The 495234-nt window shown below is 49.3% G+C and overlaps 33 protein-coding genes and 1 pseudogene across 76 annotated transcripts; 19 read left to right on the top strand and 15 right to left on the bottom strand.

Moving 5' to 3' along the window:
* Positions 1–9966: 9966 nt before the first annotated feature.
* Positions 9967–20001, bottom strand: IFFO1 (intermediate filament family orphan 1; the record flags this gene model as incomplete). 5 transcript variants are annotated; one of them, XM_083881929.1, is made up of 9 exons in its annotated part: positions 9967–10645; positions 11253–11383; positions 11575–11670; positions 12359–12479; positions 12957–13141; positions 14052–14192; positions 14430–14525; positions 14610–14670; positions 19322–20001. In XM_083881929.1, the coding sequence occupies 9 exons, from the start codon at positions 19999–20001 to the stop codon at positions 10543–10545; spliced, it is 1614 nt and encodes a 537-aa protein (XP_083738055.1). In that variant the 3' UTR covers positions 9967–10542. The 5 variants fall into 5 exon arrangements, with proteins under 5 accessions (XP_083738055.1, XP_083738056.1, XP_083738057.1 ...); XM_083881930.1 differs by having other exon boundaries at positions 11575–11667; XM_083881931.1 differs by having other exon boundaries at positions 11575–11667; positions 12371–12479.
* Positions 20002–26576: 6575 nt separating this feature from the next.
* NOP2 (NOP2 nucleolar protein) lies at positions 26577–32734 on the bottom strand (the record flags this gene model as incomplete). Its single annotated transcript, XM_083855580.1, has 16 exons — positions 26577–27224; positions 27333–27463; positions 27561–27658; positions 27745–27867; positions 28140–28229; positions 28468–28607; positions 28784–28924; positions 29017–29104; positions 29184–29273; positions 29376–29575; positions 30363–30541; positions 30663–30706; positions 30996–31264; positions 32346–32434; positions 32507–32552; positions 32629–32734. 16 exons carry the CDS (start codon positions 32732–32734, stop codon positions 26767–26769), a joined length of 2292 nt encoding a protein of 763 aa, XP_083711706.1. The 3' UTR covers positions 26577–26766.
* A 587-nt stretch (positions 32735–33321) lies between these two features.
* Positions 33322–54182, bottom strand: CHD4 (chromodomain helicase DNA binding protein 4). 6 transcript variants are annotated; one of them, XM_083854369.1, is made up of 40 exons: positions 54093–54182; positions 53084–53245; positions 51000–51127; positions 50634–50825; positions 50152–50270; positions 49490–49731; positions 49276–49403; positions 49036–49171; positions 48420–48601; positions 48058–48297; positions 47126–47329; positions 46832–47037; positions 46470–46601; positions 46070–46166; positions 45499–45690; positions 45210–45410; positions 44098–44235; positions 42042–42163; positions 41757–41930; positions 41304–41445; positions 40738–40869; positions 40508–40625; positions 40165–40289; positions 39636–39873; positions 39291–39463; positions 38946–39126; positions 38759–38869; positions 38507–38595; positions 38288–38421; positions 37666–37810; positions 37323–37488; positions 36849–36958; positions 36485–36620; positions 36259–36336; positions 36009–36146; positions 35806–35914; positions 35355–35487; positions 34281–34476; positions 33988–34179; positions 33322–33888 (listed from the first exon to the last, which is right to left on the bottom strand). In XM_083854369.1, exons 2-40 carry the CDS (start codon positions 53178–53180, stop codon positions 33827–33829), a joined length of 5838 nt encoding a protein of 1945 aa, XP_083710495.1. In that variant the 5' UTR covers positions 53181–53245; positions 54093–54182; the 3' UTR covers positions 33322–33826. The 6 variants fall into 6 exon arrangements, with proteins under 6 accessions (XP_083710495.1, XP_083710494.1, XP_083710496.1 ...); XM_083854368.1 differs by having other exon boundaries at positions 33322–33907; positions 34004–34179; XM_083854370.1 differs by having other exon boundaries at positions 33322–33907; positions 34004–34179; positions 38507–38592.
* Positions 54183–74817: 20635 nt separating this feature from the next.
* LPAR5 (lysophosphatidic acid receptor 5) lies at positions 74818–83636 on the bottom strand. Its single transcript, XM_083882518.1, has 3 exons — positions 83581–83636; positions 82799–83029; positions 74818–76695 (listed from the first exon to the last, which is right to left on the bottom strand). Exon 3 carries the CDS (start codon positions 76394–76396, stop codon positions 75260–75262), a length of 1137 nt encoding a protein of 378 aa, XP_083738644.1. The 5' UTR covers positions 76397–76695; positions 82799–83029; positions 83581–83636; the 3' UTR covers positions 74818–75259.
* Positions 83637–85757: 2121 nt separating this feature from the next.
* On the top strand, positions 85758–89265 carry LOC310906204 (protein Wnt-4-like; annotated as a pseudogene). Its single transcript has 6 exons — positions 85758–85822; positions 86147–86370; positions 86867–86996; positions 87153–87295; positions 87950–88718; positions 89262–89265. The product of its transcript is annotated as a protein Wnt-4-like (transcript).
* Positions 89266–90369: 1104 nt separating this feature from the next.
* Positions 90370–101539, bottom strand: ACRBP (acrosin binding protein; the record flags this gene model as incomplete). The annotated part of the gene is made up of 9 exons (XM_083855264.1): positions 90370–90495; positions 90949–91035; positions 91111–91278; positions 91379–91573; positions 91739–91871; positions 97486–97588; positions 97697–97893; positions 100366–100633; positions 101494–101539. 9 exons carry the CDS (start codon positions 101537–101539, stop codon positions 90370–90372), a joined length of 1323 nt encoding a protein of 440 aa, XP_083711390.1.
* A 7313-nt stretch (positions 101540–108852) lies between these two features.
* On the bottom strand, positions 108853–123129 carry ING4 (inhibitor of growth family member 4). 4 transcript variants are annotated; one of them, XR_014589321.1, is made up of 10 exons: positions 123064–123129; positions 111971–112042; positions 111610–111776; positions 111288–111402; positions 110859–110967; positions 110401–110548; positions 109951–110012; positions 109559–109733; positions 109401–109465; positions 108853–109252 (listed from the first exon to the last, which is right to left on the bottom strand). XR_014589321.1 is itself a non-coding variant. In XM_083854935.1 (8 exons), the coding sequence occupies exons 1-8, from the start codon at positions 123098–123100 to the stop codon at positions 109694–109696; spliced, it is 750 nt and encodes a 249-aa protein (XP_083711061.1). In that variant the 5' UTR covers positions 123101–123126; the 3' UTR covers positions 108853–109693. The 4 variants fall into 4 exon arrangements, 1 of the variants encoding a protein (XP_083711061.1); XR_014589319.1 differs by having other exon boundaries at positions 109401–109733; XR_014589320.1 differs by having other exon boundaries at positions 108853–109465.
* A 6109-nt stretch (positions 123130–129238) lies between these two features.
* ZNF384 (zinc finger protein 384) lies at positions 129239–153197 on the bottom strand. Of its 11 annotated transcripts, none has more exons than XM_083885075.1 (11): positions 153175–153197; positions 152537–152585; positions 151446–151635; positions 148719–148785; positions 148333–148573; positions 147659–147992; positions 135408–135632; positions 134588–134770; positions 133729–133807; positions 132754–132912; positions 129239–132641 (listed from the first exon to the last, which is right to left on the bottom strand). In XM_083885075.1, exons 3-11 carry the CDS (start codon positions 151496–151498, stop codon positions 132366–132368), a joined length of 1617 nt encoding a protein of 538 aa, XP_083741201.1. In that variant the 5' UTR covers positions 151499–151635; positions 152537–152585; positions 153175–153197; the 3' UTR covers positions 129239–132365. The 11 variants fall into 11 exon arrangements, with proteins under 11 accessions (XP_083741201.1, XP_083741200.1, XP_083741204.1 ...); XM_083885074.1 differs by lacking the exon at positions 153175–153197 and adding an exon at positions 152959–152993; XM_083885078.1 differs by lacking the exon at positions 153175–153197 and adding an exon at positions 152909–152950 and having other exon boundaries at positions 148719–148789.
* A 4619-nt stretch (positions 153198–157816) lies between these two features.
* Positions 157817–398902, bottom strand: PHB2 (prohibitin 2). Its single transcript, XM_083885083.1, has 9 exons — positions 398748–398902; positions 398582–398666; positions 398432–398511; positions 397841–398025; positions 395592–395721; positions 395015–395118; positions 394517–394594; positions 393865–393966; positions 157817–157826 (listed from the first exon to the last, which is right to left on the bottom strand). The coding sequence occupies exons 1-8, from the start codon at positions 398872–398874 to the stop codon at positions 393886–393888; spliced, it is 870 nt and encodes a 289-aa protein (XP_083741209.1). The 5' UTR covers positions 398875–398902; the 3' UTR covers positions 157817–157826; positions 393865–393885.
* Positions 175044–184036, bottom strand: PIANP (PILR alpha associated neural protein). 3 transcript variants are annotated; one of them, XM_083855493.1, is made up of 6 exons: positions 183898–184036; positions 177470–177566; positions 176756–177354; positions 176523–176604; positions 176076–176303; positions 175044–175926 (listed from the first exon to the last, which is right to left on the bottom strand). In XM_083855493.1, the coding sequence occupies exons 3-6, from the start codon at positions 177351–177353 to the stop codon at positions 175905–175907; spliced, it is 930 nt and encodes a 309-aa protein (XP_083711619.1). In that variant the 5' UTR covers position 177354; positions 177470–177566; positions 183898–184036; the 3' UTR covers positions 175044–175904. The 3 variants fall into 3 exon arrangements, with proteins under 3 accessions (XP_083711619.1, XP_083711618.1, XP_083711620.1); XM_083855492.1 differs by having other exon boundaries at positions 176756–177357; positions 177498–177566; XM_083855494.1 differs by lacking the exon at positions 183898–184036 and having other exon boundaries at positions 176756–177357; positions 177470–177486.
* Positions 192259–195346, top strand: COPS7A (COP9 signalosome subunit 7A). The gene is made up of 8 exons (XM_083885299.1): positions 192259–192463; positions 192543–192618; positions 193145–193233; positions 193308–193510; positions 193985–194090; positions 194444–194595; positions 194742–194807; positions 194949–195346. Exons 1-7 carry the CDS (start codon positions 192302–192304, stop codon positions 194779–194781), a joined length of 828 nt encoding a protein of 275 aa, XP_083741425.1. The 5' UTR covers positions 192259–192301; the 3' UTR covers positions 194782–194807; positions 194949–195346.
* Positions 205860–212540, bottom strand: MLF2 (myeloid leukemia factor 2). Its single transcript, XM_083885300.1, has 9 exons — positions 212493–212540; positions 212239–212312; positions 210321–210447; positions 209826–209861; positions 208342–208395; positions 207814–207939; positions 207318–207477; positions 206988–207228; positions 205860–206448 (listed from the first exon to the last, which is right to left on the bottom strand). Exons 2-8 carry the CDS (start codon positions 212286–212288, stop codon positions 207050–207052), a joined length of 732 nt encoding a protein of 243 aa, XP_083741426.1. The 5' UTR covers positions 212289–212312; positions 212493–212540; the 3' UTR covers positions 205860–206448; positions 206988–207049.
* Positions 219790–222586, top strand: PTMS (parathymosin). The gene is made up of 5 exons (XM_083884671.1): positions 219790–220008; positions 220777–220848; positions 221497–221578; positions 221728–221792; positions 222412–222586. The coding sequence occupies exons 1-5, from the start codon at positions 219961–219963 to the stop codon at positions 222460–222462; spliced, it is 318 nt and encodes a 105-aa protein (XP_083740797.1). The 5' UTR covers positions 219790–219960; the 3' UTR covers positions 222463–222586.
* LAG3 (lymphocyte activating 3) lies at positions 222649–250544 on the top strand. 8 transcript variants are annotated; one of them, XM_083884669.1, is made up of 13 exons: positions 222649–223736; positions 224950–225177; positions 227566–227621; positions 228179–228302; positions 237342–237655; positions 238050–238163; positions 238394–238565; positions 238760–238986; positions 239246–239503; positions 239676–239969; positions 240289–240579; positions 240853–240968; positions 250444–250544. In XM_083884669.1, the coding sequence occupies exons 6-13, from the start codon at positions 238109–238111 to the stop codon at positions 250510–250512; spliced, it is 1482 nt and encodes a 493-aa protein (XP_083740795.1). In that variant the 5' UTR covers positions 222649–223736; positions 224950–225177; positions 227566–227621; positions 228179–228302; positions 237342–237655; positions 238050–238108; the 3' UTR covers positions 250513–250544. The 8 variants fall into 8 exon arrangements, with proteins under 8 accessions (XP_083740795.1, XP_083740791.1, XP_083740794.1 ...); XM_083884665.1 differs by lacking the exon at positions 250444–250544 and adding an exon at positions 243486–244085 and having other exon boundaries at positions 228179–228253; XM_083884668.1 differs by lacking the exon at positions 250444–250544 and adding an exon at positions 243486–244085 and having other exon boundaries at positions 238055–238163.
* CD4 (CD4 molecule) lies at positions 252543–264773 on the top strand. Its single transcript, XM_083855543.1, has 10 exons — positions 252543–252839; positions 258610–258739; positions 260515–260688; positions 260774–260917; positions 261163–261435; positions 261874–262236; positions 262357–262599; positions 262690–262808; positions 263037–263104; positions 264305–264773. Exons 2-10 carry the CDS (start codon positions 258679–258681, stop codon positions 264318–264320), a joined length of 1461 nt encoding a protein of 486 aa, XP_083711669.1. The 5' UTR covers positions 252543–252839; positions 258610–258678; the 3' UTR covers positions 264321–264773.
* GPR162 (G protein-coupled receptor 162) lies at positions 272185–278328 on the top strand. Its single transcript, XM_083855181.1, has 5 exons — positions 272185–272225; positions 273833–275609; positions 276387–276576; positions 277136–277287; positions 277449–278328. The coding sequence occupies exons 2-5, from the start codon at positions 274770–274772 to the stop codon at positions 277980–277982; spliced, it is 1716 nt and encodes a 571-aa protein (XP_083711307.1). The 5' UTR covers positions 272185–272225; positions 273833–274769; the 3' UTR covers positions 277983–278328.
* Positions 279377–290387, top strand: P3H3 (prolyl 3-hydroxylase 3; the record flags this gene model as incomplete). Its single annotated transcript, XM_083854989.1, has 15 exons — positions 279377–279787; positions 280368–280520; positions 281207–281393; positions 281521–281652; positions 282459–282592; positions 282869–282958; positions 283281–283333; positions 283507–283565; positions 284711–284835; positions 284963–285058; positions 286034–286184; positions 286352–286469; positions 288833–288908; positions 289328–289468; positions 289710–290387. The coding sequence occupies 15 exons, from the start codon at positions 279377–279379 to the stop codon at positions 289920–289922; spliced, it is 2139 nt and encodes a 712-aa protein (XP_083711115.1). The 3' UTR covers positions 289923–290387.
* Positions 296818–301635, top strand: GNB3 (G protein subunit beta 3; the record flags this gene model as incomplete). Its single annotated transcript, XM_083882058.1, has 9 exons — positions 296818–296874; positions 297426–297464; positions 297614–297720; positions 297833–297896; positions 298011–298173; positions 298281–298347; positions 299250–299451; positions 300534–300750; positions 301529–301635. 9 exons carry the CDS (start codon positions 296818–296820, stop codon positions 301633–301635), a joined length of 1023 nt encoding a protein of 340 aa, XP_083738184.1.
* On the bottom strand, positions 303188–305541 carry CDCA3 (cell division cycle associated 3; the record flags this gene model as incomplete). Its single annotated transcript, XM_083882554.1, has 5 exons — positions 303188–303533; positions 303932–304053; positions 304956–305147; positions 305225–305354; positions 305428–305541. 5 exons carry the CDS (start codon positions 305539–305541, stop codon positions 303399–303401), a joined length of 693 nt encoding a protein of 230 aa, XP_083738680.1. The 3' UTR covers positions 303188–303398.
* Positions 305940–320742, top strand: USP5 (ubiquitin specific peptidase 5). Of its 3 annotated transcripts, none has more exons than XM_083855145.1 (20): positions 305940–306071; positions 307514–307639; positions 307904–307970; positions 310773–310906; positions 311207–311352; positions 311641–311825; positions 312393–312487; positions 312985–313178; positions 313331–313402; positions 314632–314713; positions 314931–315056; positions 315493–315646; positions 316032–316206; positions 317500–317588; positions 317788–317910; positions 318520–318663; positions 318811–318956; positions 319041–319194; positions 319845–319929; positions 320123–320742. In XM_083855145.1, the coding sequence occupies exons 1-20, from the start codon at positions 305964–305966 to the stop codon at positions 320214–320216; spliced, it is 2499 nt and encodes an 832-aa protein (XP_083711271.1). In that variant the 5' UTR covers positions 305940–305963; the 3' UTR covers positions 320217–320742. The 3 variants fall into 3 exon arrangements, with proteins under 3 accessions (XP_083711271.1, XP_083711270.1, XP_083711272.1); XM_083855144.1 differs by having other exon boundaries at positions 317788–317979; XM_083855146.1 differs by lacking the exon at positions 305940–306071 and adding an exon at positions 306859–307006 and having other exon boundaries at positions 317788–317979.
* TPI1 (triosephosphate isomerase 1) lies at positions 320882–323620 on the top strand. The gene is made up of 7 exons (XM_083885084.1): positions 320882–321057; positions 321764–321887; positions 321964–322048; positions 322175–322307; positions 322418–322503; positions 322697–322784; positions 323053–323620. Exons 1-7 carry the CDS (start codon positions 320946–320948, stop codon positions 323169–323171), a joined length of 747 nt encoding a protein of 248 aa, XP_083741210.1. The 5' UTR covers positions 320882–320945; the 3' UTR covers positions 323172–323620.
* On the top strand, positions 326998–332913 carry LRRC23 (leucine rich repeat containing 23). Its single transcript, XM_083855520.1, has 7 exons — positions 326998–327139; positions 327217–327329; positions 328148–328401; positions 328492–328622; positions 331327–331463; positions 332055–332277; positions 332562–332913. The coding sequence occupies exons 1-7, from the start codon at positions 327044–327046 to the stop codon at positions 332604–332606; spliced, it is 999 nt and encodes a 332-aa protein (XP_083711646.1). The 5' UTR covers positions 326998–327043; the 3' UTR covers positions 332607–332913.
* ENO2 (enolase 2) lies at positions 333062–341885 on the top strand. 2 transcript variants are annotated; one of them, XM_083855482.1, is made up of 12 exons: positions 333062–333259; positions 336077–336168; positions 337065–337160; positions 337447–337505; positions 338423–338492; positions 338656–338789; positions 339495–339717; positions 340168–340365; positions 340494–340695; positions 340905–341013; positions 341151–341209; positions 341546–341885. In XM_083855482.1, exons 2-12 carry the CDS (start codon positions 336084–336086, stop codon positions 341613–341615), a joined length of 1305 nt encoding a protein of 434 aa, XP_083711608.1. In that variant the 5' UTR covers positions 333062–333259; positions 336077–336083; the 3' UTR covers positions 341616–341885. The 2 variants fall into 2 exon arrangements, with proteins under 2 accessions (XP_083711608.1, XP_083711609.1); XM_083855483.1 differs by lacking the exon at positions 337447–337505.
* ATN1 (atrophin 1) lies at positions 348848–372144 on the top strand. Of its 2 annotated transcripts, none has more exons than XM_083885067.1 (10): positions 348848–348943; positions 364468–364655; positions 364835–364972; positions 365348–365461; positions 366561–368587; positions 368800–369022; positions 369131–369848; positions 371049–371192; positions 371455–371635; positions 371999–372144. In XM_083885067.1, the coding sequence occupies exons 2-10, from the start codon at positions 364578–364580 to the stop codon at positions 372030–372032; spliced, it is 3657 nt and encodes a 1218-aa protein (XP_083741193.1). In that variant the 5' UTR covers positions 348848–348943; positions 364468–364577; the 3' UTR covers positions 372033–372144. The 2 variants fall into 2 exon arrangements, with proteins under 2 accessions (XP_083741193.1, XP_083741192.1); XM_083885066.1 differs by having other exon boundaries at positions 364468–364664.
* LOC310924043 (protein C10) lies at positions 373380–374543 on the top strand. Of its 2 annotated transcripts, none has more exons than XM_083885087.1 (3): positions 373380–373610; positions 373989–374165; positions 374238–374543. In XM_083885087.1, the coding sequence occupies exons 2-3, from the start codon at positions 374042–374044 to the stop codon at positions 374384–374386; spliced, it is 273 nt and encodes a 90-aa protein (XP_083741213.1). In that variant the 5' UTR covers positions 373380–373610; positions 373989–374041; the 3' UTR covers positions 374387–374543. The 2 variants fall into 2 exon arrangements, with proteins under 2 accessions (XP_083741213.1, XP_083741212.1); XM_083885086.1 differs by lacking the exon at positions 373380–373610 and adding an exon at positions 373644–373893.
* PTPN6 (protein tyrosine phosphatase non-receptor type 6) lies at positions 375416–389268 on the top strand. 3 transcript variants are annotated; one of them, XM_083885069.1, is made up of 16 exons: positions 375416–375549; positions 375728–375826; positions 380832–380954; positions 381263–381457; positions 383519–383738; positions 384485–384601; positions 384769–384885; positions 385279–385375; positions 385766–385845; positions 385937–386086; positions 386194–386325; positions 386607–386761; positions 387042–387109; positions 387474–387625; positions 388331–388428; positions 388536–389268. In XM_083885069.1, the coding sequence occupies exons 2-16, from the start codon at positions 375813–375815 to the stop codon at positions 388642–388644; spliced, it is 1827 nt and encodes a 608-aa protein (XP_083741195.1). In that variant the 5' UTR covers positions 375416–375549; positions 375728–375812; the 3' UTR covers positions 388645–389268. The 3 variants fall into 3 exon arrangements, with proteins under 3 accessions (XP_083741195.1, XP_083741194.1, XP_083741196.1); XM_083885068.1 differs by having other exon boundaries at positions 375725–375826; XM_083885070.1 differs by lacking the exons at positions 375416–375549; positions 375728–375826 and adding an exon at positions 380026–380560.
* A 229-nt stretch (positions 398903–399131) lies between the features above and the next one.
* EMG1 (EMG1 N1-specific pseudouridine methyltransferase) lies at positions 399132–403253 on the top strand (the record flags this gene model as incomplete). Its single annotated transcript, XM_083885085.1, has 6 exons — positions 399132–399278; positions 399364–399465; positions 399784–399925; positions 400274–400332; positions 401927–402076; positions 402833–403253. The coding sequence occupies 6 exons, from the start codon at positions 399132–399134 to the stop codon at positions 402944–402946; spliced, it is 714 nt and encodes a 237-aa protein (XP_083741211.1). The 3' UTR covers positions 402947–403253.
* Positions 403254–403382: 129 nt separating this feature from the next.
* LPCAT3 (lysophosphatidylcholine acyltransferase 3) lies at positions 403383–417507 on the bottom strand. Its single transcript, XM_083885082.1, has 13 exons — positions 417395–417507; positions 409033–409140; positions 408816–408922; positions 408568–408661; positions 408447–408484; positions 407212–407390; positions 406698–406806; positions 405955–406041; positions 405506–405672; positions 404764–404911; positions 404074–404232; positions 403843–403969; positions 403383–403726 (listed from the first exon to the last, which is right to left on the bottom strand). Exons 1-12 carry the CDS (start codon positions 417489–417491, stop codon positions 403853–403855), a joined length of 1410 nt encoding a protein of 469 aa, XP_083741208.1. The 5' UTR covers positions 417492–417507; the 3' UTR covers positions 403383–403726; positions 403843–403852.
* A 6601-nt stretch (positions 417508–424108) lies between these two features.
* Positions 424109–432594, top strand: C1S (complement C1s). The gene is made up of 12 exons (XM_083855168.1): positions 424109–424312; positions 424757–424821; positions 425222–425426; positions 426505–426682; positions 426943–427068; positions 427711–427910; positions 428134–428287; positions 428516–428631; positions 428861–428939; positions 429194–429331; positions 429801–429875; positions 431345–432594. Exons 2-12 carry the CDS (start codon positions 424817–424819, stop codon positions 432136–432138), a joined length of 2070 nt encoding a protein of 689 aa, XP_083711294.1. The 5' UTR covers positions 424109–424312; positions 424757–424816; the 3' UTR covers positions 432139–432594.
* A 1326-nt stretch (positions 432595–433920) lies between these two features.
* C1R (complement C1r) lies at positions 433921–441486 on the bottom strand. Its single transcript, XM_083854953.1, has 11 exons — positions 441156–441486; positions 440226–440460; positions 439808–440000; positions 439481–439624; positions 439133–439329; positions 438521–438668; positions 438320–438441; positions 437657–437735; positions 437123–437263; positions 435420–435494; positions 433921–435194 (listed from the first exon to the last, which is right to left on the bottom strand). Coding segments are annotated over exons 1-11 (2139 nt in total). The 5' UTR covers positions 441158–441486; the 3' UTR covers positions 433921–434391.
* A 4399-nt stretch (positions 441487–445885) lies between these two features.
* Positions 445886–447587, bottom strand: RBP5 (retinol binding protein 5). Its single transcript, XM_083855764.1, has 4 exons — positions 447414–447587; positions 446989–447167; positions 446415–446516; positions 445886–446034 (listed from the first exon to the last, which is right to left on the bottom strand). The coding sequence occupies exons 1-4, from the start codon at positions 447484–447486 to the stop codon at positions 445981–445983; spliced, it is 408 nt and encodes a 135-aa protein (XP_083711890.1). The 5' UTR covers positions 447487–447587; the 3' UTR covers positions 445886–445980.
* Positions 447588–448694: 1107 nt separating this feature from the next.
* On the top strand, positions 448695–464072 carry CLSTN3 (calsyntenin 3; the record flags this gene model as incomplete). The annotated part of the gene is made up of 18 exons (XM_083854790.1): positions 448695–448779; positions 451455–451577; positions 452776–452971; positions 453450–453658; positions 453954–454103; positions 454754–454939; positions 455560–455820; positions 456094–456206; positions 456286–456448; positions 457504–457560; positions 458340–458497; positions 458680–458828; positions 459299–459525; positions 460609–460779; positions 461371–461516; positions 461640–461775; positions 463150–463367; positions 463452–464072. The coding sequence occupies 18 exons, from the start codon at positions 448695–448697 to the stop codon at positions 463620–463622; spliced, it is 2919 nt and encodes a 972-aa protein (XP_083710916.1). The 3' UTR covers positions 463623–464072.
* Positions 464073–464201: 129 nt separating this feature from the next.
* On the bottom strand, positions 464202–472300 carry LOC310905926 (solute carrier family 25 member 33-like). 2 transcript variants are annotated; one of them, XM_083854791.1, is made up of 7 exons: positions 472222–472300; positions 467917–468093; positions 467304–467381; positions 466894–466994; positions 466243–466309; positions 465768–466045; positions 464202–465666 (listed from the first exon to the last, which is right to left on the bottom strand). In XM_083854791.1, exons 1-7 carry the CDS (start codon positions 472260–472262, stop codon positions 465467–465469), a joined length of 942 nt encoding a protein of 313 aa, XP_083710917.1. In that variant the 5' UTR covers positions 472263–472300; the 3' UTR covers positions 464202–465466. The 2 variants fall into 2 exon arrangements, with proteins under 2 accessions (XP_083710917.1, XP_083710918.1); XM_083854792.1 differs by lacking the exon at positions 467917–468093 and having other exon boundaries at positions 472222–472278.
* A 4881-nt stretch (positions 472301–477181) lies between these two features.
* On the top strand, positions 477182–488005 carry PEX5 (peroxisomal biogenesis factor 5). 4 transcript variants are annotated; one of them, XM_083854298.1, is made up of 15 exons: positions 477185–477407; positions 477831–477866; positions 478060–478192; positions 478847–478981; positions 480025–480130; positions 481316–481406; positions 481773–481889; positions 482255–482347; positions 482524–482643; positions 483185–483328; positions 485395–485465; positions 485644–485859; positions 485999–486164; positions 486361–486518; positions 486886–488005. In XM_083854298.1, exons 1-15 carry the CDS (start codon positions 477258–477260, stop codon positions 487085–487087), a joined length of 1938 nt encoding a protein of 645 aa, XP_083710424.1. In that variant the 5' UTR covers positions 477185–477257; the 3' UTR covers positions 487088–488005. The 4 variants fall into 4 exon arrangements, with proteins under 4 accessions (XP_083710427.1, XP_083710425.1, XP_083710424.1 ...); XM_083854299.1 differs by lacking the exon at positions 482255–482347 and having other exon boundaries at positions 477183–477407; XM_083854300.1 differs by lacking the exon at positions 481773–481889.
* Positions 488006–495234: the final 7229 nt, after the last annotated feature.

Raw genomic sequence — 495234 nt, 5'->3', positions numbered from 1 at the left:
ACTGCCCTGGAGGGCTTGGTTTCCTCTCTCTAATATAACCTTCCTAAAATGCACAGCTCTTCCAAATCCTTATGTTGCATCCAGACACTGTGCCTGCAGATGGCACCACAGCAAGGTCCCTCTGGACAGATGGAAAAACTAGCTCAGTGGCCAGCCTGTCTGAGAATTGCAACCCTGACCTAGAAAATCCCCATGTAAATTTTTTTTTTTCATCAGTTTGCAAAATTGACACATATGACTCTGGATGGCATTGAGATAAAGATAGGAGATCTGCTGTGGCAGCTGCTTCTGTCTCTGGAGAGTTTTCCCCCAGGTAGGGGAGCTCTAGGTTTGCTCTGACAGCGTTTGTAAGGAAAGCAGATGGAAATGCTTGGTCAGGAAAGGCAGGTGCTCAGGCAGACATAAAGAAGCTCTCATTCAGCAAGGGAGTGAAAAGCAATTGTGCCACTTTGCTGGGACAAACCAACTCAAAGAGCAGCTGTCACAAGCCAGAATCCATCCTGGTTTGTGAGCACCTTGCAAGGGGAAGGTACAGAAAGACACTGATGCTGGCTAAAGGGTTGACTCTGCCTTCCTTGGCTGGCCAGGCACCAGGGCTCACTGCGCAGAGTTGTGGTAGGAAAGGGATGCACCTGGGAAAGCTCTCTGGCTAATCTAAGAGACAGCTTCTCTAATGGGCAGCCAACCATTTCTAGAGGTGGTAAGCTCTATGTTTTATTCCCCTTTTTTTAAGCTAAGGGTAATTAGCAGTGGTGTTACAGAAAAATTTCGTTTTATGGTAACTTTGAACGTTTAGAGAAATTATTTTATACTCGTTGGCATTTGCACAGACTACTACACATGCATTGCTTCCCCAAGAAAGGTCCTCAGACCACCTTCATGTTGAGATGTCAGCATGAAACTTCAGCATCATTAATGATGATGCCATGTAGTGAAAATCAGCTTGGGCAGATGTGGAAAATAATTAAGTTCGCTTGAAAAATCACTCCAAAACAAAATGATGACTATGTAAGCACAGTGAAATAAGGTCTTGGACATTTTAAAAAAAGTAAATCAGTCTTTGAGCAAAGCAATTGGCAAGACCAGGGCAAGGAAGAAGAGCTATAGGTCTCTGAAAGACTTAGGACACAGTTACAAAAGACAAACATCTTAAACGATAATGTTTCAACCTCCTTCATAAATGATGCCATTTTCAAAATGCAGGTTCATGACTTAGGGTATGCAAATACCCCTGGAGGCTCCAGCAGTACTCACATTTCATGAAAACCAAGCTGCCTACCTTTGGGCAATCACAGTGTGCACATGCTGCAAAAACAAGTAATTTGTTACTTACTCTTCTGAGCTGAATGTAATCTCTTACTCTGGGACAGCTGACTTACCTCCATATATTACCTTACTACAGCAGTATCATCTTCTTGAGGGAGTTAATTAAGTGTTCCCTAGAAGGAACAGTAGTGCTGGGTTATACTTCGCAGCATAAGATTTGAAAAGACAGCTGTCAAAAAGCAGAAGCTGTAGTCAAATGAAAATAAAAGAAACTCATAAATACTAGTAAATGAAACTTAGTAACATAAAGAAAAAAAAAAGATTCAGTGACAAATACAAAAGGAAGGCTGAAAACCTCTTTCAAATGCATCCTGGAGATAAGAAAGGTGTGGGAGTGATTAGGGAAGCTTAAGTCCATGAATGAAAAGTAAAGTTGATGTTTTGCCTCAGAGGAGCTTTGGGATGTTGCCAGACAGGAGATTTTCCTCGGCAGCAATGCGATGAAGCCACCACTGAAAACTGAAGAAATCAGGACTTAGAACACCTCTGTGGCATGAAGGGCAGCAAACCACTCAGGTGGTCTCCAGCATGAAATGGAGGAACGGGTAAACTGTGCTGCAAGTAATTCACCACTCACCTCAACCCACCCCGTGATAAAAAGCAATGAAATTTAGGAAAAAACAGGCTGGCAAAACCTTTCAAAGAACTCCCTGAGGACAGGGAAGACCACCCTCTCCAGGCTGAAAACTTGTGGCAAGGCTGGTGGCAACTGAGAGATGTGAGTGGCCAGCATCTGAGGCCATCTGCCCCACCAGTCAACACCTTCAGAACAATTTGGAGCACGGCGTGCCAAGGTGTGTTGATTACAGGAAATGACCTAAAACATTCAGCCCTGAATGAAGCTGTGGAAAGGTGCAGAAGGATCTTGTGACTGAGTGACTGGGTTATTAAAATGCTGGATGAAATTCAAGGTTGCTAAGCGAGAAATACTACGTGGGGTGGGGAATACAGCTCTGATATTGGAGGCCTCAAAGCTCTCTTTTGACATTGCCCAAACCTCCAACAAACAAGTGAGCAACTTCTGATGACCTTGGTTTGAGTCCTGTGACAAAAAGAAAAAAAAAAAAAAAGTGATTTGTATTCTCTGCAATCTCCAGTTTTTTAGTTGCCAAGTTTAGCTGCTGGACACCAAGTACCAAATCTCACATGCCCTTCAGCTTCCCCATCTCCTCAGAATCCTAGTATTCCTATTATACTGACTAAACTGCCATCTAGAACAATATCATGGAGTCATTTAAGTCATTTTAGGCACTGTGCAAAAATGCTCGCTTGTCTTCCTTTTTAGGAGCAAAGTAACCAAACTTTTCACTTTCAAAATATTTTTTCCCAGCTTGGAATCATGATTACAAGTCTCTGGTCTATCTATTCCAATTTCTGATGCAAAGCAAGACAAAGGACACCAATGTCGCATGTGGATAAAAGATGTTTAAAGACATCTTCAGTGTCTGGCTGAGAACTTGCACAGGATTGCAAGCTCCCTAGGTCTTTCCAACCATTCTGTTCTCCCAGGCAAGGTCGGTCACTGTTTCTTGCTCTTGAATGTATCTGTGCATGGCTACATATGTATGGCAACAGAACCTCTCTTTTGACCCTATTCAGAAATATTCTGTAATGCCTCTTGGCACTTTTGACTGAGATATTTAGCCATTTTGAGAGTCTGTATCATTTCTACGTATCAAAAATGGTATCAGTTTTGTCTGTCAATTCCTTGTCCTTCTATAAATATTACTTAAACTGCAGATTTTTTTTTTTTTCCATTCCTGCATGATTTCTCTCCTCCTCCCCCCTCCACTGGTTTCTCATTGGCTTTTGTCCATGCCCTGTCAGACTATAAGCACTGATGTCATTTGCTTGCCCATCCACCCAGGCTTTTCTTTAAATGTCTTCCCTGATGCTTTTAAAAACTGACCTCAGCAAACCACGGATTTCAGCAGCCAGTGCTTTTCTCTCAGCATGGAGGTTACTGTGCTTTGCAAAACACCGTTTGCAGGAAGGCAGCGACCGCACTGTGCTTTGCTTTCAGCATTGCTCATTCCAACTCCCCAGGAAGCCTCAGGCTTTGTGTGGGGGCTTGTTCATCCCAACAGCACCCCATGCACCCCACACATTCATGTGCTCCAGGTGCTGCCTGGAACTGCAACAGTGCTCAGCTGGAAATCCTGTTAAGGATCCTCCTTACTGCTAACTGCCTGGAAAATGCTTCATCATTCCCTTCTGATCACATTCTGCATTTTCCACATATAGGACAGACTTGTCTGGTAAGTACTTCTCTTTTTTTGCCTTGTTTTTATTATTTTCCCAATTTCAGCTAATAAAAAGAAAATATTACTCTTAGGATTGATTTTTCTTTAAATATACCTAGAACAGTATGTTAGTTACTCGGGCATTCAAGTATTGTTTTCTCTGAGGTGATATGAACAGCTGAAGACCTTTTTTCATTCAGCTGAATTATTCTGTTGTCCCTCTATTCCTTTTCTCCTAACCACAGTCGCTGTAGTTGTTAGAAGGATTATTTTTGTTATGGTATGTCAAGCTTTATTATTATTTGTTAGTTATTCTTATTTTTAAGTACTTTTGTCACGTGGCCACTTACTCAAGGAAGTCCACTCACTGAAAGTTATCTTATGTTACTAAATCACAGCTTTTTGAAAAACTGGAAAAACGCTGCTCTTTCCATGATCTGCAAGTTCACTTATTTCACTCTAAGGAAAAGCTACAGAACACCACACAGTTCTCAGCTGTGACATTTTGTCCTGGCTGATGTCTCAATTTGTTTCTCGGCTGATCCCTTCTCCTTAGGCAACCATCAATCCTAACCCAATCTTCATCTGTCTTAAGGACATCTAAAATCATTGCCTTACTTGGGCATGCCATCACTTGTAAATTGATGAGAAATTCCCCCTGGGACAGCATATTCTTTGGTATCCAAGCCAAGGTCTCCCACTGACAACACAATTCTCCTTGTCAAGCAAAGCAGGGAGGTACTCACAGAATAAATCAATGTTTTTTTGGGGTGGGATTCAGGAGTATATAAAAGACCCTTCAATGCCTTGATGAAACCATGTCAGAGCATGTTTGGCTATCAGCTCTAGAGTGAATATGACTTTTAACATAGCTTGTAAACCAAATTCACAATAGCTCTTGGCTATTTGCTTATCCAACAGGTTAGACTGAGCTAGCAGTTCTACCATATGGCTGTGACCCTTAAAAATATCAGGTAACTACATTTCTTCCTACCCTGATGATTTCTATTTCCTCTTGCACTTTGCCCAGATGCAGTCTGCCCTTGAAGCTGAAAATGCTGCCTTTTCCCATCTGTTGTGACATTTGTCCATCTTGAACATGATGGCTTTACCATCACTCCTGGCATTAATCACCATGTGAGGCGGCTTGCCAGATGTTTTCAGGAGCCTGTCCATGTATCATCCAGGTACATTTCCAATGAGACAGCACTCCACCGTGTTCTGCATTAATTCTGACCTCTCCTCTTGAAAGGAGGTTTCTTCCTACCTTCAAGTAGGTCTTCTTGACCTACTTGATCATCACATGTGAGTTCTGGGACACCCTGTGTCGCAAGTACCTGAGACACAAACACTATAACTGTACAAAGAGTATGGCCAAAGGTAAAAAGGCTTACGAAAGTCAAGCTCCCAGCTCAAACTGAGAAACGCACACAACTTTTTATGCAGCTTTGTCCTTTCCTAACTCTTGTCTAAGAAACATAATAAATAAAACAGACTAGCAGGAATCCAAAGATGTTCTAGTGAAGGTTGACAGCATTTAGGTCTATCTAAGGAATCCTGATATGGGAAAGCTAACTCACACAACCACAGGCCACGTGGGATGAGTGACAAAGTGCCTCCAGCAGAGGGGTGCTGGGTGGAAAATACAGGACCTTGACTGACTGGACAGACAAGTCGGACTCTTTCACTAATATGATCTAAAAGAGATGGGATCCAGGAATGAGTGAAGGGAGGGTGCAGGTTCACTTAACACAAGGAAGAAGATGTGGGCTACTTAGTGGTTAGGTTTTCTGAACCCTCTGAAGCAAGTAAGCACCATCCCACTCTCATGTGGTCAGGTGCAAGGAAAGTGATGATCTCCACCCTCTCTGTGGGAATATCTGCTAGTATTCATTAAGAAATTCAGTGGGCCTGGTCAGAATTCCAGAATGGGTAAGGTTGGAAGAGACTACCAGTAGAGTAATCTGGTCTCAACTCTTCTCCTCAAGCAGGGTCATCCCAGAGCACACGGCACAGGATTGCCTCCGGATGGTTCTGGAATATCGGCAGTGAGGGAGACTCCACAACCTCTCTGGGCAATCTGCTCCAGTGCTTAGATGCCTGCACAGTATAGAAGTTCTTCCTTTGTTCAGGTGGAACTTCCTGCGTTCCAGTTTCTGTCCGTTGTCTCATGTCTCCTTGGCACCACCAAGAAGAGGAGCCTGGCTTCTTCCTCTGACACCCAGCCTGCAGATACTTATAGACATCAATGTCTCCTCTCAGACATCTTTTCTCAAGGCTGAACAGGCCCAGCTCCCTCAGCCTTTCCTCATGAGGCACTTCATCACCTAATGATCTTCATTCTCCTTTGCTAGACCTTCTCCAGGAGCTCCATGTCTCTCTTGTACTGAAGAGCCCAGAATAGGACAGATGTGCACTCCAGATGTGCCTCACCAGGGCTGAGTGGAGCCTCGCCTCCCTCATCCTGCTGGCAATACTTTTCTTAATTTAGCACCCCAAGATACCCCTGGCCTTCTTGGCCACCAGGACACACTGCTGCTCCATGGGGGCTGCTTGTCCACAGGGACCCTCATGCCCTTCTCTGAAGAGCTGCTTCCCAGCAGGTCAGCCCCCAGCCTGTGCTGGTACATGGGGTTATTTCTCCACAGGGGTAGAACCCTGCATTTGCCTTTGCTGAATTTCAAATGTTCCTCTCTGCCCATCTCTCCAACCTGTCCCTCTGAAGGGCTGCACAGCCCTCTGAAGTATTGGCCACTCCTCTCGGCTTGGCATCATCAACAAACTTGATAAGGAAGCATCTACCCTTCATCAAAGTCATTGATGAGTAAGGTAAAAAAGGATGGGCCTGGTACTGAACCTTGTGGGGACACCACGAGTGACAGGCCTCCACCTAGACCCTGTGCCACTAACTACGACCCTCTGAGATCTACTGTTCAGCCAGTTCTCAATCCACCCCACTGCCCACTCATCCAGTCCACACTTCCTAAGTTTGTCTATGAGGATCTTGTGAGAGACAGTACTGAAAGCCCTGCTGAAGTCAAGGTAGACAATAAACACTACTCGGCCCTCATCCATCGAGGTAGTTGTCTTGTGGTAGAAGGCAATCATGTTGCTCAAGCATAATTTGCCTTTAGTGAATTCAAGCTGATTCTCCTGCTCACTTTCTTGTATTCCACATGCTTAGAGATAACCTCTGAAATGAGGTGCTTCATCACCTTGTTAGGATTGAGGTGAGGCTGACTGATTTCCTGGGTCATCCCTCTTGCCCTCCTTCAAGAGTGAGGTGACATTTGCTTTCTTCCAGGCCTCAGGCCCCTCTCCTTGGCCAGACTGAATTCCAGATGGACCTTACTCTTGACAAAATCCCTGTATTTTTTTCCAAGTAGCCTGGATTCTACCTCTTGTGTATCTCCCACTTGTGTTTGACAGCTCCTTGTTGATCCACGGAGTTCTCCTGCCCCCTTCGCTTGATTTCTTACTCATGGGGATGCACTATTCTTGAGCCTGGAGGAAGTGGTGCTTGAATACTGACCAGCTCTCTTGGAATCCTCTTGCCTGCAGGGCCTGTTCCCACGAGATTCTTCCAAGGAGGTTCCTGAAGAGGCTAAAGTTAGCTCAAAGCCACATTGAAGACAGGGTGAGAGCTCACCTTTCAGATGAATTCTAGGGATCATCTGAGAAGGGGTAGAAGAGGTGACTGCATGCCACAGGATCAGAAATGCATTAAGTGGGGAGCCAGGACTCACTTCTGGAGCATGCCTGGCACTGCCTGCTGAAGTTCTTTGCCAGGAGGCTGATGTCAGCATGGGGAGCATGGAGTGCAGGAGCCACAGCAGAGACCTGTGTGTCTCACCCCAGCTCAAAGGCTGATCATGTCCCTTAGTGCCTCATGGAGCCCCTCATGCTCTCAAGTGGGTCTGTCCCAACCCAGGGACAGCTCTTGCCTCAAGGGAGGGATAAGGCAGAGCAATCACCAGCACTGCTCCAGACCGCCCAAGTCTCTGCCTATGTGGACTTCTGAGGGGTAAGAAGCTGATGAACTTGTCTGCCTAAATATTCAATGGGAAGACCTTATTACCAGTCCAGCAGTCTTATTGCAGCCACAGTCCTGAGCTGAATGCTGACAGAGGACTTCCCAGATGCATCCTGCCATGGAATGCCATTCAGTCTGTGCCTGGACTGTTTCTGGGCATTAAACATTCACATTAATGCACCAGCACTGAGACAGACAGGACCTGATATTGCTTCCTGAGCAAGCACTGCCAAGAGGTGTCCTGGAAAAGAAGTGACATTAGGGACTCAAGAAGCAACACAGCATTGAGTAGTTCCTAGACATCACAGCTCCTAGCAGGGAGCATGGCGGAGAAAAGCAGGCTCGATACTCCCCAAAGAATGAAAAGGAGCCCACAGAGAAGAACTCAACAGATAAGAAGGACCACATCACATTTCAGCATCAAAGATGTGGGGTCACCACTGCTGGACGGGTGGGTGGCCCAGCTAACACCAGAGGGCTTGGGCTGTGTTTCCCACACTGAGAAATTGCTGAGGCAAAGGATCCATGTCGCATATCTTGCCAGAGAGATCTTGGAGCCTGTCAGACTGGTGGGGGAACAGAGCCTCTTGCTGGTGATATAATTCACCAGGGAACAGCATCTTGCACACGTGGGTGTCAGAGATTTCGGTTTCACTGCAAATGGAGTCCTGGCAGGCAGTGTGGGACCGGGGTCACTACGTGTCCTGGGACACGGGTGTCCAGCAGCACCTGCTGCTCCTCTGGGCAATGACTGCTCGAGGCAGAGACGTCAGTCCTTCTGTGCTTCATGCCTGAAATCTCTCAGGGTATGTACTCTGCAGTCTCGTGGTTCCTTAAGCAGTACCAAGGCAAAGGTATGCACATCCTGGATTACACACGGGAAGCCAGAAGTTGTCAGCCATTCACAGATCTCTCCAAAGAGAAAAGAGCTGAAAACACTGCGAAGACGCCTACAGGAAAGGCGATTTGCATGAAACTGAAGAGCCTCCAGGCAGGATAGGAAGTGATCCCTGATCTACTCTGTATGAGGCATGTCACTTGAAAGTAGAAATAGTAAAATATTTCTTCTGGCTTTAGCTCTTTTAGGCAGAAAAATAAACAGGGAAGAGGGAAAGAAATGGAAACAGTTGAACAAGGTGGCATGGAGGTGAGGGCCATGGCAGGCACTGAGGCACACACCTCCCATCTACCTGCACACCCACAGACAGCCAAGGCTTCTGCTCCTTCCCAGCACCCTGCTGCTCCAGTGAAACACTTTCCCAGTTTCCTGCAAGAAGACAGCAGTCAGGAGTCCCAGCCCAGCCACAGCAGACCACAGGCTGAGGAACCATTCCCCAGCAGCAGCAGTGCTCCACCTGCACCCTGATTTCCTGTTTCCTGCTCAATTCTTCTGCCATTGCAGGGACTCGCCTCCCTGCCGGCTCTCAGCAGGCAGCTCAACTGCCGAAATGCCAACACAAGCCTTAACACATCATGCAGGCACGGGCAGAGCACCTCACCCTGCCCAAACACGGACACTGTGCTGGGGTGCATGGATGCCACAGCGCTCCCAGCTCAAGCATCCAGCAGCATCACCACCCAGGCCACGTCTACAGAGAGAAACTCTTGCATCTCTCAGCCCCTATTTTGTTTTCCATACCTAATCTCAGTGGTGATCCAAAAACTCTACTGCCATGCAGTTTTTCTTCCCTTCAGTATCTTTAGTGGGATGCATTTTTTCTCCAGAGGTTCACCTGCCTTGGCTGTGCAGGCTGTGTCCAATTCTCAGTGATCACAGTGCCTCTCAGGAGGCTGCTCACTCCCTCCTGCCACCCTGCCAGGCCCCAGCCTCCCATCACCACCACCGGGAGCAGGTGCTGCAGCCAGCCAAGAAAATGCTACAAGAGATGGGGGGATAGGGGATCCCCCACTCTGGTTACACTGAGGTGGGATATGGGACTGAGGGCAGGCAGGAAGGTGTTCTGGGATGCCCTGGTGTGGCAGAGGAGGCCAGGAAACAGGAAGATGAAGAGTCACAACTCAGGATCAGTTTCCTCTTCAATCCCTGAGCCTCTGCATTGATGATGCTCCAGGTTAAAAACAAGGCAGCCCATACAGCACCAGTGCCTGTTGAGGGCCAGTAGCTCTCAAAACAGGGATCTCACCACTGTCCCATCTGCCAGGCCCACCTGGCACGCCCCAGGGATAGGACTGTCCCGTGGGGAGACCCATTGATGTGGGCTTGGGGTCTGACGGACGGCAGCCCCGCCCCAAGCCCCGCATCACCCGCGGCAGCACAGGGAGAGCCCACACCCAGCGGAGCTGTAGAAAAGGAAATTGTCCCATTTAATGACCTCGCCCCCGTAACACAGACGTGAGCGCGTCGCCGACGGGCGGCAAAGCAAAGTGCACAGTGAGCGGGACTCAGCCCCCGCCCGGAGAAGGCGCGGCGGGGCTCGGGGTGCCCGGCCAGCAGCAAGGACAGGGAGAGCCCCGGGCTCGGTCCAGTTGGCACCAGTGTCAGGTCCAGTTTGCAGGGAGGTACGGCTCTCGTTCGGCTCCGTGCAGCGCAGGGAGGACGGGGGTAGGTCAAGTGTACCAGGACGGAGGCCAGAGGAGGTGGGTCTGGGGGCGCCTGGGAACGCGTCCTGCAGAACGCCACCATGGCAGGTTTGAAGCCTCCCTGCCTGAACCACGTGTTAACCAAAGCAGGGAAAAGGGAATAGAGAAGGGGCTGAAGGCAGAGCAGCCTGGGCAAGGGCCCTTAGGTCTATCTAGCTATTCCCATTTGCAAGGTATCCGGTGAGGGGGTGTGTGGGATCTGCCAAGCACCCCAAAATGGGAGTGAGCCTGGGTGACAGACGTTTACCAGCAGTTCCACGTCCCTGACAGTCTCTCCCAGGTGTGACTCAGGCAACCCCGTGCCAGGAAGGGGGTCCGAGGGAGTTGGGCCTCCCCTCATTATCTGATGGAAGCATCGCTGGGGGGATCACGGTCAGATTCCTCACTCTCCTCGGTTGGGGCTGACTCGCTGTTGGAGTTTGGGGTGAAGGCAGGAGACTTTCTGCAGAAAAGAGTAAAGGGCAGCAGTCATAGCATTGCCCAGGGAGAGGGAAAGGACACAGTTTGGTGTGGGAAGGAGTCACCAGAGCAAGAAGGAGAGAAGCTGAAGTGCCTCTTTTGGACATGTGTGGGTCGGCAGGAATCCCTGGGTGCTGGGAGGGTGTTCCAGAGGACATAACCAAGACCATGAAGCAGAGCTGGGGGAGATGCTAAAAGGGCCTGCCCAGAGCAGGACCTTGACAAGGTATGTAAGACTAGGAGTCTGTGAAAGTCCACCACAGGGGTCCCCAGCCTGGAGCCACCCTGGCTCCACAGGCCTTTGGGGACTTACACGATGTCCCTGCACAGTGGCAGCTCCTCTCTCCATCAGGGGAGGTCTGGCTTCATGTGTCAAAAGTGACTCCTGTGTGTCTCCTACCTTCTGCAGAAGTGGCACCATGACCTGTGTGGAGGCCAGCCAGGAGTCCAACAGCCTCTGGGAACTGCCCTCTCCCCATGCCACATGAGGACAGGGCAAGGAGTACTACCCAGCCCTTCAGCTCCCTCTCGCCACCACCCTGGCTTCAGGCCCAGAGCACAGGTGTCCTAGCTCTCCTGCTGAAGCTCACCTGTCCCCAGACTGGGTGATGAGCCGCCGGCAGGTCTCCATCTGCACATCCAAGCCTCGCTTCATGCTGCACATTTCCATGTACTCGTGCAGGTGCCGGTTCATGTCGTTTTTGGCTGTGGCCAGTTCCAGCTGCTCAAGGGAAACAGTGCAGAGATGATCCCAGGGCATGTGGTGCAGGGCACTGGGCATGGCCAGACTAAGGGCTGTGACCCATGTTACCAGTGACCTGCTCCAGCATTGTCTCCCTTCCCCCCCAGGGACCCACTCCCTCATTTCACACCCTTCTGTGCCATGCCCTCCCCATTTCCTCCTTCTCCCACCTCTATTTGGTCGATGGTTTCCTGGTACTCCTTCTCACGGCTCTTGAACAGCGACTCTGTGTCCTTGATCACCTTCTCCAGGCTGTCATCCTGCTGCTGAGGAGAGCAGACAGCAGGTTTAAAGGCAGGCAAGCGTCCAACATGAGGAACCAAAGGCAAGAGAGAGACAAATCAGAGAAAGAACTGGCAGCACTGGGAAAAGAGGAAGAAATATATACAGTGTAGTACAAATAAGATAGGAGTCAGTCCTGCCAACATGGACTTGAGAGACTCAGGACTTGCCACATTGGGCAGTGACCACATCAACCCGAACAAGCCCAGCACTGCACTGAAGATTTGAAGAGCACAGACCATTCCTGAGCATGACACATCCCCAGGGGACTGCCAAGGGCCAAAAATTTGGGATGACAAGGGCTTTGGCCAGACACCAAGGCCTCTGTTTGGGCAGTTTTGCTGCACACTGGGTAGGTGGGCTGGTGAACATGAGCAAGGATCACCAGAGATCAGTCCAGCCAGAGAAGTCTTCTCTTCTGGCTGTGGCTCTCCCTATGTGTGTGCACCGCGCCCTCAGCACACTCCTCCAGCTACAAGTCCCTGTCTCTAAAAAGGAGACCTCAACAAGGATGCTGTAATGTATTCATGCAGAAAAGGCAGGAAAGCATCAGTACAGGCCTGTAAAGGGAAAGGGGCTGAAATCTGGCCTTTGAGAGAGCATCTTCCCAAGCTCAGGCAGGATCAAATGTCCCAACCCAAGGAGACCTCAGGGCCCTGACACCACCGTTACCTCCCCCTGCACCTCTGCGGCTGCAATGGCGTATCCGGAGAAGTCCTCCCAGAGGAGCAGCGTTTCTTCTGTCTCCTCCCACGTGAGGCTGTCACAGTCATCCTCAAAGTCATATTCTCTCCTGGGCACAAGGGAACAGCACGTCAGCACCCAGCAGGAGAGCCACAGCAGGCAGTGGGCTGTGTCAGTGCCAAAGCCTTGCACCCGCTCACGGGCAGGGCTGCAGCTCTTGGGGGTCTGGCCAGGGCGAATTCAGGTGTGCTCAAACCCAACAGCTGATGGGGAAGGGGCTGGCTTTATGGCCAGGAGCCCCAGCAAATTCAGGCACAGATTCCCAAAAGGTGGGAAGAGGGGCAAGAGGAGAGGAGCTGTACCAGCACCCACTCTCAGCATAGGTGAGCTCAGGTCTCCCAGGGGTCAGTCCCACTGTGCCACAGAGCGAATTAACATTCTCCACAGCAGCATCTCTCATTTTCCCCTCTCCTGAGAAGGAAAGCCACAGACCACCCTTGCCCTCCCCATCCCGGGACCAGCAGGGAGCCTGGTGCTGGAGCCTGGCTGGACACTGTGGGCAGAGGTGCGCAGCAGCCGCACTCACAGCTGGTTCAGCATCCTCTGCATTTCCTCATTGATACTCATGGCCGTGGTCTCATCCTCCTCCTCCTCGTCAGGCTTCCGGGAGGCATCGCTCTCTGACAGCGAGGTGTCCTCGTCGCTGACCTGCTTGCGCTCCCGCTTCCGCCCCACCGAGGCTGGGACCTTAACGGGAGACAAGTGCAGAGACTACAGAAACGAGGCCGGGTCCGAGGTCAGAAGCAGGTAGTTGGGAGGAGATGGAGGAGAAAGGAATGGTGGAGGGACAGAAAGGAAGGGAAAGAGAGAAAGACAGAAAGAAAGGAAGGAAGAAAAGAGAAAGAGAGAGAGAGAGAGAGATGGGCTCATTATGATCAGGTTAAAGATGGGTGCAATGGATAAAACATGGTTTTAGCATTTTCTAAAATTAAAACTAAGCAACTAAAGATGGAATCTATGAATCTGATGAGAAAAAACAATGTGGTTTTACTGCAGAAAAACTCAAATCACCCACCACCCCAGTCCAGAGACAGGGAAACACAGTGACAGAAACAGGAAAAAAGAGACAGTCTGAAAAACGTGAAATATGTCAATATTTAGAGTCCAACCTTTTTAAAAGAAAGTTTAAAATTTGTAAAATTTCTCAACTGAATGGAACTAACCAGTTGCTTCTGTAGGGACAAAGAGCGAGACAAGAATGCAGCAACATCCAGAAAGAGAAAAGAGACAGAGACAGAGAAGAGAGACAGAGAGAAGATGACGGAGAGGGGAAGGGAAAGGAGAGAGATGGAGTTAGAGACAGACACTCGAGCAACTTGTCTCCCTCCTGCAGCTGTTCCCCTAGCACTGTGGGGTCCCCAGGCCCAACACAACAGGTCAGCAAGAGGTTGAGGGGACTCTCGATGTCCAAAGCAACATCTGGAGCTTTCCACCTCCACTCTGTGCCCTTTTGCCTGGTCGTCCCGAGAGAGACAGAAAGCAAGGGACCGCAAGGAGCAAGGGCAAGGGTGACCAAGTGTCTCCCCTAGCAGGGGGCTGGTGTTGTCTCCTCTATTTCCTTTGAGATCTCTCCTCCCCAGAGCTGGTGGCTGAGTCTGGAGCAGCAGTGGGTGCTTCTCACCTGAAACATCTTGATCATGTCCTCGCAGTTCCGCTGCTGTGCCACGTCACACAGCTTGGCAGTGATGTCGATGCGACGGCAGATGTCCATGTCCACCTTCATGGCCTTCTCCTGGATCTTGGTGTCCAGCTCCGTGATGTTCTGAACCCACGGCACCACAGAAGGGGACAAAGGAGGAATGTTAGTTAAGACAGATGGCAATCAGTGCCCTCACTTTCCCCCTCATGCAGGGCTGCTCCCACATTCCTGCTTTGCTCACTGCACCCCAGACCAACCCTGCCAGGGCTGAATGGGCCCTGCCAAGGAACTGCTTTTCTACACAGCCACACCACTTGGGTAGGACACTGCTGTGGGACTGGAGAGGGATTAGGGACTCACATTGCTCATCAGTCCCTTGAAGACAACAAGCTCTGCCTTGAGCTGCTCCACCTTCATGGCCAGCTCCTCTTGGCAAGCTTCAGCCTCCTGGGCTTCCTGTGCCAGGGAGAGAGAGATGTGCAAATCAGCACCACTGTGGGCCAGCTGGGGTGCAGGGGAAGGGGGAACAGCAATGCTCACCTCCTGCAGCTCAGCCACCCGGTCCTGAAGCTGGACACGCACAGTGTACTCCTCTTCCCATCTAGGGAGACAAACGCTGGTCAGATCCCATCGGCTTGCCTCGCTGGCTGCCAAAGGGAGAGGACGGAGCGGCAGCTGCTCACCCCAAAGCCATCCGAGAGGGGGGGATGACAGCACCAGGGTGGGAAGGAGAACGTGCCCAGGAATGCATGGCCTCTTGTTTTCAGGCAATGGCAGCTGCCAAGCCCATCGGCCCCCCTGGCCACAAATCCTGCCCCACCACGGCTGATCGCCCTGCCATGGGGGGAGCTGGGGACACCAACGCCAGGCTCTGCACGGCAGCTGGGGCTGCACACCCTGCCACACTGGGGCTGGCCCGTCACAGCCCACAGCCTCTCCATCTGCCTCTGAGCCCCACAGCCCTGGGCACAGCAGCTCCAACACTCAACAACAGGTTTGCATATGTATTGCAGAGTTGCCGCCATCTGCATCACTTTTGTGACCACATTTGTGTGTCTGCAGTACTGCAGTTCAGACTGTCCAGAAGCACAAACTCTGATCTTGACACCAAACCACCTCACAGTGTGAGTCACCACGATGTGCATGAAGGGCTGCTCTTCTGCCTGTCCCAATGCAAAGAGCTGCCCTGTGCCAGGCCATGCTGCCTGGGCAGGGGCACAAGACTCCTTGGCTCTACTGCATAACAGGTCAGATTAAAGAATGCTGTTTCACCCCACAGGGAAGCTGGATGGATTGTGCCACTTTATGCCGGGCTGTCCAGTGGGTATTGGGCTCTACAGCTTTGCAAAAAGCGGAGCTGCAAGGCTCCCAGCCTTGCAGTGCAAAGACACATCCCCTAGCAATTATTATATTATATTTCACTGCAATGAGATCAACCTCTTGGGTCACGCTGCAGTGCTGGCCCAGCCCACGGTCTGTTGGGAGGCCATCAAGCTGTACTGCTCTTGGCTAAATGATGATCCCATAGAGCAGGGGGGTTGGCATGTGCTGCGGTGCGGCGTGGGGCAGGGCTGCTGCATTCTTAACCAGCTCCTGCTCTTCTGGGAGAGACAGACTTTTGCAAGAAAGCGAGATTGCTGTGGGATAGCAACCAGAGCTGGGCCCTTCCTGGTGCTGAGGTCTGGTTTCTATTTAATGCCTGCAAGCACCAACACAGACACTGAGACTCTGCACAAGGATGTGAAAAATCTCTCCTCTCACTTACCCACACCAAGTTTGAACAATAAATCCTAAGGTCTAGGAAGCCAGAAAGCATATGAAAAGCCCTCACATTTGTTATCCCAGGACAATCTGATGACATGGGAGAGCCCTGGCTTGTGAATTTCTAAGCTCTTAAAGCTAGCAACACTGCTCCTTACTCAAACGAGGATATAAAAGCGTGCACTCCTTGTGTTGGTGTTGGATCCATACCACAGCTCCAGAAGGGGAATCAAAGAGTGTTCCCATCCCTTTGGAGAAAGAGAGATGAAGGGAAAAGAAAGGAGAAAGTTAAAAGGTAGAATTGCCCTTATATGGGAACTGCTCAAACAAAGCCTCCCTCCCCAGGGACAAAAACGCCTTCCACCATAAGAAAAAAATTCAGCATCTTTCTCGGTGTGGCACTGCCTCTTTTTTGGTCCCCGCCTCCCTCTGGGTCTCTATATATCCCAGACTCACTGGGGACATAAACCATAGCTGCAAATCCTGGTAAGAGTTCATTTCACACCGACGCTATGGCAGACGAGTGCAGGTTACACGCACACTGGCTGAAAAGGCAGGAGAAAACAGCAGAGAAAACACTCCACTGGGGACAAACCCATGCACCCATCCATTGCAAACCTCTCTCCTGCTCCTCTTCTGCCTGGCTCCTTCTCCCCTGGTCCTTCCTGCAATGCACCACTCCTAATAATAACCTGCCTGCAGCACTGCGCCCGCAGCCCCGCACAGCCGCCAGCCGCTGCCAGCTGGAAGCAAGGCTGCCCCACACAACCCCACGGCCACCAGCACACACCAAGGGGAGAGGGGAGGCCCTTCCTGCACTGTTGCGAAGCAACAACCTGCCCAAAGGAAGACAGGAAGGGCAGGAGGGTCCCAGCTGCAGACAGACTTGACCAGGTCATTGCCAGCTACAGGACAGCTCTCCCAAAGCCAGGGACAAGAAAAGATGCAGTGCTGTCCCTGCCAAACATATCCCTTCAATGAGTTCACTTAGAGAAATCAAGAATTCTCTCATCTTTAAAAATCTTGCTCACTGTAACAGGCACTAGGGTGCTTTATCTCATCCTGCAGGGTCAGTGCACACTGGGGGCTTTGAGCTGCTCAGGGCCTGAAGCTCCATTTATCTATCCCCTCTTGCCACATCTGAACTATGCTTGAGCTCACCTTAATGGGGATGGCCCTGCAGCCTGGCACAGCTCCTCACCAATTACAACAACAAAAGACCTTCTTGAAGCGTTTTAATAAACAAAGGGGCTTGTAAGAATGATGGAGAGACTTTGTACCAGACTTTTTGCCTGCAGTGACAAGAAGTGAAGGTTTTAAACTGAAAGAAGGTAGGTTTAGACTGGATATAAGGAACAATTTTTATGATGGTGTTGAGACACTGGAGCAGGTTGTCCAGAGAAGCTGTGGATGGCCTATATCACTGCAAATGTTCAAGGTCAGCACTTTGAGCAACATGATCTAGTGAAACCTCACAGCGGTGAGACTGGACTAGGTAACCCCTAAAGGTCTTCTCCAACCCAAACCATTCTGTGACCCTAACACACTCACTCCACACCTCCAGCGTGTCCTTGCAACATCCAAGATAAGAACTACTTGTGAATACAGGTAGTAGGTGTAGCAGACAGCACAAACCCAGATCCCCAGCACTTAGCAGATCTGTATGATATTCACAGGCACCCTTTTCCCCCATCCAGGCCACCAAATTTCAGTCTGCTCCTCCCAAATGCAGCTCCTGTGAACCTTTCTCCTGCTGCTGCAACTCATCTCATCCCTCCCTACAGCCCCCACAGCCCTCCTGGATCCCTGATTTGAATTTCAGGCCCTGTGTATCCAGAGAGAAGCTCCTGCTGCACTGCTCCAAGTGCTGTGGGGCGTATGGCAACAACGCTGTCCTGAAAAAAGCACAAGCTCCAGCACCCGAGCCACGGGTAAGAGAACTGGGAAGTCCTGTGCTAATATGGCCTCTTCCATCTGTCTCCAGGCAGGTGGCAAAGGCATGACACCAGCTGCACTGTTCCCATGGCAGATCACAGCCCACCATGGTAGGGAACTCTCAGCTCCCAAGGGATGTTGGTGTCAGCCCCCAGCATGGAGAAGGGTGTGGAAATGGGATCCTTCTGTCCCATTCCCCTGTTTGGGACCTGGCTGTACCCGTCACAAAGTTCCCAGTGATGGATAGGGTCTGGGGGTGGGGTCTGCTTTCCCCCAGCTCCTGGTAACACACTCCAAAAATAGATCCCACCAATAATATTGGCTGATAGCAGCTTGTGGTGCCCCCCCATCCCAGCCTCAGCAGTCCCCCTGTCACCCCCTCTGCAGCGTTCCCTGAAGCTCACTTCCCAGAGCAGGACAACCCTGAAAAGCTCTCCATTCTCCCAAAGTTTCAGCAGCACCAACAAACCCAGCTTGGTCCTCTCTGGCTGACCCACTTTGAGGCTTGAGCTTTTCTGGCCAAAAAACTGGCTTCAGCTTCCCACTCTCTGATCCGAAAATCCTTCTCTGGAGAAGGAGCCTGACCTCCGGCTTAATTAATAAAAGGCCTTAGGTACATGCAGCAGTTGGTGGGCAAGAAGAGATGCCAACTCAGGCCTTGCTCAGTGCCTTTGGAGCATCTGACAGGCAAGTTTGCTCAGCCTAAGCCTTATAAAGCCAAAAGCACAAGGTGTCATCTTGGACTCAGCCTTGATCCTGGCTCTGGAGCCCGTGGCTGTGCAGAACCGGTCAGTGGCACAGCTCCCGAGGGGAGTGGGGTGTGGAATCACAAACTTTCTAACTGCTTCTGAAGCATCATAACGTGACTCCTGGAAAAACCCCAGACTAGTGGCTGGGCTGGTGTCAGTCGCCAGTGGCCCGGCCTGATCTCATCCTACGTGAGGATCCGGGAAACCGGCCTGACACAAAAGCACGGCAAAGAAGAACGGGCCAAGAGATCAGCTTTGCATTCTGCTTCACCCTTCTCCAAGGCAGGTGCCAAGCCACAGCTATTTTGGGCAGGAGAGGAAAGCCCCCGAGGAGTGCGGGGCGTCCTGTCTCTGCTGTGGGGGCAGCTGGAGAGCTCTGGAGAGGGAAAGGGCCCGGGAGAGGCGGCCACCCTGCTGAGGGGCTCCTCGACACCTCCTGACACATCCAGAGCTCTTCCCAGCAGCCTTCTCCAAACCAACCCCGCTCCCTGCTGCGTGTCCGCCTTCCTCACCTGCTGCTCCTCTTCCCTGAGCATTTCCACATCCCCTCGGCTTTAAAACACAGCTCCTGGAGCCACTCCTGGAGTTATTCCTTCCCTGCCTGGAAAAGCACGTCTAGTCCCTGCTGCCAGGTCGGTAAGATGGAAAAAGGCTCAACAAACATCCCGAGAGGACTCACACACCAAGCGGCAGGGCAGGAGGAGACCCATGCACCAACAAATGCTTTCAGGGATACACATTTCCCCTCATGCTGCCTGCAGAGAAGTCTGGCCGGGACCGTGGCCTTCCCTCCTCGCCCCCTCTCACCTGCGCTTGTACTCGTCGCGCTCCCTCTTCACCTTGGCCAGCACGTTGTAGAGGGCGCGGATCTCGGGGGTGATGGTGTCGATCTGCACGCCCACGCCGTCGGGGTGCACCCAGGAGACGCCCGGGCCCTGCACCAGGGTGGTCTCGGGCCCCGGGCCCAGCCGCCGCGCTTGCGAGAAGGACCAGATGGTGCCGGGCATGAAGCGGGAGCCGGCCGAGAAGGGGGAAGGCTGCCCGGGAGCCCCGGGGCGGGAGCCGGGGGAGCCCAGCGCCCGGGCGGAGCCCAGCGCCAGCCCCGGGCCCAGCCCCAGCCCCAGGGTGCGGATGGGCCCCACCAGGCCGGTCTGCACCGCCTGGTCCCGGCGCGGGGGCCCGCGGCCGCGGCCCGCCGCCCCCTCCTCCAGCGCCTGCTGCAGCTGCTTCTCCAGCTGCCGGTTCCGCCGCTCCAGCTCGTGCACCTTGGCCAGGAAGCAGCGGAAGCGCAGGTTGAGGGTCTTGAGGACGCTGATGTTGGAGCCCAGGTCGTTGCGGAGGGCCATGGCGGCGGGCGGCGCGGGGAAGGGCCCGGCGGGCGGCTCCCCGGCCAGCGGCTCGGCGGCGGGCGGCGGCAGCTCGGGGCCCGCCAGCCCCTGCTGCTCCTGCGGCAGGAGGAAGAGGTTGGGGCCGAAGAGCGGGTTCATGGCGGCGGCGGGACGGGGGATGCGCTCGGCCGGCCCCGGGCGGGGGCGCGGCTTCCGCTGCGGCGGGGATGCGGCGGCGGGGCCTGAACAGCCCCCGCTCCCCCCGCCGGGCCCGGGCGGAGCGAGCAGAGCAGGGGACGCGGCAGAACCTCCCTTTGCCCCGCCGGCCCCGGCTCTCCCCCGGCCCGAGGGTTTCGGGGCGCCCCGGGGCGAAGGGAGGTCCGGCAGCGCTCCCCGAGGGCAGTCCCTGCCCGGCACCGCCGGCTGCAGCCCCGCCTGGTGCCCATGTCTGTAACTGGCTCAGCCGCATCGCAGCGTGCCTCGCCTCCTTTTTAATATTTTATTCCTTTTTTTTGCATTGAATTCAGTGCTTTCCCAGAGCTGCCCCCCTTAGAGAGGGCATTACTTTGCACCCCAAACTGTGTCATTACCCTCTGTCGAGCCCCCGGGGCAGCCCTGCCCTCGCCGTGCCCTCCCACGGGCAGCTGCCGCCGGACAATGGGGAACAGGGGAGGCTGTGTGGGGGCAGCCTCTCGGATATCGTGCTTGGCTTGCAGCTGGCTAAATCCTTCCTTGTTCACAAAGCAGCTCCGGCTCTCGTTTCGTGTCCCTTATTTTCGCCTACTTCTTTAGGACGTTCCCTCTTCCCCCTGACCCCGACCCCAGGTGAATTTTGCCAAAGCACTGGTGTTGCCCCCACCCCATTTGCCGGTGGGAGGAGACTGCACAAATCGATCGCTACATAAATATTTTATGGATGTGGACACCTGTGTTCCTTTGCTCTCCGTGTGCTCCTGGCCCCTTCCCCCAGCACTTCCACTGAGGAGCTGAGCCGAGTGTGGCACTTGTGCAAAGCAGCGTCTTCTGATGCCTCAGCCGAGCCATGTGGGTTTGAATACAAAGGGATGTCCAGCACCACACTACACAGAGCTGGGCATGCTCCAGTGGGGCACTGTGCTACAGCCCTTCCCGTGGGACCAAAGGTATGGCTCAATCCATGGTGCCAGGAACTTCCTGGCTGCACTGAGGATGGCCAGCTTTGTGAGTCTTGACTGGGAGTCTGCCTGTTGCATGTTCCCTGCTGCTTCTCTCCCAGGGCTACAGGTCTCCTCCATCTCTCCATTACTCTTCTGCCATCCTGGCCTGGGATGCAGGCCAAATCAAATTTGTTCCCCTCTCGTGCCTTGCTGTGTCCAGCATATCCTGTGGCCTGCCTATTTCTCCTGTCCTGCCCACAGCTCAAGGCTCCCCACAGCAGCCCCCAGCTGCATTTATAATACTTCCTCTCCCACCAGTAACCATCTGCATCCTCTCTGGCACACCCATGACCACTGGAACTCAACTGGATTTCAGTCCTTCCAAGATGGGCTTAGGTTGGGAAAGAAGTGAGCTTTTCTCTTCCGTCACCTCCTTTTTAACGCTTTTCCTTTTGTCAAGCAGATGTTCCTTTGCTCTGCCTCTGACCAGAGAGGCTGAAAAGTGGCAAGCAGTACTTTTATCCAAGGAGAGGAGGGCAGGAAGGCTTTCCTTATGGACAGGCAGCAGAGATCCCTCATCATCCAAAAACCAGCAGCTGGTAGGGAGCAATGTGCCTGGCAGCAATGCTACCAAATAAACAGCCAGGGAAGAGAGAAGGACAGATGGACAAGAAGGATATCCTGGTCACAAAGCTTGTTTTGAAGCAGCAGTGACAGCTCCAGCTCGGAAACCTCCCAGCATGTGACTTTTAGCCACTGCTGACTCCCTCCTTCCTGCTGCCCCGTCCTGTCACCCGCCCCCCACGCTGCCACAGCCTGCCTGCGTGCCTGGCAGCCCGTGCTTTCTGCCAGCATCCTCCCCCTCACATGCTCCTGTTTTTACCCCTCCACACCCTTGCACCTGGGCGAGCAGGGTCAGACAGGGTCTGCTGCTGTGTGCAGCCAGCAAGGAGCACAGGCAAGAGCAGCACCACAAACTGTGCAGCAAGTGCTTTCCCGAGTTCTGCTTGGGCTGCTCCTGTCAGGCTGGGGGAACCCAGCAAGTGGAGCTGATTAATGGAATGCCAGTGGAGGAAGGCATTGCCATCCATCAGGAAAAGCTTTTTTTACCAGGAGGCCAGCACAGCACTGGAGCAGGTGGTGAAATCTCCGACCATGGTGGTTCTTGTGCAAATCCAGTGTTGTGACCTGGTGCCAGGATAGCCCTGCTTATGGCAGGAACTGGGCTACAGACCTCCAGCACCTCTTCCCACCAAAACTCCTGCTGTCTCCTGGACAGGAGGCAGTGTGGAGCCTCCCTTTTTTTCTAACTTCCCTTGCTTAGGATACTTGCTGGAGTACAGGATTCTTACTGATGCAGAAGACTGCTGGGGCAAAGGGTCAACCTATTCTAGTTACTCCTGCAGAAGCCCAGAAACTAGAGACCATCCTGCTACCCAGGGGACCACAGCACTCCTCTGGGCTTAAACCTCACTGCAGCACAACTCCTTCTCCTTATCTTCTCCTCTTGGTTCACCTGGCACTTCTCCAGACCTCCTGACTGCTCCTGCTCCCAGTTTATCCAGCTCAGGGTCAGCAGTGGCACTGCTGGCCTGCAGCTGCTGACATGCAGAGCTGCTCATTACAGCTCTTAAAATCATACCTGTAGTCAATGTGAAAAGAGACTTATTCACAAACATGGTGGCATTTATCTTACTTCCACAGATTTTAAGGCCAAGAAAGAAGCACTGCATTTTCTGACCCTGTGAAAAACAGTGCAAATTCCTGTAGCTGAAGTAGGTTCCCTAGCTGGTAACTCCCTATTAAAATCACTTGTCTGCTTTGCATTTGCCCAGCTGTGACACTCATTACCAGGCTGAGATGCTGCTCCTCTCCCAGATCTCAGAAGCTCTTGTTAGCTAACACATCCTCCTTGCAAAGGCACTTCATAGGTGAAACCTGTCCAAATGGGTTCCACAGCTTTCACAGAGGCTCTTTTTGTAAGGCATAGGTCTCCTTGGTGTGTCTGTACCCCATCTTCCCTGCTCCCTTTTCTCTCCGAGTTCCTCAGTGGTACCTTCTCCCTTGCACAATACTGCTGAAATATTTCTGTGTAAACTCTCCAAGTCTTCCAACTTCCAAGATCCTTCACTAAAACTGACCCATAAAATTGCTTCTACCCACAACCAGAGGGAGGTGTTGCAATGTACACACAACTTTTGGGCCTAGGAAAGTCATTGGCCCATCAGCTGCCTGGATTTGGGTGCAAATGTGATGAAATTGGTGCAGAGGAGCAGCTGCCACCAATGGCTGGGTGATCACTACACTTAACAACACACAGAAATGTTCCCATCTAACAGCAAAGGAGGGAATGGATTTTCTTCTAAAAATACACAAACAGCAGTCCAGGAGGGAGTTTTGGAGCCAGGTCTTCATGAGAAAGCAGTTCTAGGCAGTACTAGAGCCTGGGACCCAACTGACCTTACCCTCTCAGCTGTTCCTGACTGACTCCACTGGGCAGGTGGGACTTGCAGACATTCTCCTCAGGAGCTCTCCACATCCTCCCTGGCAGGGATGGACAGCCTGGGGGAACGAGTCCCACTGATGGGACTGTGGCCATTTGTGGTCTCAGCCCCTACAAAAGTGTCCGTATCTCTGGGTGTTAAGTGCAATGTAGTGTGTGCACAAAGATCCAAATTTCATACCCAAGTCCCTGAAGTGTGCAGTGCAGGATTTCAGCCCCTTCCTCAGGATACAGCCAGACATGAGACAATGCAGCCAGAGGCCCAGAACAGACATTACAGCACATGACATCACCGGAGTCAGTGACTGACCCCCGTCACTGCTGGAGTCTCTTCTCTTTCCATTACACACACTCTTGTCCCCAGAAGTCTGCATTTCCCTTCCTGCACCACCCCAAGGGTGCAGCAGTGCAGGGCCTGCCTCTCCCTCCCGGCGTGCAGAGGGGAGCTGGCAGCTCTCTGCAGCCTGCAAGGCAGGAGCTGCCAGCTGGCTTGTCTTCATTGTGCCCTGATAAGGCTTCTCCAACAGACTCCCAGTTTGGGGAGAAGGACTGCACACAGCACAGCAGAACAGATATCACGACTTCTCTCAACAAGCTTTTAATCTGTGACAGCATTTTTACCCCTCAGATCTGCTTTCAATCCTTGCTCTGCTTCAGTTCTTGCTTTGCTCTGTCTCAGCTCTCACAAGCCACGTTATCAGCAGCTTTCAGATATTAAAACACATTAAAGGAAGGTACTGAAAGATGATCCAGCAGTCACATTTTCCAGAAATCTCAGCTTGCAGGTAACAAAAGATTCCCAGAGTAAGAAAGCAGCTGCAGGCACAAGCCTAATGTGACCACAGCCTTGTACCAGAATGCAGAGGAAACCACCAAGCTTTGTCCTCAGAGGCTGCATCCCCAGTACTGCCTCTGAAGCTCGATGGTGGCATTTCAATGTCTCACTCAACCTTCTCTCTCTGAGCAACAATGGCTGAAATCAAGAGCAGGAGATCAAACCACCAGAGAGATGAAAATTTCTCCCATCTCTTCCCAGCTATAATAAAAATTTTGCAGGCATGCCAAGTGATTGGAACAATGCTCGACAAGACGGAAGTTTTATTGACACAGTTAAAGCAGCATTTCTGCATTTCATAAAGCATAGTCCTGCATTTCAGGGCTGAAATTCCATCATAATTTGGACATTGCTGGAAACCAGACAGTTACCTTGGGATCCCAACCAGGAAAAGTCTATCCTTGCTGCTGGGGTTATCAGGATAAACTGGTTCTCAAGCTGAGGCTGCACACTCCTGTGGTTACCTCAGTGGGCAGCAGCAACAACACGGGACAGATCAGCATCCCTCCTGAAAGGACAGGCCCAGGGCTTAAAGAGGCTCTTGCTTCTTCTCTCACAAAAACTTAGGATGTATTTGTCCTCTCAGAACATTTCCCAGTTTTAGTCTTTATGCAGAGGGGAGGGGGTACTAGAAATGCAGTATTGAAGCAGTAATTCCTTCCCTTGGGTGCTATTGCACCCAGCATTTATTTAATTATTCTGAAAGACACCAAAAATCTTCCCTTGGGTCCTCTATATCCAACAATCCATACCTCATCACACAAGCCCAAAGCAACACAGTTGCATTCAGAGGCTCCTCCCTGACCTATTTCACTGAGGAAGCATGGAAAAAAAGTTGATTTTCAACTATGAAGATACTTGTTTAATATCTATTCAACACAAAAATGATAAAGTCAGCCCCACCTGCCCTTCTCCACTCAAAACAGTTATAGTAAATAAACCACACAGATAGATAAGCCCTAAAAAGCAGAAGATAACAAGGTCTGTAACAAAGACCAGGACTCCTGAGACACTGAGAGACCTAACCATTACAGGAACCACTCAAGTGTAACCCTAAAGAGCTCCAGCCAGAAACTTCACAACTGATAAAAAAGCAGCATTATCATGGGCTTTGTGGGAAAGAGCAGATCTGTGATGGGATGTTTGCGGGTAGCTGCAGGACCGTGTAAATTTATCATGCAATGTTTCAAGATTATGGGAGCAAAACTTACTATGAGATGTTGAGGGGAAGGATAGAAGGAAGCGAAAGGGAGGCATCAAGCTAAATCAGGGAGAACTGAGCATGGGAAATGGAGAGAGGAATAAATAGGAGCCAGTCACATGGAGCCTGGCTGCTGGTCAGTGTGCCTGTGTGGCTGAGCCCTGCTCCCAATTACCACCATCTGTCCTGGCCTTGCATTAAGCTAATCCCAGCCGTTTTCCCTGCACACACACACACACTGCTGGTCCCTTAGCTAACTGCAAGCTGGGCTAGCCTGCAAGCAGGGAAGGTCTGAGAGCCAGGCAGCAGAGCAGATAGACCACAAGCCTGAGGACCAGCTGCCAGGGACCCACCAAAGTGTGGGTAGACAATCCACCAGCATAGTCCAGCTTTGATGGGCCAGGGAGCAAGAACAGGATTAAGCCTTTTTCATTGCTCTTGGTTTTTAAGTGCTGTTCTGTGTTTCCCCAGGCACCCATCACAGCAGGTTCCCTCAGTTTCTGCTGATCACTCTGTGCCTGGTGGCATTGATAGTGAGTGGGAAAGCTGCAGCCTCACATGTAGCAGACCAGGACATTTAAATAGAAACAGCCCAGACCACTGCTTGCTATGTCTTAAGGAGAAGCAGCTGCATCTGGGTGAACATGAAGGCAAAAAGAACTTCACTGTACAGCTCCACAATCCAAAAGCAATCCCTGCTCAAGTATGGGAGTATAAGAACTGAAAGACTGCTGGAGACCAGAAAAATGGTGAAATGGGGACAGTCACAAGAGTGAACTAAGTGACAACAGGGAACTAGGGAACCACTGGGCTAGAGCCTTGCCCAGAACAAAGCACTCAGCTGACAGCTCCACACAATACAGCCTTCATGCAGGCAGTAAGGATTTGAGCTCCCACTGCTTCTTCACAAACATTCCCGTTGTAGGGAATAAGGACAGACACCAGAAATGCCAGAGCATCAGCTGGGAGTAAGAGGAGTTTCTGCTGCAAAGAAATAAGGGGACACAGCAGAATTCTGCATTTCGTGTTCCAAGCAAAAAGAACAAGACTTGAGCAAGAGTATAAAACTTTTAATGGGTCAGTGCATCAATCCTTGATGCAAAGGGAAAGAGCCAAGGGGGCTATCATTGTCCCAGGTGCTCAGAGCTGCAGAGATGATCTGCACAGAGCAGCAAGGTGGGGTACACACAGAGCTGCAGCAGCCTTTGCTCTCTAAGGAAGGGACCAACACATGGAAAAGCAGTTCCTCTCATTGTCCATTTGCTTTCACTCTATGCTTCTTCTTCTTGGTAGAGACTTTAGGCCGCATCATTCTGGGAAAAGGCCGGACAGCCTTTATGGGTCTCCTCTGTGCTTGCAACGAATGTTTCTTCTTCAGAGCAGGTTGGGGCAGCTTCTGCTCTTCTTCAGCTTTTGATTCCTCACACAAATGTTTCTTCTTCAGAGCAGGTTGGGGCAGCTTCTGCTCTTCTTCAGCTTTTGATTCCTCACACAAATGTTTCTTCTTCAGAGCAGGTTGGGGCAGCTTCTGCTCCTCTTCAGCTTTTGATCCCTCACACGAACGTTTCTTTTTCAGAGTAGGTTGGGGCAGCTTCCGCTCTTCTTCAGCTTTTGATCCCTCACGTTTCTTCTTTTTTGGTGGAGGCCCCGAGATGACGGTATTCGGGACAGCAGGTGGAGCTGCCGCTTCCACAGCAGGCCCTTCATCTGAAAGGAGAGAAGGGCACTGTGAGAAGAACCCGTGTGGCTCCTGCAGGGGAGGCAGCCTGCGAGGGCAGGCCCAGACAGCTCAGTCGAGCTCCAGCACTGTGTTACCTTTCCGTGCCTGCGGGATGGCGTTGGAGAACTTCTTGAACTTGGCGATGAAGAACCCATCCATGTTGTGCGTGTGGGGGTAGAAACGCCGTGTAGACTTGAGGGACGGGTGGAAGCGACGGTCCTTGAACCTGGAGGAGGAAGTGGGGTGAGGAGTGATAGAACACCTCTGCTCAAACCTGGCCCCCAAGGAGCAGTCATATGTGCAGCTTGAGACCTGACACACACCTGGTGAAGCCTTCCTTGCCAAAGTCCAGGCCTGTGGGCACCAAACGGACATTGCGTTTCTTCAGGGCATAATCCACAACCCACTCGTTCTCCTCCACCTGCCAGAGGCCAAGCATCAGAATCCAAAACTCACCATCTCCTGAGGAGGAGGTGACCACAGCAGATCATGGTAGAAGACACTTACCATGATGGAGCAAGTGCAGTAGACGATGTAGCCCCCTGTCTCTGAGGCAGCGTTGACTGAATCTATGGCACTAAGAATCAGCTCCTTCTGCAGGTGGGCACAACGCAGGATATCCATCTCATCCTGAGAGAGAAACAAAGGTTAGGATGCCACAGGCACAGGGAAGCACCCCAGGCCTCTGGTGTGGATGAGAGAATGACAGGAGAGCAAAGCATATATAGTATACAAGAGTCTGGAGTCTTCTACAGAAGACTCAAAAAACTAGCCCTGGTACAACATACCAGGAAGGAAAGGAAAGATAAGAAAGGAAAAATGTACTGTAGGTATCTCTCAAGAACAAAGCTGCCCCAAAGGCCTTTCTCTCATGACTCATACCTGAGTCTGCACTCACCCACCTTGTTGGTTTTGACAGCAGGATCCTTGGAAATGACGCCTGTTCCGCTACAAGGAGCATCAAGCAAGACACGGTCGAATCCTCCAAGAACCTACACAGATGTAGATTTGGAATTACGCTCACAGGTTGGGACTCAAAAAAAGGCCAAGACAAGAAGACTGGGAAGGCAGGAAACACTACTTCTCCCTCCTTCCTGCCCCTGTATCAAATAACAAACACACTCCTCAGCAGCTCTGCTCTTCCTCCTGTGACAGGTGACTTTGGAGAGCACCACTTCACTAAAGGGACAGCACAGCAGCTCTGGGTAAGCACTGTGAACAGGAACATACCTTGGGGAACTGGCGTCCATCGCAGTTACTCACGACAGCATTGGTGACTCCCAGCCGGTGCAAATTCCCGACCACGCTACGCAGCCGCTCGGCACTGCTGTCATTGGCCAGGATCATCCCTGTGTTCTTCATAAGCTGAGCTGCCAGAGGGCAAAACACACCAGCAAGGGGCTGAAAAATTCTCATGCCTTTGTCTCTAGTGACAGCCATCCCCTCCTTTCCTCAAGTTCAGTCCCCCTCTATTCCCCCTTTCTGTGGAGACCTGTGGAAACTCCTCACTTGACAGAGCATCCCTCCCAAGGCTCCAGGGTGGTACCTATGTAGCTGGTCTTGCCTCCTGGGGCACAGCACATATCCAGGATGCGTTCATTCTCCTGGGGAGCCAGCGCCATCACAGGGAGAAGACTGGAGGCTCCTTGCAGCATGTAGTGTCCAGCCAGATACTCTGGGGTGGCACCTGGGCAGGGAAGGCAGAACAGAAGATGACATATGCAAGAAAGGGAAGCAGGAGTGGGTGAGCTCAGCCCTGCACAGTAAAGGTGATCTCACCGATGGGCACAGTGGAGTCATAAATAACAAGTCCTGTCTTCGACCACTTCCCCAAGGGGTCAAGATTCACACCACGGTTGATTAGAGCCTGCAAGGCAAGGAGAAGACACTGAGACACTGCTCCCTGGGACAGGCAGCTCAAGACACAGCCACCGGCTCCTGCTCACCTGTGCCAGGTCCCGCCGCCGTGTCTTCAGCGTGTTGGTGCGAATAGTGACAGGGCGGGGAACCTCGTTAGCCTCCAGGAAGTTTACCAGCTGGATGGAAAAAGGGACAGAGAACAGAAACAAAAATTAATTCTCAGGGAGGCAGCCAAACTCCCATGAGGCAGCACAGCTATGGGCAGGGCAGGATCCCACCTCAGGGAGCGGGAAGATGTCCATGAGCTTAGTGAGCAGGAAGTCGCTGTAGGAGTAGTAGGCGGCCATGTCCCGGCGCAGCACGGCCAGGTATTCCTGCCGGGAGCGCCCCTCCTCCCGCTTCACCCCAAAGTCCTGCAGCACCTCCATGTTGCCCTGGATGCGCTGGTGAATGACCTGCAGGTCAGGAGGCTCAGCAGGTGGGAACACCGTCAAGGAATCACCAACAGCCAAGGAATCCACACAGGGGCTCTTTACAAACACAGTCAGCCATGCCGGACTCGCGCGCCACAACAGCGCCTGTGCCACAAAGGCTCTGCCGGAATACTGCTCCCATCAGAGCTCAGCAGAGGCAGGATTCAAGGGATGAAACTGGACAAAAAACTTCACCAGGCAGAACTAGAGGGTGTTTAAAAGCATTACTCTAGATAAACAGAGAAAAATAGACAAAAAACACCCCCTAAACCCAACAAAAGAAGTGTTTTAATACTGAAAGCATCACCTATGGCAGGAAAGAGACTAGAAGTTCCCCAAGGGTAACCAAGGGGTACAGAGGAGTACCTTCTTACAGAGTAAGAAGGGAGGCAGGAAATTAAAATCACCAAACTCCAGTAGCACTTTGGATGCTAGAATTGCTGTCATCAGAAACTCTGGGAATGGGTCGCACAAACACCCACCAGAAAAATCAGGGTAGAGAGGAACAAACCACATAATAAGACATCCATATGTATTTAGGACTAAAAAGGAAATTAGGGCAGGTTCCAAGCCCCATACAAGGCGTCACAGATTTCCTAACTGTGCTATACAGAAGCACAGCATTATACAGTATCTATTAGGACACTCAGCTAAAAATACCTTGTCATGCACAGACACTTTTGCTAAGCAATATGCATGATAAAGTCCAAGTGAAGCTCTTTGGTTGCAATCCAGGCCCCGTGCTGCATCATGCAGCACATGGCTTATGGATGTCACAGATAAAAAGGATATCCTCCTTCTCAATCTCTTCACTAGTTGGCAGTTTAAATTTTTCATCTATATCCAGGTTGAGCTGCAGATCTGGGCCCTCTTCTTCCTTCTGTCCCATTTTCTGCTTGCTTGCCTCCTCTGCTTCCTCTTCCTCCTCCTCCTCATCTTCCTCTTCGCTGTCATCTTCACTGAGGCCTTCCCTAAGGACAAAGAACAGCATCACACAGACCTTTCTCAACTACCAATTCTTAGAGGTCAGGAAAGGCAGAAGAATAACAACAGAGGCTCCTCACCTATCCAGGAGAGGCTCTACACACTCACCTGTCAGGCTTCTGCTTCAGGGCAGCTTTTTCAATAGGCAGCAGCTAAATAGAAACAAAAGATTAATCAAAAATCATCCACAGTCTCCCCTTATTTCTCACCATCTGTGAAATTTACTTGCTCTGTTTAAAAGGGACAACAAACAAAAGCACCGAATGTTACGCTGGAATCAGCTGCTAAACTTGAAATCATTCTTGTAAAGGAAAGAAAGGGAAAGTTCTCCACCACCTCACCATCTGCCACTAAATACATCCTTCCTCCCCAAGCCCGAGGGGTCCTTTCAGCCAACACCACCAAGTATTTCTTGTTTAATTAAGGGCAGGAAGTTCCTACCTCTTCTTCCTCTGACGATGCAGCACCATAATCATCCACCATCTCCTCCTCGCTGCTTCCATCCTCGTCCTCCTCCATCTCCCAGCTGCCCTCTTCCACCTCACCATCACTGGATAATTCCACATGGTTTCCTTTAGGTTGGGTTTTCTTGGCTTTGGCTGGAGCCAGCCACTTGGAATTGTCATCACTGAAGCCAGACTTGCCACGGGCAGTTTGTCCTGCTGCCTTTACAGCACGTTTCTCCTTCTGTGGAGACAGCTGCTCTTCAACTAGAGGCAGAAGAAGTGGTTAAAAGTTAGGCATTATTTCCAAAATCAGCTGCTCTGCTTTTTCAGCTGTTACACAAAAATGCCTTAGTTTGATCCTGAGCTGCCTGTCCAGAGGGAGGGATTGCTTGCCTCTCTACACTTCATAAAGTACTGGGCATATTTGTCACCTCTCCCCCAGTGAACCTTTCAGGAGAGCTAACTAGAATTACCAAATTAAAACACTGCCACAACATTCTTATGGTATTTGCTCTGACAAATTACAGTACCCTCTGTCCCAAATCTTTGCCTACCCTTCCTTCTTTCTATTCCAAGAGTTTCCTGGGCCACACAAGATGTAACACAAAGATTTAAAAGCCTCAGCTATAAATGCAGCCTGCAACAACCTTACTGTGAATGGAGAACAGGTAAAAAATGGATTTAACGTATAGAAGAGAGACCTTTGAATAGTTCTTCAGACAACACTGCCTCCCGGCATAGCAGCCACCAGAAATCAGATAGAATTCATTATTATCTACTAGAGAGAACCCAAAGGAGGGCCAAGATGATGAAGGGTCTGGAGGGGAAGCCTTGTAAGGAGCTGCTGAGGTCACTTGGTCTGCTGAGCCTGGAGAAGCAGACACTGAGGGGAGAGCTCACTGCAGTCTGCAATTTCCTCAGGAGGGGAAGAAGAGGAGCAGGCACTGATCTCTTCTCTGTGGTGACCAGTGACAGGATAAGGCAATCAAAGCTGTGTCTGGGGAGGTGTAAGTTGGGTATCAGAAAAAGATTCTTCACCCAGAGGGTGGCTGGGCACTGGAACAAGTTCCCAAGGAAGCGATCACAGCACCAAGTCCGTCTGAGTTCAACAAGTCTTTGGACAACGCCTTCAGGAATATGGAGTGACCCTTGGGGAGATCCTGTGCAGGGCCAGGAGCTGGACTCAATACCCTTGTGGACTCCTTCCAGCTCAGGATACTCTAGGATTCTGTGATTTAAAATCAAACTCCACAGGTCCCTTGCCTTGAAAACGACGCCAGAGAAGGAGGGCGGCGGCAGCAGGACGGGCCCGTAGCCCGGTCCGGACCCGCTCTCCCTCACTCACCTGTGGGCTCCGGCTCTCCTCCTCCTCCTCCTCCGAGCGGCCTCTTCCCCGCCGGGCCGCCGCCCGCTCCCAGCCGTCTCTTCGCAGCCCTGCATGGACGGGAGGCGGCGATCAGCCCCGGCCCGGCCCGCAGACCCCGGCCCGCCGCACCGCCCCCTCACCTCTTCCTGCCGTGGCTGGAGAGCTTCTTCCTGCCGGTCTCCGGCTCTGCGGGAAGACACGCGGCGGTCAGCGGGCCGCGGGCGCCGCGGGGCGGGCGCGGGCCGGCGCAGGCCGCACTTACCTGGCGGCAGGAAGCGGGCGAGCTCCACCTCGGCCCCGCGCTGCTTGCGGGCCTTGCGCCCGGGGCCGCGCTTCTCCTTCCTGGTGGGGTCGAGCTTGCGCCCCATGGCCGCGCCGGGGACCCCCACACGTGCCGCGCTCGCCGCGCCCCGCGCACGCGCCCGCCGAGGGACCGCCCCCCCAGCCGCCCATTGGCCGCCGCCGCCGACCGTGATCGCCGATTGGCCGTTCCCGCAACGTCAGCGGCGCGGGTCGCCCGCCCCCGGGACGCGTGGGGCGGGAATCCTGCCCGGGCACTCACAGCGGGGCCCGCAGCCGCGGCGGGGGCTGAGCGGAACAAGGCAGGCAGCACAGAAAGGCAGGGGACAGAGTCAAGCGGAAAAGGAGTTACAGAAGGAGTTACAGAAGGAGTTAACAGTCTCCGGCCTGTTAAGGTGGAAACGAAGACGTTTAAAGATCACCTAGCCCAACACCTACGCCCCGGGTAGGGACACCATTCCTGAGACCAGGTTCCCCAAGGCCTTAACCAATCTGGCCTAAACACTACCAGAACTGGGACGTCTACTACTCTTCTCAGAGGTGTAGTATACCCCAAAAGCTGCTCTAATACAGCAGAAAGACATGACTACCTCTTCTTTCAATGTTGAGACCACATACTTACCCCAGTACACTCACGATAATAGAGACAACAAAATAAAATACAAGGAAACTTTATTTTTCAGTTTTATCAACGTTTTGCTCTGTTTTTTGTTGGTTTTTCATTGTTGTTTTCTTTTGTCTTCAAGCTGCTTATTAGTTGACAAGTCCGGTCAGTTTTTGTATTAAAAAGGATTTTGATGGAGGTAGCTTTGTCTCTGTCCTGGCTTTTGCTTGGTCTTGCCTGCGCACTTGTCTCAGTAAACAAACTCAAAATAAAATTAAGAACGAAAACTGGAATTCCAGGCGGAGGCAACGAGCAATGCAGCCAGGTTCTCCATGTAACAGACATGGCGCTGGGGCCTCCAGTCACTATATACAGAGTCCATCATACATCCATCCCCCTGTCTCCTAAACACACTCCTTGCTCCAACGGGCTGGCTGCAGAGGAAGGAGTTTCTTCTCCTTCCAGAGACCTGAGCAGCAGCTTCCATGGAGGGAAACAGCACCCAGTCAGGAATGTCAGGCAGAGGGGTAGAGTGTGAAGGGGTGGGCTAGGGGGGTCACTTCAGCTTGGCTGAAAGGTCAACAGCACTGGGCCAGGAACTCACTGCTGCTGGGCGACCTGTAGGGCGAGAGAGAACCTGAGACTCACGGGCTGGTCACCAAAGCCCAGCGTGGCCCACGGAGGCCCCGTCCCTCCCCCCAGAGCTCCCTTACTGACCGGAGAGGGTACGTACTTGTTGGGGAGGGGGCGGCGGCGGGGGCTCACTGCTGCGGTTGGCCAGGCGGCTGAGGATGTTGCGCTCCGACATCTGGAGGCGCACTGCCACGGGTGGGATGCGGGCAATCGTGGCCGGCAGACGAGTCACATCTGCCTTCATGTCACTCAAAAGCTCCTCCAGCTGCTTCAGAACTACGAGAGAAAGGGACATCTGTTCGGACGGGGAAGGGACACCCCAGAGGGGACAGCACTGCTAAACACCTACCCCACCCTTGTTTAACACACCGCATTACCTTTGTGCAGCACAGCATTGGCTGGTTTGTTCCCAGCCATTGACTCCTTGGATAGGTGCTGGTGGCTCTCAGCCAGGCATTCCACCTCTGCAAAACGTGTGTTCAGCGCCATGGATGGGTGAGATGGGTCTTCGGACATGTTCAGATAAGCAGCTCGCCGCAACTGTTCCTCAATTACCAGCGCTTGCTCCAGGAGCTGCAAGGTGGGGCAGGAATGAGTCTTTCAGCAGCTGCCTGAGAAGAGCCTTCTTTGTACCCCCACTCTCCCCCAATCCAATTCCCCACCATCTCATAAGGTGAGATTATGCCACTGAATCTCCTTCCACCAGCTGGTTTTACTGAGTAGCCCCAAACAGTAAGGGCTTCACAAAGCAATCAGATACGCAAGAAAACCAGGGTACGTTTGGTTTAATAGACTACTACAACTCCACTAGTGTTTTCATTCCTCCTCTGATTCTTTTTACACATTCTTTATGAGGCAAATGGGATGGAGATTACTCTTTGAACCCAAGGGAAAGGTATTCTGTCCCATTTATAGAAATAATCTAAAATCTTGTAAGCATTTGGAGAAATCAACTGGAATCAAGTCAGTGCAGAACTCATCATTCAGTCTATAGTCAACATTTTGCCCCAAGACTGAGACCTATATGGCTTTTACTTATCTTAAATCACTCCCACAACTAAGTTACGTTCACTCCTAAAGAGGATGAAGTAGAGACTGAAGGCAGCCCTTTCAGCAACCCAGAGTTGTGTTCAGGCATGTGCAGTGGGTTGTAGCAGACTGAGCAGAAGCTGTGGCCAAAACAGCCACTTGAACCTTAAGCCTCTTGCTTACCAGTTGTTCTATAAACACTTGATAGAGAGCACTGAACCAAGCTCCCCAGTATCGTTTCCAGAAAAAAGGGAGCTCCCATCATGGAGCAACTGCATGATCCTGAGATATATTGCTTTTTTTTATTACCCACAGAACAAAAGGCACTGCATAAATATTTTACTTTCTTGGTGGAAACTCAGAACTGCAAGAACTTGTTCTTAGAGATCCAGGCAGTCATCACACTGAAGAGAAATCCTTACCTTAAATCTCCTTGCCAAGAACTTATTCTTTATTTCCAGGAAGTTACCCCTGTTCATCTCACCCTTGAAGGGTTCATTGAGGATGGCGTAACGTGGATCATTCTGAATATCCTGCCAACGGGCATAGCCATGACTGAGATGGGATGAGCTCAGGCAAACAAAGGCAGTGAAAACAAAGGAATACACAGCCCAGGCAGTACTGTTCTCCATAGGGAGTGGGGAAAGGGGGTACAGAGAGGGGACGAAGAGGAGCCAAGGAAAAGGAATGAGATCTATGACCTGCTAAGTCTTAACTATGCTGCAGGAAGCTCCCCCTCCCACCATCACTTTTACTCCTACGAAGATAAAGCACCCTCTCACTTAACCCACTCCAGTCAGATCCAGAACGGTCACTTTCACCGTGACAAGTTATGTACAAGGTGGGAAAATGTGTCTGTCATGGAAAGGATACTTGATAATTCCAGCTAGGAGCCAGTAGTCATGACGCCGATGCCAGATCTCATAGGTCTTCTTGGTGACAGTTGCAGCCCGCTCTTCATTCTGCCAGAGGGAGTGTAGTTCTGGAAAGGCAAGAGACACCAGAACAGTTGGAAGTTATTTCACATACATAAACAGGAGCTTATAAACATGTTCAAGCAGATAAAGATCTCATACCAGTGAAACCACCATCTGCTATGTTGAACATGAAGCGCTGCTTTACTGCCTTCTTGTGCCTTTCATCTACTGACTCCTTCAGCATCTCTCCATTCTGCAGCATCACCACATCTCTCTTATCATCGTCCTTTTTCTCATCTGTACACACAGGAAATTTTTACAACAAAAATGGCAGATATCACAACAAGTTGGACCCACAAGGAATCCTTGCAGAAGGGTTAAGGAGGAAAAGGGAGTCATCATGCCTCACCTTTCTCATCCAGAGTGATTATAGGAGGGTCAGAGGGATTTTCAGTAGCTGCTCTGTCTTCCACTTTCTCCACATCAGCTACAGGAAAGATGGGGAACATGAGATGCACAGGAACACATCAAGTCCACAGTTTTGTTTTTCAACCAGTGAAACCCAGTACTATTCTGTAACCTCTCACTGATTTTCTACATTCAAGCCTATTTCTTTAGGACAAAGTGCTTTGTACCTTTGCTTTCTACTTCCATTGGTTCATCTGATCTTTCCTTCACTTCTGTTTCCTCTACTTTTTTTTCATCCGCTTCTGTAGAGTTCACTGGGGATTTTGCTTCCTGGGGTGGTGTCTCCACAGGCTGAGCACACTGCTGAGGACAGCAACCAGTCAGACACAAAGTATAGCAGTGCATAACAGAACACAATCACAGCCACTTGAAAAGCAAAGACACACAAAACTGTGAGGCCAATTCTGAGGACCAGAGAGTCATCTTTAAATATCGCTCTGAAAACTCATGTCTGCCTCAGCTGAAATAAAGAGGGGGCAGAAGTTGAGAAATTCTAAAGAGAAATTACAAAGCAAAAAAGCCCAAACTCACCTCCATAGGGGCCTCTGTTTCAGTAGCAGAGGCACTGAGCTCCTTCTCTGGTTCAGCTGGTTCTCCTTGCTCCTTAGCACTAGCTCCTTCTTCTACTTTTACTCCGTCTTCTGTGTATTCCCCACGCCAGAGCAGCACAGCAGACAAAAGAGAAGCAAATCAGTCAGGCCTTGCCTGCTACAAAGCCCTTTTTTCTGGTGCTCCCAGAGATCAGGCCCATCCAAATGGAACTAACATGACCCCTCCCCTTTTCCTGCCCACTACAAATGCTGGGCTTCTCACTTTTGTCAGCGCATCCCAGGAAAGCCAGTGTCCTCTCTTGCCTTTAAGGGCGTGCACATGTCTTTGGCAGCCCTCCTAACATGAGAGTAAGCTGATCTGCGTCCACCCCCAGACCCCACCACCACAGTTCTGGTGAGGGGAACAGCCAGGGTAAGGTGAGGACGCAGGGTTGAACAAGAGGGGAGCCCTCACCAGGTGGAGGAACAGGGGCAGGTGTATTCGGCTGCGTATCCCCTGGGGTCGAAGGAGTTGGAGTTTTGGGAGAGGGTGAGCTGGGCTGTGAAAGTTTCTTGTTCTCCTCTATCTCTGCCAGTTCTGGCATACTCCAGCGGCCATTCACATGCTCAAATTCCTGCACCTGCACAAGAAGGAGGGAAAGATGCATCACTGGAGGAGTCATACAAAGCTCATCCTTAGAGGCAGACCACTGAGCACAAAATGAAAGTGGGTGTGAAAGGAGGGGTAACTAACTCAAGACCCCAGTGACTACAGTTGTATGGCCAGCAAAGGCCACACTGCTCTGCTGGGCACCCACCTTTTTGCGTATAAGTGACATGACCCCAATGCGAGTAAGGACGTGCTGCCGAGAAAGGCCTTCCCGCGGGACCCCATCTGCAAAGGTCTCTGCACCATCAGCTCCAGGTTCACATAAATGGCGCATGAACAGCGAGACATAGGCCCTGCAGCCATCGAGAGACAGGCAATTAGTCCACAAATTGCATTATCTGGAGACATACACTGTCAGACCCCTCCCAGCACATAAGGGAAATTACCCTGAGACTCTTAACCCACAGTAACAAGTTCTGGGGCTCCAGGCCCCTTTGAGGGAGAATTTCCTAACAAAATCACTACATACATAGAGAACACACAGCTAACTCAAGTCTTGAGCCAGAAACAATCACAAACCCAAGAAAGACGCTGGGAGTGTATTCATTACATGCTTGTAGAGTCCTGCTACTCCTATAAAAGCATTCACTTTTGGTGACTGAAGAGTCAGGTCCAAGAGTTAACAACAATCCCAGCTTATACTTCACTTTCCCACAAAGAGTCAACCAATACATTAACGAAAAGCAGTCTCCAAGAAAAAGCCCAATTCTCATTCTTCTCCAAAAGGACTAGTTGCTGTCAGTCTTCTATTCCTGCTAATGCAGACTCACTTGAACTCCTTCTCTGACTTGCCACGGAGGTCCCGAACAAGCCACTGAGTGGTGAAGGCATCCTGAGGCGGCATTCCATAGCGCATGATGGCGTTGAGGAAGGCCTTCCGCTGGCGAGCGTTGAAACCCAACACCTAGAATGAAGGAGCAGACAGACAGATATGGCAAGAGGAATACAGGAGCAGCTGGGATGCAAATGTCTTCTCTGGTACAACTTACCTCGATGTTCCCCCCGACACGAGCCAGTAAGGGAGGCAGAGGCTTATCCTTATCATTTCTCAGGCCCTTGCGGCTAGGCCGACGAGCTGCTGGAGAGAGAAATGCAGCTAAGTAAAGAGACAATGCACAGCATACTGTTGTGTGAATGCTGCTCCAGCAGGAGAGCACCACAACGTATAAATCACCCAAATCAAGTCCCAACTGTTTCTACACTCAAAGCAACCCAGGAACTCTGGCTCCAGTATAACTTACCTTCAGACCTCTCATCAAAGTCCTCGTCTCCTTCTTCAGAAGCAACTGAATAGTCTGACTGATTATCTGACTGGTCATCCTGCCAGTCTGAAAGAAAAACAGCACGTGAGCCTGAGACGCTACTCCGTTACTTCCCAGCAACACATACTTACACCCTTTTTTCCCTCAGGGTCCTGTGGATTTGTACCTCTATCCTCCTGTGAGCCATCGTTGTAGTTAACTTGCTTGCGAATACGTTTGCCCTTGCCCAGGTTCCTGGCCAGATCCTCCTGTTGTTGCTCATAATGGTGACGGAGAAGTTTCTCCCAGTAATCAGGATCCACTGATTCTTCCTGCTTAATAATTTCCCGTTCAACCTCCTCTTCCTCCTGCCAGAGAGGTAACAAATTTAGGGCCCTGTGCTCCAGGTCCCAGCCTGTCACAGCAGATATATTCCTGCCTGCTTGGCTTTAAGAACTTCACAGCTCAATTAACTTAATTGATCCTTCATCACTAAGGAGAACATATTAGCTGACATCCACCTCATACTCACCCCCATCTCCTCCTCACGAACTACATACTGGGCCACCTTGAAGGAGCTGAGATATTCATTCATGCCCTGAAGTTCTGTGTCTTCTGTTTCATCCTGGTTCCGATCCAGCAGACGCTCAATTGCTTTGTCATCATAGTGGATGACACTACTGTCCTCACCTTCTTTGTTATCCCCTGAAAGAAGAGTACAGGCAGCGTTGCTGTATGGATATCAATGGACTACAAAAGGGACTGCCACCCTAGACCTTCCTTGTAGAGCTATAATCAGCACTGTGTCTACAGTCTCCCACTAAATAAGGAGACAGGTGTCCTCCCCCCTGCTTCAGTTCTACTCCCAGGCACTTACCCCCCTCAGTAGCCTCATCCTTGAAGAGCTCTTCAGTGCCAAATTTGAGAATGTCATCAAGTTCCTGCTTGGACATGGAGCCTGTCTTGGAGCCCAACCCTGGTCTCACTACCAGATGAGTTAGCATCATCTTCTTCTTGGCCACCTGAGTGATACGCTCCTCCACGGAGGCCCTTGTCACAAAGCGGTATATCATCACTTTCTTGTTCTGCCCAATTCTGTGTGCACGGCTGAAGGCCTAGAAAAGAGATGTGCTCAGAACAATCTAGAGCTACACAAGCAGTGATCTGATATACCCCACCTACCTCCACAAGCTTCCCACTTGCCTTCACATCAGCTCTTAGCATTAGTGAAGACTGTGCCCTAGAAGATCCCTCCACTATTTCACTTCCCATCTCTACCCATCCTCACTGCTCTAATTTTGTGTATTTCTAGAGGGGAAGCTTCACACTCTTTCACTCTTTTTGATAATTTAATTTCTTCTTTTCCTCAGGATTACTCCATAGTGAGTGATCTCATTCAGACTCACCTGGATATCATTGTGGGGGTTCCAGTCTGAATCGTAGATAATCACAGTATCTGCTGTGGCCAAGTTAATACCAAGACCCCCAGCTCGAGTTGAAAGCAGAAAGCAGAACTGCTGAGCTCCAGGAGCTTAGATTAAAAAAAAAAAAGAGAACAAAAGTAATCAAGGGAGTGCACAGTACTCAAAGAAGGATTTGTAACTGACCCACATCACCTGACAGGGAATTGCTACTAATTTAAGATTCCAGGAAAGCAATAGAAGACTTAGGGCACAACAATCCCATGATGAGCATTAAGCACATACAAGGCAAGCTTTCATTGTACAGAAAAAGCAGGAGACTCTATACCATTGAAGCGATCAATAGCCTCCTGACGCATGTTCCCTGTGATTCCTCCATCAATACGCTCATATTTGTACCCTTCATGTTCCAAGAAATCTTCTAGAAGGTCCAACATTTTAGTCATCTGCACATCAGAAAAACACCACCACAGAAGAATGAGGGACAAGTGGATACCAGATCAAGAGACTTCTTTCTCAGAAAAAGTATTCCAGGCCTGAAGGTTTTTCTCCATATACCTGAGAGAATATGAGCACTCTGTGACCTCCCTCCTTCAGGTTCTTTAACATCTTCTGGAGCAGCAACAGCTTTCCAGAGGCTCGAATGAGTGCACTACCATCATACATGCCATTTGGCATTTTTGGAGCTTCCTAAAAAGAAAAAGAGAAAGAGGGAATAAGAGGCAAGGGACAAAAATAGCTTGAAGGGATGTAAATTGGTCTTAGTCCCCAGCTGATGCTGACTCACACCTGGTCACTTAGCTTGGCACAACCACTGGGGTATAGCACTGGCTGTATGAAACACTTGTGCCTGTTCTATTGCAATTTGATTCCTACATACCCTCCTCTTTTCTTACTTAGTCCCTACTCTTACAGTCTTCACCACCTGATATGAGCCAAAAGACAGCTCTGACCTGTCATATAAATGTGCTGGAAAAGAAAGGCCTTCCAGACAGAATGAAAAAAAAACACAGAAGCAAAAAGAAAGAAATGGGAACCCCTCCATGTCTCACCTAGGGAGCTAACTGGCTTCCTGATAAAAGCCAGCAGGAATCTGCCTATACAGAATAAGTGACTGAACATACCATAGCAGCCACAGGAAAGAGGTAGGGGTGGTTACAGCACTTCTTCAGGTCCATAACAACATTGAGCAATGAGACTTGGTTACCACCACCCCGTGCATTCAGTGCCTCAAAGTTCCTTGTCAAAATGTATTTATAGTATTTCCTGAAAACAAAAAAGAAAATAAAACAACTCAGACAGTTGTCATGAGAATGATTAATCTACTCTTCTCTTGCTAAACTCTGCACAGCTTCTGGCTTTACCTGCCAGCTACCTAGGCTCTGCCAGGGGCACTCACTACCTATTTACCCCTTACACCAGAGCACAGGATTAGTCCTTCCTCTGCTCTAGTGGCAGCCCACTGTGCAGAAATCCCTGTGGAGTAAGGATAAGGCTGTTGCAGCACCCTCTTTAAAACTGCAGAGCAGAGAAACAGCAGCTCAACAGCAGGCGCTCTTCTTCAACCCCACACTCACTTCTGCATGGGACTCAGCTCCACTCTGACAATGAGCTCAGTCTTAGATGGCATGTTCTTGAAAACATCAGCCTTGAGACGCCTCAGCATATGTGGGCCCAGCATGTCGTGCAGCTTCTTGATCTGATCTTCCTTGGCAATATCCGCAAACTCTTCTAGGAAGCCCTCCAAGTTACTGCAGGGAAACAGACACTCAGCAAACGGCACAAAGGGAAAAGAGCAAAAGAGCAAGTGAGGGGAAAGGAATGACAAGACAGGCAAGGCTGACTTGTACTGCAAGACATACTGGAATCTCTCGGGTGTCAGGAAGTTCAGCAGGTGGAAGAGTTCCTCCAGGTTGTTCTGCAGGGGAGTTCCTGTAAGCAGCAGCTTGTGCTGGAGGGAGTAACCATTCAGCACACGGAAGAACTGGAAAAGAGAGAGCGGGGAAAAAAGTGGGAAAACAAACCAAAACACACACACAAATATATCAAAAGCTTATTAAGTCATCGGCTTACAAAAAAAATTCTAGAAAGAAAGTTGACACCAATCTAGGGTTCAATTTAGATCACATCAGCTGTTTGGACAAGAGTTCCAAGTAGTTCACATTCCAGTCAAGGTTACTAGACTGATCTTATTTGGATCATTGTTCTGCATAGCTAAACCATGACTGCAGCAAATCCTCTGAGCCATCAGGTGCTAGCAGGTTTCCTTTGCTCTTAACATGTTACAATCTCTTTCAGACCACAAACCATTTCTAGACTGCTGTACTATGTATTCTTTTTTGCTAAATTAGTGTTCCACATTCCTACAACTACTCTGCCTTGAGAATTCTAGAAATAACGAAGTCACTCTTCCTATTCATATCACTCCTGGCAGTGTTCCAGAGCTCTGAACAAGCAGAGGAGAAAAAGAGCTAAGGGTTTGCCAATGTGTCTTAAAGGTAATTTGCACTGGTTTTCACAACAATGAAGTAATTCCAGACAGATGTAGTGAGCAGTTCAAGTACTGCACTGAAAAGCACAAGTGTACCATGTTCACCTGGACAAACTGACAGTAAAGCAGTAATTTATTTATGAGCTTGGCCATTTCTTTGCTTATCTTACACTTAGCATGATACAAGGTCAAACTTAATGAAAGCAGCTGTACTAGATGGCAAACAAAAACCAAATCACTTGTTTTGGTTACTGCACCAGAAGAGTACTTCGAGTGGCCTCCACAGGGATTTATCTATGTAGTTATAGTTAAAAATATTCTTATTTTGGAATCAAATGTGGAAGTTACTAATTATATCCACAAAACTTCAGGAGATAACCCAAATTTGTCAAGAAGCATCTGACCTATCTATCTTGCAGCCAAACACCTATAAGTTGTTCTTACAGGACAGGAAACTGCTGTAGAAAAAGATTTAATGGTTCTGCATAGTGTAACCCTGAGCCTTTACATCCTTTTTCAATTAATGAGTATTATTAGTAAGCATTCATTCCTGCTTCCAATGGTTTCAATGCTAAGCATAGAACGGCATCCAGTCTTAGTGCCTACAACAAAGTAAGATTTAGAAACTGAACTGCAAGCACAGCTGTGATGTCTCAGGAAGATGCCTCATGCCAAGATCCAAAACACTAAAGCCATCTGAACAAAACAAACAAAAAGAAATCAAGAAGCAATTTTGTCTTATGGTCTCCAAGAACCTCTAAAACCAGCTTTCCAATAATAATTGGTTTTGGCATACTGAGCACTAGAATCCAGCTGAAGACAGACAAATAGACACCAGAATTAAGGCAAAAGGCCTAGGGAGGGGTTGGATTAAGAAAGTACAGTCAAAGTCTACTCAATTCAAACAAGCTTAGTTAAGGTGCAGCCTCATACTAAAGCAGTTCTATGGCTTTCAGCACCTACCCAGGCATTTCTGAACACCTCTGCCCACCTTCCATTTCTCTAACACCTAATTAGTTCTGCTACAAAGCCAGATGAATGCAGAGAGCAAGCCTACTCTGGAAGCAGGGTAATTCTGCTCATAGAACATGTTTTATGCTCAGCATGGTAAACCTTTTCAGAACAGAGGTGGTGCAGGAATGTGATCTGTTTTCAGAGAAGTCATTTTGTATTTGAGAGCAACAACCACATCCAGGTTTTTCTGGTTTTCAGTCTACACCAACTGCCCATTCATGTGGAAAGAAAGCTATTTTAACCAGTGATCTGTATAAGTAAACTTGTTGCCAATGATGATTGATCTCCAAATGCAGGCTGTTGATTTTTCTTTTTAATAACACATCGAATTTACTACTGAACAAATGACTAAGAGCTGTCTCTCTCCCCTGCAACATATGCCATGCCCATGAACCACCTCTGCTTCTCTGTACCTTAGACTGATTGTTCTTCAGCCTGTGAGCTTCATCCACAATGAGACAGGCCCAGTCAATAGAGCCTAGTATGGCCATATCAATGGTGATCAATTCATAGGAGGTGAGAAGCACATGGAACTTGACAGCAGCCTCTTTCTGCAAAGGGAAAGGATGAACATGTAATGGCATAGAAGATACAGTGCTCCTCCACCGAGCTGTCCTGATGAGCTCTGGTCAACAGCACATCAAAAACTTCCACACCCCCAGTTTCCTAACACAAGTTTCAAAATGCTGCCCAAACCATTTTAGCCTTTTAAGTCTCTATTGCTCTCAACACATGTAAAATCCCTCAACCCCCTCAAGTACCTGTCTGAGGTACTGTCCTGTCTGTACCATCTACTTTTGGACAGATGCCAAACATTCTAACAGAGATGTTTAACAAGTAAGTAGTGAGTAGAAGCATGTTAAGAGAATTGAGATTTGGATAAGAGTGGCTCATCAGAAAGCTAAGACTTCAAAAGAAACAGTTTACCGTGGAATTTCAAATTACGATTAGTACTTAAGGCTGTTCCATTTCAAAAGAAAGGAAATGAGTCTATCTGCCTCTGCCACTGAAAATGCTTTAGCTTCCATCTTGGTTTTACTAGGAAGACTTCAGTTCTACAAAAAGTAGCCACTTAGGTCAGGTTCTTCCTTCCTGTCTGGGCACAAAATGCAATTTCTCATATGTCTGGGTATGGCGTGTCAGCCAATTCGTCAGGATGAAAAAGTTAATACTTTTTTTGTATATTTCTTTTCCACACAGTAGCAATTCTGGTATCAACTTACATCTATAGAAAAGATGCGCAACTTCACAGATTAAGTAGGGAAGACAGAGAGACTTGCCTAGGGCTAGTATTACCTTAGTCAACTATCTTTCTCCAGTACAGAATCAGTTCAGACTAGCAGGAGTGTTTAAACAGCCTACAGCAGGAGTCTAAACGTCCACTTGTCATCAATTTGCAGTTATTTCCCCTTGGAAACTACAAGCATAATCATTTCCCAGGGACAGCAGAGTGTCTGAATCTCAGCTGCTGAAGGTCAGTGGAGTGCATCTCAATTCAGGCTTGTGTTACAGCAAAGTTCTGTACCTTCATTCTGGATGCTTTTTTGCCTCCACGTATGGCATTATCCTCAAAAGTGAACTCATTCTCACGGATGATGGCACGGCTGTCTTTGTCCCCCACGTAGGTCACCACATACATATCTGGGGCCCACATCTCAAATTCTCGTTCCCAGTTGATGATTGTGGACAGTGGTGCACTCACCAAGAAGGGACCCTTTGAGTGGCCCTACAAATAAGAATCAGTAAGAGCATTAGATGACTGCAATCACTAACACAGGCAGAATCTCCCTGGGCAGTGACCTCCTAGTTCTCACCTCTTTGTATAAGGAATACAGGAACACTGCTGTCTGCACAGTTTTTCCCAGACCCATTTCATCAGCCAAGATTGTATCTGTGCCCTGGGCCCATGAGAAGCGCAGCCAATTCAGCCCTTCCAGTTGGTAGGGATGCAAGGTCCCCCCTGTTACATCGAGGTACTCTGGTTGCCGGTCATATTTCACTGTTGGCTATAGTGGAAAGAAGGAAGAGTTGGAATCCTTTTATTCATTTAGATAACTAACAAGAGTCCTTTCTTAGCCATCATTGTATTTGCTAGTACAGATGAGACTTCACAGATGACAACCAGACTAGCACCAAATCCAAATGGCCAAAGGCATCCAACAAGAAGCCTTTTTTTTTGGTAAAACCCTTCCACCAAGAGCTAGGGAGTCTGACCCAATGGACACAGTGGACCTTTGTCTGAAGACTCTCTAATACCATTTATTCTTTGAGCTACAAGGGAGCTCTACACCATATGCTGTTCACTGTCTGGTTTCCTATTTACCTGCAGACACTCCAAAATCAGCAGCTCTATCACATGACTCCAAAGAAAAAACAGTAACTTACATCTACTGTGGGAGTCTCAGGGGGTCTTTCCAGTTTCCGCATCTTCACTTTCTTTAACTTCTTACCAGGCCTGCCCTCTTCACCTCGCATCAGCTCCCTATACAGACACAGTCCCCAGTACATGTAAGTTTAATGGCTTTTTATTAACAAATTGAGAGAAACTATTGCAGAGAATAGGAGGGCAATCACCCAACTCAGACTCAAGAGAACAGGGCTAGAACATTCCTGAACCAGAAGAGAGGCACAAGGTCCCTGCCCAAAGGCATAAGGAGCCAGCAACAAGAAGACGCTTCTTGCCCATTGCCATCTATTAATCCAGCCAGTGCTAGAAGGCTAACACACTGCAGTACTTTCTCTTGAGTGAAGGGAAAGGAAAACAATCTCTAGATACTTCTCCTACCTGTGATTCCAGTAGGCTTGCTTGTAGACATCATAATCTTGAATATCCACATCTTCACTTTCCCAGGATGCCTGGTCATAGGGTAGGTCTCTCCATTTAATCAAATAGTGGACATTCCCCTTCTTATCCACACTGCAGAAGAAACCAGTAAGTCTCAAGAACAGTGATATGGCAGCATTCCCCCAATCCATTCAAATGGAAGGGACAGACTCAGCGAAGCAGCAGAAACAGAACAACAATGTATGTCATACCAACAAAGAACTCCCACTGTTCCTCCCAGTCATACTGCAGTTTAGCTCATCCCCTCTCTCTTAGCCTTGCTTAAGGTCTTTGTTGAAAATCCTCTTTGTTACATCCCCTACCTGTGATTAAGGATCCTGTGGATCATCATCCACTCTGGCTTGATCCCATATCGATAGAAACGCTCCTCCATCTCGGCGTATTTGGGGTCCTTGTTTTTCCTCTTTCGGCTTTTCTCTTCTTCCCCTCCAAAGTCTCCCGAGGGTGGCTCATCCATATCATTCTTGCGTTGGTAGTTACGGAACATGACCTGGCAGTGCAACTCCAGCTGCAGTGAGGACACAAGCAGTCAGTAGTTGTTTTAGCATCAACTGCCCCCCCCCCCCCTTATGCCATCGTTAGGTTCCTCCACTCACCTGCAACTCTGACACCCAGGAGCAGTGCCAGTAGGACATGCCCTGCCATTTGACAAAGAACTGCCTCTCAGGCCGGCCCTCCAGAGGCTTCGGGGGCGGAGCATTGGGGTCTGCATCAGGTGGACGTGGTGGTGCAGGGCCAACTGGAGGCTGACCCCACTTCCAGATCAAGATCTTCTGCACCTTTCCTTTCAAAGCTGGGCACTGGGAAGTTAAACAGAGCTTGATGCATCACAGTGTATGTACTCTAACATGAAAGCACTGAGGAGCAGAAACAGAGCCACTTTTATGGTTTCACTACACAGACAGAATTTGCTAGGCTTGACAAGCCCAGCAGACTGCCCAACTACAACTTCATTGAAAGTTTGTGCAAAAAATATTTTGCTGTAGAACTAAGGGCCCAACATAAGCAGCTTTTTTTTTCTTCATCACTTTTAAGTTTTTATCACCAAGTGAAAGCTATATGACCTATTTCAAGAACTTTCTGGAAAAGCATGGTATTTCTCCTAACCATCTACTAAGAAAGGTCTTAGCATCACAAAGCTTACAACAGTGCAAAACCAGTTTGTCTCAGCATCAGTTTAAATTACTTTAAGCACTGAATTTGCTTGCACTTGTTCTCCTGCTTCTACACACATGCAGGAGCTCAAAAAAGTGATCCCTGGCATGCTGGACCAAAAACTGCCCAACTAGCCTGCATGTGAACACACCTCATGAGACTCAAAGGCTGTAGCCTGGTTCTTCCCACTGTCAGGAGAAAGCAATCAAGGCACAATATCGCTACAAAAAGTCAGGCTTTTAAGCTTTATGACAAAAGTGTACCAGGACAGAGTCTTCAAAGGACCATCTATTACCACAGAAATATGATGATCCAAAGGGATTAAATCAATCACTCTTGTAGCAGTAGGAGAATGGGAGTAGCAGAAACTCACAGTGCAGCGAGGACACAGCCATTCTCCATTGGGAATCTCAGGCAGTGGGGGATTCAGACAGTGGATGTGATAAGATGATGGACAGGCATCACAGCACAGCAGCTCTCCTCCATCCTTGCAGACTCTACAGAACTCCATATGGTGGTCATCCTCTTCCTCAGCATCCCCCACTACATCCTCCAGGATTTCCTCACCTTCAGAGTTATCCTCCTTAGCCTCCCACTGAATGCCCTCTTTTTCCTATGGGAGAGGGAAATCAGAAAAACAAAGTAATTATTTCATTACCACAGAAATAGCCCCAGGTCACTTGACATCCCCCTCATACATGATCTCTTGCACCATTTGAGGAATCCAATACTCACACAGTGTGGGCAGCTCCATTTGCCCTCTGGAGCTTTCTCCATATCTGGGTCCAGGCAAACCATGTGGTAGGCACGAGGGCAGGTATCACACAGTATGATTTCTCCTCCCTGCTGGCACACCTCACAGTAGTCCTGGTGATCAGTCTCATAGCCATCCACAGCCACTGTGGAGTCCTCCTCACCTGCAGAGGATGATGAGGAGTTACTGTAGGACACGCCACAGGTATAGGTTTCCTATAGCCAGGGAGGGTATTCTCCCAACAGCCTACACAGCCATCTAGAGATCCAGACTACAAAACTCTTATTCTATGTAAGGAAAAAGGCTGAGAAGGAAGACCTGGAAACAGGGGCAAAAGTCCCTTAGTGCCACCTTCCACCCATGAAATAAAAGATACAGTTAAGGCCTGGAAAACTCAGCACTGCATCTGTTTCCCTAACAAAGAACTCCTGAAAGAACTTCTGAAAACTTTCTTATTCAAAACAATAGCAGGTTCTTCGTCCACGATCAATTCTCCCTCAAGTATGCTGTTAAACATCAAAACTCCACACAGACAAGCCTCTAATCTTTCTACACACTTAACCATGCTTATTTCCATCTGTTGGCAAGTATCTATACCTTTCTTTTTCTTCTTCCCAGCCTTGAGTTTTTTGCGACTGCGGCTACTACGGCTTGTAGATCCATCTGAAACAGAGTAGCTGTTGATGCTGGCATCATCAAAGTCTGACTCCACATCCAGATCATCATCTTCACTCTGGGGTAGGAAAGAGAAAAGCTTCATTACTCAGACACACACCCCAGCATCACTATCACATCATGACCTCCTCCTCACAAGGTCAAGAAAGGAGCATCACTTACTGATGATCTTTTACGCTTGGAACCAAATCCTCCCAGTTTGATTTTCAGTGGTGCCACCTTCTTTGTTTTAGGTTTCTTGATATCAGGAATACGAGGACTGGCCTTCGGCTTCCGCCGGGCATTGGGTCCTAGGAATACAGGAGGCAGAGTCAGAGGGGCTATTGCTTTGACACCACCCACATTCTATCCTCCTGCCAGACTCTCCATAGCTCACCTTTGCCCTCCTTTGTCTTGGCTTTCCTGAGTGGCACATCCACGGGAGGCTGTGGCAGGACAGCATCCACATTTGTCACCATACTCTCAACTACTGCAACAGCTGCAGCTGCAGCAGCTGCCACAGATGCACCTGAACTTCCTTTGAAGGGGTTGTTTGTGCTAAACTCCCTCCACTTGGCTCCCAGTACCATCATCATCTTCGACACTGCTATTTTAGGATTCTTGGCTGCGATAAGTGGCCTGTGTACAGTTAAGGAAGGAAAGGTTACTGAACCACCCTGAAATCTAGATTATTCCTCCCCACTGCCACCCCCATCAACACCTTTATCTCAGACTACATTCCTTTCTAATCTCTGATCTCAACAGCCAGTGATTCTCCCTACTCTCATCCTTCACTCTATGTGAAAGATGAAAACGTTCAGGGGCTTTGAAAAAAGAAATGGAATTTAGCATAGTAGGGAAGAAAGGGGACTGGGAGAACCTGCATCATCTCGATTACTGAAAACAAAAAAGCTAGGGATCAATTATTTTACTGTTGTTTCAGCTTGCACTCTAGGTACTATGCTAGCATGTACTGAGGTTCCAAAATCAAGCAATCTAGTTTTTGCCCCATGTCTTTTTTTCCTCCTGAGTCATTTAAAGTGTAGGCTTGTAGCTCACCTGACAAACTGGCTGAAAGCTTTGTAGTTGGTGAGTGTGCGGTAATCCTCCTCTGTGAAGATGTGATCAATATCCTCCATGCCCCAATCTTCCAGGAGCTGAGCAGATGACTTTGGCTCCTACGAAAAGAGAGTCAAAGCAACTCTGAGCAAAACTTCCACACATCTTTCACATTCCACAGATGACCCAGGGATTTTTTTTTTCCCCTGCATCTGCTTATCACTACCACAGGACACAGCCACAATAGCAGATCAGTGGAAACAGGAAAAGTGCTTGGATTCAATATAAGTTCCGTGTGTGCTTAAAGTAGTAGAGAGGGAAGAATGCAAGGTGGGGAAAAATGTCAAGTCAAGAGGATCTAGTGGAAGAAGAGACTACACAGTCCCAACTCCTTGTGCAATCACAAAGGGACAGCACAACGATCCCCCAAATCAGATACATGGAATTTGAAGCAAACAGTCAGCAGGGTAGCAGCTTGTTACCTTGGAGTCGTCATCTTCCTCCTCCTCTTCCTCCTCCTCCTTGCGCTTGGCTTTGTTTTTCTTTTCCTTCTTGGGTCCTAATTTCTTCTTTTTCTTCTTTCCAGGGGTATAATCACTGCCCTCACTGTCAGAGCGCAGAACCTCTTCTTCCTCCTCCACAAACTCATTCCCCTCACCAGAGCTGTCCCCTAGCTGGGGAGGGAGGGAGAGATCAGGCATAAGAAAATACCCTGGGATAAACATTAAACACTGCTCTCTCTCCAAGCTCTACAGGATTCATTCAAAAGATTGCTGCTATCAGCCAACAACAACAGTAAGCACCCTCACTCTATTTTAGAGTGTGACCTTAGGCATCCTTTTTCTTACCTCCTTCTTCTGACGCTTGCTGAGCTTGGGCACTTTGGGTTCTTTCAGTTTCTTGGGCTTCTTCTTCTTCTTGATTTTGGGAGTGTCAGCCTCTGACAGAAGCTCTTCTTCTGGCTCTTCTTCAGGTTCTGGATGTGAAGAGGTGACAAGTCTCATTTAACTCCCATCTGTGCACTACAATATAGCCCCTCTTCACAGAGATCAACTTGTCTGCTTCTTGCTACACACTTACCAACAGAGGTGGTTACAACTCTTACTGTCCATAACAGATACTCAAAGATTGTATCCTAAGGTACCATCTAACATGGGTTCTCCCCTCCCAACACCACCTATTTCTACAATCTTGCTTCTCCAAGCACAATTGCACGCAGAACTCAGGGAAAGAAATTTGCCATAACCCAACAAGAACAGCAAAGAGCATAAAACTGATGGCCACATCTAAAGGGCCAGTGAATGCATTTGAGAACCTGAGGATACTGTTGCAGTCCATGGATCTCCAGAAAAGAAACCATCTAGCCTCTTCAGCAGTACAGAACATCCTACAGCTGCATGCAAAATACAGGCCAGTAAGCCACTACTTTTCCTCCTCTATAGGGAAGTTGTTACTCAGCAACTCTATTCTGATCCAAATTAGAACCTTCCACCAGCCCCAGCACCCAGCAAGCTGACTGCCTGGCCAGAACACACGCCAGTTCCCCAGCACCAATGCACACTTCCATCTGTGTGCCATTCCCTGGCTGCCCTTGGCCCGAGGGGCAGGGACAGGCAGACAGTCCTTCCTTCTCTTTGTGGCAGGCTGCGGGAGCAGCGCGGCCACCCGCCCTCCCCTGCCGCCCCGCCCACTGCACACAGCCAGAGTCACTCCTTCTCCCTCCAAGGGAAAATGGCCTCCTGACCACCCGAGCTGGGCAGGATGGAGGAAGCCACAGGTCAGAGGAGGTACCGCAGCCGGGGTTGAAACAGCAGAGATAGAGGTCTCAGAACCTGGAGTCCTGTGCCTGGCCACTGCCATATTCCCAACCAATGGCTGTCTCTTTGCTCCCATGGTGCTGCAATGCCAGGTCCTTCAAGGATCATGCATCTTCTCCCCCAAGTTCTGATTTAGAGCCTTTAATGATCCACCCTTTCCAAGGTATCACCTAAACCTCTCCATTTTGCAGTGATTTTAGGCTTTTTTTCATAAAGATTTCTGTTATTGATGGTCCCATTCTGCCCAAGATCTCAGAGGCACCAGAAAGCTCCAGAGACAAGGTTTAAGAAAAAATGCCAAACAAACAAAAATCCAAAACTCCAAAACCCCACAACACCATCTTCTCTTCTCCAGTTACACTACTCTTATATGACACTACAACACTCCAGCAAGAGTTAGTAGGAAATCCCACACTTGTCCTACGATTGACTACATACATCACTCCTTTTTCACAAGGAAGTGAAGAATCCAGATGCATGTCCACAGAGCAGGTCATCGACAGCAGCAACAACAAAAAAAAGCAAACCTGAAGAATTCCCAGAGCTCTAACTCAAGCCTCATGCTGATGATGAGGATGCAAACACAAGGGAAAAAGCAAGATACAAGGACTAAAAAAAGGTAAAGGTGAGCCAGCAGCGCGGAGCAAGAACCACAAGAAACCTCAATAATTGGGTGTGGTGATGAAGGAAAGTGGGTCACGCAACAGCCCAGGGCAGTTTTCTCTGGACGTCAGCCGGTCTGAGTTCCCAGATGAAAGCAAGCCAAGCAACCTGCCCTCTCACACAGTACCCCCTCTTCCCCCTCCCCATTCATGAAAATTGAAACTCGCAAGCATTTCGGTACCCGCTCTGCCTCCATCCTCTACACCTCCTCCAAGCACAGGCCCTGACAACCTGCAATGGCTTGGAATGAAGTCAGCTCCACCTGACACAAAGCCGCAAGCCTCTCACTTTGAACTAACCCTGAAACACGGATATCAAGAACACATGCACGGTTTGCAGGAAAAAACAAACAAACAAAAAACGATCCCAAACACATCATGCATTTCACATATTCAGCTTGAGACCAACATTATCTCCACTCCACATACACGTGCCCTGCAGCCTCGGCATACCTGGATGCTGGGGGATAGCGTTGTTCAACAGGATCTCCATGTCATCATCATCACTGCCCCCTGAGCATGGTGATGGAGATCCAATGCCCGAAGCCATGTCCTCCACACTGGGGGAGGCCTGGGCTTACACAGGTTGTCGTCTTCTTGCCAGTCTGGCCAGCACTTCATTGAAAAGAAAAAGAGAAAGTTACAGCGAACCTGAACTCCGTTCTCCCAAGCAATAGTGCTACTAAGAGGATCTGTGAAAAAGCTTAGACAGCAACTTTACTGGCTTTGGAGCCCATGGATAATAGAAACACTGGCAGCAACTATCAGTTTAGAGTTGTGATAAAGTGGGCTTTAAAGACACAAGATATTAAACTGAGTCAGCAACTCATCTCTGGCGAGGAAGCCAAAACAGCTGTCCTAAAGGAAAACTCTCCCGTCCTCTGCAGTCGGGTGCCCTCGGTTATTTCTGCCTCGGGCAGAGAGAAGACAGCGGGGCAAGCAAGGCAGCCGGGCTTCCAAGGGAGCCCCGGGGCCAGCGGGGCGCCTGTCAGCGCGGTGCCCTGGCCAGCAGCCCCGACCCACCCCCGGGCTGGCACTGCAGCGCCGGCCCTGCCCCTGCCCGGCCGCCGGCCGCACACAAAAGGCCGGGCGGGCTCGGCAGCCCCGCTCCGCCGCCCCCGCCCGGCTCGGGGTGCGCGGCGCAGGGCGGGGGCGGGGGGCACCGTCTCCCGGGCGGGGGCGCGGGGCGGGGCCGGGGAAGTCCGGCGGGCGGGCGGGCGGCGAGGGGCCGCCGTTCCCCGGGGGCCGGCGCAGGCCCGGGCTGCGGGCACCGGCGAGGCGGTTGCGGGGGAGGAGGGGCCGAACTCGTCCTGCGGCCGCCCGGGCAGGGGGACGGCGCGTCCCCGGAGCAGCTGCGGCCGGGACCGACGGGGCGCCCGGCGCGGAGACGCGTCGGCTGGCCCGAACGCCCCAGGAGGCCGCGGATGGCCTCGCCCGCCCTCGTTCCCTCCCGGCTCCTCACCCGGCTCCGGACCCCGGCTCCTCTCTCGCCGCTACCGCCGCTGAAGGGAAAATGGCTCCGACCGCGGCACCGCCTCTTAAAGGGGAAAAAAACCCGGCTAGGCCCCGCCCTCTCCCGCCTACATCCCATAATATGCCCCGGGACCCCGGCAACAGGCCCCGCCCCCGTCTCCCCGGCAAACACACACCCCCTTCCCCCCCCCATCCGACATCCCATAATACTCACCCTCCCCTCAGAACTTCCCACTCACTGCCCGGCCCGGCATCCCATAATAATAACCTCCCCTCCCGCCGGTAACATCCCATAATACTGCCCCCCCCCTTCCCGCACCTTCACCCCGAGAAACATCCCATAATACTCCCCCACGCTCGCACCCCTTGGCTCCGGCATCCCATAATACTGACCCCCACCAAGAAACATCCCATAATACTGCCCCCAGCGCGGGACCCCGCGCGCCGGGGCAGAGCGCCCCCCTGCGCCTCCCGGGGCTGCCATCCCATAATAGTCCCCGCGGGAGGGGGGGGGGGGGGGGGAAGGCGCACTGTGAGGACCCCCCCCCCACCGAACATCCCATAATAGTCACACCCCGAGCGCGCACATCCCATAATAGTCACACCTCCCCCCCCCCCCCGCGCGCCCAGGCAGGCATCCCATAATAGTCGCCGGGAGCCACCGTCCAGCCCGGCATCCCATAATACTCGCGGCCGCCCGCCCCGCACCCGCACCCGCGGGGCTCCGCCGCCCCCACCCCCGCCCGCCCTGCCCCCGCTCCGGCCCGGGGCACGGGCCCGACCCCTGGCACCGCGCGGCCTGCGCGCACCTCCCGCCTTCCTGCGCGCTGGCACCGGCCCCGGGCACAGGCTCCGGGCACCGCCCTCCCACCGCCGACCGCCCCCGACCTCGAGGCTGAGCGCCCCGCTCTCCCTGCCCCGTCCTGCCGTGCCCCATCCCCGCCCGCGGGGCCCCAGGACCTCTCCGAGGCTCTCCGTGCCCGGCACGGTCACTGCCACCGCCAGCCTGTGTGCGGGGAGCCCGCGGGGACTTTGGTGCTTCCCCTGCACCTCGAGGCTGCCTGGCTGCTGGTACCTGGGGACATACCGACCCCAGGGATATGCGTTCTCCCGGGCAACTAGCGACAGGATGAGAGCATGTAGTCTCAAGTGGTGCAAGGAGAGGCTTAGGTTGGACATCAGGAGGAATGTCTTGGTGGAAAGGGTGATCAGGCATTGGAATGGACTGCCAGGGAAATGGTGGAGTCACCATCCCCGGAGTTGTTTAAGGAAAGGCTGGATGTGGCACTTAGTGCCATGGTCTAGTTGCTATGGTGGTGTTCGGTCAAAGGTTGGACTTAATGATCTCAGAGGTCTTTTCCAACTTAATTGGTCCTGTGATTCTGTGATACACAGCGTGTCCACATACTCCATTCCTCCCTGTCACCCAGCGCCCTGCTCCCTGCGGCAGCCTCCGCCAGGAAACTCATCACTGATTTACACTGACGGGAACGGTCCGTAGGTATAAGTATACTTCAATTATGCACATACAACTGTATCATTAATTTCCCATTAAACAAAATCACATCCCATAATGCCGCTTTATCCTCTGTTGAGCATTTTCATAACACTATTAATCTCAACAAAGAGGCGCAGTCCTGTCCGTCTCTCCCAGTGAACATGTGGATGTCAACAACTGCGCTCCTTGCCTCCACTGTCCCACGCCTGGCGGTGCGTGTGCACGTTTCATCCCACCACAGTGAAACACGCCACAACACAAGTGGAGGGTTGGCTGTTTACAGACTGCAACAAGTCGTTTACAGATCCTGTAACACAAGCCAGGCTTTGTCTGCTCAAGCTCACTGAAAATACGTCCATGCACACAGCAGGCGTGCAGGTGTTCCATAACTCCATCCCATCACCTTGGCCGCGTGCCGAAGTGGCTCCGGCTATTGGCAAGCCCTCCCTCACCTCTGCGTGCAGGCTCCGACCGCCTCCTTGCACCGGCAACTCTGCTGAGATACCACCAGGCTCCACCACCACATCCGTGTGCCCATCTCCACTGCATGCTCCCGCAGAGTTCCACAACACACAAAACACGGGAGCCACTCTGCAGCATGAGTTGTGCCTCCCGTGCCCTCATTCCCACCTTGACAGCAAAGACTAGACCAATACATCCCAACAGGCTTCATGTAATCCATGTTCCTGCACATATAAAAATCCCACCTACCTCTCCAGCCATCAGCATCATGCACCATGTACTGTCCCTGTACATACCTTTGCCCACATGACGATGATGCTCTCATTTATCTCAGCTCCACGGAGAAAAAGTGGTAGGAAAGAGTACACAACTCTTCCACAGATGCTATCCGTTGTCTGCATGGATCAAGCAGACCATCCAGTACTACAAAAACATGTCGTGGATGATACCACCACCAAACTCACATGGAGCTCTGCAGGACTTCTCATTCCCTCTTTTGTGTGCTGGCAGCCATAATCCCCTCTTACCAGGAGCCAGGCAGACAGTGACATGAAATTCCCAAGCTGAGCAGCCCAGCCCCAACCAGTGTCCACCAACTCCACATTTGCCTCTTTCCCCCAGTGGCTTGGCCACAAGGGGAGAGGTGTGATGCAGATGAAGATGAAGATCCTGCAAAGGGAGTTAGGTGCTGGGGCTCTCTCTGCGGGTGATTCCCAAAGCTCCTCCCAGCACAGTTATAGTCTGAAGAAGGCTTGTTTGCTACTGGTTAGGCAATGAGTACCCCAGTGCCTCTGATGCTTCCCAATGAGCCACTACCTCCCTGAAATCTTTCTCTGCATGACAAATGAACACATTTTTAATGAATGTGCCCAAGGTTCCCCACCTCAGCTCCAGCTCCTTTTTCTTTTTGTAACTTGAAGTTTCTTAGTCAGCAGAAATCTTAATTTTCCCTCAAAACAAAAGCTCCATATGGGATATATGTGATTATGATTAAGGTGTTTTTACTGTTTGTGAGGGCCAAGTAAATTAAATGGATTTAAAAAAAATAGATTTCTAAATATTTTCCTTTGATGAGGAAAGGATAGATTTCCATGAGATAGATTTCCATTTATTTGGCTGCTTTAAACTTGGAAGTTGGCGTACCTTACTGTGGTTCAATTACTTACCCAGTTTAATTGAATCTTTTGAGTTTATAGCACTTAGCTCGGAAACAATTACAGCAAGATCTGTGTAATACAATCTTCCCTACCTGTGCTGATGGGTGTCAACACCCTGAACAACCCCACAGCAAACTTCCCATGGGGGAAATGCCTGCAACATCTTGCTTGGGTGCTGCGCTCTTGTTGGGAAATCCAAACTGGCCAGAGGACCTTCTACACATCCTTGCCCAGCTCTGCTTCCAAGAACAACTGGGTGAAGTGGGCTCTGTACTCCCACCGCAACAAGCTGGGGTGACTTCTAAATAAATTTCTGTAGTTTTGTGCATGGTCTAAGTTAGTCAGGGCTTGGGAGAGTCCTGCCCCATCTTCCACCACCTCGTGGGCAGCTGTCCCTGTCCAGGCTTTTATCAGGCCCACAGCCCTTTCTCACTTTCACTTTTAATTTATGTTCACTTTTAAACATATTTTCCCAAGGTAACAAGAAGAACAAAGCTTTTGACATTGTTTCACCCTGGAACTCAGGGTTGTAGGGTGGAAACCTCTGTCCTGTATGTTTCAGTGCTGCCCAGTGTGGGAGGCAAGGGCGGGAGGAAGGAACTCCAGAGCATTTTGGGAAGAGGGGAGACTCTCCAGCCTAGCATGAACTGTTCATATGTGGGGCACAGATAACAGACAACAAGCTTGACATGCTGGTGCTGCGGACAATGTGATCTGAAAGATCGGTTTATGGTCTTTCAGGCTATTTTTTGTCAGCTCCTCTTGCGTTCCATAACAATACAAGAGGGGCTGATGGGTTTAGACGCTGGGCACTGCAATGCTGCCACTGTATTGCTTCATTTGTGTTCTGGGACACAGCTATACTTCCGTTCTCCTCATTTTTGCTGTTTCCCAGACTGAGGGTTGCTCCAGCCAGTCCGTAATATCTGTTCTGTCAGGTTACATACAACTGATAACTTGAAAAATATATTTCAGTAGCTGCATAAAACTGGCAGCCCCTGATGTACCCATGAATGTGATGCTGTTCTGCGAAGGCTGCAGCTCCATTTCACCTCTTCCCTTAACCTAGTTTTGACCATTTGTAACTAATGTGAATGGACTTACTCCTCATGTTTGCCACTCAGCAGCCCTGTAGGCTCTCCAGATCATACTGATGCTTGCTGTGACTGAACTAAGCTTTTACCATTTCTGCCAAGGAACCCTGAAGATCCTAGGATTTCTGAGAAGCCTTGCCCTTTTTTTCTTTGGTAAAGCAAAGAATTTTGCCCTAGATCATTTTTTGAGCAGAGAGGGGGTATCAAACTCTGAGGTAGGTAATTTTTACTTTGAAATGAGCAAGAAAATGGTTCAAACTTGCACACAATATCTGGTTATTGTCCCAGAGTCTGTGTCTCTTCAACACCCAAGTCCCCCTGCTCCCATTTTAAACTATCTTGTGAAAATCTTGTGTCCCCAGCACTAGCCAAAGTAACTGCTCTGAATTCTGCAAGTCTCCCCCAACATGACAAAGCTTCTCTGCTCCCAGCTTTCTACAAAGTCTCCATGGCAAGCTAAGGAAATCTAAACGACCAATTTTCATCGTTGTTTTCTTTATCATGCACCCCTTCTATTTTTTCTTTTTTTTCTTATTTAGTTCGAGTGGGGTTTTTTTCAAAGAAAAGCATGAGCTCATTTGTTTAGCCCAATGGAAGTACCTTTACTTTGATGTCAGACATGGCAGAAAATGGCACAGAAAAGTCTCCTTGTCTTATGGAGAAAAGACAAGAGCCCTTTCTGTCATGTCCAAGGAGCTGCTCCTGCAGCAAACAAATGCCACTGGAACAAGACGCAAATAGAGACTTGCACACAGAGGATTTTGGAGCGTACAACCAGAATAAGATCAAGAATCACTCAAGAGACCACGTGTGCTTCTTTTTTGAGAACATTCTCCTGTCAATGGAGGATCGAGTCTCTCTCTAACAGCCACCTAGGTGAGGGCTGCCCATATGCCAGCGTGACTCTGCATCTACTTCCCGTTAGGGGAAGAGCATTTCAGACTTCGCTCAGCACTCGTCATGAGCCTCGTCTCCTGTTTTGCCAGAAGGAGGGGGCAGGGAGAGAGAGCAGCGTGGCCGCGCAGCCGGAGCCGCACCGTGTCAGCCAGACGTGCACGGTGCAGAAGGCAGTGCTGCCGGCACAGAACCGAGGCGGGGGAGAGATAGAGAAGATTGGGGGTTGCTGAGCCCCCTGGAAATCAGAACGGCTGATCTCTATCTCTGTGCGCTTCGCTGGTTTGTTTGCTTTAAAGAACATCACATACTTGGTACTGACACCTATGGCTAAGGTTACTCGATATTTTCCATCACAAGTCTGTTTTCAGTTACTCAGAACTTTGCCAGACATCAGATAGTCAGATTCGAATTTTCCATGTTTATTTTCACTTTTTTTTTTTTTTTTTACTGAAGATGAAGGCACTTAGTAAGGCGTAAAAAACAAACGCTATTTTGCAATTATAAAAATTTGACTTTGACACCCGTCTTTTAACATAGAATAATGTATATAATGAATAACAAAAGCTGCAAGCAATACATAAAAGTTAAGAATGATTCTTAGTTACCGTTTTTAGGTTCCCATTCCCATAAAGTACCTTAGAAATGCCCTGATCCCTTCCCCTCTTATGAAACAAATAGTTGGATCCAGCCAGGGACGGAGACAGTGGTCTCAAAGGGGCTGCAACAACAACCCACTGGTTTGAGCTGCCTGTTCTGCAGTTCTGCCATACCTATTTTTACCTCCTGTATCAAAGCTGGTGCATGCTGGCAAAAATCACTAACACCGACACACATCTCTTGAGCGCATTTAGCAGAAATACTGAAAAAACAGGCTGGGACAGAACTCTCCTTCATCTCCTACCTCCAGCTGGATCTGGGAGAGGTGTTTCCAGCTCTGCACCCAGCAACAACTGTGCTCCAGGGAACAGTGCTAATGAGCCTGGAGGTTGCATTCCTCATTTGGCTGGGTGAGAACACCACTGCTGCTGAGCAGAGCTGATGGGCTCTGCCTGGCTGGAGAGGAGAGGCAAATCTTGATGGTGATATACCTACTAAGTCACCATGGGCTCCAAACCGGGCAGGGGGCTGCAGAGCTGCCACAGCCACACAGGGCTGGAGAAGGTTTTCTCTCATCTCAGGCAAGAGCCAGACCAGGTACTGTGGGGCTGTGCCCCTGGTGCAGAAAGCAGGGATCACATATCAGGCTCTGCTCTGGGATGGACCGTGCAAGGACGTGTCTTGCTTTGTGCCATCCTTGTGCACGTTCCTGGAACTTAGAAGTCAGAACTTTGTGACACTTGGACTTAGACGGCAAGTTTCTTCCTAAAAACGATACGCTTGGGACTAATGCACAGGTGAGATGCTGAGATGCTTCACAGCCCCAGTTCGAATGGCTGTGGGCTTGTTCCCTTCCTACACTGGGGTCAGAATTTGCTTGTGAGGGCAGGCGGGAGCCGGCAGCCTGGGCACGCTGGGGACCCGGCCGAGGGTTCCTGTGGAGCCCAGGTGCAGCTGGCAGCCCCCAGACCGCCCCGGGCTGTGTCCCGACCCGGCGCATCCCCACGTTCCCATCCTCCCGCCGCGCTGCCCCGGGGGGCGGCGGGCCCCGCTCGGCCCCACCCCGCATCCCATAATAGTTCACAAAGGCGACTCCATCCCATAATAGCCACCCACGGGAAACACACCATGGCAACCACCCCCCCACCCCACCCCCGCGCCATCCCATAATACCCTGCCGGCTTTATTGGCCCCGACTGAGGGGGGCAGGGGGGGCCGGGGCCGGACGGGGGCACCGCGAGGAGGTCCCGGCGGGCACCGCCAGGAAGCCTGGCTGGGGCTGCAGCCTCCCCCCGGCGTCCCGCAGCACCCCCTCCTCCTTCCTGCTGCATCCCATAATACTTCCCAGGGAGGCAGCCCCGCTCTAAGGTAGAGCCATCCCATAATAGTGGCCCGGTCACACCGCGCTGGGAATGGTGCCATCCCATAATACTCTCGCCCCACGCCGGCTGCGGCGGGCCCTGCCATCCCATAATAGCCGCCCGCTCCCCCCCGCCCCCCCTCCCCGCTCCTTATGGGGCATCCTCCTCATCCCATAATACTCCCCCCGGCGGCACGAGCGCCCGCCATCCCATAATACGCCCTGCCACCCACCTGCCCCCCTCCGGTCGCGGGAGGCCTCGCCATCCCATAATAGTCGCGGCTCGCCCTTCCCCCCCCCCCCCTCCCGCAGAAGGGCTCGCCATCCCATAATACCCGCCGCCCGCCATCCCATAAAGCCGCGGCTGAGGGCTGACCCCGCGGGCCGCGCTCGCCTGCCCCGCTCGGCTCCGTGCGGCCCCCCCGCACCCCTGCGCCTCCCCGCTCCCGTCTGCCCCGCCACCGCGCTGCTCTGCCTTGCCTTCACCCTCACCTGGCAGCCCAGCTGCCGCCGCCGCCCCGGCTGCAGCCTCGGCCACGCACCTTCCCAGCGCCTTGTCCCGGGTGCCCCCAGCCCGTGCTGGGCCCCTCGCTGTGGTGCCTTCCCCGCTCGGCCCTTCGTGTCCACCCCCAGCCCAGGCACCATGGAGTCAGCAGAAAAGCACAAAGCTGACCGAGTGCCGTCATGACACCCATGACACCGTGGGTGCGTGTCTGGTTCAGACGGAGCCCCTGCTGCCTGGGGCCGTGCTGGCGTGGCCTTTGTGACCACTGAGCCCTGACCTAGTTTGCCAGGTGCCGTGCTGCCGTTGGAAAGGCCTCCTGCTCCTTGCCTGCGGCCACTGTGTGCCACGTTGGGTTGGCTCGCTATCCACTCACATCCGCGTTATCACGTGTCTGCTATGGGAGATAACTCTACATCTTGCCATCCGCTCGTGTTGAGCATATATATTTTACTTCTGAAGGCAGTTTTTACCACTGTCTTTGGGTTTTGCTTTCAGCCCCATCCCTGCTTTTGTGCCCCACTGGATTTAGCGTTCGGGGCTGCAGGGAGCATTTCTGAGCTGCTCCGTTGTTTTCCTGGGTTCTTTCACTACCTGCTGTTACAAGTACAGCTCAGCACTTGCAACATGTACTTCTTGTTAAAGCCAGCCAATGTGTCCCTGATAGCTACCAGAAGAATAGGAAGTGTAAGCCCTAGAAGCTGAAATAATGACATGTAAAAGGCTGATACGCAGAAAAGAACCAAGAAGCTGTAATTCCCCATACTCTGAACGGAAGCTACAAAATTATAGACTTAGTGGATTAAAAGGTGGGCTGGGAAATAGTAATGCACAGTGACAAGAGAGAGGTGTTTCCTTGCTGAATGGCATGCGGTAAAGATGCCTGCATCCATTCAGTCAGATCCTGGCAGAACATTCAAAGGGATGAGGTTTTAGAGCAGCAGCAGCAAATTCGGATGCTGCTGCAAGGAAAGGTGACAACCATTCTCTTTACCCTGTGAAAAACCCACGGCTGCTGCTGCTTCTGGTGGGGAAGGCTCTCCATCGGGCCTCCCCGTGGCGAAAGCAGGGAAGGGGTCTGCCAGGAGCGTGCCCAGGGCTGCGTGCCCACCGGCAGCCCCAGCGGTGGCCACCGGCACCGGCAGCACTGGCGAGGTGTGGTCCCTTTGTCTGTTGGCTTTCCGGCAGCAAATGCAGGAGCCCCCTTTGCAAACTCTGTGTTTTACAGGGAGTCCCCCTGTGGCAGATCTGTTTTACAGGGAACGCGTCTGCAGGGTAGCATTAGGCAGTCGAGGACGGAGTCTGCAAATTGCTGCCCGTTTCATTCTGCCTGTCACACGTTTTGTTTGCAGATGATCCTCTGGCATCGGCGAGAAACAAGTGAGCAAGCACACGCAGCACTCCACTGTCGTGGAGAGGGAGCTCTGGACTCTGAGAATGGAAGCCCTGAGTCCTTTTGACAATTCTTCCCACTCGCTTTTTTAAGGTTTCTGTGCACTTGAGCATCTCCTAATTCAGCATCCAGTCTGCCTCCTTGGGAAGATGCCTGTCTTTTCCTCCTTTTATCTAGAGAGTAGCTGAAGGGCCGAGTGAGGTTGTGCCAGTTTGAGCTAACATAGAGCTCTAGTTTGCAGTGTATGGTCCATACCATACCATACCATACCATACCATACCATACCATACCATTTGCATGTGATGTGTTGAAAGCAACTTTATATCTGTTCAGTAAAACATCAAGAATGCCTAATGCAGAGGATGAACTTAAACTGCTCCAAGCCTGGGTTTAATTGAATAAATCTGTGGTTTGGGCACGCACTTGCTTAGTGGAAATCCCAGTTTGGGTGCTCCTGTCCCCTGGCTGTTCGCTATTGACCTCCTGCAGTAGATGTTGCTCCTGTCTTGGCTCTGGCAACTGAGCAGATGTGCCTGCTCCAGTGGGAAGTCCAGCTTTTCATGGCACAGCAGCTGCAGGAGGAGGGCTGAGCTAAGAGAGCTGTTCTGACTGCAGTGGCCATGTACGGACCCTGCCGGAGCATCCCACGTGTCAGGGCCTGCCTGCCCTGCCAGCAGCCATTTCCTCCTCTCCTCCTGTTCTCAGCCACCATGTCAGGTGCTGTACCGTGCAGCCTTTCTCGTCTTGCACCTCTCCCAGGCAGACTGGGTGAGTGCTGCAGCCGGGCTGCTGCCCCAGGGAGCAGAGCCGTATTTCTGCAGGAGTGAGAGTTGCCACCCAGTGTCTGTGAGCTGCAAGCAGGCACAGGAACGGCATTAGCGTCCCGGGCAGCGAGCCATGCCAGCCTGCAGGCTCTCAGTTTGATTGCACTCAGTGAACAGGTGCCTCATCCTTTAAGAATACACCAGATTTAATTATGCCGCTTCAAAATGTTCTGTCTTAGGTGAGGCTTTGAACGTGTCCACATTAGCCGTTTATGGAGGTGTGACAAGACTGTTTTTAAATGGATTGATTTACACTGGTGACATTGCTAACAGACCAACCAGGTTATGAAAAGCTCCAGCTTTTGAGTTTGACCTTCTCTCTTTCCACAGAAATATTGTAGGCTTTGTGTGTGGCTGTTTCCAGCTATCAGGCCTCATTTCCCCATCTGCCTCCCAATTCAGACAAAGCTTCTGAGAAGCCCTGATCTGTGGCAAAGCAAGTCCTGTATTCCTGCCTTATTCTGAAGCTGCTAGGGACAGCAATGTGATTGATCTCAGAGTGGCAAGTTCAAACTGCAGGTTTTTGCAAGAAGAAATTTACCAACAGAGATGGAATTAGACTGACTGGGCATTCCCACTGTAAACTATTCAGTTGCTTGTAATTTTTGTGATTGGAGCTGAAATTTTCCATTCTGGCTGTCTGCCTACATCTGATTTTTTTTATAATTTTTGTTTTCTTTTTAAATATGGCTTCAGCCTGTACATTAAATTTACTCAGGGAAAAAAAAAAAAAGGCAGAGCAAAACATTTTGGTTTTGAGTGTAAAGTGTGTGTTAAAAAGAACAGTCTTTTGCCCAACTGCTTTGGAGGAGGAAGCTGAAACCTATGAAGGAGAGCTGTCCTTGCGTCAGAGCTACACTACTCACTATCCGCATAAAAATCCATGCCAAATTTTGATAAATGATAAGCCTTTTTTAAAAAAATTACCCATTTCACACATGCTCTGTAGGGACATCTACAGAGATTTTCCCTGTGAGATTTTCTGAGATCTGCTGTCAACAGTGTCTCACAAAGGTGGGATAAGGTTGTGTGAAGTCACCAACCGCTGGTGACTGCTCTGGGCCAGGCAGGGGGAAGGAGGAGCAGCTGAGTGAAAGGAGAACAGCAAGTCCCTTGAGGAAGGGAAACATCGAGAATAGATGACGGCCAGGACTCTTATGATACTAAGTCTGTTGTGAGGATAAAGACAGGGAGTTACTGGAAAACAAAGGAAGTGGGAGAAAAGAACCTTGACTGGTTGAATAATTTGACTAGATGGAAAACCAGAGTACATGGGATTATAAAAAGCAAGAGTGATTGCTGTAGTGGAAGCAAGGCCTAGAGAGAAGCAAGACTATTTGAAAAAGCAAGCAGTTAATCTTGGGAGCTGTGTAGAGACCAGCAGTATTGGAACCAGTGAAACGAGGAGAAAAAGAGGAGCTAAAAGTGGTAGGAGGGGTGTAAGAGCACTGGATGTGGAGATAGGGAAGAACAAGCTGTGCTTGACTCACTAAGCAACCAAAGGGCAGGAAGAGCATTCAGATAACCGAGCAAGGAGACTTGAGGCAGGGGGGTGGGCAAGGAGCTGTCGAAGCAAGCACCAGTGTCCATCTTGTCCTAGGAGCACAAGCAAACCTTTAGGTTCCTGCATCTCATCATTGTTGAGTCATGATTCAGGAATCCTGGGGCTGGCAGCACTTCTATCCTGAAATGTTAAAGGAGAGAAAGAAAAAGAATAAAAAGTATGACAGAGGGGATTCTATAACAGTTTCTGAGCTGTCATTCTCCACATGAAAAAAACCCAAAAATCATTTTGTCCTAAGAAAGACCTGATTCCTTCACAGCTCATACATGACATCCTGAGACCATCTTAGGGGCAAAAGAGCATCCCTCCTGGTCCCCACCTCCTCATTTGCTCCCTTTCCAGACTCCTTGGTAATATCACAGAGACTAGACCAAATGAATGACGACTGTCTATTTTAAAGTCTGTGCCTAGCAAATCCTGTCGGTTTTTTTTTTTTTTTTTTTTTTGGGGGGGGGGGGGGGGCGGTGGATGGGTTGAGTAAGCAGACTTGATAGAAACCTCTTTATATAAAAAAGGGATAAGGTGCTCCCAACGTCTGTGCTCTACCTCCTCCTATTTCCTATGGGCTCTGCTCACTTCCATGTAAAGTTTCCATACCTGCCCTTTACACTTGCTGCTCAGGCTGCAGGGGGTTTCACCAGAGTTGCTGATGGGCAGGAGACAGGACGCCAGATCAGGATGTGGTCCATCCAAAATTTGTTGAAGGCCATGTGATTCTTCTCCTTTACCCATCTTTTTCAAAATCTGTGAAGCCACAGAGAGTGAAGTGGGACAGGCTGAGAGTGACTGAGTCCTATGAGGTGTGCCATTCCCAGACGTTTGTCTGTCTCTACAACACCACCTGGTATGTTTGCTGGCAGATGCAGTCACCTAGACTTGATGCAGGAACAAAAATGACATTAAGAAACTTCCCAGAGCAGCACATAGGGACAATGTCAGACGTTAAAGTTGGTCTTCAAGTCTTGTGTTACTGTATTTTTAAAAACAGTTGTTTAGTCAACAGCCAGATGTACTCCACCAGATACCCAAAACAAGGACATTGTACCTTACCAACAAAGTTTCCAGTTTACCCTGCCCTAGTTGCATGTGGAATCTTTCATTTTGTAATTTGACCCCTTTTATGGATGCTCAAGCTTTTTTCTTCCCCTTTCTCTGCCCCTCCTTCTCCCTGCCCCCCCCTCTCTCCCCCTGGAGAAGCTGTGGAAGCAACAAAATATAAGAAAGAGATGCTGACTTTCCTTGACCAGCTTTCTCTTCAAAATGATACCCTGGAAATAATTCCCTAATCTATCTGGGAAAAGAATTTGAGATGGATTTGATGCAGGCTTGGTGCAGGTCAAGGAATATCAACTGCAGTCAGGAGCTACCCAAGATCAGCAAGCTGTAAGCTCCAAATGGTTGCAGGTTCAGACACAGACAAGGCCCCATCAGCTTCCAAAAGCATCCCTCACTGTGGCATGAGTCCAAGGAGATGAGACAAAAGGCCATTCTGGACATTTTCCCTGGCATCCAAGCACAGAGCCTGTGCTATGAAGATCCTGTGTTCTTGGTAGGGTCGATGTGCTGATAATTTCTCAAAATACTCCTCTGGTAAAGAGCACGAATGTCTTATCCAATAGATCTCAGAGCCTTTCCTATTTCTTTCAGGCTTTGTTGCAGCCTGACTTCTCATAGGCAGCCTTGGCAATTTGAAATAGAAAGCAGGACAACTACCCTCTGCAGCACTCTGCTGCTTCCAGGAGCCTGGCATGGGGAAGAGACTATGAGATCCACACCCACCACACCTGCTCACCATGACAGGCAGGAAAAGCAGTACAAAGCTCAGACAGCTCAAAACATCAGCACTGAGGAGTTTATTTCTCAGGGTCACTAATGCCACCCCTGTGCTAAACACAAGCCAGTAGGAAGCACTTTTTTATTAAATTATTTTTTGTTTTCTTAAGTTGGTGAAGGCTACCCCCTATAGAGGGCTACGGAAATCAACCCAAGGACAGAAATAAAAGTGGTGAAAAAGGCAGACACAATCAGCTTCATCCCCTGTTTTGGTGTCCTTGGGAAACTGCTCTCCCAGCTGAATTGAATTTTTGCTGCAGAGTCCCTCAGGTTTTTGCAAGAGCAGTTTTTCTTAGTACTTTCAGATTGCATGTCCAGAAAATGGCATGAGAAAGGACAGCATGGAGGGAACAGAGAGCACAGGGTCAGGTTGGAAGAAAGTGAAACAGAGAATTGTATCTATGACAGGGCCCTCCAAAGCTTCAAAAATAGCTCAAGTGATGAGCCTGACCATTTCCCTTTGAAGCATTGATGTCACCCTGCCTGTGGCAATGATCCACTTACCAGACTGACGATATATCGCTACTGGCAGTTACTCTGAAACTAAAGTCAATAAATACCATTTCTAAATTAAGTAGCCAGAGAATTTTCCTATTGCTTCTCCTATATTTAATTCTTCCTTGTCCAGTAAGTCACAGTGTCTCACCCATTGCCATAGCTTTCCCTCACCATTAGAATGTACAAAGTGCAGAATGACAGAATGGCCTATGTCACTTTTTGTCTGTCTTACCCTTTTACTTTCTAAATTTCTCATTCACATTACCTCTGACTAGAGATGGCATTTTCCTCTTGATTACATCTGCGGGCTCTTTGACTAGGTAATAAACTTAATGTAACCAACCACTAGATCCACTGAAGTTTTTCTCTCACTATGTTTCTTCCTGAATAATTCCCCACATCACTTCCCTCCTCTGGAAGCAGGGCCTTTTGGAGCACCAAGTGTGCTCCTTGGTGGTTCAGGTTCCATTCTAGATGTGCAAATAAGGTGACCTGGTCAAGAAGACAACCTCTAGTTCCCAGGCCAACAACAAATGCCTTGCTACCCTTTGCAACCTGACCACAAGCTGGCTTGTGGCATCACAGGTCCTTTATGTATCTCTCACACATTCCCCAGTTGCAGGTCTCCCATAGCATGTGTGCCACCCCCTGGCTCCATATCCTGTGCACACAGTGATGCTTTCAGCAGCTGTACTGCAGGGACTGCTGTCCCTCAGCCATAGCAGCATGTTTCCCCAGCATTTCTCTCTCTCTCTCTTTTTTTTTTTTTTTTTTTTTTTTTTTTTAACCTCCCTGTCCCCTCTGAATAGGCTGCAACTGAGGACTTAAGCATGCTGAAATTATGCAAATCGTCCCACCGGGTTTTTTGTAATGCTAATTATATCAAATGCATGCTCATCAATGAGAATGTTTAATTCCCCTTGCTCATTATCTAGATGTCACACACTGATACAGCAGCATCTGAAAAAATTAATCTCCTCATAATACGGTGTTTGTGAACACCTTGTCACCACCTTTATGCCTCCTGCCTCTGCCCCAGGACCCCCAGGTGATACATATGCACCAAATTTCCCCCAAAACCACCAGTCCTTTGCTCCTTCCTATAGAGGAAGGAAGCCTTATCATGAGGCTTTGGTGTTTGATTCACAGAATTGCTTAGGTCTTGTATTTGTGACTTAAATCAACAGGAGTGACACGATGGATATGTGCTATACAGTACTCCAGAAAGTGGCATCCGAAGTAGTTCAGAACATACATCTTAGCTACTAAGTTTCCTGCCTATAAAATAGTAATAATACCTTATCAGTTAATGGGCCTCCTGAGAATGACGTTAATTCAAATTTATGAAGCCATTGGATGTGGGGAATGGTAAATACTACAGAAAAAACGGGAGAAGATCAGGAGCCCTCTTTGCAGAATGGAGTTCACATACGTGTAGTAGATAGTAGTAGATAGCTGACGGATTTGTATACAGCATAGAAAAAAAAAAAAAACACCAAAAAAAAGGAGGAAAAAAGTAAAATGCCACTTTTTTTTTTTTTTTTTTTTTTTTTTTTTTTTTTTTTTTCCTCTCTCTCTCTCTCTCTCTCTCTGTGACCGATGCTCTTCCTATATGCACAAAGAAGGGACTTGGAGGGGAAAACAATCTGTCGTTGCGTAACGAAGGACAGCCGTGGCACCTGTGCACGAGGGGAAAAGTAAGTCTGGCATTTCCCGACTCAAAGCGCAGGGCAGCGACACCTTCTGAGGGGATGCGCTTTCATTTATCGAAGTGTGTGAGTTCACTTTGCAGGTTCTGATCAGGTAAAACCCGCAGGAAGACCCTGACCCATGTGGCGGGCTAGATTACTTCCAGATGCTTTTGTCATCTTGTTCTTTACGCCTTACGGGGATGTTACTATCCTTAACAACAAAATTATTTTGTTTTCTCCCCTTGCTTCCAGCGAAGAAGCGCACACGCGCTTACTTCAGTTTTACAGCTTCTTGCCTTCATTAACTTTTTTTTTAATTTTTTTTATTTTTATTTTTTTTTCCCTTTACAAATTGCTTCTTTTCCAAAAGCTGAGAGGAGCTGCTTTTCCCCGGTGCAGAGGGGTCGGTCCAGGGGCGGCGGGATCCATCCTCATCCTCGGTGAGGCCCCAGGCGCCGCCGGGGGGCGCTGTTGGCCGCGGAGAGCGCTGTTGGGGCGGGCGGGGAGCGGGGCGGGAGCGGAGCCTCCTCCGGCCCACTCAGCACCGCCTCAGCACCGCCTCCCTTCGCCCTCCCCCCAGCCCCGCTACCTTTAATTTTTCCTTTTTTTTTTTTTTTTTTTTTTTTTTTTTTTTTTTTTTTTTTTTTTTTTTTTTTTTTACCTCTTTTATCATCACCTCGAGGGTGAAAAGTTTGATCCTCTCCCTCCACCCCTCGCCCTCCTCGGGAGAAAAGTTCTTCCTCGTTCCTTTGTATTTCAGGGGCTCGAGTGGAGTTGTTCCCCGTGCTTCAGGGGAGAGCTTATGCGGTGCAGGGAGGTTTTACAGCTACCGTGGAAACCTTGTCACTGCCTCTGTCTGAAACAGGTAAAAGCAGTGATAGCTATGCCTGACTTCAGTACATGTAGACTCCCAGATAACCTCAAACAAAATCACCAGCATAGCAGGTTCTTCAGTGATGTTACACTATTTCTTCTTATTTTGCTTGGGAGCCCTATCGCTATCTCGCTGCTCAAGATGCTGTGCAAACCAAACAAAACAATAAAAAAAACCCCGATCCATGCCCAAAGATGTCTCCGAGTGTAAGAGCAGAGACAATGAAAATGTGGGAAACAATAAGGAAACCCTGAGCCGGTTTTGGTCAGCAGGATGTACAGCAGCAGCAGCAGCAGAGCAGCGGCAGCCTGGCCTCTGCCGAGATGCTGTTAGCACTGCAGAATACACGAGTTTGCAAGAAAGGCTTCAAAAGCAACACACAAAATGTGAAGCTTTCGCTGCCCTCAGCCACAGGATCAAGGACTCTGCCGCTGAAAGGCAAGCAGGGTATGCAAAGTGTAATCCGAGCGAGAACAACTATGGGTGGGAAAGATAATGAAAAAATGCCTGGGATGACAGATCAGCATCTAAAACACAAGGTCAGGGAACCATACAATTATTTAGGTTGGAAGGACCTCTGGAGGACATCCGTTTCACCTCCTGGTGATAAGGGAGGGACGGGAAGGCAGGAGGTACCTCCTGAGCTCAAAGCAGACACAGCTGAAGTTGCTCAGGGCATTTGTAATGCAAAATACACGTTTTGTTGTAGGGATACATCCAGTGGTGGGAGGAACACAGCCAGTACGCAGTGGAAGGAATAACAACAGTAATAAAAGCAATCTGAAGATAAGGTCTGGCTTGTTCTGGGACTTCTGAAACATTTTTTCAAGCTGACTTACAGAACTCTATCAGAGGGTTTCTAAAAAGTAAAAAATGCATTTTAATATTAATAGTCATGATTAATAGGCATAACAATACTTTTATATATCATCCAAGTAGGGAACCATTTCCAGAAGCAATAGGACATATCCATTCTGGAAGTCAAAGGATTGAAATCCTGATGTATTTGTACACGTTTGCAGATACTATCTGATCCATACAGAATAAGTGTTCTGTGCACCTTTGCCATCTCTCTGACCTTTCACTTGTTTAGTCTTACTTGATGAGGAGACATTTGTTTAATGTTCACATCTGCAAATGACAGGAAATCAGGGAAGTAGTGAATTGCACCTTTTACCTCTGACATAATTAGCAAGAATACTAATTCAAGAATTATCACAGCAGGATGTAGAGGGTCACCTATAGAGGCTGAACAGACTTTGTTAAGTTTATATTCCCATTTAACTTTCCCTTAAATACCATTGCTTCATGTAGCTCCTGTTCTAAACACAAGCTTTCAAGTGGTTCTGTTTTGTGTTGTTGGACACCACCATATGCTAGAACTTTCAGATTGTTTGTCTGGCTTTTTTTATACCCCGATTAAAAAAAAAAAAAAGCCATAAAGCAAGATAAGGACAAATGACTCATTTCACTAAGAGACAGCACATACATGTGCTGTTCCTTATCACCATGTGATGGAATAAAAAACTCCTGAAGCTTATAAAGCAAAAATGCGGAAGCAGAAACTTAGTTAACACCAATTCTCTCTGTCAAACTTGAAAAATATCCCAAATCCCCTCTAGAATCCACAGCAATTACATTTGACTAGAATCCTCAAAAACAACATGAAACTTATGCAAGCTGAAAACACCCAAAGGACAAAACACAACAGCCCACAGTGGCCCCACCACTGTCTATATGTAACAATTAAGCAAAGCCTTCAGAAACCCGAAGTCAGGAACTTTTCTGCTGTGTGTAACATGACCAGCAGCCTTCTTTATTGTTAAACTGGTTGATAAGATTCATTAAGAGATCAGCTTTGCAATTACTTATAATTTAGTCAAAATATTTGAGCTAAAATTTCGTCTGCTGGAGGTGGAATATTTATGAAATGTTCCAGGTAAAAATAGTTCCACTATTTTCAGGAGTGAAGCTACAAGAAGAGATCATGTTTTCTGATGTGCTTTCTGAGAAGTTGTGTGTTGTGGAGGATACTGTAACTTCAGCAGAGGAGCAGCCTCTTCCGAAGGAGTGGCATCTGCCAGCTGACATTTCATTCATACTTGGCAAGCTTGCCAAGAGAAGGCAGAGCCAGGCTCTGCACTCAGCGGCCCTGAGAAAGCACAGCAGCCATGACTTGCAACAATCCTGGGGAGCATTAGGAAAAGCCCCTCCCCAGGGCACGTTTCAGCACTGGTGTGGGTACCTCAGGAAGCTGAAGAATCTCCATCCTTGGAGGTGCTCAGAAGACACCTGGACAAGGCTCTGAGAAACCTGAACTCCCTTGGGGTCCCAAGTACATCCACTCTGCTCCTGAGACTTTAGCTGTATGAGCTAGGGAGGCAGTGGAGCTGAGGGCAGCCTCTACCCTCTGATAACTTTGGGGAGAGTTCCCAGAAAGCTCTGCTGAAGCCTCAGCCAGAATTGACCCCCTACCCCAGGAGATGCTTTAGGCTGCTGCTCTTGCCCTTGGCTCCTATCTGAGGAGTCTGGCATGTGCCTGACCATGCAATCTGTGGATCTAGACCTGTGGATAGGCTTGACCCAAGATCTGCCTTGTCATGATGGATTTGTCAGGCAACCTTTGGACTGTGGCTCACCCTGATTCAAGCCTCCAGACCTGATCCTGATGCCTACTTGACTTCTTACTTTGACCCTGGACCTGCCTCATCACCACAAGCTTGTCTGATGATCTGGATTCTCAGCTGAAGCCAGCTATCTCCCTATACCTGCCTTTGTCCCTTTGCTCAGATATTTCCCTTGCTGGCTAAACCTCTACCTCTGCCTGCCTTGTTAAACACCTGGATCTCAGCTCATATTCCTTCAGGGAACTGCCAGCCCTCCCTGCCCCCAGAAACCTGCTGTGAGCAGGCAGTCTCAGTGGAGACTTCCAGAGCTCCCTTCCCACCCAAATCTTTCTGTGAACTTATAATACACTCTAGCCATGTTAAAAGGAAAAAAAAATAATTTCTCTGGGCAGGGAAGAAAACATAGCTGTGAAAGCATTGTGTTGATGCTTAGGTTCATGGTGCATTAGATTAGGGAAAGGAGAAAGGACCAGAGGGACAAGGAAGGGGGTCTAGGAAAGAGGAAGGTGGTGGAAGGTTTGAAAATGGACAGCAGCGCATCTGCTGTAATATCACTCCATTATCCCATAAATCCCAGGACAAAAGAGTAGCAGAAGAGATGCACACAGCTCTGTTTCCTCTCCAGCTGCACTATATCAAAAAGGATTCATGGCAGTCCCGAGTTTATAGAATAGAAATATCTACACCCCTACAAGCCCTCTTCCACCTCTCTCCCTGCATCTCTTGGGCACCATTAAATGTTCTTCATCTGCAAATGGATTTCAAGGCTGCTCTGCTGGTGATGCATGGGCTGAGCAAGGGGACAGAGCTGGCTCACCTGGAGTGTATGTCTCACAGGCAGGGTGTGACACAGGGATGTCTCTGTGGGGAGGCTCATCATCTTCTACAGGTCTTCTTGAAGACCTGCTTCTGCAGTCATCTTTCATAAAAGAGATTATAAAAGGGTCTTCAAGGGAGACTGGAAAAATGGATTTAAAACCTGGTACCTCCTAACACAAAACTGTGATGTATTACAGTACGTTTATTCCCACAGCAGTTGTGAGGTAGGAACTCGAAACCAGATTTATTGCTTATTGAGAAGTCTAAAAACTAAAAACCTTAGCACTTTGGACTGCATTTCTTTTCACTTTCCCTGACCTTTCCTTTAATATTAAAAAAAAAACCAAAACAAAACCACTATAATGGATCCACTCCAGAATGGCCCGAGACCTGCTGGAAGCCACAGAGAGGCTGTTTTGCAGTGCAATTGGAAAGGCAACCTTTGGCCATCAGCAGGAGTGAAAAACTGGGGCTTCTGGCACTGCCTGTGTACAGCTGGATCTCACTTCTGGGGAGATTTATAGGGCTTTCACATACAGTGCAGCCTGAAAAAGCATGTACAAACAGTGCAAGCAAATACATTTCACCCCAGCCTTGTTCTGTGACATCATTTCTTTTCAACAGTGAAAATCACTCAGACCTGAAATTAATCATCCTATATAGGGGCCAGCAACAAGAGAGTGCAAAGCACTAACATCAGCATGAGCTTCTGATATGATGACAATATTGGTATCATCTCTTTTTTGGGGGGCCATTGGGAATGTAGTTTTTAAAAGTATGCTAGTGTTTCCCAAGCCATTTCAGTTTAGGTAGATGTATATAGCCATTGTGCCACATATGTGTGTGTGTGTGTGTACAGCTGTACATTTGACATACCTCTTGAAGATTCTTTTGCTAAGGTCTGTGATTTTCTATACAATTAAGGACCTATTTTCTGCAAGATTACTGAAAACTCAGCTATTCTCCTTGACCTCAACGAAGCCTGCTAAATGCTTCAGTTCTTTGGAAAATTAAGATACTCATTTAGGTGTCCTGAGCTGGACATATGACTCAAATTGAAACATCTGGTCAAAGGCTTTCCTCAGCCACTGCTAATAAATTCCCTTTGTCAGCAGTGAGTACCATATCTGTGTTCTGACACTCTGCAGAACTGCCTCAGGCTACAGTGCAGCCAGGAGCTACTCAGAGAAGATGGACTTGCTATAAGAATTTGTGCTGGCTGGACCTAGACACACTAAGTTTGTTTGAAATCCTTGTTCCCCACTGTTTCCTGTACCAAAAGAGTCAGGTATGATCATGTCACGAAGGCACCTCTGTTTATTCAAAACAACCTTTCAGCCTTCAGCTTTGCATTATCAGTTCACCCACAGACAGTCTGCTGTGCTCCCTCAAACAGTTTGCTGTATCCCACAGGCTTGCTGTAGTTACTGCATGTGTGACTCTGCAGTGGTATGGCTTTCCCAGGCTCAGATCTCCGAGTCCTCGATAGGGCCATTCAGAAATACTGCAGTAGGAAGTGACGGAGATTCATTGGGACGGATAAAGTTGGCAGATGGGAACAGTTTTACTTTAGACACAACGTGGTCTCGGACTGACTTACTCTCCACGATCTGATGCTTAAGAGTTCCCATCTCCGAGTCCCAGGCTTGTCCTCGCCGCAATTTCTTGAAGGTGTTACGGAAACCCTCAGTGCTGAAGTAGTAGATCAAAGGATCCAGCGTGCAGTTCATGCTGGCCAACATCATTGTTATAATTAACACTTGGCGCACGGAGGCCTTGGTTGTTTCCTCAACCTTCATCACCCGGGCCTTTATCATCCCATAAATGGCCAGGGTGGTGTTGTAGGGCACAAAGCAGATGATGAAGATGACCAGATTGACCACGAGGAGACGGACAGTCTTCTGCTGTCGCAGGGTTTTCGTTTGGCTGGGCTGGCAGAGCTCCTGAAAGATCCGAATTGAGCAGTATGTCACACAGCTGAGAGGCAGGAGAAACCCCAAGATTTCACCCAGGATTACCAGGGGGAAGAGGTTGTTTTGCCACATGTTGTCGCTAAAGCTTTCAAAGCACAGATAAATGGTCTGGTTTTTCACTTTACAGTGGTTTTGCTTGTGAACTAGGACTGTGGGGATGGAGCCCAAGAAGATGACAACCCAGACGAGGAAGCAGAGGAGCTTGGCCACCTTGGGGCGCCGCAGATGCCGCCAGCGAAGTGGGTGAACAATGGCAACGTAGCGATCCAGGTTGATGCACATGAGGAAGAGGCAGCTACCGTACATGTTGATCTGGAAGACTGAGCCAGAGACCTGGCATAGGATGCTACCAAAGGGCCAGTGGTGGTTGGAATAGTAGTAGAGTCGCAGGGGCAGAGAAAGTGTGAAGCTGAGGTCGCTTATGGCTAGGTTCAACATGTAGATCATCACTACAGACTTGAGGCGCAGGTATCGGATGAATATCCACAGGGCTACCACATTGAGTATCAAACCTGTGATGAGTATCAGGGTGTAGCCAGGCATGAGGAAGTGGTGGTTGAAGGTGTAATCCTTGCATGTTTGAGATGTATTTGACGTATTGGACGTATTGGACGCTGACATGCCCAGCATGGATCAGGGGATGGTCTTGCTGAGATGGCTGAGCCTGTTGGTGGGCTAAGGAGGCACAAAGAAGAGCACTGAGGAAAGTTGTTCCCCTCTGAAAAGCCACGGGCAGGTCATTCCTGTCATCTGCAACTGGGAGGTAGGTGGGCAATATCTCTCTTGGCTGGCACTGCTTTGGATTGCTGGTCTGTGGTCATCTGGCAGGGATGGTAATGTGGAGTCTCTGCCTCTAGTTCAGCAATTCTTTCCAGTGGTTATGAGGTGATAAAGTGAAGGAGGATCATTGCCAGCTGTCAGTACAATTCCTGGTCAGAGTGGAAGACCAGAGTTTAAGTTAGAGGAGGAAATCTCTTGAAATGTTAAAATTCCACCATGGTGGCTTCTGCAGCAAGAACTCACAAAGAAAACAAAAGACGAGGGATAATGAACACTAGAAAAGTGAGTAATTACTCACTGGCAGAAGAAGACAGCACAGAGAAGGTGGTTGTTGTACAGAATCATTTATCACTCAGCCCCAGAAAATGCATTTTGCTTTGATCATTGCTGAGAGCACATAAATACAAGCAAGGGACACCACAAGCACACAGGGAAAGTAGTCAAAGCAGCTCCAGAGAAAGAGAAAGAAAAAGAAGAGAGCAGCATTTTGAAGGAAAAATGCTGACTGGAAGGAACTTAAAATAAAAACAGCATAGTACTGTTTGATATCAGAGAAAAAGGACTTTGTACATCCATTTCAGATAAAAAAAATTACAGTACAGTTAGACCTGACTCCACCCAAGCTCCCTTTCTTACGTAAAACAACACACACAAACCTCAGTTCCAGTTACTTCAAGTTCCTTATGTTTCTTACATTCACGCAGTTCCTTTGGTGTCCTTACTTGCATGGGACCAGTGGTGCTTATTTGGATTGTATGTCCTCATTCTGCTGCTGATAACACTCTAAAGCTTGAAGCAGCCCATGTCCCAGAAATGCAGAGCAGTGCAGCCATGGAGGGGAGCACAATAAAAAAAGGAAGTGCCATGGGATTCATGTGGACTTCATGACTTCAAAGCTGTGTGAGGCTGGCAACCACCCTAAGTACTAACTAGGAGGACTGTCCAAACACTGATCAGCTGGAATGAGCCCAGTGGAAGACCACCAAAATGGTCTGGGGGCTGGAGCACTTGGGCCATGAGGAGAAGCTGAGGGAACTGGTCTTGTTCAGCTGGACAAGAGAAGGCTCCAGGTGATATAACAGCAGCACTGGGATTTACATGGCAAGGTTTTGGTAGCTGGGAGGGCTATAGGTGTGGTTCTGTGAGAGTGTGGCAGAAATTTCCTGTGTGTCTGATACAGCCAAATCCAGGAGGGACCTGCCACTGGCCAAGGCTGAGCCCATCAGTGATGGTGGTACCACCTCTGGGATAATGAGAAGGAAAAAGTTACTGTGAGACAGCAATTGCAGGCAGAGAAGGGAAGTGAGAATATGTGATAGAAAAAGCCCTGCTGACACCAAGATCAGTGAAGAAGGAGGGAAATGAGGTGCTCCAGGCACTGGAGCAAAGATTTCCCTGCTGCCCCTGGAGAAGACCATGGTGAACCCATGTTGGAGCACTCTGTTCCTGAAGGACTGTGCCCTGTGGAAGGGACTCACACTGGAGCAGGCATTGGTGTGACACAGTTCCCCACAGTTGTTTGCAGGGGTCAAACAGGGACTCCCTCATAAGAGTCCATGTAGATTGTGATTTACTTCAAAAGCAAAGTAGAATTTTCTGTCTAGAGAATATCTTTACATGAGGTTGATATTACTCAGCAACTTGACACGCATGTCAAGCATGTCAGACCTTCTGGATGGCATTGGGTGGCAATGCACAGATCCAGAGAGAATCTGGTGCAGACAGAAGTGTGTGCTGACCTCATAGAGAGGAAGAGAATCATTCTGGTAACAAAATGTTAAACGATGGAAGTGGAAACCTAAGACAAGAGTGTAGACAGCTACCAACTTTCCCATCCTTTTGTGTTGTTGCACAGGTCCATCACCAAAACAGATTTCTTAGGGAGACTTCTACTGGTTTATCAAACTGTATCTGAGTGGATTCTACCCTTCCTGGTGGATGAATACTTTGCATGAAGTCTTGTGCAAATTTGGAGTATAAGATAAGCTGACAAGGCAAAAGTGCAAGAATGTTGTTGTTTTCAAATGTAATATTTCATGCTTCAAAAAATGTCAAGGAGAAGCATCACCAATGGTCAGAGGAGGTGATTGTCCTGCTCACTTTGCAGCGGTGCAGCCTCACCTTGAGTCCTGTGTGCAGTTTTGGGCAATATAAAGAAGATATTGAGCTATTAGAGAGTGTGAAAAGGAGGGCCATGAGGATGGTGAAGGACCATGAGGGGAAACTGTATGAGGAATGGTTGAGGTCACTTGGTCTGTTCAGCCTGGAGAAGAGGAGACTGAGGGGAAACCTCATTGGGGTCTACAACTTCCTTGAGAGGGGAAGAGGAGGGGCAGGCACTGATCTCTTCTCTGTGGTGATCCTGACAGGACCTGAGGGAATGGCCTGAAGCTGAGTCAGGGGAGGTTTAGGTTGGATATCAGGAAAAGGTTCTTCACCCAGAGGGTTGGTTACAGGGAACTATTTCTCCTTTAAGTAAAAACCAAGCTGTGTTAAACCATGACAGCACTGAAACAGGCTCCACAGGGCAGTGGTCACAGCACCAGCCTGACAGAATTCAAGAAGTGTTCGGACAATGCTCTCAGGCACAGGGTATGATTCTTAGGATGTCCTATGCAGGGCCAGGAGTTAGACTTGATGATCCTGATGGGTCCCTTCCAACTCAGTATATTCTGTGATTCTATAATTCTAGGAGAACATGTCATCTTTTGCTAGAGCCAAGACCCTGCAATGAATTTCAGACTGAACAGACTGGTCAGACCTTTATCTTGATGGAAACAAACTTATTAAGACTGTGACTTAGTGAGTGACCATGACCTGCTGTAACACATGTACTCAGACCAGGCAGATGTCAGGTTCAAAGTATTTATCTCTACAGACAGCATGTTTTTTCAAGCTTTCCAGAGGTATTCAATTAACAGATCTACAGAATATAATATGTAAGCACAGTCCATGCTGTGTCAGGCTTTCTACCACTAATATTCCATTTCAAATTGTGAATGGTGAAGGGATTATGTTAAGAACAGTACAATCATGTAGCGACATTGCCTCAGGTTGTCTTCCTGCTTCCAGCATAAATTGTAGCCCAGGAATTTCTTGAGTCACAGGTGACCTAGTTGTATTCAATAGTCCTCAGGGAACTTTTATTTCATTGGGGTTTTTTCAGTAGTTTTTAGAGTTCATGTAAAATTTACCATCTACATTTATCCAGTGCCAGGAGTGCCAAGGGGCTCCACAGCTTACTTGTGCCTCAGGTGAAGAATCACTTCCATATACCCATCCCTGATTCATCCTCTGCTAGATTCAATTCTTAGCTTTAGTCCTAGAACAGTAAAGGGCAGACACAGGGCAAAAAACATCCTATTCACCTTCATTTCATGGCTGATACATTTAATGGCTGATGATATTATAAACGTCTACCATATTCCACTCAGCAACTTTTTTTTCTTTTTTTTTTTTTTTTTTTTTTTTTTTTTTTTTTTTTTTTTTTTAAGCTTTAAAGTCCTTGTCTTTGTAGTTTTCCCTTGTAGAGAAGCTGTTATGTACTTTTGAACATCCTTGTTGCCCTTCTCAGCACCTTTCCACTTCTGCTAGAGCCTTTGTGAGCCCTGTGCTGGGGTGTTGGAAACACACAGTGCTGATGATGTGGATGCACTGAGCTATGTAGGTGTAGATCTCATTTGCAAGTGGTAATGGTCAGTTCAGTTTGCTTTTTCCCATCACTTCACTAGATAAAATTTCAGCTGTTAGTTTAAGTCCAATCAGACTTCTTTTAAGCTCTGCAGTTCTTCACAGCCAAACCTCATCTTTTTAAACTTGAATAATTTTATGTCTCAAACAGATTTGTTATTTTATTATTCATCCCTCATGAATAAATCAAACAGTCCAAGCCCCAGCACAGGTGTCTGACTTCTCCCCTGAGAAAAACAACCATCTACCTTCATTCTTTGTCCCTTCTTTTAGGCACTTTTTATCCAGGTAAGAACATTTTCTTTAAATTTTTTTAAGTGCCATTGGTGAGACTGGCTTTGAAAGCCTCCTGGAAATCCACGTGGGCCACTGTTCACATACTTATTGAGCCCTTTAAGGAAGAACTGTGGGAACAGCATCCCTTTATAAAAGCCATGATGACTTTTCTCCAGTAATTAAATGTGACTGCATGCCAATTGATTTTTTCCTTTATTATAGCTTCTACTAATTTGTTCAGCAAAACCATCAGGCTCCCTGGTCTGAAACCCCCCAAGAGCCTTTTCTGAAATTGAGTCTGCCTTTAAGAGCTGTTTTAAGCAAAGGTTTGTATAGCACAATTAGTCAGGTCTTCTACCCTTCAGTTATTTTCAGGCCTCTGGGGTAGGAGCCGTGTGGTTTTAGACACTGTTTAGTTCATCTTGCTGCTCCGTGGTTGATCCTACTACTGTTTTGACCAGAGACAGTAATTTTATGAACTTCCCATAAAGAGAGTTTCTGCTGTGGGAATTTCCCAGGCTTCCATGACATGAATACCAGTGAAAGAAACCTGTTCATTTTTTTTTGCCCACCATCATGTTTTCTTTCTTTTCTCAGTGGTCTTGCCTTACATACTTTAGCCTTTCAGCCTTTAAGACACTGAACAAACAGCACAGTTCTAACCTGGCAGCAAAGATCTGCACTGAGAGCAGAAAATAGACTGGGGTTTTTTGAGGGGATTTTTTTCGTGGGTAGATGGAAACACAGAAGAAAGAGTCTGCTATGGTGTTGGTATGAAGCTAAGCTGATAGTCTCAGACTTGCCATGACAGATACTGTGACCAAGACCTGAAATGAGATGTATGCAGACACAGCCATTGGAAAGATGAAGTTGTGGGTGCAGAGAGTTTCTCCAGTGAGCTTTGGAGGTCCTGCTTTGACTGTGCCTCTCTACAAAGGAAAGCTGTGGGTAGGTAAAGCAGGCTGGCAGCAGGGAGGCTGATTATCCTTGCTGGTTAATGTCTGAGAGTCAAAAGGCTTGTGGCTGCCTCTAAAAGAGCCCCAAGTATTCGTTGCTCTGCACAAAAGCTGCCAAGAGATCTCAAGCCACCAGTTGTGTCAGGAGGCAGTGGTACCACAGCTGAATAATCCCCCTCCTCACAACAAGATGCTCTCTTTAAATCTTGGAGAAACTTATTGTTTGTTAACTGACCTTATGTTTCCCAGGAGGTAGAGGAAGCATTTTTTTTCCTTCTTCAGTTTGAAACTCTGAATACCATAACTGCCAAGACTGTGACTTGCAAAATCCATGGGATTTTGACTTTTTTCTTTTGGGGAGTGAGGAGCCCTAAATGTACTTCCATACAGGGTGCAGAACAGGCAGGCATGCCCTGAGATGGTTTAGCATTCACTGAACTGTCTCCCAGTCTTGCTGCCTAGTCCTGGGAATCCTCTCTCTCCTGGCATTGTCTTACTACAAGTCACTGCCTCCAAGCACTACAAAAATGATGAAGAATCTGAGTATGAGGCTGAGAAATGAGGTGGAAAAAGAAAGCTGGAAAAATACTGATGAGCATGCTTCAGGGTCACCGTTTCTGTTTGTGGCTTGTCACTAAAAACATGGGGAGTTTTGGGGCTACTGTGAGAATGCAGAGAGCAAATGTGGCATTGGGGTGCAGAATTTAAAACACAAACTGCATGAGCTTGCTTACTTAATTTGAAACCAAAGAGGAAACAACAAAAATGTGTCAAACCTCAGAAAATGCTCCAGACTTTAGAAATCAGAGATATATTTTTTAAATGAATGTGGGTACTTTTTACATGCTGTTGGTGATATTCACTTTTCATCTTTTTTTCTACTTAAGAAATTAAATTCTTGTGATAATTAGAACCTTGAAGACATTCAAGACTTAGGATAGCTTGTTTTTAATGAGAGATACATGATATAAAAGCTGAGATCTCAGTATTTAACTCAAGAGGTTTGATCACACTGCTGTTGCCTCCTCCTTAGAGATGCTACCCCTCTTCAACTCCTGAGAGTCCCGTGGAAGAGGGCTCCCATGGTGGGCACTTGGCAAGTAAGCCCTCCAAGCTGCCTGTGCTTTTAGTATCACAGGATCCCAAAGAAAGCCTTTGAATAAATACAGGGATGTGCCTTGCCCCTCTAGCTCCACAGGGCAGCTGAAGAGGGGCAGATGTCCCCCAGTGCCCCGTGCCCAGGCCTGGCAGCATGTGCAGAGCAGCTCACGGGGAGTGGTGCCCAAGGTACCAGACCATCCTGCTCTCCAGATGTTCCCGTCTGCCTTACCTCACTGCTGGAGAAGAGCCAGGCGTGGATTCCAGCTCGCTGCTCTGTGATTGCTCCCACTGCAGAGGTCTCGATCCAGGCACCAAACCCGCAAAGCAGCTTGGATCAAAACAGAAACAGGCAGGCTCTTCATCCAAATCACAGTTGTCCCCTACCACACCACGGCCGATTCTACATCTGCCTGTAGTTTGACTCTTCTCCTTTCTCACTTCCTGATGCACTTCTGCCTGGCTAAATGCATGAACTTTGTTATCAAAAGCTGATAAGCTAAACCACATCCTACAACTGCAAATGCAATCATGAAAGAAGCAGTACCCAGGTGTCCTTGCAACTGAGGAGACCTGCCCTGGGTCATAGTGCCAAATACTTGCTTGTCTTGCTAACTCACCCGCCCCCAGGAATGACAGAGAGAAAATAAAACATCCTTCTCCTCAAAATACTGCTAAACAGGAGGTAGAAGTGAAATATGGGAAGTGAGAGCAAAGTTGATTTAATTGTTAGCCCTCACAAAGACCTGGAGTCCTGTCATTCCCATGGGCTAGGGGGCTTTGGGATTGAACTCCTGCCTGGGGGCCCAGCTGTGCACTGCTGGCATATGGCAGGGTCCCAAAAAGAACCAGGTTCTGAAGAGGTGTCATTGTCTGTGGCAAGCAAAGGCATGTTTGCCACGGACCTCTATCGTTCAAGGCTACAGGAGGCACAGTGCTATGAAAGTACAAGGGCTGATTTACCAGGACGTCTGTGACCTGGCACTGCCACGTGTAGCTGGGAAGGGAGCTGACCTTGTGCAGAGCCCATCTGGCACTTTGTTGCTCTGAGTCCTATTTCTGCTTTGCCAGTCTCAGCACACCTGGAAGAAGACACGAGTCATGGCCACGCTCCTAATCCCACTGTTGTCCTGCCCCAAGAACAGCTGCCCTGGGAAGTTGCTGTGGGCTCCCTTTCTCTGCAGCCCTTGCCTGCTGGTGTTTGATTTTCTCACTCCCTGCCTCCCTTGTTCTGCTGTTACTGACTCCTCATTCAGGGAATGACACACCAAGGGATATATGTTCCTGCTGCTCATAAATCCTTGTAGGGCACAATAGCATCCAAACCACTGGGCTCACCCGGCTTCTTTTCAGTGCCTCTCTTTTTTAGCCAGACCCCTTTTGTCACTTGCTAGTTGCTGGGATCTTTGTTCTCACAGCTTTTTTGTGTCTCTTCAGTTCCCGTCAAGGCGTTGCTACTGATAAAAGCTTGCAGATATGCCACGGGGGGTGTCCTTTGCCTAAGGAGTGTCTGACACATTCTGTGGGAACTTCCCCCTCCCCTGCAGCCCTCAGTCCTCACACACATGAGCACACATTTGGCTGAGCCCGGCAGTCCTGGACTTTCCATGTGAGAAGACAAGGACACAGTGGCGCCCAGCCCATCCCATGAGCCCCACAGCATCCTCACCCCGCCAAGTTCACTCACCTCCCCGGATCTCGGTGCATCAGCCCACGAACTCTGTGTCCCCTCACCCGGGTGGGCTCACACGTCTGCCCCTCGCTGCCTCTTGGAGGCTCAGCTCGTGGGGAAGAGCAGCTCAACCCCCGGCGTTTCCTCACCGCTGTCTGAGTGAGCAGCAGGTAAGACCAGATTACTGGGGTGTGTGTTGGAGGTTACACCCTGATGCTGCAGATCCCAACATGCCTGCCACCCCGGAGTGCTGGCTCCAGAAAGCAGGAGCAAGGACCCAAGAGGAGGAGGGATGCAGGGAGCTGGGAAGGCAAGGAGAGAGGTGAAATGCGCACTACAAGAGAGAGGCTGCTCAGCTCTGAAAGGATGACTGATAAACCACAGTGCTCTTCAGATCTCTGTGCAGCAAAATGTGGAACACCAGAGGAAAGGGGCAAATCCTTTTATGAAAGAAGCACAACAGGGCCATAACAGCTCTGCTTCACTTTCTGAATGATTCAGACAGGAAAAGCAGAACCTGTGGCTGCGGAGGAGTTTTACCTTCCAAGGTGGTGCGAAGAGCTGGCACTTCCCAGGCTGGGGAAATGGCAGTCTTTTGTCCCGGGACATTTCAGCTCCCTGGTCACACAGCCCACACTTTCCTGGGATCCCAAGGGCTCTTAGGAAAGGGTTATCCAGTGAGAAGAGGGGCAGCCACCCCATCATGCCTCCTAGGAGAAGGGCAAGGACTGATCTTGGGGAAGGACAGTCCATGGGGAAGAAAGTGAGGGAGATGAAGGGAGACCTCCCAGGGAAAGAGTTAAGAGAGCCAGGGAGCAGCTGGGCTGTGCCTGTTTGTTGTAGCTATGTGGGCTGCAGGGTAGAAAAGAAGAATCTCCAGCCTGGAGGAGGCAGATGAGGGAGTGTCTTCAAGAACAGTGGATGTGGGTGAGGGAGGCAGCAGGTCTTCCCCTCTCTGCTCCCATGAGCTGTCACTGCAGGGAAACTCTCTGTCTCTCTAGAGGGCTTGGTGACAAAGTGGTGATGAGCTGGTGGGTCTGCTTGGTGCTGCTGTGTTCTTTTGTGTGGAAGGTTCTGTCTGCTGCTGAGTGGGTCTTGGGCTGCTTCCTGCTGAAGGAGTGACTGGACTGTGGAGGAAGACAACCACATCATCTGCTGACAGGATGGCACAGGCCACAGCTGTGACACAGGTGCTGTCCCCATCCATGTGAGCTCCCTGTGACAGATGCCCACCCCAGACCCCCAGCTCAGAGCTCTCTCACCGTGCTGCCCAAGCTGTAGCACCGGTGTGGATGACCTTGCAGGGCCAACCCAGCAGGGTTCTGCAGGCTACAGGGTCTCTGATGCTGGCAGGCACACCTGGACAGACCACAGTCACTGCCCAGGGCTGGGGCTACCCCAGCTGGGCTGGAGCTGCTGTGAAAGCCACTGTTGGGCAGAGGCTGTGAGAAGCCACAGGAAGGGATTCAGGCAGCTGCTGTGCTGAGGTTGAAGGTGGTGAAGTTTTGCCACAGACAGGATGGAGCTGGTGTGGCTGTATGTGATGCTGATCCACATGCAGCACATCACTGCCATGACCTGGCTGTAAGTGTGCTTTGTGCTTGTATTGTCTGGGTTGGAATGCCACCTAGGGAGGTGCTGTCTCCAAAGAAAATAGGGTGAGAACACGGTGAAAGAAGGAATCTGGGCAACCAAAAAGCAGAAGGGGCATGTCTGGGAGCATGGAGGGAGAGGGATGGTAAGGCTGAAGAGGTGAGAACCAAGAATGTCCAATCCACATACAACAGGGGCCACAGCCCTTTCCCTGCCCCATTTCTGCTCTGAGATATGACTAGAGAGGGTTAGTCCTGCAGAGGTAAGGCCCTGGCTCTAGGCCATCTACAGCTGAACCTCTCCCCTGCCTTGCAGGTCTCTGGCCAAGCAGACAGTCCTGCAGGACCCCAAGGGCTGTGATGGCCTGGCGGGGCTGGTGGAGGAGCAGGTCCCCGTGTGCCGGGGCAGGTGGAAGCCATGGAGGAGGTGAAGCCAGGTGTGGAGCTTTCTGTCCTTGAATGCCAGCACCAGTATCACTTGCCTCTGGAACTGCTCCACCCTGCATGGGCTGCAGGTCTTTGGCAAGGCCACCATCCAAGGTCAGCGAGGGGGTGGTGGCACGGGCAGGCTTGGCGTGGTGTCCCTCCAGTATGTCCCCTAGACACATCAGCCTTTCCTGGGCCAACGTGCAAGGGTCGCACTGGACCCATTCCCAGAGTGGCCAGTGCCTTCTTCCACGTGCTGACATGTCTGTCAGCACAGAGCAAACTGAACCGAATGCCCTCACACATAGCAGCATTCTGGAGAAACTTCTTCCCATTTGGCCAGATTTGGCATTTTGGTCCCATTGGCTCACCCTGGGTACCAGCTCTGCAGACTGATAAATTTTCTCCTTAACCCTGCCACAGAGCCATGTCACTTACTGGCTCCCATCCTTGGGAGCAGCTGCACTGGGTGAACATCCTGACATATATTTCTCCCTAGCAGTCTCCATCTGAAGGCATCCTTCCTGCATGCAGTGACAATCTCTTTTCCCACACTGTGCCCTCTAAGTGCCTTTGCCCTCTGCAGACCGGTGCCCTTTCTTGCGGTCAGGCACACAGGAGTCTGCTTTCATCCACGCCATCTCGGCTGCCGGCATTGCTTTTGCAGTGACCCGTGCCTGCAGCTGTGGGGAGCTGCACAAGCGGCTGCGACCGCAAGATCCGAGGAGTCAGCCCTGAAGGTGAAGGGAGAAGCGGCTGGCAGGGAGCAAGTGGCACAGGGAAAGGTCCATGGGGGAGACAGACCAGAAAAGGAGACACTTTCATTCTCCACAGGTCTTTGGGATATCTTCTCAAGGCTTCTCTTTCCTTGTTTCAAGGCTGCTTTCCCTCTGCAGGTTTCCAGTGGTCAGGCTGCTCTAACAACCTGTCTTATGGGACTGCCTTCTCTCAGGCCTTTGTGGACAGCCCTGAGAAGAGCTGCGGTGCCTCCTCCAGCCGAGTGCTCATGAACCTGCACAACAATGAGGCGGGGAGGAAGGTAAGGGCAGGAACAAGGGCTGGGAGCAAGCCTGGCTGCAGGGGCTTCTCCCTGGCTCGGCAGAGCTCAGTCCAGCCCCCACACCCCAACAGGCACTCCAGGGCAGCCACCTACTCCCAGAGGAGTCTGCTTCCTTCTGCCTTTCCTAACCCAGCACTGTGCTGATTATCCTGAGCTGGCTCCTGCCTGTGTAGAGGAGGATCCAGCCTCCCCTATGCACTTCTGTGCAGTCTCCTTTGCCTCACAGACTCCACCTATGATTTAGGAAATTATTTACTCTGTTCTGCTCTGAAGGGCTTCCCTGCCTCCCAGCCCCTCTTCAATAAAGAAAGACATCCACAGGGGCTGCAGTCAGATCTAGTCCCTTGGAAATCCTTCACCTCTGGCCAGATGTGTTCCCCTCCCCACAGTCCTGCAGGTCAGAACAGTTCTGCATCCCTCTCTCTGCCTCAGGGATTTACCTTAGAGACCCAAACCATCATGTTTCCCACAGAGTGGATCTTCTGTTCATATTGGCCTGGCTTTACAAGACACTTTGTCTTCCCTTCCCCTGACCTCCAGCCCCATGGGCGGAGTGTTGGGGGAGCAGGAGCCTATGGGAGGTGTTGGGAAGGATGTCCCTGCTCAGGCTGGAAGCTGCCTCCTGCTCCGCAGGCCCTCCTGGCCCACATGAAGGTGGAGTGCAAGTGCCAGGGCGTGTGGGGCTCCTGCGAGGGGCTGCCCGCTGAGAGGTCATGCCTCCCTCCTGCCAGGTGTGCAGCGTCCTCAAGGAGAAGCTTGAGGGAGCGACGGAGGTTTACCTGGAGTGAGTTGGTTCCCGCAAGCTCCTGGTGCCCAAGAGCTCTCGTGTGGAGCCCTGCACGGCTCACGACCTGGTCTGCCTGCGGGCCAGCCCCGACTTCTGCGGCCGGGACCCTCGGCACGGCACCTCCGGCACCTCTGGGCACCGCTACAACCAGACACGGCTGGGCATGGACGGCTGCGAGCTGCCTATGGACTGCCCATGGACTGCCCATGGACTGCCCATGGATGGCTGCGAGCTGCCCATGGACTGCCCATGGACTGCCTATGGATGGCTGCAGACTGCCCATGGACGGCTGCAGGCTGCCCATGGACTGCCTATGGACTGCCCATGGATGGCTGCGGGCTGCCCATGGACTGCCCATGGACTGCCTATGGATGGCTGCAGACTGCCCATGGACGGCTGCAGGCTGCCCATGGACTGCCTATGGACTGCCCATGGATGGCTGCGGGCTGCCCATGGACTGCCCATGGACTGCCTATGGACTGCCCATGGATGGCTGCGAGCTACCCATGGACTGCCCATGGACGGCTGCGAGCTGCCCATGGACTGCCCATGGATGGCTGCGGGCTCTGTGCTGCGGCAGGGCTTCCACAGACCCGGGAGGAGCTGGTGCATCAGGTGCAGGCAGGGCCGGCCCCTGGTGGAGGTGCCACTGAGGGAGGGCACTGCAGAGCCGCAGGGCAGATGCCCAGGGGGCCATCAGCTCCTGTGCGCCCCCCTCGCTGCACCCCCCGCCAGCTGCGTGGGCTGTTGTGGTTTGAATTATTTTTCCGGATGGAGGGTTGGAGGACACAGGCCAGATAAACCACTAAACGAGAGAAAAAAACCCAGTCGCAGTGGAAAGCAAAGTGCACACAAAAGCTTCTTGCTCACATGCTGCGTTTGGGACCTGGAGAATCCCTGTCTTCGGTCCCTCCCCTGTCTCTGGACATGCAAGAAATGCCTTCCCCAGTGCTCAGCTGTTCCTTTGGCTGGAGAAATGTTTCCAAGAGGAGTTCCAGCAGCTGCCACAGTGAGGCTCCCCTCATTCAGTCTGACCTCAGTGCCAGGGAATGTTATGGAACAAATCCTAAGTGCAATCACACAGCACAACCAGGGAATCGGCCCTAGCCAGGATGGGCTCATAACAGGCAGGTTCTGCTTGACCACCCTGGTCTCCAGGTGACCTGCCCAGGGATGAGAGAAAGGCTGTACACGTTGTCTACCTGGACTTCAGTAAAGCCTTTGACACCAGTTCCTGCAGCATTCTCCTGGAGCAGCTGGCAGCCCATGGCCTGAACAGTGCCTTCTTTGCTGGGTTAAAATCCAGCTGCATGGCTGGGCCTGGAGGGTGGTGGTGGGTGGACTCACATCCACCTGGTCACCAGTGGGGTTCCCCAGGGCTCAGTACCGGGGCCAGCCCTGTTCAGGAACCTTATCAGTGGTCTGGATGAGGGGATTGAGGGCACCCTCAGTCAGGAGACAGCAAGCTGGGTGGGAGTGTTGGTCTGCTGGAGGGCAGGAAGGCTCTGCAGAGGGATCTGGACAGGCTGGATCCATGGGCTGAGGTCAGTTGTGTGAGGTTCAATAAGGCCAAGTGCCAGGTCCTGCTCTTCAGTCAGAACAACCCTGGGCAGCACCACAGGCTGGGAAGCTGCCCAGAGGAAAAGGACCTGGGGGTGCTGGTGACAGCAGCTGAACATGAGCCAGCTGTGCCCAGGTGGCCAAGAAGGCAAATGGCACCTGGCCTGTATCAGCAATAGTGTGGCCAGCAGGATCAGGGCAGGGATTGTCCCTCTGTACTCAGCACTGGTGAGGCCACACCTCGAGTGCTGTGTCCAGTCCTGGGCCTTCCACTGCAAGAAAGACGTTGAGGTGCTGGAGTATGTCCAGAGAAGAGCAACAAAGCCTGTGAAGAGTCTGGAGTGGCTAAAGGAGCTGAGGTTGTTTAGCCTGGAGAAAAGGAGGCTCAGGGCAGCCCTGATCAGTCTCTACAGCTCCCTGAAAGGAGGCTGCAGCCAGGAGGGAGTTGGTCTCTTCTGCGACAGGACAAGAGGAAATGGCTCTGAGCTCTGCCAGGGCAGGTTCATGTGGATATTAGGAAAAAAAAAACTCCACTGAACATGTGGTCAGACATTAGAACAGACTCCTCAGGGAAGTGGTGGAATCACCCACCACCTCTGGAAGTGTTCAAAAACCAAGTAGACATGGCAGTTTGTGATATGGTTTAGAGGGCATGGTGGTATTTGGTCGAAGACCTGGACTATCTTGAAGGTCTTTACAAACTTTATTAATTTTCTGATTGCTCCCTGGAGAGCCTGAAGAACTTCTCTTTCCACAGCCGCACCTCCTCATCTCCCTCCTTCGCACTCAGCACGCGGTAAGCCTTGTTACGCTTGCATTCCACACGAGTCACCTGCAAGGACAGCCTGGGCTTGTAAGAGTGCTACATCCTTCCCCAGGGAAAGAGACCTCCATGGTGGATGGCATATGGAGGCTGGGAATATGGGAGCACCAGGGGGAACAGGGGAGGACCAGCTGAACTGGCAGCTGAAGTGTGTGTTTGCTAGGATACAGCCCAGTCCTCTGTCCTGCTCTGGTGATTTGGGGTTTTGTTGCTCCCTAGGAAGCTCCCAGCAGATGGGGGAGATCCTGCCCTTCAGGGATATAGAGATATCACCCCTCACATCGTCTGTGCAAATCCCACCCACCAATGACACCCCGGTTGTGCTGGGGACACTATTTGTCCCCCCACCTCCCTCAAACACACCCAATTCTGTCTTCCTAGAAAGAAAAGCAGTGGGCCAGTGAGTCCAGCAGGGACTTGGGGCTGGTTGGCTGTGCAAAAGGCAGCATAGCTGCTTCTCACCATCTCGTTGTAGATGCTCTTCAGGAGGCACTGGTAGCTCTTGAACATGCAGTAGTTGGGATGCTGAACTCCACTCGAGTCACAGATCTGGTGACAAGGGAACGGAGGTCAGAGAAAGAAGAGGAGAAGGAGGGATGGGAACATCCACTGATGGTCACCCACCTTTCCCGAGCCATCCCCATCTTGGAAGGCGTCATAGTCTGTCTTCAGCCAGAAGGATACAGCAGGGTCCTTACAGCCATAGACGGCCATGCGGCTGCACCAGTACTCCAACCTCATCCCTCTCACAAAGTCGATGTCATAGTCCTCTGGGATCTCTGAGGACCTGGACTGCAAAGGATAAAGTGAACCATGCTTCTTCCTGCCCTTCCCCAGCTCCCAGTCCAAGCTCCTGCTGGGAGAGCAGCAGGACATACAGCCCACTCGGTACCTTGCCCTCTTCATCCTCGTGCTGGGCCGAGATCTGCGGGTTGATGTAGGTGGAGAAGTTGCTCGAGTCACAGTGAACACGGTTCAGGGTCTCGATGTTCTGGCACTGCTCCCTCTTCAGTGAGCAGAAGGCACAGTCAGGGCACAGGTCCGTGTGGTGCCGCCCAAAGTTGTCACACACCTGTGGTGGATCCAGCTGGGAGTCAGGGGGGAAAAGGAGACTGAGAACCTCCCAAAAGAGGAGGCTGAGGAGTTCCCACATTCCTGGTTTGGAGCCTGCCTCCCTGGTCACCCAGGTCAGCTTCCTTTAGGAGGTGGCCTGCACACAGTGGGGGCCAGAGGTGGACATTGGTGTCTTTACCGAGTCTCCAAACCCAAAGACTCTTCTTTCCATCTCCTTCCAGGCCATGGTGAGCATCGATGAGAGGCAATTTCCCTCCAGCACTGCATAGCACAGGACCAGCACCGCCTCATCATTCTGCAGGGCTAGAAGGCTGATGGAGAAAGAGAAGGAGGGAGTAATCTCATTCCTTGTCACAAACTGAGGAGGTGCAGCTTTAGTTAGAAACTGAAAACAACCCCAAAACAAAGCAAAAAAATCCCTTCCCAAAGAAACCTTGGACTCTTGGCTAAACTGCAGAGAGGAATGGGGCTCTCTGCAGGGTCTGTACATGCCTGTGTGACACAGAGGCTACAGGGGGGTTGCTGTGCATTTGGGGGCATGTGAGAGGGACTGGATGAGGAGCACAGCTTGAAGAGCTTTCCCAGGGCCCCTGCAGCAGCTGCTGCCTAATTTCATCCATCTGAATGCACAGTGAGGAGGTGTTTGTTAGATGTCTGCTGATGTTGAACGTTGGGCAGCCCCATTTGGGTCACATATTAAGCCTCCCCCCCAAGTATTTGACAGAAATAGGGAAAAACTCGTTGACCATGAATTAACTGTTCATCTAAACTGACATGGGTAGCTGAAAGTAGAAAATTTAAGGACAATGGGATCAGAGCAATGAGAATATTTTGCATCTCTTAGGAACAATGGAATTTGTAAACATGGTACAGAACTGCTAGCAGACAGGGATGGTTGGTTTCAATCATCATCAATGATGCAGAAGAGGTAAACATGCTCATTAGATATTTGTCTCTTGTATCTGGAAACAAAGCCAGTGATAAATAAACAAACCTTGATCTGATAGAGAGTAAAGAAGACCAGCAACTGCTTATGTTAAAATGCTCTTAAAATCCATGCATGGGGTAACATGTATGGACAAGCTTTCCTGAGAACAGCTGAAACTTCTTGGAGACCTTCAGATTAGCATTTAAGAAAAAAAATAAAGAAGAGGTGGAGAACCTGAAGGAAGGTCATGAAGATGAGATTTACTAAGGCATGGAAAACTTTCACTTAGAGGTAGAAGTTAAAAAAGCATCACTCAGCTGGGCAAAGACACCAGTGGGTACCCACTCAGTCACTCAGCCCTTTTTTACCAAGGAGGGCTTCAGCTGGAAAGGTCTCCTTGTCAGCAAGTGGAAGAGTAATGACTTTTGGTGACTGGAATTTGAGGCAAGGTCCATTCAAACCAGAAACAAACTGCATCTTCTTGACACCAAGGGTGTTGAGCATGGGGGCAGCTGATGGGTGCTCCCTCCACTGTTTGGAGACTTCAAAAAGATATCCCAAACTTCTGTTAGGAAAGGAGTCTGTGGCTCAACCACACAGCACTGTTGTTTTCTTCAGGGCTCACCAGACATGACTTCATGTCCTGTGCTGAGCAGGAAGGTCAGAGTGCAGGATCAGGGCAACATTTTAACATTCTTAGACCTGAATGTTAAAAGGGATGAGCCTCACAGAAAACTGAGATGTGTCACCAGCACGAGTTTACCAAGAAATTCTGCTGTGCTCTCTGCACATCCTTTTCCTCCTCTGTCTCTGCTCTCCATCTCTGCTGTGAGGTTTTCTCACAGTTGCAAATTTATGAGCTGATTTACCACCTCTGGGTGAGTATAACAGCACTGCTGCTGGTTCTTTCCACTCATTGACACGCTGCTGAGCTGTTTGTGGATGCACAGAAGTTTCACCATGCTTCAGGGAAAGGGATGGGTCTACCTAAAGCAACTTCCTAATGCAAATCCCTCCTTGGCTTAGTACCTCTGCATGTTATTGTCCTAACCACTGCACTGGAAAAGCTCAACAGCTACTGTGAGGCAAAGATCCTTAGGGAATGTGAACCCTCCCCCACCCCAGGATTAAGAAGAATCTGTGGGCTGAGATCAGTAATTGATCCAAGGCAAAAGAGAAAACTTCAAGTAACAGCTTATCATACTTCAGCATCTCAGGATGTGGAAGGACACACAGAGCCCGATTCAGTGGTATCTCTGAAGAGTGCTGGTGAGCAGCATCCACTTCTCCCTCCATGTAATGACAAGGATTTGGGCCATTAGCTTTCAGCTGCTGAACCTTCCTGATACTGGCTGGCTGAGGTGCATGAGCACCTGAGGCGAGCAGAAAAGAAGATAAGGAGCAAACAGCAGCTTTCCAGCACTTGGTAACTTCTGATTTAGGGGGGTTGCTGCCGGAAATGAAAACCAGTTATGAAAAAGCCACTCTTAACAGCTTCGGAAAGAGAAAAAAAGATCTTTTACTGCATGCTGGGGCTGGTTATGGGTGATGATAATTCAAAAAGAGTTTTTTTTCCTGGGGATGGTATTTTTAATGAAGGATCTGGCCTAAAAATGAAAGCCTCTGGGGCTGAAGTAGATAATCACCACAAGGACTGTTTGGAGGGGTAAAGCAGGAGGAGGAGGAGTCGTCACCAGGAGTGTATGTATCTCTCACTGCACATAAATATCTCAGGGGTGAGTGCCAAGGGGATGGTGCCAGACTCTTTTCAGTGGTGCCTGGCCACAGGATGAGGAGCAGCCATAAATCCAAACACAAAATGTTCCACCTCAACATCAGGCATAATTTCTTTACATTGAGGGTGGCAGAGCACTGGAATGGGCTGCCTGGAGAGGTCATTGAGTCTCCCTCTCAAGACAATCAAAACCCACCTGGACAGATTCCTGTGTCACCTGCTCTATGTGACCCTTCCTTGGCAGGGGATTGGACAACCCTAACAGTTCTGGGATTCTGAGGGGGCTCGGAGCAGCCTTGCTGGGGAAGCTGGGCTCACATGAACCACAGGTGAGCATCCACATGTGAATATCAACAGAATAACATCTGGATCCCAACAGAATAAGATCTGGATCCGGGACAACTGTGATGCTGAAAGAGGTGTAGGGGTTGTGGCTGACAAATGACACAAGAGTGGGAAGCTCTGGGAAAAAGGGCAAATGCAATTCTTTGTGCAAACAGAAAAAAAACTGGTAAGGAAGGCTGATGTCCTTCCATGTACCCAAATGCTGAATGCCATCACTGGGTGGTGCACACAGAGCTGGAACCTGGGAGTGTTTTAAAGGGGCACTGAAAGTTGTTGCAGAAAATGAGAATTGCACGGGCTTTATAAGGTAAGGGCTGCAGAGCTCTCTTTAGCTTATTGCAAGACTGAATCATGGTTTAGAGGTTAACTCTGAGGAGAAGAAATACTAGGAAATAAGGCAGAGAGCACAATAAGGACTAAAAATGGAAAATAGGTGCAATAATTGTCATTTCCCCCTCCCGCCCAATGATTCACCCTACCAGAAAGACCACAGAAAAGTACTGCAGATTCTTCTTGTATTACTACCCTTGCCCTATCTCCCTCTGAAGATCACAGCTGGTCTCATCAGGCACTATGAAAGCTGGAATAGCTTCCAGAGCAGCTGCCACAAGCCACAAGGGATGAATAAGAAGGATGGATGTCCTGCTGGACATAAGACCCTAGGGAAGACACGCAGCTCTGGGATCTGTGCCCATCACAGCCCTGCCCACCTTGCATTAAACCAGATGCTGAACGGCACCTGTGCACAACGACCAGTCCCACCCAGCGCTGCTCCTCTCGCTGGAATGGAAATGCCTCCAGGCATTTTGCCCCTTTTTTAGGTCATGCTTTGAAGTCCCTCTGAGAGGAGGAGGCGGGATGTGGCAAAGCCGACAGGCACGGTCTATCTCGCCTTTTTATCCTCAGCGGGCTTTGCTTTGCTTAGCATGATTGATGGGGCTCGGCTGCCAGTTACAGACACACAGTCAGCATTAGTGTCTTTGAGAAACTCTGCAGCAGAATAGCGAGTGTCATCTGCAATCACAGCAGCCCCCCAGTAATCCCAATAGAACTCAGTCACAGCAAGGCTCAGTTTCAGAGGCAAGGAGAACGAAATCCTCAATGAAACACCATTTTGCCTGAGAGCACATACACCAGGAAAACTTTTTCCAGCCTCCTACAATATTAGGAAGGAGGATGACATATGTTAGAGGCTTGCAAGAAGACAGTTATGGCTTTAACAACATGATGCAATTCATCTTTACATGCAGAAGTGGGATCTCTGGCTGCACTGTGGCAGTGGCAAGCAGCGTGTTCAAGAGAAACCACAGATGTGCAATCAGGCACAAAATCTGTGCACTTACAAGAACATCACTGGCCAGCAGGAGAGTGAAACCAAAATGACTTCTCCATGAAAACCACATATAGACACTTTTTTTTTTTTCTTCTCTTGGTAAGCAAAATATTTGCAGTCAAGACAAACAGTCCTTAGCCACAAGGTACTAAATGATCAAAAACTAAATTTGAGCAAAAGAATAATATTCTTTTGCAGGTCTTTTCTCTGTCACCACCACCACTGAGGACAGAGGCAAACAGATCCTGGCAGACCAGCTGAGAAATGCTCAATATGCTCCATAAGCTCCTAAAGCATCCGCAGGCCAGAGGAACTGAGGAGGGTGTGTGAAAGGGCTGCAGCAAGCTGGCCTGGTGCAGGGCTCTGTGCTGAACTGCCATGATGCTGCCTCCAAAACCAGAATGGGGAAGCAGAAACACCCTGGGAAGAGCTGTGCTCACATCCAGAGTGCAGAGAGGTGCATGTGCTCGAGGAGAAGTAGTGGCCCTGCACAGCTTTGTGCTCCCGGCTGTTTCCTAGCCCAGGGCTGCTGTTGCTCTCCTTGGTTAAGGACAGAGCACTCCTGGGACTGTTCCTCAGGTCAGGCTGCTTTAAGAAACATCTTCATCTTGCACACTGAGAGGCAAGGAGCACAGCCAAACACATCCCAAGGACCTGTGTTTGTAAGGACACTATTTCTGCACATCACCCCGACTCGTGGGACGTGTGTTTGGAGGAGGAGGAGTGCAGAGGTGATTGCATAGTGCAGATGGCCACAGTGTGAGGAAACACAGGCATGGGACAAAGCCCTGCCTGCAGCTCAGGCCCAGACTAAACTCACTTTGCTCACGATGCAAGTACAGTGCCATTTTCAGGCACTAACAGTGCTGGATCACTCTTTCCCTGCTCACCTTGTGCTGGAGCAAGGGGTGCCTGGGGGCTCCCCAGGTACACTCCTGCTCTGGATGGGACAGCTTGCTCCAGAACACTTGCTCACACTCACCACCTGCTCTGAGCAGGGATGTGGATGCCCTGGGCTGCTGTCCAGTGTGCACAGGGACAGCCCTGCACAAGTGGGTATGGTACCCAGAAAGAGCAGACTCCTCCTCACCTGCCTCGGGGGTGAGTTTCCTGCTCTGCTGGCTGTCCTGGGCCCAAACTGGTGAAGTTCAAAGAGGAGCCCTTGCTGTCCAAGGATGCATCCAAGGAGAGGGCCGAATGGATCAGATGCCAGATGCTTTTCCTCAGGCTTTGGTCCTCAGGGGATTCCACCCTGGCAGGTGAGGTGGCAGCCCAGAGAGCTGGTGGATGCGTAGTCTTGCCCTTCTGCGAGGGTGTGGACACTTTTGGCGTGGCTGTGGTGTGTCTTATCGGCCATGGACTCTGACCTAGCAGTGCATGAGAGAACTTGAGGAGGTTTTTCACATTGCCCTGCAGCAGGGCTTCAGCAGGTGACAGAAAAGCCTGCTTCTGAGTGGTGAGACACAGGGATGGAGTGGCCCAGGGTGGCTTTTGGAGGCCAGACAGAAAGCTGCAGGGGTGGAGAGCAGCTCCAGGAGGCCAGCAGGTGAACAGGGCACCCAGCACAGCTCAGTGCAGCCGTACCTTGTGCGATGGGGGAGCCTCCGCTCGCAGCTGAGGAGTTTGCGGTGCTGGGGGCCTCCACTGGGAAAGGGTTTGGTAGAGCCCAACTCAAACATGGCACTCGCTGCATGGAGGAGAGAGGGAGAAACACGACTCTCACTGTGTTATCTTCCCTTCCTCCTCACCCTTCCATTTCCCAGGAGATGCTCCCCCCACCCGACCCACATCCCACTCCTGACCTTGACGAAGAACTGCTGTTTGAGGCAGCGATACTGGGCAAACTGGCAGAAGGTCTGGAACTGCATCACCTCTGGAAATTCAGAGCAGACTGGCCCTAGAGATAGAGATGTGGGGTGGAGGCAGGCCTGAGTGCACCAAGAGATGGGGACCCTCTTGGGTGGCAGCTCATGGATGCAGGGAAAGTCCAAGCTGTGTGCCCCCAGGTGGAGATCACAGCCTTGGGCTGCTAGAGCTCCCGATTCCAGGCACCACATCCCTTTTCCCTCCAGCCCCCTGAGAGTTTCACTTCATCCTCCTGTCCTTTTCCACACAGTTACCTTCCCTATGAAAGAGACACAAACTTCCTGTTTCCAGGATCTGATGCTTCTGTTATTAGTCCTTGCTGGGTTTAAAAAAAAGAGAAAAAAGGCAAGTTGTGATGTAATAGATTAAAAAGATGACCAGACCAGGCCTGGGAGCACCAGAGAATCAGAGAATGGTTTGGTCCATTATAAGGGTCCTTATAGATCATCAAGTTCCAAGTCCCCTGCCATGGGCAGGTACTCCTTCCACTGGAACAGGCTGTTTAAAGACCCATCCAGCCTGATCTTGTTGGGTCAGGGATGGGGCTGCCACACTTTCTCCAGGCAGATGGCTCCAGAGGAGACAAATTCTTCAGGGCAATAATATTTGACATTGATTCCAGCCTTGTAGGGGATGGAGGAGGGTCCATAGGGCCAGGATGCTGCTGGCAAAGCCTGTGCCTGTACACACATACACTGCAATCCTGACCAGCACTGCCAACATGCTGACTCCAGAGCTGCAGCTCTTGCAGCAATTGCAGGAAAGCCAAGGATGTGCAGGAGAGCAGAAAACCCTGAAGAATTGGGTGATCTTGTGCTCCCTCTGCTCTGGGAGTGCATGGCCTGGCTGGCACAGCTAGCCTGTGAGAACAGGAGAAGTGCTGGCTGAGAGGGAGGGCATTAGAAGTGAAATTGCACTGCTCTCCTGATGTTGCTTATGCACCATCCTTTACCTTGTACTCACTTCTTGTGCTGAGCAAACAGCTGCACCATCAAAAGTACAATTTCAGATATCCACCAGGATGCCAGACCAGAAAAACACCCAGTTTGCAAGGAAAACTCCAGAACCTCACCCCATCTCTTCCTTAAAGCACAAGGTATTGTAGGGAGCACTCCAGATCCTCACAGTGTCCTTTGTTTAAAGCACAAGGTGACTGCCTTCCTCAGCACCACACCTGAATGGGCACAATTAATGGATATTATGGATGTAGACAGCACTGCCATAGGTCTCTGAGGACAGCAGAGGCTAAATGAGAGAGCACACACTCTGCCACATCTGTTCCACCTCTCACCCTGGCTGAAATGTGCCGAGATAGCCCCCAAACTGGAAAAAAAGTAACACAAAGGGAAATAAATTCTGCTGGATAGGTGTGTTAGGCTGAGGGATGAGAGAAAAGAAGGTAAAGAGGGCAATCTGCAGCACTGTCCCATCTGACATTTCCAGATGCTTCTGTTCTTGACAACTGAGCCTCTGAAGGCAGCAGCAGTGGGACTGTGGCTGGACACGACAAAGAGCAGTGCTGGGGAATTGGGCACCATGAGGAGAGAAACCAAGGACAGACCCTGGGTGCACAAAGCACCGTGGCATGGTGGATTGCAGGTGCCCAAAAGTGAGTGAGGAGCACAGGACCCATTCCTGGGTCTGGTGATGTGGGGTGGGACTCGTTCTCCCAACACAGCTGCAGAAACCAGCAAGAAATAGTTGCCCTCAAGCTGCAGTCCAAATAAGCACAGTTGGCTGATCATTCAGCTCATTGACGTTCATATCTAAATATAAAGACATATTTTTTTATGAGAAAATTGCTCCTATTTTTTTTCCTCTGAAGAAAAATACAACAGAAGTAGTCCCAAGTTTTTCAGCTGCACAGATATAATTATACCACTTAAATTCTCTGATGCAGGGGTGCAGGGAAAATATGACTGCAGAGATCTGAAGGGTGCTGTTGCTATGGTGCTTTCTGAACTGGGATGTTTCTTGGCTCCTGAAATGTTAAACACTTAAAAAGGCAGCTTATCATCTCAAGTTTTCTTAAAGACCTACGAGAGCCTATGAGCCAAGATTCTGCATTAACCCTCAGGTGAAGTTGGAAGGTGCTGGTAAGAGAGGAGGAGCCACACTGAGCTTGAGAAAACTGGCCAGTTTTTCCTTCTGCCACCCCACCAACAGAGATGTGGAGAAAGGAAGAGCCACTGAAGTGGTTGTGGCTTTCAGCCCCATGACCTGTAAAGGGAGGCTGGGACAGCTGTCCTTGCTCAGCTGGATAAAGAGGAGGAGTCACAGCAGCCCACAAGGGCTTGAAGGGAACCTACAAGAGGACAAACCCTTTTTGGTGGTGATACACAGCACATGGAGCAGGGGAAAAACCATGTGAATTCCTGCTTAGGAGGTTAGGGCTGGCCTTTGGGAAAAGGTGTTTTTTTTTTTTTTCTCCAGGAAAGGGGTGCAGCACCAAAAGGGATGCTCAGAGAGGCCACAAAAGCCAGTGTGCTCTAGTCCTGCCAGTGTCTGCTCCAAGCTGCTCTTTGGGCTACAGAGCCCAAACCAACCCATCCCATTCCCACAGTCTTGTGGCATTTTGGGGCAGAGAAACAGCCACACTGCTCCAGCTGGGTCTGCACGCTCCTCTGAGCCTGGGGGTGGGTGCTGCCCTTACCTTTGGGGATTTCTCCGTGGTTCTCGTCCTGGTCCAGGTGCAGGATGGTGGGGCTGAGGCAGCCGTAGGCCTGGCGCACCAGGCAGAACATGTTGGCCTGCCAGGCGGGGTGCAGCCTGGAGAAGAAGTGCTCGTACTCCCTGTCCGACAGCGGGCTGCCCGGGACGGGCGGCACTGGCGGGGACACAGCGGCCACGGGCAGTGCCAGCACACCTGCGGGACAGAGAGATGGGATGGGATGGGATGGGATGGGATGGGATGGGATGGGATGGCATAGCATGGCATGGCATGGCATGGCAGAGGATGGCATGGCATGGCATGGCATGGCATGAGATGGGCTGCCCGGGACAGCCACAGGCGGGGAAATGAAGGAGCAGCTGGCAGGTGGCTGCTCCTGTCTGCTGGCACAGAGCACAGTGCTGGGACAAGCACTGCAGATGCCGGCCTGAGGTGTCCCTCCATCACCCCTGCCTGCAGGATGCTTGGGGTAACCAGGGAAAAGGATTGGGGAGGGAAAGAATACAAAGCAGGAAAAAAACCAACCAAACAAAACCTTTAAAAGTCAAATTTTATTCTGAGTTTGGTTTGGATTGGGCGGAAGTATTTTGGTTTTGTTGTTTTCTTTCTATGTGTGTGTATGTTTTTTTTTGTGGGGGGAAGTTGAGTTTTTTTTTTGTTTGTTTGTTTTTTGTTTTTGTTTTTTTTTTTTTTTTTTTTTTTTGGGGGGGGCGGGGGGGGGGTAGAGAAGGTGTTGATGTGCTTTAAAAATTTTTCCCCTCAAAAGCCTCAGCCTCCAGAGGCACCCACAATGGTGGTGGCTCCCCTGCCCCATGCCATGGGCATATCCCTGTCCGGGGAGACATCCCTCCCTCTCCTCCCTCCCCTCTTTGCCTCCAGCTGGGCCCCCTGTCCTGCTGCCTCTGCACCACCCTTTGTCCCCACCCTGGGTGCCCTGCAGGAGCCTCCAGCTGCCCCAGGGCCAGCAGAGCTGACACGGACTCTGGGCAACTGGGGCGGCTTGTAAGAGACGGCGGCAGCAGGACAGGGCGAGCCCTGCAAGGACAGTCACTTACTCAGCAGCCAGAGGAGCCACGATGTGTCTGCCACCGGCTTCGGCATCCTGGAGCCGCTCGGTGGCCGGGTGGGTCCCTCGCACACCGATGCGGGAATTGGGAGCGCTCGGGTTCCGCCCTTGGCAACGGTGGAACCTTTCCCTGGGCACGGCAGAACCCGGCGGGGTCACGGTGGGGCCGGGAGGGGCAGCCCGAGGGGCCTCAGGCTGAGCTGAGGCTGAGGGCACCCCAAAAGTGGCACCTGTGGGGTGTCAAACCCCACATTGTCTCATGTGGGGGAAAGGAGGCGACATCTGTTCCATCTGCAGGGGGTTCAGAAGCACCCCATGCCCTGCCAGGAATGTCCCAGCACAGTTCCAGGATGTGGTGGGAGCGGGCTGGTCTCTCCAGGCAGACACAGCACTTTGTGAACTCCCGGGGAATCCAGGGAGCACCAGCGGCTCTTCCTCTGCTTCCAGCACGGGTGTCCTCAGCACCTCTCCCTGCACAGTAAAGCTTCCAGGAAAAGCCTTCCCAGGAAAAATCAGGAAGACTGCAGCTGGCATAAAGCCTTTAGGGACCACCAGAGCAGAAGTGGCCTGAGCCCTAAGGACTGACCCGAGGGAGACCCACAGCCATGGCCATTTCTTAGCACGGAGACACCTGAAATGCAGGTCGGGGACACGGAGACCCTGGGGCATCCCTGGATGGCACCTCCTGCTCCAGAGGGAAAGGTGCTTTGCTGTAAGATGTCTTGTTGGAAAGTGATGTTTCTGAGAAGCATGAAGCCTGAGCATTTAAAAACAGCATTGAATTTTGAATGTTTTTGCAGCTTTTTAGAAAAACAATGATCAGGAGAGGTTTTTTTTTTTTTTCCAGCTAGCTCTTGCTACTCATATTAAAACAGGCAGCACTGCTGGAGCTTGCATATTTTTGGCAGTTCTAGTCTTCTATTACTTAGCTTGAGACACATTGCTTATTAGTGGATTTTAGACAGTTGCAGGGCCTTCAGCTCCCTAGCTCTGTTAATCACCACCACTTCTCTGCAACAAAAGAGCCAAGGCTGAGCTCTGTCACCCTGATTGAGGATCTTCCCGGAGAAGTTCAGTGCTGACCTCACTGGCTGATGGCAGTGTGGGACTAAGGAAAGCACACTGATGTGGCATGTCACAGAATCAGAGAATCAGAGAATCAGAGAATGGTTTGGGTTGGAAGGGACCTTAAAGATCATCCAATTCCAACCCCCCTGCCACGGACAGGGACACCTTCTACTAGACCAGGTTACTCAGGGCTCCATCCAGCCTGGCCTTGCATGCTGCCAGGGGTGGAGCACCCACAACTGCTCTGGGCTGTGCCCCACAGTGTTACTGATATCTGGCAGGTGCTGGTTACTCTGCCTGTGTCCACATGTGCCAGCAAGAGATTTATGGCAAAGGAGGAATGCAAAAGAAGGGGGACCTGTCAGAGGAGTCCCCCTTGGCTGGTGCTCTGGTAGCAATGCCTGTGTGTGGGGAGCTACTGTTCATTTGGAAAGGTGGTTATGGAGGTGAGGATGTGTTGGCTACTCAGCACTTCTCGTGCCCTGTGGCACATCCTGGACTCGGTTCAGGTTGTCAGAATCCTTCAGAAAGCTCATAGTCCACAGGTGGACTTTACAGAAGCCAGTGAGTCTCTGGCATGTCCCCAGCAGGGTTGGGAGGCTGCAGGAGCAGGAAGGCACTGCTGTGCTGTTTGATGAGGTGTGTGCCAGCTGGCTGTGGGGCACCTGCATTTCAAGTCTCTGCAAAACAAAAGTCATCTCTGGGGGAGGGAAGGGGAGGGGAGGAACAGTGACTTGTACACGATGCATCAATGCTGCAGGCTGGGGGAAGTTCTACTCCCCACTGCTGCATCAAGCAATTATAGTTGTCAGCAATGCGGAGCACGGGGGTGATGTTAATTCCAGTGTTTTCTGATTTCTGAGGGTTCACTTGGCACCTTTAAGGCTGTACCCTTGATGATGCATTACAAGCGATGTAATTTTTGCAGTGAAGCAGATTTGCACCCTTGTTTTCAGGGCTGCCACAAAACAGAGTTCCCTGCAGCCAGTGTTCCTGTGCCAGCTGAGACCCGGCAGGCTGAGGGACACAGCTGTGACCCCCAGGCCTACAGAGTGCCTGAGCCAGCAGCAGGGAGGTGTAACAGAGGGACAAGAACTCACTGGAGTGATCTTTTCCATGTTGCTATCCAATTGCATGTCAACCCTGAGCTTTGTAAGAGCCTGTCTGGTTTGTGAGAGACCACCCTTCAGCAGATGAGCTCCTCTTCCTTCCTGTTGTCTCAAACACTTCAGCTATTTCTCAGAATTTTCCGTGCAGCATGTTCCACCACAGACAGCAGCAGCAGCAGCAGCAGCAATGACTGAAAACCTCTTGGAAACTCAAAGACTGTGTCTCACACACCATGTGTCAGCACAGTGAGTTAAACTGGGGGGTTTGAGGCAGGGAAAGGGTGTCTGGTCAGCTCAAAACCCCATAAAGATGGAAGCCACAAAAATTAGGTGTGAATTTCAGTGGCTTGCCATGCAGCAGCATCCCCAGAAAGCACATGTCTTAAATAATTTGAAATGTAAGCAGAGATGACAGAAAAGTGCTTCCAAACTCACCTGTGTGAGTGTTGCTAGAAATTAGACAGCAGGCTGCTTAGGGAGGAGGCCATGAGCAGTTCTGCTGGTGTAGGTGTTGGGGTGGTCTCAGGAAGGGCAGGGCCCCTGAGATTGATCAGGTTGTGCCTTCCTTACAGTGCCCCAAAGGAAGGTGTGATAGCTCCATGTAGTAAAACACACACCTAAAGGAGCGGGTGGAGAAGGACTGTTCACACAAGGAGTTGGACAGTCCAGAGGAGCCTCTCAGCAGAGGGGACAGCCTTGCCAAGAAACATCAGAGCCATCACACAGCAGACAAGCAAAGACTCCTTTCCAGAAGAGCACTAACTCTTCCAAACACTACTCCAAGATCCCAGTGCTGGACACCTTCACCCCGTGGGAAGAGCTGTAGGTACCAGCCCATGCAGAGCAGGGCACAGATGCCCATCTCCACAGACAAAAGCACCTGGGAGTGTTCTGATTCAAACCAAAATTCTCAGAATTGCTGACTTTATTCGCAGGTTAAATCATCTTCATTCTGCATTTTTACTTTATTTCAGTGGGTTTACTGTCAGTGGCCAAGAGTTATGCGGATATGCTGATAAATACAGACTTTACATTAAAATTGGCCCTCTTTTTAACCTGGTAGATATGTTAATCTATTCACATTTGTACAAGCACCGCACAGTTATAACGTGAATTAATTCAAATACTTAATTTACATTTTATTTTGTTGGGAAATTGTGAATGAAGCATTTTTTTACTTGACATTTAGAAAATGGAATATTTAATTGATTGCAAAAACAGCATTTAAAAATGGTTTCTTGAATTATTAATGCAAACTAAAATGGAGTGGATACATAAAAGCCTGCTTGAACAAACTGCTGTAGTCTTTTTAGGCAGGTTTGTTTCATGCAAGAACAACCTGACCCAACCACAATTTTTTCCCTAATGCAAGCAGGGGCTTGGACTACAAATCTCCAGAGAGGCTTCTGCCTGCCTCAATCTTTATGTGGTGAGTAAATGGGTTCTTCCAGTGACTGCATCGCTCAGGCTTTTGGAACGAGGAAATCTCAGGGTCTCACACTTCTTTTTCTTGCTTCTTGTCAATGTGTAAAAAATAATTCCTTTCCTACTCCCAGATGGGGTTTCAGTTTTGAATGAGTTGTTTCTTCAATGGCAGCAACCCAGCCCACTGAAATGAAATTGCACACCTGCAAAAACAGACCAAAGTGGACAGCTTGCTGAACATTTCTTTCACACCAAGATGTAGGAGCTTAGTGTTTGTCACAGCTTTGCCTGTCCTTAAGCCTTGGGCACAAATGTGCTTTTTTAAAACTAACACTCCTAGTTTCTTTTATGTATTCAGAAAAATAAACATAAATTAGCATAAATTAATCAAGATGTTGACTATTTTTATAAATGAAATTCATTTTATTGGATAAAAGCAGCTATATTTCTTCTGATAATGTAACTAATAGGAAGCAGAGTTGGAGAAACTTCCTTCAGTTGTCTTTGGAAAGAAAGGTAGGACATTTAATTTCCTTTTATTAGTCTTTAACTCTTTCAGTGCTGCAGTTCTTTCTTGCCTACTGCCAGATCTTTAGAGCAGATGTTGCCCCTCAGGCTTTCAATGTCTTCACACTGGCAGGGAGAAAGTAGAGCTGTTGATTATAAAAAGCAGAATAACTCAGAAATTTTCAAACCAGCCAGGAGAATATGGGCTTATGTTCAGTCTGTATGAGCAAGCTGTCTCTTGGGAATGTCTTCCACTGCCAGCTTGAGACCTCTGGACCGATTTGGGCAACATTTGAATCGAATATACATGACGGTGAGAGAGTGTCCACCACACATCTCTGAGTGGTGGTTTGGTAAGTAGTACCTTAAGAGTGCTTTAAGAAAGGTCGGGTGTTGCTGAGCTGTGGGGTGAGTTCATTCAAAGGCAGGAGAGGAAGGTGCTCCCACTGGTGGAAGGTGACAGTTGTGGCTGGGATGGTTTCCATGCACATCCTGGACATGGCAGAGCCTGAGGGATGGGAGCCTGGGGAGCACGGCTGCTCCTTGGAAAGGGGAATACTTTGCTGAACACCCTCGTCAGCACATTTGCCCAGCTACTCTCAGGAATGATGCCCACAGATGGGGCAATCAAACTGGGAAAGATAAATTGGTCCTTTGTGTGCATGACCAATTATTATTAATAAATGGGTTTAACAAGGCTGCAAAATTCTTCCCTCTTGTCACACTCTATGGCTCCAGCCTCCTGAAACTCAGACTTGACTTCACTCATCAACTAGGATATTTCCAATCACTCTAAAAGGGCAATTTCTCCAGCACCATTTTAGAAAGTGTTTATGTTGCACTGACAGCTGTTCCAGGAAATCTGCAAGCTAGCCAGTTCTGTAACAGAGTTCATGATTACTTTAACTGAGAATATCCCTGCTTTAAGCACTTCAATTCTAGGAGAAGTAAACTTCTCAGATCCCATTACCACTACAGTGACCCAGGTAACTATTAACAAGGATCTTAAAAAAAAAAAAATTAAGTAATTTTTGACAGCTTTTTTTGGCTACTTCCCATCAAACTGATTTTATTTTGTTGACCTGGATTTCTTGCTTGTTTGGGAGAGAAGAAATTTATTTCCCTGCTGTTCCAGTATTTCACATCTGGACTGTTGTGGCAGCCTTCTTGACATCATTAAGGACCAGGACAGAGCTGGCTCTTTTCCAGCCTTGTAGGTTTTCCCAAATCAGTCCAGAGTCTGACAGAGATCTACCCACAGATGCCTCCGGGTGGCTTTCACAGGACAACAAACACCATTTATTGAGGACTGATGATCAAAAAAGTCTTTGCCCCAAGAGGTGCCATTTAAAACCCTCTTTACTGTTTGCCTAGGAAGTACACCATCCCCATATGACACCAGCACCAACACAGAATAAATATTTACAGAACACTTCCCCTCCTCTCATTACAAACAATTCTGCTATCTGCAGTCAGTAATGGACAAGTGCCATGTTCAATTATATCAAAAACAAAAGGCATTCCAAAAAAAGCTGCTCATGTTTCCAGCCTTGTCACTTACAGGCTTTGTTCCCACTGGCTTCATTTTTGTACTTTGTATTTTCTAGCTTCTACTGGTTCTTTTCCTCCTCTGGAGATTAAATATTGCACAGCTATTGCCCTTATTCCCTCTCTTCCAAGGTTAGTTTTTAATGTGCTTTCATTTGCATTTATACTTGCAAGCCATTTTAAAATGCCAAGGTTTTATCCCAATTTTGGTCTAAATCATCTCATTGTGCAAGTGAGAGCATTCCTTCCGTGGCAGCAGAAGTCCCTGGAATGCTCCTTGCTGCTGGCTAGTGCTTCAAACACTTCTCTGGCCCACAGTTCCTAGAGAGCTTGCTGCTAATGCTGGCCATTAAATCCTGTGTCCTATCCATCAAAACCAAGCTGCTTGGAGCAGTTTGCATCCTTCATTACCCCTGCACTCTGCCCAAAGCCCATTTTCGAGTTCAGGCCACATCCACCATTCCTTCTGTCAGCTGAGCACCAGTTGATGTCTGAGTAACCCCCAGCTGAAGAGATCAGTTCTCCTGCCACAGCCTGTTCACCACTGGGTCATGGCAGAGTCTCTGTGTTACTAAAACCATACCAGAGACACAGCCAACACCTTCCAGAACTTGCTTTACCCCTGTCTAAGGAAGGAAGCCCCAGGAAGTGGTGTAATACAATCTGGGGATCAAGATTCAGACTGTGGCAGGAGTACCACAAACCATACAAGCCACAGCCTGGGCAAGAACTCATTCTTTTTTTTCTGTGCAGAATGAACAGAAAAACAGAATGAACATCCCTTCTCGAAGCAAAGCAAACTCTGAGTCAGTGCTAACTCACTTGAACGAAAACAACACCAGCCTTTGAGCTGATGGCTGCCAGGATCCCCATGCAATGACAAGGGGGAGTACCACTGATCTTAACCCACACTGTCCTCTGAAGCTGAGCAGAGCTTTGGCTTCATGACTAAAGGAGCAAAATCCTCCATGGATCCTCACATAAGTTCTCTGGGTGAGGAAAACATTCCATGTCTCAGGTGAAAGGCTTAAACCTTCCCAATGAGCAGAGCACAAGGAGGAAGGAGGCTTGGTTTGTCAGTCCCCAGGCTGTGCCAGTGGCATTGATAAAGAGGAGCTTCAGCACAGGCCATCTCCTCACAGTTATCTGCAGACACTGCAGACCTTCAGACTGCTCACCTTCAGGAATTGTTTTGGAGCCTGATGTTATGTTGGTAACAGCTTCTGACAACAAGGTGATTGTGACCTACTGGGAAGCAACTACCAGGGTGTCTGGAAAACCTATCCAGCTTCTTGGAGACATGTGGTTTGTCCTGAGGGCTTATTTTCTCAGCTGTGCTGCCCAACAGACAGTGAGGGTTGGCCTTTGCCACCTCCACTCCTCCTCATTTAAGAGAAGACAACTGATGAAGTAAATGATGAAACAACAACAGGAATAAATGTTGACCTTCTTGTGAGGGCGCGACTGCAGGGGCAGGTATTTTTCACAGCCACCAGAAAGCTCAGTAGCTTTCTGCAAGTACATTAAGTACATTTCCAAGCCTGCTTTATGCAGAATGTCACTTTTTAGTGACAGGATTGCTACATGAAAAAGCTGTACCACATTCACCATTTACAATAAAAGCAGAGCTAAGAGAGAAAGGAAAACCAGAGAGACCAATTGCTGCAGTTTATTTTGGAGGTGACATCGAGGCAAACAGAGTGTTTGTTTCAATGAATTTTATTTAATTCTGTATTATACAAGTGGGATCTGAATCCCCAAACTTCCCACCATCAACATAATGGAGAAGCACCACTACACAAGAGGAAGGCAGAATTTTGAAGCCGGAAGACAGACTGGACCAAGCCGTTTCTCCCCACGTGGTCAGAAATTCTTCCTCCTTCACACAGTGTGCTTCCCAGACCAGCAGGTTTACCCCAGCAATAAGAGAGACAAAGCTAGCTCTAAACACTCCCTCTGCCTCCTCCTCTCCCCAACAAAAGAGGCTGCTCAATGCCAGCAGTGGAATGGTTAAAGACAGGGAGCACATCAGGTTTTCAGTCTCTCAACCAGCCCACTAGATTAAGAAGTAGCTTGGTTACTCCCTCTCTCCTGAAAAAGATCCAGGAAAATGAATGACCTAAAATGCTGAAGACTTACCTCCTTTCCTTCCCCCATCCCATAGCCTTGTTCTCTAAGGAGAGAATAGGCAATGAACTCTGAGGAGGCTGAAGGAAAGCCAAGGAAAATCAGGGGCTACCTGAATCCCTGGGAATCTGGTGGCTACCCTGGTGCCCTCATTCATTCCCTTTGAGGTTCAGAGACCTGTTTGGAATAGTACACAGAGAGGGCCTCCCTTAAGGACTCAGAAGCAGCCAGGGATACAGAACACACAGGAACCACCGTGAGGGTACACACCATTCCAGGGATGGCCCAAACCACAAACAGGGCAAGACTTCCCTTCAGCCAAGGCCCCAAGGGCTGGGGGAACTGGGATGAGGCCCTGGCAGGGGGAAGAGAGCTCCTGCAGCAGTACTGAGGTCTCATGTGAATTTACTTCTTCTTCCTCTCCTGGGAACAGCGAGGGCAGAACCTGTTAGAAAGGGAAGTACAAAGCCAATATTTAGGGCATGACATAAGCCTCAAGTGCCTGGTCCCAAAAGACCTTTTCTAAGGTCCCTGACAAAGCCTTCATTCAAATTTTCCTTTTAATGATATCTTCTAAGTGTGCACATATAGTAGTTTTCCCCCTGCCACCTAGGACCTCCCCTTTCCAAAGGCCAATGGGCCCCCCAGGTTGCTTCACTCACCATTTTCCTCTTGGTTTTGTTGTCAGACCCACACAGGCAAAATGAAACCATTCAATGGAACACTGTTGGGATGAAGAGCAGCCAGTTAAAGAGCGGTTTCCTTTTGAAATTGCTGCTTTTGGGCTACCAGAGCTTCCCAGCATTTAATCACAAACTCCTGAATCCCTAGCAGTGATCAAGGATTGAATACTCATATCCAACCTACACACTGTTAGCAAGGAGAACTCCCCCTCTCCCTTGCTAAGTTTAGGGACAAGAAAACATTTTAAGGAAAACCCTGAAGAAAGAGGCACTTCAGAGGTCATTGTCAGCCACACCTCTGCCCTGAGGTAAGCCCTCTCCTTGTCACTGCTTGTTGTCTCAGGCCCCACCCAAGCAGGACAAGACTTTCCATGCAAGGCTCATCTCCACTCCATTCCTCCCCCACTTCCACCACATGCAGGCTCTTACATCTGGGTTGTCACAGCCAATCATCTCCCCATAGGAGACCTGGTGGCACAGGCAGTACGTGGGCTCATTGGGGTCCACGGGCATATCCAGTACATCCGAGGGGTGCACATTTCCAAAGGTGACTGAAGGCATCCCATACTCTGTGCTACTGCAGGACAGGAATAAAGTAAGTCAGCAAAGTAACTGGCTTTGAGTACCTTCATGTGTCCCAAGACAGTGCCCTTCTTTGCCAGAGACAGATACTTCTCTCATTTAAGTACATACACCCAAGGGGACCTGCTTTTCCCTTCAACCCACACTCCCCTGGAAGAATAAAAAAGTTTCCTTCCTCTTGCTTCCCAACAAGGGACAGAGGACACACAGTTCCAGTCTGGGGATCTCAGGGAAGCCTGGCTAGGCCTGCCTTGGTCTGATTTCTACTGCTGCTTCTCATTCCCTCAAGTCCCTTAAACACTTACGTGCGGACGAGCTTCAATTTCTTTTGGGCAGTTTTTGGTGCTTCCTCATCAGAGTTTTTCCCTTTAGAACGAGCACGGGCAGCTTTTTTCTCTTTCTGGGCTCGGCCCTCTGGTAAGAAGAGAAAAAAGTGTTGCATCTGTCACCCCACCAAAACAGACACCTGACAGTGACAACCTGTGCAGCACTAAATACACTCCTGCTTTGGAATGTATATTGACTTTGGGCCATGCACCCCATCTTAATTTATCTAGCGGCCTTGAATACACCTACACAAGAAGAGCCCAGGTCACCATCTTTTTACCTGTCCTTCAGACTCCAGCGCAACAGTCTTTGATCTGCACCACTCCAGTGCCTGCCTTCATCCCCACCACTTCCATAGTCACTTGGCTGCCTCCTGAATCAATCTGCAGCCCAGTGGGGGTACTCACTCTTCTTGCCCTTGCTGGAAGAACTGTCATAGTCACTCGACTCTATCTGCTTCTCCTTCAGGTCTGCTTCAAAGCGAGCGAGGTCTGTGTCCAGCCGCCGGATGTGCTTATCGACCTGCAAAGACAGCAGTGACCAGGGTCACCACAGGACAGAGGCCAGGAAGGCAAAGGGAGGACAAAGAGGGGACAAAGGGGCGGGGGGCTTGCACTAAAGAGCTGAGGAGCAGGAGTGGGCATGGCCTAAGATGAAAGATCAGGGCCTTCCAAGATGGGCTTTAGTTTGGGTGTTCGCATGATAAGCACGAGACACTTCCCTTCATACCATCTCGTAGGTCTGCATGGCCAGCTGGACCTTGTCATCCCCAAACTCCTTGCACTTCCCATACGCCTCCTGGATTTGCTTGAGAAGCCCCAGTTTCTCCTCTGAAGACAAGGTCCGTGCATTGCTGATATACTCCGTGGCCAACTTATCGATCTCTGACTTGAGGTCTGAAACAAGCGCACCATTAAATACACAAACCCCTCACTCACTGCAGTGCCCTCCATGAGGAGAGACTGAATGACTGGAGCAGCTCCAGGCCTTCTCCCCTGCCTGGAGATCCCCATGACAAAGGCAAAGCAAAGCAAAGCTGGTCAAGCTACCTACTCTTTGTCTTGGCAACAGAACCATCTCTAATCCTCACCTTCTGTCCTCTGATCCAGATCTCGCATGAGCTGGAAGTTTCTCTGTAATTCAAAGGGCAGGTTCTCAATACCTGCAGAGAAAGGAGAACACATGGAGAAATCAGATCCCTGTCCATGATGCCAAGGCAGGAACAAAGCTAACCACTAACAACACACACCCCCTCTGGTGCATATCAGCCTGCTGCCATTTGTTGCTGGCCTCAAAGGAGACAGACTATGAAAATGTGATATATTTAATGCAGAAGCACAGTTCTAGAGTACATATTAGTTAGCAGAAAACTGCTGCCATGCAGAAAGGTTCACACTAAGAAAGCAGAAACCCAAAATCTGTAATGAGTGTCAGTCATTATAATACATCCCCATCCAAAACTCCATTCAGTAGTGAAAAAACCAGCACAACAGCTGGTAAATAAAGCCATTTAGTTATTCCTACACAAGGATGTAAAAATTTAAAGTTGATCAAATGCTGATTCACTGACAAGTGAGTGTGTTTAATGCATTCATTTAACCTATAGGGGGGACACGAGACACTTTGGGCACAGCAAAGACCAAGTGTGAGATGGGATGTGGAACAGAGAGGAGTCTTAGTCCCGTGTGACTTGTAACTTGTTGTGCCTTCTGCACTGTCATCTCAGTGTGGTCTGTCCAACACCTGGAAGGATGCCACACATTGTGAATAATGAACGTTTGCAGGGCTCTGAATGAGCAATGTGAAGTTGATAGTCAATTAATTTTCAATGCACTATGCTACTCACCCCCCAGGCATCACCAGATGCTCAACTGGCAAAGCTGATAAAAACTATTCTCATTTTTCCATGCCTGTCTAATCAAAATGAGATCTAGTGTCACTGCATTAACCTGAAGTCTATGCTTGATTACTGTCACCTTTATAACTAATAAAAATCATAAATCTCTCTTGAAGGTTTAAAAAACACAGGTGTTGGGAAAAACTCTTGACAAACACAAGAGAAGCATGTCTCAGCTTCCTGAACTTGCTCTCCAGCTCGCAGGGAGTGCAGCTGAAGGTGTGTCTGGCCATCACCAAAGCTGTCCAACACATCAGTCCAGGCAGCAATCTCTTATTTTCACTGCCCATATTTCTACAGCAATGAATACTTTTCCACTTCCCTGAAGAGCAACCAGTTTGACAGGGAAGGTTCTGTATGCAAGAGGAAGGTTTTAACAACTTTTAACAAGTACTATGTAACAAGACCAGAAATTAATTCCTACAAGAGGTAAAACCAACTGTGGACCTTACTGAGCACAGAAGTTGTTCCTTTTACTTAAACTTTTGCCCAAGCAGCAGAATAGGAAGTTACACAGAGAATCCTTAGGAGCAATCAAGCTGCTGCTTCAACAGATTTCTGTTGCCATTTCTGATTTAGTTACCTGAGAAATGCTCAGATAATAGGTGTCCTTAAATACCCACAGCACATACACATCACCCCTCTGCATTCAAGGACAGTTAACAGTGCAAATTCAAATTCTGAAAAGTTACTGAGCGGCAAAATGAAATCTGTTGGCACATCCTGAGTTTGATACCTCCATGTTTGCTCAGCATGACAGGCTCCACACCAGGCTGAAGCAGCTGACTACTGGATTACATCCCTATGGTTGGAAAAAGCATCTTGGAACAAGACGGGGACACAATGCTGAGAATTATTATTGCTTAGAGAAGTAGCTTATGGCAGGGATGAAATCCAGCTTGGGAATCTAGAGACCATGCCTTTTTCCTTCCTGCAATCCCCAGCCTCATCAACTGTAAACCTTTCAATTTATGCAGCAAATGAAACATGGGTCATACTGCAGCACGCTGCTTTTCATTCCTCTCCAAAGCATCCGCTGCAGAAGACAAGACAGGTATCCTCTAGAGGAAAACAGAAGCTGTTCCTGCACTGCACACAATATGTCAAATTTATATTGAGTTTATTAATCCTGGAAGATCACAGCTTCTAAATGCTGGACTTTGTGGTTTTTAGAGAAGATTAATGTAATTTCTTTTTCTCTTCTGAAAGGGACAGATGGTAAAAGCACAAATTCCACCAGGTACTGTCAGCTTTCCCTCAGCAGGGCTAGAAAGCCTTAGATAGAGCAAGCACCTGAGCCAGCACAAAACCCAGCAGGATGCCACTCTGAGGGCAGAACAACCCCACACGAGGTTACGGTCACATTTCACAGCCGTGTTCCTGCACCAGGAGAAACTCAAGCAGGAGTTTGATTCTGCTACACAACCTGAAAGGAACGGTGCTCTAGTTTTTACAGCCATGCCTGCGAAAATCTGCCACCACCACTGATGCCAGCACATGCTCATGTCTGGACAACATCTGCCTGTCTTTCTTTTGCCTCTGCATGCCTGGCCTTGTCTGTTCCCTGTGCCCCCTACCCCTGAGAGCCCTTCTCTCCCCAGAGCCTGCTGCCCTCAGTGCCAGCCCCTCCTGCCTCCTTTCCTGCCTCCTTTCCTGCCTCCAGGTGTGCAGAGCCCTCACCCAGTCCTGTCACCCTCAGCACAGGCACCATGGGACCATTTAAGCACGTCTGAGCCACGATCTTCCAGAGGCTCATCAGCTGGGCAGGCTTCCACTGAGGCTGACGAGACAAACCCCTGTCAGCTGGATTGCTTCCCTGCTAAAACCAGCAAAATGATTTCCTAAAACCACAGCAAAATATTTCACTCTGAAAAATCTATTATTGGACAAATGTTCTGCCACTGCTTCGTCAATAAATGGAGAAAATGAAATGAGTGACAGTACAGTGGGTTTATAATCAGAACTGCTACAAAGATACTTTATCTGTTCAACTGAATGGGGAAGGAAGCTGAGCAGACCATTACAAATTATGATCCAGAGAGAGTCTGGCAATAACAAAAAGCATAACAAGATAAAGCTGCAGATAAGCAAGTTATAACTGAGCAACAAATTATTTGTACGGTACATAACTTAATCTAGCTGTGGGGATGTTTTTTACTATCTGCAGCTTAACTCCAAAGCTCTTGCATAGCCTTACACAGAAGTGGTTCTCTGCATCACAGAATTTATCACAGGTGCCAGAACACTTGCTGAAATTGCTTGACCTGTGCTGTGCTGGCTATCAGACATTATCACTCTCTTAAATCCCATTAAAAAAAAATAAAAATCTAGATTTGAGTTTCCATTTCCTCATTCCCACCACCACACTTTCCCTCACTCTTTCTAAAAATAGTCATGTTATTTCTGTAATTTCATTTCCTCCTGCTTTTCTCCTTTTTTCCCCTCTACAATTAATTTTGCTCTTTCATCTTAGTAAGATTCACCTAAAATTATCATGACTAAATACTATCTATCATAAAATACCCACGTGATTCTCAGATTATGAAACTGATAACTGTAAAGGAAAAACACCCTAGAGGCATCTTTGATCACTAGAGAAGAGTGATGATACGCGGCAACGGAGAGAAAAATAAGGAAAAGCAACTCTTTCCACACAAATGGCACAGCAGCAAGAGAGGAACAGGAGGATGGTGAAAATGTAGAGGGAAGGAAGTGCTAACAAGGCCAGCAGCTTGGCCCAAAGCATGGGCTGGCATTAATACAGCTGTGTCACAGCATCACAGCCTGGGCAAGCCTGGAAGGGACCACAGTGCGTCACCTGGTCCAATGTCTCTGCTCAAGCAGGGTCACCCCAGAGCTCGTGGCACAGGATTGCCTCCTGTTCTGGAGTATCTCCAGAGAGGGAGACACTACAACTTTAGTGGGAAATCTCTTCTAGTGCTTGGTTGCCCACACAGTGAAGGAGTTCTTCCCCATGTTCAGGTGGAACTCCCTGTGCAGCAGTTTCCTTGTTGCCTTGTGTCCCCAGTGCTTGGCACCACTGAGAAGAGCCTCCACACCCTCCCTGCAGATATCCACAGACATCTCTTCTTGAGGCTGAACAGGCCCAGCTCCCTCAGCCTCTCCTCATAGAAAGATGCTCCAGTCTCCAAATCATCCTCATTCCCCTCTGCTGGACACACTCCAGCAGCTCCATGTCTCTCTTTAATGAGGAACCCAGAACTGGACACTGCACTCCAGAAGTGCCTCACTGGGGCTGAGAAGACAGGCAGGATCCCTCCCTCGGCCTGCTGGCAATGCTTTTCCTAATGGACTCACTGCACAGATCCATACAGAAGCCTTGTGCAGCCTACTGATTCCTCTCATGGTATGATTATCCTGAAAATCACTGGTGTGGTGTTGCTCAGTGAATTTTTTTCACCCCTTCCTTTCCTTACCTTGTTTTCATTTCTGATCACAAGCTAAAGTCTCTCTACTTGCCTTTGTCTTTCCTCTCCTCAAATGTCAGCCCTTCACTAAGCCCATTCTTCTTTCTTTTATTCTTCTCTTTCCTTGTCATTTTTTCCCCTGTTCATTCTTCACAGGCATCCATAACCATGCTCTCTTCTCCCTTAAGGACTACGCACTCTCTCCAAAAGTCAGAATGCAACACCACTTATTTTCCTCTCCAATAATTATTTTATTTACTTCTTTTTAGAAACACACGTGGGGCGTCAGGTGCAGGCAACTGATATTTCAACTTCAGCTACTTAACTCAGATGTTAACTGTGACACACAACGCAGGGAGCAAGCCTACACAGCCTGAGAACTTTAATTGTGCTTCAATCCTCTGCAGCACGTCTGTGCTGTGCCAAACAATGGATTTGTGCTGCCCTGAGTCCTAAAAACAGATCAATAGCACCAAGCACCATCCAAACACACACTGCCTTTCCCAAGACATCTGTTCACCCACCATGTTTAGATGCAAGTTTAAATTTTATTAAAAAATGGGAAAATACATTTTGAAACATAACCACAGTTGCTTTATTGAACAGCTTAGATTTCGGCAAACGCTTTAGACTCCAAATTGCTGAAGGCAATTAAAAAAATTCCTGCTTGTGCCAGGGACTGCTGCAATGAGAGGGTAAGTTCTTTGCCCTCCAAGACTGCAAACTGGCTGGGATCTTGCTGGGGAAGCACTTCGGACTTTTCGGTACTCCACGATTCTCATAATTTTGTAGCACTTGAAGTCCACTGCAGGACAAGTGGCTCGCAGCAATCTTCAGGAGCTTCCCCGCTCCCTCAGCAGAGGGCAGGGTGTGACCCCTCCTTTCAGAGTGTATCTTCCTTTTAAACAAACTACTGCTTTTACTCTGTTCTGCATTCTCAACTAATCAATCACTTCCTGTGCAGTTTATTGAAAATGGTGCTTGAGCACAACTTAACCCTTTCCCTCTGTTCAGAGACAGCTCAGCCCTGCTGCAATAAAAACTCCTGCCCTGTACCATTACCCTCACAACACCTTGGTTAGGGATAACCCTGCCTACAGTTTTACAAGGAGGGTATGGCAGGTGCATGGCAGACTGATTTAGCCACAGCCATCCAGGAATTCTGTGGCCATATCACTTATCCCGAGGTTTTGGGTCAATGCACTGCACACCAGTCCTCCCAAGCACATCTCCTTCAGACATTGCCCAAAGAAATGGGCACCAGTCAGCAGTGACAGTCAACACCAGTGACAGTCAGCCATGGAAACTCAATCCTCCCCCAAAGTGTGGGCCCATGTCTCAGGAAGGGAGGGCTCTTCTTGTTGTCTTATTACAGTAGCTCAAAGCTACAGCATGCACAGCCAAGACAGAGGGCAGTGTTGTTAAGTCTCAGAAAAGGGATCTTTATTGTTAAAGATCAACCTTGATTTGAAAAGCTTGGAGGGCTTGGAAGACTGACACAACAAATGAGACTCGCAACACTCCTGGCATTTCCAGCCTGCTACAGACCTCCAAAGGCAGGGAAAACCACCAGAGATCACAGGGCTGTTTGCCAAAACAATGACATCAGATTTGCAGTTGGTAAGTGAAGAACTACAGAAAAACACAGCATGCTTTGCCATGTAAAGCCATCTTGTATCAGCTCCAAAAAAAATATCAGCCAACAACAAAATCAATTCTAAATGAATTGGTCATTAAATGTATCAGCTCAGTGTGGGCTGTGCCAGCAGCTTCCACACAGAAACAAATGATGCTTATGAATCACCAAATTCTCTCCCTTGCACGAAATATTTTGTAATTTTCCATAGATCATGTGGGTGCATCACAGGTGTAACTAATCCCAAGTCCCAGTAAGGTGAAAGGCATCTTTCACTACACTAAAACAGTGACAAGTAGAGAAATGATTTATTAAGAGACTCACATTTGTGAAGAATGATGTGAGAAACTGTAGGGGCAGGGAGAGGGGGTTTGGCTGCACTGGGGAGGAGATATGAGTAATGAAGGTAGGGAATGCAAGAGATAAAAGAGCTGCTGGGGAAACTGGAACACAGCCAGGTCTGGGAAGGGCTGTCATCAAGGGCTCACCTACAGCAATCTCCGACATCACACCCATGTCCTCTAAGAGCCTTAAGATAATGATACTGATCACAGCCTCATTTGATGAATCCATACAGAGGAAAAATCCAGGCAGATTCCAAAAGAAAGATCCCATTTTACTAGGTTAGCTAATCTTATCAAGGAACTAAAGGACATCCCCACGTCAGTTGCAGGAGAAAGAAGATGACTTCCATGAGAACATGTGCTGCTTTGCTTCTGCTGCTCTGTGCTTATGCTGGCTTAAGTTTTCTAGCAGTGACAAGCCCTGAGCTGGTGCAGCTCTCTGTGCCTACTGACAAATGCAAACAGAAGCAGCAAAGGAAACTCGATGCCTCCCTAACCAGTGTAAAAAGAGGAAAACCCCAAGGTAAATTACTACACAGTACCATGTTAACTTACAGCTGAGGTTTCCTCATCTAAGCCTGTTATCTCCATCACCCTCTGTGCTGGGGCAGGTATGTCCCAGTGCCTGCTCCTGGAACAGGTCCTGACTGGTGGCCTCCAAGGCAGCAGAATTAGTGTAACACAGCTGTCTGAGCAGCCCAGCCTGTGCCATCCCCCTGCCTCTCCAGCTCACCAAGGTTACCTGCTCCTCCTGCTCCTCCTGACTCTCCCACACGTTTAGGTCTAATGGAGATGAAATGCTGGCTTTAGGTCCTCAGGGAAGATGGAAGCAGTTCCTGTTGAGGGGAGGCACACGCCTTGGTATGTTGCCATAAAAGGTTATTCATGTGTTGTCACTGAGTACATGGACTTTATTCTGGCACCCATGAGGCGGGTGAACAGGGAAGCAGGGAGGGCAAAAAACACAGGTGGTGGCACAGCAGCTCCCTCTACTATAAACACAATCCCTACACTCATGGCACATTCACATATAAACAGAGACTTGATCTGGGACTGTTTTCTGAGTGTGTGTGCTTCAGTGATATCTTTCACAAAGGAGCTCTACAACCCTCTTGAAACTTCCAAACATGAAGGAAACTCAGCATCTCACCTTCTGGAAAACCTGTATTTATCACATTATCCCTTTCTGCCCCTCAGAGCCTCCCCAACTGTATTTCTAACCCTGTACAAGGGCCAACACTGAGCCAAGCACAGTAACTCCAGCTCAAGCAAGCACAAACTTCTTGTGAGTCTATGTGCACATTCCATCTTTTAATCACAACACACTCTTTTCTTCCTTCTTCTTCCTCTGCTCCTTTCTGTATCTCTAACTCCTTTGCAGTCATAGGACTTCCCTTACCAAAGCTGCACTGTGTTACTGCTTGAGGGAAAGAATTTTTTTATCTTGCTTTCTCCCCTCAAAACCAGCCATAAAATGGTTTAGAAACCAGAAGGAGGCCAATATATTTTAAGAGATGGAAATCTTTGCATGTTTAAATTCAGCCAGGAGAAAAACACTCAGGAAGAAAAGTGGAACAAGACACATTCCTCTTCCCCCATTCCCTGAATCTTCTGGCTCAGTAAGTAGGATGAAGGAATGAAGGTGATCAGAGTAGACAAGTTATAGAGTTTCTCTGCCAGGATGCTCAGCACAGAAGGAATGTGAGTGTTTTTCTGCTGCAAAAACATCTGCTAAGAGCACAACACATCTCAGACAGATCTGCTTTGTAATTAACAGCTTAAAGCCAAGGAAAGGGCAGGCCTAAGCCTAGGATTAAACCCAGTTTCAAATTACAGCAAGGACCTGAAAGCTGCTGAAATACCTGACCTAAGAAGCTTCTAGACACCTTTTACTAGAGGAACCCTTTTTAACCTGGCTACTACACAAGAAAAATCATGGAAAAGAACTTCAGATGTCTAAAGCAGAGGGCTCAAAATACATGAACTGAAGCAACTGGGGCTGTATGCCCAGCTTTCAGACTGCTCATGCATTTTAACATACAGTTTTAAATTACTTATTTACATGATGTTTCATACAAGGTGCTTCTCATCCCCAGTGACTGAGCACTGATTCAAAGTTTTATTTTATTCTGTTTGCTCAATACAGAGTCACATGCTCAGACCCAGAGCTCAATCTGAAAACTGACTTTGTAATCAGCTTTTCAAGGTGCTCACTGCTGTGACACTCCAGTGTTTTCACAGTGCTGCAGTGCAGTGGCCCATTTCCCTCACCACCAGGATGAAGGCCAAGAGATTTACTGAGGCCGAGAAGGGCAGCTAATTACAAACTCTCCTGTTGAAATGTGCAAAAATGCTTCATGGCAGGACTTTTCAGAATTATCTGCTCAGGGCAGGCTCCAGCTGCAGCTATGAGCATTTTGCACATCTGCTCCTCTGACTAAAAATTTCCACTCATAATCTGAGGGAAGCACAACCCAAGCAAGGAAAACCTGTATAAAGTGGGACTCATGACATAAATAAAAACATCAAACTCACTTTGTCAGTGATACTCAGTTGCTTCAAACAGGAGGCCACCTTTTTTCTTCCTACAATTTTCACTTTATTCCTCACACACCTTCCTTTATTCAAAGACAAAGAATAAAGGGGGTCCTACAAATATCTGCCCTTTCATCACACGTTACTCATTCATTCCCTGAGCAGATCCAGACAGGAAACCACATGAAAGAGAATCTCTGTGGGAGGAAAAGAGACATTGAATTGAAGACTGTGTTTATAAGAGCACTATACTACCAAAAGAATTCAGTTCCAAGACACAGATGCAAATTAAGAATTAGACACTTTTTATAAGAGATGACCAAAAGTTCTGGATTATTTATTTTTGTCAGATTTCAGGAAGCTTTAGGATATTAAGTGAACAACTTTAAAATGGAACTGAATGTTTTTAAAACACTGAAATAATGTGGGAAAAAAAGGGGGAGCAAGCAAGGAGGAAACTGAATGCTGTCAATGAGCATCAAGAAGAAAACTCATGTCTAAAATACTGTATGCATTTCCCAGGGTCTGGAGTTCAGGCAGGACATCAGGAGAGGAGAGCAGGCCCAGAGAAGAACAATATGGGTAATTAGAAATATCTGCTGTTACCTATCAGCAGCCTGAGTTACTGAAGACTGTGATGGGAGCTCTTTGACTCTCCAGTGCCAGAATTCCTATTTGCTTTCCTGAAAGAAATCTAGAACAAGCACAGCAGGTGCCTTATGATTAGCTAATAACAGCAAGTGATATTAGCAAGAATGACAAAGGCCTTAGAGATCTAAGAGTAAGCAAAAAAGTCTGAACCATCCCAGCAAAGAATGTTTTGTTCTTCCGAAAGTCTTTGTAACCAGGTACTTTTAAAGACTTTAAGGCTGTGCACATCACTTTCATTATTTTTTTAAGCAAGACACCTCAACAATAACAGTGACTCCACTGTATTAATATCCACCTTCAACAGGACAAGAATCTCTAATCCAGTCACAGGACCAAAACCCTCAGAGAGAAGAGTTTGGCATTTCCTCTGCTGCACCAGAGAGGAAGGGGAGTTCCCAGGCTGGCTGATTTTAATTGTCATGATATAACCCAGAGGTGTCTGACTTTGGCAGGAGCATTCTCCAGCCACCAACCCTCCCTCCTCTCCAGCTGGGTCCCTGCAGCACCTCTCCACACCCAGTGCTGCATCCTGCTCCTCCTTGCTTCCCCCTGCAGATCCCAGGCTTCTGCTCCTTCATCTTTACCAAAATACAGCTCTGCCCTCCCAGCAGGAAAACCCTGCATCCTCCCCATGCACTTACTCCTTGTCCATCTGCTTCTTTCCCCTCCCTCCCAGCCCTGGCGCTCCCAGCTGAGGTGCCTCAGTGACCTGCAGCCTTCAACAACCAGGTGAGAACTGCACAAGAACATAAATCTTTGCTCCTCTCCAACCTGCCTCCTCAGTCAACTCTTCTTCCTGGCTTTTGCATCCTCCTTCCTTCAGGCACTTAGATCCTCGCCTGTTCAACTGCAGCTTCTTTCCAGCTTTCACTGAATTTTATTAAAGTTCTTGAACACTCTTATAGACCTTATATTTCCTTTCCTAATGACAAAAGGAGTCCTGAAGACACAAGGAACAAGACTACCCAGCTCTGAACACACCACCCCATGAACATCCTCCCGTCTCTAGTGCCAACACCAGACCGGCGGGAAAACCTGAGAACAGCATTCCTCAAGGAACAGGTTATTCAATGGTAACCCATGAGCCCATTCATTGAGAAACAACTCCTCTGACAGATCCGCTCGGCTGCTTTAAGAACGCGTGGGTAAAATATGCACTGAAAGTCTCGTCCCCAAAGAGTTTGACGAAATTAAGCACCTTAAGGCAGGATGGTAAAATGGGAGGTACCGTAGGAAGGTACCAACTCCATGAGCATTCACAGAGCTCCTCTTCGGCCAGAAAAGCAGGGCTGCGTTAGTAAACTGACAGCGTAGGAAACTACCATAACCACCGCCCCACAGATCCGAAAGTTATCTCTGGCTCGATGTCTATCCCGGGAAACCACCGGCAGCCAAGCTCCCGCTCCCGAGAGGCGGCTGGAGCAGCGCCGGGCTCGTTTCCCGTGGGACAAACCAGCTGCGGGACCGCGGTGTCGGGGCTCCCGCAGCGGCCGCAGCCGAGCCTCGCCCCGCGGACGGGGCCGCTCCGCACGGCCCGGGGACCTGGCGCCCGCCGGCCGGGCCGGGCTGCGCCCGAGGGGCCGGGAGAGCCCGCAGGCACCGGGAGAGCCCGCAGCCGCCCTGCCCCTCGGCCCGCCCGTGCCCCGCGGGCCGGCCCAGCCGCGGCCTCTGCCCCGCCCCGGCGGCTCTTACTGTCCAGGTAGTGCTCCAGGTACATCCCGGCCGCCATCTTGGGCCCCGCACGGCGGCGCTTCCGGCGGGAACCGGAGGCGCGCCCCCCCCGGAAGCGGCGCTGCCCGGGCTGCGAAGCCGCTTCCGCCCGCCCGCCCCGGCACTTCCGCCCCGCGCCCGCCGCCATTTCGGGCTCTGCCCCGGGCCGTCCCCGCGCAGGGTAGAGGGTGACCGGGGAATCCTCCTACGGGAATGGCTGAGGGAGCCGGGCCTCCTCAGCCCGAGACGCTCAGAAGACTGAGAGGGGACCCTGTCCATAAGTGAAAGGAGAACGTGAGACCCCGCTCGGTGGTGCCCAGCACCAGGACAAGAGACAATGGATAGAAACTGCAGCACAATAAGTTCCACCTGAACGTGAGGAAGAACCTCCTCACTGTGCAGGTGACAGACTGCCCAGAGAGGCTGTGGAGTCTCCCTCACTGCCGATGCTCCAGAACCATGTGGAGCAATCCCGTGCCCTGTGCTCGGGGATGTTCCCGCTGGAGCAGGGAGGTGTGAGCACTGACCCACTGCGGCCCCTCCCAGCCTGGCCCATTCTGGGTGAAGAAGTGCTCTTGACATCCATGACCTTCCATTCGCCTCATAATCCACCAGTGCCGAGCAGCTCTGTCATAAACGGAGATGGATCATCTCTGCTGCAACAGGACTTGTGTAACTTAACACTCCTAACAGACTAACAAAGGGAGTTAAATGAAACAAGTGACCGTGCTCTCTTGTTCTTCATTATCCCAGAACCACTTTTGTGATGGTGCACCACGAGCCACTTGAAGGTTTAGAGCCCCTTGTGCTGCAGTGGAGGAGCCTTCCCCAGCCATCCTCTCCTACACGCACGGTGTGGTGGGGTGAGGGCACAAGTTATTATGGAGGAACTGAGACAAAATTATCTTACTTCTCTTGATCCTTAGGTTCCAATATATGCAGATTGTTTTCCAAGAGGTCAGAGTTCATGTAGCATCCTGTGCAGTTGAGGAGGCACTGGGTTTGTTAAATACTCAATTTCATCCACCTTTCTCCTGCCTACTCACCTACACCGTCCTGTTTTTTCCTGACAGTCTGTATAATGACAGCCATTGCTCAGGACTGAATGCTCCCACATTCTGGCCACAAGGAGAGTGATTAGATTTCTTTTTCTCTCTTTTCCTCCCAATGATCTTCCAAGGCACCGTGCCTTTATTTATATGGACACACTAGGATTAAGTCTTTGAGCAGCCTGTACTGCAAGACTGAGGAGCTGTTATATAAAGGAACTGCAGCTGCTTGAACTATGAACCATTTTGCTGTTAAACGACTTGGTTAATTCAGAGATCCTCTGTGTTCTGATGATGGAGTTTTCCATTCGTCTTCCTACAGTCATTTAAGTTATTTATGACATATTTTTAATTATTCAAAACACATTTCTTAGTCTTTTCAGTTCCCATGTGGAGCAGCTGGCTTCAGTTAGCTGAACATTATTGTTAAGCCTCTTTAAAGTACTTCAAAATTCTTGTATAAATTGCCTTACACTCTTAATTAAAGGGGGAGGATGTGGCTGTTACATTAAAAAAAAATCTGCTCCCTATACCATGTCACAGTCCTAAACCAGAATCACCCAAACAGATCCTGCTTGGGGCTACCAAGCTGAATGGAGGTGATGCTAAAAATTAGACATTCTTAGACATCACTAATTTGCTTAAGAGACCACCTGGAAACCCCATCTTATCCTCCCAGCCATGGCTAAGAAGATGTCAGAATTCTAGAACACTGAAATAGAGAAACAGTCTCCTTCTGGACTTCTTGCCACTGCAGATACAAATGACAGGGCAAAGAAGAGGCACTTGCCTAAAATCTAAATGGCAAATCTCAGTAAAGTGTACAAATGTGTCTCTAACTGCAGGAACTGCCGCTGTGAATTTGGAAAACAAAGGGGAGAGGCAGTTCTGTGTGCCTGTGTGGTCTCGCAGCAGCAGAAACTCTTACCATTCCAGCAAAAATTAGTTCCTGAGCTCTGAGTCTGAGAAAGCGGGTTATTTTTGCTTTCTTTACAAAGCCGAAGGGTTTGCATTGCTCAGGGCTCCAGAAGCATCCTCACCCACAGAGGAAGTGTCACCACGGTAGGTATTTGTCAAGAGGTGAAATATTTTTTAAACACTTGTGCACGTTGAAGTCCCGCACGGGCACAGGTGACTGTGCAGGAAGGGGCTTTCCCAGCTGAAAGGAGCTCCAGAGACCCAGGACCATTGATGTCTAACCCTTGCCCAGCCTCATAAGCTGATCTTTTGGCCAGTGCTGTAGTAATAAAGGCTGACACGCTACTCCTGCGGTGATCACACCCCTCACCCCAGCTGGCTGCTACAGCTCCATCCTGCAGGGTAATCACGTCGGTAGCTCCCGGTTTGACAGAGGACCTGCGGGATGGGCGGTGCTGCCCAGGCCTTGGCACCTCCCACAGGGAAGCTGCACGGCCTACGGAAGCACTCTGCAGGAGTGGTTCTCAACCTTTATTCATCTACAGATGCCCGTGTGTTTTCCCTTGGAAATGTAACCACCTGCATACCAAATTCAAGCCTCCAGATTTTAGTTACCTTATAGACTTCATAAATGTTTTCCAAGGACTGTGAGGTGAAGGCCAGTGCTTGAGGGGGATCCTCATGCAGAACCCAGAAGGACAGCTTTAACTTCAGATTCCTGTTCAGTTACCTTTTTGCTGTTGAGGTATGTTCAGCTCTTCTCACTCTAGAACATTCTCAGTTCAGAGGTGCCTGAACTTTCCTGTCTTCAGGAAAGGCGAGAGGTACCCACACTTGGCTCTCACAAATGGTAAATGATTGATCTGCAGCACTTGGCCCCAAGGGGGTTCATTAGCTTTACAAATGAAAGAGGATGCCAAAGGTCACAAATTACAGATGTGTCCATGTTTCAAAAACGTATCCTACTTCAGTAGCAAAACTAGGCGTAGACTCCAGTTCTTTGGTGTCAGGATTTCTTTTCTTGCAGTTTTTTTTTTTCCATTCATTACACAGACACTACATGAAATAGAAATGTTTGTTGGACCAAGTTACTACATCTCTCTAGTACTTTGGCGTTCTACTATACAGAAACAAGAAACCATGCACACAAATTTAATCTGTTGTACCTGAAAGGACGATTGAACAGGTACCTATCTTGTAGTTAAGGAAGTGTACAGAGCAATTTCATTCTATGTTCTGAAACTGCACTAGTAAACGTGGGCAGCTTTCAGGTACATTACCTGCAAAATATTAGAAGAAAATCCTAAACATGATATATATCCTTTAGTTGATATAAAGATGATAAAATAATCAATAAAAATATAGAAGACAGACAGAATCTCATAATTGTATTCTATATTAGGAAGAAAATTGGATGATGTAGACACATCTGTGAGGTAATGAAATTATTACCTATTGCCAATGAGATTTAGGAAGATGTTTAGTTTTACCCATTAAATAAAACATTATAGAAGTTGCATAGCTAGAAACTGACAATCAGTAATTTGAAAAGAATTATCTGGCAAGCAGATGGAAGCAACGGGCTTTCTTCTCCAAACAACTCTGAAGTTCTGAATGTGTTCCAGAAGACCAGCAAATACTTTCACTTAAAAAGTATTTGCAAAGCAAGAGGGCTCAACCAGGCTGCTGTAAGGCAGTTAACCTAACACTGATGTGGCAAAATCACAGTGGCATTGACAGGGGTTGCACTCAGCTAAGGAAAGAAGCATACTGCTGTCTGTTTTAATTCGAAGAAAAAGACCTAATTAAAGAACTGGATATCCTTGTATGGCAGTCTACGTTTGGTGGCTCAAGGTAGCCATCAAGGCCTAATGTGGAAAGACTTTAACTGAACACTACACAACTGGTCACTGAAAGGGAAAAAAAAGGCAACAGATGAGAACTACGTGATGGAGCCTTATTGTGAGACACCTAAACCAGCTCAATTTAATTCAGCTGTTTGGAAAGATGAATAAGGTGACTTGATCATGGTCTGTAATTCATTACACAAGAAGAAAGACTTCTTATAGCAGAAGACTTTAATGTACTCAACAAAGGCATAGCAAGACTCTATGGATTAAAAAAAAAAAGTAGCAATATAGAGTGGCAGTTTCAATGGCAGTGATAACTAACAAAAAAACTGTACTAAGGGACATGGTTGATTAACCATAAGGCTTTAAATTATAAAAGTCTTAAATCTTTCTTGAAGATTTAACTGAATTATAGACCAGCAATACTATCATTAGTCACGGCTGAGATTCTGTTACTGTTTGTGGGTGACTTTTCTAAATGATTTCCAGCCTACATGATGTTTCCTTTTAAAGCAATGATAATTTGTAAAATTCAACTAAGAACAGAAAATCAGCTTGGAAAAGGACAAGAAGAAAAAGTGCTATTGCCTTTCAGCAAAGATACAAGATGCAAACCAATACAGAACTCCAGAGTCATTGTCAAGTCTTCTTGGATACAAACATATAGAAAGAAATGGATTTGCAGTGCAATGAAAATTCAGGGTCAAAGAATCCAGGGAGCTGAAGAAGAAGGACCATGGGATCTTGTTAAGAGAGTATCCCACTCTTATAAGTGGGAGGTAAATAACTGAACCATTGTTGGCTTGACTGCACAAAGCTGCAGACTGCAGAACTTCAGGCTTTATTTAAAGAGGGAAAAATTTTGTACAAGTTGTTAGATTTTGTGTCTCACAGGTAGCTGCTGTACTTTTTAAACCATTTGGAGCACTCTGAATATGTTAAACAACCTTGGGAATCCAAAGAGGAAGACCTAATCCAAACTCAAGTAAGTGACAAAGATAATGAGAGTAAGGTATCTTCAATTATTTCCACATCAGCAACGGGACTGGGTAAACAGAGGAATTCTCACTGAGAAGAAAGAAAAAGAGGCCTGGAAAAAAGTGGCATTTCTGAAGCTCAATGGGAAAGTCCCTTTGTAAGAAATAATTAGTTTCTTCCCGGGCAACAGTAAAAGCTATAGGCTCAGCAGCAAACTGCACAAACATGAACAGTAAGTAACATGTTTGAAATGACTGGTAACAAGATTTCTACAACCTTAAATACATATGGATGCCCATGCTAGGTGGCAGATTCTGAGAAGGGAAAGGGTAGCAGACATCAGAAAACAACACCTCAAACCAGGGACCAGGAAAGGCAATTTAAAGCACCTTTAACATACAAAATGAAAAATCATTTGAATTAATTTTAACTTGTGAGCCATTCCCCAGGGAATTCAACCAGTCAGCAAAGCATTATTCTTTTAAAGCCTTCCCAGCTTAATTCAAGACATTGTACCCAAACCAAGTCATTTTTCAGACTTCAAGATGATGCATTCAAGATCAGCAAACAACTTGAGCAAAGCTGGAAGCTTTGTCCTGTCCATGTGGAACACAGACATGCAGAGGAGAGCCACTGTGCTGAGTCTGGTAACTTCCAAGGGAAGCAAAACTATAAACTGAGTTGTCCATGAGAAAAAAAGGAAAGAAGGCAGAGGAATATGATTTAAACTCTCCTGTAAGGAGAATCGTAACAGATGGAAAAGGTGAGGCTAGACAGCAACCAACATAAATTAGACACTATAAAAATAGAGAAGACGCTTTAAGAGAAGCTTTGTGACCTAGCAAAACTAGTGTAAAAGGAAAGGAGTATTTTGCTCTTTACTTCCTTTCAATCACAAAATAAACAGAGAAACCTTACTAATAGTACTGATTCATGTTAGATAAAAATGGTGAAAATGCTAGTGACACAAAACAGGAGAAATCAGTCAACAAATACTTCCAATTCCATCTAAAGAAAGGGACAGAATGTAGTAGTCATATGAAAGCAGCAACCTCTACCTAGTACCATAGTATCAAAGTAGGAGATGAGACAACACCTACTAGGGATGTGTATTTTGAAATCAGCAAAGAAACAGGAGTCCTGAAAGAGTTCAGTAACCAGCTCTCTAGCCCAGTGATTCTGATCTTAATTAAACTTGGGATATTAGAGAAATACCTTACAACACTCATGACAGAACTCCCAAAAGGCAAATGAAACGACTCAATGACAAAATTATGGAAAAATTGTAGAGATGAAGAATTAGTGAATGAAAAAATAAAACCTGTAACACTAAGGTTTTATGAAATACAGATTCGGTAGTAAAAAAAAAAAAAAAAAAAAAAAAAAAAAAAAAAAAAAGCCCAAACCCCAATTTCATTCTTAGATGATATCATTATACATTTGGTTTTACAAAGGGGACTGCATAGGTGCAACATACTTAAATTTTTATAAGGCATTGACCTAGCACCATAAGTCAGAAAGATAAACTGTACATAATCAAATACTAAGAGGATTAAGAAATGCCCAGCCTGCAAATCTCAAAAAGAAGCTAATGAGAAGTTGCACTCAATACTTTTCAAGTTAGCATAGGTCAGATGCAATATTGCATTTCAACCTGGATCTCAAAGTAAAAATAACAACTGATACAGTTTGCAGGTGACAGAACTATGAAAGCTGTGAGTAACCTGGTCCATCAGTCAGCCAGGTCCATTCACACAGGCTGGACTTGGTCACAGCCCCACATGAAGCATCCAGGAAACAAGAACCCAGAGCATGCCTGTAGAGAAGGGAAAACACTAACATGGAAAGCTGAGACTTTGGATGATCAGACTTTTCCAGACAAGCAGTCACTGTGAGCTCCTGTATAATGCTGTGAGAAGAGGGAAAACACAATCCCCTGCAGACTTAAGGCAAAGGGCCAGGGGGACCTCATCCATGGCACTGGGGCTTCAACACTCAATTCCAAAATGAGCGTGTTTATAAGATACTGAAAAATTTGACAAGATGTAGAAAGAAATGACAGGAATAATTCATGGGCTGGAAGAAATCCCTTGCAGTGGAAGATTTACAGAGTTCTATCTGTTTACCTTGTCAAAAAGCAGATTGAAAAGGGACATTAAAGCGTTTAAATACAAGTCTTGGGGGGAAAAGTCCCATTCAGGTTCTCTGAATCAGAGGGATGAATGTTTTCAGAACTAGTGACCAGAAGTCAAAGCAAGGAGAAATCTGGCTTAAATATTTAAACAGTGAAAACATGAAGCCCTTGCAGCAAGCTACCAATGGATTTTGTGTCCCAGTGCCTCAAAATCAAGCCAATGCACTTTGTCAACACAGTTCAAATACACATTAGTTCTTGGGGCTCAATACAGCCTAAACGGATAGAAATATCACCTGTGAAATGCAGGAGTCAAACCAGACAGCTCCTTCTAGCCTAACCTATGCACCTACCAAACACTCCACCTGTTTGCAGCCAACCCTGGTGACTCAACACAGAGAAAAATGTTTCTGCCAAGGCTGCCCAGGTGCAGAGCTCCTGGCTCTCTTTGTGCAAACCGCCAAGTGCCAAAGGCGGGCAGGGATGTGCCGCCCTGGCGCCTCGGCCCCTCGGGACTCAGGGCAGCCAGAGGCTCCTGCAGGGGTCGGGTGCAGGGGGAAGGAACACACATCACAGGGGCAGGGTGCTCGCAGCAGCACCTTCAAGGAGCCTTTTACACCAATTTATTTCTATACAGGGTGGTTAAAAAAAATAAAATAGAAGCCCCTATTGGTTGTTCATACAGAAGTCTGGGATTCTATAGGCTTTGGGTGGGTGACTGATTTTAAAACCCAACAACACATGCTTTTTCCCTTGCCTTCTCATTCTCTTCCAAGTCAGCCTCCATGATCCAAAGAAACTAACAAGTAACACACAAGACTAGCAGTCATGTGGACCAATTGAAAAAAAAAAAAAAAGAGGAAGGAGAATTGAAGACAAAGAGAAAGGGAAAAACAAACGAAGATTAAAAATAAAAATTCGTCAGGATAATGCGTTTTATAAACACAGAGATAGAAACAGTTACAGCAAGGACAGAGCGGGCCAGGGGTGGGGAATAGATATTTATATATATATATATATAAATTCAAGGGGCCTTCAGTTTATTCTTGTTGGCTCCCCCTTCTCATTAGATTGGTCTCTCTGTGGGGATCTTCATCCCCTTCTCTCCACTGTCCACCTTTTGGGGATTCTCTCCCATTACCAGGGTCCAGAAGAGGCCACCACTGCCATGTGAGTCCAGCCCGTCTTGGCAAGAGGGAGCCTGGGAGAGCACTCTGGCAGGAGATGAGCAGGAGAAGATAGCCTTTCCCTGCCTCCTGCCAGCTCCTTGAAAAGACTCTAGGTCTATTCCTCCTCCTCCTCCTCCTCCTCTTTCCCTTTGGGAAGCTGGGGGCAAGACAGGTATGTGAGTGTCAGAACTGCTGTCATTCTGCCTTTCAGGAAAGGAAGTAGAGAGAAGGGTGAAGATTATTTTGGCAGTCTCTTACCCTCCCTCCAGTTGCTTTTTGGTTTGTTGTTGATGCCTGCAGGCTTTTCTCAGGAGGTGGGGGGAAAAGCAGGAGGGAGAGGAGGAGGAGTACAAGCTGCTAGGATATCATCCACAACAGGCAGGAAGAGCAATGAGCAGGAACCCACATTCCTACGGGGCCATCGTGCTACTCAGACAGCTGGGAGAGAGAGAGGCAGCAGCCAGTTCAGACAGACTCCTCTCTATTGCTCTCCACCAGGGGGGGAGAAAGAACGCAATACTCCCCAGCCCTTAGGCAGTTTAGGCACCTGTCCATCCCAGAGAACATGCCTCACCTCTCCCCCCTCCACTGGTCTCACCTTCCACTGGGGAGAAGGTTTCTCCCATCCAGTCCTTGGGGCAGGACGAGCAACCCCTCCTCCCTTTCACAAGCAGGAGAGACAGGAATGGATATTTCTCTTAGACACTCAAGGCAATCCTCAAAGAACCCCATCCAGCTGTCAACCCTGCCACATTCTTCTGTGGCCTGCTAAAAACACATGTCCAAGCCCCTGTATATACAAGGGCCATCTCTCCATCCCATCCACCACGCATGTCTCAACACAACCCCGCTTCGTACACATCCTACAGTGAGAGAGAAGGCAGAACAGGGGCCTTTCTTTGGGTTTCAAAGGAGGGGCTCTTGCATGAGGAAGTGATCCCAGCACAGGAAAGGGGCTCTTGCACAAGGAAGCATCCTCCTACCAGGCAGGCTGTTGCACAGAAGGAGCACCCCCTTGAGACAGGCTGTTGTTCAAGGGGCTGCCATGAACAGGGTTAAACGGCCAGAAGAGGCTGTTGCAGGAGGAGAGGCCGGAAACTGTTGCACAAGGAGGGCCGCTGCACAAGCGGTGCCCCTGGCACAGGCTATGCACAAGAGGCATTCTGCTCCCTGGGCTGAGGTCTCTCTAGGAGCTGGAGAGGTGATCCACTTGGATGGCGCTGGTGCTGACAGTGAGGCAGATGTCCTTGTGATGCTCAGAAGTCTTGTAAGGAGTCAGGTCAAAGGAGCACTGGGGGGGAGGGTTGGGTTGGTTAGTGTCTCCAGAAGGGCCCCCTGCTGCCCCCCCGCCCTGCGGCTGGAAGTGCTGCTGCTGCTGCGAGGCCTGGGCTTGTGCCTGAACCACCTGCTGCTGTGGGTCAGGGATGTTGTGTTTCCGCATGTGCTTCATCAGGTACGTCTCCTGCAACGGGAAGAACCGGGTGAGAGGAGGGACTACAGGATCTGGATTTACAGGAGCTGCTCCCTGGGAAGTCTGACCATTCCTGCTACCCCCCAGGGCAGCAAACACTCACCGAGGTGTAGGCCCGGCTGCAGATGGAGCAGGTGTAGACCTTGGCGTGTTTCACCGTGTGCGTAGCCAGGTGTACCTCCAACGAGGCGGCATCTGTGTACGCACGGTGGCAGTTGTGGCACTTGAAAGGTTTGTCTTTGTTGTGCTGCCGTCTGTGGGACTGGGGGGCAGCAGGGAGGAAAGAGAAAGCAAGCATGAGGGAGGAAGCAAGTATCAGGAGATGGCTTTATCTCAAACACCCCCTTCCAGCCAGGCCCCAAGCTCCGCTGCTGAGGAAGGTACACCTGGCTCCAAGCACAGGGACAGAACTTCTTCCTTCAGCCCACCACACCTTCCCCACACACGCCCTTTCCTCTCATGCACACTAGGCATTTGAAGAGCAGAGACTCTTAATGCTCCAGAACCCCCATCTCAGTTTCTATGCAACTGTCAGTCTTTTCCTGGTCTCTCCTTTTCTGCCCCCCTATACATCTGCTCCCTGCATCTAATACCTTCAGGGCAGGATTTGCTTTAACTGCTTGCAGGTGTTTACAGCTCTTTGGCACACTCTACAGTCCCCCTCCTCCAGGGTACTGCAGCAGGACACATCACCTCTGGTTCCCTATATCCCTACCCTTTGCCCTCTGTTTCATTGTAAAACAAACAAAAAACCCAGCCAGATATCCAGACTTTACTGGGTGTAACATTTAGCAAAAGTCTTGCCCCAGCTAAATTAGAAAACTGCAAAACAGATGGGAGGAACTTCACTAAGGTCTCACAGCTTCAAGTCAAGTTAACAATTCTACAGAATGCAATTGTTTATGTGACTTCTTTGGGCCAGTAGTACCACAAGTCAGGAATCTCTTCCCTACCCAGGGCTTCAATAACTTTCTGTATTCTATTACTCTCCTCCCAGCTGCCCCACTTCTTCCACCTCCTCTGCCACAGGCACCCCTGCCAACCCCTGCTGGCGAGCAGGACACACCCAGTCCCTTACCTGCAAGTTGGAAAGCTGGGTGAAAGCCTTTTCACACCCAGGGTGAGCACATTTGTAGGGTCGGTCCCCGGTGTGGATACTGTTGAGGAGGAAGAGCACAAATGGGAGGCAGTGAGCAGGCAGATAGGGCAGACTGCCAGGGCCTGCTGCTGTGTGAAGGGGATGATGTTGCCTCCAGATGTTGTTCTAGCTAGACAAAGAGAGCTCTGCCCAGCTCTCATGTCCAGTTAGAAGCTGGAGAAGACAGGCAGTCAAGCAGATTTCAGAGTGACTAGGACTGAGGAGCAAGAGCTCATGGATACCTGGACAGCTCAGCACATGAGCCACCTAAAAATATATTGGGAAGGGGTCCAGAGGTCCAAGCTCAGGACTCCCAAATGACCAAGAGCAATCTGTTCTCTTGCTTCCACAGTACCAAGAAAACAGCTGTTCCCTCCATGACAGACACACCAACACTTTTCTTTTTAAGTAACAGGCTGAGTTTACCTACAGTGTTAATCTGTCCCTGTCCCCCTGCAATGCCAGGAGCAGCTTCCACACACTCAGTCCAACCCCCGTGGTGCCAGGCTGGGATCCCCTACAGCCAATGCCTCTCTCTCTATCGCTCTCTCTCTCTGTGCCGCCCGCGGTGCAAGACCAAGGATCCCCAGGGACAGCACGTGCCCACCTCAGCCCTGACGTGGTCAGTGTCTCCTGCGCAGCCTCCACTCCGTCCACTCAGGTGGGTCACCTCCTCCTGGGGGTGCAGCCGGCCGCATTCCCCGCCCGCCCCCCGCATGCTTGGCGCGCGTGCTCCAGAGGTGCATGCCGGCAGCGCGGGGGGACCAGGGCCAGGCCCCCAGCCTCCTCTGGCCCTTACCGTGTGTGCTGCTGCAGGTGGGAGAGCTGGCGGAAGGCCTTCTGGCAGTAGCGGCAGGTGTAGGGCTTGGCCCCCGAGTGGATGCGGAGGTGCTGGGCCAGGTAGGATGTGTTGGCGAAGCTCTTGGAGCAGTGAGGACACTTGTGCGGCTTGACAATCGCCGTGTGGAGCTTGGAGTGGATCCTGCCGAAGAGGAGGAGGAGCAGCAGCAGTTGGACATGACCGCCATCTGGCTAGTGCTGATGGAATGAGGGCACAAAGGGGGTGGGACAGCACCACGCTATCTGCTACACGAAGGAACTCCAAACACAGCATGAGCTCTCTTGGTCTCAAACTGTGCTCCCCTTGGATTCAAGAGACCATGGTCTGTCCGCACCGGGGGAGGATCCAGAGAGAGGAACTATAGAGCTTGGACTGAGGGGCATTGGCAGAGCTGTGTGTGGGAAGCCTATGGCTGGAATAGCAGGGGGGCTGCAAGCCTGGACTTGAGATGTTTGGCAGAACTACACTGGGGTGACAGGGAACAGTCTTCCTATACCCACTCTACTCTCACGCTGACACAACCAGCCCTGCCTCCTGTCAGAACGCGTCACTCCGCTGCCGACGCCTCTCCGGCGGAGCAGCGCCAACCTGAGCGCACCCAGCCCCTCACAGCCAGGGCCCAGCCTCACGTGTCCGGTACCGCTGACGTGTGCCAGACCTGAGCAGCCTGTGACAAGCAGCCAGGTCTCCCCAGGCAGTCGCCCACCGAGGTGCTCACAGCATGCTGGGATGACGGCAACATGCAGTGCGGAGGGCCTCGGCCTCCTCTGGCCCTTACCGTGTGTGCTGCTGCAGGTGGGAGAGCTGGCGGAAGGCCTTCTGGCAGTAGCTGCACGTGTAGGGCTTGGCCCCTGAGTGGATACGAATGTGCTGGGCCAGGTAGGAGCTGTTGGCGAAGCTCTTGGAGCAGTGAGGACACTTGTGTGGCTTTGTCTCCGTATGGGACTTGGAGTGGATCTGCATCTCCGACTTGGAGTAGAAGGTCAGCGAACACATCCGGCACCTGGGACCGGGGTGAGGGGAAGAGACAGTGTCACATGGGGGTAAGCCCCACTATGGATCAACTCTAACTGGATGGGATCTTCCACACTGAGTGAAGAAGGGGCGTTTTCCCACTAGGGGGTACTGGGGAGGTTTCACCTGGAGACACTGCTTGGCTGTGAGTGCTCCAGTCCCAGAGGGACAAATTTAAGCTGGGAATTGGTGTAAGAGACCAAACAAACAATACTTCAAAGCCAGATAAGTAAAGGTGCTGGAAGAAACCAACTGGCTTGTAAGAGAGACAGGGCAGCACTTTGGAAATTTTCCAACAGCAATCCTAAGGGGATAGGAATAATTCCCAGACAAAACCCCCACTTTGTTAATCTACGATTTATTTCAGTCAAAAAAACCTTGGAAAACCTGGAAATCCCTGGTTATAATTTGTATTAGAAGTTAATTCCATGCACGATGAAGTCTATGAGAGCAGTAATGGCCAAATCCACTTAACTCTGGTCCCATTTTTGGAGAAAACACTCAAATATTTAGGATACAAAATGCTGAGAATAACAGCAGTGCTGCTTTCCTAGTGGGTCTCACAAAGATACTCTGGATATCAAATGTGGTATTTCATTGGTCTCGTGGGCTTTCATCATTTCACTCTTACTGATGTGATGCAAAATGTTTTGTCTGGGCGTTTGGATCCATCTGTTCCCATAATGATCAGAAATGTATTTGTTAACACACAGACTCTGAACAAGAAGAAGCAGTTGGCATCCCTCTGCTACGGATGCTGCTGTTAAAAACTGTTCCTCCACCACGACACCAGGCTGTTAAGAGAAGCTCTCACTGTTTTACAATTCAAGATGGTAAAAGCTTTTGTGGTTGATAATTTGACAGAGAGACAGAAGCTGCATCTAAATTACTCATTTCTTCCCCACCCCCCCAAAGTGTGCCAAACAAGGGGCAGAGTTAAGGCTTATCTGAATTTAGATTTTTCATTTACATTAAAGACAAAATAGAATCTCCACATGTAACTTCCAGGGTTAATCTGAGAGAAGAAATGCCATCCAAGAGGAAGTCTGGTTAACACGAATTCAACTTTCAGAGTGGTTTTGCCTGGGAATTTCATTGAGTTTTATAGTGCTTACAAATCTGCTGAGCAACAAAAGTCTCTGCAGGTATTGAGCAACAAAAGCCACAGAGAGCTGATCCTGCTCTTCCCCATATCCATCTCCTCTCAGAAGGATATTCCATTACATCTACTGTTGTGACTCTGTTGGAGCCAGAAGCTTTATGACGTGTGCAGTCTGATTAGCGTATGTCATGTAAGCAGTGTTTATCCAGCACCTACCTTAACTTCCACAGGCCCTTCGGAGCCACAGCTTGATTCCAAGCCATTTAGCTGGAAGCCATGCCTCCCTAGCAAGCACTCCAACACACACCTGTCGTAACATTTCCCTCCTCTCCACTTTTGCTCTTTTACATTCATTATCATCTCTAACAGTTGCTCCCACGTGTCCTACCTTCATCCTTCTCTTAATCCATTTTAATTGCAAGCCCTAACAGAACATGCAAACTAAGTACATCCTTACATAAATCCCTCCTCACACACACACACACACACACATCCCCCCCAATCCCTTCTGGAATCAACAAACAGACGCAATTTGGCTGTTTATCCCTACATCTACTGAAGATATAAGGAGTAAAAAGGAACATCAGCATCATCTTTTTTTAAAAAGTAGCTCTTGGTTTATAAACCAAATTATCTCAAATCCCACAGTTTTTTCCAAACTTCCTGAAATGCTGGACTTGAATAGAGCACATGTATTTTGCAGCAATCAAGTAATACTTACAGAATGAGGACCGTGTATCCTTGAAAGCGCCAGCATTAGGAATAACTTTGAGGTGAACACTGAACTGAAAAATACCTTTGAGTTGCTATGTCCTGTTCCTGCTAATGCAAGCAATTACAGCATAATCCCATGCTTGACTTTTAGCAAGCTCCTTCTCAGCAGATGCTGACTTCCATTACTCTCAATTGAACCCCGTTCCAGAGCATTGGCCCTCTGATAAGGAACCATTCAATTGAGAACAAGCTCCCAGTGTGATGCTGTGCTAATACAGCTCACCAAAACAAAGGGGAATAGCAGGTATCCTTTTTGTTTACAGGAGGGGAGTAACTGTTCTTGCCAACAGCATGTCTAATTCTGAAGTCCATGTCCTCAGCAATTACTGAACAACTCACACAGGCTCAGCAAACTTAAAGAATGATGGCATGTGGAAAATTGGCTTTGCAGGAAAGATTCACTGACTCCAGTCAACATAGGTTTGGAGTAAAGCTTAAAAGATAACTTGGTCAATATCCAAATAAATCTACATAGAGAGAAAATTATCAATTACAAGGGGCTTATTTTATGAACAAGTAAGATATAATGAGGAACAACAACTGACACTAGAAGTGAAAAAAAGAGGAAACGGGCTTTTTCTAACCGTGGGAATAATGCATCTTTGGAACAAGGCTCAGAGGCTACAACACGGTCTCAACCACTTGGCCCCTACAGTCAGCAGGTACCTTTCTGAGAGAATCCAGGTACTTTTCTGAGAGAAATACTTCTTAGGGTTTTGCTCTAGTTTAAAGAGAATGGTGGGCACTAATCTCTTCTGTGCTGTACACACGACTCTATATTTTAAATAGTCTATTCTGTTCTGAAAAATTAATGAACTTTACCATGCCATCAAGTTTAAGTAGTCCCATGCATTAAATCTATAGAGCCATAAAGCCATCAACTTTATCTTCCATAATGTCTGTGCACCCTTTACTTATTTGCTTTGCCAAGTATCTGCCTTCAGGTCAGAAATTCTCTAAAATAAACTTTAATGGAGAGAAACAGACTGCATGTCCTTTTCTGTTTTCAAAATAAAATTATAAAGAAGTTGTTTCAAAACCTCACTGGCACTTGCATGACAATAATAAACCTGATTACTAGCAAAAATAGGCCTCAACAACAATAACAAAACCCCCCAAAACCCTAACCTACCCCAAAACCCCAAAATCAAACCAAAACCCTCAAAGGAACAAACCAATCAACCCCCGTTGTCTGAATTTAGCAGCTATAGACATTCTGATATTGTTTTCCAAACAACATTTCAAATGAAAATCTTGCAAGAACTCATTTTCTAATCATCTAATTAGCATCAACCCTGAGAGAGCAAGAATGTTATGCAGCATTAACAAATTCATGAGCCTTATGAGTTAAAAAAAGCCCTGGAATATAACAGAAAGCTGCATTTCAGAATTTTATATTGTGTGGTATCAGGCTTTTTCAAGGGAACAAATGATCCATTTAATTAAGGGCTTCGCATTCTGCCTCAGACAACATCAAATATTAAAGGGGAAGATGCAATCAGCCCTCTAGTGGGCAAATATGGATTCAAAAAAGTGTTAAATCTATATGGATAATGAGAATATCCCATCTGACACTAGCAGCGTTTCAGTATTCTACTTCAGTGAAATTATGGCTGGGGAGAGGAAAAATAAGGAGTGCTTCTTGCTAAGCATGAATGAAACACTATATGAAATAATTGATTTCTACCCCCCCTCTGTTTAATATCCATTTTTAATAGTCTCCCCACTGTGCTTCTAAACTACCCCTCCTTTGGCTGCATTCTTTCTGACAGCAAGAAACAGAAATGACTGCAGCATTCCCATTGATGGTGTGACACAAAATCCCCTGCAGCTGCTTGTTATGGCTCTGCAAATTCAGACAGCCTTGGAGAAAATATCCTTAATAACACAGAGGTTCATATCAACAGTTAAATTAGCACTCAGCCATATGCCAGAGATCAAAAGTAACCCCTTCCAATGTTTACAATGCTTGCTTTTTTATAGGAAATAAAGGCATCCAGAAAATGTTCATGTTAGACAGAGACACTCCCAAAAATCATGAAATGCCAGTAAAAGGTGGATGTACAATTCTAATTCTGCTCCCATATGAAAGTCATCACAATGAGTCATAAACAAAATTATGCTTATAGCAACTAGACTACAACTCTGTGGCACATTGTATTTTTTTTCCCCTTTTCACGGAATGTTCCGCCTCATTCATCAGATGCTGTTAGGAGATAAAATACCATCTGAAATACCAGCTCATAGTAAAATTTGCCTAACATGGATTAACAGCCTTTTACAATCAAGTGCTTAATTAATCAGTATCACAGTTGTGAAAACTATGTAAGGTTGTATATGGGTCTGAGAATTCAAATTCCTAGTATCTACTGAGTTACAAGTTAATTGAATCCTTGCTCCTTCTTTTAGGCTACACATACAAGTCAGACCATCAGTTAAAATAAAAATCGAAACAGGAAAGTCTGAAATTAGACTAGATGGTAAGAGCAAGTTTAGGCTGTCAGAGTCAGCAGTTCATTTAGCAGGGAAGGAAACGTCCTGCCTTTCCAATGCAGAGTTAATGAAGTAATAATTAATGCAGGCATAGCATAATAATGGATGCACGGTTCATGATAAATGCTAACTTGGCCCTCATATGCCCCCATTTCTTTTAAGCTGAAGTTAAACACTTTATTCTTAATATTTTGTAAGAGGCAGGGAAAGGAGACAAAACTAATATCCATGGTACACAGGTACACTTGGGCAACACCCAGCTAAAGCCAGCCAGTATGAAGATGCCAAATGAAGGCACAGGAATCGTACCTCTGCTTCCACACTGGCACACCCAGCATCAGCTCCTATCCCAAAGCCAACGCTGTGCTCCCACTGAACAGTTTACTCTGCTGGTGTGTGGAACAAATCTATCAGCTATGCTCAGAGATCCTGGTCAACTTCCACCGTCCTTCAGTCACCCGGTGGCTTGGCAAGGCTGCAGAAAAGCATGCCCTCATACTGGCAAGGCAGAGAGTAGTTTTAAATACTCTCATCATATGGCACTTCCCCAGTTCTCAGATTTGACGGCATTCCTGCATTTTGCCCATTTTTCCAAATTATCTTAAAAATATCTGACACAGAATTTTGTGGTATTTCAGCATATATCACAAGTTGCCTGTTTTCTTTTAATGACTCTATCATTTATGCTTTCAACAGCTGCACCTTAAACCTTTTCTGTCACAGTCTCACACTGGGAGCTTTCATGATGTCACTTAATTCCTAGAAGTCTTTTTCAGTCATTGCTTTCCAGGATACAGTTCCTCCATATTCCTTATCTTTAGATCAGAGACATTCAATAGTCCAATATTCAACAAGATACTTCTGTCTGATCATGTTTTCCATTGTGTCCAAACATCTGGACCTCAATCCCTGGCTGCTGGAGACATCATGCTGTCCCAAAAGGCTAAGTCTTACATGGGACTGTATTAAAATATATTTTGTCTGAACAATTAACAACCACATAAAGATCCCTTTTTTTTTTTTACAGCTATACACCAGCATTGCTTTTATCTTTAGGTTATCAGCCATGACTTTCTGTTGACCTCTAAATCATTGAACATCAGACCTAAGACACTGTCTGCCAATTTTTGAAATCAGCCACCATTAGCATAAAAGACCAACAAAACAATAAAACACAATAATGTGCTTCCTAGTATAGTGATAACATGCAAGAGCTAAAATTAAAATAATACAAAAGGCCCATTAGAAAGCACTAGGAAATTTGGAAAGACCAGGATTAAGGTCATCCATGTCACCATAATTTGGCTCAGCAATGCAGGTGTGTTCTGATACAGCTTTATTGGCTGTTTCCACAGAACTGCACTCTTATTTAAATGTTGCACAGACAGATATTTAAGGAAGCATTCAGAGTTTTTAATATCACTACTCTGGACACCCTTAAGCCTCACTGACCACATGCAATTCCAACCTCGTGAAGATGATCACTCCTCTCCTCCACAGAAATATCAGTGCTCCATAAGCACTCATCTATCCCCACAATGTCCCTGTTTTATTTTTTTTAAGGGAAGGCAATCACAGAAGACAGTAAAACACAGTAAGAGAAACATATCTACTAATTCCAAGTGGCCAAAATGGTATCTGACCCCTTTTTTCCTTTAAAGGAAAATTCCTATTATGTATGTCCATATCACTGCTCCTATAGATTTCTACGCTACTCCTATGAGATGCAACACTTCTGCAAAGCAAAACAGGGTCTGACCTGTAACAGACGAGTGTTCAATGATACTTGAGATTATGGTTTTGGGACCACCAAATGTTAATTATTTCAGGATAACCCTCTATGACCATTTGTAGCCTGAGACAAATGCAAATCCACCAAAGATTTGACCTAACTCATACTTGCACACACTTCAAGGCAAGATTATCTGTAGGGCTGTAGGATACCACAGCAATCTGTGGCAGAGGCAAGTGTAATCAACAGTTCCTCATACTAGCCAATGCCTTCCCAAGATCATCCTCCTCAATTCCACAATCCCATGTCAATGCATTTTATTTTCTTTTAACAGAACACTCCTTTTCGGTTGAGCAAAAATGCAGGACTCTGACAGGATATCATGCACCAACAACTAACCAAGGATGGTATCAAAGTGCATTGACTCAATAGGGCCAAATTAAGGTGTAATAAGATAAGAGGTGCAAAATACAGTTTTAAAGTTCCCTCTCTCCCAAGCTGAAACTGTGACTGTCCTCCTTATTCCCTTGCACACACTCATTCCATTGACAAGTAACATGCCAAAATTCTAACTTGTGACTGCAGAACTTTTCCTGTTAATTCCTTCTGTTAGGCACTATGAGGAACTGCCAAGGGAAAGCACGTAGGTAAGTGCACACACACACACAGTTACAGCATCTCAGCAGAAGGGAGAGAACTTACCATAACACAAGGTTTATCTCATTATAGCCTCAGGCATGTGGCCAGTCAAACTGTCATTTTCTAAGCTCCAAGAACTGCATTTATATACAAAGCAAGGATTATGTGTGCAGACTGCATGTATATATGTAAATGTGCATGTGCAACAGCCTTCCTTAGAGTTCTGAAATCATAAGCCAATTCCAACCAATCTGGAAAAGGGGTAAGGATCTTAATAGTCAATACAAGTCCCAAAAATATGCAGCTGAGGAAAGAAGAGAGACTCTCTTGGAGTCCTCTGCTGAGGGAAAGGCTAATAAGCTCACCCTTGATTAGACATCAGAGAATCCACACAGGAGAGAGCCGCTGGAAACCAGGCATCATTAGTTCCGCTGCTCACGGAACTACTTGTTAAAAAAAGCAAACAGAAATTCCAACGTGTGGCATCATACTGACACCCACGTTGGTCATCAGCAATCTTAAAATCCATTGCACAGACCTCTGCCACTGCAGCTAAGATGATAAATGACACCAACAATACTTTGTCACCTTTTTCTAGCCTAAGAAGGAGATGAGGTTCTTTGCCAGATGAGGTCACATTCTTATGCTGACATCAAAGACATGGTAAAATTTAGAAACACTGGGTTTAGTATTTCTAGGCTTTGGAGGGAATGTGGTCAAACTTTCTGCCTGACACTTCAGACGTAATTCCCCCTTTGCCCTTAGCCTTCTAACCCAGACCAACACCCTCTCCTGCACCAAGGCCCAGACTCAACCTCTTCACCCACAAGTCCCAGCCTCTTGATCCTCTATTGCAAGGGCTCTTCGCTATTTAGTTCCCCCAATTACCTAACACCTATCTCCTCTCCCTCACACTTCTCTTTGTCTGTCCACATCCCATACTCTTGTCCCTCTCTGTTCTGCCAGTTCTAGGTATCTCATTTTCCAGCACCTAGCAGGTCTGGTTCCTTCTTCCACCCCTCAGTCTTGGCTGTTTATAGCTTATTCCTGTGCTAGCTCTCCCATCTGTCCCTTGCAGAGAGGCTCCCCACCACATCCTCTGTCGCATTTCCTAGGCTCTTGTCTTTTCTCTCTTCCTTTCTATTCCCATCTCTACCAAGTTTCCAGATTTCCTCAACAAAAACAGCTCCAGTCCCTGCCCATTCTTCATTCTCATCTCTACCACGTTTGAACCAAGCAGTGTCTTCTCACGCCTTGCCTTTGTGCCCATCAGAGAGGGAGGTTACTGTCCACACTGGGCACTAAAGACTCCTTCTGATGCAGGAGAAGCAGCTGTGCCTGAAGGAAAAATATGTTTGGCCCTTCAGTACAACTCTAGAAGATGCTTAGAGCTGCAGAAAGAGTAGATATATAGTCCAGCCTCACACAGAAACTGAGAGAAGTTAGGCTGTATTTGCTGTATTTGTCTCCTCTGTGGAGATGGATAGTCTGCTGAGTGCCCGGAGTTCTGCAAGCCTCAAGAAACAGCAAAGATAATACAACCTTCACATATTTCAACCACCAAACTATAAATCATCTCAGGGCATAGTTAACAGAATTTTTCCAAGCCTAAAACTGGCCAAATTCAGTAATATTGTCACAGACATATGTGGCTCACAAAACCCATAGCCACCACATTACAAATTGATTCAAAACTATGGGAAGTTCACCGAACAGTAATGCTAAATCCAGTACAAGGAAGAAAAAAACAGGCTTAAAATAAGACATGTCTGAGAAGATGCCCACCTTCTGTATTCAAACCACTGGTTCTCCTTGTGTACATAATTTGCTCTCTAATGAGGGTCTCCATCCAGCTTCCTCACCTTCTACAGCTCACTTTACTATGGCTTCTGTACACTTTTGCATCTTGGACTCGTCTCATAAGTTTCCTATATACCTCAGCTGCTTATTGCCTCCCAACCTCCCTGCTGTTCCCCAGTGAAAGTAAGGAAAACTCGAAACCAGAAGTGGAGAAGACAGAGCTTGTTGATTACACTGTGACAGAGAGGCCCTTCTCAAGCTGACCTTTTTCTTGGTATCTGAGGCTCCAGAGCACAGCTTGCAAAACCATTCCAGACTATAAACTGGTATTCATCCTAGATTTTATTTAATAGCAGAGCCTTGCAATGCCTATACAGAGCTCTCTTCCTCTTACAAAGAAACTACTTAGAACTGTCAAGAGAAAGAGAATTGATGATCTGGCCCAGAGCAGCTGAACCACTTCATCAGTCTTGTCCACTGATCACATCACAGCACAGACTTCTAGAAGTGCACAGGTACAGGCACCACACCAGGACTGAAAAACAATCCCATTGTATCCAGGACTTGTTTGCTACCTTTCCTCAGCACCTTTGGGAAGAAGTCATGCTCTTCACAGTGCCAGCATCTTTCTAGAAAGACTTTTGAGGCTGATCTCATTTTCCAAAGAAAAAGTGAATTCTACAAAGATGTCAAGGAAGATGAACAAAGAGCTGATGGATGCAGACCAGACTGAAGTGACGTTATTCATGAAGGAAAATGCTTCACAGGACTGGGTTAGGTGCTGTCACCTGCAGGTGCAAGCATTCTTCCAGTAGCACAAGACAAAGCACTAAGGACTCTGCCAGACTCATCCTAAGGACAGACATTGAAGACCTTCAAGTATTGCCATCACTGGCAAAAGCCTCACACCTTTCCTTACAAAAGATCTCCTAGTCACAGAGATTCTTGCATCACTTTCACAGCAGCCTACTAATTCACTTCTAAAGAAGATACAGCAGTAAAACATTTACTGCCATTTGCTGGAGCAGGCACCTCTACGTTTATTAGAGAATGGGATGAGCTGCAGTATATGTATCAAGGTTTATGCTCCAACACCTTCCACATCTGCCTGGCTGTGCTGCTCATTCAAGGCCTTACTCTGTCTTTATCACCACACTAGGAGTCAGGAATTACAAATATCACCCACCTGCCCAGACACTGATGACAAGAGACCTCACAGAGGTCAAAAATAAAGCTTAAAAAAATAATTAAATTTGACAAAATAATCCGAGGCTTTAGGAATTGGATATTTAAAAAAACTAAAATCACACTGATCAATGTAGTACAACTCTTTCCAGGAATCTGAGTACATTATTTCCAGTGTCTCATCATGGGAATCAGTGAAATCATACAAACGTAGTCATATGAATGCCAAAACCAACTCCTCCTCCAGCCTGAGAAAAAAGCAGGAGTAGATGAACCTCACCCACAGTCTTAATTTAGCTAGCATATGTCTGCATTCTGTAGTGACGGGAACTACTGAAATCATCTTCTAGCATACAGAAGGATCCCAGTATTGCTCAAAGTTTTAACTTGTGAATCTATTCACATGCATATTATGATTTTACTGGGTTTCACAAAGGTTTTCTCTCCCATAACTCCAAGAGAAGATAGTGCTTTCCTTTATTTTTTCCAACAATCATTTTCAGTTCCTAATTTGCACAAGGAATGCATCGTTCAAAGAGCAGATCTCAAGGAGGGCAGAAGTGCTCCTTGGTGGTCTTCTATACATCTCAATTTAGCTCTCTCACACCTAAGCACTGCTCAGGGCAAGGCCTACTTGCAGTGGGGGCGGGTGGAAGAGGTACCACATTCATACTAAACATAAAGAAATCTTAAACATAAAGAATTACATGTTCCCACATATATACTCATCTGCTTTTTCCCTGCAAAGCCTTTTTCATGAGCTGTTACCCAGACTCTCTATGTCCATAAAGTTTCTGCTGAGTCACTCCACCTGGTCTTGGGCATTTTTTTTTTTTCAAACTTACAAGTAAACAAGGAGCTATAATTAAAGCCCTGGTTCAGCTTTAATTCTAGTGTTCACTGCCAATTGTGTCCCCTGTAAATACATATTTAACAACCTAATTAGCAACCCGGACTGTAAGCAGCTTGAGTAGTGTGGAACTGTGGCTATGGCCCAAAATAAATGGTGGGATTACAAATAGCAAGCTACCTAACACTCCCACCCTTCCTCACCATACGCTGATTATATTTTCAAAGTGAAGAACTGGGACATTGGCTAAGATAAAAAGGCTGATCCAAGCTCTAGTTTTGTACCCATTTAACTATGTTGATTTAAAAATGTAAACATTAAAAAAATGCTATAGTTAAAAGTGAAAAAACGCCTGAGGTGGGTGCACAGATTCTGTGCAGATGCCTTCATGTTCCTATGGCTTAATTCCAGAAAGATAACTAAATCTGTACGAAAACAAAGAGCATCTAGGATGATGAAAGGAAAACTGCTTGAGATGGGATCCTGGGCACGTTGTAGGAAAGTGAGAAGACCTAGGGACCATCTTCTATTTCTGTTTCATTTTGGCTACTACTTTGCCTCGTTTATCTCAATCATCTCTCAGAAATACCAATCACTGAATCACCCATAAGTGCTCCTGCTTCCCGCCCAAGAGACATTTACTCCCTACCACCTTCTGCTCTATCTGGTTCCCACCTTTTCTAAAACACCCACACTGCTTATCCTCTGGTTCAAGTATTACCTCCTACCTTATCTCTCCCCTCCCCATCACTCATAAACTCAAGCCACATCCCTCCAAGCTCAGAAACCCAACCTCAGGGCTCAGAACTCTCGTCTCTCTTACCTGACACACTTAGGGCTCAGAAACACCTTTATGTTTAATTCAGAAATACTTTTTTTCCCCCTTGTTTTCTTTGGAGTCCTGAGATAGAAGATCTCATGGGACAATACACACAGGAGCAGACACTATCACCACAGGTCGCTTCCTGCTCTGTGTGTCTCCAGTCTGTAGTCTTTACACTGGACAGACTGGAGTCCTAACTGAGGAGCACCCAGGTGTACCAGGGCTCTCAGCTACACCAGAAGTGCTCCAGCTGCACCAGCCAGCACTGCACTCTGCAGTACACCAGCCATACTACCTGGCTGTGACATCAAGGAGATAGTTTAGCCTCCATAACATCCTGGTCATTAACTAACCTAGTAATGTTAACAACTATATATTCAGGAAATCAAGACTGTCCACTAAAAGGAAATCCTTAGTTTTGGGTCAACCCATCAGCTTGTATATATATTCCTGACCAGAAAGAAAACTCAACTCTTTCTGCAGCTCAAAGATTCTCTACTCAGAGACTCTCTAGGTTCAAGGCAGAGATCTCTTATTCCCCGTGTAACCCTCTGAAGGGTTAAATACACCCCCATCCCCATGCAATGTTACAGTCAAGGTTCAACCCCACTCCCCACCTGTATGTCTTGCCATCCTTGTGCTGGTCCTCATCATCCTCGTTTGTCAGCACAAAGGGGTCACTCATCTCTGGCAGCCCTGACTCCTGCAATCGTTTCTTCTTCCGGCCCCGGGGTGGTTTGGGGGCAACTCCCCCAGCCCCGGCACCTTCAGTGAGGGTGGTTGTGAGGGTGGTTGTCCCTTTCTTGGACAGGTCTGGAACCACCTGCAGGGCTGCCTGGGAGCCAGGGGGGAGCGCAGAGACAATCATGGGAGCTGAGATGGGAAAGGTTTGGGCAGAGGCGGCTGTGGTCACCAGAGAACCTGACGGGGAAGTTATCACCAGACCAGGACCTGCAAACAAAGCAAGGTGGAGGAAGTCACTTATTACATCTCCAATTATGCCCAACTTCCTTATCCCACAGAAACACCTACTTTTGACTACAACACAAACAGAAGGGTAGCTTCCCCTCCCAAAGCATTCCCCATCTCCACTGCTGGAAGTCAAACTTCCACAAAGAGGATGGATGTATGGAGTGCCTAGAGACTCACAGTGAAACAACCACACCAAGGCAGTCCATGCCATCAGTAAGGCTAGGAATAATCTACAGGCCAACAAGGATTCTTCAGGACCTTGTGTTTGCTGACCCCAGCATCCCCTGTGCACGCTGCCAAAGCCTTTGGCGTGCCCTACCTGCTGTCATGAGCCCAGCAGACTGCACTGGTACCACGGTGATGTTCTGAGTCACAGGGGCTTGGCTGTGTGGTGTCAGCTGCTCTGGCTTGGTGTCCGAGTCCATGGCGATACCAGCGGGCAGGGCCACAGAGGTGGGGACCGTCAGCAAGGCGGGGTAGTGGGGGGGAGCCAGGCTGCAGCCCTTCTCTGTGGGCAGGAGCTGCTCCTTCATCTTGTTAATGAACATGGTGTTCTCAATCTGAACAGGGGGAAGGACAGGTTTTAGCAAACCCTGGCACAGCTTTGCCCAGCATTTGGCTGAGCAAAAAATGCACCAGAAACACTCACAGTGCATAAACTTCTAACAGGAAGCAAGACCAACATAACAGGTTGGTAGAGCTTACCTGTCCCGAGACGGTGGGCACTGCTGGCCAGAAGTACGGGGAGGAGTTGAAATGAGATTCTTCCATCCTAGCTGGGCACAGGGGGCAGGAAGAAGGGGAAGGGAAGAGGAATGGAGGATAAGGAAGACAGACAGACACACAAACACAAAAAACCCATTAAACCCAAAGAGACTCCAACATGGAACTGACTCAGTCTAATGCTGTGACAGTTCCTTAATCTTCCCTGTCTTTCTTGAGCAACTTGTTCCCCCTTCTGAGCTATCTGCTCAAATAAAAAATTATTTACAGGGGAAAAAGGTGCCTGTTATTCCCATGGGCTGGGGTCCATCTGAAATGCCCCTTGCCCAGTAGTCCTCCATGCAAAAAACAGGACTGACTAGAAACCCAAAACACATCCAAATTTTCCCAATTATCATCCACCCAGGTACATGGCATAAATGAAGTCTGTGCATCTGCAACCAGGCAAATACAGATGAAAACTGTTTTTCACCATCACAGACAGTCTGACCCCACAGGCAGTGACAATCTTGGACCTTGCCTGTCCCTCCACCCCAGCTCAACACTAAGAACCCAGATGCAGCAAAGGGACATTAGCATTATGTTGTTACACAGGAAGAAAGACAGGCAGAGAGAGGGAAACAGAGTTGCCCAAGATAACAGACAGCCACAGCAGACCAAGAAGTCAAACTCAGGGCTCCTAACTTCCTGCTGCCCACCCAAGCCCCACTCTTGAAAGAAACAGAGAAATATCATTAAATATTCCTGCTCTCCTCCAATGAGACTAAGCAGTAGGAAGATAACCTGATTCCCCTGCTCCTGAGATACCCTGTTTCCAAGCGAGATCATGTCATGGCTCTCCATTGCCCTTTTCCTTCCCATCTTTTGTACAAGATTCTGTAGGACTCTGTCTCCAGCCAAGTGCCCACTGCTCCATCTCAACTCTCCCTGCATTCAGATGACCAGTAAGAAACCAAGAGAGTCTCCTGAACACAGAGGTACGATCTCTTTGGGAACACCTGACTGAAGAAGCACTAATTCAATTTCTAATCCTTACATTCCTCTGTGTAACACCATTAGTGGACAGAGTTTGTTATACTTGCAAAAACGCTATTCAAAACCTAAAAAAAATTTAACAAAACAGTATTTTCTGAAGCAGAAGATACATCTATTCCTAAACAAATATGGCAAAAGTGGAGGTAAAACCCACGCTCAGAATACCTCTGGCAGAGAGCACAACCACTGTAGGATTTTCACGCAGCTACCTGCAAACTGTCCCACTCATATTTCTGTTATGGTCTGTCAGTGGTCTAATAATGGAACAATATTGTTTCTGAAGAGTCTGTCTCAATCATCAGGGGAGCTCAGAGGCATGCCCCCAGGAGCATAAAACACTCACATTACAGAAGTACTATCAGGACAGAATAAATACATGTGGAATTGCTGTGTTTGAGCCAAAATGCAAAGATAATTTTCCTCTATGTGGAAAAGCAGTATTTAAATGAACCAAATTACCCAATAATTTTGTTTTTATGAATTGCTCATGCAACAGCAAGGCCAAGTGTTCCTGCCTCACTCACTCACTGCAAATCAACCAATAGACACACTTAAGGATAAATTATTTACCTTACGTTGGTGGCATGCAGTCAGACTGCTCGCTGCCTGACTGAATTACTCTGGATTTACACTGCTGTGATTCAATCAGAGGCTGATGGGGAAAGACTCTTACCTTCCTTCCTCTGCTTTCTTTTCTCAGCCAAATTAATTATTAAGTACACTGCCCACAGCACAGCCCTACGCATGTAACACCTAATTACATGAGTTTTTTCTCCCACAGCATGGGCACACACGAGGAGATAACACATCCTCGGCAAGTGAGCACCACGTGAATCAAGAGGGGTACTTTGGAATTCCCAAGTTTGAAGTTTCTTGCTTAGGTTTGATTTTATTTGTAAAATAAATAAATTGCTATTAGTGCTATAATTATTGCTTATTTACTTAGCTTCCACATCAAAAGCACCAAAGTGAACCTGACTCTCCAAAAACAAAGTCTCATATAACAATCAGATGCATTTTCCAAAGACACTTTGTAGTTGTCCAAAACTCCCTTGGATGCAACTGCAAACTTCAGGAGTTAAATAGAAAGATGCCAATTTAAGGAAAAAAAAACTCACAACAGCTTTCTTATTTAAAAATTAATGAAAGGCAAGTTCATCTCCAGATTCCAAAACCCAGACTAGCAGAGGCCAGGGCACTCAGTGGCTGCTTGTCTCCATCTTGTCTTCCACCAGAACTTCTCAGAGAATCTAACTTTTGTTTGCTCAGTTTACAAAGTGTGCAAGTCAAATACAGCTCTTACTGATTCTTCAAAGGACAGCTACACTGATTTCATCAGCCTCCCTTAGAATCCACCTCCCCATCCAAAAATCTTCACGCTTGAGCATATGATGTATCAGGCCTCAAACTTTTGGCTTGAAAGGCTGAAGTGTGATGGAGTTATAAGAATGTGGAGGAAAAGGAGAAATGGTGTAAAAGTTGAAGCTTTCATGCAATTTCACTAGCAAGCCAGTCTTCCAAAGGCAGAAAAAACAAAGGTAAGATTCCTCCACCAACCTACTGTCCTCGTACCCAGAGCTGTCCCCCTCCCCTACCCCGTTTTTAGGCTAAAAGGGTATTTTGAAAACATGCACCCCTATTGGCAGCCCCCGCTCGGACGCTGCTCGCACTTACTTTACCAGAACTCTGCTCGTAACCCTTCCAATTGCTCTATAACTACCAGACATGGGCTGGAGCTTCAACCCTGTACCACAGCACGCTCCCACTGCAGGGCCTTCATCATCCCAGCTTCCACAAACAGGCCAGAGATGGGACCTTCTTCCTATTCACCAGTCTAGTATCAGACAGATGTCAACGTACCCTCCTGATATAAACCAAAAACACTTTCTATGTACAGGCCACAAATGTACATGCACCAAATAAACAACCAGAGCGAACCAGAGAACTCCCAAGGGACGAGGGATCTGGAGTTTAGATCTCACAGAGTACTTCACAGAATCACATACTTAACGTGCTGGATTTATACTTCTTGGCAGGTCATCACTTTAATCATAAACAGACCGATAAAAGCACGTGCAAGTACACGGTGAGGTAGAGGCTGTGTTTCTGGAAGGCACAATTAAGGTTGGATATGCAGGTATTTATTCAAAGGTTGACTTTTAACAAGGGTTTCTTTATTCTCCAGATGCCTGGCTTTTAGTTCCTATCCCGGCAGACAGTTTTCATCCACAAAAGGCCCTGAGTGTAATGCTCGGGAACAATTTAGACTGTTGTTTTATGTCTGCCCAAGATCTTTGTTCAATGACAAGGAGCTTTTAGGCTTAATTGCTGCAAAATACTAGGGATGCTGAAAGCCACACGGGCTGTTAGATCAAAAGCAAAAGTGCTTCCACGGAAATCATAAGCACCAGAAAGTTCAAACGCTGCTGCACCTTTAGAACAAGCGCATTTGAACACACATCGGGGAATATCCCAAATGTACGGGACAAAGCTCTGGATCCCAAACCCGCACACTAGAGACAGAACTTTGGTGCCGTTCCCCGACACTCGCGTAGCCTCCACCCCGACCGGGTGTCGGAACAGGTGCCTGGCAGAAGGCAAACCCCGCGCCTCAGCTCCTTCCAGGCGCTCAATCCCTTCTCCCGCACCCCGGAGCTCAAATGCCTTCGCGTCCCCAACTCCGGGACCCGCGGCCCATCCCATCCCCTCCCACCCCGGGGCAGGGGCGGGGGTCACTCACTCACGCAGCTCCGGGAGCTCCTTACCCCTCTCACTCTCCCTCCTCTTGCATTTCTCCTCCTTCCAGGGCCGGCTCTGCAAATAAACCGCCTGGGTTACGGGGGCCCCGCATGGCATCGGGCGGCGCTGCGCGGGGCCCGCGGCCCGGGGCACCCCGGCCATTCGCGGGGCGGGCGCTCCCCGCGGGGCCCGGACCCACCTCCCCCCGCGGCGGCCGAGGGCGGGGCTGGCCCGGAGCGCGGCTCCGCGGTGGTGGAGCCGCCGCCGCCGGGACAGACGGGCGGGCGGACGGACAGACAGACAGCCCGCCCTCCTCCATTTCCGCTTCCGGATCGCCCCGGCCCCGGAAGTCCCGCTGCCCGGCCCCCCGCCTGCGGTCCCGCTGCCCCGCACGTTACCGGGCTCCCCCCCAGCGACGGCCCCGGCCCGGCTCCGGCGGCCTCCTCACCGGAAAGACAGCGGGGAGGAGCTTCCGGGTCAGGGGGCGGGGCGCGCCTCGGCGCTTCCGGGTCGCCGAGAGGAGCGGAACGGCGTCATCAGCGGTTTCGCTGGAAAACGGGGCGGCGGAGCGGCGGCCCGGGGGAGGCTCCCCGGCACGGGGGCACCGGCGATGCGGCCGCGGCCGGAGGTCGGGGCGGGGGGTCGGGCTCGCGCGCGCGCTTACCGGAAGCGACGGAGGGCGCCGGCGCGCGGGGCGGCCCGGGCGGGCGGAAGGGCGGAAGTGGCTGTGGCGGGCGGGCGCGCGGCGTCCCCGAGCCCGGCCGGCTGGGCCGCTTCCGGCCTCGCGCCGTCACGTGACGCGGGCGGGGGGGGGCGGGCGCCCTCATGAATATTCATGACCCGTCGTGAATAGTAATGGTAACTCTCGGGCTGTGCGCGGGACGGGGCCGGCCCGGAGCAGTTTTCTCGAGCGCTGTGCCTGCCCAGCGCCTGGGACGGTCCCGGCCCGCCACGATCAGCCACAGGAGGTGTCCCAAAGTTTGGCCGCCAGCCCCTGGGACGGTCCCAGCCCGCGCTGGCTGGAGCCCTTCCCGGCACGCCGCTGGACGTGTCTGTCCTGCTAAGACGAGAGAAAGGACTTCCCGCCAGCTGGTTTTGTGCCAGAATGGGCAAACTGGACCACCTCATTCCCTGCCGGGGGCAGGAGGGCGAGGCCTGGCGGGGAGGGGAGCAGGGCAGCCCTGTCCCGGCGGCTCCGTGTGGCCTCACCCGAACACCGATTGTTTTGTGTTTGTAACCGCGCACAGCCTCACCCCAGAGCGGGCCGCAGCTCACCCTCGTTCTCAGTCACTGAGAACTCACTTTCACAGATCCAGCCCACCCGGGTTTGGTCTGGCAGTTTCCCTCCCAGGGGCTGGCGCTGCCGGGCCGCTCCTGCTCCTCCTGCGGGACACATCACCGCGGGCCCCGCCGCGGCCTGGGCCGGGCTGGCTGCTCACTCGGCCCCGCACCGAACTGCAGACACCCCACAAAATCACCCAGCCGCGCTGGCTGTGGCTGCTCTGCTCAGTCTCTCAGTCTTGGACACTTTAGGGTAAAGTAGGCTTCCTTCCGCTGCTGGCGGCAGGGTTAACCTTGGCGCTGGGCCCACTCCCAGGTCGGGTTAGGTGAGATTACCTTCCTCACCTCTGGTTGCGTTTGGCTGAGCTCTTTCAGTGCTCTGACTTGAGAGAAACCTCTTTTTTTTTTTTTTTTTTTTTTTTTTTTTTTTTTTTTTTTTTAAATTGTAGCGTGAGTTTTCTGCCAGCTTGGCATGCTGGAACAGCTCTTCCGAGCCAGCGTGAGTAAGAGGGTGGGACCGGGGAGAGCACAAGCACAGCAGCCGGCGGTTAGATTGGCTCGGGCCGCCGTGAAACCGCAGCATCCGGAGCAGTGGGCAGAGGGAAATCTCCCTGCGGCTCCAGCCACAGCTCCTGCCTGTGCCCAGAACGTGCCCGGGTACTGGTCCTCGCAGGCGGCACCAAACTTGCTCCTGGGAGGAGTCAGGATTAGATCTGAGTTCTTCAGCAGGAGTCACATGAAGGCAATTGTTGATTTATTTAAATAAAAGGAGTTGGCAGCCTAATCAGTTTGGAAATTAATTTCCTTGTTAATTTGGGGGTTTTGACTTGCTCATGAATATTCACAAATGCTCATCTTGTTGTGTTTTTTTTTTTTTTTCCCTCTATGTAATTTATTTTTATGATTGTCAGATCACCTCTGAAGGTGACATTTCTCTCCTCGTTCTGCAACGCAGCAAATGTATTCAGTCTTATGCCTTGGAAGAAGAACTCCAGCCTGGCACTGACATCTCTTTTACTTCTCTCTTCTTTGCCAGGGAATCCTTTATAGCCTCCTTCCTCCCTGCATGCTGCCTAGGAAGAAACAGGACTGAGTCTCCTCGAAGAGGGCTGGCCTGGACTTGATGACTGGGAGCGCTTGTCAGAATGCCCTATACCTGCAAGGGAAATTGTCACTCGAGGATTGGGACAAAGTGGTTAATTTTTCTTAGGGTGCCTGGAGTTTTCTGCTCCCTCTCCCAGCCCGCACTGCCGAGCACCCTTCAGCAGCACGTGAGGCAGCGTGACTAACATCTGCCACAGACACTTGATTTGTCTTATCTCCTTTCCTTCGGAGGAGGCAAAGTCAGAGAAACACGGGTGTGTGTGTCTCTGGAGAGTACAGCTGATCTCTTTACCTTCTTTCCCAGCTCTCTTGCCTCCCTTTACTTTATCCTGGCAGCCCTTGCTCCTTTCCACGCCAGGGAAGAACATCCTGGTTGCCACTGCGGGTTTCTCCCTGGTGAGACGTGCCCGTGTCCCACATGTGTGTGTGTTTAGGGCTTCTAGGATTTCATAACACTGACCAGCTGGGCTCAGCTAAGGAGTGTGGTGAATAAAAGCCTGTGTAAAACCAGTGGTTCTGGGGGCAGGAGGAGCAGTGTGGGGTGAAGAGGTGCCTGCCTTACGCTGTGCTCGTGCACAGAGACAGGCTTGGCTGAGAGCTGGCCCCACAGCAGCAAGTAACATGATGTGTGTAGTGGAGACCCCCAGGTCCAGCCCAGTCTCCAGATCAGCTAATTTCTTTAGAAAGGCCAGCTTTGATAGAGTCTCCATCTATCCAGCTTGCTTGGAGCTGTGTGAGGAGGGGTGGCCAGGCTGTACCAGCCATGGGGTTCACCCAGTGGCACCGCCAGCCCAGGCTGGGAGCTGGGGAGGGGGTGACAGAGAGGTTCACAACTCTGCAGCAAGGAAATATGCCAGCAGCAATGCAAAGTGACTGCAGGAGGTAATAGAGCCCTGGAGCAGGTGGTAGGTGGAGGTTAGTGGGGCCTCCCTCCTGGGAACAGAATCATGTGAATAACACAGCCAGATTCCCACCTCCTGCTGAGGGCACCAGCTCCTGACAAGCTCAGAAAAGAAAATGTGTGGAGAAAGCCAGCCGGTTACCACGACAGTTGCTCTCTCACAACCTTTGGAACAACTTCTGCTGTGCAGCTTCGGCCCAGGAGGGTGGCAAACACACACCTCCACGCTGGCTGCCTGATCCATCTCCCATCCTTGCTGCCTCCTCCACAATCACATCTGACTGTCACGTTCCCACCTCAGCACTTTCCTTCTTTATCTACTCTCCTGATTTCTCCATTTCTCTCTTTCTTCACCACCCCAACGCAAAGCACCCACCCCTGGCCCCTCAGTTATGATTACAGACCATCCTCCAATGGTGCCACTGGACTCTCTGTGCTTGAACATCTTTTGTTTGCAGTCTGTGTGTAAACTGCACTGCTCACAGTGGCTGTGCCAGTAATATAGGTGGTATTTTGTGTCATAGGATCCTGCTCGGCTGGCTTCTAGGGCTGATAAACCTGGCCTGACGTGTTCATTAAGCTGGCTCAAGTAGTACCTGAATTTGTTGAGGGTACTGACCAGTAGGCAGAGATGGACAGATAGACTTGGAAAGTGTGATGATGTAGTGACACACATTTTAAGGATGGCGGCTGTTCATTCTCACCCAAATTTTTTAGCTGCTTGTAGGACAATATTTGGTTTATCCTGCAGCTGGCATTTTAATCTTGAGAGTACATTTCTCAGCAAGGCGTGTTGTCCTCGCTCTTTTCAGGGAACTGACATCTCTTTGGCAATCGGCTGATTAAATCCCCTGGCAGCACACAGCAGAGAGCATTTCAGCACGTCATTCTTGGTCCGTTTTTTTGGTTGGTTGTTGTTTTTTTTTTTCCTGCTGTATGGAAATAGATTGAATTTTCCCCTGCCTGATAACTTTTCTGCTTAGTGTTGTTTAAGCTTTTAGAAATACACAGTAATGGAGAGTTATAGATGCGTGTTATCCTGCACATGCTTGGTTGCCTGAATCATTTCATTATAGTGGCATCTCTCTCTCTTAAGGGCAGGGAGCAGAAATCACACACCTGGGATACACTCTGGAATTTGAAGCATATGCAGCAACAATCCAATCCTTTTTCACTGAAAGAAGTAGGTTTCTCTGGGACTGGGCACTTGGAGGTGGGTCCCTGTTGGGCAGGAATGTAACAACCTGTGATTGGATCAGCCTTGGCTGCAGGCTGAGTTCATTTGGCCACTGTAGTGTAGTAAGGGCAGTTAGTTACTGAAACTTCTGGCCGATGTGCCATGAATACAAATCCCATCTTTTCGAAGGAGGAAAAGGTATCACTCACTGGATGTGTCAGGACAGCAAGAGTGGCTGAGGACCTTCAGCACAGGGCAAAAATCACAGTTACATCAGAAGGGTCTCTCTTGAGTGGGCACAGCCAAAGCACACCACACATGCACAAGCAAAGCCTGCTCCTGTAGGGTGATAAGCTCTCTGTGGCAATAACCCCTGTATTTTATTAGAACCCCACGAAAGTTATCAAGAAGTGTTTTAAACATGACTCAGCAGTGAGCCCTTCAAGCAGTGAAGGTTCCCTGTAGCCTAGGCTGCATTAGCAAAGGTGTAGTCAGCAGATCAAGGGAAATGATTATTCCCATCCACCTGAGCGGTGTGAGGCCCTACTGGAAGATTACACCCAGGACTGGCTCCTCAGTACAAGATGGATGTTGACAAACTGCAGCATGGCCAGCAAAAGGCCCCCACAGTGGAGAGCTGGAGCACACAGTGCACAAGGAGAAGGCTGGGGGAGCTGGTTTGTTAAACAGAGAAGACTGAGGGGGTGTCTAGTTGCTGTCGGCTCCTACCTAAAGGAAAGCTGTAGAGAAGAGGAGGCCAGACTCTGAGAAGGCAGCAAACAAGGGTCAGGAAACAAGGGACAAATGCTGAAACAAAGAGATTCTAAACATGTGTAAGAAAAAATTTCTTCCCCTTGAGAGCAGTTCAGTAGGGGAAGAGGTGCCTAAAAAGACTGGGATATCTCCATCCTCGGAGATGTTCAGAAGCTGTGTGAGCAGGGCCCTAAGAAAGCTGGTCTAGCTTTGGAGTTACCCTGCTGTAGGCAGGGAATTGGCCTAGAGACTTCTAGAAATCCCTTCCTACCTGACTTTTTGTGTGGGTGAGTGTTTTTGTGCTGCTGATCTGCCACGAGCCAATGTTCAGTGTCTTCACAACGCTGGGAGCCAGAAGGGCAGTATGCTTGTTCGGCCCCGTGGAAATGCATCTGTGCTGACAGCAGCATTAGCATCTGTAAAGCCTTTCTGCACGAATGTCTCTTCTCCAGCTGGCTCGCCACCCTCTGTAGCACAACTTGTCCCATTTTATACTACAGATGAATCTCCTAACAGCAAGATCTGGTTGGTTTGGGGGTGACTCCTTAAGCTGTGACGCCCGTGTTTTTCTGAACAGCAACAATCACTGAAATGTCACTTAAAACTATATTGCAGCATATAAGAGTTCCCTCCCTACACAAAACCTTCACCCCTTCAGAAGCAGAGAGACTTTAGTAACTCTTTTAAATTCTTGGTTTAGGTGTCTGCGTGTTTTTTTGCAGTCAGAGAATCTGTGATGAGTTTTAGGGGATCTCTGTTCCCTTTCAGAAGTTAAACAGTCACTTCTCAGCCCCTCTTTTTGAGAAACATGCCTCTGTGATAGCCTAAACTGTGGCTTTCAGCTCACCAGGAGAGCAGAGAGGTAAGTGCTTGCCTGATGCACTCCTCACACCCAGCTCCTTCAGTGCTCACCACAGGGCTGCTAAAACACCTCTGGGTCTTTACAGCTGCCACGTGTCATTTCTCAATAAGAAGGATAATGCTGGAAAAGGTGGGAGAAGAGGATAAAAGAAAGGGTGTAGAACAGTAAGTTGATGAATTAAGGCAAAAGCAAACATCGAGAAGCTCTGTAGAAGCAAGGCTGGAGCTCACCACCTTACCTTGATATTTGTGGGGTATTTTTTTCAAAGCTGTCTGAGGAAGCAGCGGTTTTGGGAGCAAAGATTTGCAGCATATCCATCAACTTCAGAGTAAGCATGTCAGGGCTGGGAAAAAGGAGCTATATTTCAGGAGGAGAGAAAACAAAGTACTCTGGGCAGCTGCAAACCCATTAGTCTAGTCTCAACAGAGTATAAGGTTAAGAACAAATTACAGAAGGAAAACAGAATTAAAGCTACAGCAGTAAGTGGAAAATGGAATCAAATACAAAATGGGTTTATCAACAAAAGCACTATGTGCCCTCAACTTGATCCTTTTCTTTACCTCTTTTCCCTTACCTGCGTGAAAAAAGAAATTGGTAAATCTAATCTAGCTGGATTTCAGTAGGGCACTTGATGCAGTAAGGGCTGGAAGGCAGCTAGATAAGCTGAAGTGAAAGGAATTAGTAGGAGAATTTTAGGTGGGTAAAATGCCGGGGAGAGGCAGATGATGTGTGGAGTCAAAAGGGAACTGCCACCATGGAGGAATGTCACTGGCCTTGGGAATAATTCTCCTTGCAGTAATGGCTCTAGCTCAGCAAAAAGCAGCATGAAAAGGAAGTTTGCTGATTAAATGCATTTAGGAGAATTACTCACAGTCTGAAGCAGAGAAGTGCGAGGTCCTTCTTCTTCACTCCTGCTAACAGGAATGTCTTTTACACACAGAGATTCACTGGCTAGAAATGACAGAAGAAGAGACAGATCTGGGTGCATTCATCATTCACGAGATGATTATGAAGCCCCGATGTGACGTGATCACAAAGACAACAGCCTTAAAGAGATCATTACGTTAATCTTATTTAGGATGCTACATACAATTTGTCACTCATATTCAGAAGTGGGCTCGGGGCTGGCAGCGGTGGGGGGGAGCTGGAATAACAGAGTCTGTCCCTGTGCCTACCCCTGCTCTCCATGTGAGCAGACATGGAGCCTTCCTCAGCTTAGCAAAAGGCTGGAATGGATGAACGTCTCTCTAAAAATCCATTTTAAACACAAGGATGTGCACAGCAAAATGAGCCATTACAGAAGGGAAGGAGCTCAGCCATGATTTAGTTGGGCAGCCCCTTTCTCATCTGAGTTTGGCTCTTTCTAAGGCTGCCCAGATTTACCTCTCCCTGCAATTTGCTGTGCTTCCTTGGCAGGCAGAGCAGGTTAGCACGACAAGCACAGCATTATAAGAAAAGATGTGCTGAACACAGGCCCACAAGCCCACCTTTTTTTTTTTTTTTCTGCTCCATCCCCCAAAGAGTTTTTCCTTCTAGGGTAAGAGATCAGTCCAAAATATTGTGCTGGTGACTTGTTGGTGTTTCTACCATACAATGCCTGCTCCCATAAGCTCTCTCAGACAGGAAGTTTAAAACCCAGCATCTCAGAAAAGGCTCGGTTCTCTGGAGAAATACACAAAAGCCAGTCTGAACTAAATGTGCCACATGCCTATGCAGCAGGACTCAAAGGGTTTCATTGTTCTGGTTTTCATTTTGGGGAAAGAGTGGTAGGTCTTGAACCTGGTCTACACCTGGATGGGATTAGTGGTGATCTAACACTTGACTGAGGGTGGGGGGATGCAGTAAGTACAGCTCGCTACAGCTTGCTTCTGACAATGATTTCTGAGGTTTATTTAATTTAATTGGGGGAAATGAAATTGGGACGAGGCCTCGGGCAATCATGTAATTCAGCCTCCTGACCCGACGACAAGATTAAGTAAGCACAACTCATTCCTGACAGATATTTGTTGAACCTGTTCTCAACAGCCTACAGTGACAAGGCTGCCTGGCCAATCTAGTCCAGCGTTTTATTGCTCAATAGTTAAAAAGCTTTTTCTACCACACAGCTCTCAGTGATGAAAATGAATCTACCGATTTCCACAGCCCCGTTGAAAAGTGCCTTTCCACCCTGACAGTGCAATCTCCCCACACCAGCTGTATATACTTTTTGGCAATTCTGTACATCTTTTGGCAATTCCAGCTGTGTTTTTTTTCCCACTGTTTGTGCCTTCCACTCTATCAAAAGCTTTGGAGTCAAGACGTATCACATCTACTGCACCCCCCCAGTCTGCTAGAGCAGTTACTCTGTCAGACAGCAAGGTTAGATGGGTTTAATGTGATCTTCCTGATGAATTGAAGTTGGAGGGTTTTTTCAGGTTTGAAGTGCACATTGGAGGGGAAGCTAATTCATACGTGCAGCTGCTGCCTGACGGGGATGAGAAAGAGGCTAAGGGAGAGGGGCTTGGGGCTGTGGGCAGCTGAAGGGGAAGGAGGCAAATCCAGCCAGGATAAAATGCAGTGCTGGACAAGTAGTCTGCTGTTTGGGTTCTAGGGATAACAGAGTCTGCCAGGCGCCCCATGGGTAAGCACCGCAAAGTGTGGAAGGACGGTCTGCTACAAGTGTTTTAACAGTGTGTAACATCAGAGATGCATCAAGTCTGTGCACCGTGAACCCCTCTGGAATTCATTATGGACTAGAACACGCTGAGAGGTTTTCAGAGTTAACAGGCTTGGGCTGCATCACTCTGGGTGGCTTTTCAGATTTCAGCAGCGCTTGCGCCTTTGTTGTGTCCCAGAGTTTTCACAGCATCTGGAGCAGATCCCTTTGGGCAAGGCTCCCAAGTTTCAGGTAAACATCACGTTCAGGGGAAGTACTTTTTTAGATGTGTTTACAACATCAGCAGGGAGAACTCACCAGCTGCCTTGCTTCCTCTCACTGTACTGCAGACAGCTTATCTCCCAGGGTTACTTCATCGTCCTCCTTGTGCTATAGTTCCCAAAGAGCTAAGCTCAGCAGCAGTAGTCTTAGCTAGTCACAGCACATCTTGCAAGCTTGCCACTGTTTCTCCCCCATATCACATACCTGGACACTCCTTTTTCCCCAGCAGGCAAGGCACATAGCCATATGGCAGGAGGGAACAGCTCCTGATGAGAAGCAGAGCAAGTTGCAGACAGTTCCCCTGTCCATCATGTCCTTTTCTCCAATACCAGCTTCATCCTTCCCTCATTCCAGCTCTTCCTGGGATGCAGAAGTCATCATGTCCTTATTAGAGGCTAAGCCTGCCATCTCCTGAAGCCATGACTGTATTTATGCCAGAGAACTCAGCCCTGGGACACAGGGCAGACTGGGGACCTGCAGCCACCTGTTCTGTCACACGGCTGCTGCAGTTTTAGCCCAATTCAGCTATTGCTGCCTGAGACGAAACCCAGGCATGGCTTGGGGTGGCAGTCACCAGAGACCATTCCCAGTAAGGCGTTTCACAGAATCATAGATTGGCTGAGGTTGGAAGGGAGCTCTGGAGGTTGTCTGGTCCAGCTTGCCCTTGCTGAGGAATCACCCAGAGGGCCTCTATCGACCAGGAGTCAATGCTGGGTACTGCCTCCTGCTAGACTTTGTACCACTGCTCACCACCTTCTGTGCCTGGCCATTCAGCCAGGTTTCAGCCACCTCACAGTTTGCCTGTTGAGCCCAGACATCAGCAACTTGTCTGAGAGGATTTTGTGGGAGACAGTGTCAAAGGCCCTATTCAAGGTGAGGCATTTTATCATAGAAGGTTATCAAGTTGGTCAAGCATGACTTCCCCTGAGTGAATCCATGCTGACTATTCCTGATGATTTTCTTGTCACCCATGTGCCTGAAAATGATTTCCAGGATTACCTGTTCTGTCATCTTCTCAGGGACCGAGGTGAAGCTGACTGACTCTGGATCCTCCTTCCTGCCCTTCTTGAAGACAGGAGAGGTGTTGCTTTCCCCAGGTCTTCAGGTACTTGTCCCAGGTGCCATGACCAATCAAGAGTTATCAAGAATGGCCTCACAATGACTTCTGCTGGCTCACTCAGCACTCGTGGGTGCATCCCATCAGGATTTGATGTATTTCTTCTGTTTCAGAGGCAAGCAGATCCAACTGCCTGTATCCATAAGCGCGTTCTGCCTGTTTGACAGAGCACTGTCCTTTTCTCATTTTGCACTCTCCATCCTTATGTTCTTCACACTCCACAGTGCTGTCTGCTTTCTGGGTAGTTTTCCACTATTCAAGATGAGTGCACAAGAGTTGCAAACTTGTTCCCTCTTACTAGACCCAAAAGCTCCTGGATTATTATCGATTCTCCACATGGAAGCTACTCTGAACAGAATTTTAGGGAATCCAGCTGTGGCCAGGTGTTATGCCTGCAGGAATGTGAGACCCAAGGGCACATGTTCCCTGCACAGCGCCTCATTGGAAGAAGCAAGTCCTTGGATCTGGGCAGGTGAGTCCAGAGACGCAGCAAGTAGTGTTCTGCAGGTTCAAGTGCTTCCTTCTCACTCAGCTGGATGAGCTCCTCCTCCCAGACAAGTTGGCATAATGATCTCCACATCCTCAGGGCAGTTCTCAGCCTCACCTAGATACTCAAGAGTTCCTAGAAAATCTTTTGCATCACTGCTGGGTCTCGTTTTAGCAAGGATGCTTGTGTTTTCCAGGAATTCCCTCAGCACCACGGTCACCTGGGGCTTCGTTTCCTCCAGCCTTGCAGGCAGAGTGAGCATCTGTCGCAGAAGCCTTGGCTCTGTCTGAAGAGCAGCTGCCACCTGAGAATTCACTCTTTGCTCATTCCCTGTCTCCTTTTTTCTGGAGTGGAGCCCTCCAGGCCTGCCATCTGACAGCCCTTTGCTTCCCCCAGATCAGCTCCCATCATCTGAACATCCTTGCTATGGCAAGTATGGCCAGCTGCCCTTTTGGGTCAGCAAGAGGGCAGGTACTGCATACACTACACATGCAAAAAACTACAGAAAGTAGAGAATAAATCTGAGAAATGCTACTTGCTCCCCCAAACCTTCAGGAGCCCAGCACAAAGCCTGGCTGGACAGAAGGATGCTGAGCAGCTTGTCGAGGTCAGAATTTGTGGCTTTCCTTCATATTGAACTTCCTGTAAGTCACTTTTTAGAAAACACATATGCAGCAGCAAACACTGTAAGAAAAATTGTTTTAAACATTAGCAGTTTCTAGAGCACTAATGTTTTAAATGCAGGGAGAAAGGTGAGCTGGAAATGGCAGCAGCACTTGTAACAGGCCTGTGGTGTACAAAGAGAGTCCCTGTGGCCATTCTTTGCTTCTGTGCTTGAAGCTTCTGCAATCACCATGTATTAAAATTTCCAAAATATTCAGCCCTGGCTCTTGTGCACTGTATATCTCTGTAGCTGTGCTGGCAATCCTAGTTTAAGTTCCCTTAATATGGAGCCTGGGATGGGGCTGAAGCTCGTGGCAGCCTCCTAGCGTCCTTCACCTTAGACACAGCAGCCGCTGTGGCAGAAACAGCGTGACTCTAACTGCACAAAAGGGCGAACAGCCTGATGCTGCCAAAAATCACAGGAGTCCTCCCCAGCTGTGGTTGTGCCAAACCTGCTGGGCTAGCTAAACTTGCTGCTGGAGATGGTTTTCCCCCACCTCAGAGACTCTGCAGTGCAGTGGGTCAGGACCTGCTCTCTCAGTGAGCACTGGTGTGCTCTTCCCAAAGCACTGATGCCCCCCGGCTGCATTTTTATGAGCTGACACTTGCCAGAGAGTTGTTGCCTCCGGTGTTGTTGCAGAGTGGAGTGCCTGGTGAAATCTTTACCCCAGGACGTCCTAATCACATGTAATCTCCTTCTGTCCTTGAAAGTGGTGCACTGAAAGGGCCTGGCTATCCCATGGGCAGAAACACTTTGCCTTTCATGTCAGAGCTGGCAGCCAGACCCCCCCTTGCCTGCCCCCAAGGGACTGGCTCTCCCTTCCTTGCTCAGCCCCTCCGGTCCCAGGTAACGCTCCCACTGATCACCACAGAACGCTTTATACTTGACGCAGTGAATGCAGACAGAGAGCTGACAGTCCCTCTGGCAGCTGCCAGCTCAGAAGGTGCACAAGTAAGGTTGCCTGGGCATGTACTTTAGCTCTAAATGCCCTGTTTTTCCACAAGTTTGCGTTTTGATGAACATAATGTTCTGGGAATGAATGAGCTATCACCAAGCAACATTAACTCTGTGTTAACAAAGGGTTTTGACATTGAATTCAAGCCTGAGGACAATGCTGGCACAAGAATGAGTTATCACAGGCTGGGCCATGGGTACACTGAGGATGGAAATTAGGAGCTTCCCACCTGCCAGTGCAAGGATCTGGAACAGCCTTTCAACAGCAGCAGTGAGGCCAGGAGACAACTTGTTGTGGGACTGGAAGTCTCTGAGCAAGAGGATGCAATGGAGCTGCCAGCCACAGGCCAGGAGGTCTCTGCCAGTCCTCTCTTCTTATGCAATTGCAGGACATTTTCATAACGACTTTGCCCTTAAAGCAGCTCAAACCAAGCTGGGTGCCTGGGGCTCGCCTGGAAGTGGGGCTGTATGGGGCTGTGGGGTGGTGTCCTGGGGATACTGCAGAGTGCTGTAGGGCTGTAATTACCCAGGGAGTGCAGGATGTGCATCCTCCTGCCTCCAGCATGCAGAGAGCTAAGCACGGAAATTGGAGGGGACAGTGTGTGACAGGCAGGCCCAAGACCAATTGCTTCAGGTGATGGCTGAGTGTCTTGCAGATCTAAAGGGATTTCTGATGAGCAGAAGAGGGCTCCTCCATGCTGTAGCCCAGGAGAGAGTGAGCTGGGCACTCAGGGGCTTTGAGGGCAGCTCCTCCACTGGCTTAGTGCCCAGCCAGGGTACTGGTTAGTGGCCAGGGTCCATCCATCACCCCCTTCCCAGAGTATGTAGTCAGTTGAATGAAACCACCTTGGCACAGGATGGCAAAAGGGGATGGGTGCCCAGGAGCATCTGTCAAGGGAGAAGATGACAGCAGCTCTCCTAGGGCAGCCGCAAGCTGGGTGCTACAGTGAACCAGCTGCACCTGCCTGGGAGCACTGCCTGCCTCACTCCTTTCTGCTGCCAGCCCTGGACACCAGCAGCCCTGGACACCAGCAGCCCTGGGATGTGGCCCACAGCTCCAGCCACCCCTGCCTCTCGGCACCCACCTGTGCTCAGCTGCCCAATGCAGAAATCCTGGCATGGAACACTTCACTGCCAGATTACAGTGGATTATAATGAGATGGGGATAAAGCAGGAGTTACAGCAAACGCAGTGGTTGACTGTCTCTTTTCTGTTCTTTAACAGATGATTAAGGCCTTGCCAGAGTGACGTCGACATCGTTCCTCAGCGATGAAGGTTAGGGGTTTCAAGCCTAGCTGCTGACTCATAACCAAGAAGAGGAGAAGAGGGAAAATTAGCATGAAGAACGTTGCTGAAATGGCTTGAATGTGTTCAGAGATTAGTGTAGACAATATATTGCTGCCTGTGTTATGGCTGGTGTGTTTAATAGATGTTTTTAATGGAATCTGATCTTTTTAAAAGCATGGAACACCTGTGTGTAGAACATTTTCCTTATATCTGCAGATCCACTGCCAGAAAGGGCAGACTGTTAACAAGCTTCTCCAGAAAGCATCTTTAATTCCTGACTTTGGAACACCAGTGCTTTCTTCTAAGCCTAGATGCCTTTGGATATCTTGGTGAGCTGTTGAACCACTGGATGGCATGTCCTTGTCCAGAGTCTAGCCTGGCTCTGCATGGATTAAAATTTGCTCCCCATGAGCATGTTCTCAGACCCTTCTGGGACATGAGGTTGGTGGTCCAGCTTCCCTATTAAACACTCAGTTTCTGGCTGCACTAACTGGCAAACTCAGGAGAGGCCTGGAACATGACCTTCATCTAAGCTGTGTCACCTCCAGTGCACGTTGCTTCTGGATCAAGGTTGAGGCAGGCGGGGGAGGCTCAGGCTGCTGCTCCTGAGATAACTGGAAAGAGCAGGGGAGCTGGGTGAGTGCTCAGTCTAAACAATGGCTTCAGAGTCAGGGCTGTGATCATACTCAAATTAATTTCAAATATGCACAGTAACACAAGAAGCAATTTGCATAAGACGTCACATGGAGTTGCATACAATTTCGCATATTTAAACAAAGTACAATAAAGCACAGCTCGGGCGGGTACGGGAAATCATCTGTGCAGTGAACCGTGCAGAGAAACGACGTACAATTATCACCAAAGAAGAAAACAAATGGCAGCAACCACCCAGGATGCAAAGTGAGCTCAGAAGTCGTGAAACACCAGCTTCTTCCTTCATCCTGATAGATGCTTGGAGTCAGGTTATCATGCCCTTCTTTTCCAGCAGGCCCTTCTGGTGCAGAGGATGGTGCTTGTTGTTTCATACCACTACTCACTCCGTCCTTCACATTTGCATCCTTGGCTTCAACTTTGCTAAGCACTTTTCTTCATGCATCATTCTTTCTGGGCTTCCCAGTGCATAGACTTCCAGGTCTGAGGGACTCCTCCCTCACCAGGGACTGCTCCAGTACCTGTTCCAGGTGGTACTGTCCTTTCCCTTTAGTAGTAAAGGCTAGAGGCCAGAAGACTGGCTCTGGGAGCACAGGGGCAGACTCTGACAGCCTCATTTTTGGGGGTCTCAGTGCTGTGTGTGTTCAGAGCATGATCCCTATGGCTCAGTTCTTGGTACCTCTGTAGGTCACATGGAGTGGACGCCATCTCAGCTTCTGGAAAATGATGGCTGGACAACTAACATAGATAAGGAAGGAAAAAAAGGGAACAACATCCCTTAAGTGGGAATGTATCATCCTTTGGAGCAAACATCCAAGGGCTGAGACCTTTAAACCTGCAAAAGGGACTTTCAGCCCCTGATCTACATTTTGTGACAGTCCTGCATCTCTCACACATGGGTTGGGTCAGCACTGCAGTAATGAGGGTGAGCTCTGAGGGCTGACCCATGAGCATGTTCTTTCCCTTCCCTCCCCAGGAGGCAGGCAGGGGAGGATTCAACTGCTGCTCCTGAAACAGCTGGAATGATGAGGAGAGCTGGGTAAATGTTCAGGCTAAACTGGGGCTTCATTTTGGCAGCACCCTGATCCTCGTGAGCTCCCAGAGCCCTGCTTCACCCTCCTTGTTTTCATTTACCCAGCAGTTTTAATGGCTCCTAGCTCTAAATTTCTATTCTGATCCCTGCCTTTGATCCTACTTCTCCTTCCAGCCCCATCATTTAATCCTAGCCAGAATTTCTGGTTCTGCCCACTCTCTCCTCACCCTGCCTTTTCCTGTCCTCTTTCATACTCCTGCTCCCTCATACCTCTCTTTAGGCCTTTGCTTGACAGCCTCAGCTCCTTATATTTTAGTTAGGCAGTTTGTTTCTCTCTGCAGGACTTCCTGAGTATCAACAAAGACCTGTCACCAAAACCCTGGAAGAGGTAGTGTTATGCTTAGTCACCCTTTTGTCCCAGCCCTCTTCTAACTTGCAGGTACAAGTGGAAAATCTGTCTCTTCCCCATATCCTGCACTCAGAATTACTGCACTGCCTATGGAGCTGCAAGTAAGCTGGCTAATGTGAGTAGATACTAGAAACCCACATTTATCCAGGACAGTAATTTTTAGTTTTCAGTTTTGTCGTGGAGGCCCTGATGCTTGGTATAAGAGAAATCTCATTATAAAGGAACCTCTTAGGGTTCCTGCTGTGTATCCAGCCAACGCAGGGTACACAGAGCGTCGGATCCCATTTGTGTGATGTTTGTGTGATTTGTGTAATGTCACATAAGAAAAGAATTGGCAAAGCAGAAAAATGCATGGGAGAGAAACCACTTCAGGCTTAGATAACTCATCTTAGTATTGCCAAATGTGTCTGAATCAACATAATAAGCCAGGCACAAGCCTCCACTGTAGGTGTATTTAACCACTGCATTCATGTTTTTGTTAATGAACTCATTCAGGCAAAACTGGGTCTCCTAACCTGGCTAGACTGACCCCCCTGATACTAGCAGAGGACACCTACCACTGACTGCCCCTTGGTTTGGGACAAGCTCAGAAAGCTTCTGCAGTCTGTGTCACTTTACCAAGGCTTAGAGAGTACCTGAGAGAATCACGATGCCTGTGATTCTGGTGCATCCTTTCATAGGCAAACTAACAAGGAAACCAACTGGCTTCCTAGCTGGGCCAGGCTGTAACTCAGATTTGACCAGTGCATGCTGTAGGCATCACACCATGTTCCTCTGATAGAAAACAAGTCACCCCAGGCTTGTTTGCTTGCTTGTTTGTTGAACCCTAGTGGTATGTCCAGCTGTCGACAAAGTCTGTGCTTCAAACTAGACTGGCTGCCCTAGAGCATCTGCTCTCCTGCCACTGGAGCGCTAACTAGGAGCCACTGAGAGGCAGGGCAGGGCCCTGGAGCAGAGACTGGCATTTGCATCCCTGCCAGATGCCTTGTGAGGATTGATCCAAGGCTGAAGATGGTTTTGCTTGTATTCTGGTCACTCTCAGAGAAAGCTGGGCTTTGGATCAATGTGGAATGCGTCACTGAATGGCCTATTATTCACTGAGTGCAATGTGCACTCGGAGACACAGCAGCCCTCAATAAAGATTCAATTCTGCCTCTAAGGATCAAAGAAGGAATGAACCAAGGGAACTACTCAACTCTTTTACATGATGCTGAAATGAGAGGTTGCTTGTTTCAGGGCGACTCTTTATGGCAGTTTCAAGTTGTGCATTTCTCCTAATTAAATGGCCATCCACACAACCAGGTCTCTTTAGTAGAGTGCAGAGCTACCTGTGATTGAAGGTCTCCATTCCCCCTGCACAAAGGCTCACACTTGAGTTAGCACAGTTTGTCCATGCTGCCATGCCCGCTCCACACCCTCCTCAAGGAGCACAGGGATGCCCACAGCTGCTCCACAGGTGTTTTCCCACCACTCCCCTCGTGCCCACAGTGTCAGGATGGCTCTCTCACAGGAAAGGAACACAAAGGAATGATATCCAGCAGCACAGGTCTGGGGAGGAGGGCAGAGCCAGAGCATGTGGAGTCCTAACTTTCAGCCACAACTCTGGAGAAGGTCCTTTAGCAGGGGAGGTAAGCAAGTGTTATTGGTTGCTGCCACATCCCTGCAATACAGACTCTTCCAGCTGACAGTTGCCTGATTTTTTTTCCCATAATGGGATAATTTATAGCAGGTTATAGAAGGCATTCAGCTGGAGGGAATCCCAGATTTTGGAGATGTTTTCAAAATGTTTTTCTGAACTACTCTCTTTCCCAGGAAATCACAGTGGTCAGCAACACCTCATGCTTGCTTTTTGCACACTCATTACGGTAATTTTTATGTGTCTTGAAGTCATTGTATAGGTCTTATATGTTCTTCTTTGATTTAAATGATTGCATTCAATCTTCTCATCTCTGCTGTCCTCATTCAGAATGCAACTCCCAGTGCTAGCTCTCTGCTGGAGAATTGGGTGTGGGGGAGATGCTAGGGAAGGAGGCAAGGCTGCAGACTGGAAAGGAATGGAGATGCTGGAAAAGGTGTTGGGGCTGGAACCAGACTGAAAGGGTGGGAACATGTTGTTCACATGTTATCCACATGGATAGGTGGGTAGAAGTGATGTAGTGGGGAGTGGTGATGGGAGGGGACCAGACCAGGGAGTCAGTGTTTCAGAAAGCCAGAAGAATAAGGGGCAGCTTGTGGAGCTTCTCCTGTCAGTCAGAGAGTGAGTCCTAGTGAAAAAGAGTATGTTTGGCTTTGTGCCTGCAGCCCCAAGCCTGTGCAGAGAGGGCATCAGAGGAAAAGCATCTGATGACAGAGAGAAGTCAGCAGGAAGGCTGAAGCTCTGGCGGGAAGCAGATGAGGTTTGTGCAAAACATCTCACTGCACCAATAAGTACATGAGTGCAATTTCAGCACAATGAGAACCCATCACCACTTTTGTCAAGTCTCTCTGGCTTGCCCAGCCCCAAAGCTGTTGAGGGGAGGATCTTCCACCTAAAACGACAGAGGTGAAAGTCTCTGCCCTCCCACACTCAGCACAGGAGCAGAAGAGGTGCTGCTCAGCCTCTTGTGTGTCTGTACCCCATGACAGCCACCACAGGAGTGTGTCTGCTCTCTCATGGGGCTGGAGCCACCACCAACCCACAGAGATCCTGTCCAGGGCACAGGGTACCATGTGAAGGGGCCTGGCCATGCAGCAGGAGGGGTCCTTCCAGTGGGCAGAAACCCCGGAGTCTGAGGTCAGGTCTGGTCTGTGAAGCCTGCTCCTTCCTCCAACAGTAAATCAGAGGATCAGGGACACCTCCAGTGCCCAAAGGACTCAGACAGGGCAGAGGGAGCAAGGCTGGGAACCATCCCCAGCAGTCTTCCAGCCATAGCCAGGGAGCAGCCCTTTGGAGTGGCCATCGAGCCCGGTGCGCCCTAAGCCCCGATTGCCGCCGGGCTGGCGAAGTGGAGGAGTTGCAGGAGACAAGGATGCTTAATTACAGAGCAGCCCTGGAAACCAGCAACAGCAGCAGCGCTGTGGCCAGGAGGGGAGGCAGCAGGGCTGTAAATAGAAATTGCGGAGGCAGCCGCGGGGAACAGAGTGAGGGAAGCTTCTGCGCCTGCTGCGCTGCATGTCCCTCCCTTCCCCATGGCTTCTGTCACCTCTCCCGGACACCCCGGCCCCCAGCGTGACAAGCAGCCCCGGGGCGTGCCTGGGAGACGGCAGCTCCAGGAGCAGGACAGCGGTTTTGGGTGGGGAAGTGGGTGAAGAAGGGCTCCTCCTCCACCAGGCGCCACCTCCCATGGAAATGCATAAAGGTGGTCAAAGGGCCCCTTTAGTCGGCAAAGAGACCAAGGCAAGATGGACATAGGGCCAAATTGCCCCCTCTACTCCCAGAAAGAGAATGTGGGATGCCAGTAGTCTGAGCCCCCATCCCGATGGGACCTGCCCAGGGTGCAATCCCTCTCATCCCACCCTGACTTTTCCAGTGTGGGACCTTCCACAGAAGCAAGAGGGCTGCTTTCAATATTTTGCAAAGTTTTATTTAAAAATGTTGAAACTAACATCCCACAAGAGTTGAGTATTTCACCACAAGGAGAAGAGAAATCCTACAAAAATATATATCACAGCGCACAAGGGCAGGGAAGGGGAAGAGCGAGACTGAGCAGAGGAGCAGGAGGGAGGCTGGAGGGGAGGATGGAAGCCGTGGCAGAACGAGACCAAGTGGCAAAGGGAGAACAAGAGAGGAGTAGGGAGAGCGAAACAATAGGAGGGGAGAGAGAACCAGGAGGGAGACCATGGTACAGGACAAGAGAGGGAAGAGGGAAAACAGTGGGAGAGGGAAGACAACAGGAAAAGAGGAGTAGAGAGCCAGCAGTTGGTGAAGGAAGGGGACCTCTCTCTATGGTCCTGCCAGGGTAGGGCCAGGACTACAGTGGGACATTAGCAGGGATGCAGCTGGGGCACTGGAGTTTGACTCAGGATTTTTGTGCTGCAGGTCTCAGCTCTAAGGCTGTGCCACAGATGTGGTTTGTCAGAGTGAAAAAACAAAACTGCAGGTTAATGCAGAACAGTCTCAAGGTGGTCCTGTTTGAGAACTTGCAGGGAATGAACAAACCACTCCTTTCCAAGTGTTTTTCTTCATTGGGAAGTGGAGTGGGAAATGAAGGGACCAGATTTGCAAGGGCACTTGGGTGCCATTGAGGAAGAGGTAGATACCCTCTCTGAATTTTGGGATACTTGGCTGGACGTGAGTCCCTGGAAACTGGACTGGAGGAGAGACGTGGAAGCACACACTGGAGCTCTGCTCCTTGCCTACCAGTTGCAACCAATCACATGGGAAAGCCCAAGCAGGATTTGGCCTTGTGGTCGTACCACTCTCTTGGGTAAAGAGAAGGAGACTCCAGTTCCTGCTTCAAAGCAGGAACTTCCCTCCCTTCCACTGTGCTCACAGAGAGACCACCCTTGTGTTCAAAAAGCCAGGGCTCTCCAGGAGCTCAGCAGTGACATAGTTGCTTCATCTCACTCGGCCCACCTGGATGTTCCCTTTTAATAGCATAGAAATGTTGGGCAGAATTAGCCTAAGATTACGAACACTTCCAGTTGGTTTCTCTGCATAGTTTTCTCTCTAATGGAAAGAAGAAAAAAAAATCTTTCCCCTCCATTCATCTAGAAGACAGGGAAACCTGATGGGCTGTGACTAAGAAGGTGCTGTCCTCTGCCCTGGCTTGGTATTCAGTGCTGTCAACGCATCCATGTGCACATCCTACAATATATTACCCTGGGCCAGGGTAGGGACCTCAGGCATGCTCTGGCTCCAGTCTGTGTAGGGGAAGATGGTTTATAAGGCTCCAGTCATGGAGAAAACAGATCCAGTGAGATTATTTATTGACTGGAAGAAGCTTGTGTGTCCACATGTGTTCTGAGTGTTTTGTTCCAGGGACAAAGCATAGCAGTGAATGTTTGGGCAGGACAATGAAGTTGTTTGTTTCCCTCTATCCAACCTGTTTTGTGTGAGAGATTGAATGACTATCATAAAAACGTATTTGGCTAGGAAAATTGTTCTTAGAAAAGATGTTCATTATACCCAAGCCTCTGTTGTTGTAAGGGTTTTCTCTACACAGCTTCACCAGCTTTCCCCTTACCACAGTATCTATGAAAGGTTTCACCCCCTGGAAATACTTTTACCAAAACCAGAAATCTAAAAAGGAGAGGAAAAAAACCCTAACCAAAATGTGTTTTGTTTTCAGAATTTACAAGTCTTCCCAGGAGAGTGCAGGGCTTCCCCACATCAGGTGTTGGAAAATGTTTTCACTATGCCTCCTGTGGTCCCCTGGCACTTTCTTACAGACCTTCTCTCCATGCAGCATGTGGAAAGAGAAAGTCCAAGGACAGCCCTTGAAGTGGAAGAGTCTAAACTCTGGCCTTGTTTCAACAAACGCTGTTGATCAAAGAACAATCTAATTAGTCTGGTCTGGAAGATTACTTCAACCAGTTCAAGGTATGGTAAATTGCCAGCAATCAGCAGTGCAGCCTCCTGCAGCTGTCCTTCCCTAGCAGGGGTGTGCCAGGGAGAGGGGGAACAGGGGCAGCAATGAATGGGGCAGTGAGCAGGAACTGCCACCTGGTCCTTCCCTGTCCATCTGCAGCTTAAACATCCACCAAAGCCTTGCATGGATCCTGAATAAGAACAGGCTCAGTAACAGATCGATCTATGGTAAAGCACTAATATCCCCTACTGTAAGCACAGACTCAACCTGTGCTTAGACTAGAGATCTCCAGAGTCCTTTTCCACCTACATCTTTCAGCCACTCTGTGCTTTTAATAAGCCAGTAATTTTATTTGACCTGTCATTTTCTCCAAATCTCTACTGTTTTTGGGAAGCTTATTGTAATTTACACTCTGATTTAAACGCCCTTCACAGTGATTCAGATGAGACCCGAGAACACCTAATGGTTCAGCTGGGTAAACGGGCAGAGCCAGGCCTCTTATAAAATTCCCTGTGCTTTGTCCTATAAAGAACAGGATTTTAATGCAGAGATAAAGGAGGAAAGGCTGCTTCCCTCTCTCCAAGATGACTTTTGTCAGAGACCTTGTATGGTGCATTAGGGCCTTCAAATTGCGGGTGATTTTCTGCTTCTGGCCACATCAGCCCAGCAGCTGAAGGTTTTTTTACACTGTAGGGGCAACGTTATCTAAATGTGCATCTTTTCATCTCAGTGATTGTCAGTGTGGGGTTTTAATTAATTTGAAGTTGTCCATTAAAGCTAAGAGGAACTATTATCATTAAGCTGAAATTTGCCATCTCCCATGTCCTCAAAGTGACACCCATGGGTCCTTGCCTAGGAAGAAGTAGAGATGCAGGGATCTTGCTCACACAAATAAGTAAGTGTGGCTGCCACAGACCCCACAGCCCCACAGACCTCCACAGCCTCGAAGGACATGTGCAGGCAACCAATTTGGACAGATGCCTGTGCCATTGCTTTCAGTTTCTGACCAGCTGGGGAACTGAATGAAGCTTCACCTGGGAGCCCAGTTACCCCTCTCTCATGCCCTTGGTGAGCACTGCCTTGTGGGCTTCCAGTCACCTTGCACTCCAGGAGAGACCTACCAGCAGTACATGGCAACCCTTCCAATGTTCCCAAGATCAACACTAAACTGCTCTTGGTCATCCCAGGTGCAGAGTCATGTCTGCTGCCTTGTTTCCAGTGCCAGGAGTATCTGAAAGCAAATCTCTTCCTGAGCCCAGCAAAATTCAAGTTCCTCATGCCCAGCAATGTCTGCATTCCATGCTTTAGCTGTGTACTGGACAATTGCTAAATAATATCGTGAGCAAAGGGCTTCACCTCGGATTTTCTGGAAAGCATCATCATAGACTGGTGTTATTCAGAAAAACCTTGCTGAAGGAGGCTGAAGGAGGCTGAAGGAGGCTGAAGGGGTGAAGGAGGCTTTCAACAGATCAAAACATTTGGAAAGCTAAAGGAATCTTTTCTGATTTTCACTGGCAAGAGAAGTAATATGGGGGTGGGAACTGAGGGGAAAAAACTGTGGAAGGAGAGAGGAAGTAAGATGCAAGCTGAAGAGAAAAAAACCCAAAGGAGTGTTAGGCAGAAAGAAACTGGAAAGATGTGAATATCTCCCATCCGGGGGAAGATAATGTTTCCTTCAAGGAAATGGGTTGTTGAGAGGGCCCAGGTGCTCTGTGAGCCTCTTCTGCCCAAGCTTCACCCACCCTTGGGACTCTCAGGAATAGACGAAGTTGCCACCATCTGAGTCACCTGGAGGGCAATCCTGCAGCCACTGAACTCCAGACGTTCACTGCAAAGCACACGACATGGGAAGGGACACACGGAGGGTGAGGGCCCACGGGGACAGGGGTACGCCTTTCTGCCTTGCCTACCCCCGGTGTCAGGCATGCACTGGTGAGAGAGTCATGGAGATCCAAGTGTGTCTGTGCACATATGCTAGAAGAGGGGCTGGGGAGGTCAAGATTTCACACCACCACCAGCTGTCTCCCCTCCCACCATTCCACTCTCTCCTCACCCTGTCCTGAGTGGGCAGGGCGGGTCCCCAACCTTCCCCCAGCAGGAGGCAAAGGAGGCCCAGCTCGTCCATTTGCCCAGGCACATCCCGGTGCGGTTAGTTAATAATGGTGGTGGTGGTGGGCCGTGGCACAAGGAGGTTGGTTTGTTCCTGGGCTGGCAGAGGCGGGGAGAGTCCGCGCTCGCCAGCCATGACAGGAGGGTGGGGGAGCCGGCTCAGCCTCTCCCGGGAGCTTCACAGGTTCACCAGTGGGATTCTGGGGGAAAAAAGGGAATTGGAAATTAATTAGCACTTACACTGCCCCAACCCTCCCTCCCAGTAGCCAATGTCACCTTTGCCCTGCCCCAGTGTGCCCTTCCCCTGTCCCCTGCCGGCCCGTCCTGCCCCAGCTCACTGGCTGCTCACCGGTTGAGCTGGAAGGCTGCATTCTTCCCATGGCCACCCAGCTTCTCCGCACCCTCCTGGCCTTGCCTGGACTGCTCCGCCTCAGGTGTGGGGGTCAGGGGGTCGCCATAGGGCCCCAGGATGCTGACAGTGGTGGGGGAGAGGTCTGTGAGGGGCTGCTGGCTCTCTTGCTGCCTCCCACTGCTCTGCTGCCCCGAGTGACGCCGGCGTTTCTGATTTCGGTCCCAGCTGTGGAGAGAGTAAGGCGTGAGGTAAAGAGCCAAGCCCCAGCCCTTGATGACAGAGAGATTTGTGGGATGGATCCTGCTACACTCAGCATTAGAGCCCAGCGTGGCTGAGTACCAAACCTTACAAGGGATTGCAGCACCAGATCTGCACCCCTGGGACAAATGTCCTCCTGTAGACACCAGCCCAGTGAGAGCCTCCATTGGCCCAAAGCCCACTCACCAGAACTTGAATATGATTCCAGTGGCAACCAGGACAATGATTATGGAGATGGTGATGGTGACGTACAGCTGGGGGTCCACACCTGTGAGACAGAGCAGTCGGGGTTGTGATGGCCACTCTCTCCAGTCCCCAGAGAGCAGCAGGGCAAGGGGAGGCTCCTGATGAGTTTTGCAGAAGGAGCTGCTCCTGCAGGGGACTGGGAGCGGGGCGGAAGAAGCAAAGGGCAGATTTACCTTCCCCCCGGGGCCCGAACAAGAAGGGCCGCAGGGTGGCCGGGGTCTCGCGCAGATTGAGCCCCGCGTTGTGCAGGAGCGAGTGGGAGTTGGGCTGCGCCGTCGCCATCCCGTGTGGTGAGACAAAGGTGTATCCCAGCGGTGGGAATCCCGGGTTGGCCGAGTTTGTGTCCCCTCCATCCTCATCCGACACCGTGGGGCCCCAGACGATGGCCCAGGGGTACTGGGAGGAGGGCATGCCATCCTCGAATCCAGAGGGGGTGGCGGGGCGGGCCCCCGCGGCCTGGCGCCTCAGCCGCACCACGTGCCGCAGCTCTGCCCCGCGCACGGCCAGGCCTCGCTGGTGCGGCAGGGCCGAGCGGGAACCCGAGCGGGAATCCGAGCGGGAATCCGAGCGAGAATCCCGCTCCGGCTGCGAGGTCCTTTCCCAGATGCAAATGGAGCGCGGGGCCGGGGGGCTCCGGCGGGTGCAGAGGGGCCGAGGGGCTGCTGGGCCCCGAGAGCGAAGTGACCATGTGCCAGGAGGAGGGATGGCCAAGACGACGAGGAGGAGATGCCACAGCTGCAGGGAGGGGATGCGGGAGAGGAGCGGAGGCATCCTGCTGTGGGATGGGGGGAAGAAGAAGAGAGCCTGATCTAAACGCTCCTCCTGTTGAAAGGCCAAGCAGCCGGGAGCGGCCCACCACCCACACTCCTGTTTTCTTCCCGCCTCACCTGCCAGTGTGGGAAGCTGTGAACCTACCAGGCACTGGGCTCCATCTCAGACGCAACAGTGTTTTTGCTCAGTCAGGATCTTGTCTCATCTTCTTCACTGAGGACCAAAAGGAAGGGGTGTCAGTGTCCCCTCACGCAGGGATATCGGCTCTCTCCTTGCAGGCACTGTGTGCCACCCCAGGTGAGCTCCCAGCCATGGCAGGCAGGATAAGGGGAGTCCATGCACCTTCTCCTGCTCCCATGCCCCCCATGCATGGAGGTGCATCATCTCCCCACACCGATGCCCAGTCCACCCCTAAACACATGCATTAGCATATGCTGACAAAAGCAAGGAGCGATCTCTGGAACACACGTGCCCAGGCACATGCGCAGCTTCCCCAGGGACTCTCCTGTCTGAGGGCCGAGAATGGGATACAGCATCTTTGTTTGCTTATCACTGGAACAAGTTGGAGTCTTAATTCCTGTGTTTATTTATAGTGTGGAGTGTGTAATCCATTTATTAAAAGAGAGCCTCTTCATTGTGTGCCAGAGCGAGGGAGCGAGAGGGGAAGCACGAGAGTGGTAAACCAAGACGACGGAGAAAGAGTGAATCAGCGAGAAAAAGTCCAGCCTCACTAAAGAATTTAAGAGAAAAAATATGCCTATCAAATATTTAGTATTTACTTTCCTCTTAGCTAACATGAAATTACCTTCCCACACTCTTTGTCTTAATGTCCTCTGCACTGTCCCATCCCTCCCTTTCTCCTCTATTCCTCCCTTTTCTCTCCCACCTCCCACGGCTGAGCGACAAAAGCACAGGGTGAGGTCAGGTCCTCTCGGCCGGATTTCTGCTCTAGACGCTCAGCATCCTCCGGCACCAGCCCGGTGGCAGCGCGGCTGCCCTTCATGCTGCCCGCCCCTTCCCTTGGCTGGGCACAGCGCCGTGCCGGCCCTTCCCCGGTGAGCTCTTGTGTGCCTGACCCCGGATCCTCCCCGCAACCGCACGCACACACAGGACCAAAAAAAAAAAAAAAAAATCATGCGAGATGTTCAACCTGCTCCTTCATCGTGAAGGGGAAAGCATGAATGCCGACAGCCCACGGTCATGCCCTCCTGTGGCAGCCGAGATGGAGAAACAGGGATGTTTGGCTGAGGGAGTCAATGCAGAAGCCAACCCTGCCCCTCCAGCCCTGAGCCAGCTGTGCTGCACCTCCTGGCTTCCAAGGGGTTGCTGCCATCTGCCCCTGCTCACCCCATGCTCTGAACAAAAACTGCAGCCCCTCCTGGGTGGGAGGCTTCCTATTCCTGAGGGAAGAGCCCAGGGCTTGCTGTAATGTACACCTGAGAAGAGGGGCCAGGAGGAAGGGCACCCTAGACTAAGTAGCTGTCTAGCTCCTGCTGCATTAACCGGGGATATTTTTAGTTTCCTTCTGTTAAATATTTAAACAAAGTTCACAGAAAAAAAAAAGAATTGTTGGCTAATGTGCCCTGCCCCTCCCTCCGGGGCAAGATCAGTCTCTGGAGGGATCCTGAGATGAAGATGAGGAGAAAAGAGCAGCTATTCTCAGCATTTCTTTGTTCTTTGCTCCTGAACCTCTCAGCCTTGGAGGGGACTCAGTATTAAAATGCAGCTCTGCAGAGAGGCAGCAGAATGGAGCAAGTTTCTTCTAAAGCCAGATACTGGCGAGATCTTGGCCATCTGGATTATGATCACGATGCCATGGAAGATCATGTCTGGCAACACAAATCCATGACAGAATTTATTCTGGACTTTGAAAGGGAGGGAATTCCAAGCATGGAGGACCTCCTTGTGTGAATCCCCAGGCTAGAGGGCACAGAAGTTGCAGGAGAGGTTTCAAGGTGGCTTAGAGTGCCTGGGGCCATGCCTGGAACTCAGTTCCCTGGGATGAAGAGCCTGCTCTGCTTGTGGCACGGCACTCTCAGTCACAGCTCAAGTCTTTGGGGGCTGGGGGTTGCTTTGCATTGGGAAGCAGGAGATGTGGGGCCGGACAGTGCCATCCCAGCAAGGGTGACCTTCTCCAGGTGCAGGTAGACCTCAGTGCCAGTCCCACAGGGAAGTGTGGTACACTAGTGGTGCACATATACCCTCTAGCACTCCTAGAGCAATGGCTCTACTCTCAGAAATGTGCCTGGGGGTAGGAATGCTGGGATCACTGCGCTCTCCTCGCTTGTTGGGAGGTCTCATAATGGGGACATCGCTGTTCTTCTAAGCTGAGATTGTGAACTCCAGCAATGACACCCCAGTCTATGGACTTCCAGGGTTGAAAATCTGGGAATAACAAACCCTACAGAGACAAATCCTGGATGGCTTTCATTCATAGTTGTCTAAATTCCAGCCCTATTGGAGCAGACAATGTATGGGATGAGCTGAGGAAGGGTAAGCCCCAGCACTGCCCACCTCATGTGCACATAATGCTGAGGAGGGGACAGCCCCTACAAGGGGGTGGCAAGCCTCGGACTGGAGACACTGCTGTGCATGGGTTCTGCTGCCTAGGGTGAAGAGCCGGTCATTCCCAATGCCCCCACCCCAAAGGTGGCTCCAGATGAGTGCAGGAATTATGCAAAGTTGGTTGGTCTCCATCAACACATTCTGGTTTGCTCAGGCCAAAGACTGAGAGTGTGTCCTGCACTGGCATGAGCAGGACTGATTGTGGAGGAGCTGGGAGCAGGACAGAGGTGTCTCCCGTGGCATGGAAGGTGTGGGAGCAAATGAAGGTTTCAGGTGAAAATGCCAGGCAGTGCAGGCTGGATTCCACCGTGCTTGGAGCGTTTATGTTTGAAATGGAGCACAGATGTCCCTGTGGATTATTGACTAAACAGGAGACAAAGCATGTCTGGGCACTCTGTGATCAGCCACCGGCAGCGGGATTGTATCCTGGGCACCAACCCTGATGTGTTGGAGGACAAGAGCAACACATGCCCTTCGTTCAGCTCGGGATGCAGCTTCCAGTGTAGATCCTGAATAAACTGATAGACCTTCAGAGCAGGGGAGGGGATGCCAATGGTCTTACTACCTGGGAGTATAAATCCCACCTTATATCATTCAAGAAGCCTTTGTGTGCCAGAGCAGAGAGACCATATTTCTGCACCAGTACCTCATGGCAAGGCTCTTGCTTTCATATGTGTTTCCCAGGTCTAATGGCAATAAAACTGGACAGGGTCACTCCCAGAGTCTGAACAAGAAACCTGTATCCTTTCACTCTAGGTACAGAGCCCTCATCTCAGTGTTCTGGTCCTGTGATGCACAGATGACAGAGTGTGAATGACAAAGCTATTTCCCCAGGGCACTTCATTGAGCTCGGTTTGTGACTCTTGGTGCTTGAAAGCAGCGAGTAAGAATTACACTGTTCTTTGCCACTGCATATGGACCCCACCATCACTCCAGACTGGGGCTAATATGTTAGGAGCTGCTCTCATGCATTTGCAGGATGGAAGCATGAATCCTGCTGCTGTTTCCCACATCCATCTGTGCTTCCTCCCTCTTTGTAAGTCTCCTGCAGCATGGACCCGCTGCTGCTGGGACATGAGAGAGCAGATCTCAGTAGCCATGCCCCAAAGCATACATAGCAGCTCACCAAGGGGCACTGGGAATTTACATCCTACCTAATGGCTAGGAGCAGAGCCTGCTGCACTCCTGCCCAGAGCAGGGAGCTCTGACTAAACCCTGAATGTGACACCCTGAGCTCTGGAGTTCAGATACTACTGTGCCCCTGGAAAGCCCTGGGATTTGCCTATGATAACCCCTTCTCTGTGTTCAGGATTCTTGTATACCTTAATGCCATAGATAAATCCTATCCAAATAAAAAAGGCATCACAGGAATAAAAGAACCAAGGTGCCAGCCGTGTGCTGTAGCTTCCTCGCATCAAGTGCAATCTGTAACCTTCTGTTACAAAATGCTGAAGTTTGACAAATTCAAATGAGGAACAATACTATTAATAAAGAGGGTCACACACCAGCACAATTCACCTAGGCAGGTGGTGTGTTCCCTACTGCCTGCAGGCTTTGCCTGGCTGTATTCCTAAAAGAGATGCTACAGTTCAATCAGAAGTTATGGGCTTGGCGCAGGAAATTAAACTGGTGAAATTCTCTGGCCTGTGCTCTGCTGTAGGTCAGTCTCGATGATCAAAATGGTCCCTCTGGCCTTAAAACCTGAGAATCTCACAGCTTTCTCAATGCCTAGCCGAGATCGGCTCTGACTGGAGAGCAGTTGGATGAAGCCAAGCGCACACAAGCCGTGTTAGTGAGGAGCGGGTAGAGGCTCCTTCCATCCGGGGATGGGAAAAGAGTTGCACCCGATTCTGTCTGGCTCAGCTGGCAGATGATGATCTATCTGTATTTTTGTAACATCTAGAGCTTGACTGCTGTGATACTGTGCCTCTAGGAATGAAGCTGTCTGCTCTCAGAGCGCTTCAGCTAGTTCAGAATGCAGCAGTCTGTTTGCTCGGCGACTCAAGCTGCCGGGAATGCATCACCGTGCCCCTCTGCACCCCACATCGCCTGGCCTTCGAGCACAGAGTCCGGTTCAAGGTCCCCAAACCAGCCTTCAAAGCCCAGCATGGGACAGGCCCCAGTGACCTAAGCAATCAATCACCTCTCCTTATGCAGCGATGACCTCACATGACGGATATATTCCACTGGAACAATGAAATTGCCAACCAGTTTGGGGAGAGGGGGGAGGGATGGAAGAAGGGTAAAGAGGCTCATGACCCTGAAAAATGGAACATTCACAAGAGCTGGGCCAAGATTATGAAACTTACTGCTGGCTGAAATAAAGCTCACCATTAGCAACCCCGCAGCACCGAGAGCTTCATGCAAATCCTTGCTTCACCCAGCTCCCCCACTGCAATGATTCCACTCAAAACAGTGATGAAAAAATCAAAACAAACCTGAGGAGGACCCGGCCCTCCTTACAGAGAAGGAATGCTAGGTTGGCTGTCATTTTTTAATCTCCTACCCAGCACTAAGGGCTATGGTGACAGCTACTGATACAAGACTGATTTGGGACCACAGAACCTAGAAGCTATCTCCAAGCACTGAGCAGAGAGAGTTCAGGCACTGGCAGTGAGACCCTCCCCACACTGCATGATGCTCTGGGCACACCACACTTGTATTTTTCTCAGTGGCCGTGAACACCCCGGAGTTCATGGTCCAAGAGGCAGAGATGCAGTCATTCCTGGTTTGGCAGCAGGAAGCAAGAGCCCCGGTGTTGGTGAAAAGGGGTTGTGTATATGCCCTGCTGTATTCGGCTGGGTGGGGACAGGGAAAGGGAGGAATCCCAGAGCAGATGACCCAGGGAGACAATTCTGCTGCACTCGGAGGAGTTTTGGCAGCTGGGACTGTGAATCTGAATGCTGGCACCCTGGGGCGGAGATTCCAAGCCCAGCCTGGGGAAGAGTTCCTGCTATGCATGGGGCTGGGGGCAGCACCTCCCAGAGCTGCCTGAATTTGGGGGCTGTCACTTGGAATGCAGGGGCTCACGTCAGGCTGCTCTGCCTGATGACTGAGGCTGAGAGGGCTGGGGGCAGCACCCAGGAGGATCCAGCAGGATCCCGGAGGGGCTGACACTGCTCGCCCTGAGTCAGTGCAGGTCCTGCAGCGTTCAGTGACTTGCCGATTGGAATTCCCGTGCCAGGATACCAGGGTGAGCACTTATGGGCTGGGTATGGCAACCCTGGGCTGGGTATGGCACCCTAGGCTGGGGCACAATGCAGGGCTGTGGAAGGGTGATGCTGCATTTGGACGTTTTCATAGCGAGGGAATGGGCGTGTGAAGCCCATCAATGGTCCTCTGAGCTTAAGTCTCCCTGCATTTGGGAACTGTGAGTGTGGCCCCATTCCAAGCAGCACTCTAGGATGCCGGTCCCCTGCCATCTAGTGCCTGCCTGCAATACATGTCATGAGTCTGACAATCTTCTGCCTCCCAGTTTCCTACTGTTCCCGGGCATCCAAGTGCTTCAAGTGCTGAGTCTCCACATCTGAATTTCTCTTTCTTGCATGGTGCACCCTTGGCCAGGCGGGAGGTGGGACTGACCCCTCTGTTTCCTTTCTCCAGCTGCGCCAATTTGGCTGAAGTCGCCTTGCTCAGCGCAGGCTCCAGCGCTCCAGCACAACAGGTCTGTGATGGAGCTCGGAGCTGGAGGGTAAGAGGCAGAGATCCCTCGGCTGTGCCCCCTCCCTCCCGGCCCCTCGGGCATCCCCTGCACCCCGACTAAAAGAGGAGGAAAAGGAAGGGGGAGGAAGGAGGCAGCCGGCTAGAAGGAGACAGAGCACCTAGATGGGGAAAGCGAAAAGAAAAAGGGGGAGAAAGGACACAGGGAAGGAGACAGGGAGAGATGACTTGGAGACGGGCATGCAGCCCCCCTCCCCCCCGTCCCTGCAGCCCCGTCCCCACTGTGTCCCCCAAGCCCGGGCCGAGAGGATGAACTTACCTTGCGGGGAGACGAGCGGGGCGCAGCCGGAGCGGCGGAGCGGAGGGCTGGGGGAGCACAGCTGCCGCTGCCCGTGCCTCTCATGGCCAGGACGAAGGAAGGAGAGGAGGAGGAGGAGGAGGAAGAGGAGGAGGAGGAAGGTTTGCTGAGGCTGAGCCTTGGCTGAGGGAGAGGGAGCGAGAGATGCCTTGAAATAAACAGCTGCCGAGGACTGGTCCAGCCCCTCTTTCTCTCTCTCTCCGTCTCTGTCTCTCTCGCTCGCTGCCTCCCGTTAACCCCATGGCTGCTGGCGCGGGCGCGCCCGGCCCCGTGGCCCCGCTGCAGCCCTCGGGGGGCGCCGGGCCGGGCCGGGGCAGGGCAGGGGCCGGGCGGGGGCAGCGCGTCCCCCCGGCGCGGATCCCCCTGCCCCGGCGGCGGGCGCCAAGGCTCCTCCCGCTGCCCGCCCGCCCCGCCGCGCTCCCGCAGCCCCGCGCCCGCCGGACCTGCCCCCGCCGCCTCCCGCCGCTGCCCGCTCGGCCCCGCTCCGCTCGGCTCCGCTCCGCTCCCCCGGCTCCCCGGTTATTTCGGGATCTTCGCAGGAAGCGATTAGGTTGCCATGGAGAGAGGTGTCTCCAAGGGACCCGTCGCTCCGGCTCGCTCCGGCGAACGCCACCCCCGGACCGGTCCGTCCTTGGGGGCGGAGGCCCCCCGGGATCCCCCTCCCCCGAGCCGCCCCCCGGGGCTCATCCCCGCCGCCCCTCGCCTTTCCGCCCGCAGAGTGCCCTCGGGGAGATGCCACCCCTCGCTCCCGCCCCGCATCCATCATCCATCACCCCGGGCTTCGGTCCCCGGGACCCCGCCGCACCGGGCGGGGGGCGGACGGGCGGCCCCGAGAGGCGCATCCCCGGCGGGGCTCGGGCAGAGCCCGTGGGACACACGGGTGAGGTAGGAGCGATGGGGAAGGGAGGGGAGGAAGGAGGGGGATCCGTCCAAGGTGTGTTTTACCCGTTGAGGGATCACCCAGGTCTTTTGAGCGCGTCCCCAAGCGCGTTTGTGCCAGGGATCGATGGGATGCGTCTGGAAATGGTAGGGATGTGACAGCAAAATTAAAGAAAGAAGCTGATGTGCCTTTGAGGGGCCGCGTGTTTCGCAGGGAACATCTCCCTCCACCATCGAGAACCAAACAGAAAGCATAGACCAAATCAGAAGGGAGCAGCTGAGCAACCAACGGGCGAGAGAAGAAAGTCAATGACAGAGAGACAGTTTCCACTCCAGGGCCTGAAATATGAGGAAGCAAGAAAGTAATTTCCTCAGATCCTCAAAAACAATCAAACTTTTCATCATAAAGCGATGAGGAAAGACTGTGACTGACCCTGGGAAAAAAAAAAAATACCGGAAAGAAAGAGTAGAGAGAGCACTGAGCTGCAAAGCAACCTGCCACTGCATCAGGGATGGATGCAGGTGACAAATGGACACACAGAAACGAGCCTGAGCACGGCAGGATGGCCAGAACAGGTCATGCCAACTTTGGACAGATATCTGAAGGGTCTGAGTCTGTTCTTCACCAGGCCTCCTGCAAGCTCCTGTGCTACTGAACCAGGCTGCTCCAAGCTTTCCCATGCCAAGATGTTTGAGTTCTGTGTGTGTATTTGTGAGCATGTTTAGGAGAGTCAACAGGTTTTTCATGTGTTTGGGAGTGATGTCGGTGTGTTTGGAGGATCAGCACGGGGATGGGGTTGTGTTAGGGTTTACTCTCACTGGGAGGTCATGGTGTGGGAGGAGGGCACTGCTCAGGATGTCACAGCCCAGGTGTGTGTGAGATGCTGCACCACCGTGTGTCACCAGGCCAAACCCCCGGCTTTTGTCCCTTTCATGTACACGGGACTTTATGTCAGAGATTATCCAGGCTCCTGTCACGCTCCAGCCTTCTCATCTCCAGCTCTCAGAGGACTTGTACAAATCATCTGTGCAAACCTTGCTCAGTGATCCCTCATGCTCTCATCCCAAGAAACCCCCTGTGCCGACATGGTGGAGCAGCACAAGTCAGCGCTCAGCTTGTCTCGCTCTCTGCTCTCCTTCTCCTGGTTTCTTACCTGGGAGTAGCAGAGGGTAGAAAGCTCTGGAAGGGGCTACATCAGGCACACAGGCTCTCTGTGACCTTTTCAAATCCTGACGAATGTGTTTAGTATAATTGGGAAGCACAAAACAGAGGAGAAATTTCAACCAGAGAAAGGTCAGCTAAAGGGTGAAAATCCAAATGACGCAAACACTGAAAATCCCCCTGAAGAGTAAGACTATAGAAGGCAGCAAATGGAGTCAGAAATATGAGAGAGGACAAGGAGCAGAATTTTGTAGGGGCCAAGGAAACCTTGGCAGATGTGCTGGGGGGAGTCAGGAAAGCCGTCAAGATGATGGGAACGGAGAGCTCAAGGGCTGATGTCACTTGTACCTCACTCTTACGTGATATAAATGGAATGGATCGTCTGGTTTCCTTTTCAAATGAAAGCTAATGTAAAATTACATGGAAATTTGAGGGGAGAGATGGAACCAGGTGTTACTGGCTGTTATTTCTGTCTGGCAGTGATCACATACAGATAATTTACACCCAGGAGTCCTGAGCCCAGGCAGGCCACTGCTGCTGGTTTTACTGTTGTTTCCTAAGGGAAGAGAGACCCATGTTGTTGCCTTGCTACCTGCAGAATCCTGTCTGTCTGTCTGTTAGTTGCCATGGATTTGACAAAATGACCAGATTCTAAAAAGTAAATAAGCTCCAACAAATTGTATGAAAACCAACAGCCTGACAGAAAAAAGAGATGCTTCCAATGCCTGTGCTAGAACAGAGCCTGTAGCCATGCTGCTGGGCAAAGCACCACAGGTGAGAGCAGTCCATTCAGCAGGCCAAAAGAATTAAGCAGAAAATGTCGGGAAATCTGTGTTATTTTAGAAACATAACAAAAAGCTATGAGCTATGTAATGTTAGAGAGTGGTGGGGGAGCCCTGTGATGTAGACTGTAGAAGAAATTGTCCCTCACAGATTTCTGGCAAGCTGTGGAAAGGGGGCCATCAAAAGTCCCCCCCCAGCTGAAGGTATGGTAGTGGAAAGTACAGAATATACAGGAAAAAAGTCCACAGAGAACCCAGTTTCCTCTGCCCTATTGCTCACCAAACAAGGGGTTAATAAGCTTTGGAATATCAGAGACATCCCAGAAGACTGGAAGAGAACTGTGCCCTGTGAATATTTGTAAAGAGCAAACAGAAGACCTGAAAAATTCTAGGCAAAGCAACAGAGCTGATATGAGATTCTCCAGTTAATGCCAATCAGCCTGGTTTGGAGGAAACTGATCTTGCTGCATAAACTTGTTTTGTTCTTGTCAGTCTTTGATGTGACTACAGGTTTGTTTGGGAAAGGTGATGGCTTAGATCTATCCAGGCTTCTGGAAGTGTTAATTTCCCAAAGCACGCTGATAAGAAAAAAAAGTGTTATGCAACATTAACAGAGCAGGAGGTTAAGTGAGCTGGTTAACTCCATTTAACGCCCTGTAAACACAAAGGAGGTCATCCCTGGAAGCCCACCATTGAGTGGCAGTGTTTCTTACGTGGATGCCCAGGAATGAGTCCCGGGTCAGGTATGACTCACCATTTTATTCAGTGCTTGGTGAGCAGATATAGTTCATTCTGACACCATTTACTGAGGGCACAAATATTGTTATAGTGTTAAAAATAATGAGGATAGGACCAAGACAGAGTGACCTGCCCCTTTCAATAAGGTGGTCATTCTCATAAAACTTCTTATAAGACTGTTGAGTGCAAATTGTACAGCCACAAACAGGAAAAAAAATGCTCCTGTCTGCAGGGAACAACTTCCAATCCCGAAAAGAAGTGCTCTGAAAGAGATGTGGGGATTGTAACAGGCAGAAAACTGAACATAGAATCAGTGGTCCAGGCTGCAGCAATGAATCTGAAGTGATCCCTATCTGTGTTAAGACAGAAGTAAGGATGGGAAGCGAGGAGACGATTAAACCTCTCTCTGTGTCTGACTAAGTCTCATGCTGGAAAACTGTACAGTGCTTTATGCTCCATATTTTAAAAATAACTTTGAATCAAAGGTGATCTGAAGGCTGGAGATCTCAGTAATTTAAAGAGGTCAACCTGTTTAATATATCAAAAAGCAGAACAAGACATGACTTGCTTGCAGTATCACTCCTTTCCTGGAGAAAAGTCTACCAAATATTCTGGCAGAGAATAACAAGAGCCAGTCACTGGAGAGTGATTAATCACAGAAACAAACTACCTAGTGAAGTGCAAGATCCTCTCTCTTCTGGAGTCTTTGAATCACAACCGGAGGCCTGTCTGGAAGACAGTTCCTGGTCTGCAAAATCCTGAGGGCTGTGAGGGCAGATCAGGAAGAATAATCACGCAGTTACCCTCAAGCAGCTGATACTGGGCTCACTTTAGGTGTAAACCCTGTGTGCATTAGGCCAGTACAAACTAAAGGGTTAAAAGCCTTCTGTATCATACTGGTATCCAAGAGAGTCGTGCCAGCCCCTTTTGTCCTTACAGTGTTTTTGTCTCAGTCTGTGTTACACACAGTTGTGAAAAATCGTCTCATGAGATGTGACTCTGCTATGTTTGGAGAAGGACTGGTGAAAAAAATATCTTCAGCGTTTTGACAAGTTATTTGGATTCTGTGGTGGTGAAGAAAGGAGCAACCTAGAATGAGCCCGTACAGCTTTAAAGTGGGACAGTGAGCACAGAGGAAAGAAAGTGGATCTATAGCACAAAGAGAATGGAGGTTTCTTTCTGTAAAGATCAGAGCGAGATCAGAAGAGAGGGATGATGCTAGGGGGTGGTTACAGCTAGGATCAGAAATCCCAAACATTCAGAAATAACAACACAGAACGTCTCCATGTCACAAGATTTATCTTAAAATTATGAAATGTTGTACAGACTTGCTTTCATCTGCACTCTTCGCCTCCTACTTTCGGCTCTTTTGGTTACATGAAAATCACATTTCACAGTTTCCCTGTGACCATAAAGATAGGTGTTTGCTTTGTGAGGAAAGCAAAAGCATGGAAGTTACTGACTCCAGGAGGCTGGAATTTAATTTCAACACCCAGCAGTCCATTCTAGGGATGAGGCCAAAGTTTTGTAAGTTGTGGGGATGTTACCCATAACTTTTGCACTTGAGGAGACAATGACCTTCTCATTTGGAAAACTCAGGATCTGAGCAATTCAAAGGACCTTCTGGTCTTTGCCCTTGATGCAGGATAAAGAAGGAGCAGACAAAAACATGGGGGCCCAGCACACAGGACATGGGAACTGGGGCCGAAGTGGAGAAGGAGACAGATAGAGCATCATGTATCTAGGATGCTCAGGCTGCCAGGCTTTATCTAACTAATAATGAAAGGCAGCAAGCGTGTCAGAGAGTGTGAGAGAAACAGATCGATAGAGAGATAAAACTGAGATGGAAGGAGCCGGCAAGGGGGTGGGGAAGAGAGTAATAAAACACTACAAATCAGCAGGGTTACGTTTGAACTTGATTTGAATGCACACTGCACTGGTGTAAGTGAAGACAGCAGGTGTGAGGCTTTGGTGAATCAGGCCTAAATACAGAAACACAGAGGAGATGGTGCCCTTGTTAATATCACCCTGTAACCTGCCTTCACAGCTCTCAGCCAGCCTTACCTGCCCTGCCTCTCCTTTCATCTGGATATATGGAGAAGCCCAAATATTGCTGGCTCTGAGAATACGGACTGAGAGACTTTCCTGCTTCCCCGGGTCATCATGATTTTCCTGAAGAAATACCTGTTGGGTAAAATGTGTCTTGGTCCCATTTTACCTGACTCGAGCGTAGGAAATGCTCCTTATTACTTTGTTCATTGAGGACACAGGGTAGCTTCCAACAATGCCCTGAGCCACTGGGTGTGAGGCACTTTCCTAGGAGAGCTCAGTGACTGTTCCCACACTCAGTTACCAATGGAAGATGATCACAGAAGTTACTTTGCTCACAGAAGTTTCTTTGCTCAGCTTCACATTTTTAAGGCAAAGGAGACATCTCAAAGCTAAGATCATCAGAGCACTTAAATGAAAATGTGCCCTACAAGAGCAGGACTGAGGGTTTGGGTGCCTTCCCCTTTCAGGGCACATGTTTGCTTCTCTGGCCCAGCACTCAGAGCTGTTTTGCTTCTTATGCCTGGAATTAGTTTTAAGTGATGTCCACCTATCTTCGTGGCACGATCATTAATGTTTGAAGTTCAGTTTGTCTCACTGACCATCACTGTCCACACTGTTCCCTCCTTCTGTCAGTAGCCTCAGTGAGGAGACCAAACATGAAAGGAGCCTTAGGGACTGAAAAGGATGACTCTGAGAAGGAGTAGTGACAATCCATACAGCTGTACAACTGAGCTTGGGAGACAACGATCCAACTCCCCAAGGCAGCCACGGGTTGTATTTTCTAGCTTTGAAATTGTGTTTGAAGCAGAATCGTACCCCAAAGGAGCCTTCTCCATGAGTCAGCCACAGCAGCTGTGTGACAAGAACTAGAGTCAAAGCAAGAGAAGAGAGTTGTTGATACTGGCAAGTAAAACCTTAACAAACGTAGACTTTACCCAGATGAAGATTTCAAGATGTTACACTTATTTCAAGATGCTATGCTTACAGAAGTCTGGCTAAGCACAAGCCAGCTGCCTTTAATATGTACTAAACTGATCCAGATGAAGACCAAATCTCTTGCTGACAATCACGTGCTGGAGTGCAAACTTGCCCTGATAGCTCTACCATTTCACCATGCTAAAACCACGTTACCTGCATAGACTGTATCGGGCTCCCATCAATTTGTTGCCTCTTTTTCTTTCATGGAAAATCATTGTGGATCTCTGAAGGAGCCAGCCATGAGGAAATTTGTGATGCACTGGAAATTCTTGGCCAAATAAGCTTAATATTGCTTATTGAAATGCACACTCACTGCACTCCTCCCAGTCCCCCTCACAACTCACCTCTGCCTACCATGTGATTTATACAAGATGAGAAGAGCTCTGAACGTTTGGAGTTTTTTTTCCCCCAAATGACCCCCACATTTTATTCTCTCTCACCTGGCACAGGGAACCGTGCCCTCAACAATGACCGCATTGCTGTAACTCATACACCCACCAAGAGATACTTAAGGTGCACTAAAAACATTTCTATCCTTGTGGAGCATTTAAACTATCTTTTTATGGCCATACCCTGCCTGCATCAGGGATGCATTTCTTGACAAGTGCGATGGTTAATGATTCAGCAGATAGTAAAGTCATTTTTTTGGTAAAAATTAATGCAGTAGAGGAGGGGAGGCATGCAGGGATTTAAGAAATGCACAGCTTAAATACATAAGTACGGTGCTTTGCAACATAAGATTCTTTACATTTACATATCCCCAAAACACTGCTCAAAATAGTGAGATCTTAATGGTGTGAAAGCAAAAAATGAGAGCGATGTGTGGGCACACACAAGGTATGCACCTCTTTTAATTCTGGCGTGGTGCTTATAGAATAGATCATTGAGATGTGAAAAACACCATGCTATGTAGTAGTGCATCTGCTTTCTCACCAGTTATTTCAGCATTAATCAGAGTCACAGAATGGTTTGGGTTGGAGGGGACCTTAAAAATCATCTTGTTCCACACCCCTGCTGGAGGCAGGGAGGTTTGCTATTAGACCACATTGCTCAGAGCTCCATCAATCCCGGCCTTGAACATTTCCAGGTGTATGGATGAAGAGCAGATACTCAGCAGACTGGCAAGACCCATAAATACCTGGATATTCATCTGGCATCGATTGCCTTGTGCAAAACACATCTCACTGTGGCCGAACAGCTTGGGGGGGAGTTTAACAGAGGATGGGCGATCAAAGATAAGAGCACAGTGAGCAGACGCTGCTGGTGAGCAGGGCGGGGCACAAAAAAGTGCAGGATGGAGTTGAGGGCCGGCTGGTGCCTGTGAGCAGCAGGGCAAGGCTGGGGACCAGCGGGTGGCCGCTCTCAGCCGGGCTGGCCCGGGGACGTGAACGCTGCCGCCGCAGGGTGACAAGGGCGGCCTGAGACGGCCTGGGATGGCCGGGGATGACCGGGGGTGGCCGGGGATGGCCGGGAATGCCCGGGGATGCGGCGGTTGGAAGGAACGGCCACAGGACGGACGAGGCGCCGCCGCGGCCGGTAGAGCTCAGCCCCGCCAGCGGGGGGCGCCCTGGCGGCGGGACTGCGCCGCCGCGCGGCGCCCGCTCTGGCCAATGGGGAAGCGGCGGGGGCGGGACGAGCCGCCGGCTCCGCCAATGGGCGGCGGGTGCGCGTCACACGCGGAAGCGGCCGCCGTGCGCCGGCGGTGTCGGGCGGGTGCGCGGGGCCGGGGCCGCGGGGGGCGAGCGAGCGCGGCCGGGCCGGGCCGGGCCCCGCCATGGCGGCCGAGGGGAAGGTGACGGGGCAGAGCCAGGAGCAGTTCCTGCTGCTGGCCAAGGCGGCCCGCGGCGCCGCGCTCGCCAGCCTGATCCACCAGGTGCTGGAGGCCCCGGGCATCTACGTGTTCGGGGAGCTGCTGGACATGCCCGCCGTCCGCGAGGTGAGACCCGCCCGGCCCCGCGGCCCTGCCCGGCCCTGCCCGCGGCCCGGCGGCGCCGCCTGACCCTGTGTCCCCGCAGCTGGCCGACAGCGAGTTCTCTCCCGTGTTCCGCCTCCTCACCATCTTCGCCTACGGCACCTACGCGGACTACCTGGGTGAGGCGGGGCGCGGGGCGGGGGTCCCGGGCCCCCCGGGCCGGTGTGGGGATCCCGCGGGGCGGGAAAGGCGTCCGAGAGGCGGGGGCAGAGCGCCTCCCTCCCCCGACACCCCCCGGGCAGGCAGGGCTGAGCCCCCGGGCCCACACACGCCTGGCTGTGCTCTGGGCCCCAGGCTGGCGGGGTACCTGGTTGTAATTGACTATTTGCCACCCGCCAAAGAGCATCCTGAAAAGACGTTTTTGAAGGGCTAGGGAAAAGACTTAGGTATCCATTGGGATGTGCAGACCTGCATAAATAACGCTTAGGACAGCCAGAAAGGCTGAGCTGAGGGTGGCGGGAAGAAAGGCTGCTCAGAAAAGGTCTTTTGAGCTGAGAATTGATGGGGATGGCTTGGCAAGACGAAGCACCTCTTGGGGGATTGGTGTGCAGACGTTTTAAGAGACGGGTGTGGTACAGATGCTTCTGTGCAGAGCTGGGAAATGAGGCATAAATTCTAATATCCCATTCTTTCCCCTGACAACAGCTGAAGCAGCAAACCTCCCTCCCTTGACAGAGGCCCAGAAGAACAAATTGAGGCACCTGTCAGTCGTCACTCTGGCTGCTAAGATCAAGGTAGTGGCCCTGTTTTTCCTGACTTCTCCTCCCGCTGGGATTACCTCGTGCTAGTTACCATCATGTTCCCACAGTGCATCCCCTACTCAGTGCTGTTGGAGCAGTTACAGCTGAAGAACGTGCGGCAGTTGGAGGACCTGGTGATTGAGGCTGTGTATGCAGATGTGCTGAGGGGGAGCTTGGATCAACGGAACCAGCGCCTGGAGGTGGATTACAGCATTGGGAGGGACATCCGGAGGGAGGAGCTTAGCACCATCACCCGCACATTGCAGGAGTGGTGAGGAGAAAGCCCCCAGTACTAACACCCAAAAAATGTTGCAGGAGTGGCTGGTGGCTTCCCTGGATCCTTTGTATGTCACTAAGGGTGGGTGGTGTTGGGAGGTGACCTACTTGATCCCCGTTCCCTTTCTCCAATGGAAAGTAATTTTCCAAAAATAATTTCCCAAATTCCCCAGTTTGTGTCTAGAGGGGTGATGGGGATGCAGCAGGCTTTGGACAGCACTGGCTGCTGGCAGGAGGCTTCCTGAGTGTTTATCTGTTGTCCTTAACCCAGCATGGCTTTGTTACCTGTCCCTCTCCCAGACAGTAACATAATTCCCTGTGTTACTACATTGGATTCCTGCCCCTGTATCTTCTCTGCCTGTCACCTCCCAGCGTTCTTGGCCTCCGGAGTTGAACTCTGCTGTCTTTCCTGTTTCTCTCTATGCTGTGCCAGTTCCCTGGCCTGTTGAGTTGTGGGTCTCCTCTGCAGGTGCCAGGGCTGCGAGGTTGTCCTGTCGGGCATCGAGGAGCAGGTCAGCCGCGCCAACCAGCACAAGGAGCAGCAGCTGGCCCTGAAGCAGCAGATCGAGAGCGAGGTCAGTGGGTGCAGTAGGGAGCAGCCACTGCCCCTTGCCTTAAAACAACTAGAACCAGTACCCTGTGGTTATTACAGTCTTTGCTGAAGTGAGGCATTGCCTTTTCCCTAGGCCAGACCCCCCAGGGAGTTGTGTCTGAAGAAGAGTCCTAAATCAGCTTAATACTCCTCTGCAGTGCAGGGGCCTGGACAGATGTTGGCTCTTTTGCTTGATGTGAGCTTGCAGCTCTTAGCTCGAGGGCTTCCTTTAGAAACAGATTTAAAAAAAACCCCAAAGGGAAAGTAAAAAAACCCATAGCCAGAAAACCCCCAGCTTTGGGAAGCCCATTAGTTTTTGCTTTGCTGCTATTGCAGGTGGCAAACCTGAAGAAGACAATTAAAGTGACAACAGCAGCCGCTGCAGCAGCCACATCCCAAGACCCAGAGCAGCACCTCACGGAGCTCAGAGAGCCAGCCCCTGGCACCAACCAGCGCCAGGCGAGCAAGAAAACCTCCAAAGCTAAAGGGTGAGCAGTGTGGGCAGACAGAGTGTGTGTATGTGTGGGAACATCAGTGCACTTTTCTCTGTGCACTTAGGAAGGAAGTGAGATGTGAGCCTGAGTGTCCTCTTTAAACTTTTATTTTTCTTTTTTCCCCCACCCTGTGTCCACAGGCTCCGGGGCAGCGCGAAGATTTGGTCTAAATCAAACTAGCTGGATCTCCCTTCACAACTGGGAGGGTGAGAGGAAGAGATTTGGGGGATGGAGGGGTAGCAGGGGTCCCAAGTGTGATGCTTCTAAGCTCTTCTCTGAGATACATCTTGCCAACTAACTCTCCTGCATGTTTGTTCTCTTTCCTTTCTTCTTTACCGACGTTTCAGGCAGCGTCTCCCTCCTTTTCATCACAGCATTTCACACTCTGAGCTTCAGGTTGTACGCGTTGCTCTTTCCCCAACTGCTCAAGCCCCCGTCGCCACGGCCACGTGTTTCTCTCTTTCTCTCTCCCTGTCTTTTGACAGGTCAATTTCAGGAGCCATAAAGGTGTGAGAGTCACCTTGGCACCCCCAGGGCATCACAGAAGCTTGGAAAGAGGGTGCTGGTGCTCAGCAGTCTTTTTGGCTCTATGAGACCCCTGGCATACTTTGCTCCAGGACACAGTCTTTGATTGTTTAATCTTTGTTTTGGTAGGTGGGAGGGTAGTTTTTGAAGGGATTCTTTTAGAAAATATAAAAATATATTATAAATATATATAAAACAATAAAAAATATAGATCTATGGACATATCTGTACAAACCTGTGCTCGTGTGGGTGGCATCTCTTTGCCTTGTATGCTGATTCTGGAGGTTCCAAAATAAGGTGTGATATTAAGAGCTTCTGTCCCATTTTGGGGTGGAAAAACCTCAAAATACTAGGTTCCTTTTTCAAAGGTAGTGCCACAGTATCTCTGTTGGATGAGAGTCCATACAACAGAAGTTAATCATAAATCTTACTTAAAGTGTTTCTTGTGTGGTTGATTTGCCTCTAGACCCTTCAAAAGGTGATTGTCAGGTAGTCTCAGAGGAAGGTGCAGAGACTGAGGAAAAAGTCCTTATTTGTGTTAATACTTTGTGTCCTGTGATCCTGGACAGAATGGAAAGTGATGTGGGGACTTGCCTGACAGGTGAAGGTAACAGGGTCAATGCCCACATGCATGAGTTCTCACAGGATAGATGCTGCACAAGCTGTTCTTGGGTGGTGATGGTGTCTGCTTGGGGAAAAAAAAACGCAAATCACTCAAAGTGACTCTTGTGAGATGCCCAGGAAAAAATTAACTCGGATTCTTCAAAGGATGCCTCCTCAAGGCTGGCTTGGAGCCGAGTCAGATGGATGTCAGTGTCACACTGCCTCTCCACGACATGTAGCTGATGTAAATGTAAATTGACACCATGACTCCCACCCCCGCTTGGTTCTGCGCCTTGTGCCAAGACTAAAATTTGATTCCCTCAACCTGTGTTTCTGTGTGTGAGCAAACCATGGAAAAAATAATCCAGTGAAGGAAAGCTGGGACCTTTGTCTCTGTGGGGTCTTGTTGGGTTCACTGGCTGGGGTGGGTTTTCTCCTGGGTCAGCTCCCTGTGCAGACAGGTGAGAGTTGGAGCCGAGTCAATGTAGGTGTGAGCGAGTCTTGTGAAGGGGGTGGGGAGGGGGGTGAGTCTGTGCCTCTTTCGGTGGTAACAAGGTGCCATCTCAGATCTCAAACCCCACAAAATGCAGGTTCAATGCCATATCACTGCTTTGCTATTTCCAGCCTGCTGTAATACAGCACTGACTGTCAGTGGGAAAGCCCTGACACCCGAAGCCATGAACTCCTAAAACTTTCAAGCAGCTTTGTTCTGTGTGTGGTCACAGGGCTGGCCATACCAGTTGGCTCTGCTGGGGACAGGAATATGCCAGCTGTCCCAGGGTGACAGCTCTCACTGGCTGGGGTCTCCCAAGAGCTCAGGCAGCCCCACACCTTCCTCCCTTCTGTTGCATGAGGCATCAAGCACCTTGGCTGCAGTTGCCTGGCACAGAAGTGCCAAGTTAGGAGAGTTTTGGTATGAAGTTGCCCAGATGGGAGACAGAAATCTGGCTGCTGGAGCACGTGATGGGGGGGATAGCTGGGCCAGGATTGTGTACACCCACCTAGAGAGACCTGACGGATTTGCAGCCAAAGGGAGCCTACCTGATGAATCCTGTTGCCCATAAGTTGTTGGGAGGGATTGTGACAAAGCTTCCAGTCTTTGGTTAAATTGCCTGAGCCTTCCTCCTTCTGTGTCACATCACCTTCATCTGTCTCTGTCAGGGAGGAGAGGCACTGCACTTGCTGTGCTCGTGATTGTCTGCAAGAAACAGTAACGTCCATGTGTATCAGATGCTCAGTTCCCTGGGAAGGGCTAGGCTGGGATTGAGGTGCCAACAGGGGAGGAGATACCTGTCAAGCACCTGTCAGACATCTGGCACCTCACACCCTTTGAAAGATTGGCTGCTTGCAAAGCCATTGGGGTGTGATGAGAAGGACTGAGGAGAATGGGCTTGGGATGGAGCTGAGCAGCCGGATAAATAAAGCACATGTCCTAACAGCCGCTGGCTGACACCCAGCGGGAGCTGGGCTGGAGCAGTGTCACCTCCAGGGAGAGCTGAAGTTACCAGTAACTGAGGGGGAGGATATTTGTGTCCCACAAGAACATGCTACTGCTTAGGAAGAGCAGCTGTAACAGCTCTTTGCCCCAAGTGTCTTAGCTCCTCTCTAGTCTGTTGGGCTTTTCTATCTAACCAAACTGTGGCTTACTAGACACAAAGGGTCTGTTAAATGCCCTGAATCCACAGTTTAAATCCCAGCTGCAGATCCCAAGAGTAGAGTTGGAAGCCAGCACTGAGAGTTCCAGGCTGGTTGTGTGTGACAGTGCTCGTGTGACACCCTGTGCAGCACAGACTGGGCAGAGCAGTGCCTGAGCTCCGTGCCATGCACTGCTGTCAGCCTTGGGAGCACAGAATCCCCCCCAGAGGTGCCAGCAGCCGGTGTGTGGACCACTGTGGGTCTGGGGGGGACTTGCCACTCCAGCCCCAGGCTGTGCTGAGGCTCCAGACTTGGATCCTCACAGGTCAGTCACAGCTGGCACAATTCCGGCGGTGTCCTTCTGCTGTTATTCTGTTATGTGACATCTGCCTCATCTCCATCTCCCTGGGTCAGCTCATCCCTCTGGGAGCAACATTTGCCAAGCACAGCCACAGATAGGCCTCGCTACCCCTTCCCATTTGCCTGCCTCTCAAGGCTGGCTGTGCTATGGATTTTAGGAGAGTTTGGGATTAAACAGAGCTCTGAAAGTCTTCCATTTTGTTTACTTTTCAAAGGGAGCACCTTTTAAGACCTCCATTAAGAAAAGGAAAGCTGGAGGTAGCACATAAAATTACTTCAGACCTTTGGTAGAACTGAAAAATAAATGAGAGGGTTGCAGTGCAGAATGAAAGTATTGCTGCAAATTGCCTTGCTGGATGGCAAACAGAGGGCAGGAGCATAGGTTTGCCTTTGCCCTTCACCTGAAAACCACACGTTTGTTTTTCACGGCTCACTTCAGTCGTGACTCTGAATTTCAGTTGGAGAAGATGTGAAGATTAATTAATTAGTTAACATTTATAAATCACTTTGAAGATGGCAAGAGTGAGGTAAGTAGTGAGCATTATTGTAAGTTTTCATTTTTAAATGTCTTCTTGTTTTAACCTATTTTTTTTCTGAAGAAAAGAGCGAGAGAACAGACTCTGAGTAGAGGAGAACAGAAATACCTAGACACATTAAGCCCTGCAAAGGAATCAGGTTTGGGGGCATAGAAGAGAGGGTATAGAGGAATGTCCATCCCAAAATGAGAAGCAGGAGATCTGCCATCTCCAGCACAGAAAGTTTAACAACTCTTGTGCAGTGATTCATTGCAACCCCTCTTTGGGTTTCTGCATGGGGCTTTCACAGGGGTTCAGAAAAGGATGGAGGTAGGAGAGGACCTCAACTGAACAACCACTGATGTCCAGCTTTTGCCAGCCGCCTCCAGCTGCCCCATGCCAAGAGGTAACCAGGGATTTGGGTTAATGATGGTAATTATTGCATTCTTGGGGCACAATTTCTTCTGGGGAGCTTGCTGCTCCCCTGCTTAAAGGTTGTGAAGGTGCTGGGCAGCCGCTGCCAGCAGCTTGGCCTCTGCCACAGTGCCTATCTATACTGGAGAGTGGGGAGAAGTGTCACAGTCGGGCAGACGCCCTACAGGACTTCTCCAAGGTTCTCCCCATCCTCCACTGCTCTGTGCCAAGGTACCACTGGAGTCAGAGATAGTCTTTGTGTGCTCAAAATGAGTCAGTATTTTATCTACTGGACTTGCTGAGGCTGCCCTTGTCTCTACCCTCCAAAGGAAACCTTTGGCAGGGTGGTTTGCTCCCTGATAAATGGATGGGCTGGTGTGTATCCAAGTGCTGTTACACATTACCAAGTCTCCTTTGTGCCAGTGATGCTGGCTGGGGGGCACACCTCTGGACAGCACGGTTTCCTCAGGCCTGCCTGGGGGGAGCAGGGAGGATGGCAGCCTTGCCCAGCAGCAGGACATGTGCCCACCACCTCCATCCTCCTGTGAGCTCTTGGTGCCAGCTGAGGAGTGGTGGCTGCAGAGGCCGTGGCGATGCCAGCCAGATTGCATCTGCTGGTCTGCAGGGTGATCATGTGTCTGTGTGGTCCCCCAGGGCTCTGTGCAGGGCTGCCTTGCCTCTGCTCCACCAGGGCAGTGGCTCTGTGCCCCTCTGGAGGCCCTTTGTGCCAGGTGGGTGCCCACAGTCTGGTCTGTTGGCAGAGCTGGCACAGATGATGTGTGTCCCCCTCTGCTGTCCGTGGGGCTGTACCTGTGCACAAAGACCCCCTGACAGCAGCCACTGAGGGCTGTGCCTGCTGCTTGCCACAGCTGGACCATCCTTCCTGGGATCAGGCCCTGGCTCTGCAGGATTCTGGTGCAGACCAAGGTAGAGTAGTCAAAAGAATCTCACAGTTCATGTCAGCTGCCTCAAATGCATCTCTCAGATCTCTGACATACTTCTTGTCTCCTTTGTATGCCCTGGAATAGCTGCTCACTTCTGTGACCCCTTTCCCTTTTTGCCATCCTCTCCATGGGAGTCTGTCTGTGTTCCCACATGCTGGGTTCTTCTTTCCTCATCCCGTTTCCTAGTACTAGTCACTGCTTAGCTGAAATACTCATATAAAAACCACCTGTTTTCTCCACTGGTTCCACAGGCACCCCATCTTTTGGGTGTTCTTCTCTCATCTTCTGCAGTTTTCCAAGACCATCTCTCTTGGTCCAGTATGGAACTAGGCTGGACTATTGTCTGCCTCCTCTGCTGGTGGCAGGCTCTTCCACTGCCAAGGGAAGGAGTTAATTTGCAAAAATTCTTTGTGCAGTGTGCAATTATATTCCTGTTGTGAGGTATTCAATAGGCAGCAAAATGTCAGCTGGATTTGAGAGCTGTGACCCCTTTACAGTAACAGGAATGTTCAGAATTCCTGTAGCACTTGTGCACATGTTAAAAACTACCCTGCACCCTCCAGTTTTAAGGACAAGTAAAGCCCCAGCCCCTTTCAGAGTGGGAGAAAATGTTTCTGGGGAGGCTTTGCCTGCATCTGCCTCTGAAGCATTTAGCACTGGTTTCAGAATGTGGGAAGATGGATGATCTCTTTGGTGAAAGCAAAAGCAAGGGGGTTCCTGGTGACCAAGTGTAATCTCTTATCACTATGGTCTCACAACCCATTGCAAAATCTTTTCAGGTGCCAATCCCAAACTGGTTAATTTACTGTCCCCACTAGTCCTCTTGGCAGGCTGCCCCAGAACCCACCTGCTGTAGTGGTTAAAGTTTTTTAATTTCCAGCTTAAATGAATTCCCAGCTAGTTTATATTCTCTTGTGCCTGTGCCAGCGTGGCTCTAGTTGAAGCTGTACTTCCTCCCTGGTGTTTATTTCCCTTGAGTACAGACTTCACTTTGCTTAACTAACCAAATCAGCCCCCTTGTGCACCGTGAGCTCTCCATACTCTCTCACTTGCTCTTCAAATAGAGTGCAAAAGTGCTCTCTTACCTGCACTTCAAATTAAGCTTTCTTGGCTAGAAATGCACACAGTTCTCTTCCACAGGTGAAGTCTGATCAGCATCTCTCACAGGCACAGTAGCACACACCTATAGCTACCAGAAATGCCTACTAGATTGCATTGTCTTCTCCTTTGGTAATCCAGAATATTTCTTCTTTTCTGATTGTTATAATCAAAGAAGCTCCAGTTTTTAGCTAAAGTCTTGACTTTGTGTCCTATGCTCCTTTTCCCTTTCATTTTGCGCTACAAATTTTAGTCCCTTTGCTGTTACTGACACCTTCAAGGCCACCTATGTCCTCCTGTGTCATACCCTCATCCAATTTGGCAATGTTGCTGGGTTTTATTTATTTACTCAAGCATTTATTCTTTTGCAATCTTTGTTCTCCTTTTCTGTCACTAGTAAGGGATGGAGATTGTGAGGCTAGTGTCTAATCTTCCAGCTTACCTCTGGACATTACATCACCAGCAGTTGGAGATAGGTAGTGTCTGTTCTATTCCTCTTCCTTTTATTACCTTCCCTCCCGCCCACGCTAAGTTTATATTAAGTGCCCTCAGGATTTAAAAAGCCATCCAGATGTGAGGAGATAGTGGAAGTAATAATAATCAAAGTGAAGTTTCCCTATGGGAACAGTTTTTGAAGTGTTGTCTTTAAAAAGGAAAATTCCCAGGAGGGAAAAAAAAATAAAATCCCAGTTACATTTAAGACAGGGCTGAAAAATAAAATCAAGTCCATTTTTTAGAGTGTTATGAAAAGCAAAAAAATATTGCAAATCAACCGATTTTAAGTTATACACTGGACTGAAGTCTATTTTAAATCCTTTTGTTCTCCAGCACTGGAGCCGGTGACTGTAAGATTTTACACTCTAGCCCCATGGCAGTGCCTGTTTGTTTCCCAAACAAAACGTTGTGCCCAAAGAGAGCTCTGTTTCCTGCAGCTCTTTGTGGTCCCACCTGCTTTGAAGCCCTTGTCAAGTCAAAAGGTCTTTTCCTGCCCTTCCCACCTTTCCCTTCAGTCTAGCCCTGTGCCAGTCTGTTTCCCTCTCCTACTCAGAGATTTTTGAAGCCCAAAGGGACTGGTATAATCACATTGCTTGGCTTCTCGAGTGGCCAAGAATTCCCTCACCCCATTCCTGTGCCCACTCCCCAATTTCTCTTTGGGACACCCCATGGGGTTTGGAGTGGGGAGAGCTGGGAAACGGAGGTGTGCTCTACTGCTCTCAGACAAGATCTGCGTTCATCCCCAGTTCCATCGTGAGGTCGCTGCAGGTTTTCTGCTGGGCTGAAGAGCCCTCTACTGTCAGAAGCCTCCTTCCCGTTTAGGTAACGCCAGCCTGTGCTCCAGTGAACTCAGACACAGGGGTCTTGAGTTCATGTTAACCTGTAGGGCTAGGCATTGTTTCCAGGCTTCGAGTCATCCTTGTTTTACCCTTCTTCAGTCTTCTTTGGTTTCCTTTTTAGTGTCCAATACCCAGATTTCCCACAACTGGTTCACTATTGACCAAAGGGATGGACTACCTCTCCTACAAAGAAAAGCTGAGAAAATTAAAGACAATTTGGGTTGTTCAGTCTGGAGAAGAGAAGGTTTTTGGGTGACCTAATTGCAGCCTTCCTGAAGGGACCCTACAAGAAAGATGGAGAAAGACTATTTACAAGAGTGTGTAGTGACAGGAAAAGGGGGATGGCCTCAAACTGAAAGAGAGCAGGTTTATCCTGGATATTAGGATGAAATACGAATGAAATTCTTTACTGTGATGATGGTGAGGCACTGGCACAGGTTGCCCAGTGCCCCATCCCTGGCAGTGTTCAAGGCCATGTTGGATGGAGCTCTGGGCCACCTGCTCTGTGGGAGGTGTCCTTGCTCATGGCAGGGGGGCTGGAACTGGATGGTCTTTAAGGTCCCCTGCAATCCAAACCATTCAGTGATTCTTTAAAGGGGAGAATTTTTACCTCTGCTCTTGGTGAACACAGGCTAATGCATCTCAGTGTAACCCATCTGCACAGAGGAAGAATTATGCAAGTACCGTTCATTTCCTTGGTTGTCTTCCAATCCCAATTCCTTTTGGAGTTCTCCATCTTGGAAGAGCACAGACTATGTTTATGTCCCTGGGTGAATGTCTTTCCTGCATTCAGTGCAGCCAAAAATACCTACTGTTTATAAATAAACACACCAATAGTTACTGACTGTTCAGTACAACTCATCTTTTTCCAACATTTATTACTTTCATTGTTCTTTGGATCCTCGGAAAGCTTCATCAGCACTGGTTTAATACCTTCTTTCAGATCATTAATCAAGTTACTAATGAGCATTAGTTTCAGAACAACATCCTACTGGAAATAATTTCATATTCTATGGTCTCTTTTCCCCCTCATTACTTGAAATCTATCAGTGAACTAAAATTTATAATATTGGCCCTTTTGTTGTTTTAATAATTACTAACTGACTTTACATCAGAGCATAGTCTTGTGTGGCCAGATAAAATGCCTCATGCTGTTGTAACCTCTAACTCTAGGTTGCTGTAGTGCCTTTGTTAACTCGACCCACAATTTAATCAGAAATTATCACAGTTGTTGGACAGGAAAGATTTCGAGAAGTGAGATCACATATTATAAACACTGGGACACAAATAGTTATTTTAAAATTTAATGCATTTTGCAACTCTTATCTTGATTCAATGTCAGTTTACCTAGTTTACAGGTGTGGATATCATCTAATTTTTTATTTATAAGTATTGGCACCAGGTTAACTTTCCCAGACTTCTTTCTCCTCAGTATTCTACAATTCCCCCAATATTTCCCCCATACTTCGAAAAGTACAGTGGAAGATGCACAGACCTTCAGGGCTACCCAAAAAAACATATAAGGACAAAGTTCCTACTAGCCCTAATGGGTTTTATTTTCATGATATATTTTCAATTATGAAAAACTGAATATATAACAAACAAAACCACCTAAGTTTCTGGTTTATTTGCATGTAGCTGGCGCATTCTCATCTGAGGTTATATTATCTATCTTCCTACTAGTGTTTCCAGCCTCTCTCCATCTCTCACCTCCCCTTCCCTCTGTCTCTTTAAAGAGTGTCAGGCCCCTCAGCTTCACTTCAGGTGCCCTACTTGCTCCTTAGGAAGATCCAGTAGTACCACTGAACTGCACTGATTTGGTGCTTCAATTCATCCAATTTGAAGGTGACAGCTATGGGAGAAGGTGCAAGAAGGGATTTTGTCTTCCTTGGATGGATAAGGATGATTTGGGACCATGCCCTGCCCATCTGAAATAAATACTGTTTGATTTTCATGTTGAGAACATCCAGCCTTCTCTTTCTCTGTCTTGCTGGCACAATTGTCAGAGACATTTCAGAAATGGAAGAGAATCATCCCAGCCTTTCCTGTGCCCTGATACAGGAGGTAGATTGCTTTTAAGGGGAAACCATTTCACTTGAAACTGTAACTAATAGGAAAAAATCAACCCGAGGTAGGTGTGTTCCCTTCTTCAGAAAAAACCCTTCTGCTTTCTGAAGTCAGAAGTTCAGGTACCATGTCAGCCTGGGACAAGCAAAGGGGTCACTCTCTCAATATACTTCCCCTACTTCCTGGTTTGGGATCTCTAAAACTCCCCCCTGGGCTCCTGTCTTAACACAGAGTTCTCCTCTCCCTGAACTCCTTTTCCATATTCCTAGACCACCAGTGCCTTGCTGCCCCTGGAGAAGGCTGAGACCTTGGGAATGACTGTACAGCAGTCAGCAAGGCTCAGGCAGCCAGGTAAATCACCCTCCCACTGCGGAGTGGAACAGCACGCAAGGGTCCTACCTAAATCTGTAAGCAGGACAGCACCCAACAGGGAGCAAAGGTGAATCCAGATAAAAGGATTTGAGATTAGATCAAGATTAGGAAATCCATGCCCAAAGAGGAATGGATCCTCACAATCAAAGGTCACTGTTAATCCCCACCACCACCATGGCCACTTTCCTGTTCTCCACCTCAGACATCACCTAAACCCTGGCCAGGACCTGGCAGCTGTCTACTGCCACCATCTCTGTGCTGTGAGCACTTTTCTGAGTTCTTCACTGGATCAAAACACCAGGTGCCACATCTTGCACTGGCTCAAGACTGCCAGAGATGAGGGCTGCTGTTCTTGTAGTCCCTTCTTTCACAGTCTGGCAACTACAAGATGATTTCCACAAAACCTCTCCCAAGCCCTGCTTTTTTCTGTGCAGCTCCTCCTTCAGCCTTGCTTTCTTTCAGGGCTTGCCACAACTATGACACCTCCAGAAAGTCACTCCACTGCCAGGGACAGCAGGCTGCTGTCTTTGAAGTCCTTTCCAAACCAAAGTATTCTATGACTCTTACTGGGGTTTGCCATGGGACGAAACAGCATAGGGGAAGTGGGGACAGAGCTTGCCATGAGCCACAGCTCTGTTCTGCACTTCCTTGAAGGGTGGAACACATGCAAACTCTGCCCTGAGCTTCCAGAGGGTGGATGCTGCATCCTTTTTTCAGGGCAGGACAGTCAGTCCCCAGCAAGGTGTGTCTCTGTGTTAGTGCCCACATTTACAACAGAGGGATACACCGCAAGATCCCAACACACCACTTCCAAGTGTAAGTCATGAATTGATTTCCTGCCTTCTGTTCCAAATAAAACTAATGAAAAGGTTTGTATAAGGGTGTGTGCCAGAGCATGAAACTGGCCAAAAACTCAGGAGATCTTCCCTGGTCCTATATTCCTAATGCCTCTCAATTTTCACCTTATACTGAAGAAGTTAAGAAAAGGTCATTCGTAGCATCAGCCACGGTTGCAGTGATATAATATGAAGATAATGGAAGTATTCCCTGTCTGTGCAGGAGCCCCAGAGGCCCTACTCAGGGCTGCACAGCTGACCAGGCAGCAAGAAAGACCAACCAATTTCCCTTGAGTGCACAGCAAAACTACAGCAATTAGAGGGCATTTTTTGCAAATGGTGAGTACTTGGGTCTTCTTTCACAATTTCCATGTTGAACATCATCTCACTCTGTGACTACATGGGAAGGCTATTAGGCTATTTTCTGTAAGAAAACAAAGCCTTAGAATTTAACACCAAGTTTCTCCTCAGCAATTTTCCAAGGATGTGAAAGTGGTCACTTGATTCCACAGCAGGCATGATCAGGTCAGCTGAAGGTAAAGACTGATCCACCAATTCTTTACAGTTTGTTTCTTTATTCAGTAAACATCTAGTTACAAGTTTCACAAATTAAAAAAGTGGGGGAGCTGATTGAAGAGGGGTCAGGGGGCCCACAGGCTGATCCAGCTTTTGTTCTGCTCCTCCCTTCTCCAATGGACACATCCTTCTGCTTCTCCACAGTTGCACCAAGGAGCAGCAGGGGAATCCAAGCCTCTGTCCCGGTGAGGGGACTGACAGGGGGTTCTAGCAGAATTCCCTCATATTCCTTTCACAGGGGACTAAACACGAACTTCAGAACCAGCCCAACCCAGCACAGAAAGAGTGGAAAGGATGGAAGAGGCAAGGTGGCAGCTCCTCATGCCCAGCACTACTGGCAGAAAGAACAGAGCCAAGGGACAGCAGAGAGGGTATGGGCAATTAATGTGTTCCTTGCACATCAGTGAGATTCCCCATGCCCCACTGCAGCACCCAAATAATGGGGTGAGAAAGAGCAATGCAGAAGATTAGTTGCTTTGTTTCAATTCTTAAGTGGGAGGGATGTTAATACTAAATTTGAGGGTCCAAGTGGTGCTTTGAAGGGGCTTCAGAGTTTCACTGTCTGTACCTGGGAGGAAAGGAAACAGAAGACATAAAAAGAGTAAGTGGTGCCTAGGAAGCAAAAGACAGATAAAGACATGTTTAAACCTGATGTCTAGACATCAAAAAAAAGGGGGAAATGTCCTCTTTCAAGCACTAGATCACATCCTAGTGAGCCCTATTCAAAGCACAGGAGAGCAGACACCAGCACTTACTTATATTTCAAACTGGATGGACAGCAAATGGTCTCTAAGTTCTATACAATGACAATATAAACACTCCACAGATTGCAATCCTACATCACGTCATACTATTTCAGCCATCAGTTCAAGCTGACACCACAAGCCTTTTGTTCATGACAGAGCTGACTTAAACAGCTTCCATCTTCCTGCTCAGCACAGCATCTTCTCAAAATTCACACCTTCCCCTGCTCTCTCAAAGTGGGGAAACACCTTTGCAACTGAAACTTCAAAATAACGTAAGATTAGCGCAAAGGAAAAAAAATAACCCTGTGTCCAAGAGGCAGCCATGCAGCGGAGGACAGGGAAGGAACCTGTTAAGACTTACAAGGGCGTGTAGGTAGATCTGGGGGTGGCCATGCTGCACCCCCCACAAGGTCTGCTCCGAGTTCACCAGTCGTACCGGCGGGACTGTCTGGAGGGAGAGTCCTCAGGGCCCTGGATGGCGAGACGAGTCCCTTCGGCCCGCCGGGCGCCGCCGCCTTCGTGACGCCGGTATTCCAGACCCCGCTGCGGCCGGAACCGCGACGTCTCCCGCCGCCACTCGTCGTCAAACGCGGCCGCGTCGCCTGCAGGGAGACAACCAGCCCGGGTGGGGAGGAGCAGGTGGGGAAGCGGCACCTGGCTTTGCTGGGAGGAGGACACGGGCACTACTCACTTTCATCCATGTTGATGTAGTCCTGCCTCTCCTCCTGGTCGCCCGTGCGATGGTTCCGGGACCGCTGCATGATGTGGGCCCTCTCCCTGATGTGGTGTCCGATCGACATCTGTTCCAAGCCGCTGTCCGAGTCCCTTACGGTTCGTCTTGTCTCACGGATCTGGGGGCAGATTCCCACGTGGGATCAACATTTTCATTCCTCCTCCCAGCCCCCTAAGGCACCCTGATTCCTGCCTCCAGTATTCCAGCCAATTTGCACCGCCACCATTCCCAGGATGTCAGACGCAGCGTTACAAAGAGGGAAGAATGGATTCCCCAGCGCCAGCACTTCCCATTTCCTCCCAGGGGCCCTTGGCACGGTTCAGTGAGTCACAAGAGCACAATGTGCTTCTCGAACTGCAGCTGACTGCAAAGCCAAAGTGCTGCGGGTGGCCACCCACAAAGCCACCAAACGACACCCACCCTGTCACAGCAAAGCCAGCAGCCTCCTCCTTACCCCGCCAGGTGCTGAACGCATCTCTGAGGTCTCCTGATAGACTTTGGGCCCATCACCCAGGTTGGAATAAGAGATGACGGTTGAGGAGGTAAATGTCTGGCAGTTAGCACCACTTGTCATATGCTCCTGCACGAAGGGATGGGGAATGGTGGAAAGGAGGGATGGGAGGGAAGAAGAGATGGCATTTAATTCTCTCTATACAATGAAGTAAGAAGTTACAATAGGAAGAATATAATCTCCATGGATCAATTTTTCTGGAGAATACATCTTCCTGTTAAATTAGTACTTATTTCTTGCTAAACAAGTCCACCCCCACGCTTCCTTCCTCACCCCTCTCCTCTGCCTGCACTCAGGAACAAGCTCTGTCACTGACTCCCAGCGATGAAACAAAGCTTACAGCCTCTGCCACCTCGGCAGGTGTGGCTCAGTCCATCCCAAGCAGCACAGTAAGATGAGAGGCATTAGAGGGATGGCAGAAGCACCCTCAGCACTCCCCTCAATACAGAATGGTTCATGGAGGGTTCTTACCATGTTTCCAATCATGTCGTTCATCATCCCAAACATATCTATAAAGCCACCTGCCTGATAAAAAGGAAAAGAGAACAGAGGAGTAGTCAGTCTGGGAAGAGACATGAGGAAAGAACAACAGACTATCTGCAAAAAACCTGCTGCCTAAAAAGAAAAACCTTGATTTTTTTTCACATTCTTTCAGTAGCACAGAAAAAAAAAAAAAACACCAGAATTTGGCGTTGCTCTTCTCTCCATTCTCTCAGGTTGCATTGCCCAATGTTCTGGTAAAGGTTGTTCTTTTAGTTTGCATCCAACTGCCGATGCACTGGAGTTTTTCAGCCTGAGGACTCAGCAAAATTAGGAGAAGAAATCTCAGCACATGTACTAACAGTGATCTTAAGAAAGTTTCCACTGATTGTTTTCTTTCTAGCCTAGCAACAAATCTGCTCATTTTCCCCTACAAACACCTGCCTTTTCCATCCTGTAAACCTGAATGCTGCAGTAACACCCTGGGCCAGCAGGTCTCACAGGTTAATTGTGCAATATGTAAACAAAATTACAATGTCAGTTCAAACTTGCTGATTTCCTTTTTTTTTTTGTTTCCTCGAGTAGCCTCTTGTTCTCGTTTCCAGCAGAGCAGTACTCACACACAATGCTATTATACTTTGAAGTCTATGTGTTTGTAGTCTTATTAATCCTCCTCTGAGCTACAAAAATTCTGGGACACTGAAGTCTCTTTCATTGAGGCAATTCTGCAGAGCAAGACAGCTAAAGTCGCTGGATCTGGAATAACCTATTTCCACTGTATTATTTTGGTGGAAGACGGAGATCAGCACGCTCCGAGTGTGGTGTTCTCACATACACACAGCCATTCTCATTCCAGCCCTGTTTACCTGAAGTATTCTGCTGGCTTCTCGAGCTGCCACTGCTGGCAAAGGAGGTGCAATAATCCCCTGTGCCTACTGATGGCCAAGTCCTTTCCTTGCAGCCTCACAGCTCCTCCATTACCTCCAGATCTGCAGCTTCTTTTCAGACATATGAGGTTATTAAGGGACTACCTGCTCTTCCCAGATATTAACTGTCCCAATTCCCATGAAATATTGTGCTATAACAGCTTTATGGCTTTTCTCTGGTCAAGGTGCAAATACAACTTCCCCATATATACAGAGACTCTGCTCAAAAACAGCTCACAGACAGGATTAAAACATTAGAGGGGAAACAAGGTAAAGGCCTGAAGTCATAAAGCAACTCAATGAGTGGTCCAAGAGAAACCAGATGCTTCCAGTTTCAGTTCAATACCCTCTTCCCTATTCCATTTACTATAAATCTAAAGCTCATCCTGGTCTCCTCAGACATTCCCATCCTCCCTACCTGGTAGGATAGCTGGTCATGCTCACAGATGGCTACATTTTAGCACTGGTTGCACACAGTGCTGATGAATCTCAGTATGGAGCCATTACTTGGAAAGCCTCTAATCTGACCCAGAAAAACAGAAAACTTACCATGCCAAGCATCCCAAAGGGTGAAACAGCTCCTGCCTGCCAGGAGAACAGAAAAACAGAACAGAGAATGACTTTGCAACAGCCAAACACTAGATCCTCATCAGAACACACTAATCCTTCACAGAAACAGAACTGGGAACACTCAGGCTCTATGAACAGATCAAGAAAGCATCCCATGGATTCCTGGAGGTTCAACCACATCACCCCTAACAAACCAGACATGAGGTGATGCTCCTACATTTCTCCCCATTATATGAATTCACAACACATGTCTATTCCTTTCCTCCCATCCAACCTAGAATGCAGTTGCATTCAACACGTTAATATAACAGAGGTGGGGTACAGAGAAGGACCAGAACACCACTGCCCAAGAGATTTATTCTGCACCCACCACCTGTGTGGAGGAGAGGGGAGTGCCCAACCCAGGGAAGGTGGGAGACAGAAGCTGACAGATCAGTTTGAGCCATTCCAGCCTGTGCTCAGCCCCCCTGTTACCTGCATCCTGCGGCCAGCCTGGCGAGCCCCGGGTGTGGAGCCATCCGTGATGCCGAGGAGCGGCCCGAACCCAAAACTCCCAGACAGCATCCGGTTCATGTGCTGCCGGTGGATGGCAAAGGGATCCCTTGGGGAGAGGTGGAGAGAACAACGCTGAGGACTAAGCCCCACATAACCCACTCCTCACAGCTCTGAGGTTTTCTTACACAGCTGTACATCCCTTCCCGAGCTGAAAATTCAGAATTCTGAGAAGTCTGTGTTGTCTATGGTGATTCCTGGGGCTGGAAGGGACCTCTGGATCCCATGATATTTCTTGTGATAGAAGGTTTCATACCATAGAAGCCCTCTCAGGTACTAATTTCTGTCTGCTCAGAAGGAGGTTGGTGTTCCGCTTCCAGTACTGCTCTGGAGCCAAGTATGGACAAGGCCACTCCATCCAGAACCTCACTGCTCCAACATCTTTTGTAGGGAAGTGCACAAAGACCTTCCTGGCTGCAAAGTGAGGGCTACATTTAATGGCACCAGGGAGTGGGAGATCCTACATATTGTCCTCTCACCCCTCCATGTACACAGACACAAACAGTGCAATGCAAGACTGGAACCTCCAGAATGGACTGCATGGCCTGACACCCCTCTGCCCCCCAGGACTTGAGACCACATACAGCTTTTCCAGATTTGAGGGAGAAAGGGAGCAGTAACTGGGATCTCTTAACTGGTTTTCTTTCCCTTCTTTTGCAGCCTCCACTTTGAGGCCTGCACGCATTCACACACGTTGGTGAAGCAAGAGGAGGAAAAGGAAGGTAAGGATCAGTCACAGAATACGGTGGCCACAATTAAACACTTCTGGGAAATACCATAGCTTTTTTCCTGCACACGCTTTAGTCTGCAATTATCCCTCTTGAGCTTTAATGACCTCTACAGCACAGACTCCAGAGATCACAGAAGTACCCACTACAAACCAATACTTTTCTGTCTCTACTGGAAATGCTTCCCATAATAAAAGCTAGACTCATACCTGCCACGTTAATGAGAACGCAGTGTCATTTGGTGACTAACTGGGACATCAAGGTCTCCTCTCCTGCTAATTTGCTCACTGATAAAATTCTTGCTTACTACTGATTTCATAAGCAAAAAAATGCACTATTCTTTGACCTGCATAAATTTCACCAAATTTCTAGTAGTGTCTCGTTTAACATAATCAAATTCTTCCCGTATTACAGTCTATTCCTTATCCACTTAGGCAAGGGCTGCCAACTTAGTGTCACTGCCAAAATTTATCAATAGCATCCGATTTCTGTACTGAGGACAGAAACAAAAACATTCAGTGAAAGGAATCCCAGGAAGAGTTCTCGGGACCTTTGTTAGATTTCAATACTCGCGTTTCAAGACTACCCGTTGTCTTCTCTTTACTTTGTTCTCACAACTTGTCAACTGCTTCAGCAGCCTCGTCCAGCTCCATTAACGACTTCCTGTGCAGCGCAGCAACAAACACTGGACAGAGCAGCAGATTTTATCTACCTCAACTGCAACCCTACTTTGCATAAGACCAAAAAAAAAAAAAAAAAAAAATCCTTGCGCAAAGAAAAAGATTAGTTCTTCCAGCCCTCTCTTCCTCTCAGAGAGGCTGCGATGCCTTTTGGCCTACTTTATTACGCTTTCCTCCAAGACCGCGCTCTAATATCGCAGAAAGGAGACTGATGCGATCCCTGTTATTGGCCGTGCAGCCCCTGCGGAGGATGTTTGTGTGTGTCCCCACACAGCCGCGCTGCAGCGGCGCTCGGGGCCCGCCCGGCCCCTGCCCCTGCCCGCCCGCCTGTGGGACGCGGGGGCAGCGGCGCCTCCCGGGCCGGGCCCTGCCGTGCCGCAGCCCCCCTCCCTCCTCCTGCCCTCGCCCCGCAGGGTGCCCGCCCCGACTCACATGGCGAACATGGGGTCCTCCGGCTCGCCATCCCTCATCAGCCGGAACATGCTGCCCTGGCTCGGGGGCGGCCTCTGCGGAGGGGAGAGGGCGGTGAGCGCAGCCGGGGCTGAGGGCGGGGAGGGAGGGGCGGAGCGGCGGAACCCGCCCCCCCGCCGGCCCGGACAGGTGATGGCAGCGCTCCCCCCGCCCCCGATCGCGGTCCCGGCCCGCCCGCCGCGGCCCTGCCCGGTCGTATCCCTGCCCGGCCGTGCCTGCCGGTGTCGGCGGTCCCGGTCCGGCGCAGCCCGAGCCCCCGGGCCGCTCACGCCTCCGCGCCCATCGCGCCCCGGGCCGCGCTGCCTCCGCCCCGCCCGCCCCGCGCATGCGCGCCCGCCCCGGGGGAGGGAGCGGGCCAGGCGGGGCTCGCGGTACAGCGCCCCCTGGCGGCCCCCGGGCGGCGCCCCCGGCCCGCTCCTCCCGCCGGGAATGGGAATGGGGAATGCGGTGGGAACAGAGGGACAGGGCGAGCCCCACCGCCCCGCACGGTTTCCTCACCACGGGCAGCGCGGAGACAGGCACTGACCCCTTCTCTCTGCGGACCACTGACAGGACCCGTGGGAATGGCATGAAACTGTGTCGGGAGAGGTCTAGGCTGGATATCAGGAATAGGTTTTTCACCCAGGGGGTAGCTGGGCACTGGGACAGGCTCCCCAGGAAAGCAGTCACAGCACCAAGCCTGACAGAGTTCAAGATGTGTTTGGACAACGCTCTCAGGCACAGGGTGTGACCCTTGGTCATGCTCCTGTGCAGGGCCAGGAGCTGGACTCGATGATCCTGATGGGTCCCTTCTAACTCAGAATATTCTGTGATTCTGTAGTAACCCCTGTGGCTCATGGCCAGTTGGCTCCTGGCCAGAGTCCACAGCGAAGCCTGGCCACTGCAGAAGCACCACTTATCCCAGGCTTCCTGCACGGCATGAGCATGTAGGAGGCACCTACAGAGCTGTCTGGCTGCCCTGAGCACATGGACAGCCTGCGCACGCAGTGCTCTGCTGGCAGAGGCAGGGAGGATAAGCCAGCTGTGGGTCATCACTGATCCTGGACAGCCACCAGCCATCACAGGGGAAGTGTAGGTACTTGTGTGCACCTACAGCTGTGGTGGGGAATCTCCAGAAAGCAGGGGGATGACGCCTCTGTCACCATCTCTGGGGAATGCTGGTTGCCTTCAGCTACCACCAGCTCCACTGGATTACAGGGAAGAGAGCAGACTGACTCATCCCAGCTCCAGCTCAGGGCACGCTTCCTCAGTGCTGCTTCTGTTGACTGTTGCATCCGGCCCACCATGTGCAGGAGCCAGACTGGACCTGTGCCAGAGGACTGGAAATAGCAGGTTGCAAGAAGTGGTTGAGAAATCGAGCTCCTGAGTTGTGGCAGGAGCCATGTCCTTGGATTTCGGAGCCTGACAGAGGAAAATGACCCAGTAGCATGCTTTACGTGTGGAATGCATGGAGGACTTGGCAATACTTCTTGTTACGGCAGGTCTCAAAAGTGCTTGGTATTGAGAAAGAAGACCTCTCACGGGAGGCCCGTGTCTGTGTGCATGCAGAAGGCTCTTCAGAAGTCCCTTCTGTACACAGTAATTGCATTCTGCAGAGGCTGAAACCAAAATGTCCACAATAGGGGAACTGTCGACAGCACAATGGTGCAGGATCATGAGGTGGACACAAGTCCTGTGGGCAGGGCACAGGCTAAGCAGGGCCAAACATCTCAGACGGAGGTTGTTCATAAGTGAGCTGCTCAAACAGCCTCCTGCCACCAGCTCAGAGCTCATATGTGAGTGCTGAAGCTCACACAAAGCCCTTGGTGCTGCCTCAGCCTCTCTGATGCTGCTTCTGCAAACCTGAATCATCCTTCAGAGACCTCCAGTCTGGAAAGCCTTTCCTGTCTGGTGTGTTTTCCTTTAGCTCTGAGGCTCTCTTGGTGTTTGATTGGAGTGTGGAATTGACCTCAGATGTCAGGATGCAAAGGGAGGTAAAGAGCTTCTAGGGCAGAAATGTAAACATTTCTTTGGGATTTTTCTTTTATTTTTTTTTTTCTTTTCTTTCTTCTTTTCCCCAGATCTGGGATGAAATAAATTGCTGTCCTTTTGATACCAGTGATCCTCCCACTCCTGCAATGTCCCAGAGATGGTAGGGCTCTCTCAGTTTTTCCAAACTATAAGTCAGGCACTGCTGCCTTCGAACACATAGGGGAAAGGAACAGAAGAGAGTCTGGAACAAACACTGCCTTGCAGATCCTTTTTCTGTCCCTAATGCTGCTCCTCTGCAAGCGCAAACCAAGGGCTGGGTTTGTGAGACTGGGGGCTGACACTGGGGCTCTCCCTGGGTATTTCTGCAGTCCTTGCACCTGATGGACACCTTACTAAAGGCTGCATTTCCAGGGCCATTGCCAGGTCAGCAAACCTTGAGGGAGCTTTGCTTGCAGAGAGTCATGTTGGAGACAAACGCTGCATGAAACCCTGGAAGGAGGAATTGGAACGGCAACCTTTTTTGAGGAATGTGGACGAGGCGGGCAGCTCTGAGGAATGCAGGATCTGCTGCTGCAGTATCCCTAGGAGGGGATTCTGCAGAGCACTCACCACGTTATGCCCGACAAGGGGATGGCCATTCCCTGGGTCGCAATAACGAGCGACGTGGGGCTGTGAATGAAAAGCAAGGCTCCCATATTGCTCCTCTCACACTCTCTATTCAGACCGCCTCTCTTTTCACCATGAATAATAATAATAAAAAAATTATGTCTCTCCATTTCCTTTTTTTTTTTTTTTTTTTTTTTTTTCCTTTGAGCTGCCCAGGTTGTGCTGGGGGGAAGGCAGGAAAGGAGGGAAGGGGAGGGAGAAGGCGCTCAGCAGGCAGCCCGGAGGAGGTGAGCGAGGGAGGGATGGAGAGCGATGGATGCTGCTGCTGCTGCCCGCGGCCCCCCCGGCATCTCCGGCATCCCCATGGCACGGCCGGCCCGGGGACAGCAAACTGAGCATCACCTGGGGAAGGCAAATAAAGGGCACGCTGAGAAACCCTGCCCTGGTACCTGCTCCCAGCATTCGGGCCAGGAAGGCAGAAACAGCTTCGTAACGCGCCCGAATGTTCCAGGGGCCCTGTGGACGCCTGGAAGACAAAGAAATCCTCGTTACCAGAAGTCAGAGCTGCCCACAGCCATTTCCTCATTGGTTGCCTTCATCTGTGCCTCTTACGTAATCCTCACCCAACAAGTAACTCTGACCTCAGATGAAGGGCACCCCGAGCGAAGGACAGCTCTGATTTGATCCTCAAGTGTGACAATTCATATTTGGGATGCTACAGCCAGCCTGTGGTGGCTGCAGCTTGCCTTGCGTGGCAGCGATTACTTTCAGAATATTGTGCTCGTGTTAAGAGCGTGTCTGTCACACTGTGAGTGAGAACCACGACCTCCATCTGTGCTACGTTAGCAAAGAGAGGCTCACAAAAAATCACGATTGAAAACATCCCTCCCCTTTCCAGTCTTCTGACAGGCTGTGTCACCCCTCGTCGTCGTTCCCTTCTACTCCCTCTTGCTTCCTTCTCCTTGTGTTACCTACCCTGCTTCCCAACCCTCCTGCAGGGCTCATTTAAATCTGCTGCCTCTCAGGAAGCCATTTCCCAATGCAAAGTTGGCCGGTGGTTGAATCCTTGGGTATTTCCTCTCAACTTCAGTATGCGGCATCGTGAAAGAAGAACAAAGCGGATTATCTGCCGGGATTGTTAATGGGCACAGAAGAGAAAGATGAACAGCGTGGGTTAAATATATAAATGCATTTAAACACGTTCCCTCTGCACATTGAGATTTTGCTAGTTTTGCTGTAAGTGAAAGGACAGATGTTCTCTGTTTCTGGATTTATGTAAATCTAAGAAAATTTAATGCAAATACACATCCTTCTGCTCTTTTGTTATTCAGCAAACAGTTTGGAAGAGGTTTGGAACCACTTAGGAGTTAGCTCAGTAAATATAATTCTTAAAATACCCAGTTATTGTGTTTTGCTTTTGCTCAGAAAATGGCTCATAGTTACTTAGTTCAGCCTTCAAAATAAACACAGAAGTCACCATCCCCTCTGCCCCCATCAGAACACAGTGACATGACTAGCAAGGTAATAGACCAAAATGCATAAATAATTGCTTCTAGGTGCATTCACCCCACATTTTCTGGGAGCAGAAAAATAGATACCACGCATGAAAGCCCAAACACATCTCAACCACGTGCTCACGTATGATGGCACACGCCTGCAAGCTCAATAGAAAAGTACCATACTTTCTACACTCACAAAAGAATGTAAGAGAGGGAAAATATCCTCTCTGTAGACAAACAAGCATGTACTGCACCTAAACACATGCACCACATAAACACCAAGCTCAAACAGGGTACGGCACCAAAATTGTGACACTGTATGGAGAAAATGACATTCCCATTGTTGTCTAGGCTGCAGGCAGACACGGACAGTGTCTGTTCCACACAATGATCTGTTATGTAACTTCTGCACCTCCCTAATTTTGTCTAAGGACATAAGTCCCCAAAAAGGATGGAATATATTCTGCTGAGTTGGCAAAGCAACTGCAGACAAAGACTACAGAACATACTGAGCAGGGACTGGCATCTGCAGAGCGCACAATGAGTGTACTTGCGTTTGCAACAAAGGGGAAAGCACAGATGGGAGAGAGGAGCAGAGAAAAGCTGCAGATCGATCTGGCAGGCGAAATGCAGAGTGGCACAGATTAGGTGGAGGAGCAGAAGTCACAGGGAAGAGCTAGGTGAGACAGTCAATGGATACCCTCAGGACTTGAGGGAAGCAGCTGCACACTAGAAGCCCAGGGCATCTCACCGAGAGGAGCCAAAGGGCAAGAAGAGTTGGAATGCAGAAACAGGCAGGTCACAAGGAAGGAAGAAGAGTTTCACATTGGATTTAAGGGGAAAAGCATAGTTGATACAATCATGCAGTGCAAAATGGGATGTGAAAAACACAGGAGGGGATGTGAGATGAATTTTGTATGCAAGATACAGGATGCCACAAAGAGAAGCCAGGGAGACGGCGATGGGAAGAGTGCTGCCCAGAACACAGGTAGGAGACAAATGCCAAGAAGCAGCAGATGAGGTAAAAATTGCAAAGAGGATGTGGTGGGGAGCTTGGAAAGGACAATGTGAGATTGCACACTGCAAGTGCTGGGGAGGAAAGGAGAGGTCACTGCTGCCATGCCAGTTTGTAGTGCTGACCAAACAGCTCCATCCCACAGGTTGGTGGAAACAAGCTCCCCTTGCACAAACAGGTGTTTGTCTATTTGTATCCAAGAGAGCGCAGTCTGTGTCAACACGGAGCTTTGGGCATGGGAACATCTCTGAACGTAATCCTTTGCTTTCTCCCCTCTAGGATGTTGTGTCAAGGCCTGTTTGTGCATTAATATGAAGATGTCTTTGCCAAGGGATATATGTCAATGTAATTTCGTGTTTTCAGTAGTTGAGTGTGTAAAGGAAAAGGATAAAATCCTGGATTGGTGAGAACAGCAGAGAAATGAGCCATGCACCGTCTGACAAGCAGAAGCAGAGAGGAATAACATCTGGCCACTCTATAGATTTTTTTTTTTTTTTTTGGGGGGGGCCTCATATTTTTAGGTATATATCTAGAAATTAAGATTTTCTTCTTGCAAAAGAGGAGGATGAAAGAGGGGTACTTGAACCAAACCAGACCTGGGATGCTGACAGCAGCTAGACCTGAGAAATTGGCCAGATGGGTTTTGTGAAACAGTAGGGGAAAAAAATTAGTGCATGCATTTTCATAATTTGGTTTATTTTGGTACTAGTCTAGATCTGTGTGTCTGAGTTACAGGACTGTTTTTTGGGGCAGGCACTCTGCACTGTGCGTAGCTGGGAAGAACGTTAATTAGTCAGATCATGAGAGAAGCAGCTGTAGCTGTGGAGGAGATAAGATGACAAGGTGGGGACCTTCTACCTCCCTGTCACACAGAGTATAATTTATCCAATTTCTTTCATACTTTCCTTCAGGAGGTATGTACTCAGTGCCCTCTGTTCCACGAATACCAATGGCTTTGGCTGTTAAATGCTCAAACTGAGACACATTCGATTAAACTCAAGAGCACCAGCTCTAAATCCTGACTTTGCACAGAGCGTGAGTTTGTATCTGAAGGACAAGAAGGGCTCATGCACCTCAACACATTTTTCAACCAGACGGATTAATAACCTTGCCTTGCACCTGTGAGAATGAATGAGTACACGTGTACATCCCCATGTGCTCATGTGCACGCTTAGTTCTGTATGTAGGTAGGCCTGCAAACCCGTGCAGATTTATTTTTTAATTTTGTATGAGCCTGTGACTAAGAGCGGGACAATACAAACCTTCTGGAAAAGGTGAAGGGAATTTAGTCATCCCAGTCTGCTCAAGCTGATAAACAACGGGCTGAAGCACAGCTAGGGGAACATCTGTTTCATTAGCAACAAATCCCTGCAGCTGCAAGCCGCCACCTGCGGTTCTGCAGGAAGGACCTTTGGCTAAAGGGAGGCTCGGAGTTGGGCGGTGATCCTTCCCAGCCCGGAGTGAGGCACGGCCGGCGTGTCTGCCAGAGCCCGCGTTCGAGGCGGGCGGGCTGCAGGGGTCAGTGTTGCACGCCGTGCTGCCCGGCCGGCGGCCCGGAGCGGGCGGTGGGTCCCGGGCGAGCAGGATCCGAGCCCAGCGGGATAATGCCCGCGCCCTCGCGCGCCTTCCCGCCGCCCCACGTGCCAGCGGCCCCTCTCGCCTCGCACTGCATCAACGGCCCCGCGCCCCCGCGCTGCTCGCCGCCAGCCAATGGGAGACCTGTTGCCAGGCAGAGAGCTCATTTGAATGGCCCAATCAGGCGCCCCAGCCCGAGCCCCTCCTTATATGGGGACCGGGAGATGAGCTCGCTAATCCGCCCCCCCGCCACCGCCGGCTGCCCCGCCCACTCCCTCCGCGAAGCACCGCCCACCCCCGCCTGAGGCCCCGCCCACTCCCTCAGCCGCGCGCAGAGCGCGGGAAAAGCGCCCAGCGCCGGGCGGGCGGGCAGACGGGGGGGGAAGGTGGGGAGGAGCCCCGCTGCCGGGAGCGCTTCCAGCGGGAGGAAGGGCGGGCAGCTGGAGTGGAAAATTCCAGGCAGGAGGCCGCGTGTCGCCAGCGCTGCCCTCCCACACGGCCCCGCAGCGCCGCTTCTCGCCTCCCCCGGATTCCTCCTGGAGAGAGCCAGCCAGCCTGTACGGGCGGCACCCCGGGCGTGCTGCGGGCAGAGAGCTCTGCTCCCCTCCCTGGACACTGCCCGCCGGAGCCGCAGCACCGCGGAGCGGGACTTTGGGCTGCCCTCGACGGGGCCGTGCGGCGCCTTTCGGGGACCCGCGGTGCGCCCCCGCTGCCGGGCTGAGCGCACATTGTTCTAGCGGCCCGTCCCTCTCTCCTCCCTCCTCCGCCTCCCGTCCCTCTCTCCTCCCTCCCCAGGTCCCTCCTTCCTCGTCACCGGCGCTGTATAAATCCCCTGCCCCAGCGGATCCCCCCGCCGCGGGAGACCCTGGTACTTTGGCCCCCGGGGCGGGATCCTGCCGCCGCCTGCGGACCGCCGGGACTTTGCGCTCCCGCCGCTGACCCCTCCTCGCCCTCTCCCTCCCTCCTTCCCTCGCACGGTTCCCACCAGCCTCTTCCCTTCGCAACCGGGGGGCCAGCATGTCGGAAAAACGCGTCGAGGAGGCACCGGCGGAGCTGAGCGCTAAGGTGAGACACCTCCCTCCCCGCCCGCTCCCCTCTTTCCCATCCTGGCAGCCGGCCGCGCTCCCGGCGGGAGGGGAGGGGAGGGAATGGGGGAAGCGGGCGGGGGGGGGGGGGGCGCTCCGTGAGGTGCCCTGGCGGCGGGGGGCGCGCGCGGCCCCTCGCGCGCCGCCCGGCCAATGGGGGGGCCCCGAGGGCCCTCGCGCCCCCCGCCCCGCCCCCGCCCCCCATTGGCCGGGCGGCGCGAGCGCGCGCTGGGCCCGGCTCCGCTCGGGGCCGGGGCGGGGGGGGCAGGAGGGAGGGAGGGAGTGAGGGGAGCCGTGTCACCGCCGAGCCGGAGCGAAGTTGTGTGGACACAAAGCGCGGGCCTCGCATGGCGGGGGAAGGAGGAGGAGGGAGGGGTGGAATGGAGAGAGAGAGAGAGAGAGGTCCGGAAACGCCTCGATCCTACGGACAAGCTTTCTTTTTTTTTTTTCCTTTTTTTTTTTTTCTCCTTTATTTATTTATTTTTTAAAATCAATCGTTAAAACTCTTCCCCGCCGCTTCTGGTTTCCACAGGCGTGTGCGGGCTAAAAGTAGCTGTGACGCGCGTTCGCCGCTGTTTTCCTTTGTCAGGCGGGCGGATTTAACGCCTAATATGTCTCCTCGCCCGCTATCCCGCCTCTCCTCCGAGCCGCCTTTGTTTAGGCATCCCCGGCTTTTATTGCCGCTGACCGCCGGAATGTTGTTGGTTTTTTTCCCCCCCTCTCCCCCCGCACCTAATTTCATATATAGGAAAGGAAAGAAAAGAAGGAAAAACTCGAGGAGAAGGCAGTCCACAAAGAAAAGAAGAAGGAGATAGTGGAGGTGAGGCCCTTCTCGGGGAGGTTTTGGTGCTCGCTGTGAAGGGAATATGGGGGATTGGGAAAGAGGGCAGGCCGAGGGAGCTCAGCATGGAGGTAAAGGGAGAGTGAGCTCTTGGATAATTGTAGAGAATGAGCCTTGAAGGGCTTAGTGTAGTCAGCACAGCCCATCAGGGAGAAAAAAGGTCAAAGACGGGGCTGGAGCAGGGAACAAGTGGGAGAATGTGTCACGGGAGACGTGGCCCTGTGCCCACTGAGGTGTCCTGAGGCACACAGGGAGCGTGTGCTGGAGAAGGTGGGGGGAGGAACAGTGAGGAAATGCACAGATTGATGAAGGTCGGGAGGGATCTGGAAGCAGATGTAGCATGAGCCTTGGCTAAGTCATTAGCCTGTAATCGCAGAGATGCTTTGGTTGTTGGGAGGGATGGCGGCAGCTCATCAGGATGTAGGCTCGTGGGAGACGAGGAGCTTCATGTTGTTGGGGATGGACTAGGAGTGCTCAGCAGGGGTGGTGGGAATAACTGTTGAAGTAACAGTGTACTCAATGCTCACCTGAAGTGGCTGAAGCCCTGGAAATGGTGCTTGTAGCAAAGAGCACGTGGAAATGCCATCCTGGCACCAGTTTCTGCTCTGACCAATTTGTTTCATTCAGGATGAGGAGAATGGAGCTGATGAGGATGATGAAGAGAATCCCGATGATGTGGATGAAGAAGAAGGTGGTGATGAGGATGAAGGTAGGGAAAATTGAAGGAATAGGAGGCTGCAGAGGAATAGAGGATTGTGGAGGGAAATTCCTTCTCTGAGCCCTCTTGACTGTGAGATTACATTCCCTTAAATGCTGCATCAGTTTAACCCCTGATTTTCCTTTCTTGCTTCTGCTTAGAAGCAGATGAGAATGGGCAAGAGCAGGATGGCCACGCAGAGAAACGATCTGCAGAGGAGGAGGAGGTGAGTAGTAGTGTGAGAATAAAGGTGGGGAGAAGGAATGAGGCTACTTGCTGTTTGTTGATCAAATCCATGTGGATGCTGCTGCTGAGAATCTCAAATTGGCCTCGGGTCTCATTGCTTCAGCAGCAGGTGGGTAAACAAATCTAATGTGGCAAGGGGATAGTAAATCACTGTATGCTCCTTGTAGGATTCAGGTCCTTCCACCAGCAGTCATGGTGCTGAGTAAGTAAGAGAGAGTTGAGGTGCTGGAGGTTGTGCTTGGTGATGACCTCTGAACTACCTCTGTCTTCTGGGCTTCAGGCCAGGAGATGGACCTGTAAGGGTGGGCCCAGGGGTCAGCCTGGAGTGGTGTGAGCCTCAGCTTTGTACACCTCCTGGAAGTAACAGCATGGGTGTGGTGTCCCTCTAAATGGAACTGTCCACATCTTAACCACGACCAATGCAACAGCTGTGTCAGCTCCAGGGTGCTTTAGAGGGGAGTGGCTTTAGGGTGGGCCTAACAGAGATTGCCATATGGAAGAAAGAGCAGCAGTTAAGAATTTAGTGGAGAAATTATATACCTTGGGATGGTGACTGTTTGATGGTAACTTCTCCTTTTTTCTCCCCATGGCTGATGCAGGATGAAGTGGATCCAAAGAGACAGAAGACAGAAAATGGCTCTTCAGCTTGAGTCCTCCCCTCCCATCTCCCCTGTTCCGTCCATCTCTCCTCCTCCATTCCAGCCTGTGCTTGCACTGCCCGTTAGCCTCTGGCTTCACACAATCTCAGATGAGGAAAGATTAGAAATGCTCTCAAACGGGGAAGACAGCAGTTCCCTTCTCACCCAAAGACCTAACCCGTCCATGACATTCCCCAGCTGAAATTGTCCTGGTCCCCTGCATCCCTTCACTGCACCCCACTTTCCAGTGCTCCTCTTCCCTCAAGAATCTCATGGTTTCCTGGGCGCACAACCTTGCCAGGCGCTTCACGTGGCAAAGCACCTCCCGTCCCCTTGTCACCTGCCCGCCTGTTTTTGTCACTGGTATGAGATTCTTGAGAGCTCCTGCTCCCCAGCCCTGCTGCCAGAGCTCCTCCCTGAGCCAGGAGGTGCGGGCACAGATCTCATGGTGCGTTCCCCAGTCCTAGGCCTCTTCCGCTTTCCCGCTGAACCCTGAGAGACAAAGAATATTACAAGCAAATAATGGTTCTATTAAGTGACACATGGAGACAAGATTTATTTTAAGCTTTTTTTTTTTTTTTTCAAAGTTTACATGACAGCAAGCTGGCCCTCGTGAATTTTTCGGAAGATAAGGGTTGCTTTTATATATGAATTTCATCTGAGCTGTGTATTTTTTTAATTTGGAGGCTTTTTTAAAACAAATCAACAGAGAAACAATTGGGGACCAAACTTTGATTTCCATTTTTTCCCTTAAGATTTTCTTGTGACCATTTTTTGTAAATTAAAGGCAATATAGCCACAGCGTTTTCTATGGCACAGACATCACGAGGATGATAGATATAAATATATATATTGTTTTCAACAAGCACTGTAAATAAAAGCGTTTAAAAATATTTCAAACCGCTGGCGTGGATGGCTGTGTCCTCACATCCTGCAGGGGTCGGTGGGAGGTGGCTTGCCCAGCAGTGGGCGGAGAGGGGAGCTGGAGGTTGATCAAAGGGCATGTTTTGGTTATTTAAGGGCCTCTTGGGGCAGCCTGGTTGGGTCCTGCTCCCTGTCACGCTGCAGCTACAGCCGGGGTATGGCACAAACACAGGGCGAAGCTTCAGGGCCGTCCTGCATCTCTTGAAACTGCTGTTTGGAAAGGGAAACTTGGAAGGGAAAGGGAAACCAAGCTGTGGCTGCAGCCCGCAGTTGCTGTCACCTCTCGCTGCCCCCTGCCCTGGCTGGCTTCGGGTGTGACTCACACGGCACCGGCCGCAGAGACCAGGGAGGGTTTTTAGGAGGTAAGAGCTTCAGTTCCTTTGCCCACCAGATGCCTTGGGGAGAGCTGTCAAGCGTTTGTCTTTTTATCTGTGCAGACCTTTAAAGCTGCTGTTCGCCTTTCTTCTTTTTAAACTGGTACTTTGGCAGTCGCACAGCGAGCCACCGGGAGCAGTAAATAACACCAACTTCTGTGAGCTCGTCGGCGGCTTTGTGCTGGTCCGGCTGCAGACACTGGCAGCGCTAACACTTCTTGTCTCCAGAGGGGCAAAGCATCCGCTGTCCTTTTCTCCCAGTGCCGGTGTCGGGCTGCAGGGCTGAGCACAGGGACAAAGCCAAGGATCACGCTCACTCCAGCGCCCATTCCTGGTGGAGCTGCCGGCAGCTGGAGGCGCAGCCAGCTTGGGCACCTTCCTCCCAGAGCCACGCTCCAAGAGCAGGTCGCTGCTGCCTGGGAGTGACTTGCAAACAGCCCTCCCCGCTCCCTCCTTGGGCTGCTCCAGCCTCTGCCTGCCTCGGAGCTGCGCTGTTGCAATTTGGTATTCCCAGCGTTGCTCCACTGAAAAAAAAAAAAAAAATACACATTCTAGTCTGTTCCAGATTTGGGCAAGTCCTCAGGACTTCCCCAAACTTCCTGCTCGGCAGCCAGCCTTTACTGCTCAGTGCTGAAGACAAATTATCAGCGGATGATAAAATCTCTGCACAGGCAGATTACAGTTTTCATACTTCCTCCCTACCACGGCTGCAGTGCCTGGCTAGGGGTAGTGAAGAATGTGCTTGCCAATGAGAGGCTGTGGAAGCATAATTCCATCTCTGCTTCCTATGTGGATGCAACACCAGCACCACTGGCTCTGTCCAGGCAATCATCCAGATTGAAATGGGGCAGCAGCTGATTGTTAGGCCAGCAGTAGCAATGTGAGCAGCCACCCTGCTTTTCCTCTGAGGGAAACACTGCAGGACAGAGGGAAGTGACAAAGGGCTGCCAGACAGCTTCTCCATGTCTCTATGGGCCCCTTGATTCCACAGTTTCTACTATTTCTTCCATCTTACTCGTTTTTATTGAACACCTTTGTCATTGTGGATAGTTAGAAGATACAGCTAGAGATACAGAAATAGAAAAATATCTGCTTTGGGGTTATTTTCATGTTGGTGACTTGCAGGGCACCATGCCTGACTTGAGATGAGTGCTACCGATAACACAATAAAAAAATCACACAGTTTCTTCCTTTCCTGTAGATCTGCAAAGATCCATGCTGAATCCAGTGGTATTTTGGCTGACAGAGTGAGTTCAGCAAGCAGTTGCACAGGTTTCCAGAAGAAGTTGAGAATGCAGAGCTTTGCCCTGCACTTCATCTCGAGCCTGCCTGTGTGCTTGGTTTGTGTCCGAGCCTGAAGGTTTATTCATCTTTCAGCCTAATTCTTCTTCCACAATGAGATCAGTCGTGTTGTGCTGGTGTCAGCAAGGTAAGAACAAAGGCTGTCTTCACCAGTGATTCCTCAGAAATGATGATACCTTTTCGCGGCCTTGTTCGCCTTTCCCGGCTCTGTGCTAATTCTCCGCTCATTTCATTTAATTCCTGTGACCATCTGTTAACCTCATCAGCTGGGGGCAGAACTCCCTCAGCTGTCCCTTCCTTGCTTCTGATTGAACCTGCTGCAAGCTTACAGAGGATCTGGTCCTGCCAGCCAAGCAGCGCCAGAGATTTCCTTCTTTCTTCTCCTCCTCCTCCAGGTCTGCTTGCTTGGAGGGAACTGTGGAGGTGTCGCAGTCGTGCTCTTGCAGGCTCTGCTAAACTTCCTTCTAGACTGAGATTTTCTGCTTCTGATGGCCATTTTGTCTGGTCTGGAAAAGCAAATGCTGACACCAGTGCAGAGAGCAGGCAGAGCCACCTATGGGGTCCTAGCTGGGTCCCTGTCCTAGCTTGGATGAGTTAGTGACCCTCACTCCTTGGCAGGGATCACTGGACAGATGGGACCTGGGCTCACCAGAGTGATGCTGAGAGATCAGGCAAACCTCCTGAAGGCTGTGGTTGTGAAAGGGCTGCCAAACCTCTGGGGACAGCTCTGGCTGCTGCAGGTGACCAACAACGCTGCCTCGTTGGGTGAATAAAACCAGATGATGCTTCTGGTTAAGCAGCCTGATGTAGCTCTGGAATCAGCCGAAGGGAGTTGGGCTAGGGATCTTGAGATGTCCCTTTCCACCTACCAATTTCTGCGATGTATGAAGAAATAGAGGCCTGCCATGGAAAATGTGAGCTGTCTGAAGATACTATGAAGTGCTGAGTCCAGAAATAAATGCTCTTTGTATTTTTTAGCTGTCACCTTCTCGTTTCCCCTTAGGCAAATTATCCCCTCTGTCCAGCTGCTGTCGTCTTTCACCCCATTTTTAACTCAGTGGATGATACAAGACTGGAATAATCAAAACCAACACATGGGCAGAGTCGTGAACCCTCCTTCAGACCTGGAAAGTGTGAACCCTCCAGCCACTGCTGGTCTGGGAGGAAAACCCTTCTTGCTTCAGCAATGGCCATAATCACCTTGTTGCAGTAGCTTAAAAAAAACAGTGAAGACCAATTATTTCTCCTCTCCCCCACTGCTCCCCCTGGGATCAGGGGCTTCTTTAGTCCCTCTGCTTAGGAGACACGTTGCTCTGCCACTTCCCATATGCCATATGGGAAACAGAAACAACTTGCCTTCCCAGATCCTTAAGAAGCCGGTGTACTTTTCCCTCCCACCTCTCTCCCTTATTTCAAACACGGAGTCAAAGACAGCCATGCTCATGGCTGCTCCAGTCTGTTTTCTCAGGGAAGGAGCCTGTGTTTATATGTGTGGGCTCAGGCTCAGGACATATTGCAGATGGACAGGATATCTCATCAATGGGTGAATTTGGGGTTTCTTTCTGTGGTGAGTTGACCCCAGCTGGACCCCAGAAGTCTACCAAAGCTGCTCTAATGCTCCCCTTCTCAACAGGATGGGGGGCAGAAAAATACAGTAAAGGCTCATGTCAAGAAAGGTTCATGGGTCAAGATAAGGACAGGGAGAGATCATTCACCAATTATTTCACAGGCAAAACAGACTTGACTTGGGAAAAATTTAATTTAATTTATTAATAATCAGCTCAGAACAAGACAATGAGATAATAAAACCAAATCTTAAAACACCTTCCTCTCATTCCTCCTTTCTTCCTGGGCTCAATTTCACTGCCAATTTTCTCTACCTCCTCCCCTACAGCACTGCAGGGATTTGCAGCCAGTTCATCATGAGTAGTTTCTCACAGAAACCACCCCTGGACCCCCTCCATGACTAAAACTTTGCCATGCAAACCCAGTACTCTTTCCTGGTGAGCTTTTATGGTTTTAGGAAAGCCTGGACAGTCCATGGGGTGAGGAGAGACCTAAAGCCTCTAAGAGTTCAAGGGTCTCAGCCACACATTAACATGGCTCATGGGCTCAGCGTGGTGCCACCAAGCACAGCTTTGCTCTTGTGGGAGACATTTCCTATTAGACACAGAAGAAGATGCTTTCCTGTCTCAGGCTGTTCAGGAAGCCTGAGTCCCAGCTCAGTATCTGTGCACAACATCAGTTCCTCAGCTGAGCCTCACAGAACTGGGATATCAGAGCAGACAAAGCTTCACCTTCTCAGGTGTCCCTGTGCAGGCAGGCTGTGGCAGGGGGCTCAGGACTGGCTGCATGTCACCCATGGAAGGGGGCAGAAGAGCACAGGACTCATGTGTGTGCTGTGGGTGACACCTGACTGATGCTGCTTGTCACCAGGGGGCTGTAGGAGCTGCACATTCTGTAGACCGCAAGTGTTTTTTGAAATGACATTTATTGTTCCCATTCTCTACCACAGATCTTAAACACTGCATCTCAAAATGTCCAGGTCAGCTTTTCTGCTGTCCTATCCAGGTACAAGATGCTTTATTCTCAGTTTAGCCCCTTAAATCATGCAGTGGTGTCATGTCAGCAGGGTGCTTGGCTCATGTCCTGCAATGAAGGATCTTGTCCCTAAGTCCAAAATGTTATCAGGGCTCCCTGCATCCAAGGTAGGAGATCCTGCACCCAGTAAAGGATGTAAGATGTGGCAAAAATAGCCAGTTTCCAGAGGCCTCTGATTACTTGTGTCTGCCAATACCTTGCTGGCAGCTCAGGCAGAGTCACGGCTTAGACTTTCCCTGGTCTTACAACAATTCATGCATCACTTTAGGATGCATTTATTAGGCTGCACAATTTGTAATGAAAACTGCCCCTTGCCTGAAGCAACCTTCTGCAGCTTTTCTGTTGCTGCATATCCAAATGACTTGACAAAAAGGTCTTTGCTGGACAGCACTTCCCAGCATGAGCCCAGCATGAGCTCAGGTAGGAGTGTCCATAAGCACACCAGAAATCCCACTGGGAAAGTTATAGCTGGTTGCTGTTTTCTTTTGGGAAGTTCCTTGGTACTGGCAATTTTTTTCCTGTGTCAGATCCAGTTTTGAAAAGACCTGAAGCTATCAAATATGGCTCCAACAAACCTCTTGAGTTTCCAGGACTGCAGCATGGTAAATATGGACCCAGATTTGAGCTGGGAATTTGATGTTTCTTCACAAGGTAAATTTCACAGAAGATTCAGTAGGGATGTTTGGAAAAGCCAGCCTTGTAATTCAAATGAGTCAGGAGGTTTTGCTCATAACTAAAGAAAATACAGACTGCTCCAGGGTCTGTGAATGCCTTTCCATAGCTGTGGAAATAAGCATTCTGGTATAGCATTGCTAATGGTGTGCCATGCTGACTCTAGTTTCTCCTCAGGAGAGGATCCTGTTCTGCCTCAGTTTCTCTATGCTTTAAAGGGCTTAAAATCAAATCCTGACTTCAGCTCAAATCTCCCATCTGTAGCAGGATCCCAATAGGTGCTCCCAGTATCCCCCAGGGCGGCTTTGCTTTTACTTCAAAGTGTGAAAAGCCTGCAGACGGGATTCCAGACTGCAGACAGAAAGGAGACAGGTGCCATGGAGTTGGGATGGAGTGGTGGCACCTGTGGTCTCCCAGGTGCTCTACAGCAGAACACCTTAGTGCTGTCCATTTTCTTATCACTGAGGACTCCGGGGTGACCTCCAGCAGGACCAAGTCCTTCTGCCTTAACTCGGGGCACAAAGGCTGAGCCCTGATCTCGTTTTCCAAGACCTCTGCTTGTGTGGAAAAAGAGCAGCACCCTGGAAGAACAGCCACCCATGCCTCAGACTGGTACCTCTCAGCGTGGAGGGTGCACCTTATGTTGCTTTTCCTGATCCTCTGGGACAGATTTCTCTCGGGGAGAGGCATGGCTGGGTTCTCTCCAAGCACCAAGCCCGATGTGTCCGGGAATACACGACTGGAAAATTGCCGGCGGACTTGGTCCCGGTGCCTCTGCACCCAAAATGCCAGGCACAGGGCACAGGGCACAGGGCTGTGAGCTGCCTCAGCCTGGAGCAACCAGGGGTGGCTCTGATCACACCAGTTCTGGAGAACTGAGGATTTCCTGTGTGGTCAGTCTCAGTCAGATCAGTCTTGGCTGTGTGTCCACAGGGTGATTGGAACACACACAGGTGTGAGCCTCTCTCTTCCAGGAGACATGGTCCTTTGCCTAGACAGTCCAAAGCAGATCCAAGGGACCTCCACTAGAAAGGCTCATATGGATTTTGGACCCTTTCCCAGCAGTGTTCCTTCCCTTATTGGATCCCTGGGTACAGCATTAGTGTTTTACTATCCCACTCTTAGAAAGTAGTGGCCTGTTTTCCTCACTGCAGCTTCAGTTCTGCATGTCAGTAATAGCATTTTAAAAGTTTTATGTCCCTTCCACCCTCAGCACAGTTTCTCATCCACTTCAGTCGTGCTCAGGCAGCTATCTGTAGGAACCTGCCATGGAAATAATTTTAGTTATTCCCTATTCTAGTTACACACCCACATTTTCTTGTCCTTCTCCTTTTTAACCAAACTTTTACATTGATCTGTCTTAGAACCCCATGAAGGACCATGTTATCAGAAACTGTGCTGGAGGCAGTGAATGTGTTGCCAGGGGCTGTCATTCCCTGTGGCATTGAGACAGGAAGGCAAGTTTGGAAGAGTGTCTCTTGGACCAGTTTCCTCATGAGAACAGCTGTAAGGTGGAATCCCACCCTCAAGAACCTGGGAAAGTTTCCAGATCATCTTCTGACCCTTGAATGGGTATGCCACTTCACTTTGAGAACTTCTGCTTTTTATATTGGCCCCAAGCATTTGTTTTTCACAGACCAGGAAATGCTGTTACTCTTGGTTTGATTTATTTTTTTTTCCCTTTTGAATAACTACTCTTGTGCCAGTATGACTGTAGCCTCCTTTTCCATTATTAAGGCTTCTGAACTTTATCTTGGCTCATGGCTGGACCATCTTTCCCTTATTTCCTCCTCTGCACAAGCTGATCTGGTTTTACAGTTCAGACAGGGGGCACACAGAGCCCTTGGGGTTACCAGTCCTCCAGAATGACTTTTATCTTGACTTAATAAGCAACACACAGAAGAAAATTATAGTAATTGAAAAAAAAAAAAAAATGAAAACATAGAAACCCCTGTATCTCCTTCAGGGCTGGAACAAATGAGCCCTCTGAGCACCTGTAGCTAGGGAAAAACCAGGCAGTCCCTGCCAAACTCAGGGGAAAGTCCCCACACCCACATGGCACTGCCACCTCCCTTCATTTGAGTCCAAGAGCATTTTCCTTCCTTTTCCCTGTGGCTTATCTGCCTCAGCTCGGCAGTCATCCTCATCCACTGTTTTCCTCCACTGGAGTTTTCTTGCAGAGCAAGACAAGCTGGCTTTTACTTCTGAGTCTTAAGAAGGGCACACACGAACTCTTAGGGAGGCCCTCCAGTCAGGGCTGTGAGTAAGGGAAAAGCCCGGAGAAATCTGAGTAGATACTGTTTTATTCTTATGATGGTGATTGTCTGGCTCAGTTTCCTTAATCCTGCAGACTCCCACATCCTAGGGCTGAGCAAGAAGATGCCATCAACCATTTTTCATGTTAACAGTCTGCAGGTGGTGAAGAGGCCACGACAAGAGTTCTTCCTGTGTCAATGTCTTTCTGTGAGAAACGTGCACCTCTTTTCCAGACTGATTTTGGGGGATAATTTTGAGCCTCTGGTCATCTCTGTGTTCCTCTGCTGGAGTGGAGAGTCTGCCTCTAGCTCACAACTTCTGCTCATGGGAAAAAAATACCAAAGATGGATTGTGCAAGAGTCAAGGACATCCTAGGCTGCCACTCATACCAGGTCAGCATATTTGAAAGCTTGAGAAGAAGTGATCCTCCACAAATAACCCAATCTGTATTTGAACTCATTTATACTCCTGGCCTCCACATCACCCTCTAACAAGAATTATACCATCTTTGTGACACATAAAATGAATTTCCTTTTGTTTGCAGTAAAGTTGCTGCCTGAGCTCACCACTGTTTTCTTCAGATTAGGTAGAAGAAATCAAACACCTCAAGTTCATTCATTTCAAAGCAAGATCCCCAGGCTCTCAACTGAGATTTTTTTTTTGTACCACTCTTCTAAATCCTTTTCCATTTTTCCACATCCTTTTTCGAAATATGGACACATTCCAGTAACTTGTGCTGTAAACAGAGGTAACACAATCTGTTCACTCTTTGAGATCCCATTTTATACAGCATGTTATCATCTATCTCCCTCCCTGGAGTCTTGTCTTCCCAGGATACTGTATTCTGTTCTGGAAGTGTGATCCACATACATTGCTCCTCAACACAGAACCTTATGTTTGAATTCTAAGTGTGACTTTACCAGGGGTCTTAGGAGGCGGTGGCTTCCCGTTAACCTTGCCAATTATATGCACCATGCCAGGAGAGACAGTCACACCTGCAGAGCTCTGAAGCCCTCCTAACCATGTTTTGGCAGTATAAGACATCCATGGGCACTTGGATGTTGAACAAATCCTGTGGCAGCCTAGCCCTGGAAGCTCACATAGTCTGAATTTCTAGGACGCTTTCATCTCATCAGCAAAGAGTCTGAAGTATTTACACAGGACACAAAAGCATTTGCTGCTTTATCTTCTACTCTCTCACATGCTGTGCAGCTAAAGAGAGTCCTTTGGTCTTTTGTGACTTTCAGAGGAGAACCTGGCAGAGAAACCTGTTACAGTGGAGAGAACACTGCTCAGCGTGTGCTCCTTCTGGAGAATGGGACCTGATGTCTGCAAACAGCAACTTCTTAGAACCAGGAAAAATTATAAATGACCAAAAATAATTTTAAAAAAAATCGAGCTTAAACCCATGTTTACTCCATTTCACCTCAATTGAACCCCACTGACCAGCTCCTGGCAGACCTTCCTAATATTTAGTTTGCTCTCCATTTTGGGAACTCACATCTCTCCCAGCCCTCATTGTGACACAGGAGACCTCACCCCTCCTTGGGAATTTTAAAGTCCATTTATAGTTCCAACTCCTTGGCCCCAGCCTCCTTTGAGGGTGAATAAGGGTCAGCCCTTTACACCAATAGAGCCTGTTCTGTGTGTTCCAGTCATGGTGAGAATGGGGGTAATCCAGAGCCAGCGAGGTCTCTTGGTCTCTTTGCAGTGCTAAAGGCAAGAGCACAGCAAACAGTGATTATCCACAATTGGAGGTGTTCAGGATTCACCTGGGCCAGGCCCTGAGCAACCCAGCCTGGTCTGAGAATCACCTTGCTGGGAGCAGAGGGGTGGAGTGGAGACCCGGAGGTGCCTTCCCACCTGAGTCTTCCTGTGATACTGTGATTTACAAACAAGTGGGTTTGTTTGGTTTTGTGGGGGCTTTTTCTTAGTGGGGCAGTAGAAGATGTCTCACAGAAGTATACAAGGTGCTACCTGCCATGAGGTGCCAAGTGGAGAGAAAATTGAGAAAACAGCTCAGCTGCCAGCACCCTCTGAATTGCAGTCTGGCACACAGCCCTGTTAACCCAGCACAGATGCAGAGTGTTGCAGAGAGGGGCAATCCCACCCTCCCTTTCATCTCTCCTGCTGCCTCTCTTTTGTCAACACTGATGAGCAGCAGAGAATTGATCCAGCTGAAAAGTGAACTATAAAGGAATAAATCCATTTTGATTTACAATGAGCCCATTCAGTTTAAAAATGCACCATCTCCTTCCCTAGCAATTTTCGTTCAGAGCAAAGTGGCTGAGGATCACCAAATCAGAGACTTTATTCTCTTCAGGACTATTCTGGAGCACTGCTGTGCTCTTCCTTGCTGTGCCATCACCCACAGCAACCTTCCCTGTGGCTGTACTCTTCTGCAAATGATTTCTCATTGTCTCACATGCTCCTTTAGTTCCCCTACACTTTTTCATATCTTGCTTTCCCACTAAGAAAGAAAAAACATATTCACTATTTACTAAGTGTTTGCCTGCAGCTTCCAGAGATCCAGTGCACCATGAGACACAGGCTCCTGTTCTCCTGCCATGATGCACCATGAAAACACAGCACATGGATCAGATCTACTTTTCACAGCTCCTGAGGAAATGTGCAACTAAGCCTAGAGCCAGACCCTTCTGTGCCCTGCAAAACAACAAAACAGCATCTGAGACATGACCAAGGTGCTTCTTCTGTGTTGGAAAGACCCGTGGTACTGCCCAGAGTAGGACACAGAAAGGATTTGAGCCCCAGGAGCAGAAGGCACAGCCTTTTTTGGTGTTTTTTCTCTGAGGAGATTCTATACTGTCAGTTAAGAGAAACAGCAGAAATGGGGCTATGAGCCTGAATTTTGTGGATCAATCTTTCTCTTTTGGCACCAGGAGAAATATTATTGTTCCCTCAGATCTGCTGCTGGGTCTTAAGACCAGCAGACACAATCCACATCTGTCCTGGAGGTCCCATAGGCCAAAAATTTCCAGGAAAAGGACTTGTACAGTCTCCCTGCAAAAATGTGAAGAGACTGAAACCCAAAGAAGCCACACCTAAGAAGGGGCTGTTTTGCAGTCTGTTGGGAGAATCTGGGTACTTGGGTTTCACTACATGTCCAGCATCAGCCTCACAGTTTGTCCTGACACCACTTTGCCACCACATGTTGAGCTCCTGGGTGCCTCTTTGCTCTTGAGAAAAGCCACTGCAGCCCTGGGATGTTTGGGAGGCTGTTGCATATTTTTCCATTGGATTAAAAGCATGAATGCTGCAATGAGAGATGAGTCAAAATGTAACCTAACCTGCTGCATGGATTTTTATTGTTAATCCACCTCACCCTCTATGTTGCAAAACACAGGGGCTGTGACATCATAGACATCACTTAACTAGATACTGGCCAAGGTACTGATAAGCCATCACCTTCTCCACAGGTAGTTTTGGATGACTGAAGGGGATCCTGCATCATCCCATCTTTCCTGCAGGAAGGATCTTTTGAAAGAGAATAGTTACACACTTCTCCACAGCGAATGCTGGCCAGATACAAGTTGCCAGCTGCCAAATATGTCCATGAATGCCACAGATTCTCTTCAGTAATTAAATCACCAGGGTTTTTTTAGCAGAAGTGCAGCCCACGGCTTCAGTCAGCACCCCCCAGTGCTGTTCCTGACTTTCTAATTCAGGTTTCTCTGGGATATTCAGCTGTCTGCTGAGGATTGTCATACAAAGGGTGCTCGCCTTTTAGCACTGTAGAAAGAGGCTGAAAATTTGTCCAAAAAACCCCATGAAGTTATGCATTCGTAAAGGAGTTCTTGTGGGATTCTGGGAAGCAGGCCATGGCTAGACTCTCTTCAGCACCATATCAGAGACCTGTGGTGACTCAGGCACTGCCCATCCAGCAAACCCTCTAAAAAGGGCCTTTTCAGAAAAGCCTTCCAGTCAGGCATCCAGTCACTCTTCCTACTCCAAGGACTTTTGCAGGGGCACATTTTGGTTTCACCCGGATCTGCTGAGTGATGTGGACTTTCTGCTTTCCAATCCTCTTCACCTCAGGTGAATGGGTCCTTCTGACATTGGTATATTCTGCCCCTAGGGGGATATTTTGCTGCTTCCAGGCATCATGGGGGGGGGGACAGAAAGAAGACTGGAGCACCCACTTCCTCCCCCAAAAAAGGAAGTTTGTACCCACTCTGAACTTAATTTCATACACAGAATGCATCTTGGGTTGGTGCCTTGGAAGAAACCACTCTGTGTGGATAGAGTGGCTTGCATCCCTCTCCCCCAGGGGTGCTATTTCGATGTGTTTCCCCACTGTGCACTTCACACAAAGCCTGCCAAGACGTGGGCAGTGCCTCCTTCTGCTTCAGTGTTCTGCTGCCTGACCCCGCTGCAGCAACGCCGTGTTGGCTTGGGAACCACTACATGTGTCCCCAGTGCCCAGAGAGGGGCAGCTCCACTCCTTCCCCTCTGCAGCTGACCTTAGGTCTCTTTTAGCTCCCTAAGCTTCCCAGTCAGTGCCAGAAGTTCTTGCAACTAATCCCAGTCTGATCCCTGGAAACCCTGCTGCCTGTTGAGTACCAACCTGCCCAGCAGCTCTTGCTCACACCACATCCCTGCCAGACTTTCCCTGCTGTTTCCCCAGGTGTGGCTGCTTTTTGTTTACAGTCCCTTGCCACGGAGTTATTAGTTATCTCTTATTAGTAAGTAACTTGTTTTTGGTCGCTGTGTTTGCTTTTGTGCTGGGCAAACAGCAATCAGGAGGTTTTTTACACGAAGTCCTTCTGTCGAGCACTCTATCTCAGGAACACCCAGAGCTACAAGCCACGGCGTGGTTTCTTAGATCAGCTATAGGCTGTAAATAAATTCTGGAGCACCTCAGAAAGTCAGCATAAAGCAGAAGATGGTGACCAGCTTCACACTTGATGCTGCAAGGACCAAAACATGGTATCACAGCAATCTGGAAACACAACAAAAAATTCCTTCAGCGACACTCAATCATACTGCAGAACCATGTTTTCTGTTCCAATTTTTCTTGGTAAGAGCAGTTTGCACCTGTAAGATATGCCAAGACAGAAAAAAAAAAAAAAAAAAAAAAAAAAAAAAAAAAAAAAAAAAAAAAAAAAAGTATTAAGGTTATTAAGGTTGTGCACAAGGTGTCTGCTGTGGCTGTGCCTGGAATCTGACTGAGGCTACTAATGCCTGACACAGACAAAGGAGCATTTAGTCAGCTGGGCTCCTGTCCCCCTGCCCCTGGGCACTCCCTGTGGAGCTCCCTGCCATTCCCCATGGCTCTGCCAGAGTCCCACATGTGCCTGCCAGCCTCTCCGCCCAGGGGACCCAGACAGGCGCTTCTGAGAAGGCGCTCCCGTGCTGATCTTTCTCCGGTCACTGTTATCTCTGCGCCGGGGTCCTGTTCTGGGAGATGACGAAAATGCCATTCGAGGGAGTCAGCATTTAAAGTGGGTCGTTAGAGAGAAACGTCACCGAGTCTTTGCTAAAGATAGCCTGGTGCTGAGTAAAACGGCGCCTCCAAAACCTTCATTTCACAACGTGCTCACTCAGCAGAATGAGCCCTCGGCCCTAAATGCTCCCCCAGTGCCAGGCAATGCCTGTCCATTTCCCAGGCTGCCCATCAGTCCCTCGGGAGCGCCCCTCGGGGAAGTGGCCGCAGGATGGAATCGCATCCTCTCCTTTGCTGGTCCCTGCAAGAGACAAGCCTTTCCCAGAGTACAGATCCCACTAAGGATGGTTTGGCGGGCAGGAGGGGTCAGTGCCAGGGTGCCAAGGCTATGAGTGCAGGGAGGGTTGAAATGAAGGGGGAGAGCAGCGAGCTCAGTGTGTCCCCCCAAAAAAAACAGGAGAAGGGGAGCAGAGGGTGCTGGACTGTGGAGCTGTACGTGTCTCCCCACCACAGTTCCAGCTCCCTCCTCTCTCTCTCTCGTCTTCACCCACACACTCACACCATTCTTGCACTGCTGATTCAAGGGAAAGAGAGGTTGATGTTTTCTGCTTGAACTGGTCACCACAAACTGCTTTTGTTGAACAGGAGGAAAAAAACACCTCCTGACAACTGTCACAAGTTCTCCCCCATCTTCACTTGTCTCGTCCTCTCTCATGCAACCCCCTGGGCTGTGTCACACAAGAGGGCATGAAGGGCCACTACAGAGCAGTCCCTCAGGGGTGTGGAGACACACAAGGTTGCACCTGTGCACCCATCCCACAACTCAGGAGGCTGAAGTGCCACGTGGGATGAAAGACCTGAACAGCTGTCCCTACAACAGAGGTCTGCACAGCACTGGCTCTCTTTTATCCTCCACCTTCAGCACACAGCTGGGGAGAACTAGAGAGCAAGCAAGAATTCCTTCTACAGTCAAGAAGCAGCCACTATGAGTCACCTCCCTTCCCTCAGCCTCAGAAAAAGCCCAAGCCCTTGGTGGGTGAGCCACTGAGGGGCTTGGGTGTCTGACACCCTGCATGAAGGGCTGATAAGTCCAAAAGAGTCAGAGCCAGTGGGTTGCTGGAAACTGTGAACCACAACAGTGGGGGTTCTCTGAGACAAAAAGGGGCCCCAGCATGAGGCACATGGATGGAAATGTATTACCCTGTGCAAAAAGGTCAGCAGCTGCATGGGGGCTAGGATGAGCCCCCTCAGCACATGAGCTCGAGTGGGTTTCCCCCAGAGCTGCTGGAGCAGGAAGGTTCCTTCCCCACTCCCCTCAGAGGCAACTTCTCTTTTCAGTGCTTATTTTTTCTCTCTAGGTACTCCCCTCTGTCTCCTTGGACCACCTCAGCTGTGTCCCACACTAGCCCTGGACTCTAGATTGATGAGTCACATGTGTCTTGGTTGGAGATTAGCATAGACTGTTTCCTCATGCTGCCTGTGAACTGACCAGTGAGAAAAAGCCAAGAAATCAGCACATTTGGAAGATTAAAGAAGGAAAAAAAAACCTCTGTCATAATAAGAAAAATAACAAAAGAAAGAACAGCAAAAAAAAAAAATACCAACATGTTCTCAAAAGCCCTGAAAGAATTAGAGAGAATCTGCAAGAGACGGGAAGATCAAACCAAAAAAGGTAAGAGATGAAAGAAAAACATGAAGGGTACTTGCTGGGAAGTGTCTTCTACACTTTTTCCACTGGCTATATAGAAGCGAAACTTGTAAGAAAAACAACAGCGACCCAAAGAATTTCCACTAAAAGATGCTTAGAGCAGTGTCTCTGGGCCCTCCCTCCTCTGCCCTCACGTGCCCCAGGCTCAGACTGGTTTCTTGGTCATGACGCATCTTCTTAGTGATAGGAGGAAATTCGCTGCCCACTTGCAATATAAAGGCATTTAGGGAAATGCTTTGATCGGAGACAGAGAGAGAGAGAGCATGGCAGCAAGCACATCCCACTGACCCCTCTGTGCTCACCCACCCACTCTAACAACCTTCTTTGCCCATGCCTCATTTTTGCTGATCTCTTCAAGCTTAGGACCTCGTTAAGCACAGACCTGAGTGAGAAGCAGCCTCTCTCCTGGATGCCACCATGAGACCAATGTCCCTGGTGCTGTTCCTCACCTTCACTCTGCTGCCTTTCACTGGTAAGAGGGGCTGAACATGTTGGGGAGGGCAGAGTAGCTCAGTAATCTGAGTCTGGGTGTTATTTGATCCCTGGAAAGCCTGGAAGGGAGAATTTCTGCCCTTCCAACTCCACAGAAGGTGGGCAGATATCACCTCCACAGAAGGTGGCCATATCTGTATTCTAACACACCCTAGCAAAGATGGATAATATGGAATCCCACTCTTAGCTCAACTCTCCATCTTGTTACAGCTGGCTACATCCTACCAGGATTATCGGAGGGGAGAAGCAGGGAGCAGAAAGTGTGGGTCAGAGAGGGGAGTTCAGCCGTGCTGCCCTGCCACTTGAGCCCCAGAAAGACGAGGGAGAGTTCAAAGCGTCTGCCTGACAAGATATCTGTGCTGTGGAGGCGGCATGGGGGAAGGTATGCCAAGGCCAACAGAGACACCAGCCCTTCTTGGGGAGTGGGGGGTTTGGAGGCCCTTTGAGCCCCTTTTCTCCTTCCTCATATTCCCTCCTGCCCCATATTCCCTCCTGCCCCATATTCCCTCCTTCCTGCCCCTTCCCTTGCTCTCATGTTTGCCTCTGGCATGAGCTGCTCACTTGTCCTGCTTCCAGTGTGCACCAGGAGCCACACGTGGTGCTGGAAGTTGGGTACTCGGGCCTCCAGAAGACAGCACTGCTCATGAAGCCCCGGGTGTCACTCCAGGACTCCACCTTGCGCAATGGCAACTTCTCCCTGCGGATCGCCCCGGTCCGGAGTGCGGACGTTGGGCTGTATGAGGCACAGGTGACATACAGGACAGAGGTCCACAGCTGCCACGTGGAGCTGGGGGTGATCACAGGTAGGAGAGGATGGAAAACCTGGAGAATGTTGATTTTAGGACTGGGGAGGTTGTAAAGGTGGGATAGGGTGGGGATGCTGTGTTTGGCAGGGCAGGTGAGAGTACAGGCAGCACCCTCTGGAAAGTGCAGTTTCTTGCTGTCCGCCCTCACCTCTGAAGGGAGAGCTGCCTGACGCCTGAAGTGCAGGCACAAAGGGCTGGTTTGGTAGCTCCCCTATGACCTTAGCTCATGCTGCAACCCCAAACCTTCTTTTTGCAGTAACCCTCAGCCCACCCAGTCCTGTGATAGGAAATGAGCTGCTCTTGATGAGCTGCAACTCCAGCCACCGGGCCAGCCTTATGGAGACATGCTGGTTCCACAACGAGCACCTAGGCCCCACCTCCAGGAAAGTCTGCTCCTCATCCAGGACTCTCTCCATCCCCCGTCCAGCCATGAGTGATGCGGGCTCCTGGCGCTGCCAGCTTCGGTACTCTGACAAGGAGATCATTTCTGCCACATTCAACCTGCAAATTCTAGGTGAGCTCAGACTCTGTGTTGATACTCCAGCATCCCCAAGCTGATCCCTTTGATGTTACTGACTAACACCAGTGGTCCCAGCTCCCACCTTGTCCTCACTTCCCAGGTCAGTCACCTCTCTGGGGAGCTCTTTCCAGGCACCACTCCACACTGTCTTCTTTCCCTGGTGCAGGTTTTGATGGCCCAGCCGACCCTGTGGTCTATGCAGCAGCTGGCTCTGCAGCTGATCTACCCTGCAGTCTGAGCTACCTTCCCAGAGCCTTTGGGATGAGTGTGGTGGCAGCCCACTGGAGCCACCTTGCAGGAGGACATTTGCAAAACTGGAACATCTCCCAGAATGTGAACAGCAGAAGCTTCCCCCTGCATCTCCCCGTGGTGGGGCCAGGAGATGCAGGGCAGTACCGCTGTGCTGTCTCTGTGGGACACAAGACAATCACCAGGGACGTGACCTTGGCTGTGGTTACAGGTGAGAGGAGAGACTGGGAGGTGCTTCACCCCCCTGGGGTCCCTCAGTGCAGATAAACCTCCCTCCCTGTCAGTGCAATGGTCATGGCTTCCCACCCCAGGGCAGGAAACAAGATCTCTGTTCAGGTACCTGCACTGCATTGGACTCTGCTGGAATTAGGGCTTTTCCTAGGTGACTTGATTATTCCTCTTAAGAAGGAGAAAGACAAAATAATTTAGAGGAAGTAATAAAGAAGAAATGCGATAGAAGAAGGATGGATGAGGAAGAGATGTGGACATGCCTGTAGTCTTTCCTGAGGTTACTTTTTCCTTTGCCACAGTGACTCCAAGCATCCAAGGACCGGTTTCTGAGGGGAATCATTTGCGGCTCATCTGCAGCCTCACACACTCCCAGGGACATGAGCGTTACCAGTGGACACACCTTGACTCAGCCCCCACTAAGAGCAACCTGGCTGTGGCTGCTCGCCGTAACTTGGAGGGCCACAGTTCCTGGATGGGACCGATCTTGGAAAGACCCCAAGTGTCACAAAAGGACTCGGGCACCTGGGAATGCAGTGTGCATGGCCCAGAGGGCAGACTGGGAGCAGTGGAGTATGACCTGCAGATCACAGGTACTGTCCCCTATGGGTCTGCCAACAACCTCTTCTTCTCACCCTACTTAGCTCTCTGGTGCCCTTCCCTCACTCAACCCCATCCTGTCCTACTCCCCTTGGACCACTGAGATCCCATCTTCTTGTCATCCTCTCTTAGCTTTCACCAGTTTCTCATGCTGCTCCATCCAGTTCCCTGCACTCTCCTAATTTGCCTGTTGTTGTGCAGTCCCACCCTTTCCTTGGTGCAAAACCAACCATCCCTCCCTTTCTAACTGTGGTTCCTCCTCACAGGTGCCCAGGTCTCCAGTGCTCCCTCTATCTTAGGTGGGCAGGTTACTTTTGGGCTCACACTCACCCTCTCCTTCCTGCTTGCTGTTTGTGTTGTGGCTCTGGCCCTACAAAAAAGGGTAAGTGTCCATCACCCCATTTTGGTTCTTTTTCCTTATTTGACCTTCCCCAGATTACTCCAGAGACAGCAGTAAAAGGTCCTGGGGACACAGTGGCCAGAGGAGGTATGGGACTGGAGCAACCTGCTGACAGTGTCATGGACACAGGGAAAGCTGTACCTGGGCATTGGCAGGTGTAGCTAACCATGGCATTCCTCTGGAGGCAGGTCAGACACCTCAGAGAAAGAAGAAAACTTCCAAAGGGACAATCACAGCCCAGCTTTGAAAAGCTTTGTGTTTATTCCCCCAGAGATCAAGTTATGCTGTAGTGGAGGAGGGCTAATTGCCAAGCCTCTCTCTCTCATTCCTTAGCTGGATGCTTTAATGTAACTATCTCCTGCTCTGTATCAATGCCTGCTGGTGCCCAGACACCGATATTGATGCAGGGCTGTTGCTTCTGGCTCAGCCCTCACACCTCAGCTCTCAGCTTCTGGCAACTTAATGCCCTTCATTTGCTCAGCTTGTTTTAGTATCTTGTCCTCTGAAAACTCTATCTTGTACCTTGCCTTTATGATCCCCAAGACCAAGCCAGGACTAATCCTTCCCCATCACGTCAGTGGAAAAAACTGGTGCAAACAAGTCAGACCGTTTCTCTGCAGTTTTCATATTACTGCTCTGCAAATTAATTGCATGGCAAAATCGTCCTTCAGAGTTTCCTTTTGCAGACAAGGGACACTTTTTGGGAGTAGCTGTGATGCAGCTGCCTCCTACTTAGCCTCACAGACAAGGCCCACGATGACAATTCTAGTGGGGAAGGGGCTGGGCAATCAGAGCAAGATAAGTTTGGAAGAGCTTACCCTGGTGAAAGAGCTGGGAGCCTTGAAACTGCCTCGAGCTGAAGACGAGTGATGTGACAAAATTGATGAAAAGTCTTAGCAGGTCCCAGTGGCTGGAGACTGAAGACAGGCAGCATCACAAAAGAAGCAAGGTGGAAATTTTTAAAAAAACACTGTGGGTAGTGCAAGAGCAGCTTGTGACAGGTTCTTCGTCATCCATCCTTAATCAGCACTGATGGAAAGGATAATATGAGGCAGAAATCTACAGTTTCTGTGTGACTCTCTAAAGCACGCAAGTCCAGGGCAAGGTGATCAGAACCAACCTTTCTGCCCCAAACCTTGGACTGGAACCCCTTGACAGTGTACCTGTAAAGCCTCAGCTAGCAGGAAATAGGATACCTGTGTCCAGCTGTTTGCATAAACCGCTCTCATCGCACCAGGATATTCACCACCCCAAAGCATTTTTATATGCCCCCGTGGCCCTGCTGTGCTGAGCAAGCCAGGCTTTTGTGTTGCAGCACAGGTCCTCTATCCATGGGTGTTCCTGGACTGGCTCTGGATGGCCCTGCTTTAGCAGGGGGGTTGGAGTGGATCATCTCCAAAGGGCCTTCCAACCCCAGCCACCTTTTGATTCTCTGATTCTGTGATTCACACCCTTCTCTGCACAGACTCCCTGCTGGGCTCATCCTCTGCCAGAGTGCAGATGAGGTGCCTCGAGCAGAGATATCAGCTCTTCTCTGGTTCTCTCCCTCTCTCTGCTGGCATCCTCTGAGATTGCATTTGCTGTTCCTGCGCTGGTTGGAAACTGGATGCTCCCTGCGGTGTATCATGCACACCCGATGGGCTGTTGCTCACATATTAGGAATTCCTATTCCAATTCCCTGATCCTATCAATGTCTGATCTGTACTGTTGCATTTCATTGATCCTGTCATTCAGGTTAGTGCTCCTTTCTCCTAAAATATCTGTGTCTTGCATGATATTCTCATCCTCTTTCTTCCAAATGAGGCTCCTCAACTTTATCAGCTGCCTAACTCATTAGCACTTTCACACTCTCTGAGCCAGTGATGACTGGTCTTTGAAGACTCATGCTTTTCATTTCCCTTCAGCCTGACAGAAACCTGTCAGCAAGACCCCAGTCCCTTCCTCTTAGCTGAGATCACACCTACTATGCCATTCTCTAACTAATCTCACCCTTCTTGCTGTTCTGTGTGTAGCCCTATACTGCTATCAGGAGCCCTAAGATCTACCTCTTTTTCACTGTCTAGAAAGTCACTTGTGATAGTGGTTATGTCTAATTTGTTCTTACCTCATTTTGCACAAGCCTTCACGCCTTTATTACCTCTCTCTGAAATGGTGGTGTAAAATCTGACATACTATCAAACCTGCCAGTGGCCTGACCATGGCCCAGATCAGTCTTTGCTCTCCCTTGCAGGTCAGTGTCTGACCTGCCTCCATGACAGAAAAGCATGTCCTGTCTTTGTTATTCCTTATGTCCATGACACTACAGAGGGGGATCATGTTGAGCTGGCCTTCCCCAAAAGAAATTGTGTGTCTCAGAGAGTGTCTTCTTCCCTGGCTCTGGGAGGGAATGAGAGCCTTATGGCTGCAAGCAGTAGGACTGTCTTGCAGGGCAGGGAGAAGCCCAGACTCGTGCCATTCAGACTCTCCCGTGTCTGATGCAGCCTCTTGCTTCCCTTTCAGGCACGGACTCCTGCCTTCCCAGCACTGGAAGGGATGTTTGCAGTCACTGTGCCAGGGAAGTCCGTGGAGGAAAACCAGAAAGGGAAGATCCAGCAAACGGAGTGCTGATGGAAGCAGGGGCATCGGGGCTAGTCTGCATGGGAGGGTGAAACTGTGTGCCACGCAGAGAGATGGGCACCATGCAGACCTCTCAGGAGGGACTAGGGATGGCATGAGCAATGCAGGGGACTTTGGGAGCTCTGTACCTGCAGAGGGGCTGGAAGCTGCAGCCAGGGCAAGGCAGACTCACCACTGCAGTCAGCAGAGATGCTTTGGAGCTATTGGGAGTATTTGAGCCAGTAGCTACTGCCTGCTTCAGTGCCACATCTCTGTCCCACTCTTTGCCCCTCCTTCATGGCCTCTCTCTCAGGCTTTCTCTGATGGAACACTTCGATGCAGGACATGGCTGGAATCCACCTCCCCTGCAGTCTGACAATGTTTTTCCCCCCATGCTCACTCTCTTCTCCTCTCCCTCTCCCCACACTGCCCTGCTCACTGCCCTGTTGCACATTTTGAGCATTTTAACTTATTAGAAACTTATTTTTGAACTTAAAATAAATTCATGTGACAAAACCACCCACTGACCCCTGTGTGCTTGTGGAGGATCCTGCCTATTCGATGGAGCTGGGTGTACCTCTGCCTGTGTGAAGCCATTTCTAAGGCTTTTGTTGCCTTCTCTTTCTCTTTCAGTTCTGTTTTACTGAAGCTGCCTGTTCGTTTCTGACATTTTCACAGTGGGGAAGGGGAAATTAAATGCCACTAGAGAAGGAAGACTCACAGGTTCAGTCTCTCCTTTTTGCTGCGTTTCAGAGCCTTCTTTTTTTTCTACCCTCTGACCGTCCTTGTTCATTCATTCATTTATTCCTTTAGGCTTCACATTTTCCTGGAAGATCTACAAGTGGTATTATGGCTCTTTGTCACCCTCTCCCTGCTAAGGATGTACTTAGCAATGTAAGCTTGAGTCTGCCTGGCCCTACCTCTCAAGACCTTCAACGTGTTTAGGTTTCATGTAGTCAGAGAGTGCTCTTCACATCCCCTCTGAACAGCCCTGGAGGGCTGTGATACTGCTCTTGAGCAGCCATTGAATGCCACCCCAGAAGGAACACATTAGTAACAAGAGTCACACGTAATTTCTCCCATATGGATCCCCAAGCTGTGGCTGTTCAGGATGGAAGATTCTCTTGACTTGAGAGAAGGTCACCACAGCCAGGCCAGCTTTTCATTATTTCAAGAGGCACATGAACAGACCTTCTTACTGTGGGGCTCTCACCTTCCCTCCCCAAAAGGTTCAGGCACTCAGGTAGTGAATGCACCCAGCTATCCTTAGACTGCAGGTAGCAGCAGCAGCACCCAAAAGTCACAACTAGCCCACTCCAGGGAGCATGTCTGGACTCCACAGCTCTTTAGCTACTCAGCTATCCATGTATTTTACTGGAAATGACACCCCTTCTCCACTGAATCCTAGAGAAGTGCAGCAGAGCTGTGAGGTAGACTTGTCTGCTTCAACCATCCCATGCTATTTCAGGCAGACCCAGGAGCAGAACCAACATAAGGCAAGACAGTCCAGCTTGGTACCAGCATCTTCCTAGGCAAATGATAATGCTGCAGGTTTTTTTCAAGTGAGAGTGATCTGTCTAGCTCAATCACCTCTCTCTGCCAGATGCTTTGGAGGCAGAGAAAAGGTTGGTTAACCCCTGTGGGGCTGAGGGGCAATCCAATATCCATCAGGATCACATAATATTCTCTCAGTGCCTGACAGTGGTTTGCTCTCTTTTCTCACACACAACAGGGTGCTCTCTCCTCCTGTGGGTAACACTTTCAGAACTGCCTGTTACCAGGCTGGATGTTCTCATTGCTCAGATGTGTGCCTGGTCTGTCTTTAAACCTCCCTGTTTCCTTGTACTGTCTGACTTCCTCTGGCAATCAGTCCTTGGATCTGCTTATTCACCGTGTGAAAATGGTTCCTCTCTCAGTTTTGAATTGAAAGCTTTCCACTTTCACTGCTTTCTTTTCTCCCGTCACAAAGGCTGGGAAAAGAGGGACTCCCAAATCTATCATACCTTGGATGCCCATTATTTTACCACGTTTTATCACATCCCCTTTTTTGTTATTTCCCCATCCCCTCCTGACTCATTGCCTTTCAGGTACAAATCCCAGATTTTGGGACTTTTTCTCTGACATTTTGCATAACCCCATCTCTATGCATGGTCAGCACTGCTTGGGTCCTTTGCTTTGGAAGAGGAGGCAGCAGCCCAGCAGGGGAGCAGTGCTGGTTTGGACACACAGAGCCTTTCTTTGCACTACTTCCACCCAGCCCTTCAGTGTTTTGTCTGCTTCTCTGAAAGAAGTTCAACAACACTGAGCTTGTACCCAGCTGTGTTCACTGTGCCTGTCATGATAGGCAGATGTCTGACATGGTGCAGTTACAGTGAGCAAAAGCCTGGGAGTATTTATGCAGTTTAGATTTTCCTTCCTAGAAACTATTTCTATATATAGGAAAATACTTCCACATCAAGATGGCACAAGGCAAGTCGGTAGAGTTGAAGTTGAAGGACCAAGAGCCTGTACAATAAAGCAAAATCTGGAAACCTGTTTCATGTGGAGTCAATAAATAGAAACAGGAAAAAAAGCAAATGACATATGATGGAAAGAGACCTGATGCTTTTCCATAAGGATACAGCTACAGGTGCAAAAGTCAGATAAATATTTTCAACATACCAGAGGATGTGGTGGTTTGGCCCTGGCTGGGTCAAACCACCCAAGCTACTCCTTTCTCTAACTGTATGGGAGACAGAAAGTATAACAAGAGACTCATTGATCCAGGACAGGAGAGATCACTCACTGATTATCATCACATCTCACCACAGGGAAATTATTTGAATTTATTACCAATCAAATCAAAGAAGGATATTGAGAAAATAAACTCAAATCTTAAAAAACCTCCATCCCACCCTCCATTCTTCCAAGGCTTAATTTCACCCCCAATTTTCTCTACCTTCTTCCCCACAGCAGCACAAGGGGACAGAGAATGGGGGTTGCAGTCAGTTCATCGAGTGTTATCTCTGCCACTCCCTCCTCCTCAGAGGAAGGACTCCTCTCCCTCTCTCTTTCCCCTGGTCCAGTGTGAGCAGGGGAACTCCATGAACTTCTCCAATTTGAGTTGATCCCATAGGCTGCAGTTTTTCACAAACTGCTCCAGCATGGGTCCCCTCTGGGGTCACAAGTCCCACCTGCAGCATCGGCTCTTCTTCCCATGGGGCCACAGGTCCTGCCAGGACTCTGCTCCAGTGTGAGCTTCCTGTGGGGTCACTGCCTCCTTTCAGGCATCCACCTGCTCTTGGGATCCTCCATGGGCTGCAGGTGGATCTCTGCTCCCCCATGGACCTCCATGGGCTGCAGCAGAGTGTCCTGCCTCACCATGGTCTGCACCACAGGCTGCAGGGGAATCTTGGCTCTGGCACCTGGAGCACCTCCTGCCCTTCCTGCTGCACTGACCTTGGCATCTGCAGGCTGATTCTCTCACATATCCCCACTCCTCTCTCTGGCTGCAGTTGTTCATTTTTTTTTTTTTCATCCCTCTTAACCATATTATCCCAGAGGCTCTACCACCATCACTGATGGCTCAGTCTTGGCCATCAGTGTCTTGGAGCCAGCTGGCATTGTCTGTATCAGACATAGGGGAAGCTTCTGGAAGCTTCTCCCAGAAACCAACTCTGTAGCTTCCCAGCTATCTAGACCTTGCCACGAAAACTCATTGCACAGTGGGTGAAAATGAAAAAAAAAAAACCACAAGAAATCCAGTGGATTCCCTTTTAGCAGAGATGAGGGCTTAAGGAATGCAAACTAAGTGCTATGCATGCAAATTCCTTTGTGTAGGACTCCTCCAAAAGGAATAAGAAGACAATCTTTAATCCCAAACTAATCTTTTTTTTTTGGTAAGAAAGATCAGCATCATTAGGAAAAAACATAACTAGGTCCAGATGTTCTGCAACCCAGACTTCTGAGGGATTTACAGTGAGAGGCTAAGTGCTAGCAAATAGCATAATCTGACAAAAGAACGACAAGAAAAACACATCTATTGTGGTCTTTGTGCATTCTGCACAGCCTTTTAAAAACAATAAAATGTTAAAACCAGATCTCAAATTATGTAGGCTACTAAGGCACACTGAGTTTTATATTTGCTTACCAAATTTATGGGAACAATATCAGCACCAATCCAGAAAAAAAAAAAAAAAAAAAATCCCATAACTTAGTACTCTGCTTTTATTTCTTCAACACTTTGATGAACAAACCCAAAATATGTAGGGTTTTACTTTTGCCTTCTAAAGGCAAAACCGTCAAACCAATCTCCTTATGGGAATGCTGTGGTAGTGAGTAGTGCATCTTGTGCCTCCCACTAAGTTCCAAAGCATCTGGGACTGTAATTTCATAGTTGTGGATTCCATCAGGCTCGAGAATTTCTCTCCTAGATCTCCACCCCGCTGGCCTGCCAGTTCAGTGTGACTCCCTCCAAAAGGTGTCATAGGGGGGTGCTCTGAACAGGGTGTCACTCCCACCTGAACAGATGGGTCTCAGAGGGTCTCATGGCAGGAGGACATGGGACACTCCTGGGGCCCAGAAACACAGGAACTCACACACAAGGGCAGATTTCGAAGGGTTTGGTAATTCTCATTCTTACTGAGGTTCCTCGTGTTCATCTGCTTTTACAAGCACTGTGTGTCTTCTTTCTTGCCACCAGGTCAGCATTCCCCTTTTTTGTATGTAAAATGACCCGGGTTTTGGACCTAGGAGGACACACCAGCAAACTCCCTAACAAACTTTGGGGGCTGTCAGGAGCTCAGTTAGGACCCTCCGCTCACTCCCCAGCCCTTCAAAAATCTAAATTAGATATTAGGAAGAAATTCTTTAGTGTAAGGGTGATGAGGCACAGGCACAGGTTGCCCAGAGAAGATGTGGATGCCCCATCCCTGGCAGTGCGGGGCTGCTCCGCTGTCCCTCCCAGCTCCCTGTCCCGAGCCAATGCCGCCATCTAGTGCCCTGTGCGGGGGGATTCTGTGCTGATGAAACACCTCCAGCTGCGCATCAAAACAATTACCGCCACCAGCTTCTCCCCCTTGCTTTTGCCAAGGCCAGTAATAGTGAGATAGTAAGCAATGTGCATCCGATATAGGTCCCTAAAAACTCTCCCAGCCACCTCCCTCCCGCCTGTTGCATTTCTCACACCTCCTTAACATAGGGTTGGTTTTGGTTAGGCTGGCTTCAGCCCCTGTCACTTTTGGTGACACATTTCTGCAGGTAGTGATTCTTGGTTCCTCTGCAGTCCCCGATTTCCCAGCACACCTGGCTAGTCTTGCTCCACCAGGCTCCATCCCTCCTGACAATACACAGGGGACTCCTTGCTCATGAAGAACCTCTCTGGAGGGTTCCTGATTTTCCACCGTGATCAGCAAATGAGCCTTTATGATATCTGTTTAAAAAGCCCTTTCTTTCCAATTTAGGCTTCCAAGTGCCTGCAGAGAGGTGTCTCCCTCCAGTTTTCCCCCTTTCTGAGGAGCACAGCTGTCCTGGGGCAAATCACTGGGCTGGGGCAAATAACTGGGCCCCCTGAGCAGCCAACTTATTGTTTCTAGCTCCCACATCTAGCATCAGAAATGCCCCTTGAGAGGCTCAGCAGATGTCAGCAACTCTCTTGCAAAGAGAACACTCCTGGCCTTTGAAGCCACTGGTAGTCAGGTGCCTGAAGATCTGTTTTTTTATGCTGTGTCAAACACTTGTTGTTCCTTCTCTCCAATACTGCTGGGCAGTCACTAATTTTCCAACACGTCTGGGTGTCTTTCACCTATCAGACTACAGAGGGACACTCATAGCCCCCACAGAAGTCCAGGGAACTTGGTTTTAAGGAGGTGATCTCTGGAGGCATCTTGGCTTTCCAGTGAAGCCAGTTAAGAGGTCTTTATCAACATCTGATTTCTGAGGCCCTTTTCTCCCCTTATCTCTCACTTCCTTGGAGACAGCATCTCTGCAGACTGTGACCATCACCCACCACAGCCTGGAAGCTTTTTCTCTCCACTGAGAGGATCTGTTTCTCTCCAACCCGAGCTTGCAAAAAATTTGCTGGTGATGGGATTAGAGCAAAGAGAGGCAGAGTGCCTCTGCAGGGGATAAAGCAGGGAAACATGACAGCCACTGATTTCTGGAGGGAGAGCTGTGTGTAGTGCTCAGGCTGTTCTCACTGTGCCGAGTGGTCAGTGTGGGGTGCTGGATGAGCCCCCTTTCCCCAGGGGTGCAGTACAGCAACTGTCCCAGAGAGGTGACAACCAGGCTTGCAAAGAACTTAAAAACCAGTTAAATATTTATGAGGAATATTACATTCAGAAGAGAGACTGACTGGCTAATATTATTCATCCCTTCTGGATTCTGATGTTTAATTAATGCTTGCAAAGTGCTTTGAGATGCTTGGATGAAAGTGATACAAACACGTCACTGCACGCTGTGACCCCTGGTCCCAGGGGCACCTGTTCACTGCACAGCTGTAGCAGCTCCAAGAGATGGATCCCCACCCTAGGGTGACAGTGGATCCAGAACAGGCATTCTCACAACGTGACAAGCCTGCAGCTCTGTCACCTCAGACCCACAGCCCTGCTTCTCCTTGCAAATCTACAGCAAGTTCAAGTGCATTTTGCAAGCTTTACCCCTTCAGGGAATGCTATTTCTGGTAGATATTTGCAGTGACATAAACCAACTGTTTAAAAACAAGCCAATGTTTCTGCATTACAGCGTGCTGGGGAGACAAAATGCAAGCCAGAATCTGTACAGACTGAAACATCAGCTCAATGTCCAGATCCCCAAGCACACAGATGTGATGGCCTTACAATTCCAACTTGAGTTTTCTTAACTCTTTCTTTTTTTTTTTCCCCAGGACAGCCACTCTCTGGCAGCTGGGGACCAGAGAGGACATTTCTATTTGACACATGTGAGAGAGTTTTGAAGATGCTGATGTGATATGTCAGGTTCTTGCAGGAGAGCTGTGTCTCAGAAAAGGGCTTTCCCAAGTTCTGGACACTGGCAGAGTGCCCATCCCATCCCATCCCATCCCATCTCATCTCATCCCATCCCATCCCATCCCATCCCATCCCATCCCATCCCATCCCATCCCATCCTTTGTATCCCTCACTGGGAAGTTCCTGTCTCATGCAGGCGACTGCCTGTCTGAAATAGGACATCGCCTTTCTCCAAAGTCACAATCAATGGAGAAGCTCCTGTGCTGATCACGGCTGTTCCTGTCACAGTTGGTGGCACACTGTGAACCTCACTGCTGTGGCTGTCTGCTCCTGCTCCCCCCAAAGCCTGGCTGCATCTCACACCCCCACTCTCCAGATGAAGGGGCAAGGCACTGCCAAAAGGAGAAGAGTGGGTGGCACAGAGATGAAATCTCAGCCATGTCTGGGGCTCAGTGGGTTTCCGCCACCTTGGCTGAGGCTGGGATTCAGAGAGAGAGAGAGACCAAATGTGGGTGGGAAACCACAAAAGCCCCCTCCTCCACCCTACAGAGAAGGGAAACAGCTGAGATTCAGTAGTGGTGCAGGTTGGTACAGGTTCCTGAAGAGTAACCTTACACTGGGTTTACAGGGCAAGGTTTTGGTACTGGCAGGGCTGCATCAGTGGCGTCTGTGGGACGTGAGAAGGAGCTGGTCAGAGCCACCTCCAGGCAGCCCCAAAGCAGACCCACTGCAGAACCAAGGCTGAGCTCATCGGTGATGCTGGTGGCACCTTTGTGACAGTATATTCAACTAAGGGTAAAAAGCTGTGCACAGCAGCTGTGGGAGACAGGAAGGACAATACGTGGGAGAAACAGCCCTGCAGACACCAAGATCAGGGGAGAAGGAGGGGCAGGAGGTGCTCCAGGTGCCAGAGCTGAGATTCCCCTGCAGCCTATGGAGAGCCTACACTGGGGTAGGTTTTCTGGCAGGAGCTGAGGCCTGTGGAGGGCCCACACTGGGTTCCTAGATGAGGTTATCTAGAACCCTGCCCAACCACACCTTGAAAGCCTCCAGCAATGGCACCTCTGCTACATCCCTGGGGAGATTCTGGTGACTGATTATTTTCACTGTAAGAAAAGTCTTTCTAATGTCAAGATGAACATGAAGAATTGCAGTCCATGGGAGGAGGCCACATCAGAGCGTTTCTTGAAGGATGCCATGGTGGAGCAGAAGAATAGCATAAGCAGGAAGAAGCAGCAGAGGTGAAGTGCTATGAACTGACCACAACACCCATGACCTGCCCCCTGTGACACTGGGCAAGGAAGGAGGGACAGAAGAGTCAGATGTGAAGTCCATCCTGGAGAGAAAATAAAGGTAGGAGAAGCTTTTCAAAGTTTAATTTCTTTGTTATCGTGTTTTTGTTTTGCTTTTTTTTTTTTTTTTTTTTTTTTTTTTTTTTTTTTTTTTGGGAGGGGGGGTGTTTAATCACAATTTTATCAATTTATTTGTTTTTAATTGTCCATAAATTAAATTAAACTTTCCTCAAGTTAAGTCAGTTTTGCCCATGACAGTAGCTGGGGAGAGATCTCCCTGTCCTTATCCTGACCTGAGAGGGTTTTTCACATCTTCTCCCTCTGCCTTGCTGAGGAGAGGGAATGAGAGAGCAGCTGGGTGGGTGCTGGTAGACAGCCAAAGAAAAGCCACCACTGCCATAAAGAAAATATTCTTTAAATCTCAGACATACTCCACAGAGGGGTGGGGCTGGGGTCACCTCAGAGGTGCCTCCTCTCAGTGCTGGTGCAGGAGACAGGCTGGGAAATGGAGCTCAGATCACTCTTACAGGGTGTTGGAGGTGTGGGCTGGATCCAGACCTGCTCAGCTATCCTGTTTGTTTGTGAGCTTTCCTCCTCAGTGGAGCAGAACCAGCTGCCAACCATTCATGTCTAAGTTTCAGCCCCGTCACGGCCTCCCTCAGCTGCCCCATGGCCAATAGGCTCTCTCTGTTCTGCACACTCATTCTCCCCACTGCTGCCACACATCGCCTTCCGCTCAGGCCCATTGCTGTTCGCACCCAGAGCCGAAATCACGTGCCTTTGGAAAATCACCTTCTGCCCAGAGAAGTCGGCGGATATCAGCAGAACCTGGACTAGCAGCAAGGCCTGGTTGTCGCTCCGGCTGGAGAGGAGGAGACATCAAGGCCAACCAAACATCTGCTTGCTGAACATCAACTGGGTTCCTCCTTTGTCTCAGCTGTACTTGGGTGAGATCAATTACGGCAGGTGACAAACACAAGGGTGAGAGAAACGCAAGAAACACAGAGGCTGAGAGAAAAGAGGTAAGGAAACTCTTTCTTTTGCTAAGAGGCCAGCCTGTTTTCGGGTTTTTTAATGTTACGAACTTTATTGCTCCACTCAAGTTGCTGTTTCGGCACGGATGGATTGGTTTTGCCCCTCTTAAAGGTCTGTTGTAAAACCATCTTTGACTTGATAATACTCCTGGCTGTGCAATTTTTGGAGGCCTTTTAATTTTAACTAAAAACTGTTTGTCTCCTGGAATTTTCTCTGAAAGGGGCAGAAAAAAAGGGACTTATGAAAAGCTCAACTTTCCTCAGAGCCTGGGGATCTCATGGATCTTTTAAACCCATATATAGGGAAATATGTCCTATATGAAGGCCTGTTACTGGCATATCCCCAAGGGCTGCAAATGCATCAGGGAGAATAACTCTACCAGCTGCCACTTGCTATCACCTTCTCCACGTACCCTGCAGAAAGGGAAACTTTATTCTAAAAAAAGCCTGCAAAAATAAGAAGATGCCAGTCTCTAGCTAAGTAAGGATGTCTACTTACATCTGTACGTGCTGAGACTGGAGGGGTCTGTTCTGCTAATCCAGGCTGACTGGCTCACTGCCTGACACTGGCTGCCAATGCAGCCTGATCCATTAGCTCAGGGCTGAGTGAGCAGGATTTCTTGGAAAAAGAGAGATCCTTTCAATTTCGGGACAACAGAAAAGAGATTTGTTTTCCCCTTCCATGGGCTGCTGCGCTGTTGAAAGCAGCGGTTTCATTTCTGGTTGAATTTTTCAACTTTCAGGTGGCATATCCTACTCAGCCTCCGTCAGCCACCTTCAGATATTCCTCCACACGGTGCATGAAGGTTGAGTTCAGGTTACTGCTCAGTGTTCTCCACAATAAACTCAACAGTTCCTGGTGCAGCTTAGAATCATAGGATCACAGAATGGTTTGGGTTGGAAGGGACCTTTAAAGAACATCTCATCCCAACACCCCTGCCACAGGTAGGGACACCTTCCACTAGACCAGGTCACTCAAAGCCCCATCCAACCTGGCCTTGAATTTCCAGGGATGGAGCAGCCACAGCTTCTCTGGGCAACATGTTCCAGTGCCTCATCACTCTACGAGTAAAAGATTTATTCCTAACATTTGATCCAAGCCACCCCTCTTCTAGTTTGAAACTGCTACTCCTTCTACCACTATCTGACCATGTAAAAAGTTACTCTTCATAATTTTTATAAGATACCTTTTAGTATTAAAAGGCTGTGATGAGGTCTCCCCGACCTCTCCTTTGTTTTCCCCAGTGTCTCTCAAACATGTCTGCCAAAGCTGCTTGCAGCACAGAAGGGCTCAGCTCATCCAAACTGAGCATCCACCTCATCCCCAACCAGCAGCTCTTGAGCACATTGGGACGATGCCCTCCTGATCTGCCACAGCCTCATGTGGGGACCCTGTATTCACCACAGCAAAATTAAGGAGGGATGATACCCAAATAGGAAGGTTGATGAAGGAGCTGATTTCAGAGTGCATCACAGCGCCTTGATTAGTCACAGCCTCCGGTGGCTTTAGAAAGGCAGGTCTTGGCTTCCCCTTAGGCCAGAAGGGAACAGCCTGGGCTGAGGAGATGGAGCCACTGGGCATGGAGTGCTTCATGGGTATGGGGAGCTCAGCTGGTGCTGACACAGTGACACCTTGCCTTGTCCTGATGGTGGCACCTCTCTTGGGGAGGATCAGCTGCTTTCACCTGTGTGACCCCATGGATCCTCCTTCAGCACTTCCCTCTCCCAGGAGCTCCAATGGGAAGGTGGCATCTGCTCTTGGATGAGCAGAGATGCTCAGGAGGAAATGGAGGCAGGGTCAAACAGTCCAGGGGGCATTAGGGACTGTGAAATGACCTTCACTGCCATCATAACTTTACTCTCTGCTGGCTATTTTCATTGCACTTGGTCTCTTACCCCGCCTGCTGCTCACCGGATGTTTGCTTTAACGTTAAGAAGTAAATTCAAAGAAACCACTATTTGGTAAAAGAACCACGTCAGCTTTGTTTCAGATTTTGAAACTGAGAAGAAGAGAAGTGAACCCCTTTAGCCCAGAGCCCCACAGCTGAGCCTAACTCTGGAGCAGGGCAAGAGGCAGCTGCACCACAAGGGGAAATGCCACAGCGGAAGCTGAGGTGTGGAGCCCTGGTGGGGAGGGAGGGCTGGGGGGGCCCCCCACACCCTGGCAGAACAAGCTGCTGCCAGATCAAAAGCACAGCCACAAACAAGAGCGAGAGGAGAAAACAAAACTACACTGCAAGAAAGAGGCACAGGAGCACACCGAGAAAAGGAGATGGCCTGCTCTGCATCAGGAGCGGTGGCCAAGTTTTTATTTGTTGAGGTTTTCTTAAATTTAAGTTTCCTCCTGTGTCATGCCAGTGCCAGCCTGTGGAGAGGTGTCTGTAGCCATCACCCACTGAGGTTCGGTGCTGGAGGGACTGAGCCAGCCCTGCTCTCAAGCAGATGTTCTCCAGGCATGACTTGGTCCTGCAGGCATCATTCTCTGGAGCCAGCCCACTCACTACCTCAGCTCTCCTCTTCCTATCCCTCAGAGAGGCAGGGATCATTAAAATAAGTCAAGAAGGAAATTAAACCAGTTTAATAAGAGGGGGAAGTTAAAATGAAAAGGAAATCAATGATCACTTGGGAGGGAGCCCTGCTCCTCTGTTGCTAGACGTGCTAATAAATCAAGTATGCCTGGACTGTTTCTGGCACAGAGGCCAGCTGGCGTGAGATGGTCTGGGCTATTAAACTCACTTAACCTTCAAAATGAACTGGCCACATGCCAGCCACCTAATGGGAGAGGTCCCTGGCCCATGCTAACACCTAAATGAATCCCAAGAGTTGCTCGGGAGAGCGAGAGCTGTCCCCGGCCAAAAATGTGTCAGGAAATGTACCAGCAATTTAACAGGACTGATGAGTATGTTCCAGTGCCTGGGGACATTCTGTGACACCGCTTAATTTATGAGTACCACCATAAGATACAGCCGGGCTGCCTGTAAGGAGGCTGTGGGTCTGCTACAAGCATCCGCTAATGAGAACAGGAGCCTTGCTCACTGAGAGCTGTAAACTCCGGAGCAGCACTGCCTGTGATCTGGCCTGCAGGGATGCAGAAGGAGATAGAAAGGCAGGAGGGAATTGGAAGTGGCACGCATGAGAAGCAGAAACAAACAGGGAGAGAGGGAAAGTGTGTAAAAGAAATCCTAGCTGAGGGCAGCCCATTTTCCCCACTGATTTGTAACATGTAGGTGGAAACATCGCACTGTGGAGATCTGCCACAGAAATACAAAGATTAGTGAGAACAAAGTGGGAATGCAGAAGTTGTGAAACCAAGAGAAGAAACAGAAGAACAAAGATGCATCAATCTGCATCTACCAAGATGCACAAGGTTATCAGTTCACCGGTCCCACAGTGCTCTGGTTGTGTGGTTTTGCTCAATAACCAGCAAACAAGAAGGCAAAGAATGAACTGAAGCCATATGACAGGAGAGTAGAGATTCCCAGTCAAAACAAAATTATGAAGTGTGACTCAGTGATTTCATTAATTTTTACTTGTTCTGTTACCTTCAGGTTTTATATAAAGTTTAATGACTTAAGAAATTTGAAACCCATCACTGAGCTGTTAATTCACAGATATTACTTTAGAGTGTAGGCTGACTTTTTCATCCCACAAAAACAGGTGATGCAAGCTTTCACAGCAGGGATGAGGTTTCTCCTGTCACCTCAGGAATGGATCTTACTCAGGGCCCTGTGCCAGCTCTCAGTTATCGATGTTCCTTCGGAGTGAGACGCATACAGATGATTGTTAGTGCCCCTTTCTTTATTCTGTAGCTTAACCCAGCAAACTGCTTCATCACTGCCTCTGTATCTTGTTAGGAGTGATCTCCAAGCGTCTGCACTTGCTCCTTTGTTTTACAATTTTTGCAGAAAACAGCTCATGCAAATATTTCCTTCCCTGGGGTGGGTTTTTTGTTTTGCACAAGGCAAGACACAAGTCTCCTCTGACTGTGTCTTTGCCACCTGTTTCTCTTCTGATGGTGCATATGGCTGCTGTCTTGCTCTTGCACACATATTTTTCATCTGTGCATGTGTGTACACTGGTCTGGATGTCAGCTGTTGTGCTGACCTGATCTCCATTTAAATGTAGTGTTGATGTTTTCATCTACTCTTTGATAGCTTTGCATGCTCTGATCATTAAATTAATTTCAGTATTAAATTATCCTCTAATAGAATATATTACACTTAATATTGCACATCATACATATAAACACTGTAGAAAATTATTCATGCATTTCTTTTGAGTTTAATCCCATTAAGACTCCAGCCTTCAGTCTGTCACACGCCTGGCATGGGCACTGCCTGCTTTCAGAGAAGGGAGGTCACCTCACTGGCTTGCTCACTTTCCAGAGCATTTAAGCTGCTTGGCTTCCCTTCTGTAATATATGCCTTGGTTTAAGGAGGGAGAGCTCAGTAGTGTCCTTGCACCAGCAGCCATGGTCCCCTTCACCTTGCCAGCCCACCCAGCTGCAGCTGTTATCAGCACTTGGTCTTTGCTATAGTCAGAAGCTGCATCTAATTTGGTAATTCACCTTAACATGACCATTAGCTTCCAGGTCCCACTTAAGGTTTTGCTACCATTAATGCAACTTCTTGTTTTGGACCTCATTCCTCCCTTCTTCCCATACTCTTCATTGAGTAGTCCTAAGAATTCAAGCAGGTCTTTCCAACATCAGACTTGTTGGTTATTGAGATTTTTAGGGTGAGAAGTTAAGAAAAAAACAAACAAACAAACAAAAAAACCCAACCAAAAAGCAAACCCAAACCTGGAGAAAAATATTAATAACAGACTAAAGATGGCTGTAATCATAGAATCACAAAATTACATGGAAATATTTAGATGGCAAAGGACATTGGGAGGTCTCCAGTTAATTCTCCTACTCAGACCTGACTCTACAACATATTGCTCAGGGCTTGACAAGGCAACTTCTGAGCATCTCCAATGGTGGAGATTGCCTGGCATCTCTTGGCACCTATTCCACTGCTGAAACACCTTCAGTGGGAAGAAAGTTTTCCTTATATCTAGTCAACATTTCCCTGTGCAACATATGGCTGCTGCCTCCTGTTCCTCCCCTGTGCACATTGGAGAAGAATGTGGCTTATTCTTCTAGGTAATAACCATTAGATAATGGGAAACTGAAATTAGATTCCACTTTGGCTCCCTTCTCCCTGTCCAGCCCAGTTTTCTGCCTCTCTCTGTATGTCAGGTGCTCTAACTTCCTCACCATCTCACCAGCCCCTCCACTGAACTCTGTGCAGTTTGTCGGCATCCTTCTTGTACTGGGGGCCCAAAACTGTACCCTGTATCCTAGATGAGACCTCAGGTGTGCCAAATAGAAAGAAATAATTACTTCACTCTGCTTCCAGCAGAGCTGGCTGTGCTCTTTGTTAATGCAGCCCTGTATGTGTTTAGCTTTAATCTCTGCAAGAGTGATGATAACCCACCATAGAGAAGTAAAAAAACACAGAACTCTTGGCAGTATAAACAGCTGTTGCCTGATGAATGCCAGAAACCTAGGGATGAGTAAAATGAAATGTTTATTACCAAACTCCAGGGGCACGCTGCAGATGGATTCTTTGCTGAAACAAAGGGCTCTGGTGACTTTCCCAATAAGCTTCCATTTTGCCGTGCTGAAGGATGGTGGGAGCTGACTGGGAACACAAGTCCCATCCATTGAGGCCTGAAAATCAGAAATTATTAACAGAGCACTTGGGTCTTCCAGGAAGAGATCCTTGGCAGTGACAGCATTTCCAGCCCTGCTCTCTGGGACGGGAGGAGCGTTCCCACAGCGATGGAGCCATGCGGCACAGCCCTGAGCTGCACGCCTGCTGCCTTCTTGCTTCTGCATCTGGGTGAGTCCTGGGCTCAGCAAACCCTCATGGTTCTCACAGCCTTTTCACAAGCCTCACAACACTCGGTGTATTTCTGGGCTCCTTCTGATGTGTCCTATAAGATTCTTCACACAGTTTAGCTTTGGGACTCAGGTTGTTCCCTGAGTTGTTCCCAGCCCACCTCCGGAACCTGCCGGCCCAAACCAGGGTGCATTGCCAGGTTTCAGGAGCTGCCCTGTAGAGATGCAGGAGTGGGGGTCTTGTGAGAGCCAGGATACACACCAAGCAGAGTGGAAAATACTGCCCTCCACACTGCCTTCAGCTGTCTGGGCATATCTGTGATGCATAACCACAGCTCTGATGTGATCTTCAGAATCTTATCACAGATTTGCCTTTGCAAATGGAACGCTACTGGCTTGCTACTGGAGCTTGACTGCTAATGGTATAAGCTTTGGTGGCTATTTTAGTGCTTATTTTCCAAGGAAGGAAAGACAGTGAATAAGGCCAAGCCTGCATTTCTCAGATATTCAGCTTTGATTCCTCTGGTCACAGAGGAAAGATTGGAAATCTCTTGTGCACCCTAGAACCAAATGAAAAGCAAAAGATACCAACTCTTACTAATAACATTTTCTAATTTCACGTTTTAAGACAAAATCATAAACTTCTGTAGTTCAATGTGCAATTATCAGAAATCTGTATTGGTTGCAGGTTACCTCTTAGAGGGATGTAACTTCTGGCAAACCCTACATTGAACTCATATAAGCTTTTCATTTTACATTTCTACAGCTCCTTAGTACGCAGGTCACCTGGGGGATTTGCAGGTTAGGCATCTCTGAGAGATTACCAGCAGTGAGGCAGGAGACCACAACCCTGTTATTCCAAATCTTACTTCTGGCAACTCCATCTCCTTCTTAAGGTCTTCTACAGAAACCTTCTTTACAGTGAAGGAAAGGAAATTATTCTCCCAAGAAACCACTCCTAATGTTTCTTCAGCCTTACACATCCTATTTCTTTTACTGTCACATAGCCCTCCTCCTAAGAACATGAACACGACATTAGGTTAGCTTTCTTTTCTTTTCTTTTCTTTTCTTTTCTTTTCTTTTCTTTTCTTTTCTTTTCTTTTCTTTTCTTTTCTTTTCTTTTCTTTTCTTTTCTTTTCTTTTCTTTTTTCTTTCCTTTCCTTTCCTTTCCTTTCCTTTCCTTTCCTTTCCTTTCCTTTCCTTTCCTTTCCTTTCCTTTCCTTTCCTTTCCTTTCCTTTCCTTTCCTTTCCTTTCCTTTCCTTTCCTTTCCTTTCCTTTCCTTTCCTTCTTCATTTTTCTGTGTTTTCAGTCTTCATCCATGTAAAAACTGGAAGAAGGTGAGAGCAAATCTGTCCGTGCTGCATCAAGTGTTGACTGGGGAGTGAAGGAGGGCTGACATATGCTGTCCTTCATTTGCTACCAGTAGAAAAACTAAGTCTTATCTAGTGGAAAAAGGTTGTTTCAGTAAAATTGTTGACACTTCAAAATCATGAATGATGGTCAGTCCACCATAACTACTGGCATTTTCCCATTTTTTTCTGAATATATGTGAAAGAGAATGACCATTAGCCAGGTAATAAAAGAGCTTGCTAACTTGCTTGCTTGATTGGTTGATTGATGATATAAAGGAGTGACAAATTCAGAAATTGAGGATAATTTCAGTGTCTGGGAAAGGGAGGAAAAAAATCACATCTTTTTGGAGGCTGGGAAGTGTTTACTGAGTGACTCTACAGAAAATGAACTTATGCCTTCTATTGGTGGGTATTGACTTCCAGGTCTGATCTCCACTATGGCTCACCAAAATGAATTCCAGATTGGGCTCGCAGGAGGGGAGGTGACCCTGAACTGCCCAGGCATAGTTGCTGGCTCAAAATTAACTCAGGACGCAGTGATCTGGAAGTACTATGATACTCTTCTCTGGCGTATGGATAAGCAAAATATTTGGAAAAGTAAGGCTTCCAATTCATTACCCCTTCTCCCTTTACACAGCTGAGACGCCTGTTCCCTCCTAACCAAGCCTATTTTTTTCAAAAGCACCAGCTTTCATTGGTGATAGATTTGACATCAAGTCACCCCATAAACAGCTGCAGGTGAGGAATTTGAATCTCACAGACGCTGGGATCTACACCTGTAAATACGGCTCTCACGAAGTCCGCACATCACTGCACATCTTTAATTGTGAGTGACTGAAGTGAGTGAGTGAAGGGCTTTTAGTCCTCAGGAGGGGAGGGACCACAGAGCCTGGAGAGACATCTCTGCTGGGATTCTTTATCCAGGTGGATTTCTTCTGTCCCGGGCTATCACAGTTCATTTCTCCTCCATCTCCAGAGCACAGTGTCTCCATGTTCTCTTTGCTGTAACACTTGTCTCTCTCTCACAGGTAGAGGAACTGACTTACTGGCTGTGCTTTTTTCTTTTTATAGTGAACCTCTCTTCGCATGGACTTTTTCTGCAAAATGAGGCACCTGAGCTGATTTTAATGCAAAATTCATCCGGTCCTCTACCTGATCTCAGCATCACATTGTTTGACAGCAACAATAACAGAGTAACAGCAGAAGTACAAAACAAGAACCGTCAAAAATACATAGTGAATTTAAAGAAACTGGAGGCTATGGATAGCGGGACCTGGGTGTGTCAGGTCCATTCAGACTCTCCGTTGATTAATAAGAACATCTCCTTTGCTGTGAAGGTATTAGGTATGTGACAATGAAAATGGAACTCACACACAGCCTTGGGAACCAATGTTCCCTTCAGCTTATGAGTTTAACTTTTAATCTCCATATCCCAAACACTGGTGCTCCAGGGTTGACTTCCCAGAGCTTCCAACAATGCAGCTTGGAGCTTGTTCTGCTGCCTGAGCTCTTGAACTCATTTTTCCTCTCCAGGCTTGGTGAGGAGAAGATTCTCCTTTCCTTGGGGTCTGTTCTTCTCAGCTCTGCTCTGCTTGGGAGCTTTGGATCTTTCTGCTGCCTTATTCTCAGATGCTGTTTAACCTTTCTGGAGGATGTCATGGCTTTTCTCCAAGTCCTTTTTAAACTGAGTGCAGTGTGCCTCACTCTGGATCAAGGGTAGACATGGGGAAGCGTAACCATAGCTTTTCCTGCCTCTGTATTCCTTGTCTCTTCTAAATTCAGGTTTTCAGAATCCAGACTTGGAAAGAAAGTATGCAGCTGTTGATAGCACTGTCATCTTGTCATGGCATCTGAACTCCCAACAGATAAAATGGAAAAAAGGTTTCACAGGACAGCTGAACTGGAAACAACAAGAAGGTGCAAATGCTCATGAACTGCTTGATTTCAATGCCACAGCACAAGGAGAGCTGAATGAGACCAAAAAAAGCAGCAACTTCCTGCTGGAGATACCTGAAGGAAAACGTGAAAGTACCATAGAAGTGAAGCTCCCCAAAGTCCATTTCAACCATTCTGGCCAGTACCAGTGCCAGCTGGAGTACCAAGGAAGATATGCACAGAGCAAGATAGAGCTGGTGGTGATGAAAGGTGAGAGAAAAAGAAGTGGGTCATGAAGAAGAGGAGCTGCAGAAATTTGCAAACCACAAGAGCATGGCTGGACCCATCCTCCCATCCCCTCACTCACATGTCTTTTTCTCATCTTTACAGTCTCAGCTAACCCTGCTGGGCCACTCTCCAGAGGAGCCAATATAACCCTGACCTGCCAGGTCTCTGGACTGCTCCCACCTAGTGCCTACTTGCGCTGGGAACGTGTGAATGGGACTGAGATGGACAAAAAGAACTCGAAGCAGCAGGAAGTAAAGCTGGATGTGAACGTCAGTGCTGCAGGGCTGTGGAGCTGTCACCTCATAGAAGACAGTGACAGAAAGATCAGCCTTCATTACCTCGTGGGTATGGAAATTAGCATCACGTCCCTGCCCCAACCCTAAAGCTACAAAATTCTCTTTGTTTCTGCATCTAAATACTTTTATCCTCCCACAGAGGAAGCTCCTGTTTGGATTAACTATGTGATAATTGGAGCAAGCATTGGAGGCAGCTTATTGGCGTTTGCCCTCGGGTGCCTGTGCATCATCAGTGGTATAAGCTGGCAGCGGAGAAGGGTGAGTGCCATGGTCCCTGTGAAGGGTGCAGAGATTACTGGCTCTCCAAACCACAGCAGGAGTCAGGTTTCCTGTCTGGGCACAGACAAAGGGTCAATCCTTAAACTCAAAGCAAGTTTTTGAGATGGGCAGTCTGCAGATGTCAGACAGTGCTTTACTACCACTTCAGAGGAAAGCGTTTGAAGCATAAAAATATCCAATTGTTCTTTGTCCCTTCTCTCTTGGCAGCAACGGGCAAAAAGGATGGCACAAGCAAGACAACACTTGCTGGAAAACAGGACCTGTCAGTGTCAACAGTAAGTGGCAATGAGGGCACCCAGAATGGGCAAAAACTGTTTTCAAGAGAGGAGCTGAATGATTGAGTGGGGAGAAATTGAACATGAGCCTCTTTGGTGAAAATGTACAGCTGCATTTCAGCATTTTCAGCTCCTACTCATGTTAAATCCTGCTTAAGAGTTATGAGCTATGTTAAAATCCATGGTAGCACTGTGCTGGGAAACTTTTCAGCACAGTGGTTTTAGTCAAATTATCTTAATGTTGAGAGATGTTAGCCCAACCCAAGCAGGAGCTCCAAAATCCTTTGGTAGGGTCCACAGTGAACCTGAGATCTGGATAGCAAGGTTGTGGATATGGAAGGCACACAGCCAAGCACAAGGATGCAACAAAAATTTAAAAATCTATGATATCTATAATTTCATCCCAGCTCTGCTACCACAGTGATGGACTGCAGTTGGTGAAAATTGCCAATAACCTCCCAGGAGTAACAAACGAAGAGAAAAAAATAATCACAGAACACTCTGATTTGTACCCTTTCCTAAAGGCCTTGGGTGATGTGAAATACACCATCATGTCATGACCCTTTTCATGGGAGCAAGGATTTCTCAGCAGAGAAGCTGCCCTTTTCCGTGTCTTTAAGCTTATATGGTATCAGGCATCAGAAGCAGCTGTTGGGAACACTGACAGCCATTCTGTCACTGGAAGTGAAGCGCAAAGGGAAGTATAAATGATTGCATGAACAAGTTCAGTGAATGCTTGGGTACAGACCGAGACTTCTGCTTCTCTTTCACCAGTGACACTGTCAAACTGTGATAGTTTCACCTAATTTTTTTCGCTGTCACCAAGGATTCAGTGAAAATGTTTATTGGCAAATACTCCATCAGAGCTGGGATGTATATGTGGTGAAGAGCATAGCATGTCAAAGAATTCACCTTGTTTTCACCTACATTTTATCAAGGTTAAAAAATAATCCCCATAAAGACAGGACAAAGCCTGTACAGATACATCAAAATCTAGATAAATCTGTGAAGTACAAGTGCTGATACAGTTTTTCTCTAACTCTCTTTGCCAAGTAAGCAGCTCAGTGTAACTGAAACCCAAACTGCAGCCATGTGGATGCTCAAATAACTGTTTGAAATCTCAGCTACAGAGACAGGCAGTCATTCTCTATGCAAAAAAAACCTGGGGGTTGGTACTCAAGTAATACTTTTCTCTTGCAGCAGGCTGAAAAAGTAATTCTGCAGCACTGACACCACAAGGACTGATGAAGTCTGTGCCTGTACCTAAACACCTGGCAGCCCATAGTGCTCTGTGAATCCATCTCCCTTTCTCCTGTTTTAATGTAATTCTTTATTCCTTCATCATTCCCCCAGTCTAATGCCATGGAGGGAGGTTGTCTGGCTAGGAGCCAATGGACAAGACAAGAAACCCTGAGGGCTTATGATTGATCCCCAGTTCTATAATGAGAGATGCTGAACAGAAGATATGTATATATATATACACATGCACACACACATATATAATATACTTGTATTTTGTTCATGCACTTAATCTGACCTTCCTGTGGAACCAATTTTATGTGCTTCTTTTATCTGCTGAGAGACAATAAATTACTTTGGGGTTGGGAGTTATTTTTTGCAGGCTGGACTACATTTTTTTCTGAGGCCCTCTTGTCTGGTTCAAATTCACATTTCTCTCTTTCCTGCTAGGATGTGAAACACTGATTCTCACTATCTCCAACCTCCCTGGCTGCCATGAGCCTTCCTTAATGCTCTTTGCTCTCTGTGAAACCTGTCTGTCCATGCTCATTGGCCTTTCCTGGGCAGTCTGTGCCCTACATATTTACCCCTACATATCTGATCCCCCATATCTATCCCTCAGCCTGTAGCTTTCATCTCTCCCATAACAAGCTAACACACAAGCGAAAACAGCTCTACCAGTTGGATAATTCAGAACTAATTTTATCGGGAGCTCAGGATACCAATAGATTCTGGAAGTCAGAGCTTGAAGAAGTTCTGAATGTTGATCTAGAAGGTAAGTTTGGGAAGAGGATGAGAAAGTAATTTCCTAGGAGAACAAACCAGCCTTGAACTGCCCAATCCCACAGAGTGCAGAGAGCAGATGCTTCTGAGAAAGCCACTCGAAATATTTCTCACCAAAATGACCCTTTTTTTTTTGGCTCAAGGAGATGAGAAGAGGGAGTGAAAAGCCCAGGAAATTTCAGATGGAACTAAAAGCATGTTGCAGAGACAACAGAACGTCCTGAAAGAAAAATGCTGTTAAAATATGTACACAGAAATCTTGTGTTTATAGAAGCTACTCTACTGTCTGCTTGTGGCAGGTCAAAAAGGCCTTGAGGTCCTACAGCTGTCACTGGCTGCAGTCCCGGTTTGTTTGTCTGCCCTGGCCTCGCTGGGGACAGGCACAGAGGGGCACTGGGCTGTGGGAAGGGCTGCCTGTGGTGAAGGCCCTCTGTGGGATGCCTGGTGCAGGAGGAGGGGCTCTCTGTGTGGCAGTCATGCCAGCATCACACTGTTACTGACAGACAAGGGACAGGTGGCAACAACGGCGCTGGCGACACCTGTGCGCCGGGGAAATCCGCCACCCCACAACCCCAGGGTGGGGACACAGCCCTGGCAGCTGTGGCAGCAGGTGTGGGCCCCACTGCTGTTCCTCCACTGCCATCCTCACTCAAACAGGAGTGACAAAGGCCCACACTAACATCACTTTCCTTCCCATAGCTTGTGCTTGCATGCTCACGACCACCTTAATTTTGGAAAAGCTTTTGTCTGTATTCTGGGGCATGCAAGTGCTCCTCCTGCTCCTGTCCTGTCCCTGAACTGCCAGCGTGCCTTGGGAGCCAGTTGTGGCCCATCAATCTGCTAAACAAGGCATCATCATGCTCAAGGACAGGTCCATTTTAGGAGCTGTATGGGGAAAATGAGTCCAAAGCCAGTGTAGGTCTGTGTAATGGTCATGCCAAATGGCTTGGCACAGTCCCCTCAACAAAAAAACTACCCTTGTTTCTGCAGTCCAGACTCTGCACCTTAAATAACTGCTTAAGTACCCAAATCAGCTCCTTTTTTTCACTCACATGGGTATCTGGAGCAGAGGGATTATCCTGTACCACCTGATACCTGGATGAGACAAAAAATCAGGCTGAGTGAAGATCTGTTAGGAGCTACTTTAGCACGTCAGCTATGTCCAGCAGTTCAGATGCCCACCTGAGGTTCTGACAGTTGTACCAGCTCTTTACCAAAAACCACCACCCTTTACTTTTTCAGCAAGAGAATCACTCTGACAATAAAAGACTAAACTAATAGGGCTTATTAAAAACCTTGCGTCCCAGATTCAGCCAGCATAGAGTTAATTCCTTCTCAGCACAGGCTCCATCAAATCTGGCCTGTGCAGGATAAAATGCATGGGTAGCAGACAGTGCCAGCACCAGTGGCTGGGAGAACACAGAGGTGCCTGACAGCTGTCATACCCAGGATGCAGCTCTCCTCTCTTCCACAGGCTGGAAGAGGCACACTGAGTCCTCACAAGTGACCAAAGGTTCTGTCCCCATGTGCAGCTGGGACCCACCTGCAAAGAGCACTCAGGCTCACATCCCTGCAAACGCTGCAGAAGGTGCCTCCATCTGCTTCCAGGTGGCCTGGTTAGCATGACAGCAGATGTCATGGTGCCACTGGGATGCCTGTAAGGACACAGCCACATCCACAGATGCACAGGTTCCAGTTCTCCCATCTGCATGAGTGCAACAAAAATTATAGTCCTTTCTTAACACTGCACAATTCCTTAGTGGGTCTCCTGATCTCAAAAGTTGTGACCCTGCCCTACTCTACTTGAAGCTCACCTGCAAGCACAAACCACTGTAGGCTCTAATCTTATAAATCTCTATTTTTTTTTTTTTTTGGCAGCTCTCCTGTCTGTGTCTTTTCATATGACGACCTCCTTTCTTCCCTAGATGTGCAGATTGCCCTGATTGAGAGAAAAGTCATCCACAGAGTCAGTCCTAGTTGGGCTTTGCTTCCCATCTGAGTGCAATACTGAAAGCTTCAGTGTGGGCTTCAAGGCAGCAGAGTTAGAGATTCAAACCAGATAAGAACAAGCTTTGCACAAAACGGGTCAAGGTAGATGAGTCCCCAGCTGGAATGGAATGCAGTTACATCTTGCCCAAGCCAGGACTTTACAGGCTGTCTTCCTTGTATCCTGGTCCTCCTTCTCAGGAAGTGTTGAGGACTTCTCCCTTAGCTAGGTGTGACAAGGGTGCATCTACACTATGCTATAGAATTAATGCCTCTGCATGACACAAACCACAGCAATAAACAACACTGCAAAGCAGCAAACACAATGACAGACTTTTTTTATCATGTGGTGACAGCTCATCAGAGTAGCCCTGAGATGAAGGCATGCATGGAAATACTTACAAAATGACAATGTCAGCAAGAGCTCTGTGTAGTGATGTGGAAATACCACAGAAAGCATGGGTTTGGAAAAATATGTGAAGTGCTGATTTTTCCTATTACATCACTCTTTCTGGTACTATTGTTGCTCGAGTTTTTGGGATGCAGGAGGGGAAAAGCACATGCTTCAGTCCTTTGGACCCACCTCCAATGCATGGTCCTCGGTCAGGATCCACAGCCCTCCTTGCTCCAGCGGAGGGAGGAGGTTGGACACTGAGGATATACAACCCTGTCCAGTTCTGCTGAGCTAGAAACACACGGGCTGAAATAACCCTGTCCCACAGCGCTAACTCCCCAAGCCCCTCCTGCTTCCCGGTTTATTTCTGCCCTTTGAGTGCAATGTGAGGCGGTGATTTGGTGGATGCTGTCAGCCCGGATCTGCCGAGGCGATCCATGTGACTCATGCTCCCCGCAGGCTCTGCAGCAAAGCATTCGCATCCCTCAGCCTTCAGAGCCAAATGACCCTGTGTGTTTCTTTCCATGTTCCCAAGGTCTAGAAGGGAAAAAGCTGTGCACTTCAGCCTCTTCTAATTTCTTTTTATCTTGGGGATGGGAAGGGGGGGAGGGGGGCGGGGAGATTCAATGTCCATTTGAATGGCTCATCCATCAGCTTAACACAGCTGCAGAGAAAGAGTAGCTTCCATCCTCCCTTCTCAAAGGTGAGGGTAGAGTTGGAGTACCAGACTCCTCCAAAACGTTCAGCTTTGGACTGGTTCCTTTCTGAGAGTATTCCCAAGTGTGTGTTTCGTAGGAGGAAGCCCTAGGAGGGTTTGTAAGTGCACTCACCTCTGAGCAACACCTCCAAACCACAGCCTTTGCCTCATGCACGTTAGCATCCTTACTTGGCATCCTCCCTGAAGAAGCCTTTGGCTGTCCTTCTGTTCATTTTCCAGCCAGCTTGGCCAAGACTTAGAGGTACTTCCTGATTTGGAGAATCAAAGAACAGCAGAATAAGAGTGGTGGCAGAGATTGCCTCACTGGCAAGGCATCAAAAAGGAACAAAGGAGAAACCCCAGCTCCTCAATGCTTCAGCACCAGCTGGCTCTTGTCAAGGTGCCTGGTTCAGGCTCCAGAGCTGGGAAGTCCCTCCTCTGAGCTTGTGGAGATGAGGCTCTGGAGATGAACAGCAGTAACAGTGATGCTGGCTGTGTGAGGATCGTGGCTCCAGAGAGGCCAGCACACCACCTGAAACAACGAGGGGAGCCAGAGAGCTTCCCTGGCAGGGGCCAGCTGCACCCAGCGTGTCAGCAGTGCTCCTGAAAGCCCAGGCTATTTTTGAATTAAATTATTGTTCTGGCCTTGGGAAACCTCAAACATACCTAGAGAAGCTAGAGGTTAAATGAAAATTGCAATTCAGTGTTACAAATTTAAAGCAAAGAAGTAATTTCAGCTCCTTCCAGATATTGTGGGTTCCCAGACTAATGATTCAAGAGCTCCTAATTATCTTTTCTGTGTATGAGAACAAACAAGTAAGTGTTCGGTAATTTTGGAAAGCAGCATAATTAAATTCTGAAATGACAGTTTTACATCTTTTACAGACTGGAATTCACTGTGCTGGGATATCAGTGATGCCACAAGAGCAAGAGGGATGCAAAAGGGGTCCCTAAGACTCAGAAGAGAAGAACACACAAAACATTACACTGGATGGGAAGGGGGGAAGCAGGAGGACATATATAGCTCTGCAAAACAGCATGCAGCATCACAACATCATGTATTTGACAAGGCTACCCTGGCAATTCCTTTTCTCATGGTAAATATATACAAATATTTATATATGTGACAGAAGAAAAAAAAATTATTGAGGGTGCCTAGCTGTGTAAATAAACACATTCAGTGGTAAACAGGCATCCCCAAATCCAAATCCTAGTTTATACATTGTGAACCCTCAATATTTCTGTGAAACTCATAAACAGCACTAGTCATCTGTCCCCTGATGAGAGCTATTATCAATTGCCCTTTTTGCAGATGAAATATCTGAGAAATCTCACTAAATCTTGCTGTACAGAGCTAGAAATAGAACCTAAGGTTTGGCTATGACAAATCTACATTGCAGTCGCTGTCATTGGAGGGAGATGCTTGGCTGGATTCTTGTTAGCCATTAACCACACCCTGCTCAGAGAGCCAGGAAGGATGCCAGGAAACCTGCTTGCAAGCACACCAATGTAGCCTCACAGGAGGCTGTATAAGCCGTGTTGGGGCTCTGAGGGTGGATTTAATTGCATCCATGATCTGTGAGAAACATATGAAACCTCCCATGGTCCCTATCAAAGTCCTGAGTAAGAGCTGCAAACAATCAAAACCCTGTGTGTCATGTAAATGCTTCTGCTTTTAGGATTCTGCTGTTTGTTCCTTGGTTAATGAGCTCTGTTCCTTTAAGGATCCAAGGTACCTCTGGGAAGTGCATTTCCCTGGACCTGCAGAGCTGCTGTCCAGAAATAACTGATCTTTATGCAGTGAACTTTTCCAGAAACCATTTCATACCCTGACATTGTAACAGCACTGTTTCTTCAGGCCTGGATGCTTTAGACTATTTTAGTGAGCTGAGGCTTTAGACAGCAGGTTGCTGGTCAGAGTACAGCCTGACTCTGTAGGAATTGAAAATTGCTCCCAGCTGTGCAAGTCCTCCTACAAGATGAATCTTGGGGGGGTCGTCACACTTCTAGCCTGGATTTCCTAGATACACAGGGAATCCTGCACTGTGAGGCTTCAGGATTTCCAGATCTGAGTATTGGTGCTCCTTTGCATGTGCATTGTCAATATGCAGCATATACACAGTTGCAACGCATCTCTTATAAAAACCAGTGAAACCGGATGTCTGGAAATCTTTAAAATACATTTAGATGGATGGATGGACAAGCATCTGCTTGGAACTGTGACAGCCCTAGGGTAAGAGCTCTTCTTCCGACAGTTTGTTCTGCTTCACAGTAAAACTTCAGGTTTTTGCTTTCATTCAAAGCAATAACCCAGACTAATTTGCAAACACAAGAAGCTTCCTGGAGACTGGAGGACTGCTCCCATCCAGCTCTGCTCACCAGTCTCTGTCAGGTGTAGCCTAAGTCATGAAGAGATGCTGGGCTGCAGCTTGTCCCTTCCTGTGTGGAGAGGAGGCAGGCAGACAGTGCAGAAAGTGCTGGAAGCTTGGTTTGCTGTTTCCCTGAGAGAACACAAGGATTTATTCACCCACACAAGCAGGCTAACAACTCATGCTAAGGAGACTCAACTCCTGAATCAGAAGAGGACGGTGATGTTGAAGTTATCACATGAAGCAATTCATACAGATGACACAACTGAGGCTACACAAATGTTTACATTTGTGGATACAGACCTTCTCACTTCAAGGCATAAACCTCCTGCAAATGACACAGGCTGAAAAGTGACAGAGGGGGGCCATTACTGTGTTTTCTCCCATCTTTGGCTCCTGCTGTGGCTGGACTGGCCACTGAGCTGAACCACCTCAAGACTGTTCCTCTCTGGGAGTTCCTCATGCCAAAGAACAGCCAGCTCATGGCAGCATTGTCACAACCTGTCTTCCTCAAAAATATCTCTTATCACCTACCTGACACAAAGCTGGATCTATGCTAGTGGTTCCTGGTTCCACTCACTGTCACCAAAAGAGACCCCACTGACAACAGCTACTGCAATGCAAATCTCTTTTTTACCTCTGGAACTGCCTTTGCTGCTGCCCCTGGGCCCGAGAACCAGCAGGAGTTTCTTCCTCAGGAATCTCTCCCTCTGCTGATCCTACAGATGAAATTCCTTGGTATCTGAGACACTTGGGGTCACCTCAGCCAATACTGAGAGTGATAAACGAAATCTGGCCCTAAAATGAATGAAGACAAGGCAGGTATTGGTGCCTTCACTTCAGTAGCAAGACCGGTAACAGGAAAATGAGATGTCTATTGTCTCGTGAAAACTTTCTAGCCAGGATTGATGTGGCTGAGGTGACACAGCTGGGGGGGGAGCTTTACCCCTCTGACATGACCAAACCACTCCTCTGAGCACTACTCCCATTCTGTCCTCCTGTCCCCTGTTCCCCCTTTCCCCTGCCTGTAGGACCAGGGAGTTGGCTGGTGATGGAGGAGGCCACCACAGCAGCTCTGCAGACTGAGGCTCCCTGGGCGTCCCATGCCCCGGGCACCTTGCCCTCCGAGCACCCTTTGCAGCACCAGCTCTTTGATTTCCCCTCACCTCGCACCCATCCTCCCCACATCTCCTACATGAGGTGCCTCCTCATGTCCCTCTGTGGGAAAGGGACCCGGCGCCTTCCTGTCCTGCCAGCGGTCCCGTGGGGCGGGAGGGATGCGCACGGCGGGGAGATGCGGCGGGGCCGTGTCCCAGCCCGGCTCCGGGAGCACGGCCGGGCTCAGCCCGCCCCGTCGCCGCGGCCCGTCGGGAGCAGCGGCGGGGCCGGTGCCGGGGCGGTGGCTCCCGCTGCCGTCCGCCCGTCCCGCCCCCTGGCTGCTCGGCCCGGCGGTGCTCCCGCCGCCGTCCCCCGCCGGCGCTCCCCGCCCCTCGCCCCTCGCCGAGCCCCGCCCGGCGGTGGCCGGAGCGCGGGGCCGGGGCGGCTGCCTGCGGCGGCGGGAGCTGCGGCGGGGCCGGGGCCGCTCGGCCGGGCGGAGGCGCGCACAGCCGCGCGGGGCGCCCGTCGCCATGGCAGCGCTTGCTCCGGCGAGAGGTAAGATGGGTCCCCCCGGCCCCCGCCGCCGCCGCCATCGGCCCCCGCTCCGCCGGGCGCAGGGCACGGCCGCGCCCCGGGGCGCCCCCCGCCCGGCCCGGCCCAGCCCAGCCCAGCCCAGCCCCGGCCCAGCCCCGCCGTGCCCGGGCCGCCGAGCGGGGGGCGCGGGGAGGAGGCGGCGGGGCACCTCGGCCCGGCCGGCCGCGCCTCCCGGCACCCCGGCTGTCTCCGCGCTTCTTTGCCATCGTTCTGGGTCACCTTCCCCTCCGAGCCCCCTCCCTCTCCTCCCCTGCATGGGCAGCCCCGCGAGCATCCCCCGTGCTGTGCCCCGCCGGCGGGATGGGGATGGGCGGTGGGCTGCGCCAGGGAGCGCGGCCAGGGCAGGACGGCTTTCCCCGAGCCGGGCATCCTGCCTTAGCTCCGGGGCACTCCGGGCTCCGCCAGCGGGAGGACCACAGCTCCGAGCAGACTTGGGCCCCAGAGCCAGCACAAGTGGGAGGGTTCCAGCCTCATCGAGGGATCGGTGTGGGCCACCAACGAGCTGGGTGGGAAGGGCAGCAGAAGGAGATGCTGCAAGGAAATTCGTTCCCCTGGGATTATCAGAGACGGATAGTTCCGAAACTGTCTCCAGAGGCCACAGGCCTAACTGCGAGAGTGGTGGTACAGGGGGGGAAACAATGAAACAGAGTAGAATGGGGGCATCGCCAATCCAGTCATGGCAAACTGCTCCAAGCAGGGAGGAAAGGAGGCAAAGCCTCAGGTGGTCACAGAGAGGGTGAGAAAATATGGAGAAACAGAAAGGAAGTGGGGGTTAGGAACTGAGCCACTAGCTCAGGCTGAGGTACTGAGCCATCCACATGGAGATTAAGTTTACATCTGCTCTGGCCAGGGCACAGAGCAGGTCTGTATCTTCCTGGGATGTAGTGCTTGGGTGTCCCCTGTAGATGAAGACAGAGAAAGGGGTCTGAGCTGGTAGGACCAGGGAAGGCAAAGGTAAGTAGTCTCAGGAATAGGTTAGTAGTCTTGTTCCCTTTGTTTGTGACTGTGGAGGTCTCTGGAGACCAGAACTGTTCCAATAGAAACACGTGGCTGAAAGATCTATGTGTCAAGAATGTGGAAAGTACTATTGGAATGGTGGAATGCACCCATGGATGGGACAGAATGGGAGCAGCAGATTAAAAACCAGGTTATTGGCAGAGAGAAGCTGAGGTCCAAAGACTGTTGGAGCCTGGGGAGCTGTACAGCTGAAACAAGGGGTGTAGCAGCACATGCATGGGGATGGCAGGGCTGGAATTGCAAGGGATGATGCAGATCAGACCTTCCATTCCAGAAATGGCATTAGTAGCTGTAGGGAGCCTAGGACTGGAAGGGCAGGGAGCATGGTGTGCCTCAGCAGCACTGGATTGAGTTGGTGGGGACCAGAGTCCAGCCTGAGCTGTGCAGGGACTGGTGCAAATTTGGCTGTTCTGTTCCCTGTAAGATACAGGGAATGCTCCACACTGTCTAAATCATGACAAGGTGTTAGTGTGGGCAAGGAGAGAGGGAGAGAGAGATCTGGGAAGATAGAATGATCTTAAATTACTTTTTCTCTTTTCTCTCTTCTACAGTGCAACTCATGCCCTGAATCTCCAAGGGAACCTTTGAAAAGGATCTTCCCCTCCCTGCCATCTCCTTATTGTTTGCCAGCTGTGCCCTGCTCAGGAAAGCTTTAAAGACCAGCAAAAGAAAGAAGAGCAAAAAGGACAATGTAGTGAGAGTGCAGTGAGGTCCTGGGTAGGGAGCCCTTTGAATCTTACTTCTCACCCTTCCCTCTTCGTTGATAGCTCTCTGACAGCCTTAGCAAGAACCTCTACCTGGCCACGAGTGTGGTGGCATTTGGTGAGAGGGGAATTACATACAGTGTGTGCACCACCCTCACTTTTTTTGTTGGGACCTTTGCTCTTTTTCCTGCCATCTCTGAAACTCTTGCCTAGCTTCTCATTCCCTAGGACACTGGGAAGCAGGCACTTGCTTCTGCCAAACTGTTTGGAGTCCCTAGAAGTCCTTGTTTGTGTGTAGCCTTCACCAGTCCCAGCAGAAGGTGGTCTCTGAGTCAGAAGGTGTCTGGTAGGCACATGAAGTAAGGAGTGCTTTTTATTTGGGAGAAGAGTGGAGGAGAGTGATGTAATAGATGGGGAGGAAAAAAAAAAAGTGAGCCCAAGCGAGTGAGGGAAGAAGCACTGGCAAGTGTTCATGAGAGAGAAAAAAGGTGGAAGGAAGAAAAAGAAAGAGAACAAGGGGAAAAAAAACAGATGAAAAAGTTAGAACAAGGGGAAGAAATATAATCAAATAGGAGGGAAAGGGAAGACTGGAAGCGAGACAGAGTTGACGGCTGTTCTGCCTGGCACCTGGTGGCAATGCCTTGAGAAACCCTTCCAGCGTGCAAACAACTCACATTGCGGCAGCAGATGAGGAGAGACGTGGCTCCCCCAGCGCAGAGTCCCACTCACCCTCTTACGAAATCCCAGCAGCACAGGCAGGGTGCAGTCTAGCAGGGGCGGCAGCATGGGGGACTCTGAATCAGAGTCCACCTTGCACAACAACTCACTGTGGTGGCTGGCATGTGGGATGTTAGCTCTGTTGGCCAACTCCTGGATTATCCTCAGCATCACGGCCAAACAACAGAAACACAAGCCTCTGGAGCTGCTGCTGTGCTTCCTTGCTGGCACGCACATCCTTATGGCAGCAGTACCCCTCACCACCTATGCTGTGGTGCAGCTGCGGCGCGAGTCCTCCGACTATGACTGGAACGAAAGCATCTGCAAGGTCTTTGTCTCCACGTACTACACCCTGGCGCTGGCCACCTGCTTCACAGTGGCCTCCCTCTCCTACCACCGGATGTGGATGGTGAGGTGGCCAGTCAACTACCGCCTGAGCAATGCCAAGAAGCAGGCTCTGCACGCAGTCATGGGGATCTGGATGGTGTCGTTCATCCTCTCCACCCTGCCCTCCATCGGCTGGCACAACAACGGCGAGCGCTACTATGCCCGTGGCTGCCAGTTCATTGTCAGCAAAATAGGGCTGGGCTTCGGTGTCTGCTTCAGCCTCCTGCTGCTCGGGGGAATCGTCATGGGCTTGGTGTGCGTGGGCATCACCTTCTACCAAACCCTGTGGGCACACAGGAGACGCCGGCGGTGCCGCCATCAGAGAGCAGAAGAAGCGTCGTCCTGCTCTTCATCAGCACACACCACTTTCAATGTGCCAGCCATCGTGGTGGAGGATGTACGAGGCAAAAGGAGGTCTTCACTGGACGGCTCCGAGTCAGCCAAGACCTCCTTGCAGATGACCAACCTCATAAGCGCCATTGTCTTCCTGTATGACACGCTCACTGGGGTGCCCATCTTGGTAAGCATCCAGTTCTCCCTTTCCCTTCAGAGTCTGCAGTTAAACCAGATTTGCTTTTCTCTCAAGTTTTAGAGAAGGATCTCTCCTGTCCCACCAGCCGCAGAACTGCCGCATCTGAATCTGTGTTATTCTGAGCGGTGGTTTTAAAAAGATTGCAGTAATTCTCTCATCCTTCCGCAGCAGCATTTTCTTAAGTCTTAAGACGAGGGAATGCACACCACACAGCTAAAACCACTGTGCAAGTTTTAAGTGGCTAAGAGGAGAGGAAATTATTTTGCAAACTTACATGTAAAAACAATGAGATTTCTATTTCTCCAGTTTGCTTCTAGGGAGCTGATGCATCCAGTTGTCTTTTTCCTTCTGCCTGTATGGCTGTAGGCAGCATTCAGGTTTTGGCTAGCTGGTTGATTCTTTGCAAAATTGGAGAGCTAGAGAAGTTCTCAAAAAGAACCCTTAAAAGAGGAGAGGCTGAGTCACAGATTATTTTTTTCCCAGTGGCTGTGTCCTTTGTTAGCACCTATTTAACTCCAGCTGGTAATGAGCACAGGAAGAAGGGATGCTAGCACCAGGTCTCATGTTAGAAATATGACAGCTTGGAATATGGTCCAGCAAACCTAGGGCAAGACCCCAGGAGCAGTTTTTCAAAGGGACACAGGGTAATTACTTGATGAATCTGTTAGAGACAGATTATGTTCTACAGAATTGATTCATGTTACCTTTCTCCCTCAATCCCTACTTTTGTCTCCTTGGCATTGTTGCTTTTTCTTACCTTTAAAGGTCGTGAGCTTTTTCAGCCTGCGCTATGATACGGCCCCCACCTGGATGGTTCTGGCTGTGCTCTGGTGTTCCATGGTGCAGACCCTGCTGCTCCCGTCTTTCATCTGGTCCTGTGAGCGCTACCGAGCAGATCTGCGCACCGTGTGGGAGCAGTGTGTGGCTATCATGTCTGAGGAAGACACAGAGGATGGTAAGCTCCTCACCCGCACACAGTCACCTTTCTTTGCTAACCACCTCCCCAAAAGACTACAGAGGAAAGAGGGGCTCCTGGGGAAAAGGATCTTGTGGTGTTGCGGGTGGCTCAGTGACACTCACGTTACAGCCTGGAGTCGGCAACCACAAGAAAATTTATTCTGTAGAAGGCTCTGCCACTCACTTGCAGACTTGGGACTAGCATCCAGGAAGCATTAGTGCAACATCCTCCTCACTAGTTGCAAGCATAGATACATTGTGTGTGGCTGCCAAACCACAACCAAAGTGACATGCTGGGCCTCAGCCCAACTCACTGATCCAAAGGTCCAAGACCTGACAGCGAGCAATTCAAAGGCGAGACAAAGAAATAGGGCACTGTCTGGGTGCTTTAGTGCTGCTGCAAGCAGAAAGACAAGGTCCTTGTTCAGAGGTGAGCCCTGGGGGCTGCAAGTAGGGCAGCACAAGTCAGATAAGCATTAGGATGGTATCCAGGTGCCCTGATAATGCTCCTCTTCTGACTGAAAAGTGTTGACTGCCGTTCTTGTCTTTGCCAACAGATGGTGTATGTGATGATTATGGCGACGGCAGGATCTGCAAAGTGAGATTCGATGCGAACGGCGCTGCAGCTGCCAAGCGGGACTCTCGGGACATCAAGCTGCTGCCCATGCACCACATGTTGTTGCCCCAGGAGAAGGTGCACTACCTGCAGGTGAGCCGAAAGCTAGCAGGGCAGCCCCACAACCCACTTCCTTCCTCAGTTTCCCACGCCTTCGTGTCCTCTTGACACTCTTCTCAGAGAAAACCTCAGCTACTCCCTTCCTGTTCTGACTCCTCAACTCTTCATCACCTGCCCCCTTCTCTGTTTTCCAGGTCCCTATCTCCCGGAGAATGTCACATGATGAGACTAACATCTTCTCCGCCCACCGCTCTGCTCCATCCTTCCTACACAAGTGGTCTTCATCTGACGACATCCGCATTTCCACCCCCCGCAAGCCTGGGGGCCCTGGTTTCTTGCCTCCCCAGCTGCACGACTACCAGCACCGCCGGCGGCCCCCAGAAGATGAGCTGACGACCCTACGGCAATTTTTGGAGGGGGGGCTGTTGCCTCGGGGCTCCAGCTCCAGCGCCTGCTTCTTCCGAGATGAGATCACCACGTTCATCGACGAGACGCCACAACCCAGCCCAGCCTGCAGCCCGCGACACTCCCGCCTCCTGCTCGCACCGCGCCGCGACCGCGACCGCCGCCTCTCCCTGGGCAGCAGGGAGGAGGAGAATTCCGACCGGCCACGACGCTGCTCCGTGCTCGGCAATGAAGTCTGGCACCTGCAGGAGGGAGAGCGGGTGCCAGGTGAAAGGACCCTAGAGGCCTGCGAGCCACAGACCTTCCAGGACCCCAAACTATGAGAGACAGCATCGAACACATTCAGTGCCATCACAGTTTTTAAATAAAACTTCAAGCGTTCCCTTTGTCCTGGGACCCAATCACTAATTTGCATTCTCATCTTTCTCACCAGCAGGCAGAAAACATGGCACCCCATGCTGGTGGGGGAAAAAGAAGTGGGACAGATCCACAGAAGGGAGCACAACGGACGGACAGACAGCCTGTGCCTGCTCTCAGGTTACAAACACATCCACCGCTGCCACCGCCGAATGGCACCCTTGCCAGTCCCGTCCCTTTGTGAACTCCACTCTCGCATCCGCTCTGCCCGAAGAGACAAGGCAGGCGCAGAATGGTATTAAAATTCTATATTTGGAGTGTCAATCGTGTGTCTGTTTTTAAAATACTATATTAGTAATAATTTTGTTTCCATAGAAACAAAATGATTGGCCCGATGTTTAATGAAGCTTCGCAGGCTTCTGGAAGGGAAATGCAGAATGTGCGAGGCTCCTTTCCTCCCTCTTCATCCTTTCTTGTCAGTTCCTCTGAAAGGTAGCAGATGCTTAGCAGCCCAGGAAAGGGAATGATGCCTTTAAAGAAGTTGTCATGGGAGACTGGGTGAAAGGTCTTCTGTCCATTTCAGATGTGCTAAGCAGGAGAGGCCTCGGGTTTCTAACACTGCTCAGCAAAAGGTTTTGCTTTGAGGCAACTCCAGGCTTGGAAAGAATTAAATTCTCTCCAAGAGGACCCTGACCCTTAACATCTCATTTCACCAGTGCAAAGTGTTGATTCCAGTGTAAATTTGTGTGAAACTTCAGATGGCCCGAACTTCTCAGCCAAAGGAAAGCTGACAGGCTTCTGGAGGAAGGACTCCTCAACTGCCCACACCACCAAAGCTGGGAGTGGTGAGGTCTGGAGCAGGCTCTTGCCCCAGACATGTTGTCGTGAGAGGGAGGTGCAAGAGTAGTGTGTAGGAGATGGACCTTCTGGCTGGTGCTGGCTGTAGTTCTGGCCATGGGCAAAGGTTTGGCAGTGTCAGAGGGGAGGCACTGTCAGACGGAGACAGGTAGCCCTTCACCCCAAAGCAGTTCCATGTGATGGGAGTGTGGAGTGTCCAAGCGCGACTCCAAGGAGGGGCCTCGCTGGCGGCGTTTGGGTGACCCCCCCAAAGGGAGGGTTGGCCCTGGGGCGGCCGCCCGGCCCAAGGGCCACAAGGGGCCCGGGGGCAGCAGCACGGGCACTCCCCGGGGCGGCGGCGGCTCCCGGCGGGGGCAGCGGGACCAGGGCCGAACCTGCCCGCCCACCGTGGCCCGGACCGGCACCGCCCCTGGGGTGGGCCGAGCCCGGGGCCCGCCAGGACGCCCGCCCGCCCCGGACCCCTTCTGCTCTTCTTCCTCCGCCTTCTCCTCCTCCCGCAGCCATGGCCTCGCTGCTGTGCCTCAGCCTCCTGGCCGCCGCCGCGGCCGCCACGTCGCCGGGCCGGCTGGTGCCGTTCGACCTGCTGTACGCGGACGGGGTGCGCGCCTACCTGGCCCGGGACTGGCCGCGGGCGGCCGAGCTGCTGCAGCGCGCCCTGCACAGCTACGCGGGGCTGCGGGCGGCCCGCCGAGCCTGCCGCGCCTCCTGCGCCCGGGAGGAGCCGTTCCCCGGCGGGCCGGGGCGCTGGGAGGCCGCGCTGCTGGGGCCGGTGCTGCGGCGCGCCGGGTGCCTGCAGCAGTGCCTGGGGCGGCGGCTGCGCCCCGCGCCCTCCGCGCACCGCGCCAGCCGCGCCGTGCGCCGCGACTTCCAGCGCAGGGAGCCCTACAACTACCTCCAGGTGGCCTTCTTCAAGGTGGGCACCGGCCCCCGCGGGCGGGATCGCCACCTCCGGGGGGGCTGTCGCGCAGGGCAGGGGGATGGCGTGGCACGGCTCTCCGGGCAGCCGAGGGGGTGAGCGCCTTTCCCTGAGCCTCCTGAAGAGACAACCGAGAGGGAGCCTTATTGATGCGCATAAATATCTACGAGGGTGTTGCCAAGGGAATGGAGCCAGGTTCTTCTCGCTGGTGCCAGCCACCACAAGAGGCAACAGGCAGAAACTGATGCGCAGGAAGTTCCACCTTTAGGTGGAATATTAGGAAGGACTTTAATATGCGGGTGACCGTGCACTGGAACAGATTGCCCAGAGCAGTTGTGGAATCTCCCTCACCGGAGACATTCCAAAGCCATCTGGATGCAATCTGGTGCCATGTGCTGTAGGACGGCCCTGCTTGTGCAGGGAGGTTGGAGGAGATGACCCACTGTGGTCTCTTCCAGTCTGACCCATTCTGTAATTCTGTGATTCTGTGAACCCGGGAGGCAGCTGGGGTGAGGGGTGGCTGTGAACAGCAGAGAGCTGCAGGAGCATGACAGGCACCGCTGCCTTTTCTCTGCAGCTGAAGAAGCTGGATCAGGCCGTGTCTGCTGCCCACACCTTCTTCGTCGCTAATCCCCAGCACCTCCAAATGCGGGAGGACATCGAGAAGTACCGGCGGATGTCAGGGGTGAAGGCTGACAGCTTCCAGGACCTGGAGGCCACGCCACACTGGGTGAGGGCTCAGTGCACAGCCATGCATGAGCAGCTCTTATTCCATCCTAGGGATCGGTCTGGGACCCTGATCTGTTCCCACACACAGGCCGTGGCTCAAGCTGAGGCCCCCATACACAGAATCATAGATTTAGCCTAGAAGGGACCTTTAATGATCACCTAATCTAAGTCCCCTGCCATAGGCAGGGACACCTTCTGCTACATCAGGTTGCTCAAAGCCCCATCCAGTCTGGCCTTGGAACACTTTCAGGGATAGGACAACCCTTCTCTGGGCAACCTGCTTCGGTGTCTCGCCATAGTCATCATAGAAGTATGTTATCTCCAATCCAACAAATATTTTCCATCAAAAAGCTTTTTCAGTTTAATCAGTTTAATGTTGCCCCTTGTTCTGTCACTGCAGGCCTTGGCCAAAAGCCTTGCTCAGGCCTCTTTGTGTCTGAGAGGCTGCAGGGAGATCTTCCTGCAGCCTTCTCTTCAAGGTGAGGACAAACCACTGCAAGTGTGTCAGAGAAACTTTTTGATGACAGTTATTTGGCTTAAGTCTAGGATTTGCTGTCACTGTGTGGTTGACTGAATGAGCAGGCAGGCCCCTGTATGTCAGCACCACCCTTTGAGGAACTCAGAAGTCTTGAAGCATCCTTTGGTGTCACCCACACTGATGAAAGGACCTGGATCTGTCCTTCACAGGAAGCATATGAGACTGGTGTGCAGCACTATGATGCAGATGAGTACCTGCAGGCCGTGGCCAGGCTGGAGGAGTCACTCTCAGAGGCCCTGTCAGCACTGGAAGAGTGTCGTGCCCTGTGTGAAGGGCCTTGGGAGGATGAGGACGAGGAGGAGAAAATGCAACCTGGCCTGTATGAAGCCATTGCAGGTAGTGTTAGAGGCACAGAGGATTGGGTAGGAAGGCTGTGCTCCCCACACTGGGCACATGCCGTCTCCCAGTGCTCATGTCTGGGAGAAGTGTGGGCTACTGTCTTTCTTGCTCCTCTCTCTTTCAGCCCATTATATTCAGGTTTTGAAGTGCAGGCAGCAGTGCGTCCTGGAAATTGCCACAAAGCCGGGGAGAATTTCTGCCACAGAAGATTTCATACCCTCTCATCTTGATTTACTGCAGTTTGCCTACAGCCAGGGTGAGCAGAGCCACAAACCAGCAGGTTATGCTGTGGCACCCCTACACTTGCCCTTTGCCTTTGATGCTGGAGGGCAGCTTATCCGGGGAAAACTGGCACACTGACCTGAGCTCTACTTCTGTTTGCCTCCTAACTCTTCCCAGAACCTCTGTTCAAGTCTATGGCCACCTTGGGAGATGTCCCTTGTAGTCTTTTTCAGTCTCGTTGCCCAGGTTCTGTGATGGGAGGCTGTTCCCATGTCTTTCCTCCAGCACACTTTTTCAGGACCTTGTTCCCACTGTTTGCTGAGTGTTTTATACCCTCCTTTTCTGTACGTGGCTCCATACCAGGCTCCCACTTCCTGCCTAGATGCCACACGTGTATCTCACTGAACTGATGGCCTGTCATGACACTGCTCATCCTGTCACTGTCACTTTCACACATCCCTCAGCCCTTCTTTTGCAGAGCTCTGCTCCTCCCCACACTGACCAAGCTGCTTCTTATTTCCTCTGTCAGACTTGTATCTCAAAGAAGCTGCTAGACCCCTCATCTTGTCTCTTGCATGAGGGAAGTGGGACCATCTCTCTTTCAAAATATATTTGCTTTTAATAAACCAGCTCCCAATAAGTGTTGAAGGCATGCATGTTCTGTACCAGGTTCATTCCCATTGCTGGCTGGAAGCCCTCCTAGGCGGGGGTTGGCGTGTACTTGGTGTAAGTCCAGCTGCCAGATCCTGACAGGGACACTGGGTGCTGCTGGCCCGTACACATTCGCTGTTCAAGCCTTTCAGCGACATGTGTGTTTGTTCTCTTCTGTCCCTGCCCAAGTTGGGAACCAGACACTGGCTGCTGAATGTGCTGCTTCCTACTTGCTCTTCTATCCCACGGATGAGCCCATGTTGGAGAAAATGAAACAGTATCGCACAGAACTGGGAGAGGATGCGGCTGTCACAGCCAGACAGGTACTTACAACTTCCTTTTCAGTCCTCCCCTTCCCCACAGAACAGGGTCACAGTCCAAGAGACAAAAAGGGAAAGGTGTTTCACTCTAGACATGTGCCAAGGCCAGGACTGAAGAAACTGGAGTTTACTTCTGGTCTGTAACAGTCAGTGTCCCTTCAGGACAAAAACAGGCTTTAATTGTGCACAGCAGGGTGATGGGACAGGCTTTTCTGCCCTGGGCAGGGATGGGGTTGTCTTTTGTGGGGTGGTTGTTTGACAGTCTCTTTGCTTCCTTAGAGTATTCAGCATTATGTGCAGAGATCGTTGATGGAGAAGAAGTTGATTTATTATGCAGTAGAGCATCTGGGAGAAACTTTTAATGACCCTGTAAGTGACAGTATTATCTTAATCTTCCTGCCATGATTTCACCAATTGTTCACAATCACAGTTGTCAGAATTCACTTTAGTAGGCCCTGATCCAGAAAGGGTCAGATGCTGGTGAGAAGGACTCCCAAGTCCTTATGAGGTGGATCATTAAGGACTTTCTGCTGCTCCAGGACTGAAGTTAATTTGGGATTGCTGCTGTAACCATATGAATTGGCTCCATTTGTTGGTCCTGAGAAGGAGGCCACAGTGGTTGGTCTGATACTCACTGGAAAGCAGGGCAAGGTTTGTTGTTTACTGAACCACCTGTGGTTTTTTCCTACAGGATCTTTGGACTCCAGATGAGCTGATTCCTGAAAACCTAAAGGAAAAATATAGGTAAGATTGGGCATGTCATCTAGGACTGCAGTATAAGTAGGGGTGGTACAAGGAACAGTAATACATAGAGAAATGGGCAGAAAAGGAACTGAAAGGATGTGAAATGCTACTACAGAGGAGGCGTAGCTCTGTGTACTAACAGCCCTTGTCTCTGGTTTTCCCTTGCTCCCGAGAGAGGATCAGGAGAAGCAAAAGCAGGAAACTCTGGATGTGGAAGAGAGGGAGAAGAGGGGTGAGTAAAAGAGCTTGAGGATGCAGTCAGCCAGGCTTACTCAGGCTCAGTGCTGTCTTCTATCCTCGGACATTTGAATGCTAGCTTAGATGCACACTTGAATGGCTCAGCCAGTCTTCTCACTGTTCTTCCTCTTTGATGCATGTGTAATCTCACTGTGTACATCTCTGGCATGCAAACTCAAAGGGCACTGTGGCTGGAGAAGCTGAGAACAGCCTGAATGTGTGACAAGCCTGTGGATGTGCAGATGCCTGTTCAGTGTGCCAGGAGTGTCTACACCAAACCTGGTTCAGCTCCACCAGCCCAACTTCAATCAACATTTTTCTGAGAGGGGCATGAAGGGAGGGGTTGGGAAATGGAAACTGGAAGCAGACAATGTAGCTTGGGCAAGCCTTTCCTTGAAAAACAGAAGTCCAAAGGGTTTGTGGCTGAATGATACAGATTGCAGTGCAGAGTCTTGTGTTCTTGCTGGTCCCCTATTCTTACATGTGGATACAGAGCCTCTTGAAGGTCCTCTACAGATCCTCTGTTGTGGGTTCTTTTCTTAAAATGACCCCAAGTGGTTCTCTGCTGTGGCACATGTGAGAGCAGAGCCTTCTAAGGTCCTGAGTGCCTTGGCATTCCTTATCATCCAGAGGTCAGAGGGGGTGGGAAAAAAGGCCAAAGATCAAAAAGCTAGATCATCAGCTAATATCCAGTGCTTCTCTTTGGGGATGAAGAAAGCAGAAAGATTCACCAGAGATAATTCTGGGATAAGATGTTGGTGGAAGATGATTGAAAGGAGGGTTGATGGAGGTGTTTACCTGCTTCTTTTCTCCAGAGCCTCACTCCAATAGGCTGGACCTGTTCCGCTGCTGCAATCCACAGTGCACTCAAGTTCCCCCAGCTCTCTGCTGCTCTCCCAGCAAGTCCCAAGTCTCTGCTGGCTCCTGAAGCACGTGCTGTAGGCCAGCTTCCCCAGCTGGTGCTCTGGTTCCCCTGAAGCATGTGAGGGGTCTGCAAGGAGCGGGCACTTCTGGGGAACTGTCCTGTCTTCTCAGAGAATGTATAGTGTCTCTCCACTTCCTTATCCAGGCTGGGGGTTGGTGTCTGAGGCATTCTTGTCCAAAGCTTGCTCATGCCTATCTGTGCTTGCTTCTCAATAGGTCCTTTGCCTTTTGAGGGTATTGCTGTCACAATGGATTCCCAGCAGATGAATGGAACGCAGAGGGTTGTGTTCGACAGAGTGCTGACGGAGTCTGAGTGTAAGGACCTTCTCCGACTGACAAAGGTGAGGCCAGGATGCTGTAAGAACTCCTGTGTGTGTGTAGTTTTCTCCTCAGCAGACTGGGAAGTAGGGTTTCCGTGGAGGAGAGGTGGCAGCCTAATGCATGTCATCTGTATTCCTTGTATTCCAGGCAGCAGGGGAAGCAGGAGATGGATACCGAGCAAGACGGTCGCCTCACACCCCACATGAGAGATTTGAAGGGTTAACTGTTTTGAAGGCCATGCAGGTAAAATGCATCTGTGAGTCTGCTGCCTTCTTAATTGTCCAGAAAGAGAGTTTTCCACCTGAGTGTTTTCTTCTGTGAATTGCACTCTGGGTGCTATTATGAGTGTGCTGTCTCCCTCACAACACTTGTGGTCTCCTCTGACCTGCTTCCTCCTCAATCACATTCAGGGATGTTGTATATAGAGGGTTTGACAAGTGCTTTCTCCTCTGTAAGGCAGGGTTTTGGGACTACTTGTCCCTGTGAGGTGGCCTTACAGACATGCTTAGTTTAGAGCTGGAGAATAATTTAAGGTAGAAGGAGCCTCTTGAGATCTCTAATCTGACCTCCATCTTGCAGCACATCTAATTCCAAAGTTGATGAAATCCCTCAATTCTTTGCATAGGCAAGTTCTGAACATTTCCGAGGGTGGAGATTCTCCAGCCTCTGAGCACCTTTTTTGTTGCTGTACCAGTCCCATGAGGGTGAAATTTTTCTTCATATCTAGCCAAAATTTCCCTTGCTGCAGCTTTTGTCTGCTGCCGCTTTTCAGTGTGTGTCTCTGAGGAGACACTGTCTCCATCTCCACTGTAACCCCATGTTGGGTGACAGGAGGCTGTTCTTGGATGTTCCTTTGGCCTTCTCTGGACTGAAGAAAGCCAAATCTTCAGCCTCTTTTTCTAAGTCATGTGTTCCAACATTCCTGCCATATTAGCACTCTTTATTCAAGACTCACTTCAGTCTCCTAGTATCTCTTGTGTAGTGGGAGACCCAAAATGATGCAGCTTTCCAAATGTGCCTTCATGGGCCAAGGAGAAGGAAATAGTTGCTGTGCTGTACAGTTGTACTTCTGAGTAATATTTAAATGAGAAAATGTGTTCTTCTCTTGCCTGAGTGACCATGGGACTTTACAAAGGTCTCTTCTTCTGTGCTGTGTACGTGTATCATCTCTTAGAGTGTCTTTGTAAGTATTGTAACAGACTTGTTTTTCACTTGTAGCTGGCCCAAAATGGGGACGTGGAATGGAGAGACGCCAAATTGCTTCTGCAGGCTAGTGAGAAATCTCGGCAAATCATTGAGTCCTATTTTACTCCTGGAAAGAAACTCCATTTTTCATTCACACACCTTGTGTGTCGCACAGCTATAGATGGTAAAGAACCTTTCATCCTGTTAGTCCCTGTCTCCCAGAGTCTCCTCACTCCCAGCTGTGTGCTCCCAGAAGACTGTCCTCCCTTTATTCTCACTTGTACCCCTTTCTCTCTGCTTTATTCTTCCTTGAAACTGAAAATGCCCATATTCCTTTTTGCATATTTTCAGGGGAACAGGAAGGTCGTATGGATCTTAGTCACCCTGTGCATGCTGATAATTGTCTTTTGGATCCTGAAGGGCAAGAGTGCTGGAAGGAGCCTCCTGCCTATGTGTACAGGGACTACAGGTAAGAACACCTGCATTAGATCATGTGCAGATATCCCCCGGCTCCATCAGAGGATGGGTTTAGCTTGTAGAAACCAGGTGATGGTTGGCTCAAAGGCATCCAAGGACTGTAGCATCAGGCAGAAGGCTGCATCAGCAGCTTCAGAACGAGGTGTGAAACACCTTCCCTAGGCTGAGAACACCTGCCCTTTTCCCCTCCTTCCTTACACAGCCAGCTTTAACAGAGATCAGAAGGAGACTGGGAGGCTGCACAGATTAGAACCATGATATCAAGCTGTTATCTTGTGGGTCTACCACAGTGCTACAGTGAGCTGCCAGCCCTTTTGATAGGCTGTTTCTCGTAGTTGAGTTCCATCTTGTACAGAATTCTGTGAATTACAGGAGAGGGATAGTCAAGCTCCTTGGATTCCTTTTGTTTGAGCAGTCAGTGTACTTCGGTGACTGTTCTCTCAAGATTCTCTGCAAATACTTTGTGGTGTGTTTTTTCCATTCCACATGAGAGTTTATGTTTTTTCCAGCCTGTGGCAGGTTGTGTTACTCCTCTGTGAAAGAACCTGAGATACAGTTTAATGGTTATGCCAGTTGTTGCACACTGCAGCCAGATGAGGTCAGTTCACTACAGCTAATTCCTCCTACTTGTCATCTTATCCCTGAGCATCCAGAAATTTTACTTGTCTTTTCTTGGAATGGTAGCTGTATCCAGAGCAGGCATCTCTAAGCAGCTATGATGAGGATATGGGACTTAGAGGGAATTCCATTATCATTGAGTTGTTTCTCTTCGGATACCGGTGTTTACTTGGTATAACCAGATTGTAAAGTGACCAGACTTTGTTGTGTAACTGGTTAGATCTCTGTCCCTCCTGTGAGTAAGCCATTCTGTCCCCTCACTGCTCCCTGGGTTCTCTTACTTCCACTTGAATAGATGGTAAAATACTTTCCCAGAATCTATGCCACTGAGCTATTTTTGGGAGCATCTCTGTCCTCTTGCAGCTCCAGTTGTGACTGCCCCACCAGCTCAAGGGCTGAGTTCTTACAGTCATTTTGAATGAAGTCCCAATGTTCCAAACTTCCTGGATCTCTTCTGTGGATCTGTGCTATGGGCATTAATGATAATATTTAACAGGATTGGATCCAGGGGCCCCAGGATCCAAGTTCCAGTGATGCTGCTCTGGGTGCACAGTGCTCCTTTGGGTGCCAGCAGTCCCTGTGTGCTGTTCATGCTTGTCTTCACCTTCTCTTTTCATTAGAAATTTCCCCTGTGGCATCACTCTGAGTCCTTTTACCAGAGTCCAGACTGCTGAGATTGAGCATGTAGTGTTTCCTTGGAAAATCCACTATTTTTTCAAACATTGTGTGGGTAGCCCAATCTGCTTTTAGTACCCCCATGTTACATTTTAAGACCATTTTCCATTTACTTCTTGTCCTCCAATTACCCTTCTCAGAAATGGAGTCTAAAGCAGACTATTGAGGTCAGGATAACACTGTTTATGCTTTAGCCATCATCCCTACCTTCCTGTCCCTTTGGATGTGTGAGAGCTGTCCTTGCTTTTCTCCACTCATGTCACCACCCTGGCTTCACAGCCTTATTAAAACCCTGTGGCAAAAGAACTACAGCTTCCTGGGTTTCAGGGCTGGTAATCCTCTCACTGACTTTATGTCCTTAACATTGCTTGAGCAACCACAGTGATGATTTGTATTTCTTCCTCTCAGTCCCGTTAATTAAGAGTCTCTGTTGTTCCTCTGATGTTTCCTATCAGCAGCTTAATTGAATACCAAGAGGAACCTGGGTGGTTTCTGGTTCATTCTTTCACCTACTTGACTGCAGTCTCACCTGGGCTGTACAGCAGCCTCACTGCTTCTCTTTTTGTATAACTTTAGTAAAGAAGTTTCTTGGTTTAATTTTCTTTTCTACATGCACCAGGCCTCTTTTGGCCATTCTAATTCTAACGTTACCCTGAAATTCCTTGGCTGTTAAGACATGGCTTTCTTTGTTGATCAGTCTCCTCTTCCAGGAGTTGGATTATTCCCAACCTTGAAACATAAACAACAGGTTAAAAACAAGGTCTATCGAGCCCAAGGCATTGTCACAACAGTGCCACAGATGCAGGCTGCAGGGGATTAAGAACAAACCAAAATAAAACGGGACAAGCGTGTAGAGCTAATTCCCTGGCATACTCTCCCAGCCTCCTGTGGTTTGCAGCTCAGGGACTCCCCTGAGCTAGGCACTGCTGTATTTAACACCCTCAGATGGATTCTCCTGCTAACTGGTCCACTTGCTTTTGAACTTGTGACAAGGAGTGTGGGAAAGCACCTGGGAGGAATAAGCTTCATCATACATATTGCACTCTTTCTTTTTGTCCACAGTGGCATTCTCTACCTCAATGATGACTTCCAAGGTGGGGGCCTTTTCTTCACTGAAATGGACACTGTGACTGTCACAGTAAGTCTGGGACTGGCCGAAAGAGGGAGAAAGGACTGAGGGTGAGACTTAGTGTGGGCAGGAGGAAACTGGTTGGTTATTGGATCTCACCACTCCAAAAACAATCCAGTGCTGGTGCAGTGGCAGATTCAAATAGGGGCAGCTAAAGGCAAATTGAGGCAAATCTCAGACAGTGGAGGGTTTGACTCTTTCCTAGCTGAGATTTTCTAGGCTCTTCCAGTCTGTGGGTGTCTGTGACCTTTGTTGTCCCACTGATCCTCTCTGTCTCTCTCCAAGGCCTTGCTCACAGACTGGCTGTAGATGCCTCGCAGCTCTCTGCTCTTCCACGTTCCCAGAGGCAGTGTCACCTCTGTAGAAGGACTGTGTGCTCCAGAGGAGGGGTCTGCTGGCTTCATTTTCTCTTGTCTCCCCCCTGGCAGGCCGAGGTGCGCCCCAAGTGCGGGAGGCTGGTAGCCTTCAGCTCTGGCAAGGAGAACCCCCACGGCGTGTGGGCCGTGGGCCGCGGCAGGCGCTGCGCCATTGCCCTGTGGTACACACACTCCCAGGAGCACGCCGAGCAGGTGAATGGCCATGCTGAAGAAACAAATACCTCCAAGTGAGATCAAATCCCACTGAGGAGCAGCTTTTGGGTTTTCCCCTAGTGCAGCAGCTCAGGGTTGCCCTTGGATGAGTGTCTGGTGGAGGGGCCAGGCTGTGATGGGTCCTGCAAAGGGGGACTGGGCTCTGGAGTGGTTGGGTGGATGTGTTTTGCTGAGAGTCCAGCAGGGAGGATTCACATCATTTCTGTCTCCATGGCTGCAGGAACGGGTGAAGGCAGAGGAGCTGATGGAGCAGAGGGCTGCGGAGCAGGACAAGCCCGATGGAGATAAACATCAGGGAACTGATCGCAGCGGCAGATCCTCCTCAGAGCCTCGTGCTCCCGGCCGTGCAGCCAGGCCTGCAGAGCAGAGACAGAAGCCTGGCTTGGACAGGAAGCAGCACCCCAAGGTGCTACGGGCCAGAGATGAGTTCTGAGTGCATGAGGCCCTGTGGACTGTCACACACCGTGGCCTGGCAGGTCATGGGAGGACTGGGACCATGGAGGCCTGGAGCAGTGTATTAGTGTGGTAGAGCCGTAGTGATGGGGAGGGGTGCAGCTTTCTTCTCTCTGGTGTCCCAGCAGCTGAGAAACAGGAGAAGGACACAGCGTGGAAGTCAGTGACACCAGGAACTCTCTTCACTGCCTCACTGTGTTTGTCTCACTCAGAAGTAAGAAGACAAGGTCTTCTCACCTCATTCTTCTCAGTGCCAACTTCTTGGCCATCCAGGGCTAAATCTGAGAGGTGGAGGAGGAGCCTGGAGTCTTTTGGCAAAGGCTGTCTCACATTCAGGAACTCAAAATTAAAGCCTTTGAATTTCCTAAGTACCTGCAAACTCCAGAACCTTGCAAAGTGACCTCAGACAGGAAAGGTGAGGAACTGTGAATATATGGAATAAAAGCCAAATGCTGGACACAGATATTGATGGGAGCTTGAGTCTGTATACCAGGGAGATGTGCACACTTGTTTCTGATTGAAATTTAATTAACAAATGATGGGAGGGGATTGAGCCCTCAGTGAAAGATAACAAAGTATTTGCCCAGATGTCAGCTACTTCCAAAAAGGGAGAGCAAGAGAGAAAGTCAGCTGTGACGTGGCTAACATGGAAAGGGAGAGGAGTGGCTTTAAGAAAAAGCACTGTACACTCACGTTTCCATGTAGCAAGACCTCTCTTTTTTTGTTTTCATTTTTTTTTTGTCTCTCCATGCACTAAATTGTCCCCAAAAGCAGAAGAGAGATTTTGTTTATCATTTTCCACCCTGATAGAAAGACAATCTGCTGTCACTGCCCAGGGGATTAGTGTCCCGAGATGGGATTATATTGTAGCCAAATAGGAATTGAATGGGGTGGATATGGAGTATCTAAAAGAGCAGTGACCCTTTTCCTGGGAAGCATTAGATCAAGAGATCAATCTGTGGTCATGACATACTCAAGCCTTGATGAGTTGTGTGTGGAGACCCCAAATGCAGTTCAAGTGGAAGAAATCTGTAGAGCCAAGGCCAGTGGTGTCAGAAGTGGGTGGGTGATCCCCTTGTCACTGTTGGCACAGGACCCCTGCTCCATGGAAAGGGAAGTCCTTCCTCAGTCTGCATCCTGACACTTCTTAACACACAGGCTTGGGAAACCTGTGTTGGCAGCCCTTTTTACTTCCCATCCTCCCCAGGGTCACAGGGAGAAAGTTTGATTTGTGTGCATTTCAAATTCCCTCTCCCTGGTGAGGGGCCTGTCACATCCCAGCACCTGCATGTCGATCCTGATGATTTTTGGGGGGTGCTGGGGGGCTCCTGTTTGATGAGGACATGTTGGGGGGCGAGGGGCCAGTGTCCACATCTCTGCCTTGCCTTGCCCAAGGGTGGCCTGGGTGATTAGACTGATGGCCTCCTGACGTCAGATGAGATCCGTTAAAAGGTATTTATCTCAGGCTTGGGCCAAAGCTGCGGGAGAGATTAAAAGAGATTGAGGCCAAGATAATCCCCCCGCAGCATCCCACTAAAGTGGCTGCCAAAAGGCATGCCACCAAATCTTTTGCCACCCCTGGCCCCTGTGCCCAGTTCTGTTTTCCCCATCCAGAGCCCTGTTTGCAGCCGAGAGAGGGTGTGGTGGCCCTGCGGTTGGTTTTCCCTTTGCAGGCCCTCTGTGGTGGCATCATCCCTCTTTCCGCCCTGCCCAGGATACAAGTGGCATGATGTCCCTGGGAAAACAGGAATTCCTGTGACTGTGAGGTACAGCAAGCCCTGCCCTGGTGGCTGATAATCCTAGGCCGTTCTGGCTAATCTTCGCTTTATTAGTTTGTTGCTGATATAAACAGAGGGAGTCAAATCCGCCTGGGATTGTTTCTTTCCCTTCAGGAGCAGTGTGCTACTCTCTCTTTTCACCCCTCCCCATCCACCTGCTTTGCATTACGTCCCAATCCGATTTCCCCAAGTCTCTGGTGTCTGATTTAATTTGCCTGACGCTGCTCCTGGAATCAGCCCTCCCCCAACCCCTCCCGTCCACAGCCTTCCAGCTCCCCATGGGGAGATCAGTCCTGGGAGAGGCTGAGGAGCAGAGAGGGAGCAAGGGACTCGCTGGGTGGACCAACGGGACTGACTGGAGACTGCAGAGGTACAAGGGACTTCTGGGCAGTGAGGAGCCATTCTCAGCAAGGGAAGCAGGCTGTGAGGGTCCCATCCAGGGGGGACTGCAACCCTCCCCGCTTTACAGATCCCGGTAAGTTTGCCGCCTTGCAATGCCCGAGGTCACCTTGGTGAATCTGGCATTTGGGACCCTGAGTTTCTTGGAGTGATTCTGTGAGGAGCCTTTGAACAAGGGCTCATCCCATCAGAGGGTGAGGGAGGGTAAGATCATGGAAAAAGGAGCTGGGGTTAGCACTGAGGTGTCTTTACAGTGATGAGGAGATTTTGCACTGGGATGGGGTTGCTTGTTCTCCACTTGGCAGGTAAATCTCACCAGTTTCCAGGCTGGAGAGGGAGGGTAACATCTCCCCTGAGCGACCTGGCACTCACTGCCTGTACACAGCCCTGCACTCCCAGTGCACCCTGTGCACACCTCTTTGCAGCTGGCTGCTGTTCTGGGTGGACAAGGAGCCCTCAGAAAGCAAGGAGCAGAGCAGGGTAATTTTACCCTGACCTTTGATCTCCATCACAGGAGAGAGGGATCATCTCTGTATCCGGCTCTGCAAGGAGCCCAGGGTCACCAGGGCGAGCCTGCAAAGCTAGTCAGGGATTACACAGAGACCTAGGGACACTGCCTATTCACACAGAGTCCTTCTTCTTGCACCTTTCCCTTCTCCGTTCACAGCCCTCTCCCAACATTTCACAGAGCGACCACTCCTTCTGCAGTATGGGGGAAGCTACCCAGGAACAGATAATAAGAGGGTTCACCTTGCCTCTTTTTCCCACTCATTACTTGCACCCTTATCCCCACCAGGGGGTGATGATGCAGGTGACTTGCAGGGACAGCCCCCAGGGAGAACGCTGGGCCACCTCCATGGCATCTTACAAGGGATATGGCCACTGCTCTGAAAAGTCAGGGTGTGGCAGCAAAAGGCAGAAGATGGATGATTCCAGATCCCCCTCCATCCGTCTTGCACCACAGCGGAGGCGTTTGATCTGCTATGAGCAGACACCGAAGGACTCAGGATGGGTTTTGTTGCCCACAGACAGGAATGCTGCAACAAGAAATTTGTTAGAAAAGGCAGGAGGGTAAAGAACTGTCATGTTGGAGAGCAGGAGAAGTGAAATGTGGTTTCAAAAGCCAAGAGCTGTGAAGTGGATGAGCACAGCTAAGGCAGAGCTCAGAACAGGGCTGGCATGGACTGACCAAGGCCAGGCTCTGTTTGGCTGTGCCATGCTTGCTCCTTGGTGGTGCTTGCAGGAGCCAAAACTCTGGAATGGTGCGGGTGCCAAGGTCCTCCTGTCAGTAGCTGTGCTGAGAATGATGAATTCTTTCTTTTAAGGGTACCTAAGGACTTGGTTTCCTCTACTGCTTAGCGTTCACCTGAAAGAGCCCTTATGTCCAGAAAGCACCAAGTGTGCACCATTTAGAAGCCCTTCCCATTAAAACTTGCCTGGGCAACCACCTTGAGCAACTGTGAGCTGATCCTTAGATCCACAAGAAATGTATATCCCTAAGGTCCTGCTGGTCAAGGCAGGAACATGCCTTGGTCAAACTCCATTTCCCTTTCCTCTGCCCCATCCCTAAATTTACATGACTGTAATGAGCTCCTCTTTTGCACACCTGCCCTGGTGCTCCTGGGAGGCAGCTGCACTCCTCTGGGGATTGGGTAACTCACTCTCCACAAATTGCACTGGGACGTGACAGATGGAGGTGACAGGCAAAGATGGAGCTATTATTATCACTCATCTGTGGCTTCTTGTCCTTCTGAGGCTGAGAACAATTCCCAACTTCATTTAGAGTGTTCTCTCAGAGGGATTTAAAGGTTCGGACACAGTCCTGAGCTGCACCTTCTCTATATTTAGCCCTTTTTATCCGTCCTCGATATCCTGCTCCTGCTGTTTGATCTGCCTACGGCTCCAAAAGCCCCTCATCTGGTTGTACAGCTTTACAGAGCAGTGAACTGGCATTCCCTTGCTAGTGCCAGAGTTGAGAAACTACTGGAGAAGGGAAGAGAGTGGTAAAAAAGCAGGAGCAAGGAAGGAAGATCGGCATCCGACAGGTAATCAGTTTCACCTGGAGCCGAAATTGGAAGGAAGGGAGAACAAGGCTCCCATCTCTGTGCAGATTTGGGTGGGGCAAAACCAGAAGTCTACAAAGAAAAATTAGGGCAGGTGAATGGACACTGATCTCAGATAGCCAAAGGTATATGAAATAACAGCCTGAAGAACTTGGGAACTAAGCAAAGGAGGCTGGAAGGAGAGAGTCAGAGGGAGGGGGTTACCTAGCAGGAAAAGGCACACACAGTGCTTAGGGTTGATGGATCAGTCCTAAGGAACACTAGGGAAGGGTAAAGTGTGGGCCACAATGGTAGGGCTGGCTGCACAGGGTGGCTGGAAATTCAGGTATTCCACTTGGTGTGCTGTAGGCTGTGACCAGAGCTGGATGGAGTCCTGCAGCCTCACTGTACACTGAAACTGAGGGGCAAACACCACAGGATAAGGAGGATGTGCAGCCTCTCACTGAAAGTTGCCCGGCTTTCCTCGTCATCTCCTCACTGCCAGTCAGGTGAGAGGTGGAGTGGAATGCCAGCCCTTTCCCAAATGAGGAGAAGTGCATGAAGATGGGCTTTCATGCCAGGGTCACTCAATGAGGTGCAACTGTGCATCCTTGCTCGGAGGAGTCCCTTAATATCTGCTCTGCTGGAATGAGAGAATAAAAACCAGTGGGATGGCCCAGCTCAGGAGCTGGTCTGTGCCTATCCTTTGGTGTAGCTGAGGCTGGAAGCCCCAGGCCATGGCTGTGGCACGTTCCTCTGGGCCCTGAAGGTGCTGCCCTGGGCTGTCCTCCTGCTCCCTTGCCATTTTCTGGGACTGGCTGACTCATCCAGTGCGTGTGAGCAGGGAGAAGTCAGCAGTGCTGTGGCTCTATCCAGCCTTGCAGGCAGCAGGCTCAAGTCTCTGTCTGCAAAGTATATCCTGAAATAGCTTCCTGCTGGGACAGCCTTCCAGGAGCTAGGGAAAACCTATACCTCATTCTCTTTCCTACACTTAAAGCCATGCCTCAGGAATCATTGAACAAGCAAAAACTCACTGTGCCTGAGGGATAAAAGGAAAGCTGTGGAGACATTCAAGGGAAGGAACTCTTAAAGGAAACTCAAAGTGTTCTGCCAAGCAACAAGCAAACGTGGGACTTGGGAGCTGTCTGGATGTGCTTGTCCACAGCAAGAGAGCAAGTCTGGCATGGAAGGACCCAAAGCCTCCCTGACCAGAGGAAATGAGGCCTTCAAGAAACAGGGATGGAAGTGATGTGACCCATGGGCATTCGGAGAAATTCTGCAGATGCTGCTGGAACATTTCTTGAGCAACACCTGGAGCACATCTGGACACTCACATCTATCCAGATGAAATGTTGGAGCAATTAAAGATCACATTTGTCTACAAAAGTGGGAGATGCTAGAATCACTCATGAAGATTTAAGTGCACATAACAAGAAAGAGAGAACAAAAGAGAGATGTTGTATAATGATACAGTGCACCTGTATATTGAATATGGATTACAGTTCTGGTTCCCTGCTCTCCCTGCAAAAACATATTGTCTCTGCTCTGTAAACTACTGAAAAAAAGCTCATAGAACAACAGAGATAATAGGACGTAACAGCTTACACAGGAGGAATGACTAAGTTTGCTCTGCAGTCTGGAAAAGGATGGGTATGACAAAGATGTGTAAAATACCAAGTGATGCAGAGGTGAATAGAGACCAGTTATTTGCTGATTCTTCCAACTCAAAATAAAGCTACTGTCAAGTGGAACTAGTGCCACTGGGAAGTGACAGGAGCAGGGACTTCTTTGCAGAGTCTGCCACCCAGCTGTGAAAGTCATCACTATGGGGTACTGAGGAGGCTGAATTTGGCATGGGCACAAAGATGGTGTGGACAAATGCACAGAGGAAAAGTTCATCAAGGACTTACATACATTAATGCTGCTCTAGCTTTGGATGTCAGTGAAAAACTGGGGCTGGACAAGTAGGAGATGTTCCCCTATCAGCTTATGTTATTCTTAGATCCTTCCCTAGACATCCACCTTTCTTTTTATTCTATTTTGGTTTGGTTTGGTTTTTTGTTTGTTTGGTTGGTTTGGTTTGGTTTTGGTTTTTGATGTGAAACTGGAAGGAAACCCTGAGAGAGCACCTCAACAGCCCCATAGATTTCTAGGGTGGTCAGAGAGTTGGTGGGTCCTGTCTGCTGAGGCTTTGTTTATGACAAACAGTAATAAATAGCCAGTGGACTCCCCCCACCAAGTTTCTTCCTCCTGGATTTGAGATGGACAGCTTGGCCATGAACAAGGAGAAGCTGATGAAGAGGGCTTGGAATGGAGAAGTTAAAAATGAGCAGATGTGTATGGCTAGAACCTCAGCAAGAGGCTCTGGAGTTCTTTAGCTTCTGGACGTGTATGTTTAAGCAGGATCCAAGACAACAATGGACCTTTGACAAGGCCCAGCACAACCTTTTCAAATGCTAAGGCTATAGTCAGACACAGCACAACATTACCGAGTATTCAGCCAAGAGATGGTCATCAGTCCTTTATCAGAGATACCTACATTTCCATAACTGAGCAGTCACATTAGTGTCCTGTCTAATTCACACCTCTCTCCTTTGATTTGTGTCCCCAGAACCCAGGCTGCCCCACGTGGAGGAGCCACCCCTAGGTCAGAAAGATGGGGGAGATGGAACAGATGAAGCAGGAGGCTGAGCAGCTGAAGAAGCAGATTGCGGTAATGCTGGCAACAGTCATGGAACGGCTGAGAGCGTGTCTACCCCCCCCACTGCATGCCCAAACTTCCTTCCTCAGCCACAAGCTGGAGTTGGGCTTTCTCCATCTACATACTTGAAGCCCTCTGCAGTTTTCCACAGCCCTTTAAATGCTCATGGAGACCTTCACACCATGGTGGGGGCAAGAGTGGCAGGGGAAGGGAGAGAAGAGGGGACAGGGGTCCCAAGAGTGTAGTGCATACCCAGGATCTCCTCTGTCTGTGAGCCAACTGGTGTTCTGTCAGGTGGGAAGGTCTGTGGAAAGGGTGTAGCACAGCAAACTGGGTGCTGAGCAAACTTTGGCTCCCTTTCCTGACATTTGACTGGTGTCAAGGTGCCCTAATCACGGACAAAGATCCGCCTGTGCTGGTCACAATCCAAACAAAGCCACAAATCCAAGCAAGGCCACAGTTCCTACTTCTAGTAGCCCTTAGACTATGACCCCAAATTTCATTTGTCATTACCTTCCTTGCATGTTTTTAATTCATTTTATCTGCTCTTGTCTCTTCTCCAGGATGCCCGGAAAGCCTGTGCAGACACAACGCTTGCTCAGGTAAGGGACAGGGCTGGCTGGAGAAGCTATCACTAGTCTGAGGGGGCTTTTGTCCAGTCAGGAGGGAGTTAAGAGGCAGAGATGTGGAAAGCAGTAAAGCTCCTGGCAGCCTGAGATAAATTCTTTCTCTCCCATCACTCTTTCTTCAGATTGTGTCCGGAATGGAGGTTGTTGGGCGCATCCAGATGCGGACCCGAAGGACCTTGCGGGGACACCTGGCCAAGATCTACGCCTTGCACTGGTCCACAGACTCCAAGTGAGAGCTGCTGCTGCTGATGTGCTGGGTGCAGGACAGCACATGGGTGTGACGGGCAGGAAGGCTCTGATGGGAAGAAAGCTACTAACATGATGTTGTTCCTTTCTCGCAGACTTATGGTCAGTGCCTCACAAGATGGAAAACTGATTGTGTGGGACACGTACACAACCAACAAGGTAGGAGTCAGGTGGCTGCAAACCGGGGTGCTGGAGTGGGTTCCCTCAGAGCTGGTGCCCTTGACCTGTTCTCTCTGCTGCCAAGAGTCCTGACACAGTTTCTGATCCTCCCAGGTTCATGCCATCCCTTTGCGTTCCTCCTGGGTCATGACCTGTGCCTATGCCCCCTCTGGCAATTTTGTGGCCTGTGGAGGCCTTGACAACATGTGCTCCATCTACAGCCTCAAGTCTCGTGAAGGCAATGTCAAAGTGAGCAGGGAGCTCTCAGCCCATACAGGTGTGTGCACTACCCACCTGCAACTGGGTGCCCCCTGCTTCCAAACTTCACCTTTCACCTTTCTGTCCCTGCCCCTTTTCTCATATTTTCCTGTTCCTGCTTCCCAGGATACCTGTCCTGCTGCCGATTTCTTGATGACAACAATATTGTGACTAGCTCTGGAGATACCACATGGTGAGTGCTCTCTCCTGCATCCCAGTGACATGACCTCTGCTCTTAGCACAGAAACAAGTGCAGTCCTTCTGCTCTTCAGTGCTCCACTACCTAAGGAAGAATTGCTCCTACATGGGAAGCCCACATAGAGCACCTTTGGAAGCTTGATCCATTCTCCCTCCCCTGGCAGAATAGATGCTTCATTTCCCAGCTGAGGCCAGGTCAAGCAGTAGGGATCATGTCAGCATGATCCCACAAAGAGCAGTGTCATTTATACCTGGACAGAAAGTGTTTTAATTTTATGTGGAGCACACATACATTCTCCACTTCTCAAGTCTTGCCCTCTGTGCAAGGGACACTGCAGAGGCAGCACCTGGATCTTTTGGTTCCTGGTTCTCAGGGCTTGCTGTGCTATGACTCTGAACAGTTCTGAGTCTTTATTCACCCCACCCCATCCCAATACCTGCTTTGGAAGAACCTCTTTACCAAGGACAAGTGGCATTCCTGTCAGAGATCAGGGTTACACAGGGTTTGTTTGCCTGCCTGTGGCGTGGCATCCCACTGAACAAGAGCTTTGCATGTTACAAGCATGGACACAAAAGACCTTTTTTAGCTATTTGCTATTTTTTGCTGTTTGTGTCCCTCTTACTGTCTCTCAGCATTCCCTTCAGCTGTTAAACTTATGGGAATATGCCAAACTTCACACACCCCCAGTCTTAGTCTAACTCTACTTTGGCAAAAGCATTGCCAACAACAGCTGTGAAGATATCTCCTTTTGTATACAGCTGACTCCAGGGATGCTCTCACTCATTTTCCTGTGCTGTAGCCATGGCTTCCCTCCTTTTGTTTGCGAGTGGGACAGCTCTTCAGCCTGGCTGTAGGTCTGCTCTGCCCTGAGACATTCTCTCCTCTCCTCTCCGCAGCGCGCTCTGGGACATCGAGACGGGGCAGCAGAAGACTGTGTTCATTGGTCACACTGGAGACTGCATGAGCTTGGCCGTCTCCCCTGACTTCAAACTCTTCATCTCTGGGGCTTGTGATGCTACTGCCAAACTGTGGGACGTGCGGGAGGGCTCCTGCCGTCAGACCTTCTCAGGGCACGAGTCCGACATCAACGCCATCTCTGTACGTTTGCTGTCTGCGTGGTGCTACGGAGGAACATGGGGGCTGGGACAAGGTTGAAAGAAGCTGTCACAGTCATAAGAGTAACAAGGGTCTTAGACCTTGGCCCCATGATCCAGCCTGAAGCAGGGAGTGCCCAAGCTCACCAAAGTTTAGGGGAGGGCTCTTCCCAGGCATGAAAGCATCCAAGCCTTGGGCAGGCAGCACACCATGGTCTGTGGAGCCGAGCACCCTGACACAGGTGCTGGTCCAGCTCTGCTTGCAGCAGCTGTTGGGAACTGTGGTTCAGGCACACTGCAGCAGCCCTGGTGCAGGACACAAGTGAGGCAGCAGGAATACCTAACTCAGTTGAAGTCAGCTCCAGACAGAAGAGATGGGGTGGGGACTTGGGGTCCCAGAGAGATCTTCTGAAGATTAAATTTTCATGGGAGGCAGCTCAGACATTTGGGAGGAAGCACCTCCCTCAGAGCTGCAGAGATGGCAGGACAATAAACATGCCAGACTAATCCTTGTAGCTAACCAAATGAACCTGCCAGCTTCCTGCAGTCTGCTGCTCAAACCACCCTCCACTGACGTCAATTAGTAAAACCTTTCTCAGTTGTCCCATGGCTACCTTGCCAACCACATGGTTTTCTGCCGTACCTGCTCCTGAGGAGCCTTTTATTTACTCCTCAGAGCATGACCACAGAAAACAAGCATGTATGAGAAGGCTGGGATATGCGGATCAGAGAGAGGAAGGCTCTGGTAGCCAGGATTATGTTAGACCTCAGCTGGGGGATAATGGGGAGACACTTGTCAAGGCCCAACTTAACAGCTGGAGTTAAAATAATCCTTCCTCAAGCACTGAGGTATCTTGCAACAGCTCTAGCCCCTTAGGCCATTTGGAGTGGAAGGGGTTTATCAGGCCTTATGAGAAGTATCAGTCTCCGCCTTCAGCAGACTCAAATTTTATGATCCAGTGTCTGGTCCCACCAGGTTGTCCTGCCTCTGTGGCTTCCTGGTGGTTAGCAGGGGGGTGACGAGTTGAGGAATTCCATGGGGATCAGAGGGAAACCTCATTGAAACACAGTGTGTGCTCTCTCCAGTTCTTCCCTAACGGTGAAGCCATCTGCACCGGCTCTGACGATGCCACCTGCCGCCTGTTCGACCTGCGGGCAGACCAGGAGCTCATTGTGTACTCCCACGAGACCATCATCTGCGGGATCACCTCCATCGCCCTCTCCCGCAGCGGGCGCCTCCTCTTTGCCGGGTATGATGACTTCAACTGCAACATCTGGGACTCCCTGAAAGCAGAGCGTGTGGGTGAGTGCCTCCTTGAGGTCCCCTTTTCACTCCCTGCAAGGCCTCCTGTCCCTACCGTAGGGATAAGGCACTAATTTTTCCTTCGTGGAAGACATCCTGTACTGACTAGAACCCAACAAAGCTCTCTTGCACTTAGGGAGCACTCCAGAACTAGGGCACAGACCCTCACTGGCATAGAAGAGCTATTGTTTTTAATGTTAAGGCAGTCGAGCCTTTAAACAACATTGTTTCAAAGGGGACAAGAAGGCTCCTATTAGCTAAAACTGCTCACAAGCACCAATAGAATATCCTACTTCCTCTGCCGTTTGCCAGTTCCAGGTGCTCACAGTGCCACTTGGTGGCCAGGCACCAAGCCAAGTGTGCACCTGGGCTTCCATCCAACATCTTTGGGTACTCTGTGATGCTCATACACAGAACATACAGCACTTTTCTGTAGATGTGGCCCCTATACTCTGAAAAGTCATGAAATACAGCCCATCAACAGCATTGCTGTTTTTCAGCCTTATCAAGGACCCTATCCTATCTTAGTCTTACCATCACTCCAGGGTGAAAGCAGTTGTATGAGGATTCAGCTGGCTATACCTTCCTGAGAACCCTTTGGCCAGGCCTGTGGGTGGTGGTGGTACGCCACACACAGAAGTTCTTCTGCACTTTTGTTCTACATGCTGACTGCAAGAGGTTGTGCAGGAGCAGACAGGGCCTGCCATGCATATCCTCAGCAGGCCAAACTCCATCACTCCCTCCTTCACTCCCTGACCTCTCCTCTTTCCCACCACAGGAATCCTTTCTGGCCACGACAACAGAGTGAGCTGCCTGGGGGTGACGGCGGATGGCATGGCTGTTGCCACTGGCTCCTGGGACAGTTTCCTCAAGATTTGGAACTGAGGACAACAGCAGAGAGGGGAAGAGCAGCAGAAGCACGGCCCATGCAAAACAGCGTCATCAGATGAGCACAACAAAAATACCCACCTACCACTCCCACTTGTTTCTAGACACAGGTCACTTGTAGGAGTCTCCCAGAGTGAAAGGGAAAGGAGACCAGGGAGAAGCAGGGGAGCAGGAGCACATGCACTGGCCCTTCTCTCCACCTCTAAACAGCCCCAACAGTTTCCAGCCTTGTGCAGGCTTGAAGACCTGTTCTTTATGTCTCAGGACTTTGCAGTACAATTCAGACACCCTGCACCTTCCCTTCAATCACCTCTGCCCACACTGATACCCATCCTCTTCCTTCAGAGGACCCCTCATGCAACACCCACGCCAGACTAAGCTTTCTCCCTGCTTTAACTCTGCCTAACTCCTCTGTGCAGCTGTCCCGTGTCCATGCAGACAGCCCCAGAGCCACACTGGGTTTCAGATTTCTACAGCACCATCTCAAACATAAAGCTAGTGTAAATTTGACTCATTTCCATATGGGAGCACTTAGCTTGAATCCTATCTATGCATAAAGGGGGAAAAGGCAGCCTTCAGACCTGCTAGAATAGCAGGGAATATATTTATTCTTTTCTTAGTTCAAGTCTTATCTATGCATAAATGGCAGAAAGATAGCCCTCAAGACCTGCCAGAATATCAGGGAATATTATATTTATTCTTATTTATTGTCTGTTTCTTGCTGTTCCTTCCCTCTTTGCCTCACTCCTGCATTGTATGGTGACCCTATCTAACCAGTAGGCATCAGCCCATGTTTTCAAGTCTGTTTAGATCTTCATAGCCCAGGCAAATAAAGAAAGCTCACAGAAGCACTGCAGGCTGTGTTCTTTCCAGCATTGCAATGAGCTACTGCAAACATAACTCGTTTCCTGTGAATATTGCCTGCTGGTCTCAACCAGTCAACACCTCATCCACACCTTGCTTTAGCTCACAGTCCCCAGGGGAGGGTGTTCCTCACATGTTTTATTTGAGAAGAGGCTGAAGTTGGGATAGCAAGCTGAAAGTGCATCTTTCAAAGCTTGGATATTTTAGCTCAGTTACAGGACACAGCCATTTTATTCAGCCCCTCTTCCACTTGTTGGCTCAGAGCAACATCCTGGGGGTCCCAAGGCCCTGCTGGGGAGATCAACAAGGTCAATATTAATGGACAATACCACCTCACATTGTTTTGGATCTCACCCTCACAACAGACCCTTACATAACTCATTTTCAGGTCAGTGTAGGAGCAGTGTAATTCCAGAGATGACACTGGATATACATCAGTTTCCTGCAGGGAGCTGCAGCTTCCCAGCTCACACTGTTGCACATGGATTTAAGGCCATACCCTTCAGCACGCTCCAGGCAGGGGACAAGGAATTTTAAGGCTAATAGAAAGTTGAACTATTTGTTCCTGAACCCTTGTCCCCAAAAAAATATTATGCTGGGCAGGCAAGCATAATATCAGGACATACAGTCAGCAAAGGTTGAACACAAATTTATTTACTAGAGATAAAAACTCTATGGAAAAATCAATACAGCTGATATACAATAAAAGAGATAAAGTCTGTGCTGTACATAAGACATGACAAACTAGGAAGAAGAGGGAGAGATCTTTCCCCAACAGGGATAGGTGAGAAATGTGGCACTGCTTTGGGGTTTCAGTCTATTGTAAGATTTCTCCCCACCAGAAAATTCTCAAAACATAGGAGCAAATTATAGCAAGACGCTGAAAAAAGAAGTGTCTAGTTCTCCACAAAAGGACACTGTTGGTTCTCTTTGTTCAAGTCACTCCAACCACAGTTCCCGGATTTAAGGCTCCTGCTCAGATCCACGTCCTTCTTCTCCCCAAGGTTCTCTCCCAACACGTGTCTCTTACCCTAGAGAAATAAAAAAACCCAAACACAGAGTGTAAAACACAAGTTAATTGAAGGTTAGTTAATTCTCAGCAGAATATGTAGTCTATTTTCAGGCCATTCAGCTTGGACTCTCTTGAGACAATGCACAAGAATGACTTTTTTCTACAGCATAAAGAGAAAGAATGCACTGAAATGGGCAATTTCATGGTAAGGCCAAAGACAGATTTTGAACAAGACTTGGGGGCATTTAGTGACAAGACTGACCCACAGAAAAACATTTGTGAAGTTACTAGTCTCAGCAGGCCTAGGAGGCCACAATTCTAAACTGTGACCCTACAAGATACAGAAATTGAAGGATTTGGCTTTTTTTTTTTTTTCAGCTCAATCTCCCTCCCTCAGTATGGCCCATTAAGCTTTACCTGGCGAGGGGCAGGAGAACTGGGAGAATTATCATCTCGTAGAACGCTGAGGGGAGAGCGGCCAGTTCCTCCAGATGTTGCCATGAATTTGTTGTTGGGCTTGTGTCTCATGGGCTTGCTCACTAGGTGACAAAAGGAAACACACCAGCGCATCACAACAAAGCTCAAAGGTCCTGGACTTTAAATGTCTCCTGGCCTTTATCCAAGACTTACCCAAGGGCTTTGAGGCAAAGGGATCACAGAAAGGTTGATTCTGGAAGTGAACTCTAGAGGACCTACTCCAGCAGGGCCACCTAGAGCACATTGTCCAGGACCATGTCCAAGTGTCTCTTGAATATCTCAAAGGACAAAGATTCTACAACCTCTCTGAGCAAGCTGCTCCAGTGCTTGGTCACCCCCACAGTAAAAAAAAAAAAAAAGAAAGTATTTCCTGTGTACCATTTCATCCCCTTTGCCTCTGGTCCCATCACTGGGCACCACTGAAAAGAGCTTGGCTCTCCCTTCCTTATACCCTTCCTTTAGGTTTTTGTATCTATTAATAAGACACCCCCTGAGCATTTTCCTCTCCAGGCTGAACAATCCCAGCTCTCAGCTGCTCCTCCAAGGAGCAGTGCTCAGCAAAGAGCTTTCTGAAGCACAGCCTGTATCCAAGTCTCTCAGCACTGCTCAGTGGAAACAGAGATGTGCTGCCCACACTTGCTCCATAGCGTTTCCCAACGAGAAGCTGTAAGGTCCCTCTGGACAGGTCTCCACAGTCACACACCCATCTCAGAGAGGGGAAGAGTTGCAGTATACCTCTTGATTTTGAATACAGGTTGAAAACAATTTCCCAACTCTGGAGAGAAATCAGTTCGCTAACACAGCGGTTCCCAAAGGGAACAGGCCGCAGGGGCTCCAGGCGGTGGGACACAGCCGAGCTGGGGGATAGGGACAGGCTCTGTCGGGGAGGAGGTCTGGAGAAGGCACCCGAGAGCCCCGAGGTGCCCACAGCCCGACCCGCAGTGACCCCAGCCCGAACACTCACCCGAGGGGAGGCCGTGCCCGGCAGGGCGGGCGGGCCGGGCCGTGCTGGGAGAGGGCGGCCTCTCCGCCTCTTGGCCGGCGGGCGGGGAGCTCCGTGGGGCCGGCTCCTCGGCGGGGCTGGCCGCTCCCGGAGGCTCCGCGGCCTCGGCCCCGAAGGCCTCGCTGAGCTGCTTCACCAGGCGGTCCACGCTGTCTGCCGGGGCGGAGAGGGACGGGGTGAGCCCCCGCCGGGAGCCCCCCAGCCCGCCCACACGCGGCGGCCTCACTCACCACTCGACACGGCTCTCATGGGCGTGCGGGAGATGCCGGGCGTGGGCGACCGCGGGTCTCGCTCCTGGCCGATACCCGCCGGCGGTTCGGCGGGGCTGGGCTGCGGGCTGCCCGCCGGGGAGCTCACCACCTGCGGAGAGGGCAGCCGTGGGGGCGGCGGGCCGGAGCCACGCGGGGGGAAGCGACGGCGGGAGGGCGCCTACCTCGATGGGGGTGCGCAGGATGCCGGCGGTGGGGGAGCGGGGGTCGGTGACGTGCGCCAGGTGCTTGTTGCGGAGCGCGGCCGGGGTGGCGGGGGCGCTGCCCGAGGCCCCCATGGCGGCGGCGGCCGCACTGCGCCCCTGCCCCGCCGGACGCGCCGTTCGAATCTCCCGCGCGCCGGGCGGAGCCGCCGCCCATTGGCCGCTCCGTGGGGGCGGGGCTCACCCTGCCACGCCCATCTCCCCGCCCCGCCGGCCCGTCGGCTCCGCAATCCCCGCCCGTCACGTCCCGCCTCGCCTCGCTGTCAATCTTCGGGGACAAACCCGCCCCCTCGCCCCTCTGTACGCCGTTATTGGTGAAGGAGCCCGGCGCCGCCTCCCGCGGTGGCCGAAGGGTGGTTGCGATTGGGCGAGCCGGCGGGTCAGCACGGCGAGTCCGGCCTCCAGCCTCGCTGCCGATTGGCTGGGACCCGCCTGACCGTGCCGGGCTGCGATTGGGCGGGGCGGGGCTGTGGGCGGTGCCGTGGCGAGCCGCTGTCATGGCGGAACTGAGCGAGGCGCTGCTGTCGGTGTTGCCGTCCATCCGGGTGCCCAAGGCCGGCGACCGCGTCCACAAGGACGAGTGCGCCTTCTCCTTCGACACACCGGTAAGCGCGCCCCGCCGCCGGCCCACCCGCCCGCCCGGGCTGCTCCCGCCGCGGCCGGCTCCCACCCCGCCGCCAGCCGGGGCGCCGCCCGCGCGGGGCCTCACGGGATTTGTGGTTCCCCGACGGCCGCGGCGGCTGCTCCCGGGCGGCGCGCAGGGCCCTCGCGGACTACTGCGCCCGGCGTGCCCCGCGGCGCGCCCCGCCCGCCCGCGGTGCGCTGGGGGCTGTAGTTCTGGGGCCGGGGCGGGCGTGGGCAGGACGCTCGCCCCGATCGGCGGCGGCCCCTCTCGCCGGTAGTCCGGAGAGGGAGTGTCCCCGGCCCGAACCCTCCGTGCGGGGGCTCGCCAGGACTTGTAGTCCGGCGGGGGGCGGGGGGTCGGGTGCCTCCCGGGCCCGCCCTCAGCGGCGGGGGGCGGGCCGGGGGTCCCGCCCTGCCCGGGTCTGAGCCACCTCCCCGGCCCGGCCGCGCGGCGTGGCCCGGCAGGCGAGGGGCGAGGCGGTGCTGTGTCATTAAGATGGCAGTGGTCCCTTCTCCAGCCATCTCCACCCCGCTGGCATCCCTGCGCTTCCTGCGCTACCCTCGCTCGGCCTGAGTGGTCCAGGGAAGGCGAAGGCGGCAGGAAGGCGAGGTCCCCCTTGAGCTCCTTCGCGGGCGCCCATCCGGGCTGAGCCCCAGCCCGGCAGAAATGGGCTGCAGCTGGGAGATACGGGTCCTTCGAGGAAGTGGCACATGGCATCCTGGCCCTCTCTCCCTCCCCGAGCTCCACAGTGATGCCTGACCGTGCACTGCCCACTCTGTCTCAGTCCCAGCGGCTTCTGAAAGCTTCTTAGTGGTTTCCCTCCTTTCCAGCCTCTGCATTTTGGTCCCCTGCACCTTCAATTTGAAAAATGTATCTGCTGAATGAGTGTGGTGTTTTCCAGCTGCTGGTGGGATGGTGGGGGTATGTTCTGTATCTGTTTCCAAGCTTCTCACAGGCTTTTGAACGCAACAGCAAAAGTAAACAGTGGTCTGTTAACTTTCCTCACAGTGTAGCTTGGCATCATTCCCTATGGCACTGGAAGTCACCCGTTTGGACAGGCTGCCACAGTTTTGCTTTTAATGACTGTACCATACTCTGAACTTGTAATCTGTGCGTGCTAAGAGCCTTTTATGAGATAAACTCTCAGGGAAACTCAGCCTTTCCTGATCTGGTAGTATCCTGCCATAAATGAACACACAAATAGTTTTTTAAATACATCATCATGACGGGAGTACCTGTTCTTCTGGGACAGCCAGGCCAGGGCTTGCCATCCTATTTCTTACTAGCTACTTGTGGCTCCTATGTAGGGAATGAGCTGTTGCCATGACTTAACAAATAATGAGTAGTCTGCCGTGCCTATCCTAGCAGCTGGAATTGCATTCCTTACCACCTCCCTTCAGTTTTGTCCCTCCTTCCTTGCAGGAGTCAGATGGCGGCTTGTACATCTGCATGAACACGTTCCTGGGCTTTGGGAAGCAGTATGTGGAAAAGCACTATCAGAAAACAGGCCAGCGGGTCTACCTGCACCTCAAAAGAACACGTAAACCGGTAAAAAATAAAAGTACATATGCTCAAACTTGTTCTGCTCTGCTGTGTCTGTGGATTCCATGAGATACAACTGTTGTTTTTCTTGGTAACTGAGGGACACACGTGCTTCCGTTCTGCTTATGCTGAGTTGTTGTATGGATTGCTCACTTATTTCTGCCTGGTTTCCTTTTGTTTTCAGAGTAGCTTGATTTCAATCCCTAAGGTTTCTCACAGTGTGCCTGTCCTCTTTAATTCTTATTTCCCTATTTCTTCTCAATGCCACAGAAGGAAGAAGATGCCAACTCCAGCGCTGGGGACCCCCCAAGGAAGAAACCAACTCGCTTGGCTATTGGTAAGGAAGTATCTATGTACTGTATGGTCCCTGTGTTTAGCCAGTCCTCTGGAGCTGCCTGGTTTATCCCTTTTGTTTTACTCTTCTTGGCTAATATTCCTGGCCAAATTCAGACTTCATGTTTTCCAGTGTGTCTCGGGTGAGCAGTTTCTGTGGAACAGTCATTAAGGTGGTAGTTGTGTTCTCTGTACAAAGTTTCATTTTGTTTTCCGTGAATAAATGCGTTTTTTATCCTCTGCCATGACCCCACATGCCTGGCTCAGCTTAGTGTGGGAATCACCAGACTGGGACTGTTGCTTAAACACAATGTGCCCAGCATGGAGGTGAAGTGAGTTTGAGAAAATATATGTCTGAGAAAAGTAAGTTTGAAGCTCCTGGCAGATAAACTATTTTTTAAACTCTTCTGATATTGAACTGGCATTATTGATACAGACGAGGAAGAAATTAATGGGAAATGATGCATTAACATTTTTGGCTCATTAGGTCTTATAAGGCTGATACTGGAGGAAATACATATGAGCGTTGAAACATAAAAAATATTTTAAATCTTCCTTTTTTGGAAGAACAAGGCCAGTGTTCCATTACCGTCTTTCACCGACTGAGAGGGCTGTCATGGCAATCAATGGAGATGCTGCTTATTTGGAGCAGTTTCAGCTGGTAATTTCTGAGCCATTATGGAGACACATTAAGGCAGGCACAGGAACATTTGTAGCAGTAACAGGTTCTTGGCTTGCTGGAAGCTGACCACTAGAGGGAAATCCAGAATCTGGACCGTGAACATCTTGATTTTGGCTCACTTTTCCCCTGGTGTAGACGCCTAGTGACTCGTCTGCTGCCAGAGCACAAACAATACTATTAAGACTGTCAGCTGCTCCCTGTTCTGCCGCTGAGCTGAATAGAGCCCCAAAGATCACTTCTAGCAAAATTGAGGCTGGAATCTCTGTTTCTTCAGATAGCCAGTGCTTTTATGTATATATATGATTGTGCTGCTCTGGGAGAGATGAAGCCCGGTCTGCATTATGAGTTATTTCTGCATCCTGAATTCTACAAAGGTCTTGCTACAATTGTTGTCTGTGGGTCGGCAAATATCTGTCTGTGATAACAGCTTAGTGGTGTAAATGGAGCAGGAGGAAAAAAAAAAAAGTATTAGCCCTGTGAGACAATGGTCTCAAGTTCAGGAAAAGTTTTTTTTTTTCTCTTTGTTTTTGCTGAACTGTGGGAGTTTAGCTATTCCTGACACGGGAGATTTTTTTAAAGTTATAGAAAAATTTGTGAACAAAATGTAGCCCTTGATCCCTCTCTATCTCACTTTCCTTTCTCAATGATGAGAAAAGATATACAGTGTTTGCCTCCTATGCCTGCCTGGTGGACTTTTGTGGTGTGTAGGTACCACCATGGGAAGGGAGGCAGTCTACCTCAGGGCAAGCTGGTGGTTATTGACCCTCTTCCTCATCTGGAGCCTCAGAAGGTTCATGTAACCACCTGAGGGGACCTTACCAGTCTGTTTTAGTTTGTTTAAGGTTAAGGAATTGTGTAATGCCCTGAGGGGTTGTGTATTGCTTTATTCTGTGAAGTGGTGACAGGAAATCTCTGGGCTGTGCTGAAGAGGCACAGAAGAGGATTATCTAGGTATGTTGTTGCATGATGCTGGTGACTGTTTTCTAAAATCATTGTGTTCATACAGAGCAGTTTTTGCATAGTGTAAAAATCGTAGGTATCTTAGGAGGGAGTTGCAGGAGATATCATGGGACTGGATATTTTTGACAAGAATGTTTTAAGGAAATATAGTAGTCGTTATCAGAATTGTATTTGACACAGGGTTCTTGAGGCAGGGGCACTGAGCAGCAAAAGCTTTTATTCCCTCCAGAGATTTGTTGCAGCTGCAGATGTTCAGATATTTGTTGCAGATTATTGCAGTCACAGCATGCAATTTTTCCAAAAATATAGGAAATTTGGTTTAAAAACACAGGGGGTTTAGGCTGCTAATAAGCCATGTGTCTTCTGCCTGTTTCCTTCTGGGATGTAGAATGTGAATATCTGCAGAACAGAGAAGGCCAAGCTTTTCCTCTGAGTACCTACATAATCCACAAACTGTAGGTGAGGGAATCTGCAGAAACTGCAGATGTTTTGGTGAGCATCCATGATGACTCTTTACAACTGGCAAATAACCTTTTATGTATGGATCTCCAGTTTCTGAGAAACCTCTGGAAAGCACAGCTAGGTGGGCATAGAAACTACTATCACTATCCCTTTGCTGAGACTTTTTCTGCAATTCTGGATGTTCTGGTGTCAGAGGAACTCCTGGCTCTTCTTGCTTGAGTGCAGAACTCTAGACTATCCTTTCTGGAAAAGGCAAGAAAGAGAGGCAGGCTTCTTAAAGATGCTAGTAGATCTCACCTTTGCCCTGGCTTATAAGATGATTTCTTCATGCACATCTCCATTCATCGTCTTAAGTATTCTGGTTAAGGATGAACACCAGTGCTTTATCTTGGCTCTGTTCTGGTCAATGCCTCTCTAGAGGAGGTTTGGTTTTCTTCCTGGTTGCAGCCAGTCTGGGATTATTTTTAAGCATCTCTAAAGAGAGCTGGGAAAAATAAACCTATTGTCATAGGCTTATAATTGTTCCTGTGAAGTCCACACCACCAGCAGAAGCTTTGGGATCCAGAAGTGGAAGAAAGATTGTGGATCACTGATTTAGATCTTTGTCTTAGTCATGGTGCCTTATTTCATGTAAGCTGTGGGGAAAGAAGCTTTTCAAGCTCTTTGGTTTCACCTGTAACTACAATTTTTTTTTTCTTGTAGGTGTAGAAGGTGGATTTGACATCACAGAAGAAAAGTTTGAATATGATGAAGATGTAAAAATAGTAATTTTGCCCGACCATTTGGATATTCCACGTGATGGGCTGGAAGGACTACCAGACATGGTCAAAGACAGGGTATGTTTGGGTGGAGGGCTGTGTATACTGTTGATGAGGAAATGTACCGTTACAGAGAAGGAAACTGCCCTGTAAAGGGGATTCTGCAGAGCTGGTGTGAAGTCTCAGCTGGCAGTTACCAGGATTGTTCTCCACTTACACCGTGCTGTGTATTCCAGAGCTCTGGCTTGTGTGTGACTGAGGCTCACAAAAGTCTCAACTGACATGCCTAAATGTGGAGTGTTGTGGCACTGGAAGCTTCTTGTGCCCTTACTGTGGTAGGGCAGCCCTTTATGTTTTCTCCTGCTGTCCCAATTCCAGATTGCCAGTGCGATTGAGGCCATCCTGACAGCAGATTCAGCCTCACGGAAGCAGGAGGTGCAGGCTTGGGATGGGGAGGTTCGACGTGTTTCCAAACACGCTTTTTCCCTGCACCAGCTTCAGAATGATGTCCGCATCCCACCGTGGTGAGCATAATGCTGGAACTTGCTGTGTCACTCTGTGACCCAGGCCCTTTTCCTGTGCTGGGCTGCAGCAGCAGATGAGACTTCTTTTGTGAGTCTCTGAGTGTGCGTTGTCACAGCAGATTCAGGGGAGGTGGCACAGTAAGGTATATCAGGGTTCTCAGTGTTCTGTAGTAAAAGTGAGACTGGTTATACTTGTGGATATTGCAGTGGGCAGCAATGGCGAGGGCTTGGGGGGCAGAACCCCGAGGTTTTCCCTCTGATCTTTTCTTCTCTGTTCCTTGTCACTAGTGGCTGGAAGTGCAGCAAGTGTGACATGAAGGAGAACCTGTGGCTGAACATGACTGACGGAGCCATCCTCTGTGGCCGGCGCTACTTCGACGGCAGCGGTGGCAACAACCACGCTGTCGAGCACTACCGAGAAACTGGCTACCCGCTGGCTGTGAAACTGGGAACAATTACTCCTGATGGGGCTGGTGAGAACAGGGATCCTCCCAGGATTAGGGACACCAGGCACCGCTCAGGCTGACACAGATCTCTTGCAGGTGTCAGGGTGGTGTTGGACATCTTGTGACCTGGAACACACAGTGTCATCCCATTGTGAACTTTCCCACTCTGACCTGCTTCTTGTGTCAGGCAAAGAGCGAGCTGATAAAGAAAACCTTGCCTTCCTCTGCCCCTCCCTTGTAATTGGGAGCTTTTAGGATAGTTTTCCAGGTTGCCATCTGATTTTCTGTGTTGGGGTGTTTATCAAAGAACCGTGTATTCAAATCCTGAGCAGAGAATATATGGCACAGTAACCCACTTTCCTTACTCCTGGCATAAGTGCACCTTTGTACCCTGATCAGTGACAAAGTTGTCTTAGTCACATGTTTAGGAGGAATCTCAATATTCTGTCTGTCATGTTACTCTGCTGAGAAAGGGCAAAAACCCCAATGACTCAATTTGTCAAAACTCCCAGTTCTGAGCGCTTTCTTCATCCAGCTGTGAATTTGAGACCACAGGCCATTATAAGTTTCCCTTTTTTCTGTTTTCCTGCATAGATGTCTACTCCTATGATGAGGATGACATGGTGTTGGATCCCAACCTGGCAGAACACCTGGCACACTTTGGGATTGACATGCTCAAGATGCAGAAGGTGAGGAGGAAGTGATGTCCTTCGTAGGCCCAGGGGGAGAGAGAAGCAGCTTTGATGTGTCTGTGCTGGATTCTGTGGCTATGCAGGGCCATTCCTGATCAAGAAACCATGATGGTTTTTGTCACACAAAGGAGTCTCATCTGCCTTTCTTCTTTGATTGCCTTTTTTGTCTTTCTTTCATGTCCCTCAGGTTTATATTTCCCTGAGGTCATGTGTCAGTACTGTGGGCAGGGAGTCTCCCAGGTGCTGAGCTTTTTTTGTTAGTGTGTGGTTTCCATGCCTCTGTATAGGGAATGATTCAGATTTCTCCCATATTTTCCCTCCTCTTTCTGTCTCAGGTATTCATATATATGGAAACGACTTTTATTTCTTCCTCCTTTACTTATAGAATTAAAAAAAATGGAGTTGACTCTGTTTCTCTACAGTATTGCACTTTTCACACCTCTGGTGTTTTCTTGAGTCTTCTTTGAGGATTTTCCTGTTCTTTCCCTCTGCAGACAGACAAGACGATGACAGAACTGGAAATAGACATGAACCAGCGCATTGGGGAGTGGGAGCTCATCCAGGAGTCTGGTGTTCAACTCAAGCCCCTCTATGGGCCTGGGTACACTGGTATCCGTAACCTGGGCAACAGTTGCTACCTCAATTCTGTGATGCAGGTGCTGTTCAGTATCCCAGACTTCCAGAGAAAGTAAGTGAGCTGAATCACTCCTTTCCACTAGTCTGGGATCAGTACAAAGGTCTCCTAGAGCTGGGATCTTCTGTTGCAGTAATCATGCTCAGAACTGCATTTTTACCAGATGAAGCTGCATATCCCTTAGATTGCTGCACTTTGCTCTGCAGGTATGTGGACAAGCTGGAGAAGATATTCCAAAGTGCACCTTCAGACCCCACACAGGATTTCAGCACACAAGTGTACGTAGAATTTTGGTGAGAGAAGGAAGGCTGAGGCTGCCTGGATGCATCCCCTCTGTGCTGCGTTGCTCCAGGGTTCTCCCTCAAGCCTCACCTCTCTTTCCTTGCCTGTAGCCAGAGACACTGATCCTCAGTGATCAATAAGGATCTAAGCCCAGGAAGTTCAGCTGAGTGCCCTAGGTGGAGAGGACAAAGTGCACCCCATGTGCATGAGAGGCTCTGAAATGTATTATGTGTGTTACGCCTGGGGGACTTCTGGGATGCAGCTTCTGTCTGCATAACAGTTAAAAGGGGCTTGCTGTCTGCAGTGGAGGGAGATGGCAAAGAGTAAGGGGATACTATCATAGATTTAGGCAGCTTTATTCTCAGTAGATAACTTATGTATGCTTAAAGAGGCTTTCCTCAAGAGATACTGTGCAGGAGAATATGCAGAAGGAGGAACACAAGATTTGGGAGGGGGTTGCATTTTAAGTATGTGAAGTCTGTGCTACAGCTGCTCTCAAACAAGCGTGTGGAAGTTTGGGGTGGAGGAATGGAAGGTGGCATTTGTGGACAGGGAGTTCAGTGGTACAGGAGGATTCTAAATTTGGGCAGCCTGGAGTGAGGTGTTCACTGAGAGGGGATTCAGGTGAGACAGCCAGAAGGATTATTGTCTGGGCAAAGGGAGGAATTGGTAAGGTTTGTTTCCAGACAAATGGCACCAAAGGGGAAAGGACTGGAGTGAAATGGAATAGCAGGAGGGTCTGGGCGTAGGAGGAGATCACTGAACACATACTGTTGTCTATTAAGCACCTCATGCAGTCAATCTTTCCTCTGGGAAAACGTGACCAGTCTGCTCCCAGCAGTGCTATTTCTGGCTCAGACAGTTTCTGTGCCCTGTTGTCTCCTGCAGTCAGACACTGCTCCGTTCCCCCATCAGGCTGCAGCTCAGCTTGGCTGTTGTGCAGCTGCTGTGTGGCTCAGCACCAGCTGTTCCTTCGTGTTCTGCTCAGTGTGCAAGCAGTGGTTGAGATTGGCACCCAAAAGCCCTGGTAACTTTGAAATCAGTGATGTCTCCAGGGCCCAGAGAGCAGACCACAATAAGGTTATCTTGCCTGATGCAGCAGAGAAAGCTGTTATCTGTGAGACTCACAGCCTGTGGCAATGTTAAAGCTAGATGGGTTGATGTGGCTCCTGGAGCATGTGAGATTGAAGAAACATTGATACTAACAGTGACCTTGTCATTCCAGAGCCAAACTGGGCCATGGTCTGCTTTCTGGGGAGTATTCAAGGCCAGCATCTGCAGATGGGGAGCAGCAGCCTGATCAGAAGGTGAGGCTTGGATACAGCATCCTCTTGAGGCGTGTTGCATGAGGTATTGTGTGTGCTATGTGGCAAAGGAGGGAGAATCTTTTCTGAAAACATGTGCTGGGGCTTGTTCCAAGGCCTGTCACCTGAAAGAAGGCATGGCTAAGAATAGAATGCTACCTGCCAGGACACATGCTTGGCAAATTATGACCATCTTCCTCTTCCACATTGTTATTTGCAGGGCATGCAAAATGGCATTGCTCCACGCATGTTTAAGTCCCTCATCGGAAAGGGGCACCCAGAATTTTCCACTAACCGACAGCAGGATGCCCAGGAATTCTTTCTGCACTTCATCAACATGGTGGAGGTAAATGGTTGAGTCTATCTGGCAAATCATCGAAAAGTCCAGCTTAATTTTCTTCCCACAGCAAGGGGTTAGGAGTGGAGGTGAGAAGCTGGCAACCAGAGCAGAGAGGAAAGAACACGAGAGATGGGCTGTCTAGCACCTGCCAGGGTGGAGAGGGAGAGGTGTTGGGCCATATTTTCAGGGCTGATTCCATGGAAAAATCTTTTTTGGGAGTGGCACAGCTGAAGATGTAAACTTTGTTCTTCACGAGCAGGAATGCCACAGCTTCCTGGAGTACAGAAGTTGGCTTTAGTTTCCTCTTCGCTGTCTTTTGCATGGGACTGGGTATAGGAGTAAATACTCTTCAGGCATGTGCTGTGAGGCATCGCTGCTACTGCAGATCATTGTTTCTGCCATTCTGATGTTACAGTTGTCCTTCTAATCTCTCCTTCTTCAGAGGAACTGCCGCAGCTCGGAGAACCCTAATGAGGTCTTCCGTTTTCTGGTGGAGGAGAAGCTGAAGTGCCTGGCCACAGAAAAGGTGAAATATACCCAGCGTGTGGACTATATAATGCAGCTGCCTGTGCCCATGGATGCTGCACTCAACAAAGGTCAGTAATGTGCCAAGACCAGAACAGTAGCAAACCCTATGTTTGTATATTGTACTATCCTTACAGAACTCCTTAAATGAGAAAGGGACTTCTTTGCCACTTCTGAGGCCAGATCCTTCTCCTGCTTTTGTGGGATCGGGCTGATTTCTTCAGAGGTGGTGTGACACGGTGATGTCCCTCTAGAGCCTTTCCCTCGGACACTACAAGCTGGGCTGTGATTCAGCAGCAAAACAGGAGTGATTGCAGTAGCAGAACTGCTCTGGAAGCTGTGCTCCATTCTCGATGGCGTGTATCTATAGGCCTGCTCTGCCTCTGGGTGTAGCTTACACCAGTTGCTTTGCAGGTACCTAGAGGTGGTCCTTGACTCCTCTGCTTTATTCTCTAGATGAACTGCTGGAATATGAGGAGAAGAAGAGGCAGGCAGAGGAAGAGAAGCAGCCGCTGCCTGAGCTGGTGCGAGCCAAGGTGCCTTTCAGCTCCTGCCTAGAGGCCTATGGAGCTCCAGAGCAGGTGGATGATTTCTGGAGCACAGCCTTGCAGGCCAAGTCTGTGGCTCTTAAGTAAGTGTGTGTCAGCTAAGCTGTGATGAACTGGCCATAGCTGCATCTTGGGATTTCTTGTAGTGTCTTAGGGGAAGAACCAAACTGAAGCTTTGTAGTCTTCTGCATCCTGGGTCCATAAAACATTGAAGTAGAGAGGGGATCAGTCCATCAGTGCTGGAATGATTGCCCTCAGTGGAAGAACAGCAGTGCTAGTGAAGCCCTAGCCATTAGATTTCAGTTGCTGAGGGGCTACAAAAAGAGTGATATTTCAGAAAACTAGTAGCTTTTACTGTAAATTTAAAATTCAGCTTTGGAATCAGTACTGACTGTGTGATGACACTGATCTTGCACCATCTCTAAAATTTCTTCAAGTTTTTAACTGTTAAGATTTCAGCAGAATACTGAGTGTAACAGATGCATGAGTTCTTTGAAAGGATGCTAACTTAAATACTAGTAGCAAGGTTTAAAAAACAGCTTTGATTTTTCTCACTGCCTCTAGCACATGCAACAGTGCAAAGTTGCAGTGACAAGATTACAAACGTAAGCAGTTTTCTGCTGTGGTGCCACTGAGCGTTCTTTTGCAATGAAAGTCCTCAAAGACTTGAAAGTGCTTTTCTAACAAATACTCTATTTTTAAGCAATAGCTACTATAAACAAACATCACATTGAACAGTAACATTTTGGTTTAATTCTTACTGAGTCGTGTTCAAACACTTTACTGTTGCTTAATTTAGTTCTACAGCGTGTTGCAATTATCACCTGGTAATGAGTATCTGTCTCACTGAGAGGTGCTTCTTCCTTCACAAGCATTCCTCTCTGTTTCATAGATTGCGGACATTTTCTCTCTCAAATTGTCTAACTAAATAATGTTTAATCAAATTCAGTTAACTTAAAATTCACTGCTTCTGCTTCATATCCAGAAAAGTGCTCTCGTGCTTGAAAGCTTGTCAGTTCCTGCAGGTGTATCTCCTGGTCTAATAAAAGATGTTATTTCCACTACATTCCTTAAGGGTTAGACTTCTAATTAAACAAAATCTGTCCAGGCTGTAAAATACAGGATTGGAAGACAGAGTATGTACTATTTTTTCTCATGTCCAGGATTTGCATTCCATCTCATCTTGTCAGGGCTTCTGCCTTAGAAATGGTTCTGTGTTTGAGGAGCTTAAAGCTCAGCACAGGAGAGCTGCACAGACAGGTGTATCCCCCAACCTGCTCAGGACATGACTTTGCCCTACTCACTGATTTCTTGGATCAGCTAGATACCCTCAGTCTTTGCTGAGAGAATAATTAAAAATATTGTGTCTCTTTCAGAACGACACGGTTCGCTTCTTTCCCAGATTATCTGGTCATCCAGATCAAGAAGTTCACTTTCGGTCTGGACTGGGTGCCCAAAAAGCTTGGTAAGGAGGATGAGAAGTGCAGAGCATATAGGTACTGGGAGTCAGTCAGATATGGGTATTGTGGTCATTACTGCCAGGAGGAAAGTAACTATCCCACAAGTTGCTGCAGGCATCCCCAGAGACTTACCCTTCTAGATTTCCCAGCTGAGTCCTTTGTTTCTGCCCCTACATGGAGGCTGAGCAAGACCGTATCTTGCAGATGTTTCCATTGAAATGCCAGAGGAGCTGGATATCTCTGCACTGCAGGGAACGGGGCTGCAGGAAGGAGAAGAAGAAATGCCAGACATCGCACCCCCACTGGTGACACCAGATGAGCCCAAAGGTAGCCTGGGGTTCTATGGCAACGAGGACGACGACTCCTTCTGCTCCCCTCACTTCTCCTCTCCGACATGTTAGTGATTCTCCTCCTCTCTTCCTGATGCCTGACTCATTTCCTTGCTCTCCTTGCCTTGTGTCCCATGCTAGCAGTTTCCCACTTGCTCAGACTTTCCCTGTCCTTTTGTCAGTGATTGCCAGCTGCCTCCCTTGCATGCCTGTTATGCAAGGGTGTTATGCAAGGGGGTTTGTTGATTCCTGTTCTGTGCAAGATGGGGGGGTGGCATGTCCGGTGCATTTAGAGGAGGCAGGGCTGGGATTTATACAGGATTTAATTGGTAGGGGTATTTAATTTTCACAAACCATAGTGGGAGGTCATGTTCAGACCCTAGGGAAGAGCCAGTGCTCCTGAGCTCATGGGCTGAATCGTTTTGTTCTTTGCCCGTGTGTGAGACTGCTCTTCTGAAGAGGAAAGGTGGCTGAGAAAGGCCAAGAGATGGAGCCTCGTGTGGAATAAAGCCAGAAAGTGGTGGCTTTGGAGCTGTGTGACACGAGACGAAATGGAGCCAGCAGGGATGGGTGGGAGTGGGTGGCTCTAACTTCTGTCTTCCCACAGCACCCATGCTGGATGAGTCGGTGATTATCCAGCTAGTGGAAATGGGATTTCCCATGGATGCCTGCCGCAAAGCCGTGTATTACACAGGGAACAGTGGGGTTGAGGCAGCCATGAACTGGGTCATGTCACATATGGACGATCCAGGTATGAGGCCATGGCCATGGTGAAGCTTATTGCTTCTGGGCTGTTGTGTCCTACTTCCACACTGGAAAAGTGAAGTAGTTTGGACTTGGGCTGTACCCTCTTGGAGAGATGTAATTACTCTGAGCTGTGTTGTGTTTCCTGCTGCAGATTTCGCTAACCCATTAGTTCTCCCTGGATCCAGTGGGCCAGGGTCAACTATTGCCTGCCCAGACCCTCCTTCAGAAGACAGTGTAGCCACCATTGTCTCCATGGGCTTCTCCCGGGACCAGGCAATGAAAGCGCTTAGAGCCACGGTGAGAGGCATGGATAACATCAGAGAGCAAGGATTATCTCAGGAACAGGAATTCTCAAGTTCACTGTCTTTTTCTTCCTCCCAGAACAACAGTCTGGAGCGTGCTGTGGATTGGATCTTTAGTCACATTGATGACCTTGATGCAGAAGCTGCTATGGATATCTCAGAGGGGCGCTCGGCAGCCGAGTCCATCTCTGAATCCGTCCCTGTGGGTCCCAAAGTGCGCGATGGACCTGGAAGTGAGTTCCAAGCCATAGGAATGTGGACTTTGGGGTGCAAACTCAATGTGACTTTGTAATTCCTGATTCATGCACTGCTGCAGGTTTTAGCAGCAGCAGCTATCGCAGGGCTGGTCTGGTTGTAGAGGTGGAAGCAGGGAGGAAGAAGGAAGGAATGACATAGTAGTCTAGACCTTTCAGGCTGATTGAAGATTATCTGGAAGTCAATAAAAGAGAGGTTGGGGAAGTGCCATCAAGTGAAAGACAGGAAGGGCTGTGCTGCTTTTACTCAGTGGTTCAGGGCAGCTTTTTTGCCCTTTTGGTTCCCACTGAAAGACCCAGTTCCAGTCTTTGCACAGAATTTGCGCTGGTGGTGTTGGCTGCTGGGTGCTATAGGGAGACAGAATCACTGCCTTACCTATCTAGCACCCATGGCCCAAATAAAAAGTTGGAAGAGAGAAGGCTAAATGGAAGTTAGCATCTCCCATTTCGCTCTGTGTTTGGCCTTAAGACCACTCACAGTCACACTTGATGGGGATCCAGTTCTGAATTATTACCCAGCAGAGCTTCCTTCAGGGATCCTTCTCTAGAGAGTGCCTTGCACAGAGTGTTACGGAATAAGACACCTTTCCTGTTTCCCTGACAATCCTCTCTTCCCTCCTTCTTTCAAGAATATCAGCTGTTTGCCTTCATCAGCCATATGGGCACTTCAACTATGTGTGGACATTATGTTTGTCACATCAAGAAAGATGGCAGGTAAGGATTTCCACAGTGTAAGGGAACTGAGGTACACTGTTTTAAATCCCCATCCTCCCCTGTTCTTCAGAGGTCTTGGGGGTTGGGGTTGAGAGCAGTTGAGTGGAATCTCACACTAGAATCTCACAATTCAACTGGAGTTGTGTCTTAACCATGGAATGGCATTCCTGAGCTCCTCTGATGCTTGTTGCAGGTGGGTGATCTACAACGACCAGAAAGTCTGTGCTTCTGAGAAGCCCCCCAAGGACCTGGGCTACATCTACTTCTATCAGCGGATTCCCAGCTAGAACATCCTCTTGCTGTGTGTGGTGGGGGGCGAGCGGGCTGAAGGTGTGGGGGGGAAAGGGGTGGGGGCAGTGAGGGTGGGAGCAGGGTCCTTCTCTTCCCTGCTCCTTTTCCCAGTCCCTTCACGGCCTCTCTGTGGAGACACAGGGGGAAGACAAGAGTTCACTGACTAATCGACTGGGGGCTGGAGCCCCCGTGGACATGAGTGAAGGGGGTTCAGGGGGTTGGGAATATCTGTTTCTATAGGCAATGTCCTCACTGTCCCCACCCCCGTAGCACACAGCCCTAGTGCTTCGCTGCTTGGTGGGATGATGCCACCTCCTTGCTGTCCGGAAGGAGAGGAGGGGGCTTGTGTGTATGTGTGGCTTGTGAATGGGGGGGGGGGGGTTCCTCCTGCCCGCCCCGTGGGGCGTGGGCGTGGGGCGGGCAGCAAGGCGAGCAGCGGGCCACGAGCAGCGCTTCCCCTTGTGTGCCCCTTGACATGCCAAAATACACGAGGGACAAAATAAAAGTCGAAATACCCCCCTGGCTCCTGTCTGGCCCCCGCCTGGCTGGGGGAAGGCGCGGGTGGGGCGAGGGGCGTGGCTACGGCCGGGGGGCGTGGTTTAGGGCTGGGCACGCGGGGGGCGTGGCCTCGGGCTATAAAAGGGGCGCCGGTCGCCGCGCGCGCGCTGCCGCCGCTGACCTTCGCGTCTCCTCCGGTGCCGGCCCCGCCGCCGCTCGTTCCCGCCATGGCGCCCAGGAAGTTCTTCGTGGGAGGCAACTGGAAGATGAACGGCGACAAGAAGAGCCTGGGCGAGCTCATCCACACGCTGAATAGCGCCAAGCTCTCCGCCGACACCGGTGAGGGCGCGGCCCGCACGTAGCGCACGTCCCTCACGGCCCTGCGGAGCCGGGGACCGGGCCCGGGCCCGGGCGGGGGAGCGGCAAATGTCAGAGGGCGGCGGGGGCCTAAATATAACCCCGCGGCAGCGGCCCGAAATATCCCCGCGAAACCGGATCCGGGTTCCCGTGGGCCCGGCGGGCACGTGCGGCCGGTCCCCGGAGCCCCCACGGGAGCGGGCGGCCCGCGGGCCCCGCGCCTCCCCCCGGCCTGGCCCCGGCCCCCGAGCGGGGTCTCGGAGCGCCAGGCAGCGCTGCCCCTGCCCCGCCTGCTGCTGCTGCTCCTGCCCCGCCGCTGTGCCCGCTTACAACCCCGGGCACAACCCGGGCGGCTCTCCCCAGTTCGCCCAGGCCAGGCCCAGGCTGCGGGGTGGGATTCTCACCCTGTCTTTTATCTGGGCACTTTCCAAAAGACCCCTGTGACCTGGCCGTCGGCCTTGTATCGCCTGTCCGGCCCCCTGGAAAGGGCTTTCCTTCTGCTGTTGAGTCATCGGATAGCAGGGATTGTCCTGTGGCAGAGGGCTCCCCAAATGTCAGTGAGGAGGGGCAGGCTGTGCATGCCTAGGAGAGAGGGATGACCTCTTGGGGCCGGGATTTGGGATCAGTGGCTGGGTACGGTTTCTGCCCTTCACCTGTTACAAGGGTAGCCGTGTGCTTTGCCTTGCAGAGGTGGTTTGTGGAGCCCCTGCCATCTACCTTGATTTTGCCCGTCAGAAGCTCGATGCCAAGATTGCAGTGGCAGCACAGAACTGTTATAAAGTACCAAAGGGTGCTTTCACAGGAGAAATCAGGTGAGCCCCAGAGAGTAAAGTCAGGGTGCCTCTGGGACGTGAATTTCCTCCAGTGAGTCATCTCCTTTCTCCCCAGCCCAGCAATGATCAAGGATATTGGAGCTGCATGGGTGATCCTAGGCCACTCAGAGCGAAGACATGTTTTTGGAGAGTCTGATGAGGTGAGTGGCCTCATAGAATGGAGACGTGGTCCAGCTCAGATGGGTCTGCAAAGACTGCAAAAGTGGGCAATTAAACCAGACCTCCTACCTGTTTTATTGGCTGCCTTATTTCTTTTCCATTCCCAGTTGATTGGGCAGAAGGTGGCTCATGCTCTGGCTGAGGGTCTTGGAGTCATTGCCTGCATTGGAGAGAAGCTGGATGAGAGAGAAGCTGGTATAACAGAGAAGGTGGTTTTTGAACAGACCAAGGCTATTGCTGGTAAGAGGAAAAATAAGTGCTTGATTTGGAGTTTTTTAGCAGTTTTTCAGCTCTGCTTTTCCCAGTATGGGGGTTATTGTGCTCACCTCTGCCTTCTCCCTCCTCCCTAGATAATGTGAAGGACTGGGGCAAAGTGGTTCTTGCCTATGAGCCAGTTTGGGCTATTGGCACTGGTAAAACTGCAACTCCCCAACAGGTATGAGCAGGAGAGGTGGCTGATTAAATGGCCAACTGACCCTTCCCCCTCAGGAAACCTTCATGAAGAGTCTTACTGAGAATCTCCTGGAGATTCTTAGTGACTTAGAGAATCTCTAACTGTTCCCTCTTCTTTGGAAGGGAACTGTGTGCAGAATGGCTCAGGCCTCAGTGTCTCTTGTGTTGTATTGCAGGCTCAGGAAGTTCATGAGAAGCTGCGGGGGTGGCTGAAAAGCCACGTGTCTGATGCTGTTGCTCAGTCAACTAGGATTATCTATGGAGGTGAGTCTGAAGTGACTTTCCAGGGCAGGAAGTGCTCAGTTTCTCTACCTGTTGCTGCAGTTGTATATCATTCTCTCCCTGGCAAGGAAATGACTTTCAGAGCATTAAGAATCACCTTCTGGCTTGTTTGGGTAGCTTTACTGGATAAATGGGAGACAGTCTTGCTGTCTGCAAGAGGTGACTGGGTACCGTGCCAGTCCTGCTTTTGCCCTGGCCCCATTTTCCTAGAGCTGGCACATCTGACCTTAAAACACTGCTCCCTCCTTAGGTTCTGTCACTGGCAGCAACTGTAAGGAGCTGGCCTCTCAGCATGATGTGGATGGCTTCCTTGTTGGTGGAGCTTCTCTCAAGCCAGAGTTTGTGGATATTATCAATGCCAAACACTGAAGCACCCCATGAGGAGCTGTCCCTTGTGGTCAAGAAATGGAAGCAAGAAGGGACCTTTCGTTGCACACGTTTCAGTACGGAGGCCTCCCTTGAGGCTTTCCCCCTCCACAGTCATTGTTCTAGATGTTCTGCTAACCACCCCCACCACGTTGGAGTCCTGTTAGCAGGAGCTGTCTCGACAGTGTCTTGCCAGTCTCCTCTCTGAGGTGAATCCTCAGCTTTCTGTTGACCTGTTAAGAGCCCACAGCCTACCTGGCCAGTATCTCCCCCTTTCCCTGCAGCCCTGCAGGGAGAGGGGGCTGCTGGTGCTGCGGGAAGGAAAAAGGAACCACAGTCTCTTGCATCCTTCAGCTCCATCAGCAAGGAACCTGTCAGCTTAGATCCTTGTGAGATGTCTTACCTCACCTGTGTCCCGTACTGAACAATAAATGAAAAACAGAAAAAGCAAAGGTGTGTCCTGGATCTTATTTGGAAGCATCATGGGGACAAGCAGTAAATAGAACTTACTGCTTTAGGAGGTTGCAGAGAGGGTTTTCTGGGCTTTTCCCTGAGAGCCCACCATTACTTCAGTAGACACTGTACAAGTTCAACGTGCATCTTTCTTCTGTCATAGCAGCTCTTCTTTGGGCCTCTGGTGATTCTGTTATATCTGCATCTCTATTCCAGTAACTGCTGGAGCACCTGGCTGTTCCACCAGTGAGCCAGTCTTCCCTGGCAGGCTCAGTAATGTGCTCATCCCTGCTCTTTGCCTGTATGGATTGGTAAACTGACTTTGCTCATTAAATGTAGAGTGGAGCAGCTCTGTCTCTGCAGGGGAAGATTTTATTTAGGCCCTGTGATAGGGCAGTGCTTGCTGCCTGCTTCCAGCTATGTGCTGGTGGGTGAGGCTGCTTTCTTTTTTTTTTTTTTTTTTCTTTTTTTTGGAAGTACTGAGAGTGATGTAAAAGAAGTGCCTCACAGGGAGGAGCTTATTTTGTGAGGTGGTACGTCCTTGGGAGCCTATGGGCAGTGTTCCAGCTGCTAGTGCCAGCATCACCTGAGGGATGAGGGGCAGGAGCTGAGGGGCACAGAGGAAAAAGGCTTATGCTGTGGGGACTCCTGCCCTACTGCTGCTGGGCGAGCTTCCTGCTGCCCACCTGGATGGGAGGGATCTCCTGCCTAGGATATCAAGTAGTCTGAGAAGGGAGAGCCTGACAGCAGCAATGAGGTGGCAGCTCCCAGCTCTGTATGTGTGTGGAGTGATATGGAAAGGAGGAGGATAATTCAAAGGCAAAAAAAAAAAATCTGAAAACTGTTTTCTACGACCAGAGCACGTGTTTCTGAGGGGCTGCTGGGCCAGAGTAGCAGTGATGCCGCAGGAGCTCTCAGTGGTCCTAAGGCTGCAGGGACTGGGTACAATCACTCAGGGATGAGCCGCCCACCGGCTGCAGCTTTGCTGTCAGCTCCTGCCCAGCCCTGCCCACAGCACAAGAGCCCAGGAGAGTGACCTACATAGAAGAAAACAGATGGGAGCTGGGCATTGATCTTGCTGCTTTGAGAGAATGCAGGGGCATGAAAATCTTCATTTAATGAAGAATAAATTCATGGAAAATCATTTCTATATCAGCAGGAGTGCCAGATCTTGTTTCTCTTCTTTTTGTCTGCTTTCTGGCAGGACTGCAGCTCTCTGGAGTGGAAATACTGCCAGATCCTCACAGCAAACTGTAGTTGGATCTTTAGCAGGTTGCTGTTGTAGAAAAATGCATTGTGCCAGATGTGACAGCCTGAGAGAGGCTGCGATGGCTCTGCATCCTTGGCCCCAAACAATAGCTGGGCTGAGCTTGTATTTCCAGTAGGCACCACACACACGTTGGACTCGATGATCTTTGTGGGTGTCACTTTAAACTCAGAATATTCTGTGACTTTGAATATATTCCATTTAAACATAGCCATGGATGGCCACACAGATTACACATCCATCCGCACAGCACTGGCAGCCTCATCCCACGCCCTGCTCCAGCTGAGCAGGATGGAGGTGCACTAATGAGCATCTGTGTATATCTATGTATTTCTGGAAGTATTTACACCATGTACAGCCTGTCTCCTCCTGAGCTGGGCTCAGGCAGTGCCCAGTAGCTGCCCCTCAACCCCAACCTCTCCAGCCCCCCAGTAGCCAGTTCCCTGTGGTGCTCTGGCCACAAGTTGCTGACCCAGGGCAAAGTGCAAAAGGAGTTTAATGAGAAGACCTGACGGGCTGCACTGATTAGGTGCAGGACATGGACAAACCATCACAAATCATTTACAAATGACTGGCCCTTTTTATTACTGCATGCTGTATTTGTTTCTATACGTGACCTAGATCACCCCTGGTTCCTGCCCTAATCACTCCCTAATGAGTCCTGTGCAATCACTAAATGCTCTTCCCCTACATCCCATCCTGTGTCCCACACCCCTGACCACAGCCACACCCCTCATCCTAAAGGTGCTCTGGGGCTGAGACTCCCCTGGGCTGGGCTGGACAGGGTGTTCCTTTCTCCAAATCCTTATTTTGGGTTCTCACCTGCCATTGTGCCCCTGTGCCCCTCGAAATGGGCCTTTAGTGGGCTGATGGCTCCTGGGATGGGCCTGGAAGCAGCCTGGGAGTGCTGCTTGGGCTGCCCCTCCTGCCATCATCACCCTGTACTCCTCCGTGGCTGTGCAGGCCAGCTTTTAGCACATATCCTCCTTAATTATCAATATAATTAGGTTTGGGATATATATATATAATCTAAATAAAATTTCTCTAGTTTAAAGATTTGGGTTTCCTTCTGTAATTAGGGGATGTTTAGGGCAGGAAGCAAAGGCAGGAAAAAAAGTGTTCATATGCAGATAAATTCTTTACTCTGAGGGTGATGAGGCACTGGACCAGGTTGCCCAAAGGAGCTGTGGTTGCCCATCCTTGGAGGTGTTCAAGGCCAGGTTAGATGGAGCCCTTGGCTACCTGGTCTAGTGGGTGGCATCTCTGCCCATGGCAGGGGGGTTGAGACAAGCTGATTTTTGAGGTTCCTTCAATCCAAACTATTCTGTGGTTGTGTGATAATGAGCAGGGAGTGAATTCAGATGTGTAGCACAGGAGAAGAGGTTGGCCCCAGGGAGTGTGGCAGGACAAGGCAGGGGACACAGATGGTGGCCTGCTGTGCAGCCCTGAGCACAGGGGTTACTTTGCAGGAGGGACGGTGGCTGATGTTGTGTGAGCAGCTCTGCTTGGACCAGCTTACGTAGCACCAACGTGTCCCAGGCACTGCAAAGGAGCAAAGTGCACTGAAGGGAAAGGGAGCAGAGCCTTGGACTTTGTATTGACTGCAAATCACTGGTGACCGTCAGCTCTGAGCAGCGTTCCCGGCCGGTAAACACCCGGTGCTGTTGGCATGGGCTGGGCCCGGGCAGCCTCAGCCCTTCCCAGCTCCGCGGCCTGCGGGACAGGGCTGGAGCAGGGCACCCCAAAACCCCGCCAGCTGCTCATATTCGGGGAGGCTTCATACAGAGACCAAGGCTAATTCTGCTTACTATAATTAAACATTTACCAGAGGGTGAATTAACAGTCCATTAGGTATTCACCGCCCGAGCGCCCACCACCCTGTGCCTGCCTCACGCTGAGCCGGGGTGCGCACAGAGGTCCCGTCCCACCGAAAAAACATCCTAACGCTAACAGCTGGAGATGTCACCCCGGCGGGAAGGCGGAGCGGGACCGCAAAGCGCTTGCGGCGAGGGCGGGACACGCTCTGAGCTTTCCGAGCGCCGGGACAGCGGCGGGCCGGGCCGGCTGAGGCTCCGCGCCCAGCCCGCCCCCGTTGCCATGGCAGCGGCCCGGCCTCGGCCAGCGGCGGGGAGCGAGCGCGGCCTGCCCCGAGAGCATGGACGACGAGGAGCTGGGGGAGGACGAGGCGGAGAAGGAAGAGGGGGAGGAGAAGGAAGGGGAGGATGATGAGGAGAAGGAGGAGGAAGACAAGGTGAGGGGGAGGCCCTCAGCACCGCCTGGCTGTGGTTGGGTCAGCGCTGGCGTTGTGCTCTGTTCCTTCTCTCCCAGGAGCCGGCTCCCTGTCCCCTGACGGAGGAAATCCTCAAGGAGGGCCTCTCTCTCCTCTGTAAGACCGGCAACGGGCTGGCCCACGCCTATGTGAAGTTTGAAGCCAAAGATAAGTGAGTGTGCCATGGCTGGCCCGGCAGAAAGCCCCTTACTCCGCTGTGCCACAGGCTGGTGACCGGCCAGGCAGGGTAGGAGCGTATCCAGGCCCTGCTCTCCAGCCGCCTGGATTCCAGTCTGTGCCTCAGCATAGCCTGTCCATCCTCAGCCCTGGGCACTGCCTCCACCACAGCCAGACACACTGCTGGGAACATCAGTGTCCCCAAGGCTGCCAGCAGCCTCCCCATCACTCTGGACTGTGCTCTCCTAGGGGGACCTCAGCAGAGTGACCTCCCTACAGGCACTTTGAGAAATATCCATTGGCATCTGACCTCCTAATTGCTAACCTTTAAAGCAGGCAGCTGTGCCACAATGGCCTTGGGCAGTTTGGAGCCTCAGCCTCCCCAGCACACCCAGTTAACTAAGGCCCCATTAAGACTTTCTTTCAACAGCCTCATAGGGTATCTCAACCATTATATTTTCCACTAGGAAAGTCCTTCCACACAGTCCTTTGTGTTTACACTGTTGTCTAACAGACCCTTCCCCAAAACTTAACTCTTTTCTCTGCTCTGGCTGTGTCCTGTCCTGACAGATACAATTCAATGGGAATAAGTACTCCCTCTGCCAGGAAAGCAGCTCCAATTTTACCATTCGTCTTCACTTACGAGCCTGTCCCTATCACTTGCCTTTTTATTCCTTCTCTCAGCAAGGCTTTCTAGGACAGCAGAGAAGTAGGAGAGAAGGTCGCCCTCCCTCCAGTAGTGGCAAGGAGCAACCCAAAAGATGGTAGTGGGGAAATATGAGAGATATTTTATTCACATTTGCCATCCCTCAGGCACCTGACAGACATCAGCCTCCTCGAACGCTTCATTCACCTGCGGTATGTGGATTTGTCAAAGAACAAGCTGAAGGATTTGGCCCCACTGAGCAGCCTAACCCAGCTGCTTTGGCTGAAGGTGGACAGGAATCTGCTCACCAGTGCCAGCATGCAGAAGTTGCCCTACCTCCAAATCATCAGCTTTGATCGCAACAAGATCATGGATTTGGAGGGCATTACTCACCCACTCCTAACCGACCTCAGCCTGAAAGGTGATACAGCCACCTCTCTTCATTCTTCTGGGGACACTCTCTTGGCAAGGTGGGATTAACTTTTTTCTTTCTTCTTCCTCTGGCACTCAGAAAATAAAATCCAGACAGTGCTGGGACTGAGTCAAGACCAGTTGTTCAGCCTGCAAGTCCTGGAGCTGCGAGGAAACCAGATAAAGACCACAGCAGGGCTCGGTGTTTCCAAGCTCAAGAAGCTCTATCTGGTAAGGGATCAGCCAGCCTGGGGAGTGGCACCTGCAGCCCACATAGCACAAAGTGAGTGGCCATGAACCACAAATCACAGAGAAATCAGTTCAGTGCATCAGGTTCTTCCCTCACAGCCTCCTGCAGGAGGGGAGTTTTTGCTTCAGGCAGTGTTGGGCAAGTTTGTATTCCATGTGCCCTGGGACCACTGGAGAAATGGAGATCGCTGGGCAAAGCAACAGCTTTGCTCTCTGGGTAACAAAGGGAGGCAATGCCTCTTTCTCCTCTCTGATGGGTCTAATCAAATACTGGTTTTAAGCCAGCACAATTATATGATTCACACCTACAGCTGCCAGAAAAGAAATTGATTCAATATTGCAGTGAAACTAAGGAGAAGCAGTTTCTTAATAGCATAAACAACTACTTCAAGGAAGCATTTACTCCTAGAGATGCAAGTGAAGAGAGTATGTATGGCTTAGCCCCATGCATCACACTGTGCTACAGCTTGCAAAGACTTAACAGATGTCCTGAGTCACTACCTCTTGAAAAGCAATTAAATATGATAAAGGCTTTGAAAAACTATGTGGCTTCTTTTCATCAAGATTCCCTGGCAGAAAACACTGAGGAGTTTGCTTGCTGAGATTGCCTGCAATTTTCTGATGGGAAACTGGGATTTTATGACTGGAGGTGCTCCAAGAATGGATGAAGTGGATAGGTCACTAGATACAATACAGCATTTCAAAGCATACCCAGTCACCTTAGTGAGTTATTGCAGGGAAGCAAACAGCATCTCTGTTGAGGGAAGGTTCCTTGCATGAGGAGTTTCTGTGTTTCTGCCCATGTGAAACAAGAAAATTGCAAGGGGGTGATTGTTAAAACTAGAACAACTGACTCTCAAGAATCTTTGGGGCTTGAATTTCTCTCCCATGTCTACCTGCTCATTAAATCATCTTGCAGGGAAATCCCCCCAATAATGCTTTACTTTCTGTGTGAAGACTTTGGTGTTACTTCAGCTTTGGGTAAATGCAGCTGATTCCTCAAGGACAGGGTTCAAGACAAAGGGTTCAATTTAAGGAATTGAACCAAATTTGGCTAATGTATGACATAGTTGCATATGAAATTTAGTATGTAAGAAGTGGTATGTCCTAGGAAGACTACAAGCTGGCTGTGTACCATGGGCACTTGCATCATTTTTGAGAGTCACAGTAGGGCTGTGTTAGCTCGTGGTCATGGTGCAGCAGTGGTGGCAAAGGCTAAGAAGAGAAAGGTGGAGTGTGCAGGAAGGGGAAAAGAAGTCATGGGCAATGTATGGTAACTTTCCATAAGAAACAATGGCATCACATTTGGGTGAAGAACTGGTATCTAAGGGAAGGTGATGGTGTGTCAGACACAATGTTGTTTGATTTAGGGGAAAAAAACCACAAAACAACTGTGAAAAATATCTGTTCTGCATTGTCCTGCTGGTGCTTGCAAAGCCAGACCTGGTAAAACAATTCACACTGAAGTGATGAAGAAAGTTAGGGTGATGGGAGGTTACTATTCCGTTTATAAACCGGTGATCAATGAGCTCTCCACCCACACCAGCTCACAGTTTTCTCTGGGGTACAATGTCCTAATCCTTCCTGACTGTTAAATCTGCTCATGTGGCCTTCACTAAGTATCCAACTTTCCTCTTTTTCTCTTGGTGTTACTCCTTTTACTTAGGCCCAGCTGGTCCAGATTCTCCTTTGTTCAGTTTCTATTGAAATCCTTCTTTTCTATGAAATATCCATATCCTGAATGACTCAGCCCTAAAATGTCCTCCTATCCCACCAGGTCAGCCTGTGCCTCTTTTTTAGTCTCAGGTATTGCCCACATCATTGCTTGGGTACCTATGAGGAAGAGAGAGCACAATAGCACTTCTCACCCCGTTTTTCATTCAGGTCTCAGCATCCTTAGCGACTGCAGCCCCAAGCCACATGGGCAAGGAAAGCCCTGCTCAGCTCCAGGCTGGAGAACGTGGCGGGGAGATGATAATTCCCAGGGATGCGCCAGACTTGGCCGCAGAAGGCGATGAGCAGCCTGACAGAGCAGAGCGTTGGTGCTGCCACTGAGGGGAGCCTCCGCTTGGGCAGGAGACCTCTAGTGGTCTTTTCCAGCCGAAATCCTGCTGGGAAGCTAGTCCTGAAATTCAGAGCTTCCGTACTTCCCTGCTTCATTAACCCACATCCCAGTGAAGTGAATGAGATTCAGTGATGGGGGGTTTTAAAGTTCCTGAAGTAAGACACAGCCCAGAGAAGTAGAAGGGACTTCTTGGTCGTAGATTTTCCCCACAAGAGAAGCAGCTACTGAGAGGGGCTGGTTACTCATCCTTTAAAAACATTAATTTTAGGCTCAGGTGTGCTTTCCCCTCCATGTTGTTGCTCTCTGAGGCTCAGATTTGGCACTGCCATGGAAAGAGGTGCTGTGCTGGCAGTGGAGTATTCACCTGGGGTGGTTTTGTCTCAGACACCAAGTGATGCTCCTGAAAACACTTTTTCAGCAAACTTTTGGTCCTTGAATCTGAATCTTGAGAAGCCACTTGGTCAAGACCCTGAACTACCTGATCAAGCTTCAGACAAGGCTGTGTTATGAGTGGTAGGGAGTCTGAATGATAGAAAGAGATTTAAAGGCCAGAAATAACTGCTGTTCCCTCTCCTATGTGTCCCCATTTTCCTTCTCTCTTCCTGCCTCCCTGGTGCTCAGGCCAAGAATGCCATTTGCAGCCTTGAAGGCCTTGAGAAGTTTGAGCAGCTGGAGATTCTGCACCTGCGTGACAACAAGCTTGAGGCCCTGGATGGATTCTGTGATAGCATGAAGTACCTGCAGTACCTCAATCTGCGGTGGGTCCTCCCTGCTCTATGTTGGGACCAGAGATCCCTTCATCAGACTGCACTCCCATTTAGATCTTTAGGATTTTTGGGGGGGTTTTTTTTGGAAGTTGAAGACCTGGTAGGGATGGATGGTATTTACCATCCTTAACTGGTGTTCGGCAGCTGTGTAGGCATTGTAACAGCCAGGGCCTTTCCTGGGCTTCTTAGAAAATATCAGCCTGTCCAGTCATTCTCATACCCCACCTCAGGCTTTTCATTCCGTGCCAGAAGTCAGTTGGGTTCCTCAAAGTGTGTTCTCTGTGCTCTGCCTGCAAATGCCCTTTAGTTCTTGGTGTCTGCCATGCGGGGCCATGGTGATGTCACACAGTTCAATGGACTGTCTGAACACAGAGGAATCCAGAGGAGATGTCTTTTTTGTCCCTCAGTCTGGGCAGCTGCAGACAGATCTGGATCTTAGGTGACAGATCAGTGGTCTAAGGTCTGTGGTCCCTCATGCTGCTAAGTTTTGCTTTTTCTGTCTTGCCCACTTACTGTTCCAAAGGGATTTCACTACTTGCATGGGTTTCCTTGCCCTGATCCTCTGTGCTTCCTTTTCTTCAGGAGCAATGAGATCAAAAGCCTTCAGGAGGTGGAAAAGCTGCGGGTTCTCCCCATGCTGCAGGCACTGGTGCTGATGGACAATCCATGTGCTGAAGAATCCAATTACCGGCTGGAGGTCCTGTCCCGGCTGGCACAGCTGCAGCGCCTCGACAAGGAACCAGTTCAGGAAGAGGAGCGGGAAGAGGCGGAGAAAATCCGTCAGGCAAGGAAGGAAAAAGAAAAGGTGGGAACAACACGGTGTGGGGATTAAGAGGAGAGGAAGAGAAAGAAAAAGGACCAAGCATGCTGATAAAGCCTCTCCTGCACTGTCTTACATGAGGAGAAGGGTGAGGGATGTCAGTCTCAAGAGCACAAGAGCCTGAAAAAGAAGCCAGGCTTTGCAACCTGGTTGTGGTGGCCAGCATGCAACTCTGCTGCAATTCCTGACCCCACTAGCAAAAGAGGGCAGTGAAAGAGGAAGAGACATTGGGCATGGAGTCATTAACTTCTCCCTCCTCTCTTCTACAGGAAATGGAAGAAGTGGAAGAATCTCTGGAGGATAACAATGAGTGAGTGGCCCTTTTTAAACACCTGTTTCCAGAGGCTGTCAAGATGTAGTGATGCCTTTCTCCATATGTGAGGCTGGGAAAGTGAGAACTGTAGGTACCAGCTTCACCTCATTTTACCTCTGGAGAAAAGGGAAGTACTACCCACCCTGGTCCTGGAAGCTGCCCTGAGGCACTGCAGTGTTTTTGCAGTCACTGCACTATGTTCTATTCTCAGTAGACCTGAGAGGGGAAAGGGGAGAGTTACAGGTTCTTTGGTTCTATTTGATTCCCAAAAACCCTGCAAGATTTTCTGATTTGAATAAAAATAATTAATGAGCCTGGAGTGTCTGGGACTGTTTATCCTGCACACCCACTCCTATTCCCTGGCTCTCTCACCCTCATCTGTCTACGTCTATCCCTTGCTGCCTGCCTCTCTCTGTCTCTCCATCCCCTACGTGCTGTTTGCAAAGCTTTGCTAAATCCTGACTCATCGCAGCTCTGGGTCACATGCTGCTGTCCCGGCCCTATCAGGGGCGTCTCCATCCTGCTGCTGCCGCCACTGTTGGCTTAGAGGACACATCATCTCCCCTTGAGGTCCTGCATCCCTCCTCAGCTTCGTCCTCTCTCCCCTTTCTACCAGCACTTTCTCAATCTCTCGTCCACCCCTGCCCTAGGAAGGTAAGTGTCTCCCCACGGCCAGCACACCCCTCACTGCGTGCATGTTTCTGCTGCCCACCTTGTGCCCTCCAAACCCCACACGCACTTTGGGGTCCCTGCGGAGAAGGACCACGGCGAGCGGCATTAACAACTCAACTCCCCTCACTTCCTCCCCCTGCTCCTCCCACCTCTCTCTCCTCACCCCCATCCTTCTGACTTTTCTTTCGTATTTTAATTTCAGGTACTCCCTCCTTCCCAAGCCCCCCCCTGCTTTCCCCTCCCGGCAATCATCATTTCAGACGTGAACCCAGGGAATTGCAGGGGGGGGGGGAACAACAAGGATAGGTGGTGCTCCCAAGGGCACTGTCGGGAGGTGCTGCGGGATGGAGCTTTCCCCGCGGGAGGGGGTGGTAGTGGGGAGAAGGCAACGCTCAGTCTGGGCACCGCTGGGGAAAGGATCCAGCCTCAGAGCGAACCAGCCCCCCCAGTCTCCCGAGGTGTTGACATAAACACGGGCGCTCAGGGAGAGGGAGGGAGAAGAGGGGATGTTTTCCTATTTGCACAGCCCCACACCACAGGGGAGGGGGAGAGCAGGGAGAGGAGGTGACAGGCAAGCAATAGCTGCATCAGTCACGACACTGCAGCAGTGCGGGCTTCCTGGGAGCAGTGCCCAGCCCGGGGGAATCGCAGCAGCACACCGGACTGTTCGTGGTGCCTTAGGGGAAAGGTCTTCACCGTGCTGGCCTGGCAGGGACAGGGAATTGCTGCCAGTCCCAGCTCCACAAGGAAGGCGTTGCAGCAGCACCAGCCTCCCAGCGTACGCTGCCCAGCCCCTGTTCACAGGAGCTGCACAGCCTGCTCTCTCTTCCTGGATGTGGTCCGTGGCTTCCCAGCTATGGCTCCATCCCAATCCCTTATCCCAGCTTATCTGCCTCTGACCTCCTTTCAGGACAGTGCAGCTGATACCAGGGATTTCAGGGTGGTTCTGTTCAAAAGAGAGCAAACGCAGGGGACACGGGGCAGCAACACGAGCAGAGAAAAGGGTTTAAAGGACTACAAGGGAGAGAAGATCATGTAAGTGATGGGGTGGGGCAGGCAAGGCTGGATTTGGGCTTGTCATTTGGCTTCCTCAGATCTGGCTCCAAGAGGGGCAGGTGGATGTGACCCCAGGGATGTGACCAGATAAGCAGAGAGGCACAGCATCTGGCATGGGAGTGCTGTCAAAGATGACTTTAAGCGGGGTCCTGTCCCTCTGTACCCCATGGAGGCTGTTGAGGCACGGCCAGGACACTGCTGCAAAGGAAGCTCACGGCTGGCTACGCTGGCAGGACTCTGGAGGAAGTTCCTGTGGCGTGTGCCAGATGGCGTGAGGAGCACTGCCAAAGCGGCTGATGGGGGATCCCAGCCCAGATGGACATGCTGGAGGGCCCTGTGCAGAGAACCCTGGAGTTGCTGGCTGAAACTCCCCACAGGAGAAGCTCTGTCTGAAACTTCAGAGCAGCAGCACGATTTCCTCACACCCTTGGGATTTCCACCCACCCGGAGCAGTGGCGTCAAGCGCTGACTCGGCTTCCCCATCCTGCTTCCTCAGTGCTGTGATGTGCTGGTTCAAACCTTTTCTCCCCTGCCCCGGTGCTGAGGCCCTGTGCTGGCTGCAGCCCTGCTCACACACACCATGGGGAGGACCTGGTTGGGGCTTCATGGCTACTCTGGCCTCTGCCAGCCCTGCTCAGGGTTGAGGGAAGCATCTGTGGGAGCCAGGGGAGGAAAACTTGGCATGGGAGCATGGGGAGGATACGCCTCATTGTTGCACAGCCCCACAGCCAGGGGAATGAGAAGGTGGCATGAGGGGAATGAGCTGATTTGGGTCCCCTAGAGAGCAAACTGCAGCAAGAGAAGCTCTTTCAAACAGCCATCATTACCCATCAGCATGTTTTCTACTTCAGGTTTAACCAGGTGCCCCAAAATGCTAGGCTTCCTCACCCCCCTCACCTAACAGAGATCCAGCCCAGCCTCATCTGCTTCCCTGCCTCAAGAGTGGAGCAAAGGGTTGGCAGCTGGGCCAGGTTCCCCCTCCCTTCAGAGCCCTCTTTGCCACATCTGAGGAGGCACCGTGGCCTTTGGCAAGATGGCTCCTCACGCTGCCAGGCTCCCTCTGCCTTGGCACAGCCTGACCCTGCAGCTCATGGGGGACACAGGGAGGCCGAGCAGGTGTGAGGTCTGGGACAGGCAGTTTGGGGTCTGGGACAGCCAGGCTGGGATGGCTCCCTGGATGGGGGGCTGCAGAGGGGCTGGGGGTCCCCTGGCTGGCTGGCTGTCCCCTGCCCTGCCCATCATGCCCGGCTGGCTCCCCATTCACCGCACAGGGACACAGCAGCCGCCTCCTGTCTGGCCTGGCAGGCGCTGTGCTCACCTCCCGGCAAGGGGACAGGAGATGCCAGGAGCCGCTGCCCTGTCCTTGACACCAGAGCCAGGGGCACCTCCCCGCTGCACCAGCTGATCCCTCCCTCTCTGCTGCCCGTGGCACCCTCCCCATCCCTACCATCCAGGCTTGGATCGGGCGCTGTGCTGTGACACAGGGAGAGAGGCAGAGTGCTCCCAGTTTGCCAGCTGCAGCAGAGGGACAGAGTAAATTCTAATTTTCCTGGGAAAATGTTTGTAGATTTCTGTAGTCTGGGTGAATTTCTAAATTTCCTGGGGCAAATAGTTTTAGCGCAAATTTCTAAGGTCGCTTTTCCTTGAATTCCCTTCTCTCTGTCAGTCTAGACACAGAAGGGGTGAGCACCACATCCTGGAGCCTGTCAGAGCTGAATGTATCCTGTTGTCTCCTCTCCACAGACTCACCATGGCAGTCGAGAGGATCCATGCCCGTGAGATCCTGGACTCTCGTGGGAACCCCACCGTTGAGGTGGATCTCTACACACACAAAGGTACATGAGTGAGGATAAGAGACAGGGGCAAGCCCTGCCCACCCTGGCAGCGCTGGTGCTGTGCAGCAGCCTGGCACACCAAGAGCATGGAGGGTCCTCACTGGTGAACCCCCAGCAGGCAACAAGCCAGGGGAGAGGCAGAGACCAAAATTCTGCTCATGGCTCTGCTTGTGCCTGTGCTCAGCAGCTCTGCACACGTGCTGGGCAAATCACAAGACAGCTGGCTGTCCTGTATGTGAGTGGAGCCATGTGCCTGCTCGTAGCAGGGACAGAAGGTCTTTTTATCACAAATATCTGCACCTTCTCATCATACCCCTGCTGCAGCTATGCTTTTAATCCTGTGGCATGGTAGAAGTTTGGTAACACATCCATAGCTATGCTCATAGCAGGGGTGAAGCTTTGTTCCTGAGATCTCTGTGCAGCTATGTCCATGCATAAGTCTCAACTGGAAGAGCTGCATGTGCACTGGGCCCAAAACTACTTGGGCTGAGGGGTGAGGAGCAGTGAGAGGCCAGAGCACACATGCAACCATTGTCTTCCTTCTTCAGTGAGGCAGAAACCTCAGTCTGAGGGGGAGGAAGCTGAGGGTGGCTGTGAATCAGGCTGCCTCTGGAACTAGGCGAAGGGCTAAGGAACCAGACTTCCACCCATCACACACAGTTCTGGGTGCCTGACATCCAGGTTACTCAGCCTGAAAGCCCTGGGTGCATTTATTTCTGCCACTGAGGGGCTCCACCTCTGAGAAGACCAGCCACAAGCAGCCAGCCAGTGGGGCCATCCATTTGCACAAGTAGTTGCTGCATCCTTTCCTATGAAAGCAGGGCAGAAGCAGGTGCATGAGGGTTTTTCCTCTTCACTCTCTGCTTGTCTCACACCCTGGTTTTGCTGTTTCCCAGGCATGTTTCGAGCAGCCGTCCCCAGTGGAGCATCCACTGGTATCTACGAAGCACTGGAGCTGCGAGACAACGACAAGTCACGTTTCCTTGGAAAAGGTGGGGAGATGCCTGCTCTACAGCTCATCCTCGGGGCTGCCTGTGTGTGGGGCTCTGTTGGAGGGTACTGCCCACCCACTGGTGTGACAGGGATGTGCCCTCAGGGAGACCACAGAGGCACAGACCTAGCATAAAGTGTAAAGTGAAAGATCAGGCCTCGATCTTCCCTTGCTGTCTCCCTCTCTGTCTCTCTATCGGTCCTCTCCCTCCCTCCTTCCACTCTTCTCTCTGCCTCACTCTGTCTCTCTCTCTCTCTCTTTCTTTCTTTGCCTCTTCCCTTCTTTAGGGGTCCTGCAGGCCGTGGATCATATCAACAGCACTGTCGCCCCCGCTCTCGTGGGCTCTGTAAGGATTTCTCTTTGTTCTCCCTTGTCCAATGCTTACTCTGCTCTGTCTGTCCCCTGATCTCTGTCTCTGCCTCTCTTCATCTCACTGGGTTAACAGACACAGCGATGCTCTCTGTGAACCTGGGCACACCCCTCCTGCCTTCCATGCCTGTCTGTGTCCACAGCAATCTTTTCTCTGGGAGGAAAGGATTTAACTCTTCCTGGTCCACCACAGCATCTGTGTAGCCTAACTAGTCCCCTTGGTGCTCCCTGTAGAGCTCACCCCCTCTCTCAGCTGTGCTCCCCCTCAAGCACTGAATCACATCCACATGTCTGTGGCCTCATCCTGGTGTGATGAGCAATGGTTGCATCGTGCAGGTTTTGGCACAGTCTTGCAGAGCAGTGGTGTCACATCTGCAGCCTGTTTACACCTGAAGATCTGGAGCCTGCTTTGAAGAGAGCTGAGCTGAAGCCACATATTACATGCCATGTAGCCCATGGCTGGCTCTGGCTGAGAGCCCAGTTCTCTCCAGCCCTGAAAAATACCCAGCGTGGTGGAGGGCTGCCAGTGTTGGGTCTAACCTTGCTCTCCACCTCACTCCTGGGGATGGCTCCATCAAGTCTACATTTGCTTGCTTGAGGTTGAGCATGTCTGTTGTTCTGCCTAGCTTCTGTGTGACCACAGCACCACAAAGCTCCCTGGAAGTTGCCAAAAGGCTGGGTAAATCCCCAAGGGAGTCCTGTGTCCCCGTCAGGGTTACCTAACCTGACTAAATACCAAGGCACCAGTTTCCAGAGCTTTGTGTGTATATGTTGCCCCACAAGCTGAAAAGGTCCTTGTACCCCCAGCTTCTCCATCAATGCCTCCTTACCTGCGCACCAGAGCCAGCAGCTCTTCCAATCGTCCCCTTCTCAGGAGCTGTTTCTTTCTTGCAGGGCCTCTCTGTTGTGGATCAAGAGAAGATAGACAACCTGATGCTTGAGATGGACGGCACAGAAAACAAATGTAATTCATCCCTCTTTTTGGCCGGGAAATTATGGGAAGCTGCAGGGCTGGAGAAGGGGAGGGGCATTGTCCAAGCTATGGTGAGCCCAAGGCTGGGCTGGAAAGGGCACCCACTGGGCAGGATGTTGCCACCTGAAAAGTCAATCTCCTCCTTTGCCCACAGCCAAGTTTGGTGCCAATGCTATCCTGGGAGTTTCCCTGGCCGTGTGCAAGGCGGGAGCTGCAGAGAAGGATGTGCCCCTGTACCGGCACATCGCTGACCTGGCCGGCAACTCTGACCTCATCCTTCCTGTGCCAGTAAGACTCCTCTGTCCTTGACACTCACCTTCAGAAACTCCAAAAGGGTGGTGTTCCAAAAGAAACTTCAAAGGTGTTGGGAGGTAGATAAGGAAGGGATATGGGATTGAAATATCAGCTGAGTGCACTGCACTTGTCAGGGAAGCAAACCAAGGCCCTAGATTTGTCAAGTTTCAATAGGAAAAAAGGAGCTTGAGGAGGATACAGTAGAGGTTGTGATGGGGGGTTGACTGAAGATCTCATTCTAAGCACAAGCACCAGAGGGCATCATGCGAACCCTCTGGGGCACAGTTCAAAACAAGGGGTGTGTGGGTCTTCACACCAGGGGAAGCTGCCTTGAGAAACTCTTTCAGAGAATTGTGGATGCTAAAATTTTCTTAGGGTCAAGAAAAAGGGTCCTGTAAGAGAGACTAACAGCATTGTTGATAAACACATACAGATAAACAGAGCATAGATAAACACACATAGCTCAGGAGATCTCTGAGAGGGAAACAGATTTGAAAATCCTCCCTAACCATGTGCTTTGAGCCACTACTGGAAAGAAGACTCCAGGTTTATGTGCCTTTGGTCTGATGGTTGTAGCTGATGTGCTTATGTTACCCTGTGGGATGTGGCATGAACAGGCATGGTGACACATCTGAGAGCCACCTCTCAGGGGCGCCAAGACGGTTCCTTCAGCTCTGACTCTCTTATGGACTCTTCCAGGCTTTCAACGTGATCAATGGAGGTTCCCATGCAGGCAACAAACTGGCCATGCAGGAGTTCATGATCCTGCCTGTGGGGGCCGAAAGCTTCCGTGATGCCATGCGCATCGGGGCTGAAGTCTATCACAACCTCAAGAGCGTCATCAAGGAGAAGTATGGCAAAGATGCTACCAATGTGGGTGATGAGGGAGGCTTTGCCCCCAACATCCTGGAAAACAGTGAAGGTGAGAGCCCTACAGACATGGGGTATCCCCGCCTGCAATGCTATGGGTTCCTATGCCCAGCTCACAGCATTCCCCAGACTGATTTAAAAAATGATGTCTCAGTGTCATTGACCTCCTGTGTTAGGGAATGTTTCTAAGCTCCTTCTTCTTGGGGTGGGCTTGATCTGTCACAGCCTCTCCATACAAACCTTTTATGCATGTGCACACTTTTACAAGGCCTTCCACAAACTGGTCTTTGAGCTGTGAAATTGTATTTTAATTCCTCCTTGCCCCTTTGGACACAGCCCCTACAGCTCCTTGGCATGTTTCTGTTGCATTCTGGGCTCCCTTCTACTTCTCCATCACATCACCAGATTTTAGTGGCTCTGGGGACCTTCCCAAGGGAGGCTCCCACCAAAAGGCAGAGCTCTCTGCACGGGCTGACTCTCCTGACTGCAATTCTCCTCTCAGCTCTGGAGCTGCTCAAGGAGGCTATTGACAAGGCGGGCTACACAGACAAGATCGTCATTGGCATGGATGTGGCAGCCTCTGAGTTCTACCGTGACGGCAAATATGACCTGGACTTCAAGTCCCCAGATGACCCAAGCCGCTACATTTCTGGAGATGAGCTGGGTGACCTCTACCAAAGCTTTGTGCGTGATTACCCAGGTGAGCTGCTCTGTGGGGCATTAGAGAATCAGCACTGGGGCTGCACAGCGACCAGGCACAAACCCTCTGTGGTTTTGGGGTGGGAAGGGAGGCAGCTTTGACTTGTGCCTCTTTGGTTGTCCTTTCAGTGGTCTCCATTGAGGATCCCTTTGACCAAGATGACTGGGAGGCCTGGACTAAGTTCACCGCCAATGTGGGGATTCAGATAGTGGGAGATGACCTGACAGTGACGAACCCCAAGCGCATTGAGCGAGCTGTTGAAGAGAAAGCCTGCAACTGCCTCCTGCTCAAAGTCAACCAGATTGGATCTGTCACAGAGGCCATCCAGGCGTAAGTCCAGCCTACTGCCCTTGTTGTCCTGTGAATGGGCTGGTGATGAACCACAGCCAGGTGTCACACTGTGCACTGGGTGAACAGACTTGCGTCCCTACCAAAGTGTAGGATGCTGAGAGTGGGAGTAGAGTGTGCCTGAATCTTACCCTGTGTGGGTAGTCATTGTAGGAGTAGGAGCTATTGACTGCATTTCTCACTCCTTGCAGTTGCAAGTTGGCCCAGGAGAATGGATGGGGTGTGATGGTGAGCCACCGATCTGGGGAGACTGAAGACACTTTCATTGCTGATCTGGTTGTAGGACTGTGCACTGGGCAGGTAGGTGAAACCCAGGCCATGCACAGGCCTGGAGGAAAGCAAAGGGGTGTCAAAACAGAATCCCCTGCCCTGCCATGGGAAACTGGTACAAGTCATAACAGTGTCTTACAGTGTTTGCTTTGGGGAATGCTTTACAGATAAAGACGGGTGCTCCCTGCAGGTCTGAACGCCTGGCTAAATACAACCAGCTCATGAGGTAAGGGGCTCCAGGGATGGGAATGCAGAAGAGAGAATAGGGGAGTGACCAATTGGGTGGAAGAAGCTGAAAGCTCAAGGGTAGATGGGGCTCGTGGGTGAAATGCTACAAAGACAAGGCACAGAGATGACAGTAGGATCCTAGGGAGGCTTCTGGGGCGGATTCCTTTCCTCCTCCTTGGCATGAGGGTGCAGCCCTGCAGTCACAGCAGCTGACAGGAGCTGAGCTCCTCGGGCACATGTCAGCTTCCTACTGATGAGCTGCCTCTCCGGCACCCTGGTGCCTCCAATGCTCCCTCACTACAAGGGCCTGATGTGTGCTGTCTCTCTCCTGCAGGATTGAGGAAGAGCTTGGCGATGAAGCACGCTTCGCCGGACACAACTTTCGCAACCCAAGTGTTCTTTGAACATTGTCCCCAGGGCACAGCCACCCTGCTGCTCTTTCCCACCTCACAGACTCTGAACCCCCCTTTCCCTCCACTGCTCCCTTTTTTGCTCTTTCTCCCCACTCTGTCACCTGGTTTCCTCTCACCTCGAAACCCTTCGAGTTCAGGTGTCCCTGGCTAGATGTACCCAGGTGAAGGATGAGAGAGGGCCTACACCCCTGTCCCTTGCTGTGGGGTCATAAGCATTCCTGGATCTAGGCATTGTGTGTCTCTGTTGTTTGTGCAGGGCCACGCCCGGGCCGCTCTGCTCACGTGTCAGAGCACGGGAGCGTCCGCCCGGCGCGTCCCCTCGTGCGCCGAAGCATGTGCGGTGACCATCTGTGCCGGTGTGCTGGGACACCGCCGCCCCCGTGGCTGCGTCCGGCCGAGTGCTGCCAGCGGCTCGCTCTCGTTGTGCATGTGTGTAGGTGTGTGTACGTGTCCTGGCCTACGGCGTGTCCCTGTGCCCCAGGCGTGTGTCTGCGCTGAGCCCCGGCGGGACCCCTTCGCCTCCGCCCCAGCCGTGTCGTGTTGGGCTGTGCTGTGTTGGGCTGTGCTTGCCGCCAGCTTAGCGTTGAAGTGCACTGCTGTCCCACACTGGGTGTAAGTGTGCGTGTGTGCGTGTGTGTGTGTGCTGTCAGTCTCTGGCTCAGCACGTAGGACTGTGGGGCAATGTATTAAAGCACATCCGGAAACAAACCCATGCTCTCATTTGCTTCTTGTGACCTTTTTCTCTCTGTTCTCTTCCCTCTTGCACTCCTTCACCCTCCCCTCCGCCCATGATGTCTGCTTCACCTTCTGGACAGCCCATGCTCAGCTGAGCAACAGACAAACTACAGATCCCTAAACTCTATTAAAATGTATTTCACACCTGAGTTGCCTGACTTGGCCTGATATTTATCTCTAGCTGCCAGTGTTTGGGAAGTGGGGATGTTTTGCTACAAAAGCAGGAGATGCTCGCACAGAAAGGTAAAAAAAAAAAAAAGCAGAGGGGACTGGCAAGGGAAAGAAAAGGCCCAGCTTCCCTCACCTGCTTTCACAGCTTTGTCCCTCAGCCAGACTGCTCTGTTGGCCAGGAGCCGGGAAACATCAAAGGGAAGGCATGTGTGATGACTTGCCCCTGTCATCTTCAGCAAACTGTATTGCACGAAGATCTGCTGTGCAGGGATGTTAATTGTGCCTTCCACTGATGTAAAGACCTCAGGGTTGGCCCCCAACAGTCTGTCTGCTGGACTCAGATGATGGTAGACAGAAATGGCAAGTCTTTGAGAGAGAAAATGCTGATTGTCCTCCCCCAAAAGGGGTTTGTAAAGCAGTGACTGGAGCATAGGTGGGATGGGTAGTCTCTGTCAGCTCCATCTGCTTTCACAGGGGCAACTCAGCAGTACTTGAGGAAAGCTGCCCGTGCTCCAGCCAGTGCCCCAGCAGGCTGGGTGCCAGCAAACCCCAGCGCCTGCTCAACAAACAGCTTTGTTCTGGACTGACTCAAAGGAAGACGGGGGGTTGGGGATGCTACTGTGAGAAATCCAACTGGAGAATAAATGATAAAACCACCTTGCCCACCATTATATTCACGTCAGTAGCCCTGCTACGTCCTTGGGCACTTGGGCACACTCAGCTCCTGCCCCACTTCCCTACAGAAAGTTTCCAGACCCTTGCTTAACTCTTGTCATTTGTTTCTGAGATTGCTCAGCAAGTCCCACTCCCCCTTGACTTTGTGCTCATGCAGACTTGAAAAACCAAAGACAAAACTTTAGAACACTGGCATTTCACTGCTGATCCTTGACTAAACAGCACAGATTAAGGACTAAGTCCAAGAAGGGAAGACAAAGACTTTGGCACACATGCCCAGAACTGAGAAGAGAGTGGGAGGGAGAATGTGAGAGTAGAGACAGGATTGGTTTCCAGGGCATCACCAGTGCGCACAGCACACATCTCAGTGGCAGGGAAGAGCTTGTGCCCCGGCTGCAGCCCGGCTCTCGCCCGTGCTCTCTGGGAGCTGTAGTCCGGGTGCCGGGGAGGGAAGGCTCTGTCTGCTCCATCTTCCCCCGCGTCCCTCTCGGCGGCATCCCGCACCCCCCAGCCCTCCCCCACTGTCACATCTCCCCAAAAGCGGCTGTGTGTGCGTGACAGCGCTGTTCTCCTGCAGGAATGTGCATTTTGGGTACAGGCAGTGGGCTGTCTTTCCCCGTCGTACACCTCACTGCTCCTTTGTTTTAGATACTGGGATTTTGTGAACAGCATGGCTACTGCTTAGCAATCAGAGCAGCTTTTTTTTGGAAAAAAACAAACAATCAAACAAAAAAAAACCCAAAAAAACCCAAACAAACAAACAAACACCACCCCCCAAAAAAAACCCACAAAACAAACAAACAAACAAACAAAAACCACCCAAAAAACCCAAATAAAAAACTTTGTTATCTTTCATATTCCCAAGAGCATCTCCCCTTCCCCCCCCCCCCCCCGCCCCTCCCGTTTGTCTTTTTCTGTGCAAGGAAAGCAATGAAGTGCCCCAAGGTAGTTGGCGTTGCCCGTTTAAATGCAGCCAGGCTGCAGCAGCAGCAGGGAAGTGGTGTACATGTCCCTACAGTGTGGGAAGAATTTGTTAGGCAAGAGTTTCTGCCAGTGAGGCATCACCACGTCCCTGTGTCAGGGAAGGTGCGTGAAAGCCCTGAGGGGATGGGAACACATCGGGAAAGCCCTGAGGGGTTGGGAACACATCCCACCATAGCAGTACCTCACCTTGGTGCCTTTCTTAAATCAAAAGAGTTCGTCACTGCTGGAACAACGTAGAGAAGGAATATGTGATGCTGGCATGTTTGCTTGGGTCACTGCAAATACTTGTCCTCATCCAGAGCATCCTAAGATGCATATGCTGCATCCCCTTTGGCTCAGGGGCAGAGATTTGGTTACAGTTTCTTTGTGGTAGAAATGTCCAAGCACTGGGCTGTTCCTGCACCTGAGGACTCCGGTTGTATAAGCTGATGTCTCCATCAGATTGCTGTGCTGTAACGTGAATGCAGAATATGAGTAACAGCACGGGGATGGGCTGGCAATGTGACACTATCTGTGAATGGAAACATTTGTTGGATTTGCTTTCTTTTACCTCTCGAATCATACTCTGTTTAAATTACGTTTGCAGAGCAATGTACAGCTGTTAAAAGGATAATTTAACATTAGCTGCTGCCTCTTCCCCTCCCCCCCCCTCAAACCTCCAGATATATTTTTTCTAAATACGTGTGTGCACACATAAATGAGCTGGAAAGGGGAGGTGTCACTCAATTAGGCTTGTTATAGAGTGCAGAGAAAAGCCTCAATAATGAAGAGCTACCAAATTTCTCTAGTATGTTCTCGTCTGTCTCAAGAACAGTGGCATGTGTTGCAGCCTTGGGAAACCAGTATCTTTCATATAGGAGGCTGTCAGGGACACTGTCTTGATGAACATCCGACAAGAAGTCCAAAAATTTGGGTGCTGGGTAATTCCTATGAGGTGCTGTTCAGCTTAATCAAAAGAAGAGTATTTGGCCCTGCTGCTGGAAGACTCAATTCAGACAGCTTGGACAGGTTGGCAGGAGAACATTAGGAAGCTCTCTCTCTAGGCAAAGATTAGCATACTAGAGCATTGCATATCTCAGTGTGGAAGCAGCTGTAACTCGCTTCCTTATTCCTTCCGTCATGGAGACTACTATATGCTGTGCCTCAAAAGGGAAGTGGGGCTCCATGTATTTCTAAGAATAAGAGTTTCACAGGAAGATTGAGATGAGATGTTTGGAGGTCCTGACTTCAAGCCCTTGCTAACAGCAGGGCTAGCTCCAGACCTAGATGAGGCTGCCTGGGGCCTTGGCCAGACAGTTTCTGACTGCTCAAGGTGAGGAGATTCCCCAGCCCCTACTGAAACCTGTGTTGGTGCTGAACTACCTTTAGGAATGAGGTTTTCCCTTTAACTAGTCACAGTTTCCTTTCCTGCAAATTTCATAGGTATTTCACTGTGTATCTGTCAGAAGAACCTGGCTCTCACTCCTCTGTAGCCCTGCAGACCAAAGGAAAAAAAAAAAAAAAAAAAAAAGCCAAAGAGTGTAACTGGTTACCCCCTAACTTTTCTCTACTCCAGGCTGAAAGAAACAGTTCTTTCAGCCTCCCCTTGTATGCCGCAAGCTCCAGCACCTCACTTATCTCATTCCCTCCCCCACAGGACTATCAGCACCTCTCTTGTGCTGCATTTCCCTAAGAAGGCTCTATCCCAGCCAGGGCCTCTCCTTTTGCAGGCAGCTGTTTGTCCCCTGGTAGAACTGGAAGCAGTGGGATGATGTGGCTGGAGAGATCTTGAGGTTGCATGTCCTATCTTCCTAATCCAAGGGAGGACCAGCTACACCCCAGGAAGTTTGGTATCTGCTTGCTGAGCCTCCTAGCTGGCTCCCAGACTCCTCAGGTCATATCCATGCTGAAGAGACACAGCTATAATGCTCTTGGTTTGCCCAAGGCCCTCGATCTGTTGACTTCAAAGGTGAGGTATTTTTATTTCCCACGTTCTGCAGCCAGCCCACCTTGGTCTTGCTGCACAAACACACTATTTTTCACCTATGCTTACCACCCTGAAACAGAGTGGCTTGACCCAGCAGCAGTTTGGCTATGAGCATTTATGACTGGGAAAAAGGAATGGTTGCCCCAACCCTGGTTCTCTTTTGAATCACCTCTGATGCCTCTTCATAAACTGAGAGTGCAGGCCATCTTTGGCTGGCTTCTTGGAATAAACCAAAACCTAGGAAGATTTTCATAAGGTATTGGAGTCTCTGCCTCTCCACTTATTGAAATAACAAATGACACTAAAATCTTGATAATGAATTTAACATTTAAGTAAGTTTTTGAACTGAAGCAGCTGACCTGGTTATGGAAGATGATGACATGAAAACCTTTTGGGGCTTGACACTGTGGTTATACAAACTTGGTGCCACACGTTACTCATCCAGAAGATCTCCGCAATACCAACCACTGCAGCTGCCACAGAGGCTTCTCCTCAAACCACAAACCTTGGGGATCTGGGTATTTTGTTTAGCATCCAGAGAACAAGGATCTCGACAAGATCTTCCTCCTTCATGAATCATCACTTTGGCCTCTAAGGGTCACACACACTGTGAGCTGGGGACGCAGGGCTGTCAACTCCTAAAGGCGACAGTTTGAGGCAGCCTTGACAACTGCAAATGCCACCACCTCCACAGCAATAATAATATTCTGTCTTCTTGTCTGGGGCTCAGCTTGGTGAGGCGCTTTGTGAAGCAGATAACGCTCACCCCTGTGCTTGGGATCCACAAGTTCTCTTCCACACAGCGCCTCTCCAAAAACAATACATTGAATTGTTTTGGACTGACCACACAAAACCCAGTAGGCATTTTTTGCAATTTTAGCCATGGCTTTTTCAATCCCCTATGCCAGCTGTGGGAACCAGAGAGTCCTAGGGAACCGTAGCACTTCAGGATTATTGCTGGCAGGGCAGAGGCTCCCAGTGAGGGGCAGGACAAAGAGGCAGGCTGAGGAGAAGGGTGGATGTGAGAATGAATGAGGGCTAGAGACATGAAACATGCTGATGTTGTGCAACAGAGTGCTGCATGCCAGTGGGGCTGGCTTGGGAATGAGAGGCACCAAGAGCAACTCTGCATCCAGGATAAATAGTGATGCCCCGAAATGGCACAGCGCCCCTGGGAAGTGGGTGTGGAACACTTGCATTGGGAGCCATCGGCGTAGATGGGTGTTGCAGGGACATTGTTATTATTGATTTTTAAACCACTGGGGTGAATAGCACTGCTGGACCACCCCCCCCGAGGAGAGGAATACATCTACATTCAGCGCTGAGTTTGGACGCCGTACAGTAAATAGTGCTGGGAGCCATGGAACGGACAATGAGAACTGCTGAATAAAAGCCCGTGGAGAGCACGCCATCCAGCCTGCTCACCCACAGCTCCTGCCGAGGAAATATTTTGGGACTACGCTTGAAGGCCATCAGAGTGAAACTCGCACATCTGCACACCAAGGCTCAATTATTTAAACGTACAGCCGTGCTCATGTCTGTGAGACACAGCTCCGGGTTTAGCCTCACAATTTCTGTGCCTTCTGCAGCTAAAGGGGGCAGGAAGGGCAGCACTTGTAGCATCTCCTCGGCCCCAGCCCCGCGCTCCCGCTGCCCGTGTTCCCGCAGGAGGCAGCGGCTGAGCTGGATAAACCCCTTGGCGGGTGATAGAGCCTACGGACTCGCCTCCTTCCTTCCCAAACCCTTCCCTCCGACAGCAGGGCTTTTCCAAAATGGCCATGGACGCCATGAACTTGGCCGGCGAGGGGAGGCGGCGGCGTTTGTGCACGGGGCGGGGGATGTTTCCCGTTCCCGCGGCCGAGCCCCGCACCGTGCGGCGCCGCTGGGGCGAGTCCCGCTCCGGCCGGATCCCGCATCCCGCATCCCGCCGCTGTGCGCGTGTGAGCCGTGAGCGCGCCGCGCGTGCGTGTGCGTGTGCCGGGGGCGCGCATCCCGGTGCGGGCAGTGCGGAGCGGCCCCCGCACGGGGCTCGCGCTCCCTTTGTGCCGTTGCCTGGCAACCGGGCGGGGGATGGGAGGCGGGATGGGATCGGGGGGATGGATGCGCCCAGGAGCGCCCGTCGGGCCGCCGCCCCCGCCCCCCGGGAGGCCCCGCCGCAGCCCCGGCCACCCCCCCCAGGCATCCCTCGGCCGCCCCGGGGCCGCCCTGCCAAAAACCCTCCGGGCTCGCCGTCCCTGCCCGTGCCCGGCCTTTGTGGCGCCGGCGGGGGCCCAGCGGGGCGGGCGGGGCGGGGCCCGGGCTGGTGGCTCGCCCCGCGTCTCCTCCTCCTCCTCCTCCTCCCCCGCTGTCCCACGGGCGGCTCGGGGGGTGCGGGGGCTGTTTGGCGGGGAGGGGCGGCGGCGGAGGGGCGGGGGAGGGGGCTCGTTCTGGGCCCTTCGGAAATGGGAGGTGGCTAAGGCGGGCAGCGGTGGGAGCGATGGGAGGGCGGCGGGGCGCGGGCGGAGGCGCCTGAGAGGAGGGAGAGGGGGAGACTGAGCCGCGGGCCGGGGGGGCCCCGCTCCCCGCCGCACCCCCATCCCCGACACCGACCGGTTATTCCGGAGCCGCCAGAGGAAACCGGGGAGCGCGGAAAAGGAGGAGGGGAGGAAAGGGAAAAAAAAAAAAAAAAAAAAAAAAAAAGAAAAAAAAAAAAAAAAAGAAGGGGGGGCAAGCAGCGTTTAAATCCCTGCCCCCCGCTCCTCGCCGCCTCCATTCCTCCCTTCATTCGACCTCCCCTCAGGAGCCGCCGGTGAGTCTCCCTCGCCCGCTCCCAGCCGCTCCCGCCCCGCTTGTCATTGTCGCCCGCTGGCCGCATTCTTTGGCGGCCGGATTCCAGCCCTGGGTCCGGCTGCCGGGATGGGGAGCGAGTCCCGCGGGGGGGCGCGGGGGGAAACACCAAACTCGGGGGAGAGGGGGGCAGGAGGGGGCGAGAGCGCCATTAACCCCCGCGGCGCTGGGGAAGGGTCCCGGCGGGGCCGGGAAGGAGCCGGGACAGCGGCGCGGGGCAGGGGGGCTCGGCGGGGCGGGGCGGGGGTCCCGGCCGCGGCTGGGGGCGCTCGGGTACCGGCGGGGGGCGCTGCCCGCCCGGGGCTCTCCCGGGCCCGGGTCTCTCCGCGCTGCCGGCGGCGCCTTCCCTGGGGCGCGGGGGGCGCGCGGGGCTCCGCGGGGGTCCCGGGGCGGGGACACCCCCCGCCGCGCGCCCGCCGTGACGTCACCGCCCGCGGAGCCCCCTCCCCTGCGGCGGGAAGTTCGGCGGGGGCAGCGGGGCCCGGGGGGCGCGGGCGGGCGGGAGTTGCGAGTTCGCGGCCCGGCGCCGTGCGGGGCGGGGCGGGGAGGGAGGAGGGCGGCACGGTGCTGCGGCGGGACCGGCTCCCGCCCCGCCCGCCCGCCTCGTATTGTCCCCGCTCCCCCAGGTGCGGCCGGGCAGCGGGCAGGGGGAGCTGGGAATAGCGTTTCCATCGGGTGTCTGCGGCGGGCGCGGGTGGCATTCACCCCTGGGCGCTGCCCCCTCCTCTGGCACCAAGGGGCGCTGGCCAGACCCCCAGCGTGCGGCCGGGGGCATCAGGCTCTGCGCTCCCCCTAAACCCGCCGAGATCCCGCGCTGTGTCCGGCCGATGGTCCATGGGGTATTCGGGATTTGTCCAGCTCTCCCGCAGTGCCCTTTTGGCCGTGCCGTGGGGCCGGGGGCTGTTGTGCCTTGCCGGGCTGTGCTGCCCCGTGCCCGGCCCGTTGCCCGCTGTGTTGTGCCGAGTGGCCGCTGCGCTGTTGGAGTGGCAGCCATTTGGTCACCGTGGCATTACTTTGCACGCTGCCTTTGCTCGCCCTGGAGTTGTGCCTTTAGCAGCTATTGTACCTTCCCCAAGTTGCTTTCCACATGGGCAGTGTCTCTCCTTGAGTTCCGCAGCCGAGTACTCATTTGCCAGGATGGCTACTGGAAGGATTTGTGTGGCTTTTGTCTGCAGGGGCTGCTTTTTGCAGGGCTGTGCCTTGAGCAAGCGGCGTGTCCTCACCGAGCTCGGCACCCACATCTCTTGTCATTATTTCTGGTCGTACTGGGTGGTTTGCACAGGAGCCGCTGTGCTTTCCAGCCTTAAAAAAAGTGAGGAGAAAGTAGTGGGCCATTATCCTGAGGTGTGTAGCAGGAGAGCGAAGGAGGAGTTGGAGATGCCATTCATTTTGTGTCCACCTGAGTGCTGGACCATGCTTACACACCCTTCAGGTGTGTGCTGCCTCAAGCTGCAGAGTTCAGCCTTGGATTCCCACCAGAGAACCCCACAGATGTCTGAGTTGAAGGCTGGTCTCTTTTCTTCTAAACCTGAGGGTGTTGTGTGCATCCCTGCTGTGCTGCACACACATTCCCAAGGGGCTGGAGCTCCACAGTCATTACCTGTGGATGGGACACTTGTAAATGTGAATGATCAAATTGTTCATTTGGAATTATTGTCGTTCTCTTTTGCCCTGTTTCTCGCACAAGTTGTAAATGTTATTTGTGTCATTTTTTTGTTATTTTGTGTCTGTCATTGGTGATGGCGCAACCAATCATTTGTGTATTTCCCCAACTTCTTTAGGAATGACCTGATCTTTCAAACCAGACTTTTCCAGTTATGATTCGTGATGGAGCTTTTCAAGCATGGCCAAAGAGTGAACTTGTAGTACCATGGTTCTTGCTGGAAATTATTAAAAAACCTCCAAACATTTGAAAATTAAATGTGCAGTGAATCTTAATGAACAAGATGAACAGGTTTAACCTGCTGCAGTGACCTGCCTTTACCTCTCTTCATATGCATTTACCTCCTTTGCTGGGTTTTGTACCCCTTGGATACCTCTGAAAGGTTTTTGCATTCTCACTTTCAGGTTTGCCTGAAAAAGGAATTACGATGATGTTTCTTGTGGGTGTACTTGCATTCCAAAATGATAATGGTCATGCAAGGAGCTATGATTCGATAGCACGGTGAGATTGCTGTATCAAAGCAACCTGATCTGTATTGTTCTTCAAGAGAAGGAGGAGCATCTAGTCCACTTGGACTAGATGATCATTGTAGGTCCCTTCCAACTGAAATATTCCATCCTGGTTTTGTTTGTGGGTGAAATGCATCAGGTGGGTTTTTCTCCTCCCAAAGTTCAGCCCCTGCCACTCCTTGTACACCTTCCCAGTTTGTCTTGGAGCTCTCTCATGTTCGTCAGTGTTTTTCTTGGGGATGGAGGTGGAATTGAGAGGAGCAGTCCATGTGGAATACAGAGCTGTGTAGGGGAGGTTTATTTATTTACCAGGTCTGAGGTGTAATATGTTTGCAAATGCAATCTCTGGAATTGGTCTGTGCACATGTTCAGCTGTGCCCCTCCATAAATACCTACCTGAATGTTCATCCATCTTACATTATTCCTCCTTGTGTAACGCCTTTTCTTCTGAGGACCTGGCTTTCTCTTCTGTCAGACTTTATCTTCCCCAGTTCATTTCTTTCTCCCCATGTCTTTTGGACAAATAAACTATTTTCTTGCCTTCATTGGATTTTCTGGTCTCATTCTTCCTCCATTAGGAGATGCTTTGGAAGTATGAAACGTATTTCTTCTGTTAATCACTTCATCTCTTCCATCTCTACTTCTTGAAGACTGTGTCTAGTGAAGTACAAAGTAGCAATGCTTTACAAACTTCTTAAAGGCTGAAGGAGAAGGCAGCACAAATTCTGCCTGTCCAAAACTGAAGGCATCTCTGAAAAAGTCGTGCTCTTTACCAAGTGAGCACACCTAGGGTAGGTATTCTCTGCAGAATTAATTCCTGTGGTCCCTGCTGGAGTCTGGTAACAGCGGACGGTTTAACATGAACGTGCGATGCTCCCTCTCAGTGCCTTCCCTGACCTGCTGAGGCTCAGCAGTGCCCAAGGCATGTGTTGCCAGGCTGGCCAGGTACACATCCCACCGCTCTTTGTCACTTTGAGATGAGCACTGGAGAATCTTTCTGTCCTTCCAGTCACGTGTTGGGCAGTCGTGGGCCCACAGCCCATGTTCTCAGTGAGGTGTGTATGGAGAATGATGAAACAGAACGGGATGTTTCCAGCTCAGGTGGCTTGAGCTTCCCTTCCCTACCAGTCTGATTGGCTGTTTGGGCTTTGAACGTTTGGGGATAAGGATTTGATCATGTTTTAAGCTTACCAGAAGTCAACTTCGTGGTGAAGTTATCCCTTCAGAAGCAGTGCCCAGCTTCCAGCTCTGATAATCCTCGAAGTTTCTGACTGTCTGTTTCCTCTGTGTGTTATGGCAGCAAACACTGATTTGTTGTCTCCTCCTGTAAAAATATCAACCTTTGATTGATTGTTGTGGCAGTATTTTCACCTACACACCAAAGGCCAACTGCAATATCTTCTCCAGGCAATTTCAGCCAATGATGGTCTGTCTGGGCTTTGCTGAAGAAGAGGAGCTGGTTGCTCTCAATCTTACTTCATGTCTCTTGCCCTGGTGACATTCTTCATCACAGATAGTTTAGCTGGAAAATTTTAGTTGTGTTCTTCCCTGCTGTACAATGCACTTGGTGATAGCCTGTTTCTTCCACAAGGTCTCTCTGCTCTATAGATCACTTAAGTGAAGGTTGCATTTGAGCAACCTTCATCTGTTTGGACAGTGAATTGGATTTACTGTGTGTGTATATATATATTTATGTGTGTGTGTATATCACAATATATATTATAGTCTGTGTAATATAATACATCTTATATAAAATATAATGTTATATAGTTATTAAATTTTATATTGATATATATAGCAGAGTGTATTGGATATAAAGTGTATCTATAGCACAGTATTTTGGATATACTGCTGAGTTTTTTTCGTTCAGGGAGTGCAACAGACGAAGTGATTTACCTCATATTTATTATGAGGTAATTATTCAGAGTTTGCCAGACACATAAAGAGGGTCCACCCTCCATGAAGAATGGTTTATCTGGTCTTGGTTATCCATCAGGCTTTCCTCATACATTGCTAGACCATTTCTTTCAAGGTCCATTTTCACTGAGAGCTAGCTAGGCCCCCGTCACCTTTTGGCCAAATTCTATGACTACTAATGAGTTTAGTATTGAAAAACCTGTTCTTATCAACTGGCTGGTCTGCGCAGGAAATATTAAGAGCATTTTTTTTTACAATACAATAAAATAAAGGCTTTATAAAATTTCAGTGGTACACTAGATTCCTGTGCAAGTTTTTCAAGTGACTGATTTCTCCTCCTTCTCAAATTTTGCACTGTTCCTGTGTTGGATTTGTCTAGCTTTAGCTAGATCCATTGGACATGGGGGTCTTTGTGGTGTAGGTTAAAGAGCTCTCAGAAATCTTCTCCCTTTGTAGTGCTCATAGGCCATCTTCAAGTCTCCTTTTAATATTTTCTCAGGTAAGCTATATTTATTCAGCTTAAGGCTAATAAGAGGGAGGAGTTCATCACATTTCTCAATTTGTCAGGATCCTTTTTAGAGTACACAGGTAAAAATGGCGTGCACTGCTCCCATAATTGCCTTACCAGTCCTATGTATAGTCAGGTAAAAATCACCTCTCTTTTCCTGCTCCTGAAGAATATTCTTTTCTTTCTGCACCAGTGTATTTCAATCATTCGGGAAAAGCCTTCTTAGAAGTCTTCTGCTGAGAACTCATGTTCCAGCCACAAATTACAAGGTCTTTTCTGATCTTCTGTGTATCCTTGGATTTTCGTCCTCTGAGGCATTCCACGTTCTTCTGATCTCGATATAAAAATCCTGGATATTTAAGATGCTTGTCTGTCTGTGCGACCCTGTTGCAGCAGTAACACCAACTGGTCTGTGCCAGAGTTTGCATGCCATCATTTACCGTCTCACCTGCAGACCTTTATTCTTCATTTATTATGAAGACTTTGTTTAGTTGGTGCCTTCACCAGCCAGCAGTGATATTCCACATTTGGCTGCCATTGCCTCTCCCTGATGGGCCTTGCAGACAGATCCGTGACAGCAGATCCGTGCCTGGAAGCTTTTTGCTGGGACAGGTCGTGCTCATGCCATAGCTGTGCACCCAGCTTTGTCCCACAGGTTGGCACGTGCTGCTTTACAGAGCATGTAAAAGGCATTACAAATATCTTGGGCTGTTGTTTCACTTTCTCTGGTGCCTTTTCTTGTGACAGCGCAGTCCAAGCCTGGTTTGGGTTCAATCTCTGGGCTCTTGAGTGGGTGCTTACCTGAGAGGCAGAGGTCTGTGTCTGTGCTTGCTGAGGCAGGTTATACATCGCTATAGATGGTAGCACTTCAGCACAGATTGCCTGCTTTGAATTCTCTTGGGATCACGGGGAATTTTGAATACTTGTGACTTCTAATTCACTGTGTCATGACCAGGAAGACCTTGTTTTAGCCATAAATCTCTGTTTTCTGATTTCATAAAATCACAAGGACTAAAATCACCATGGGCTTGGCAAGTGTGTAAGACAAAAGCTGTCCTTCCTCTCAAGGGTGGTTCAACACTGGCACGAGTTCCCAGGGAGGCTGGAGATATTCTGAGTATTGTTCTCTGAGGTGCTTGTGACAACCTTGTCTAGCTTTGCAGTTTGCTGTGAACAGGGCATTTGAGTGGAGACCTTCAGCAACCTCTTTCAAGGCAAATCTTCCTGGACACACCGTTGGTTTTTGTTCCTTTAGCCCCAGGGATGAGGGCAGGATCATCCCACTTGACAGTTTTGTAGATCAAGGAGAAGCTGTGAGATCCCAAGCCTAGGAGTGACTCAAAGTTTACCAGTGACTCATATCTGCTCTACTATTGCTCCTGTGCCCATTTCTCTGGCCCCATTTCACTTCTTCTGTTCTGGATATGTCTGTCCACCTTCACCCTGTTCCCATGCTTTACTTTGGCACACATGGCTCTCGTGTTGTCTTTGCTGCCAGTCATGAATCCCTAAAAACAGAGAATCTAAAGGTTGTCCTTTGGGTCAGTGGCTGCAAAGTCATAGAATCATTTAGGTTGGAAGAGACCTCCAAGTTCATTGAGTCCAGTCATTAATCTAATACAGTCATTTTCTAATCTAATCCAATTCAATGCAATCCAATCCAATCCAATCCAATCCAATCCAATCCAATCCAATCCAGTGGATTTCCTCTATTTCCTCTGGTACTCCTACAGTTTCCAGCTGTTTTCAGTGGAGGAACTGCCATAGCCAGATATGTTTTCTAGCTATCCAGAAAGTGCCAGTCATTCTGTCCTGAATGAAACTCTCCAGTCTCCCATCAAACACATGGAATCTTCCAGAACCCATGGTGTCCTTTAATTGGAAATTCTGCAGCCACTTGGTTCAAGAACTAAAGTGTCGTGTGATGGTCATCGCATTTGTACTGGAAAAGACAGTAAAAAAATTATTTCCTACCTAACCTCTATTTTTCATATATGGCTATATGGTCCCCAGTCACATCCTCACCTCAATAACCTTTTCACTGGACAGAGATGTCTAACCCACTCAGTCGTGCCTCTTCATTGCCCCTTCTAGTTCCTATGGAAGAAGCAGAATTGCACACACATTTCAAGATATGTGAAAACCATAGGTTTGTGTGGGGGGCATAATGACATTTTCCTCAGGAAATTCTAGCATGCAGTTTACTTTCTTGATGGCTGCTATATGCCAAGGTGCCATTTTCATGGATCTGCCTCTTATATCCAAAGGGTATCACTCTTTGAGTTGCACTGGTTAGCTCTGAGTCTCTATGTCCCTCCCAGCTAGCACCCTCCTTTTAGTCTCTGGGCAGCCATCCTGTGATGTCCCTGAGTAATTTGCTTTGCATTCTTAGCAAAGGGACACCTGTGTATCAAAAGAGGAGTGTGGGGTATTACAGTAGACCCTTGGCCCCTAACAGCTTCACAGGTAAGGTCTGCTCAGGTGTTGCAAATATAGAAGATGCTGCACTTCATAAAACAGTGAGTGTGGGGAGTGTGATGCATCCTTCCTCTGGATCTTGCATCTGTAGGCTCCATCCCTCTTGCAGAAGGTAGAGCCCAGTGTGTTTTGTTTCGTGATCCACCACTGGGCTCTGCCAGCCTGTATCTCTGAGAGATCTGGAAGCTCTCCTCCAGGGAGACAGAATGATTCTTCTGGGATTTTTAAGTAAATCTGTTACATACTTAACAGTCATTTTACTGTGCCCTCAGGAATTGTTTTATGATTAACATAACCTTCTTTAGTACATCTAACCTTCATTTAGTGAATCAAACTTTATTTTCAGTTGCTTTTGCAAAAATTAATATCTTCTTATAGGCTGTAAATTAAGCTATTGTTAAATGCATGAATGTTTTTATTATTTATTACCTTGCTTTCGCTCTGTTATTTCACTCTGTTCATCAGATTTTTTTTTCTCAGATACATTTTTATTTGAATGGAGGTTCCAGAATTAGAATTTTCATACTCAAAATAACATTCTTGCTCTTCATGGTTGTGCAAAATTAAGAAAAAAACCCATTAATGTAGGCCTAATAAAATGTAAACTAGCTTTATCTCCTAAGACTGCCAGTGCTCTGCACAGTTATTTTTAATATCCTTATTTGGCACCCTTTCCTGAAGCGTGAGCATTTTAATTTTTATTTATTATTTTACTGCAGAGTAGGAGCATATAGGTAGCCTGACAAATGAATTTGTAAACGAGTGCATATAAGAAGGATTGAAGCTGTTGCCTCAAGATGAGTCTCTTTTTTGCATGGGAGGTGTTATTTTAGAATGATTTTAGGATATTTTATACAATGATGGACTGATGAGGGTTGAAAGGTGCCTTAAACATCATCCAATTCCAACCCCCCTGCCATGGGCAGAGACACCTTCCACTAGACCAGGTTGTTCCTGGTCCCTTGCAACTTGGCCTTGGACATTTTCAGGGTTGGGGCATCCACAGCTTTTCTGGGAAACCTATTCCTGTGTCTCCCTGCCCTCACAGTAAATTTCTTCCTTATATCCAATTTAAACCTGCCCTCTTTCTGTTTAAAACCATTGCCCCTTGTCCTGTCACTGCAAGCCCTGGTAAAAACTGTCTCTCTACCTTTCTTATAAGCCACCTTTATATACTTAGAATCTCAGAATCACAGAATCATTAAGTTTGGAAAAGACTTCCAAGATCATGGAGTCCAACCAAACAGCACCTTGTCAACTAAGCTGTAGCACTGAGTGCCATGTCCAGTCCTTTCCTGAACACTTCCTGGGACAGTGATTCCATTCTTGCCCTGGGCAGCCCATTCCAAGGCTTAACCAGCCTTTCAGTGAAGAAATTCTTCTTGATGTCCAACCTGAACTTCCCCTGGCACAGCTCGAGTCTATTTCCTCTCATCCCAGAACTTGTTGCCTGGGAGAAGAGGCTGATTCCCACCTGGCTACACCCTCCTTTCAGGGAATTGTTGAGAGTGATAAGGTCCCCCCTGAGCCTCCTTTTCTCCAGGCTAAACATCCCCAGCTCCCTCAGCTTCTCTTCACAGGACTTGTGCTGCAGGACTTGTGCTGCAGACCCCAGCTCTGTTGCCCTTCTCTGGACTCACTCCAGCCCCCTCAATGCCCTTCTTGAATTTAGAGGCCCAGAACTGGACACAGAATTTGAGGTATGGCTTCAAGTACAGGGGGACAATCCCTGCCCTGGTACTGCTGGACACACTCTTGCTGATCCAACACCCAGAGTCTTTGCCCCATCCGCTAGGCAGGTCACCTGCTCATAAAAACAGACCAGGTTGGTCCAGCAGGACCTGCCTTTTATGAACCCATCCTGGCTGGGACTAATCCCCTGGTTGTCCTGTACATGCCATGGGATCACACTTGAGATAGTCAGCTTTATAACCTCTTAGGGCACTGAGGTCCAGCTGACAAGCCTGTAGTTCCCCTGATCTTCCTTTGGACCCTTTTTGTGGATGGCCATCACATTGTCCAACCTCCAGTCACATCTCTGGTTAACCAGGGCTGATTATAAATCATGGAGAGTGGCTTGGTGAGCTCTCCCACCAGCTCACTCAGTACCCTGAGCTTAAAAGCTACCAGAAGGTCTTTCCAGAGCCTTCTCTTCTCCAGGCTGAACAACCACAGCTCTCTCAGCCTGTCTTTGTAAGAGAGGTGCTTCATCCTTTTGATCATCTTCATGGCCTCTTCTGGACTCCTACTGACAGGTCCATGTCCTTCCTATGCTAGGGACCCCAGAGCTGGATGCAGCAGTCCAGGTGGGGTCTTGCCAGAGCAGAGCAAAGGGGCAGAATTCCCTCCCTCACCCTGCTGCCAATGCTGTTTTTGATGCAGCTTAGGATGTGTTTGGCTTTCTGGGCCTCAAGTGCACATTGTTAGCCCATGCCCAATTTTTTTGTCCACCTGTATCCTTGAGATTTTTGCCACAGGGCTGCTCTCAGCCTCTTTATTCCCCAGCCTGTACTGATCCTGGTGATTGCCTTGACCCGTGTGCAGGACCTGCACTTCACCTTGTTGAATTTCATTATTTCACATGGTTCCACTCTTCAATCCTGTCAAGGTCCCTCTGAATGGCATCTCTTCCCTTTAACCTATCAACCACTTGACTTGGTGTCATCTGCAAGCTTGCAGAGTGCACTCAATCCCACCATCTGTGTCATTAATGCAGGTATTAAATAGTATTGGTCCCAGATCCTTGGGGGACACCACTGGTTCAAGGTTTCCACTTTGACATTGAACTGTTGACTGTAACTCTTTGGATGGAGTCATCCATCCAGTTATCAGATATCACAGAGACTGGTTTGGCAACTATGTCAGCTGACTCCCTCAAGACCCTGGGATGCCTCTCATTGGGTTCCATGGATTTGTTCATGTTCAGTTTCCTCAGGTGGTCTCAAACTTGACTTCTTCTGATGGGATTTTGAATCAGCTCTTATATACATAGATAGATCTAAATCTAGACAGTCCGTTCAATTTGTGTATTATAAGTGTGTGTAATTCACCCTCTGGCACAGAGTGAAGTTTCTGGAAGCATTCACTTACGTTAATTGTTAAAATTTATTTTAACACATCTCATAGTGACCCATTCTATGCCATATTTTGAAGACAGAAGAATCCAATGAAATTCCAGTACACTGCCAATATGAAATCAATGTCTTTATAGAAAATAAAAAAAAAATTGACATCTGTCACCGTTTTCATACTGGATTTATATTTTGACCTCTTAAGCAGTAGTAGTCACAGTTTGCACTTGTGCTGTAGGCGTTTCTGTCTGAGTTTGCCACATAACACTGTGCTGCCAAACCTCCCTGGCAGGGCAGGTCTCAGCCCTTCCTGGCTGTGTCCCATGGCTGCTAGTGGTTGAATGTGCCTGTCCCAGGCCTTGTGGAGAGGTCTGCAGAGGACTAGGAGGTGTGTGCTCTGATCCTGGGGTCTGTGTGTGCAATGACCTGCATGAGAGTGACCTGCAGGAGCTTTGTTCTTTGATTAAATCACTTCCCAGCCTGAGTTCACAGCCCCTGCATCTGCGCAGTGTTGTACTTATTTCGTAGGAAATACAAAAATGTCTTTGTTTGAAAACTACTTTTCATTTGTATACCTTTGTATATTTATCCTTAATAAGTTTTATTGAATATAGAAGATTTGCCAGTCATGGCAATATTCACATCCAAGAGAATATTAGCCACAAAAGTTTGCCATGTTGGTATTCAACCATTTTGGCATCCTAGTCCCTTTGCTTGCAGAGTCATTTTCCCTTTTACAGTAATGTCACACTCCAGGTATGTGTCAAAAGACTGTGACATGCAACCTGAACCCTGACCTGTTTTTTCGTTGCTATCCAACACTGAACACTGTGCTCTCTCCCTTCCTTCCCTCTCTTTCTCCATCATGCCCTGTAGTAAAATGCCAGGGTTCAAGCATGAAATCAGGTAATTAGCCATTGGGAAATGCTGTACTTCATGTTGCATGATTGCAGTATTTGGGACAAAACTTAATGTTTTCAAGATCCTACACAGTTGTTAAAACCAATTACATTTCTGTATTTTTTCCCTTCATTTTACCAAACGAGGGAGACTGAGACAGGAGTTAAAAATATTTAGGACCATCATTCATTGGGCAGTCATATGTACACATACTGCTCTTCTTCTTAGCAATCTTTACCCATCAAGAGGGGTCCATCAGTTATCATTCCAGCTTATTTTCAGGACACTTCTCAGCATCTGCAATGTGTTAGAAAGCATCTGTATTCATTTTGCCACCCTGGTTCCTCCCTCCAGTGCTAGTCCATCCCTTTGTAGAAGAGAAAAAACAGGATGGGAACAGAGAGCTATTGAATTGCAGAGAACCAGACTCAGTTTAATTCTCACATCTGACTTCTCAGTCCCTGTCTTTATGTACCAAATGCTGTGGATTTCATGTAGGATTTTGGATGTGATTTCTACATTTCAGAAAATTACTTAAAGAGTAGTCACTGTGTACTTCAAACAGTTCCCAAATGAAGAAGACAAGAGGTTTGCACTTCAGAACATCTGTACTTAGGCTAAATCAGGCATTCCACTGACTCCTTACTCCAAGCTTGCATGGACTAGCATCTAGTGGAAGATGGCTTTATCTACAGTAAATAAACCAAAAAAAGGGGATAATGTTAGCTCTTGAATTACAGTGATGCTGGGAGCCTTCAGCTCTCCCTTCTGCTGGCACTGGCCCCAGTGGCTAGCTGGACCTTAGCTGGCATTTGACCTTCTCAGGCAGACTGGAGCCCTGGACTTGGGCTCCCCATCCCAAGGGGTTTGCTCTGCCATTGAGCACCTGCTGAAGTGTCAAAACCCTCCATGGCTTTGGCAGCATTTCCCTGTCTTCCCAGTCTCAGTGGAAAGGGGCTCCCTGCTGCTGGACACGTGCTGGGTGTACCTGTGCCTGCAGCCCCAGCATGTGCAGCACTTTGGGCACGTTTGTCATTTACAGTTCTGGCCAAGCCCTCAAACACCACCCCAGGAACTCGGTTCCCATTTCCTCTGATTCTGTCGCCATCTAGGAAAGTTTATTTCCTCAAACCCACAGCCTAATGTGTAAGTGCTCTTCTGAACCAAGGACAAACATTAAGCCTGCTTTTTAGGATGTAAAACCTGAGTGCTTCTCATTTGAGATGGACTTGTTTCCAGTTTGGTTACCTGGGAGAATTGCTCCACATGACAGCCTGGGAAAGAGAGAACCTATCTGTGTCCTTCAGCAAAAGAGGAGCTGGGCCTCATAAGCTTCTGGCTGCTGGTGCAGGACAGTCCAGGCTTTGGGAAGGAGAATTACTTGAGGAGGAGCAGAATCCATTTTGAATGCCATGTGGGGAGTGCCTGTTGAGTGTGTGTTGCTTGCAGGAGACTTCACCAGGGCTTACAGGACAATATGGAGGGGTTTGGGCAATAAGCCAAGCCGAGCTGGGTTGCATAAAATGCAAATAGAAAATAGCAATTCGCAATGCCTCATAATTCAGTTGAACCTGTAAAGGACTTCACAGGGCCAGGGAAAGGTTAACCCTTCCCCAGCAGCCCTGTCATGTCTCACCTCCTAACCAAAACCACAGAGCCCTAAGAGCCCTTCAGAGACATTTGCAGGGATCTTCAGTGATGGGAAGGGTTAGGTGTAACTTGCTGATTGTAAAGGCTCACATTGCAGGCTTTTATTTCATAGATGTTAAAATTAGAAGGCGGATTTGTGATCCTCTCATCTGGCCATAACAGTTGCTATACTCAGACTAATAACGTGTGTGTCAGTTCTTTTACATATTTTAGTAAAGTCTTCACTGTCTAAGTGACAGAGACTTCTATCTCAGTCAGTGGTTGATTATGCCTCTTGAAATGTCGCTATTTGTTTCTGGCTTTGTTTGTTACTGCATATTCAGTGGTTGGAATATGTACAGAGTGGGTATCCCTTTCAAAAGGGAAGTTTCAGTTTGTGGTTGGCTGTGTGTTATTTCCCTGACTGACTTCTCTGGGAAGAAGATGGTAATAGTCATTCCAGGGTTGCTGGAAAGCTGAGGCGAGACCTGTGTGCTGTGTTATCACTCTGGCTCCTTTGGTGTGGGAGGCGTGGGTGGTATCCCTGTGGAATGCAGGGAGCAGTGACACTGGGAGCATGCTGCTGCTGCTGCTGCTGTGCCTTCAGAGCTGAGCTAACGCTTGCAGGTTGCCACCATGGCGTGAGTCAAAGTTGAGTTAAATTAGGATCACCTTACGTGTTACAATCTTTCGTTTCACGTAAGAAGTGTTGATTCTGGATGCTTATCTAGAGTAGCATCAGTGTAACTGGCTGAATTAGCAACCAAAGGCCAAAGCGTGACAGAAATATGAGTCTGTGAAACAAGTCAGCAGGTGGGGATTGGGAGTGGGCTCTGCCTCCATTAGGTCAGTTATAAACCATCATCAGCTATTTTTCTATTAAAGAAGAGGTCTCAGTTAATGAATTGATGTGTGTGGGAATTAATGCTGGACGAGTCCCCCTGGGGCTTTCGTGATGAGGGTCAAATGAAATATTAATGGAATTAAAACAAACAGTCCCCTGATTTTCCTAAGTGCCTTCCGGATGGGTTTCTCTAAGCATTGGTCAGGGAAGATGTGGAGCCCCAGGAGAGAGAGGCCAGTGTCATTACTCCCATTTCATGGTCAGAGAAATGAAGGCAGTGGAAAGCAGCGACCCTGGGGCCACACAGTCCAGCAACAGGGCTGCACAGGAGCTCTGAGAGTTCTCCTCTCAGGGCTCTTTTGCTCTGATCCCTGTTTTCAGCTCCCTTCTCAGAGAAATGGAAGTCATCCAGACTGCTCCTGCACTGCTTGGCTGGAAGCTGGTCTTTCCAGATGTTGGATGGTCTTCAGGAGCCCCAAATCCATAGCCTTCTTATTCACAAAATTTCTCTGTGCTTCCAGATGAGAGAATAAAACCCAGTAGTTGTGGCTTTTTTCTCCTGGTGTCTCTTCCACAGGACACATTCCCTTGTCTTTCAGATTGTCCATTCCAGTGGCTGAGTATAGCAACTCAAATGACAGGCTTGGGCAGGATAACGTCTTTTTGGCTGCGTGTGTGCAGTGCAGAGCAGTGCAAAAGGTCTTTAGCTTGCTGGATTCAAGCAAGCTAACTTCAGGAGCAGTATCCCTGAAAAATTTCCTCCAGTTCCCAGGCTAACACAAACATGGTACTTTCATACTCCAGAGTAGGAACTGTGTGATATAACAGGATGTTAAATATCTACAGTAAAAGGCTTTTGGACATGGCACAAAGCTGTAAATTGTCCCAGAGGGATCTCAGAAATCTTCCTGCTGCTGCAAAGTGTAAGGATGTACTCTGCATCCCTGGGTATGACTTGGTCTGAGACACCCAGAAGCATCCAGTGTGTTGAGGAGGAGACCCTGGGAATGCACTCCAGGCTGAACAGAGCTGATGGTTGTGGTGTGCAAAAGCAAAACTAAATGTGTTTTCTCACACCTATTTGTGTACCTTGGGCATGGAACATCCCAAGCAAGACTTGTCACATTTTCTGTACAACGTGATGGTACATGAGTGCATGTGGATGTGCTCTGGAGAGGGCAGGGCTGTGCAGTGTCCTTCAGCAAAGGCCACTTTGCTGACTGACAGATGACACAGGGCTGGCAAATGACAGCACGTGGCCAGGTAAGGGTGGTGTGACTTTCTGCACTGACCAAAAGTGCGAAGACAAACTAAAAAAGTCAGGAAAATTGTAACTGGGAACATTTTAAAGCACTTTCCTGTTACTTTTTTCCCAAGGAAAGCAAAATACTAAAATTATTCCAGAAGACAGATAACATCCTGATAACCATTCCTTCTTGCATCCTCCAAAGCAGCATTATTGGGCCCTGAATTGTAGAATTAGATAATCACAGAATGGCTTGGATTAGAAGGAACCTTAAAGATCATCTACTTCCAACAACCCTGCCATGGACAGGGATGTCTTCCACAAGATCAGGTTATTCAAAACCCCATCCAACCTGGTCTTGAACACTGCTGGGGTTGGGGCATCCATGGCTTCTCTGGGCAACCTGTTCCAGTGCCTCATCACCCTCAGAGTAAAGAGTTTCTTCCTAATATCTAATCTAAATCTGCCCTCTTTCAGTTTAAAGCCATTAAAAATGAATACCTCGCATCGTGCACACATCACTCCTAGAAAACTGGAAATCAGATATGGCAAATCTTTTCCTGCACTGATGGGAGAGTTTATTGCATTCTTGGTAAACATCCTTGAGTCTCTAAATAAGAGAACAATAATAATTTTGTCATATTTCTATAGCAAGCCATGAAAGGATATTCTGTAGTCCATTCAGTCTTTCTCCCCCCTCATCTCCTTGTCTGCCTTTCAGGATCCAGTGGGATTTTATTGCCGTGGCTGGTGTAAGCCCCCCTTGCAGAGGAACTGCCCGTCTCCATCTCCTCGGGAACAGCCGAAGGGGGTGCAGAGTCATAAAAATTTATGTTTTCATCAAACCGGGCCAAGGAGAATGGGGGTCCCACACCCAAAAGAATGAAGACACGACAGAACAAGGACTCAGTACGTGAGGTGGGAGTGGGGGGTGGGACACGAGAGGCAAAGCTGGAGGTGTGGGTTGGAACTGAGGCTCCCTGCCAAGCTAGTGGGCATGAGTTTGGCACAGTGGAGTGCAAGGGGTTCAGGGGCTTTGGGGGGCCTGGGGATGCAAAGCAGGACTGACACAGTGATCCCTCTCTCAGATGTCAATGAGGAGTGGACGGAAGAAAGAGACTCCGGGGCCCCGAGAGGAGCTCAGGTCACGGGGTCGAGCTTCCCCTGGTGGCGTCAGCACCTCCAGCAGTGATGGCAAGGCTGAGAAATCCCGACAAGCAACAAAGGTAATATCAGCTAGAACACAAGTTTGGGGTGTCCAAGGACTGCCCAGACTGGGTGGGATCCATTTGAGGATCCAGGGACACAGACCAGAAGAGATCCACTAAGGAACCCATGCTGGGCTAGCTTCCTGAAATGGGCAGAATCCCTCTTTGCTCTCATCCTCACCATCTTGCACTTTCCTAAGAACTGGTGTCCAGTCTCACCAGACTCTTTTAGTGCTAATTTTTGCCATATCCTGGGTCCATGTTGCTCTGCTAGTGTCACTGACACATGTGCCATGGTGGCTGCGTCTCACCTGCTGCAGTCTGTGAAGACCTGTTGGGCTGGAAGATTTCACCCTGACCCTCCACCTCTCTGTTCTCCTTGTCTTCTTGCAGAAAGGCAGGTTGGAGGAATCCTGCACCCCCAAGAGCAGCAAGCAGGGCCGAACAGAAGAGATCTCAGAGAGTGAAGGGGAGGACACCAATGCTCCCAAAAAAACCAAAACAGAGGTGAGCTCTCTGTGCTGTGATTGCTGGTATGTGCCCAGTCCAGAGCAAAGGAGTCTCCAGTTCCCTATCTGTGCTGCTCATGCCTGCCTGAGCAAGAGCCCTGCCTTTTCCTAATGGCAAGAGTTTGGCTCCGTGCACAGCTGCAGGTTGGGTTGGAGTCAGTCCCTTCTGATTCCCAGCACAGTGTGAAGTGGAGGTGTTTAGGTAATGATGGGTTCCAGGTGACAGTCATGCAAAACCTGCTCATGCACACACACAGTCCTGGCAGGGCTTTTCCAAAGCACTGACAGCCCCAGGCTGGATTGGTGGTTGGGTGGTTGGAAGACTCAGTCCTTGTGCTTCTCCATTCCCTGTTAGCCTTTTCAGGGGACTGGCCTTAAAGGCCTGCAAACATGGAGATGCTTGCTCATATTAAGAGGTCATTATAATTCAACCATCTTGGTTAGACTTCTGTAATTTCTCCACATAGATAGTCTGTTCAGCTCAACAGTGATATTTTTTCAGCTTAACCTGCTGTGCTTGTTAGTTACCCTTACCCATGATGACTGTTTAATCACCAATACACATTGTCTGAGGCAGCAGGTGGTGCAGAGGAGCAGGGATTGGGAAGCACAGGGGGAACTCCTGGAAGTAAGGAGTGGAACAGTGAGAGGGGTCTGGTGGGGAGCTGGTCTCCTTGACCAAAGAGAGCTCTGCAGGGGCAAGAAGAGCAATTCTGGGTCTGGGGTCTGTGCTGGGCCCACTGTGGTGTGTACTGCTCCATGCCACCAGTGATACCATGTCCTGGCCCATCACCCGTGTTGTATCTGTTCCCTCTCAGCCATGTGTGCAGCAGTTCCCTGCTCTCCCTCACTGCCTCTTTACACAAAGTACCCATTGTTACCTCCTTCCTGAGCATGGAATGCTCATGGAGGACCTGAGAGCACCGGAAAGGTGTTGGGTATACCTTGCCAGACAATGTCTCCTTTCCTCTGTGAGGTTTTCTAGTGCTGGGCTGGGCAGAGAGAGGTCAGAAAACAAGTTCTCTGGGAACTTGAAGTGTGTCACATGTGGTCTGGGAGGCCTCATAATGCCCCTTTCCTCCTCCTTCCTCTTTCAGGAGCTGCCCTGTCCTCCTTCCCCATCCGATGTTGACAGCCTTGATGGCCACAGCTTCAATGATGAGATGAGCAGCGACCCGCGGGACATTGACCAGGATAACAGGAGCACCTCGCCCAGTGTCTACAGCCCTGGGAGCGTGGAGAACGACTCCGACTCCTCTTCTGTGCTGTCCCAGGGGCCATCTCACTCCTACCACCACCCCCCACTCTTCCCCGAGAGCCCGCCGGTCGCTCCCCCTCCCGACAGCCTGGCCCGTCCACCAGAGCCCAGCTTTGGGCTCCCGGGCGAGGTGCACCCCCAGGGCCCCCCCACAGGAAGTTACCATTCCCAGTTGGAGGGCCAGGCTTCACGCATTTTCCAGGCTCAAGCCCCACAGACACCTGCTTCCTCCTCCTCCTCTTCTTCCTCCTCTGCTGTTGCTGCCCCTTCTGCTCCCCCTTCCTCCTCCTCGGCCTCTTCCTCCTCTTCCTCCTCCTCTTCCTCCCACACTCCCCTTTATCCTACAGCCAATGTGGTCCAGGTTGGGGCCAAAATTGCCAGTGGAGTTGGGGTGCTCCCAGCGCCAGGGGCTCGTGAGCAGACCCTCAGCACCAAGCACAATCCACCACCTACCACCCCAATCTCACTGGCATCGGTAGGAGGAGGGCTCCCCCCTCAAAAGACACCCCCAGCCAACCCCCCAGCTGCCCCCCCGGCCTCGGCCCCTTCCTTTCCCCACGTCTCCTCCAACCTGCCTCCTCCGCCAGCCCTGCGCCCCCTCAACAACGCAGTGGCCGCCTCCAGCTCCCCAGGGATGGTGGGGCAGGCCCTGAGCGGCCACCTGCCCTCGCCCCACGGCATGGGGCAGGACAAGGCACCGTCCCTGGCCCCCTCCCGCTACCCCTATGCCCCGCCACCGCTGCCGCCCTCCAGCTCCTCTGCCCAGTACCCCCAGCCCTCGCCGGGCCAGCCCCTGCCCAGCTACACTGCTTCCTATGGGCACTCCTTCCCCCCACCCAGCGGCCTCTCTGTCTCCAGCCAGCCCCCCAAGTACACCCAGCCCTCCCTGCCCTCACAGCCAGTCTGGAGCCAGGGGCCACCCCCTTACAGCCGCCCCCTGGGCAATGCTGGCTCTCACCCCGCTGCCCCTTTCCCTGGCCAGTCCCCCCATCACCAGCAGCCTCCTCAGCAGCACCACCATGGTCACGGGAGCAGTGGGGGCATCTCCCCAGCAGCCACAGCTCCTCCTCAGCCCCCCGGGGGCTATCCCCACGGCCTGGAGTCCAACAGCCATCACCCTTCCCATCCCACCTACGGGCTGCGCCTCTACCCCCCGCACAGCCAGGCCGCCTACAGCCAGGCTCCCTCCGCCACTGCGGCCGCTGCCCCCTCTTCCTCCTCCTCCTCGTCCTCGTCTGCATCCTCTTCCTCTTCCTCATCCTCCTCTGCTGCCTCTTCCCAGGGAAGCTACCCCAGCATGTGCACGCACCCACCGGGGCAGAGTCCTGCCACCTACACCTTCCCCCCGCCACCACCTCCCTCCCCTGCTCATGGGGCTGGCCCTCCAGTCACCTCTGCTGCCACCACCCTCTCCACCGTCATTGCCACCATGGCCTCCCCTTCTGCAGCCCCCTACAAGACGGTCTCGCCCCCGGTACCCCCATCAGCCGTGGCCCCATATGGGAAGCGGGCGGCCTCCCCTGTCCCCACCTTCCAGCCCCCAGCCCCCTACAAGCCGGGCTCGCCCCCCACTTCCTCGGCTGCCCCTTTCCGTGCAGCCACCCCTCCTGGCTACCGGGTGGCCTCTTCCCCTGTGGCAGGGGGCTACAAAGCCCCCTCACCTGCCCCCTCTGCCCCACCACCCTTGCCAGGCAGCATGGCTGCCCCGGCCCCGCCGCCGCCCCCGCTGCCCCTCAGCGCTGCTCAGATCAAGCAGGAGCCGTCGGAGGAGTACGAGCCCCCGGAGAGCCCCGTGCCACCTGCTCGCAGCCCCTCGCCGCCTCCCAAGGTGGTGGATGTGCCCAGCCATGCCAGCCAGTCAGCCAGGTGAGGGGAGGCTGGTTTCTCCAAAGGGTGGGGAAGGATGTTTGGGGCAGGGAAGAGGAAATCGCCCCAAGCCTGAGGTGCAGCTGTACCCTTTTGCCTTTTTCATGATGCTCTTCACATTCCCACAGTGTTATTCCCACAGTACCTGTCCCTGTCCCCATCCCCACTCACCAGCCCTGTCAGCACTGATGGGCTTCACCTCTCATCCCCAGATTCAACAAACACTTGGACCGTGGCTTCAACTCCTGCTCCCGCACAGACCTGTACTTTGTGCCCCTTGATGGCTCCAAGCTGGCCAAGAAAAGAGCAGACTTGGTGGAGAAAGTGCGTCGAGAGGCTGAGCAGAAAGCCCGTGAAGAGAAGGAGCGTGAACGAGAACGGGAGCGGGAGAAGGAGCGGGAGCGGGAGAAGGAGCGGGAGCTGGAGAGGAGTGTGGTAGGTCCGGGGGTCCCACTGCCGCAGCACAGCCGGGGCGGATGCTCCAGGGCCCCCTTGGCCGCTCCCCGCTGGGACCCTGAAGCCGGTCTCTCTGCTCTTTTGCAGAAGATGGCCCAGGAGGGCCGTCCAGTCGAGTGCTCGTCCCTGGGGCCGGTTCCCCACCGCCCCTCCTTCGAGCAGGGCAGCGCTGTAGCCACCGTTCCCCCATACCTGGGCCCTGACACCCCAGCTCTGCGCACCCTTAGCGAGTACGCCCGGCCCCACGTCATGTCCCCCAGCAACCGCAACCACCCTTTCTACGTGCCCCTGGGCGCCGTCGACCCGGGCCTGCTGGGCTACAACGTGCCAGCCATCTACAGCAGCGATCCGGCCACGCGGGAGCGGGAGCTGCGGGAGCGGGAGGCCCGCGAACGGGACCTGAGGGACCGGGACCTGCGTGAACGTCTCAAGCCTGGCTTCGAAGTCAAACCGGCCGAGTTGGAGCAGCTCCACGCCGTGCCGGCTGCTGCCATGGATCCGTTCCCACGCCACGGCGGGTTGAGTCTGCAGACGGCCCCCGGCCTTCATCCCGCTTTTCCCTTCCACCCAGGGCTGGGCCACTTGGAGCGGGAGAGGCTGGCGCTGGCAGCCGGCCCGACCCTTCGTCCCGACATGTCCTACGCCGAGCGCTTGGCGGCCGAACGCCAGCACGCCGAGCGGGTGGCTGCTCTCAGCAACGACCCTCTGGCCCGGCTGCAGATGCTCAATGTGACACCTCATCATCATCAGCATTCCCACATCCACTCCCACCTCCATCTCCACCAGCAGGATGCCATACACGCAGGTAAGGGCCGCATGGTTGGTGGTGCCCTGCACAAAGCCCTGATTTGTGTCCTACTGTGCCTTCCTTGGGCTCCCTCCCTCTGGCTCTGGGAAACCCTAAAAGCTGACGAGACTAAACTTTAAAGCCATAGATCTCCAGCCAGAAGAGCCCAACATCATGGGTCATTCTTCCTTGCCCCCACTCCCATCCCACCAAAGGCACTGACACTGCTGATCAGAGGCCAGCAGAATTGTTTGCACTGTGTCCTTTTGTTCTGGATCTGTGGGGCCACAGTACAAGGGCTGGAGTCCTACTGAGTGCCTGGGTGGTGCTGCCATGAATTGCATTCCTTAGAATGGAATCTGCAGAGGGAGCGTGAGCCCTGCTAGAACAGTTTTGGCACTGTCCTTAGGACTAAGGAAATGTTGGTTCTCAGGTTTGCTCCTATGGCTGCAGATAGTGGGATGGGATGGGAAAAGAGGTGAGCTAATCATAAAGAACTGGAGGCTGCTGTTTTTCAGAACTGAATGGTGGTCCCTTCCATTTCCGCATCCTACAGGAAAGCAAAGTAAAAGGTTTAGGGATGAAAATCTCAGGGAAGCAAAGTCCAAGCTACAGTGCAATAGGAAAAAAGTGTTGTGCCTGCTCAGGTGCTATGAGTGGTCAGTGGGGTCTGGTGTCAGTCACAGACGCTGGCTCTGAGCAGCTGCAACTGCTCATAGGTGGCATGAGGTACAAATGAGTGTCCATTTTCCCTACAATGCATGGCTGGGCCCCTTCCTCGGGCTGTGAGTCCAAACCACTAGAAAGAGAATCTGTCCTGGATAAGACCTGGAAAAGAAAGCACTCAGTACAAGTATGCATGTGAATGGCTGTCAGGGTGACAGGTAGGCATGATATGGGGTGCAGACCTGATTGCAGAGCAGGTCCTTGCAGAACCCTACTGAATTTTTAAGGAGATGTACTTCTAAGGAGCAGTATATCTTCCTCAGGAGTGTAGGAACAGCTCTGCCAGACTGGTTCACGTGAAGTTCAATGCAGGCAAAAAGAGTAACACTCAGAAGGAGATGACACTGTGTTGTTTAGCTGTGAAACCATCCCATCCCTAACACACTCTGACCCTGTCTCTCTCCATATCTGTTTTGTGAAACCTTGTGCCTGTCTCTGTGCTACCTGTTACAAAGCCTGGGACAATTATCTTGTGGTATCTTTTCTTCCCAGCCTCAGCCTCCGTTCACCCTCTAATCGACCCCCTTGCCTCGGGATCACACCTCACCCGGATACCATACCCAGCTGGAACCATCCCCAACCCTCTCCTGCCTCACCCTCTACATGAGAACGAAGTGCTGCGCCACCAGCTCTTTGGTAAGGAAGTTCTCAGGGGCTGCTGTTCTCCTCCAAAGTGCATCAGCAGAGTTCTGAGGGGCAGGGGTGTCCAGAGGGGGGTCACAGGACCCAACTGAGGTCTGTTAAATGGAGCGTAGGACAGGCCCATGCTGTCAGGATGAGCAGGTCCTGCACGTGGGCAGGGATGGGAATGGGAGTGTAGCAGGGTCGTCTTGTCTGAGCTGTGGGGCCTCGGATGGAGCATTAACTGGGCTCTTCTCTGTGTCACCTTTGGCTGCAGCCGCACCCTACAGGGACCTGCCGGGCTCCCTGTCGGCGCCCATGTCGGCGGCACACCAGCTGCAGGCCATGCACGCGCAGTCGGCCGAGCTGCAGCGCCTGGCTCTGGAGCAGCAGCAGTGGCTGCACGCCCACCACCCTCTGCACGGCGTGCCGCTCCCCACGCAGGAGGACTACTACAGGTGTGTGGAGCCGCTCTCTCCTCGCGAGAACACATCCAGGCCCAGCCCTGGTGTGGGGGCAGATAACTTACGTGTTTCACACATGTTGATGCAGTTATGACTAACCAATACCCCTGCCAAAATACAAAGTATTTATAAGGGTTTGATGGTTTTGCCAAGACAAAGCGTTCACAAGTGCATGGGGAGGCACACTGGAAAAGAGAGAGGTGCAGTGTTGTACCTTTTCAATAGATCCTACTTCAAGGATCTACGAAACTTCCCAAGCCAGCAGTGTTGTGTGGGTCTAGATGGACAAAGGCAGGGGAATGCAGTAAATTGCCTTTTTCCCTTTCACCATCACCTGATTCCTCTTTTTTATTCTAGCCACCTGAAGAAGGAAAGTGACAAACCCCTTTAAATGGACTTCTACTGTCAGTGTGACATCATCATGTCTCTCTCTCAAGAGGAGCAATCAATCAACCAAATCCTGGGGGAGGGGAAGCTGCAAAGTGACACATCCTGGCCCCACCATGCAGAAGAGTACAAGAGAAGATGTCAAAAAGTACGGGATGGCATCCTGGGAAAAGTGGAGGAGAGAAAATGGGGAGGGACTGAAACACCACTAATGGACCTGAAGTGATTGGTACGTGATTTCAGCTGAGCTGTGAAGAAAAGAGAACCAGCATTGCACAGAGCTCAGAAAGACAAAGACTGATGTGAATTCAGGGTGGCAGCAGCTCCATCCTTTGTTTTGGGGGAACAGTTGCATTAAATAAGAAGTGCAGAGCATTGAATGACTTCATGTACAGGATGCTCCTGCCTTTTCTGCTTCTGCAAGGAGGAGGTGCAGCCAAGAAATAACTGCAAACCCAAAAGAGCCTTTTTTCAAGATACCTCCTCAACACCCCACCCCCCTTTTAGGTGTAAGATACTGCTTAGCGATACAGAAAAGCAACGTGGAACTTTTTCAGATTAGCCAGAGCAGCTTCCCATTCTCCCAACATCCCTTCAGATGCAAACAAAGCGTTCCAGGCTCCTTCCTGAGCGGCCTCTCCTGCCTGCGGAGGGTCCGGTCCCAGCCATCGGGGTGCGAAGCACCGCAGGACTGTGTGCAGGACGGTGGCTGTGCTTTGCCCAGCTGCTGGGAACGGGCACGGCCATGGGGTGCGAAGCACCTGCAGACTGTTTTGGAGACTGCCATCACCACCGTGACCCCTGTGAGCCCCGTGGGGAGGGCTGGCGTGGCCGAGCGGTGACACCGCGTCCTGGGACTGTCTGTAAGATGGTGGCTGCCCCTTTCCCCTCACCCATCCTAATTGATGTACTTTAACTCATGCACATCCTATTAGACGTGGCAGTTTTATGTAGCAACTTGTGACTCCCTTGCCCCTGCGTGCGTGTTCTGATTTCACAGTTGTATCTCTCGATTGGTCCCCCATATATATATATATTTACTTAACCATTAAAGGAAAAAAACAACCAACAACCCAGCTATGGAAAAGAAAATGAAACAACAACCCACACGACGTTCCCCACGCACTCCCGAGCCCTGACACACATTCTAATAATTTATATATATAAATATATATATGAAGCTCTTAAAAAAGGAAAAAAAAAAAGAAAAAAAAAGACAAAAAAACCCTTCCAGAAACGGGACTACGGTGTGTTCATTTCTTTTCACTGGGGCCAGGATGGGAAGGGCAGAAACACTCGGTGAAAACTGGCAGAGGGTGGAAGTGGGCACCGCCTGGGGAAAGGCGCGGGGAGCTGCTGGGCACAAGTCCCGCCACCGCGGGAGAGGAGGGGCGGGGCGTGCGCGCCGCGGGCCAATAGGAAGCGAGAAATCTGCATACGGTCCGGGCGGCACAGCAGGGCCCGTGCGGAGGCGGCGGACGCCGCCGGTGTCGGTGCGGAGCGGGGTGGGCGGGCGGCGCCAGGTCGGGGACCCGCGGGAGAGACGATTCGAGCGAAGAACCGTCCTCGCCCTCACCTAGGGGTGGGTCGCCCCGGAGGGGGCCCTCGCGCGGGCGGAAGTCCCGGCAGTGATTTCAGCTCTTTTAGAATTTGTCCAGCAGGTTTTCCGCGCTGGCGGAAAGCCATTCCCTCACATCGGTTTAATGACAGAGCGGGGCGGGGAGGCGCAGGCGCGCTGGGGCCCGGCCCGGGCCCGCCGGGAGCCGCTGCCCGTCCGTGAGGGGCCGCGGTGCCCCCGCCGCGCCCCATGGCGGCCTCCGCACAGCCCCCGGTGCCGCCGGCGCTCAGCGCGGAGCAAGCCAAGGGTGAGTGCGGGCGGCTCCGTGTCCCGGGCGGGCCCGCGGCGGAGCGCCCGTGTGGCGTAGCCGGGTGCGGGCGGCTGAGTGCCCGTGTCCCGCAGCGGTGCTGGCCGAGGTGATCAAGGCCTTCGGGGCGCCCGAGAACGCGCAGCGCATGGAGGAGGCTCGGGACAACGCCTGCAACGACATGGGCAAGATGCTGCAGTTCCTCCTGCCCGTGGCCACGCAGATCCAGCAGGACGTGATCAAGGCCTACGGGTTCAGCAGCGACGGCGAAGGTGGGTCATTCCCCCGCCGGGCGGGATGCTCCGGGCCCGCCGGGCCCTCCCGCCCACCCCCTTTCCTTGCAGGCGTCCTCAAGTTCGCCCGGCTGATCAAGTCCTACGAGTCGCAGGACCCGGAGATCGCCAGCATGTCGGGCAAGCTGAAGGCCATGTTCCTGCCGCCCATGACGCTGCCGCCGCACGGGGCCGGCACCGGCGGGGTTGCCGCCTCCTGAGCCCGCAAAGGAGCTCTCCCGTTGGTGCCTCCTCACACGGTGCGGGTCCTGTCAGCCCTTGGGACCGGGCACTTGAACGAGGGAGACGCGGGCCTGGAATGGGATGCTTCGTGCCCGCTCGTGTGTCTGCTCGTGAATAAAGCGTGTGTTGAAAATGCTCCTGTTTTATGAATGGCCGTGAGCTCAGCAGTGCTCTCTGCGTGACACTTGCGGTGCTGTTTTGGGAGGCCCACTCTGTACCGTGTTCTGCAAAAAAAGGCTTGTGCAGAGCCTCAATGTGAGGACTGTTATCAGAGAGACAGGTATATTAAGCACCTTCCAAAGACAAGCATTTTCAGGTGTGCTGTTTGAAGCATACTAGGAAATGTGTCCCCCAACACAATCTAGTGCTGTTCAGCAAGTGCTGTAAATGCCATTGAGGCCCCTGTCCCCAGCAGGGTCAGTGCTAGTTTACTCCTGTCCCCAGTGCCTGTGGCTGCCTTGTTTTGTGGCTGAATATGCAATCCAGCACATTATCCTTAGTGAAAAAGGCAGCCGAGAGATGCAGCAGGGAGCAGCCGAGCGTGGGAGGACTGCGCTGGCCCCGTTTGGCTGCAGCCTGGATCAGAACAACATAAACAGCATAAAATGTTTATCTCACCTGTTTTTTTTGGACTGCAGAGGGATCAACTTAGTGGTGCAGCTTTGCTCCTTTGCAGTGTTTTCTTTCCAGTGTGATTCAGAGGGACATCAGGTATGCCTGCTTGTAGCCTCCTGCCCTTTTCCCCTGTTGTCCTTGGAAGACTTGAGGTCTTTTCACCACGGGGTGGGGGGGGAAAGGTGTGAGAGTGAAGGAGCCAGGCCTGGGAGAGCAGGGAGCTGCGTTCTGTGCTCTCGGTTACCAAGCGGGCAGGAATGCAGCCAGCGAGGGCGTGAGCTCAGTGCATGGGAGGCAGGAAGAGCAGTCGGTCCCTTCCGTCTCCCTCTACCTCTCCGAGCCTGGCCTTGTCCTTCCCCCACCCCTCTGATTATTCATTAACTACACTCCAGGAAGTACTTTGCAAATGGTGAAAATTAAGCCCTGGGCTTGAGGCCTGAGGTTTGCCTGACCTGGAGCTACCTTCTTCTTATTCCGCCTGGGAGCGGGCGGAGTTCGGGGCTTCGCCTGTGCGGATCGGGCTCAGGTGAGTCAGGGAGGTGCTGCTGCTGCTCCAGCACCCCGGCGCTCCCCGCCATGAGCATCCCGCCCTGCCGGGAGGCTGCCAGCCCGCCTCGCCTCTATCAAGGTCTTTGATCTCTCTCCCAAATCCGTCTCAAGACCCTTTCTTGGTAATTCCAATATTGCTTTATTTTCTTTAGTAGGACCCCCTTGGTTGAGGGCTGTGGTACTTCCTCCACCAGCTCCTGTCAGTCCTCCATCAGTGGGGATCTGAGAGACAAGACCCTGATGCCATCCCGTGGGTGAGTGCTGTGAATGCTAGTTAGGGCAAGAAAACAAGAGTTGTTGGTGAGAAAAATAAAAATATCAGCAGTAGGAATCAGGCACAGAAGGGAAAAGCCCCCACTTTCTAATAGACCTGCCTATTAGAGGTAGCCAGAGGGCCTGCTCTCTGGCAGGGGTAGCCAGAGGATTGGAGCTTGCTGTGCTTTATTACTGTTGCTCCTTCCCACTTCCATAAGAAGCAAGCCGGGTTTGTGATGCCCAGTCCCTTGCAGTTCCTCTGCCACCCTGCAGCTGCAGCACCTCTGAACGGTTTCGCAGAGAGATGTCAGCTGCCCGGCCTTTTAAATCCTGGTTATTCCTTTATTTGCTGCAGTCTTTCTGGCCCTTTATGGAACAAAGAGCAGCACATACAATCATCACAGTCAGTCCAAACAGGCACCCTGCTCTGGAGACTGCCGTGGCAGGGTGTCAGGAAATGGCATTTGCTCTGGCATTACTCTCTGGTAAGAACTGGGGCAGCCACAGTGTCCAGCACTATCCTGGTGAAGAGCATGTGGCTTTGGCCAGTCACACGAGGATGGTCCATCTTGCCCCTTCCCAAGCAGCCTTTGTTCTGTGCTAATGACTGAGCTACAACGGAGTTCTGTACAGAACAGCAAAACCTCCTGTCTCAAATCATCTCAGTGCTCTGAGGTTTGGAAGTAACAAATGCAATGCTCATTCTCAAATTGAGCTTCAAATTATCTCTCCCCAAACATGAGGGAAGCATGGAATGATAAAGTTGTTATCTGAGCAAGAGGGACACAGTGTAAAGGGGAAAGCAATGAATGTGATACTAAAGAAAGCGCCAGCACCTGCTTTTGTAAAGGCAGATATGTAAAATTGGAAGGTTTTGAGGGACTTAACAGTCTTGTGGATAAGGCAGGTCTGGCCAGTGCAGTTTGCTTGGATTTAAATAATTTGATGAGTCTTTAAATAAGGCTGAAATCACGGCACTAAAAAAAAAAAGAAAAAAGTTTTCTTGAGCAAAGAAATGTAAATGGAAAGTGGGAATTAACATCCCATTTTTACAGCAAAGGGAAGTAATCAGTGGTCAGATGCCTAGTCTGAAATACACGCTGTTCAGTATATTCCCAAGTGACCTGGGAATACAGCTTGGTGAAGTGAGAAAATTGGATGTTGGTAGAAAGTTATTCAGGGTAATAGGGTGGGAGTTGACTTGTGAATAGTTTCAGAAAGACCCTAATGGCAGTGAATGAGTGGGCAGTAGAACAGCAGATGAAAAGGCTTATGTAAAACAATGTTCATACAGAAAAATAATTTAAAAATTGCATATAAAACAATGACTATGAACTAATTGTAACCTCTCTAGAGTGAGACTTTGATTATAGAAGTCCATGCAATTGTCAGTTTAATACTTGGTTGTGGTGAACATCAGAAATCGTCACTGTCCATGACTCACCAGCATTTTGCATTTTGAACACCACAGTTCTGTGCCCACCTTCACTCTTATCTCCTAATCAAGATGCCAGAATTGGAAATATCTCTGAGAGGGACAGCAAAGGTGTTTAGAGGTGTAGAATAGTTCTGTACAAAAAGAACCCCTTAGTAGGGCTGGAGTCTTCACCCTGGGAAAGAGTTGAGGATGGATACAGATGTTTCAGGTCTGTTACCACAAACAGCCTGGAGCAGGGAGGGGAGAAACAGGAATCACCCACGGATTTTCCTTTTTTTTACAGCAACCAGGTGTTAAAAAAAAGGAAGGGAACAGGTTATAAGCGAGTCAAAGGAGGGGGTGTTTCTGTGACTGAGCAATGAAACTCTTTGCCAAAGGATGCAAAATTTGTTATGCATTTGGCAGTTGACTACAAGTAGCTGCTAATAGAGGCTTAGGAAGTACAAGGGCAAAAGAAACTCTATACATAATCTTTCTCTGTGCTCTTCCTTTGACAACCATTGTGACCTCGGGATTGCCTAGTCCCAGCCCCTGCTCACAGCAGAGCTCACCCCAAAACTAGCTCAGGTGGCTCAGGGCCTTGTTCAGGTGAGTCCTGACACCTGCCAGGGTGGAGGTTCCTCAGCTGCTCTGGGGACCTGTGGCAAGTGCTGAACCACCCCTTGGCGGGGAGCACATATGCAGTTTTTCCTGATACCTAATCAGAATCTCCCTTGCTGCAGGTGATACCTGTTGCCTCTTTTCCTTTTGTTGTGTCCCACAAAAAAGAACATGACTCATCATCTCTAAACCCCCACGGCCCCTTTTAGGTAGTCTCAGACAAGTGTTAAATGCCTCCTTAAGCATCTTTTCTTCAAGCTGAATAAACCCACCTTGCTCTCTGCTATGCTTCAGGCTCTTCACTGCATTAGTGGCATTATGCTGGATCCTTTCCAGTTTCTCAGGGCTTTTTTTTCTTGCAGCGATCCAGATGTGTGTCTTTTAATTAGCTATTTCATTTATCTTCAGCTGTAAATTTGTTACTGCGCTAGCTGTGGCCTGGTTCCACGAGGGATTTACAAGATGAGGTTCTAACACCTATGTTGTACTGAAAGCCAAGCAGTGTAGGAGTAGTCACTTTGCTGAAATCTCTTGACCTCTTAATTATATTAAAAAGGCTCAATTATAGTGTTATTATATTTAGTGGCTCAGCTGTTCCATGCTGCAGCCATTTGGGAGAGTGACCTCGAAGATACCAACTGATGGTTTCTCTGTGGTGACATTTTCCTCCCTTACTGGTGGTTTTTAATTAGATGGCTCAGATCAAAGACACCGGGGCAGCTGCATGCATCCACTCCTTTCTTAAAAGGAAAGCAAGGAAAAGCATAAACTCATCTGTAAATTATGTGATATGGGATTAGTGTCCACAAAAATGTTGTCAAGGGATTACACTGCACCGTGTGGCTTGTTCTTCTGGATGATAGTGAGTTACATGGGATAAGTCCTCTCTCACCCTTTTTTTTTCTGGTCTGGACTCTTTGCTACCTTGTTCTTTCCCTGTTCCTTTGTGTCCAACTAATGTTCAGTTCTTCAGACAGATTTTCTCCTTCAGTCAGTGTAGGGTGCAGGGGTGCCTGAGTTTTGGTTTTTTACTGCCATGGCTTCACATTGACTCAGCATACTCTAATATTCTTTTGATATCAGGAATTGTTTTCTAGGACTTCTCCCTGGAAGTTCCTGCCTTTTTTCCCTTATCTATAAACAACACTCGTTTCCTGTTCCTGCTAGATTGATTTAGGTGCCATCTTTCAGGTGCAACTTCTACAACTTTGTGCAGAAGTTCTTCCCTTGAGTTGGTCCTGTGCACCTGAAATCTCCTTGGTTTTTAATATCAGTTCTAAGTCAGTACCTCTGGCTGCCGGTGGCTCACCACACCCCAGCTCACCATGTGCATGAAACCAGAAGCGTTTCTAAGGAAGCTGTTTTAGGTCCCTGGGTTGCCTTTCTAGCAATGAAGTTTAGCTTCCCACTCGTCTCTCCTGTACTTCCCTTTGTTGCTGGTTTCTGTCTTGGCCACGAGTTTTTGTCTAGGTCTTAGCTCGCAGCCTGTTCATTTTTTTGCAGGATTTCCCAGTCTGGTGGTGTGTGGGGAAGTCTACAGCTGCTGCCATTTGAAATGAGCAAGGTTCTTGCTCTTGCTGCTGCCTACACCACACGGGGTAGCTGAGATGGCCCCAGGGAAAATTCAGGCTCCTTTGCCAGCTGGATTGCACTCTTAGGCCACTGCTTAGCTCCCATTCTTTCACCAGAGCTGCAGTCCTTGAAACCAGTGTGGTGGGCAGAGCAGTCATGGGCCACAGCTGGAAGCAGCTAGGTGACTGGAATGGTTTTCCTTTGTTGTGTACCTGGTTGTCCAGGTTATCTTCTTTGGCCTCAGTATGCGGTGCTGGGATTTTGAAGGTCCTCAGTTCAGCTCCCTCTGGATTGTGTGCGGGTGGGCTGGATTGAGTGCCGTGTGGCTCCCTGTAGGTAGTAGCTGTTTGTCCTGGTCTCTGCCTGCCTTCCTTGGCAGCTTTATCACTCTCTCCCAACCTCCCCATCCCTTCTGAGCTACCACTGCCTGTGTCAGTCCCATCCCATGGCAGGCTGGTTTCAGGCAGGCACTGCTGTGCTCAGAGCACTAGCCTGGACCTTGAAGTCTGAAGCCTTGGGTTCACAGGGATTCCCCTTTGTGCCTCTACAGAGCATGTAGGAGATTTGGGACCATTTATGTTGCTAACTGGCCTTTTGGAGGAAAGGGGAACAGAGGACGTGCAGAACTGAGTTTCATGAACATGGCCAGAACCCAAGATGCATGCAAAGAGTTAGCCCTTGTGTGCTAAAGACAGAGACCCAAAAATAATAGGGGCTATGGGGAGGAAAGACGCAAAAGGAGAAGCAGAAGTGTATGCAAAGCAGCTTGGGGCTGCGGAGTGGATGGCTCAGAGCCCTTCCTGTTCCCGGAGCTGCGCATGCCCCGCTGTGTACGGGCTTGCACCTGCCCGTGCCCAGCGGCGCTGCACAGCGGACCAGAGATCAAGGCACCTATCCAGGACAAGGTGGATGGAGAGGGTCTGGATGGACTGACAGTAGACTCCAGGAGAGATACATGGCCAGCTCCCAAGAGGCACAGGAAGAGTTTGGCGTTGGGTGCCCCGGCACAGACCTCCAACTTCCCTTTCCTTCCCAGCGCAAACTGATTTTTCCTCTGTGTTTTTTGGGTTGCTTTGGTGGCAGCCACTTGGCCACCTCTTCTTTCTCCCTACACAATGGTGAGGTAAGACGGTTTGAGAGGTCTGAGAGGTCTGTGTGTGTAAGTAATGGGACTAGAGAAGTAGGATGGATCAGGGCAGAGATGGCCCTGGAAGCTTTATGTCTAATGGGAACCATCCATAGGCTGGGGGAGGCATTGGGCAGGAAGGGACGCTCCTGCTCTTTTTCACCTAAAAAACCTAGGGATGCTGACCAAGGACCATTCTTCATCCTACAAATCTCCACAATAATGCCTGGCCTTTTTTACTGACTTGGTCTTTTATTTTCTCTGCTAGGTGGTTTCATCGTGACCTGAGCGGGCTGGAAGCCGAAGCCTTACTGAAGGGACGAGGTGTCCATGGGAGCTTCCTGGCCAGACCCAGTCGGAGGAACCAGGGGGATTTTTCTCTGTCAGTCCGGTAAGTAACTTGGACCCCAGCTTCTGTCTCTGCAGTGTTCCATACACAGATTGCCTAGATCCTCACACATCCTATGGCAACTTCTTCATCCTGTCTCTATTCCTTTGAGTTCTTTTCAAGCTGTAAAACTACCTCAGCTTCCCAGCTTCTTCTAGAGCCTCCCTCAAGTTGTCCAATGAGCTTCTCTTTCCAGTCGTCTCCATTGAAGGGGATGGTTTGCTCTGGTTCCATGGTGGGAGGTAGTACAGGACACTTTTCTGCCCTTTTTCCAACCACCTCATTGGACTGCCCTGTGCTTTATTCCACAGGGTTGGCGATCAGGTGACCCACATCCGCATCCAGAATACTGGGGATTTCTATGACCTGTATGGAGGGGAGAAGTTTGCCACCTTGTCAGAACTGGTGGAGTACTACACACAGCAACAGGGCTCGCTACAGGACAAAGATGGAACCATCATCGACTTGCGATACCCACTCAACTGTTCTGACCCCACGACAGAGAGGTACAGGGACAGCAAGGCAGCTGCTGTGTCTGTGATGGGATGTTTCATGGCCTCCTTTCTGTCCTGCCTGCATCCCCAGAGCAAATCCTGCAACAAGTACCTCCTGCCTTTCTTAACCTCCTATGTGTCCATGGAATAGCTGTGCATACCTTGATACATCAGAGCAGACCTAACAGGGCTCTATTTTTACTTCTGGTTTCCGGTTGCCTTTGCTATTTATATACTGTTTCTGAAAGCAAAGGCTGTGGTGTCCACTGTGGATCTGCAGTGGTCTGTGGAGCGCCATGTTGTGTGGAAGCCCTCAGTCCTGCCCCAAACCTCCTTGGTTATTCTAGGCCTGGGTGACTCACGTAGCTGAGAGCAGGACCATGTTCCCCTGCTATTCCTGGCCTGCTTAGTCTCCTTCCTGTCCCTGCTTTGCATGTGTCTCTGACGCCAAGTTCCTAAATCAAATCAGGTGGTTTTGCCCTTGTGTTTTTGCCCTTTGATGCAGCTCAGGGGAGCTGTCATGCCCTGCTCTGGGGTAGACAAGTCCTTCTTCCACAGGTCCTTGGGCACCTGGAGGCAGGGAGCAGAGATGCCCTGGGCCGAAACATCAGGCTACACCCCAGATTGCTCTGCAGTGGGCTCAGGCTGCAGCAGGGGCAGGTCTGCTGCTGGCTGTCCTCTCCAGTCAAGGCCATTGCATCTTGGCCCTGCAGTTTCCTCCCTTCCTTCTGCGGTTGGAAACTTACCCCCTCCCCCCCTTGGGCTCTTACGAAAGCTCCTCTCACTCTCTCCCCAAGTGATTTTCCGTCACGTGGCTTTGAGGAGCTGGGCTTTGCTGGGGGAGGGAGGAATGGGACCCATTAACCCCATCCTACCTGTGGAGGGGAGGCTGGGAGACCTCTTTGATGAGCAGGAGGTGCCAACCGATCCCAAGGTGGCATCTGAGCACATGGTGGCTGGACAATTCTCTGAGAGGAGGTTCAGAAATTAATGACAACTGTGCACTGAGAGTCACCACCTGCTTCTTGCAGTGCATGAGGTGAGGGTCAATAAAAGTTACTTACTGAGGCCAATAACTATGTGAACCTCTTGCTGTATGTGGAGCAACCCCCTGCTCTGACCAGATGCAGGGGGAAATGAATGAATGCCCCAGCTGCCTCCATAACTGGGCTGTGGCCTCCTGAACTCCACCTCCACATTGTTAGGGGAACAAATAGCCCCCTAACAATGTGAAGTTCACCAGTACCCTGCCAGGCCTTCCCTGTTAGCTGCTCCATGGGAAGTAAGTCCATTCCCACATCCCCATGGCAAGGCAGTGAACACCTTGGTCAAATGGGGATGCTCCTGACCTTGTGCTAGGAGAGCAGGAGCTGTTGAGTGTTTGCACTGAGGACAGGAATGTGCACATGGATCAGCTCCTGGTGCTCACTCCTGTGGCTGGGTGGTTGCTGCAGTGTGATGTGCCTAGAGAATGGGAATTATCCTTTGAGTGAAGAAAGGACTGAGTTTCAGAAAGAGGAGTTGCTGGAATGGTTCTTTAATGGATCTGATCCAAACACAACCACCTGGGTGCTGCTAAACCTCTTGGGAGAGTTTCTGACTCAGTGGGGGCTTATTTTTGTTTGAGTGTTTGAGTTTCCAGAGCCCCTTGCAGCAGTAAGGCAACGATCCAAATAAGACTGTGAGGCGCTGAAACACACAGACTATGCTCTCCCAACTGGTGTTCCAGGCAGAAAGTATCACTTACCTGTGCCTCTGTGTGTGTCACACAATGGATAACACTTGGTGCTTTCCCACTGTGTCCTCTGGTACAACCTCCTGCTCCCTAGGTCCCTTCTGTCTCCACCTCATCCCTTGCACTTTCCTCTTCTGGCCAGCTCTCCACCTTCTGTCTCATCTGCTTTTCCCAAGACCCTGCTCCTCCTTCCGTCTCTCATTCCTTCCTCTCTGTCTCCCCCTCTCTTTCTTCTTCCCTTGTCCTTCCCCAGTGTTGCTGTTCTTCACTCATCAGCTCAAGGGCGTCCACTTCCTGCATCTCCACCTCTTTTCTGACCCTTTCTTGTTCTTTCTTAGGTGGTACCATGGGCATCTGTCAGGCCCTGCAGCTGAGTCACTGCTCCAGGCCAAAGCCACCCCTTGGACCTTCTTGGTGCGGGAGAGCCTCAGCAAACCTGGGGACTTTGTCTTGTCTGTCCTCACTGACCAGCCTAAACCCGGGTCTGATGCTCCAGCCGGGGCAACCGGTGCCTCTGGGACCCGGCTCAAAGTCACACACATCAAGATCATGTGTGAGGTGAGCAGTGGGAGGGCAGGAGGAGAGGCAGTGGTCTGATGGATGTTACCAAAATGGCTGTCACGATTTCTTCTGTTTCTTTTGTGTGCGATGAGGAGTTTCCAAGGAGAGAATGCAACTGACCTTAAATGAGATTGGAGGGCAATACACTTTCTCTGGGCTTTGATCCACTGAGACCACTGTGCTATGAACTCTGTGTGCTCAGGACAAACTCCTCTGACCTCCCTGCCAGAGGAAATACTTTCCTAGATGGTGCAGGGTGGTGCCTATGGATCTGCACCTCAGCATTGTCTTTTTCCTGAGCGTCATCAGCTTTGTCTGTGGGACAGGGGGAGAGAGGGGGAGCTGTGCAGCCTGGAGAAAGCTCCAGGGAGATCTTACAGGACCTTCCAGTACCTAAAGGAGGCTGGAGAGGGAGTTTTTACAAGGGCATGGAGTGATAGAGCAAGGGGGAATGCTTCAGACTGAAAGAGGGCGAGTTTAGATGAGATATTAGGAAAAATACTTTACTATGAGGTTGGTGAGGCACTGGCACAGGTTTCCCAGAGAAACTGTGGATGCTCCATTCCTGGAAGTGTTTTGAGGTGAGGCTGGAGGGGGCTTTGGGCAACCCAGTGTAGTGGAAGGTGTCCCTGCCCATGGCAGGGGGTTTGGAATTAGCTGCCCTTTATGATACCTTTCAACCCAAACTATTCCATGATTCTGTTATAAATTAGTGAGACATTACACATTCTTCCTCTGTTTAGAATGGACGCTACACAGTTGGAGGTGCTGAGATGTTTGACAGCTTGACAGATCTGGTGGAGCACTTCAAGAAGATTGGAATTGAGGAGATGTCTGGTTCCTTTGTGTACCTGAAGCAGGTAAGTCAAATTTCCTGGTTTTTAGGGACCCTTTGGAGGGACTGATTTGCTGTTTGTTTCTGCTTTATGTCCTTTTCTTTCTTTTTTCCACAGTGCATAGAGGACACTTTGCTCTCTCACTCTCCCTCTCTCTCTCTCACACACCTATTGTGTTTTCCCATCCCCAGCCCTACTATGCTACAAGGGTGAATGCTGCTGACATTGAGAACAGAGTGCAGGAACTGAACAAGAAGACAAGTCTGTCTGAGGAGACATCCAAGGCTGGATTCTGGGAGGAATTTGATGTAAGAGACTGCTGGGGAGTGTTATTTGGCTTTTTCGGAATTTTGCATGCACTACCTCATTCTCCATCCTCGATTTCTTCCTGTACACAAATTCCTTGTGTGTCTTGTCAATTCATTTCTGAAAGGAGTCTCTATTTGGAACCAGTTCCCCTGGGGAATGAGTCTCATCTTTAAGTGAATCCAGTGAGGTAAAAATGTGCATTTTTATAGTTGGGAGAGTGAGTCACCAAGACAGTAAGGGCACAGACTTCTTAAGTCTGGGTTTGGTTTTCACTTCTCTGCTCCCCCACAGCATGTCCATGTGTCATCAGAGCCACCACTGTGCCTCCTAGTGCCTACCTCCCCTGTCACACATGGTGACCTTGCCATGACTATTCTTTCTTCTGCTCTCAGAGCCTGCAAAAACAGGAAGCCAAGCACCTGTTTGACCGTCATGAGGGCCAGAGACCTGAAAATAAGAGCAAGAACCGATACAAGAACATATTGCCCTGTGAGTGTTGCTTCTCCATTATAAAAAAAAAACCCAAATGGACACAGACAAGAAATGAAGAGCTGTCCAAGCCATCCCTGCCTCAGCCTGCTCTGTCCTCCAGAGCAGGTTACAAGGTGTATTGAGGATTTAAGAGCTCATTAGGGAAGTCACAGTCTTTTCTTGTCCTTAAAGGAAGGAGGGAGGGTTGCATCAGACTCATTAGCTTCTGTGTTCCATCACAGAGGCAGAGAGATGGGAGGATGGAGTGAGGTTGGTCTGAACCCACAGAGGGAGAGCTGAGGCTATGGGGCATGCACTGGGAACCGTGACTGAGGTGGCACCTGGCAGTGAGGGAGCTCTGTGTGCCTGTGCCTCATTGCACTGTTTATTCTTTCACTGCACCCTCAGTTGATCACTCCAGAGTCATTCTTCAGGGAAGGGACCCAAATATACCTGGATCTGACTACATCAATGCCAACTATGTCAAGGTGAGATTCCTGAAAGAGGGCTGTATGCCCAAAGCAGGGGAAGGCCTGCCTGTACCTGCAACCCTCCTGACTCTCCCCTGTCCACACTCAGAACACCCTGATCAGCCCAGATGAGTGCACCAAGACCTACATTGCCAGCCAGGGCTGCCTGGACACCACAGTCAATGACTTGTGGCAAATGGTGTGGCAGGAGAACACGCGCATTATTGTGATGACAACACGGGAGGTAGAAAAAGGCCGGGTAAGTCGCAGTCTGGAGGTGTCTCTTTCCCCTTTCTGCCATTGGTCTGCTTTCTCTCTCTCTCCTGCCTTCTGCCCATCCTCACCCTGCCCTCTTTGCCCACACAGAGCAAATGTGTGCCTTACTGGCCAGAGCTGGGCGGCATGAAGGAGTATGGTCCCTACCTTGTGCAGAACACTGGGGAGCACGAAGCACTGGAGTACAAACTCCGGCAACTCTGCGTGTGCCCGAAGGATAATGTGAGTGTGTCTGACCAAGGGCTGCCATCCAACCCCTGGGTCTAACAGCCACCATACACCTAAACCTGGGAACTGCTGGGTGCTGTGATGATGTTGCTGTTTTATCATTCCTGGGGCTGCTGTTCCCACCTGGTTTGGGCTGGAATCACACTGCTGGAATCACCAAGAAGTGTGCAGGAGACAGAGATTCCCTCTGGCTTCAGACTCACTTCTCCCTGGGATAGAGGCCAGGGACAGGGCTGGGTTGCAGTTTTACCAGTGGAGTGCTTTGCTATTCTCAGGGCAAGGCTGTGCGTGAGATTTGGCACTACCAGTACCTGAGCTGGCCTGACCATGGTGTGCCCAGTGAGCCGGGAGGAGTCCTCAGCTTCCTCGACCAGATAAACCAGAAGCATGAGAGCATCCCCAACTCAGGGCCTATTCTGGTGCACTGCAGGTTGGTACAGAGGCTGGAGTATCTATCTAGGGACAGATACAGAAAGTCTTTCCTGCTGTTTCCAGCTATACCCCAGGACTTGTGAGTGAAGAATATGCCAGTCCCAATATTTGCTTTTTTCCTCTTTAATGTCCCCACACCAAGCTCTCTACCTGTTGAACTTGTGACTCTTGTGGCATTGCTGAACAGCTGCTGCAAGAGCCACATGCTTCCCCAGAAGCAGCTGCATTTTGTTTCAGGAGCTGTCTTGCTCTGACCTCTGCTTGTGCTCTCCTTGCAGTGCTGGGATTGGCCGCACTGGGACTATCATCGTCATTGATATGATAGTGGAAACAATCTCCACCAAGGGTAAGAGGACCCCAAAGGATGTCAAAATGAACTGGAGTACCTAGTAGGGCTTTAAGTTCAGCTGTAAAGGGATGAAAACTATCAGGTGGGAGAAGATCCTGCCATGGCCCTAAGAAAATTGTTCTGCTGGATCCCTGTACCATATCCACTTCTTATGGCTTCAGCCTTCCCTGAGCTTTGGGTGTTCCTCCAAGGCCAGACTTGAAAGATACTGAGCAGGGGGAGAAATAGGAGGTTCATACAGGAATAAAGAGTATGGAAGGAGGTGGAAAACTTCTTGACTGTCCTTCACTGTGGCTGCTTTTGGTAGAGAACTGGGAGAGGGGCAGTGAACATGTCTGTAAGCTTTTCTGCTCTTTGCTAGGGCTGGACTGTGACATTGACATCCAGAAGACCATCCAGATGGTGAGGGCCCAGCGATCTGGGATGGTGCAGACGGAGGCCCAGTACAAGTTCATCTACATGGCCATCTGCCAGTTCATAGAGGCAACCAAGAAAAAGCTGGAAGTTATACAGGTGAGAAAAAAGGGGCTCCAGTGCCCTGTGAGCCTAAGCCCTGCATGGTGCTGGCTCTGAGCCCAAGTGCTCTGTTTCACAAGATTTAAGCTAACACTGAGACCTACACAGACTACAGTGGTGCAGTAAGATTTGTGTCCTTGTTCCTCTCTTCTAAGACTTTTAAATTCAGAGGAGAAGTTTATTAGCAGCTCAAGTACCAATCCCTTTGAACTGCTAGACAGTGGTTAAATTTTAATGCAGTTAACTATGTTCTGAATAATGCCACCAAGTGCTGTTTTGTTACAAACTTAGTTTAGGACAAGCAGAGACATTCCTTGCCTCTTCTTTCCTCTTTGTCTTTCACATCCTAGTTTTGCAGCTGCAAGATCTTTTCATGCTATTTGATAAGTAGTGTCTTTTCTCTCTCCTTATAGTGTCTGGCAGCTGTATACTGTAGATCCTGCTGTTATGATGTTCTTTAGCTGAAATTTGGTATTTTTAGGTGTTCTAGTGCCTCCAGAGACTTGTTGCCACACTGTTGCCTCCTGTACAAGGCTGCATTTGCAGCTGCTGCTCACCTCTGGCAGCAGTGGTTGACAGTGTGCCGAGCCTAGGCAATTCAGCAATCCACCAACTTCCACTGAGATCCTGGCACAAAGTGGGGTTTAACAGCAGAACTCTCCCAGACCACAGTCTTCTAAGCCTGTTTTTTCTCTCCTGCAGTCTCAGAAAGGCAAGCCAAATGAGTGTGAGTATGGGAACATCGCCTACCCCCCGGCAGTGAAGAATGCACACCCCAAGGTTTTACGAAAACCCTCCAAGTAAGAGCTCACCTAAAGCAGAGGCCCAGCTCTGCCTGCCTCTGACAAGTCTGCCTGCTGGCTTGACTGGCTTTTTCCTCTTCCTCACTTTTTCCCTGGTCTTACAGGCAGAAAGAGGAGTCAACAGTCTATGAGAACTTGGGGAAAAAGGAGGAGAAGGTGCGGAAACAACGCTCGTCAGAGAAAAAGCAGAAAGGCTCACTAAAGAAAAAATAATCATACATTGCAGGTAGCCCTTACGGGGGTTGAACCTGGGCTGCAGGACTGGAGCCCACATCCCAGCTGGCCTGTCTAGCATTCCTTGCTCTTGGACTGGAAGGAAGCCTTGCCCTTGTCTCCCGTGCCAGCTTTCAGTGCTGTGACCTAGAACGCTTTCCAGCCCAGCTGACCGACTGCACGGCCCCCCTCTGCAGGCGAGCAAAGTCTCTCACTGCCCCCTCATCATCCATTAGCAGGAAAAGGTCATGCTCCTCCTTTCCTTGCTCCCTGAGCACCGGGGCCCAAACTCACCTTTGCTGTGTCAGCTTCAGTGGAATTCTGAGGGAAGAGCTAAAGGAAGGTCATCCCAGGAGCTACATCTCTGCCCACTACTGTGAGTTAGAGTTTAGCCTGTTTGTGTTCCCTGAAGCCTCAGCTTTTCAATTATGGAAGTTTTGGCCTGTTTCAGCTCAGCTCTCCTCTGCAATTCAACAGGAGACTTCCTCTTTCCTGAATAGCAACCTTCTGCCCCTCTTATCCTTTTGCTATCTCATCCTTCACCTGGATGCTGTAAATATATCAGAATTTGATGTGATGGCCATGTTTTCTTCTTTGTTTGTAAATAAACTTGTATTTGTTTGACTACCAGGTGCCAAAAGGTTTTTTTCTCTAATTTCTTTGAGTATTAGCTGTACTCCCGATTTTACCTGCAGACCTGTAGAAATTTACAAGGATGGCTCCAGCCTAGTTTTCCTGATTTCCTGTTGCCTTCAGGTTTCTGAACAGAAGCTGTGACCAATTATGGTGTCTCCTTGCTGTGAGGCTCAAGTGGTGGTGGTCATCAGGGAAGTCTGAGCACTCTGACACAGCTTTCGCACCTATATTTTACTTGTGGGTTTTCAACATGTGAACAGACAAAGCCACAGCTGCTCTGACCTTGTGCTGGTAACAGTGCTGCTTCCAGCAGCAGCCTGGTCCAAAGGCTTCCAGAGCCCCTTTCCCACCATGATTTATACACAATACATTGGGAGGAAGGACACTCCTTGCTGTCATTTGATATAGCAAGAAAGTTGGCTGGAAGCATTTAGGAAGACAGAAGATACTTTGTGAGCAGACCCTCTTTCCACGTGCTGGATTTTAGCTTCCCTTATCCTGTGAGCCCATAGGCCTCTGTGTGCATTTCCCAGCTGGTTTTGCAACTCCATTGCCACTAAAGGAAGAAACAGGAAAGGGACAGTGAGGGAAATAAGGGGCAGAAGTAAAAATGGGTGGAGGGACATACACTGTGTTTCATGATGCCAGATACCTTCTTTTAAGCAATGGGGAAGGGGCTAAAGTCCTAGTCTAAGGAAACACCTACCTTTGCCTTAGACCCCTGAGTAGCTTTAAAGAACAAGATCCAATTGTCTTTCTTCTTAAAAAGCTATGCCACAGCATAAAGCAAGGCATACCAATGGTTAGCTTAAACTCTACCTGAAGCTTGAAAATGATGACATCTTGTGGAACAAGCTCAGGTTACAGAGAACCTCATTTATGTTCAAATCGCTGAGCTTAATGTGTCCATAATGTCCAGTCTACAAAAAATTTAGACTGAACAAGAACTTTCCTGATTGCACATCAAGAAATACAGCACTGTCATAAACATTCTACTCTTCTTTACATAGGATCTGTTACACACAAATACTTTGGGGTGACTATTTGAGAATGCGTTTTCAAAGCTGTTTCACAGAATTTGTACTTCCTTGATGTTTCAAGTCAAAACATATGGGTATTAGTTATGGCTCTGATTGCCAGTAAGCTTTAAACCAGGAATCCATAGCTGTTCCTTTAAACATCTTGTGCTCTGCTTTACCAGAGGAAGAAGTCCCTAAAGGCCTTTCTTCTTCCCTGGAGAGCTCAAGTTGGAGGTTTGTAAAGAGATGGTTGATTGTAAATAGACATGGTCTTATGGGTGGCTGTCTTGACCACCATGATCATGAAATAGCTGAGTTTAAAATCCTGGTGATAGGAGAAAAACTCTCAGTTAGTAATCAACAGCCTTGAGAATCTGTGTAAGTTGATGTGGAAGCTGGGAAATGTCCCAATTTTCAAGAAGGGCAAGAAAGAAGATCTTAGTAATTACAGATCAATCTTACAGTCTTACTCTGGTGCCTGGTAAAACTTTTGAGAAAATTAGTCTGGAAGCTATCAAGAAAAAGACTTGAAAGACAACACAGTCATAGATCAAAGTGCGCATGAGTTCTTGAAGGGAAAGTCATGCCTTACCAACTTAATAACCTTTCACAACAAGGTTACCCACCTAGTAGTCAAAGGAAAGGCAGATGTGGGTGTTTTTAGGTTTTGGCAAAGCTTTTGATAGTCTCACCATATCCCTCTGGACAGCGTTCAGCGTACAACCAGACACGTACATAATTTAATTCACGCAAACTTGAACAAGAACAAATGCCAGATTCTGTACCTGGAATGCTGTAATCCTGGATGTAAATACGGACTGAAGCATGACACTGGGGTGCAGCCCTGCAGAAAAGGCTCTGGGCATTTGAGTGATGGCAGGCCCTGCCAGGTGTGTTATGCTGGGGTGTACTCAGCACAGAATGCTTAACTGACAAGAGAAGTGAGGGTCCCACTGCACTCAGGTCCAGCCCCGCCACCACTGTGTGCAGCTTCATGTTCCACAATACAAGGGTATAAAAATATTATAATGTGTCCAAAGAAGGGCAACAAAGACATCAAGGAAAGATGTGACTTACAAGGAGCAGCTGAGGATACAAAGTTAGTTCAGCTTGGAGAAGATCAAGGGCTGATCTAACACCTCCTCATCAGGGGCAGCAGAAGGGGGGTGCTGATCTCTTCTCTTTGGTGTCCATCAACAGGACACAGGGAATGGCTTAAAGCTGCATAGGGGGAAGTTTGGATTGTATATCAGAAAAAAGGGTCATTCACAGGGTGACCAAGCTCCCCAGTCATGACACTGAGTCTGACTCTGTTCAAGACACATTTAGACAATGCTCTCACTTATAGTTTAACTTCTAGGTTGCCCCAGCCTTAATCCTTGTGAGTCCCTCCCAGCTCAAGACATTCTAAGATTCTATGAAAACCTCTAAGTCCTAAATCTTGGTATAGGGCAGCCTAGAGGAACAGCAAAGAAGCTACCCCTAAAGAACACAATATCTTGCTGTTGAAACACAAAGGAGAGTTTAGTCAGTGGACGAAGACTCCTCCTCTTTTCAGCCAGGAAAACAGAGAGGGGAAAAAGTCCAACGTGTAACAATGCAGGCCAGGACACAGCAGAGAGATGCTTCTGTGATCAGAAAAAGCAGGTAAACCTACCCTTACCAGCAGCCCTTACAGGCAAGCCAAGGAACCAGCCCTGGTCACCCACACAGCTGCATGAGCATCCAAACATCTTTCTTCTCTCCCCACACTGTGTTGATCTGCCAGTGACCATGAGTGTATTTCTTTCTTTTGTTCCTTTCCCTTCATCATCCTGATTCTAATTTCAACCAAATAAAATCTCCGTTCCACCTCCCACTACATGAAATAACCTCTTTTTTCCCATGCACTAAGTACACTTAGACACAATATAAATTTGGTTGTTGGTAGTTTTTTTTTTTTTTTTTTTAATTTTTACAAATATTTGAAAGCATCACTGAGCAGACAGTGACACAAGTAAGATTCCAGCAGTGACAGGCACCCAATGAATGGCATTGTCCTGAATTGAGTCCCAAGTTCTCTTGGGATCAAGAGTGAAAGAGAAAAAAATTTACTACAAAAAAAAGCCTGGTGCTGATGGCAGAAGAACTCCCTCACTTGGCGAAAAAAGAATTTGATATCCTACACAAATCTAAATATTAATGAAGATTAGAGGTAAATATCCACATGGGTTAATACCAGTAAGCCCCTTTGCCCCCTCTCCAAATTTAACTGGTGGGATGACAAAGGAATTACAGCTGCTTAGAGGCAGAGTCCACTCCTGTAAGTGAATCACCACAGATGGAGTAGAGGCATGGGGACCAAATCTGGCTACTGGATTAAAAACTTCATCGTGAGGACAAACAATACTAGTGGAGGGAGTTCAAAGATCCTCACTCTTATCTTCTGCTGGTCAGCGACGCTGGTTCTAGGAATCTTCAGCTTCTTTCATTTCTTCCCTTTGGGTAGGAGACTGTCGCTGAAAGGGAGACAGAAGGGAGTCATCAGTCCAGACAGCACAAGCAAAGCTGTACCAGCCCCTCAATACAGATTCTGAAGTATGGGATGTTACACCCTAAGGATCTGGACTTCCAGGTCCTTTCTATCAGGCAGGGTTGGTTTTTTTTTTTTTTTTTTTTTTTTTTTTTTTTTTTTTTTTTTTTTTTTCGCAAAGCCCCTTAAATCTTCTGAAACAAATATGACAGAATCTGGTCAGAGGTGAGGAAGAAGGACATTATAATCAAAGATCCCACAGAAAAGAAACCAACTCTGGTTTCCCTTCTCAATTCTGAGAAATCTAAGCTTTTAACTGCATCCTGTTAGCACTGCCAGCTGGCACTGCCTTTTTCAGTAAACACTGGACAGATGAGGCAAAGCCACCAAACTCCTGACAGTTCTGAAAGCAGGAAAAGGCGTGTTCTTGCATGAACTGGAAAGCTTTTGGAGAGTAACAAAAGCATCTTCCCTAGAGATCATCAGCCCAAGCCAACACAAATTCCCATGATCATCTGCCTGGCTCCTTACAGCCCTGTCTGCCATAACCACAGGATGCCCTGTGCATGTGATAGACCAGGAAACATTCCAGTTACTCCCGCCTTTCCATGCAAGGCTCCTTATGAGGCACACACGGAGCTCCAATTACTGCACACTCTCATCTATATGTTTGTGTGGTCCCTGCAAGGAAAGCTTCAAGTTTCACATCACAAATGGCAACTGAGGTAGAGGTTGGAATAAACCTGCTGGGGCCAAAATGGCCCAGGCCAGAAACATCCCAGGCACCAGGAAACAGTAACACCCTGGTTCCAGTACTAACAAAGGGATCAAAATGAACAGTGCCTTACCTTCCTCTGTGTCAGCAGATGCAGTAAGGGGTGGAGGGTGGGAAAGAAAAGAAACAAGAGTAAATTGATTAGATTTAACAAAAATCCCCATTTCCAAGAGAGGCTGCTCCCTGCTTGGCTGTATCCTCTGGCATCAGGCTCCCGTCAGAACAAGATCCTGAGAGAGCTCCAGGAAGGGGAGCAGCTTCCCAAGTAGGGTGCAGACAAACCCAGGCACCCAGCCCCTTTACCTGGTGAAGGCCTCATCCTGCAGGTTCAGTACCAAGTTATCTGCTGTGAGATAGACACGGTTTTGTGAGGCAGCAATCTGAAAAAAAACCAACATTACAGGCATGGCATCGAGGACTAAAAATGCACATGGAGCAATAGCACTAGGAATCTGTCTCCCTCTTCAGATACAGCACTCGTGTTTCCTTCACTTAAGACCTCAGTTAAATAAATGCAGTTCCCCAAAACAACTCCCTAACTTCCTGACTTCCCATCCCAGAGCCATCAGACTTTCTAAAAGAAGTGCTCATTCTGTCTCTCTGTCACAAAGACCCTTGATCCCACATTTATCTGTTCCCCTTTCTCAGCTGCAGGTAACCAAAAACTTTTGGTGGCTACGGCTGAGGGTGGGTGATGGAATCTGATGTGGATCTGGCCTTGTCATATGAAGGGCATGAACTCTGAGCTTCACATCTAATTGCAGATCCTTGCTAAGTCTTAAGCTCTACTTGAGCAGAGAAGGGCTGGGCAGGAGCAAAGATCAGGACAGAGCAGATCACATTCGCCTTAAATTCATCATGTGGCCACTGGGCTGGGGGACAGCACAAGGACTGCAAAAGGACGAAGGAATTCTGTGCCCCAACACTCACCGTTTTTGAGATGTTTTGAGCAGCTCGGATCTTTCGTAGCTTGATGTAGCCTGGATTCCTGCTGAGAGCTTCCCCGAGGTACAAGGGAACAAAAGTTAAGGAAAATCCCACAGAAGCTGCTTACCCTCAAGGAATTCTTCCTAAGCCATATTAAAGAACATCTTAGTGGGCAAAAAGCAATCTCTATGGCAGTAACATGGGCCTTTGGGCAGGCGTGTTTTCACCTGCCCAAATGAAGGACATTTTGGATTATGGTCACACACGGCCAACACCAATCAAACTTTACCACAAGGAGCACAGGCTCATGGCCTTCTCTGCTCTGCCTGTGGCCTCAGATGAACCTCGCTCCAGCTGACTGGACAAGGGGGGAAAAAGAGCAGTGACCTACTTGAAGCCATCATCCGATCACAGTCTCCTAAGCATGAGCCCAATGTGACAGATTCTCAGGGCTGTCAAGCTCACAAGCCACATCCCACAAAATCTCCTGAAGCAGGATATCATCTTGGCAGCTGTCGCTTCTCCCTCGGCCTGAACTATCTTCTGCTTCTGCTCCTGCTTGGCCTTCTCCACCAGGAACTGGGCACGCTGTGCCTCCTGCTGGGCTGCAGAGAGAAGGGACACAGGCATTGGAACCACATTGTATCTTCCAACAGAACCTGAGAGCTGAGGCCCAGGGACTCTGCTTCCCAAAGAACCAGTAACATTCTGGGACCACATCCAATTACAAAACGTATCTGAGAGCCCTCTACCTTATACTGAGTAAATCCCACAGCACCCAGACCCTCCACATGTAACCCCCACAGTGAGCAACAGAGTCCCAGTCTGAAGAGGAACCTTAGTTTTGGGAACTCAGTCCCTCCTATGGTCTATCCCATTAGCTACGGCTTTCTGGAAACACTTGTAAAATAAACCTCTTCAGCTCTGTTACTAAGGAGGCTTAGAGATTTGTAACCCTGTACCTGTACCCATATAGTGACACAGCAGTGACACACTAGCCTAAATTCCACTTCCTTGTTTAATAATTCAGGGAAAAGGCAAAGGCAATCCACCCTTTTCAGGCAGCAGCGGAACTCACCCACTTGCTTAGCCTCCACAGCAGCTGTGTATTCACGACTGAAGCTGAGCTCTGTGATAGCCACATCATCCAGGATGAGGCTGAAATCCTTGGCTCTCTCTGTCAGTTCTCGCCTAATGAGCAGAGACACCTGAAACACGAACACAGCAACAGGAGTAGCACCAGGCACAGGCTGCTCCTCACTTCCCGCGCACCCCACAAGTGAGGCACAACTCTCTTCATAGTGTTGGGAGAGACGTTTCCCAACCCAAGCTCCAAACCATCACCGAGTAACATACCCACAGCCATAAAAAGCATTTTCAAAACTCTATGACAGCTCGTTTGTAGTTACTATTTAACCGTTCTATGCAAGTAACACTGTGACAGTAAAAAAACCTTGAAAGCGTCTTTTGCTTTCACATCCCACCACATCCAGTTCCACAGTTCCCAGTTTTGGCAATAAGCATTTCCTTCTCCACCTTGGATTTGCTACTGTTTTCAGGCTGTGCTTTCATAACTGTATTCCAGCACAGAAAAAGAAGAAATTACCACATTTTTTTTTTAGCCTGTATCACATCTCTTAATTACAGTAGCTACTTGTCTAGTGTAGCTACTCCACTTTTTTTGCCTGCTTTAGGTGGGTGTTGCTGTTAGATACTTTGATTTATTCTACATTTACTTGCCAGCACCTTTTTCAGGCAGCCTGACAAGTGCTGCACCAAATATTGACCTTAACAGAAACTATTGCTACAGTATCACATGCTTGGCCAGTCGAGCATTTGCTTTTACTTTAACTGCAGCTGTTTCTGAGCAGAACTCTAAATAGCAACAGAAACTTTTCCTGTGTGAATTGTGAGTGCACAACTACACCAAGTCACTTAATCTTTTTCTGATTATCAATCCTTCAATACCACATCACTTTATAATAACAAGCACTGGATGGATACTTGACAAGAAGACAAATGTAATTCAGTTTGTTCAAAAATTTCAGAGATCAAAGAATGATTCTTGCCTGAGATCACAGATGCCTAACAGCCTTTGCTTTCAGTACAACCAAAACTCTCACTGATACTCTTTGCTGTCCCATCTTCTCCACACATTCTCCTTCTACGTGAAGACTAACAAATCCCTGCAGTGCACTCCATGTGGATGAGCACAAAAGCCTGAAGCCCCCGACCAGGGGGATACAGATAATCTCTCATAACAAAACCTGGACATTCAGTTCTACTCTTTGGTGCTTTTGACATGGATCACAGATGTGGTCCCTGATAGTTAAAAGATGCTTTGTGTTTCATCTAACAACTTTTCCTCTTCAGCACCCTCCTGGTCCTGCAGGACCTCCTGTAAAACCTTTTAAAATAAGACCAGCACCTCCTCTCCGCACCAACTTCTACAGGTGATGAGAAACCTCTGGCAATCAAACCACTACAATACAAACTTTCACAAACAGGCATTTTTAGGTCAGATATTTCTAATACTTTGCAACACTCTCCCAGAGAGCACTCTAAGCTTTTTCTAATCAGTGTCTGCATGGAGGGCGCCAAGACAACTGAGCCAGGCACTTCTCAGTGGTGTCAAACAATAGGACAAGAGGCAACGGGCAGAATCTGAAACGCAGGAAGTTACACCAGAATACGAGGAATAACTTCTTTACTGTGCAGATGACAGAGCATTCTAACAAACTGCCCAGAGAAGCTGTGGAGTCTCCCTCACTAGACATTCAAGAACCATCTGGAGGCAATCCTGTGCCATGTGCTCTGGGATGACCCTGCTAGAGCAGGGAGGCTGGACCAGATGACCCACTGTGGTTCCTTCCAACCTGACCCCTCCTGTGACTGTAAACAGAAGTTATCTGTTACCCTCCTGTAGCATCCATCACTGACAGGTCAGTGCTTTGTTCACTGCTCATTCCCATTGTTTTTCAGACCTTCCAAAGCTGTTTAATTCGCTCTGACAGTCATCCTGAGATCTGTATTTTTAAAGCCAGTTCCACTGACCCCTGTGGACCATGAAGCAAACCAGCTCTCCCTCCCCCAGTGCTACATTTTGGTGCAGTTTTGCACTCTGAGTACCAACAGACCCACTTTCCTCCTCAGAATCTGCCAATACAGTATTTGTACCTGTACTGGAACCAAACTGTGTGTGGGACACACTTCCCACGTGGATGCACCACCTACCAGTTGGATACAGCTCTCCCCCCCCCCCCCCCCCCCCCCCCCCCCCCCCCCGCCCACAGCTCCCCTGGGGGCTGGCCTGCGGGCAGGGCTCACCTGTGCTCTCTGTGTGATGAGCTGCGAGGCGTTGAACTTGGCCACGACGCTCTTGAGCACCTCGTTGACGATGGAGGGCAGGACGCGCTCCTCGTAGTCCAGCCCCAGGCGCTGGTACATGCTGGGCAGCTCGGCCGCGTTGGGCCGCGTCAGCACCCGCAGCGAGATGTTCACCATCTGCAGGTCTGCGGGCAGGGGAGGGGCTCAGGGCAGCCCGCCGAGCCTCCCGCAGCCCCTCGCCAACAGGGAGGGCAGTAATAGCACAAGAAGCAATCAGCACCGACTGGGAGAGGGACGCTTTAGTTGGGAATTAGGAGGAAATCCTTTATTGTGAGGGTGGTGAGGCGCTGGCACAGGTTGCCCAGGGAAGATGTGGATGTTTCAGCCCCGGAGGTGTCTGACACCAGGTCAGGTGGGGCTCTGAACAATCTCGTCTGGTGAAAAGTGTCACTATCCGCAGCACAAAACTATCACTAAAGGATCTTTAAGGCCTATTCCAACCCTTTAACCTTCCATAACGGTTTGAGCAGCGCCAGAACTGCGGCCGAATCCCCGCCCCGCGCCTCCCACCTCGTGGCCCCTTTATCTCACCTTTGGAACCAGTGGGGGAGGAGATTTTCCGCGGCCGCGCTCGGATGTCATAGATGATGGGATACTGGAACCAGGGGATCCTGCGGAGGGCGGAGGCGCGTTAGGGGCGAGGGCCCCGCCGGGGGGAGCGGGGTGGGGGCCGGGCCCTACCTGAAGTGCAGCCCCTCGGCCAGGATGGTGTCCTGCTGCACGCCGCCAATGCGGTTGAAGAAGATGGCGCGCTGGCCGCCCTCCACTGCGGGGAGAGAGCGGAGGCTTGGTCAGTGCGGGCGGCGAGCGCGAAGGCTCCGAGGGGTTGGGGGGCGACTCCACTCACCGATGAAGACGGACTCTCGCACGCCATAGGCCAGGGCACCGGCGCCCAGCAGCAGCTTAAGTGCGGTGCCGACGCCGCGGGGCCCGGTCGGCAGCCGCCCCGCCAGGTCCTTCAGGTTCTGCGCCATGGCCGCCCCGCCGCCACCCCCGCCGGGAAGGACACCGGAAGGAGCGACTATCCTACCGCTCCGGCGGGAAACCAAGGCGCCGGGAGCGCCCCCGCTGCCCTGTCCCTCCCCCAGCACTTGCCTTCCGGCGCGGCGGCCGCGGCGCTCCGGAAGCGAGTCCGGCCGGAGCCAGATAGAGGGCGCGCCCCGGCGCCATCTTGGGTGGCCGCGGCGGGAAGGGCGGGGCCGGGGCGGGGCCGGCGCGGCCGCGTGACAAAATGGCGGCGCCCAGGCGGCCACGTGGGGACGCGCAGGGGGAGGAGGAGGATGGTGAAGGGCGATCCCCGGAGCGCAAGCGGCCCCGCGGGCACGGGCAGCGGCGGCTCCTGGTCGTACTGGAGGGGGCGAGTCTGGAGACCGTAAAGGTGCGGGCGGCGGGAGGTCGGGGCGGGCCCGGCCGTGCCGCGGATGCCCTCGCTCCCCGCTCACTCGTCCGTGCTTCGGCCGTAGGTGGGGAAGACGTTCGAGCTGCTCAACTGCGACAAGCACAAGGCGCTGCTGCTGCGGAACGGTCGGGACCCCGGGGAGGTGCGGCCGGACATCACCCACCAGGTACCCGTGGGCTCTGGCGGCCCGGGGCCGCTCGGGGAAGCGCGGAAAGGCGGCTCGGGGCCATCGTCCCTCGGGTCTGGGGGCTCGCTTGTGCCCCTGGAGCCCGAGGGCGAGTTTGGCCTCCTCCCTATGATGGTGGGGTTTAGGTTGAATCGCTATTTGGGCCTGGGCTCGGATTCTTAACGTCACAGCATCACATCCCGTAGTCGGATGAGCTTTAAGCCTCAACATCGGTCCCTTCTGCACTAATCCAAGTTTGTCTAGATTTCTCTCTCTTGTGCCTTTCTATTTCCACTACCGTGCGCTTTTCACTTTCAGAGTCTCCTGATGCTCATGGACAGCCCCCTGAATCGGGCTGGGCTCCTGCAGGTTTATATCCACACCAAGAAGAACGTTCTCATTGAGGTCAATCCCCAAACCAGAATCCCAAGAACTTTTGATCGATTCTGTGGTCTTATGGGTAAGTGATTCAAACTCTACACCAGCTACAGAATAATGCAGGAAGGTGGTTGGGGTTGGAGGAACTTTGGGAAAAGTCAAAAACTGGCACTGACCTTAAAATGTGAAAGTGAGAAAAGAGCAGAGAAATGAAAGCATCTTTCTGGGACGTTCAAGGATGCATAACCCAGCTGTGTGTTCCTAGCACCGTGGGGAGTGCCTGCAGGAGGTTGTGCCATTAGCAAAGTAACTCTTTTCAGTCTGTGATGGGAACTCTATTTTGTGTACCTCAGCTCAGCCAAAGCATGGAATTCCTCCAGCAAATTACCACATAGCTTAAGTGGTTTCTTTCTTGTTTTCTCTTTGCCAGTTCAGCTGCTGCATAAGCTCAGTGTCAGAGCAGCTGATGGGCCTCAGAAACTGCTGAAGGTAAATATTCTGTAACTGTTCACAGCTAATGTTGCAATATTGTAAGAACGACGTAGGAGGGATTTTGGGGGGAGGTGTTTTTTTTTTGTTTGGGGCCCTGGTTGTGGGTGGGGCTGCTATTCCCTTCTGTCACATCATTGCTGGGGGTCCTGGTTTCAAGAGGGCTCTCCCACATGCTACCTGGCTAGGAGCTGCTGCTGCAGGAAGGAAACCCCAAACACACCTGTCTTTGGAGCTGAAGGATCTGTTTCCTCATGTGAGCCTGTATGCCATGCCTGGGCATTGATTCTTTTTGGGTACAACTTTTAAATTGGCAGAGAGAGGTGCGAATGAAGATATAATTAACTTGAATGGCTTCTGCAACTACAGAGGGGAGGACTGGATAAATCACAGAGACAAAGGATTTATCACAATATTGGATTCTTTGGATGAAGAACTACCTTGTTGCTGGAAAGGCCAGAAAAGCAACAGCCTGAGCAAGATGACGGTGATGTCATCTTGGCAGAGAACACTTGGCTGTAGCCAGTGCATCCACGCCAGGACATGGGTCAGCAGGCAGGGAGGGACAAAGAGTAGCCTTTCCAGCCTTTTCCACACAGGGCTCTCATGAACCTGGCTTGAGGATTGTGCCATAACAAGGAGTTGCTGGTCTGGAGCAGGATTTCACTGTGCTGCTCCTCAACACAGCAGCAAGACTCCCAGAAGCAAAGAAGGACTAATCATTATTTAAATGTATTTTGTAATTTTCTTCTGGAAAATCCAGATTCCCCGAAGGAGGGTGGATTTAAATCCCAGCAGCAGCTTGCTTGCCAGCCAAGATGAGACAAAATTGCCTAAAGGGGACTATAGGTCCTCCTTCTGTGCCTGTTTCATGAGCATTTTCCAGATACACACTGAGACTGGCAACATGTGGATACACCTGCCGGGGTTTGTTCTGTCCCTCTGCCTGGGGATCCCTGACCACACTGCCCAGTGTGTACTTCATGGCTTCTTTGCAGGAGGTGGTGTTTGGGATGCTCTTCCTGGAGCAGTGCTGTGCCTCAGCTATTCCATATTGTACCTGGCTATTCCATATTGCCTGCTGTCACTTGGAGAATGTCTTGTGGACATTTTCAATTTTGGATTATTTAGGAATTGTACTGCTGGTCATGGGGAGCTCTGCTACTTGTTTTACTGCTCCTCACAGCCAAGACTCATCTGCCTCTACATCACCTGTATCCTGGGCATATCTGCCATCACTGAGCCTCAGCCCATCTGGGATTGTTCTTGCTCAGGGGCCTGGGTGCACTTGGTGGGTAATCAAGGGGAGAGGGATACAGGATGTGTGCCTCAAAGGGATTTGATTTTTGATCTAGGACAGTCTGTGATGTTGAATTGTTTACCTAATGTTGGCTGTGGACTGACACCACCACTGTATTCTGTAAATACCATGGACATTGAAGACGGACTGCTCCAGATGCACTGGTCGTGAGCTCCTGATGCAGCCTGCAACCAGCTGATGACTTTTTTGTTTGCTGCTGTTAGCAAACATTGGATCTAGCTCTGTGTCAGGGCCTGTTACCTCTACACCCCTATTAATTTTTGCTTTCTGCAGGTGATTAAAAATCCTGTCAGTGACCATTTGCCCGTGGGCTGTTTGAAGATTGGCACCTCCTTTGCAGCGTCACAGGTGTCGGATCTGCGTGAGCTGGTTCCTGCAGCGGAGCCAGTTGTCATTGTGGTGGGAGCTTTTGCCCACGGCTCGGTAAGTGTGTCTATCCCTCATCTGGGGTTGTAAAAATGTTTCAGTCTTGTTCTGAGTATGGAGGTATTGTCTGCCCTTTTTTTGGCTTGGTTTTCCCTCCACCCAGACCCCCATTTTTTCCCGTATGCTTGTCAAATAAAGGCCCAAAACTGCAGCACTTTGGGGACTGTTCTCCCTTCTGAGAGAGAGCATTAGTGAAGACTAGCAGTTTCCCTGCTGAGGAAATACTGCACCTCTGCAGCTGTTAGGGTTGGAAAGGATCTCTGAAGATTATCCAGTCCAACCCCCTGCCAAGGCAGGGTCAGCTGCAGCAGGTGACACAGGAACATGTCCAGGTGGATTTTCAATGTCTCCACAACCTCCTTGGACAGCCTGTTCCAGTGCTCTGCCATCCTCATCATAAAGAAGTTCTTCCTCCTGTTTAGGTGAACCTTGTGTTCTAGTTTACGGCCACTGCTCCTCACCCTGTCACTGGGCACCAGATGAAAGAGTTTGGCACCATCCTCCTAATGCTTGAGATATTTATGTGCATTAATGAGATCCCATCTCAGTCTTCTCTTCCCTAGGCAAAACAGGCCCTGCAGTCTCTCCTCATAAGAGATGGTTCCATGTCCTGATAGTCTTTCTAGCCTCTGCTGGACCTTCTCCAGTGGCTCCTTGTCTTGTATTAACAAAGATGGGGTTCAGTGAAAACTTCTGGCAACTCACTTTTTTGTTTTGGTTTTTTTTTCTATTTCCCCCCTGCTCTTCTCCCAGGTCAATGTTGACTATACAGAAAAGATGGTCTCCATCAGCAACTATCCCCTTTCTGCTGCCCTGACGTGTGCTAAAATTACTACTGCCTTTGAGGAAGTGTGGGGAGTAGTATGAGCTTCTGCTGCTACTGCTGTTGTCATGATGGACTTGTATACAGTGACTTCACATTCTGGAAAGGCTCTTTAACTTGGGTGTGGACCTGGTGCAACTTTGGGCTCCTGGAAAACACTTCACCTTCATCCTTGTAGCTTCTGAAGCAGCGAGACTTTAAATGGACTGCCCCACTGACTGCCCCTTTTTCCTCCTATTAAAGGTACCTTTTTTGATTAAAAAGCGCTTGTGAATTTTACTTTCTCATTTTTCATATGTGGGCAGGCTGGATCCCTTTATAGCAGGGACATGGCCCAAATTTGTCACAGAACTGGAATTCTTAGCTGTGCCCTGCTCACCCTGGTGTCACTCGGTCCTGCAGAATTGCTTTGCTCGGTGGCATGTGCCAGTTCACACTCCCACACCGAGGCACCCGTGAGGAAAGGAGCTGAAGCTGATGTTAAAAAGACCAGGAGCATTTTTTATCTTAGATGACAAATGTAGAAAAGTCAGAAGGTGGCTCCAATCCAACGCAGCACCTGCCGTGAGTGTGGTACAATCATCTGGTATCAGCGGAGAGACGAGCGCCGGCCGTGGGGCGGCAGAGATAAGGCAACAGACAGAAGGTGGAGGGTCTCAAGGAGGCTCACTCGGATCCCCTCCTTTTGGGTCTCTGACCCTGTGCTTTCTCCTTCCCCCTCCTTGCGTTGAAAAATAGTCATACTTCAACACAGCAAACTTGGCAGGTGATGCTTTGCTTCCGGAGTGTTAAATCAACTCCTACGAATGCACAGGTGGTACAATCTGAAAAACAGAGGAGCCCTATATTTGCTTGGGTTGATTTGATGTTTGCTTTTCACCTTGGGCTGCAGCATTGCTGCCCCACTTTACCTCCTGGTCTCTACCTCATACAGCCTTACCTTTTGGCTGTTATTCTGCTCTTTTTAGCTTTTCTTTCCGTGGCACAAGTGCTCTGCGAATGTAAGGCAACACCAGCAGTAAGGTGAAGAACAACACGTGGCCGAAGAAATAAATAGACCTGTACACCTGCAAAGAGAAAGGGTTGGGGATCAGCAACCAGCTTTAAGCCAAGAACACAGGGGAGAGAGTAGGGTTGACCATGTGGGGTCATCTCTGTGGCTCCTAAATACCTTCATCCATTTGTCCCAGGTGAAAAGACAAAATGGCACCAGAGAGTAACCCATGAACATCCAGTGGTTAGTCTGCTGCAGCACGTAGAAAATGGGCCGCAAGACAGTGATGGAGGCCAGAGTGCTTAGGAGAGGACTGTCCCGAACAAGGTTCATGGCCTAATTTAAAGAAAAAAGTCAGAATTCTCAACAGTTGGTTGTCCTGTGGCTGTATTTGCAGGTTCTTGGGCCAAAGTTCTCTATCCAGCTGTGTAAAATCTGCTTTAGAAAGCAGCTAGTCTAAAAAAATAGCTAAATACCCTGTCCTGGCCAAAGTTTTAATTAAGAAAATACATTTGTATTGTTCTCTCAGTACTAGAAGATTAACAGAGGCATTCAGCTCATGTGTTTGTCCTCCAGTCTTTCCAGCTGCCAAGCACTTCAGCCGCCTTCTGCTCATATGCCAAGTTTTCCACTTTTCTCCCTGTCAGCTTCTGCAATATATTTATGGTTTGCCCACGCAGAAGGCAGCAACCTAGTGAGCTCCTGAGAACAAAACCCTGCCATGCTTGAAAACCAATTCCAAAGTGAGCAGCTATTTTTCATATTTAATGCAAGTAAAGCCTTCAGCATGGCACTTTGCAGACTCAAGGGGAGAGGCTGACCTAACACAGGCTCCCACCCAGTTCTGGTAAGTCAGACAAAGCCCACCTGTCTTTCCACGATGACTATAAGCAACTCCATCTGAAAGCACACCAGGTAGCCAGAGTGCAGCCCGTGCCAAATGGCCAGGAAGAACAGGGCCAGTGCCTGTGACAGCAGTTTGTTGCCCAGGAACTTCAAGCGCTTGAAGATGTAGCTGAAGCAGAAAAGAAACAAAGTGCTTCCAGGTTATAATCTGCCCTCCCCTGGTTGTATCAGGGATGAGGGGCCCAGGGGACCTGATGCTTTTCATGCCCTGTGGTGGCAGGAACAGCATGATGAGGGAAAAACCTACATCAAAACAGTCTTAAAAGAAATCCCACCTATAAGGGGAACGAAGGGGGTCATTACATATAATTTAGCTCTGTGTCCCAGCAGGTGCTGAACCAAAACCCATCCAAGTTTGGCGTGGGGAGCACCAAGAGCCATGATGCAGGAAACAGCTGTCAGAGCAGCTCTGTGGCTGGCTGAGCAGGCAGGGCTTGCTGCAGTCCCATTCTAGTCTCTGCTGCCATCAACTGCTTGCCTTTATTAATGAACTGCCCTTCCAGGTGAATTAAAAGGTCCCTTTAACCCAGTAACCCAATAATCTGTTTTTAAGGGCACAGCAGCAAAACATGGGAAAAGGTTCACAAACTGAAAACTGGCAGATTATTCCTCGAATATTTAGGCTAACGCTTAGCCTAAGGTCTTGGTTCTGCTGACAGAACAGAACTGACACATTATAGAAGGAAAATTTTGTCCTGCTCACCGGGCCACCCAAGCATTGGTGTTGATGTTGAAAGAAGCTATGGTCCCTGTGAACAAAGGTGTTGTCTCATACAGCCAGACCTTCATGTTGGCACAGGCATTCCACAAAGGCTTTCCATTCTGGTCTTTCCCATTGTACCCCAGACCAACAAGGATGCAGACACCTTCCTATCAAAAAATGCACAAGAAAGGTGAAAATGTAGCCCTTTTCTTGCTGGAGAAGCAGAGCTGAGGAAGTGCTGACTCTTACTGTGTTGAGAGCATTATTAGAGACTGAACAAAAGGATTAAAAATGGCCTTTTAGTTAGCTAGCCTTTGCTAACTTAAAGCGAGCTGAACTGACCTGCAATGATCTCCGGATATTTGGATTTCTTCCATTTAGTACTAAGTCCAAGAGGCTTGGACCTTTATTCATTTGTCTTTTGCTTCTGGAATGACACCTAGACTCACCGTAACAAGCCAGCAAGTTACGTATTTGTAGAGTATAATCTTGCCCCAGATCAATATGTAACCACAACGGAACCAGAAAGGCTTCTCCTGCAGAGATAAGAGTGAAACAGAGTAAAAATAAAACCTGGAGTTGAGTGGCCATAATGACACAAGGTAAATGGGATCTCATCACCATCTTTTGTTTTAATCTGATGTATGTGTTAAGACATATGGACTGGGCTGCCAGGCTTATGCAGACCTACACATCATTCTCCTTCCTTTGGTAATATTTGGCTGTACTGAAATAGGTAGAGTTTGGGAAGACTCTGGGATTAGCATAATCAAAATGCTAACTGATAATCTGCCATTATTCGTTAGGAGTTTTCAAAGAACCTCAAAGATTATGACAAGCCTTACAAGTTGCTCTAGTAGAATTGTTTGCATATAATGGTTAAATGGAAAGAGGTCATAACATAGGTATATTAGGTTTCCAAAACCAGCAGTAGCATTTAAGATCAATTATCTATCTGTAAAAGTTTTAATTTGTCTCAGTTCTACTTAACACATTACTGTTCTGCATCAGAAGGAATCCACAGGACAGGTGGCAAGTCCAAATCAGCTGTGGGAAAGCTTATCTCTAGTTGCTGACTTATTTTTAAATTGAGGCAAAAAAAAAAAAAAAAAAAAATTCCACTCTTGTAGACCCACTGCCCACCAGAGAAGTAGAATTCTTCCACACCCCACAAGGCCAAGTGAATACATACCATATAGTCATCTGAGGTCAGGTATTCATCAGAGATGTACAGGCTTGACAAGGTGTAGGTTACTAGAAACAAGAGACCCAGGCTCAGGCGCTTGAGAGCAGGCACAAAACTGAGAAAAATACGAAGGTCAAATAAATGCCTTGGAAAGAGACCATCAGATTTATAGTTTTAAAAGCAGACGTGGAGAGGAGGAGGTAGGGGAGACAGTGATAGGGAGTCACCACATTCCACTGCAGCAGCTGCTTCCATTTGGAAGGATGGGATGCAAACATCACCAGGTTGGAACTGAGTCTGTACTAGAGATGTCAAATGGTTGTTTATATTCATGCCCTGGAACAATGCTGGGACATGAAGCAGAGTTATGAGCAATTTTGAAGGACTGCCTTGTCTCATAAATCACTTCTGGTCACAGCACTTCTGTGTCCAGGTAAGACAGCAGTCTGCTGCAGGGAATGTGGAGAATTCAGCATTCTAGGATCGTAGGAAGGGGAGAAGCCAAGCAGCTTTGTATTACCTATTGGGTCTCTGGCCTGGAACGTCAGTCATCTCACCCCTTGCCAGTTTCTGATAGTCTGTCATGGAGAACTGAGGCCCAACCATGAAGGCACCATAGAAATAGGAGAATCCTGAGACCTCCAGCAAGGTAGGAACCCCGCGAACAGCAAATCGCCGCTGCTCAGGGCTCAGGAACTCCTGCACCAAAGGGAGTGGCATTAACATCATCTCAGGGGTTTCATTCTAGCTCTGGATGTTATGTCCTCACCCTGCCTCCTTACTGCTTTCAGTTCTTGCTCCCCATGGACATGGAACTTTTACACTTTGTTACTTCATGTCCATTCTTCTCCCCAGCCCTCTCTATCCCCACCCCCTCCAATCAGCAACAGGATCCAACGGTTGAGACCAATTGCACAGATCTCTAAACCCAGATAAGCCCCAAATATGGAAGAGATCTACTGACATACATCCCTGGCAGCAGACTAGGCATAGTAGGAGCACTGTATTTGACCTTTTCCAGTCCCTGACTGCAATTTAATGTACTCTCCCAAGACCTTATCATGCTACAATTCCTACTTCTTGATGCAAAAATTGTCTTTAAATACTTGAAGCTTCAGCTCAGGAAGTTTCAGCTTGACCTCATTTTCCTGCAGTCAGCAGCAATTCCATGGATGCTACCGACTTGGTCAGGCCTCAAACAGGAGATGGGGAATGCAGGTACTTGAAGCAGGACTGAGGGACAGTAGCATGTGTAGTGCCCTCTCCCACATGCTGTGCTGTGCAACTTCTCTGTTTCATCTGAGCTAAAAACAGGGTCCTAACAAATGGTAATGGGCAACCATTGACAAGGTCATGGTAAGACTAATCAAGGGAAAGGAAGATGGGAACTGAGATCCAGTATTGACTGATGGCAAGTTAAAGGTACACTACCCACAAGACACAGAGCATCAGGGGTTGGGAATCTAGAGCAATAGATTTGCAGGAAGGAGATGGTGGAGAATTTTGAAGGGTCAGAGTAATATTCTGATATAACTGAAACAACTTCCGTCCATCTCTAATCACCACTGTCTCTGTTCCAAATTATTTTGTTTCACTCTAGAATTTAGTGCCCTCAAACACTCACAGAGGCTCCCCTCTCAGCTTTGGCTTTTACCTAACAATGCAGCTTGCTAACTCACATCCTTTGAACTTGATTTTCTGATCTCTAGCTCACTGGGACAGCACGGAATGACGGAAAAATGGTTTCTGACTCACCGGATCTTTTCCTCCATCATAGTAATCAATGGCCAGACCTAGAGGTGAGAAACAGTGACTTGAAGCCCTGGGATGGGCACAGCTTGCAGAGAGCAAGAGAGAGAAGAGAGGTGTCACTCACCAATCAACTTAAGTGTCAAGACACAATGTGGCATTGTCCACTTGATGTCATAATGCTCTGTGGCTGTGAAGTAATATCCAGCCATAAGGTATGTCTGAAAGAAACCATTGTTTGGGTTATTCAAACTAATTCCTCCAGCTGGTTTTGATCTGCCTCCACTTTTCCACCCACAGTTGCTACTGAAGTGCAAAACTGAACAGAGGCCTGCCTCCCTTCTACAAACCCAGGGAATAAGAAAGAGGGTTTACCATCTGAAAGAGGAATGTGGTGATGACGGCAGTGATTGTGCGACCCATTAGTCTCAGTATGAGGAACTGGATTAGGACACATATCAGGGAATGAAGAAACTGTGTCCCTGTGGGCAGGAAAAAGAGAGAGATAAGAAATAAAAATTACATTTATAGGTCCTCCTAAATTGCAGCATGCCCTGGGCCAGGCAGTTCTCTCTTCCCAAACTCAGCTTACCAAAATTGAAGTAAGCAATTGAGAGTCCCGTGAACACGTTGTAGAGATGAATGAGGTAGGCCTCCTTCTGGAAGAGGAAATAGCGCTGGAACAAGGCAAAAGGATATCCTGAGCAGAGAGAAAAAAGAATTTTAAATAGGTTTAGACAAGTATTTGTCACGAACCAAACTACTGCCTTTTTGAACATGTCATTAGAAATATGTACTTTACATGATACATTATCAACACAGGGCCTTGTGTTAATTCCTGATACTGTATTTGCATCTTGGGAGACAGACTCCAGATTAATTACTCTGTACAGAAGAAAATACTTTAACAGGAACATATTATAGCAAAACTGACATTGAAGTACAAAAAATTACAGGATTACAGTTTCTGGCCTCATTCAATATATGAGATGGATAATGCTGAAATACATGAATTGCACTTTAGCCTCTGATTCATTTCCAAATTCTGTGGCAAATACAATGAACATGGCAAGAAGTTAGATCAAAAAAAAAAAGGGGGGGGAGAAGGGAGAAGCTTTACGGTTAATACTATTACAATGCCCAAAAAACCTCAGTCCCACTCCCACCTCAATGAGTTCTTTCAGCTTTAATTTCAGAGCTCCTCAGGTGACCTCCAATAAGATACTCTTGCTTTTCTAACTCTGCAACTTCGGATTTGCATCTGATTTGTGAACTACTGGGTACACAAAAGCTGTAACTAAAATCCACTGGCACTATGCATGTGGTATTTTTGGAAAAAAAAAATCAGTCAGAAGCATTTCATATGGAACAGCTAAGAAAAGTGGAAGGTTTTTTTTTCCTTGCATTTTCTGCGAGGTAGCTCCTAGTCTGCATTAGGAATGCCTCCAGATTATTCATCTGTGGCTCAAGTGAGAAGCAAACATTTGTAAAGCACTCTGGTAGTACAGAAGCGGCACACAGAACACACACGATTCAATTAAACTCGGTTGTCTAGGTGAGTTTCACAAAGCGTGCAATAAACATTGCCACATAGTAGACAGTAAATATAATACGTCTTAATACACAGTGGCACAGGAAACATTAGTTGCAATTACCGTTTCCAAAGGCATGTGCACAAGGTGCTGAACTGGAATACCAGAAGCTACTTTAATTCTGGCATTTTGTAACTTTATTGCTCTATTTTTGCAAGCCTGTGTGTTCTCTTACCCTGCTCAAAAAAAGGGGAAATTCATCACATACCACAATACTGGCATCCACATTACTTATCATCCTAGCTGGAATGAGGAGCAGTGGATGAAGCTCTGCTACCTGCACTAATGGAGTGGTAGTAGCAGGAGGTGGTCATGTTTTATATGGAGCAGTAATAAAAGGTGATGAAATGCACATTCTGCCGAGAAGTGTATGATGGATGGAAGGCTTCCAATAAGCAAGGCCAAGTCTAGTCACTACTGTGAGAGGAAATGAGAAACTCTGTCACGTTATTTAAAAACATGTCTGGCAGTCTGGCAGTGCTAACAGGCTGGAGCCATTTTAAGGCTCTCTCCATCCCCACAGATCCCTTGGGAGGGAGCCCTGGAGTTGGGGACTTTTGGGCTCTTTTCTAGATCCTTTTGGGCTCATGTTCTACAGCGTCCAGATGTGTACCTGCTGCCTCCTAAAACCGAGCTGCTGTTCCCCATTTTCTCAGCCTCCTGCCACCCCTCTTTCGGTTTTCCCTGCCTCCTTGCTGCTGTTCCTTCCTCCTTTTGTGTCCCACGCCACAGGCTGCTTTCTGGCCAGCCCCACATACCACGGCTCTCCGCTCCCAGAGCCTGGCAACCTCTCTCCTGCACATCCAGCCTGCTCTCCCTTCCAGAACAGCGGCTCCAAACTCCCCGACAAAATGCCTTGCCCAAGCCACCCCTCTCCCTTCCCGCTCTTCCATGCTTTTTACACGGCCCACTGCTGCCCTGAACACCGGCTGAGATGGAAAGAGGGAGTTGGCAAAGGGAGTTCATCACATGGGCTCTCTGGGGATACAGGAGTAACTCAAAGAGTTAGAGCAATTCACGAGATTTAAAAACAAAACAAAGCAAAAAAAAGTAGTATTTTCTACTGGCCTTTTACTCAGAAACATACAAATGGGGACTGTTTGTTCACGAGCCAATCTTTCTGGTGAAGTTTAATAAACATAGGAAGAAGTGGCTTTGAGAAATAGAAAGTGGTAAAAATTATGAAGTTTTACTATAAGATTAGATTAAAAGTTAAAAAATCGAGGTTTACTGTGGAAAAATGTTTCCCCCTCTGAGCAAAGTGCAAAAAATCATATCAGAAACACAGGCAAAGCACAGTTTATTGCTGTTCATCAATATGCATGGTTTTAAATCTTCATTTGAAAGGGTCTCCCACTGTCTTAAAAATCACTAATATTTTGCAAAACAGTCAATTTCTACCAATTTCTTTTCCTTCTAGCCATTTCTATAGATATAATTAAAGTATGACTGAATACTATAATGCAAGTAGTGCTCCTACTCTTTCAGAGACCTGTCTTGCTTGTCAGCTGTGCTCCTTTTTAGCTCTACACAGGAGGTCATGTCATGGTTTGGGTAATGCTACTCTGAAGGAAAAAGAATTATGAACCCTTGCAAATAGAGAGTTACTAATAATACACACTTCATCTATGTTTTTAGAAACTATAAACTTAAAGTCTGGTCTTGCACTGTGTGGCTGCTGTTCCAGTTCAAAAGTCACAACATCAGCCTAAATTCTTCTGATATCCAGAGTAACTTGTTAGTACTCTGGACTGCAGTTGACCTACAGTTTTGCTGCATGAGATAATTTTCTCAGTTTTACAACTGGGCCAGTTACACGCTGCAGATACAAACTTTAACCCCTAAACAGCAGTGGATATGGGGTAGCAATGGTCATTCTGATGTGGCCTGTGCCCTTTGGAACACTCATAAACTATGCATTAAAGAACAAACAATTTCTGCTGATAACAACATCAGTACTCCTGCTCCACTAGCATGTCCCTGAAGCAGTCTGAATTAGCACAACAGCTTTTGGAGTTATGGTTGCCTTCTGGCAAGCTGGATGTCACCTTTGGATATGCCAGCAGCAGGACTCTGCACTGCTTTGCTTCTGCCATTCAGAGCACCAGGACAAGAGTCCTTGCTCCCTGCTGCCAAGAGGCTCTGCCCAGCAGCTCCCACTCTGCCAAGCTCCTCTTTCACAGCTCCCTAAGCAGAGTGGACTGAGCACGAAAGCAGCTGTAAGACTCCTGGAGAAAACAGCAGGGAACTTCTGGTCCAAGCTCATTCTTCCCTATGCACCACGGAGTTGAAAAACAGCCTGCACACAGAGTTGGGTTTTGCCTCTAGACACACTTTCTATAGAATGGAACAAGCAATTGAGATTACTTTTATTTTTTTACTTCACAGGAACAAGAGGATGATCTCTGTTTAAGAGAACCAAATAGAAGGAAAGGACAAGCTCTGCTTCTCGGCCACAGCTGTTTGGGAGAGTAATGGGCCACTGCACAAAGCCCAGGCTGTCCACAGATACAAGAATCTAATTGAGCAAAAGAAGTTAAATCATCAAGAAGATGGACTGGGCAGGAAAAAAGTCATCTAATCCCAAGGAAAAGTAGTGCTGTCAAGTTTGCCATCTTCTGGACTGGGTGATTAAGATGCCTCTCTTTTTCCAGAGATAAAGCTGCAAATAAGAACAGCGGAAACATTCTTTTCATCTCTGCTCCCTTTATTTCCCCTTTGATATGCAGTAGCTCTATTTCATCTTCAAGCCAGTATCTCTATTTTTCCTCTTCTCCCTTTTGCTGAACATTTAACTCTTCCTTTGTTTGCATCCAGCAGGACAATTGTCTCCATTTTTTTATAAGAATGCTAAAACTAAAAGGAATGGGACAACAGGAAAACAATGTGTAAAAATACCAGCCTTACCTAATATTTTGACTTCAAAGTTATTCCTTTCTATTACTGCAAAAGTGCCACACCTTGTTTAACACTAGGTGCATAAACATGAGTATTTTAATTCAGCTCAGGAGTTTACCTTGAAAGTCCACTCATGGTGCTTTAGTTTGCATAACAGAACAGTCTCAAAGCATGTGAACAGGGCTCCCTTCTCACGAAACTGAACTGAAAACACACTCCAGTCAATGGGTGATCAGTGTGTATGACCTGACTCGAGGCAAATCCAAAGCAAATGTCCAAACCCCACAGACAAGTCTGATCTATAGGTCTGCTCCCACCACACCATTTTCCTTGCTAATGTAAACACAGGCAGTGTGAAGCATTACTCAACTCCCTCTATTTTTTTATTATTTAAGAAATAAAATGTATTTGAAGTTAGGAGTTTAAACGAGGCAGCACATGAGTGTTCTGTGACATCTGGTTTTATGACAGGACAGTGCTGCCTCTTAAAACTTTTCCCATCTCTTACCCATCAGAATTAGTTGTTCACAGACCCTGCAATAAGGTTCCAGCTTGGAACTTGATTTGGGATAAGCCAGCAGCTTTGGGTGACAAGAAGAAGAATTTCACTGAGCCTAAAAGTCTTGAGGATGCAAGGAGCATGAAGCAAAACATGTAAAAAAAAATTGATGAGAGGTAGAAGAGGAGGAGATAAGACAACATGCAAGTGAAGCAGTAGGTTTCTGGCACCCATTGAGTAAGAATGTGTTACTTTCTGCACATCCCTGCTATGTCTATGGATGAAGGAATACTTTCCCAATGCTTTTCCTGGCAGGTCTGGGCAAACCAGCAGGGTCATTTCTGGCTCAGGGCTGTAAACAGCATGTTGGCCCCTGTCCATATTATGCAGGTAGCTTGCAAGGCACTGTGTAATATTACAGTCATATAAATAGCTTCAATTCTTTGGGATTGCACAGCCATGCAAGAAACACCAGCAACAGAAAGTATTAAATACACAGTGCAATAAGGCCTCCTGTATCCTGAGCAGTGACAGCAGGAAAGAAATCTGTCCCCTCTCATGTGAGGACAGGAGCAGCACCACAGAAACCCTCAGAAAACCTGTAATCTCCTTCACACCATCAGAGCAGCTCCAGTGGGAGCTACTGAAGAGTGCAAGCTAGAGTTCATCTCTCAAAGACATTCTCATACGACTGACAGACATTAGTGCACTGACATATCACAATTTTTATTGTGGCAGGGTCCAGAACTGTGCTTCAGGTATTCCTGTTGTTGGTACTGCTGCCAAATTGCAGATTACTTTCTTCAAAGGTTGTCTATGCAAATTTTTACGTGGGGGAAGTCTGCAGTAAGTTTTTCATCTGGTACAATCCAGGTAAGGGACTCTAGTCTAGCTGTAGTCTCTGCTTCAAAACTGCAGCAAGTGTAAACCTGTCTCAGATTAAAATACAAAGCTGTGACTAAAATCCCCATAATTTGCTCAGCAATGTGCCGTTGCTTGTTCACTGAAATGATGTGGGGCTCTTTAGGACTACTCCTAAATTTTAGTTCTTGAATGTTCTTCCCTCCTCCTTTCTCTTTTTCTTGTTGTCTTCTGTATTTAATTTTTTTTCAGTCATGTCAGAATGCCAAAGTTTTAAATGACTTGTTTTGGTTATTTCAGTTAATTACTAAACAAACACTTATTCTGAATTAAGAGAGTAAATTCAGACTATTTTTTCAACAATAATTCAGCTTTATTCAGAAATTAATGTAAGAAGTCCAAAAGTCCTTTGCGATTCTTCCTCTTTTTCAGAAGACTATTTTTATCAGTTTGTGGTGATCTTCTAAAAGTGAAACCCTAGAAACTGTTGTCACAGTAAAACTGCACAGTGGAGATGGGAAACTGCATCACAGAGGAGGAAATAAGCAACAACTTTTTAGTCCACCTTTAGAACCATGCTTGACCCTCATGCCCTTGTTCTGAAATAATTCATCAGTATTAGCTGCAGCCAACAAAAACAGTTTTCTTCCTGAATCTATGTAAACACCTGAAATGGAGGAAGTGAAGGAAAAGTCATACTTAATGTCCTAATGCCGCTTCCAGCTTTCAGAAATGCCTTTCATTTATACCCCATGCCATCCTGTGAAGTGGTCATCAGCACTAGTTGCATTACCAGTGAGATTAAAAGGATTGTAAACTAAGCTGCAATTAAATGAACATTTCTTTGTGCGGGGCTAAGGAACTCCTCTCACTCTCCTCTCATTTTGCTCTGGAGTAGCGTTTGGCCCTTCCTTTTAAAGTAATGGTATAGGTATAATGCTTTACCACCCAGTGCTTATCCATCCATTAAGCAGGAGAGCTGGAGTCAGTCCCCTCTGCCAGAGTGGTGGTTCAACCTACATGACCTGCAAGAGAGCCAAACTGCAGGCGAGGCTGTTTTGCATGCCCTGGAGCCTTCTGTCACAAGTTATGCCTTCCACTGCATCTAATTAAAAGATACCAAGCTAGGAAGAAAGGACAGGGAAAAGTACAGCTCCAGCCTCCTGGTTTGGTTTATCTATTTGAGGCATGCAGGAGAGAGATGTGAGTGGCTTTCTGGACCCTGATCCCCAGAATTTTAATACAAATTCTAAAGATACATTGAGACTATGCAAAACAGATAGTGGCCTACCTGGGGAAGGGACACTGTGGCATCTCAGTGGCTTATTGTCAACACTACACATGGAACATTTGTAGCAGCACACAGGAGTCTCACACTTCCTTAATCTACTGGCTGCAGCAGGCAGCTCTTATCATCATCAGGACAATAATTATCTGCTCTTCATTTCAAAGAAGTGGTGCTGCTCACCCATAAGAGGCTGAGCAGGAAACACCCTCCCAATGTCGTGTCCCAACTTATTGCTAGCAAGAAGCAGCTCTGAGAGTTCGATGGAGGTGCATTCTGCAGAGCCATCCCTCTGCTGTGTCTGCCTCCACACATGCTTTCTAGGACCTTTTCTGTATCAGCACTTGTTAGACTGGTCCCCTGGTTGATCTGGGTGACTAATGTCAGAGTGAACTATCTGCTTTTTCTGGTTTAGGTTTCTGCCAAGCAAGTAAGTTCAACGAGATCGCAATTAAAGGACCAGAGAGAGTCGTGGGAGAAAGCAGGACTTCTCCTGTTCAGCGGTGGGAAGCTGCTACACTAATTAATGCTGGCTTGTGTGTGTGTCCAGTGTTTCCTATTACTTCATTTTTTTACTCTATAGCAGTTTGGTTTAACAAACTTCTACGTTGAGTTCAAAACAATAGTCAGTTCAGTCTCCTGTATACACCCTTCATGGGAAGAATGTTTTGCACAGTTTGATCTCACACATCATAAACTAAATGAGGCAGAATTTGAGGCATAGTCTGGTGCAGACTATGATTATGAAGTGACACAGTTTTTCTTGCCTGCATTTCCTTTAAAAATATTGTACTTCTAGTTAGCCAAAGCAACTTTATTTTGACAGATGACATAGTAGTGGCTGTATCACTTCAGATACACTTTCAGGTTGAGAAGAAAGCTTGTATTTCCTTTCTGCTAGGTGACTACACCACCAAACGCTTTCCCAACCCAAAGTTTCCCTGAGCATCTGCAGAGATTTACACAGATAGCATGTACACATACACTTGAATTAATGTTTTGGGAGCTACAACCTCCCCCTCACTCGCCAGCCCACATCACAACTCCAGCCCTGCCTTACCCATTTCGCACGGAACTCAAGCATCTCATGTTTACATAAGCACAGGCACGGCGTGTTTTGCAACACGCTTCGGGCTGCAGGTGGAGCGCAGGACATCACCCCAGTTCAGTTCTCCTGGCACTGGGCTGGAAAGGTGTTGCTCGCCCTGCCTGGCAGCGCCGCTGGTGACACGCCAGCCCTTCACAGTGCCACCAGCGCCGGACATGGCGATGTCCCCGGGCAGGGACGTCCTGCAGCCGGACGGGGCAACAGCGGAGGGGTTAAGGGGATTCCCGAGCGGACATCCCTCCGGACACACGCTCACGGGACACTGGATGCACAGGCATCACCGGCCACTCACGGGACAACCGCAAACAAAGTTCCTGTGCCGGGACACGGACCCAAACCGGGGGCTTTGGCGGGCACTCCTGGCTTCTCCCTGCCCCGCTCCCACGGGCGGCCTGCCAGGACCGCGCCCCGCCCTCCCGCGGCGAGAGGGACGGTGCTCCCCTCTGGTCCCGGGCGCTTCGCCCGCTGCCCGGGCGGGACGGGCCGGGCGGTGCCGGTGCCGGTGGCGGCGGGGTCTCCCCCGCGGGCTGGGCGCGCACACGTGGCCTGGCGCGGCGCTGGCACAGGTACGGCTGGCCCCGCGCGGGAGCGGCGCTGCCCGGCCCCGGCCCGCCACACGGCACGGCGCGGCACGGCGGGGTCGCTCCTTCCCACAGCGGGCGCGGAGCCCCGCCCGGAGCGCCAGCCCCGTCGCCCCCCGCCCTGACTTACCCATGAGAATGGACAGGATGAGGCGCAGCGCCTGCTCCGAGGAGCCCAGGGCCTCGGCCAGCCGCGCCAGGCTCCAGGCGGACCCCGCCACCGCCATCTTCCCCGCCGGCCGCCCCGCCGGCCGGTCGCGCCCCGAACCCGGCAGCGGCACCAGCCACCGCGGCCCCCGCACCGCGCGCGGCCCCCTGCGCGCCCATTGGCTGCGCCGCGCCCGGCCCCGCCCCGCCGCGCCTGCGATTGGGCAGCGGTGGCAGCGGGGCAGGGCCCTGCGCGCACTAAGGCAAAGGTTACCCGCGAGTGGGCGGCGACGCGGGCTGGCCCCGCCGGCCAATGATTGGGGGAAGCGCCGCCGGGGGGCGGGGCCGGGGGCCCGTCGGGGGCGGGGCCGGGAGGGCGGGGCGGGGCGCGGCTCCCGATTGGCTGCGGCGGGACAGGAGAGCGGCGGGGCGGGCCGGGGGTTATTCGCGGACACGAGGCGCGCGCGGGGAGGGAGGGCGGGAGCGCGGGCGGCGCCTGGGGCGCGCTCCGGGGCCTCGGCCAAGGTCTGGGACCGGGTCTGGGTGTGAGTCCAGCTCTGAGTCCAGCTCTGCTTCCTGGCTCTGCGTCCTCGATAGTGGCTGTGCCTTTGGCCTTGACCTCAGTCGCGGCCACAGCCCCGTTCCTGGTCTTGACCCCAGCCTCGGCCTCAGCTTCAGGTCAGGGCGCTGCTTGAGCTTCCCCAGCACGGCCAGCTCCCACTGCCCCAGTGCTTCCAGAGAACAGAGCCCTGGTGCTTGGCTCCTATGGCCCACAGGGGTCTGCTTCCCCTTCAGGCATTGGGGAAGCACCTGTGCCTTGCCCCGGGCCTGTGGCACCCGGCCCAGAGTGCCACAGCAGCCGGCTGTGCCAGTGGAGCTCAGCAGCAGGGCCAGGAGCAGTGGCCATAAACTGACCCACGAGAAGTTCCACCTCCGCGAGGAACAACTTCTTTACATTGAGGGCGGCAGAGCACTGGACGTGCTGCCCAGGTGTGGAGTTTCCCTCTCTGGAGACATTCAAAACCTGCGTGGGTTCATTCCTGTGTGTCACCTGCTCTAAGTGACCCTGTCTTGGCTTGGGAGCTTGGCCTGGATGACCAGAGGATCCTTCTAACCCTAGCAATTCTGGAATTCTGTGATTCTCTAGTCACACAGCAGCTGGCCCCACATGGACTCCTCATAACTTATCTGCTGGATGACTCTCTCTTAGGTGTGTCCCTTCCTGCAGCCGTCCAGTGTGCACCCCAAGTTCTCCTCAGCTGAAGTTTCAGGTGCAATGGATATGATTTTCTTCCTCTGTTTGTGTTAGAATTTTCCTGCTAGGTCACTTGATTGGGCAAACTCGGCTGAAGGGGCAAACACAGGCCCACACAAAGGTTCACATAAAAAGGGATCTCTGGAGTTCTCTGATCCAAATTGCAGCTCACAAGCAGCAGGACTCAAAGCTGGAGCCATTTGCTCAGGGCATTGCTTGGGTAATTGCTGTACATTTTCATGGTTGGAAAGCTCCCAGCTTTTCTGGGCTCCTGAACCAGTGCTGAATCATCCTCTTTATCCTGGTCCATCCTCCTTATCACTACCCTTTAGCACCAGCACCTGTTACATCCCATTTCTTGTCAAATCTGACTGGGAAAGGGACTGACTGGAATCATGGCCACATAGACCTCTTTTACTTATGAGACCAGGCTAAAGACCTTACCTCTTCTTGCCCTTCTCTTTTCCAGGCTGAACAAACCCACATTTCTCAATAGCAAAGCTCTAGTCACCCATCCAGTGGGCTCTTTCCATTTGGTTCATACCTCTCTTAAACTGGGGAGTGAGGAAGTGTGTGAAGAAGGGGAGATCCTCACCTCCTCCTCCACAAGTCCCCTGAAGGCAGTGTAAGGTGCAGAGTGGCAGGCCAAGATGTATAGCAAGGCTTTAAAAACCCTCCTGGGCAGCTGACTCCATCAGCTTAGACTTTGCAAACAAGTTGCTGTATTTTTCCCACCTTAAGTAGTGGAGAAATTCACCATATTTTTTGCCAAGTCCAAGGACTGGCTTTTCAAGGCATATCTCTCTCATTTCCACATCCAGTTGTGTATTTATGGTGCTCAGACCACTTTCCTAAGTAAATCAGATCTATGTGAGCATTATGACTGTCTGTCCCTCCTCAAGTCATGTTTGACAAGAAATGATCCACTTAACTCTGTAATTTACTGTTGTCAGAGAAGAGTTTCAGAAGCCGCATCTGTTCCTGAGATTGCCTAACAATTTCCATTGCAAGATTGTTTCCAGTTGCTTGAAATGTTGCTATATTTGACCTGTTTAGATTAAATGCATGCTAGTCACTTGGAGTCAGTACACAGTAGCTCTGAGAGTAGGTTTTGAGAGTCAGATCATGATGAGTGTGCCACTACTTTGCAGTAGTATTATTAGTTTAACAATCAGGGCAGTGTATTCTTGAGAAGAGGGGCTGTAGCCAAAAATCTTGATTTACTGTTCCTTAGATATACCACAATTTCATAACATTGCATGGGTGTTAATGTGAAACTTGAGGTTCATGTGAGCTCGATGTGGTGCAATGGGAATACAGCTGCTGAAGCTTCTACAAACCCAGCTCCATTGATCGTGTTCCAGTGGCTCATACAGCCCTCCCACACACCAGAGCCACAAGACCCCAGATGCTTCTTCAAGACTCCTGCAAGACTTCCCTTCCAGGAAGTCTACTTCTTGTATACTTATATATTTGTAAACAGTTCTTGAGGAACTGAAACAGGAATGTTGTGCCCTGCCTTGACAGTGCCTCTTCTCCCAGGCAGGCACAGGAGCCTATCCTGATTGAAATGGCCATGGGAGAGCAGCTGGCTACTTGGGGCAAGGTGTCTGTCTGGGCAGAGGGCTTAGGGTTTAACACTGATGAGGAGGAGAAAGACACTGGAAAAACCAGAGCCAGAATAAAATTAAACATGACAGAAGTCTGCTGCTGTCAATAACCAAGTCAAGGGAAAAGCACAGAGAGGGTGGGGAGAGAAATGACCATTAGTGAGAGATGGAGTATAGAGGGGAAAGAGAGACTGCTTGGAATAACAGGTAGGGAAAGACATGAAAATAAATTTTCATTGGAAGGATCAATAGGTGCCATGGAGCCAGTAGGGGAAAAAAAGCCAGGAATAGGTGAATGACAAACCAGAGAGGCAGAGAAACTGAAATTCAGTGGACATTGGAGGAGGGAAAGGAATAGTGTGCTTGAAATCGTGTCACCTTTTCAATGTGAAGATTACTGAAAAAATAAATAATAGAATCATTAGGGCTGGAAAAAGCCTCTAGGAACATGGGGTCCATCCATAAACCCAGCACTGCCAGGTCCACTGCTAAACCATGTCTCTAAACATCACATCCACACATTCTCCTAACACTCCCAGGGATGGTGATCCCACCATTTCTCTGGGCAGCCTGTTGGATCACTCTTTCAGAAAAATTTCTCCTAATTTCCAGCCTAAACCTTGGCAGCTTGAGGCTGTCTTCTCTTGTCCCGTGCGAGGTCAGACCCATTTCTGGGGCACCGGTGGCTCCGTTCCCCACCCGCTGCCCGAAGCGGGGCAGCTGCAGCTCCTGGCCCCGCTCCGTGCCGGTCTCTGCTGCCGCCTCTCGGTGCCGCCAGGACGGGCCGTCAGCCCGGGAGAACCGGCGGGCTCTCCTGCCGCGGGAATGTCGCCACGGCCGTCCACAGTCAAGTGGATTTGGAGCTGAGAGAACTGGGGTTGCCCAGCTTGAAGAAGAGAAGGGTCCTTCCTCACCAAGCACCTTCCAGAGTCTAAAGGGGGGACAAGAGAGCTGGAAGGGGACTGCTTGCGAGGGCAAGTAGTGATGGGACAAGGTCGAATGGCTTTAACCTGGAGAAAAGTAGGTTTAGAATGGATATTAGGAGAAAATTCTTTACTGTGGGGGTGGTGAGGCACTGGCACAGGTTGCCCAGAGAAGCTGTGGGTGCCCCATCCCTGGCAGTGTTCGAGGCCAGGCTGGATGGGGCTCTGAGCCACTCTGTGGTCCAGTGGAAGATGTCCCTGCCTATAGCAACGAGGTTGGAACTAGATGACCTTTAAGGTTCTCTCCAACCCAACCCATTCCATAATTCAGTGAAAGTAAGCCTAAGTGTTTAGGAATGTTTTACTGTAATGGATGAACACCCAGGGGTGTAGGAGGAGGAAGTCAGAAGGCAGCAGGCACCTCATCTCAGTGTGGCACAGTGCACTGAGCAGAGTGTTCCCATGTCCCAGGTTGTACTGGGAGATGGTGGAAGCTTTGCAATGAGACTCAGTGATAGAGGGAATAAAAGAGGGGAACAGGCTCTGGTGAATATCCCCCTGGCACTGTTTGCAGAGGTGGAAATCAGCTAATTGTATTGAATGTTCTGAGCCAGAACACACCTGCACTGCCAAGTTTCCCTGGGGTTTATCAAAGGCCCCCAGTTTAATGACTGACAACAAAACTGGCCTGGATCACAAGAGGGAGGTGGGAATTGCAGCGTGCAAGAAACCCACAGAACCCTGTCATTGGCAGAATGGGAAACAGGCAAATTGCTGCCAGGGTCTTGGTAAATTGATGATATTTTACTTCTTACTTCTGTATCCTTGATTCCCTGCTACTTCTATTCCCTTGGTTCACTTAGTAAATGTTGTTTTCTCTTTTGATGTTTCTGCCCTTTTTTTTTTTAATGCACTGGCTCAGTGTTTCCAGATGGAGATGTGTGTGGCTTTTCTTAAGAACTTGGGAAAAACCTTTTTTCCCAACTTCCTGGGGGAAGACAAGCCAGTCAAGCCTGTTTTAAATGGTAATTTTATGAAACCTGGAACACTACTGTGCTTCACAACATCTGGCAGAAAGGTTACAGCTATGCAGCTCTGAGTCATTATAAGAAAAGGATTATCTTGTGCAATTTGGGAAAAGTAGTATGTGGTCATGTAATTTAGGAATTTAAGAGAATGTGTGTGCCTCTGAGCAGAATTATATTACATTGGTGAATTTAATGTTATCACTTATTAACCTTAATGGCATTATTTTACCTCTTTTAAATTGTTATGTGGCATAGCTGTAGGGAATTGTGAAATATATTACCTAACTGTTTCATCTTAAGAGCTGAAAAAACAATACAGATTTAAGACAATGCAATAAAGTGTTGTATATATATTCAGTGTAAATATGTATCAATATTACCCATCTTCTGCATAAGTAGTTAGCATTATGCAGATATGCAGTGACCAGATAAAATGCAGCTACTTCTTCATTTAACTATCTTCAGCATTTTTTTCTTAATTAATAGAAATTAATTGATTAATAATACATATTTCTTAATTAATTTCTAAATAATTATTAATATTCATAGGCATATTCATCTGCCACTGCTACAGATGAGTTGAGTCAGATTTATATGAGAATAAAGAATTTCTTTGTGATAAAATGACATGCATAATATATCAGTTCACACTCATTTTATTTCCACCATGCCTATTTTCAAATATGATTGTGGCTTGAAGAGTCACTGACAGGGTTTTTACATTGCACAGCTCAGAGGAGAAAACATCTCCCTGTGATTTATTGTGTATCTTTCATCACTGTTTTCCTGTTCTCAAAATTCCAGTTCAAAACATCAAGCTGTGCTCCCAAGAGACATCAGAAGTGAGATGACACTCTGTTTTCTTTCTCTTTCCATTCTCATTTTGACAAAGAAAACAGACTAGGCATGTTCTTCAAGCAAAGCCTTTATCCTGACTACAATGAAGTCAGTTATGATTCATCTGGAGGTGTTTCTCTCCCTTGACAATATAAAGGACTATTTCAGACAGGCTGTGCTAATGCACTTTGCCTATGGCCTGTTGAAACGTGAAGCACTTTTTTTCCTGTCTAGAACAAGCTCTGGAGTGTGCTGTGCTGGTTGTAAAGGGTAGAAGCTGTAATGGAATTTTAGATTTTCATTTATAGTCCAGTCCCAGTGCAGCTGGTTTGTGAGGAAGAGGGGGTTTCTAGAGTATTAGTGACAGATATTTTAACTTTTATTTTAATATTGGCTTGTGGGCACTGGCCAGGCAAAGGGTCCTATCTGATGTAAGTCTCTGAACTCCTTTCTGCAAGGGTGTTGGATCTAAATTGCTGCAGGGCTAAGTCTGATGAACATCAACATGATGAACATATTCTTTCTTACATGAAGCTCACTTGGTAAATAAAAATGTAGTTATGTGTTCATAGTCCTTAATGTGCCCCCATACTGAACCCAGCAAAACCATGCACTCCTACTCCTGCTGGTAGCTTCAGAAGAGGCACAACATTGAGCAGGCCACTATTTTTTCTTTTATTTTTCCCCTAAAAAAGGATCTCTGAAGCATCAGTTGAGGAGCAGTAGCAGCAGCTCTGTGGCTGTCAGGTTGCAGTAAGACTGAAATTCCACCAATGTGATCTCTGGACATGATGATCAAACAGAGTTTTGTAGGTAGAAGCATTGGACTCTCCCTTTTCTATGCCCTTTGGATGTTGTTCCCAACTTTAAAAAGGGAGGGAACGAAAAGGAGAGGGGAGGCAGCCGAAAACTCTATTCCCCTCCCTTTTCCCCAAAGTCATCTGATTTCCCGAAAATAAAACTAGGCGGATGCGCTCCCCACGGCAACTTCAGCCAACAAGATTGTGCAACTTTTCTGGAAATTCCCCTTCCTGCCTAGAGCTTTCAAAGCCAGCATCTCACGCTAGAGGGAAGGCTGGGAAGCCGCATCCCACAGATAGAGGGTGCTGCGAAATTGCGAATTAAAGCTCCCTTACCCTGAACTCAGCTTTGGTGCGTTTGGAGGAGGGTGTGCACAGGAAGAAAAAAAGAGAGAAAGAAAGGCGAAGGAAAGAGACAAGAAAACCAGACGTGAACTATGGAGAGAAGGTAAACATTGCAGGCATTAGAAATGAGAAAGGAGGATATCCCCCAGTGTCGTTGTCTTGACGGCTAGAAAAGTCAGGACAAGGTTCTTCCCAAGCCCAGGATCTTAGCATGATTTAGGTGCTGGGAAAATGGATTGGGTACTTCTGGGGGACGTGTTCTCTGTCTTAATTTCCTGTGCACCAGCATGGTGTGTGCATTCAGTGATGGTCATAAGGGGAGAGTGTGAGCACTGGTCAGTACCAGGACGGATTTTGTCCTTATGGATCTTAGTCTCCCTTCTTGATGCTTGGGTTTGCTCTGTGCAGGAAGAGACAGAGATATAAACTTGCTTTTCAAGCAAAACCTTGAGCTAGTCTCCCCAAGGTGGGGTTTTAGGGTCTTCAACCTGCTTAGATGTGCAGACATAACAGGCAACATTAACCAATCACAGTTTTTTTCTTCCAGAGCATAACTCTGAAGTCCAGTTCTTGAAGGTTTTCAGAAAGGAAGAACTACTTTGTCCAGATGTGGTGAGTTATTAAATTGCAAGGTTTATTAACAATTGCATTCTAGAAATCATGTGTTTTCTCTGTAAGGCTCAACTGATTTTCAAATTGGAATGTATCTATAACCCAAATAACCTCCAAAACAAGAACCACTTTTGATCCCTGTGTTCAGCTCCTGCAGACTTACCGGCTCTTACAGAGACTGAGACAAGCAGAGAGCACAATTGAGGTTGTATTCCTGTGTCAAGAGCTACAGGAGAAAGACAAGGCCCACACAGCCACAGCACTGCCCTTTGAAATGCTGGAGCCAGGAGCTCTGCTGCATGCCGTGTGCAGCCAGAACGCCCTGCTTGTTCACAGGGGCTGTGCACATATGAAAATGGAAAACACTACTGCAATGTCACCTTCCTTTCTCTTTCCTCAGGTCCCTGATCTTCTTCTGTCTCCCTCTCTGGGCTGATGCAGCCTCTATGTATGGAGAGATCTTGTCACCCAATTATCCTCAGGGGTATCCCAATGACGTGAACGAAACTTGGCAAATCCAGGTCCCTTCGGGATATGGTATTCACCTTTATTTCACACATCTGGACCTTGAACCATCACAGGACTGCGAATATGACTTTGTGAAGGTACTGTCCATGTGCTTGAGTGACAAAAAGACAAGAAGGCAGGTTAGAGCACAGAACAGCAAAGCTGTGCACAAAGCTCAGAGCTGGGAATGGAGTTATGCACAGCCTTCCTGTTCTGAGCTCCAAGAAGCCCAAATGACTGGGTGTATCTCCACTAGCAGTCATGAAATCCATTCAGGTTTGCTTTATAGATACATGAGTGTTGTCTGAGTGTCCCATTTATGTCCCCCATCCCATGTTTCTCCATATTCTTAGGAAAAGTCTTCTCAGCCATCACTGACACATCTGTATTGCAAGGTATATTCCTAGCCACTGAAGTGTAGGTGTAAAAAGACCATTTTTTTAGGGCAATAATTGTCTGTGCCTGAAATTATTTGGAATTAATCAGTGAGTGGCAATACATGATTTATTGAGAACAGAAATTGATTGGAAAGGATGGAGGTTAAAAAACAATCCGTCTATGTAGGATAGTGGCCACTCAGATAAAGTCTTATGGTCCCTGGCACCACAGTTTTTTTTATGAACTATGCACCACAGATTTCCCAAAACTAGCTCTGATCTATGTTGTCCCACAAGGCACAAAAGATCAAGCACTTCCACACAGACAGAAACAAGATCATCCTATTCTGCCATAGCTCTGTGTGAAAAGAGGCAGTAAGGTCAAGGCCAGCACTAGGACACCTTTCAGGAGGACCAAGGTGGGGCAGAAGAATGAGTGTGCTCTGTAACAACCTGTGTCCTTTTGCGACAAACCAATGAGCTGTTAGGCTGCTCTGTGGACTGTCATGGTTGGTTTTGCTGCTTTGAAATACAGTGTTTTGGTGGCTTTTTTGTACAAGTGGGCCTGAAGAAAGGATGTTAACAGCAAACAGTGTGGATTAATTTGTATCTGAGAAATTAAGATGTATTCCACTGGGAAGACAGTAGGAGGGAGCACTCTTCATGTATCTTATGAATATCATGAAACTGGCTGTCCAGGGGCTCCATTCAGCTGCACCTGAGCACCTAAGAGCTGAAAGGCTGAAGTGTTGGCAATTCCGCATGTAGTGAGGTGAGATGTCTCTGAATTCTTCTACAGATCCTGTCTGGTGTCTATGTTGAAGGCGTGCTTTGTGGGCAGAAGAAACCTCGTACCCCTGGCTCCCGGATTGTGGAGGAATTTCGCGTCCCTTACAACACCCTCACTATGAGATTCCAATCAGACTTTTCCAATGAGGAGCGTTTCACTGGTTTTGCTGCCTACTACATTGCTGTGGGTAAGGTTAAAACAGCCTCTCTGAATAGCTGTAGATTCCAGGCTGGGAGGAAAGATGACAAGAAGAGTTTTTCTGAAATGCCTTATTTAAAGAAATGCCTTATTTAAAGAGATTCCAGCAGACAGAACTGCATTCCAGTGTGGCCAGTATAACTACTGTCTTAGAGATACCTTTTCCTTGTTGTCCACTAGTGTTTGCTTCTTTCTCCTGCCCTCAGGGGCCTCTCCTAATTTGGCTGATTCATCTTTTCACACTTGCAGACTTGGATGAGTGCATGGATTTTGTGGATGAACCCTGCAGTCATTACTGTAATAATTATATTGGAGGTTACTTCTGCAGCTGTCCACCAGATTATTTTCTCTATGAAGACAACAAAACTTGTGGAGGTAAGAGATGAGGTCTGATCAATAGCAAGAATTAATTTAGGGCAAGTGAGATATTGCACTTGGAAGGCTTTATCAATCTTCTCAGCCATTTGTGACAGGTATACATGATGGGTAAAAAACCCATCCCAGTGCAAATCTGAACTGCAGTAGACAGAGGTTTGGGGAATTTCTGTTAGCATACTCTTAACAATTTCATTTTTATTTCTGTGTCAAGAGAATTAAGAAACTACTGAACAACATTCTTTAAAGACTATGATGGAAACCCTTCTTAGCATACTGGTATCTGTGGATCTTTAAATCTCTGACAAAACAAGGAAGTTCCCTAAGGACACAAAAATCACCAAGGGCCTGCTTGGCTTGAACCAAAAGTTTGCAAGGTCACAAATTGTGCACGTTGAAAGGAGTATAATATGAGGAAAGGAAGCCTAAATCTCAGGTGGAGGGTAAAAAGGAGTTAAAGTCCCTGGCTAACTGGATAGACACAGGCCCTGGTTTCAGTTTTTTGGGAAGATACAATGTTGTGACGTAGTTGTTGCAGGATCTGGGCAGACTGGGAATGTGCTGGAAGAGGGAGAGCTTATCAGGCGCACACATGGGCCATTTCCTTTCCCAATCCTACTTGTGTTCCTCCCTTAATCCCAGTGAACTGCAGTGGAAATGTCTTCACTGAGCCAACAGGGGAGATTTCCAGCCCCAACTATCCCAACCAGTATCCAGAGAACTCTCGGTGTGACTACAGAGTGGCTCTGAGCCCGGGCTACTTTGTGGTGCTGACCTTCCACAGCGGGGACTTCGACGTGGAACCAGCCAGCCCCAACGGGACCTGCCACGACAGCCTAACAGTAGGTGTGCAGCTTAGGGAGCTTAGGAGTCAGGGTGCTCTGAATCTCCCATCAATCTTCTCATATTTAGAAGACTTTGGGACTGCTTAACTTTATTTTCAATTATGTTGTCTTTTGGAGTTTGTGGGAATACATTAGGATATGTATGCATTGAGTGTGTATTTTAATAGCTCTCTCAATACATTTGGCATTTTTCCTTTATTCTTGTTTGGTGTTTTCCCAGATTGTCTCTGGAAAACAGCGTTTTGGTCCCTATTGTGGCAGCAAATTCCCAGGTCCTCCTGAAATCAAAACCAGGAACAACATTCTTGACATAATCTTCCAGACAGACCACGGCACACAACACAAAGGCTGGAAAATACGCTACTATGGGGACCGTGAGTAAACACTCGGGAACGTGTTCACTCTGAGTTAGGGACAGGGTTTGTCCCAGGTCACATTCATGGCACAACAGCATGTTAACATGTTCACAGCTGCTGGTATTGAGTAAGGGTATGCTTGCTTATTAGTGGGGAAAAAAATCACTGAGGAGGAAGAAGTTGGGAGCTGGAAGGAGAGTAAATCTTGAACCAGTTCATCACTCATTTCCACCTATCTTTTCAAAGCTGTAACCTGTCCCATGAGTGTCATCTCCAACTCTGTTCTTGAGCCAAAGAAGGACAAGTATATCTTAAGGGACACTGTGAAGGTGACCTGTGTGGAAGGCTATGAAATTGTGAGGGTAAGTGAAATAAAAAACTGTATGTCCCGTCTGGCCTGCTCATTAACATCTAGGCCATTCCAATCAGGGGTCCTGAGTAACTTTGGGAACCCAAACTTTTCAACACAACAGTAGTAAGAGGAAACCTCTTACTACCAGTGCAGTATTTTGGGGCCCCTCCACTGGAGCACCGGTATCAGATGTATTTCATGTCCAGAGACTAACATGGATCATGTGTTTTTCTTCCTAGCAACGAGATAGTATCACAAGTTTTGTCTCCAGCTGTCAGGAAAATGGTGAATGGACCAACTCCCATTTGAGCTGTGTTCGTAAGTGACCTGTGTCTGTATTGTGGGAAGGGAATTGGAATGGAGTGTTCAGGCTCTAGAGCCACTATATCTCCAGATTAGAAGCATGCTGAAGTACCGGGATGTGAGCATGCTGAAGGGACAGAGAAAGTGAGCCCCCATGACTGTACAGGGATTAGGGAAGCTGAGTGGTTCCCTGTCATACAAAATAATCATATTGTTGAGTGAGGGTGCCCCTTTGATTGTGTTTGATTCTTTTTGTTTCTTCTCTGCAGCTGTGAACTGTGGTGATCCCCCTCCTGTTGACAATGCCCAAGCCTTGTACATCTCCACACTCCGCGAGCCTCTGTACACGGCTGCTGTCCGCTATCAGTGTGAGGCACCCTACTACACCCTGGAAAACAAAGAGCATGGTGAGCACTGCCTCTGCCACACCATCATATTCCTTTGGTTAAAGGCCTGAGAAATGATTCTGGCACTGTTACAGGGCTGGGATTTTATGCTATCAGGTCAAGACTGGTATGGGATTGCAGACAGCTGTTTTGTGTTTCCTCCGTGTTTAACACACTCTAACAATGTTAGATGGGCTGTTGACCTTAAATGCATCTCTCTCCATTTGCCTTGTGAGTGAACCATGCAGATTTTTGTCACATTTAGCACAGAGTTCTGGTGGAAAAGTAAAGGACTCAAGAAATTTGTTAGATGAGGTTTCTCCCCAAAAGGGATAGAAGCACCATGGTAGGGAGATAACAGCAATGTTTACCAAGCTGTGCTTGCTGTGGAAATAAGAAGGTTGATATATTGTATACAGTAGTGTTATTTACCCTGTGCTCGTCTTGATTGTGTCCTTATGGAACTCTTTTTTCTCTCATGTTTTCCAAGTGATATATCATTGCTCAGCCAGTGGAGAATGGGTCAATGAAGAGATGGGAACAAAGCTACCAAAATGTGTCCCAGGTACTACCAATGCAGCATATGAAGAACACTGCTTCTTTCATCTCTGTATTTTTCTTTTCTTGACTTCCACCTGATAGGGAGAATTTTAAAACCTGTGTACTGTTCAGTTCACTCTCGTAGAGGAGGCAGCATGACTTGGCATGATGCCTGTTCACTCCTTCAAAGCCCCAGTTCCTCACTGGCAAAGTACAAGATTCAGGTGGAGGAGATTCAACTCTCTTGAAAGTTCAGTCACAGCTTAGACAGTGATTTGGATTATATAAGTACACAGGCACACTGAAGGATAAAGCTCAGGGTATTTACTACCCAAGAGGAGGCTACAAAGAATATGAAGCCAAATTCTTCTCAGTGGGACACAGAAATAAAAGGCAATGATAGGCTCAAGTTGCAACAAAGGAAATTCTGATTGTATCTAAGGAAAAATGGTCCCCCAGAGCACTGGAACTGCTGTCCATAGAGTCTGGCTAATCACCACCCTGGGAGATGAGCAGACGTTACCTGTCAAACCCCCTGAGTAACCTGGCTTTGGCATTAGGAGGGCAGGGAGCAAGGCAGTTAGGGAGGAACAGGTTGAATTAAAGGCACTAAGAAGTACCTTCCAGCCTAAATCTTCCTACCATTATGTGAAATTCTTTAACCAATTCTGCTTCATGCAAATTAGAAGCCATCTGCTGGCTATAGTTCTTTAATCTCTGATTTTCTGACTAAGGATTCAATGCAAACAAGGCAATGTGGTAAGAAATCAGTTTCCTAGCTATGTCAGAATAAATAATCAGTTTCCTGTTTATGTCCTTATTATCAACATTCTGCAAAATGTTACTGAACATTTTGCTCAAAAGCATGGAGCATCTCTGCACCCAGAAGACTCACAGATAAGATCTCCCAGTGCTTAAGATTTTACATACTTATATGTAATGAAGAGGCAAAATGGTAAAACATCAGTGACAAACCTGAACTCTTAACCTGAGAGTATCTGGAGTTCACAAAAAAAAAAAAAAAAAACAACCAAAACCAAAACAAAACCCAAAAAAACCCTCAGGAGCAGTGTCATATTTCTAAGAAATCAAACAAGTATTTTTTTCAAAGACGATCCCTTCATCTAAAGAGCATAATTCAGCAAAGGAAAAATGCCAACTAGAAGGCAATTACATTGTGAGCTTTGACATCCTTAACACAGTCAGGGTGACAACTGCTTTCCAGAAAACTGAATTCAAGAACAAGCATTTTAAATCTAAATTGAGTGTTGATAGTAATTTTTTTAGATTTTTCTTTGATTTCTCTGTAAATCCTAATTGGAAGCTCTGTGGTGTAAAATATAAACATGGTTACTCAGATTCAAAAATTATTTAAAGGACACAGGAAGGAGGGGACTGTGGGCTTTTTAGCAGTATCAAAGAACCCCCTGTTTGTAACTGCTAATTCTCTCATCTTGTCTTTCTCCCATCTTTCTTTCTTTCTTCTCTTTCTAGTCTGTGGGGTGCCTAGTAATCCCATCCAAGACACAGGGAGGATTTTTGGAGGCACCCGTGCAGAAAAGGGCAACTTCCCCTGGCAAGTGTATTTCAATGACCCCAGAGCAAGTGGAGTGCTCATCTCTGACAGATGGGTGATGACTGCAGCTCACGTGCTGGAGGGATATGACAAGCCCACCATGTACGCTGGGGTCATCAATGTTCGTAGAGAATCCCTGAAGTGGGATGCCGAAAAGCTTGTCCCAGAAGCTTCTTTCATCCATCCTGATTGGAAGGAGGAGCCCACAGAAACCAGGATTGATTTTGATAATGATATTGCACTACTGAAGCTGAAGGATCCCGTGAAGATGGGTCCAAACATCTCACCCATCTGTCTTCCTGGTAAATCACCTGAATATGAGCTGCAGGAAGGGACTCTGGGCTACATTGCTGGATGGGGCCGGAGAGAGAAAGGAAGACTCCCTGGTGATCTTTGGAAGGCCCAGATTCCCGTGGTGAACATGGACAAGTGCCGGTCTGTGAAACCAGACGACTCTGACGATTCCACCGTTTACATATTCACCGACAATATGATCTGTGCTGGTGGAGGCAAGGACAGCTGCCAGGGGGATAGTGGGGGGGCCTATGCCATCCAGGATCCCCTGAACTCCACCCGGTACTATGTTGCAGGGCTCATCTCCTGGGGGCCAAAATGTGGCACCTTTGGTCTTTACACCAAGGTGGTGCATTACTTGGACTGGATCAGAGAGACCATGAGCCAGCACGAGGATGAGGAAGCTGGGCAGAAATAGCTGCTTCTCCTTTCAGCACTGTCACCCTTTCTAAATGCAATGGCTGCATGTTTCAGCTGTCTATGACCCTCTTCACTCTGTGCATATAATGAGCAATATATAACACATTATAACTCATTGTATCTATGCTGAGTTGAGAGTCGGGAATGTGGATCTGTTTCTCCCACTGTCATCATGTCTGGGAAGGGAAATTCCCTTTCTTCCACTCATAGTAGCATAAAAGGAAGACATAATTCTAAATAAAGAGACGACTTCTGCTTCAATTTTTTTCTATTCTATTTTTTCCCACTTGGAGAAGACCTAGCTGTGCCCCTTTGAAACCAGACAGGGAGGTTTCCATGAAGAAAAGAGTGAATAATTGTTGGTTCCCAGAGAAGGCTCAGAGCCTGGTTTCTGATTTATGTATTTCCTGACCTGTTGAGAATATCTAACAGCATTAAAGAATGTCCAAACTGCCTTTTGTGCAATGTGCTATTGTGTCTGTAATGCCTTTTTTCTTCTCAGTCTAGACCTAGTTCTCCTTGAAACTCCCTAAATCAAGTGTCTAATAGTATTCTGACCCTGCCAGCTTTCATCAAGCTGGAACTTGTAGTACCTCACCTCTCTACCAGAGTCTTTATAAAGTCCTTCTGAGATGGTTTCATCTCACTGATCAACCATTGCCAGCAATGAGGACTTCAGACTTCTGAATTAAGCTGAAGAGAAGAGACATCTTCAAAAGAATTTTATTCACCTGTCCTCAGGCTTTACTTTTTTCAAATTTTATTGAGTTAGAAAAGAAATAAAGTTTGATTTTTCTCCCAAAACACTACCTTCTCTTGGTTTAGGGAAGGAATATTACCTGACTTGTGTAGAGATATTTTCTGCTCCAGAAGGTCCTATATCACTCACAGCCTTCCTTCCACTGAGATGATCAGGGAAATGGTAGAGATGGCATATACTGAAAGACTGAGTTTGTTCAGCTTGAAGAGGAGGAAGCTAATGCTGTGTTCAGATATCTACATATCCAGTTGGGCTTTTCCCTAGCATGTGGGTCAGCACTGGAGCAAGTGTCACAACAGATTGTCCCTAGATCTCTTGATAACTTTCCCTGAAACTCTGAAGTTAGCCCCAGTGACAGCAGTAGATTGGATAGAAACATCTTCTTCCAGCCTAAGTTTTTACAGGAGTTTAAGAAATGGTGAGGAGGATGTGTACAGCTCCTGGGATATTTCATATGGAATCCTGCACTCAGCTCTAGGACCTTCAGTTCTGTGTAACACGCAAAACATTATTGGATAGTTGGACTAGTAAACAAGGATCTTCTATCTTGTTTCTCTCAGTGACTCATAAGAACATGGTAGGTTATTTTGCAGTAGAAAAACTAGTCAAGAAGGCAGCTCCAGTGAATACCCACAACACAAGAGAGGTCACTTTTTCTCTGAGTCAGCATCATTTTAGAGCTGCTGTCCTGCAGTTAAAGCTTTATTTCATATAGTTAAAAAAAATAAAATCCATCCTCAACTTCTGATCAGTAAAGTTTCCTGAGCTCCCTTCTCCATGAGATTGGTTGTTGCCTTCCCTGTTTTTGGAATGTGGCATCACACAGTCAAGTTTTTTTTGCCTCCCTTGAAGCCACCTGGGGATTCAAACTGGGTAATTTAATTATAGTTTTGGGAAAGATAAGTAGTTGTCACAGGCCATTGCAGAACTGGAAACACTTTAGTGGTGGGTAAAGCAATCCCTATATAAAGTCCATAAGTTACTTTCAGTGGTGAGAAATATTAAGTTGTTAAAAACACAGACAAAAATCCCATAACCTGGTTTATCCAGCAAGTATTTTAATATTCATAGAATCTCACTGATGCCAATGGGCTTATGCACACTGTACTCAGCAGAAACCACCCCATCCTTCAAGGAAGTCTTTTCCCTGCAACCTTCCCACAAAAGAGAGTACAAAAGTAGACTGTAGCAGTCTCATGATATCATCAACATTTCAAACCACAACATGTTTGCTGTTATGAGATTCCCTGATACGATTAAGGCTTCATCTGGTTATAACATTTGTGTGAACCAGAACATCCACAAAGGCATCCCCCAAGCTGCCAATGGTACAATAAAACAGCATGGTGGCTTTCAAAAGTGCTCATGATGAAGGTTACATGCTTGGTGTGTTTGAAAAGCCTTTGGGACATCATCAAAAGCTTTGGCTATGATTTGCTGTGTCTGGAAATTGATATGCTAATGGTGCCTCAGTTAGTAGGAGAGCAATACCTAGGGCCTGTCCTCCTTTATTATCCCATTGATCCAGTCCACATAGTTGAGAATCTTGGTGTAGAAGCCGTAGCCTGTGGCACAGCCGATTCCCCAGGAAACTATGCCCGTAGCCACCCAGCGACCGCTTTCCCTGTCCAACACTGTGAAGACGCTCCCACTATCCCCCTGGCAGGTATCCTGCTTGCCTTCGAGGAAACCAGCACAGAACATGTTCTCAGAGAAAACCATAGGGATGCCTTTCTTATTACTGTCTAGCCAGCTCTGACACTTCTCTCGAGCAACTGCTGGTAGGCTCACGTACTTCAGATCGCTTGAGATGCGGTTTTTATCCACACCAAAGCCGCTCACGTAGCCTATGTGCCCGTGCGTGTAGAACGAAGTGTTGGTAACATCTGGGAGACAGATGGGCAGCAGTGTAGGGCCCAGAGTTACTGGGGTTTTCAGCTCCAGCAGGGCAATGTCCCCGTTGAAGTTGTGCTCATCTTTAGGGTTGAAATCTGGATGGATAAAGATCCTACGTACAGGGTGGTTACCCATCTTATGGAGCTCGTCTACATTTGTGTGGCCAAGGAAAATGTCAGCCTCCTCTGCCAGCTGCTCCAGGCTCACATTATTCCATACTCCTCCCTTGGGGAAGATGGTGTGAGCAGCGGTCAGGATCCAGCGATCGCCCAGGAGCGCACCACCCCCTCGTCCATTGATGCCAGTCAGAGCCTGCCAAGGAAAATTGCCTCTCCTTGCTGATTTGCCACCCAGGATCCTCTGGACTTCAACAACAGGATGGACTGGCTTCCCACACACTGTAGAGAAACACAAGAACATGACATCCTCTGTTGTCCTGGCTTTTCTCTCTCTTTCCTCACCACCACTGCTTGACTTCACTTTAATTTGGCTTTCTGGATAATTTTCCCTTTCCCCTCATGGATACCCTTATCATCACTCCCCTCCCTGCATGTTGTCCCAGTTTTGTACTGATTGTAAGCATGAATCAGAAAATACCAGACAAATTCAGAGTTTTTACTGACCTGGCAAGCAGGATGGAATTCTCTTCTGGCCATCTTGATCTAGCCAGGTTCCCTCAGGAGAACAGGTGAATCTGTCTGTAGGATGAGAAGGAAGGGAATGAGACCCTGGCCTGCAGGCATGGGGTGGGAAAATAGAGTAGAGTAGAGTAGAATAGAATAGAATAGAATAGAATAGAATAGAATAGAATAGAATAGAATAAGTTTTCAAGAGGTTCCTCAGCCTTTCCATCCCAAAGCATTCTTTCCTGGGAAAAGCTGCCTGTGGTAGGGTGTGGAATATTTCTGTCTGTACATCCTGAAGCGCCTCAGTTCCAGGGGAGCAGTAAAGCTCAGGCACTGTAGAAGAAAAGGTTGAAGGGCCATCTGCGTGCAGTCTCATCTTCACCAAGTCCACAGGTGTACAGAACACTGTTTGACCTTACTTACCCCAAAGAAGGGAGAGAGGTAGTAAAAGCATGGATTTTTAGATTCAAGCTTCTGGTGTCAGTAGTTTGCAGATAGTAGGACAAGGTAGTTTGTCCCAGAAATGGGAACCAGATGAGTCAGTTAAAATACATGCTCAGTATCTATTTCTGAGCCTAAGCTGCAGGTCAGCTAAACTCACATATCACCTCTCAACACAAACTCCACTACTCCCAACACTCTTGCTTTTTAAAGAAAGTTTGTGCTGGTGACTAAAAATAATTTTTATACAATTTGTCTTAACACTGAAGTAAATGCTTCTTAGAAAGTGTTTGCTGTTCTCTTTCAAAATTGTCTAAATTTTGATAACTCCACATCAGAATTTGATTGGAGCTGATATTTGCTTGCTCCTGATTTTTCTTCTGATGAGACTGAACTCTGACTCTATATGAAGGAGTTAAACTCACACGCAAGAATAATAAAATTGAACATTAGTACCAACTTAAAGAACTCTTTAGCAGCAGCATGTCACCTCTCTCCAGCATGCAGCACAACCATGTGTCCATGCTGGTAACTGTCTCCAGAAACTGATCCAGATTATTTTTTTTTTTCTTGTGGAGGCTAAATGAGCAGCCAAAGCAAGGAAATCATTAACTCCTTACACTGTTCTTGGAATCAAAGGTCCTGCATCATCAAGTAATGTCTTGGATGTAAAAAGAAGGCATGTGAATGGTTTTGAACAATGACTTAATTTTTCTGAGCAGCTGCATTAAAATAGATTTTTCTGTAAGTATGTTATTTAGCTCTTATCTCTGCAGCTGAACAATATTCCAAAGAGTTAAAGAGCGTTACACTGGAGTGGAGTGTGTATTTATTTATTTGCCTCTGTAGTAACTTGTACTGATGCAGTTAGTTTTATGAATTTTGGTGATTCCCAGACACCATGTCTCAAAGTTCAGTGAAAGAATGAAATCCACTAGAAAATAATGAAATCCACTATTAAAAAAATGAACCATGACTACAGCTGAGAGAACAAGGCCTTCCACAAAAGTTAAGGGGAGCACAGAAGAGGGATGTGATGGGCTTTGGGAATGGAGCAGGGTGGGAATAGGCTGAGACAAGAAGACTCCAGAAGTATGCTGCAGGGTCAGGAAAAGACTGGAGAGTCTTCCCAGGAGGAAAGCATGAGCCCTCAGCTTGGGGAGAAGAGACAGAAGAATTCTAGTTAGAAGAATTCTAACTGGAATGTGAGAGGGCTTTCCAGGCACAGGTTTTGGTGTCTGTGTGGGGCCAAGACTCACCACCACCCGTTCCAGTGACGATGTGATAATAGGGCTCATTGCACTGGTATGAGATCACTGACTGGTATTCGTTGTTTGCAGATTCGTTAACATAGCTGAACACACCATTGGCCAGGGTTTTAGGGTTGCCACAGTTCACAACTACAACAAAGGAAAAAAAGCGAAGATATAAGTCAAAGACAGACTGACTGCAAGTCTGGGCATTGGGGTCATGATGTGAAGGACCAGTTAGGACAGTGGGCAAAGAGAGGTTGTCCCAAAATAGATCCCAGACTGGGATCTTTTGCTTTTGATCATTGCAACATCATAATAAGTTTTGAGTGATATTTTATGCATTTTTGTAAGGGAGGAAAAACATTTGAATTTTTGCAAGCATAAAAATGTGAATCAGTGGTGGACCTCCACAGGTCCTTCCAGAGAGCACATCCATTAGGTTGTCTATGGACAAATTGAGTCAGAGAGGCTGAATTTCCCATGTTCCTGGAGGAGGAAAGCCACAGCAGGGGATGTTATTCCCATTCTCAGATCACTCACTTTCACAGCGGGGCATGGGTTGATGCCATGTGCCATCAGCCTGGCAGACAGCCGTGAAGGACACCAGCTTTTCGTCACCCTACATGGGAGAGAAAAACTCCTGTGGGTTGTACAGAGCCTTTAATTCCTTCCCCACATTAAAATTTTATTCTGCGTGCCCATCTTTTCACTGCTGTCCAATATTTGCCCCTCTGCAGTCTGTTCCAGTTGCTATCTCCTCCTGCCTTCCCTCTATCCCGTATTTGCCACAGGCTACACATTCTTCATGGCAGGCCAAGACACCAGCAGCCAGCAACTATAAAACCATGATGAGTCAGAGATGTTACCCAGCCCTGGCAATAGGATGGCAAGGGAGGCAGGTAGCATCTTCTGCTTTCATCTTCTGATTTCATATCCTTCCTAAGGGGTGTTCTTGTTTACCAATTTTTCCTGGGATCTTTGTCTTTACTCTTCTACCAGGGCTTCATGAAAGAGTAACTGCATAAGGAAGAGAGCTAGGAAAACAGAAACCACTGGAAGAAAGCTGAGAGAAGCAAAGAAGAAACAGAAATTACAAGAGGCTGCCATGAGTGAAATCTTCAAAGAAAATTTAATGGAAAGGTGGAAGACACAAACTGAAGACAAAACAGAATATGGCTGAAGGGAACGGGGAAGGGATCTCACCTTCATCAGGTTATACCCAGTCTTGCAGCTGACAACAAAATAGTCCTGAAATCGATACACAGGCTGCAGGTCTCTGATGACGGTAAACTGATCCCGTGGGACAGGCTGTGGGCATTGTATTCCTGTTAGTGGGACAGATTACATGGGGTTAGCAAACAGTGTCAGCAGGCTGTAGTAGCCTCTGGGGGAGAAACCTCTTACTCTCTGAGGTGTAGTGGATCTTCCAGCCACGGCTGAACCCTGATTCATCAGTGAGGAAGAGTATGTCCACCTCATTGCTGTTGGTTTCAATGATGCCAGGTGGTTCCCTGCCACAGAATTCACCAATCTTTCTCCCTCGTGCTTGGATCTGAGGAGGAAAACGTGTATCACAGGGCAGAAACACACATGCCTCTCTGCCTCAGTATGCCTCTTTCAACCCAGACCAAGCTTACCAGAGTGCCTGTGATGGTGAATAGGGCTGGTGGTCTGACCCACCTTTGCTGATGCCTTCACTGACAGATCAGAACAACAGGCTGACCTACCACAACTCTGCTTCTCCCTTATCTGGGGATCAGAGCCATCAACCCCAAGATTAAATCAAAGGGAAATTAAATTGGAAGGATGGGGTTTCTTTTCTTCACTCACAGGGGGCTATGAGCCAGAGCCTCTGTCCTCAGGACAGTGGTAATTAAATGCACAGGGGCTCAGTCCTTTGTGCCAGGGCATTCTACTTGTACTGATTCCATATTTCTCATCTTAACAGTCGTGTCCCTGTGATTCTTGTCCAGGTCTGGCAGCAGGGTTAGGAGGAGAGTTTGCTTATCTCAGTACCTTGAGCTGGTCATAAGGACAGTGGACTTGCTGGTGATCATCAATCTCAAAGGGCTCCAAAAACTTGAGGGATATAGACAAGCCTTCCTGCAGACGGATGCTGTAGTTACACCGGAGGAACTCGGGATAAGGCTGGGGGTACTCGGGGCTGCTCAGGTACCCAGATGCCTCTGTGAACAGCTCACTGCTGCACTCCACTGGGGAAGAGGAAGAAAGGAGAGGTCACATCGTGGGGCTGTGCCTGCCTTCTGCAGCCCTGTCCTCTGCTTCCTAAGTCACTTCTCCCACCCTTCCTGCATGAAAGGCTCCTCCTCTGGAACCCTCTGATCTCATAAAATTTCTCTTTACCTTTGCAGGAGTGGCGGTCACTCTGAAGCTGGTAGCCAATCCGACAAGAACAGAAGTAGCCACCCACATAGTTGTGACAGAAGTGCTGGCACTGAGGCCTCTCATCGTTCTCAGCAGCATTTTTAGGGTCACATTCATCCAGATCTGAAGACACAGGAAGTGAAGGGGCAAGGGGAGGAAAGTGTTAAACCACCCTGCTCTACACTGACAGCATTTAGGGATCCACATCCTTGCCTAAAGCTTGTCTTCATCTGCCTGGCAAGGAGGGAAATTGGTTGGAGCCACATAGGCTTTTCCTTCTGCATGCCAAGGGTATTTCCTACTCACCCACAGCTTTGTAATATGCCAGGAAGCCCCTGTAGGGAATCACTGTGCCGTTGTCTTCGTTGGAGAAATCAGAGCGAAATTCCAGGTGCATCTTGTTCCCCTTAGATACAAACTCCTTTCTTCCCGGGTGATTGCCTGTGGTTGACCCAAGCCGGCCACAGTATCGGCCCAAGTCCTTCTTGTCTGCTTTGATCTGCCAAAGTTAAGGTGAAATCAGTGTAGCCCCATAAGATTGAGTCTGCTCCACGCATTGATATTACCCAACCATGAGTTGTCAGTGCTTGCTCCTCCCATTTCTATCTTTAACTCCTTTGTGGGAAGCATCAGAGGAGGCCTGGTGGACCAAGAGCTGTTGCAGGTGGTGGCCACTGGATTGCCATCTCCAGGCACCCCCTGGCCCAGGTGTCTATGCACGTACCTTAACATAGTCGTAGAAGCAGGACTCAGATGGCTCCAGGTCAAAGTATTTGAAGGTCAGCTTCACCACATAGCCTTTTGGGACCTGCAGATCCCAGCTGCTGATGTTATTGTTGGGATATGGCTTGGGATAACTGGGGGACCTGATCTCCCCAAAAAGGGGAGAACCTCTTGGGACCGGACTGGAACCGATCACTCCAAAAAAGAGGAAGGCCCATGGGAGACACGGAACATGCCTGTGAACACAATCAATAAACTATGACATTGCATAAAATTAGGTCCTTCAAAATCAGGGGAGACTTCACAACTGACATGTGCACTGTCTAAAGGAATGCAAACACAGGAGGCCCAGTTGCAGGACCAACTCCTGGCTTGGATCACTCAGGAACAAGAAGGGCAGCTGAAATGAAGACACCAGCACTAACAAGGTTCCAGCAAGCCATTGTAGTGGCCTCTACAGAGAAATTAATCAGCCCAGGAAGCAGTGGGAAGGAGCATGAGTGAATACCCTAAGTAAGGTCTGCATGCTCCCAGAAGTTGTGGGGCTGATTCCTATAGAACCAGGAGAAGTTTGGTCCCCCTTGAGCCTGGGCCAGTGGGTTGCTCCGGGTTATCACTAGTTTAGGATCCTTGGGCAGGATCTGAAGATCTCAAGCTCGGTTTGCTGTGGAGCAATCCTGCTAGTGTCTCCTGGACAGCCCTCTACCCAATCATGCCTCCATCTCTGTCCTCCAAAAGTTGGCACCCACTTTTTTTTTTTCCTTTCATTCTTCGCATCTCCCCTCTTGCTCTCTGTGTTCCTCCGAAAGAAGCTCACTGCCCAGAGCAGCAGCTTAACCCCGTTGTCCTATTCTCCTCCCTGGAAGAGTGTAACCCCCACGACCCCCCTCGCTGCCCCAGGGCTGTCCCCGTCCCCAGAGCCCCGACTCACATCTCCGTGCGCTCTCTCCTGCCCGTGCAGCTCCGAGCGGCGGCCGGCGGGGAGCCGGGGGAGGGCGGGACGGGGGAGGAGGAGGAGGAGGAGGGAGCGAGGGAGGCAGCAATGGGGAATAGAAAGCCGGACTGAGAACAGCCTGGCTCCGGACCAGGTCCCGGCGCCGCCTCTGCTGCCCTCTGCTGCCGAGCGCCCCGGCCCCGCTCCGCCAACACGGACCGGGGTGCAGAGCCCAGATACCTCCTCTGGCCCAGGAGACAGGAAAATGATTGCCAGAGAGCCCCCCAAGGGCTTGCTCTGCAATCCAGAAACTGTTTTTGTTCCCATCGAAAATATCCTCCTAGGATGTCCCCTCCCACCCACTCAATCCTCCTGGGCTGTTTTCTGGTCTAGAAAGATGAGAGCACGTATATCCTTCACAAATTAATTCAAACTTTTAAAAATCAAGCTGTTAAAAAGATATGTTTTCTCAATTCTGACCTGCTGAAGAGCACTTCTGAGATTTTTTTTTTTTTTTTTTTTTTGGGGGAACTGGGGTGGTCTTCAAGAAAAGCAAGAAGCCTCAGGCACTTGAGTTAAAGAGATGTTAAGAAAAATGAAAATGTCTACAGAATTAAAGGCATTCCGAGAACAAATCCCTTTTCAAGGACCCCTCTTGATGTTTCTTCTGCAAGCATTTTTAGGAGAACCAAGATAGATAGATAAGGCCCTCTATTTAATGGGGAAATGAGAAAGCACAGCAACTTAAAAAACCCTTTCAGGCTTTTAATAACATAGAGCCCAAGACATATATTTGTGTCCTCAACTTTATGAAGTTTAAAATTTCTTGGCTTTCAGGCTTTGGTGTAAGAGATAAAAGACAATTTTAGTGTTTTTCCTTAGAATTATGAATGGCTTCAGAGAGGTCAGGAACTGTCTTGCATTGAAATCAGAGGAAGTAATTCACAGCCACAATAACATGCTGAATGAAGATGAAAATAGTGTTAAAAAGAATGAAGAAAGCATCTTTGGGATATTCATGGAAGTGAATAGAGAACTAGAGAACCTGCTCATCAAACATCTTTGAATTATTATCCAAAAAAAGATCACACAAACATATAATTAATGCCACTGTAATAACGCCATATGGCCCTACATATCAGATTTAAGATTAAACAGGGGGCATTATCCCAGTACTTCCTGATGTCCAAGTATGTCCTCCAAATGATGAACACACTTGGGCAGACTCACTCCCGTGCTGTGCCATGCTGGAGTGGTTTCTAACTCAGAAACCACGCCTGGAAAATAGCTGAGAAGTCCTGGAAACTGCTCTTGGAGAGATCTGTTATGAGCAGGTCACTGGCGGGAAGTGTCCCTTAGCAAAGCACGGACAGGCAGATGCCCCTGGGGATCATTTGGAAGGAAGTGGATAACTTTGCTGTGTCCTTGACAAGGCACCTTTTATTCGGGGGGATAAAAGGTCTCACTGGGAGAGTCCTGCGATAGTTTCAAGGCACATCTCCCGTGTCTCCATTTCCTTCTCCCGTCCCGACAACATCATCTGGGATAACAGGACAACACAGCTACATCCTCATCCCTGCTCCAGTGCTCCCACTGGTGGCGTTTCCCTTCAGATGCTCTGCACAGTCCTCTTCCTGTTAGGCTGGAGCCATGAAGTACCATGGTACCAGTTTTTCCTTGGAAGGACGTATGTGCTCATCTTTGCTTAGGGGCAGAATTCCTGTAGGACCACATGTAGGACCACAGAATGCCAAAAGTAGCACCTGTTTGCTGCCTGCTGGCCTCAGCTGCATTACAAGTGGCCTGGACAATAAAAACATACAATATCAGAGCAAAGTAAAAAAAAATCTTGTAGATGATCAGCACAGTCAAAGATGCCAACATCCTCTCATGGAGCAAGAACCCTGCCTTGAATACAGGGTCTTGAAGGAGGTCATTGGAAAGAAATCTGTTCTACAAACTTAGGAAGCGTGAAAATATCCCCTGGCATGTGGACTAGATCCTCTTGTCCAGAGAGAAGAAAGAGCTGGATACTTTATCCTCCAGCCTGAATCAAGCAGGACAGAGAAGCACCTCCTACAGCCACACCACCTACCCCACAGCACAGCAGGGCTGCAGACCCGGGCTCACCTATAAACACTGAGGTGCTTTCCCAGGGCACTATAACCTTCAATCCTCTTGGTTTGACTGCCCAAAGTACCCAAAGGCTTGGTTTGAACCTCCTGGGGACACTGCCATTGGGCTTGGCCTTCACACAGTGCTGTCCAGGGGCTCAGCACTCTCAGACAAATCACACCTGCAGCTCTGGCTGATAGGGAGAGGATAATCAAGACCAAAAAAAGGTTAAGGACTCTAGGAGTAGGTCTTTCCCCTGGTATGAGGTGGTGAGTATCATCATCTTGGCAGCCTGTTTCTGTGTCTTCTAGATCAAGGAGTAAAAGCAAGTGTAATACCCTGAGGGGTACACAGTTCTGCAGCACTAGCCACTCACCACTATCACACCTCCTCCCACTTGCATCCTCCCAATATCACAATTTTCCCCTGCTTTACAGTGGCATCCTCACTTCCATAGCCTCCTGTCTCAGCAGTATAGTGCTGTTGGTAAAGTCACCATCTGGCTTAGGCATGACACCTATAGCATGATTATGAAAGAAAAAAAAATGAATTATTAATGCTGGTAGTTACTACCTGAAGCCCTAGAATATGTTGCAGTACTATTCCCTATGATTATCATTAGCATGGACCACATCAAGTGAGAATGATTCTTATTCATGGTTCTGGCACCATCAGATGCTTCCTGAAGAAGAGAGGCTGTCATAAATATATGATGGCTGGCAATGAGTCAGAAGCAATCTACTTGGCCTATCACCTCACAGGCTTACAGGAAAATTATGTGGATGGGTGGCAGGCCAGTGGAAGAGTCTGGCAAAAGTGTCTGCCATCCAACCAGAATGTAGGCTCAGAAGAGGAGAATTTGTACCAGATTGCAGTGCAGGGCCTGGAAGGAGCTGATTAGTTGTTGATCACAGAGTCTGGAGGATACCAGCCTGGACATGGTGAGGTGGGCTGGGTGCTGGGCTTCAGAAGCAGCTCAGAGGGAGTTCTTGTGGCATGGAAGAGTGCAAAGAGGGCAACAGTGGAGCCAGCTCCAGCTGCTGCCTGCCTTTTGCAACTTCATGATACAACAAAGATGATGCAGAGGTTCCACATGGTAGGAGTGGTGGGTTGAGGTCTGCACAGAGCAGACATGCTGGCTCTCCTGGCTGATTGCTCACTGGGTTTGATTGTGGCATTCAAATTGTGGATTATGGATACTGGCAGGGTGCTGCTGCCTCAGATATCCTCAGATACAGCCATCAAGAGTCAGAGGTTGAGGCTATAGGCACAGCTGCAGCTCCCCAACCCTTTTGCTTATCACATGTTCTGAAGTAATGCTTTTCTTATGGCACTCATCTTTGCAGTTCCCTGAAAAGAAGCTCTCCAGAAAACACTATTTTTAAATGAACTGCTGGCATTAAAAAAAAAAAATACACTTTCCCAGCTTATAAAGGGCTTGTATTTTAAAAATCTGCCATTTTCTTGGTTCTCTGTGGTGCCAATAGCTGCATACTTTTGTGTACTCTGCCCTTCAACCTTTTGTTGGGGGGCAACCACAAGCATTTTTCAGAAAACACTGCCTCTGGACTTGTGCCCATCCCTTTAGGTGTCATAATTAAAGAACATCTCTCTTTTCAGGAGACCTCACTTCCTGTGGTCCAGCCCCTTGGTCTCCAACTGCAGATAGCTGTGAAGCAGCAGAGCTGTGATAGTTGTGACGAGACCCTGCCAAGAATGCCAAAAGGAGTGTTGGGGCTAGAGGTGGTGGCTGTGGTTTCTTATCCCAGGAAGAGATCCTGACCCTTCCTCACCCATGGGACCTTCTCAGGAACACAGTGAACACGGGGCTGATCACTCCAGCCCTCACATTTCACACCCCCAGAGGACAATTCTAGATTCTGAAGGACAGGTTCTGTTTCCTACCCATCCTGCTTGAGGATCCCAAGAAACCGTGGCTGCCTCATCCCTGGAAGTGCTCAAGGTCAGGTTGGATGAAGCTTTAAGCCACTTGATCTAAGTGAAATGTCATAGAATCACTTAGGTTGGAAAAGACCTCCAAGATCATCAAATCCAACCTTTGACTGATCATCAACCTTTTCAATGAGACCATGGCAGTCAGTGCCACATCCAATCATTTCGTGAACACCTCCAGGGATAGTGACTCCACCACCTCCCTGGATAGTCCATTCAATGCTTGACAATTCTTTCCCTGAAGAAATTATTCGATGGCCGGGAGCGGGGGTCTTTAACATCCTTACAACCCAAGCCATTCCATGGTTCTATGATCCCACGATCCCGGGAAGAAAGTAGCATCCGCAGAGGACCGGAGAGGATGGCAGGTGGTGGCTGCAGCAGGAGGAGCAGCCTGAGCTGCCCTTGCCCACCCGGACAGCACCTCTCTGATCCCCGGAGGGCACTGCAGGGTCCGGCCGCGGCGGGAGGAGCGCGGGGGCCGGCCCGGCCATGGGGCATCCCCCGCCCCGCTCCTCCCCGCCCGCTCTTATTCTGAAAGGAGCCTCCAGCCCCTCCCCGGCCCGGCCCATCCCGCTCCCGCCTCCCGCTCCCCGCCGTGACCCCCGGCCGACCCGGCCGCTGCGGGGCGGTGGGAGAGGCTCAAGAAAACACGCTGCTACAGGGGAGGGGTCTCGGCTCGCTCGGTCTTGTTTCTTTTTCTTTCTCGCACTGGGGAGCGCGGGTCCCGTCCGGGCATCTCTGCGGGGAGCGCTCACTTCACCTTCTGGAAAACCTGGACGCAGACCTCGTCTTCAGCAGTCATGCGCTGGGAAAAGGGGGGGCAAAGAGGAGTTTAGGTTGGATCCCCTCCTGTCCCTCCCCAGCCCTCCCGCTGCTGGCTGGAGCCTGGAAGGCCCCATGCTGACACACTGCTGACCCTCCCAAAGCCCCTGCGGGTCTGGCTGCAGGGCAGGGAAGGGACATCGCCTTTGTTCGGCTGTTTAACTTTTGAGTTTAACTTTTAAACCCTGGAGGCGGATGTTTGTGTGAAGCGGTGGCTGCCCCCGCAGAGCCGGGGATGAAGTCTGAGAGAAGGTGGAAGGAAACTGCAGGGCTGGCTCAGAGCCCACAGCACCCACCCACACCGTGTCCCCCCCAACTTGCCGGGATGGGGATTTTGCCCAGCTGCACCGGACCCCTCCTCACCAGATGCAGCTGGTCCCCCTCCAGCCAGTGCCTCCAGCCTCGGTTCCTCTTCTCCCCGAGCTGCTCACACACCAGCTGATCCCCCTCCCAGGAGACGGTGGTCTGAAAGGAAGGACAGGGGAAGACATGGTCCTGAGACAAGTGGAGGGGGTGATACATGTTTCCAGCAATGACAGTGGCTGTTCCGCTCCAACACAATTTCAAATGCAATCCCTGATCCGGTATTTCTTTAGTGGTTCCTTGGGACAGATGGTCTTTGTGGGGGGTGAATGACCCTCTGGCTTCCAAGTGCAACAACAAAGTTCTGCCAAGTGGGCTGATATTCTATCTGTTCAGGGCTTTGCTCCAGAGGATAATATTCTCCGGATCCCAGAGAACTGGTTTCTGGCACTTTGCTGCTCATTCTCTTTGCAGTGAGTGATTTACTCATAGAACCACTTATTTCTGGACCTGCAGGGACTTGCCAGCTCTGGGCTTGGTTCTCACCTGGTTATTGAGTCAAAAACTAAACAAGTCCCTGAACTCTTTAGCACACCCCAGTCCCCTGTGAAACTGCACTGCCTGGGTTTCTCACCTGGCACTTGCGTCCATCCACGGGTCCCAGATCTTCCTCAAACTGCACTCCCAGGTCAAAATCCATAACATAGTCCCGCAGGGAGGTGATGGTGCGGATCACCATGTGATCTCCCGTGTGGATAATCTCTTTGTCCGGCTTCAGGAGACAGACCAGCTTCCGCAGGACCACGTTGATATCTAGAGGATGAGAGAGAGAGAGGAGATGTGTGGGCGACCTGGGTCCCTCCTCCAGCAGAGCTCCTCCACTCTTTTAGCCAAGGAGCATCAGCCATAGCACCTCCTTTCCTCTACTACTGCAGTGATGGTAGGAGAGAGAAAAACCAGAGAGTTCCCAATTTCCTTTCTCTTTCCCCTTTTAACTTTTTGGAGACACAGAGCGGAACTAAAGGGGAGGAGGGAGCGTGATGGAGAGGGGAGCATTACCTAAAGCCCGCAGGTAATTGTCCATGTTCTCCTGGGAGACGAAGCGGTAATAGCCGGTGAGGTTGGGAGGCATCCCGGGACGGAGGGACACGGAGAAAAGAGCACAAGCAGCCGGGCAGGCACAGAGCTGGTACCGGGCTGGCTCTGCGGGCGGGCCGGCCGCTGTCCCGCCGTGCGGGGAGCGCTGCGGGGCCGCCCCATCCCGAGCCCCCGCCGCAGTAAGAGTCCCCTCGCCGGGCCGGCCCCTGCTCCGGCATCTCCGCCTCGGCTGGGCAGGACGTGAGAGCGGCGGCTCACCTCCTCACCCCCCGCCTTCCTTGGGGGCTGCTCGTATTAAACTCTGCACTTCTAACCAGCGGCAAGGAACTCTCCCTCTCCGGCCTTTCCTCACACCGTGGCGCCGGTGGCTGCGCGCCCCGTCGGAGCGGTGCCCCGGCCTGCGCTCCCCGTCGAGGAGAGGCGGCGGCGGGCGGGCAGCTCCGCCCTGACCAGCCCGAGCCCGGGCTCCGGGTGCGCTCTGCAGCCCCTCGCCCCCGCATCCCCCCGATCTTCACGCCCTCCTCGTCCCTCAGCAGCCGCCCTGGTGTCGAAGCTTTCCCCCTGCCCGGGCAGGCGTCCGCAGCCGTGGCCGCGCTCCGCGGACCGCCCGGCCCGCAGCTGGGAGGCGAGTAGCGCCCGGCGCGCCCCGCCTGCATCCCTGTCCCGCATCCCTGTCCTGCATCCCGGTCCCGCATCCCGGTCCCGCATCCCTGTCCCGCATCCCAGTCCCGCATCCCTGTCCCGCATCCCTGTCCCTCATCCCTGTCCCTCATCCCTGTCCCGCATCCCAGTCCCTCATCCCAGTCCCGCATCCCTGTCCCGCATCCCTGTCCCGCATCCCTGTCCCGCATCCCGGTCCCGCATCCCGGTCCCGCATCCCTGTCCCTCATCCCTGTCCCTCATCCCTGTCCCGCATCCCTGTCCCGCATCCCTGTCCCGCATCCCGGTCCCGCATCCCGGTCCCGCATCCCTGTCCCTCATCCCTGTCCCTCATCCCTGTCCCGCATCCCTGTCCCGCATCCCTGTCCCGCATCCCGGTCCCGCATCCCGGCCCCGCATCCCGGTCCCGCGGCCCCTGGCGCGCATCGGCGGCGCCCCCCGCGGCCCGTGACGTCATGCTGCAGTGCGGGGCGGGCCCGGGCGGGGCCGGAGCGGCTGCCGGAGGTGCCGCCGTCCCTGCGCGCCGCCGCCGCCGCCGCGGGAGCGAGGGCGTGGGTCCTGCCGGGACCCGCCGCCGCCGCGATGGGCGACCCTCGGCCCCGCGCCGCCGTTCTCCTCCCTCTGCTCTGCCTCTGCGCCGCGCTGCCCGGCAGCGCCTCCAACAAAGGTGAGCGCGGCGGGCGCGGTCCCGGGCGGCGGCGGGCGCTCCGCTGGGAGCCGCCGGCAGCCCCCGCCGAGGGGCTCCGGAGGGACGCGGCGGCCGCGGCTCGTCCGTCCATCCCTCGGGTGGCGGTGCGGCTCCGCGCTGCCCGCCGCCTTCGCCCGGCACGGTTTTGTCGGGGCATCTCCGCGGTCCCCGGCGGCTCCGGCTTTCTTCTTCTCCCTCGTGCCATCCCATCCCCATTCTCTACTTTGTCCATCTGTCATCCTTCCACAGCTTTTTTCTCTCTCTCCATTCTTTCGTCTCCTGGCGCTCCCCTCGCGTTTTCCCCTTTCCCACCCACTTGTCTTGCTTTTGTTTAGTTATCGCTGGGTGGATTTAGATTCCCATCCCTTCCCTAGCGTGCTGAGAGAGAATATGTTGTTTCTCCACAGACCCCTGCAGTTCATAAAACACATTCCCTAGCTCCATCTTCCAGTCCTAGGTCATCCATCTACAATCTGTCGATAGGAACTGTTTATGTGCAGTTATGCATTAACGGTGCAGGTTGATTTTATGTATTTTATGAGATAAAGACAAAAGGTCCCCAAAGCAGCCCAGCGCTGTAACGTTCTGAATGCAGATGTTCTTTGAGCTCACACAGTGATGGAGAAAGATGTAGGTTTCTAGATCTGTGCCTGTAGAGACAAGCGTGAGAGATCCATCCGAGGGGAGTCGGTGTGCTGGTAATCTGACAGGGTGGGAAAATCTGTAAACATTTGAGGGACTCTGGGCTCCTTGGGGAATGTGACACCTTAGGGTGCCTTCTGTGCCTTGGAAGAGTCAGGGCGACAGGGCGGGTGCACCGCAGAGCTGTGTGTACCCTGACATTGGCAGGGGCATTTGTTTGTTCTGCTCTGCTTCCATGGGGCTCGGTGGCAAGGAAAGGCCCCTCATGCTCTGGATTCTCCCTCTCCTTTGTGAATTTGCACTCGGAAATATCTACCCACCTTTGGCAAATTATATTAGATTGACGGGAGCTTTCTTGAAGCTGGTAGGAGTCTGTATCCTGGTAGGAGTCTGTATCCTAAAAATATTCCTAAAATGTTTTTCTATTCTCCAACAACTCATTTCCCGAGAAATCAGATTGGTGATTCCCAAGTTGCAGGTGGATGCAGCAAAGGATTTATCTCTGTGCCATCAGCTTGTTACCCCAGCAACAGGGCACATTTGGCATTTATAGCTCTGGATCCCCACCTCGGTGGTGTGGCGCATGGATAGGGCCGGAACAGAATGGAATCCGGTGGGGACAATGGAGGGGCAGGGGGAGCCGTGGGCACTTGCACACAGGGAGGATTCCACCTGCATACTGAGCAGGATGGATGTTTCTCTGGATTTCCTACGCAATGCTTTATAATCTCAATCAATACGGTGGTGGAGAAGTGCCAACCCACGCTCTTTGCTGCCACGCCAGGCTGGATCTGCCCACTCTGCCCTGCTGGGACATCCCCTGGCTGACCTGTCACCCAGCCTGCTGGCCCTCCAGCCACCCCTGGCAGCACCCCCTGGCCCCAAAATGCACAAATGCCTGGTTGCACAGGATGCTGCCCCTTTTGAGTCAACACATGAGGCCATGCCAGTATGGCCTTCCAGAGGACACTGTGCTGCAGAGGATGGATCTAACATATTGGAAGTAGTGCCCTTGAGGGGAATGGCTCTGTATCCTACTCCCCACCAGCTCTGAGCCATGCTGTGCTCAAACTATTGCTGGGTTGTAATAAATCTTGGTCTCCAGGGGGTGGGAGAGTGGGGGATTATCTGGGAATGGGGGTTGTAACTAGGCCATGTAATATAATCTCTGAGGCCCATTTGGCAGGGAGTGGGCATGGGGGAGGGGTTTGCAATTTGTAATGATTTTTTTTTTTTCTCTCTCCCCTCCCATCGCCTCCCCTTCCCTCCCCCTCACCCCTTTATTTCTCCCTTTTCCCTGCCCCGGAGCCTGTGTGATAAAGATTAATTTGCTATTTCTGGGCCTGTGACATTTTTCAGAGCCTCCTGCTGGCTGCTGCCTCCATGCCAAACCTGGCTGGGCTCCAGCCAACAGGCTTAGCGAGGAGGGGCCAAAGGAATATGGTGCTCACCATGGAGTGGCGAAGGAGAGAGCCAGGGACTCCTAGTGCATAGGATGGCTGACTGAAGGTGTACCTGGGCATGCCTGTGTAGGTCCTGGGCCTTAGTCTAGAGAGTGCTAGGCAGAAGTGATAATAGCTGCATTGTCCCCTGAGGATTCCCCAAGGGAAGATGTAGGCTGGCTCCTTCCATTATGGCTTCATTGAGCTAAAGCGTTTAGTGTTTGGAATCTGTCTCCAGGCTGAGGCTACTTCTGCCTCTTGAGTTCACTTTTTTTTTAACGGCTCCAGCTTTTCTTGGCACCCAGACGTCTCTCCAGGTATTTCTAATAAGATAGTAATGAGGACACAAGAAAGAACACATTGTTTCTGAAGAGGTCTCCCATGAGTAGAACTAAATAAAGACAACTTTTTTCTCCCAGCCTATTTTAGACATCTGTATTTCTAGAGAAGAAGGTGGTGAGGGGTGGTTGTTACTTGCCAGAGGATAAAGTTATTCTCTTTTCCTACTGAATCTGCAGTTGGTGGCTAACACATTCCTGTCCTCCATCCTTTACCCCAAATCTGCCTCAGCAAACAAGCACAAACCATGGATTGAAGCCGAATATCAGGGCATCGTCATGGAGAATGACAACACCGTGCTGCTCAACCCGCCGCTGTTTGCCCTGGACAAGGATGCCCCACTGCGCTATGCAGGTAGGTGGGGAACAGCTCTGGCAAGGGTGGAGGGCAGGGACATGCATATGGAGAGGCAGGGACACAGTGACATTCATCCCTGTGCGGGTCCAACCTCTCTTCAGGAAACAGTCACCTCCAAACCTTGTTCCGGAGGAGGTCCCTAGTGAAGTCTGGAGGCAATTTGGGTACAGCTTGATTTAGGATGCTGTGAGCTGTTTCCTTAGGGAGAGGAACTGAGGGTGGAGCCAGCTACTTTTTGACGCAGTTCTGCTATTTCCAAAGATCACATGCACAGTGCTGTGTCTGTGAGCCCTGGAGAAAGCTGGTAGGGCACACTTCCTTGGCAGTGCTACATCCCCTCACAGTGAGCACAAATCCCCTGAACAACAGGCGAGGCTTTCAATGATTGTATTCCTAGTGCTTGCTTAGGCCATGCCTGGAGTTTCCTCATGCATTCTTCCTCAGCTTTGGGAGAGTAAATGTGGTCCCTGTGAGCTGAATTTTAGGGTTTAGGTGACCCTATCTGCAGTTCCCTGCGGTACTCTGCGCATCTTGCGTGTGTGTGGGTGGATGAGACATCATGGATCTTCCTGCTCTGGCTATCTGCAATATATGGCCTGTTTTGCCTCCCTGAGGAATGCAGAGGAGGAATAAGGTGCTCCCCCAGGACTGTGGCTGTGTAGCACTAATAAATGTAGCTCGAGGCTTGTAACCTTCAATCTTTCGTGCAGCTGGTCAGGATTCCTTGCCGTGGGAATATTCTCCAGTAGATGGCAATCTGCAGCATTAATGGCTATAAAGGATAGCAGGAGGAACTCCTAGAGAACCAAAAACTGCTCAAAATGAAGGAGGATAATGAGGGAGAATGAAAAGTGTGAGAATGAAAAGTGTGAGAAAGGAAAGGAAAGGAGAAAGGAGAAAGGAGAGGAAAGGAGAGGAAAGGAGAGGAAAGGAGAGGAAAGGAGAGGAAAGGAAAGGAAAGGAAAGGAAAGGAAAGGAAAGGAAAGGAAAGGAAAGGAAAGGAAAGGAAAGGAAAGGAAAGGAAAGGAAAGGAAAGGAAAGGAAAGGAAAGGAAAGGAAAGGAAAGGAAAGGAAAGGAAAGGAAAGGAAAGGAAAGGAAAGGAAAGGAAAGGAAAGGAAAGGAAAGGAAAGGGTGTAATGTGCTCTCCTCAGTCCTTTTCTTTCTCCCCTTCCTCTCTGTTTTTGTGTGTACCAGGTGAAATCTGTGGCTTCAGGATCCATGGGTCAGGGGTACCTTTTGAAGCTGTGATCCTGGACAAAGCTACAGGAGAGGGGCTAATCCGGGCCAAAGAACCAGTGGATTGTGAAGCGCATAAGGAGCACACATTTACCATCCAGGCCTATGACTGTGGAGAGGGACCTGATGGAGCAAATACCAAAAAATCACACAAGTAAGTTCATGCAGACATTGCTGCATTCTGCAAAATGTGATCTGTGGCAAAAATGCAAAGGAAAGGTGCTGTGGAAACACTTCCTTTAGCCAGAAGTTTTTTTCCCTAGCCATGATATTGTAACTCAATGTGCTAAGAAGACACAAAGAGAAAAGTTTGCTGACTGTCACATGAGTGACAGAAGTGAGGGCTGTTTGACAGCAGTTTCTAAAAGGGGTATTTTACAGTGCTGCAATAGAGGTAGGAGGTCCAGATTGCGTTATTATTACTTTTGCTTTTTGTGAGTGGTTGGAAACCATTGTCCCAGCACCTGTGTGACAACATTGCTGCACTGAAATCAAGGTGTCTTTCCTTGTCCTTGCTTTTGGCAGCTGGAAATCAGGGTGACGCACTTTAAAAGAATGACTTACTCTGAAATTCAGGTGGTACATGGCTCCTAATCAGCTCATCAGTTCGTATTGATGTCTCTCTGCATCAGGGCCACAGTGCACGTTCGAGTAAACGATGTGAATGAGTTTGCCCCCGTCTTTGTGGAGAAGCTGTACCGTGTGGCAGTGACGGAGGGGAAGCTGTATGACCGCATCCTGCGTGTGGAGGCCATCGACGGGGACTGCTCGCCGCAGTACAGCCAGATCTGCTACTACGAGATCCTGACCCCCAATATTCCCTTCCTCATCGACAATGATGGTAAGAATCCTCACCCATGGTGTGCACATCACTCTTGTTTTCCTGCTCTGCTCCTTCTCTGCCAGCCCTGGGCAGAGCTGTGGTATATAAATTTTCCAGCACTGCTGATCTATTCTGGTGATGAAAGCAGCAGCATCCATTTTGTGGGATGCTATAACTTGTGACACTGGGCAGAGTGACTCAACTCTTTTTTGGTTGTTTTTGTCATTGATCAAAGATAGGAGTGATTTTTAGAAGGAAAGTCTTTGAGGATACTGCCTGTCCTCTACCTTGATCTCTTTGTTTTGCAAACCAGGGAACATTGAGAACACGGAGAAGCTGCAGTACAGTGCGGATCGTGTCTACAAATTCACAGTGACAGCCTATGACTGTGGAAAGAAGAGGGCTTCTGATGATGCTGAAGTGGAAATCCAAGTGAAACCCACCTGCAAGCCCAGCTGGCAGGGTATGAAACCTCCAAACACATTTATCTCTTCTCTTCCCTTTTGCTCAGCTGCTACTCAGTCCTGCTCATCACAAATGTTTGTATATACACGTATCAATTTGTGTTCCCATATATATGGTTCGGTTCTGGCACCAACCCATCTCCATCAGGGGACACAGCAGATGTCTAAGTCTGTTGCAATGCCACTGAAAGGTAAATTCTAACACTAGAAAATCATTCCTTGGATTACTGTGAACTGCCATGTGTTTGATAAGTCTCACAGGCTGTATTCAGCAAAGATTGTTTTTGTGACTGCTCTTCTGGAAGACATTTGGCTTTTCCAGTGGTGTCATGTTCCTGCGGGTTCACCTTAGTCAATTAGAATTAAGGGGAAGTCAACGCAGCTAAATACCTGCTCTGCCTGATAAGAGAGGCTGACCAACCACAGAGTGATGACACACTAGTATTAGCTGTAGATACTGGGACTTTGGGTTCTGTGCTTCTAGGAAATCTTTCCATGCATTGATGCCAGTTGTGTAAAGCTGTGTTTCCAGTGTGGAAAGGGCCAAAAATTTGGACTCATCCATAGATGCCACTTGTGTGTATGCCAGGTGTTCTGGCCCTATGTCCTGGGCAGTTCCTAATCCCTCTCCTTCACTTCTTTCCATTAGGCTGGAACAAGAGGATTGAGTACACCCCTGGTGCAGGCAGCCTGGCGCTCTTCCCCACCATTCACCTGGAGACCTGTGATGAGCCCCTGTGGAACATCCAGGCCACAGTGGAGCTGCAGACAAACCACGTGGCCAAGGGCTGTGACCGGGATAACTACTCCGAGAAGTCCCTGCGCAAACTCTGTGGTGAATCGGTTCTTTCCTGGGCTGAGGGCGGCTGTCACACAGCACCCTGCCCCTCCCTCTGAGGGGGTTCCCTGTGTTAGCTGAGCCTCACACAGCAGAGGTGCCAGGGGACACGTTCCTCATGTCTGCTGTGGTCATTGGGGTGGGAGGACACCAAGCTTGTGTGTTGTATTGAGGGGCAATGGGTGTTCCTACCCATATGTCATGCAATTGTGGAATGGTTTGAACTGGAAGGAACCTTAAAGATCCTCTAGTTCCAATGCCCCTGCCAGAGACAGGAACACCTTGCACTAGGCCAGGTTGCTCAATCTCATCCAACCTGGCACTGAACACTTCCACAACTTTCTAGTTTTCTAAGGGACTACCCTGTGCTTTCCTTGCTAGGAAGCCAGAGGTTTCTGTGCATTGTCCCAGTATACAGAGTCTGTGGGACTTTCCTCAGCACTGAACAAAAAGTCACCATTCTTCTCCAGATAGGAGAAGGCCTTTGGGCAACCCCTCATCTCCTGGTGCAATGAGACATTACACTGAGGCTTCCAGTGCCCACTTTGTCTGATCCCCAGTTCTCAGGCTCCTTATTTTCCCATGCCAACATTCTTGACTCCCTCCTTTCTTGGCAGGTGCTGCCTCAGGAGAGATTGACCTGCTGCCAGTGCCTAGCCCCACAGCAAACTGGACGGCACGGCTCTCAGTGCACTACAGCCAGGACAGCAGCCTCATCTACTGGTTCAATGGCAGCCAGGCTGCCCAGGTGCCTGTGGTGAATGGACCGAATGGGCTGAGTGACCACTTCACCCTGTCCGTGTGGATGAAGCACGCCGTGGTGCCCAGCAAAGGCAGGCGGGAGGAGGAGACAGTGATCTGCAGCACAGTGCAGAGTGGTGAGACTTCCCCTGGGGTGGTGACACTTCTGCCCACTGCCTCTTAACTCCTTAGAAGGGATTGTCCCTGCAGGGGTAAATCTATGATATTCCAAAGCAGGACTTGGGCACGGGTTCTTCCTTATTAGGTGTCCCTTTTCCTTGGAGTGCTCCAGCCTCCTTTGAGCACATGTTGCTGAGTGCCAGTCATGCATGGCAGCGTGGGCTTCTGGGTTCTGGCCAGTGGGTCTGCCTGGAGCGTGACACGTAACTCCCTGTGCTTGTCCCTGGCAGAGGATGGCTACTCACACTACTCTCTGGCTGTGCATGGCTGCCGGATTTCTTTCCTCTACTGGCCGCTGCTGGAAAGCGCAAGGCCTGTGAAATTCCTCTGGAAGCTCGAGCAGGTGAGGAAGGGTTTGCATCCTCCCCATGTCCCTTCTCCTCCTGCCCCTTGCTGATGCCGTGCCCTGCTGTCTGCCGCAGGTGTGCGATGATGAGTGGCACCATTACGCCCTCAACCTGGAGTTCCCCACGGTGACGCTGTACGTGGATGGCGTCTCCTACGACCCTGCCCTGATCCACGACAGCGGCCTCATCCACCCTCCACGGCCAGAGCCTTCCCTCATGATCGGGGCCTGCTGGGCTGGTGAGTGCCCTCTCCCCAAACCCTGCTCTTCCCATGTGGGAAAAAAGGGGCTGGAGGGAGACCCAGAAGAGGTGAAAGAAATACCACCCAATACTAAATGATGCAAACCACGCTGCAGCCATCTTGCCTCCTTGGCACCGAAGATGGTGCGGCTCCTTCCTTCCTCGTGGACCAAGGTAATAACAGCTCAGGGAAAAGTGTCACTGGCAGCTTCTTGGACAACAGCCATAGAATATGCAATGGATAGCCAGCTTTCAGGCAGAGGAGAGTTGAAACTCTGTACCTCATTCAGGCACTGGCATTTCTATCAAAGCCTTTCAGTGGAAAGCAGGCAGTACTACTTATGCTGCTGGTTATGTTGATGGGGATTTCTCTGTCTTGAGGGTCTATATGAAAAAGTCTTAAATCCTTCTGTACAGGAATTGGGTTGAGAGACAAAAATCAGGTTAGGGATAAAGTTAGGCCATTACTAGATTAAAACCTGTTCTGTGGAGATGCAAGCCTGCATTTCTCAGATCCTTCAGTTCTCCTAATAGATTGAAGCAGGACAGAACTAAAAGAATTTGCCTACTGCTTGCCTTCACTCCATTGGAAATTTTTAGCAAGATCAAATCTTTTGCTGTACTGCTGCTTCTCTAAGGTCAGAGATCTTCCCACAGCTCCGTGCTCTCTTGATTGGTGTTTTGCAGACAACCAATACTGATCAGCTTGGGACCCTCTCCTGGAGCTGAGTCTCTAAGGGATGTTGAGAACATAGCTTGTTGTGAACATGGCTAACTCCCAAAATAGATAACATTGGGAAAGGATTGAAAAACTGCAAATACTATAGTTTCTTCCTTAAGTCTGTTACTCATCCCACAGTCCCACCATCCTCTTCATGAGAGGAACTCTGCCCTCTGTCATCTGTGATGTGCTGCCTCTAGGGCTGAAGGGTGAACTGTTTGGCACTGTTCTTGTGGACTGGCCAATACAGGCCCTTGTACAGATACTTGCCTGACCCTTTAACTACCATCTTCCAATGTCTTATTGCTCATCTGGATGCTCTCCTTTTGCAGAGGAAAAAAACAAAGAGAAAACCAAAGGAAGTGAGAATGCCACTGATTCTGTGCAAGGTAGGGAAAAGAAAGAAGATGGGTCTCTTCCCCTCTTGACTGTGCATGACTATCACTTCTTGCATGGTGCCTTCCTCATACAGCTTCCCCAGTCCTGTCCTGCCACCTCCCACTGCCTTGGGAGGAAACCCCTTAATTGGCAGATTGGTCCTTGATACCTTGGTACCTGTGAAGCATGAAAAGGCTGATGGAAGGACTGCAGCCTGCTTTGAAGTTGGAGTATGCTTTTTGTGTGGAGAAAGAGTACTCATGCCTGATCATTAAAGCTGGTCTCTGAAGAACACAATAGCCATTAGAGACATCCGGAGATGTCACCTCATCCCTATCTATCTGTGGAATGTGCAGTTTCTTTTACAAGCCCTCACAGGAAGCAGAGTGAGAAGGGGACAAGAAATTGTTCCCATCTGGCATTCAGCAGTTTGATAGAAACTTCTCTATGCTACCCACTGTCCACTGCCCTTGTCTTTTTGTTAGTCTGTTTTTCTTGCTTTCCCTCATCTGGAAATTCAAAGATTTTCATCTCCTTTCTTCAGCATCCCCTGTCTTCTTGTTGTCTTTGCTTTTCCATATCCTGTGCAACCCTCTATCCCTCTCTACCTCCCTTAACATCTGTATATCCCTCACATGGTTGCTTTTGTTGTCTGGGCTTTTCCATGCCCCATGCCCCGCTCTGTATCTACCTCCCTTACCTCTGCATGGCCCTCACACTGTTGCTTCTGTGGTTTTGCTCTCTTCCTCGCCATGTCTCTCACACCCTCCACCTCCCATGTTTCCCTCAGGAGATCCTCTGTCGATACACCACTACTTCCATGGTTACTTGGCTGGCTTCACTGTGCGCCCTGGTAGCTTGGAGAGCCGTGAGGTTATTGAATGCCTGTATGCCTGCCGTGAGGGGCTTGATTACAGTGACTTCGACAGTCTGGGCAAAGGGATGAAGGTATGCCCATCTGCCCAGCTTGCATGGGTCTCCTCCACTCTCCTCCCCAGCCTTGCTTCCCAGGACTTTGCCTGCTCCCCCACCTCAGACAACTCCCCAGATTTCTCCTATGTGTCTCTCTCAGCCTGGATTCCTGTCATTTGCCAAGGAACCACAAGTATTTTCTTTCCTTCCACCTCTAGGTTCACGTGAACCCCTCTCAGTCCCTGCTCACCTTGGAGGGTGATGATGTGGAAACATTCAACCACGCAATCCAGCATGTGGCTTACATGAACTCCCTGCGCTTTGCTACCCCTGGGGTCCGGCCCCTCAGGCTCACCACTGCTGTCAAGTGAGTGGGCAGACCAGCACCTCTGGCTCAGTTCAGCAAGAGAGTTGCCTCTCTTTGGACTAAAGTTGCATTGACTCACTTTGTATTTTAAAATAATAGTATTTTAAGATGGTCCTGAAATGGGTAAAATCTTCCTGAAAAGAAATGATCAATTATCCAATATCCAAATGGATACTGTAGTAATGGTTCCTAGTGCCAATGCAGAACTTTTGCCTCCACTCGCAATGTTCCATGCATGTGGACTGGTTTTAATTTTCTCTGTGTTTGTCGATGTGACCAAGTCACCAGATCCCAGTGGTGTCACTCCTACCACATGTCTCTGCCTTGTGCAGTAGTCTGTGGGGAAGCTTTAAGAAGATTGCTGGAAAAAGGATATTCCCTTCCCTGGAAGTAGTGGACAGGAGGTGATTTTTTATAATGTTGTTGTTGGAAGCTTGGGGCAACTGATGTCTTCTACTGCTCTCATTCAGGTGTTTCAGTGAGGAGTCCTGTGTCTCCATTCCTGATGTGGAAGGCTATGTTGTGGTGCTACAGCCTGATGCCCCCCAGATCCTGCTGAGTGGCAATGCCCACTTTGCTCATCCTGCGTCAGACTTTGAGGCTCCAGAAGGAATTCCCCTGTTCCCCAACCTCCAGATCACCTGCTCTATTTCTCATCAGGTCGAGGCCAAGAAGGATGAGAACTGGCATGGTACCGGTGAGTGGAGTACAGGGCAAGGTGTGAGAGACAAACTGGAAGGACCTACAAGAGCTGCACTTCTGTGGAGGAAGTAGAGCCCCTGTAATTACACCCGAATGCGAGAGTTTACAAATTTAGAAGCAAGGCACATTGTCTGTCAATATGTAGGCTAATCGGCTCTTATCCCTTTCTGCTCCTCCCTGTACTTTTTCTATCTACTCAGTTCCTTTGCCTCACTCTCTCCTAATTCTTTCCCAGGCTGCTCATTCCTAATCCCTTTTACATTTTACCTACATTTTCCTTTATTGAATCCAGTGCTGGATGGATGCCTGTTACTCTCTCTAGTCCTGCACTTACTGAGTCTCATCTACTTCCTTCTCTCCTGCTTTCTTTTCTTGCTTCTTGCTCCCTTCCTTCTCTTCCTGCCTCACTTATTCCCGTAAATTCCCCAGTCAGTTTCCTCACACCCTACAGGATCCTGTTATTCAATTTCTTTCCATCATGCTCAGATTATTTCTCTGCAGTCTGTGTTCTATGTGTCCATTCACTTCTTTCATATCTGTTCTGGTAATGGGATGTTTTGCTCCTATTTTTCTGTTTAGAAGCTTTGCCTTTCCTCATACAATGATGAGTTCCTTGACCTAAGAGCAGACTATTCTCAATCCTGCTGAAAACAGTTAGTTATTCAATGTGGTTTCAATTTTAAAGAAGATAAGATCTCAACCATGGTAACCAACAGTGTGAGACAGGGAAAAGCTTCCAAAAGCATGCAGGGCCTGGGAATGTGTGTGTTGTTCCTAATTTGCACACTGTCATAACAAAGTAGTTACAACCAAGATGTGTTATCATGAACCAGACTGATAATAGTATGTTGTTCCAAAATAAAGTGACTTTATTATGTGCATAGATAATGTCATTAGAACCATCCTGCAACAAGTAATTAGACTGACAGTGATTTTACTTAAGGTCAGTGCTAGGTAGAGAAGTAATTACATATGATGTGAGCACTCTTAGGTAAGCAGGTACCCCTCTGAGTAACTCCTTCCTTCTCTGATGGCTATCTGGCTTTCTGGCCATATCTTCCTTCTGTTTGCATCTCAGTGACGGACACACGAATGTCAGATGAGATTGTGCACAACCTGGATGGCTGCGAGATCTCACTGGTAGGAGATGACTTGGACCCAGAGAGGGAGTACCTGCTCCTGGATGGGGCACTGCTGCAGCAGCGGGGCCTGGAGCTCGTTAACACCTCTGCCTACCTGACCATCACAGGTATGTCCTCTCCACGGTCACCGCTGTCTAGTTATGCCTCTGTCACCGGCTGTCAGGCATCACTGGGAGAAGCACCTGACCTTAGGTTGTGTTGGTGTACTTTGTGACTCTGAGATGTAATCATTTCTTGAACTCCTGGCTTTTGGAAGTTGCAGACCATTTCCTTAGGGAGGTGGCTTTTTTCCTCCAGCACAAAGTACTGGGACATGGTGTCAGCTCTTGCCCAGGCTTGCACCACTCCTTCTGACTTACTCCTTGGGGTTTGGTGTTCTCAGGTGTCAGTAGCATTTTGCATGATGTAAAAGGGACAAGATATCCCTCAACTTGTGGACTGGTACAACACCTTTGTGCTCTCCAGAACATAATAAGGCTGTTGCTCTCAAGCCTTCCTTCCTTTCCACTTGTTTTAGTGATGCAAGCAGGGATTCTATTAGGTCCTTCACAGCCAGCTCCATCTCTGAGCACTTCCCAAAATTAACAAACCCAGCATTGCCTTGGACCCCTCTGTAGCTTCTAGTTGCTGCAGGGTTAGGAAACCAGGTGACTTTGGAACCAGAGTTTCCTCACCCCGCACTTCTCGTCATGTCTCAGGGGTGGAGAGCATTGCAGTTTATGAGGAGATCCTACGCCAGGTCTCCTACCACATCAACCACGGTGCTGCCCTCTATGAAAGGAAGTTTCACCTGTCCTGCACTGAGATGAATGGACGCTACTCCAGCAATGAGTTTACTGTCGAGGTACAAGACTGATACATGCACACAGAGATTCTTCTGCATGCATGGGGAGGACATGGTGCATGGGAATGCATCGAATGTGCTGTGGATACAGGGTTGAGTCCCCTCACTCTGGTCTTTCTGCAGGTGAATGTTCTCCACAACATGAACCGAGCTGCTCATCCTAACCATATTCTGGGCTCCCAGCAGTTTGTGCACCGAGGCCATCATTTACCTGCAGAGCTGTCTGGGCACAGTTTGGCAAGCACCCACAGCAACCCAAGTACGTAACAATATCTTTTGGGATTGTTCCTTTAGAGCAGGATGCTGATTTACTGATATCTGGCAGAACCTATAGTGGAGGATTCCTCTCAGGCTCCCTGCACCCATTATCAGGTTCTCATTATACTGACCTGTTCCACTCATTGTTACCCAGAGGACTGCAGTCTTTGTCAAATTGTATTTCAGAGCATGCTGCAACAATCCTCCTCTTGTGGGATATTATTTTCTTGATGCAGATGCTGACTGAAATCTACACCTCAGAGGGTCTAAAAAGAATAACTGTAGGCTGGCTTCATTCATGCACCTTGCAAAGGTGCTATGTGGGCTTGTGTAAAGTAATTTCAGAAAGAATCTTCAACAGCAGGAGAGAAAAGTGAGTCAAGACTGCCACTGCTCTAAAGAAAGAAATGGGAGTAGGTGGTGGTCAGCAATGCAGGAAAATACAGGAGATGGCACCACAGAGACAAGAGAAGAATTCTTGCCCCCGTAACAGAGGAGAGAGAAACCTCAAAACTAGACTAGATATTTGTGCTGGTAGCCCTGTGCCTCAGGCATGACCACACTCTAATAGATTCCTCCTGGGCTGTGAAAGCTCTGGAACTTGTTACAGTCATTTTGGTCCCCTGTCATAGGGGAACAAACAAGGCACCTTTGAGCTAGCTTTTGCTGCACTTCCTGCAGTAGCCAATCTCAAGCTGGTCCAGTCCTGCAGCTGGCACTGCAGGGGCAGCCCGTGCATGTGCCAGCCTTTGCCTCTCCCTTCCCCAGCTCTCCCTGCTGAACAGAACCATAAACAAATTTGTGGAGGCCCTAGACAGATTTTGCAGGGAAGGTGGTTATCTGGGGAGTTAAAGCTCAGTCTACAAGCCTAAAACAAACACATGGGAGTTAGGCTAAGGGTCTTAGATGAATTTCAGGTTTTCTCCAAAAGCCTGGAGAAGCCAGGCTTTTGCCACAGCACTAATTAGAAGTCCATCATAGAATTCATATCTTCTCCATGTGCAACAAAAGCATCTTTTGGCTCCTTGCTTTCTCTACTGCTTGCACAGAAATGACACTCTCTGAAAATCATCCTTGAGCCCTTGGAGGCTGTCCTCAGCACGCACTTCTCCTTCCCAAGAGCAGGATACAGATGTATGCGGTCCAACATATTCTGGTGAATTCTGCAGATAAAGATGTGCAGAGTCTAGAGGCCAGGCTGACATCACAGGAACTGCCTGTGCCCAGACAAGGGGCACAGACAAGTCAGGCTATGTTCCTGCATAGACTAAAAACCCGAGCTCTGCACAGGGATCTCAGTTCCTGGATGTCGGGTTGGAAATGCATGTTTCTGTGACAGACACTAGACACAACTTCTCACTTTCTCTCTTTGAAGTGGTCCCCAGTGCTGCCACTGTCATCATCGTGGTGTGTGTGGGTTTCCTGGCACTTATGGTGATCCTTGGCATCCTGCGCATCCACTCCCTGCACCGGCGGGGAGTGGGGCAGGAGGTCTCTGGGGCTGCTGAGTCGGGGCACACCAGCACTGGAGGCAAAGACAGCGACATGTTCTGGGACGACTCAGCCCTCACCATCATCGTCAACCCCATGGAGGTGAGGAGCAGTCCCTGTGGCCGGGGCTGGGTGGGCAGTCGGGTTGTCAGACCCTTCCTCTTACCCCATCTCTCCCCTCCCCAGTCCTACCAGAGCTGTCAGGAGAGGGCAGCAGGGAATGTGGAGGGCAGAGCTGGCCAGGGCATGGAGGATGATGACGACAGCACCGACTCGGAGACACCCGACTCCCCGGACAGCAGTGACATGAATGACCGGCACATCATCGGCAAAAGTGACGTCTCTCACCGCTACTAGGAGCTTTAAAACACCCGCCCAGTGGATCCCTCCAAAACATATGGCAGGAAGGAGGAGGTGTCTTACTTTCAACTTCTTTCCAGCCCCACCGTGTACACATGTGCTCCTCCCTCACTGATCATTTCTGCCTCCCATGTTCCTTCATCTTCTGCCATCCTCATTGTGGACATTCCCCACATTATTGACCCCCCATCTGGCTCTCCAGAAACATGTGGCCATGGGCACTTACACATGATGGTGGCACAGTTCAAACTGTGATGCAGGTGTTGGAGAAGAATGGAAATCTGGAAAGCAGAGCCAGCCACAGGGCTCAGAGTGGGGTTTCTCACAACCCCTCCCCAGATATTATATATATATATTGTATATTTTTTCAATGTTGTCATTTGAAGTTTATTCTCGTTTCATGCAAAAAAAAAAAACAACAAAAAAAACCAACAACCAACAAACCACTGCAGCTTTGTGTCGCTTTGTAAAATTGTCAATACTCCTAATACTAAATGAATGAAGGTAAGAAAGATGAGGAAACAAAGTGGATTTTAAAATAAATGGATTTCAAATAAAACATTCAGGACTTCTGCAGTTTTTCACTACAACCAGGAAAGAAATAGTGTAGCCTCTAATGTGAAACTGGAGCTTGTCCAGAGTATTTACTGAAATTACTACTGTATCTCGGGGAAGGGTTGCATTTTTTAGCATATGTGATGAAATAACAGAAACACATAGCTCGTGACCCTCTCCCCTGCCTTTTTGAGAGGCAAAATACATTGTAAACACAATGTAGCCTTCCTCAGGACTTAGTGCTAGGGACCCCCAGAAGAACAGAAGGCACTCAAGCCTGTTGCAGGCAAAACTAGCACATGCAGCAAACTAAATTCTTGAATAAAGGAAAACAAAATAAATTAGGCTCTTCCCATACACTTAGCGAATCAACAGAAACAGGCCAAATGTGTTTAGCTTCATCCATCTTCTCACATTATCTGCTTTATCAATATGATAGAGTATTTTTTATACCAGGGGTTCCAGCTTGTAGAACAGCCTCAGCCCTTCTGGGGGAAGAAGCCATCTTCCTCTTTCTGCTGAGCAAGGAGGGGATGGAAACACAAGAGATACTAGCACAGCATGGCTCTGAGCCCAGTAGTAGGATGAGTTGTTAGGATAGTGCTTTAGAGCAGGTTGTGTTGCTTTCCTGGATCTACTTGGTCTGGTTTTTCAGACCCTGCAAGACAAAAAGGGGCTGTCAGCAGCCTGACACATCTTGGGGTAATGGCTGCAACATGTTAAGCACCCAAAGGAAAATTCTGCTATTTGTTGGCAGCCAAGCTTGAGTAATCATCCTTGGGGGCAAGAAGGCAGTACAGCAGGTGAGAGTGGAAGAGCCCCTCTGAGGGCAAAGATTGCAGCACAAGATCTCTGTTTGCTACAGTTCTCTCAGATGTTTCAGCTCTAGCCTGTCTTCATGCCCAACTGTGCCCACGTACAGTTGTTACTGGGTCTGAAAGAAGTGAACAAGCTGGGGCTAAGACACTCTTACACTTTTCTGCTTTGTCTTCTTCCCACTAAGTTCCATGCCTTTCATCATGGGAGTTTACCACAGGCACTGTCAAACCAGTGCCCGGACATCTTGAAGCACTGGAATAATTCAAGTCTCCAGAAGGCAAAAAAACCCTACATTGTCCACATTGGAGCAAAAAGCTTGGCACAAAATAGTCGTTGTGCCCTGAGAATGCCTGACCCAGATCCGATCTGCGACAAAAAGCACCACCTCTCAGAGCACTGCAAAAGACCAGGTGTCAGGACCATGATGTCCCTGGACCTCCACAGCAGCCTCAGCTAGGTGCTACAGCTTACAAGGGGGAAGAGGCCAAATGCACGATGAGTTCATAGGTAGCCATCATGATGGCTGCATTTGGGATCTGGCGGATCAGGTGCGCCAGCAGCCCCCGGTATAAAGCCAAGGGTCCCTCCTCATGGACCACGAGCTGCAGAGTCTGTGTGAAGGAACGGTACCGCGACCCTTCCTCCCGCAACCGGGTCCGAATGACCTCTGGAGAGACAGGAAGGGAAGCCAGATATTAGCAGATGGATCCTACGGGCATGGCATCTCCCCTCACGGGGAACAGAAGCAAGGAGAGTGGACCCACTCACCGTGTGGATATGCAATGCACGTAGCACATGTTTTGGAGACAGCAGCAGCACCCATTAGTCCAAAGAAATCATTGTTTTTTGCTGGAAGTGTGAGTGATGGGGAATGCTGGCTGTTTCTCAGCTCCTTTTTCAGTGCTTCATAGATGACAAAGTGTATAATGGTCTCTGACACTCCAGCATAGGAGGCAGTGACCCCACGGTAAAATCCACGCAGGCCTTCAGTGCGGTACACGTGCATGGCACACTGCAGAGCGTTCCTGGCCATCTCCCCCTTCACCCTGGAAAGAAGGGAGAGGGTTAGGACAGCATACTGCACCCTGACCTACAGTGCTGTTGTGAGCACAGCCAGAAGCCTCTTGCCCAGCCTATGACTGGCCATGCTCTGATGAGAAATCACAGACCTCTCTCTGCCCGCCACCCCCCAAACCAATCCTGATGTGACATGGAGTGGCTCTGCACTGCTGGCCTGCCTTACCTGACTTCCAGCTGCATCCTGGTTTTCACTAACCAGATGGGGTTGGTGAGTGTGGCTGAGCTAACGCCTGGGGAGCAGAAGACAGCTGTGAGTGCCAGGATCACGCTGACAGTTCGTGAAGAGGTGCTGATCTATCAGCTCTCTGAGCTCTGCTTGGCAAGCTGCAGGCATTTGCAATTTGAGAATGACCTTGAGAAGAGATATTTAGGACAGACTATTTGATTCTCCTCCTCCCCTATTCCAGCCTTTGTCTAGTATTAATTATCTCCTCTGCAGCCAACAAAACCCTACTACAGGCCCGGGTGTTACAAAGAGGAAGGAAACATCATGCTAATTTTGCAAGAGTGGAGGATTTTGTTAGAGGACTGGGATATAACAAGAGAAATGGTTCTGTGAGTGGTCTAAATTACACACTGCCTTCTTCCTCTCACAGCAGAACAGAGCTCATGATAGCAGCTGAAGGGGTAAAGACTAGGCTTCAAGAGATGAGCCTAAGAAGAATGAAGAGTGAGAAAACATTTTGGTTACCAAAGGAACTCACTTCTCCGCATGTGGAGGGAGAAAACTTCAGAGCAGCAATGGAGAAGGAATGAGACACATAGGCATTTCCAGACAGATGGACCTCTCGACTTTGAGACAGAAAAGACTCACCTGCACAGGCTGCTGCTAATATGTGTACTTTCTTGGACTCTGGTACCAGGACAGTATTAAGCCTCTCCTTAGTAGCAGAATAGGCAGCAAAATATATAGCCCTGGTTGGAAAAAAATGCGTAAGAGGTTACAGCTCCCCTATGAGGAGCAGAGACATTACTGTGCAGTCTCACTCCAACTTTTCTTACTCCCAGCAGTTTTGTCTAACGTGATGTCAGATACCATTTATACCCACCCCACAGCAATCATCTTAACACCATGATCAGAAGCTCTAGAAGATGTCTGTGTGAAGGGGTCCTGTGGCACATGAGCACAAGGCCCAGACTGCTTTCAGAAAGTGGAGCAACAGTTATGACACAGGTCCCTTAAAAAGTGTACAACATGAGGCACTGTCATGGAGCAGTACTCACCGGGAAGGAGCAACCCCAGCAAGGTTTGGACCCAGACCTCGGAACAGGGACCGTTTGCCTTCCTTCTCAAGGATGGACCTACAGAAGGAAATGAACAGAGCAATCAGCAGAATAACTAATAACTGGGGTCTCTCCTGTTCCTCCTCCTTCTTTGTTCTTCTGTATTTCTTTTAGCACACTCTCCTCACCTCCCATGTTATCCTTTTTCTGCCCTGCTCTCATTTTCTCTCCAATCACTTTTCTCTCCTTCAGTTATAGAATCATGGAACTGCTTGGGTTGGAAATGACCTTAAAGATCATCTAGTTCCAACTACCCTGCCATGGGCAGGGACACTTTTCACTAGTCATTGCATCCTATTCTTGATAATGCCATCCCTCTGGGTCTGATCAAATCACTAGCTGAGAAATTTCTCACAGTCCCGTAAGCTGCCTTGCAGAGCACAGATCACTGGTGAGAAGCAGATGTACCTGTGCTCTGATCAAACCTTCTATTGCACTTGTGGCTTCCAGAGCCTCAGCTCAACTCTCTTTCTCTCTCTCCTCACACCCTCCACCTGACGGCCAAACCATCACGTCCCTGATGCTAACAGGCACACTGCCCTGTCCGACTCACCTCAGCACCTTGAGCACTCCAGGAGATGGTGGGGTGGGATTCATCAGCCTCACACTCATCCCTGGCAGCTGTATCTCTGGGAGGCACAGAGGCCTCAGTGACACCTGGGATGACTGCAGACGTGTCTTCACCACTTCCAGGGGACAGGTCAGGATGGCTCCAGCTGTGCCACCGCATCTAGGGCACAGGAGCACATTTAAGAATGACCTCTGTGTCATAACAGGGCAATAATTCTGACCCCACTTGTCTATAACTTCTCCCCTCTGGGAGAGGAGGTTAGGTGTCCCAGCCTGTGTCACTATGACCTCCTGCTCTGACACTGATTAACGTAACAGCTCAGCTTGGGACGTCACCTGGCAGCTTCACTCTGAAACCTTACTCAGTATTTGAGACAAAGAGTCCCAAGTCCATGAGGATTCAGCAGTTCCCCAGAGCAAACATTTCTGCTGCCCACCCTCACTGCAAAGCCTTCTGCTGAGGTCACCAGGCACCATGGCCCACACCTCACCACAGCTGCACCAGGTCACAGAGAGGCAGCACAGAACTCTCCCACCTCTCAGCCTGCCCAGGCCTTTAATCCATAATTGCATCAGATGCACATTTGCAAGGCCCTGTAAGCAAGATCTGTATTTTCTGCCAACAGTCAGGCTCTCTCCAAGCCTGGCCTGCTCAATGAAAGAGACCCCAACCTTCAGTGGACAGAACCTAATTTTGGAACCCATGAACCGTCTCCATCAATGGGTCTTGTCACACTGTGGGAATGCTGAAAGGACACATATACCCTTTTTCCCTTTTCATCACCCAGGGACAAGTCAGAACTGATACATTTGGCTCTCAGCTTCTGCCCCTCTAAATCCTTTGACTGATAACTTTGCTCTTCTAGAGGATACTCAGTACCTGAAAGACCATTTCGAGGTGAATTTGCACATAAGCCATGCAAGAAGCTTTGACAAATGGATGATCATTCACATCCACTACAGCCAAAGTTGCTTTGTTTCACAGGAGATGGAGGCTTAATAAAAGGCTCACTCTGCTCCAAAGGAAGAAAAGCCAACCAAAGAACTACAAGATATCAGGGAAGAGTCAGGTATATCATCAGAGTTACATATGACAGTGTATGACAGCAAATAACAAGAGTTCTGAAGAATTATTTTGAAAAAGTCTATACAGCTCATAGAGTATTCTCATAGCCTTTGCTCCTAGGGCTTCATTATCATTGCCAACAGGAATAGGGAAAAAAAAATGGAGAGAGAGAGGTCTGGATGCCTATTGCACTGACATCCAAGAATTGAAGATATGGCAGTTAGGAGATTATGCAGCTAATGATGCCAGCAATTAGCTAAGCTATTCTATAACACTCATGTTGCTTTGTCAAGCCCTTGGCAGATGTACACATCTGGCAGGTGTGGTGATGACTTGCAGAGCAGTCCATCAGCAGCAATTTCCCTCAGGAGGTATATGATGAGTGGTGGGAGTCTGGCAAATGTGACTCCCGAATTTGGCTCCAGCTCAGAAGACAACACATAGCAAAGCAGTGAACACCCCAGCTCAGGTTCTCTGCGTGAACAAGCTGATCAAGCACAGACACCCAGACACAGCCTGTGCAGCAATCCAGAGTTGCATGAGGCAGGGTCTCCTTTTACAAAGGCCACCTTGATTCTTCCCATACAGACCATATTCACTTAGGGGTCCAACAGTCCTGTTCTTTACCATAGATTCTATTGATTTGTCTAGTGCAGGCTCCAGACTTACATGCCTGTTGTTTCTTTGACCAGAAGTACAGTTCAGGAGAAGATTGACTACAATGGTGACAGATCAAGGTCTAAAAGGTCCAAATAGGGCAGTTTCAACTCTTTATCTCAAAGCTGAGCAAACAATACATCCGGAAAACTTTGAGAGAAGCAATTGCTTGGTATACTAATAATTCTTCTCTCTAATAGTGCATAAGGAAGCAAAAGTTTATGTAATGCTCTCCTAATATCTAATTTCTTCAAGAAGTCCCCACCTGCAATGGTCAGGATCTGAGTTTGAACAATGCTTCCAGCATATATAAAATTTTCCTAAGGTCGAGTTCTTGAAGCTACTGATACAAACAGATAATAAAAAAAGTATTATGAAAGCAATAATAACAATTAAAGAAGTTGTTACTCCTTAGCATAGTGGCCATTTAATCAGCAGAATGAGAGTGTGAGGTGAAGGGCCCCTATGAGCCAATATGCCTCAATGGCAAGACTAAAGAGCAAAAAAGAACACCCATTAATTAAAGCTATGGAAATGAGGACTATCAGTTGTTCAGAACTAGAAGAAATCTCAACTGTGCTGTATTACTGTGCATTACATGATGATTCAGCTGCTTAGACTCTATGAAAGACATAGGTCTGCAAAATTCTTCAGTTTCAGGAGAAATGGAAAATTATGTGTCATTACTCTAGGACCAGGAACTAAAGCAATTTCTGCAAAATAGGATGAAGAGCACCGATTGAAAATGAGTACAACATGTACTCTCAGAGCAAAGCTGTGGCAAAAAAGTGCTAATTGAAGAAGGCGGGTAACTTTACCTTAGAAAATGGCACTTAGCCTCTACATCTTGCTTTTACATTTTAAAGGGAAAACCAACAAGTTTGAGGTGACAGAAAAAGAGGATTAGTTGAGAAATACAAAAGACACTGTTAACATTTTTAAAATTATCTAAAAGGTGTATAAGCACATGCACAGAGGTGACAAGGTTTACTGGAAATTCATGTTATCTCTTATTTAGGCTAGCCAGAAATTAAGATGGGTTGAAGATCTTCATTTAATGGCAATGCTGGATCAGACAAACCTGCAGTTAAACCAGGTTTCTGCCTAGGACACAGACAAATAAAGGTCACCTACAGAACAGCAGGAGAAATACCTCCAGAACACTCTCCCAGCTTCACACCATTTTCAGTTCAGGGATTTTCTCAGCCAGAAATGTTGCCTTGGTTTTAGTAGCCATCAACACATTCATTTTCATTCATCTTTTTAAAATGCTTCCTGGACACATAAGAAGTCTTTACCCTCTACTATCCTGTGGCCAGGAGTCCTACAGTTTAACTGCCCACTATAGGAAGAACTATGTTCTTGCATTAGTTCTGAATAAAACTCTCACAAGTTCCTTTGGCTGGTGCCCAGTTTTCATACTGGAAGATAAAGTGGAAAAATATTCCTTCATGAATGAGACCCTGTTTTGTTCCATTACATAAATCAGTAATATTAAATATAGTGCAGCAATAAATGGAATTTCTCATTCATCTCTTATCTACGTTATTATTCCTGGGGTTTTCATTAGCTGTAATTCAGGAGTACTGCTTAATGGATGAGGACGAGATACAGACTGACAAAGTTCCCACTAGTGACATTCTTGTCACCAGCCAAACTCTCAGTTTTTCAGACAGAAAAATACAAAGAAGAAAGCTTAAGAAGAAAGCTAAGAAAGAAAAATGTATTAAGAAAGTCTGAGGTGCAATGATTATATAGTTAAAAGGATAAATTAATAAAAGATAATAACATATACAAAATTAAAATGGAAACAGAGAGGACAAGTACATATATGCAAAGATTGACATAGCACAAGAACTGCATTAGCTGCAGAAATCTGGAAATTAAAATTAATTAAATTAATTAAAAGCAAGTAAATGATGTGTTTTACATGCTGTATCACAGGCTTCACTGTCACATGGATTCCAGCAGGTTGGTGGGATTTGGGAAGGGATTGGGTGGCTGCCTAAACAGAGGACTTCTGCAGTTACTCAGCAAAGCATCATCTCCTGCTTTAGGGCACCATAAACGTGAAGCTCATTGTTTTGAGACTTTAAGGAGAGGAAGAGCGAAAAGCCACGGGACAAGGTACTGGCTCAAGGGCAGGCTCCTAATGCAGAGAGGCACCGCTGGGATCCAAACACCTGACTCACCAGAACCAGCCGCACTATTTAAAGCCAGAGAAGCCGCAGAGGAATCTCAGCCATGCGCTGATAGAGAGCTGGCCGCCCTCCCCAACACATGGATGCCCCAGCACTTGCCCCGCTGCAGAGGCCTCGTGGCGCTCCGCTCCAGCGCCCCGCTCCCCTTGCCCCGCATCCTGGGCAAGCTCCAAACGCCACGTCCCAGGGGGAGGCTTTCCCAAACCAGCCAGACATTCCCCGTGCGCTGCGGGGCTGCGGACCCGGCACAGCGGCGACGGCGCGGGCGGGGACAGCGGGGCTGCTCTGCCCCGGCCGCTCCCGGCGGGATTGCCGCTGCCCCACTGCCCGGATCCTGCCCCCGACCGACTCCCGGGACACTCACCCTCCGGCGAGCAGGTGGAGCAGCGTGCTGGGCTGCGACATGGCCCGGCCGTGGTGTCCCGAGGAGGAGCGGCAGCGGAAGGGGCGGGCGGGGCGCTCCGAGCAGAGGTACCGGGGGTGGCTCACACGGCTCCCTTGGCTCTTCCATTAGAAACGAACGAGCAACTCCTCCCCAAGCCTCCAAACCGACCCCCAAACTTAAACAAACCCGACTTTGTTTTGCAAGTAGGGGAGCCAAGGTAAACTGATAAAGCGATGGGTCCCAGAGCAGAGCTGAGTCATTCCTGATGCTCGTCCTCGCTCATGGTGAAGCATTGATTTAGAAGAATTAAAGACTTTAGTCAAAATAGATAGTGCTGAGATAATGTAGCTAGGACTTCCCTTTTGCTAACAGAAGCCAGACTGAAGGAACTGATAAATCATGGAAGGAACTGATAAATCAGGGAAGGTGTCAAACTAGGCTTTTGCATCCTGAATAATCAATAGACCCCGTGAATACAATACAATCATAAATCAAACAGTCCTGGAAAACAGGATTCAGCTGTCACTAACACTAAAGGTTAAAAAGTCAAGGGAGGAAGACCCATCTTTCTTCATCATTTTGGGACCCCACCCTATAAAAAAGACCACCGACCCATTTCAAAGAACAAACTACCCATGCTTAATGGATTTTTTTGCTAATTACCATACGAAGCGGGGAATGGGATGTACCAGAGTTATGAATATGCATTTGTGTTTTGGGTACTCAATACTCCTGTACATAAAAAGACCCTGTGATTATCTGTGAATTGCGTGTGTGTATTTGGGAGTGATCCCGCACACTGCCCGGCGTTGTAATAAACATACACTTTCTGACTTTAAACTGTTAGAGAGTCTTTGTCCGTCATAGTTGGATATTGGTATTAGATCAATATCCATAGTTTTTTAATAAATCAATGGGACCAGGGATGCTTCTTCGGATGTTTGGGTTCATGTGAAAACGGGCCAATGCTCTCCACAGAAAAACCCCCCAACCCTGTGAATAAATTAGACCCATGACTCTGAAGTTCGGAGGATCAGTGTGAGAAAGACAAGGTATATTCAGGGGCAAAAGATCCTCTGTTGCTTTTTTCAAATGCACGGTTTCAGAGCACAGCAGAGTGCACTGAATATCATCCCCCTTGGAAAAAGCGGAATGTACATCAACATGATGCTGTTGCCACAAAGGCACCCATCAGATCAGTTTATGTGTTTAGGGGGATAGCCTGAAGGCCAGAAGAAACAAGCTGTCAGAACAGCTCTGCACTGCTGTGACTTCACTCACAGCACTGAGTGACACAGGACTGAGTGTCCTGGTGTGGTACCATGCTGCTACAACAGAGACAAATGTGGGAAGTGAATCCATAAAGGGGAATAACTACCTTGCCCACTCAAGCAGAAGGACTGAAAAAAAATTGCAGCCTTTAGTCTGGGGGAGAAGGAATGAAGGGAGACATGACAACTAAGTCCAATTAAGTACAAAGATACTTTGAAAAGGAATTGAATACCTTATTTGCAGTGGAAAAGAACATCAGCTCATCAACAGTGCCTGTCACTACCTGGGCAATGAGGGGAAGACCAGTAAAAAGACTGGCTTTCTGGTCAGTGAAATTGGAAACTGGTCAAAGATACCCAGAGGCTCCATTTTTCACTTGTCTTCACTGTGGTGGTGGCTAGGTGAGTATCTTAAGCAGCACCAGTTGCAAGTGGGGAAAAAGTCATTCTAGATTTCTAAGCACTTAGGCAAAGTCAAGGTTTTCAGGCCAATTATGGCTGATGAACTCCATCCTGTGGTGGCTGGAGAACTGGAGAATGGCCCACTGGCCATTATCTTTGAGATAGCTAGACAATTGAGAGGTTCAGAAGACTGGAAAAGGACAAATATATTGGCCATTTAAAAAAAGAAAATCTGATTAATTATTGGCCAGCCAGCATAATTTTACTGCCTTCCCCTGTGATACTGGAACAAGTAAATATTATGTAGACAATTCACATTTTCCATTTACAAAAAGAGATCAACTTAAACCAATCTTTCATGGCAGATTTGTCCTTGTGGTCAAGGAAGTAACAACAGATGTTAAATTTTTGATTTCAGTAGGATTTTTACTCTGTTTCATCTGACAGCCTAACAAGCACATTAGGAAACATGGGAAACTGGATCTACTGAAATCACTGTTGGGAGAGTCTGATGCTGATTGGAAAATTCTAAGATTAGTTTTTGATGCCATGCTGTCTATCTGGAAAGGAGTATCAAGGAGTCCTGCAGAGATCTGTTTTCAGTGTGCTATTAGTGGGATTTTTTTCAGTAATTTATGCAGTGGACTAGAAATGTGTCTATTAAAATTTGCAGACATTAACTTGAGAGGGGTTGCAAAGGATTTGGCAGAGAAAATTTATATACAAATGATCTTGATCCATGAAAGATACAGCCTGAAAATGTAGAGCACCATTTATTAAAAGCATGTGCTAAGTTTTGCACCTGGAAAGAAATAATGAATTTCACAAAGTCAGGATGGGGAATAGTTAGACAGAGGCCTCCATTTTATCACTGATTTCCATCAGGCCCAGGACCTTCAGCAGAGTATTGGTATTCAGAACAGCTGAAGGATGCAGAGCCTGGAATAACCTTTTCAGGAGCTGTACTATTTGCTTTTCTCATCTCTCCCCAATATTGGGGCCCCCTGATATTTTAGTTATTGCTGCCAAATTATTTACACTTCATTTGCAGTGGTGCATTGACTCTGCTTCTTTTCCTGTTGACTTTAGATCAGGCCCTTTGCTTTCTGCCTGCAAGCAGAAATAGTTGTGGCTTCAGCAGGATACTTAAACACCAACAGCTATAGTTGTGGTTGTCCTGGATGCTCTGCCACCACTGCCACCTCTGGTCCTTCCAGTTGCATCAAAGTCTTTTGGGACTCTTAAGGGATAAAGGGCCATCCAGACCTTCAGAAGGAAGGCTGTGGGGACTTTTTTTTATAGAGCAGTGTTTCCCTATCCCTGTCCTGAACCAGAAGGACAAGCTGGTGTCATGGGCATACCCCCATAACCTTGCTGCAAATATTTACAAATCAAAACTGCTTCATTTCTTTCTCCCTGCTCAGTCTGTGATGGCTTTTGGATTTCTGTTCATGCCTTATCTCAATGCCTACACTCCCCTTTTCCATGTCTTTGTGCAATCTATTGGTTTTACTTAGAAGCAGCATTGCCCAAGTCTTCATCTTGAAAGTAACTTGGGATTCTGCCCCACAGCATCCTCCACCCCTCTCTCTTCAAGTGCTCTTGCTAACCCTTGATCACACTAAGCATGCATTGGACTAGCATTTGGTAATAGCAGGTGAGTCTTATTTTAACCTTCCAGGGTGCTAGAAGTGTGCTTTCAAAATGAATCATCCAGTAATCCATGGCCTGTGGTTTGTCCTGCAGGAGTTTCCAAATGAGATTCCTTTTTGGTGTTGCTAAGCTGCACATAGGGCACACCTCATGCGTGTCAACCACCAATGGTATGCAGTCCACGGGACAAAGGAAGACAGAGGCCAAAGTATGTTTGGTGTGGATGTTGTATTTCCAGCCCCAATTCTTATACCTTTAAAGGCTTGCTCCTGTTGAGCCATATGTACTACTTGCTAGCACAGAACTGGCTGTAGATGTCACATGTATTTCAAAGCTGTGAGGAGAGCAGGCAGGAAAACCTACTGTCAAAGAATTGTGTCTAAAACCACACCAGATGTCACATTTTGGACAGATGAAGTGAACCTGACAAATCTGGAGAGGACCCTGCAGAGGAGCATATTCCTTTGAAAAGAAGAAGATGGGATTTGATTCTGAAGACAATTTATTTCTGGCACTCTAATGTCACGGGAGGCAGCACACATCGTGCAACCCCCTCTTGGTGCTTTTCACCATTCCTTTAGAAGCTACACACAAATGACCTCTGATTTTCCAGGTGGTTTGTCCTTTGGAACCACTAATGTAGAAGGATCAAGGCTGGGAAGGAGTTGACATTTCTATGGCTTATCTGAAGGTATCACATACTGTTCAGCTAAATGTGTGCACCCTCAACCTGTGGCTGCCAGCTGCAATATTTTAGCAATCCCAGAGCAAACAGTAAAATTTCGGTGCATCAGCTGGACAAATGTGTGCTGATACAGCACACGCTCATCTACGCATATATACGCATATGCACCATACACATCTCATTGAATATGTATATATGAATATATATATTTATGTATATTCACAAATACAACGAGATGTGTATGGCACATACATGTATAAATCTCTTGGATATACCTACACATATATATGCATACCATATACATCTCGTTAAAAATATCTATCTATCTATATATATTCATGTATATTTGCAAACACAAGAGGATGTGTATAGTACACACCTATGTGTGTATAGTACAAGAGGATGTGTATAGTACATATAGTACACATCATATACATATACACACCGTTTCACGGCCAGCAGAGAGGGACACCCCTCGGGAGCCGGCTCCGGAGCTGCAGGAGGCAGTGCAGCCACCGGGAGGGACGGGTTCCGGCGACACGGGTGACACAGGCGACAGGGCACTCCTGGCACTCAGCCCCTTTAAGGCGCTGGGGCGCCTGTCCCTTTAAGGCTGGCCCCGCCCCGCGGCGCGAGCGGAGCGCGCCCCGGCGGCCCCAGGTACGGAGCGGGCGGGGGAACCCCGCGGGCCCTGCGGGCTCGGGCCGGGCCGGGCCGGGCCGGGCGGCGCCGCGCTCGGGGCCGGGGGACGGACGGGCGGACGGGGGCGCGGGGGGCTCGGGCCGGGGGCCGCGGCCTTGCTGTGCCGGCGGACGGGCGGGAGGGCGGGTGTCCGTCCTCTCCCGGGCCGGGCCCGCAGGGGAGGCGGCGCTGGCGGGTGGCAGCCGGGTCGGGGTCAGGCGGTCGCTCCGCCCGGCGCTCACCCGCCGTCTGTGCCGCCCCGGCGCCAGGTGCAGGCCCGGCGGGGTTCGGCGCCGACCCTCTCCCCCTCCGTGCCCGGCGCCATGGCCATGAGGGAGCTGGTGGAGCCGGAGTGCGGGGGCTCCAACCCCCTGATGAAGCTGGCGGGGCACTTCACCCAGGACAAGGCCCTGCGGCAGGAAGGACTGCAGGGCCCTCTGGCCTGGCCCCCCGGGACGCCCGAGGCCGCAGCCGTGAGTATTATTGATCTGCTTGCCGGGCTGGATCTGCGTCCTGCCGGGGGCTCTCGGGGCAGCTGGTGTCGTGTTGTGGTTTTTTGAGGAAAAAGGCTCAGGGGTCTCCCGGAGCAGGGCTGTGGGGTAAAGGCCTGTTTGTGGGTACTCAGGGGATGTTGGTGGCTGTGGTGAGCTGTGTGCCTTGCTGTCCCAGGCCCGAAGCCAGGCAGTAATGGGAGCGGGTTGGACAGGATCCGTCAGTGTTTCTGCTCCTCTAGCAGGCAGCTAGGGTAAGAAAATGTTGACAGCCTGAGCTCGAGGAAGATACAATCTAATTGGGTCACTTTGTGTGTGTGTGTGTGTGTGTGTGTGTGTGTGAGAGTGTGTAGAGAGGGGCGTGGGATCAAAACTGTTGGCACAGTTGTGGATTGTTCCCTGCAGGTATCCAAACCACTGGGAGTAGCCACCGAAGATGAGGTAAGAACAGATTGATTCCTCTCCTTATGGGCTTTTGATTAGTCTTCTTAAAGCTTTTCTCATCAACGCTATTTGTTGTTTTACCCCTTACCTGATGCTAATGTTTTCTTCCGGCAAGCCCTTCTTTCACACTCCGTGGCTCTGGCTGTTCATCTTCTGTGCAATGTTTGTAATCCACCTCTGTCTTTGGCAGCTGGTTGGAGAGTTTCTGCAAGCTCAGAATGCCCCTTTGCTGTCCCGTGCACCCCAGACCTTTAAGATGGATGACCTTTTGGCTGAGATGCAAGAGATTGAACAGTCAAGCTTCCGACAGGCCCCTCAGCGAGGTGAGGGGAGCTGAAGTAGGTGCAGAGCTGGAGATGACCTGGATGTTATGGTTAAGCTCCTATCAGGGTGGTTCCTATCTATTGAGCTCTTCTGAGATTGTATCTGGAGTGTTGTTGCTGGATTTGGGCTTCCCAGTGCACTGATTTGGGACAAGTTCGTCAGAGATTGGTAAAATATTCAGGGGTGGGAATCAGTGTTGTAAGAGGAAAGGCTGAGGGAACTGGATGTTTTAACCTGGGGAAGAGGAGTCTGAGGGGCAGGGGGTGGAGTGTTCTGTTGCTGCCTTCAGCAGCCATGGTCAGGATCTTCACAGCAATAGTCAGGAGAAGGACAAGGGGTAATGGACACATTTTGTGGAAAGGGGAACTGACTAGGTATGTGGAAACATTTCTTCCCTTGGAGGAGGCAGTTCAGTACTGGAACAGATATCTAGGGATGCTGGGGAATTGCCAGGCATGGACAAATTCTCTGACTTTCATGTTGATCTGCTGTGAGAACTCTAGCAACCTCCAGAGACTCCTTCCAAGTGAGATATTTCTGTGATTTTATTCTAACAAAGAGAAAGATCAGAGATGATTAGGGCTAGCCGGGAACAGGTAAATGATGCCTTTGAGTGCTCCAGTCCTCACTTCTGTTTGTTTTTCCTCATGTAGCTCCAGGTGTGGCAGCCCTGGCACTGTCTGAAAACTGGACCCAGGAATTCTTGGCTGCAGCAGATAATGCTGGTGATGTCTCTTCAGATTACAATGAGGCTGACTGGTCACAGGAGTTCATTGCTGAAGTGACAGGTGAAGTGTCCTTTTTTGGAATTACTGTCAAGATGATGTCCAGTCACATGCCTGTGTACAGTGAAGAGCTACTGAATGTGAAATTGGAGTGTTGCTTTGGGCCCAGCAGTCAGTGTTTCCTATAGCAGCTTTAATGGGTTGGAGGGTAGGAAAGCTGCTTTGTGGTGGTGTTATGGTTAAGTCAAATTATGAACAATGTGGTGTGGGAGCTTTTATTTACAGAATCACAGAATTTAGGTGTAAGGGTCTTTTGTTTTTAGCTTAGGTTACTTAGGGAATTTAGGGGAAGCATGCTATTTAAATTGCTTTTATAAAAATTACAATTCTACCGATGCAAGTTGGAGATGGCCTTGTAGTGCTTCTTGCTTATATGTTTTCTAATTCTCTCTTGTAAGGCTAAATTTGCCTTTACAAATTTACAAAGGTAAATACTCCTCAGTGCGCTTTGGCCAAATTTTTTGTGTCAGTTGTATGAAGGTAGAGGGATGTTACAGCCTGGAAATGTGCAAAGTGAGTATTTCTGGCTCAAAGGTTAAGCTTTATTTGAAAAGCTATCCTGTGTTGTGTATAGAACGGGGTCTGGAATATGGTTCTGTTGCCCTCCATGCCCTAATCTGGAAGTTATGGAAAAGAATCAAGTAGATGCTATTTTCTTCTCCAGGAGTGGCCACTGTAGAAAGCTGGGTAGCTCCACTCTGACCTTCACTCTTTCCATTTCTGGGAATATAAATTAGAAGTTACAAAGATCTTTGAGAAATGTCTGATGAAAACCTAGTGCTTGTAGGCTGTGCTTTTGACAGAGACTTGTAATACATTGTTAATTTTCTTGACCTACATGGTATCCTACAGGGAGCCGATGAATAAGTTATGATATTAAAGCAGAATTGTAAGTTTATCATCACCACAATGGCATCTGTATTAATTCACTGTCTGAACCAAAGGCTTAATTTTTAGATCAGAATAAACAAGGGCAGAAGAAGCAAGCATAAACAAAGGTGTGGAGGTCTGCCTGTCTTCCTTTTCACCCCGTTCCTCCTTTGCAGATCCGCTGTCTGTGTCTCCTGCCAAGTGGGCAGAAGAATACCTAGAGCAGTCAGAGGAGAAACTGTGGCTTGGGGAATCAGAAGATCAGTCCTTGGCAGATAAATGGTGAGTCTGACTTCTCAAGGCTAGCTGTTGCTACTGGGCACCTGGGTGTGTGAAGTTTGGAAAGGTGATAGAAATCTGCTATGGCCTATGAGTGCTTTTCAGTCATTTAACTTAGACTGGTGTTCTCAGGCCTTTGGTTTCAGAGACAGGAGGAAACAATGCTTGCAAACTGAAGGATTAAGACTCGAGTGTAGCTTTTCTGTTCTCTGATTCCAGGAAGATATGTTGATCATGTTAGGCTAATGTAATCTCATGCCTGATGCAAAGCTTCTTAACTTCAGGAGTGAGTCCAGGAACTTTTTTTCTGCAACAGATGCTTTTTGCTAGGCTCTACTAGTTGTAAGCTTTAATGTAATTCTTCCTATCTGACAAACCACTTTCAGCCTTTCCTTGATATATTTCTAGGTTCAGCTTTCTACATATTATTATAATGTGGTTGGTTGTTGTAGATTAAAGATAGATCATCTCTCTGTAGGTACCTGTTGAGTACAATCAAGTTTTTCAGTAAAAAAAAGCAAAACACACACAAGTGATTTGGGCTTCTAAGATGTTTCCTTACAAAAAATTTTGTATATTTGCATTCTCATTCCACCTGGCTCTGGACTTCTCTGATAGCTTTCTGCAAATAATGGACATTCCTAAGTTATTGCCACCAGTTTCAATGACTTCTCCAAGACTGAATGTGGTGGTAACATCTAGAAGTGGTCCTATCCTGCTGTAAACCAGACAAGACATATTGAGTTGTGTCTTTGCTGTAAGTCCTCAATCTTCTGCAGAGCTGATGCTTTTCCAACACATTGTTTTCCTCTTCAGTGGGCATGACCTACTTTCTTTGTTCCTGGATATATGACCTTGTTTCTGGTAGTGCTAAAACTTGCAATGTCCGATGGCATGTGAGCTTGGCAAGGAATCCAGACTGCTCTGCAGAACTGTGCTGACTCTGTAATTGTTTAATTCTGCTGCTGTTTGTATTAGTCACTTGCACAGCTAACACGGTAGTAATTTGGAATTTTTACAGATGGATAATGGTACCGAACCTCTTAGGAGAAGCCCAGAATCTTTGAGGAGGGGTTGTATCCCTCAATACTGCTGTCTGCGCCATTGTGTAGACTCCTGTTAGTGAAGGGGTTTGCTGTTGCTTGGTATCAGACTAATTCTTTCCCTTTTATTGCCTTGGAAACTCAGGTATGAGGAATACCAACCTGAGGATGATCTTAAGAAGACTGTTACTGATTTCCTCTCCAAAGTGGATGATCCGAAACTCAAGAATACTGAGGTGAGAAATCTGACTGGAGCTGAGATTAATTACTACTGTGAATTAGTAATTACATAATTAGTAGTAATTATATTACTGTGAATAAAGGGTGTGGGGAATTGAGAAGGGTGAAGATAGTAAAGGAATAAAGCTTCATGTTGACCCATGTTTCCATTTCTTCTCTGTTTCCTGGGAGTTGAACCTTACAATCCACTTTAGATATTACCCATCTCCACTCTTGTGAAGTCTGGTCCTTCCCACCTTCCTGGGCCTTTTGTGCTCGCTCTGCAGAGAGAAGCCCTCTTAGTGAGGGAGGGGGGCATGGGCTGAGGGCTTGTGGGCACAGCATCTGCCCAGCTCCACCCTTGTTTCATTTCTCTGCCGCAGTTCCTAAAGTTTGTCCGCCAGATCGGAGATGGGAGGGTATCGATCGAAGCTAATCAGGTGACCCACAGAGACCAAGATCAGGCAGAGCAATGGGCAGCTGAGTTTATACAGCAGCAGGTAGGAGCCCCAGGCCTGTATGCTCTGAAGGAAGAAAGCATTTTGCCACAGTGCACAGTCTGGGAGCAAAGGAAAATGGCAAGTCCAGCTCTCAGCAATGTTGAGGGAGACAAGGGAGGGGCTGTTGGGCTCTTAGCAGAGTCTAGCCAGAAGCTGGGAATGTATTTGGACAGTTTGAGTTTTCTCATCTCCCACAGAATCTGTGAGGAAGAGGAGATTCAGATGAATTCGTTTCCACTTCATAGGCCATCGGTTCTTACTGATGGGGAGGAAGGGTTATTACAGACCCTCCTTCTGTTTTGGGATGTGCCCTGAGGTGGCCAAATTCTAAAAAGAAAGGTGTGTTTCTGTTTCCAAACTCCCAGGGGGCATCCGATGCCTGGGTGGATCAATTTGCGCGATCTGGGAACATGTCAACTCTTGATACGGAATTTGAGCAGGCAAAGGCTGCCGTGGAGGTAAAGCTGGCTGAGAAGGAGGGCTGGGGTACCAACTGAGAGCCCATGGTAGGGTTACCTCTCTCCTTTGCATGCTCTGAGGAGGGCTGGAAACATTCAGGAGGGAGTTCTCTGGCATGTCTATAGACTTGAGTTTATGGCTGAGGTAGTCCAGTCACACTTTGTTCTCCCTCCAGTCAGATGTGGAGTTCTGGGACAAACTCCAGGCAGAATGTGAAGAAATGGCCAAGAGAGATGCAGAGGCTCACCCTTGGCTCTCTGAATATGAAGACCTCAACTCCTCATCATATGACAAGGTAGGGGAGAGCAGAGTCTCTCACGGTGGTGGGCTGCCCTGGGGAGACTGGCAGTGTGTCTGCCTCACTCTGAGTTCCACAGACCCTAAATGCTGCTGGGATTCCTTCTCAAACTGATGCTTTGCTGTCACTTACACCCTTGTCCCAGATCAGCTAGGGGTTAAATACTGTTTTCACTTGGGCTTGCCTGCAAATGCTGTCTGGTTCTTGTCCAGCACCAAATACCAGTGAATACAGATGTTCTTTGCAACGAGTTCAAGTGTTGTGTCCCTGGCCCCATCCCTGCCCCTCTTCCCCATTCCCCTCCAAGCTAATAAGATTCATACTAAATATTTTGTCTCTCTAGCAATTTATTCCAGGTCTGGTTTGAGGGATTTTTCCAGCACAGAGCAGGCAGGAAGAACCAACCTTTTTCTCTGATCTGCTACAAATTAGCAATGAGTCTGCAGCCAGAGTTCCACTAGATTGTGCTGTAAAGAGTACTCTTCTCCCTAAGCCTGTCTCATAGCTTTAGCCCCTGTGTGTCTGTCTGCCCTGCTAGGGTTACCAGTTTGAGGAGGACAATCCCATGAGGGATCACCCAGATGCATTTGAAGAGGGACGGAAGCGCTTGGAGGAAGGTGACCTTCCCAATGCTGTCCTGCTCTTTGAGGCTGCAGTGCAACAGAAGCCAGATCACATGGAGGTGAGTGGCAGCATAGATAAAGGGCTGAGCTGTCAGGGTGGCTGTAGAAAACTCCCTTCAGTGGTAGGACCTGTGCAGGGTGTATGAAAATGCCTCAATTTTTTGTGGCTCTGAGTTTGTAGCTGCTTTGTGTGAATCCTCAGGGAGCCTCTGAGGGAGGAGGTTTTTGACTTCAGGTCGGAACAGGAAGCACAAAGTTGTCTAGCCCAGAGCTGTGTAAAATCTTTGGAGCACATGAGACTGCATGGAGCCAAGGCAATGAATTCTCATCTCTCAAGTTGCTTCTGTGAAAGTCTTTATTGGCATTGTAAGTTTGGAGGAGCTTATGGCGGATCACTGCTTTCTGTATCTGCATTAAAATCTAATTCTGAGAAGCTCATTAGACCAGGGTTCTGACTAAGTCTTTTATCTAGGTGCTAGGAAAAGATGTGACCCAGAAGGGCTGGGTGTTTCCTCCAGTCTTAATTGAAGTTGTGGGCCACAGAAGGATTTTTACACTGAAGACAGAGTTCCAGCTCCTTGTTAAGTGAATACCTTTTTCCATAAATCACTTCAGCTTCTGCAGGATGACTTGAGAAATGAAATAGCCTGTGTGCCTTTTTCCAGTGGTAGAGGACATGGATATTCTCAGGAAGAATGCAAATACATTCATGTGGTGCCTTTCTGGAGTGCCTGCCTCAAGGATCCAGGGCCGCTGAATTTTCAGCATGTCTTGTTCAACCCTGCTAATTATATATGACTGGACATACATAATTTGATTACTCTGAGACTTAAATGAGAATGACATTTTGGAACAGAGGTTCTTGGCTTCTGGGAAGCCTAACTTTCTAGGGTACTGGTAATAGGTGAAAGGCAGAAGGCTTGAAGATCTGCTTTTGCTTTAAAGTGGTCAAAAGGTTTTAATGTCCTTTTAGAACTGTTGCTTTTTTCTCATAGGCGTGGGCTGCAGGCTGAGCATGATGGAGAGGTAGTTGAAACCTTAGGGGAAGAAATCTTGGGCCAATTCTGGCTAGCTGTATTGGAAACATTCTGAATTCTTCTATTGTGACTGCAAAAAGTACAGGAGAAGTCAAGACTTCACAAATGGTACAGTGATCAAATAGACATGAACAATTGCTCTGAAGGAAATGTCATGTTTGCTTTGGTCCAAGTCACATCTTTACCTTGAATCTCATCAGCTCTTCTGGCAGAGCACTGCAGTTATCAGTGGTCAGCTCTGCTGGAATTGTATCTAGCTATATGTGGTGAGGCATGAGATATTCAAGGGAGTAGATTGCCTTCTTCAGGGCTTCTGTGTCTCTGCTAATGAAACAATTTCCTTCCTTGAGGCAGTGGATACCCCTGTATCATTTTGTGACTTACATTCAAAAAGCAAGTACATCATACTGACAATCCCACTAACTATCTAGTTTATTTTGGAGCCAGGGGTGTGGCTATCAACATAAAATGCACAGATACTTTGGATTTAGTGCCTGGTTAAACATTCCTTATATCAACTGCTTGGAGGTGGAAGTCGTTTTCATGTACTGGTGTCATGATGATTGGAAATTCAGTAAAATTAACAGTGCTTCTACTTTCAGGTCTGAAAGTCAACTCTCCAAGGTTACTACTTGCTAGTGGACCACTGCACAAGTACATGCAGCTGCCTGCCTCGGGGGTCTCATTGTTAGCACTGCTGCTATGCCGTTTTGTTCTTGGGAGATAGGAGATCTGCATTTTCCTCCTTCTTCTGCAGTTTGACCACAGTTAGAAGTTAAAAGTGGAGATTCTGTGATTTAAAAGTGTAAAACTACCAACAGTTGCTTTATGGTAGATTTCCAGGTAGACATTCACTTCTGTTCACTATAACAATGCCAGTTTTACTGTCTTTGAGGACCTATGTGCTGTGACATCTGTCTTTCTTTTGAGAGGAACTTACACCTGTGGCTAATGTGTATACTTTGGTCTATTTGATCACACTTTAAAACTGTGCAGGATAATGTACCTGGAATTAATCTCTGTGTTTGTGACTTATTGGCTGATTTTTTCCTCTCTAAGTCTGACTTTGTAATCTCTGTCTTCCGCAGGCCTGGCAATATCTGGGAACCACCCAAGCAGAGAATGAACAGGAGCTTTTGGCGATCAGTGCCCTCAGACAGTGAGTATTGTGGCAGAGCTGCTGAGCATGGCTCCTTGTTGGATGTGTGGTGCCACAAGGAACATATGGCTGTCATGAGTGCTCTGTCTTGATTGTGTTACCTACCTCCTGTAGGCTTTTCTGGGTGTCTCCTACACTGATTTAATGCTGCATTCACTTCTCTTTCCTTGCCCTGCAGGTGCCTGGAGCTGCAGCCTGGGAACCTCACAGCACTTATGGCTTTAGCAGTCAGCTTCACCAATGAGTCCCTGCAGAAGCAGGCGTGTGAGACCCTGCGGGACTGGCTGCGCCATAAACCGGACTACGCCCACCTGCTGAACAAGGAACCAGAGGAGAGTGTCTCGGGGACAAACCTGGGGCCTTCCAAGCGTGTCCTAAGTTCCTTGCTCTCTGAGTGAGTAATGGTTTCAAATTCCAGCCTTTGGCTGAAAGGCTTCTTGGAGGGCTCAGACTGGTCCCGGTGAGAGCAGAGCAAGCAACCCAAGGCTGACTGTCTCCACAGTGCACCGATATCCTGTTCTGTGCTTTTCCAGCTCGCTATTCATGGAGGTGAAAGAGCTGTTCTTAGCAGCTGTGCGCAGCAACCCCTCAGCTGTGGATCCTGATGTCCAGTGTGGCTTGGGTGTGCTTTTCAACCTCAGTGGCGAGTACGAGAAGGCTGTGGATTGCTTCAGTGCCGCACTCAGCGTGCGCCCCAATGTAAGGAAGGGGTGGACTGGCAGTGCTGGAGACACTTGGAGGTTTATGGGTGAAGGTTTGGGTGGAAGTGCTGCATGTATGAGAGGTGCATATTTGGAGTGGAGGAATAAGACAGACATATGGGGAAGGAGGGGTTGACTTGGAGCTTAAAGAGATCCAGTTCCTCTCAGCCCTTTCTCTTTGCCCCTTCCTCCAGGACCACCTTCTGTGGAACAAGCTGGGTGCCACCCTGGCCAATGGGAATAGGAGTGAAGAAGCTGTGGCTGCATATCGTCGGGCACTGGAGCTCCAGCCGGGATATATCCGCTCTCGCTACAACCTGGGCATCAGCTGCATCAACTTAGGTGCCCACCGGTGAGCACAGGATGGGCAGCTCTGCTGTGACCCCTGAGTTTGGGTGTGTTTGTGGGAGACAGACTGCCAGAGGTTACGAGGGCAGGGCCACGCTGCCTGCAGCCTTCCCTTGGCATAGGAGAGCAGAGAAGTGTGTGGACTCTGCCCAGAGATCCAAGTGTCATGTAGTTACAGGTGGACTAGAGGCCATCTGGGCTCCTGATTCTTCTAGAGGGAAAAGGGGGATCTCTGGTTCTGGAGTGGGATAGGATCTGGTGAAGAAAAGGAAACTGTTTTGGAGGGGAAATACTTTAGAAGCAAATGGGGAAGGGAGTGTGAGATGTACCATATTTTCCACTAAGGCATGTGTACGTTCTCTTGTTGACAGTGAGGCTGTGGAGCACTTCCTGGAGGCTTTGCACATGCAGCAGAAGAGCCGAGGCCCACGGGGGCAGCAAGGAGCCATGTCTGACAACATCTGGAGCACCCTGCGCATGGCCCTCTCCATGCTGGGGCAGAGTGACCTCTATGGGGCAGCTGATGCCCGTGACCTGCCCACACTGCTGCGGGCATTTGGCCTCCAGCAGTGACGCTGGGACAGGCTTCCCTGCGAGTGCAGTGGTTGCCTAGCCCAGCAATAAATAACCTTTCTTAGGCAGAACATGTTCACAAGGGTTCACACACATCTTTGCCCTGGTAGGGCAGATCATTGGCAACTGTTTATTTTTAAGTACCCCCCGGTGAAGTGTGCAACTTCACCAACCTGTCTGTTGTGGCCTGAGCATTTCTGAATGGTTCACGTTATCACCTCCATGACGACTGACACTGCTGGTTCACAGATGATCAAAGTGGGGAAGACAGCAGCACCCTGCCCTCTTGCCAGACTGCATTTGCAGTAGTGCCCAGCTTGGCTGTGTGACCTTGGCTATGAGCACCATTCTGCAGACTGCCTGCAAGGGCGTGTCTCGAGTTCAGGCTGCTTTGGAGGGGTGGAATTGCTGTTTCACCCAAAAGGGTAAATGTGGGGTTTGAGCATGCTTCCCCATGTATGTGCTTGCATGTGTGTATATGTGGGTTGCTAGGGAAAACTGGGGCAATAGTCCCCTTTTTCTGGCCACTGGTAACTTCATGGTACAGCCAGATGCTACTTTCTCAGTGTCTCTTCATGAACCTTTTAAGACAGGAGAATTGTACTGATGCTGGGGACATGGGTGGAGGCCCTTGCCCTGTCAGGGTAAGGGGAGATCCCAGAGTTCAGGCTTGAGAGAAGGTGATAGGAATAAAAGTCTAAAATGCAACCTCTCCCAAAATACGGTGGGGAAAGGGGTCAAGTCTTAATTTTCTCTTGCTCATCTGTCATTGTTTTCCTTTGTGCAAAAGTCCCCATCTTGTGTGTAACTGAATCTTGTTAATTATAAATATCTGTATATGATTCTATTGGGGAAAATGTTTTTTAATTGTAAAGTATTTTGTATAATAAAGGTATAAGCCCACTGCTTTTCAAAGGATAGATTATACTCTCTGTTTCTGTCTCCCCTTTTGACCCAGGTTTTGCTTTATTGATAGCTTGCATGCTTAAAGGACCTCATTTTGCTGTAGCCCCAGGCTTCAGTTCAATAAGCCAGCAGAAGAGCCTCCTTCTGCCAAAAGCTCTCTTTTTTCTTGCTCAGGTTTAGAGGTCAGTGATGCACCTTTTTTTCATCTTCTGGCCTTCTGCAGTGAGGGGAGTCGTGTTACATTTTATCACCCGTTTAAAGAATCTGACTGCTGCAGTAGTCAAGGCTAGGGGCTTCAGCAGGAACTGCTGCCCCTTCCTCTTCCATCAGGCACCTGTTTCTTCATACCTCAACCTCACAGGCTTGTTTTTCTCCTGCTGCTGGAGCAGCAAGTGTGTGCAGAGAATAGTATTTGCTGTGTATATTCTGAGCTTTATTTTCCCCTGTGTCTCCCATCCAGCCCTGTGACACTGAGACCTACATGCAGTGCTCTGAGACTGCTGTACTGCATTCAAAACAACTTGCTGCTTTTGCTGTCTGAAAGGAAGGGAAATGCTACTTCTGTGTCCTGCTCACCTACACTGCTGGTCAGAGATGTCTTTCAGTTTTTACTTATCTCAGTCCTCTGTCAGATTCTTTGCTTGGTGAAAGAAAACATTAATGCCTGTGCTGTGCCTCACTTGCTGTCTAGTTCTTCTCCCTTCCCCAGTTTTTTGCTGTTGCTCTCACCATTGATTTCTGCCTCTTGGACGCGCCACATTCCTCTCTGTTCATATTCCCTTTACCATTGTTTGCCCTTCCCTTTTTCTCATCCTCAGATTTCATTAGTGGTTTTCCTCTACTAGGTTTCCTAGTTGCCTCAATTTCCCTGCCAATGTTGCTTAACCTCTTGACTGTGTTGGTGTCCTTCCCTATCCCACAATTTCCCCCTGTCCCTGAAGGTAGGTTGGCTGTTATCATTTGTTCACTTTCCCTGGAAAGTGTTCTCACTTTCTTCCCCCTGTCCCTGTTAAATCATCTCACAGCATCTCTGCTGTACCTTTTGCTGAGGCTGAATCTTCACCTAAGCACAAGTCCCTATTTAGTCTCCCAGGGCTGAGTGAAGATAGAGGCAGCTCAATCCAGGTTCTGTATGACTGTCCTGTTAGGAGCTGCCTTTGGAAGTGGGGTGTTGATGCAATGAACACCAGTTGGCTGACTGGATCTGCATTCTGGTTTCAGTGCACAGTTTTTGTCTGTGCACTGCAGCCCTGTCACTGATGTCCAAACCCAGCTTGTGCTGGTGCTCTGTATGCATCGTGATCCTCGTTTGCTTTTCCAGCCACATCCATGTTTTCTGTTACCAAGCCCAGCTGTACAACAGAGGTGGGTAGCAGGCACCAGGAATTTTATATTAATGTAGAGGCAGTGAAGGATGTTTGCATATCCCTAATCCAGCAGGCTCTGGCAGCTTCTCTGTGTTGTGGTCCTTTGCTCATGTAGGAAACTGTTCCTTTGCACCCACAAGGGAGAAGAGAAACTTTTCTGTCACTGCTATGTTTAGTATGGCAAAGAATTGTCTAATATTTTCTTATATTTTTTAGATGCATAGTTTGAGAAATGTAAAATTGTAAAGTCTGTACCTGTCCACGACTTTAGCAAGAGTTGTAGCTGCAAAGATCGCCTGAAAAATCTGTGCCAGGTGGGCTGGGTTTCTTCTGGAGTGTTTCCATTGCTCTGTGGCATTTCTGAAGCAGAAGTGACACCTAGTGTTGAGTCGAAGGCAGGTCCGTGTCTGTCACGCGTGATTGGATGGGGACACTAAAGGGTTTAGGAGTGCAGCTTGCTAATTAAACACGAAAGGAACAAAATGCTCAATGAATTTCCTAAACATGCAGCTGTAGATGCAAAATGGGGTGCTGGGAAACGAAAACCTTTTGAGGGATTGTGATGCCTTCCCTTGGCTTTTCCCCACTGCTGAGCATAACTCTTTGTGTTTGTGGAGTGCAACTTAGCAACTATTCTATGGAAAACCATTTGTACATTTATTTAAAAAACCCAAAACCAACCCAGATGGGTTTCTGACATTTTGAACTAGCAATTATTCACAGATAACCAGTTGCCTTTTCCTTCATCTAGAAAGAGGAGACTTGGGAAAGGAAATAACAGTCAGAAAATATCTTCACTTTGCTTTCTGATGTCTGTATGTTGTCAAGTGGGACTTAAAAGGCTTTTGTCAGTCTGTATTTGCTGTGCCTCTTTTTCCAGCACAATTTCTTTAGAGCTTATGCCCAGTGTTGTGACTGAATATGCAGCAATCATCCAACAGGATTCTATCATCTCTCTTTTTGCTGAAAAAGTGGTGTTCAGTTTGCTGTACTGAAGAGTAGCAATTGGGAAGTGCAGCAAGTAGAGGAAAGAAAAAAAAAAAAAAAAAAAAAAAAAGGGAGTTCTTGTGAGATATGTGCTTGGCTAAAAAAGGGCCTTTTTTTTTTTTTCCTGGAAGGGTTTGGTAGTGAATACATTTATTAGCATGTAGGCTGTTCATAGTTTTGGGTTCTGTAGTCTAGTGGTATGTTCCTATGTTGCATTTTTGGGGGCTGTTTCGCTTGAGAAATAGAAGCTAGAGAGTGAAAAATGGGAAAGGAATGTTATTTTTGTGATGAAGAATTATCTTACTAGCACTAACAACTGCTAAATGAGTAAAATTCAAAAAAACCCACCCTCTCCAACCACAAAACCCCTTCCAAAATAAAGGAGACAGTGTTCTGCTGCCTTGAATCCAAAACTACTCAAAATTTTTATTTCTACTATGAGAAAAAAGCAAACAGAAATTGGAGAGGTATATTTTGTGTGTGATTTTATTGGGTTTTTTATTCTTCTTGTTATAGAGTAAAGAGTAAAAACAGATGAGTACTGATATATAAACTAAAGTATCCACAGTGACAGAGCAGGATAGGAGCACAACAGGATCTGGTGGGTGAAGGAATTTGTTGTTAGATTTTTCTACCATTTAACCTTTTGCAGCACTATGAAGTGGGTGCATATGTGACATCCACAGCTTTAAGTGAAATTGTTTTATCACCCTGCAATCTAATAGTAAATAGTCTCTAAATAAATACAGAAAACACCCTCAGAAAATCAGTTTTATGAAAAAGATGAAAATATTTTAGTCTTCATTCTTCCATTGCTGGAGTGGTTTTTTTTGCATAACTGCACATTTTCAAAGAATCTGTGTGTCATTGTTCATCTTGCTTCTTCTGTTGCTTTTCATCTGCTGAGGGCAATAGAGGATTGCCGTCAGCAGATGGGGTTTATTCTCTTATCTTTTCACTTTTCTCACACACTTTCTTTTTCAGATTTTGAGATATTGCTGTTTCTGCGGGAGGGGCGTAAGAGGAATTTTGGGAAACATCATTCCCCATAAATTTGCTCACCTGAAGTGTCATCTGGGCACATCAGCAGAGGTCTCAGGCCATGGACCAGTTGGAATGAGTTCAGAGGAGAGACATGAAGATGATCAGAGGGCTAGAGCACCTCTCCTGTGAGGAAAGGTTGAGAGAGTTGTGGTTATTCAGCTTGGAGAAGGTTTTGGGGTGACCTTATTGTAGCCTTCTAGTACCCAAAGGGGCTAAAAGAGAGCTGGAGAGGGACTTTTTGACAAGGGCACACACTGGGAGGACAAGGGGAAATGACTTCAAGCTGAAAGAGGGCAGGTTTCGTTTAGATATTAGGAACAATTCTTTACTGTCAGGGTAATGCACAGAAAGAGATTGCCTAGAGGGGTTGGGAACTCCCCATCCCTGGAATAGTTCAAGGCCAGGTTGGATGGGACTTTGAGCGCCTGGCCTGGTGAAAGGTGTCCCTGCCCATGCCAGGGGGGTTGGAATGATCTTTAAGGTCCCTTTCAAACCCACACCATTCTGTGATCTAGGAAAAAAAGCAAACAAACCCAACCCAAAAAGAAAACTCCATAAATATTTCCAGTATCAACCCCCCAACCCCACCCTGTGGTGTTCTGCTTTGTTCAATGACTTACTTCCTTGTGCATAAAGCACCATATAAGTGAGATTAACAACATTAAAATCCATTTAGTTTTCAATCCTATAACACTAGGACAGATGGTCAATGAGAACCAGGAACTCATTCCTTTCTGTGAACCTGGGAGTATTTGTACAGAGATCCTTTACCATGTTTTGTAGTAGCACAAAAAACATGGTAAAGGATTCCATCATATATCATTTCATTATACATTGCCTTTTGATTTTCCTCAAAGCCATAAAAAGCCCCTCTGCCAGCTCTGGTCTGTAGGGATGACTTAGGAGTTCACTGTTGGTTGCATCACTCTGAACCATAGTTGAGATACACTCAGACTCGGTCTTTGTGATGCCTTCGTGGCTCATACATTTGGTCAAAGGTGCTTCCTGAGTCTGCAAGTGCTGAGAAAAATGGGAATGTTTAGTTCATGATTAATTATGTGATTGCATATTTTTCTTTTTTCCCAGAAACACAACTAAATAATTTGATGAGTAAAATATATTAGCAAGATAAGAGGAATGAATGTTGTTCAAGAGCAATGCAAATCCATCCTATTCTAAGCTGTTTTAGTCCCTCTTTCAAGCATTCCTCACACTGTTGTGCTCATTCTTCCTCCCTTCTCTTTACCAGACAGTGGACACAATGGTTCAGGAGTGGAATGGAGTTTTTCCTTTTCCAGCAGCATTGAACTGCAGGCTGAGGTCACTACAACACACAAAAATGTGTCCTAAAGGTATGATTTACCTGTTCAGAAAAGGGACTTCTCATCTAGCTGCTGCTGTAAAGTGAGGGCCTGTTTCTTCAAAACTCCAAAATTTCAATTTATGAATTTCAATTGCTCTACTTCCAGCCTCTGCAGAGCAGCAAAACAATGGATCACATGGAAAAAATCCCGAAGCCTCAAGTATTTCTATGCTGGCTTAGTTTTGTGGTCTGGCACACTCTAGGCTCAACCAAGCAGCAGTGAAAGAGATACAGCACAAGGATTTGGCTGGATCTGGTGTACAGGCTGCTTGTTATGCAAGGATGAACTATCTCCCTTCCCAGCTCCCCATCTTCACCAGTTACTTCCTACCTGACAGAGCAGGGGTGCCCCAAGAGAACTAATGAAGATCCTGTTGCTTTCTCCTGCTGCAGAACTGTTTTCTAGCATGCTAGCCGATGAATCTGTCTGAAAATATATTACATAGTGAACCTGCAATGAGAAAAAAAGAAACAAATATTGCCACTGCAGCACTGCCAGAGCCTCCTGGTCCTGCTTTAGCAGCTCTGCCTCCCTGTAGCTGCTCAAATGGCTACATAGGTGAGAAGGAGGAAAAGAATTTAATAAAACCCTACCTAAATGCCACCTCTGTCAAGTGGACATCTCCCAACAAAGCCCTTTAGAAAATTAACATTGTTTATCATATTTGCTTCAGAGGTAAAGATAATGTATACTGCAACAGGCAAAAAAATTCTACAGCCTGTGAGTCACAAAGTACTTTGATATGTTTTTATTACTGTAATTCATTTGCTTCTGGAGGAGAAGGACAAACAAGAACCAAAGTTCTAAGGTTTTATCAAGGGCTTATGCTTCAACAGACTTTTGACCCAAAGCAATGACATGTCTGGTTGTAGAAAGATCAAAATTTAAATAAAATAGTTAATGATTTTTGTTCACTTATTGACCTTTTCATAGTTTTGTTGACTGGGTGTTTCACAGGACTTTTTTGCAAGCTATAAATGGAGTCAGGTGAGACGCCCTTCACAACCAGCAGCCCTGCACTTCAGAAATTGCCCTCAGCTCTCCCCAGCCCTGCAGCTGACATCAAGGTAAGAGGAACACTCTGTACACGAGACCTGGAAGGGTTTCTTGGGCAGCTGTGGGAAATGCAGGGGAAGGGAAGGAGGCTTTAGTGTTGGGGTGAGAGCTGCAGCACAGACGGGAGGGTCTGCTGTCTGCATGTGCACAGACTGAAGGCATCTTTAGGGGAGGAGGAGATGGCTGCTGCAGGACCAACAAACCTTAGCAAGGGAGAGGGTGGAGGGGGCCAGTGAGACACAATTGTCAGAGGTTGTTAAAAATGAAATTTGGGGTGTTTGTCCTATGATGTAGCAATGGAGGGCCATCTCCGTGGCTTTCCTTCCTCCCAGACCACCTTAAAAAAAACAGGGAGCCCGTTCCCATAGAAAAACTCCCGAGCGCCGCACCCCCCCCATCCCAGGTCAAAGACGGGGCGGGGAAGCCGCGGCAGAGCCGGCTCTGCCACCGACAGAGAGAGAAGAAAGAAGCCGGCCGCCCCGTCTTCCCCCCCCGGTTCGCTGCAGAAAAGCCCCATCCGCGGCCGGGAGCCGGTGGGAAAAAAAAAACCCAAAAGTCTGCGAAGCCTCCCGCACCGGCCGTCCAGCCTGCGGAGCCGCCCGCCTGGCTCCCGCCTCAGTAAAGCTCCAGCCGCAAGGCAGTCGGCCGTCTGGCACGGGGAGGTCCCAACCCCCGCCGCCGCCGCCGGAGCGGAGGGCAGAGGAGCCGGCCGCTTTCCCCCCCAGGCTCAGCACAAAGAGTTCCAGCCGAGCAGAAGCCTGATTGCAGTCAGCCCCGTGCCGGAGCGCAGAAAAGCCCCGGCCGTCCAGCCCGCAAAGCCGCCCGCAGTCAGGCGCCGCCGGTCCAGCGCGGAGAAACCCCGGCCGCCCCCACCCGCAGCCGCGGAGCAGCCTTTCCACAAGCCCCAGCCGCTCCCCGTGCCGGAGCAGAGAAAAGAGCCCCGGCCGCCCATCCACCCGCAGCCGCCACGCGGTCAGCCGCCTCGGCCAGATGAAGCGCCCCCGAGCCGGCCGGACCGCTGCCCCACTTCAAGAGAAAAACCCCACACCCACCACGTTCCACCCCCCCACCGCACAAGCCCCGGTCCAAACCCCCACAACACTGCCGCCGCTGTGAAGCAGCATGAGACTGAGACGCCATTTCTGCGGCAAAGACTACCCCATGGCCGCAAAGAGCTCCAAGCCCCCGCCCCGGTGATCCCGCATGCAAATTAAGAACTCCAAAAGCGTCCCGGGATGAAATCTAACATAAAAAACCCCTTATCAAATAAAAACCAAGTAAAATTAAAACAGATAAGAACTAATACTCAGCCGTGTGGACCCTAGAGAATCAGAAGAGCTAATTTCTCCGGTTTTGCTTACTAGCCGTAAGTTAAAAAGACCAAACCAGAGATGAGACCACAGGAGAAAACAAAGAACTGTCA

The sequence above is a fragment of the Zosterops lateralis genome (genome assembly GCF_965231275.1).
Source record: "Zosterops lateralis genome assembly, chromosome: 2".
Lineage (NCBI taxonomy): Eukaryota > Metazoa > Chordata > Aves > Passeriformes > Zosteropidae > Zosterops > Zosterops lateralis.
Note: the sequence above shows the minus strand (reverse complement) of the source record. Positions and strands in the feature narration are given on the sequence as shown.

Coding starts and splice junctions, on each gene's coding strand:
- CHD4 (XM_083854368.1), bottom strand. CDS start 53,180: ATGGCTTCGGGCATTGGATCTCCATCACCATGCTCAGGGGGCAGTGAT. Junction 49,404..49,489: donor CAAGACAAAGGAGGGCAAAG/GTGAGCTATGGA, acceptor CTGTATTCCTAG/GACCCAATGCCCGGCGGAAG. Junction 42,164..44,097: donor TGAAGAACAATCAGTCTAAG/GTACAGAGAAGC, acceptor TCTCTTTTCCAG/TTCTTCCGTGTGCTGAATGG.
- LPAR5 (XM_083882518.1), bottom strand. CDS start 76,396: ATGCTGGGCATGTCAGCGTCCAATACGTCCAATACGTCAAATACATCT.
- ING4 (XM_083854935.1), bottom strand. CDS start 123,100: ATGGCGGCCGGGATGTACCTGGAGCACTACCTGGACA. Junction 110,968..111,287: donor TTCCAGCAAGGGCAAGAAGA/GTGAGTACCCCC, acceptor TCTTCTTACCAG/AGGGCCGAGCCCAGAAAGAG. Junction 110,549..110,858: donor AAATTGAAGCTCGTCCGCAC/GTAAGTGTTTAA, acceptor CCTGTCCTGCAG/TAGCACAGAGTATGGGATGC.
- ZNF384 (XM_083885075.1), bottom strand. CDS start 151,498: ATGTCTGGTAGTTATAGAGCAATTGGAAGGGTTACGAGCAGAGTTCTG. Junction 147,993..148,332: donor TGCTGGGCTCATGACAGCAG/GTAGGGCACGCC, acceptor CTTTGTTTGCAG/GTCCTGGTCTGGTGATAACT. Junction 135,633..147,658: donor AAGGATGGCAAGACATACAG/GTGGGGAGTGGG, acceptor CCCCGGTCCCAG/GTGCCGGATGTGTTCGCTGA.
- PIANP (XM_083855492.1), bottom strand. Junction 176,605..176,755: donor GTTCGGGCCCCGGGGGGAAG/GTAAATCTGCCC, acceptor TCTGTCTCACAG/GTGTGGACCCCCAGCTGTAC. Junction 175,927..176,075: donor GCAGCCTTCCAGCTCAACCG/GTGAGCAGCCAG, acceptor TTTTTCCCCCAG/AATCCCACTGGTGAACCTGT.
- COPS7A (XM_083885299.1), top strand. CDS start 192,302: ATGGCGGCCGAGGGGAAGGTGACGGGGCAGAGCCAGGAGCAGTTCCTG. Junction 193,234..193,307: donor CTCTGGCTGCTAAGATCAAG/GTAGTGGCCCTG, acceptor ATGTTCCCACAG/TGCATCCCCTACTCAGTGCT. Junction 193,511..193,984: donor ACCCGCACATTGCAGGAGTG/GTGAGGAGAAAG, acceptor TCTCCTCTGCAG/GTGCCAGGGCTGCGAGGTTG.
- MLF2 (XM_083885300.1), bottom strand. CDS start 212,288: ATGTTCCGGCTGATGAGGGATGGCGAGCCGGAGGACCCCATGTTCGCC. Junction 207,478..207,813: donor TGCGTTCAGCACCTGGCGGG/GTAAGGAGGAGG, acceptor ATCTGCCCCCAG/ATCCGTGAGACAAGACGAAC. Junction 207,229..207,317: donor CTACATCAACATGGATGAAA/GTGAGTAGTGCC, acceptor GTCTCCCTGCAG/GCGACGCGGCCGCGTTTGAC.
- PTMS (XM_083884671.1), top strand. CDS start 219,961: ATGTCGGAAAAACGCGTCGAGGAGGCACCGGCGGAGCTGAGCGCTAAG. Junction 220,849..221,496: donor AGAAGAAGGAGATAGTGGAG/GTGAGGCCCTTC, acceptor TGTTTCATTCAG/GATGAGGAGAATGGAGCTGA. Junction 221,579..221,727: donor AGGTGGTGATGAGGATGAAG/GTAGGGAAAATT, acceptor GCTTCTGCTTAG/AAGCAGATGAGAATGGGCAA.
- LAG3 (XM_083884667.1), top strand. CDS start 238,109: ATGAGACCAATGTCCCTGGTGCTGTTCCTCACCTTCACTCTGCTGCCT. Junction 238,164..238,393: donor CACTCTGCTGCCTTTCACTG/GTAAGAGGGGCT, acceptor ATCTTGTTACAG/CTGGCTACATCCTACCAGGA. Junction 238,987..239,245: donor GGAGCTGGGGGTGATCACAG/GTAGGAGAGGAT, acceptor TTCTTTTTGCAG/TAACCCTCAGCCCACCCAGT.
- CD4 (XM_083855543.1), top strand. CDS start 258,679: ATGGAGCCATGCGGCACAGCCCTGAGCTGCACGCCTGCTGCCTTCTTG. Junction 261,436..261,873: donor CTTTGCTGTGAAGGTATTAG/GTATGTGACAAT, acceptor TTCTAAATTCAG/GTTTTCAGAATCCAGACTTG. Junction 262,809..263,036: donor TAAGCTGGCAGCGGAGAAGG/GTGAGTGCCATG, acceptor CTCTCTTGGCAG/CAACGGGCAAAAAGGATGGC.
- GPR162 (XM_083855181.1), top strand. CDS start 274,770: ATGGGGGACTCTGAATCAGAGTCCACCTTGCACAACAACTCACTGTGG. Junction 276,577..277,135: donor TGAGGAAGACACAGAGGATG/GTAAGCTCCTCA, acceptor CTTTGCCAACAG/ATGGTGTATGTGATGATTAT. Junction 277,288..277,448: donor AGAAGGTGCACTACCTGCAG/GTGAGCCGAAAG, acceptor TCTGTTTTCCAG/GTCCCTATCTCCCGGAGAAT.
- USP5 (XM_083855144.1), top strand. CDS start 305,964: ATGGCGGAACTGAGCGAGGCGCTGCTGTCGGTGTTGCCGTCCATCCGG. Junction 311,826..312,392: donor AATTACTCCTGATGGGGCTG/GTGAGAACAGGG, acceptor TTTCCTGCATAG/ATGTCTACTCCTATGATGAG. Junction 313,403..314,631: donor CAGGATTTCAGCACACAAGT/GTACGTAGAATT, acceptor TTGTCATTCCAG/AGCCAAACTGGGCCATGGTC.
- TPI1 (XM_083885084.1), top strand. CDS start 320,946: ATGGCGCCCAGGAAGTTCTTCGTGGGAGGCAACTGGAAGATGAACGGC. Junction 321,058..321,763: donor CAAGCTCTCCGCCGACACCG/GTGAGGGCGCGG, acceptor TTTGCCTTGCAG/AGGTGGTTTGTGGAGCCCCT. Junction 321,888..321,963: donor GCTTTCACAGGAGAAATCAG/GTGAGCCCCAGA, acceptor CTTTCTCCCCAG/CCCAGCAATGATCAAGGATA.
- LRRC23 (XM_083855520.1), top strand. CDS start 327,044: ATGGACGACGAGGAGCTGGGGGAGGACGAGGCGGAGAAGGAAGAGGGG. Junction 327,140..327,216: donor AGAAGGAGGAGGAAGACAAG/GTGAGGGGGAGG, acceptor CTTCTCTCCCAG/GAGCCGGCTCCCTGTCCCCT. Junction 331,464..332,054: donor CTGCAGTACCTCAATCTGCG/GTGGGTCCTCCC, acceptor CCTTTTCTTCAG/GAGCAATGAGATCAAAAGCC.
- ENO2 (XM_083855482.1), top strand. CDS start 336,084: ATGGCAGTCGAGAGGATCCATGCCCGTGAGATCCTGGACTCTCGTGGG. Junction 340,366..340,493: donor CTTTGTGCGTGATTACCCAG/GTGAGCTGCTCT, acceptor TTGTCCTTTCAG/TGGTCTCCATTGAGGATCCC. Junction 341,014..341,150: donor TAGGACTGTGCACTGGGCAG/GTAGGTGAAACC, acceptor AATGCTTTACAG/ATAAAGACGGGTGCTCCCTG.
- ATN1 (XM_083885066.1), top strand. CDS start 364,578: ATGTTTTCATCAAACCGGGCCAAGGAGAATGGGGGTCCCACACCCAAA. Junction 364,665..364,834: donor ACAAGGACTCAGTACGTGAG/GTGGGAGTGGGG, acceptor TCCCTCTCTCAG/ATGTCAATGAGGAGTGGACG. Junction 368,588..368,799: donor CATGCCAGCCAGTCAGCCAG/GTGAGGGGAGGC, acceptor TCTCATCCCCAG/ATTCAACAAACACTTGGACC.
- LOC310924043 (XM_083885086.1), top strand. CDS start 373,836: ATGGCGGCCTCCGCACAGCCCCCGGTGCCGCCGGCGCTCAGCGCGGAG. Junction 373,894..373,988: donor CAGCGCGGAGCAAGCCAAGG/GTGAGTGCGGGC, acceptor CGTGTCCCGCAG/CGGTGCTGGCCGAGGTGATC. Junction 374,166..374,237: donor GTTCAGCAGCGACGGCGAAG/GTGGGTCATTCC, acceptor CTTTCCTTGCAG/GCGTCCTCAAGTTCGCCCGG.
- PTPN6 (XM_083885069.1), top strand. Junction 384,602..384,768: donor CCTTTGTGTACCTGAAGCAG/GTAAGTCAAATT, acceptor TCCCATCCCCAG/CCCTACTATGCTACAAGGGT. Junction 388,429..388,535: donor GTTTTACGAAAACCCTCCAA/GTAAGAGCTCAC, acceptor CTGGTCTTACAG/GCAGAAAGAGGAGTCAACAG.
- PHB2 (XM_083885083.1), bottom strand. CDS start 398,874: ATGGCGCAGAACCTGAAGGACCTGGCGGGGCGGCTGCCGACCGGGCCC. Junction 395,119..395,591: donor TGTGGAGGCTAAGCAAGTGG/GTGAGTTCCGCT, acceptor TTCTCTCTGCAG/CCCAGCAGGAGGCACAGCGT. Junction 394,595..395,014: donor AAGCGACAGCTGCCAAGATG/ATATCCTGCTTC, acceptor GTTCCCTTGTAC/CTCGGGGAAGCTCTCAGCAG.
- LPCAT3 (XM_083885082.1), bottom strand. CDS start 417,491: ATGGCGGTGGCGGGGTCCGCCTGGAGCCTGGCGCGGCTGGCCGAGGCC. Junction 404,912..405,505: donor ACCAATGCTTGGGTGGCCCG/GTGAGCAGGACA, acceptor TTTCTGCTTCAG/CTACATCTTCAAGCGCTTGA. Junction 404,233..404,763: donor TAGTCATCGTGGAAAGACAG/GTGGGCTTTGTC, acceptor TCTTTAAATTAG/GCCATGAACCTTGTTCGGGA.
- C1S (XM_083855168.1), top strand. Junction 428,288..428,515: donor AATACGCTACTATGGGGACC/GTGAGTAAACAC, acceptor ATCTTTTCAAAG/CTGTAACCTGTCCCATGAGT. Junction 428,632..428,860: donor AAGGCTATGAAATTGTGAGG/GTAAGTGAAATA, acceptor TTTTCTTCCTAG/CAACGAGATAGTATCACAAG.
- C1R (XM_083854953.1), bottom strand. Junction 439,330..439,480: donor TGACCGCCACTCCTGCAAAG/GTAAAGAGAAAT, acceptor CCTCTTCCCCAG/TGGAGTGCAGCAGTGAGCTG. Junction 438,669..439,132: donor GTCCTTATGACCAGCTCAAG/GTACTGAGATAA, acceptor TTTCCTCCTCAG/ATCCAAGCACGAGGGAGAAA.
- RBP5 (XM_083855764.1), bottom strand. CDS start 447,486: ATGCCTCCCAACCTCACCGGCTATTACCGCTTCGTCTCCCAGGAGAAC. Junction 446,517..446,988: donor TGGATGGACGCAAGTGCCAG/GTGAGAAACCCA, acceptor CCTTCCTTTCAG/ACCACCGTCTCCTGGGAGGG. Junction 446,035..446,414: donor AGGGGGACCAGCTGCATCTG/GTGAGGAGGGGT, acceptor CCCTTTTCCCAG/CGCATGACTGCTGAAGACGA.
- LOC310905926 (XM_083854791.1), bottom strand. CDS start 472,262: ATGTCGCAGCCCAGCACGCTGCTCCACCTGCTCGCCGGAGG. Junction 468,094..472,221: donor CTCCACCTGCTCGCCGGAGG/GTGAGTGTCCCG, acceptor CCTGTGCCCTAG/ATGCGGTGGCACAGCTGGAG. Junction 466,995..467,303: donor GCTGGGGTTGCTCCTTCCCG/GTGAGTACTGCT, acceptor TTTTCCAACCAG/GGCTATATATTTTGCTGCCT.
- PEX5 (XM_083854298.1), top strand. CDS start 477,258: ATGGCCATGAGGGAGCTGGTGGAGCCGGAGTGCGGGGGCTCCAACCCC. Junction 477,408..477,830: donor GGACGCCCGAGGCCGCAGCC/GTGAGTATTATT, acceptor TGTTCCCTGCAG/GTATCCAAACCACTGGGAGT. Junction 480,131..481,315: donor CAGTCCTTGGCAGATAAATG/GTGAGTCTGACT, acceptor TTGGAAACTCAG/GTATGAGGAATACCAACCTG.